We start from the raw sequence: 487,587 nt of genomic DNA on the forward strand, positions 1-487,587 counted from the left end.
GAGGGAAATGGACAGTCAACATTTCAGGTCTCAACCTGGAAGGTCGACTGTCCATCTCCTTCTGCAGATGCTGCTTGACCCTTTGAGTTCCTCCGGCATCTGCAGTCCGAGACCACTAAGGCAGCATTGTCTGAAAATAACTACACATAATCCAAATAAATCCTCGTTTTCTGGAAGTATATTCCTACTATTTGGAATATTTGTAGTCGTGCTGCCTCCAAAATTACTTCTGTTAAAGTCAACAGAATGAATTTTGGAATTAAAAACTGAAAATGCCAGAGAAAGAAAATCAGCAGATTAGGCAGCATGTTTGGAGAGTGATCAGTTCAGACCTGAAATGTGATTTTTTTTTTTCTCTCCCTTTCTCCATAGACACTGTCTGATCTGGTGAATATTCCCAACATATTCTGTTTTTATTTCAGATTTGTGACAATCTGTATTTTTTTTTACTTTGATTACAAATGAATTTTGGAGGTGCAGTATGGTGCATTGATACAGCCATAAAGACATACTTAGCCTAAAGATCAAGGATACATTTCTAAGCTTGAATCCAACTGAAAACTCATTTCAGTAGCTTTCATGATCAGAATGCTTTACCGATCTGCTCATGCTTTTTTTTGTTCAAAGTACAAGATAACTCGTACTTTTAAGGTTCCAAGTAAACATCTCAAAAGCAGCTAAGCAAGAAGGAGAAGCTTTCTGCAACCTTTCCTGTGCAGGAGCAAAAAAAAAGTCAGGCTCATATGTGAATCTCCATAAGTAACCATTGATGGAAGCTTTAAGGAAATTGGTTCAATGCCAGTCTTGGAGAGATTGGCATTTTACTCCTGTTCAGCTTTTGGAATCACTGTAGATGACACCCCTACTCTTCGAGGTCCTATCTCTGATTTTACTGCTACGGAAACCTCCTTGGCTCTCCTGAGTGTCCAGCACATCATCAGAATTTGTTGCAGATGCAAGTAGTTTTCTCTTCCACTCTTCTCGTATTGCATTATTTTAACCATGTGCATGAAAATTAATCCCACTGGGTCCAGGAGATTGATTATCCCTCCTCATGCCTTATTTGAAAACTTGGATTTCCAAAGTTTGCTCAGTAAGCTTCTCCCAAGGGTTCATAAATGTTTCATTTTTCATGAAGTAACACAACTCTTTAACATATTCTTCTTCTCAACAAATTGCTGTTCTACCTGCTACAGTCCCATTATGGATCTTTGTGATTTCATTGTACCAGCAGCTATGAATTTCTCCTCTATTTGCCCTTTGAATATATTTCTGCATGCAACTGTTCTCATACCTGTAAGCTTCAATTTGTTTCTCTCTGAAGGATTGCTTTGAAATGGAGATGCCTTATCAAAGTTACTGTTGCATGGATTCCTAGTCCTTAAAGGACTTCAATTTCATAACTTATTATTGGTCCTGACAGTCAGAGACAAAACACCATTTTACCTTATGTCTCTGTTGTTGGAGCCATACTAAATTAGTACAAATTCTTCAGTCTACATATGAACTTTTCCAGGACACTCAAACCACATTTTCAAATATTCCAGTTTGCCCCTGTTGAAGTGTTTATGCAAATTCTGTTCTTATTTAATACTTTAAAATTCATCTCCCCAGCAATTATATACCCAACAACTTGTCTATCATAATTTTTAACTGCAATTGGTGTAACCTATTAGTCAACTCTTAGCTGTAACTCACTTGTCTTTTCTTAGCTGATATTTGGTTGATTTAAGTATGACTTCTCTGTACTGGTTTAGCTTTCCTACATTTTCATAGAGTGGATTCTCTTTCTGCTGGAACATTTTAACAAACCTCTTGTGTCAAAGTTATTATTGCATAGATTTCTATCCCCTATTGGATCAATTTCATAACTTATTAGTGGTCTTGACAGTCAGGGATGAACTACCATTTTACTTTCTTTCTGACCACAGATTGCAACTCCATTGCATCCACATTTTAGGCAGTAAGAATGTTGCATCGGTTCCAAAATAGCCTCCACACATTTGTTGTGAAAGTCTTGCAGAGACTGTTGCTGATGGAATTGGCAATTGTTCAGCTAAGCCACCAGAAATAAGCAAAGGAGGCAGGTCTTCATATCAGTTAGCATGCTATGCTAATTTTGATGCCAGCTCTGACGTTTTGGAGCTCAACACCACAGCTCATGTCTTTGCTCAACAGCCGAAGGTGCTACAAATGGCAGGAAGGGCCAGCTCTCCATGCTCCTGCTACCAGGTATTTGCTGATTGACCTTTACTACCAGTTGCTGTAATTTTCCAAGAGTATGATGCTTTCTAGAGATCTCCTAAAGTTGCTAAAGTCCTCAGGGAATCGTGTGAAATATGGCAAGGGACTCTTTGATTATTTTAAGCCTGCTGCCTAAAACAGTCGTTGCTAGAAATAGGTGCATTGGAGGACATTACCCTGGAGAGCAGCATGACTGGGAGAATGAATGGAGGACACACCGGGCAGGACAAGCTGCTGGAAGAGGGAGGTAAAGACCAGAATATCTCTCAACAGGCAGTCATATCTGCCCAGCATGCTTGGGGGCCATTCTCAATTAAAATTGACCAAATAAAAGTAATGAAAAGAAAAAAATATCAGGGTGACTGAAGGAGCAGTATTTCAGCGACACGGAGGTCAATACTGCAAAGTGAGCATAGTGCCACAGAGTTTGGTGTGCCTTCTAAGGGAGCTGACTTTGCCCAAGTGAGTAAGCAGCATCATTTGGGACACCTCTAGATTGGTCTCACTGAGAGCACCAGCTGCAATATGGGGCATCAGCACTCAGCATCATTTTGCTGGCTACCTGGTGTATTGCAGAAGCATTGGAGTCAAGGTTAGGAAAAAAGAGAGGATAGGAATTTTAAAACAAGTTGTTTAAGGCACCTTGCCTCACAGTGCTGGTTACATTACAGAGGTGATTCATTTAGATAGAATTTGTGGTGTATTGAGTCTGGTCCACAACTGGCCCTGTCTTCATGCATTCTTAGCACAAGTGCACTTTGAGTATGCTGTAAACCTCAGGCCTCCTTACTACTTTCTATGCAATTGATGTTTAAATTCACACTGAGAATATAATGTCAATTGTTGTAATATTCCTTCAATGATATTGTCCAAACATTGACACATTAAGTAGTTTAAATCAGTATACAATGTAACAGAACACCAATTTATTGAATTGGAGAGTTATATTGTTGGAATCTGTGTTGACTACCAAAGACAAATATTTGTCTATAGGTAATGTTTCATTACACCAGTTCCTTTGAACATGGTACGTGTTTCTGAAATATTCAGTTTCATACAGCAGAGAAAGTCCAGAGGAATGGTCTATTGTGCAGGTGTCAGTGATCCCAGCCAATGGAACAGTCTGTATAATTCTTCAACTGAGGGAAGAAAGCTAAGGATAAGACATTTCTCATTCTAGGTTGCATGTGACCCAGGTTTAGTATTTTAATACATTCAACAGATGTACATTACTCTTCACTTTACAGATTTCTTTCCTTTGTGAAGAAACTAAAATAATTTATGGTTGCTCAAGAAAAACAGTTACTCCATATTAAATTCATAGTGTTGACTTTCAATTTGGTTGTAAATATAGAGAAGAAAAACATTTGTGCCCACAGAGGTGAGAATTTGTGTAAAGCTATAGCTTTCTTTAAGTAAATACTTTGACATTCTCTGATACTGAAAGCAAAATTCAATATTTGCTCATTTCAAAATAACATTTTGAAAGATTAGCTCATGTAGCAAAAGGATTTTTAAACCCCTTTAAGCAAATATTCTGACAGCACATGAGACTGCAGATTCTGGAATCTGAACAAACAATCTGCTGGAGGACGGCAGCAGATCGAGCAGCATCTGTGGGGGGTAAAGACATTGTCGTGTTTCAGTTTGAAGAGTTCCTCCAGCAGATTGTTTGTTGCTATTGGTTAATAATTCTGCGGGATATTCAATCTGGAGTAACATCTGGTACATAACAAAAGAGATTAATATCATTGCATATTTGAAGATAAGATATCTTTATTAGTGACATTGAAACACACAGTGAAATGCATCTTCGGCGTAGAGTTTTCTGGGGACAGCCCGCAAGTGTCGCCACGCTTCCAGCGCCAACATAGCATGCCCACAATTTCCTAACCTGTACATCTTTGGAATGTGGGAGGAAACCAGAGCACCTGGAGGAAACCCACACAGACACGGGAAGAAGGTACAAACTCCTTACAAGCAGTGGTCGTAATTGAACCTGGGTCGCTGGTTCTGTAATAGCATTACGCTAACCGCTACACCACCATGCCTGCCTGTATTTTAACAGCAAATTAAGGGAGGGATATTCTTGTCAGCCTCCAGGGGCTGCTTATTTCTCAGGCAGAAAGTCAAGAGAAAAGAAATGCCTTTGTCTGGGTCTCCATCCAAGGATCTAGTCAAAATACTGGTATTTCCAACACATTCTTCTCAAGTGGGAAGGTAACAGTTCTGTTTCAGCCTCATCTGATCTCCCAAGAAATTCCAGAGTGATGTTATTGCAGTGCTAATGTTGGTTGGGTGGGGGGTGGTGCAGAAAGAGGGGAGGGTATGGCGTAGAGCTTACTTCCACTAAAGATGGTTCAAGGCTCTGGTAACACTATTTTGATCTGACACACTTGCTAGGGAAGAAGAACCTATGATTTGGTAAAATAGCCTATTGGATATGGAGATGTGGATTCTGGTGGGTAACTCTGGTCGAAGTGAGGTAGGGTGAGGTAGGGTCAGGTAGAGCAACCTGGAAGAATCATTGGGGTCTGAAAGTTATAAAACTATGGAGGCAATGGAACTATAGAAAATGATGGAGGCTAGGGAAATGAGTGGTGATGTCTTGGACCACATATGAATTTCCAGGGAGCAGGTATTTGAGACCTCAAAGCGCATTAAGGTGGATAAATCCCCAGGGCCTGACCTGGTGCATTCTCAGACCTTATGTGAAGCTAGAGAAGAAATTGCGGAGGCCCACGTTGAAATTTTTGCCTCATCTCTGACCACAGGTGAGGTTCTGGAGGACTGGAGAGTGGCTAATGGGGTACCATTGTTTAAAAAGGGTAGCAAAGACAAGCCAGGAAACTACAGGCCAGTGCGTCTGACATCGGTGGTGGGTAAGTTGCTGGAGGGGATTCTGAGGGACAGGATCTAGCAACATTTGGAGAGACAGGGTCTGATTAGGGACAGTCAGCATAGCTTTGTGCATGGGAAGTTGTGTCTGACAAATCTCTTGAAGTTCTCCAAAGAAGTAACCAACAGAGTGGATGAGGGTAGGGCAGTGGATGTTGTCTATATGGTCTTTGACAAGGTCCCTCATGGTAGGCTAGTCTAGAAGGTTAGATCACATGGGATCCAGGGGTAAATAACCAATTATGAATCCAATCAGCTCAGTGCCAGAAAGCAGAGGGTGATGGTCAAGGGTTGCTTCTCGGACTGGAGGCCTGTGTCTAGTAGTGTGCCATAGGGGTCGGTGCTGGGACCTTTGTTTGTAATTTACGTAAACGATTTGGATGTGAATGTACAAGGCACGGTTAGTAAGTTTGCAGATGATACAAAATAGGTGGTGGTGTACAGCAGATAGTGTAGAATGTTATGAAAAATTACAGGGGGATCTTGATTAGCTAGGTATGTGGGCTGAGGATTGGCAAATAGCTTTCAATCCAGATAAATGTGAGGTATTGCATTTTAGGAGATCAAACCAAGGTAGGACTTATACAGTGAATGGTAGGGCCCTGGAGAGTGCTATGGAACAGGGGGACCTAGGAGTGCAAGTGCATAGTTCTCTGAAAGCAGCATCTCAGGTAGACAGAGTGGTGAAGAAGGCATTTGTCACGCTGGCCTTCATTGGTTAGGATATTGAGTATTGAAGTTGGGAGGTTATGTTGCAGTTATATAATACGTTGGTGAGGTCTCACTTGAAGAATTGTGTACAGTTTTGGTCACCCTGTTATAGGAAAGATGTTACTAAACTAGAATGAGTGCAGAAAAGATTTACCAGGATATTGCCTGGATTTGGGGGCCTGAGTTACAAGGAGAGGTTGAGTAGACTAGGACTTTATTCCCTGGAATGTAGGAGGTATAAAAGATCATGGAGGGCATAGATAGGGTGAAAGCACATAGCACCTTTTCCCTGGAAAAAAGACTAAAACAAGAGGGCATAGGTTTAAGATCAGAGGTGAGAGATTTGAGAGGGACATCAGGAACAGCTTCTTCACACAAAAGGTGGTGAGTATTTGGTATGAGCTGCTCGAAATAGTGCTTGAAGTGGGTACATTACCAATATTTAAAAGCCATCTAGATAAGTACATGGATAGGAGAGGTTTAGAGGTCTATGGGCCAAACACAGGCAGGTAGGACGAGTTGGGCCAAAGGGCCTGTTTCCATGCTGTAAGACTCTATAAATTTAGGATGGAAGCAGAGATCTGACGAGACTGGTTTATAACATTAGGATATCTCAACCATACTACATTTGTTTTGTGACCAATTCCTGGAAACATCCACTTCATCATGGCAATAGTTAACACTTGTGGACTAGGTTAGAGGGTTTTCATGATGATTCACAACTCATGAGGAAACACAAGAGGCATATTCTATCTAATCTCTACACAGCTGGATCCAGAGGCTGTCCTTGTGAAGAACAAAGATAGAAGCACATTAACAACTCAAACAGATGTGCCATACATCATCTTCACAATATCAGAGGATGGAAGACTAACCTGAGCCCTCGTGGACTGAGTGGGCCACTTGACCCCAGGAGCCATTTAATAAAACTAAGGCTGATCTGATTGTAAGCTCGGCATCACATTCCAGTTTACCCATGGTAATCTTTAAACACCTTATTTTTCCAATATGCTTTCTAACTCTGCCTTAAAAATATTCAAGAACTCTGCTTCTATGCCTTTGAGGAAAAAGGTTACAAAGACTCAACCCTCTGAGAGAAAACATTTTGCCTCATTTGTCCCAGATGGATGAGCCCTTATTTTTAAACAGTGACTCCCATTTCAAGATATTACCACACGAGGAAACATTGTCTCTACAACCACCCCATCAAGAACCCGCATAATCTTGTACATTTCAATTAACCCTCTTCTAAATTCCAGCAGATGCAAACTATTCCTCAAAACAACCCACCCATTCCAGCTATCAGTCTGGCACACCTTTTCTGAATTGCTTCCAACATATTTGGATCCTTGCTTGAATAAGGAAACCGATTCTGCACAAAGATGATGTCTCACCAACGCCCTATAGAACTAAAGCATAACATTCCTAAATTTGTATTCAATTCCTTGGCAATAAACAATGTTGTTAATTTTCTTAATTACTTGCTACACCTGCATACTAGCATTCTGTGAATCATGCATCAGGACACCTAGATCCCTCTGTATCTCAGCTCTGCAGTCCATCATCGTTTAGATAATACTATTACTTTTTTTCTCCAAAATGGAGAATTTCACATTTTCCCCTTATTGTGCTCCATTTGCCAGATCATTAGCCCATTTATTTAACCAATCCGTATCCCTTTGTGGTCTCCTTACGTCCTCTTTCCAGCTTGCTTTCCTTCCTATCTTTGTCATCAGCAAGTTTAGCATCCATACGTTCAATGCTTTCCAAACCATTTATATAAATTTTAAAAAGTTGAGGTTGTAGCACTGATCTCTGTGGCACACCACTCATTACATCTTGTCAAATGGAAGGTGGAGATGGGATAAGTGATTGCAGGGGGGGCGGGAGCGGGGGGTGGTGAGAGCATCTAGGATACAGTGACTGAAATAGCATAGCTTAGCATAGTTGTGGAAAAGGATATAGACCTCTCCAATGGAAAATGTAGTCAACCGGGAAAAAGGTCAATTTTAACCTGACGTAAGTACAATGGAATCAAAGCTTGACAGGGAAAGCTAAATGAAGAATGGAAAGCCTTTCGAGATGTTTCGGCTGCAGTCTAGGTACATTCCCCTTAGGTAGAATGGTAAAGAAAAGTCCAGAGCTCCATGGGTGACCAAGCAAGTAGAGCAGAGAAAATAACAATTGACAGATACCAAGTTGTTGATACAAACAAGTGCTGGGTTGATAACTGAAATTCAAAGGGGAAGTGAAAAAGGAAATAAGTGAAAAAAAGAAAACCCGAGAAAAGACTGGTGACAAATGCAAAAGGGAATCCAAAAATACTCAATCACCATGTGAACAGGAAAAGGGTTGTCGGAGAAGTGGAGCTCACCAGACACTAAAGAGGAATTTACACCCAGAGGCAGAAGGCATGGCTGAGATATGGAATGAATATTTCACATCAACTTTCACCAAGGAAGATGATGCTGCTGGAGTCACAGCAAAGGAATATGTAACTGAAATTCTGGATGGGCTAAAAAAATAATAAAAAGATACCAGAATGGCTTGCTGCGCTTAAACACCATGTCCAGATGGAATACAATCAAGGCGGTTGGGTGAAGTTGGAGAGTAAACTGCTGAGGCCCTGGGCATAATCCTTTTAATATCTATAGATTCAGAGACTGTGTCTGATGACTGGAAATTCGCAATTGTTATGCTCTTATTCAACAAAAAAGAATGTAGGGGTAAACCTAGTCATTAGAGCAGTCAGTTTAACCTTAGTGGTGAGGAAACTTCCAGAAACAATAACCAGGGACAGAATTAGGAAACAGTAACAGTGAAAGGTTGTTTCTTGGACAAAATGGAGAACAACCTCGGAAGTTTGATTTCAAGAAGTTCCCATAATCTGACAGACCTAGGGCCAAGAAAAAGGTAAACCCCCTCACATTAGCAGAGGTATTTATACTGCGGGTCAGAACATGAAACTTTGTTGCAGGTAATGGAAAGTTGTTTTACGAAGATTTCAGAAATGAGTAGGTTGTAAAGCATACTTTTTTGCATGTGTCTATTTCTGTCCTGGTTAGGGAAGTGCAACCAGAACTCAAAAGACCATTTAGCTGAAAATGTTTGGAAACCACTGCATTAGAAGTTATGGAACAATGACAGACCAAGATCGGTTATGATTTAATTGAATAGGGAAACAGGTTCAAGGAGCAGAATTGCTTACTATTTTGAAAAAGAAAATTGCATACTAAGGAGAGACCTTCTCACCTTACCATACTTTCTGAAGTGTCTATTTATAATTTGAACATCAAATAGCATGTTTCATGAAAATTATACCATGCTTGCCCTTCACCCATATACACAGATATCAAAAACAATTATTTAGAATGAATGAAGATGAGGCTCTGAAAATATATCATCTGGCTTTTCTCTAATTAATTTATGTCACTTATCTGGGCAAATGCCATTGAGATTTCCTGGGAAATTATAGAGGCTGCACATACTCAAACTGTAGGCCATCAATGTGGACAAAAGTACTAAGTACAAAATACAGCTCGAAAGGGATGAAGTCTTCAAGACCTAACAATGGAAATATGTGACAATTCAATAAAAGCTAACATCAAATTGTTCTGAAATATGGAATTTAGAGGTCTTGTTTAGAACCACAATTCAAAATTTAAAAGGAGTAAGGTCCCCTGGAAAAAATGTAGACTATTTTATTTTAAATCATTTGTGGTAATTAGATTATTTCATCAATAAACTATTAGGGTCAAATGTTTACATATGGTTTTCCCATGAAAACATGTTGACGTACTGAAGCCCATTATAAACGCTTAAAGTTTCCATGACAAATGTTGACATAAGATGGATTACAGGAACTAATGTCTGTGGACACAGAGTGCACATGCAGAATTTTTAATAATATATTAGGGCAAATGCCCGTGACATTTTGCAGAGGAAGTCGATACAGTCACTGCAATAATCTTGCTACTGTTCTTTCTTTTTCTCTTTAAATCCCATTTTTTATTGAGGTTGTTCTTCCTAATCTTTCTTTAGATCCATTTACGTATCTTAATACCCCAAGATATTTTTTACCTAGATGCTATTGGTGGTCATTTATTTAATTGAAGTTTCTATACTTCACATTGTTTTGGATTTATCTGAGGGTGCATGTGTGGTCCTGATTCAATGGAGCCAACTCTGTTCCTTGCTATGCCTGTAGAATATTTTGATCCTCTTGTTCTTTGAAAGTCCCAAGTGGCTGTTGGTTATGCTTAAAGGGGAAACTTCTCCAACCTGATAAGATAGCGGAAGTAACAGGCAAATGTGAAAAGGCAACCTACCAAGACTTCCAAAAAAATTGAAGCATCTTTCATTTAAAATTGCTGGTGGTGAGATTACCGTATATGGACTACACAATGTTGCCAAAGTAAATGTCCTGATGCAGGGCCTCAACCCAGAATGTCGACTATCACTTTGTCTCACAGGTACTGCCTGACCTAGTGAATTCCTCCAGCAGCTTGTTTGTTGCTAAAGTAAATGTGCTCACACTTTGTTATTTAACAGTCTTATATGACAAGGCATTTTAATGATACTTAATTGCTCATCTCCTGTCATCCCATGTTTGCCTAGTGCACTGCTTTTCTGGCAATACATAGTACTTGCTCTCTGACCCATAAAATGTTACAAGCAACAAACGCCGAGCATGCTGTTCACTAAAGGTGAACTTCCTCCCGTCTTCCAGATGCTCAAGAGGAGACAATGTCAGAATCCAGTAACCAGCCTCAGGCAAGCATCTTAAACTATCTAGCATCCCCTAATCATACAATGGCGCAGTCCTTCCCAGGCATCAGTTAGCAAATTGTAGGAAAAGACAATAACAATGGAAGGAAATCAATGATAGGCAGAACTTGAAGAGGTGCAGCCGAGGGGGTCAGCACTTCCAGCTCAAAAAACCCTTCAAGTGTCGGCTTGCTTCTTCACAATCCCTGCTTGCAAATATTTTCATAGCACATTGTCAACATTACACAGATTCCCAGTGTGTGCCAAGTAAGCTGTGGCATTTGTGGGTCTGCTCGGAGTCCATAAATTGTACTTGTGTATTGCCTGACTAAGCGGCAGGCCGCTGTGATGACTGTATTCACTCCAGTCTCCACAGGAACACTGGCGAAAGCACAACTTTTATCTTGAATGCCCCAAATATGGACTCCAGTCAAAATCAGTCTGTCTGATCTGCTTTTACCATTGATAGTCAGAAAGCATCTGCAGCTGTCTGGTCCCACACAGGTCTTTTGTCAAGCTTTAGAAGTGTTCCATTGCAGGGAACAGCAGAAGTCAGCACAGACTGCACGGAATCACATCAAATGCACATCATAGAAAAGGGTCATATAGCCCGAGCAGTCCATGCAAGCACATATACTCCACTCAAGCCCCCTTCCTTCTTTTCTTATCTAAATATCAGCATTAACCTTAATTCCTTTTCATTCCAGTTTTGGTTAAAGATGAGTGCTTTGGTAGTGGTTCTCTGGGCATCCAGTGTATCCACGAGCAGGAGCAATAGGCCCAAGGGCATGGTCTCCTAGGAACAACTGACCTATTTGTATGTATCATAAAAACAAAATATCTGCAAGCTAATATTTTTCAGGGGAGTTGGACACTGCCACTTGTCATCTTTTCCCATGGCAGACCCATACCTGGGCCACTCTGCCTGAAGGTCCCTGTGCAAGACACTGGTTTATTACACTACAATTCTGATCCAATCAATATGTTTGAGAAAATTGTTGTATTAAGCAATTAGTACCAAGGAGAAAACAGTTTGCCCCATTAAAGTAAACATCTCACAGCCCTTTTGCTGGTGAAGATCCCTGGCAACAGCAGATACAAGAGTTATCAATAGTCCTTAATACCACCCATGTCTACATTTCAAAAGGGAAGTCGAATAAAGTGATCTAAGAAACAGGAAGTCCTCAAGCAAATCCTCATCCTCACATTCCTTCTGCTGTTCTGGACTCCTGGCAATGCAGATGTAAGAATGTCTTCTCCATTTATGGCTCTTGGTACCACTCACTATCCCAGTCCAAAGGTGAAGTCCTCCCCTCAAACAACTTCCAGTCACATGACACACCCTTCCTGTCATATGACAAATCACTATAGCAAACAAGCTATGGTTTAGCTGTTTAACACATTAACAATTACCACACCAGTGGTTATCAACAATGTTGGTTACACATATCACTAAGTGTTAATAAACTAAGTAGAATGTATAATTACACAATTCTAAACTGGTGACAAAGTTCTTGCCTTCTTCTGCGTCACACTTCAGTCGCAATAAGCCTGAGCTCTGTAACCAGTGGACCATTCCTGATACCTGCTACACAAAAAGGAGGATGGAGCGAGGTGGGCAATCTCTGTCTACCTGCAGCAAGGTCTTTACAACAACTGAAATGTGGTGGTTAATTGCAAGTTTCCATTGTGCCACACAAGAGCTTGAGAATGACCATCTCCCAATCCACTCTGCCTCTTTTATTCCACAGAAATTAATCCCACCCTAGCCTCATACCTAAAATATTCCAAATCTAACCATATCCTTGTAAATCTCCAGTGCACCTCTAACATCAGGGAGTTTCTTTTACATTGCTGCAAGTAAAAACAATCACTGAAGGAGAGCAAAAACAGAACATTTTTTGAAGACACTAACCCTCAACTGACCAGCGTCATAGTTCACTCAATTCTGAAAGGTACCCCATATATGTATATACACCACTCTGTTTCCCCTTTCAAAGGAAGTAAACTCATACAATCAGTTAAACAATTTACACAATTGAAATTATCCAACAAACTTTCCCTATATATGTACACAGTTATAAGTTCAGCCAGTTATAAACTCAAGTGATCAAATGTTAGGTCCACTTTATTGAATAGTTTTGCTCAAATTCCCTTGTCAACCAGTTTGTACGCTAATCCACCTTGTAATCTTCAATCTAATAGGTTTGAAGCTCCACCTTTTTACCAGTTTCTTCTACCTGGCCACGTTTTTGCCAGTGTTTTCTTTGATCCCTGGTTATGTGCACCAATCTTGCATCTCTTAAAAATTGCATGCCATCACGATGCAATGTCCTTCCAGGTCTGGGCTATTTCCTCATACGATACATCAGTGGTGGTTTCTGGTGCTAAATGCCTCACCAAAGTTTCACATGTATCCAACCCTACCACTAGCGGCAATTTTACCTACCTCTTCTCAGCCATCACTCTGTTTCTCTGTTCTACATCCTCAATGAAGATCTTGACTATGATGTCAATGAGGAAGAAAGCTGTAGTATCAGCAAGACAGTAATGGACTGATCAAGTGAGCAAAAAAATGGCAAATGAATTTAAATCCAGAGAATTGAACTCAGGGAATGTACTTGTGCAGGACAAACTGAGTGAAGGAATACTCAAAAAAAGGTGGCATATTGAGAAATGTGTAGATGTTGAAGTGCATGTCCAGAGATCCCTGAAGATGGTGGGACACAGATCTTGTGGTAAAAAATGCATTTGGGATGCTTGGCTCTGTTGGCAGAGGCATAAAATATAAAAGCAGGAAGGTGCTGCTGGAACTGGAGAGTACTGTGTAACCTTCTGGGCACCAAGCTTCAGAATGGGTACAGTACCATTCAAGAGTGTGCTGGGTGATATATGTGGTTTGACTGATTCATTGTCACACCCAGAAATTCTCCTGAGAGTTCTTCCATGGTTCAGCAGTCCAGGTGTATCAACTCAAATTTGGCATTAACTGGGTCACCGGTAGCAGAGCTTATGCCACCAAGCACAAGGCCTAGAAGATGCAGATGGAATGCTGAGCTCCCTGCTGGGCTGAAGGGAGGAATAGTAAAGGATAGGGCAACAGCCTAGGACAATAAGAAAAGCCTGAAACTGTTACTTAGGTAAGCGCCGGCAGGTGATTGGACCAATGTGCTGGAGGCTGTCCTCTTGTGGGGGCACTCAGGAAGAAACACTGTGTTCTCAATGGTGAGCTGCTGGCAAGGTCAAGCAGCTGGATTATTGTTGGAAGATCTGCTCCATACTGGGGGTCAGAATGTTTTCCAATTACTTGCCTACCACTGAGGTTGGGTGACTTGCCTATGGTCACTTTCTCCTCCTCAGATTAGTGAACTTCCACCACTCTGACATCATTGCTCCAGCCAAAGAGCTTGAACACTATCCTCTGGCCAAGTAAATTTGAGACAGGCAAAAGTCCCATTAACTTTATTTGCTATGGTTTTACTAATTTTCCTAATTTGTTTGCATATTTCTTTCTCCACCTCCTACTATTAGGAATTCTGTTGATTTAACTTTTATTATCTCATATCTCTCTCTGTTCCTATCTCATCAATGGATTTTTGTTGTTGCCGTTATTTATCATTAATAAACTCAAGTACCCCACTTCCCATTGTGCCTTCTCAATTTTCTTTAAATGTATCCAACAAAATTTAATTCAAAATTCAGATGTTTCTGTAGTTACAGATGACAGTGATGTCTCTCAGGACAATATTACATCATGATAACCATCTGCTCCATTCAAGTTGTATCACACAAGCAGCCACTGCCTCAATACCCGTGGCACCTGCAGTTGCACAATAATCTACCGGCCCAGAATAAGCTGCTAATGGACCTCCATCCCAGGAGACTGCCATCCACTCCACTTTCTCCTCCCATTTAGACCACTTAGCACACCCTAAGGGAAAACACAGAGCAAAATACATTGGTGTGATTGGATCACACCCTGTTAATGGAAATAAAATTTGGGTTAAGTGATGCAACAGAATAATATAAATTGTGGAAAATTGCAATGCTCTAAGTGGATCTTGATGTACAGATGTGGTCAATGCAGGCATTGGTTTGTTTGACAAATATATTGGGATGTATTGAGAACCTGTGCAGATGCCTGTTATGCATTGGATGTTTCAGCTCTTAACTAAATGTATTGCAGTCTGATGAACAACTCTCAATGAAGACCTAATTCGATGTACAGACATGTCCTTTGAGAGCAATTTTTCTCCAGATACTTCTAGTCATAAAGAACTCCCAAGATGGTAAAAGTGGGGGTTTAAGCTCAACTGCTGGTTTAGCCTGTGCTTCATGCAAGACACACTTGAAACATGTGTTAAGAGAATCATTATCTGGCTGATTGCCAATTAAATTGCCTGTTAGCAAGTTTTGTGGATGGCATTTTAGTAGAAAGCCCTTGACCTAATTATTTCTCCTAATAGTGAGTAAGCATGGGATTTTAAATGTTACTTAAATATATATCACATTGAATTGTTCATTTGCTGCTGGAGGTTTAAAGAAGATTTTGGAAACATTTTGTTGGATACATTACCATAGAACCATAGAACAATACAGCACAATACAGACCCTTCGGCCCACCATGTTGTGCCAACCTTCAAACCACTCCTCAGACTATCTAAACCCTTCCTCCCACGTATCCCTCTATCTTAAATTCCTCCATATGATACCGAACAATCTCTTGAACTTGACCAATGTATCAGCCTCCACCACCACCCCAGGCGGCGCATTCCATGCACCAACCACTCTCTAGGTGAAAAACCTCCCTCTGACGTCTCCCTTGAACTTCCCCCCCATTACCTTAAAGCCATGCCCTCTTGTATTGAGCATTGGTGCCCTGGGAAAGAGGCGCTTGCTGTCCACTCTATCTATTCCTCTTAATATTTTGTATACCTCTATCATGTCTCCCCTCATCCTCCTTCTCTCCAATGAGTAAAGCCCTGGCTCCTTTAGTCTCTCCTCATAATGCATACTCTCTAATCCAGGCAGCATCCTGGTAAATCTCCTCTGCACCCTTTCCAATGCCTCCACATCCTTCCTATAATGAGGCGAACAGAACTGGACACAGTACTCCAAGTGTGGTCTAACCAGAGTTTTGTAAAGCTGCATCATTACTTCATGACTCTCAAACTCGATCCCACAACTTATGAAAGCTAACATCCCATTAGCTTTCTTAACTAGCCTATCCACCTGTGTGGCAACTTTCAGTGATCTGTGGATATGAACCCCCAGATCCCTCTGTTCCCCTACACTGCCCAGAATCCTGCCATTTACCTTGTATTCTGCCTTGGAGTTTGTCCTTCCAAAGTGTACCACCTCACACTTCTCCGGATTGTCAGCCCAGCTCTGCATCCTATCAATATCCCTCTGTAAGCTTCGATAGCCCTCCACACTATCCACAACAACACCGATCTTTGTGTCATCTGCAAAGTTGCTAACCCACCCTTCCACCCCTTCATCTAAGTCATTAATAAATATCACAAAAAGTAGAGGTCCCAGAACCGATCCCTGTGGGACACCACTAGTCACAGCCCTCCAGTCCGAATGCACTCCCTCCAACACAACCCTCTGCTTTCTACAGGCAAGCCAATACTGAATCCACACGGCCAAGCCTCCCTGGATCCCTTGGCCTCTGACCTTCTGAAGAAGCCTACCATGTGGAACCTCGTCAAATGTCTTACTAAAATCCATGTAGACTACATCCACTGCACTACCCTCATCAATCTTCATGGTCACCTCCTCAGAGAACCCTATCAGGCTTGTGAGGCAAGATCTTCCCTTCACAAATCCATGCTGACTGTCCCTAATCAGTCCATGATTCTCTAAATGATCATAGATCCTATCTCTTAGAATCCTTTCTAGCAGCTTACCCACCACAGATGTAAGGCTCACTGGTCTGTAATTCCCTGAACTATCCCTATTACCTTTTTTGAATAAGGGGACAACATTTGCCACCCTCCAATCCTCCGGTACCATCCCCGTGGACAATGAGTACTCAAAGATCCTAGCCAATGGTTCAACAATCTCCTCCCTCGCCTCACGAAGCAGCCTGGGGAATATTCCGTCAGGTCCCGGGGACTTATCTGTCCTAACATTTTCTAACAGCTCCAACACATCCTCTCTCTTGATATCTACATACTCCAAAACATTACACTTACCAACACTGTCCTCAGAGTCATCAAAACCCCTCTCCTTGGTGAATACTGAAGAGAAGTATTCATTGAGAATGTCACCCACTTCCACAGCTTCCAGGCACATCTTCCCACCTTTGTCTTTAATCGGACCTACCTTTACTCTAGCCATCCTTCTGCTCTTCATGTACGAGTAAAAAGCCTTGGGATTCTCCTTAACCCTACTCGCCAAAGCCTTTTCATGTCCCCTTCTCACTCTCCTCAGCCCCTTCTTAAGTTCCCTCCTTGCCACTCTATATTCCTCACGAGCCCTGTCTGATCCTTGCTGCTTACACCTTATGTATGCTGCCTTCTTCTTCCTAAGTAGTTGTTCCACCTCTCTTGTCACCCACGGTTCCTTCACCCTGCCATTCCTTCTCTGCCTAACTGGGACAAATTCATCCCTAACATCCTGCAAGAGATCCCAGAACATCAACCACATCTTTATAGTACATTTCCCTTCAAAAATGTCATCCCAATTTACACTCTCAAGTTCTTGCCTTATAGCCTCATAATTTGCCTTTTCCCAATTAAATGTCTTCCCTTCCTCTTTGCTCCTATCCCTGTCCATGACAATCCTAAAGGTTATGGAGCAGTGGTCACTGTCCCCCAAATGCTCACCCACTGATAGATCTGTCACCTGACCTGGTTCATTACCTAAAACTAGATCTAATATGGCATTTCCTGCGACAGGACGTACTGTGACAGGAATCCGTCCTGGACACACTTAACAAACTTTGCCCCATCTAAACCTTTGGCACTAAGCAGGTGCCAATCAATATTTGGGAAGTTGAAGTCTCCCACTATAGTAACCCTGTTATTTTCGCATCTTTCCAAAATCTGCCTCCCAATCTGCTCCTCAGTATCCCTACTGCTACCGGAGGGCCTATAGAATACTCCCAGGAGGGTAACTGCTCCTTTCTTGTTCCTAACTTCCACCCATATTGACTCTAGAGAGGATCCACCCTTTCTGCCGCTGTAACAGTGTCCCTGACCAGTATCGCCACCCCTCCTCCTCTTCTTCCCCCACCCCCCACATCCCTTTTAAAACACTGAAAACCAGGAATATTCAATATCCATTCCTGCTCTGATGTCAGCCATGTCTCTGTGATAGCCACAATATCATAGTCCCATGTACTTATCCAAGCTCTCAGTTCATCTCCCTTATTCCTGATGCTTCTTGCATTTAAGTAAATGCACTTTAGCCCATCCGCCTTACTACTTTTATAGCCTGTACTCTGCTTCTCCTTCCTCAAAGCCTCTCTACCTTGTCAAGACTTCACCAGCCACCATTAATTGTTAATTAGCAATTACCTGAGAACTTCACCCAAATGCTCTCCTGATTGGACTCGACAGTTCATTAAGGATTAGGGAACCAGAATAGATACTGTTAAGGGATGGAAGGATGAGGTAAAGTCCTTATGCATTGCAGGTAAAGCGCAGTGGTGCAGCTAGTTGTACTGCTGTTCCATTGTTCCAGTGGCCTGGGTTCAATCCTGACCTCCGGTGCTGTGCCGAGTTTGTCTGATCTCCTGGTGACTGTGTAAGTCTGGTGCTCTGGTTTCCTCCCACATTTCAAAAGTTTGCCAATTGGTAGGTTAATTGGCCACAGTAATTGGTGACTGGTGTGTTCACGAGAGACAGGAGTGGAGGGAAATGTGGGGAGAATAAAAGGGTGGTGGAGAGGATTAGGGTAAAAACAGGTACTGTCGTTGCGGACTCTGTGGGCCGAAGGGTTTGTTTCTGTGCTGTTTGACTTTATGAACCTGTGATATTCCTCTTCCTCTTCCTCTAACTCTCCTACACTGGGATAACTATGCTGCATCAAAGAACCCCTATCTTCTCACATGGTCCTTGAGGCATCCTGAAAGATTTCCGTATGGTTCAACAAGCATATTCCACACCTTCAGTGGAAGTGAGTGATCGAAGCCCGCAAATACAGATCTATAGATCAGCACCTGATGCTAGATAGGTAGATAGATATCTTTATTAATCACATGTACATCAAAACACACAGTGAAATACATCTTTTGCGTAGAGTGTTCTGGGGGCAGCCTGCAAGTGTCACCATGTTTCTGGCGCCAATATAGCATGCCCAAAACTTCCTAACCCGTACATCTTTGGAATGTGGGAGGAAACCAGAGCACCCGGAGGAAACCCACACAGACACGGAGAGAACATACAAACTCCTTACAGACAGCGGCCGGAATTGAACCAGGGTCGCTGGTGATGTAACAGCGTTACGCTAATTGCTACATTACCGTGCCGTGCCTAAGACCATGGATCTGTATTCAAACCAATACACTCTCCAATTAGGACCAAATCTGCATGCCAAAACCAGACTTTCAACCAAATGTGGCCTCTTAGCACAGCACCCAGTCACCAGATGTTTTCACTAGTTCACTAAAAGAATGCCCTTTGTGTAGTGGTGAGAACATCTTCTAATTCTGGTGTCTGCCAGCTCCTACTTGCTCAGTGGCAAAGCCCTTTTACAGTGGACATGTTAGGCAGCAACAATTCTGAACACTGCATTCTCTGCTGCAGCCCTCATAGCAAACTATCCGGGCATCTGAACCTGTGTTTCAGAATATGATAGTCTGCTCCATCCATACATGGGCTGTCTCTCAGATGTGGAAGTGGTTCTGGGTTGAAATGTCTCAAGCAGCATTTATCTCACTAAATTGCTGCTCAGTTCAAGTCAAGTCGAGTTTATCGTCATGTGCACAAGTACAGTGAGGTACAGGTACAATGAAGACCTTGCTTGCAGCAAAATCACCGGCATGTAGGTACAGACAACACATGGAATATAGATTATACAAGACAGTAAATGAGAGTGAATAAAAGACTGCAAAACAAGACATTATTGTGAGAAAAAGGACACAATCAAAGACAAGTCCAGGGTAGTGTAAGAGGTGGTCCGTAGTGTTCGATTGCTGAGGTAGGGCAAGGGTTGTGCAGGTCGGTTCAAGAACCTGATGGCTGTAGAAAAGTAGCTGTTCCTGAACCTGGTGATGTGGGACTTCAGGCTTCTGTACCCCCTGCCTGACAGTAGAAGTGAGAAGAGGGCTTGACCCAGATGATGGGGATCCTTGATGATAGATGCTGCCTTCTTAAGGCAGCACCTCATATAGATGCTTTCAATGGTGAGGAGGGCTGTGCCTGTGACAGACTGCGCTGTGTCCACTACCCTCTGCAGACTCTTCCATTCCTGTGTGCCGGAATTGCTGTACCAGGCTATGATACCAGTCAGGATACTTACAACAGTGCATCTGTAGAAATTTGTTAGAGTATTTGGTGACACGCCAAATCTCCTTAAGCTTCTAAGAAAGTACATTTGTTGACAACTGCTCAGCAGCCCTTTATAGTTACCTGTTACTACTTCCAGACCCTTGGAATAATTGAAGGGAAATATTGAAGATATGTTATATAGCAACATGTGTGCATTCTCTTATGACTTCTCTGATCCCTTGCACCTTGTATAAATGCAGATATATATCTAATTGTATATCCACACAAAGTACAAGATAAAGGTGCCATGGAGAAATATATGGTATCCTCAGACATTCTAACATGTTGATACAAGATTCTGTGTGGCAAAGAGAACATAGGAAAAGAGTTCAAGAGCTGGAGACATTACAATAAGTAGAAGTGAACGCTGTAATACTGACTCGTCCAAAGGAATGAAGTTACCTTGACATCAAAAACCTAACAGAGGCTGAACACATCTGGAGTCCTGTTCAAATGGTCCAGTCACTCTAAGGAGTATAGTCCTAATCTATATATATTTTGGAGTCTTAATGATCCTGGCACACAACATGGAACACTGTGATGTGCACACATCAGACACACAGCATGCCTCAATGCCCAGTGCTAATGAATTATTGACTATAATACCTTAAAAAATCTATTTCCCAACTACCATTAGACTGTATACTTTGATCTGCTGGTATAATACTTCTTGCTTTCAAAGGTACTGGGAGAATGTTATGCTTATCCCATATGTTTTTCAACTAAATAACATGAAAGTAATAATTTTGTCACTTGCTCCTGAGTTTACCATCCTGAAGACTGCAGAGTGACCCCAGCGATGGCTTCTCCCTCTCCTCCTGCACATTCTCCTCAGAAATCCTCCAAGGATTAAGTTTAATCCTTTCATTTTCCTCATCTACATGCTACCCCTTGGAGGCATCACCTCCAGGTTTCCCATATTCCTTCATACTTTAACTTTCCTTACAACATAGAGGGAGGCCATTCAACCCATTGAGTCTATGCTGGCTCTCAGAGGAATCCCATCTTGATTTGGTATTGGGAAATGAACCTGGTCAGGTGTCAGATCTCTCAGTGGGAGAACATTTTGGAGATAGTGATCATAATTCTATCTCCTTTACGATAGCAATGGAGAGAGATAGGAACAGACAGACTAGAAAGATGTTTACTCCAAGTGAATTATGGGGCTTTCAGGCAGGAAATTGGAAGCTTAAATTGGGAACAGATGTTCTCAGGGAAAAGTACGGAAGAAATGTGGCAAATATTCAGGGGATATTTGTGTGGAGTTCTGCATAGGCATGTTCCAATGAGACAGGGGAGTCACGAGAGGATGTAGGAACTGTGATGTACAAAGGCTATAATAAATCTAGTCAAAAGGAAAAGAAAAGCTTACAAAAGGTGCAGAGAGCTAGGTAATGTTAGAGATCTGGAAGATTACAAGGTTAACAAGAAGGAGCTTAAGAAGGAAATTAGGAGAGCCAGAAGGGGACATGAGAAGGCCTTGGCAGGCAGGATTAAGGAAAACCCCAAGGCATTCTACAAGTATGTGAAGAGCAAGAGGATAAGGTGCGAAAGAATAGGGTCTATCAAGTGCAGCAGTGGGAAGGTGTGTATGGATCCGGAAGAAATAGCGGAGGTACTTAATGAATACTTTACATCAGTATTCACTACGGAAAAAGATCTTGGTGATTGTAGTGAGGACTTGCAGCAGGCTGAAAAGCTTGAGCATGTAGATATTAGGAAAGAGGAGGTGCTGAAACTTTTGGAGAGCATCAAGTTGGATAAGTCACCGGGACTGGATGAGATGTACCCCAGGCTGCTGTGGGAGGCGAGGAAGGAGATTGCGGAGCCTCTGACGATGATCTTTGCATCATCGATGGAGACGGGAGAGGTTCCGGAAGATTGGAGGGTTGCGGATGTTGTTCCCTTATTCAAGATAGCCCAGGAAATTACAGACCAGTGAGTCTTACCTCAGTGGTTGGTAAGCTGATGGAGAAGATCCTGAGATGCAGGATTTATGAACATTTGGAGAGGTATAACATGATTAGGAATAGTCAGCATGGCTTTGTCAAGGGGAAGTCCTGCCTTACAAGCCTGATAGAATTTTTTGAGGACGTGACTGAACACAGCAATGAAGGGAGAGCAGTAGATGTAGTGTATATGGATTTCAGCAAGGCATTTGATAAGGTACCCCATGCAAGGCTTATTGAGAAAGTAAGGAGGCATGGGATCCAAGGGGACATTGCAATGTGGATCCAGAACTGGCTGGCCCACAGAAGACAAAGAGTAGTTGTTGAAGGGTCGTATTCTGCATGGAGGTCGGTGACCAGTGGTGTACCTCAGGGATCTATTCTGGGACCCTTACTCTTTGTGATTTTTATAAATGATCTGGATGAGGAAGTGGAGGGATGGGTATGCTTGTGGATGACACAAAGGTTGGAGGTGTTGTTGATAGTATAAAGGGCTGTCAGAGGTTACAGCGGGACATAGATAGGATGCAAAGTTGGGCTGAGAAGTGGCAGGTGCAGTTCAACCCAGATAATTGTGAAGTGGTTCATTTTGGTAGGTCAAATACGATGGCAGAATATAGTATTAATGGTAGGACTCTTGGCAGTGTGAAGGATCAGAGGGATCTTGGGGTCCGAGTCCATAGGACGCTCAAAGCGGCTGTGCAGGTTGACTCTGTGGTTAAGAAGGCACATGGTGTATTGTCCTTCATCAATCGGGGAATTGAATTTAGGAGCCGAGAGGTATTGTTGCAGCTATATAGGACCCTGGTCAGACCCCACTTGGAGTACTGTGCTCAGTTCTGGCCACCTCACTACAGGAAGGATGTGGAAGCCATAGAAAGGGTGCAGAGGAGATTTACAAGGATGCTGCCTGGAATGTGGAGCATGTCTTATGAAAGCAGGTTGAGGGAACTTGGCCTTTTCTCCTTGGAGCGATGGAGGATGAGGGGGGACCTGATAGAGGTATATAAGATGATGAGAGGCATTGATCGAGTAGATAGTCAGAGGCTTTTCCCCAGGGCTGAAATGGTGGCCACAAGAGGACATAGGTTTAAGGTGCTGGGGAGTAGATATAGAGGAGATGTCAGGGGTAAGTTTTTTACTCAGAGAGTGGTGAGTGTGTGGAATGGGCTGCCGGCAATGGTGGTGGAGGCGGATACAATAGGGTCTTTTAAGAGACTGTTGGATAGGTACATGGAGCTGAGAAAAATAGAGGGCTATGGGTAAGCCTAGTAATTTCTAAGATAGGGACATGTTTGGCACAGCTTTGTGGGCCGAAGGGCCTGAATTGTGCTGTAGTTTTTCTACGTTTTATGTTTTCTATCAATCCGTTGACCCACTTACTTCTCTACACATGCTAATGAGAGCCACCTCCCCTTCTGTGTGCCAGAGTGACATTCCAACCCCCAGCCATAGGGAAAAGTCACATTTTACCAAAACGAACATTTTCCACAATCGTCATCAGTTCTGTTGCTTCTTTTGGTTGGCCCTGACAACACAGAAGCTTGGCATCCTTTTCCAGCAGATCCCTACATCAGCCACCAAAGCTGCTTATTTCCAGGTCAAATGTTGTGTATCTCCACCCACTCTCAGCCCCACTGCTTCTGGAATCCTTTCATTTGCTTTATCTATAATTACTTCAATGCCTTTCAACTTGCAGCTGCAAGTATCACTCTCAAACAGAGTGCTGCTCACCCGCCAGCAGCCACCCCACCCCACCCCACTGCCTTTATGATTCCCAGTTCCGTGCAGTGCAGTAAGTTTAACAATCTCGACCTTGCTTATTAACCCCCTTCATTCTAGTTCCAATCCATAAGTCCTCGAGCCTCATAACCCAACTCACAATCTTTCCAAGAGTGATATCTTGTGGATCTTAACCATGCAACATAATGGCAGATCCTTATGGGAGTCTGGGAGATTTCGTCTGGGAGTATCAGCATCAAGGTAAGTAGTAATGGTTGCAGCTGGAGAAGAGAGCAGGGTGCTGATTAGAGGTCCAGTAGTGCCTCACAGGTACAGGGAGCAGGAGTTTCATGTTGATCATAGGCCAAACAGTGGGTCAGGCTGAATGATTGGGGTCTCAGGGTCTGGGACCATGGGTGAGGAGGAAAGGGGTTCAGATCATTGATCATGAGCCGGGGAGAGGATCAGTGTCTAAGAGACAGGCTGTTGGTCAGACCTCAAGGGACTGGTGACCAACAGTTTGTGATCTGGAGTCAGGTGGGGGATGTGATTTGGAAATGATCAGGAATCTGGTGAAGGTGTGAGTCGGGGGATGATCGGGGAATTGGGGCTGAATGGGAGTCGGGGGCGATTGGAATTGGGGTTGTTGGGAATTGGGGGTGATCATGAGTCCAAGGTGTGATCTAGGAGTCAGGGAGTGATTGTGGAATTGGAGGAGCAAACTGGGAGTCAGAGATTGACTGGGTATCAAGGATTTGGGGTGTGATTGAACGTCAGGTAGTGATTAGGGACTTAGGGTGAGAATGGGGAGTCAGGGATTGATTGGGAATCAAAAAGTGATTATAGAGTTGGGAAGTGACTGAGCGTCAGGGAGTGGTTGGGAAGTCTCGGTATGATCAAGGAGTTAGGGAGTGAACAGGGAATAACGAAGTGATTATGGAACTGGAGAGCGATCTGGGAGACAATGATTGATCAGATGGCAGGCAGTGATTGAGGAGTCAGGTGGTGACTGGGGAGTTGGTGTGATCAAAAAGTTTGGAAAATGATTGGAGAGTCCAGGTATGATTGGGAAATGATTGGTGAGTTAAGACGACTGGGAACCCAAGGGTGATTGGGAAGGCGGGAGTGATCAGACTGTCTGTGACTGATTGGGGTGTCTGGAAATGGTCACGGAGTTGGGGTGTGGTTAAAGAGTCAGGGTTGATTGGTGATTGGGATGTGATCAGGGAGTTGGGATGGATCGGAAGTCAGGGTGTGGAGAGAGATTCGGGGAGTGATTGGGGAGTCAGGTTGATCGAGTACTCGTGGGCAATCGGAAAATAGCTACATAATTGTGGAGTTAGGGGTGATCAGGAGTCAGAGTGATGGGGATTGTGATTGGCTGGTTGGGGAGTGATGGCAATGTCAGGGGGTGATCGGAGAGTCAGGAATTGATTGTCAGGTGGTGATTGGGGAGTTGGAGGGATTGGGTGACAGAGGTGACTGGCAGTAGGGACATGTTGGTCCCATGTGAGGTCAGGCCTGCACTCAAAGGTAAATAGAGGAAATTCTCCAACTTGCAAGTGTTTTCCAGCATGACTGGAACAATATCATTCTCTTTCCCAAATCACATCAAAGTACAAGGTGATTACTAGCTGGAATACCCAACTGAATTTCTGGTATAGTGCTAAAAGTAACAAAACTTTGCTGTTATTTTGTCATTCACCAATCCATTTTAGATTTCATTGTACTAAAAAAACCTGCTTGACAGGATCTAATATTTTGACAATCAAGTTTCTTTAGAAGTGACTGACGTTGGGAACCATGCATGCAGAGGTTTGATGTCCCTGCTGGAGTATAGGTGTCACAATTAATTTTTAGTGCAGTTGTCATATTACTGCCTATTATTCAATTTAATCATCTGCTTGATTAAATATGCAAGGAAATGATGAGTCCAAGGTCCAGAGATGATTAAAGAAACTAAAGCCGATTGCTGATAGCCTCTAAAATTTCACTGCAGTTTGAAAGAATAAACAATGGCTACGATTTATAGATTTGCATTTGTGATCTTGAATAATGAACACACAGATCATAATCAATCTTGTAAAAGCTTTGGCAGTGCATTGGGCTTAGGATTCTTAGACCATTCTTAACAACTAATGACAAAGCTAGCATAATAAAAATGCCAAAGTGTGTTTCAGAATTTTTAAAAATTTGTAAATCTAGTGCTACAATGCAGTATGAGAATGACATGCAAAGCAAGTAAACCAAAGGATCTTATGGAGAGTATTACTGCACAATGGGAGTCGAGAACAAATATTTGTGCAATTCCAACTGCTGCTGGTGCTGAATTAGCCATCAGTTCCAGGTTTACATTGCAATTGTAGCACATTACGCTGATGGCAATTTCATAAAAGTACAGTCTAGGAAGTTATGGGTTAAGGCAAAGTTTCACATCAGGGCAGATTAAAGGTAAAGTGGTACACCAAACCTTTCACAGCATTGTCGAAGATGAGATCAAAATGGCCGGGAAAGCATTTAGATTTAAAGACAGTTCTAGCAGTGAACTTCAGCTCTCTGCCTGCCGTACAGACAAGCTGGATGTTCCAATCAGTATGTCCTTGGCTCACTAGTGCATGTGAAGAGGTGGCTGCCTTCGAGGGTGGGGTAGGGTTGAGGGCAGGTGGTGGTAAGTGGCAAATTCACATCATTCCTCGATAGTGTGCTCTGTCCATTTTAAATCTGCAGCCCGAAGTGTCACTGGAATGCGACAGCCCTACATTTAATGCTGAAGCAATAGGCAGGGCTTTTGTTTGTTACCACACTTGACCTTTACTGGGTGGGATTCCAGTCCCACCCAGTAAAGGTCAATTTGACTGGATCACTGCAAAGGCTTCAGGCGAAGATTTGGTGCCAGTGATGAGCAAACTGTGAATCCTTCAGTGCAGGTTGGGGAAGGGTCTGTGCTACAGCTGCAGCAGATGCAGTGGGCTGGGGCACAGTCTGATCCCAAGCCCTTTGTCAGAGTCTTGTGTGAAGAGTGTCAGAATCTTTGATGGCTCTTTAATCACCGTGATACCCAACTGGGCCAGTAAATCAGGACATTGCAAATCAGTCAGGTGAACAGTGACTGGGAGGACACTTCTCAGGAGGATTCTCTTATCTTGGATAGTGAGCCTAGAAACAATAAGTTTATACTTCACGGGAACCCTTTTTCAGGGTGTCCAAATTAAAGGATGACAAATATGCAGTGGGGATAATATACTTGATTTATGAAGGGCATTTATTGTTGAGGTTTCAAACAACTGTATGGAATTAAGGGTAAATTAACCCACTGCATTCACAGTTGGCTTAGCAAAAGAAAGTGTGAGGTAAATCATTAAAAGACTGAAAGTAAAGACCAATGTTTTTCGATAGTAGTGTGTCTTAGGTCCTCTGCAGTGTACATTGCTTCTAAACATCTGGAGAAAGGCAGTATTAGTCATATCGAATTGCAGGGGTTGTTGCTGCCTGGTCAGGTTTATAATAATTACAGGGCTCTGCACAATTTAATTAGATGACGTGAGTAATGGCAGATGGTTATTCTTCAATGACAGTGGAGAAAGAAAATGATTTAGGTGTGCCAATTAACCCTGTCCTACAAGATAAATTCAAAACTCTGGTCCTGGATTATTTTGGGACATGGGTTACAGTTACAAGGTAACGGAAATCGAAGTTGCTAGGAGGAAGGGAACATTAGGAAGGATCCCAGATATCCGTTGATAAGGTTAATCAAAGGAAATTCTGCAGGTTGATATAACGCAAGTTTTCAGTAACGGTATTGGTGAAGATACATTTGCCCACTGTTATTATGGAGCAACAAAGACATGCGGGTTAGGAAGTTGTGGGCATGCTATGTCGGCACTGGAAGCGTGGTGACACTTGCGGGCTGCCCCCAGAACACTCTACACAAAAGATGTATTTCACTGTGTGTTTCCATGTCCATGTGACTAATAAAGATATCTTATCTTATTATGGAGCAACATCCAGGGTCCACAGATGTATAGCTGGATGTGGAAACCTATTAAATTATCCTTGCTCCTCCACATGTTTCATTACGCTGGCATTCTGTCAAGAGGCCTGTTACTAATAACGGGAACGATTGTGAAGCTTGTCCATTGTGCATCTGCTAAGCCTATCAGACCCCACACAATCATATGTAAGTGAATCTTTACTAGTCTGATAAATTCTTGCAAGGGAAAACCATAAACAACAGGTACCTGTTTCCATCTGCATAGACCATTGTATAGCCACTTCATAATAGAATATCCAGGCCTGTGTACCTTATTAAGGAGGTTTTAATCTGATTAGTTGGTTTCCCTGTTCACTCACATCACAGATTCCTTGTAGAGGGTTTCTCTCTGCAAGTGATCTCAATAAAGAACACAAAAGAATGTGTCAAGCTGGAAACATAGTGAACAAAAAAGTTGATCTTTCACCACAAAATCTGGACCGTTATCGTTCATGAGGGCAGAATCCTCGTCATGTCTCCTACCTAGAGAAATGGACCTCACAAAGATGCTCATATCCATACAATGGCAGATTAGAAGTAGGTTCACAGAATCTCCAGGCCTGGCTCATGTCCTGGAAGGTCACAATTTGAGGTTTGAATCATCTTTACATCAGCCCTCCTGAACAGTATTAATAGAACAGTTCAACACAAAAGCAGACCGTTTATCGCCTCAAAACTTAGACCAAGTCATTTGAATAACTATCAAGTTAGTCTCACTCCACTGATCTTTCCCAAGTATACCTTGAAGCCTATTAAGGGTCACTGTTGACTGTATCTGGCACCCTACCAAATAATACCAAAACCCAACTACTGATTGTCTTTTTTGCTAGTTACCTTAAATCTGCGTCCTTTAATTAGTGACTCTCCAGACATAGGCAACAGTTTCTCTATTACTCAATCTAAATAGGTCATGGTCAATCAATCTACCTCCTAGTCCCCTCTACTCCTAGGGAAGGAGTCTTGACTTACCTAAATCCGTGGATTTTTACACCCCATATCAAATTGCACCATTTAGAAAGTGTTAACTCTCCTGATTCTTCCATCAGCTCATGTTTTTCTGCATTAAATTTAACTTGCCTACTCCACCAGTATGTTTATGACCTCCTGAAGATTATTGCTGTCTTCCTCACTGCTTAATGTACTTTCAAAGTTCCATATCATCAGCACATTAACCCATGTGTACCTGAAGGCCCAAATCACTAACACATATCCAAAACAGCATTTGTCCTCTTCCTCAACTTTGAGGCCCTCCAGTCCAATAAAGAGCCACTCACCATTGCGCTCTCCTTTCTATCCTTAGCTATTTTTGTCTTCATGCTGCCACTGCTGCTTTTATCCAATGGGCTTCAACTTTACTTGCAAGTTGAACTATATCAAACGTCTCTTATCAATGTACACGATATTAATTCCTCTGCTTTTTCTACTCTATTTTCTATCAGCCAAATAAAAAAAGTCAGTTCTGAAACATACTAATTACCTGCTGCATTCATAGTAGGCTCACCAATAGCAACCCATGTAGACATACATCGCCTTCTTCCTTTCTTCCCTTTCCTCTGGTGTTGCCAACAGTTCCCCATTGAATGAGATGCTGCTTATTTCAATGGGAAGTAGGTTGTCCTGTACAGCGTTGTTGCAGGATGCAGTATTTTTACATTTAACTGTTGGGTGCTGCGGCAGGAAGGAGTGAGGGAGATGGAGGGCAAGCAGTAGAGAGCAGGAGGGAGATAAAGTAAGTAGAGGGGAGGGGAGAGAGAGGGATGGAGAGGGCGTGGTAGGGAAAAACAATGAGAAAGGGGCAACTAGAAGGAGAGGGAATAATGGAGAGGGAGAGGGAGTAAGGAGAGTGTGGGATAGGGATGAAACTAACTCAGATTTCTTACTGCAGTGGTCATATTGCAAACATAGCAATGGCCACTATTTCGTCAGTACATCATATCTGTCCTGTACTGGCTAACATTCACATGAGCTGACAGGGGAGAGTCAGGCTGGGTGGGGTGTCTGAGACAGAGATCTGGAAGGAGAGAAGGGAAGTGAGAGGGACAAAGAATGTTGGGGATTGGGGGAGGGTAGAGGGAGAGAGAGGGAAATAGAGACAGGGGAAGGGAGAGGGTAAGAGAAAGAAACATTTCTTAATTTTAATCACTGCTTTTCTGTCTCTCTTTTTTGAATGTAACTTCCTCTGTCATCTTACTGACATTCTTTTGTCAAAGATTGACTCTACATTTAGACAATAATATGCACAATTTTTTTCAGTGCAGTCATATTGTATTACATTTGGATCGCCATAGCTGTTAAAGGAATGATGAAAATTTTAAGTAACTGAACAAAGAATACCAGCAAAAGGCCTTTCCAGATTTCAACTTTGCTGAGTTCTGGCTGGTGGAGACGCCATGATTATCCTCAGCACTTCTGCTTTTGTAAAGGGACAAACCAAGGTCCGGCATCCCGCGCCTGATCACTGCCCAGTGACTCCTGCTGCAAGTAGAGAAGTGAGGACAGCTTGGACTCTGCTATGAATTTCATCACCTACTTGAGCTCCATTGTCTGAGCTCACAAAAAATGAGCAGCCAATTGGACATTGTAGCACAGGATTATCAATAGGGCTGCCAACTCTGATGGAAGGCATTCCAGGAGTTCTACTTACCAGACATCTGATCATGGGGCTTTGGCAAGTTGTTGTTGTATTTGTCTAATAACAGTTGAGCCCCCTGTAGTTGAGCATTTCTGGCAGCTGCTACTGGAAAAGATGTCAAACAACCTATCACAGCAAAGTTATTAGTCAGAAGGTATCTATCCAGTGAAGTGGAAGTAAATAGATAAAGATTAAGTGAAATCTGAATGGTGTTGGAGACAGAAAAATTGTCTCCATTTTCTGTTTGTTCTGCTCTTGTTAACTTTTCCCACATGAACATTTTATTTAGATTGCCGGTTGCCTTTCTTTTAGAGCCAATGGCTTATGCTGAATGCTACTGGTGGCATTTATTTAGGCCATTCATGCCTATGGGAGAGGTTAAGAGTATCAACTGTCGGGGCCAACACCACGTGGCCAATTCACGGTTTTTAAACAGTGGTCACTGGTCAGTGAACAAGAAGTGCAAACCCTTCTGATTTCCTCCCCTGCTGAGGTCAATTCCCACTTCCCTTTGACATTCCAGGTGGGATCAACCAATTCATCCCAGAATGGGAGTCAGATCTGGGATTCCCATGGTCTTAATTGCACAATACAATTTAAGGCTATGGATTTCCTCACTGAAATAAAAAAGTCTCACAACATTGAAAGAACTAAAGTTTAAGCATCAGGTTTAGAGTAACAAGGTTTGGGTAAATAAGGGATTGAAGGAATTAACTGATTAAATAGCAGGAAGGTGAAAAATTATGGAATGTTTTTTAGATACTTCAGGAAACATTTTTGAGGGTTCTTGGCATTGTTGGGATATTTCACATTGCAAATGTGTATCAGATAATAGCAGATGCATTAGTCACAATATAGTCAGAAAGAAAGAAGGGAAGAAGTTTGGATAGAAGAAGGAAAGTAATAAATGAAAAGATAAATACCTTTCATTTGCATCGTGCTTCTCTTAGGGTTATCCAACTTGTTTTATAGCCAATGAAGTACTTTGGAAGAGTGGTCATTGTAGCAATGTAAGACATGTGCTAGCAATCTGTGGGGAACATGCTCCCATAAACAGCAGTGTGATCACGATGATAAAATCTTAGTAATATTGACAAAGGAATTAATGCTAACGAGTACAACATTGTGTTTAGTGAATTTATTCCATTGAAAACTGTGAATTTCTGATGCTGGCTGGCAGTGAAACCAGGCCATTGGTATGGAGACTTGCAAATACCCTAATACCCCATAAAATAGCAAATGTACAATTTCTTTCTTTTGGTGTCTTGTCTTAGGATCGAACATCACGACAAATGAGGAGTAAGTGGATCCTATCTCTTGGCTAAATATCATTTACTCCACAATTCTAAACCCACCTTGGGCTTAGATATGCACCAACGTCTCGCCATCTGCTGTGCTATGATTTATTTGCCAACTGTTGTATTAAAAGAAATTGAAATCTGGCCAATATTCTGCAAGGGTTTCATATGTGTCACTGGCTCACATAAACACATTTATTGGATTTAGATAATATTTTCTCAATATACTTAGTAATTTATGTGAAAATCTGGTATTTATTTGAAAATCAATCCCAAATAGCAACTACTTAATAGTTAAATTACTAACGACTGTTACAAAACTGCAGCTGTAACATGTTGGAGTATTGCAGTATTCAGATAACTGGCAAAAGGATAGCGCTAAGAATTAGGTTATTATAAAATCACAATTAGATGATCATACAAAGTGTCCATTTATTTCTAAAGACGAGAAATAAATAGTGACCTTGCAACACAGGAATTCACCTTCAGCATAATGGTCTCCTGCCTGTCAGAGAACGAGCATGGAACAAGACGAGCAAGATGCCAGATTGTCAATAATAATTGATTGAAGGAGCTGAAGACTTTAAATCATGTTAGAGCATTAACACTAGAATTTGTCCGTGAGTTCAGCATTACATGTCTTTCTGTCAGCAGTCACTGCTTTCTAAGATCAAGAGTGTGTTTTAAAATAAGCAGTATGTAGGTGAATTTAATCAGACCTGGGGATAAACAAAAAACTGTTGAATGTATTCAGATTATTAGAATATTCCACAAGTTTACCATGCTACGTGTTGATAAGTTGACAAACCCAAAGTCTGGCATTTCTGGGTTTGGTACTCAAATAGTAATTGGCAAATAAATAGAACTAAACATCCTGAAGAAGGAGACACTTAACTCTTCCTTCCCTTTCTGCACCTATCTAGTAATGGTCCCTGAGATTCCTGCATGGCACCTGAAGCCTCCAATGGAATGTAGATACCATATAAATGATGTCAGATGGCCCTACATATAGATTTCCTATAACAGCTCTGGACTGACTCCCTGAAAAGAAGAGCAAAACTGCCACTTAGATTGTAAGTGATAGCTGGATATTGTCAAGAAAGGTTTTTATTTTGAGCTTCTGAATAAAACATGATTTTGCTGCTTATTGAATACAACTTTTTGAATCCTGCTTATTGAATCCTTAGACATTTTAAGGATAGACATCATGTTTAATACTGCCCCACTCCTCTTTGCGATAGAATTACCAAATAAACAGGATGTTTATAACTGACTGGACTGGTTTGACTCATCAAGAGGATCCCATACAAAAATTTCTTCCCCCAAGTAGAGCTGTGATGTGTACTCTGGGCAAAAATACTTGGCAATAATCGATTTGCACCCTGAATTAGTCAATCTCTCCGGTGTTACGTATTTGGGTCAGTCAAGGTCACTTGAGATTGAGGGTGCTAGGATAATTAGTCCCCGGTTGCAAAGGGTTGGAGGCAGGCTGGGAGGTAGGAAGAGGGAAGAAGGAGGGAAGAGATAAGGTGAAGGGGAAAAGAGAAGAGAGAGATTTATGGAAGGTGGAGAGAATATCAGTGGGAGGTCTCAATAATAAATTTTTCAGTTTAATAAAAGCTGGATGATTATAATCCTGAGGCTACTTTAATGCTTATTGAATGAATTTCAATGCTAGGCTGATTCCACACCACTGATGGGGGAGGAATCTAAGTCCAAGCTGATTTTGATGCTGAGAGGCAGATGGGGTTTCATTCCCAGCACCGTTGAATTGATGACTGAGGAGAAGAAAGAAGATGTGCATGGACCTGTGTACCTGGCTGAGGCTGAGATTAAAATCAGTGGGGCAAATCTCCTCCTCAGTGGCTGGGTCGATGGCCTAACCTGTAGGAGCCATAGAGAAATCATCAACATAAAAGGAGAGGGGCAAAGGCCTGTTAAGTAGCATTCTACTGTGGGAAAATTAGGCAGGCTTCACACTTTATAATAACAGCACAAACATTGCAGTGGACCCACTATCACTCAGCAGCATTTATAAAACAACCTGGAAAATTAACAGTGCAGAATTGTTTTAATAAGTAGAGATACAAAAGACTGCAGATGCTGGAATCTGGAGCAACACAAAAAGTGCTGGAGGAACTCAGTGGGTCAGACAGCATCTATGGAGGGGAATGGACAGTCAATGTTTCTGGTTGAGACCCTTCATCTGGATGGGAAGGAAAGAGGGGAGATGGCCAGTATAAAAAGGTGGAGGGAAGGGGTGGAGCAAGAGCTGGCAGGTGATAGGTGGATCCAGGTGAGGGGAGGGGTGATAGGCAGATGAGGGCGGGAATGATATCAGAAGCTGGAGGTGATAGGTGGAACTGACAAAGGGCTGAAGATGATGGAATCTGACAGGAGAGGAAGGTGGGAGACTGGAATAAAGGGAGGGAGGTGGTGGAGGGAACCAGTGAGAGGATGTGTGGGTGATGGGCAAATGGAGAGCGGGAGAGGGGGAGAGGGGGGGAGGGAGAGGGAGGGAGGGAGGGGAGTGGGGGGGAGTGGGGGGGAGTGGGAGGGAGGGGAGTTGGGTGAGTTGGGGGAGGGGGGAGGGAGGGAGTGGGGGGGAGGAGGGAGGGAGAAGAAAGACATGGGGTGATGGAGACATTTGGAGAATTCGGTGTTCATGCCACCAGGTTGGAGACTGCCCAGGCAGAATATGAGGTGTTGTTCCTCTCATTTTCCTGGCACGAAGTAGACCATGGACTGACATGTCGGTGTGGGAATGTGAAGTGGAATTGAAATGGCTGGCTACCGGGAGATCCCGGCTGGTGTAGCAAATGGAGCGGAGGCGCTCGACGAAGCGTTCTCCAGATCTGTGCCAATGTCAGTGGGAGTGATGGAGAAGTAAACTGCCAGGCAACAGGGAGCCCCTGTGGACTGAATGCACATGCTATGTAGCGTAGTCACCCAATCTGTGTTTGATATCTTCATTGTAGAGGAGACCACATTGTGAACATCAAATGCAGTACACTGGATTGAAAGAAGCGTAAACGAATAACTTCTTCACTTGGAAGGATTATTATGATCCTTCATATGTTGGGAAGGGAAGAGGTAAAAGAGCAGATGTCACATCTCCTACAGTTGCATGAGAAAAAGCAATGAGAGGGAGAGGGGTGGGTGTTGATGGAAGAGTAGACCAGGTAGTTGCTTTGGGAATGGTCATTTCAAAATGCTGAAAGGGGAGGCAAGGTAAGGATGTGTCTGAGACTGGAATCTTATTCGAGCTGGTGGAAATTTATAAAGAACGATCCATTGAATCTGAAAGCTGATAGGGTGGAAAGTGAGGGCCTGGAACTTCCATCCTACCTCTAGCCAGGAGGACATAGGGTGAGAGCAGAGATGCGGGAAGTAGATGTGACGCAGTCAATGGCTCTGTCAACTGTGTCAGAAGGTAAGTCACAGTTCAGGAAGAATGAAGACGTGTCGGAGGTAACTGTGTAGGAACACTGATCATCACGGGAAGTACAACAGAGATGGAAGAACTGGTGGAAATTACTTTAACTGCACAGAATTCTAAGTAATCTTGCAGATTGGTAGGGAGTGGATAGTATGAGGGCTGCCAGGGTTGTGAGGGGTGTTGCAAGAAAAAATTGGATATGATGCATCTTTATGAAATAAATATTTTGTAGCGACTCACCGTTCTGCCAAGCGAACCAGCTCGGCAGTCAGGTCGCGCGGCGTCAGAGCGAGGCCCAAGATGGCGGCGGGCCTCGTCTTTCCTGAGCGACGGGGAGAACCCACGCGCGGGAAAGACTTGATGACGTAGTGCTTACATCATCACTGGTTGCATTGGGCGGGAACAGTCTCCCTTAAAAGGCCTGCACAAGGTGGGAAAATAAACCAGTTCTTGTTTGACAATCCTCCGACTAGCGTCTTGTTTTGTTTCGCGGCAGCAACCGCTACAATTTGAACAAAAGAGAACACAATAAAAACAGCAGAGAAACAGACCCACAAGTAAATTCACACAATTCTTCATTGATCATTCTTCATCAATGCTTCGTCGTTGGCCACTGGAGAAGTTCCTGAAGACTGGAAGATGGCTAATGTTGTTCCATTGTTTAAGAAGGGTAGCAAGGACAAGCCAGGGAACTACAAGCCAGTCGGCCTGACATCAGTAGTGGGGAATTTTACTGGGGGAGTTCTGCGGGACAGAATCGACCAGCATTTGGATTGATAGAGTCTGATTAGGAGGAGTCAGCATAGCTTTGTGCATGGAAAGTCTTGCTTGTCAAACTTTTAGAGTTTTTTGAAGAGGCGACCAAAAAGGTAGATGAGGGTAGGTATCGGTATTGGTTTATTATTGTCACTTGTACCGAGGTACAGTGAAAAATTTGTCTTGCATACCGATCGTACAGGTCAATTCATTACACAGTGCAGTTACATTGAGTTAGTACAGAGTGCATTGATGTAGTACAGGTTAAAAACAATAACAGTACAGAATGTCACAGCTACAGAGAAAGTGCAGTGCAATAAGGTGCAAGGTCACAACAAAGTAGATTGTGAGGTCATAGTCCATCTCATTGTATAAGGGAACCGTTCAGTAGACTTATCACAGTGGGGTAGAAGCTGTCCTTAAGTCTGGTGGTACGTGCCCTCAGGCTCCTGTATCTTCTACCTAATGGAAGAGGAGAGAAGAGAGAATGACCCGGGTGCGTGGGGTCTTTGATTATGCTGGCTGCTTCATCAAGACAACGAGAGGTAAAGACAGAGTCCAAGGAGGGGAGGGTGGTGTCCGTCATGCACTGGCAGTGGTTGTTGTCTATTTGGACTTTAGCAAGGCCTTCATCAAGGTCCCGCATGGTAGGCTGGAAGGTTAGGTCACATGGAATCCAGGGAGAGCTAGTTAGGTGGATTCAAAATTAGCTTGGAGGTAGGAAGCAGAGGGTGATGGTTGAAGGTTGTTTCTCAGAATGGAGGCCGGTGACTCGTGGTGTGCTGCAGGGATTGGTGTTGTTATTCGTTATTTATATAAATAATTTGGATGTGCGTGCGCAAGGCTTGATCAGTAAGTTTGAAGGTAACAGGAAATTAGGAGGTGTTGTTAATAGTGAAGAATGTTATCATAGATTATAGGGGGAATCTTGATCAGTTTGGGAAGTGTATTGATGAGTGGCAAATGGATTTCAATACAGATAAGTTTGAGGTGATGCATTTTGGAAAGTCAAACCAGCGTAGGACTTGTAGTATGTATGGTAGGGCACCAGGGAGTGTAATGGAACAGAGGGACCTAGGAGTACAAGTGCATAGTTCATTGAAAGAGGCGTCACAGGTACCATAGAAACATAGAACAATACGGCACAATACAGGCCCTTTGGCCCACCATAGACAGGGTGGTGAAAAAGGCATTTAACATGTTGGCATTCATCAGTAAGGGCACTGAGTATAGGATTTGGGACATCATGTTGTAGTTGTATAAAACATTGGTGAGGCCACACTTTGAGTATTGTGTACAGTTTTGGTCACCCTGTTATAGGAAAGACGTAGTTAAACTGGAAATAAATTCAGAGATTCACAAGGATGTTGCCAGGACTAGAGAAGTAAGAGGCTTCTGGACAAATATCCACCTTCAGATAATAACTGAGGACCCCATTTCATGACTCAGTAAATGCATTGACCAGTCTTAGGAAGGCAGAAATAATCTGTAAGGGTACAAGTTGATTAACATAACCAATCCTTAGAATAAACAAAGCAACTTAAAAACAGGGGTTAATTTCTGTAGGGAGAGCTGCTCATGACTGTGGCCTGTGACAGACAACTTGTGCCACCCTTAACATTGAAAGCTCCTATCTCTAATGACCTACAGATGTAACTAGTAATACAGACATCTGGTGGATTTTCCCAGACAGGAGGGTTTCTATGAAAATCCTCTGTGAGACCAAATGACACATGCACTGGGTTTAATAATTAGTTTAAATTTATAGAAGGGCAAACAAAATACTGTAGTCACTGGGTAGAGTATCAGACTAGAAATATCTGAAGAGTGACAGTATTTAAGATGGGCCACAGGGAATACTATAAATGAGAAATAGAAATGAGATCTATTGAACTGAATGGGTTAACCTTAAAATCCTCATTCTCATTTCACTCAACATGCTGAGTAGAGGTGCTCTGTTGCCTATTGCGTAGGAGGAATTGTTTGTATATTAGTAAATGTTGACTTGCCATAGAGCAAAGGAAAACATTAATCATTTATGTGATAATGTCACCAGTTATTTACAGTATTCATGTTGTATTAAAACACTGGTTGCTCTGTTCTCTTTAAACTAATCTTCTCAATAACTAAATGTATTTAATAACCCAAAACTAGTTTGATTTTAAGAGAACGATTAAAAAATTCTGCCCTCCGCGTTCAACCTCTTCTAACTACTTGTGTCTGAACCATTGTATTAAACTTTGCTGCTCCACGCAGCAGCTTGATTAACAACTTGTTAATTGCATCTAACAGCAGCAGGGGATCTTAAATGTCAATCAAGCTTCAATTTAAAGTTTTGCTTCAGAAGTGACCACAAAGACAATCAGACAGACAGACAGTTGATCATCTTTAAATTATTAAAGCGACCAGCATGATTCAGCATGCCATTAATATTTAGAAGGGTTGAAGGAAAATTTTACACTCATATGCTTCTTTTAGTGACCTGAGATATACCAAGGTGTTTCATATCCTCTTATTAAACAATTCCAATGTACAGTCACATTTTATTTCATAGAAAAACACAACGGCTTCTTTTAACTCAGCATTGCCTCATGGACAGCAATGAGATAAATTAGCAGGTAATCTGCTTCAGTGGTGTTCGCTGAGGTGAGGGATAAATGCTTAGCTGTATTTATTTCCTGCTCCTTTGTAAAAAGTGCCATTTTGGGGGATAAATTCCTCACATTTGTAATATAGTTTTGATGCATTATTTGTGATAGAAAACCTGCCAGAAACAGGACAGAGGCTGTGCAGCCAGTATTGCAAATTAAAATTTCACCCCCGTCCATCCGTCTCCTGCTTTTTGGTCCTTTCTGCAATAACCTGTTGTGTTTTGAATGCTGTAGGAATATCAGAACCATTAGTCTGTTCAGACTTTCAAGGATATTCTATTAAATCACGACTGTTCTGCATATTGTCTCCATTTATCTGCTTTTCCTCCACACATTTTCACACTTTACCCAGCAAAAGTCTTTCAATCTTGGTCCTGAGAATTTCAATTATTACAACCCTTCTAAATTTCCACCAAACTCCATGTGATAAATGTACTTTCCTTATTTCATTTTCCAGTCTTTCTTCCAGATACACTATTCTTCTATTGCAAATGTTACATTATGATAAGATTGAGTAAAGGTCAATTCTCTTTTGAATGATGAATCTCCTTTTATGTAAACCATTCTGCAAATTTTGCATTCGGATCTCCGGGATTTCATATGCAAAGCCTTTACTTGTTAGTTTCTTGTGGATAACAGATAATGTATCCACTTCATGATCTACATTATTCCCTTGTGCCTTGTCCAAATTGATGTTGAAGAACCTTGTGCCATCAAATTTTGCACAAATTCTTTTGCTCACAGAAGTTCACTAGGTGTAGGTACACCATTTTGTTTTTGTATTGTATCATTCACTAGTGCACTATATTCTACTGAGCATTTTGTATCACTCAGCCAACACATGGCCTGAGGTTGGAAGAATAAATCCATTGTTGAACGACAGATCTGAGTCTTGGAATCTAATTAACAACCAGTGCTCTGGAAAATGAGCTCTAACGTGGTGCCAGCAGTTAAATGAATAAGAAAAATAAAATCTGTATCACATGAGCAGTGCAAGTGCTGAATTTAAAAACAAAACCAATACTAGCTTGCGTCGATTATTGATATTCTCTGTGTCTCTATGTATAAAATGTTTTGTGCACAATTCCATCCTACAATGGACTAGGAAGCCAGTGGCATTATGAAGGCATTTAGAAAATTTAAACCAAAATGTAAACTAACATTCAATGGCTTTCTGAAGGGAATGAGTGATGAAAAAAATGTCAACTACATCCATCTGGTGGATAGGAGAGAAAGCATTGGATCTTTTCAAAAGCTGGCAAATAAGTCAGGCCAAAAATAAAAATCTTGACATGATCTTTAAAAACAAAAGCAATGCATACCTCAAGTCAAGATTAGATCATCAAGTTCACAGACACAGATTCCAATCAAGTCTGTGGCAGAAACCAAATGGACATGTTCATGATTTCTGTACACAGATTAGACATACAACCAGAGAGCACAAATTTAAGGAAATTAGATGTAAGGTTAGCGGACCGACATATTTGGGGATCAGCATATCCAGACCTGCAGAAAGCTTTAATTTGTAAGAAGGAAGTCTCTACAGCACTGGCTCTAGATACAACCAGTACAGAGGTACACAACAGGAGAAAAAGATGATACATACTGCAGTACCACTGAGGCGATAGCATGGTGTGGACACTGATTTGCTCACTTACAACCAAAAGTAGTATCTGAGAGTGTGGAGTAACATTACAAGTTTTCATTTGTTACTGATGCTCTGGAAATTAAGAAGAAGTAACACTCTGTATACCCATTTTGACATGTAACTAACTTTCATAGTGGCCAAAAACTTGATGTGTGACCAATTCTCTTTCCCAAGTACTTTTTCTTTTCAGCTTATGCATGTGGAAACCCTTTCATCTTACACATATATTGCCTGACACCTCATTCCATCTGCGAAATTCTACACTTATCCACATTACAATCTATCTTCTACCTCTCAGACTACTTACATAATTGATCCAGTCTTTGAAGATAATCTATTCATTACTGATCACAGAGTTTAGCACCAACAGCAAGATTAATTATGTAACTCCAGAAATTCTGCTTTCGATCGTCCAGAAATATTGTGAATTGTTCACACCTCTGTGAAACACTGCAGAGTGGAATTTTTCGTATTTTTTTCAATGCTCTTTGGCTGCCTAAATAATTCTCGATTCACCTAAATGAATTGATGCTCTTTCATAACCACTGACCTTATCCACTAGCCTCACATGTTAATATTTGTCTGGCATGGAACTGATGTGCCAAATGGCCTCCATGTCTGCTATAGTCATTCTATGATTCTTTTTCTTTTGAAGTCCTCATAAATGATGTCCATTGCTTACAGTTACCCAATAGTTAGTTACTTCTTTAAGGATTCTGGTTTGGTAAGACATGACCTCTTGATTAAAAAAAAGTTGGCTGTTCCCTCTATGTATTTTTTTAGACATTTGTTTATAACATCCCATTATTCTACAATGTTGAAGTAACTGGCTCACCATCAAGTATTAAAGAAGTTTAAGAAGTAACACCAAAACTATCATTCGAGAGAGAGCAAGAGAGATGAACTAACATTTCAGGTATATGACAACTCTTCCAGTGAAAAGTCATTAACCTGAAACATCAGCTTGTTCCCAGCTCCATAGATACTGACTGACCTGATGAAAATACCAGCATTTTCGGTTTTTAATTTCAGATTTTCAGCATTGCATTTTTTGTTTGCTTTTTGACAAAAGTATCATCATTTTCTTCCAGTAGGATTGAAGACTCACAGACCAGCAAAGTTAATTACAGAATTTGAGGATATAAGTACAGAAAAAAAATATTTTGTTATTTGGAAAGAAAAAGTTTGAAGGGATACAATTCAGGCCAAAGAAATGAGATATTAGAAATTATAACGTCACCATTATGCACTTGAATAGAGATACTGTCCATCCTAACAAGGTCATAAAGAGATCAAGAAACTACGGACCAACTTCCCTCAGGTATTCTGCTGTTATGTGTTCGGTGGAAGTATGTCTGAGTTACTGCCTACACACGGGACATCCAAGGAAACTTTGGCAAAAAAACATCAAAGGAAATGCAGTTCCTGTGGGTGTGTTTGCTTGAGTAAAGATCACAGGAAGATACTACAAGACTAAGATAATGAAAAGTACAAAAAAGGTAACATAAGGATGATAGGCATATTAAATCAATTGGATTAAAATGCAGACTGATTTGACAGTCTAATTTTTATTAAATGATAAGTTACCTATACTCTTAAAAATCCTTACTATCATCTAAAATTTTCTTCCTTAATGGAAAAAAGTAAAAATATCTTTAAAATATGGAGGATTGTGGTGTGACAAAGTATGTTATCAGATGATTAACCTTAATAGATGGAGAAACTGTTCTATCCATGCACATGTCTCTTGAAGACATCAATTACATTATTCATCACCAGCATGAATGCAGATGGCCTGAACCTGCTGGATGCTGATGAAACAAAACATACATGCAAAATATGTGGTGAACAGAATCACATATTTTAAAAGAAAGTGAGCTGTATTGGGGTTCAACAATTCACTTGACTTTGACAGATTACTTCCACTGGTGCAAACATATATTCACATTTACACAAAATATTCATTATGGATAGAATTAACCCTTTGTCATTTGAATGACTGAAACGACCATCAGCTGAGAGTTGATCATTTTTTTTCACCATGTTTTGAGTTGGTTTGCTTGAGTTTATCTGCCAAATCTTTAACCAATCAAATCCCCACCCATTCCATGTAAAATATATTGGCAGATAGAGCAAATGGGTGACCTTTTTCTGGTTCTCTGTCAAAATCACTATGAATGAAGCTGGAGTATGAGCACAAGATGAATACGAATAAGGAGAAGCATGTGGCTATCTTACTTATCCTTCCATAAACAGAAAAAAGAGTCTTCAAAACCAAGATTTTTGCCTCTCTACTCACCTTAGATGTGTATTCAATGTGTTGGTTTACCCTTTATTAGTCTGAATCCATGACCCCGATGTTATTACCATGTGTAAGATCCTATGAATCCTTCATCACTTTATTTGCTATCTTTTGTATTGATTGATCATGTGCATTAAAATGTTCAAGTAAAGAATAAATATGCGTATGTTTTGGTAATAGGGGAGTTATAATCCTTACTTTGCTCGGTTGTGTGTTTTGATAATATTAGAATCTGTTGGCTTTGCAGATGGCTGTTGGAGTTTTGTCTAGGAGACAGGGTGGGGAAGACAAAAAATAAAAATTAATTATAAGCCACCTGTCAGGTGAACTAAAGTGGATAAATGCACATGTAAACTAGGGTTGCTCTATTCCATTGAGTGTAAACAGAAAAGGGATAGCAGTGGTCTCCTTTCCATCAGTAGCACCAACCATAGACTAGGTAATTAGTTCACAAAGCACAAGTGCTCTGACTCCAATGGCCATCCTGAGTTACTGGTTGTATGACATTTCAACTCCCTTGCCATTCCCACATGATACTTCCATCCTCTGCCTTCTCCACTGCCAGGGTGAGGCCAAACGCAAACTTGAAAGGACAACATCTGATGTTCCACCTGCATAGGGTGGAATGAGGATGGAGTTGGGACACAGAGGACAATCTGGGTGTTACCAAACCAGAAACCATGGATGAACTGGGAGATCCACTCTCTAATGAAGCTATCAGAGATGCCGAGAGACAATATCTGTCCAAAATCAAGTCCCAGACCTGCCATCAGTTGTAGCAGGGCTTACATGCTATAATGGGCTACAAACGAACTCGGGCAGCATCGCTGACAACAGTGCATCCCTTCCCATTGAGCTTAATGCATTCTATGCACGTTTTGAACAGAAGGGAATTGGTATGTCATCACCCACCCTGACAGCTTCCAATGCACCTGAACCCATGGTCACCATTGAGGACGTAAGATCAGTCTTCCGGAGAGTGAACCTGCAGAAAGCATCTGGCCCGGATGGTGTCCCTGGCCACGTCCTCAGATCCTGTGCAGATCAGCTGGCGGGGGTATTTGCAGACATTTTTAAACTCTGCCTACTTCAATCTGAAATTCTCACCAGCTTTAAGAAGACCACTATCATCCCGGTACCTAAGTAAAACAAGGTTACATGCCTTAATGACTACCGACCGGTGGCTCTGACATCTTCCATCATGAAGTGCTTCGAGAGGCTGGTCATGGCACTCATTATCTCCAGCCTCCCAGAAAACTTCAACCCACTGCAATTTGCCTACCGTCGAAACAGATCTATGGCGGACGCCATTTCCCTGGCCCTACACTCATCTCTGGAGGATCAGGACAATAAAGACACCTATGTTAGACTATTGTTTATTGACTACAGCTCCATCTTCAATACTATAATTCCAACAAAACTCTTCACCAAACTGCGAGACCTGGGACTCAACACCTCCTTTTGCAAATGGATCTTTGACCTCCTGACCAACAGACTACAATCAGTGAGGATAGGCAGCAACACCTCCAGCACGATTATTCTCAACACCGGTGCCCCACAAGGCTGCATCCTCAGCCCTCTACTCTACTCCCTATATACTCATGACTGCGTGGCCAGATTCTGCTTTAACTCCATCTACAAGTTTGCAGATGATACCACTGTAGTGGGCCGTATCTCAAATAACGATGAATCGGAGTACAGGAAGGAGATAGAGAGCTTAGTGGAATGGTGTCATGACAACAACCTTTCCCTCAATGTCAGTAAAACAAAAGAGCTGGTCACTGACTTCAGGAAGGGGGGACAGTGCACGTGCTCCTGTCTACATCAACGGTGCTGAGGTCCAGAGGGTTGAGAGCTTCAAGTTCCGAGGAGTGAACATCACCAATAGCCTGTCCTGGTCCAACCACGTAAATGCCACGGCCAAGAAAGCTCACCAGTGCCTCTACTTCCTCAGGATGCTAAAGAAATTTGGCATGTCCCCTTTGACACTCACCAACTTTTATTGACACGCAATAGAAAGCATCCTATCTGGAAGCATCATGGCTTGGTATGGCAAATACTCTGCCCAGGACTGCAAGGAACTGCAGAGAGTTTTGGACACAGCCCAGCACATCACGGAAACCAGCCTCCCCTCCATGGACTCCGTCTATACTTCTCACTGCCTTGGGAAAGCAGGCAGCATAATCAAAGATCCCACCCACCTGGGACATTCTCTTTTATCCGCTCTCCTATCAGGCAGAAGATACAAAAGCCTGAAAGCATGTATCACCAGGCTCAAGTCAGTTTCTCTCCCACTGTTATAAGACTAATGAAAGGTTCCCTAGTACAATAAGATGGACTCTTGACCTCACAATCCACCTCATTATGGCCTTGTACCTTATTGTCTACCTGCACTGCACTTTCTCTGTAGCTGTGACACTTTACTCTGCATTCTGTATTGTTTTACCTTGTACTACCTCCATGCACTGTGTAATGAATTGATCTGTATGAGCGGTATGCAGGACAAGTTTTTCACTGTACCTCAGTACGTGACAATAATAAACCAATTATCCAATTAGTCTGCAACCCAATGGTATGAACATTGAATTTTCCAGCTTCAGGTAACCTTCACCCCTGTTTCCCGCACCCCTCCCACTTCCTTCCAATCCACTTAGATCTTCCCAGCCTCTTTTTTTCCTTACACTACCTCGCACTCACCCCCGCCAACCCCCCCCCCCCCCCCCCCCCCGCCATCCCTCATCACCCAGATTTATCTCCTCCTGCTGCTACCCGGTTCCATCCACCTATCATCCATACACTTTGTCCACAGGGTCTCCTCCCCCATCCAGTTCCAGCTGTCCATCAGTCCTCTCCTATCTGGTTCCACTTAACACCATCTTTACTTATCAGAGTCCATCAGGTGCCCCTCTTGTGCCTCCACTTATCACCTCCCCAGGCTCCACCTCTACCTTCAGCTTCTCCTCTCCCACCTTGCTCTTTCTGCACTTTTCTCCCCCTCATATGTTTCCACCTATCACCCCGAGTCTCCGTGTCCCAATTCCAAACTCCCCTCCCTCACCTGGCTTCATCTGCCCATCATCCCTCATTCCAGCTAGGTCCACCTATCACCTACCAGCCCCTGCCTCACCTCTTCCCCTCTCACCTTGCTATGTTCCTTTGTGTGTTCTGCATCAGGAAACATGACATGAGTGATAAGAATGAAATGAAGATGAAAGGGAAGGGCCGACCAACCAGAGACTGAGCTTGTCTCTGCTGTAATTGGACCACAGAAAGTTGAATGTAAGTTAATGATCAGTTTAGCTTAAAGGTTCTGAGAGAGCAGATGCTGGGAGTATGTTCCCCCTTGTGAGAAAATCCAGGACTAGGGGGCATAGTTTCAAAACAAGAGTTGGCCTCAAGGTGGAGGTGAGGAAGTATTTTATCTGCTAAATGGCTAAGAATGTTTGAATTCTACACCCCAGGGAACTAAGGAGGCAGAATCAATGAATATATTAAAGGTCATGATAGACAATCTTTTGAAATATAGGAAGTCAAGGGTTATGAGCAACAGGAGGAAAAGTGGAGCTGAGGTCAAGAACTGTTATCTTACTGAATAATCAAGCAGGTTGATGGAGACATATCATCTACTTCTGATCCTACTTTTTGTGTTCTTATGACTACATAGGCACAGCATTATTGTGGAGCTATAAGAAAGGGATGTTGGGCGAGCATAGGAAACTTCAGATAGAACTTATGGAAGACCCAACAGATGAGCTAGAAACAACAGCTAAAGGGTGTGGACACATGTAATCATGACATCTACACAGAGCATAACACAATATAGCTCTCCAGTGTAGTCTGCAAATTAATGTTGAGTCAAGTCCTGCTTGTGCTGAGAAACATCCAATCACTATCATCAGTTTTGGTCAACATAGTATATTTGAAAACATCGAAGGGTTCATTGACATAGGCCCCACAGTTGTTTCACTTTGAAATAATGGGTTTATTTTTCTACAATAATTAATGAAGAATGCAGAAAAATATACAAGGAGCAACATCGTATAGGTTAGAATGTAACACTTAATGACGTTAAAACAGAAACGTTATATTTTCGTATGTATCACAGTCTCATTTCAATGAAAAATCAAACAGAATTGAAAATCAGGACTTCTTGCAAGCTACACAAGATCCACAATTTTTGTTCTGGGTCTTCTGTGGATTCGGTGCACTAACCAACGAAGGACCAAGAGCACCTGTGGTGGTATCCATTTGGAACTAGGACCCAGTTTGGAACTAGGACCCAGTAGCCCAGTGGGATAATCAATGAGTACATTATTTCATGAAAGTTCTGGTGCCTTTTTACATTGATAGATTTTAGTGAGGAGTGTCGATTATATAAAACCTGACATCCAAATGTTACATTGATGGAGATGGCATCCAAGAATGCAAGAGTAGTTCATCTACCACAAGTAACTGTTGAAAGCTGCAGGCCACAATCAGAGAATCAAAAATGTTCAAGGCCACAAAATCAAGACTGAGGCATACTAATGAGATCAGTTCAGTCAGTTACGATCATTGCATTGGCTACCAGTCACCCTAGTCTAATTGGTTTAGGCCAATTGTTTCAGTTGCCAAAAGGTCACACTTTGGTCTGCAGATCTAAGGCCAAGACATGTAACAAAAACAATTTGAAATGACAACAAATAGAGGACTTCACAGTGAAGAACCAGGATTGTACAATATCTAAGCAGTAGCAAACAGACAGACCTTCAACTAAAAGTGTCAATTAGTAACCAGTGCTTTGACATAGAAATTGATACTGCTATGGACTGTTCGATAATAGGCTGGAACACACTGCTGGCTGGCCAGCAGTTCTGTACAGTTCTGTACAGAAAGCAGTATCATGCTGACAGCTTAGAGACACAAGGCCAAATGGGGTGCAGAGTGCAACGCAACAGCCACCCATCATTGTAGCTAAAAATGCTTTCATGGGGAAGGATTAGCTGAAACAATTCAAGCTAGGTTGGAAGAATGTTTTTAATGTTGATTCAAAGTCAAACTTTGGCATATTTTTGGAAAGTTTTGAAGATCAGGGAGCTACTTGACATGAGAAATAGAAGAAGGAGTAGGATATTCAGCCCCTTGCGTCTGCTCCATCATTCATTAAGACCATGTCTTACTTCAATGCCATTTTCCACCATTAATCCCATATCCTTTGATTTGCTCAAAACTCCAAAATCTATTTACTTTCTTGCTTATGACACAGAGGGAAGCCCTGTTCATCCTCCTTCACATTTACATCAATTGATTTGCCACCTACATACAATAAGGAGTAATTTACAGTGACCTACTATCCCAGCATTGCATCTTTGATCTCTGTCTTGAACATACTCAGCAACTGAGTCTCCACAGCTCTCTTGAACAGAGAACTCATATCATTCCTGAATCCTTATATTGAAACCTTTGGACCTTGGTTCTAGATAATCCAGCCAGGGGAAACATTATCCCTAAATCCAGCCTGTTACATGCTGTATCTTTCAATGAAATCACCTCTCATTCTGAGCTGTAGAGAGTATAGGGCCAGTCTATTTAATCTTCCCTCACAGGACAAAGGCCCCATCCTAAGAATCAATCTGAAGAACCTTTTTTATACTCTCTCTATTGCAAGTACATCATTCCTTAGGTAGGGAGAAAAACCTGTACATAATATTCCAGGTACAATTTCACTAGGGCTAGATATAATTGTAGTAATTTTTGCATTCAAATCCTCTTGTAATAAAGACCAATATACTCTTTGCCTTCCTAATTGCTCGCTGCACTTGCAAATTAACTTTTCAGTGATTCACTTTCAAGGATACCTAGTTGCCTCTGAACATCAATACCTTTAAATTCTCTTAGGAAAAAAAGTGAAAAGAAGATTTATTTTTAATCAACATGGTGACCTCATATTTTTCCACTTTTTATTCTATCTCCGAAGTCCTCATTCATTTATTTAGCTTGTCCAGAGTCATACGGCATGGGAAAAGGCCCTTCAGCCCATTGAGTCTGTGCCAACTATCAAGCACCCATTTACAACGATTCATTTTTATTGTCCCCACAATCCCATCAACTCCACCCCCCGATACTACCACTCACCTACACCACAAGGGGTAATTTACGGTGGTCAGTTTATCTACCGACACACAAGTCGTTGTGATAAGAAGCCAGAGCACCTGGAGGAAACCCATGCAGTCACAGGGAGACCATGCAAACTCCACACAGACAAAACCAGAAGTCATGGTTGAATACGTCACTGGAGCTGTGAGGCAGCAGCTCTGCTAGCTGTACCACTGTGCTGCACAAAGTCTCCATCCTTTTTGAAGCCTCTTTCCATCTTCCTCACTACCCTGCATTGTGTCATCAATAAACTTGGATATATTACACTTGGTCCTCTCATCTAAATCATTTATATTGATTATGAACACCTGGGATGCCAGCTTCAATCCCTGTGGCACCCTACTAATCACAGTCTCCCAATGTAAAAGTAGCCCATTTATTCCTACTCTCAGTTTTCTGTTTATTAACCAATCTGCACAAGTATAATATCCCATTTCCCTGTGCTCTAAATTTGTTTAATGACCTTTTGTGAAGTTACATATTGACCATCTTCTGAAGGGCCAAATACACCACTGGAGCTGAAAGCAACTGCACCTGACTCAGCTAATTATTTTGTGGTCACATTATGGTGCGATACTCAGTCAAAGACCATAATATTACCACAAAAATAACTACCTGAGTATTATGTATTTAATGCAAGTAACTGAGGATGGTTTTGTACCTCCTAATTCTTCCATATTAAACAAGAGTTTAGAATTTCAGGAGTCATTATTTCATCTGCCTTTTCCTTGCCTTGGCAGTTTTCATGCCCTTTTGCTGTTTTAATTGCTTTTCATTGCCTCATTGAGATGATATTTGCATACCATCTGCCAGTTTTCATTTCTTTCCAGCTTGTTAAAATACCTATTAACCCATTAACTCCCCATCTTGACAGAAGTCAAGTCCTGTCATGAAACTGATTTGATCAATCTTTTCTTTCACCATCTGATTCTCAGTTTGATTTCTGACGTGTTTCCATGTTGTGCATGCTCAGACACTGACTGTGTACAGTATTTGTAACATTTTCTGTCTGAATCTAAAAAAATGACGTGATGGGGTTATGTGCAGTGAGCCCCGCATTACAGCAGTTCAGGTAAGAGAAATTCGCCCTTGCAGAATTCACAAATCACTACCAGAAAAATCTGAGAAATGGAATTAAAATATGCTCTTATAAAATTTATGTGAAAAGAATAAATAAATAAACACAACATTTTCCTTCCAACTTTCATTTCTTGATGCAGGCATAGATGATGCTGCTTTGCTTTATCGAAAATCATGATACGGACCATTTTCTAGGAGCACAACCATCCATAACACAGGAGTACTGTACTGTACTGGTTTTGTATGTTCCTGCTAAGTGCTTTATATTAATCGAGTTTTGAGAGTTTAGGGTATTTGCCAAGATCTCTGGTAAGTCATTGAGTATATACAAGTATAATTTATGATTAGTTACTTGTGAAGAATTATTTATTTGCAAATAATGAGTTAATCAACACGCTATTTATGGTTATGAAAGTACTGGTAGTTAGTACAAATTTTGATTGGTTAACTATTTAGAGAATGTACCTGTGTTTGTATTCAATGTCTCTTGATGCCAAGTGTGTAGATTTGAGAAGATTAACAAAGCCAATATAACCAGGAAAGAAGCAATTTCAAGCAGTCAGCAAAATGAAAACATACTTGAGTGGGTGTGGCCTGGAATCGATGTTCTGTGTTGATCTGTCTTTAAATTTAAATCCAGTTGTTAGGACAGGATGATAGAAATGAGTGTTGTGTGAATTTTGGATGACGTGGAAGTATTTGAATGGTAAAGAGCAGCAAATATGTCTTAAAAGTCTCATTCTTATTTTCAAATCCTGACATTGAACACTTTTGACCTTTGTAACCTTCTCAAATGTTGCAACACTGAGATCCATGTGGAACTCCAGTTCTCACCTCTTGGGCATCACTCTGCCAGTGGCAGCCACACCAATCGCTGCCTGGGCTCTTGCTTCTCGAATTTCCTCTCTAAAGAAGGAGACCTCCTTCCCTTTGATCTATCCATGTTTCTGATTGTGTGCCTGCTGTCAGATTGTGTAAAATTGCTGCTGTAAAACCTTTTGGAAAATGTAGCATCATATAAATGGATCTGTTGTTGTGTGCTGAAAATTACTGATTTTGATAAACAACAGAAGTCAGATCCAGTGTTCCTGGATTGCATATCTCAGCAAACTGTTTTGAGCAGATAAAAAGAAAAAGGAAGCAAATTGACATACCATCAGTGGGAAAAGGAAGGGGTGACAGAGGACTTAGATAGTGGTGATGCAGGCAATTGTGTCTGAAGCTATCTCTTACATAGCCAACAAACAAGCTAAACAAGCAAAGGAAGGTTACGGCTCAAGCCTAGGGCCTGTGGAGAAAGTGGATGCCCAAGTGCAGAGCTGATTGCAGGCATACACTGGTAATGAGACATTTGGTTGAAGGAAGAGTACTGAGTCACAATTGTAAACATAAACTGTAATTTGTGGAAAGCACATTATGTAGTTTGGTGGACATCTGTATGGATGTGTAAACAGACTTTCTGTTGAAATTATAGCACTGGAGTAGGAACTACTTATAGGAAATTCCCAGCCATAGTAACATTTAGGACAGGGAGAGATTGTTATTCCATCAGGCTTTACTTACCAGATCTCCCAATGATTTCCTCGTCATGATTCTAGAACTGTATTATCAAGCATCACTTGCCTCAGTGATTGCATCCTTCCTTTTGAGTCTGAAGTTGATGAGTCTGAGCTCTGCATCAGGATTTGTAAAAGCTAAACTTTATTCATAAGAAATATATATATACTGGAAATACAATACAATCAGTGCATGTCTTTCTTTACAATCACTGTGCCATCAAAACAATACATTCTCTTATGATGCATCAATGTCACTCATGTTTAAACGTCTTTAAACAACACAACCATGAAGTGTCTGAGAGGCTGTTACACAGGACCCAGCCCCTCAGTGTCCACTGGCAGCTGGACCTTGGACTGGAGTCCTTCCCCAAAAAGCCTTTGTGGCGGATGCACCAAGTTTTTCCTGCACTCTGGAATGAGCCAGTCGGAAGCATTCGCCTCGGGACATCTCATTACACTGGAGGACCAACAAGTTGTGGGCAGACCAAATTGCATGCTTTACCGAATTAATGATCCTTCAGCAGCAGTTGATGTTCGTCTCAGCACGGGTCCCCAGGAACAGCCCATAGATCGTAGAGTCCTCTGTTCTGCCGCTTCTCAAGACAAACCTTGACCAGGGCCATTACATCCGTTTCCAGATCTTCTTGGCAAATGCACTGTCCACAAGGAAGTGAACAACTATCTCATCTGCACCTCAGCATCCCGAGGGCGAGCAAGGTCTTGCTGCTTGTTTGACATGATGAAGCATTCTGCCAAATGGCTTTAACAGTCTTCTCAGGGAACCATCCCATAGGATTCATTGTGCCCTACTCCCGGCAGGGCCTGCAGGATGTTCCGTGCTGACCACTGCTTGATGGACTTGTAGACAAAAATATCTTTCTGCAGAAATTTTTCTACGAAAGATGGGTAATGTAGCAAGGTTCAACCAAATGGCACAAGGCCAGACCCATCCTTCATAACAGCAAGGACAAGTAGAACCTCAGCATGCAGTGAATCATAGTCTATCTTCCAGTTTTAGTGAAGGTGTGCTCCTTTGTTCCTGTTCCCATCTGTTGAATGAAATAATACACCTTTGAATGAAATGTCATGCCTTTCAGCTTAACGTGAATGATTTGAATAACAAGACTTCACCCTACGTCCCAACTAACATTAGCATCTAACAAGAACAGTTGTGCCTTCCACTTCCAAGTACTGATTACACTTCAGTCAGTCTCTGTTGGGAAATGGTTGGAACCCAGGGAGTGAAGTTCATTTGCTTAGCTGAGCATAATAGGTAGATGAGCAATTTAAATCCAGAGCCTCTGAGTGTGGACAGCAGGACGTGGTTAGGTAAATGGAGTGGAGGAGGAGGTAGGGGGGTTGTTGCCTCAATAATTATCTGAAAAATTTGCAGAATGTGAGGCTGTGGATGCAAAGACAAATATTGCCCTGTAAAGTTGGGAGGTGTGCATGAACCCTTCCAAGCCTGGCCAAATTTAAATTACTTCATGCACAGATGATTGAAGGCCCTCATTTTTCTGATCAGGGCGGGAACATATTTAGCAATACCAGGTTTCCACTCATTCAGAAGTGCCCTTGGTTCATGCAGTATTGCTGCCTCTGGGGCACTAAAATACTGGGTGTTAAATTGGTGGGTGGGTGGGAAGAGGTATTGGGGTACAGTGGAAAACTTGCTGTGGTGCCATGGGCCACGTACAATATCAAAACTTCTGTAGGGTGTTTGTTGCAAGATCTGTGGAGGTTTGGACAATGATATCCATTGGATCTTTTATATAAAAATTTTCAAAGTATTTTCTGCTGGAACTTTGGCAATTTATTATGTTCACCACACAATCCTCACAATCTACTTAATGATCTACCCAGCTTCAGGATAAGAAAGGACAATATAACAAGATCATGTGTTAACTCAAAGGCTTGCTCATTAGTTTTCTATGCAGGTGCCAGCAATTCCAAGAAAACATTTCAGTCCATGTCCATTGTATTTGCAGTGGGCTGAAAAGACAACAGCATTGATGGCTCAGGTGAATGAGAGTTGTGGTTGAAATTGTGTACATCTGAAATTGGAATAAGGTGAAACCACTAAATAATTAATTGAGAAACAGCACAACGGTTTGTGAAGAGTAAATGCTAATCACAAACTGTTGTTATTTGTTAAAACAGCCCCAAAGGCAATAATTTAACAAATAGATGATAGCTACTTTAATAACTAAGGTGCATTATACAAATTGGTCATTGACATCAGATAGGGTGGCGGAGCACATACACTGTCGACATCAACTGTGATGAGATCAAGAGGGTCAAGAGCTTCAAGTTCCTAGGAGTGAGTGAACATCGCCAATAGCCTGTTCTATTCCAACCATGTAGACGCTACAGCCAAGAAAGCTCACCAGTGCCTCTACTTCCTCAGGAGGCTAAAGAAATTTAGTATGTCCCCTTTGACACTCACCAACTTTTATCGATGCACCATAGAAAACATGCTATCTGGATGCATCACGGCTTGGTATGGCAGCTGCTGTGCTTGGGACTGCAAGAAACTGCAGAGGGTTGTGGATACAGTCCAGTACATCACGAAAACCAGCCTCCCTTCCATGGATTCTGACTGTACTTTTCACCGCCTTTGTGAAGCAGCCAGCATAACCAAAGACCCCACCCACCTGGGACATTCTCTCTTCTCCCCTCTCCCATCAAGGCAGAAGATACAAAAGGCTGAAAGCAGGTACCGCCAGGCTCAAGGACAGCTTCTATCCCACTGTTACAAGACTAATGAATGGTTCCCTAGTATGATAAGGTGGACACTTGACCTCACAATCTACCTCGTCTTAGTCTTATTAGACCCAAAGGAGTAAAAATTCTCTGAGGCCAGCAAAAAACCTCATAATTTACCTCATTATGACCTTGCACCATATTGTCTACCTGCACTGCACTTTCTCTGTAGCTGTGAACACTTTACCCTGCATTCGGTATTGTTTTACCCTGTACTACCTCAATGCACTGTGTAATGAACTGATCTGTATGAACAGTATGGAAGACAAATTTTTCACTGTACCTCGGTACAAGTGACAATAATAAACCAATTCCAATTCACTTAGTTTACTGACCTCCAATCTCAACGTTGTGAAGATAATGGTGTGGGAACTGCCATCAGAGGAAGTCCCAGCCCAGGCCTATCACATCTGACACCAATGCCCTTGGTAGGGTGAGAAGCAATTCTGAGTTTGTTGAAATGTTTGTGGAATTTTGGATCTTGATATCTACTGAATATTTTAGTCAAAAATCAACAAAGGTATGTAGTTTTTCTGCTGCAATTTTTACAGTCTACTTGGTTTACCACAATTAATGCTATTTAACTCAACAATGTATTTAAAGACTTACTTCACATCTAAAATATCAAATGATGGTTCACTTGCAAATTCTAAGAATTTAACATGTTTATTGATTGATTAATTCAAGATGGAAGGTTGCAGGATAAGACCATTGTCACATGCGATATTTCCTTCTGGTACAAAGAACACGGTTTTCTGTGTTCTCTTTCTATGTACAAGCTCCATTTCTGAGTAACTGACCCCATCTTTCTCTTGGGTAACTATTTGTGGAAAGGCCAAACCATTCACAACATTAGTGTTGTGCTTGTCACTGAGTTGAGCATCCTACTACATATCATTGCTGTCAAAAAGTCTGCCTATTAACATTCCCCCACTCTGCCTCTTCCCCTGCCTCAGCTCACCAGTTGTACACCTATGCCTTTGTTACCTCTCTATCTGATTGTTCTAAAATTCTCCTGGCTGGTCTCCCATCTTCTGTCCTCACTGAACTTAGATCCCACATGAGCCACTCACCAATATTAGTATTATATCCTTCATTGTAAATCCATTCAAGTCCTTGCTGTTCCCTATGTTGGCAACATCCTCAGCCCTATAATCACTCATGGTCTCTGCACTCCAATTCTAGCCCTTTGCACATTCCCAATTTTAATCACCCTGCTATGTGCAGATATGGCTTGGCATCAAATTTGTATGATAATATTCCTGTTTAGTTTTTGGGGCATTTTACCATATTAAAGATGCTGCATAAATGCAAATTGTTAGTCACAAGTAGTTAAGGGGAAAGGGGGTGTGAAGGAAGAAGAAGCTGAGAGGGCAGGGACTGAGGAAGGGGGACCTCAGGAAATCATGGAAGGAGGAAATCGGGATGTGGAGGTTGTGAGGGGGAGGTCTGAAGAAGAATGTGTGAGGAAGATGTGTGTGTGTGTGTGTGTGTGTGTGTGTGTGTGTGTGTGTGTGTGTGTGTGTGTGTGTGTGTGTGTGTGTCTCCACGTACATGTGTGAACTAAATCTGTGCAACTATCAGACCACCTTGCCAATGGATCAAGTCCTCACTCTGTTAAAACCGTGTGCCGTGGCCAGCCCATTCAAAACAATTCACACACTAGTATCTTTCTCTCCTCAGAAATAGAATGAAGTATGTCCTCGATCCGAGTGACTGCCTAAGAGGAAGAGAAGAAGCAGTGTAAATTAAGAGTGACTTAACACTGAGTAATATAAATGCAGATAAACACTCAGGCACAGCTGTTCACAGCCTATAGAGACATTCCAATGGTCATGAAATGATTTTGCTTGCAGTTCAATTGAAGACTCAGCAAATCTCCCTCAAGCTGTATCTTATTTTAGTGATGATTTAGATTAAGATCTGATCATTGTGTGACTTTTAACTGGTTGAATTCACAATGGTTAATTGGTTGCTCTCCCATTGCCCAATACACCACCTCTTCCACCCAGTAATTGGCTCAATTATTTTTATTAACCCACTGATACAAAGCATTAACCACTACTGAAGCTACATTACGATCACAGACAGATTTAAGTATCACCAAACCATCTAAACTGACATTTTCTGCACAGAGATTAGCAATTTTAAAAAGGGCACCCGGCAGAATATTATCCAATATTTTAAAATTAAACATTTTGTGCTTGTTTTTGAGAGCATAAATTCCCTCCCATGCTAAAGAACTGCTAAACTAATCATTTATAGTTCTGCAGTGAATGAGAGTCACCAGGCTGCACTCAGGATGGATGTAACTGTCTCCAAGGACCATTATGAAGTTATACGATAAGGCTGCAGTCACACAAAACAGGTCAATCATGGAAAAGAAGGTGGAACAAGGGTGTCAGGGGGCTGAACAATCCTGTCAGTTGTCTCTGAGAGTGGGGGTGGGGATGGAGGGGAGGGGATTGCTGAATTCCTGTCTGCATTCCTACAAAAGCTGCGCAATAATGGGGAGAAAACAGAGTTTCTATTCTCCTCGTTTGATTTATAGGAGGACTCCGGGAGAAATAATTGTAACAGATAACTATTCTCAGTAAAAAAAATCTTTAATGAATTGAACTGACGATATCTTGTTGCAACCCTTGAGGGATTTTTATTTCTTTCCATATACATCCTGGTCTGGACAAACAGTGCAATACGTTTGTGGGAATCAATACCAATTCATAAAGGATAAACTCCTTATTTATCCCCAGATTGTGGGAACTCAATCTATCTTGAGGCAAGCAGCAATCCTTTCAAGAGACGTTTGAGGCACACAAAATCTATGAGCTGTCAATAGCTGACCAGACAAAGCCCTCTGCATCTTCCTCCCCTCCCCCACACCAATCTACATCCCTTACCATTCCAGTCTTGAAGGCAGTGACTCAAGCAGGAAAACATTTCCACTGGTGTTGGCGGCCTTCCAGGATCTTGCCACAGCAGCCACTCTTTATGTGTGAGCCCGGTGCTTTATTCATCTGCTGGCAGAGCACAGCTGGGCCTCATCCTGTCCTTCCAGGGGCAGGAATTCTCCCTCCAGGCCTCAGTGTCGCTAAAAGTGTGACAGGGCAGGACACCTACCTGCAGCTGCCTGCCTCAGGGATTATTCAATGATTTCATCCAACTTCCTGGGATGAGCTCTATTTAAAGAATTCATACGGTGAGATTCCTGCTTTAGGATAAAGTGGTAGATCACAGCAGTGGGCCTTCTCGGGTACCTACAACAGGTACAGCCCAAGGCAGGATCTCAAGCACATGGCCAGACTTCAGATTCAGATTCAGATTAGTTTGCTGCCATATACACCAATGTGCAATGAAATTCCTTGCTCGCCTGAAGCTCACAGAGTAAACAGTACACATGGTAATAATAAACACAGCAATGAGCGCAAAACAAGAGAATGGTGTAAAGAGCAACAGAATGGAGCAAAGATAGTGCAATCAGAGGTGGTGCAAAATGAAATGCTAAATTGATAATAATTCAATATTCCAGGACGATTGGATTATTTTTCAAAATTTCACCCAAGGTCAAACAACCAACAAATCCAACTGATCCTTTGGGAGGGAGTTACATTGTAGGTCTTTCTCTGCTGGATGCCGGGAGTGCACTGGTGTTCCTCCTGTCTGGTGTTAAGAGAAAACCTACATTGCATGGTATCATTACCGGCATGGCTCACTGTTTCCTGCCCTTATCTTGCAAGTCAGTGTAAAGCTAGAAGAAAGTCAGCCCGCATATAGACCCATTCCAACAGAAGTCACCTTCACATAAGACATTAGCTGCATTTTCTCCTCACTGGCTCTGGCAGTTTGAGTCCAACTGTAACTGCTCCATTGGCTCCTTGAGCTAAGGTTGGCTAATTTAGAGCAGACCAGAGGTCAACTGTGAGACTTCCTTGTTCCATGTGTCTCAGTGCACTTGTACACGGGGACGCTTTTAACACTGTCTAGCACCTACAAGAATTTCTTAACAACTGTGCAGCACATTTAGAATGACTAGAGAAAAATCGATCTTGTGGTCCAGCTTCTGTGAGATTTTTGTATCTTAGGATATTTTAGCTTCTTATCAGTATTCACTGTCATAACTGAAGGCTGCTGGTAAATGCAAGAACAGATAACTCAGGAAATTGATCCTAACGTTTGTTCCAAGCCAGCAAAATGTCCAAAGAAGAGTAAAATATTTTCACAGCGAGTTCAAGAAATTACATGATTCAAAACTTGGAAATATCGAAAAGTAGTTGTTTACAATTTGAAGTAAGAATAGTACCTACAAGAGGGAGATCAGAACCAACAAGTTTTGAAAATATAACCCTCTCTCAGAGGGTTATATCTCTCAGAGGGTTTCTTTCTTTCAAATTGACAGTTCACAGCACACTGTGACACTAATCTGCTTTCCAAAGAGAGGAACAAAAACAAGCTTCGTCACCCTGTTCCTTGACCTAAGGTATACTTTCACCTTTTGACCTCTCAAGGAACCCTTCAACAACGAGCTACTTGAAAACACAATTATTAATAATGCATCTGGCACTTACTGTGCTGCTGCAGGACCCATAATGCAATAGCTTCGTGGCTCTTGTTTGTGACGGTCAAAGTCAAAATTTATGACGTTAACATTTTCATTGCTGGTTAAAAATTCAGTTGCAGAATGAGGTTTTTTTTTCAATAGGAATAGAAGATTATGGTCCAAGACTGTTGTACAGGCTTTATAGTCACAGCTGTGCTCTTTGTTCTGCTGAAATTAATCCTAGAGCCACATCACAGCTGTTGAAACCTCTCCCCCCTCAGTGGACAGTAATCCCTGCTTTGTAATGTGCACCATTTTGCACAGTTTAGAATTGGGCTGCCCGTTCTGGACCTGTGATTTTGAATACATTAGCACATAATTAAAAAGAAGTTTGTACTGCCTCATGATGAATTATACTGCATCAATAATGTTGAAATGCATTTTATATCAACATCCACATCAAAATGTAATGAGTCATGCAATAATAAAGCCAGCTTGGATCATGAAATATATGCAGCATTAGACCTTCCCTTTAATATACAATATTAATGAAATAAAGAAAATGTTTTGCTTTTGAGAATACAAATTTAGAGTAAAATTAATTCTAAACTTATGCATGCATTTTTGTTTTGCAAAATTTACAATAAATTTGTAGTTAGGTGCTAGAAAATCCATTGCCAGAAGTTATCTGCCTAGGGGAACCCTGTGGATCTTGTTATGAAGTCAATTTACAGAAGACATTTGATAAGGTTTCATAGCATGAAGTTATTAGCAAAATTGAAAATGCATGGAATTGGAGGTAACCTTTTTAGACTGTTGGGAGTTAAGATATAGTGTGCAGGGACAAAGGGAATGTTTTCTGATTGGCAAGATGTGATAAGTCATATTCCCAAGAGATCTGTATGGCAACTTAAGGTTTTCACCTTATATGTGTTGCAAGGGAACATGCTGGCTGATAGCTGACTGTTCCGTAGAGAACTACCAGCTGTTGGCTGTTCATTCCTCTGTCTGTGACTTCCATGCATCATGTGATAAAATATGGACGTGCTAGACAAGCTGGATGTCAGTACATTTAACTGGGCCCAAATAACAGCCTAGTAGTAATGCTGTGATCTCTGAAGAGACCTGATGGAATTTGTATCCTGCCTTCAGCTTCACACCAACGAGGGCTAGCATAGGATCCAAGAAAGTAGCTGCGGTTGGGCAGGATCCATGGACAGCAGGCACGGGAAGTGTGTTGCATCTGTAATGACGGGTGCTATGATTTGGATGATGGAATAGACCTCCATCAGTAGAAGACTTGAAGCAATATGTGGCAAGGCACACCACACACTGCCAAGCTATGATCAGAGGAGATAGATTTTAATTACCCTACTTTGGGTCAGGATTAAGAATCTTGCAACTGACAATAAAATTGGCAGAGTGTTTGACAGTGCGGAAGAAAGTTTGTAAGGTGCAGGAATTTATCGAAAGGCTTCTACATTGGTGAAAACAAGCAAAGAGTAGGTGACCATTTTGCAGAGCACCTGCACATTGTCTGCAATGGCCATCTCGAGATTCTGGTTGCATGTCACTTTAATTCTCCTTCCAACTCCCACACGGACCTGTCCGTCCTCAGCCTGCTTCATTGTTATGGAGAGACCAAACACAAACGGGAAGAACAACATCTCCTATTCCTCTTGGGTAGCTTACAACCCATGGACATGAACATCGAATTTTCCACTTTTAGGTATCCCACACCCCCAGTGTTCTCCTGCCACACACATACACCTGTCCAGCTAATTTTCTTCTCCGTTTGTTCACTTCTCCCTTCCTGCTCCCACCTGGTTCCATCTGTCCATCATCCCCTCCTCATCTGGTTCCACCTGTTACTTACCAGCCTCTATTCCACCTCTGCCCTCTTGCTATGTTGGTATTGGTCTATTATTGTCACATGTACTGAGATACAGTGAAAAGCTTTTGTTTTGTGTGCCATCCAGCCAGATCACGCTGTACATATTTACATCAAGGTAGTAAAAGGAAAACAGAATTCAGAATATAGTGTTGCAGTTACAGAGAAAGTACAGTGCAGGAAGATAAATAAAGTGCAAGGGCCATTAATGACAATCTTTCTTCTTCACTATCAGTGCTGATGCATGGTCTTGACCTGAAACACCAACTTACACCTTTTGCCTCCACAGATGATGCTTGAGCCACTGAACTCTTCCAGAGTTCTGTTTTTTTTGTTCCAGATTCCAGTATCTGCAGTTTTTTATGTCTTCATCACTAGGCTGGTCAGGAGGGCTAAAAGTTCGATCCAGAGAAATATGAGGCAATGCATTTGTGTGTATGTGGGATGGGAGGGTAAAACACAGCAATGGAATACATACTATAGTGTCAAATCCTAAGATGTCTGGAGAAAAGGTAAGTACTTCAGGTGAAGAATCCACTGCACACACATGCTTTCTGGAGAGGTTAGAGCACAGATTAATCTAAGGATTGCATTATGAGGTTAGATTCCGTGAGCATTGCAATCAGCAGCCTCATTCCTCAGTCCCACATAACAGAAAATCACAAGTACACTACCCATAAATGTCAGTGCAATAAATGGATTAAAAAAGGAAAGAAAATGCTGGGCAATATCCTAATCCTAATGGAACAAAATTGTGCTCATTTCTGGGTGTCCTGGCACAATTGGGAAATTTGACTCCTAACTTGTTGTTGTGATTTCTGTGAACATGACACCTTTATCCAGTGTAAAATTCCCCCACATGAATTTAATAGTACTATAATGTGCAAAGTTTATCTCCAGGTTGACTTTCAACCATACTAGTCTGACACATTCCCAACTCCCTCCCATCATTTACTCACAGAACAACCAGCTTTTACTAACACCACTTACTATGAGACTGTGCTACTCAAATACACAATACAGGAAGTCCCCAGATTACGAACGAGTTCCGTTTTTGAGTCTGTTTGTAAGTCGAATTTGTATGTAAGTCAGAACAGTTACGTAGTTCACATCTAGCGTCAATTAGTCAAATGTTTGTCTTAGTATATAGTATATATTTTACCTGAAACATCATAAATATAATAATGCAGTAATAATAATAATAATAAATGTAACTTCGATGCATCACCATCACTTGCATCAGATTTATGCTTTGAAGCCATGATTACAGCATGGCGTTGTTCTCCCTCGGGCCGACGAACCGCTTAAAACCCGTAGTGTTTTGAGCATCTGGCAAAGTAATCCGCCCATTCGTTAGTACGAACCATTGTGTGTAACTCGATTTTTTAAAATAATAGGCTTTACGGAGGTCGGTTCGTATGTACGGGCGTTCGTAACCCAGAGACTTCCTGTACTCAAATTGCATTCTTTGTCCTCGCTGAGATCTGTGACCTTCTATGACCTCAAATGCAACCTCATATGCACGTCCATGACTGCTTTGCCTCATTCCCAGTTTCCTAGCCTCAGGGACATTCCAGGCTGCTGCTGCTGACCCCTGCCAGGCCTTACAGTTTGCTGCTCACTGCTGCGTTAAGGAGGTCAATCAAACTCCACACTGAAGGAGAGGAGGCTTCATCTACTTTTCCTTCAGCCCACAGGAGCAGGAAAAGGGGTCGAAAGGACTTGCTTGCATTGTAGGGTTCCCCAAATTGTAGAAATTTAATGAGCTGCACTCATGTCCTCAAAACCTTCTTGGCAATATCCAACCAGGAGCACGGTTGTAATACTGCTCCCCTTTCACAGAGAGCATTTCTCCGAGGGGAAGATCTTCATCAGCCTGTCCCCGTCACCCTGAACCTCTAAGAAGCCTCTCCCAACTACCCACCTCATTGCAGCACCCAACTAAGCTTCAGTAGTTGAGCTGCAGAATGTAGAGGACACTAGTTACAGTTTGCACACACTTGGAAGCCAAGCTCCAAGCCACCATCGACTCGTTCACTGAAGCATACAAGAGGATGGGGCTTACACTTGACATGTATGAGACAAAAGTCCTCTACCATGCTCACCCCACCGCAGCACACTGCCCTCTGAGGACAAAGATTAACAGCAAGCTCCTGGAAAATGTGGACTACTTCTCATATCCTGGGAGCCATCTATTAGCAAAGGCAAACATTAATGATAAAATTCACCAGTGTCTTCACAATTTGTGATCGATTGAGGAAAAGGGTGTTTGAAGATAAAGACTTCCTGGCACAACTCATGATCTACCCTACAGCAGTGATTCCTGCCCTCCTCTATGCTGCTGAGACCTGGGCTATCTATAGCAGGAACCTCAAGGCAATAGGACAATGCCATCATTGACACCTCCATATAATCCTCCAAATTCACTGGATGGATAAGCAAACCAATGTTAGCGTTCTCTTGAAAGGAGCCCTAACACCTTGATGATTCTGTTGGGCAGACCATGTCATCTGCATGCCTGACAACAGGTTCCTAGACACTCTATTCCAAGCTCCGTCATGGGAAGAGATTACCAAGAATACAGAGGAAAAGATTTAAGAATGTGCTCAAAGTCTCCTTGAAACTATGCAGCTTCCACATTGACTCTTGGGAATCCCTGAACACTAAAAGTGGAGAACCTCGAACCTCGAGATCTCACATCAGAAGCACACAGAAGTTCTCTGTAAGTGGCAGAAGGAGCTCACCATCTCAGAAACTACCCACCTGGCGCATTGTCAGGGAACCGCTGTCCCGTCTATGGAGAAACCAACGGTTGCCACAATGGCTTCATCAGTCACTTCAGAACCCACAGCATCAGAGTGGAACAAGTCATCCACAGTCCCAAGGGACTGCCTAAGAAGATGAAAGAGACCCATTCACTAAATAGCAACGTTCTGCTGTTGCTTGAAGAGTGTTGCCTGTATTGTGGAGTGTCCCTTTAAGAGCTGGCTGCAACAATCACACCAGCTAGGTAAATGCCAGTAGCTGCAAGAACATGCAACAGTTCGATAGAGAAGTTCACACTGTAACGGATACAGTGTGATGTTCTGGAAACCCGGTAACTCTGTTCTACTGTTCTTGCAATTGAAGATCCTGATCTTTATGGGACTTTTGCAAGAGCTGTACAGTGAACCACGATGCTGTTTTAACACCATCAGAAGGCAGTAACACGGTTCTTTGGCCCATGTCTCTAATTTCCTGATGTGGATATTTGGCGTAGTGATGCTTTCTACTGTCCAACCTGACCCATTGCTGCACACTGCCCTCTGACAGTAAAGGTTAACAGCAACTTACAAAATTGCCCCAGTGGCACTGACTCCACCCTTCTGTGTTTGATACCACCTGGTGCATCTAGAGCTCTTTTTATAGCAGTCTTACATTTTGTGCTGCATTTTTTCCCCAACTTCTTCCCTTCTCTCCTGCATAGATTCACTGACATATGCTTCCATTACTGCTGGTCAGACAGAGACTGCATCAGCAAAGTGCCTTATCTCAAGTGTTCGCCATATCAGTGAATCTTCATGGGGAGCATCACAATGGCTGCCCACACTCTCTGCATCTCATCACTAAAACACAGCTTTTCCATTCATACTGCTATTGGACAGAGGTTTGCAAAGATTCATGATCCCCCTCCTCATCTCTATCCTGAATGGGTGTCTGTTATTCTAAAGCTTGGACCCAGTTCTAAATTCCACTATGAAGGGAAACATCCTCTCAGCATCTAAAATCTTTGATATTTCAATATCAGTTTACATTCCCTTGAACTGCCTTTAGTGTAGACCCAACCAGCTTAGTCCTTCCTCAAAAGGCAACCCTTACACTCCAATAATTCGTTTAGTGAACCTTCTCTGAAATGCCTTCAAAGCAAAGTGTATCTCTCTTTAAATAAGGAGACCAGAACTGTATGCAGTCCGTGAGGTGTGATGTCCCTAATGCCCTATACAGTTACAATGAGATTACCCAAACTTTTGTGCACCATTCACCTTGCAGTTAAGGCCAACATTCCTTCCCAATCACTTGCAAACCTTCTGTTTTATACATGTGTGGAGCCAGGCCCTCTGTACAGCAGCATTCTGTAATCTCCCTCAACTTCTCATTTTTAATCTTCCCAGCAAAGTGGACATCCTCACATTTCCCCATTTTATACTCCATCTGCCAAATTTTACCCATTCACTCTCCCTGCACACCCTTTGTTTCCCACCTGCTTGTGTGCTATCAGCAAGTTCTCACCCTGAGAGTCTGAAATTAGTTTTTTTCAAAATTGAATAACACAGTAAATGATGTTTTTAAAACTTTGATCATCCAGCACGCTCAGGATTCTGGTGGTGCCAGACTAGCAGATTTTCTGGACAATTGGATGCCATTCCTCTTAATGTCCCTACACACTTTTAATTAATTTTATTTCAGATGTAACACAGCATATTAATACATTCTTCAGTGGACTTGATAAGTTTGAAGAGCGCACAGAAACTGGGGACAGAGTGAGTCATGGCGGAGCACAGGAACAGATGAATCTCAGAGGAACACGGAAACCCGGGCCCAAGTGAGTTTCAGGGGAGCTCTGAGAACATCAGTAACTGCTGAAAGAACTCAGTGGGTTGAGCAGCTTCTGTGGAGGCAAAGGAATAGGTGACGTTTCGAGTCGTGACCCTGCATCAGGACTGAAAATGCAGAGGGGAGACAGCCAGTATAAAGAGGTGAGAGGGAGGGGTGAGACAGGGGCTGGTGGGTGATAGATGCAAACACCTGCTCATCATCCTTCCCTTATCTCATCCCACTTATCACCTTCCAGCTTCCGTCTCTACTTTCCCCCTTTCCTCCCTTCCCCTCCCCTCCCCTCCCCTCCGTCCTCCTGGCTCCATCTGCCAATCATCCCCCACCTTACCTGGTTCCACCTATCACACCTCCCTCTCTCCTCTTCATACAGGATATCTTCCCTTCACACTCTCTGTCCAGATGCAGGGTCACAGCCCGAAATGTCGACTATCCCTTCGCCTCCACAAATGCGCTCAACCCACTGAGTACTTACAGCAGTTTGTTCTTTGCTCCAAATTCCAGCACCTGTAGTCTCTTGTGCCTCCAGCAGAGTTTCACTGTAGTTCATAACCTTCTTTTAGAGAAGGAATCTAATACCTTTGTATGCTTTGGTCTTTAATTCCTGTTCAATGTCAACATTCAAAGTCTTTTAAAGTGGACAATTTCAACCTGGAAGTCCATGATTACCATCTCAAAGCAATTAAATATGGTCAATTAATGTCAATCCAGCCATCACTACAAGAAAGAATAAAACCACAATGTATCAGTGCATCTGAGATGAGAAAATTATAGTTTTGTTTGTTCATGTGGAAACAACATGAGGCAAAGTCCCACATATTTTTCTTTCCTATTTTACGATTGCTTTGTGTATCTAACATTTTAGGGATTTTCTTTAGTTTGGATTTCCAGAAGGTGCTATTGTACCATTCTTGTAACATTTACCAAAATGTCAACATTTCACTATCAGTATTGTTATTGCTATCATCAATCTTAATGCTAAGATAACATAAAATATGGAAAAATATATACAATTCACCACTTAAAATGAAATACAGAAAAGAATAATAAAGCAGATTATAGTATGGAGGTTGTGAGTATTTCATAATCTACTTGAGGTCCTGTCACACATAGCTAGTAAGTATTAAATCTTCCAGGGAGTGTGGGGTGGGTCAGGAGTATTGTGGTGGGGAAGGATGGAGTGGGGTTGTGGTGGGATGGAGAAACCAAGGTGGTGAAAGAAAAAAAATTGAAGCAACTAATTGGACTCCACCTTGATGTAAAGGTGCTTGATGTCCTTTTTTCCCCTTTCTGGGGGGAAAAGAACGATTAGAGCTGTGTTGCTAATTAAAATCAACAAATAGATCTGTCACATTTTTGTGAAGATTGCCTCTTTATGACCTCTGCTAGTCACAACATACTGTAACAAGAAGATTGAAATAATGCTACAACTCCATTCTGCCTCATACAAATTGACTTTTCTTTAGTTATAACTTCAGTATTCAGTTTAATTGTCTATTTATACAGGCATCAATTTAATGTAAGAAAATTTCTTAACCCCCAGAAGGACATTATAATAACCTTGAATGACTGCAATTGAAATATAGATTAATAGGCCAATGTATATTGATTAATTAATAGATTTTAATAATTGATCTAACAAAATGCTTCAGGAAAACCAACAGTGGTATTTGTAGAGATTGATTACTTAATTAAAGAAATCTCAATCGCAAAAGATGAAAAGGACAACAATTTCCATTTATGTATTGACTTTAAAGAAGCAAAATAGTCCAACGTGTTTCACAGGAAGGTTAGCTACAAAAGTTGGCACTGAGCCAGTTAGAACAGATGATTATGATTTTGTCAAATGCTGGGCTCTAAGGAGGCTCTGAAAGGAGGAAAGCAAGGTAGGCAGGTAGACTGGTTAAGCATGGGAATTCCAAAGCTTAGGGGTTGGCATTTGAAGGCATAGTCAAGAGTGGAGCAATTAAATATAGATTATTATCCCAGAATTTGAGAACATGGGGATCTCAGAAGCTAATGAGACAGGAGAACAATATAGATATATGTAGGGAAGACTCCATGGGGATTTTGAAAATGAAGATGAAATTTAATGAAAATAACTTTGGGCCAAAAATTCTGAAATGCATTTTGTATCACACAATATAAATTTAGGTCTAGTTTATGAAGCTAGAACTTAAGGTAAGATGTGCCTTTATAGTGTTGATTTATTATAGAACTAGGTGCCAGTAGAGATAACAGCAAGATGATGCATAAAAAATGCAGAGGACTTAAAATGTGGAAACAGACAATTTGGGTCAGACAAGTCTGTGTTAGTATTTAGCAAGCAAATACATTTCCCTGTCCTGGTTTTATAACCAATCAATTTGTTTTTCATATTTGTCATATTTACAAATGACAAAATTATGGTGGATAAAACCTACTATCCCAGGAAGTTCATCATTTACTCCAGAATCAGCTCTGACCTAATGTAAGCATAGATAGAAAAAGGACAAATTACAGTACAACCTGTTAAGCCAGAAATTCACCATATTCAGGGTTTTTTTCTGTTGACACACTATGACTAAAATAACAGGGTCTGACTGCGACAATTAAAAAAAACTTTTCTCACCCATACTGCCAGGAGAAGATTCTGTAAAATGATTTTCAGCAGCTTCAGGGAGGCAATTATATTTCTTCCCACTTTTCTGCAATGAGGCTTTACTACAGGAAGCAACGTTGTCCTCCTATAAATGATGAAAGGCAGAACATGATCAGGAACTTCAGGAAAGCAGTATGGGTGAGCAAAGAAAGCAGCACAGGGCAACCAAAGCATATGTCACCTCACCTGGGTCCACAAACTGTAATATTCCACTGACAATGTATCAGAAGAAACCTGGTACACTGCGGAAGTGTGTATCCTCATAACCTCCAATGATCATGTTGAACATAAATGTGTATTTTTTTAATGGTGTACTTACATATTTTACATGTCAAATAGGCATATGTAGGTTCTGCTACCAGTATATGCAAAGGAGTTAGGTTGTCAGATCTAATTTAAAACTAAAAATATTGGAAATACTCAAAAGGTCAGGCAGCGACTGAGGAGAGAGGGAAAGAGTTAACATTTTTAGTTGATTGCCTTTCATCAGAGATAGGAAAAACTAGGTGAAGAAGTTTCAATTGGCAGAGAAAGGGGCAGGGAAGGAAGTTACAAGCAGGAAGGTCTGTGATAGAGTTTAAGGCAGGAGAGATGAGAGGTGAGAGAGCAGGCTGATAGAGGATAGTGATGAGATTGGGGAATGTCAAGATGGAGTGTTGGAAAAGGTATAAATGGGAGAAAATGATTGAAAATATTTGAAATCACCAGATGGAAAAGCTGCAGATGCTGAACATGGAGTGTTTTGCTGGGATTAATGATTATTAGGAAGTTTTCAAGAAGTTGAGTCCTAAAGCCTGCTATATTTCAGATTTCTAGCATCTGGAAAATAGTTGCTTTTGCCAAATTTGCTTCATTTTCTCATAAAAGCACAAATGCCTCGAATGGTTTGATCCTCTATATTGTACGAGAGATAGGCATATTTCTAAAGATCATTTGCTAGGACAACTTGTAGATGCTTCAAGGCTGCTTAGCTAACCTCTGCTCGGTTTTAAAGAAATTCAAAAAAAGAACATGAAAATATTAACATGGATACGGCAAGCTGCAAAGGTCTGTTATCAGTAAGCCACAGAGGAGAGCTGAATTGCATTGGGAGCCAAAGAGGTTGAAGAGAAAAAAATAAAGAGCAAAGAGGAAAGTGCGTCAGATCTCAGGGTGAAACTGCATGAACTTCATTATATGGCCCTGTGATTTATGCCTGGATAACCAGTGCTACTGACTGTTGTCCAAGAATTGAATTCATGATTGCCCAGAATATTGCTTTAAGTGTTATATGTCTTTTAAATATACTTACAAAAGTATATTGTTTCTTATTGACCCTTTGCACTGCTCTTAAATTTATCCTGGTGCCATGGGTGTTTGACAGCACAGTGTTGTCATGAGATGGATCAAGGAAGCTCTTGTTTCAGAGCTCCGGAGTCTCAGGAGGACTTGACATAAGACTGGGTTTCTACTAAAGTGGAATCTTATAACCTGACACCAATATGAAGCGGCGTCTGAGAAGGCCAACTGGAGAAGTAATCTGAGTTGTTATTACTGATATAGGGACAAGTCAGTCCATGACAGTATCTGAAAAACCTCAACCATTTTCTTTGGAAATGGAGCAAAACCATATTGGGTTCATATGCAGGAGTGAAAAGGGGACGGAGGGAGTGATCTGTTAGATTGCTAGAAGACAAGGGTGAATCCAATTACATATCATAGTTATGGGCTATGAAAATACATCAATGAACATGGGAACAGACTAAATTGAGGCTGTTGTTTTGAAATAACCACAGCACTAGGCGTTGCGAAGATCTGGGAGCTATTTACACATCAGTGTGCACTGGCCTCACTCAAGCAGACCACTGCTCACTCAGGCTTGGCAGTCACTGACAGGTCTTCAGCCTACAGACAGGGTTATAGTCTGCAGCACCAATGAGAGTGTGATTGAAAACCATAGACTGATGGCTACTGTGCAGTTACCTGGAACAGTGAGAGAAAGTCCAACGAGGGATGGGAGTGCAGTGACTACGGATGAGAGCTTCCATGCAGGCAGGTGTGCTGCTCAGTGCACATAGCGATGCCATGGCACTGATACAGGTAGAAGTTGATGACAGTTGACCTGATGATGACTGTGAACCTTGAGCTGAAAGAAGAGCTGAGCAGTTACAGTAAATACAAGAGCTTCTAAGAGGGAGGTCAGAAGCGAATATCACATATTAAGAAATTCAAAGGAAAATTTTCCTTCATTGAGCCAAAGACGATGGGGAAGCAGCGTGGCAGTGAATGGGCATGTGATATCTCCAGAAGCAGGTTTGCAAAGAGGGTGGATAATATTAACAACAAATATTCCTTCAGAGGCATAAAAAGCACACTTTAATGGCATTCTTTAAGAGGCATGTATTTGTAGTATTGACTGGGTGTCTGCCAGTCAGAGCTGGATATATATTTGTTTCATCGCAGGCCAACAGGTGAAGTAGGCACTGCATCACACTTGGACAGAAGGTGTCAAATACAGAAGTACCTGTGATGGCCACTGGGAGGTTGATAAACGGATCTGCAAAGCAAAGTAACAAGCTGGTCAGTGAATTAGTCCAAGATGAAGTGTCCCAAAGGGATAGACACTCTGAATCCAAGGCCAGCTGAATATAATCCATTATGGGTAGCCTGAGTCAAACGAATGACTGGCACAGTGACGCAGTTATCTCAGGATAATGGGACTGTTATGCAAACCCCAATGGTAAGCAGCTTAGGGGAAGAGTAAGTAATCTGTTTGAATGGTATGAGAAAGCCTGTTCACCAAAATTTCAGGACCATTACTGGACCACTACAAGAACTAAAAAACAAGGTGAAGGCCAAAGGCTTGGCATGAGGTGATGTAGTGAGGTGATGCTGATTGAGTCTGGCACAGATGGAAGATGACAAAGATGAGAACATGTAAGTTCTAGGGAAAAACTCAGTGTCTACAAGCTGCTTGATATTTACAAAAATGACTGAATGAACTGAATCAAATGCTGATCAAGCTGGGTGTTTTAAAAGAGGACTGTAGTGCAATGAACAGGCAGTTTCAACTCTGAATGTTCTATGTGGGATGTTGCAGAAGGTATAGACTTTCTAATGTCAATTCAGTACAGCATAGTCAGAGTGCAATGATGCAAAGTGAGAACAATCTTATCAGAGCTGAAAGCCATGTAGACAATAAAAGACAGGAAAGGCAGGGGAGATAAGTTTTGACTTCAAAAGGGACAGTAAGAGAGGGGAAAGGTTTGACATCAACAGTGAGTCAAGGGTATGAGTCGTGATGCAAGGTGATGTGAAAGCACAGGACAAATATGGAAAGCTCAGTAAGCAACCAAGACAGTGTTTATGGCACTTGGTAATGTACCAAATGCAATTTAAAATTTCAACATCTATAGTTATTGATAAGGGTTATTCACCTCTGTGTTGTTCTGTGCATACAGTTTGGTGTATTTAGATCACACCAGAACTTGCATACTCAGTTGTTCATAGGTTACACTCTGTAATAAATATGATCTTGTTGCAATATGAACTTACAACTATATATTGATGCAAATAATTAACTGATTATTGAATTTAAACATGTAACAGCTGAAGTTTTTTTGGCTTTATTTTTTGAAAGGGAAGAAATGTGTATGTGTACTTTTTAAGAACTGTGTGTACCATGCGACATGACTGCGGTTTTTTATACCAGACAATCCACCAGACACTCACTTGATCTCTCAGTATCTCCGTTCTCTGAATTCTTCATTGCAGATTGCACTTGATATCATTGGTGTACATTGGATTATTTCTTCAGATGAGCGGATGACACAAAGATTGGTGGAGCTGGGACAGGGAAGGAGACAGCAGGATATAGATCAGTTACAGATTTGGGTATAGAATTGGCGGATGGAGTTTAATCCAGGCAAGAGTGAGGCATTGCACTTTAGTGCAGGATGTGCTAGATTGAGCTCACAACATCTCATGGATCCAAAACACAACACAGGATTCTATCTGAAATGCAACAGTTTTACTCCCTCAAGGTGCAAGTCATCTGTTACCAGCATATCCCAATGGTGAATGACAGAAACTTGTGGGGCTTACATAAACCATTCACTTCGCACCAGACAATTATGCCACGATAAAGAAGTGACTATGCCGGACAATGATGTCTGCTGGGGAGCAAAGGTCATTCCTCATTCTCCTGGATCCTCAATCCGGTTAAGGCTCCACAATCATGAAGATAACGTTTTTTATAATAACAACTATGCAGACACCAGTAATATTGTGGAGACGTACATAAGAACTTAAGAAATATAAGGAAGAGAGTAGGATGTTCAACCCCCTGTTCCTGCTCTGCCATTTAGTAATATCATGGCTGATCTTTTAACTTTGGTGTTACTTTCCTACACCAACACGGTATCCCTTAATTCCCTTGATATCTAAAAGTCCATCACTCTCCAACAGTGGGATGAAGCAATGCTGGATGTGCACTCCAAAGCAATCCAGAGACCGTCCCTTGCTTCATGGTGGCCTGTGGGTCCTCAACAGACTTGCCATCTTTTGAATGCTACCCTGGAGGAGGAGGAGGAAGTGACAACAGGAGGCCCTTTCTGACCATGGTGTGAGGAACTGACTTGTAATTTCAGTAAGGAGCCTGAGGCTCAGGTAAAGCAGCAATCAGTGCCTGCATGCAGCAGGACCTGGGCAACATGCAGATTGGAACTGACGAGTAACAAGTAACATGCACCTCACATGGATTGAACTATGTCTACCTTCAGTAAGAAGGAGTCTAACCACCCCCATTGACCTATAAAGGCATTGCCATTGCTGATATCTTGCCATCAACATCCTGGGATTCACCATGAACCAGACACCTAGTTGGACCAGCCATGTAAATACTGTCGCTGCAAGAGCAAGTCAATGGCTGGGTATCCAGTATCAAGAAACTCTAACCTTGGCTTTGCAAAACCTTTCCACCATCTACAAGACACAAGTCAGAAGAATTATGGAACACACAATATCTGCTTGGATGAATGCAGTCTCAATGATGCTTAAGATCTTCAACATCATCCAGGACAAAGCAACTCACTTGACTGGTACTCCATCTACCACTCTAAAATGTGCTCCCTCCACCACCAGCACAGTGGCTTGCTGTAGGATGTAGCATCTGCACCGACTCATTGTAATATCTGGCATATGGCTGCTCAAAATAGAGACGTATCTGGAAAGGTACTAAACACCTCACGTCTCTACGAAAGCAGCACCAGGAAGTCCAGAGAAAATGGAGGAAGGAGCGTAATATCTTCCATACCACCCACCACTTGTTTTTATTTATTCAGGATCAGGGCCAGACCAACACTCATTGCCCATCCATAAATTCCTTGAGCTAAGTTGATTGTTCGGCCATTTCACGGGGACCCCTCCTGATCCCACTGTGGCAGTCTTCTGAGTTCAGATTGACCTCGTCAGCCACCTCAAAGACCACAGAACTAAAATGGAAGCAAATCACCCTTGTCCCTGAGCAATTGTGTAAGAAGAGGAGAAGACACTGTACACAAAATTCAATGCTTTCTAAGGCTTCTTAACAGAACCTATCAAGTCTACAAATTGCCTAGAAGGATACGGCAGCAATTGCATGGGTACTCCATCACCTGTAGGCTCACTTCCAAGTCACAGACTGTCATGATTTGAAAATATACTTATGCTTCTCTGTCAACTTTCTATCTGATTGTACTTCTCAGGACTTTTATCATATACCCTGCCATGGATCAAGAATGTGGTTCCCCAATAATCTCCAAGGTAATTAAGGATCACTATTAAATGTGAACCTCTCAGCAACACCAGGAACCCATGATTGAATTAACATTAAAAAAATATATATTTTTGCACAGTAAATGTAACTTCAGCAGGATCCTGGACTTGAAACATCAACTCTGTTTCTCTTTCCACAGATGCTGCCTGATCTGCTAAGTGTTTCCAGCATTTCCTGTTTTGATCACTTGGTAGTTCCCATCTGTGGGAATTGGGAAATATATCAGGGAGCAGAGCAGGTCTCTTAGAGTAAGATTTATAATTTAGTAGCATGATAGTACTTCTGTTACTGGGGCTGAAACTATAATCAACTTCATTCTTAATATGATATCAATATAACTTTATTTTTTAAGAGTGTAGAACAACATAAGCTACATTTGTGGGAGGCTGCTGGGGATATCTGGAACTTTAAAGGAAAAAATTTAAGGCATGTTAATTTTTTAATTCATGTCTCCTACTTCTGCCCACTAAGTAAGGTTGCTTTATGTAACCTGTTTTATAGCCAGGCTGCTATTTTAAAGACAAGTCACGTGTAATATTTTTTCCCACTGAAGACTTTTTTTGTTCCACATGATTCTCCACATAATTAAAGCTCTGTGAGCCATTTTTACTAATCTTGTCCTATATGCCAATGCAGTAAGTAAAATATTGTTAATAATATTCTAAATGAGTTTGTAGATTTAAAGTAATTTGTTTTCTGTTTTATTTAAATCCCTCTAGACGCATTTCCACACTTGAAAAGCCTTGATGGCAACAGCTTTGAATTCATTAGACCCAATAAATAACTAAATAATCTCTTCCCAAATCATTTCTTGTCAAAGCTGAAAACAATTCACAGCTTACAATGCCTCATACTGCTACAGTGTGCATTATCTCACAGTTAGCCACACTGCTTTGGCCTAACTGCTGAATTTGTAGAGATCCTTTTGAATGCTAGCACACTACACCAGTTATTTGGTTACATAACTTGATATCGCCTTTATGTATCATTGATGACTAATGTAACCAAGGGGACACATTAAGAACCAGAACACATTTGACAGAATCCATCATTGTTGTGCCATCAAAGTCTAATGAATTCAAATATCTTTTATTGATAAAATTACATTCAACAGTTGCTGATGAAATCCTACTGGAGTATGGACACATTTTACATACTGCTTTTCACTGTCACCAAATTAAGCTGCAGGTTTCTTGAAAAAATGTTTCATTTATGTAAGTCAAGATTGTAAATGTCTGAATGTTATAAGAGTAAAAGTTAGTAGGATACAGCAATCGGATTTTGGATAAAAAATAAATAATTCTGAGAAAATGATTTCAAAATCTCGTCTTACCTTCTTTCCTTTGATCTCTTTACCACCTCTGCTTCTTCTTTCCCATGTATCCACTTCTTGCTGAGACTTAATTAATCAAATGGACTAATGTTGGTGTGTAGTGAAACTTTAGCCAAAAAAGCAACGATTAGGAGTCAGGAAATATTTATGATGTTGGAGCTAATTGCCCAGATATCATTTAATTTGTTTTACTTAACAATACTTTTTGTTGTTAATTTGTAAGTAGTTAATTAGGTTTTTACGTAAACCAGAATGGCTGAAAAAGATGGTAAGGATGACTGTTTCTTGAATGAAAAATATATACCTGTTGATTTAAGCAAGCTTTTGCGGTCCTTATGTAAACAGTACAGCATTCTTCTGTGTTTAAGGAAATTATCTAACATACTACGTTATGTATTACATGCATTATACACATTTTAGGCTAAATAATTAGCCACAGCATAATTTTTAATTCTAACCATTAGAGCTAATTTACTAGAGAGTTACATACAGAAGAAATCATTTTAACTAAAAACAATGGTTGAAAATAAATTGGCGTACCATTCTACTCATATGCTCATCTTTTCCTTCCATTTATATCATCAGGAAGTTAAATGTGATGTTTAATGAGGAGCTAATTGGACACTGCCTGTTTTATATTATCATCCAAAACTAAGATAGCTGCTGAGGAAATGACAGTGAGAAGGGCTTGATGTTGCAGAATAATGGACAAAGGAAAGGGGTACACATGAAGTAGGTGAAGAAAAGGAGTAGAAATGTCTTGTGATGGTGGGGTGGGAAGGCATTTCAGAGAGCCCATTGATGTCCAATAATGCAAATTCTCACAAGATTGCTGGTAGCGTCAATGTAGGGAAGCTTAGAGTGTAATGGGATCCAAGCAAGGTTGGCGCTAATGGGATGCTCCCAGTATGGTGCTGTAAAATGAGAACTTAACTGATACATTTAGTGCAGTGAGGGAGAATGATGGGGTGGAAGTGGGTTGGGGGGGAGGGGTAGAAACTTTGGTATATATATGTATAACTTACCTATTTAAATACCAGTTTGAATGTTAGGTGGGCTTTATTCCTTCCTTTTGCAGAGGGCTGCCAAAGATTTGTAGTAGGTCTGGCTTAGGCTTGTGCAAAGGTTCAAAAGCCAGTTGCCCAAGTTCCTGAAACTGGATGCTGTTGCAGTCCAAGAGATGGTTGGATGTTGGGTCATGGATCTCATGGTCACAGTGGTCTCCTGGAACTCAGTTTGGTTAACTTGGCCATTTGAAGCTGAACTATCCCAAATGGTTTCCCTGAACTGGCTCAGAGTTTTTTAAAATGTTCCTTTTGCTACTCTTTTGGTGTTGGTGGTTCATTCAAAAGAACATAAGAGACAGGAGCAGGAATACACCAACTGGCTCTTTGAGCCTGTTCTGCCATTCAGTAGGATCATGACTGATCAAACCTTGCTCTCAAGACCACTTCCCTGCTCTCTCCCCATACCTCTCAACACCCTTGTAATTTAATTGTCTGTCAATCTCCACCTTAAACATATTTAATGATCCCACCCTCACAGCTGTCTAGCATAGAGAATTACAAACATTCATAAGTCTGTAAAAGACAAAATTTCTCTTTTGAGATAAGCGACTCCCTATTCTGAAATTATGGCCCCTAGTTTCTATAACCGTATTAGGGGAAATCCTGTCAATCTACCTTAAGACCTTTTATATTTCAGACCAAAACTGTACACAATACTCCAAATGTGGTGTAGTCATCATCAGCACCCTGTAAAATTGCATCAAAACTTCCCCACTTCTTTAGTCCATAGTCCTTGCAATGAAGTCCTTACTAAATTTTTATGTTGCAATAAGATCATCATTTGCTAGCCTTGGGAATCATGATATTTCTCTGGTATGACTGGATGGGATAGGATTGATTAAGGGTTGCATGCAGTCCAAAATGTTAATGTTCATCCTGTATCTAAAAGAAAATTGGTCGTCTTGCAGGACTTGTATAACTCAGTCTCTTTTCATTGGTCAATCCCTCATCACTGAATACGACAGAGAATGTGGGAAAATGTGAGGTAATCCACTTTGGAAAGAAGACTGAAAAAGCGAATTGCTATTTAAGTGGAGTGAGACTATAAAATGTTGCCTCACAAAGGGATCTGGGGTCCCTAGTACATTGGTACTGGTACTGGTATTGGTTTATTATTGTCACTTGTACTGAGGTACAGTGAAAAACTTGTCTTGCATACCAATTGTACACAGTGCAGCTACATTGAGTTAGTACAGAGTGCATTGATGTGGTACAGGTAAAATCAATAACAGTACAGAGTAAAGTGTCACAGCTACAGAGAAAGTGCAGTGCAATAAGGTGCAAGGTCGCAACAAGTAGATTGTGAGGTCATAGTCCATCTCATTGGTATAAGGGAACCTTTCAATAGTCTTCTCAACAATGGGGGATCCCTGGGGATGTCTCCTCGCCCTGCTGAGGCTTCCACGTGGACGGGCCCATCCTAGGCTGCACTGGTCATTTCCCCCATGGGTCCGGGAGTCGGGTCTGCTTCATTGTCATTCCTGGAGGTCAGAAGATCGCCAGCCCTGTAAGAAGACTTAAAAGAAGATAATACCAATACCAATACCAATACATAAAACACAGAAAATTAGCATGTAGCTAACATGCATGGAAAAAGCAGGAAAGTGGTGTTGAGGCCAAGGCTGAATCAACCATGATTTTATTGAATGCCAGAGCAGGAAAGAAGGGTGAACTGACCTATCACAGCTCTGGATTCTTATGTTCTTGTAAGTATCCAAAATCTACACAAACAACACCAGAACATTTTGTAAGGTTGAAGAGAATTCAAACTCCAGTAAAATGGTTAAACTTTTAACTTTATAAATATCATTAATGTAGTTTCACTTTCTTTTCTTTTAAAGGGAGAAAGCAGTGTGGCATATGTAAATAAGTGTGACATTGCTGCATGGCGTATTTGACCATGCGTAAATGTGTAGTGAGAAAACCTCATATAAACCAAATACGTTCTAGGGCTCTCCATGCTTCCTGTATTACTCTGCACACTCCACATGTTTCTTCACCAGAGACTTGGAACCCACAGAGGCATATACATTACAACCTTCTGACTCCAAAGTTAAAGTGCTGGCACTGAGCCAAAACGGACTGCATTCCAAATAGTACATCAATTGCAGTATTTCAAATTACAAGACTTACACTGTGGTGGTCATTTTAACTTAGTTTACACAGTGGGAAATTGGCACAATCTGATCAGCTATCCATTGTAAAAGCAGCCTGTTTATAAAGGTGGGGAATTTGAATCATTGGTTAAAATAGAAATTTGCAGTATCATAGCAATAAACAAAGTATGGCAGGAGCTGTGGCATCATTGGTAATTAATTTTACCTGAATGTAAAACATACAAGAATGGAATACTGAAGGGCAGAAAAAATCAGTAGTAATTAGCACATTATCAAATTTCTGAGGGATTAAGTATTAAATAGGGAAGTGGCCCAAATAGAATTCTTTCAGGTCTGTAGTGTACATATTAACCCCATATCCCTTGATTCCATTAATATCCAAAAATATATTGATTTCCATCTTGAAATTATGTTGTAACTGAGCCTCCACATTTCTTGGGTAGAGAAATCCATTGATTCACTGCCCTCTGGATTAAGAAATTTCTCCTCATCCTGCATGGTTTACCAATTAATATGAGATGCTGACCCCTGATGCTATACATCCCAGCCAGCAAAACCCTCTCTCAATCTCCATAAGAATTTTATCCGATTTAATGACATCATACCTCATTCTTCTAAACCACTCTGGTTAACCTCCCCGACAAGACAATTTCCCCCCATTCCAGAAATCAAATGATAAATCATATGTGTTTAATAATTTAGGTTGAATATGACCATCTACTCAACCACACGTGAACTTATCCTAGAGCTCTAGATTCAGAATGGTGCCAAAATTACAGCATTGAGATAGATTTTTTACACAACCATATAATCACTAAAGGTCTCACTTAACCTTTGGTTTCAGGTTCTGAATTTATAGCTTTCTCTGACTACCAAAGCTGCGAAATTAAAGTTATTCTGCAATCCCTCCACCACCTCAGCGGATGAAACATCTTTTCTCTTGAGTGGTGCCAGTGTGTGCAAAAATGACAAATGTATCTGAGTCCACACCCATTAATAACATTACTTTCTTAGGCTTTTATATGCTTTGTTACAAGTGCAAGGACACAAGAAAATAGGAGTTTTCCCCTCAAATTTGCAAAGGCATTGGATCACGGTTGTTCCTGCCCCAGGCCCCATCTCCGCTTCTGTCCCAGTTCCACATTGCCTGATCCTTCAAAAACGGATCCATCTTCTCTTTAAATACCTCCAGTGATCTAGCCTCCACTGCCCTTCAGAGCAGAGAACTCCAGTGATTCACCACTGTCTGCGAGAAGATATTCCTGTGCACCTCAGTTTTAAATGACTGCCCACTAATCTTGTAGCTGTGTCCCTTTGTTCAAGACTCTCCCATTTGTGAAGACATCTTAACATCAAGCCTGTCATGGCTCCTAAGGATCTTACGTGTTTCGGTAAGATCACCCTTCATTCATCTAAACTCCAAAGAATTTAGATCTTACTTTTTTAGCCATTTGTAATAGGATAAACATTTCTTCTCAGCAATTACCTTTGTAAATCTTTTTTTGACTGCCTCCAATGCTAGTATATCCATCCTTAAATAAAGGGACCAATGCTGTGCACAGTAGTCCAGGTGCAGCCTCACCAACACCCTGTACAATAGTAACAATACTTCTCTATTTCTAAACACTGAGGGGCTGAAAGCCATGTAAAAATTCACTCCAACTGGAGTTTAGAAATAGAGAAGTATTGTTACTATTGTACAGGGTGTTGCACAGGGTATTGGCCTTGCAATAAAGGCCAATAGCCAGTTTCCTTCCGAACTACTTGCATGATAACTTTTTGCATTTCATGCTCAAGAACAGTGAGATCCTTCTGCACTCCGCTCATTTGCAGTCACTTTCCATTTAGCTGGTGATCTATCTTTTGATTCTGGCACACATTTGCTCTTGTCCTCAACATCATTTGCTCTGAAGGACATCTTCACCTGAAGGGTCAGATTGGATCTGATCTGTCATCTTACTACATTCTCACTTTTAACAGTTACAAGGATTTTTTTCAAAAATAGTATATTTTCATTAAATCTTCAAACATATAATGCAATACATTCACGTGTTGTTACTTTCGGTATACTAACATCAGCATCCTATCAATTTTCCATGACATAGGCTCCTTCAGCAAACAGTTGGAAGGGCTTTTACATGGCTTCCAGCCCCTCAGTATTCAAAGGCAGCAGGGCCTTGAACTCGTCTCTTCTTTACAGAGACTCTGTGGCAAGCTGCATTAAACATCAGTGCACACCTGAGCATGTGATCTAGGGCCATGGAGTGTGTCAGTCCACAACATTCTGTCTAGGGTAGTTAGCTACATTGGAAGCCATTGAATTTTAGACAGATCAGGGGCATCATTCACTGAGTTGGTAATCATCCAGCAGTAGCCTTTGTTTGTCTCAGTGTGTGTCCCTGGGAACAGCCCAGAGTCTGCTGTTCCTCAGCTAGAAAGCATGAATATCGGCAAAGACCACTCCATCCCTTTCCTGGACCACTCCATTCCTGCCTTGGCAGGATCTCATACCAGAAGTAGATGGATGACGATCTCTTCCCCAGCACAGCTTCCTCGATCGAGGGCATCTTGTGGTGGTGTTGAGATTCTTGTGGTGGTGTTGCAAGAAGGAGCTGATAGGTGTGACCTTCTCAACACCAGCCAGGCCAGTTCTGGTGATGAAAAACACTATGATGCTGGAGGAACTCAGCAGACCAGGCAGTATCCATGGAGAAAAACAAGCGGTCAACGTTTCGGGTCAGGACCCTTCTTCAGGACTTCTGGTGATGAGTCGGTTGTCCAAGTGGCCTTGTCAATTTGCTCATGGAATCATCTGACAGGATCTGCCTTCTCCTTATCCCATAGAGCCTCGAGGATATTGCTTGCAGACCATTGCCTGATTGACATATGGTCAAAATTGCCTTTCTGTACAAATTTTTCCCTGAAGGACAGATGGTACAGTATAGTCCAGATGGAAGAAACATCCTGCTACAATGTGGACAGGCCCATCACTTGCAACATTGTGGAAGATAGAACTTCACCACGTGGTGATTCTTGGCACTTGAGTATCCAGGTTCTATACACAGCTTGGTGTAGCCACACACAAGTGAAACCATTAGCCAGAGGGACATTGAGTACAATTATCCTCACTCCTTGAGACATTTGTACAGTATATCTCTGTGGATATGGTCTATTTTTGATCTCCAGATAAAGTGGAAGATTTTTGGATGACTCCCTACCCTATCACTGATATTTACTTTATCTCTCTACCTCTCCCTTTCACTGCAGTTTCAGATGCCTTTGATTTCTAACTTTTTTCTAGTTCTAATGAAAGGTTATATTTCTCTCCCCACAGATGCTGCCCGACCTGTTGAGTATTTCCAACATTTTCTGTTTTAATCTCTGCTTAATTTTGCCTGACTCCCATGAGTCACCTACCTGGTGACATGATTCAAGACTGTAATTTTATGTAATTTATTTTACTTGGAACAGGGTGGTCCTGGTTAAGTAAGAAAAATCAGATAAAATCGCTCCTCCCTCCCCACCCATCCCACTCCCACCCCGGAGACTTTCCACTGCCCCCGCCATAGGTGCAACACCTGCCCCTACACCACCTCCATCTGGGGACCCAAACAGTCCTTTCAGGTGAGACAGAGATTCACCTGCACCTTCCTTAATATCATCTACTGCATTCGGTGCTCTAAGTGTGGCGTCCTCTACATTGGCGAAACCAAACGCTGACTAGGTGACTGTTTCGCAGAACACCTGCGCTCTGTCCGTAACCGCAATCTGCATCTCCCCTTTGCCAGTCACTTCAACTCCCCCTCCCACGCTATCACTGACGTGTCAGTCCTTGGCCTCCTCCACTGCCAGGAGAAGTCCAAGCGCAAACTGGAGGAACAGCACCTCATTTTCCATCTTGGAACCTTGCAGCCTAATGGCATGAACATTGAATTCTCCCACTTTGAGTAATCCCCTCAACCAACATCCCCCCCCCCCCCGCCACACCCCCCCTTCCCAACCATGCCTCTTCTTTTCTTCCCTTTCTTAGCCTATCTCTTTTTTCTATCTTTTTTCCTCCTTACCTTTGACCATCCCCCAGTGTATCTGGTCTCCCCTCCTCCCCCGCACCTGCCTATCACTATCTCTTACCTGTATCTACTTACTACCACCTTGTGCCCACCCCACCTCCCCTCTTTTATCCAACTATCACTGCTCTGCTTTTCCCTCCTATATATTGGAACTCTTTTCTTAAATACATATGAATAATAGAGAAATGGGGGGGGGCTATGTGGAAGGGAAGGGTTAGATAGATCTTAGCGCAGGATAAAACGTTGGCACAACATTGTGAGCCGAAAGGCCTGTACTGTGCTGTGGTGTTCTATGTTCTATGTTCTATGTTCTATGTTCTGTTGGGCTTCCCCTTTTCCTATCTTCAGTCCCGAAGAATGGTTCTGACCCGAAACATTGACCGCCTGCTTTTCTCCATGGATGCTGCCTGGCCTGCTGAGTTCCTCCAGCATCATAGCGTTTTTCATCTAGATATTCCAGCATCTGCAGTCCTTTGTTTCTCAGTTAAAATCTTGCAGGAAAAAGGTTTACATTCTTTTGTATATTACTTTTTATTTATTTACACAAACCATGATTTCCTTCTGGGTGCAGATAAGATTATGTTTGCTTTGCTTTAAACTCTGCAGGTTACTGTGCTAAAAAACTGGAGACGTATCCGTTTTTTCCCCCTTCCCACAATATTTGATAATATCAAAGATCATTTTGCATTTCCCACCGTAAAATGAAAAATAATTCTTTTTAAGTCCAGTCATGGTTGTAAATTTGATCATGGAGGCAACATTTCAGTATCTAACATCATAGGAGATCGAGTGAAGTTGAGAATTGTGGCCAAGTTTTATAGAAGTGTGCTTTGATACTTGTCAGCTCTGGAAGCATCTCCCAGAGTGGGGGGTAGGCAATCTGTGTGCTCAGAAACCTGTATAATGCATGTCTATACTGACAGCCTGTTTGATCATTTATGTTACAGTTCATTATTTAGGTCAGCCTCTCTTCAGATTTGCTGTCCATTGTTTTTTGTTAACTTTAAATAGACTATTGCCAATGTAACATCAAAGATATTATTGCTAAAGTGTGACTGATTGATATTGTAAATAAAATTCAGCTAAAATATACAAATTCTTAAATATTTAATAATCAGTGATAATATTGAGGAATAATACTTTCTTGCCTTTGTCATCTAAACTGCTCCCAATTGCTACTACATAAAGTGTCACCTGTGGTTCAGTTGGTAGCACTCCAAGTCATTTCTGATAAAAGGCCACCCATCTGAAGTATTAACTCTGTTTCTCTCTCCAAAGGTGCTGTCTGCTATGCAGATTATCTTCATTGCTTGCTAGTTTTATCTCAGATTTCTCGCAGTTTTTCTTTAGTTTTGAATCAAGTCAGTACATTGTGGATTCTTGTCCCATATTGGACATTGAAGTGTGACAATCGAGTCTGATGCTGCAGTGAAGTGCTGAAAAGCACAATAGCTGTTGGTTATCTTGTCTTTTGAGTGAGATGTAAAGCTTGCTTGCTAAATAGAAAATTCAGAGGGAAAGTTACGAAGGAAATAAGAGAGACAAATGTAAAACTGTGAAAAGACTCGGAGCAAACATAAAAGGAAATCCAGAAATAGTCTATGATCATGTAAACAGGAAAAGTGCTGCAAGAGGGCAGTTGGGGCTTAAAGAAGACCAAAAAGAAAATTTACTGAGATGCTGAATGAGTACTTTAAATTAGTTATCACTCAGAAAGAAGATGCTGCTGGATTCTCAGCAATGGAAGATGTGATATAGATCCTGGATGGGCTAAAAATAAATAAAAAGTTACACTTGCTGCACTTAAAGTGGATAGATCCCCGGTCAAATGGGATACATTTGGGTTGTTGATGGAAGTAAGAGAGGAAACTGCAGAGGTCCTGGCCTTAATCATTCAAACATCTATGGATCCAGGGGTGGTGCCTAGGGAGTGGAAAATTGGCAATGTTACACCTATTTTAAAAATGGTGTGAGGACAAATCCAGTAACTGCAGAGCAGTCAGTTTAGTCTTGGTGGCAGGAAAAGTTCTGAAACAATAGTCAGGAGCAAAATTAGCAGTCACTTGGATCAGTGTGGATTGATTAGCGAAAGCAAGCATGGATTAGCTAAAGTAACAGAAAGGATTAATGAGGGAAATGTGGTTGAAGTGGAATATATGAACTTCCAAAAAGCCTTTGATGAGATGCTACGTAATCTGCTTGTCATGAAGACTGGGAGCCATGGAACGAAAGGAGCTGTAGCACCAGGAATAGGGAACAGGGGGTGGAAGTGCAAGTTTTTTTGTAATGAAGGAAAGTTTACAATGGAGTTTCTCAGGGGCCAGTACCAGCAGCACAGGACTTCTTCATATATATTAACAACTTGGACTTGGGTGTACATGATTTTAATTACCAAATTTTCCAAATCTGCAGATGATGCAAAAGTTGGAGGCATAGAGAACCGTGAGGAGGATAGTAGTAGACTTTGCGAAATATAAACAAATTGGTGGAATGAGTGGATAGGTGGAAGATGAAATGCTAAAAAATGTGAAGTTTTATAATTTATAAAAAAAAGCACAGAGAATCTTGGGTATTATAAAGACATGGAATACAAGAGCAAGGAAGTCATGATGAATCTTTACAAAATATTGATTTGGCCACAAACAGACTATTCTGTCTAATTCTGGTCACCTTTCAGCAGGAAATATGTGAATACTTTTGAAAGCATGTAGAAGAGATTACCAACTTATTCCAGGGGTAAGAGAGTTCAGTTATGTGGACAGACTAGAGGAGCTGGTATTCTCCTTGGAACAGAGGAGGTTATGAAGAGATCAGAGAGAGGTAAATAAAATCATGAAGAGTATAGACAGAGAAGATGATGAGAAACTGTTCCCATTGACAGAGGATCACAAACTAGGAGACCAAGAATAACAGTGATTGACAAAAGGACCAAAATAATATGAAAACATTTTTTTCAACAGTGAATGGTTATGGTCTAGAATTGACTGCAAGGACAGATTCACTGGCTTTGAAAGCAGATTCAGTTGTAGTATTCAAGAGGGATCTGAATGAATTTGCAGAGCTGTAGGGAGAAGGTGGGACAGTGGGATCAGCTGGTTTGCTCTTACATGAGCCAGAATGAACTCAAAGGGCCACATCTTTCTCTTCAGTACTGTAAAATATACCATTGTGTTATTTTTAAAAAGAGGCTAAAGTTCCCTAGCTAATATTAATTCCTCAATCAACATCATTAAAGCAGGCTAGCTATTACATTCCTGTTTGGGATCTAGCTGTGTCTAAACTGGTTGGCCTGATTCCTACATTACTGTAGTGACCATACTTGGAAAAGCTCTTCTGGCTGTAAAGTGTTTTGGAACATGCTGAAGCTGTGGAAGTGCTGTATATATTCACAGTCTTGCTGCTCACAACATGCTGACTTCCTTTCAGTAAAAATTATTTCAACAATCCTTCCTAAAAATACGATCAATTGAGGTTATATAATCACTGCTTCATATTGTACTGAGCTTCAGTCAATTTTTTGTCAATCCAGATTAGGGTAACAACATACTACAAGCAACCATGAAATGGCATTCATGGTGATGTTTTGAGTCACAGTGAGTTATCATTGGTAGAGGTGTTTAGCTGAGACATTGTGTCCTTAGGAATGAGAATGAGAAAAATTGGTGAACTTACCTACAGTCTCACCCTTATCTCAAGGATGCCCCTACTTGCATATCAACTTTCTGAAGAATCACCTACATTTTATCAAAGAAATCTTCCCAGTAATTTGGAAGATTTTGTATCAAATACATACAAGAGGTGATGAACAGTTCAATAATTCTGAGGGGAATGAAACCTTTCAGCACTTGAGTGATTCTTCAACTTAATAAAAAATATTCCTTGGATTCAAAACTCACTCACCCGGTTTTATAGTGGTGTTACCTGAGAACCAGAGGATTCAATTGATCCACTGAGAGCAAAGATGAGATATCAGGGACATTCGGAGTCTATAAGGTATTTTTTTAGGAAAATAATAATAATGAATGGAAAAGTTACTTCTCTACATTTGTTACTATCCCTTGTTTGAAATGGTTTGTGTTCCTCCCTTATAATCATTTACCATCACTTTCTGTCACCATCTCCTTCAAGAGCAGTTGGCTGATTTGTGGTTTGATATTCAAGGTCACCTCCCAGCCGATAGGATTGGGCACGTGTCAGCTCTATCGTCCCACTCATTATGGAGTTGTATCCTGGAGCTTCAGTGAAAGGTTATTAACCTTTCTCAGACTTCTTCTCGACTGATCCACAACGAATTATAACCTTGAATCTGCTTTCTTTCATTTTAAATTTGAGTTTGTAATTAGTTTATCTAAAACAGAGACCATTTAAATTCAGTTTTCTATTTTGTTTCCCGACTAGAAGGGCATTGCTAACCATTTCTTTGATGTAAACTTACACTTCCTCCAAGGATTATCAATTTTGTGAGTGTGTAAATAGCATCAAGTCAATGAGGTAATGAAGGTCAGTGGATAAAACACAGGAAAGCTGCTGCTATGAACTTGCAGGGATTGATTAATGACTTTCAGTTTTTCTCACTGTACTATCTACATCAAAGCATCCAGCAGCAACGCTAAGAATTCACAGAGAAGAACAAAGCATAAAAGAACACATACATCATGCTGACATACATAAAGCTGTATGAGAAAGAGTAAAAATAGAGACCTCTATTGTATATCCGGTAAAGTACAAAAAACTATGAGCCTTGTGGGTCAGAATTAACCTTATGCATCATAATTTATTCCATTTTGCATCTAGTTTAGCAGCTGAGTTCATTACAGACAATACTGTCTAAAGAAATATCCCAGATGGTTTCTATTAATTATCTTCATAATTGAATAGATTAGTTATACATGAATATATTATAATGAGGCATTTTCACTCTCAGAGGAAAACCAGTTGTCTTTTATCGGTTATGAATTATAACTGATTGTGTAAACGTGCATTGAGTATTGGACTGCAGTGAATTAATTCAGAAATAGGTAGTATTTTTGATTCCCAAATAATATAGCTCAACAAGCAATAATGCATTTATGTTTTCACTGCATTATGTAACGCCACGTTCAGGGCCAGCTTGATACCCTCGACTAAGGAGGTCTGAAAACAGTTTTTCTGATTTTACCCCCAAAAGTCTCAGTCTCTTCAATTGGCTTGGGTTTTAAATCCCAAGATATTCCAAATGCTAATGGGATTTTTATCAAGTTTTTCACCTTTATTGGGCTATTACATGGCTAGGTAGAGCGGTGAGTCGATCTATATTTTGATGCAGAAGATATCACAATTATATTATGTGAATGGTCCCATCCCTACTCCTGTAATTTTTTTTATGTTGAATCCTGGTTACCTTTTAACCAGAATTTTTGCCTGAGAAGTTTTTTTTGCTATACCATCAAATTATACATTGGCTTATTATTAGTAAAAGTTATATTGATGAGAACTTTCTGTGAACTTTTTTTCACAGCCCCAAGATTTTACCAGTGTGATGGACTGTAAGCCCAATGGGTTTAACTGTGATGAAGATGTGAAGGACTTAGTAATGAGAATCGTGGATCAATCCTGCCTCTTCAGGTTCACTAGATTAAGATTGAACTTAAATTCTTCCAGAAGTGGATGTACCTACTCTAACAAGTGTCCAATATTATAGCTTAGCCCTTAGGCCAAGAAGATATTTTAAATTAAATATTCCATTTTTTACAATGTTAAACCTGTTTCAAAAAGGAGCAAGCCTGATGCAGAAATTGTAAAGGTGATTTGTTGTGTTTCATTGTGAAATTGGAACTATCAGAGTCTATGAATATACAATATTCACACAGACTAATCTTCTTTCACCCTAAGCTCTTGAATTCCGTTACCTGTTGACAGAACAGGAAACTGTTCACCTTGCAACAAGCAGTTCTTTTCCTTGACCGTTAGTTTCCACAGTACAAATTGGTGTGTGGTTTTGATCTTTAAAAGATAACTTTAAAATTACATCATATGGTACAAGACAAAAATGATTTAGCCCAGAATTTGATTATTTTTGGGTAGAAGTTTTATTTCCCAAACATCTAGATGATAATGTGGTAAATTGGATCAGCAAATTTGCTGATGATACTAAGATTGGAGGTGTTGTGGACAGCAAGGAAGGCTTTCAAAGCTTACAGAGGGATCTGGACCAACTGGAAAAATGGGCCAGAAAATGGCAGATGGAACTTAATGCAGACAAGTGTGAGGTGTTGCATTTTGGAAGGACAAATCAAGGTAGGACATACACAGTAAATGATAGGGTACTGAGGAGTGTAGAGGAGCAAAGGGATCTGGGAGTTCAGATACATAATTCCCTGAAAGTGGTGTCACAGGTAGACAGGGTTTAAAGAAGGCTTTTGGCATCCTGGCATTCATAAATCAAAGTATTGATTATAGGAGTTAGGATGTTATGGTGAGGTTGTATGAGATTTTGGTGAGGCCAAATTTGGAGTATTGTGCGCAGTTCTGTTCACCTAACTATAGGAAGGATGTCAGTAAGATTGAAAGAATGCAGAGAAGATTTACTAGAATGTTGCTGGGTCTTCAGGAGTTGAGTTACAGGGAAAGACTGAACAGGTTAGGACTTTATTCCTTGGAACGTAGAAGAATGAGGGGAAATTTGATAGAGGTTTACAAAATTATGAGGGGTATAGACAGAGTAAATGCGAGTAGGCTCTTTCCACCTAGATCAGGAGAGATAAGGATGAGAGGACATGGCTTTAGGGTGAAAGGGGAAAGGTTTAGGGGGAACATTAGGGGGAACTTCTTCACTCAGAGTGGTGGGAGTGTGGAACGAGCTGCCATCTGACATGGTAAATGCGGGCTCACTCTTAAGTTTTAAGAATAAATTGGATAGATATATGGAGAGGAGAGGTTTGGGGGATTATGGACCGAGTGCAGGTCAATGAGACTAACAGAATAAAGTTTCGGCACAGACTAGAAGGGCCAAATGGCCTGTTTTCTGTGCTGTAATGTTCTATGGTTTTATAAAGAACTTTTATTTCAGAAATTTCAACTTGTTTCTGAATAACACAACAGCATACCATCTGTTTTGGTTTTGAAAAACTAACACCTTTGCACGCCTGAGTAAAGAATGCTTGTAAAACTCACAGGACATAGGAGTATGGATTTAATAATCATTTATTTCCAGTTCAGTGGAAGAGTCAATAAACTGACTGTCTTTTTTTTACAATAGCCTTGATAAATGGATTTACAGGTCTTTCCTGATTTCTCTTCTATTGCCAGTGAGGGAAGTATATCATTGCCAGGTACGTTGGTTGAATAATCAGTGGGTGATATTAACTGTCATCTCCAGGATATGTATGTATAATGTGAAGTAACTACTAAACTTATGCAGCTAAATGTAAGAATACATGAAGGACATACTAAACTGCATTGCTGGAGTCCACCTTTTGCTCAGGTGTGCTGTTTCTTCTTTTGAACTTTTCATTTGTCTTATCTTAAACACCTTTTAGCATGAACATTCTAACTAGTAATGCAGACTCCTCATTTGCCATTCTGTAAATTACAGGACTTGTTGAACATACTGCTCAGGTGTCACATTTATTGCTTTAACACCACATCACATTAGCATAAGCATCCTTTTAGCTTGTACTTAACTATTTTAGGTATGGTCAATCATGTATTCCTTTATGGGATATAACAGGATATATTTTCCACTGACCAATATCCCTACTAACAGTGGAGTTTGAAGATAAGTCCTCCTGAATGTAAAGCACAGAGCTGCCCACCTCTGCACATATCATTATTTTAACTTGTGTGTTGGTGGGACTCACTTCTTAATAGAAGCTCTCTTAGGCATGTGTATGGGATGCAGTTAAGGGCTGTGGGCAAGAGCAGTTCACTTTCTAAGGTTTGGACAGAGGTCCCACTCAATATGGTTTCACCGTTACGACCACGTATTAAAGGCAATCGGTCTCAAGTTTAAAGTTAAAAGGATTGAAGGAATAAAATATTGAAAACATTGCTAAAGGGAGACTTGCAGCCAATCAGCACCCCAGTGTTGAGGTTTTTATTGTCTTACCTTTAGGATAATGTGTATAATGCAGCAGAGTGTGCCGCAATGTGTGTATATAGGAATTCCACTGAAACTTGTTATGATCTCCTGTTGGAATGAGTGACTTGTGGAGAATCAATGATGAAAATGCTGTAAGACCATAAAGAGATCATCAGGACAGTGTCCTAGGCCCAGCCATGTTCAGTAGCTCCAGCAATGATTTTCCTTCCATCATAAGGTCAGAGTGCAAATATTCTCTCGTGATTGCACGATGTTTAGTTCCATTCACGTTATCAAGTAGTCCCTTGGTATTGAATACAACTTGTCTCCACTCTGGTTTTGTGCTTTCTCAGGTGACTAATGAGGCTAATGTGGGAATCACAGACTGTTCCACAGATTGGGCAGATCTAGCTGACATCGTGAACACTTGGGTAGTTTGTGTCTACTCCTTCCACAACCTGCATTCTTCTCACAGCATTTTCATCATTGATTCTCCACAAGTCACTCATTCCAACAGGAGATTATAACAAGTTTCAGTGGAATTCAGTGGCTTCTATTTGCTCCAAGTGGATGCCCTCTAAGTCCTTAATACCATTCTGAAAGCTCCTGCTCCACTTTGAGTGGTAATGAGTCAGAGGTTCCCAGCAGTATGTGGAGATGTTGCACCTCCAGGAAGCTTTAAGCATATGCTTGAAGGTCTCCCAAGACAGAGCTTGGAATAGAGTGTCTGTTTCAGTAATAAGGTGATGTGGCTTGCCCAATGTAGACAACTGACTATAACTAGGGCTCAGTGTTGGGGATGTTGGCCTGGGAGAGGACTGTGACATTGTTTTGCTTATCCTTCCTGTGGATTTGAAGGATTTTGTGGAGATAATGTTGGTGATTTTCTCCAGTGCCTTGAGATGTCTGCTGCAGAGTCCAAAACCTGGGAACATACAGGAAGGCTGCCTGGTAGATCATGAGTTTTGTGCCAGGTTTGAGGTCTTGATCTTCAAGTACCATTTCTCCTCAATTGACCAAAGGCACATTGAAGGCAATGATGAATTTCATCATTAATATCTGCCTTCACCAGGAGGTGGTCCACAATTTTGCTGTGAACATTTATCATTGGCGGGTAGTGTAGCATAGTGGGAGAGGTTGGTGAAGGATCTTGTTTTGTGGATGTTAGGTGTAAGGACAATCCTCCTGTATGCTTTGGTGAATGTTGATGATGTCTTAGAGCTTAGCCTCTGACTCTGCACAAACACAATATCTTGTCATGGACTAACAAATAGGAAATATTATTTGGATTGCACAATGCCAGACAGTGACCATCTCTAATTAGAGAAAGTCTAACCATCCCTCATTAATATTTAAATGCTTTACTTGGATGAGTGAAGCTCCAATTCCAGAATACTATCTAGGAGAAACCAACAGGCTCGATTGGCTGTGCATTTACCTCCTAAACATTCACCCTCTTCACCATGTGCAGCAACAACTTCACAGGGTTCCTCCCAAAACTTTCCCAGCCACGCAGAAAGGGGCAACAGGTACATAGAAATCCTGCCATCTGCATCTTACCCTGCAAGTTGCACACCACCCTGACTTGCAGGTACATCACCGCTCCATCATGTCGCTGGGCCTAAATCCTGGAGCTTCTCACTCAACAGCACTGTGGAAGTAACTTTATCAGACAAACCGGGAGAAGATGGCTCACCACCGCTTTTTCACGAGCAGTGAGTAGTGGGAAATAAATGCTGGAATTGTCAATGATGTCCACAGCCCATAAATGAAAACAAATCTATGACATCATATGAAGATGTCGAAAGAACCTGCAGTAAGTACATGTGCAGAATATCAGAATTCGCTTCTTGTTCCTAGTTATAGCATCATATTACTCACTCAAAGCAGGAAGGGAGGGAAACAATTTTTTCCCTAAAAATATACTTAACTCTTAAAATATACAGTTATACAAGTCATTGCATTGCCTTCATTCACTGAACCAAGCATATATTTACATTTGCTTATGTCAATGTTGCATCACTTTTTCAATCCCAAGCATTCTATCAGCGATTATTGCACAGGACTCAGCCCCTCGGTGTCCAGTAGCAGGAGGACCCTACACTGCAGTCTTCCTCAATGGATCCTATGTGGTGGCTGCACCAACCTTCAATGCATCCCTCAGCATGCAGGCTGGCACATTTGGAGTGTGCCAGTCTGCTCTGTTTGGTTGCAGACAGACAGCTCCTTGGACTGGAAGACCATCAAGTTTCAGGCAGACCAAAGTGTGCTTTTTGCCACGTTGATGATCTTCCGGCAGCAGTCACATTTGTCTCAGTATGTGTTCCTGAGAGCAATCGATAGCACACAAAGGAAACTTTTAGTTCACGTGATTGTCAGGTCTTCACCTGAAACAATAAGCACTGTACAACAATGTTGCAATAATCACCAAGTGATAGATCCTTAAGGTAATAGCGACCCACAAATCTTAAAGTACAGTTACCTCAGTAGTTAGTGTTACAATCGAATAAACCATATGGTTGCCTGAGGAAACGCATTGGCAAGTGTACATGGGTCATGAACACTTCTCACACTTCTATTGTGTGTCAGAGCTTTTTCCTCTGCTCTCACACACAATATTAAGTCTGTCTGACCATTTTTAGTAGCACAGAAGGAAGCCTTTTGGCCCATTGGGTTTGTGCCAGCTCCTGCAGAACAATTCTGTCAGACCCACTCCTTCCCCTCAAAACACCTTCCCTCAGGTGCTTATCCAGTTTATTTCTGAACACCTTAAATGACTCTATTTCCACCACCCCTACAGGTCAAAAACACTTTCCTCACACCTTTTCCTCACACACTCCCTGAATCTTCTGCCCATTACTCTGAATCAGCATTCCAGTCCTTGATCCATCCGCCAATGGTATCCGCTTGTTTCTATTTATCCTATCAATTGGATTAGGGGGCTTGAGTTATAAGGAGAGATTGATAGGCTGTGTTTGTTTTCCCAAGAGCAAAGGGGGCTGAGAGGTGACATGATAGAGATGTATAAAATTATGAGAGGCATAGATAGGGTAAATAGTCAGCGCCTGCTTCTCATGACAGAGCATAGGTTTAAGGTGAGAGGGAGGAGGGTTAAAGGGGAGCTGAAGGGGTACATTTTTCACATAAAGACCAGTTGGTAGCTGCTGGAAGAGGTGTTAGAGACAGGAATAGTAACAACATTAAAGAGGCACCTGGACAGGTACTTGAATGATCAGGGCATAGAGGGATATGAATTAATGCAGGCAAATGTGATTAGTATAGATAGGTATAATGGTCAGCAGAGATGTGGTGGGCCGAAAGGACTTTTTCTATACTGTACAACTATTTGACTTTAACTCTGAAAGCTATTATGGCCTTGTACACCTCTAGCAAGTATTCCTTTAACCTTCTTTGATCCAAAGAGAATAATAACAGTTTCTCCAGTCAAACCTTGAAGCTGCTGTTTCTCTCCCCCAGAACCATTCCAGTAAATCTTTTCTGTATCCTCTCTAGGATCTTCCCATCATTCCCACAGTGTAGTGGCCAGAACTAGATGCAATTTTTCAGCTACGACCTAGACAATGTTTTATAAAGGTCCAATGTAACCTCTAGTCTTCTGTACTCTCTAAATCTTTTTATAAAACCCAAGATCCCATTTCCTTTGTTAAAAGCTGTCCTTTCACATCCTGCCACTTTCAAAGATTTGTGCATTTAACTTAAAAGTAAAAAAAACAATTAAAAGCAGTAAAGCAACTCAATGAATTAAAAAAAAATTAAATTACCTTATATACTTATCCTCACTTGCTCTGCATTCGGTGCCGTTGTGCCCGGTCTAACCTAGCACAGGTTCAGCAGGCAGGTTTACAATAGGTTTATGCTCTGGTGCTGGGGTACACTGGGAGTCCAACATCAAAGAGCAGCAGGGAAATCACTGGCAGAGCTCGACTTACATGCTCTGATTATTATGGGGAGGGTAAATGCTGGTAGCTCAATAGAACAGAATGTTGGATTCTTATGCCTTTAAGTTACCCCACTTTAACTACAGGGGTTCCTCTCTATACGTCAGAGATAAGGACTAGAAAGTTGCAACATATAGTGTCAAGAAGTAGAGCGTGGTATTTTCACCCATAGGAATACATGTAAATATATAAAGTTAGGGACAAGAAGAGCTCTAAAGTCACCTAAAAGACTTATAAAAACAAGGGATGGAGACCAAGTCTATAAGTTGTTTTCTACTTTATACTCGCAAATGTTGTAACTTTTTTAAAATCTTAATAAATAATGTTATATTACCTTGAGGACCAGATGGTCTGTGTTTGTTTGGCTTGACTGGAGAAGTATGTTGGGGAGAGGATTATGTGAAGGAAGGAGGTGAAGCTGGGGATGAAGGTTCATTGACTTCCAGCTCATCATCCACATGGGCAGAAATGTTAGAAGCAGGAAGTGCTGGTCAGACAGCATCTACCTCCTTCTACTTGCAATCCCTCCCTGCAATTAACAACCCTACCACCACCCTCACTTGATGGCCACAGGGTCCTGGTTGTGGCTGTCAGCATGGCTGCTGTTGTGTTATTTTTCTCGTTTGCTGCTTTTCTCTCAATATTTCTTGGTAGCAAACTGTAGAATTCCTAATGCTCCTGATGACCATTGTTGAGCAGTCACAAAGACTGTCACACCTTTGCATGGTGTCACAGCATTCTTGACATAATAAACCATTTCCTGAAGATTTGGAATTGTGAAGACATTTTTCAATTCAGAATCCTCTTCTTCATCACTATCTGATGTTTCTCCTTCGTGGAGTGTTTGTCTGTTCAATCCTGCCAGATCTTCATTAGTGAGATGCAAACCGTGTGTCTCCAATGACCCATGAACATCATTCTCTTCAACTTCATTGAAGCCTGCTTCCCTTGCCAGTTGTACAACGCTTTCTTGAACTGTGGCTGAATGAGAATCAACTTTGTTGAAGCCAGTTAAATAATGCATCAGTGTAAACTTTTTTTCCAGCAACCATTCACTAGCCAACTAGATAAGATAAAATAAGATAAGATATCTTTATTAGTCACATGTACATCGAAACACACAGTGAAATGCATCTTTTGCGCAGAGTGTTCTGGGGGCAGCCCACAAGTGTTGCCACGCTTCCGGTGCCAACATAGCATGCCCACAACTTCCTAACCCATACATCTTTGGAATGTGGGAGGAAACTGGAGCACCTGGAGGAAACCCACGCAGACACGGGGAGAATGTACCAACTCTTTACAGACAGCGGCCAGAATTGAACCTGGGTCGCTGGTGCTATAATAGCGTTATGCTAACCACCACACTACCTAGAGACTTCATCTCAGGAATAACCAAGCAACGTAACAGTTTTGTAAATGTTGAACTGTTTCCAAAATTCCTGGACTGCAGGTTTTCGGGAACAATCTGTGTCCATACTTAACACAGAATGCCCTTCTTGAATAATATGCCTTGAATGTGGCAATAACACCCTGGTCCATAGGTTTCAAAAGAGATGTTGTCTATAGTGGCATAAAAGTAGTTTTTACTTTGGGACCAAGGTTTCAAAATCAACATCATGGGATGTAGAATTGTTTAATATGAGAAGAATCTTGAAGGTTAAATTATTGTAATTTCCAGCACAAAATAATCCACAAATCACTCATGGAAATTTGTTTCATTACCCAAGCCTTTGGATGGGATCTCCAAGTTACAGGATTACAGGAAGATGAGATTTCACAACGTCCACAGATTCTCACTCCAATACACAACCAGCTGCTTCAGTTTTTTATCACCATTAGTGTTGCCTCCCAGCATGTGAGTTAACCTATCCTTCAAAGCTTTAAAACCAGGAGTACTTTTCTCTCTCATGAAAATATGTGCAAAAAGGTATACGTTTCTGATATTCATCAATATTGAAAACTTTTCTTGGATTGTAGCTGCCACTTGCTATGATGTTTTAAAGTTAATCGGGAAACATCTCATCAGCATCCACATCGACACTGGAGGACTTGCCCAGAATTTTCATTTTCTTTAATGAATATCTAGTTTCGAGTCAGTAGATTCAACCATGGGAAACCTTAAAGTCATTCTTTTTCTTCACTTCTTTCTCTCCTCACTCCTTCAATAGGTCTTTATGTAGGCTTTCTCCTGAATATGGGCTAAGTTGTGTTTTGGTTGTTGAAATCCTCAGATCCACACTGCAAGCATATGTTCCATTTTGTCCATCATCACACTTCTTTGTCTTGTTATTTTCACTTCAGAATGTTTTAATGCAAAATTATCACTATCTTGTATCTTATCAGCCTTCTTCACTGTGGAATGCAGTCATTGGGGGCATGTTCAATGCATGGCTTTCACTTATCGGATATTTGCCTCTCTTATGGCAATTTATAAATAGGATTTTAATATCCAATGAATGACTCACATGCTGTTTCTTGGGTTTATCTGCTTTTCCTTTACCTCTTGCACTAAAATAACTTGCCAACCATTGTTGCAATACAAGGAATACATTTATATAAGGTGAGTGAAACACACAATGAATGAATGTGTGTGAGCACTTCAATAGTCAACATTTGAGAGATATAAAGGTTGGTTCTCTACCCAAGATGGTGCCTGTTCTGATTTCCATTTGAACTGAAACATTAGTTCCATGTTGGGGCCCTTTAAAAAGGAATGGATAAATTTTTGAAGGAAAATAATTTTGAAGAGAAATGGCTATGATTGGATTGTTTTCTCAAAGGAGAAGCAGAGCAGTGAAGAGTTTGGTGATATTCTACAGACTAGAAATTCTTTTAGAAAAGTCTAACAAAGATGAAAATTAGCTTAATACAGGGTAGAGCAATTTTGCATGTTTCTGGGTGTATGAGCATCTGTCAGGAAATTCTTCTTATTTTCCCACTAGGTTTTTCATATGTTTCAGTATCTTTTTACTGGCATAAAGCTACCCTAAATACTATCAAAAGTAAAGCAACATTGTAAATTCATCTGCAATGTGATTTTCAACATCACTGGTCTGGAAAACAATAGTTGTTAACCACTCACAGAGTAACCTTGAGATGGTGCTATTTAAAGGACCGACAGACATACAGCATTCTTTATTGTCAATGAGGTCTGTGACCTTCTACAACATTAAATATAAACTGAGACATGTGTCTGGAAAATTTTACCGGTGGAGATCAATGCTATGCTCTCAGATCCCTAGCCTCAGGATTATTCCAGGTTCCTGCTGCTGATTTCTTCCAACTCTTACAGTTTGCTTCTCACTGCTACTTAGCTGTTAGCCAAAACCATACTCATGGAGAAAAGAGTTCATTTACTTATCCTTCAGACCACAAGAGCATGTTGATTGACAGGAACAGTTTCCTGCATTGTAGGCTTCCACAGGCATTGATGAACATTGTTATGAAGACCTCCCTGGCAAATCTTTGCCAGTCACGCCAGGTTCTAGTTCTGGAGGATGTCCATGGCCCCCATGTACAAATGATATGGCTTTATGGGCACTGTTATTTATCAGCCTGCCCAGGATCCGTTGGGAGCATTCTCCCACTCTCCTCCCATTATAACCATTTCTATTCATTTAGTAGCATCACTTTCCTGTGGCTGGAAGAGTGTTGTTCTTATAAGGGTATGCTCCTCTAAGAGCTGGCCGCAAAGATTCTGTTAGCTGAGTTAAATGATGACGACTCCAAGGACTTATAATAATAGTCAATGGGGAACACCTCAATGAAATGACAGCATCAGTTTCAGCACAATGTTACACAGGAGAGTTGACAATTCTCTGCTATGAATCTTGATATTGAAGTTTTCTCTCTCTATGTTGCTTTTACAAACAGTTTTAATGTGACCCATGACACTGCTTTAACACCAAAAAAGTGTGGTGTAATTACTAGAATTATGATTCTATTCTCCCTATCCACCTCCCTGTTTTAGCGCGTTATCTCCCTTACATCTTGGGCTGCTTAGCAAAAGGAAAATTACGGTTGACAAGCAACCTTTTCTTAATTGTCTAAACTTTGACCAGGGGATGGGGGAGGCAATGTGTTCCAAAGGAAGTGAGAATATTTAAGTTCTTAGACTGAAGATTTGGGCTCTTCTTTTACATTTTTTCCCCTCAGTTTCTGTCCTGAAATTTGCTGCATATTTCTTGCTTAGAACAGTTCTTGAAGAAGTTATGTCCATTCTGCTCTGCCTGATCTTCCAATAGCAGCTACTTGCTTTCTGAGAGGTACATGAATATGCTAATACATGTATGGTCATAGATAGTATACTATACTAATCTTGGCTATTAATTCTCTTATAATGCATATGATCATTGTTTAATTAATTAACACAAGCTATTACTTTCTTTTAGCTTATTAATATTCACCTAAATACACAGCCAATGACATCCTTATAGCACGCAAGGGACCTCTCTGCTGCATGTAGAACATGTCATTATGCTTGTTCAATGCATAATGCATTAATCTTTATTTATTATAACTTTGCACTGACATTGGTGCCAGCTCAACGGCATTGATTTAATCCTTTTGTGTCTTGCTGGTACTGAAATCTATTCCATTTATCTTCAGTAGTTGTGTTGAAATTAACTTTGGATTCCACCTGTACAGCCTGTTCAGGCCCTGGCTGTAATCTGGCAATGAAACTAATGGAGACTTATTTGCTGTTGTAAAGCATTAACTGCAACTTTACAACAGACATGTGTCCAAAGGCTGGTCCAGTGATTACCATTTGCGCTCCTGTCAACAGAAGATGCTCTTGGTGGGCTCCAGATTTTGTGTAAAACCATGTTCAGGATTTGTGCTGGACTGCTGCATGCTCCTTGTCATTGCCTGCAGGTGTTCTGGCAGGCCTGACAATTCACCAGGTATCTCATTCTGTACACCCATCAGGCTTCTGCTGTAAGTGACACTGAGGCCCTCATCTCTACTGGCTACAGCAGAACTCATATCAGGTCCTGCCCTCCAGGAACTGAAACCTGCACTATCCTTTCCCCTACCTTTGCTGATGCCCAATGGTTCACCATGTGTGTATGATATACCTCTGAGCTAGTTTGTAAAGTACACAGAATGTTAGTATCTGAGCAGATGAATGGAAGTGTTGGAACGAGTGATGGTGTGACTTTAACTTTATTCCCTTTTCAATTTCCTGTCACTGTGAGACCAGCTGGCAGTTTGTGGCTGTCTGAAAGGCGAAAGAAAACAATGAGTGCATGGTGGTGAGGGGAGCAGCTAAAATTGGGCATGCATGTTTACACCACCTGCAGCTTGCAAATTGGAAGAGACAGTGGGATGAGCCGGGGGCGGGGGAGCATAGGCCCTGAGATGGAAGATCCAGTATGGGAATAAGATCAGCTTCTATGCTTTCTGTTCTGAATTCTGTGATGTCCAGGCCAAAAGGAATAATACAAAGGCACTCTCATGTCCCCAAGCATTGGCATCGACATCGATGGGAGTCTGACTCAGAGGTGTTCATCCATAATCCATGGACAGTAGCTTCACACCATTGACTCCTCAACCAAGTACCTACCTCAAATGGCTGATCCAGCAGTTCCTGTCATATTGAGCAGGATTACTGTTCAGCAACATCTCCTCCAGGTGGGCTAAGATGGTATGTCACCGTTGTCCCTTGCCTCTGTTTATGGAGCGCCTTGTCCAGCAACCAAGAGGGAAACGTCTCAATGAGTGCAACCTATCGGGTGATGTGCTTGACATGGTTGAGTAGTTGGCATTGTGTACAAGCCTTGCAATGTGTAGATGAGATTGCAGTCCCAGCGGCGGTCCCTCAGAATCGAGGGATGATGATCATCAGGCTTGGGGAGTCTTCGGGTGACTGAGGAGTCTGATCCTGGATGCACACATTCTTCAGCAGTGGGGGTACATTATTGCTGGGGGTGGGATTTGCAGCCGCATTTGGTCATCTTCTCCTTCTTGCACTGCTGTTTTTCTGCCACAGCATTGAGTCATTGGGCCTTGAAATGGCATTTGCCTTGATAAATCAGGTGGCGCCATGTCAAGCAGTTAGCAGCTTGTTCCTCTCAGTCATTGCTGTCAGGCTTGAGGGCGACCTTGGGTGTGTCTTTGAATCACTTTCTCTGGCTGGAATGTGGTGTGGGGGTTTGCTTCTTGAGCATCCAGACAGAGCAACCTTTCCATTGGAGCTTATTCCTTGATAGCAAGCCTTCCGGGCTGGCGGAAGCAGCTTCATGGAGGATGCTCTCGTTGGTCTGGTGTTCCTCCTATTTGACCCCCTGGATCTGACACAAGCATCGCTGGCAGAAACCCAAGGGTGTTAATATGGTGTTGATGGATGGTTCAGGGTTGGCTGCAGTGGAGGAGAGTAGTCAGCAGGACAGCCCTAAAAACCAGGACTTGGTCAACTTCCAAATGTTTGTGTTTTCAAAGGCACAGCTGTCACAGCTGTCACAGCTTGGAAGAAGCAGCACTGGCTTAATTAACGAGGAAATGGACTTCCTCATGGATGGTGGGCTGTCAGAAGAGTTGACTGCTGACATACAGTAAGGGCTCCACATAATCCAATGCCACCCAATGGATGGGGCCCAGGATGTTCAGCTGGGTTGGGGAAGGTCGGTGAAACCCTGTTGTCTTGGTGACATTCAATGACAGGCCATGTTTCTTATACAAAGCACTGAAGAGATCTAACGTCACTCGCAGGTACTGTGCAGACTGAGCCATCATGAACCGGCCTTCTGCAGACTAAAGATCACGGACATCTTTGGGGATTAGTTTTATTTCAGCTGGGAAGTGACCAAGGTTAAACGATTTCCCGCCCAGTTGATACTGGGTGGTGGTGAATTGACTTGGCTGAGATGGACGATGACAGTCAGGTACATGGTGAACAAGGGGGGACTGATCACACAGCCTTGCTCGACCCCAGTCTGGATACAGAAGACATCATTCTCTCATCATTGGTGATCATATCATCGTGCAAAAGTCTCAGCACGGTGACAAGCTTCAGCTGTCACCAGACGATAATCCATAGAGCCTCACATTTTAAGGAATTGATTTCCTTGGTCAGGTCAATGAACAGTTCTTAATTTTGATTCTAACTATTCTGAGATCTGCCTGGCATAGAAGATCATGTCCATAGTGCCCCAGAGTGAATGGAATCCACACCGTGTTTCCAAGAGGATCTTCTCAGCAACAGGACAAAAGTCATTGAGAAAGATATAGGCCAGAGTCTTATCCACAATAGACAGGCAGGTAATCCCCCTGCAGATTTGTTCCCCTTCCCATATATCGTCATGGTGTTCAGGTTCTTGAGGTCACTGGGAATATCTTCTTCTTCCAGAGACAGAAAATGAACATGAGTTAGAACCCACCAGCATGGGAGGTATACCAGTCACAAGCTTTATTGGTTTCATCTGCTGGATGACCTACTTGAGCTCTCCAATGGTTGATGGGACACCAATGAAATCCTCCACAGGGTTTTGTTGATGGTGTGAAGGGCCTTCTTTGATAGGATGGACTCATGGTTGAGGATAAGTTTGAAATGCTCCTTTGAACATGGTTGAATAATGTCATCTCTCCTGAGAAACAATGAGCTATCCTGTGATTAGAGGGGGTTTTGTTCAATGGAACGTGTTCCATAGAGTGTCCCAGCAGCCTGAGAGAAGTTATGCAGGTCGTGTTGGTCTGTGTAGCCCTGGACTTCTTCTCCACCCATCAGTTGCTTTTAATGTTCTTCTCTGGATCTCGACCCTCAGATGATGGTGTACTGCTGCCTCTAAGTGGGTGCATGGACAGCTTTGCCAGTCAATGAAGGATGCTCACTTCTGCTTAAGGGGATCAGGAATCTGAGTGTCATTGATTTTGAAGCAATCCTGGTCCTGTCACAATGAGAACCCAATGGTCTGGGTGCAGACCTCCTGAAAAGCTGATTTGAGTTGTTCCCAGTGGGCCTGGATGAAGGTGTCATCAGAGTCACAAGGGTTCTGTCCAACTGGGCCTGAAACCTGCCCCTTTGTCCCAGATCTTTTAGGGTTTCAATGTTTTGATAACATGGGACTATCATTTTGGTGCCAGGCAGATGTTCATCACTAAGTGTACAGTTGATGGTTCTTCCAGCAGTCTTCAGATCACCTCACGGCCATCATGATGACATGGGTCAGTGTTTAGCAGTGCCCCAGATGTCTCTTGGCAAAAAACTGTGTTCAGCACAACCCACCATGTTGCATGTGCTTAGTCAAGAGCAGGATGACATTAACATTGGCCTTCCCCATCCCATTCTTATTAATAATTCCATTCCAGACTTTGTTGTCACTTCCAAACTGGGTATTGAAATTGTCCGGGGAATGACCTTGTCCCTGGAGGAGAAGGCAAAGACTCTGTCAAGATCAGAGTTGAATCATGCCCTGACCCCATCAACAGAAATTGATGTACCGATGACGGTGGTACATTGGCTTCACCTAAGGTGTGAGTGGAGGTGTATCCTCACTGAACTCCCAGCAATTCAGCTTTTTCTGACAGCAGGGATGTTGATGTTGTGCCTCGCCCGCTCCTGAAACACGAAACTCCTCGTCTCTCTCGATAATCCTTCTTTTGGTTGTCAGCTAACATTCTTGCATTCCAGGTTCTGAAGTTTAGCTTATTCATGTTTGGACTGCACCAGTGATGACCCTGCTGGGTGTAGTTTCCCAGCCAAGAGAGCTGAGGCAGCCTATCCTTGAAGCATCTTTTCTAGCCCTCTCTCCATTCAGGATGAGCAGCGAGTATCCTGTAGAGGGCTGATCAGTCGCAGATGCAGCTGGCAAAGGACATTCCTGCCCTAACATGGCTGCCTGCTGGCCATGATATGCATATTATTGGCTAGGCAAGTTATCACGGCCCTGACCCCTTCTCCAATCTTCTATTGCCACAGGGCGTTTGAATCTGTGATGAGCCTGTGCTTGTCTTGTCATTTCAGTGCATTTGGGTCCATGGAGGTTGGTTGGTGGCTGGGCGCAGTGTCCTGGTGGATTGTGACAACCGGGGCCACTTTTTCCATCTTCACAGCTGCGGGGACCTCAGCATTTCTCTGCCTGTTTCACCGTTGAGAACCTTTTGGATCATTCATTGCCTGGGACTGACGGGAGCATAAGTTGCAGAAGGGGTCTCTGGAACGATGACCCTTTCTGCAGGCGATGACCCCCGGAGCGGGATTAGTGTGTGAAGCTGAGGAGAACCTATGCTTGTTAGGTTGATTGAAGGAGATTTTGAGTCATTGAGTGATGAGTGGGTAATGCAAGAAACAGAATATAAGGTAGAGTGAGCAGGATGTGGTACTTGATGCTGCACTCTCTGACCTTGATAGTGTGTGCGAGGTCATTGACCTTCCTTAGCACTGGCCCTGAGCCATGGGGATTGACACCTGGCTTTGGCTGCCACAGCTGCCTACTCCCACTGCTTTCAGTGGGTCTCCTGGCCCCCAGCAGATGCAGGACGTCTCTCCTACTCTCCATCTCTTACACCATCAGTGCCACTTTCCCCTATAATGCCATTACTGAATGTCTCCCACATAAGTTTCATCCCCAGAAGCATTGCAGGCACAATGCATTTGAGCTGCAGGTTGTGTTTAAGCAGTGCCAGGCAGCATTAAGTCACTCATGAATCTGGCCCTTCTGTTGAAGTGATAGACTACACACTAAAATCAACAAAGTCAGTGCACTGCCCACACAGGCTAATCCCACATCATGATCTTCACATCTTTCTCTGGGGGCTTCCCAGTTTAGCTTCCCAGCAGTTAGCAGCAGTATTTGTATTTCACTCTACAGTGACTTCACATTTTAGATTTAAGGAGCAGTGGGCAATCTTGATAAAGATAACCTTTTAAAATGTTTTCAGGTTCCGGCACACTTACATCAGCAGTCATTCGCAGGCCAGTACAATTTCTTCCTCACCTCCTGGATGTATATGGCCAACCCTTTCAAGCTGCTCTTTATTGCAAACTGGTTTTTCCATCCAAGGAACCTGAAACTCCAGCTGCTGAATGGACCCACTCTGCCTCCAACCATTTTGGTAGCATCAAAGGTTGTGCAATTAGAAACTGGCAACTGGCAGTGGTGGAAGTGCTGCTAACGAGTGACAAAATGCTCTACACCACTCCTAAAATTCAGTGCCGCAGACGTCAATGGAACCGAGTTTTAGAGGCAGCACAGGACACTTTTTGTTCTCAGTTCTCCTGGGTCTGAGGTGGCTGTTATGTGCCCTGTGGACTCTGTCATGAACAGACCAGGAGGTGGAGAATGGGCAAGAGGATAGCTTGGGAAGTGTTGTAGTGTTTTCGCTGGACTTCTGTGTGCTCCCAACAAAGAGACATGAGATGCGAGGTGTCTTACTGGTTGCTGAGTGGCCCAGAGATTCCCAGGTGCCAGTGAGAAGAGTTTGAGAAGGATATCCTTGAAGGATTTCCTCTATCTACCTGGTAATCTCATGCTGGAGCTTGGAGTAGAGTGTCTGTTTTGGGAGTCTGGTATTAGGTGTGGCCTGTCCAGCAGAGCCAGCTGAGTATAAGCAGGACCTCAATGTGGAAATGTTGACATGTAAGAAGATCCGAGTGTTGGTTCATTTATCCTGCCAGTGGATTGAGAGGGTTTTGCAGAATTGGCTTTGATGGTGTCTTTCAGTGCTTTGAGGTGCCCACTGAAGGTGGTCCATGTCTTTGAGACATTAACGAAGGTAGGATAATTGCTGCCTGAAGGAGCCATGAGCCTTGACCAAAGGTGAATCTCTAGGCAATTGATCTTTAAGGGGATGGTAGGTGAAGGAAATTCTGTCTAACAATCTCAGCATTTAATGATCTGGGGATATGCTAAGGCTGGTGTGCATTAGTAAAACAGTTAATGATCTAACCCTGCTTAATTTGATGAGGTCAGTTTCTCAGTGTAGAGGCACCACTGAGATCACATTATAAGCCCCAATTCTATTGAAGAGACTGCATTTCAAAACGTAATTTCCTACTAATTTGCTTTTCTATGGTTTTGTAAACTTTTATTCCTTACATATGAATGCAGCATTAAAACATTTCTCCATTTAAACTGCATCCAGTCACAGTGTTATCTCTGAACAAGTGAGAGGGCTGAGACATCTGCTTCTAAGTGTTGCTAATAAGTTTATTTTTATTTCAAATTTCAGGAGAGCAACTATATTGGATAAACAGATTGAAATCGAAATGTGAAAATCATGGGCATTGCAGCTTTAAAAAGAAGACATTTGTTGCACAGTCAAACACTGGAAACCATGGAGACTAACAGACTGAAGTGACTTGAAAAGCCCAGTGGGAGCTTGACAGTGACAAATGAATCATTAACAATACCTACAATAACCGAAAAAGAGTCAGTAGATCCATATGGGAGCTAGACACAGCATGCCTCATCAGCCTCTCAACAATTTCCCCACAACTGATGTCCAGATATTCTCTGACAGCCATTTTTCATGTCTGTCCCCTTTTAGTTGCCTCACTGCACTTCCTCCTTCAGCCAGAAAGCCAGGATGGTTGTAAGCGTGACTTTCTCCACAGCTGCCATCAATAAAGCTTTTTAATTGACCAACAAGAAATACACTCTTAAGGTCAGTAGCAGAAATGGGCAGTTTTTCTTTCTGGTTGACATCTGTGCAGCGGCTGTTGCTGCTGAGTGACCCATCCAATGGCCTTGATGAAAGTTATGAAACTCACTAAAACAGGGTTATTGACTCTGAGTATCAGTTTAATTTGGGAATTGAACTTTAGCCTTCTGGAAGGGAATCTAACGCTTTGCCATTGGACCAACTAATAGTTTGGTAAATGGAGTCCTGATAAAACAAATATAGTCTGGAAATGAAATGTACAATAGCAACGAATAGGCAGAAGTTACAGCAAATATTTATTCTGGGTTAAGGATTTCTAGCTTGCTCCCTTTGCAATTAAAACTTTAATTTCTGAGATTTTTAGTTTCATGGTAAAACGGCTACTGGAGCTGAGATTTCATTTAACTTAATTTTATGACTACCAGAAGGTTGTTTTACTGGTATGATTATTTATTATTTCTGAATATCTCCTGATCAGCAGAATAAAAACATTTCTTGGTTGTTGATATCTTTATTTATTCCATCCTTACATTAAAACAAAAATCAACAATAAAAATCACAATAATTCCAAGGGACACAAAACTGGCTAATGTATCCATTTTATGAAGATAGGACAGTTGAAATAAGGCCCAGTTTTGGTGACAACTCTCTTGTTGCCGCACTACCCTTGAAAAATGTCTGAACCCATATTGCATTATGTTATTAATCAGGCGTCCAAAAGCACATGGATGCTGCCTGACTCATTGAGTATTTCTAAGGTTTGTTTTATTTCATTAATTAAGTGTCCTTGACAGTCACTCAGAACAGGGGATGACTCCTGTAACTCAGTGAATCGGTCTGTGATGCCCATGTTGAAGTGTCAGGTGCTGTCCCACAGAGGATTCCACTCTTTTGGGTACTTAAAACAAAATTCATTTTAAATATTCTTGTGAGACCAGGAACAAAAGTACTTATTCCAGTTCCACAGCTATTCTGTGGGCACTGCTGACTGTGATTAGTACCATCTCCACTGCCCCTACCGCCCAAACCATCAACACTCACCACCCCACCAGCCCCACTCTGGTTCTTCTCGCCTCCCCTGATCAGCTGGCCTGAACCTTGAACCAGCAAAGGGTGAATTGCTAATGGAGGTGTGGCATGCATCTAAACCTCACTCAACTTATGTGGATGAGGCCAACGGCCCAACCCAGTTCACATTTGTGCCCTGTTGATCCTGGCTTGATTCCATCATTGCTTTTGCATTTGGAATTGGACAGTGAGAAGTATCACTTGGCATGTCCCTTCACACATTTGTTAAATTGACTTCCTTAGGGGAAGATTTCTAACTCAATTCCCTATTTAGTATAATTCTTATATAGAATATGGATGTTGCTGGCAAGACTAGCACTTACTGTGCATCTTTAAATGCCCTTAAGAAAGTAAGTGAATTTTTTGGCCCATTTCATGTGGTGAAGAAAGTTCCAGGCAATGGCATTATCATGGATCAGCTGCCTTTGTCTTTCTAGGTAGGATGCACTGTTGCAGAAAACTTGGCAAGATCTGCAGTGTTTCTTGTAGATGATACACAATGTGGGCCAGGAGAGTTGAGTGTGACTGTTGAAGGTGTGAATGGTGTGTCAATGGTGCTTTTTCCTGGATGGTGTCAAACTTCTTGAGTGTTGTTGGAGCTACACATCCGGGCATATGGAAAGTATTTCATCTGAAGTCAGGAAGTGAGCACTCACTGCAGCCTCAGACCTGTTCTTACATAAGTTATTTAAATAATTCAACCCAATGTGTTGATTTTGGAGTAATATACAATGGTAATGAAATTGAATGTCAAGGAGGGAGGAGTGCTTAGAGTCTGCATTTTGGAGATGTTCATTACCTCCACTGACTGTGGAGTTTGAACCTTGAATGGGCCTTAGCTCATGCAGGGATGGACAGTTTCAGTGCCTGAGGAGTTGTGAGTGGGACTGTACACTATGCAGTAGAGGAACACAACCACACTTTTGATCCTGTGATGGAGGGAACATCATTGATGTGGCAGCTAAAGATGCCTAGATCCAGGATTGCCCTAAGGAACTTTTCAATGATATCCTGGGGCTGATATATGTTTTCTAAGCATTTTACATTGTGCTCGGTGTGACTCAAGGTGGTGAAGAACTTTAATCATCTGATTCCCACTTAAATAATATGAGTCCTGATGAAGGGCCTCGACCCAAAACGTCGACTGTTTATTTTCCTCCATAAATGCTGCCTGACCTGCTGAGTTCCTCCAGCATTTTGTGTGTGTCGCTCCAGATTCCAGCATCTACAGAATCTCTTGTGTCTAAATAATATTACTATTGAGTACAAGAGTTGGGGTGTCATGTTGCAGTTGTACATAATGTTGGTTAGGCAGCAATTGGAATATTGTGTGCAGTTCTAGTCGCCACATTATAGGAAGGATGTGATTAAGTTGGAGAGGGTGCAGAAAAGATTCACAAGGATATTGCTGGGACTGGAGGGCTTGAGTTATGAGGAGAGTCTGGAGAGGCTGGGACTGTTTTCTCTGGAGTGAAGGAAGCTGAGGGGTGACCTGATAGAGGTTTACAAAATGATGAGAGGCATAGATAGGGTAGATAGTCACGGTCTTTTTCCCAGGGTAGGGGAATCTAAAACTAGAGGGCACAGGTTTAAGGTGAGAGGGGAAAGATTTAAAGGGGATCTGAGGGGAAAGGTTTTCACACAGAGGGTGGTGGGTTTATGGAACGAGCTGCCGGATGATGTGATAGAGACAGGTACAACTACAACATTTAAAAAACATTTGGACAAGTATATGTATAGGAAACGTTTAGAGAGATATGGACCAAATATAGGCAAATGGGATTTGTTGAGATAGGCATTTTAGTCAGCATGGATGAGTTGGGCAGAAGGGCCAGTTTCCGTGCTGTATACCTCTATGAATTCGTATGGTTCTATGACCCTTGTAGGGATTGTAAATAGTGCATGCAGTGAATGTGGTATCGATGTCAAGTGCTGTCAACTTCACCTCATTTCTGGAATTCAGCTTTTTTGAACATGCTTGAACCAAGGTTGTGATTGGGTGACACAGAGAAAACCCAAAATGGACAGTGGTGAATTAATAATTGGCAAGTTAATGCTGTTGGACAGTACTGTCAGTAAAATGTTCCAGTACTCTTTGATCACTGAGAATCTACTGATGGAATGAATGATACCCCGGTCTTTGTGCATACATGATACTTAGAAATTGTCCACTTTACTGGGTAGCTTTCAGTGTCATAGCTAGAGGCAGAGGTGCTCTTGCTGGGACCCCAGGCGTTTGCATTATGCACTGCTCTCCGCCATGTTTTGACAGTGTGTGGAGTGAAGTGAATTACTGAAAGGAAGAACGAGGAGTCAGCCATTAAAAATTAGCATTTGCAGTCAGAGCATCTGCAGCCATGTTTTTTTCTCCCCATATCTCTGGAATCTTATACAGATCCATCATTGTCACCTTTCCATTTCTTGTCCACCTCGGTAACGTCATCTGTTGACTGGGATTCATCTTTCACTTTTAACCTAATGATGCCCCACTTTATCTCTTGAGCTCCTCTTTCAGCTCTTCTACCACCACTGGGACCAAGCTGAAGTAAGTCCTGGATGAGTTGATCCTTTCTCCAGCTAACATTGGATAAACCAAATCTATGTCTTTGGTCCAGCCACAAGCTCTGTACATTTACACTGATTTCATCCCCTTTTAGAATGAATGCTGATGTTCAATTGATTGGAAGCTTCCATATCCTCTCTAGCACAACCTTCAACTGCCCTATTCTCTCCAGCACATAGCTGCCTACTTCTGCTGCCATTTATAAGTGGTTTTACAGGATTTCAGTGTTACCGGCAAGGCCAACATTTACTCCATCCCATATTACCCTGCAGAAGGTGGTGATGTGTTACTCTTTGCAACCACCTTAGCACATGAGATAAAGGTACTTCCATAGCACTGCTGGGTAGGAATGGCACAATCTGACCAGCAGAGATGAAGAAATGGTAGCATGAGCAAATCAGAATGGGGTGTGACTTGTGGGACCCATCTATTCCAATTGCTGATTGCTGCACCCTCTGTCAATGATTTCCTAATCAGTTCTGATCCTTTTCCCTCTGACAACCCCCACACAATAAACCTCTTTCCACTAAGATGACCCACCACAATCCATGACTTACTTGAGTTCCACTGCTCACTTTGCAATAGGCAAAGAAGATGCAATTGGACCCAAAAATCTATGTGGCGTGTGAGAGAACAGGTTACAAGGTAATCAGGTGAATGGGATTGCTCTGAGAGCTGCAGAGATTTTATGAGTTGAATGGCCTCCTTCTATATCGTAAGAAAATATGAAACAAAATTTGAAAGCCTCTTCCACTGTGCACAATACTTTGGGCCCTCATGTACAACTGAATTTGACAGGAACAGGCACATGCATGAATCACACGTTGGCCTTGTCAGTTTAACATAGCTTTCTTGCTGCAGAAGAACTTCTAGGTTAATTTCTTTGATCAGAAAATTATATAAATATTTGAATTTGTAGAAGCTACAGAGCTACAGGGAATGAACTGAGTAATTGATTTGCTTTAGATTGGCTGATCAGAGCACCAACTTACATGTGATTAGCTGAATGGCTTTCATTGTAAATTCCTATCATTCTAAATAATTAATAATTCAAGCTGGTGTAATTTAGGTCACAATCCTTCCAGCGTTTTGAGCAACATGATAAAAAATGGATCACCTGATCATTTATCCCACTACTATTTGCAGAAGCTTACTGTATGCAGATTAGCCACCATGTTTTTCTACATTACAACTGTACTTAATTGATTGGATAGTCTTTGTGATGTCCTGAGGCTTAAAAGGCACTACATAAATGGAAGTACTTTTTAAGATGTCCTTGCCGTTGGGCTGTCTCTTTAACTTCCTTTTGATGGTGTGAAATACTGGTATGGGTTTAGTGATCAAACATCACCACCACCTCCACTTTAATTATTAAAGCTGCTCACTTAGAAAACTGCAATTAAAATCATATATGCAGCCTCACAGACTGCCCCCCCCCCCCACCTACTCCTTCAATGCAGCGCACGACTTCTGTCCTCCAGACATCTACCGTTTTCTTGGAGACATACCTAGGAATACAAACAGTTCATTAAACCGCTCAAATAGTTGCAAGTTAAATAAAGTGAAGCAAAACAGACAAAGGCTTCCTCCATCTTCCAGACGTCTGCAGTCTACAGTAATTAAACTAATAATATCGACACTTCCTCTCAATTGTCGTTGGGACCATGTTACATGAGAGCCCAGCTAAGCTTATCTAATGGGGCAAGTGAAGTCAGGTGTTTTTCTTCCATAAACATTAATGCATTGGTCTGACTGTGTTTTAATAAGATAATTTGAGTCAAAATTGCATCTCACTACCACAAAACCCTTGTGTCTCTTGTTTCTGAATAGGGTGCAAAGCTTTTCAAGACTCTTCTTCCCCCAAAATCCAACAGCATCAAACATGCTGTAGAAGGTTTAAAAGGGATTCTAATGCATGTAACTCCAAAACAAGTGGTATTATAAGAAAGTAAAAGAAAAGGAAAAGTCACTGCAGCCACTGTTAATCTAGATGAGCCAAAAGTAGTTTGCAGTATATGACCCTTCCAACATACTTAATCTGGATAATCATAGATAAAACAAAGAGGTTTGATCTGACAGCACTTCCCTCACCATCAAAAAAATTGAACAGAACTCTAAAATATAGGGATATGTAGCATACATTATCCAATCTGACTAAGAGTGAAATTCAATAGTTTTGGTGCAACAAACAATCTGTTGGAAGAACTCAGAGGGTCAAACAGCAGCTGTGGAAGGAAAGAAACTGTCGATGTTTCGAGTCGAGATCCTGATGCAGGGTTTTGACCCGAAACATCGACAGTTCCTTTTCCTCCCACAGCTGCTGCTTGACCTGCTGCGTTCTTCCAGCAGATTGTTTGTTGCTCCACATTGCAGCATCTGCAGTCTCTTGTGTCTCAATAGTTCTGGTTGGGCTGAAGCTACTGTTGGAAAGTTTCCCTTCTCACTATCTCTCTCTATAAAAATGGCAAGCAATGCACACTGAGGAAGGCTTTCTCTTCCATATACTTTCTAACCACCTGTACTATACTTATACTTATAACCTATAATGACTTCTTGTGATTTTCTGGTCACGAACAAAGATTTGCTCATGTACACTTTTGGAATTTGCAAATCTGGTTACACCACATCCCAGTCTTAAAGGATGATTTTATTACCACTCTTTGAATGGCTCCATACCCAGGACATAATTTTTTAATTATGCACTTAAATAATAAGCAACTATTTAAGTTCGTTTCCCTGTAGTTATTTTGTGGAAGTAGGGGAGGCCATTAGTAAACTATTTCAATGAGATATGAGTAAACCAGTCTAAATTTCACACAGTACCCTTAAAGAATGTTGAATTCTTTGCTAAAAGTAAACAAAGGAAAATGGATGCAACAGAACAGAACAATCATGGTTCCTACACTGTTTAAGGGAAAGCACATCCAACCGTGCCACCTGATTTACACTCCACTGATTTATATGTCTCCCCATGTACATCCCACATGATTTGCACCCTATCATATTTACAATCCATTTTGTACTTCCCCATTTGCACCCAGCTTAATTTACAATCATCCCACTTACACCCTACTTGATTTATCCTCCACACTATTTTGACACCCCACCCTATTTATACCTACCTCATATACACACAACTACATTTGCATCCAATTCCACTTACACCTTGTCCACATTTATGTATTTGAGAGAAAGTTGGAAATTAGACGAGAAAGAAATGAGTAAAAAACTACATTGATGAAGTCTGATTAACAAAGGGGTGGGAAGAGGCTTGTGTGAAGAATAAAGCTGATCATAGACCTGTTGGCCCAGAGGACCTGTTTTTGATATGTAAATGAAATGTAGCACTGATCAGATTCCCGGTCCCAGCTCACCACCTGGACACTTGGCTTGCAGTCCCTGATATCACTGGGTCTCTGTACCCTGGGGTGGTGAGGTCTCACCAGCATGTAGACCTCCTGTGATGTCATGCTGGGGCTCTGTCCATGACCAGCTTGAATAGAAGGCAAAGCTGAAACAAGTTGTGTTCTGTAAAACTCTGAAAGACTCTAATGTTTTTTAATGCCTCTGACATTAAAATTTTGCAGTGTATGGGGTGGGACTAGGCATAGAGATTCTAAGGACCCTGGAGCCTCCACCCCCTCCCCCCAAAAATGATCTAATTTAATTAAATTAAAATAATTCAGAAACAACTTTACTTTCCTCTTTCTGCAAATCAAAGGTCCACACTGGAATGAATGGGATCTCCAATCCTACACCACATCAGAGTGACAATTCCCACCAAAAGCAGAATCCAGCTTCAGAGCATGGCAACAGATGTGGCCGCATCTCACAGTAAGTCTCAGACTCAGAGCCAGTCTGTAAAAGTCCAGTACTTGCATCCGACTGAATAACTCATTGCTACATTTTCCCTTTAGAACCACTGCCCAGAGCCAGGAAGATTTTTCCCTTTATGTTTTATTGTTCAGACTGTTTTTTTCCACCAATTTCTATCCTCTTCCTCTTCAGAAATCTTGTTGGAGTGTAGTTCTTTGGATGCCAGTTCTCCTCTCTTTATAATCTTCCCTTCTTAACTGGGAGCGTTGGGAAGCTATAATATTGTCAGGGTAACACAACTTGGCCTAATTCGATCTTGTGTGATACACATATACATTAGCAGGGTATTGCGTTCAGGACTGGGAACAACTGGCCAAATTTCTCCTCCCTACCTACTTTATCAATATTAATGCTGAGTAGCCCACTTCAGAAGTAATTATTTGACTATGAAATGCTTCACTTCTTGGCAACATATAAAGTACCACAGAAATGCAACAGCTTTCTTTCCTCAACCTGAGATAGAAAAGTCAATTTCAACCAGTGCACATAGGTTCAGTTAGATTTGGGGTCAAACTTGGTACTTTTCCTGTCTTGTGTGTGTTGTCCAATTCCTAACTGCCAGAGACAGCCACATTATCAGAGGAGCATGAAGTCTGCTTATCACCATCTTATTACCACTTCCCTTACAGTCACAGAAAGATCTAATCTTAGTCTATAAACTGCTGGCTAAATAAGCTTCATGTTCAATCATTGACTATCATGCTGTTCAATTAGCCACCATTGTCTGCTGAGTAGAGGAATGCAAACAGTTAAAGTTCCTTTAAATTTAGTGCAGGCGATTGGGAGAATAACCTTTAAGTGGCACTGTTGAAGTGTCATGTTCCTCTGGGGCTGGCTCTGTGGAAGGAACGCTTTTAATATACTATGTGGTAGGGAAGTCAATTACTATGCTTTTTTTCCTCACCGCTAGAATGTGAAATCAAATTGATGTAATTTATTTTAAATTCTTATCATTAAAGAACTTAAATATAAAGTACAATTTATCTTTTACTTTTCATACCTCTGGGCATTGTGTGAATCAGTGAAGGTAACCATAATGAACTGGTGATGTAGTGAGAATTACTGGGTAGCACATGCAGAACAGATTCTTTTCCCTCCCCATTCCAGTCCAACACTTTCAAATTCTGGAATGTTTGGACAGATGTTCTGCTATTTTATCCTTTGCTTCTGATTTACCAAATCTGTGACTTATTTAGTGCCAGTAAACTAATTGAGGTTATGTATTTCTATTTTAAAAATGAAAATCATGATTGCTATTTTCAGTCATATTGGTGTAGTATGTTAAGGAGTATTGAATCTACTAATTTGACTTAGATAGCACACTTAAACAGTAAAAAGTAGATTAATTCTTCAACTACTGGATTACATGTTGTTATAACCATAATAAATGTGCAGTAACATTTCCTTTCAGAAGCTGTGTCTTATCAATGTGTTGCCCTTTGAAAAACATTGGATGATTTAATGACTCAAATCAGCTTCTAACTTTGACAATTACAGTCAAGGAACATCTGTTATTTACAATATCATTACATGCATATAGTTAATACTGCAATATTAATTCTGAAACAAGATTATTTTTTAATAATCTTTCTTTTTCATGTTGTGGCCTTTGTTGGAAGAGAGTTTCACAGGCTGTGGACGTTGTCTGATAACTTAGTCATAAATGCCCATTCTACATATGTTAGCATTTGTTGGCTATAGTGTCATGAAGGGCTACATAGATGACCCCAATCTTGCTTTCATCCAATGTTCAGTTTCCTGCAGCATTTGTGCAATAGTAATTAGGAGCAGAGACTCTGACTGATTTTTCCCTCACTTCCTGGCCAGGCAAGCTGAGGCTAATTGAAACACATAACATGAGGGGACCAGCCAAAAACAACAAACATCACACAGATTTGTAATAGATTCCTTCAAAGTTTGGTATGTTTTTGACTTAGTATTCCTCTAGCCTGTCTCGTTCACTACTAAGCTAAGTGGACTACTTTTAAGTTGCAAGTTCCCCTTCGCAAACCACCAGTGCTGGCTTTCAGGATTGCTACAATTATTTTCTACCCTATATATTTCATTATATTCAATGCCTTTCTTAAACATGTCCTCTACTTTTAGAATTCATTTATGTGCCTCATAATGTACTGATTGCTTGGATTTCACTGATGTAGGTTTAAAGTTTCCTACAACTAATAATTGGTTAAGGGTTGTATATAATAATCCTTGCATGTAGCAATAAATCTAACCTTTGGATCTGATACAATTAAACTCAGGTCTGCTAAACATATAGAAATTGTTTTAAATCAATTTTGTTCACTACAAATTCAGTATCCCATAAAAGGATGTGTTAAGATAGCACTGTGGACATGACCTAAGCTGATCTGTTCAGTTCCCATGAATTAGTGCACAGTACACCGGAGTAATTTCTGGAGTTTTGCACACTTACTGAAACTGCTATCATGCCAGTGCCTCTTAAAGGGGAGGGCACCACAGGCATGGGAAGAGGCACCTCATTTCACAAATGTTGTCCTGAAGAGCTTAGTGGAAAAGAGGAACACCCAGTTGGAGGTGTCCCCATGCTAGGAGACAAGGAGGGCAACAAGGTCAAAACTGAAATGGGGAGGTATGACTAGAGAGACTGATGTTTGCATTGGAGTCCTGAGGACCTGGTCCCAATGCTGCACCATTCAATGACCAGGTTAAGGTTAGTAGAAACAGCAACATGTCCCACCTGTCATCATGTGCACATTACACTTATGCTTGATACTACCACAACCCTAGCAAATGTGTCTCAGACCTTATGCACTCTTAACAGCCATTCAACCTGGAGCAGGTTCAGCAGGCAGACATTGTCCCCAGTGCAATAGCTGGGGCATCAAGAAGGTTGCACCTTCCCACAATCCCATTGATTGTTGATGAAAGCCCAGTAAGCTCTTGTCAGGAAGTTTGGGAATTGCCAGTTCGAAATGCCAGCAATTCAGTATGGAACTGGCATCCAAAGAGAGCCACCCCATGTTGCTCTCAGCTGCAATGAGCTCTCCTCTAACTTAGTCTTCTCAAAATGTCAGGTAATTAATGGTCCCTTCAATTAGTTCAGGTGCATGATTTTCCTGCTATTTATACCCGCTTCCCTGTGCATGTTCTATACTGAGTATTAGTTGTGGTTTTTGATTCATTTTCACAGGAGAGGTACCAATTGAACATTGCTTTTGGATGAATGGCACTCATGCATATTCTATGTGTTATCAAAACTCTTATTAAATGCAATGAGCTAAAGTTGCAATCATGTTTTGCTACCAATTTTGATGGTTTGCAAGGTCCTTCTACATTGTGTGTTTATAAATATAAATTGTTTTATCAGATTTTGATCTAATGCTTATGAAACTTGTCAAAACCTGTACAATGCAAATAAATGTGGGCATGATCAATTGCTTAGTACTCAAAATAAAACTGACTGAATGCATCCCTGGTCCTGGATATTACAATTCTTCGCAGCCTCAATGCACTTTATTGTTTAGTTTAGATTTTCATAGGATAATTAGTCTAGTGTTTACAAAGCAGAGACACAAATGTGTAATGTCTATGAAAACACAGAAAATTGCTTGTTTATAAAATAAATATTGAAGAGCTGTGTGCCTAACAGAGTAAAGTAGTGACTGATATATTATGACTGATGTTAGCTACATCAGAAATCATTGTCCATGAGCCAACACTTCTGTGTAGTAGATCCTGCCAATGAACAAGAAACATAGGAACTCAACACATTTTTATGATACTCCCCACTCTGCTGCTCAATCTGGCAGTCACCACTTGTTTTGCTCTTTTGAAATATCATTCAAAATAAATGTATCTGAATGGGCTGACCATTAAGCTGTCAGTATTCCCAAGTGTAATTTCTGGATTTAATTTATCAAGTCCATTCTAATCCTGTTGGCAAGTAGGACAAAAAAATCCCTGGGTGGCTTCTGCTCTGCTTTCCTTTCACCTCAGTGGAAAGCAACTGCTTTTATGTTTTGACTCCCTACGGTGATTTGAGAGGGGCAGTGTCATGGCAACTATCAAAGGAAGTGCAAACAACTTTTTCCTACTTTCTTACAATCAGATCAGCCGTGATTGTAACTTTGAAGTTACAGTCACCTCAACCATGATCTTATTAAATGGTGGAGCAGGCTTGAGGGCTGAATGGCCTCCTCCTGCTGCTAATTTGTATGTCCCTGGGGCGGATTTTGACTTGTTGGTAGATGATTGATTGCCTGCATTTGAAGTGAAAGGGCCATGATCCTGAAGCTCCAGTCTCATTTACACTAAGCCAGTGAAAAGCTGAATACAAGTTGGTGCACTGATGTAGGCCAACAGTTTGAGACCTGTCATCAGTGGGCCACTCCAGCCACCAGTAGAGGAAGTTTACAAGAGAAATGATTTGGGTTGGACATGTCCTGGGACATTGGACAATTTTTTTGGAATTGGAATTGGAATTGGTTTATTATAGATAGATATCTTTATTAGTCAAATGTACATTGAAGCACACAGTGAAATACATCTTTTTGCGTAGTGTTCTGGGGGCAGCCCGCAAGTGTCGCCACGCTTCTGGCACCAACATAGTATGTTCACAACTTCCTAACCTGTACGTCTTTGGAATGTGGGAAGAAACTGGAGCACCCAGAGGAAACACATGTCAACACGAGGAGAACATGCAAACTCCTTACAGACAGTGGCATGTACCACATGTACCAAGGTATTGTCACATGTACCGAGGTATAGTGAAAAATTTGTCTTGCATACCGTTCATACAGATCAATTCATTACACAGTGCTTTGAGATAGTGCAAGATAAAACAATAACAGAATGCAGAATGAAGTGTAACAGCTACAGAGAATGTGCAGTGTAGGTAGACAATAAGGTGCAAGGTCATAATGAGGTAGATTATAAGGTTTTTTTTGTTAGCCTCAGATAACTTTTACTCCTTTGGGTCTCATAAGACTAATTTCAAACTTAATTGTGAATGGAAATCAAATTACCACAGATGCAAGAAGCGTTAAATAAAAACAGAAAATACTGGAAACACTCAGCAAGCCGGCAGTGTCTGTGAAAAGAGAAACAAAGTTCCTTTTCAGGTCAAAGACCTTTTGCCAGAACTGGCAAGGGGAGATGTTAGTTGTAAGTTGCAGATAAGGTTGGGGAGGGACGGATGGGGCAAAGGAAATTGGGTTTTCATGGGGATAAGTTGTGAGGTTAATAGGGATGGTTAGAGGGTGATAATACAAACAAAGGAGCATAATGTGTTGCATATACTTGTGCAGATTTGTAGTGAGGGGATCACCTGCGACGCCTTTTCCTCCCATTCCAGTACTGATTTTCTTGGCATCCTGGTAAAGATCTGTCCAATGGCCCCTCCTTTCTCTTTTCCATGTGTTGTCCAAAAGTCATAAACTTAAAGTCAGCTTCCACATTTTGTGCTTAACACCCATCCTAGTTCACAACTACCTCTCTTGATCATTTCACCAACTCAGATTGTCACACTGTTTGCACTGTGTGAGCATAAATTCCTTTCAATGAATTGGTAGTAAAATTGAAACTAGGTTGGCCCTGGTCTTTCACCTGAAGGACACTCAAAGATTTCTCTGGTCTTCCTGCACATCCCAATTTTATTTATATCACCGCAGGTAACCATACTTTCAACTCCCTAAACCTTAAGCTCTGGAATTCTCTCTCTGAAGGTCTCTACTTTTTTTTACCCCTTTTAAGAAACTCCTTAAAATTTAAAAATTAACAAACTACAGATTTTGGAAATATGAAACAAAAGAGAGTCTTACTTTAGGAAAGAGAGAGGTACAGGGGCTCTCTGGGTTACAGGGCAAGGTTTTGCATGAATTTTTAAAGCAAGTATATGCAACACATTATGCTTCTTTGTTTGTATTACTACTCTCTAACCACCCCTATTAACCCTGTATGGTAGACAAAGATTAGATTCCTTTCCCTGGAAACTGTCTGAGGATGAGCCTCACCTTGGTGTTGTAGTTCATCATGAATGAACTTTGAACCCCATATTCACTCCTTTCTCAATTCAGTCTCCTTCCACCTCTGGTACAATGCACTGCTTCTTCATCTGCCAAATCCCTGCTCCATGCTTTAATTACCTAAAACTTGACTATTGCATTTCCTCCTGGCCTTCCTCGCATCTTCCACCATTCACTAAAGTTCATCTAAAACTCTTGCTGCCATATCGAGCCATTTGGCCATTCCCCCTCTGCTTTGACCCACACAGGCTTCCTACATGATAATGCTTCAAGCTTGAAATTCTCATCTACAATCTTATTTGCAAACCTATCCGCAACCACAGTCCTCCTTATCTCCTTCACCCTAAGAAAACTCAGAGACTTCTCTGGTCTTCCTGCATATCCCAATTTTATTTATATCATCACTGGCAAGCATACTTTCTACTTCCTAAGCCTTAAGCTCTGGAATTCTCCCTCTGAAGGTCTCTGCTTTTCTACTGCTTTTAAAAGAAACTCCTTCAAATTTAAAAATCAACAAACTACAGATTTTAGAAATCTGAAACAAAAGAGAGTCTTATTTTAGGAAAGAGAGAAGCACAGGGGCTCTCTGGGTTACAGAAGACCTGACTTATGGAAATCCAACTATATGCAAGATTTTTCATAAATTTTTAAAGTATTTCCAAGACAGGAAAGTGACTTACCAAAATGTAAACACCTTCAGGAGTTGTGGAATAGGTGTAGCAGCTAGTTAATTCAAAAGACAACAAGTTTTTTAAAAAACTGCTATTCGTAACCTCTCTGGAGTAATCAAACAGATACATTGTCTTTAAGAAGCTGGAGGCCACTTAAGAGATTTGCTTTGGAAACTGACAAGACAAATCTCCTCTATTGACACTTGAAAAATACTTTCTCAAACAATGTACTTTACTTTATGGCCATTGAAACTAGCCATTTGATGTGGGACATTCTGATTCTGTGCTACTGTAACTACACGGGAAGACAATAAATGAATGTTCATGTAAATTAACCCTCATTAAAGTTGTTTGTTTCTGACTTATGGAAAAATTGGTTTACAAACAGTTCTCAGGAATGGGACCTTTATGTAACCCAGGGACTGCCTGTACAAATTAGTTTTGAACAGCAGGAAATGTGGGGAGAGGGATGGATAAGACAAAAGGATTATCTCTGATAGGGTGAGACCAGGGTTGCTGTGGGGATAAATTGTAGAGGTCCTCTGGTCAATGGCTAAATGCAGACAGTTAGAGGGTGATAATATAAATGAAGAAGTAAACATGTTGTGAATGGATGGTTGTAGGCATGCTCAGCAGGTCAGCCTGTACTGATGGAGAGAGAAAAACTGAGTTAAAATCACAGATGGAAACAGCTAGTTCTAATACAGACAGGGAAAGCAAGTTATCTATAGTTATAGAACTTGATTTTAAGTCTGGAAGGCTGCAACATACCCAGATGTTCCTCAACAGTGCAGGAGCCCACAGACAGATAGGTCAGAGTGGGAGTGGGATGGAAAGTTAAAGTGGCAGGCAACAACAAACTCAGGGTCGCTCTTGTAGACTGAAAACAGGTGCTCTGCAAAATGATAACTCCAATCTGAATTTAGTTTCCCCGACATAGAGGTGGCCACATTGTGAACACCGAATACAGTACGGTAGATTGAAAGTGGACTTCTGCTTCATCTGGAAAGAGTGGGCGGTGGAAAGAGGTGAAAGAGCAGATGTTACATCTCTTGCTGTTGCATGCGAATGAAGCAGTGTTACTGTTATCATGCCAGAAATTTGGCTGCCAATTTGTACATAACAAGATCTTACTTGTCCCACTGTAACAATAACCCAACAGTCTGGATTTGGGGATGGTGATGGGGTTATTTTGAGGATTAAATGAAATAGAATCTAGAATCTTTGACATCTAGCTGAAAGAACTGACACCATTTTGGTTTGAGGTCCCATCTGAAAAACAACATTTCTTTACTACAATACAAGAGCATCAGCCTAGATTTAATGTTCATACTTTTAGAGTGGGACATAGACTCACATCTTTCATAGCTTCACCTTATCTATAAAAGTTAAGTGTTCAAGTCCCACTGAACCAAACTTGGCGTCTAAAAGGAACAATAAATAACAAAGCAAGTCAGACCACGTATCTCTCAAATGTCTCAAATGACAAGTACATTTTCTTTGCTGAAATTCTGTGTGGATGCCTGCTTTCAACTCACTTTTATGTGCTGGGCAACCACTTTACATCCCTTCTCTTGAAATGCTTGCACTTGCATTCATTTCTAGTTAACCAATCTGTCTTTGAGTTTTCCTGGGCAATGTGTTCTGCAATCCCCATGCAAGGAAACTTCAGTCACATATTAAATACTGTTCTCAGATAAAGCTTGCCATGATATTGGAGAGTCTCCATTCATGAAACAATAATTACTCCATTGCAAGCATGGATCTCTTTTACATTGGAGGGAAGATTGCAATAGTCCCATATTCCAGTGGCATTATTGGTATTGGTATTGGTTTATTATTGTCACTTGTACCGAGGTACAGTGAAAAACTTGTCTTGCATACCGTTCGTACAGATCAATTCATGCAGATACATTGAGTTAGTACAGAGTGCACTGAGGTAGTACAGGGTAAAAACAATAACAGAGTACAGAGTAAAGTGTCACAGCTACAGCGAAATGTATTGCAGGTAGACAATAAGGTGCAAGGTCAAAACAATGTAGATTGTGTGGTCAAGAGTCCATCTCATCGTATAAGGGAACTGTTTAATTGACTTATCACAGTGGGATAGAAGCTGTCCTCAAGCCTGATGGTATGTGCTCTCAGGCTCCTGTATCTTCTACCTGATGGAAGAGGAGAGAAGAGAGAATGACCCGGGTGGGTGGGGTCTTTGATTATGCTGGCTGCTTCACCAAGGCGGCGAGAGGTATAGACAGAGTCCATGGAGGGGAGGCTGGTTACTGTGACACGCTGGGCTGTGTCCACAACTCTTTGCAGTTCCTTGCGGTCCTGGGCCATGATGCATCCAGATAGGATGCTTTCTATGGTGCATCAATAAAAATTGGTGAGTGTCAAAGGGGACATGCCAAATTTCTTTAGCCTCCTGAGGAAGTAGAGGCACTGGTGAGCTTTCTTGACCGTGGCATTAAGAACAGAAAGTGAAAGAAAAGCTCAGCAGGCCAGGCAGCATCTGTGGAAAGAGAAACAGTTAATGCTGCAGGTCTAAGACCCTTGTGCCAATGAAGTTCTGTTTTTATTTGAGGTTTCCATCACCTGCAGTTTTTTTAATTCCCAATGGCATTACATGAGTTATACTGAGAGATGGGGGACTGGGGGGTTGGGATTTGGGGAAAGGGAAGGGCGTGGCAATGTCTGGTGGTGGTACAGCATAGTGGGCAGTAATATTTCACAGGAAGACTTGTGAGTGACTGGGATAAGGGCTTCTTCGCACTAGATTCAATCAGAGGTGTTGGAGCAGCTCCAAAGGTAAGTAATAAGGCAAATATAGTAGTCTGCAAACTATAAGTAAGTGAAAATACTGACTTTTTTATATTAGCAACCATTTAAAGAAATTAACATTGTGTAAATAAAACTTTAGTCTAATTTGTAATGCATGAAACAAACCATGATGTTTTGCTGACCAGTAACTGCTCTTAGAAAAACATCGGCTCAAATGTGTTAACAAGGCAAGGTAGCACACAGTAATGAAAGACTGAAAAGATGTTGATAAAATGACAGTGACAGGGCTTACAAAAGGACTGAGTAACTGGATGAGGGAATATGCCAATAGCTGAGCATAATGACACAAGCCATATGGCTTAGGGAGAAGAGGCACAGAAGGGATGTAGCACAGCTGGACTATCACAGCAGGAAGAGCCAAGGGGAATATCAGCCACACAGTAAAACATCTGGAATAGCAAAGAAGAGCCATAAAGGAGCACTCTCCAAATGGAGCTGTCAGGCTGCTCTTCAGCTCAAAATAATGAAGGTTCTAGGGACCGAACAGGATTAGGTTTTTAAAAAGGCAATGTTTTCGCAGAATTTTGCATATTATAATAGAGCAAATCAATTAATAATGGACCAAATAATTAGCTTTTTGCTAACCAATGAAAAGACACAAATTTCAAGTCCGTGGGGTAGACCTGGACTTTTGTGCGATAGTGTATAATGAGTCAGCAGCTAATTTCATATCTTTCTCAATTTTTATTTAGGTTGGTTTGAATAGACATAAAAATCAGGAGAGATGGGAAGCAGGCTGTTGACTCATTTCACTTTACACTTGCACAAAGTCAAAAACCATAGAACCATACAGCACAAAACTACCCTCATCTTTGTCACAAAAATTTTCTTAAGATAGGATTGGTCTCTCATCTAAACCAGCTAAAATTAAACACAGTCGTCAACACCAATCTAATTTTCCTCAAGGCAAGCTATAATAAAATGTCATCAGATTCTGTTCACACCCAAAGAAGTGTTTCAACTTCACTATAAACTAAAACTCACGATTATGCTTAACTAACTGCATCATTTTTCCACAGAAACCTTTGAATATTCATAAACATTCTCTTGGCCTTTGCCATAAATTCACTGCATTCTGCCCGGATCCTCTGGAGGAGAGGTCTAGGCTGTATTTTTATCTATTTGCCTTGTTTCCCTGGGGCTCTGAGTCCAGATTTCTGCTGTGGTTATGATGGCCAGCCAGGAGAACATCAGGACTAATGTGAAATTCTGTGCAGAGGAACCTAAATGTAGGCCACCATTTTCCATTTCAGCACACAACGAGAGTATGAATTGGGAAATGATGCATCCCCAGACATTAGTTGCTTGAAAGTATCTGTTTCCCATTCTGCATGATATACATCAAGAATCCTGCAATGTTTCAACCCTAGGAGAGTCCAGTATCACAGACAATAATAAACCTAATATTGCTTTAAAACTGCAGCTTGCTGATTTGAACACCATACACTTCAGTAGAGACTGTGCTGAGAGTCTACATCCCTTTACCCCTGGGCCACTGAAGCTCTAATCATGCTTCTGATGTATAATAGTGTCCTCTTGCTGATTAAATATCAAAGGCCTGAGGCTATAAGTCTGATTTGGGTCCAAGCTGGGAGAGTGGCCTGCAGCTGAAATTTAAGGTGGATTCAGGTAGGATTCTGCCCTGTTTTTGAGCTTCAGCCATTTTGTGGTAGGGGGAGCTGAGAGTAGACCTTCCAGTGTGGTCAGATGGGGTTCAGCAGACCATGAGCTTCATCCCCTGCATCATTATAAGGCCTCAGCAGAATTGTCACCAGTTGGCAGCTGGTGTGAGTCCTATGGAGGCCTTGTAGACAATCCCAACTGAAAATGATTATAGCACATTAAATTTGTTTCCTTAAAGTTCCCATCAAAGCTGAAAGTCTTCAAATTTTTTTTTAAATTTTCAGACCTTAGTAGGGCCTCAGACATACCCCAAGGAGGCACTTTTGGCTATTCTGCTGTTGGCAAGCTTGGTTTTGCAACCTTGCTGGTTTCATTCTAAGACCATTGACTGGAAAGAATGCCTGGTGCATGCTAAGTTTGGAGTGGCATCCTAACAAAGGGATATTGTTCCTCCTTTGCATTATTTACAGGCTTGATGCTAGTTTAAGATTTAAATTTTTTACAACCTTGAACCTGTTTTTGAGGTAGAAAGTTCCAAACATCTCATATTCTTTGTGTGAAGAATTATTTCTAAAATTCTCAATTAAATGTCTGGCTCTGATTTTTGGATATTATCTAGTAACAAAATACTGGAAATCTGAAACTGAAATAGAAAATGCTGGAAATACTCAGCAGATCAGGCAGCACTGGTGGCACTGAAAGAGGGAAAACTTTTCAGGTCAATGACCCTTTATCAGAACCAGAAGAAGTTAGAAATCAAACATGCTTTATGTTGTAGAATTCTGGTGGATCTGCACTACACTCAAATATAAAGCTTTTGGAAGAAAGAAGGAGATTGTAGTTCACAACCTCAGGATGTTGTGATGCATAGAACATACGGCAGTATCCCAAATGGAGTCTGTGCATGGCTCTGTACAGCTGTGGCAAAACTCCCTTTTCTATTCTAACCCTCTGATCATAAAGGCTAACATATCATTAGTTTTTACACCTGATTATAAAAGTTTAGTAGTCTGTATACATAGATTCCCAGACCTCTTTGGATCTCTTCAATTCCTAACTTTCCACCATCCAGATTAGCCCAAAATGGATGACCTCATACTTACCACTGAAAGTCATCCCACTGCAGTGGCATTCACACTTTGTAAGTTTATGCTTCCACACTGTGTTACTTACTGCACCACGGAGTAGCAGCCTGTGTCCAGTGGCAGTGAGATATTTGATTAGAAAGCAATGAAATATTGCTGCTGGTAGATGGGAATGCAGGGTGGAGGTTACAGTCAGATCAGCCATGATCTTATTAAATGGAGGAGTAAGCCTGAGGGGCTGAGTTGTGTTCCTAATCCACAAGTTCAGAATCAGAATCAGATTTATTATCATTGATTTAGATGACGTGAAATGTATTGTTTTGCAGATCAGTACAGTGCAAAAACATAAAATTACTATAACTTACAAAAATAAGTAAGAATAACAAGGTAGTGTTCATGAGTTCATGGACCGTTCAGAAATCTGATGGTGGAGGGAAGAAGGGGAGGAGGAAGTTCGTAGGGGTTGTGAGTTACGCTTGAGTTTCTTTTTATCCCAAGCCTTGCATCTTAAGACGTGTTGCAATTAGACTAATTTAAAGGTACAAAGTTTTCAGTTTTACCATATAAAATTGCTATCAAACCTTTTTAGATACATGCACCTCACACATTCAATATATATACTGTAAATATTATATTGTACAACTTCTAATCCTAATAATAAAAATGAATCATATGACTGATAGCCACCAACTTAAGGTAACGTTTTACTGCAATATTTAGCGCCAGTACAAAAATTCAGTATTTCTGTTGCAGAAATCAATTTTACACATTTTAAAGACATTTTGTACTGACAAGATACAAGGCAAAAGTTTCTCTGAGTTGCAACATTTCCCAGGTAAGTCTAAAATATAAATAAATGCTGTAGAATGTTTCCTTTGTAGTGACCCATCGTCTGAGCAAGCGAACTGGCTCGGCGGTTGGGTCACGCGTCGTCGGAGCGGCGAGGCCCAAGATGGCGCTGGGCCTTCGTCTTCCCCGAGCGACGGGGAGAACCCGCACATGGGAAAAGTTTGATGACGTAGCACGTATGTTATTTCCATTTTCGGTGGGCGGAAACCATTCCTCTTAAAAGGCCCACGCAAGGCTGGAAAATAAATCAGTTTTGTTCTGGAACTCATCGACTAGTGTCTTACTTTCACACCGCGGTAGCAGCCACTACACCTTGTTTATTTTGAATGGTTAAAATATTAAGAAATTGCAGTAGTTTATGATGGTTGACAGGGAGAAAAGGATATAATTTAATTGATTTTATGATGCATCCATATGTGAAACTTGCCACTATATTTCTATTCTTCTTTCAGAAAGAAAATGGTGCTGTCATTCTTCTTCGATGCTAACAAGTTTTTCATATTCTAACAATCAATTGGACCTGATCGTGCTGACCCAGTCTCCCAGACTGGAACTGAAGCTAACAGTCCACTCAAGTCTACAGTGCCTGGCTCAGTGGATTATCTCCCTGGAGTCCAGAGGCCTGGTCCAGATGGCAATTGGGCCACGAGGGCAAGAGGCAGGGGGTGGAGGCAGTGTGCCGAGTGCAGGCCCCCAGATCACCCTGATAGCCTTTGACAGCTGGCAAAACTGAGGGGAGGGGGTTTGGCTTTGCCACCTGTCAAAGTTGTCATTGATTTTAACAATTCTTAAATGGCTTCTGAATGTCAGGGGCACTTAAAGTTGAAATAAGTACTTTTTTAAAAAATTAAAAACAAAATAACAGTTAACTAAAAACACAGAAAGCACTGAAATAAAATATTTTAAAATATCAGTCATCTCTGCAAGTAGGCCTATGTTCTACAATCCTCATTAAAATTAATGGGATCTCAGATCCTGCATGGGATTCAAGAGACAATTCCTCAGCTTAAAGTTGGGGGGTGGTGGGGGGGAAGGTACCACAAGAACTGGGTTCCACTTCTAGATTCCTGTTAGAGTCTAGCAGTAGAGTATACTGACGATCTATCTGAGTCTGTTATTAAGCCCTGGACTGCCTGGGTTTCATAATACATGCAACCAAGTCTCAGTTTTAATGGTTGAATGCAGGCAGTTTGGATTTTTTCTTATATTTCCCACTTTGGTAGTTCACTGTAAATATTGCCAGGACATTGCAAACTTTAATTCTGAAACATTGCCCAATGTGTTTGGTATGAAGTGACAAAGCAAAACAGTTCTAGCAGACATCCTATGCACTGCAGAAGTTGCAGCAGGAGTGTGAGTAATTAAGTGGGCTGAAGTTCAGAAATTACAATGTCAGCACTTTTATAAATTAAGTAATGAAGAGAAATCCTGATCCAAGCATTAAATTTCTTGGCAAATTAATTTCTGCATTTGTCAGGTTTCAAGTGCCGCAGATAATTAGAGGTCAAACTATCCCAGAGGTTCCATTTCTTACCTGCCTCTATTAAATAAAGAGAACACAAAAGGACATTGAAGTACTGTCATATGTTCTATGAAGGTTGCTTTATTCACTCTACACCCTCTGTACATAATGGACAAAAAGGAGTGGGAATGCCACTTCATCGTCTCATTTTACGGACAGAAAACAGGTGCAATTGGGCAATTTCATGGATCAATGTCCTGCCCACCAATGACGCCTAAAAGACATCTGACCCGAACAGGTCCACAACAGGTAATCATCCTCCTGCCTAATGCCTGCTCTTGCATCGTAGTTCAGGGAATGCAGCTGCCTGAGCAAAGCAGGCTTCCAATTGAATCCACTCATCTTCCAGACGTGGGTGGATCCTATGAATCAGCGTAAGCCTTGGTTCTTGTTCCCGAGTCAAGAGTTTTGAGTAATGTTCAGGAAGCATAAACCCAAAAGTCTAGGCTGATACATCACTGCAGGACTAAGGAAGTGCTAGACTGCTGGAGGTGCTGTCCTTTGGATGCAATGTTAAATTGATTGCTCTGTCAGGTGCATGCAAAGATCCCAAGTATTCTTGTCAATATTTCTCCATCAATCAACATTACAAACACAGATTATCTGGTTGTCATTATATTCCTGTTTATGGGAGCCAACCATGCTCAAATTTGCAACTTCCTTTCCTACATCATAACTTGATTCATTTGCCTTTTCATCTATTGGTTCATTGATTGAACAATGACTAATGGAGAATCCCTCTGCTCCATTAGGAATGAACTGTGCGTAATGTATGGGTCTGTGAATGTTAAGGAAAATACATCAATGGAGGTGGCATCTATGCTGTGATCATTCTCCTGGTTCCTACCCAGTCTGTGCTGGTCTAACACACTGTAAGAACAATAACAATGTTGTGTTTATTTATCATCATTAATGTAGCATTGCCTCTTAAGGCAAATGCAGCACCTGAACAGAGACATGAACCTTAGACTACAGGTCCGATTCTCCACTGCCTCAACTACCAAGGTAACAACATTGTTGTTATTCTCATCACTCCTGGGCTGGGGAGAAGAAATTCCAGAACGACCACCATTCCTGATTCTAATTGGTTTTCTGTGACCCTGAAAACAGTGTATATTGTGTGGGTGCTGAATGAAATTAGGAAGGGGCCCAACTGATTTGATCATTTTCTGGGCTCATTCATGAAGAATCTGTGTTTAAATGTTATAGTGGAGTAGTGATCTTCACTGTTTTTCAAGTGGGGGCAAGGAACCTATGTGAGAGCCATGTTACTATTAAATTAACACATGACTCCTTAATAATGCAATTTTACAGAACAACTTATGTAACTAAAGTATGCTTCTAGAATGAGACATTACTGCTTTTATGAAGGAAAACCAGGAAAACTTGTGGAACCAATAAGATTGTAAGCCGAATATAATTTGTAAGAGCAGAATAATGCTAACACAGATACAGACACAAACACTGAAACACACATACACACAACACATGCTCACCCACTCTCACACACACACACACACACACACACACACACACACACACACACACAACCTATACACATACACACCCACACCCACCCACACCCACACACCCACACACACCGACACACACACACACCCCACCCACACACGCGCGCATGCACACAAACACACACACCCATACACACATACACACACACACACACGCACACACACGCGCGCGCGTGCGCGGTCCTTGTTACTGCTTCCTTCCTCAATTCTTAGCCCCTTCACTTACCCTTTCCTTGATCCCTCACACCTGCCGTCCTCCTTGCCCATTGCTCTCTGGCTGTCTGAACCCCTCCTGCCCTTCCCCAGACACCCTCCATTTGACCCTTACATCCCTTCCCTCCATTTGCTCACCTGCTCATGTCCCCAACCACACTTTGGTCTCCAGCTCCTTCTTCCAGCCACACTTTGGCTCTGGCTCTTCACCACATATTTGACCCAGTTCCCAGCAACACTCCGTTCACAGAAAATGGAATAGATGTAATGAGTCGGGGACAGCCACGCTTAGGTTGGGTGGGAGTTGCCACTGGCTGGCAGGCCTTGCAATGAAGGATGCTGAAAGGAGGATTAACTGCACACTAAGAATCTTATGGCATTCAATGGGTCCAGGACAGGAGAAAATGGAAAATATCAGGCTAATTTAACTGCATGTTTTATTTTCAATATGATATGATTGATAATTGATTAGACCTGGAGTGAAAATCAATAATGGTCATTTCTGGGTCATCTCTGAGTTCTTCTGGAAGTTTGACCCAGTACCACCCATAGCCATTCATCCTCACACCACCAGCATGTTTTCCATGCCAGGTCACATGGACACGTCATCATTCCCTGTGCAACAGGAGCAGCCATCATTGGGTGTTTTGGACATTTCCAGGATAACTAGATTTTTAAATTGCAGGGCTGGAGTGGGAGCCTTGTAGCATGTTCCATGGTTTCATTTGATCATCTGGCTAGCCCATCATATGGCACTGACATAACCTTCCCCAACCACTGCTCTCTACTTAACTTTCTGATCTCGAGACCCCAAACCAGCAATGTTTCAGGCCCCCTGAGCTCCAAAGCCTCTGATATTCTAGGCTATCAATCCCCAATCCACTGATGATCCCTAACACTGCAACATTGCAGATCCCTGACCCACCACCCTCTGAGTTTCTCCATCCCTGATATCGTGATCCTATGATTTTTAGGTCTCCCACCCCTGATCTTCCAATCACCTTGAGTTTCTCCGATAGTTTAGTCAAAGTCGAGTTTATTATCATATGCACAAGTACATGCATGCACAGGGGCAATGAAAAACTTACTTGCAGCAGCATCACAGGAACATAGATACACAATGTTCAGAAGAAAAGCATAAAATAATAAATTATACAAAATTATACAAGAAAGAACACAAGTAGAACAAAAAAAAGAAAAAAAAGTCCACTGTAGGCCTCTCGTGCCCCAATGTTGCCCGCCAACTGTCCGACCCCCTAATCATCCGAGACACCTGATCATGAGTCACTTAACCGATCATTACTCCTGATCCCTCACCATTCTCCCTGTCCCAAAATGCTAAACCCCTCTCGCCTTTTGCTCACTTACCTTGCTCATCAATCTCCCCCCAAGGCCCAGTCTCCAGCCTGCTGCCATAGGTCCTCTCCCAACCTCCATACCATGGGCCTTCATGCCCCAATATGATCCAGGACAGCATACTTCCCATTACAGAGATGTGCAGCACCCTTTCAGTATACCCGAGGTCTTGAAATTTGTGGTAGCAAGCTCTAAACCAAGACAGTTGCTGGCCCATTTGGGTGCACTACCATCTCTAGGTAATATTCCCTAAAACATATCCACTGTGATAAAATTGGAAGGCAGAGTACAATGTGCTGATGTGACTATATAAGACAATTAGCATAACTGACTCAGGATGAATTTCCAGGCACATGAATTCTCCTAACCCAAGTTATCTTGTTTTGTGCAATGAATCTGCTAAGGGCATTATCTTATTTAAATCTACTAACATACAAATCTTTGTATTACATACAATAGCTGTGATGTTAAACTTGAGAGGTTAAGAAATACAATGGTATCATAGAACTTGCCTGAAACATGGGCTGGATCAGATAATAGTTATAATTATTATTTACATCACATGTTACAGAAATGCTTCAAACATTTCATATCCTCATCATCTTTGTGTTGTAACATAAGGCTGAAGTTCAGTCCAAAGCTAAAAGCATGAGCTTTTACATCCTTTTTCCCCAAAAGAACACAACTGAGTGTAATTTTGCTAAATTCGCAATTAATGTTTTCACTTTAAATTAAAATGTAACTCAATTTTAAATTATGGGAAAACACAAAACTGCTGCTTTTAAAAATAAATATAACTTAAAATATTAATGTCAGCAAAACCGAACTATATATTCTTTCAAAAATAGAAATGTGTGTTTTAAATTTGTTATTGCTTATGTATATCTGAAAATAAAATGGAATAGAAACTTCTCTTACAATCATTTACTTCACTGACTAAAAATGTGGTTGTGCTAATAGTTTAGTGTTGCTATAAAATAGGCTACAGTCAAAGAAGTGAAAGGCTGTTAGTATAACTCTGGAGGCAGGTGTGAAGAAAGTCAGTGTGACACCAGTTCAGGGAGGCCATCTCACACAGTTTGATTCTGTGACACTCCTAATTTAGAAAGTGGTTGGTGGGTGAGGGATAGGATCAAAACTTGTTTAAATATTTTAAGAATGCAGATTTTCCTTCTGTGCGCCCACTACACTTTAAATTTATTACCTGAGGGAAGGAGATTACTGTCATTAACAGAGCAGGTGGGGGCAGGAAGGAATTGGAGGAAAGAGGGTGAAGTCTTAGGTTGAACTGAGGAGGAAAGCAAAATGGCTGGGTTGGTTGGAGAGGGCAGAGTTCCTCTGTGAATTGGTTCTTAAATATTTGTGATCTACAGTGATGCAGAATGTTGCAGGGAAAAACAGTTGTGAAGGGAAAGAGTGTCTGTTGAGATACCTTTTGGGGAAACTTGGACAGATTTGTCTATTGCAAAATCAAAGGCCACTTTATTGGCCCATTATTTCATAAATTAAAATTTAATAAGCTGTAAAGAACAAAAACTATTCAAAATGAGGTAGATTTCATGATTTTTATTTTAAATCTGCTCTAGATTTCTAAGCAAAATGTTTCACCAATTTGCAGTTGCAAGAAATGTGCATCCTTTTAAATTTCTGTAACCTCACCTGCAATGACCCAGGGTGAACAAAATTAGGTGAAAATTCTATATTTGCATTTAGGTATTTCTTTTTCAAAAAAGATAACAAATTAGAACATAATCTTCTCTGTAATATCTACCTGATTCCACAAAAGGAAGCAAGCAACAGACTTCCAAATTACAAATAATTTCCAGTAAATGTATTTTGACTATTAAACATGGTGGGCCAAAGGGCCTGTTTTGTGCTGTATGGTTCTAAAAATATCCTTACTTCTAAAATTTTAAAAATATTGAATGTCCTCATTTCTTTTATATTTTTAAATGCCAACAAAAATACGAGCATGCCTGATAATTTAACAGGAAATAAATCACGTGCTGTGAAGTCTCATGTCCTCTTCAGGCTATCAAATCTTTCTCCTTTAAATTTGGAGTCAGAATTGGTGTCGGAGGGTCCCTCTACTCTCACACTCATGAAAACCAGGATGATCTACATCTTGCTCGTATCAGGCCCGAATACCACCCCATAGGAATTCAGCTTCAATAAATCACACCAATTTACCCTCAATAAATTGCACGATGTATTTCCTCATTTTTTCCCCATCTAATGAGTATATATGAATGTTTCATTTAATCAAAGCTTGAATTTCCATCTTGTGACCCACAGCACAGGCAGTATCATTACTTGTTTACTTATTTGATAGGTTTATATTCAAGAATTTTATTGGACTGTCAAGCTTTCAATAATATGGTCAGATCTTGCTAGCATTTTTGCATGGTTTTGAATCAGTTTTATCAAAAGGGTCAAGAAAAACTGAAAATTGCTGTTCTGTGAAATACTTTTTTACATGCAAACTTCAGAAGCCAGTTAAGCTTGTCATCATTTTACTGCTGTTTGGTAAGACTCAGGTGGCCTTCTCATGTCACTTTGATTCAAATCACAGAAGCCCAGAGATCGTACATCCTCTGCAGATCTCAGTGGATCTGGAGAGGCAGACAATTATGTAGATTTCAGATTATCCTTTGGAATCTCTGCGGATGATTGGGAAAGGCATGTGGAATCCCTCTGTTTGTGGTGGAGTTGGCTTGCTGACAGAGTGTAGCCCAGTAAGGTAGCCTGGATCAAGTTTTCCAATGACCATTATCAGATCCTGCTGAACAGATTCAGGGCTGCTACTGTGTGCATGTGCCATACCTGTGGATGAGACTTTTCCTCCCACATAGGTTTCAGTGCACTTACAGTAGCATTGTTAGGAGTGACAGTGCCCCTGACTTTAATCTACCAAGTGTTCAAAAACCATTCCCTTTTGGATGTGTGAAAAATCTTTCTAATTCACATGTGCAAAATTTTGGAATGCTGGATTTCTCAAAGTGTATTGGAAGAAAATAATATTTAGTTGATAACGTAATTTGACAGACTGAAAGAAAGTTTAATTATTCCTGTTGCTTCTCCTCATACAACTGCCACCAACCACCACCAAGCCCCACAACCCCTTACACTTGTCCATATGACCGCAGAAAGTGCTTTTGATTGTAGCTTTCATACTGTGGGAGATCTGGGCCACAGGATTCTCAAGCCTATTCTGATGTGATAGGTGACTTCTGTCATTATATGTGCACTTTTTCTCTAGTGTGGGCAGTAGAACTTCAATTAGTCATCTGGAAGAAGGTAGATGTCAGCCACATTAGGCATTCCATTCAGCTAAAATATAAAGCAACGAGTTGCATGTTGCTCCAGCATGTAAGTCAACTACCAGTTCACAAAATTCCACATATCCTTCCAGTTCAAAACCAAACGTGGCAGGCAGGCATGCTCAAGGGACAGGTGGACAAAGTGAATATGAAGCACGTGCTGTACTTCTAAACTGTAACATTTTAACTTTGATCTTGATTCAGTCAGACTAAACTACATTGTACTTTCCCTTTTTGATTTAAGAATAGGAGCGTAAGCATTTGAAAGATTAAAAGTGCCTCAAACTGTGACAACCAGTGTTACAAAATGCAAATGAGCACCTAGACTTGAGAAGAGACAAGGAGGTCACATGGCTGTCTGTGCACCTATAAAAGTTAACTGTGCAATGGTCTTTGACAGACTTTTAGGCTTCTTGTTTCAGCCTTTCATTCGACCGTTCCCTGCAGCTAGCCTTAGGAGTTTTCAGTCATATTTTATCAGTGAATAAACCTGAAGTGCTGAAAATGACATCCAGCATCTACTGGGAGGGCAGAGTTTCAATCCATAAATACTTCACGCAGTTTAAGCCTCCAAGGAATTCTTTCACAGTAGATTTGTGAGACAATGACATGGATATAAAGCTTGGTTTCAAGGTTTTGTATAAGGTAACTGCCAAGGAGGAAAATTAAATACAAAAGGGCAAGGAGGGGGAAGGGGTAGGGAGCGCCAGGATTATCACACTGTTCCCAGATCACAAACTTGCTTTTCCTCTGGAGTACAATTTTTCCCTTGAATTTTTTCCAGTGAAGCCCTGACCGTTTTCTATCTGTGACTTAAAATGCAGTAGAAAAATGTCTTCTAATTGCTGGTTTTGGTTTGAAATCTATAAATGAATCGAAATCTGTTAAATCATTTAATTACCTTACGACACCATTTGATCTGAACGATTCATAGAAAGGAAGAGTAATCCACATTAATTTTGCTTCAGCCTAAAAAAAAGTTGGCTTAAGAAAATCATTTGCTCTTAAATAGGAGCATTAAAACAGCTTTATACTTTGCCATAGTGCTGACTTCATTTGCACCATAATGAAAATCTCCAACTGAATTCCGTACAGCTGCCAGTACTTATCCTGAAGTGTGTATATGTGCACTTAAATATTGCTACAATGTCATCAAGTGTATGTTGCATGTTGATTGATGATTCTGTTGCAAGCCCAGCAGCTTCCATGTGTAATTTCCCATTAAGTGGATTTTTAGCTTCAAAGCTATCACCATGAAATAAAAACATGCTCTACAAGATTGAACATCTTGTCTAGTATTTTTGATAGTGCAGTATCAGACCAAAGTTTCAACTTGGACACCAACACACAGAAAATAACCACGTCGTCAACAGTGCCAATCCTGTCTTGATATGATGTAACAAACACACACTATCATCTCCACTCCCCTAACTACTGCCAAAGCACCAACCCCCACCTCCCAAACACACCTCCCTCAACAACTCCCCTGAGATGTGGGGAATAACATACAGGAAGAACCATGGGAATTTCCTCTTGAATCACATAAGCACCAGGAAACCACAATGACTGACTGACACCACCCCTAGTGACCGATTTACCTCCTGTACGTAGAGAGGTCAACCATGTTCATCTCCCTGATGAATACTTACAGCAAATCCATGCTCAGATATTGGAAGCTTATTCTATAGTAAATTGCCAGATCTGTAATGAGGCTCTCCCCAGTCATCTCAACAACCTGCAGGCCTTACTATCGTAATCTCTGTTGCTTTATCTTCCACAGACCTAAACTCTATTACTTTCCAGTGGATATTAAAACATAGCCAGCCCATTCTTTCTACAGGAAGTACCTGCAAAGGAAATATCGTTTCCAAACTATTCTGAAACCCACAATGACATTTGTAATCCAGACAGTATAAATATGACACATGACAGCTTTGTGTCTCATTGAAAAATAAATCAGAAAGTCAGCACCTCACATATCTCTCAGAATATCCAGCACCATGGGTTAAACAACCCAATGAGTTAGTAATTTTATTCCAACCAACCCATCAAGTTTTATTCTGTATCCTAAATTTAACTTTGGCATTTAAAATCTGTCATTTTACCTGGACCTCACCATAAATAGAGTCATTCAATATAAAATTAGTATTCTTAGCTGTTCTTCAAGGGACAGCTTGAGCTCCATTTTATAGTATCTCGCTCCAGTCATAGGTCAAATTATAAGTTGCCTTAGAATAGGATTTCAACATTTACAGCTGACTTCACAAACACAAAATAATATATTTTATAAGAACATAAGAACAACAGAAGTATTTGGATTGGGCAATATGTCCCTATCAGCCTTCTCTGTCATTCAGTGGGATCATGGCTGATCCAATTTCGCCTCTGTTCTACTTTCCTGTCAGTTCTTCACAACTGTTGTCTCTCCTATGGATCAAAAGTCTGTTTGTCCTGGCCTTGATTATATTCAGTAATTCAGTCTCCATGGCTCTCGGGGGTTGGGAATTGCAGATTCATGATGAGTTAGAGGAAGAAATTCCTCCTTACTTTCATTTTTTATGGGCAACCACTTAATGTAGCAGTTAGCGTAATGTTATTACAGCGCCAGTGACCTGGGTTCAATTCCGGCTGCTGTCTTTAAGGAGTTTGTATGTTCTCCTCGTGTCTGTGTGGGTTTCCTCTGGGTGCTCTGGTTTCCTCCCACATTCCAAAGACGTACGGGTTAGGAAGATGTGGGCATGCTATGTTGGCACCGGAAGCGTGGCAACACTTGCTGGCTGCCCCCAGAACACTCTACGCAAAAGATGCATTTCACTGTGTGTTTCGATGTACATGTGACTAATAAAGATATCCTATCCTATATGATGTGAAACTGCCCCTGGTTTTAGATTGCCTCATGAAGGAAAACATCCTATCAGCATCAACCTGTTTCAATAAGAACACCTCTCAAAGGAGTTCAAATCGCCAGAAAGTATAGCTCCAATCTGCTCAATGTTTCTTCATAAGACAACCACTTCCTGCCAGGAATTCACCTAATAAACTTTCCCTGAACTGCCTCCAATGCAAATATATTCCTCCTTCAATAAGCAGACCAAAATTGTACAAGTACTTCAGATGTGGTATTACTCATGCCTTACACAGATATGGCAAGTCTTCTGTACTTTTATACTCCATAACCTTTGCAATAAAGACCAATGTTCTATTTTCCTTCCTAGTTTCTCGGTGTACCTGCATGCTAACTTCCTGTGTTTCATGTATGAGGACACCTACGTCCTTCTGTGAAGGAGCATTGTGTTTTCTCTATCCATGCAAACATGTACTGCTTTAGTGTTCTTTCCAGTAAAGTAGATAATCTCATACTTCACCAAATTATAAAGTCACAGAGACACTGAGGTGTAAAGCACAGAAACAGGCCCGAGGGCCCAACATGTCCATGCCAACTTTTATACCCATGTACACTAATCCCATTTGCCCACATTAGGATCATTTCCTTCCATGCCTCGTCTACTTAAGAGTCGGTCTAAATGCCTCTTTAAACATAATAATTGTACCTGATTCCACCACCTCCTCTGGCAGTGTGTTTCAGATATCAACCACTCTCTGTGTAAAAAACCTACCCCTCAGATTTCCTTTAAAACTCCTTTCTATCCCCTTAAACCTGTACCCTCTTGTTTGTGATGCTCTTGCCATGGGTAAAAGACTCTTACTATCTACCCTATCTGGGCCCTTCATAATCTTATATACTTCAGGCACAGTAGTGTAGCAGTTAGTGTAACGCTATTACAGCGCCAACAACCAGGCTTCAATTCTGGCCGCTGTCTATAAGGAGTTTGAACGTTTTCCCCATGACTGTGTGGGTTTCCTCCGGGTGTTCCGGTTTCCTCCCACATTCCAAAGATGTACGGGTTATGAAGTTGTGGGTATACTATATTGGCGCCGGAAGTGTGGCGATACTTGTGGGCTGTCCCCAGAACACTCTACGCAAAAAGATGCATTTCACTGTGTGTTTTGATGTACATGTGACTAATAAAGATATCTTATTTTATCTTATCTTCTATCAAGTTACCCTTCAGCCCCCTTCGCTCCAGAGAAAACAAACCCAGCCTATCCAATCTCTTCTAGTAATTAAAGTCTTCCACTGCACTCTCTCCAGTACAACCTTCCTACAGTGTGATGACCAGAACTGCACACCAAGATCATTCATTGTCCGAGGCCAATTCTGCCTTCGAACATCATGATTGGATTTACTTAATAATTTCAATACAGATGGAGGCCATTCGGCCCATTAGGTGCATGCCAGCTCCCAAAACAGCAGTCTTATTGCCAACAGTCTCAAAAGAGCAGTCTCCTTATTTTCCTGTGGCTCTGCACATTATCCTCCCTCTCACATGCCCATCAGCTCCCCTTTGATTCTTTTGCCACTTGCTCACAGCCAAATCCACCAATACGTCTTAGGGATGCCATTTTTTTGCCTATTTACTTAAATTATATATAGTTCTTCACAACTTGCTCTCCTGCCTTTATTTGAATCATCAGCAAATTTGACTGCATTACATTAAGTCTCTTCATCTAAGTCATTAATTATTGAGGCCAAAGCACAGATCCCTGTCTCGCCCTATTAGTTACAGATTATTTATCTAGCCTTGCTTTCTCTTAATTATCCAATCCCCTGTCCATGCTAATATATTACTACCAATGCCGTGGGCTTTTACATTGTACGGGATGCTGCCTGGATTAGAGGGCATATGCTATAAAGAGAGGTTGGACAAACTTAGGTTGTTTTCTCTGGACCGGCGGAGGATGAGGGGAGACCCGATAGAAGTTTATAAGGTTATGAGATACATAGATAGAGTAGGCAGCCAGTGTCTTTTTCCCAGGGTTGAAATGTCTAATACTCAAGGGCATGTATTTGAAATGAGGGGGGGAAAGTTCAAAGGAGACGTGTGGGGCAAGTATTTTACACAGAGAGTGGTGGGTGCCTGGGATGCACTTCCAAAGACAATGGTGGAAGCATATATGGTCATGGTGTTTAAGAGGATCTTAGATAGGCACATGAATATACAGAGAATTGGGGGATATGGACCACGTGCAGGCAGAAAGGATGAGGTGTCATTAGCTTAATTAGTTCGGACAACATCGTGGGCCGAATTATCTGTTCCTGTTTTGTACTGTTCTATGTTCTATGTAATCTTCCATGTGGTATCATAATGAATGTCTTCTGGAAATCCAAATACACCACATCTACTGGTTCCCTTTTCTCCATCCTGCTTGTTAAGAAGTCTGATAAATTTGCCAAATCCTATTTCCCTTTCAGAAACCATGTTGACTTTGCTTGATTGCATTATGATTTTCCAAATGTAGTGCTATTATTCCCTTAATAATGATTCCAGCATTTTCCCAATGATAAATGTCAGTTTAACTGGCCTATAGTTTTCCATTTTCTATCTCTCTCATTGCTTGAATCACAATTTTACTTTCACAGTTTTCCAAGCTTCAGGGGCTTTTCCAGAGCTTGGGAAATTTTGCAAGATCACCACCAATGGATTTGGTATCTCTGCAACTACTTCTTTTAACACTCCAGTATGCCGGCTATCAGGTCCAGGAGATCTGTCGCTTTCAGACCCATTACTCTGTCTACTGCCTTTCCTCTAGTGATTGTGATTGTTTTTATTTCCTCCCTTCCTTTTACACCCTGGATTTTCTACATTTATTGTTGGGATGCTTTTGATGTTTTCTACAGTGAAAACAGTTACAAAATATTTATTCAAAATCTGCCATTTTCTTATTTCCCATTATTAATTCCCATTCTCTTCCTCAAAGGGATCAAGGTTTACCTTGGCTGCTCTCTTCCTTATATACTTACAGAAGCTCTTATTGTTTGTTTTTATATTTCCTGCTAGCTTACCCTCATAATCTTTTTTCTCCATCATTATCATTTTCTTGTCATTCTTTAATGATTTCTGAAAGTTTCCCAGTATTCTGTTCTACAACTAATCTTTGGAACATTATATGCCTTTTCTTTCAGTTTGAAATGCTCCTTAACTTTCTTATTGAGCCATGGATTGTATCCCTTTCAGAGTATTTAATTCTCAGTGGAATACGTTTGATAATTTATATTTGTAATTTTTAGATATGAACTGAACGGGCTCAGAAACCACTTTTTTGGAGCACTATTAGGCCCCTTAAGCATTCAAAATGACTTCTGCCATGCATGAGCTTCCAACAAATGCATCAGATGTCATATTCAGAGAAAATTAGAGTGTATGGCGCAGGTGGTTTCTGCAAAAAAGCAGAGCCATCTTGGAGTCCAATGCTCAGCCCCTTGTCCTCTTAACCTTGGTGTGGATAACCACAATGTAGTACCATCCAGAGGTCAACAACTGCTAAGAGGATAGTTGCTAGTGTGGCGACTCACCGTCTAGTCGGGCGAACCGGCTCGGCAGTCGGGTCGCGCGGCGTCGGAGCGATGAGGCCCAAGATGGCGGCGGGCCTCGTCTTTCTGAGCGACGGGGAGAACCCGCGCACGGGAAGATCCTGATGACGTAGGACTTACGTCATTGCCGGTTGTTTTTGGGCGGGAACATTCTCCCTTAAAGGGCCCGCGCAAGGCGGGAAAATAAACCAGTTCTGTTTGGCAATCCTCCGAGTAGAGTCTTGTTTTATTCCGTGGTAGCAACCGCTACATTGGTGACCCCGATGGTCCAAACGGCTTTTGGACCTGCGAAATGAACGACAGCGCAGCAGCCAACGCATTGGCCCTCAAGCTGCCCACCTTTTGGACACTTCGGCCCAGCGTCTGGTTTGACCAGGCCGAAGCGCAATTCCACCTTCGGCAGATCACCTCCGACTCCACGAAGTACTACCATGTGGTTAGCTCTCTGGACCAGGAGACAGCCGCCCAGGTTGGAGACTTCATCCAGTCGCCTCCGGAGGAAGATAAGTACGCGGCTTTCAAAGACCTTTTGATTCGGACCTTCGGCCTCTCCCGTCGTGAGCGCGCTGCACGCCTGCTTCATCTGGACGGCCTGGGGGACAGATCCCCATCCGCCCTAATGAATGAGATGCTGGCATTGGCCCAGGGACACAAGCCATGCCTGATGTTCGAACAGGCCTTCCTCGAACAGCTCCCCGATGACATCCACTTGTTGTTAGCTGACGCCGACTTCAGCAACCCCCGTGAGGTGGCTGCCTGGGTAGATGTCCTGTGGAGGGCCAAGCGTGAGAGCGGCTCGTCCGTCAATCAAATCACCAGGCCGCGAGCCCAACGCCCGCCTCGCCCGGCCCCAGCAACCGAGCAGCCACGCCCCAGGAATGCAGACGACGACACGGGTGACCAGCTGTGCTTCTACCATCAGAGGTGGGGTGCGGAGGCCAGTTGATGCCACCCACCTTGCAAGTTTCAGGGAAACGCCAGGGCGAGCCGCCGCTGATGGCTACGGCGGCTGGCCGCCGACAGAGCCTCCTATTCGTTCAGGACAAGAAATCTGGACGGCGTTTCCTCGTTGATACTGGAGCGGAGGTCAGTATTTTGCCCACGACAGGCCGCGACACTCGTGACAGGCCACCAGGTCCTCTACTCAATGCCGCCAACGGTACAACGATACGGTCTTTCGGCACCCGTACGCTTCAATTACACTTTGGCGGCAGCCGTTTTACCTGGACCTTTACCCTTGCCACCGTCGCCCGACCACTCCTAGGAGCCGATTTCCTTCGGGCCCACAACCTGTTAGTCGACCTGCGAAGGAAGCGGTTAGTCCACTCTAGCACTCTCCGGACCTATCCCCTGGGAGAAATCAGCCCACCAGCCCCGCGCCTGGACTCCATTTCCCTTTCTGGCGACGATTTCGCCAAGCTCCTAGCCGAATTCCCATCGATTTTGGCACCTTCGTTTACAAATTCTAGGCCCACACACGGGGTACGACACCACATCATTACCACAGGGCCACCCCTTCATGCCCGAGCACGACGATTACCTCCAGACAAGCTCCGCCTGGCAAAGGAAGAGTTCCGTCACATGGAGGAGCTGGGGATTGTTCGCAGGTCAGACAGCCCCTGGGCCTCCCCCTTGCACATGGTCCCCAAAGCCACCGGAGGGTGGAGGCCCTGCAGCGACTACCGCAGGCTGAATGACGCCACCACCCCGGACCGCTATCCCATCCCTCACATCCAGGACTTCGCAGCGAACTTACACGGGGCCCGCATCTTTTCCAAAGTGGACCTCGTTAGGGGATACAACCAAATCCCGGTCCATCCGGATGACGTCCCCAAAACTGCGATTATCACCCCATTCAGCCTGTTCGAATTCCTTCGGATGCCGTTCGGCCTTAAGAACGCCGCGCAGACCTTCCAGCGGCTGATGGACGCGGTAGGCCGAGACCTGGACTTTGTGTTCATTTACTTGGATGACATACTGATCGCCAGCCGTAACCGCCAGGAACACCTTTCCCACCTCCGCCAGCTGTATTCCCGCCTCCGCGATTTCGGCCTCACGATCAACCCGTCCAAGTGCCAATTCGGACTTGACTCTATCGATTTCCTCGGCCATAAAATCACCAGCGACGGGGCAACACCCCTACCCGCCAAGGTGGTTGCTATCCGCCATTTTGCCCACCCTGACACAGTCAAAGGCCTACAGGAATTCCTTGGGATGGTCAACTTTTACCATCGTTTCATCCCTGCAACAGCCCGTATCATGCGCCCTCTGTTCTCGCTGCTGGCTGGTAAGGGCAAGGACATCACCTGGACTGACGAGGCTGCGGCTGCTTTCGTTAAGGCCAAAGACGCCCTGGCAGACGCCACGATGCTGGTACACCCCAGGACTGACGTCCCGACTGCCCTCACGGTAGACGCATCCAACACCGCGGTGGGTGGGGTACTGGAACAGCTACTCGAAGGCCGCTGGCAACCCTTGGCATTTTTCAGCAAGCACCTTAGACCGCCCGAACTGAAGTACAGCGCTTTTGATCGGGAACTTCTAGCACTGTATCTGGCGGTCCGGCATTTCCGATACTTTCTAGAAGGCAGGCCTTTCACCGCTTTCACCGATCATAAGCCTCTGTCCTTTGCCTTCTCCAAAGTCTCCGATCCCTGGTCAGCTCGTCAGCAGAGACATTTATCCTACATTTCTGAGTTCACAACTGACATCCAACATGTCTCCGGAAAGGATAATGTCGTTGCTGATGCACTTTCCAGACCAACCATCCACAACCTATCCTTGGGTGTCGACTACACGGCCCTAGCTGACGCACAGCAAGCCGACGACGAACTGCCCAGCTACAGAACCGCAGTCTTGAGTCTGCAGCTCCGAGATTTCTTGGTTGGTCCAGGTCAGCGGACCCTACTTTGCGACGTTGCGACTGGTCAGCCCCGCCCTATAGTCCCTGCAGCCTGGCGGAGACGCGTTTTTGACTCGGTACATGGGTTGGCGCACCCGTCCATCAGATCTACTGTCCGACTGGTCGCCAGCAAGTTTGTCTGGCATGGCCTGCGCAAACAGGTCAGTGAGTGGGCCAGGACTTGTCCGCACTGCCAGACGTCAAAAATCCAGCGGACACACCAAGGTCCCACCACAGCAGTTCGAGCCTACCCGTAGGAGGTTCGACCACATACACGTCGACCTCGTGGGCCCTCTGCCGGTTTCAAGAGGAGCCCGGTACCTCCTTACCATCGTGGACTGGTTCACGAGGTGGCCTGAGGCAACCCCCCTGACTGACATCACCACTGATTCCTGCGCCCGGGCACTGCTCACAACTTGGGTCTCACGTTTTGGCGTTCCGGCCCACATCACTTCAGACAGAGGCACCCAATTCACTTCCAGTCTCTGGGCTGCGTTAGCGAACCTGCTAGGGACGCAGCTGCACACCACCATGGCCTACCATCCTCAATCAAACGGGTTGGTGGAACGTTTTCACCGCCATCTGAAATCGGCCTTGATGGCCCGCCTGAAGGGTCCTAACTGGGTTGACGAGCTGCCTTGGGTCCTGCTCGGCATACGCACTGCCCCCAAAGAAGACCTCCGCACTTCGTCAGCTGAGCTTGTATACGGGGCGCCACTAGTTGTCCCCGGGGATTTCATACCTGCCCTTCGGGACCAAGGGGAACAACCCCCAGCAGTCCTACAAAGACTGCGCGAGAAGCTTGGCGACTTGACCCCGATTCCCACCTCACGGCACAGTCAAGCCCCATCCTGCCAGCCCAAGGAACTACGGGACTGTAAGTTTGTTTTCGTTCGCAGGGGCACACCTTGCGCGCCATTGCAACCACCATATGAGGGACCGTTCCGAGTCATACGCAATAACGGATCCACTTTTATTTTGGACATTGGAGGCAGGGAACAGGTTTTCACGGCGGACCGCCTCAAACCGGCCCATTTGGATCTGCAACAGCCTGTCGAGGTTGCCACGCCGCGACGCAGAGGCCGCCCCCCTAAGCGGCAGCTGGCACAGCCCACGGACCTTGGGGACTGTGTCGCCGGTTCTGGGGGGGGGTTGTGTGGCGACTCACCGTCTAGTCGGGCGAACCGGCTCGGCAGTCGGGTCGCGCGGCGTCGGAGCGACGAGGCCCAAGATGGCGGCGGGCCTCGTCTTTCTGAGCGACGGGGAGAACCCGCGCGCGGGAAAGTCCTGATGACGTAGGACTTACGTCATTGCCGGTTGTTTTGGGCGGGAACATTCTCCCTTAAAGGGCCCGCGCAAGGCGGGAAAATAAACCAGTTCTGTTTGGCAATCCTCCGAGTAGAGTCTTGTTTTATTCCGCGGTAGCAACCGCTACACTAGTTACATTTTCCAGTAGTTGTTGTAATCCCATGAGCTTTGGGTGCTTTCTATGCCCTCTCGTGCTCCCTAAGCCCTCTAGTTTTAGACACTCCTACCCTGGGAAAAAGACTGTGACCATCCATGATTTTATAAATTTTTATAAGGTCACCCGCTGCCTCCTTTGCTTCAGGGAAAACAGTCCCAGCCTATCCAGTCTCTCCTTATAACTCAAGCCCTCGTCTCCTGGCAACATACTTGTGGATACTTTCTACACCTTCTTTAAATTAATCACATCCTTCCTATAGTGTGATGACCAGATCTGCATACAATAATCCACGTGCCATCTAACCAATATCCTAAACAGCTGAAACATAACATCCAACTTTTGTACTCAAAGTCCCACCTGATGAAGGCAAGTATGCCTTACGCCTTCTTCACCACCTTTTCTAACTGTGTTGCCACATTCAGGGAATTATATACTTGCACCTGAGGTCTCTCTGTTCTGCAACACTCCCCAGGGCCCGTTCACTTACTGTGTAAGTCCTGCCCTGGTTTAACTTCCCAAAATGCATCACTTCGCACTTGTCTGAGTTAATTGACCAACTCAACACTGGCCTACAACACCCCAACTCCCTGCATCTTCTGAGGATCCAGGGGATCTCCTTCTAACCTCCAGTTAAAACCTCCACTACAATGTCCAAAACCCAAGGTGCAAGCTCTCTCCCATGACCTACTGTTCTTCACTCTATCCTGCACAATTAACCTGTACAACATCTATCAGCACCTGTCTGGTTACCGTAAACTTTTCCTGTGCAAGGTACAGACCAACTTTAAGTAGTGCTGGCTTGTCTTCACCATTAGTGATATGGATTCTTTGCTGATACATGGAACCAATGAAGAGCTCAGGGTATTCTGGCTGAGAACAGCAATCATGATAATGCGAATACATCACAAAGCTTGGGGACGACCAAATTAACCATCACTGACACTAAAAGACTAAGAAACTAATTTTTACCCCATATGGGCTTCAAAGGGTGGAGTAGGGTGAGTGTAAAATTGAAAAGCATTTGAGACCTTGTGTCTTTTAACTCCTGGCCCTATCTATATGTGTGAGTGAGGAAGTTTGGGGCACTCGAGGACTGAAGCAAGTACGGATGCTACTCCTGACTCATTGGAGTAGAATGCCTGTGACAGGGGAGGCTGCAGTTAAACTGTGCAGCCTGGAAGAGCAAATCTCCTCCTCCAAGCCCCACAGAGGAAAATTTTACACTTACACAGAATGATGGAGAGTTTCTTCTGATTGCAATCAGGTTGAAGACTTACATTAGACTAGCAGGGAAGGCCAGATAAGACAACCCCAATTTACATAAACCCATACAGCCCCTACCTGTTTTAACCAGATGGCAAATCTGTTTGTACAAATATGTGCCTAGAAATTGATTTGTGTAATACTGATCTCTCTTAGCAATATGCGATTGAATATCAGTCTTTTCCACACTGAAACTTGATAGCAACCAATTCTGGGTTGTATCGCACCATTGTGGAAATTTGGCCAGGCACATTTCGGATCAGACATCCTTCACTGTGACGTCATTCATCATGATGTCACCTTTCACTATGTGCACTGTGGATGACATCATTCACTGTGGATGACATCATTCACTCTGTGCAGTGTCCCTCTTGGAGCAGAGCACAGAAACTTGGATCACATTGTCCTGGTTGCCCATTGTTCAGCAATCCTTGGGCAACATGAGCTTACCAGCACAGCACTGGTCTGGAAGCCTGTCACATCAATTGAATACTTACCTGCATTGTATGACCCCCTCCTGCAACGAACTGAACCCCCCCCCCCAACCATAACCCCTATCTTCAGCTCATCACCTTGACCTCTCCCCTCCATGGACTCTGTCTTTACCTCTCACTGCCTTGGTGAAGCAACCAGCATAATCAAAGACCCCACCCACCCGGGTCATTCACTCTTCTCTCCTCTCCCATCAGGCAGAAGATACAGGAGCCTGAAGGCACATACCACCAGGCTCAAGGACAGCTTCTATCCCATGGTGTTAAGACTATTGAACTGTTCCCTTATACGATGAGATGGACTCTTGACCTCACAATCTACCTTGTATGACCTTGCACCTTATCGTCCACCTGCAGTGCACTTCCCTGTAGCTGTGCACTTTGTATTCTGTTATTGTTTTTACCCTGTACTACCTCAATGCACTCTGTACTACCTCAATGCACTGTGTAATGAATAGATCTGTACGAACGGTATGCGAGACAAGTTTTTCACTGTACCTCGGTACAAGTGACAATAATAAAACAATACCAGTACCAATATCAATACCCCTGGTTCCACCTCACTAACACTATGATGCCCCTGATGTACTGGCACCCTCTGATTCCAATCCTCCTCCAAACAATTCTCCCATGATTCCTAATCACATTGCCCAGCTTAACATACTGCCAGCCTCGATTGTCCCACCACCCCACACTTCCATTCCAGTCCCTGACTCAGACAGGAAGGGCTTTCTGCCATGCAATCCAAAGGGACCGTTGAGTTACTGTCATGATTCTGAGCGCTGGCCCTCGATTCGGCTCCATTGATGGTGCCTCATTGTGCAGCACATGGAGTCCATGCACTACTAATCACATAACAATACACACCTGAGCCCCATCAGGAGACTAGCATAAGAGCCCTGGTTTCACTCGCACTAGTTGCCAGAGTATTGGTCAACCTTTGGGTATACTTTGTCTCCTGGCTGCTTAGAGTTGTCAACTCTAGAGCAGTCCTGGTTTCACTGTTCCTCTTAGGATATCCAGTTTTTGTGTTGGGACCCCACCTCAGAGCCCTGAGGCAAGATTCCTTCTGATTGCTGCCTGTGTTTGGTTCTAAGGAAGCATCCTGACTCCAGTCTTGTACCAGTGTGCTGCATTTGGGTTCTCTGTAAGCTTGCTCTTTGCTTGACATTGTGACAGAATACTCTGTCCTCCATGAACCCAGTGGACATGAATCCCCTGTATGAAGCCCTCACCAGCCAGGGCTCACTTCTGGGCTGGCATGACCAGCAGCTCTGGGAGGTTATGGCAGACTGCTGTACCCTAGCAGTGAATGTTGGGCAGATCAGTGAACCGATCAGCTGAGTCTCTGCTCTTCTTACCTCCTCCACTCTGAGAACTCTGTCTGACCAGCCTGGACAATTTGTAGGAGCATCACCCTACAGTTTAATGACCTGACCACCCAAGGAAATGCATGTACCTGACCCAGAACCCTACACTGGGGATCTGGGAAAATGCCGGTCCTTCCTACTACAATGCTTGTTGGTATTTGAGCAATGGCCCTCCATGTACACCACTAAGAGATCCAAGATCTCATTTATCGTGGGGTTGTTGTGAGGAGGTGTGCTGGAATGGGCCACTGCCATCTGGGACAATCAGCCAGAGACCTGCTCCTCATTTCACACCTTCATTGAGGAAATGAGAAAGGTCTTTGACCATCCCATCAGGGGTAAGGAGGCAGCTAAATGACTACTCTCCCTCCATCAGGGCTCCTGCAGCGTCGCGGAATACTCCGTGGAGTTCTGGATGTTGGCGGCTGACTCGGGGTGGAATAAGGAGGCTCTCCAGGGGTTTTCTCGGCAAGGCCTCTGCAACAGGATAAAGGATGAGTTGATGACATGAGATGGGGCAACCAACCTGGATGCGCTGATCTCCCTAGCTACCAGACTGGACAACTGACTCCGGGAACGGCAGAGAGAGAGGACTGTTCATCCAACATCTCCATTCACCCCACGGATCACCTACCCAGCCTCTCCTGACCCAAGCCTCTCTGCTCCTTCTCCTTCCACCCCTAGAGGCGCTCCCAACCCAGCTGATTGCTCTACCCCATAAAAGCAACCAATGCAACTGGGACAGAACCACCTTTCTCCCTCTGAATGATGTCAGAGGTTAAGAGCTGGCCATTTTCATGCCACTTGTGCCCTTTGGCCAAGAGGAGAGGGCTCACCAGTAGAGAGGGGGTTCCTGGTGACCCAGGACTCTTTCCCTGTGGTCTCCCAGAACCAGATACTGATCCCCGCTACCATAAGACACCTCCAACAGTCCCTGTCCCTTTCTGCCTTGGTGGACTCCGGCACCAAGGGAAATCTGTTGCATGAAGACGTAGCCTCCCGGGCTGGGATTCCTCAGGAGCCACTGAGTACCCCTCTGGAAGTTCAGGCACTAAATGGTAGACTGTTGACCCATGTCATGCACCGTACACCTCCGCTGTCATTGCTGATCTCTAGAAACTATCAGGAACAGGTCCAATTTCACCTGATAAACTCCCCGCAGACACTGATGGTCCTTGGGTACCCCTGGTTGAGCCACCACAATCCCCACCTCAATTGGGCCACAGACAGTATAGTCAGTTGGAGTCTGTTCTGCCATTCCACTTGTCTCCAGTCAGCCCTTTCTCCAGTACAGGTCACCGCTAGTTCGTCGGCCGCCAAAACCCCAGACTTGTCCAGGGTCCCAGCGGAGTATCATGACCTGGGGCAAGTATTTAGCAAACAAAGGGCTCTTTCCCTGCCCCCACGCCGGCCATATGATTGCGCAATCGACATTCTCCTCAGAGCTCTGCTATCTACCAGTTGACTATATAACCTGTCCTGACCAGAGAGGGAAGTAATGGAGGAGTATATCAATGAATCTTTCTTGGTAGGCATTATTCGTCCCTCATCCTCCCTGGTAGGTGCAGTGTTCTTCTTTGTGGGGAAGAAGGATGGCTCACTGCGTCTGTGTATTGACTACCAGGGCCTAAATAACATAACTGTCAAGAATGAGTACCCACTGCCGCTCATCAATTCCATGTTTGAACTTCTTCATGGGGCCACCATATTCTCTAAACTTGATTTACGAAGCGCTTACCATCTGGTCGGGATAAGGGAGGGAGACAAGTGGAAGACAGCGTTTAATACCCCTCCCGGCCACTTCCAATACCTAGTAATGCCATTCAGCCTCCCCAATGCTCCTGCCGTCTTCCAAGCGCTGATCAATGATGTCCTATGGGACTTCATAAATCGATTTGTGTTTATCTATCTGGATGACATCCTGATCTTCTCCAGGAACACACCCAGCATATCCGTCAGGTTCTCCAGAGGCTTTGGGAGAACAAGCTCTTCATCAAGGCCAAGAAATGTGAATTCCATGTCCCCTCCGTCAGCTTCTTAGGTTACATCACTGAGAGTGGATGAGTAAGGGCAGATCCTGAGAAGATCTGGGTGGTGGCGGAATGGCCTCGACCCACGACACGCAAGCAACTCCAGCAGTTTCTGGGGTTTGCAAATTTCTGTTGCTGTTTCATTAGGGATTATAGTCGGGTGATGGCGCCCCTTACTCAACTCACTTCACCTAAGACCCCTTTTCTGTGGAACCCTGAAGCTGACTCAGTGTTCACGGACCTGAAGAAAAGCTTCACGTCCTCCCCCGCCCCCCCCCCCATCCTGGTCCAACCAGACCCCTCCAGCCAATTTGTTGTGGAGGTCGAGTCCTCTGACTCCAGGGTGGGTGTGGTCGTCTCTCAACGCTCCGGTTTGGATCAGAAACTACACCCCTGTGCTTTTTTTTTCTCACCAGTTGTCCCCCGCCCGAATGTAATTTATGATGTGGGAACCAGGAGCTACTGGCAGTCAAGCTTGCATTAGAGGAGTGGAGGTACTGGCTAGAGGGAGCGGAACATCCATTTATTGTTTGGACAGACCACAAGAACTTGGAATATATACAAACCGCAAAACTCCTGAATTCCCATTAAGCCTGGTGGGCATTATTCTTTGGCAGGTTCCAGTTTATGCTAACATATCGTCCAAGAACAGGAAGCCCAATGCTCTCTCCCGGCAATAGACTACCAAGGAGGATACATCCCACTTTCCACGTGTCTCAGGTGAAGCCAGTGGCTAGCAGTCCATTGTGCCCTCCAGCCAAGCCCCCCCCTGCGACGAACCCCTCCCCCCCCCCGATTGTTGATGACCACCCAGCATACACCGTCCGGTGTTTACTGGATGTATGCTGCCGGGGTAGGGGCCTGCAGTACTTAGTGGGTTGGGAGGGATACGGTCCGGAGGAACGTTCCTGGGTTCCTCGCTCCTTCATTTTGGACCCCTCCCTCATTCAGGAATGAGGGAGGGGTCATTCAGAACCATCTAGATAAGCCCAGTGGGTCACCAGGAGGCTCCTGTTTGGTGGGGAGGGGTGGTTGCTGTCATGATCCCGAGTGCTGGCCCTCGATTCGGCTCCACTGATGGTGCCTCATTGTGCAGCACATGGAGTCCATGCACTACTAATCGCATAACAACACACACCCGAGCCCTGGTTTCACTAGCACTAGTTGCCAGAGTATTGGTCAACCTTTGGGTATACTTTGTCTCCTGGCTGCTTAGAGTTGTCAACTCCAGAGCAGTCCCAGTTTTGCTGTTCCTCTTAGGACATCCATAGAGCCCCAAGACAATATTCCTTCCGGTTGCTGCCTGTGTTTGGTTCTGAGGAGGCATCCCGACTCCAGTCTCGTACCAGTGTGCCGCATTTGGGTTCTCTGCGAGCTCACTCTTCGCTTTGACATTGTGACAGTTACTGTTTTTTGTAGCATCTATTTCCCTCTGACAAATGATAAGATTAACTTTATATGTTTATCAGCTAATCTTAAATTCTAAATTACTCACCAATGCAGTTCTTTGTTACACAACTCTCAACCCATATTGTTTTGTTCAGCTTTTTGCACTTCACTATTTACTAATCCTGGACTGCTTGCACCAACATTCTTGGTTATCAGTTTGTGATATATGTCCCTTTAATTACTTTTTAAAAATTAAATGGCAGGAAACATAAGACCTATTCTGTTCTGGCTTAATCAGGAACTGTACGTTTTTAGAACCCATTTCATTTTTTTCATCTTCCCAAGGCAGTTAGACTTCATCCATAATTAATATGGATGTAGATGAGCTGCATGACAGAAGCAGCAGGCAAGGGTAGAGTCAGCTCAGAGGTCACTCCAGTCATATCCACCGGCTTCTTTTGAGCATCAAGGATTTAACTGATTCCTTCCTGTCATTCGGCAGCATTGCAGTGTGCTGGATTATGTCAGTACATCGGATTCTATTACAATGAATTACCACACACTTTAAAAATTGAACGTAAGCAAAATCTTGAACTGCTTGACAGAGGAAGCTGATTTTGAATGTCATATATATTCATCTACCTGATGACCTCTTAGGAAAAGTCAGGTCAGTTGTGTTCTGAACTTATATTTTGTAATCAAATTCTTAACCAGTTTTAACATTTCCTGTCAAGGAGTCAATAGGTGACAGTAATTTCACTGTCTGTTCTACACTTGCCCTTTTATTTCCTTTGCATTAAAGTCAAGTATCTTGCTCAGTGGGAACAGTTCAGATCAATTCCATTGTTTAGGAAGTTCCAGGTTTGTTTACTGGTTTGTGCTGGTCAGCTAATCTCAGCCAGGGTAGCAGTTTTATCATGCACTTGTCCTCAGTACTTCTTGGTAGATTGCAATTTATTATGATCTAGTCTTGTGCATGAAGAATAACCACATGGGCAAAGTTCCAGAGAGTGACCTGTGGTCTCTCAACCATACTCAAACATGTGTCATTAGTTACAGAGGCACTGTGTGAACACAGAAAGAATGTGAAATATAGAGAAGGAAAATAGATGATCCTCAAATTCACCAGGACTTGGCAAATCCCATACACAAGACTGGTTAGCAGTACAGAAGCCTGTGGAGTAAAAAGGTCAAAGGCAGCATTGGTTTTAGGATTGAAAGCAGAGAATCATGATGAATGGTTGGTATACAAATTGGAACATGTAGAGAGTCGTACAGCAAGCAAATGGGTCCTTCAGCCCTTCATATCCATGGCAACCCTATTGCACATCTACTCTACTCCCATTTTCCAACATTAAGGCATTCATGTCCCTAGGGGTCAGTGCTAGAACTACTGTTTTATTTTAAACGTGTATTAATAAAATAGGTAACCATGACAAAATTTCAATGTGAACAGAGGTGAATAGAAATATATTGCAAGGGAAAATAGATAAATAGGCTGATAGAATGACAGGAAAGATGCTGGTGAAATTTAATACAGAAAATTGTAATTGATGCATCTTGGCAGAAAGAAACTGGAGTGATGATATGGAACAAATGACACCACTCTAAAGGGTCCTGGACGTATACACTCTTTGAAAGTGATAGTTAATAAAACTTTTGGGTTTCTAGGCTTGATAAATAGAGCCTAGAGTTCAAAAGCAAGGAGGTTATCTTAAACCTTTAGGTAAAGGTGCAACTAGAACTTTGCAGTCTCATCTGGTCAGTGTACTTTAGAAAGGATGTGAAGGTCCCAGAGGAAAATGTTTTCTCGACTGGTTCCAGCAATGAAGGATTTCAGTAGTAAAGTTAGACCAGAGAAGCTGGAGTTGTTCTCTTTGGAGGTTAAGGGGGCATTCAATGGAGATGCACAAGATCATGACAGAGTAAACAGGGAGAAGCTATTCCCATTAGCAGATAATTCAATGAACAGAAGGCACAGTTTCAAAGTGATGGACAGAAGATAGAGGGGAATGTGAGGAAGATCCTTTTTTTTTACAGAGAGAGAGATTATGATCTGGAACTCCCTATGAACAGCAGTAGAAATGTGTAGAGCTTTTGAAAGGAAACTGGATTGGCACATCATAGTTAGTGAGTTCTCCATTTTCTCTGGTCTAACTTTATGGCTGAAACCCTTCATCTCTGGAAGCAATGTAGAAAATCTTTTTTTGCACTTGCTCTGGGATTTTCACATTGTTTCTACAATGCATTGAACAAAACTTGATGCAAAGATCCAGCTGAAGACCTAAAGGTAAAATCATTTGCAGGGGAATAACAGGGGAATGGGACAGGCTGAACTACTCTACAAGAAGCCAACCTCAATTCAGTTCTGTGTTGTAACTAATGTATGATTCTAGAGCTGCTGTGGATGCTGAATTCTGGCAGTATCTGGGGTAACAGAATCTGACACCTAAAGGAGGAGAAGAACTCCAGGATACTTTCTTTCAAACATCAGGTGCTGACCTACTGTGTTCCAGCTCAGATAACCCCAACATCATTTCCCCATCATCAGCTACTTCACACCTTTATGTACTTCCTCCAAGGATTTCAGCGTAAACATTCTGTTTGTTAAAATGAATGCGTCATGGGTTAAGGGTGAACCATTATTGATATACACTTCTGATTTACACTATCCTGATTGTTTTCTTTATCTTGACTCATTTTGGGTCTTTGTCCAGTTCTTGCTGATCATTCCCCCATGAGGCGAATGTGCTATGGGTTTGCTGGTGGACCATACAGGCAGGCACATTTGTAGTTACCCAGAACTTGACTTGGTAACATCACTTTCCCTATCATCAGCTGTTTTATGTTCTTCTTCCAAGGATTTCAGTGTAAACAGTGGCATATTTCAGTTTCTAGGGCAACATTTTAAGCAAACTTTGATGCCTGACTCTCTGAAATTATTGTGGTGATAGATAATTGCCAATGATCTGATTAGATTTTGCTCATCGCCAAGTTATCAATTTGGTAGAAGGAACAGAAAGGCAGAGCATTTTTTAAGCAGTGATAGACTGAAAGGTGTTCAGAAGGTATCCTTGTACAAGAATCACTGAAAGTTAATGTCCAAGTTCAGCAATCAATTAAGAAGGCAAACAATGTGTTGATTTTTACTAGAGGAGGGTTTGAGTACAAGAGTAAATATGTCCTACTGCAGTTATACAGTGTCCTGGTGAAACCCACAATATTGTAAACAGGTTTGGAATCCCTCCTTGAGGAAGGATAAAGATACAAAAGAGGGAGGGCAATGAAGGTTTACTAAGCTAATTGCTGGGATGGGGGATTGGCCTATGAGGAGAAATTAAGGAGCCTGGGCTTATACTCTAAAGTTTAGAAGAATGAGAGGTGATCTTACTAAAACTGCTTCAGGTGCTTGACATGGTAGATGGAGGGATGGTCTTTCCCTTAATTGGACTATCTAGAAGCAGGGATCTGTCTCAAGGTAAGTCAGCCATTCAGCATTGAGATGAGAAGGGATTTCTTCACCAATTGGGTAGTGAATCTTTGGAATTATCTACCCAAGAGGGCAGTAGGTCTCAGGATATTAAGGGAATCAGGGGATATGGGGTTAGTGCAGGAAAGTGTCGTTGAAGTGAAAAATTAGCTATGATTTTATTGAATGTCAGAGCAGTCACAAGGTCTGAAAGGGCTCTTCCTGCTTCTATTTCTTATGTCCTGTCAAAATCCCAGGCTATTCTGTTGAAATGACCCTCGGTCTTTCCTCTATCACTACAAAACCACGAGCAGCTGCTATCATTCCCCTGTGTATTTTCTGTGAGGAGCTTGTATTAGCAAAACTCAGTGGTGATATATTTACATAACTACACCACCTGGCTGAAAAAAACAATCTCTAGTTTCTTTTATAGTCTTATGAATAAAGAAAAATAATTCAGATCCTCACAGGATGAAGTTATACGCCTTTACCCTTCAAGTCCTGCTATTGAAATATCATAGAAATGAAAGTTCTGGGAATTATAAAACATGAATATACTCAGAATGGACAGATGTAATTGAAAACGCTCTCTAGATCTTCCACTTAGACTGTTACCAAAAAAACACAGAAGATAAATCAACAGATAACTGTAATCATATTGTTTTGAAATATTTATTTACTTTAATATTTTTCTTCAAATCATTCTTTAAAAACTTAAAATTGCCAGACAAAAACGAAGCTTGACAAACCTTCTCCACATCACCCAGTGCCACAGGTTGCTACAGTAAAAGAGAAGTACCGTTAAAATAGGGCAAGAGAGGAGTCACTGCATGGGGACAATATGGAAGAGCTGATAGACACTGTTGCCATCAGCATTTTGAAATGCAACATGAAAAGAAAATATATTTTAATGATATATAAAAATCATCTGGGGCAATTGTCTGTATGTATTAGCCTCTGTTCTCTGTGCATGACAGAGAAGCTGTTTCTTCAAAAAAATTCACTACTAATTTTCTCATTTCAACTCCAGATGTCTATTTGCAGCACAGAATCAGGAAAATTATGGGTTCAAGCCTCTTTCTGCACCTAATCCAGGCTGACACTTCAGTGCATTACTGTGGGAGTGCTGCAGTATTGGAGGAGTTGGGAATCTAAATTCAACAGTACAACATGAAAGAACTCTGCACCAAACTGATGTGCCGGGGAGAGAGGCCAGAGGACAAGGCTGATGTTGACTTTGCTTATTACTGCAATAAATCTTGGCAAGTTGTGACCTCCAGTTGGGAATCCTGATGTAGAGAACCAGTCTGTCTCCTTCAACTGATGACTGATTCAAATCCTCAACCCACCCACAGTTATGTCCAGGTAGAGGGGAGCCAGATGGGAAGGGAATTCCCTCTCCTCCTGCCACGACTACAAGTATTACTGTGGGACCAGAGGAGCAGTCCTGCTGCATCCGGCCCTAAAATAAAACAATTTATAGGACTCAAGCTGGGGCACAAATCATTTTCTAGTAGAAGTCACTGAATGGTTGTCAAGAGCTGGAATCGATGATTATTTTTCCTCTTATGCAGCTCAGTCTTGTTGGGGATAGCAGCATTGATGCCACTGCCTTGGCTAAAGTCTGCTAGCCCAGGCCTGTATAGGTTCCAGTTCAGCAATACTGCTTATAGCTTTACGTTGGTCCTGGGTCACAGAGGGAGAAGCCTAATGTTATTCTGAACAAAGAGCAAATTGGTATTTAACCTGCATAAATATCTCTAACACTAGACCAGTCACACACCTAAATAAATGCTGCAGGGTGCAAACTGTACAGGTAGCATATGTGGTTTAGATGCTGGAGATAAAGTTGATGCTTTAAAGTTAGCAGGCACTTACGACAGTCTGTATTTATGGGTGGGAGTGGTTATAGTCGGAGGAGAAGTGGCCAGGCTGCCCTGAAGAACGGGTTGACGAGCTGTTGCGTTGTCTGCTCAGGAATGGTGTGAGAAAGAAGTCTTGTATGAATGAGGTGCATTGAACTGAAACAGCAGTCAGCTGAAGGGCACTGGGAAAGCACTGAGCTGCGCAGTGCCGAACAGATGTAGTCTATAGATCTTTAGGCTTTAGTTGGTACAAAAGGAATGTTATCAGGTTCACTTATCAGGAAAGAAAAATATTAGCAAAGGAAACCCTAAGAAGGAAGTGAGCAGCAACTCACATGCACTTTGCAGCTGTTGTTCGAAACAACCCCCACCACCCCCACCCCACCAACTGTGCTGGTCTGCGATTAATTCACTAATTGAATTTACTAATCTTTTAACATTTGTCGCTTCTTTGGAACACCAGTGTTAGCACGTACTGTACCAGAAAATATCCTGACAGAGGAAAGTTCTATTAATCAACATAAAACATTTTAACATCCTTTTGTTAACATCACAAGGGATCTATTGTGAATGTGTGCTGTCAGTCTGCAAAAAGAAAAATGTGGTTCCACTGTGGAATCAAAAGGCCAAAGACAAAACGTCTAAAAATTAACATTAGCCAGAGAGTAATTCAAAACTGTAATTTAATCTTGTAGTTCAAATGACAATAATCAGCTTTGCTCTTGAGGTCTATGACATCATTTGAGCCCTTGACTTACATTACAAGCTTGCTGCTCATTATTATTTTCTATTTATAAAACAAAGATCATTTCAACATGCTGGAAAACACAAGCCCAATCTTTTTGACCTTTACCTCCCCCCAAAATGCCTGGTCTTTGGTTCTAAATATCAGGGAAAAGTGAGGGCAGAGAGCAGCATGTTAAGCAAGGTCTGTGTCTCTTTACGTAGCTTAGGGTTTCTGAAACTACCCTCAAGTGGTGGAGCAGGGTCAGCAGAGCAGTGTTAATGAGGTTGGTGGAAATGTCCCCTGTGCACTGCCTCTGTTTCCTGTGATTGCACTTCGAGGGCACCCAAGAATAGGGAAAAGGACCGGAGGCCTGAACATAGTTCTTGGGCAACATTTCCTGGCTGGAGGGCAGATCCTACATTGAGACATGACTGTTTAATCGTAATGGTCTATCAAATTTGAGTGAAGCTTAGTTTGGACAGGAGCAGGATTTTTAAAGCAGCTGTGTTTACACGTCAGGACAAAGAGGTGGAGACTAGCCAGCAGAATGTAAGGACTGTTATGTGTGAAAGAAGAAAGACTTGCACTTGCATAGTGTCCTTTAAAAATTCGGAGCTTCACAGAGAGGCTCCAACAAACAATGTTGTGAGAATGAGCAGATTTTTTGTATTTCTAGTTACATTCAGTGAGGGATAGACATTGCCTTGGTTACTCAGGAGAACTCTGCTTTTCTTCAAAATCATGCCATGGGATTTTTTGCCAGAAGATGGAACCCCAGACAGTGCATCATTCTCTTAGTACTGCATTGGAGTGTCGTCCAACATTACATGCTCGGATAAGAATGCACCCACTGAATCTAATTAATGTACAGCAGAATGGTGGCAAGGGCACCCCAGCTTAGGTAACATAGAAGTTGTGTTATTCTTCATTGTATGTGGGACTCAAGATCCAGTGTATTTTTTCAAACAAAATAGAGTTGTTCCTTGTCTGTCAATGCCTGACTACAGCCTTTGACATCTTTAAGTACAGCAACCTCCAACTCCCTCCACAGGTTGAGACAAAACTCGCCAAATTCCATTCCTATCCATCCATTCATGGCCAGTGAATCACCTAGAACGTCTTACATTCTACTGTTTTAATAGTTCTCTAAGGATCTATCCTTGCCTACCCCCATTTCTCATCTATGTGCTGTTCTGAGGTAACGTCACCTGAAAATATGCTATCACTTTCTACCTGCACACTGCTGCCACCCAGCTTTAACCCACCACTGCCACCTGTCAACCCTTCCTCTATCTCTTAACTGGCACACTGCTTGTCCAACATCTGGTACTGGATGAGAAAAACTGTCCTGCGACATTGGGAAGACCAACACCATTGCTTTCTGCCTTGTTCACATCTCTGTTTTCCTGCTACTAATTTTATCTCTCTCTTTGGTAACTCTCTGAGTTGGAACTAGAATGTTTACAACCTCAGATCACTGTTTAACCCCGAGGTGAAATTCTGACCACATGTTTGCGCCGTTAAACTCATGGTTTACAAAACTGTTAACAGGTAGTTTCTTTGCTTGTCTCTTGATTCTCTTCTCTCATTCACTGCATCTCTCTTTCTCTACTCCCCAGTTAGTGCACTCTCTAGAGTTTATAGAACTGCGAAGCAAACATTTGAACTAATATGCTTTCAAAACTAGAGAAACAAAGGACTGCAGATGCTGGAATCTAAATGAAAAACACGATGATGCTGGAGGAAATCAGCAGGCCAGGCAGCATCCATGGAGAAAAGCAGACGGTAAATGTTTCGGGTCAGGACCCTTCTTCAGGACTGAAGATAGTAAAAGGGGAAGCCCAGCACATAGGAGAGAAAAGCAGAGCAGTGATAGGTGGACAAAAGAGGGGAGGTGGGATGGACACAAGGTGGTGATAGGTAGATGCAGGTAAGAGATAGTGATAGGCAGGTGCTGGGGAGGAGGGGAGAGCAAATGCACTGGGGGATGGGTCAACGTAAGGAGAGAAAACAAAAGGAGGGAATAGGAAAAAAGAGAGGGGCTAGAAGAGGGAAGAAAAGAAGAAGCATTGTTGAGGGGGTTGCGGGGTCGGGGGAAGGGGTGTGGAGATAACTTGAAGTGGGAGAATTCAATGTTCATGCCGTTAGGCTGCAAGGTTCCAAGATGGAAAATGAGGTGCTGTTCCTCCAGTCTGCGCCTGGAATTCTCCTGGCAGGGGAGGAGGCTGAGGACTGACATACCTGTGATAGTGTGGGAGGGGGGGTTGAAGTGACTGGCAATGGGGAGATGCAGATCGTGGTTACGGACAGAGTGCAGGTGTTCTGCAAAATGGTCACCTAGTCTTCGTTTGGTCTCACCAATGTAGAAGAGGCCACACTTAGAGCACCGAATGCAGTAGATGATATTTAAGGAAGGTGCAGGTAAATCTCTGTCTCACTTGAAAGGGCTGCTTGGGTCCCTGAATGGAGGTGGTGTAGGGGCAGGTGTTTCACCTATGGCGGGGGCAGTGGAAATTCCCCGGGGTGGGAGCGGGATGAGTGGGGGGGAGGAGTGAACTAGAGAGTCAAGGAGAGAGCAGTCCATGCGAAAGGCAGAAAGGGGTGGGGAGGGAAAGATATGCTTGGTGGTGGGGTCCCATTGGAGATGGCAGAAGTGGCGGAGAATGATGTGTTGGATACGTAGGCTGGTAGGATGAAATGTGAGGACAAGGGGGACCCTATGGCTGTTGGGTCTGGGAGGGGTGGGGGTGAGAGCCGAGGTGCGGGAAATGGCAGACATACGGGTGCGAGCTCTCTCGATCACAGTTGGGGGGAAGCCACGGTTAGAAAAGAAGTTGGACATCTTGGATGTCCTGGAGTGGAAAGCCTCATCATGGGAGCAGTTGCGGCGGAGGTGGAGAAATTGAGAAAAAGGGATAGCGTCCTTGCAAGAGACAGGGTGGGAGGAGCTATAACTGAGACACAGTCATTTTTTCTCTTTCTCTGTCTGACTTATTTGGACAAATTTTCATGTACAGTCTCCTGTTTTTATAAAAGTTCATCAACATGCATTTTACATGTATAACCTTTTGAAGTCCTATCCTAAATTATTTGAAGAATGGTTACTATGCAGAAGGTACCAGAAAGATATTTTATTTGCTGACTCAATGGTTCTGGTATGCACTGGGAAATTAGACACTGCACATGCTCAAAATGCACAACAAAAATACAAAAATACACAAGGCTATATCTCTGGGCAAATTGATGCATCACATTGATGCAATCATGAAGAAGGCACGCCAGTGGCTCTACTTCTTTAGGAGTTTCAGGAGACTTGGTATATCACCAAATACTCTTACAAACTTCTATAGATGTATGGTGGAGAGCATTCTGACTGGTTGCATCACTGGCTGGTATGGAGGCTCCAATGCACAGGATCGCAAGAGGCTGCATAGGGTTGTGGCTCAGTCAACTCCATCACGAGCACAACCCACTCCACCATTAGGAATATCTTCAGAAGCCGGTGCTGCAAGAAGGGGGCTTACATCATGAAGGACCCTCACCACCCGGGACATGCCCTCTGCTCATTACTACCATCGGGGAGGAGGCGCTCAATGATTCAGAAACAGGTTCTTCCCCTTTGCCATCAGATTTCTGAATGGTCCATGAACCCATGATCACTACTTCGTTATTCCTCTTTTATTGCACTATTTATTTAGTTTTGTAATTTATGGTAATTTTTATGTCTTTGCACTGTACTGTTGCTGCAAAACAACAAATTTCACGTCATGTAAGTCAGTGATAATAAATCTGGTTCTGATTCTGATTCTGAAAATAAGATAACTAAGCCCAAATTTTTGGGTAACTGGGAGTCCCTTGTTGCTGGTTTCACCATAAACAAATAAAATAAATAATGTTATGTAACATCAGTTGGGGTGTCTTCTCCACGAGTTAAAAGTTCGACCAGGTTGAGAAATCCAGTTGTTCCCCTGATCCACTCACCATCTACAGTTCTGGGAGAGGATCCACTACATTCCTGGTGGGAATCCTATTGTCAAGAAAAGCAGTGCTGCAACAGGGATGTCAAGGCTGCACCTCTTTGGGAAAACCATTAAAGGGCAGATGGACCACAAAGATTCAAGCAAGGTCAGCTTCATTAATCCACATGGAGTACAAAGCAGGAGACAATACAATGTCCTTCACTCCATGGGGCAGTATCACAATATACCAAACCCAGCTTTTTAGCTGATGTATCTCGGCTGGGTGTTTTATCTTATTTTTAGATATTTCTGTAATGCATTGAACTATCTTGTGCCTCAATGTACACAGTTTAAGTTTACAGAAGCGTAGCGCTGTTGTTGAAATAAAAAAGGATCAGTTTAGACACAAATTTGTCGCATGTGTCTTTTATTTCTTTGACTTCTCTTATTTATGCTGCTTTTGTCTCCTGCTAATATCATATCTGCCATTTAGTCACCTCCTGTTCTCCACCCAGGCACGTCACAGGTCATTCTATTTCTTTTCTCCTCTGTCAGTGCTACTCCCCTCCCCCTGCCCTGGTTGTGTTCCTTTTTAAATGCTGTGCATCTGTAACATCCACCAGTCAAGGCAAGGCCAAAAGCCTGAAATGGATTTTGCTTGACCTGCTGAGTATTTCCAGTTTTTTATACTGTTAGTTTCAGATTCCAAGTACCTGCAGGATTTTCTTAATGTTTCCATCGTTATGTCATAGTATTACATTTGCTTTCTTTCATTTATGATGGAAAAATTTAAATGTCACTCTCTCCCGTCCCATCTTGGGGGGAGGGGTGTGTGGAATGGGGCTGAGACTTCAGTATTACATCTCAGCTGACACAGGAAGTACAGGAAGTCTTTTTCTCCAGCTTTATTTTTCTGTTTGTTCAATTGTTGCAAGTTTTACTGCTTAAGTTCAGCCAGGTAGCCTGCTTGGAATGAGGTTGGAAGGAGTAAGTCTGGTTGCCAGCTAGTAAAGATCAGCCATTCCTTGGCCAGTTGCTGCCCTTCAGGTACAGAGCCAGGACAACACTACGGAAAGCTTCTTGAGAAATGGATGACAGAGGTATAGGTCAAGGGAAGCAGAGACTTTCCTGCCCCACAGTGGAGAGATCTTTCTCTGATCTGAAGGTGCCTATTGTCTGCAGATCAGAAGCAAACCTACTAAGTTCAACAGGAGAGTTGGATTAGCTTAGGTTGCAGTTAAACTGCCAACAGGCGTCTAACTCTAGCTTCTCTTCATTTGTATTCCTCAGTCCATGCACTACCCTAGTGAATCCCTGTCCCCTATGTTGGTTCAGCATCCTATCCCTGATGTGAAATCCAAAGCTGCCCACAGTCCTCCAGGTGTTATCTTTTTATGTGCCTTTCATCATACAAATCAATATTCAAGGAAGAAGTGAGAAAGAAAACAGCAAGTTGGTGAAACATCAGTAGCAGGATGGATGCTCAGATCTATTATCAGTAATGTGCTAACAGAGCATATAGAAAATCAGAATATGATTGAGCTTGGACTTCACCAATGAACTTTATTGCTAGTTAGTCATGTTAAACACGTTGTACATGCTGAAAGCTAAGCCATTACAGATTCAGTTCCTTATTAAACAGCATATTCTACAAATGCCTGTGTGCACCAGGGGTGACCATTATATTCAAAACACAAAAAATGGAGAGGATTTGATTTGTTCAATTTACATCAAAGACTGCTTACGGCTATTGGATGAAAAGGAAAACAAGGGCAGGGAATTCATCTAAAAATGACTACCTTTTAACGAATTAAGCTGAATGACAGTGGCATTCTGATTACAAGTGAGCTCTCTTTATCCTGCTCTCTGTGAATGATTATTGTGTGTGTGTGCGTGTGTGTGTGTGTGTGTGTGTGCGTGTGTGTGTGTGTGTGTGTGTGCATTCTGTTCCTGATGTTCTTGATCTCATTCACTCCCTCAGTTAGTGGGTCTCAACAGGTTGCTCCCTTTCTGGCAATCTCCATAATTCTCCTGATAATTTTTTTCTCCACTCACTCACTCACTCACTCACTCACTCACTCACTCACTCACTCACTCACTCACAGACTTCCACATACAAGTACATAGACTCATTCGCGCACACATGGAACGGAATTTCACCATTTTTTGTTCTGCCAAGCTGTTGTTCCAGTTAGCACTACTGCATATTCCGCAAAAAAAATCATGAAATAGCCTGAAAGCCCTTTGAAACAGTTCCTGGATGATTTATATTAAGAAACCTGCTCTAAAATGGGACCTGTGCTTTTCCTGATGGGACCACATTGAATAAGCACTATTCAGATACTTTGCTGCACACCACTCAGTGAAGGCACACTCATCACAGCAGCCAGACAGCAACAACATATATATGGATATTGTGAAGGAGAGAGGGGCTGCAAGGGAGAGCGAGAAAGCTCCTAGGTTTAGTGAAAGTGACCTAGATAATCTCTTCAATGAGATAAATCTCAGGAGGGTGTTACTATGCAGTAGGAGGTCAGGGACCAACATTAGAAAAGACTGGCTGGAGGCAGCTACTGTTTCATCCCCATTCAATCAAACAATGCAGAACTAAATTTCATGTCCTCACAAAGAATACAGGTAGAATTACAGATCACGAAGGACAGTTGTAGCAAGCCATTTCAGGAGTTGAACCAGGGATTCATTGATGTCCTATAATCCGTGCAGGTAGACTTGCAAAGCAACAAGTGAAGGATGTCATTTAGACTCCCCATTCTGATTATTAGTGCACCGTTATTATTAACATCAGGATGTGGAGAAAATCATTGTGTCAAACGCCATCTTTAAATTCACTGATGACACCACTGTTGTTGGCAAAATCTCAGATGGCGATGAGGAGGTGTACAGGAGTGAGATAGATCGGCTGGTTGAGTGGTGTCGCAAACAACAACCTCACAATTAATGTCAGCAAGACCAAGGAATTGATTGTGGACTTCAGGAAGGGGAAGTTGGGAGAACACACACCAGCCTTCATTGAGGGGTCAACGATGGAAAGGGGGAGTAGCTTCAAGTTCCTGGGCGTCAACGTTTCAGAGGAACTATCCTGGGCCCAACACATTGATGCGAACACGAAGAAGGCATGCCAGCGGCTCTAATTCATTAGGATTTTGACGAGATTTGGTATGTCACCAAAGACTCTTGCAACTTTCTACAGATGTACAGTGCAGAGCCTTCTGGCAGATTGCATCACCGCCTGGTATGGAGGCTCTAATGTACAGGATCAAAAGAGGCTGCAGAGGGTTGTAGACTCAGCCACCTCCATCACGGACACAACCCACCCCGCCATCGAGGACATCTTCAAGAGGCAGTGCCTCAAGGAGATGGCATCCATCACTAAGGACAATCACCACCCAGGACATGCCCTCTTCACGTTACTACCATTGGGGAGGAGGTACAGGAGCTTGAAGACCCACACTCAACGTTTCAGGAACAGTTTCTTCCCCTCCACCATCAGATTTCTGAACGGTCCATGAATCCATGAACACTACTTCATTATTCCTCTTTTGCACTATTTATTTATTTTTATAGCTTATAGTAATTTTTATGTCTTTATGTCTTGGACTATACTGCTGCCGCAAAAACAACAAATTTCACTTCATGACATACGTCAGTGATAATAAACCTGATTCCAATTCTGATTCTGTGTTTGTTTTGGGGACTTTATCATTGGACATCATAATGTTTTGTGTGAGCAATGGCTACTTCCTCCTCTAAGCTGGGAGATAAGGTTGTGAATGCTGAGCTGGGACATTCTCTCGGTAGCCTTCCTCTTCCTCTTGCTCTTTTTGCTCTTTGGTTCCTGAGTCCTTGTTCCTTTCTCCAGCACTGGCTGTTGTCTTCTGTTTGCTAGTCTGTGCAAACTCAGCTAACCATAATGAAGCCTCTGTACCTGATCAGTGTGTACTGCAGGGAGCACCCAGAATGAAGCAGGAAATGGAATCTCATTTTCAGACTAAAGACCAAAGATTTTGATTCTGGCTCTCATTGTGTCTGCAATTGTTTGTAATGGTGCAAGCAGTCAGGGAAATGTGCCTCAGGATCCAACATTCTGGGCATTACTGTCTGTTCAAACTGCCTGGTAGTGCAGTCTCCCTCAAGATGAAGGGGTCATGTGTGCTTTCTAGAAACATGGCAAACAGCATGAAGGAATTTCTCTGATGATCCATATATAATCTGCACGTTAAAGGAATGGAAATCTTTTCAATTCTTGAACAGGTCTAGGTTATTTAGAGGAGATATTATGGGCACATGAGTGCAGTCAGAGGTTACCTGCACTGGTGGTAAGCCAACAATACTGGCAGATCCAGTACCTGTGGTACCACTTGTTTCTCACTGAAATCAAAGTGGAGGAAATCATTTCATTGTGAATACAACATGGGGGTGTCCTTTCTGATGCAGTGGTAAGCAGCAGACTGAGAGAGATGGTAGAGACCTGCTGCTGCCAATTAGAAAGCTCCTGTGGCAAGGAAGTTCAGTCAATGTGACATCGATCTCCACAGAGCAAGCAGTCCCTGCATGAGAGCATGGCTGAAGGTCTTCCTGTAGAAGAGTACTTATCTGAACCTGCAAATACATTTTTCATTGGAGAAGGCCAAGTAGGATATGATATCTCCAAAGACTCTGTGCAAGTGTGGAAGTGAACTTCCATCAGAAAATTAAAAATTAGTGTTAAGGTTACATTGATATGCAATTTGCACATTTAAAAAAGGCACTAATCAATCCAGTTTCTGGTCTATGGATTTTCACTAACATGCTTGCATGCCTATCCATACACAAACACACACACACACACACACGCACACACTTATTCCTCTTTCTCTTCTTCTCTCTTAGGCACTTCCAAACATACAAGTGGGTGAGCCTTACATGCAACATTTACAAAACATGCAAAACAGGGGTCCTCTATCAAACTGTCCTCACTGTGCAACTCCACCCACCCACTACAAAGGTCACGGCAAGACGCTGGAAAAGAAAGACCACTTCCCCATCCTCAGGAGCCACCTCCCAGGAGGCAAACGTCAATCATGAAAGTCACAGTCACCTCCAGTATGCCAGCACAGACTTTGGCCAATTGAAGAAATGTGTGTTTGAAGATCAATACATCAAACCTGGCACAAAGGACGTGTTCTACCAGGCAGCCAGGCAGCAGTGAATTGTGTTCTACGTGCCTCTGAGATTTGGAGAACCTACAGCAGGCAACTCAAAGCACTGGACACACACACACAGGCACGCACGCACGCACGCGCACGCACGCACGCGCACGCACGTGCATGCGCGCGCACACACATATACACACGTGCACACACACGGAGAAAGAAAAAAAGGCTTACTTGCATTGAATGTACTTATGAAGTGTGAGACAAATGTAAATAATGAAAGCCAACCCTGTGATAATCAAGAAAAAATGTATGTGCTGAAAAGCTGACACAAAATAGAAAAAGATGTTGGAAACACACAGTTGGTCAGACAGCACCTGTGGAAAAAAAAACTGAGCTAACATTTCAGGTCCAGGATCTTTAGTTAGAATGGGGAAAGAGAGATTAAAAGCAGGTGGTGGGAGGAATAGATAGGACAAAGGGAATGGATAGGATGAGGCCAGTTCAAATGGAGTAATGGGGCAGCTAGATGGTGATTATGCTTCTTTGTCTGTGTCATGTGTTGCTAATAGCAGGGCAGTGGGACATGCCCAGCAGATCAGGCCATATTAATCTAGCGAGAAAAACTGAGGCAAAATTGCAGATGGATGGTTAGCAGAAATGGCCAGTTCTGATACAGATAAAAGAGCAAGTTATCTCAAGTTGAAGAACTCAGTATTGAGTCTAAAAGGCTGCGATGTGCCCAGAAAGAAGATGAGGTGCTCTTCGTTAAGCTTGCTTTGGACCTTGCTGTAACAGTACACAAGTCACAGACAGATAGGTCAAAGTGGGAGAGGGATGGAGAATTAAAGTGGCAGACAACCATGAACTCAGAGTCGCTCTTGGGGACTGAACGCAATTGCTCTGTAAAGCAGCACCTATTTCCTTGTACCATTCTGTCTGGCAGAGCTGAATTGTAGAGTTGCTGGTTTAGTGTCCAGCTTGCTGAGATCCACCATCATTTCATCCTGGTAACGGTTTTCATCCAATGGGAAAATTCAGGAACCTTCGATGTAGTAAGAAGCAGTGACTGGTTCTTGGGCATGTGAAATGTTTTTTTTAATTACTAGTCTCATCACTAGACAATCAATATTGGCATTTTATCAGGTAACTGTCATTGCTGTTTTTTTCTTTGAGTCTAAGCTGTATTTAGGATTGCTTGTCCAATGAAGTAGAAGATGATGCAGAAAGGACAGGCTGCCTGAAAGCAGACACTTCACTCAATGCAGCACTTTGTCAAACCAAGGAGAAGTTTCAGAACTTCATACCCTCCAAGGACTTTATACAAGTACACTAGTCTCGTGGTGAATATTATGTTGCCGTGAAATGTAGACTGTGGGCTAGATTGTGTGACACACTGGGAATCTTCAGTTGCTGCTATTCCGCAGCTATTTGGAAAACTCTTATTGACTATTGCTTTCTAATCTTTAAAGATCCTTCTGCCACCTTTGTAATGTTGGACTCGCTAAACATGGCATTTCAAAGGCACTGATTACAGGAAATATATTGATGTTGTATACATGTTGTTAACTTATTATTTACATATGCAAACCTAAGGTACTCAGCCAACAATGCAGACTCTTAGGGGGTAAAACTTGGGGGAAAGTGAGTCCTGGGATTGTAATACATTATTAACCCCTGTCTGTTTGACCCGGTGTGAACAAGATTCATTTTACAACCTCATTACCACAAGTTTAGCATTCAGCAACACTGTTTATTGTATGAACAAATCACCTTAAGGCCTTATTTCTTGAGAAAATAGCACCAGTCAATTAGCTGTGCTGGTAATCCATACCTGCATCTCTTACAGAGAAGATTCTTGTGGCTGGAACTGGTGCTAGAAGTTGTTCCACACCTCTTTGGGGTTTGATGGATGCCTGGAAACTATGGCAGGTCATAACTATGGCATCCAGGTTCTCCAACATGGGACTGGAGGCTCTGGTAGGCAAGGTATGGAGGGGGAGAGGTCCTCCAGTGACAGGAGAGCAGGTAACCCACAGGCAGGTTTTTAAATGGCAGTGGGAGGAAAAAGCAATTGAGGTCAACACAAGAAATCAAGCACAAATGCATGACTTTACAGTCAAGGTCATGGTCAGGGAATAAACCATGAAGTTCCACTTCCTACTAACCATACCACTAGTGTCAAACACTGGTCAATGAAATGCACACCCATCATTCACCTGCCAACAATCTCTTTTACAATTAGGACTTGCACCTAATTTCTTAAGCCCACCCCCAAAAAAACACTCATACAAACCACCACTCCAAGCCTAATACCTATTTATGAGTTCTTGCACAAGCTCTCTGCTGTGCATGACCCACACCGATGCACTTCCCTCTCTTTCTTGCAGCAGATATCACATAACTGGCACCAGCCATTGCAAACTGTTGGGGGTGGGTGAATTATCAACAGTTCATTTCCCCTGGGAGACAGAGTAGTGATTATTATTGAAGTAACCATCACATGAGTCCACAGCCAACAGCAGTGCATTGAAGATGATGGTATGTTCATTATTAAGCCTCCTACTCATAATCCAATTCTCTCTCTCTTCCCACGAGCTCTTACTATTACAAGTTGTGGGAAGTGCAAACACCCACCTCTTGCTCTACCTCCTCACTGTAAGCTAAGACATGTGCCTTGCTCCTTTCAATAGCCCGGAACTCCCACCTGAATAGGTAGCAATAGTCCAGCAGAAAAATCTTGATTAATTGAGTAACTCAGTCACTTGGTCTGATACTCACAACCTGCATCAGCAGGGGTTAATGTAGAGGTAGGATCTGCATGTGGTGAGTAACCGGGTTCAAGTTCAGTACAGACATGCCAGGGGGAATGGGTAGCCTAAGGGACAGCTCCTCAGAGGTTAAGGTCTGAGTCCTGGACTTGAGTTCCACTGCAGAGGAATCAAGTTAAAACTTTGATGGGGGAGCCTATGGAAGAAGTATGCTGAGTGTTGGCAATGAAATGCTGATGCATTGACAGGCTGGCCAGAAAATATGCATTCAATGCTGAGGGACAATGACTACTTCAACCTTGCTCAGGGTGGCATTGAACTTGGAACCCATGCCTTCCAGCATGCTCCATTACACATGCAGATCCAACCATCGTGCAGTGGCTTACAGCCAATAGTTCGGGTTCCAGTGCAGCACATGCAGAACTTTATTATGTAGGCTCAGAATGCTGCCATCAAACCCCTTGGTACAAGCACTCAGGATTTCACAGTGCTCTGGCAATCTTTCCACTGGTGGATTACTTGAATTTAATCCCAACAAGTGCAAGGTGATGGATTTCAAGATGTCAGGTAGGGGTAGGACATATACAGTAAATGATAGGGCACCAAAAAAAGTATTGATGAACAGAGTTACCGAGGGATTCAAGTCCATAATCACCTGAAAGTGGCAATACAGGTAGATAGGACGGCGAAGAAGACATATGGCATGCATGGGTGAGGGCATAGGTGGGGGCATAGAATATATATCTCATTCCTAGGTGAGGGCAGAGAATACAGGAGATGGGATATTATCTTGCAACTTTACAAAACGCTGGTTAGGCCACAATATTGTGGGCTGTTCTGGTCAGCACATTATAGGAAGGATGTGGTTGCACGGGAGAGAGCGCAGAAGAGATTCACCAGGATGTTGCCTGGAATGGAAGACTTCAATTATGGGGAGCGATTAGATAGGTCGGGCTTCTTTAACCCTAACCAAAAGAGGCTAAGGGGTGACCTAATAGAAGTATATATGATTATGAGAGGCATAGATAGGGTAGTCAAAATATTTTTTCCATGGGAGGGGTATCAAAAACAAGAGGGCAGATGTTTAAGGTGAGACGTAGGAGTTGTAACAAACATCTGAGGAGTAAGATTTTTACACAGAGACTGGTTGATATCTGGAACATGCTGCCAGAGGAGGTGGTGGAATCAAATACAATTACTAAGTTTAAAAGACATTTAGGTAGACATTTAAATGGGCGAGGCATGAAAAGATACAGACCTAATGCGGGCAAATGGAATTACTGTAGATGGGCATAAAGGTCAGCATCGCATGGACGAAGAGCCCATTTCTGTGCCCTACAGCTCTATGAGAATGACTCTATAACTGCACTGGGAGGACATTTACTTCACGAGGCTGTTGCCCTCTCTCGGGATGATGAAATTTCTGCTCCCACTCTTCCCTCTCCACCAGTGTCCCTGCTGTTCCCTGAGAGCTACCTGGCCAGATCGTGCTACTTATGGTGAGACGGCACAGGCCAAAGCCAGGTCTTCTAGGCCCACGGCAGCTGGAGGTCATCCTCCAAGGCCATCTGCAACCTCCTCCACCAAAACTCAGCAGCCTTCCATGAACCATTCTGCAATCACTTGTGGGGAACGGTGTTCAATCTCCAGGACAGGAAGAGGTTCTTGGGCCAGACTCAAAGGGGATGCACAAGAATGATTAGCTGATGTTTGAGTGGTTTTAGCATGGTTGGCTGTTTATGTATGGTTTGGAATGTTGACTTGGTGCCACCTTTTACTCAATCACTGTGTGCAAACCAGCATTTAATAATCAGAATCAGAATTAGGTTTACGATCACTGACATATGTTGTGATTGTTTTGCGGCAGCAGTTCAGTGTAAGGCATAAAGACATAAAAATTACTATAAGTTACAAAAATAAATAAATAGTGCAAAAGAGGAATTATGAGGTAGTGTTCATGGGTTCATGGTCCGTTCAGAAATCTGATTGTCGTCCATGAACCCATGAACACTACCTCATTATTCCTCTTTTGCACTATTTATTTATTTTTGTAACATAGTAATTTTTATGTCTTTATGTCTTGCACTGTACTGCTGCCGCAAAACAACAAATTTCACCACATATATCAATGATACTAAATCTGATTCTGATTCTATTAAACGCTGCAGATCAAGGTCATGGTGGTTCAATTCCTATGAATCTCTGCATCCTCACAGGCTGGTGTAGGAGATATTTGCATCTCCCAGTTGGAGCCACAATATTGCATTAAGACTACAGGCCCACTCCATTCTAAGAGAGCTGAAGTCGAGTCAATCACAAAGTCTGAGAGGGGGGATTCTTGAGAACGGTCGGCCTTCCAGTGTCTAGTATGTCATCAACTGTACCCATGTCACCTTCAGGACGTTTCATTCTATTAGTCAGCATCAGAGCAAAGGTAAATTATAATCGGATCAGTTGATCTCACGCAACCTGGCCAGAATGGTACTCCTGATGTTGTCACCTCTCCTTTTCTTCTCCTCTTTCTCCTGCTGTTCCACAGTTGCTGATGAGGAATGAACCTATGTTATATCCAACTTGTGGAGCCTTCAACAAGTGACCATAATTCAGTGACCTGCTCTGTTGATTACAACAAGGTTCCTCCAGTGTGATCCAAGCAGTTGAAGTACTGTGCAATGATATTGGTTTGGCAGCCTGATTCTCATGATGGCACATTCTACTATGATGCACATACTTCAGAGGGTAAGGCGATGACTCTGGTTAAGGATTAACCCTTTAGCCAACTGTGGTGGTTCAAAGAGGGAGGCCACAAATGAAAGCACTTGAGACTGCTCCCCAGCATCTTCAAGGTGTGAAATCCCTTACATGTGTTGAACATTACAGGATTCAGATGAAATGACTTGAAGGTGACATGGGTACAGTTGATGACATACTAGACATTGTCAGGCCCACCGTTCTCAAGAGGCCCTCTCTCAAACTTTGTGCTTCACTTGAATTCAGCTCTCTTAGAATGGAGTGGGCCTGTAGTCTTAATGCAGTGATGTACCTCCAACCGGGAGATGCAAATATCTCCTACACCAACCTGTAAGGATGCAGAGATCCATAAGAATTGAACTATTATGACTATCATTGCCACTGTTAATGTCCTGACCTTGATTTGCAGCCACAGGTGTAACTGAAACCTGAGCGATGTCTCTATTATCCCTTTCTGAGAGAAGCAGCTCCACCTTAAATATTTCGCATTAGTGAGATCCAATGAGGAAAGCTGTTCCAAGAAAACCCTTTATGGATTGGGCTTCCTGCTTGGGATCCATTACTCTTCCTCCTCTTACCACTTCTAGATTTCACCATTCTCCCCTCATTCTTTCTGACATCCTGAAGACTAAGAGAAATGGTTAGCAAAGGCCAGCATTTGGAAAACAGGGTGTTGCTGAAGCCTGGCAGATCCCTGCAGACTTTAGAAAGTGTTGTCTCCAGCACTGAGGTCGAATCTGCTAGACCAGATATCAAACCAGCATTGTACAAGCACTGGTGCCATAACTTGTGGATTCTGCATGTCTTTGTGTGTGCAAATTCACACCCATCTACAGCAGCTAAGGGTGTATTTCACAGCCTTGTGGTATTTTACAACAATATTATGCTGTCAAATTTCTTTCCTGAAAGATTTATTGCAAATCTTCAATATTTTTATTGTGTTACAAGAACTATAGGCAATCATCTTTGATCTACCTGGCAGGCTGTTGTGCAATTCCCAAAGCTGGCCAAATCTACATGCTGTACTATTTTCCTGTCATATTTGTAGGCAGCCAACTCTTTGATGGCCAATTTCGGGGCTTAAAGTAAGAGCACGGGCAGGCACAGTGTCATTTTAGTTTGGTATTTCATTAAAAGTCCTCTTCCAACTTCCATCATCCCTTCATTCAAGGCCTTGTCATGAGTGGGTACCTCATCTTAAAAATGAGATGAAACTTTTTAAAGCAAAATGCTGATTTCCATTTGGAGGTTCTTTTTTTGGGGTGGGGGGGGGATGGTGGTAGGGTTTGGTTGTATCTTCTTGTCTTTGCTACAGCATTTATATTCCAAGCTTGAGGTGTTTTTACTAGTTAATTCTTCACTTGATATTTTCGATTCACAGCCTGCAACATCATGTTTGGTTGCTGCTACCACTGAAATTGCATCATGCGCAGAAATGCAAAGTCCAGTCTTGAGGGATTGTTTACAAATCGAGGGCACTATGAAGCAAAGAAGAGGAGAGAAAAAACCAACAAATCCAGCAACAGGCGATGACAGAAGGTATTTTGGTCACAATACACTTCCATGATATCTTTTCTCATAGCCCTTGCAAAACAGGAGTGTTCCAATGGTACCTGAACACAGAAGCACCATCATGAATGTCAATGACTTAGTTAGCCATCATGCATCATGCAGCAGCTCATTGTACCCTCATTATTTGATGGAGGTATAACACTGGGTGCATGAGTTTTCAGAGTACAGGACTATTTTTAGTTAACACATGCATTAAGGAAAAGTGTGCCACATAGTTTAGTCACAATGGAAATATATACAATGGTTGTATGCGTTATTTCAAGTGATAAATCCAAAATGCAGCCATTCTTAATTTAACATCATGGTTGATTAGCCCCTTAAAAAATGAGCAGGTTTATCTTTCTCCTGAGATAAGCACACTTCTTCACATAACTTAATATCCAGGTGGTGATTTTTCACTTGTTTTTTCACTGGAGGGTAGCTTTTACCCCAGAGAGAGCCACCCTCCCTCATTGCATCTCCCACAGCAGCATCCTCAACTCTACAGCATTAAATAAGCAGAGTCACACACTTCTCTCCACTAAGTAATTTCCTGCCACCCATCGCAACTTCCTGCTTAAGAATCGATGCCCCAGCAGAAAATGAGCTCCCAGCCTAGCTGGCAAGCTCTCTGAGCAAGCTTGTACTTGTCGGTGACATATTCAAATTAGGAGAGGCCCCCATCATGTAATGCAGCAAAGCCAGCCTTCTATGCGTACACCATTGATTAAAGTCAGTACTATTTTTCCTGCCTTGCAAAAGTACAACTAAAACCAACAAACAAGAAAACCAAAAAAGCAAGGCTAAAAAATGAAGTTGCGTGAGGGTGTTTGCTGATCTCAGGTGTGAAATGAGTAGATAGTAAAGAATACAGATCAGTGGAAAAGTATACAGGAAATCTTTATCTATCAACAACAAAGTTTACTTTGAAGGTTGGAATTGCCACCACTCACTTAAGTATTAGAAATTCTAAACCACAACCACAACAACGAGCATTCGTACTTTGTCTTTTACTTAATAAGAAACACTCTAAGATGTTTCAAAGAGTGCTCAGAGAGAAAAAAATTAACACCAAGGTATGTAAAGAGCTGTGAGGCCTGATAACCTTTAAGATTCAACATAAATGAGATGGAGAGATGATGAGGTCTAGGAGGGAATTCCACAGCGTAGGGCCTGTGTGGATGTAGGTGCAACTGGTAGATTGGTGAAAATCAGGGATGTGTGAGGGACCAGAATTGGAGAAGTACAGGGATCTCCTCTGAAGACACTATCCCCAGTTGCCTGCCATAACTTTGTAGGAGACAAGTGGAACCCCGGCATAAATGACTACTATTAGCTGTTCAGAGCCCTCCTCAGGGATTCTGCTCATCTCCCACTGAATATATAACAGGAGATTAGGAGAAACCCTGATGAAGTATTAGCAACACTGGTTATGCTGGGACAAGATTCAGTCAGGCACAGTCTAACTCTGGTACTTAGAGTCATTGAGTCATAGAATCACTCAGCATGATAACAGACTCTTCAGCCTACCATCTCTGTGCCAGCCATCAAATACTTATCCATACTAACCCCATTGCCCAGCGCTCAGCCCATTGCTTTCTATGCTGTGGCATCAAGTGTTTATGGCTGTGAAAGTCTTTGCTTCCACCACCATCTCAGGCACTGGTTTCCAAGTTTCAAATAACTCATGGGCGAAGAAACCTTTGTCAAATCCCTTATCTCTTATCTTTTACTTAAACCCATGCCCTCTGGTCATAAACACCTCTGCTAAGAGCTTCCCGCTAAATTTCCCACTATCCCTATCTAAGTTTTACAATATTTTGTATAACTCTGTCAGGTCGCCACTCAGCCTTCTCCACTCCAAAGAAAACCTATTAAGTCTCTCCTCATGGCTGAAATGCTTCATCCCAGACAACATCCTGATGAATCCTCTCTGCATCCTCTCCAGTGCAATCACATCCTTCCCATAATGTGGTGACCAGAATTGCACATAGCTCTGCAGCTAAGGCCCAACTAATGTTTTATATACAGGAAGTCCCCGACTTATGAACGCTCGACTTACGAACATCTGTACTTACGAACCGACCTTCATGGTCCCCGGGCCAAGTGCGCATGTGCGGCTGGGGCCATGAGCGGCCGCGATCCCCAGCCCAAGTGCGCGTGCGCGGCCATGATCCCCGGGCCAAGTGCACATGTGCGGCCGGGGACATGTGCAGCCATGATCCCCGGCCCAAGTGTGCATGCACAGCCACAATCCACGGGCCAAGTGTGCATGCGCGGACACTGTTCCGAGTTACACACAAAATCGGGTTACGAACAGTCTCAAAAACGGAACCCATTTGTAACCCGGGGACTTCCTGTAGTTGTATCATAACCTCGCTGTGTGTATAATCTATGCCCCAGCTAATGAAGACAAACATCCGTATGCTTCCTTAATCATCTTATTTACTTGTGCTGCTGCCCAAGACTCTTATACATCAAGATCCCTCTGTTCCTCTGTACTTTCTATATTCCTACCATTCATTGTAATATCCTAGCCTTACTTGTCCTCCTAAAACTTAACATCCCCCACTTTTCACAATTAAATTCTATCTGCCATTTCTCTGCCCAACTCACCAACTGATAAATATTATTCTACAGCCAAAGACTACTCTCCTCACTATCCACAACATCACTAATTTTTGTGTCATCTGTGAATGCGCTAATCAGATGTCCATGATAACATCCAAATTGTTAATGTATGTAGGATGAACAGAGAGATCTTGGTGTTCAAGTCCACAATAGGTTCCTGAAAGTGGCAGCACAGTCAAAGTCAAAGTTAAATGTCAAAGTTGAGTTTATCGTCATATGCACAAGTACATGTATGCACAGGTGCAATGGAAAACTTACTTGCCGCAGCATCACAGGCTCATAGCATCATATATAAGCAGGATTCACAAGAAAAACATAAATTAAACATAAATTATACACAATTTTTATAAGAACACAATTAGAACAAAAAAAAACAAAAGTCCTTGTTAGTGCAAAGTTATCAAACTGGTCATGGTGTTGCTAAACTATAGTGATTAGGGTTCTGCTGGTTGGTGCAAGAACCAAATGGTTGAAGGGAAGTAGCTGTTCTTGAATCTGGTGGTGTGGGACTTCAGGCTTCTGTACTTCCTGCCCGATGGTAGCTGCAAAAAGATAGCATGGCCCAGATGGTGGGGATCTTTGATGATAGGTGTTGCCTTCTTGAGGCAGTGCCTCCTGTGGATACTACTAATGGTGGGGAGGGATGTGCCCATGACATATTGGGCAGAGTCCACTACTCTCTGCAGCTTCTTTTGTTTCTGTGCATTCAAATTGCAGTACCAGACCATGAGGCAACCAGTCAGGATACTTTCAACAATACACCTGCAGATGTTTGTTAGTGTTCAGTGGCAAGCTGAACCTCCTTAACCTCCAAAGAATGTAAAGATGCTGGCACATCTTCCTTGTGATTGCATCTATGTGCTGGGCCCAGAACAGGTCATCTGATATGTTAAAGCTGCTGATTCTCTCCACCCCTGATCCCCCAACATAGACTGGCACATGTTCGCCCTCCTTCCCCTTCCTGACATCAGTAATCAGCTCTTTAGTTTTGCTGATGTTGAGCGAGAGGTTGTTGTTGCAGCACCACTCAACCAGGTGTCCTATCGCTTCGGTAAACTGGTTCATCGCCACCTGTGATTCGTCCAACAACAGTAGTGTCATCGGTGAATTTGAAGATGGCATTGGAGCTGTGCTTAGCCGACAGTCATGTGTGTATAGAGAGTTTAGCAGGGGCAAAGCACACAGCCTTGAGGTGCACTTGTGTTAATGATCAGCGAGGAGGAGATGTTGTTACTAATCCTCTCTGATTGAGGTCTGCCGATGAGGAAGTTGAGTATCCAGTTGCAGAGGGAGGTACAGGGGCCCAGATCTTGAAGTCTGATAATGAGTTTGGATGGAATGATTGTGTTCAACGCTGACCTATAGTCGATGAACAGCGGCAGAGTTCCTGTTGTCCAGATGGTCCAGAGCAGAGTGAGGAGCCAGAGGTAGAAAGGGTGATAAGGGAGGCATATGGCATGCTTGCCTTCAGGGATCAGGGCAGATAAAAGTTGGAAGGATTTTTTGCAACTTTACAAAGCACTGATTAGACCATTCTTGGAGCATCGTGTGCACTTCTTATGGAGCACCACATCATAAGAAGGAGTGAATGCACTGAAGAGAGTGCAGAGGAGGTTCACCAGGATGTTGCCTGGATTGGAGGACTTTAGTAATCAGAAGAAACCAGTCAGCATGTAGGATTCATTCAAAGACCTGACTGAAGTCCATGTAGACCACATCAATTGCACTACCCTCATGATAAATGTAATTACCTACTTGATAAATTCAACAAAATTAGTCAGAAAGGACTTGTCCTTTTCAAAGCCATGCTGACTATCCCTGATTATGAGTACAGATTAATCCTTAACCTGAGAATTAATTTCCCTGTTAGACTCACTGGTTTATTCCTGCTGCACTTCTTGAAAAGAAGCACCACATGTGCTCTCCCACAGTCATCTGACACCTCATCTGTGGCCAGCGAAGATTTGAACATTGTTGTCAGAGCCTTAGCAATCTCCTTCCATGCCTCCCACAACAGCCTAGGGTACATCTCGTCAGACCCTGGAGATATATCCACCTTTAAAACCATTAAAATATCTAATCCTTTTTGATGGTGATATATTCTAGGATTCCACTATTCCCCTCCTTGAATTCTCCAACACAAATGCCCTTCTCTTATTTATGAATACAGATGAGAAGTATTCATTTAATACCTCACCAATGTCCTTCCCTCCAAATACAGATTGCTACTTTATTCCCTAATGGACCCTACTCATTCCCTGGCTACACTCTTACCCCTAATATACTTAATAAATGCTTGGGATTTTTCTTAATCTGGTAAGCAGTTCCATTTGTGACCCCTCTTCACTCTCCTAATTACTTTTTTTTAACAACCTCCCTACACAGTCCCTTGACATCCAGGGTTCCTTGGGCATGTTGACCTTATCCTTCACCATTGCAGGAACATGCTGACCTGAATTCTCACTATTTCATTTTTGAATGCTTTCTGCTGACTGCCTGCAGACTTACCAGTAAGAAGTTGCTTCCAGTCCACTTTTGCCAGATCCTGTCTTATCATATTGAAATCACCTTTGCCCTAATTCTGGACTGTAATTTCCAGTATCTCCTTGACTTTCACCCTAACAACCTTTAAAATGTACATACTTATGATCACTATCTCTAACAGGTACTCCCACAGACACTTCCTCCACTTGCCAAAATATGTTTCTAAAGATTAGATCCAGTACCACCCTCTTTCTAGTAGGACTATCTGCAGATTGATTCAAAAAGCTCTTAAAAACCTGCCCCCTCTAAGTCTTTTACACTAAAACAATCCTGGTTAATATAGGGAAATTGAAATCACTTATTATTCTCACACTACTCTGTGATTTTCCTTCATTTCTGCAGCTCTACCTCCTGTTCTCAGCTTGGACGTGTGTGGTACAGACCCAGCAGAGTGATTGATCTACTTTTGTTTCTAAACTCCATCCACATGACCTCATTTAAAGAACCTTCTAGGATATTTCCCCTCAGCCTCTCACCACCACCCCCCACCCCCACCCACCTTTCTACAGTAATGGGCGCCTTGATTGATATTAACGTTCTCCAAAGTGGCCATGCTTTGACTGTATCTGTATACATGTTTACCTTTTACAAGAGTCACCGGACAAGAAGCAGAAGGAAAGGTATTAACTATCCTTACCTGCCCCTGTCTGTGGTACATTTCCATACTACACCAGGTATGTATCAGAGGAAAAGTAGAATAAAATCATCCTTTGATTCTTCATGGCCTCTAAACCCCAGCTCCATGACGCACTTAGCAAAATTATTAAAACTGGCTCCTTGCCAATTTGGACAAGCTTGACTGGAGCAGCCTATTATTGATCTCAGTAAACTAAGGAAGGGAGAAATTGACCACCATAGCTACTTTCGGTAACTACTCTGTTAGGACTACTGAAAACTACCTGCAGGAACCTTAAGGGTGAGAAAGCATTGGCGTAACTAAGAAGCTCCATGGTTGAATAATTAACTGATGCTCAGCGTCCATGATCACACATTAATGAAGGCTATTCGACTGAGGCGCTGGAAGATTGACAACGTTTGTAGAACTGTGCTCCAGCATGAATAATTTGCTTCGATGGAGGACTTGTAAGAGAAGAAAGCAAGGGATAAGGGAACAGCTTCCCTAAGTTACGTGAACCTCATAATATATCTTATGGTCTCAGTTTAGCTATAGTAGCATGGGTGTTGTGAGATATATCTACATGGCTCTAGCCTATCCTATAACAACAAAGTGAAAATAAATTAACTGACTTGTCAAAAAGCTTTTTGTTACCAATCAATCAAGTGCTGAGAAACCCGGATGGATGAAACCATTTTACATTGTTTGGGATTAATAGTTGGCAGATAGTGAATAGGTTCTGACTGCACAGCTGCAAGTGTGATGGTCATTTTGAATATTGTTGGCTCTGCATGGTATTGATATGTAAATTGCTTGATAGTGTGGTTTTCTATGGGTGAATGTGGTGTGCAAAGATTAACCCTTGGAGGAATGCAGGGGAATTCGCCCACTAAATATAAAATAGAAACCAGGAGATAAAACATCAGACAACCAGAAACCCAATTAAAACTCTAGTTTTAAAGCACAGAACTGAAATGTAGAAAATCATTTGCCTGTATTGGCTAGCATTTCTCTCAGCAGGAAAACAAAGATTGAACCAAAGACAATGCTCTGCTGTTAGTATTTTAAAGCTGGTGCACATAAAAGGTCTGATTTTAATCCCACTTGCCTGACAGGAACAGAGTGGACAGACCAGGGGCTACATTGGAGGATGAGCATTTCCCTCTTCAATAATGATGCTTTTGTAAATCAAAAAATCTGCAGATGCCTTTGTGCCCAGCCTAATTTTAACTCCCAGGTCTCATTAATATTTAAATTTCAAGGTTCAGTGATGCCATCCAGACCTGCTGGTTGGCAGCTTTGATGTCTGGTGCCAAGGCCAGCAGTGAAAGCTGGCAGGAGACATGATCAGGAACGCTCCACCTGGCCCCACAAAGAAACTAGGCCCTTCCGCCCAACTGAAATCTTCCCTTAAGTGCTGGTTGCTATTCAATCCATTGGCTAGAATCTCTTACAGCTGGTAAGATATTAGCTTAATCACTTTGTTTGCGGTGTGTTAATGATTTTGCTTTGTTTACATTCTGAGTTGTTGACTGATTAAATTGACTGTGATTTTAAGAAACCTGCAAATTAGTCTGGAATTAATGACTCAAATATAATGTTTATTGGCTGAATATGCACTTGTCAGGACTCAAGAGAGCACCCAAGAAATAGCATAAGTAAGGAAGATGCAACACTTAGTATTTTCGTACAAGATTTGTTGGATCTTTCATCTGAAGGTTGTATTAAATCATAGAATAGATCTTATTAAACTATATATTAGGGGACATGTATGTTTTTTTTATATGCTCATACCTCAGTGTCCAAACAGTACAACGTGCTTTCAGTAAAACAAATATGAAACAAGTATTGTTCAAATGGCAGTTTTCCTGGCTGTAGATTGGTAAATTATGAATCCAAGCCTCCGTCTATACAACCTCAGTAAGCAGAAAACTGACCTGATCTCTGAATACCATGCTGAATTCCAGCAGGGCAATTACGTTGGTTGGGAGATGAGTTGTGGCCCTCCCCCATCCACGTATCTAGCTGGACTGCCTGGTAGAGAGTTATGAGTCAGGCTAATGAGCTGACCACATTAAAAAAGGCCTTTGTTATGGAAATGACCTAGAGCACGATCTGCTGGATGTGGAAGGAATTGGTTGCCTCATGTGCCACCAGGCGAAGAGCAGAGTCACACAAACGTAAAAGGCTATTAAAGGGAAACTAATCTTTGTCAGGTATGTATGTGCATGTTTAGCTGCAGTTCTATGTTGCTTTGTTGTGTGATACAATCAGTGACCTTAGAATTGCTTCCATGAATCTGTGAGCATCAATTGAAATAGAACAGATGTGCTGAGATTGAAATGGACTAAAGTGTTGAGAAAACCATGCTCTTTTTGGTTTCTTTTTTTTCTGAATTTGCCCCAGAATTTTCAATCACACTTGCTTGATAAGAACAGGGATAAAAAAAGGTGGGGATAGTTATTTTCTCCCTACCACTTTTCAAGGTACTCTATTAGAGAAACCAAAATATCATGAATGAATGAAGTGCCAGCATAGCTTAGTGTTGATTTCGGGACAGGTTGCAATCAGATTCCTGCTGGGATCATGTGGTCCCAGCCTCATTCATTTTTGTACCCGCTATAGCTCTGGTTTTAATGTACAAAGTCACGTTACTCCAGAGATCTGTCGATTCTGAGTCACTAAGTATATTCAAGTCTCCCTTGAAAAGATTTTTGGACTGCAGGGAAATCAAGAGTTATGAGAAATAGACAGGTAAATGGATCTGAGGCCAAAGTTCAGATCAATCATGGTTATAAAGTATAGTGGAGCAGATTTGAGGGACTGTGTGACCTATTTCTGTTCTTAGCTCTTAAGTTATTATGTCTACTGTATATACTTGGAAGATGGCAAACTGTTTGGAATGATGAAAAACACTATGATGCTGGAGGAACACAGCAGGCCAAGCAGCATCCGTGGAGAAAAGCAAGCGGTCAACATTTTGGGTCAGGACCCTTCTTCAGGACTGAAGAAAGGAAAAGGGGAAGCAGAGTGTTTTGCATCTAGATATTCCAGCATCTGCAGTCCTTTGTGTCTCTTGTTTGGAATGATCTTCTGTACAGAGTTTCAGCAATAGCTAATTTGAAGTCCCTGTTCTTGAGATTCTGTATATTCCAAATTTATGAATAACACTATTTGGGGATGAAAACTTCCTAAGTAGTCAATCAGGATCGAGAATAACCTGCTTTCACTCCAGTTCTGTGGGTTCTGAGTGACTGATAAAAACAATATTGGAACCACTGACTTCCACAAATGGGACAGGAGGAAATTCCTGAGTTAAGTATATTGTGAGGCGATGTGTGCCTTCCATTGTTTATGCAGGTTTCTGTGTCCTACTAGTGCATGGACTCAAGAGTCTATTTTGAGCAGTGATGGGCCAGAGGTTCTCAGGAGTCTATGGGGATGTTGCACTTGTTCAAGAAGCTTTGAACACATCGTTGAAGCTTTTCCTCTCTCTGCCTGGTCATCTCCTCCCACGACAGAGCTTGGAATTGATTGTCTAGTTTGGGAGTCTGGTGTTGGGAATGCGGGTGCTGTAGCCTGTCCAGCCTAGCCACTGAGTGTAACTAGAGTCTCAAATCTAGGGATGCTGGCTTGGGAGAGGAGATTCAGGTTGATTTGCTTGTCTTTGCATTGAATTTGGAGGATTTTGCAAAGATAGTGTTGATGGAATCTTTCCAGTGCCTTGATATGACTGCTGTAGGTAGTCCAGGTCTCAGAAGCGGATACAATGCAGAGATTACTGTTGCCCAGTAGACTACAAGTTTTGTGCCAGGTCTGAGGTCTTGATTTTTAAATTTCCTTAATCATCAAAGGCTCTGCCAGTGATTGAAGACGATGGTGAATTTCATCATTATTATCTGCCTTTGCCAGGAGGTGTCTCCTGAGAGAAGGGAAATGCTTCCCATTTCCAAGCTTTTGCTGTGAAGCATTATGGTTGGAGGGCAGTGTAGTACAGCAGGGACAGGTGGGTAGAGGATGTTTGTCTTGCAGATGTGCAGTGTAAGGCTTATCCCCACATATGCTTCAGTGAATGGGCCATTGAAGGATTGGGGTTTGCTTTCCCAGAGTGCACAAAAGCAACACTGTCTGCATACTGCAGCTCGATCATTTATCTTGGGTGATGTTGATTCTGGACTATGGTCACCACATGTCGGAGAGTTTCCCATTATTTCTGAAGATTAGCTCCATTCCAATGGGAAGTTTGTTGGAAATGAAGTGCAACATTGCGGTGAGAAAGATAGAAAGAAGTGTCAGTTCAATGACATATTTACTTGACACCGGTCTTTAATGAGTTTGATTCTGTTGTAGACCCACTGGTTAGGATCATGACTTGCATGCTATCATGAAGCAAACACAAGACTGAGATGAATTTCCATGGGCAGCTGACTTTGTGGTGAGTACTCCACTACCCATGCTGGTTGATGAAGAGTTTTTAGTGAGGTCAAAAAAGCCCATGTGTATGAGCTGGTGCTGCTCCCTGCATTTCTCTTGAAGTTGTAACCTGGTAAAAATGTGTCCACAGTTCCTCTCTGAAAGAATCTACACTACAACCTGGGGGAGCAGCTCAGATCATACAGTTTTGATTCCCAAAGCTATTTTAATGAGCTCCCACACATTGCTGTCAGCTCAGCTCCCATCCATCTAGCATTGGCATTTAAGGGTAGAAACTCTTAACATAGTTAAGAGAGATCTGGAGGTGGCCATTTCATAAGCCCTTCAAGGAGACCTTCAGCTGCAATCCTGGAACGCTAAGTGCAGATTTGGCACACTCAATACCAACCACATGTGAATTCTGAAACTTCCACATTTAGGAGAAGAATTTTTTCTGCGGCTTTATGCACTGTGTGTGCAATATAGTAATATACATGCTGAAGCCCAATTCTAAAATTCAGTTGTATTGACTACAAAACTGAATTTCAGATGCAAAGTTCAGTACTGATGTATGATGACATCAGTACTGAACTTTGCATGTACGTTGTTGTTATTCTTTGTCTTGCAAATTTTTTGCCCAGTTGGTAAAAGTGGCTATTCCTTTCACTCTGATGCTTGTTGCTACTCCATTAAAGTGCTGCAGCAGGCTCTTTAGAGTAAGCAAGATCATTACTTTTCCCGGCGCTAGAACACAAGCTGTCTGTAGGGCGGGTGCCAACACTGGCAGGTCACCAAATTGATCAGCAGAAAATGGCTGTCATGTTTCCTGCATTATAACAAAGACTACATTTTATTTCATTGGATGCTTGGTGCTTTGGCATGTCCTGCAAGCATGGAAAATGTTACATCAAAAAAGTTTTTTTTATTTTTCAGGTGTGAATCTTCTAGGAGTCTAGCTGTTTTTGCTTTCTTGTCTAAAGATATTGTGATTAGGATCTTCACTTTAACCTTTCATTTGAAAAATATTAATGCAGAATTTCCAGTCCTTTTATTACCCATCTCTCTATATTTTGTTACACACTCGAGAAATGTTTCATACTCGAGAAGGAATATTTAAAGCAAAGCCATGCATTGGCAATCAATGTTGCAAAACCAAAATAATGATCAGATTCAAATAAGATGATTCTACTGAGACCCATTTAGTGCTTTATGATTGAATATAACATTTTTCAGACACAGTTTACAAAATTATTGATTGTGGCTTTGCTGTTGAGTGCCTTTCAAGAAGGAAGAACAATTCATGGTCCTGATGCAGGGTTTCGACCCAAAACATTGACAATTCCCTTCCCTCCATAGATGCTGCTCAACCCGTTGAGTGCATCCAGCAACTTGTTTGTTGCTCATAGATATTTGTTGGGAATGGTTCTACATTATCTTATTTTACTTACTTTAACCTATTCTATCTATAATAGAATAAACATTGTTAATGTCTGCTGAGGAATAGTTTAAGCTGAAATAATTTAGGTGTAAAAATCCACCTGTTAGGGGCATGAAGAAATAGGATAGGATAGGATATCTTTATTAGCTACATGTACATCGAAACACACAGTGAAATGCATCTTTTGCGTAGAGTGTTCTGGGGACAGCCCGCAAATGTCACCATGCTGCCGGTGCCAACATAGCATGCCCACAACTTCCTAACGCGTACGTCTTTGGAATGTGGGAGGAAACCGGAGCACCCGGAGGAAACCCACGCAGATATAGGGAGAACGCACAAACTCCTTACAGACAGTGTCAGGAATTGAACCTGGGTCGCTGGCACTGTAATAGCATTGTGCTAACCACTACACTACTGTGCAAAACTGCACCACCATAGCTGCACTGAAGAATTCAAAGGCAAAAGAGACATTTATAAATGCAAGTTCAGAGAGTAGGATTGGAAATAAAAATTGGGATGACAAGTGGTTCTGGTACCAACAGTGAGGCAGAGGGACAGTGGGATATGTGAAAGACAAGATTCAGACAAAGGGCTATTAGTGCATCTGTGGACGAGTCTCCAGTTCCCACAATTACCTCATTAGCCACCTCAGTATTAACAAAGCAGAATTGGAAGTAGATTATCCTTGATCCCAATAGACTGCTTAAGAAGAACTATTGTGTACCAGCCTCTCTCCGACATGACCCAACTCTACAAGACCCTCTCCTTCATAACTCTATTTCATGGTTCCAGTCCTTTTTTCTAATATATACAGCCTATTGTCAATGGATTCTAGGAAGGTGTCCATCTATTCATCTCTGACTTGCTTCAATTTTTTTTCCTTAGTGTGCATGGGGCCTCTCAACAACATGAAGATTTCAGGCCTGAATTTGTTAGAATTTTTCACGTGAAGGAATAAATAGCAAGGTTGAGGTCATAGTCCAGAGATTAAGTTCAAGAGGTTAAATATCCTACACCCATGTTTGTAAGTACCAAAAAAGATTAACATATTTTACTCTTCACCCTTTTATGGAAACGATCACGTGGAGTACATTGAAGAAATTTGGGAAGGAGAAATTGCCCACTTGCAACGGAGGCAGACAAATTTTCTGTCCAATGTATTTATCTGACTCAATGTTTCATTTTCTGTTGCTGATCGCGACCCATTTCTGAGAAGTAAGCACGTTAATTCTTTTCAATGTTAAGTCTGTCTTGCCAACTGAACACAGGAAACAGAAGCGATCTCATTATTAGAGTATTATCCACCAGCATAACACACAATAAAGGCTGTTATTATAGTTCAGGCACTCACCTGTTAAAAGATTTCACTCTGAAAGCTGCTCTGTGGGGAGGGAAAAAACAAATGTTCTGTGAAGGTACAACACTCTTGGGAATTTTCAGCTGAGTTCTTTGGGAAAGAAGGCATTTTGATGACATTAACACAACTGTTAATAGAGCTGCAGGCAGAGCATAACTAACACTCAGTTACCTTCAGATAAATCCTTCCCGATACAAGGACTGAATCCTAATGTGTCAATCTGCCACTTAATCACATACATTAAAATTTCCCATCAAAGCACATTTAATTCAAAGATATGTTACATAATAGAGAGATATTTCACAATAGCCACTATATTGACTATTCATTTAGGCTTCTATTTTGAAACAGTGAGGCATAAAAATACTTAGAATAAGTTTACCCCAGTCAGGGATATTGTCAAATAAGCCAATAGTACCCACTTTCAGTTCGAACTTCACAATTTTGACCCCTCCTTACTGAAAATGCTGACTCATACCAAGGCATGGAGAGCCAGCGCCCTCTAGTATCTTAGACAAGGTTCCTTTCTTGTGAAGGGTCACAATTTTTGACTTGGGTGTAATTCTAAGCAAAAGTACGATGGAATGTGACTCACATCCACCAAGTAAAAATTTGCGGACTCCGCAATTATTCACAGAGTATTTCCAATTCCAGTACGTGTGGTGCAATCCAACCTTTGGAAATGGCTCTGTTTTGAAACATATCTAATAAAAATGGAAAACCATGTGCTGCTTTAGGATTTAAAGGGGCTGGCAAGCTTGCAGAAGAGAACAGAGCATCTAAGACCCCTTAATCAAACGTGGAAGAGATATAAAAGAAATCAGGTAGAGAAGGAAGGAACTGAGATTGTGAGGGTGGGAGAGGAAGAAGGCGGCTCTGTTTTTTGCCTCCAATATTTGTAGAGATTTGTGTAAGAAAGAGGCAGTAAGTATTTATGATTTTTCCCACTATTTCAGTGCTTAATGCATATTAGAATGTTTAACTAAAAAGTGGATTTCTACACCTTAAAAAGTAAATCTAAACAATATAAACTGGGATATAGTGGAGCAAGTTGAGAGTCTGAGCTGCAATATGTAAGAGTTTGTGGATTCATGTGGAGAGGTTGCCTCTGTCTGGAACCTCTCCAGCTGCGAATACTGAGCTAAAGTGTTCGTCAGAGGCATTCTGGGAGAAGATAGTCCCTGGTCATTTACTAAATACAGTGCAGTGACTTCACGTTTTGTTCCATTTCTAAATTTTGGTTCCATTAAGGAGGATAGAATAGAACTTGTGAAACAGAATAGAACACGCAGCTGCCTCTCTGAGCCAGAATGTGCAAATTGTCAATCATCGCTGTAACTGCCAGTATTTAATCCCAAGTGGAAGATCAGCAGGGTTCATCGCAGAACCATTGACTCACCAACCTTCTGACCAGCTGCTCACCAGTGAACCTCCACTGGAAAGTGGAATCTCCCAGCCTTTGTGCAGACGACCTCTGCTACCAGTGATCTAGGCCCCACCAAGATTTTGTGATGAACATACAACTGGCCTATTTGAGACCTCAGAAAAGAATGGGTCTCTGGTTCAGCCTGGGACTCTGTGTAAGATGCCACCCCATGTCCCTCTGCAGAAGGACATGGGGTGGCACCTATACCACAAGGTCTGGTACGTCAAACTACACAATGGGAAAATTGACAATAAATGTCACATCTTGAAAAATAAATGTGACAAAGGAAAAGAAATGTGATACCTCCTGTTGGTTTCTTCTGACTTTATAACCTAAACATTTCCCAAAGCAAAGAGGGAAGCTCTAAACTGGGGATTACATTTCTTTGAACAAAAATAATTAGGTTCCAAATGGCCTTGGTATCTATCTAACGCACTTCAACAAATGGAGAAGGTAGACATGCACATAATCAGTTTTCAGCTCTGGCTTATTTAATGTACTAACTATTTCTCATGTGTCTTCATTTTGGTAATAGCTGCTTTGTTGTTTTTGCCAAACGTAAACAAAAATGAGACAAATCAGATAGGGAGGATCCTATCCCACTAAGGGAAAGCATAACTGAATTTCTGTCTCCTTAAGTGGAGGTAGAATTGGATGGGATGATTAACATGTCCACAATAGGGATTCAATAAGTACACAACATGAGCGTTATCCCAGCAGCTGCATACTTTACAAGAAGAAAGATGTTCTATTTACTGTGGGGAAGAGGCAAAGAATGGGAAGTGTGTCATGAAGAAGAGTGAAGAGCAATGGGTTCAGTGAGCAGAGCTGTGTGAACAGATGATCAAGGAAGGAAGTTGGAGTTGGCTAGGTCACTGAAGACCTTGGTCAGGCAGATGATGCAGGATCAGATTTGGGATGACCCTGGTTGGGTGGAATCAAATGGAGGAACAGGGTCCCTGGCTCAGTTTGGGACTTGGTAAAGAGGTGATGGGAGAGTGTGAAGAGGAACAATGTATAGAACAGGAGAGCAGGAGCTGTTACAGCTTGAGAAACCTGTCACATACTTACAAAATAGTAATGGATGTGAGTGAGTTTCTTGAAACCAGCAACAGGTCTACAAACTTATTCAACCAAGAAAGCAACCACAAAGGCTTAATTTCAGCCTGGCTACTATTCCTAGTGATGTGCAGCTGACAAGCTGAGGACTTTAAATGAAGTGGTGACAATGTGGGTACCAATCTTTGCCCAGTCCTCTCCATCTCCAGCTACAATGCACCCCCTCAGCAACACTCCCTCGCTCCCTTTTTAGACAATGCAGAGACAAAACAAATCAAGGCCCACCTCACCACCCACCCAGTACTGATGCTGAACATATCAAAGGTGTTCTTATCAGTCATCATTGAGCTAACCTTGTTTTATTGCAGAATTAATTGTGCAGAAATGCCCTGCAAGGATCTTAAATCTACAGCCCTAGTTGCAATGTACACAGAAGTATATATTTGATAGGTTATACACTTTTGAAGGAGGTTCTATGTTGCCACCTTTCAACAATTGGACTAAAGTTTGAATTCCTGAATCTGTTTTGCAACATAATTTGTTGTTGTTGTCCAATTTCCAAACCACTAGTTAATTAAACTACCGTCTCGTTTAACCCTGGTACATTTATATTCCCACATTGCTCAAAGTAAAGGGAATTCAGGTGTCAGGCATTGCCTGTGAGGTTGAGAAACCAGCTTTTGCAAGGTGTACTTTGAAAGCAGGTGTCATCCGCATGTGTGAGGACTGGTCATATGAACTTGCATGTATGAGACCGTTCTGGAATAGTGTTTGCCAGTGAGAGGAATTGCTAACCTCCATTGGGAATTGGGTAGGGTTTGTCACATGGTGCACTTTGCGGCCATTGTTGTCCGGTAAAAATTTGCTGAATGGAGGCTCAAGGATTCCATTTGAGATGGATTAAGCTGTATTGGGGCCACTGCAAACAGAAAATTGGAGGTTCCCCCTCAACCCCAACATCTCATGTTTTTACATGATTGTATTAAAAATATTAATGCATAAATACAATAAATATTTTACATGACACACGAGTAAATAAAGCACAACATGCAATATCAAAACTAACTTCTTATTGCTGCCACACAAAACTGAATAAAATAATTGTCTCAGAAAATGTTTAATAAGCCCGATTTAAAATACACATTTTACTTTGTACCTACAGCACACAAGTTACAACAAAAAAAAATACAGCTCAAACTGATGGCGTCAAGCACAAGCCTAAGAGTGATGACTGGTGATTCTTGTGGCTAAAAAAGCCTGCACAATACATCTTAATGCTTTTTTACTCATTCCTGAAACACCAAATGTGTGCAAAACTTTATACTTTGTAAAATTCTCTTTCATGCACTCATTTATGCATAATTATGAAAGCAAAGTGTGAAAAAATACAAACATATAAAATCTCATGAGGTTTTGTGTCATGCCTTTTAAATGATCAGTTTCTTGCAAGCTGTGAGAGAGGAAATGTCTTGTACAATGTCACTGAAGACAATTTGTTGCTCCAGTTTCAATTCAACTGCCATCAGAGACATGGAATTCAGGCGCCTCTGATGCATTTTGATCTCAGTTCAATTATTTATCCCTGCCATCCTTAAGAATGTATGTTCTCCTTCGCAATTTGTAACTGGCAGGGTCAGGAAGCATCTCCATGCAATGCACACATTAGGGAATGCTGAATGAAGGCCTCTTTGTTTTAAAACTTGCAACAGCTTTGCAGGATATTTATCCGGCTTTTTCTGTACATGGAATCTATATTGTAGGAATTCAGCAAAATTCTGTTCCAGTCGTTGGGTTCAAATGCAGCAAATTTAGTGGCATATTTCTGAATGTCAGTGGTATCCAACATGCTGTGTTCAAACAGTACTCTAAACTGATGGTTCTGTATCATATGCACATCCTGTCAGCAATAAAAACAGTCTAATAACTGGTCAAGTACAACATAGAAGATTTCAGTACAAAATCTCTGGCTTGCCTCTAGTCAAGTCCTAGGTTCTCATGATTCATTTGCAAAATTTCTTAGATCACTTTTAAAATTTCGTGAAATAACCTTGCATGCTTTTTAAGCAACTTTTTCAAAATTCTGGAACTGATCTCGCAGGAAGGCTACAACGGTTTCAATTGATTGCAGTAATTGAATGCCTTACTCAGGAAAATGTCACTTCTCTGTAGCTGCAAACTGATCATTTTATACTGTTGAAGAATGCTATCCCAAAATTGTGCCATCAAATAGTTTTCAATACCCTCATCTTGTTCTGAATGGAAGCAACTTCTGGTTGGATGTCATGTGAACAATTCATATCTTTTGACAGGTCTTCTAAGGCACACTAAATTTTACAGTAGTTTTGAGATGGGGATTTCATGGAAAGTCTGTGTTGTATCTGACAGATTTTTGAACGTCAAGAATGACAAGCTGCATTCATTATGGAAAAACTATTCACAGCTATATGTGGACGCTGAGCAGAAATGTTCAGTGACAGAAGAAAACAAGAAATAAAAACATTTGAACAAATCTGGTGTTGAATTCATGATTTTGTTTGTCTTCTGCTACAAATGTGCGTTTAACTTTCTGCCCCTTCATATTATTGAGTTCTATACAAGCACTTGATGATGGAAATGATTACTGTTGTCCTTCATAGCCATATGCTGCTATAAAATTGCAGTAATTAATTCCAAAATCCCCAAATAGTTTCAATATGTGATGATCTTAACTGCTCATTGTGCACACAGAATGCAAATCCACATTTATTTAAGAATTTGGTAATTGCAATAAAGTGCTTGAGAAAATTTCCCTAGAAGTGACACCATTGAGTGCATCTTCACCCTACATCTACATCTGTGGTTGACTCTTTATGTTCGTAATGCAACTGAAAAATCCAACAGCCAATAAACAACTGGAGGAGGGTTCCTGATGTTCAACACCAGCAGAGGAGGGGAGTGGGGGGCTACTTTGCGTGAAGAAAATTAAACATGCTGTTAAACTGAGGTAGGAAGAATCTGACAAAGGTTATTCGACCTGAAATGTCTCCTCCTGCAAATGGTGCCTGACCTGCTGAGTGTATCCATTATTTTAGGTTTTTATTGTAAAAACTAGCTTTTTTCTTCCCCAAAATGTACATTAATTTCCTTTATTGGTTTTCTATCCACTGTCATTGTTGGGCCCAAGTGTACAAAGCTCCAATCCTATAGCCTATTCCTGACCAGGCAGAGTTTTGAAACAGATTGCCTATCTGTATTACTCAAACATTTTTAGTGCTGGCAAAGACCATACTGTGTTGTCTTGTAGTATTGACATGAGTTATCCTTCACATGTTGTAAAATGAATATTACAGTCAATGTTAGAGCACCTAACAATAGAAGTGACTTTAAATCAAGTATAATCTAAGTGATCATACTAGAGAACTTCACATTATCAGATACAAGCTCCCACGGAAGTCCTATCACTGTAACTCTGTCAGAAGTGTATCAGAAACTCTGTTTAGGGGAATTTTGCCCTCCTCCAGTGAAACCATGATGGTGCAGTGGGAGAAATTCCAATATAATCCAGGGCCTTTTTTATATAACTTAGCTTATTTTGATTTCAGATCATGTGCCTGATGCCATAATTATCCCTGTTCTCCTGTAAATCGCTCCAGTCATTATGATGGATGGGGTTACTTTCATATAGCAGAGGACACAATAACGAAAGGTACTGCTACCAAATAATATTTTATTGAAAATTGAATTTTTTAATAATTCTTTTAGCTATTGACCCACACATTATGTCAAATGATTTAGCTGCAGATGGGGTCTCCATTTTGTTTTAATGTGTTGACTGTTTGTGGTCTGCCAGTGAAAAGCAAAATAGTAGTCCATTTTCAATGGCTTTTCCATATTGCAGACAGCAACTACCCTTTTAAATGATCCCCATGAGTGAGCAGTTACTCCTCTACTAGGGTGAAATGACAGGAAGTGTGGCCTATGATATATTATCTTCTTTTGCATAGTATTGTAATAGGGGTGGAATTGGCAGAAGTAATTCCCACTCCAAACTCTGAACTCATCTACCCACAATATGTTGTTTCAGTAGCCCCAGGGCCATGAATTACTATGTTTTGGAAACTGCTGTTTGTGTAATGTGCCAGAAGGCTACTGATACCTGTGGAACAGTATCCCACTGACAATTGTTGCCTTCCATGGAGGGCGGTCATTTAAAGGAATGAAAATATCCGACTCTTGCTGTCCCATTCTACTTCAGCCTTCCTAGAACTATCTCATAGTTGATTTAACATTGCTATTTTCAGCCTTGAACCCTAATATTAAATTGAACCACATTTTAATTACCAGAAACCAAATGTTCAGCCGTTTCCAGGTTACCAACCAGCACTGATAAACAACTGACTGCTTCATAAAGCATCTGTCCAGGCTCTATGCGTCATATTTTTTGTCAAGAGGCAGTTACTGAATATATCTGTGAAATTCTATCTTCACTCCAATTCTTTGTTGTAAATTAAAATTATATAATTGCCACATTCTGATATTCTGCATCCTTTCTATTGTACCTGACAGCCTTCTGTCCTGGGCAAGCTATTATACCACCTACATTTGTGTATTTTCCATGTATTACCTACTTGTTTGTCTTGATCACAACGATTTGCTTGCCTGTGCTTTCCAAAACATTACGTCCTGTTTCTTCTAAATCTACTTTAAATATCACTCAATTACAAAGCCCACCTGCTAATTGCCTTCATTTGCTCTCTTACCTGCTATACGGCACATTATCTTTCCATATTTATAATAGTACGATATAAGCCTTTGCTGTGTTTTTTTTCATACTGTGAGTTTCTGTTCTTAATCACTTTGTGTCTGAAAAACGCTGATCTATTAGAGATTAAATCATCTTAGTTTCTGCTACACACCAGATCAGTTTGCTTTTCCATATCAGGAGCCTGAGAGGGTAACGTTAAAACGAAGAAATGAATTCCAAAAAGATAAAAAGATGTGCACATAAGAATGTGAAAAATGTAACATATAAAATCATATTAGTCTGGTGCAACTAAAGTTGAAAAACCAAGAAAATGCATCATATTGTGAAGTGCACTGTGAAATGCCAGATACCTATTGGGTTGAGCAGTTTAGTAACTTTTCTCCAGAAATTTGGACATTGAGACTTGAGATCTACAGTGTATCAAACACAGTCTCATTGTGGATGTCTAGAGTGAAGGGTTGTGTACGTTGTACAAGGTTTATTTTGCCTCTTGACTCTAAAGAAAGTTAGCACCAACACATGCCATGCATCAGCATGTGTGCTCCTGACTCTCTCTGCAACAACACCAAGTCACCTATCTCAAAGCTGTTGTGATCCATAGGTCCACTTTATTTTTCACCACATTTGGTGCTGCATTAGATAACTTCTCTCCTTCCTTTCAGATGTCAAAGAGCATACACTCCACCAGCTCTTACATTCTAATAACTCTCCCGATCTTTCTCCCCCTTCACTTTCCTCAGACTATATTATCCCACCTCCCACTGCCCCCCCAACCATCATGTTTTCATCATACCTTCTGATCTTCCTCTCCCTGATCCTGCATAATCATTCCTCAATAGAGACAACAGCCTTGTCCCACTATGACCCAATGTCAATGAAATTTGAACTCAACATGATGTTGAACTCTTTTTGCTTCGCTTCCACCTCTGTGCTCATTTATTTGGCCACGAGCATTCACCCCCAACGGTGGACCTTTCAACCATCTTCAGTACTCTTGATCCACCTGGACACCTCCCTCTGTCCATCTACCTTCTCCAGATTCATTCCTTGCTAACAGCTAACATGACATTGACTGTCTTGATCTTCCTGCTCCACTTTCATGCTCTAACCTATCGCCTTCTGAATACGCAGCACTCCATTTGCAAACAACCAATCTTGATATCATCATCAAACCCTCTGACCAGGTTGTGCCATTGTGGTTTGGTGAAATGACTTCTATCTTGTAGAGGCCCGAGGTCAGATCTTGGGCATCTCCTATACCTCCCTTTGGATCATAACCCCACCATCGAACATCAGGCCGTGGTCACCCAGACAGACATGGACCTCATTTCCTCATGAGATCTTCCCTCCACAGCTTGCAGAATCATAGAGTCCTAGCCCAACACAGCCCGCTTCTATCTCCTGCCCAAAATCCACAAGCAGGACACACCTGGCAGACCCATTATTTCAACTTGTTCTTGCCCCACCAAACTTATTTCTTCTTACCTTGATTCTATCCTTTTTCCATGGGCCCAAGATATCCTGCCTTTCTGCGGGATATGTGGAACAGTCCTTGTTTCAGTCATACCCGGGCCCACTCTCTCAACTCTTTTTCCAGTACATTAATGACTGCATTGGTGCTCCCTGCTGCACTCATGTAGAAGTCAACAGTTTCATTACTTATGTTGCCAATTTCCACCCTGCCCTCGCCTTCTCATGGTCAATCTGTGACTCTTCCCTTCTCTTTCTGGATCTCTGCCTCCATCTCAGGAGATAAGCTGGCCACTAATACCCATTACAAGCCTACTGACTCTCACAGCTATCTTGACTACTCTTCATCCCATTTCTTTATATGCTTCTTCCCCGCTGCTATCAGGTTCTTGAACCAAGCTGAAAAACCCTAATTCTACCTCAGACTATATTCTCCTCAACTTTCACTCTTGTTGTTGGGTTTATTTTTGTTAATTTTGCCATTTAAGTTATGCATAATTTATGTTAATTTAAGTTCATGTGTATTATATATGTCATGTTTGTAATGTACTGTGCTGCTGCTGCAAAAAGCTAATTTTCATGGCATTTATACCCTGGGTATGTATGCCCATGACAAACTTGATAGCTGCCTTCTGTAAGGACCCTACTCCATCCTCCCAATTCCGCTGTCTCTGTCGTATTTGCTCCAAAGATGAGACTTTCCAAACAGGTCCCTCTGAAATTTTTTTTTATTTTTCAACCGCAGCTTCCCTTCTACCATTGTTAACAAAGCCCTTGACTGCATCATTCATTTCCCGTGTCTCAGCTCTCACCCCATCTCCTCAGGGACAGAACAAGGAATGAGTTTCCCTGGTCCTTACCTTCCACCCCACCAGCCTCCACGTTCAACAGATCATTCTCCGCAACTTCTGCCACCTTCAAAGAGATTCCACCACCAGACACATCTTCCCCTCTCCTCCCCTTTCAGCATTTCACAGGGACTCTTCCCTTTGCGAACCCCTGGTCAACTCTTGCATTCCCACCAACCAGCACCCTTCTTATGGCACTTTCCCATGCAAGCGTAGGTGATGCAACACTTCTCATTTCCACTCTTTCCTTCCCATTGTCCAGGGACCCAAACATCTTTCCAGATGAAGCAGCGATTCACTTGCACTTCTTCCAATCTAGTGTACTACATTCAGTGATCACAACGTGGTCTCCTCTACATTGGAGAAACCAAACTCAGGCCAGGTAATCCTGACCTGCTGGGCTTGTCTCTGTCCTCTGCATTTCACAACTCCCACATTCTTTTGTTGTATCCTATGAAGGGTCTCAACTCAAAACATCGACTGTCCATTTCCCTCCACAAATGCTGCCTGACCCGTTGAGTTCCTCCAACATTTTGTGTTTTGCTCCAGATTCCAGCAGCTGCAGTCTCTTATGTCTTCTTTTGTCAAGGTTCTTTTGTCTAGGTTCTTGCCCTTTAACTGCCCCCATTCACGAAATGACCAGATAACCTGCTTTACAAGTTATCCCCATGGTCACTCCAGTTTTACCCTATCAGGACAGCCCCTCCTCCACCCTCCCTGCAGTTTTTCAAGCTTCTTTTGACTCCTTTTCAGTTCTGACAAAGACTCTGTTTCTCTTCCCAAAGATGCGGCTTGACTTGCTGAATATTTCCAGCATTTTCCGTTTTTGTTTTAAAGTTAGCACCATTCCAACCACAGATCTCCTAAGGAAGTGCCATGGTGTGGTAAAGCATTATCATGCTTTAATGAAACATATCCCTATCAGTTAAATTACCTTTGTTCCTTGTGACGCTTAAACAGAGAGACGCCACCCTCTGTAAAATACCAATTGTGTAGGGGATGAAAAAAATACAATCCAACTGAGGATTTATATGTGGTCCATAAATTCTTTCTTTTGAGTGCTTGCAAAGCCTTCACATTCATTTATTGCTCACGTGATCAAAAATGCGGATACTAAAGAATCATTAAAATGCTCCTTCCTCTGCTCAGAATGACACGGACCTTTACTGCCATAGGTCATGTATTGATGACACTGTCCTGTAGTATTAGCTCATTCCTTCCACTTGGTGTCAGTGTGCTTTGGATTTCAGTACAACACCTGTGCTGAGAGATAACAAATTTTGTTTTCATATAGTTGACCTCTTAATTAATATTTAACAATACTGAAAAGAATGCTGTAGACATCTCATTATTTTAAATATTTTTTCCAGTCTACAATATTCTTGGTTACTGGTTACAGTATTGGCCCTATTCCCAGTTTGCTAATGTATTGACAAGGACAAATTTTAACCTATTATCGTGTGTGATCATTTTAGATCTGATCCACATACCTTACTTTTCAGGTCAATGTCAAGGCTTTATCTATTTTCATCATTATGGTCATTTAGTGCTAGATAAATGTTAAATAGAAAGATACATCTTTTAGAAGTTGGTCATTCTCTCTCCAGCCCTCATTTTACTCATTGCCTTTAAATCTAATTTTTAAGTGTAATGTAGTCAATACAGTACACTGACAAATAGGCCTCAAATCACATCATTCAAGTGGTAATTCTGGTTTCACTATGCTAGGCTGAATCTACTTCAGTTGTGGCAACATAGTAAGTATCACACAGACTCAAGCCATTTACTGCACAGGCCACAACTATGTAAAATGTTAGTAGAGCACCTTCTAGCCAGTTGCAGTAGGATCCTAAGAAAATTACAACATGGAAGGGAGACATCAATTATTTGGCCAGTTGAGAAAAAGCAACCCAACTTAACTTACTGCAGAATATTGCCAAACTCATTACTTACATGCAAACTCTCCACCAGTTGCCAAGCAATCATGAGCTGTGCCTCTGTACTTGGTGTGAATGACCAATCCACCCACAACAAAATATCACTTGACTACATTAGTCCCATTCATGACCTCTTTTGTCAAGGGCTGCCCTTCACTGCGATGTGTCTCAGAAAGTTCAGGCAACTTATAGTTGGGACATTATCCAGGGGGCAGGGACTAGGCTTTCTCTCCAAAAGCAATCTATTAAAATAATTTTCTACCTTATAAAGGTCAGGAAGGATCACATTCCAAGCATGAATGCACAATGACAATCTCCAGCAAACCTTGCAATGAACTGCTGAATCATTTCCATGTTGTCATGCACAATGATCATACGAGAGAAAACTTCATCCACTGGGAAGTGTTACTGCAAGGAACTTAGCAAGTAAAATGTGTCCCATCAATTGCACCCTGGAGCTCAGGAAAACTAGAAACTCCATGAAACTGGGTGGTCCTGTCTCACTGTTGTCCAATGTGATGTCAAGTTGAATGGATTTACAGCTCTCCTGTAAGTGTCTGAGCCAACTGCACGGCATTGCTGTTGAGCACAGAGACATGCCCCTATTGATCTGGAGATTTGATATTCTAGTAATAATCTTAAATTAAAACCAAAGCATACTAGATCCATACCCTGAAGCTCCTTAGCCATGGTCTAGTGGTGCTGAGCCCTCTCTTTAGGGATATCATTCTTCTGGGCAATTGGTCCCTTTTCTGCTGATCAGATATACCCTTCTCCCTTCTCCATCAGATATACCCTTCTCTCGAACCCCATGGGCTCACATCTCAAAAGTCAAAAGTCGAAAAGTCAAATGTCAAGTTTATTGTCATATGCACAAATACATGTTATGTACAGGAACAATAAAAAACTTACTTGCAGCGGCATCAGATTTATTATCACTGACTTATACGTATGTCATGAAATTTGTTGTTTTGCAGCGGCAGTGCAGTGCAAAGGCATAAACATTACCATAAATTACAAAATAAATAAATAGTGCCAAAAACATGTACCCAGTCAGGTACACTGTCGGGGGTCTGATGCATCAAAGGAACATAGTATTAGAGACGTAGCATTCACAAGAAAAACAAATTATACAAAATTATATGAGAAAGAACACAATTAGAACAAAAAAGAAACAAAGTCCATTGTAGTGCAAATTAGTTAAAGTGGTCATAAGGTTACTATACTGAGGTAGTGATTAGGTTGGTGCAGGCTGGTTCAAGAACTGAATGATTGAAGGGAAGTAGCTGTTCTTGAACCTGGTGGTGTGGACTTCAAACTTCTGTACCTCCTCCCCGATGGTAGCTGCAAGAAGCTAAAATCTGTCTCTGGTGCTTCGGAATAATGGAGTAAGTGGCATTTTGGGTAGGGGTAAGCAAGCAGAGTGGCATTTGGAGTTTGAACCCTCTTATAACCAAATGGAAAGTGTTGGAAATACTCAGCAGTTCAGGTAGTGGGGAAAGAAAGAGTTAATGTTTCAGGTTAATGAGCCTTTATCAGAACTGGAAATGTAAAAAAAGCAAGTTTGTCAATTGTAATTATTCTGTTCAGTGGCAATAAATTAGGTTGGGGAGCTCAACAGGCCACATGGGTTTCTTCCACGTTGTAACCTTTTTAGGATTCCACTAGTTGGAAGTTAATTGATGAATGAGGGTATTTGATAAAAATAAACATAAGAACATGCTGGAACTTTGAGCGGAAGAGCGCAGCACTTGCTGAAAATCTGAAACTAAAGAGAATGGTGGAAATGCCCAGCAGATCAGGCAGCATCTGTGAAGCAAGAAAAACCAAGTTAATATTGCACATGGAGAACCTTGCAACTAAACTGGCCAATAATGACACAAACGAGAAAAGCTGGTTGTCTGAAATAATGGAATTGAATATTGAGTCCCGAGAGCTACAACGTGCCCAGATGGAAGATTGTGTGCTATTCTGTGAGCTTATGTGGGCTTCACTGGAATCTTTGTTGGCTCCTCTTATTTGTTTCATCAGGCATACCTAGCTGGGTTTTGCTATTTGAGGGGAAAGCAACTGAAATTAATTTGTAGTTATTTTTCAGTGAGTTGTAATGAAACACACAGGGATGAAGCCTTAAATCTATAATTATAATTTTTTTTTAATTTTAAAAAAAGATTTGGAGCGGGAGCTTTGAAAGGAGGTGAGTCTATGTGTGTGTGTTTTGTGAGTTTCGTCCTGCAAGAGTCTAAAGGAGGCACATTTGCAAATTGTTAATAGTTGATTGGCTAATTAACTTCAGTGAATAGAAGGTAGGCATAAGCAGAGCAGCCATTGTTGGAGTGGCCAGGGTTAGAGTGGAGAACTTGAGGCTCTGGTGAGAGGAGGCGGAGGCTAAGGTAAGTCTTTGGTAAGTTTCGTTCATTCTTTCTTTGACTCTTCCTTTAGTGCCAGGCTAGAATAGTTAGAATGGTTCCAGGGTCAGTGGTGTTTTCATTTTGTGAGGTGTGGGAGTTCTGGGAGACCTCCAGTGTCCCTGACAGCTACATTGCATCCAACTGTGGCTCCTTACAGACTGTTAGGGAACTGGAGCTGCAGCTGGATGACCTTCAGCTCCTATGGGAGAATGATGGGTTCATAGCTAAGAGCTACATGGAGGCAGTCACTCCTAAGCTACAGGAGGCAGGTAGCTGGGTGACTTGTCAGGAGAAAGAAGGAGAATAGGGAGGTAGTGCAGAGTAACCCTTTGGCAGCTCCCCTGAATAACAGGTATACTGCTTTGGATTCTGTTGGAGGGGGTGGGGAGACGACCTACCTGGGGAAAGCTGCAGTGACCAGATCTCTGGCACTGAACCTGGTTGCGTGGCACAGGAGGGAAGGGGGGGGGGGAAGAGGAGGAGAGTGGTAGTGATAGGGGATTCAATAGTAAGGGGGGCAGACAGGAGATTCTGTGGACATGAAAGAGACTCCTGGATGGTATGTTGCCTCCTGGGTGCCAGGGTCAGGAACATCTCAGATCGGGTCCACAGCATTCTGAAGGGGAAGGGCAAACAGCCAGAAGTCGTGGTACATATTGATACCAATGACATAGGTAGGAAAAGAGATAAGGTCCTGAAGAGGGAATACAGGGAACTTGGTAGGAAGCTGAAAAGCAGGGCCTCAAGGGTAGGGTAGTAATCTCTGGATTGCTGCCTGTGCCACACGCCAGTGAGGGTAAGAATAGGTTGATTTAGCAGATGAACATGTGGCTGAGGAATTGGTGCAGGGGGCAGGGTTTCAGATTTGTTGATCATTGGGATCTCTTCTGGGGAAGATACGACCTGTACAAAAGGGATGGGTTACACCTGAACTGGAGGGGGACCAATATTCTTGCAGGCAAGTTTGCTAGAACTGTTGGGGAGGGTCTAAACTAGTTTGGCAGGGGGATAGGAACCCAAGTGATAGGTCAGAGGTTGGTGCATTTAGTGTACAAATAGATGCAACGTGTAGAAAGACTGAGGAAGGATAGGCTGTTGAAAGGGCAAAATTGCAAAGTTGAAAGGGCAAAAGGGCAAAAAAAGAGGTGGGGGAGTGCCTTTGCTGATCAGGGACACTATCACAGCTGTAGAAAGGGAGGATGTCCTGGAGGGATTGTCGACTGAGTCAGTGCAGGTGGAAGTCAGAAATAGGAAGGGAGCAATCACTCTATTGGGAGTATTCTACAGACCCCCACAATAGCAGCAGAGACACTGAGGAGTATAACGGGAGGCAGATTTTGGAAAGGTGCAAAAATAACAGGGTTATTGTCATGGGTGACTTCAACTTCCCTAATATTGATTTGCACCTACTATTGATAGATCAGGCAGACTTTGTTAGGTGTTTCCAGGAGGGACTCCTGACAGTATGTGGACAGGCCGACTAGAGGAGAGGCCATATTGGACCTGGTACTAGGCAATGAGCCTGATCAGGTTTCAGATCTCTCGGTGAGAGAGCATTTTGGAGATAATGACCATCACTCCTTCACCTTTAACATAGTCTTGGAGAGGGATAGGAGCAGACGATATGGGAAAGTATTTAATTGGGGGAGGGGGAATTATGATGCTGTTAGGCAGGAACTTGGGAGCGTAAATTGGGAAGAGATGTTCTTGGGGAAGTACACAATGGAAATGTGGAGATTGTTTAGGGAGTACTTTCATGGGGCTCTGGACAGGTTTATCCCATTGAGGCAGGGTAAGGATGGTAGAGTGAAGGAACCATGGTTGACAAGAGACGTAGAATATTTTGTTAAGACGAAGAAAGAAGCTTTCCTAAGATTTAGAAAGCAAGGATCAGACAGGGCCCTGGAGAGTTACAAGGTAGCCAGGAGGGAGCTTATGAATGGAGTTAAGAGAGCTAGAAGGGGGCATGAGAAGCCCTTGGATTGCTGCACCTTTGGTGATGATCTTTGCATCCTCACTGGCCACAGGAGTAGTGCCAGATGATTGGAGGGTGGCAAATGTGCCTTTATTCAATAAAGGGTGTAGGGATAATCCTGGGAATTACAGGCCAATGAGTCTTACTTCAGTGGTGGGCAATTTACTGGAGAAGATTCTTGGAGATGAGATTTATGGGCATTTGGAGAAGCATAGGCTGATTAGGGACAGTCAGCACAGCTTTGTGAGGGGCAGGTCATGCCTCACAATCCTGACTGAATTCTTTGAAGATGTGACAATGTACATTAATGAAGGTAGAGCAGTGGATGTGGTGTACATGGATTTTAGTAAGGTGTTTGATTCAGAAGACAGCGGGTGGTTGTAGTTGGAGAGTATTCTGCCTAGAAGTCGGTGACCAGTGGTGTTCTGCAGAGATCTGTTCTGGGACCCCTGGTCTTTGTGATATTTATAAATAACTTGGATGAGGATGTGGAAGGGTGGGTTAGTAATTTTGCAGATGACACAGAGGTTGGTGGTGCTGTGGATAGTGTAAAAGGTTGCTGTACGTTACAACAGGACATTGATAAGATGCAGAGCTGGGCTGAGAAGTGGCAGATGGAGATGAACCAGGAAAAGTGTGAAGTAATACACTTTGGAAGATTGAATTTGAAGGCAGAATACAAGGTTAATGGCAGGAATCTTAGCAGTGTGGAAGATCAGAGGGATCTTGGGGTCCACGTCCATAGATCCTCAAGGTTGCTGCAAAGGTTGATAGGGTTGTTAAGAAGGCATATAGTATGTTGGCCTTCATTAGTCATGATATTGAGTTCAAGAGCTGCGAGGTAATGTTGCAGCTCTATGAAACTCTGGTTAGACCACACTTGGAGTATTGTGTTCAGTTCTGGTTGCTTCATTATAGGAAGGATGTGGAAGCTTTAGAGAGGGTGCAGAGGAGTTTCACCAGGGTGCTGCCTGGATTGGAGAGCATGTCTAATGAGGATAGGTTTGAGCGAGCTAGGGCTTTTTCTCTTTGGAGAGAAGGAGGATGAGAGGAAACTGATAAAGGTGTACAAGATAATAAGAAGCATAGATTGAGTGGACAGTCAGACTTTTTTCCCAGGGCGAAAATGGCTAGCATGAGGGGGCATAATTTTAAGGTGATTGGAGGAAGGCATAGTGGAGGGGGGTTGGGGGGAATGTCAGAGGTAAGTAATTTTAATTATATTTATTTATTTATTTACTTACTTACTTACTTACACAGAGAGTGGTGGGTGCATGGAACGCACTGCCAGCAGAGTTGGTGGAGGCAGATACATTAGGGACATTTAAGAGACTCTTAGATAGCCCTCCATTTTTCTATCATTCATGTGGCTATATGGGAGGGAAGGGTTAGATAGATCTTGGAACAGGGTAAAATGTCGGCACAACATTGTGGGCCGAAGGGCCTGTACTGTGCTGTAATGTTCTGTATAATGCATTGTCAATAATATTTCTATGGACTTATTTTCTCTGCTGAAACATCAGATACTAGAAATACATCATCTGGATGCATATCTGCTCCTACCATCTGTCAATTAATCACTATCTCCACTAAGCATATTCCAATTCATAGCATTGCCCTCCTTATAGTAGATCACCTCATGAATTTGACAGTCTCCACTTGTGGACTTTCTTTACGTGCTAGGAGCCCAGAGGCCCTTGTCTATAGAAAGCTTTCTCAAGGGAGAAAATGTTTGATGTTTCAGCCATAAATAAGTCATATTCTCTCTCTGTGACTTAGGTGATTAATACAATATCACTACTAGGTTTTACAACTGACCTATTATTTTCTGCCTTTGCACTGCCATGCAGAGTCTTGCTGGCTGAACACAGATCTTAGAAACGTTAACTATTTTCTCCACCATTTGCTGACTTGCAGACAGAAAGTATAAATTAGGACCAATTGAATGAAAGGTGAGTAATTAATTGGTTTCAAAATAAACATTGAATCAAGTGGATTATGTTACCATCAGTAGGATTTTTGGATTGGAACCAAAGGTATTGTTTATTGACATTTCACGCTGTATTAGGGTTGACTTATTGCTCAAGAATTTCCTGTCCAAATACCCATAAAGACCGTACTTCACCTAATACAACCTTAAGTAACATGTTTACTCACAAATTTGTGGGAGAGGGTATTTTAACAAGGTCACCAAAAATTTGATTGAAATTGATTATATGATCAGAGAAATCCTCTGATATCTTAATGCCACAGCTTCTTGTCCTTCTTGGATTTAGTCTGCTTGCACAGAGATACGAATGTTCAAGCCTTTAGTTCACCTTTCCTTTGCCATTCCTGGGACAAGGGTAACTAAAGTCTCCACCTCTTTAATAAGGACATAACCGGGCACTTAAATCTTGATTTTATAACTTTCTAATGGTGTCTGAATCACAGCTGAATGAATGATGATCTCCTGAGGGACCTTGAGCTGTTCTGTGAAAGTAAATTAAAAAATGCTCAGTGAAGCATAAGATTGAATACATTATGATTTTTGTCCTTTAACAACTTTGAGCTTTTAGAAGATAATCAGACAGAGTAAAAGACTCCCAGGAAGGATTTTATGAAATCCTTAAATGAGTCTATTAATCTATTAATGAGTTATCAGTTCTACAGCAGGAAGCAGTTCAACAAGTTCAGAATTGATATTGAGTTATGCTTGCTACAGTCACCAATGTCTAATGTGGTTATTCACTGATGTACCTTCAATGCAAAAAAAAATTCAAAATGTTGTGGCGACTCACCTTACCAGTATCGAACTGGCTCCCGAGATCGCGAGCGTCGTCGGAGGCCCCGACCCAAGATGGCGCAGGGCCCCCTTTCTTCTCCATGGTTGGGCTAGGAAAGCCCGTGCACGGGAAGATCAGGTGACCTGCGCGTGACATCAGCGCGGGAACTGAAGCGCAGGAAGAGTTTCGGTATTAAAAGGCGCACCGCGCCCCTGTCGAGCAATTGACTTCTGACTCCAAGCAACAGACTCCATGTCTTTATTCTATAGTAGTGTAGCTAGCTGCTATATTGGTGACCCCGATGGGCCCAAACGTTTTTGGTCCCATGATGTCTGCGCAACAAGAGGTACAGGCAGTAGACCTTAAACTGCCCACCTTTTGGACCCCCCGCCCACATTGTCTGGTTCGACTAGGCCGAGGCCCAGTTTCAGATTCGCCAGATCACCAGGGACGACACCAAGTACTACTACGTGGTGAGCGCCCTTGACCAAGACACCGCAGCCCAGGTCAAGGACTTCATCCAGGCGCCCCCAGAGGAGGAGAAGTATGATGTTCAAGACCCTCCTTCTTGACACTTTCGGCCTTTTCCGACGCGAACGGGCCTTCCGCCTCCTCCACCTCGATGGGTTGGGTGACAGACCTCCCTCTGCGCTCATGAACAAGATGTTGGCCCTGGCAGACAGCCACAAACCCTGCCTGATGTTCAAGCAGGCCTTTCTGGAGCAGTTACCCGATAACATCCACCTGCTCCTGGCGGATACCGACTTCAGCGACACCCGGAAGGTGGCCGCCCATGCTGATGTCCTTTGGCGGGCAAAGGAGAGCGGGGTGGCTGTCGAGTGCATTGCCACGCCACGTACCCAGCGGCCCAGGAGGCCAGACCTGGCAATCGACCGCACCCCACCTGCCACCAGGTCTGCGACATCGACTGACCAGTGGTGTTTCTACCACCAGCGGTGGGGCGCAGACGCCCGCAGGTGCCGGCCACCATGCAGGTTTCTGGGAAATGCCAGGGCCAGCCGCCGCTGATGGCTATGGCGGCTGGCCACCCAGATAGCCTTTTGTATGTGTGGGACAGGCGTTCCGGCCATCGTTTCCTGGTAGATACCGGGGCCGAGGTCGGCGTCATGCCTCCCAACAGCTACAAGACTCACAACCGCACACCAGGACCCGCCCTCAGAGCCGCCAACGGCAGTGTCATCCAGACCTTTGGCACCTGTTCGGTGCAGGTCCAGTTCGGCACCAGCAACTTTACCTGGAAATTCACCCCAGCCGCTGTTGCGCAACCACTCCTCGGGGCAGATTTCCTTCGCGCCAACAGTCTGCTGGTTGACCTGCAGAGTAAGCGTTTGGTACATGCCAGGACCTTCCAAACGTTCTCGTTGGGTGAGGCCAACTACCGGCCCCACACCTCGACTCCGTCACCATGTCAACCAATGAGTTTGCCAGGGTCCTGGCAGAGTTCCCGTCTGTACTAACGCCCCAGTTCTCCACCACCTTGCCCAAGCACGGTGTCCAGCATCACATCCCCATCCAGGGCCCACCCCTCCACGCCCGTGCCCGATGGCTACCCCCGGACAAGCTCCGCCTCGCGAAGAAGGAATTCAAGAAGATGGAGTTGGGGATCATCCACAGGTCGGACAGCCCATGGGCATCTCCGCTGCACATGGTCCCCAAGGCAGCCAGAGGCTGGCGACACTGCGGCGATTACCGATGCCTGAACGACATAACTACCCCGGACCGGTACCCTGTGCCACATATTCAGGACTTCGCTGCCAACCTGCACGGGCGGTCCATTTTTTCCAAGGTCGACCTCGTCCACGGCTATCACCAGATCCCAGTGCATCTGGAAGACATTCCAAAGACTGCGCTGATCACACCTTCCGGCCTCTTTGAATTCGTCCGAATGCCCTTTGGCCTCAAGAGCACTGCTCAGTCCAACGACTGATGGATGCGGTTGGGCGTGACCTTAACTTCATCTTCATATACCTCGATGACATCTTGATCGCCAGCAGCAGCCGCCACGAACATCTCACGCACTTGTGCCAAATCTGTTCTCGCCTGAGGGATTTTGGACTGACCATCAACCCAGCCAAATGCCAGTTTGGGCTCAAGACAATCGATTTCCTGGGCCATCATATCGACAAATATGGCGCCTCACCCCTGCCTGCAAATGTCGACTCCATCCGCCACTTTGCCAGACCCACCTCCATCAAGGGCCTGCAGGTATGGTAAACCTTTATCACCAATTCATACCATCCACGGCCCGCATCATGCACCCGTTGTTTGCACTCCTGTTGGGCGGAATCAAGGACATTGTTTGGTCAAAGGAGGCTGACACCGCATTCGTCAAGACCAAGCAGGCCTTGGCGGACGCAGTCATGTTGGTGCATCCTCGTATGGATGTCCCGACTGCCCTCACAGTAGACGCCTCCGGCACCGCGGTTGGAGGCGTTCTAGAGCAGCTCATCAAAGGGCGTTGGCAACCGCTGGCGTTCTCCAGCAGACACCTTCGACCACCAGAGCTTAAATATAGCGCCTTCAACCGCGAGCTGTTGGCGTTGTACCTGGCCATCAGACACTACCGATACTTCTTAGAGGGCAGCCCGTTTACAGCTTTCACTGACCACAAGCCGTTGACCTTCACTTTCAACAAGGTCTCAGATCCCTGGTCAGCACGGCAGCAGTGGCACTTGTCGTACATCTCAGAGCACACCACTGACGTCCGCCATCTGTCCGGGAAAAAGAATGTGGTCACGGATGCATTTTCACGGCCCACCATCCAAGTTTTGTCCCGGGGGTGGATTTTGGCACCTTGGCGGAGGCACGACAAACGGACATGGAGATGCCCAGCTATCGCACCGCAGTCTCGGGCCTGCAACTGCAAGACCTACTGGTAGGCCCCGATGAGTGCACCCTGCTCTGCGATATCTCCACCGGTAAACCCTGCCCCATCCTTCCAGCTGCCTGGCATCGACGGGTGTTTGATTCCATTTCGTCTGGCATGGCCTGCATAAACAGGTTTCTGAATGGGCCCGGTCCTGCACACACTGCCAAACCTTGAAAGTACACCAGCATGTCAAGGTCCCCCTGCAGGACTTTCAACCTACCCACTGGAGGTTCGACCATATCCATGTCAACATTATCGGTCCCCTCCCAGTCTTCCAAGGAGCGTGGTCCCTCCTCACGACTGTCAACCACGTTACCCGCTGGCCCGAAGCCATTCCCCTCATGGACACCTCCACCCAGTCCTGCGCACGGGCCCTTTTGTCAACTTGGGTGGCCCGTTTCAGTGTCCCGGCCCATATCACCTCAGACAGGGGAGCTCAATTCACCTCTGGCCTGTGGTCTGCCGTCACCGACTTGTGGGGTTCCCAGATCCACCTCACCACTGCCTATCATCCGCAATCCAATAGGCTGGTGGAGAGGTTCCATCGACACCTGAAGTCGGCACTCATGGCCTGCCTTAAGGGGCCCAACTCTCCTGGGTCCTGCTGGGGATACGCACCGCGCCAAAAGAGGACCTGCATGCCTCATCCGTGGAGATGGTCTACGGAACACCCTTGGTCATCCCAGGCGAGTTCCTACCAGTCCCTCTGGGGCCAGAGGAAGAACCTGCTGCGATGCTCGACCGGCTGTGCAAGCGGCTTGGCAACCTGGCCCTGATACCCACCTCGCAACACGGACAGGCCCTGACCCGTATGCCGAAGTCCCTCCAAGACTGTAAGTTTGTGTTTGTCAGGAGGGACGCACACCGAACACCGCTGTAGCAGCCGTACGAGGGGCCATTCCGGGTCATCAAGAACAATGGGTCTACATTTGTGCTGGACATTGGAGGGGCGTGCGAGAAGGTTTTTACAATTGACCGGCTGAAGCCGGCTCATTTAGACCTGGACCAACTGGTAGTGGTCCAGCGAGCGCGGCGCAGGGGCAGGCCACCCAAGTCTTAGTTTATTTAATTCTGGCTTTCGCAACAGTATCGCAGGTTCTGTGGGGGTGTTATGTGGCGACTCACCTCACCAGTATCGAACCGGCTCCTGAGATCGCGAGCATCATCAGAGGCCCCGACCCAAGATGGCGCAGGGCCCTCTTTCTTCTCCATCGTTGGGCTAGGAAAGCCTGCACGCGGGAAGGTCAGGTGACCTGCCCGTGACGTCAGCGCGGGAACTGAAGCGCGGGAAGAGTTTCGGGATAAAAAATTGCACCACGCTCCTGTCGAGCAATTGACTTCTGACTCCAAGCAACAGACTCCATGTCTTTATTCTATGGTAGTGTAGCTAGCCGCTACAATGTATTACATTATCACTTTCAATAGGTCTCTTTCATATATCATGTTCCTGCCAGCCTGCAGTTTGTGTTCACCCCCTGCATGATCCCCGTGATTACATTAACTTTCTTCAGCCCCACGAGTCTAATCAAACTCCAGGCCTCTTCATTATGGCTGTTCCACAAGCGCCCAACAATGGTTGCTCCTCGGACAGTAAAAGGAGCTGGACCATAGGACATCAGACACAGACCCTGCAGTCCGATCACTGATCCTGCGAGTGCCTGGGGAAGAGGGGTTGGTCATCAGGAAAACCTATGGATGGAGGGTGGGGTTTGAGGATAGTGGGCAGGTAAGTGGGTAAGTGGAGATTGGGGACTGCATTGGGGCACTTGTTGATTCACTGCAACATTTTAGGCCTGGGTGGAGACCAATGGCTTGAAAGGAACACGTAAAGGATTACCTAAGCGAAGTGTCGGACACAGACCTAACAGGGGCAAATGGGATTAATGTAGATAGGGAGAAAAGGTCAGCATGAATGTGATGGGCCGAAGGGTCCATTCCTGTGCTGTACAACTCTATGACTCTGAGGCGTCAGTCCAGCGCTTCACAAGTTGCCCCAGGTGTGCCCAATGATGGTCACTCCTAGTAAGTAAAAGGGGCAATGTCTGGAGACATGGTAATTTGACTCGTGCCTGTGTCAAAATCACACCAGATTTTTTGTTTTCCAAAATATACTTAAAATATGCAGTTACACAAATGCGTCATGGCATTGCCTTCATTCACTGTACCAAGCACATGTCAATATGTCAACATCTCACCAATGCTTCAATCCAAAATATTCCATCGGCAAAATGTTTGAGAAGTTATTGCACAGGGCCCAGTCCCTCAGTGACCAGTGGGGTAAGGACCCTTTACTGTGGTCTTGCTCCATAGAGCCTTTGCAGTGGCTACACCGAGTGTCAGTGCACACTCAGCACATAGTCCTGCAGCTTACAATGTGTCAGTCAGCACCATTTGCCTTCAGACCTCTCATTGCACTGGAAGGCCAACAGTTTTGGGCAGACCAATGTGCATCTTTCACTGAGAGATTTTCACAGCCAATCTTTATCTCATTATATGTCCTTGGAGACAGTCTGTAGAACAGTTCTTGGCAAATATACCACCTACAATGGTAAATGACCATCTCATCCACGCCTCAACCAACTCGAGAGCAGAGTGCGGTGGGATTGATGCTCTAACTGTGCATGAAGAATCTGATGGGGAGGGCCCTTCTCATCACCAGACAAGCAGTCGTTGTCCTTTTTTGAGAGTTCTGATGGTGAGCCATTCTTTGAGAATTTATTCAGGAAATCATTCCACAGGATCCACTATCTCCTTCTCCCACAGGGCCCCCAGGACATTCCATGCAGTGCACTGCCGAAATGACCTGTGGTCAAAGATATTTTTCAGCAGAAACTTTTTTTACAAGGGACAGGTGGTGTGAAATTTCTCAACTAAATGGGACACTGTGTGGTAACAAGGCCAGGCCACCCTTTGCAACACTGGCAGGTAATGAGACTTGGTGTCTGCATACCAAGGCTCTGCACACAGCTTGATGCAGCCACACATAAAGGTGGTCATCAGGATGAGGACTACATTTGGTCCTAACTTCCCACCTTTTTCTGGAACTCCATACATCACATCCCCATGAACATGATCCATTTTGGATCTTCAGATGAAGTGGAAGATGACTCGGGTGTTCACCAGGTGTGAAAGCGCAACACATGCTGGGAAATTCCAGGTTAAATTCCAGAGTGACATGAAACAGTCTGGAAATGTTTGTTATCATGGTTCACTTAATTCCATTTTTAATTGCATAGTGTTTAAATAAACGCAATAATTTGCACAATATAATTTATGAGCAATGAAAATCATTCAAAAGACATATTGATGTTTTCTGTGGCACATTGGACCCAAAGATCCTTTAGACTTGTTTTAAATTCCTTGTTTCCTCTACTTGCACCAATAGATCTCTCAAGAAGGATCTCCTATGGAAAAGGATAAACAAAGGAATATTGGGTGGGTGAAGCTGCAAAAGAGATGCTTTATTCCCACCATCAACATCAAAAGGCAGAGGGGAACACTTCTCACTCAGGTACGGGGGACCAGGATACAGTTTAGAAGACATGACAAGTTGAGCAATGATAATCAAACAAGAGACTAACAAATAAAGGCTACTGTAACAAGGGAGCTTGATATCTTCATACACAAAACACAAAGTCAGCATTCAGGCACAGCAACAAATCAGAAGGACAAAAAGAATGTGGACTTTTATCGCAAATGGGATGGAGCAGAAAAGCAGGAAGTTTTACTACAATTGGACAGGATGTTGGTGAGACCACAGCTGGAGTACTGCATACAGCTTTTTCCCTGCTTCTTGAAAGAGCGATATGCTTGCTTTGGAGGTAGTTCAGGGAGGATTCACATGGTTGATCCCTGGGATGAATGCATTATTTTGTGAAGAAAGGTTGACCACGTTGGGCCTGTGCTCATTGGAGTTTGGAGAGTTGATCTTACTGGAATACATCATCTTAGTGTCTAAGATGATGTATTCCTCTTGGACAGCCTACATATTCACCTATAGGCTTGTGAATCTTTTAAATTATCTCCCCTAGATCATGATTGTGATACTGACTAGATAGTATATTTAAGTGAAGGTGGATGAAGGATAAATAAGAACTTGCTGCTCCTTACTGAAAGAGCGCTATGGGATATTTTACATTCACCTGGGACGGTGAACTCATATTAATGTCTCATCCAAAACTGCACCACTTGCTCAGTCCTGCATTGTGTGATAATGTAAGGTTATTTTACCTCAGGACATCAGCTTCTAATTTTTGGTCTCGCTCATTCTGCTACTTTCCTTGAAATCAATACCAATATTAAAACACAAAATTATATTTGCTTAAGTTGTTCAGTTGTGTGCATCAGAAAGGTATATTATCCACACATTGCATTAACCATCTCACTAGTTAATATCAGTGGTAGGAAAAATAACAGGATAAAGGAAAGAATTAAAGTAAACCTGCAATGATGAAAATAATGAATAGTCAGAAAAAGAGAAAATTATTGAATTTTTCTGAGAAAACAGAGAGAGAGTAGACAATGGTAACAGAGTAAATTAACTTACCTAGATTTTCTAAAGCCCTTCAATAAAGTCCTCCATAATAGATTAATGAATAAGGAGAGAGAGTACGGTGTCAGGGGAAAATTAACAGAAAGGAATGCTAAGCTGCATAAAGTAATACAGCATGGAAACAGGCCCTTCGGCCCAACTCATCTATACCGACCGTGGTGCCCACCAAGCAAGTCCCATTTGCTCACCTTTGGACCATATCCCTCTGAACTCCTCCTATCCACATATTTATCCAAATGTCTTTTAAATGATGTTATTGCACCTGCCTCAACCACTTCCTCTGGCACCTCATTTCGTATACCCACCACCCTCTGCATGAAGAAGTTGCCCCTCAGGTTCCTGTTAATTCTTTCACCTCTCACCTTAAACCTATACCCTCTAGTTTTTAGTTCCCCTTCCCTGGGAAAAACACTGTGTGTAAAAAGACTATCTATACCCCTCATGATATTATACACTTCTGTAAGGTCACCCCTCAATCTCCTACATTTCAAGGAATAAAGTCCTAGCCTGCCCAACCTCCCCCAAAACTCAGGCCCTCGAGTCATGGCAGCATCCTCGTATATCTTCTCTGCACCACTACCAGTTTAATGATGTCTTTCCTATAACTGTGTGACCAAAACTGTACACAATACTCCAAGTGCAGTATCACCAATGTCTGGTACAACTGCAACATAATGTTCCAACTCCATTGAAAGCCATTTGCCAATCATCAACCCACTTACCTAGCTAACTAAGATACCCCTGTAATTTTTGATAACTTTCTTCTACAATACCACCTATTTAGTATTATCTGTAAACCTTCCTTGAACATTCACATCTAAGTAGTTTATATAAATAATGAACAACAAAGGTCCCAGCACCAACCCCTGTGGCACACCACTAGTCACAGGCCTCCAGTCTGAGAAACAACCTTCAACCATCAAGCTAATTACGAATCCATTGGTTATCTCTCCCTGGATCCCATCCAGTTTGTCTCTACTTCCTCTCAGCTTGCTTCCTGTCAGGACTCCATTCCATTCTCTCAGTTTCTCTGCCTCAGTCACATCTGCTTTGCAGTGCCACCTTTTACGTCAATGCATCCAATATGCCTTCCTTTTTTGTCAACTATGGCTTTCGCTTCTCCACAGTTGACAGGGCTCTCAACTGCAACCGCTCCACTTTCTCACATTCCTGCTCTCATCTCCTCTCCTCCCAACCAGAGCAGGAGTAGCATTGCACATGTCTTCACTTCCACCCCACTGGTCTCCCATGCTCTGAGCTTTCTGACATGTCCAATACGATGCCACCGCCTACACACCTTCCCCCCCCCCCTTCCTTTCCAGCATTCCACAAGGACCATTTGCTCATTCTATATCCCTCTGTGCCCTGCTTGTTCAAGTACCTGTCCAGAAGTCTGTTAAATGCTGTTACTGTTCCTGCCTCCACCACCTCTTCCAGCAGCTCATTCCAGATACCAACTATTCTTTGTGTGAAAGATTTACCCCCTCCTTCTCATCTTTAACCTATGCCCACTTGTTATAAACTCCCCTACCATGGAAAACAGACTCTGGTTATCTACCCTACCTGTGCCCCTCATAATTTTATATACCTACGTATGTCACATCAACACTCAGCCTCCTTTGCTCCAGGGAAAACAGATCCAGCCTATCAAATCTCTGTTTCTAACTGAACCCTTCCAATCCATGCAACATCCTTGTGAATCTTTTCTGCATCCTTTCTAGCTTAATCACATCCTCTCTATAGTATGGTGACCAGAACTGAGTACAATACTCCAAGTGCGGCCTAACCAACATTTTGTACAACTGCTCCGTGATGTCCCCACTCTTAAACTCAGTGCCTCAGCGGATGCCGGCAAGCCTGCCATGCACCTTCCTCACCACCCTATCTACCCATTTTGCTACTTTCATGGAAGTATGTACTTGTACCCCAAGGTGTCTCTGCTCAACAACACATTTGTTAATGAACAATCAGCACAGATTCAGAAAAGGAAGATCATATTTAATCAATTTGAGGATTTTTTTGTGACATTCTGGATACAGTAGACAGAAAAACGCTGCTGATACCAAGACTTTAAGCTTCAAACTTTGGCAAGTTTGCCTAAAGTAGAGTTATGGAATAAAAACTAAAGGATGGCTCTGGATGGAAAATTTCTCTAAAAACTGGAAACTCAGGTGAGACTTAAACAATAATATTTCAAGCTGGAAAACAAAACTTGAGAGAAGAGAATACTGCACTCTGAGACGTCCATTCACATGTCCTCAGACTGGAGAGGGCGTGGCAATGGAGGGATTCGGCTGTGACTGCCAACCAAATACATACAGTGATGTCATATCCATGTCTTATTGCCTCACAGTATTACTAAAAGGGTAAAAAATTGACAAAATTTATTCTTCTTTCACATTTTCTATTTATTTATTTCCCCTGACATAAATTCTGTAAGAGTGAATTTTATTCCATATCTTAAATTTTTGATTGTGATTTGTAAATTCCATAAAGGCCAATTTCTGTAACCCGAACAGCCGTTACACGCGGGTTGCCTGTATCCTGTTGTAACCTTAGACAAGCTTCTTCACTGTCCACCACACCACCAACGTTGGTGTCATCTGCAAACTTACTAATCATGCCATCTACATTCTCATCCAAATCATTAACATGTATGACAACCAACAGTGGACCCAGCACCGATTCCTGCAGCACACCACTGGTCACAGGCCTCCAATCTGAAAAACAACCCTTCAGTACCACCCTCTGACTCCTTCCAACAAGCCAGTTTTGTCTGGAAGATCAGCAACTTGGATACAAGCCTACCATGTGGGAATGTGGGACCTTGTCAAAAGCCTTGCTAAGGTCCATGTAGATAACGTCTATCACTCTGCCTTCATCCTCTCGGTCACCTCTCAAATTTGACACCTCTCAAGCTCAAATTTGTGAGACATGATTTCCCACACACAAAACCATTGCTGACTATCCATGATCAGTCCTTGTCTTTCCAAATGCAAATAAATCCTCTCCTTCAGAATCCCTTCCATTAAGTTTCCCACCACAAATGCAAGGCTCACCTGTCCGCAGTTCCATGGCTTATCCCTGCTGCCCTTCTTAAATAAAGGCATATTAGCTCTCCTTGAGTCTTCAGGTACCTCACTTGTGGCTAATGAAGATACAAAAATTTCTGACAAGTCCTCAGCAATCTTCACCCGTGCTTCACAATGTGCTAGGATACAAGGTAGGTCTGGTTGGTTCCTGGAATTTATCCACCTTTATGTCTTTCAAGACCTTCAACACCACCTCCTTCATGAAATTGATCTGCTCCAGGATATCACTGTTCCCTCCCCTGAACTCACTAGCTTCCATGTCCATCTCCATGGTAAATGTAGATGAGAAATATTCATTTAAGACCTTGCCCATTTCCTGTGGCTCTGCACATAGATTACTACACTGATCCATAAGGGCACCTACTCTCTCCCAAGCTACTCGTAATATACTTGCTGGATGTCCCTTTATCTACAAATAGCCTCTCACAATAAACTTTTGCAGGTTCCTGTCTGATGCCGTCAAAATTAGCCTTCCCCCAATTTAGGACCTGTGGACCAGTCCTATCTTTTTCCATAACTATCCTAAAGCTAATAGAATTATGGTCACTGGTCCCAAAGTGCTCCCCCAGTGACACATCAGTCACTTGCCCAGCTTCATTTCCTAAGATGAGGTTGAGTGTAGCCCCTTCTCTCATAGGGCCATCCTCACATTGCTTCAGAAAAACCTCTTGGACACACTTAATAAGTTCTGCCCCATCTAATTCCTTAGAACTAAGGCAGTCCCAGTCAACATTAGGAAGTTAAAATCACCTACTATTACAACTCCATTATTTCGGCACTTATCAGTGATTTTCCAACATGTTTGCTTTCTAATTCCCACTGACTACTGGGGGGGGGGGGGGGGGCGCAGAGTATAGTCCCATCAAAGTGATTACCTTTTTTTTATTTCTAAGGTCTACCCATTTGGACTTGCTGGATATTCCCCTGGGATATCCTCTCCAAGTACTGCTGTGATGTTCTCCCTAACCAATAGTTCAACTCCCCCTCCTCTCTTACCTCCACCTCTGTCACACCAGGAGCATTGATACCCAATTAAATTCGAAATGAAGTCTTTAAAATTATGATTTTTTAATGAAATTATAAATATACAGATTGGATACAGAGAGAGTGTTTCCACTTGTGAAGAAGCAACATGTGTCCTGTTCCCTCTCAGTTCTAATACTGGGTATCAACTCCAGAATGTCGACATATATTTTTTTTGCCTCCACAGATGCTGCTGAGTTCTCCCAGTGCTCTGTTGTTTGCTCCAGATTCCAGCATCTGCAGTCTCTTTTGTCTTCATAAGTAACATAGGCTGTCAGTAAATGAGAGCCAGTGGATGTATTATACTTAGATTTCCAGAAGGCATTTAATAAAGTGCCTCATCAAAGGTTATTGTGGAAAATGAAAACTTACAGTGTAGGAGGTCAAATGCTGATGTAGATAGAAGATTGGTTGGCTAACAGAAACAGTAGGAATAAATGGGTCTTTCTAGTTGGCAAGACATACTGGGTGGTGTGTCAAAGGGATTGGTGCTGGGGCCTCAAGTGTTTATAATTTATATAAGTGACAGATGAAGGCACTGAGGTATGGTTGCTAAGATCGATAGAAAATTAAGTTATGAAGGGGACTTAAGGATGTTACAAAGGGTTACAGAGTTAAAAGTGAGTGGGTAAAGATCTGGCAAATATGAGAAAATATAAAATTGTCAATTTTGGTAAGAAAAATGGGGGAAAAAGAGCATATCATTTAAATGTTGAGAGATAGCTCTGAAATGCAGAGGGGATGGGGTGTCCTAGTGCATGATTCACAAGAGGCTACTAGGCAGATACTGCAAGTAATTAGGAAAACTAACAAAATGTTTATTGCTAGGAGAACTGAATACAAAAGCAGGGAGTTTATGCTGCAGTGATACAAGGCATTGGTGAGACCACATCTAGAGCTCAGTGTACAGCATTGGTCTCCTTATTTAAGGAGGGATGTAAATCTGTTGAATACAGTTCAGAATAGGTTGGCCTGAGTGATACTTGGAATGGGCAGATTACCTCACAAGGAACTGTTGGACAGACTAGGCTTGTTTCTGCAGGAGTTCAGAAGAGTGAGGGGGGAATTGATTAAAACATACAAGATCCTAAAGAGTCTTGACAGGGTAGATGTGGAGAGGATGTTTTCTCTTGGGGGAGAATCTAGAACTAGGGGTCACTGTGTAACAATACGGGGCTGTCCATTTAAGACAGATGGAGTGAATTTTTTTGCGCAGCAAATCATGGATATTTGGAACTCTCTTCCTCAAAGGACAGAGGAAGCAGAATCTTTGAATTTTTTTTAAGGCAGATGTAGGTAGATTCTTGATAAGCAAGAGGCTGAAAGGTTACTGTGGGTCGTCGGAATTGGAGAGTTGAGATTACAATCAGATCAGCTCCGATCATATTAAATGGTAGACCAGGATCAAGGAGCTCATGATTTGTATATTCTTACATTTCTGCCTACTATTTTTAAATTTTGCTTTACCTTATTCTTTGCCTCCATCTGTGCATTTGCTTGTTTCTCCCTTACTTCTTTGCTCCAACTCTCTCTAAAGCGGCATTCTATTTTGTATATCGAGCCCCACGTCCCCACCATCGCCACATGTTTCTAAAATCTAAATACTGGTGAAAATCCTGTGCAAATATTCGGTTTGAAAACTTGTAGATCACTGTGTCAACTGATATGGTTAATAAACCTACGATAGTTTAAAAAATAACATGGAGCAGCTAAATTTACATTTGGCATTAGTAATAGCCTAGAGGCTCCTAATTGTATCACATAATAAGATAGAAACAGGCCACGTAGATTAACCAGTCTACCTGAGCCTCCTCATGTCCTTCCTTAGCTAAATCTTTCACCATAACCCTCTATTCCCTTCTCCTTCGTTTCTTTGTTCAGCCTCCTTTTAAAGGTATCTATTCAATAGGGATTTTATAAGTTTCTATTGAAATCCCTTTAGGATTTCTTGGTGACTATCTTATAATTTATAGGAACATACAAACTGGGTGCAGGAGGAGGCCACTCAACCCCTCAAGCCTTCTTCATCATTTAATAAGGTCATGGCTTATCAGAGCATACGGTAATAGGTTTAGCTAAGGAAGGAGAGGAGGAGGCTCAAGTGGACTGGTTAAGCTACGTGGCCTGTTTTTGTGCATTCCTGTCTGCCTGTCATAACCCCTCACTGCCTTGCTGATCAAGTACCCCACCATCTCTGCCTTCCCTATGTTCAAGGATTTGGTTTCTTCACAGCTTTGGTGAAGAGAGTTCCAGATACTCACAATCCTCTGAGAGAAACAATTTTGTTTTGTTTCTGTCTCAAATGAGTGGCCCCTTATTTTCTCCCACAAAAGGAATCGTGCCTTTTACATCCAACCTGTCAAGATCCATCAGGGTTTTATATGTTTCATTCAAGTCCCCACCACTCTTCCAAACACGAGCAGATACACGCCTTTCTTCTGCCCATTCCAGGTATCAGTCAAGTAAACCTTCTCTGAATTGCTTTTAATACATTAACAAACTTCCTTGAATAAAGAGAAACGGTTAGCGTAACGCTATTACAGTGCCAGCGACCCGGGTTCAATTCCCGCTGCTGTCTGTAAGGAGTTTGTATGTTCTCCCTGTGTCTGCATGGGTTTCCTCCGGGTGCTCTGGTTTCCTCCCACATTCCAAAGAAGTACGGGTTAGGAGCTATGGGCATGCTATGTTGGGGCCAGAAGGGTGGCGACACTTGTGGGCTGCCCCCAGCACATTCTCAGTAACACAAAAAGACGAATTTCACTGTGTGTTTCGATGTAGATGTGACTAATAAATATCTTATCTTATATCAATACATGGTCAATTTCACACTTTCCCCCATTACGCTCCATTTGCCAGATCTTTGCAGACCTAGATCCCTTTGTAGCATTCTTACATCCCTGTTACAATTTACTTTTTTTGAATAATCAACAAAATTAGCAGCCGTGTGGTGTTTTTAATCCAAGTCATTTTTATAATTTGCAAACACTGAGCACCAGCACTTATCCCTGTGGCACACCATCTTGCCAATTAGAGAAAGGTCCATTTGTCCCTGTTCTGTTTTCTGTTAGCCAGCCTGCCTTCTGTCCATGCTAATACGTTACCTACAAACCACAGATTTCCAAAAGGAAGAAAGTAGAAATCATACCCACAAGTTCATATAAAGAGTGACAGCATAAACTGCTTGTCGATTGTACAATGTAAAAAAAACCTCAAACACAGATCTAGAACTGTGTCTAAGAATTTGTGCAGAGAGCAGAGTGGATGATCATTTACATGCATTTCCAAGATTGACTTAGTTATCATCAGATCACTAATATAGATATCAAAGTGAACTTATATTGCTCGAGTTTCAAAAGTTTATTTCTCTAACCGTATTAGATGCTCCCCCTACTGCTCATGGACAGTTCAACTGGAGGAAAAAAAGACTTGGTTCAGAATAAACTCAGGCTCTTATTAATTTTACCCCACATTGAAAATACTACCCATTTAAAATACTTGAAGTAAGACTCACTAAATCATAATCTCATGTTTTATCCCGCCCTTTAATGAAGGGTGGGGTCACAATTGCCGTCTTTCAATCCTCTGGCACAATTTCCCTCTATATACTAAGGAAAAATACTCCCTTAGCAGCTGTCACACCTCTATCCTTCATAACAAGCTTATTTCCTTATTTACTTATACTGTCTTGCCATTGCTCAGTACAAATATATTTGCTATGCTTTCTATTTTTTTTTATATTGTTTGTTGATTGTCTTACATTTGCCTAGATGTTGGATTGCAGCCTTTTCAGTGCATTTAGTATAAACACACAATTTCAAAGTTGTTCAAAAAGATGTTTGAAACAATGTTAGTTTTTTTTACACTCAGAAACTAGGGACTTGTACACTTCCTGCTGGGAGCAAATGCAATTAAGTGCTGCTCTGATATTTTTCTGCACAGAATCAGAGAGTTGTTAGCCTTTAAAGTACACTCCTATTGCAGCCAGCAGCCAACATGCACTATGGTTGCGATATAAGAGAGAGAGGCTGCAGGAGAGAGGGAAAGAGATCCAAGATTTAGTAAAGGGAAGTCTTAATATGTGAGATACATTCCAGCAGAGTCCAGGGGCAAGAGGAGGGGTTGGTAACGAATGGGTCATAATGGTAGTGGGAGTGGGCAGGGAATGACAGAAGAAGGAGGCAGGAATCCTGCCAGGGCTATACTTAGAAACGCCTGGCAGGAGGAGGCTAGAGTGGTCTCCTCCAGGAGAGAGAATCCCAATAGAATGCAGCAATGTTACAAGAAATTTCAGGTCACGTCAAAGTGAGTTGCTCACTGACAAATACTGCCCTCTGTCTCACACACAGCAGAGAGATAATCACAAAATTTTTTTCTACATCCATAGCCCAATCTCTTTTAAATCACTCCCCACCCTGACTTTACCATTTATGTTCTACCCAAAGGTCAAGCCACCCAAGGCAAGATAATGAAAAGATAATTCCATGCCCTTTATCTTCTGCATTCAAGCTCTGGTGGTGAGAGTGCAGCTCACAAGTGTAACTGTTTTGTGTTTTGTGTTTGCAGGATATTGAGAGGGGTCTCCTGCTTCCCTCTCTCCAGAACAACTAACAGAGGAAACAGGGAGGAGGGCAGGAGGGAGAGGAAGGGGCCGATGATAGTGATGAAGACCATATTGCATCTTTGGCCTGACACCTCACAACATCATCCTGACACTCACACCACAGGGGTGAGCAGGTTAGTTTGGAGGGAATGCTTCTCACAGGAAAATTAGCCGGGCACTAACGGGCAGAAAAATTAATTGGTCCACATTTGGAAATGGACCCCTGCTTTATTCAGCTTCCACACTTTATCCTACAATAGGAGATCCATCCTTTCCCTGTTCGTGCATTCGATTTATTTCTACATCACCGGGCCTACGTAACTGCTTTGTGTTCATTTATTTGAAAATTTTGGTTGCCACTCTGGACTTGATCCCATCACAACAATGATATTATTTCTACTCATCCTTTGCTTTCTTTTTCTACACCCTTTCTGGAACCCTCTTCTTTCACAGTAACCCTGCCCCCTTCCTTTATTTCATTAAAAGGACTCAGGCCTCTCAAATCTCTCCATGTTCAGTTCTCCTCAACACTTCCAAACTGCTCCCACTCCCTCAAGTTTGATCCCCTCTCAGATATGGCTTTGCTCTTTGTCCCTCTTACATTCTCCAAAAAAGGATCTTTGATTCACTTTTTGGGGCCTCTTTATGATCAACAACCCCACCTATCCTAAGCTGCTCTCTTACCAACCTACCCTTCTCTCTCACTAGTTTCCCCTTACCTAGCTCAGCAAATCCTGGCAATCCCCTTCTCATCCCACCTAGTTCAACTCATCAGTTTTTCCAGTAAAACAGCTATCACTGACTTACTCCGAATCCTCCTACAAAAGGTCCTTTTGCCAGAACTACGTTTACTCCTCTACTCTGCAGGATGATTCCATGATCATCCTGCAGAGGAAAGATAAATTCTGGACTCTTTTTCTCTACTCTAAACCATCTTCTTAAACACTCGTCTCTTCCACCCTCATGCCCAATAACAAGTAAAAAGAACTCAGAAACCTATTTACCATGAAGATTGTGTCCATCCATTCTACTGGTCCTGCCCATTGCCTTCCTTGCCCTACCTCACAGGCCAAACTTCTAACATTCCCTCAGTCCTGGACTGATTATCTTTGGCTTCTCTCCTATTTCCTATCATGTCCACTGAGAATTCACCTTGCCCGTGAGACCCACCTGCTTCTCTCAATCCTCTTTCCATTAAATTACTGAGCACCCATCCTCCTTTCTTGGTCCCTAAGATGCTGATAACAGTTCCTTCTCCTAGGTTCCTGGCCTCTTCACTCTCCAAGCTGCAATCAGCTCCCCTCTTCACAAGTAAACAGTCAACTCCATTCTCCATTTTCCTGCCCCAGATACTTTAATGCATTGTAATTTCCCAAACTCATGCCCACCCTGCTTGTGATCCCTTGATTGAATTCCTCTAAATTGGCAGCACGGAAATCATAATGGTCAAGGTCACAAAGGACATCTTATATGAAGGCAACAAAGTTATTCTCTCCATTCTTATCATTAAGCTGTCAGAAACCTTTTCGCACAACTGACTGCACCCATCTCTGCCATCCTCCAGGCCAATGGGAGCATGTTCACCTGGAATTGTCCCTTATGATTCCGTCACAGCTGGAATTTCATCAGCAACATCTTCTCTTCCTGCACTCACATCATTATCTCTGATATCCTCCTAGGATTTGGACTTGCCCCTTTCTTATTTCGATTTTCTACTTGGTGTTCCTTTGCAAGATCATCCAAAAATACTGTCCACATAATGATACCCAACTGTAACTCACTCATAATCTTCTTTGCTATTCTCCTAGGAATAAAGCAATTGAAGTCGGTGGTTTACCAATCTTCTTGAGATAATCTCTGAAACCATATCCCTCAATTATGTAATGAATATGAAAGTGGCAGCTAGAGAATTTGTCTACTGACCTGACATAAACAAAGATGTCGAAGACCCTGACTTCAGATGTACATTAGATACAATATGTTAGGACTGCAGAGCACAATCGCCTATAATTCCACTTTGGATGTGGAAACAGCTCACAAGACTATTCCACTGCGTCCATGTAGATTATTGTGAAGAAGGGAGTGGACAACATAGTGAGAAACACACATGGGAGCTGAGCTGAAGAAAAAAAGTTTTCATCTCTGAAATGATGGAAAAGCTAGCCAATGAAGAAGACAATACACAAAACGATTTCAACATAACCAGCATGTAGGAAGCTGAGTCAGATGCAATGCCAAATTTACATATCCTTACATAAACATCCATTCGGTGTTTTAAGAGGGATAGGGAAGGGGGGAGAAGAGGTGGAGGGGTGGCGATACTGGTCAGGGACACTGTTACGGCTGTGGAAAAGATGGATGTTGTAGAAGGATCATCTCTAGAGTCCATATGGGTGGAGTTAAGGAACAAGAAAGGAGCAGTTACTCTACTAGGAGTATTCTATAGGGCCCCCGGTAGCAGTAGAGATATAGAGGAGCAGATTGGCAGGCAGTGTTTGGAGAGAAGCAGAAATAACAGGGTTGTTATAATGGGAGACTTCAACTTCCCAAATATAGACTGGAACCTGCTTAGTGCCAAAGGTTTAGATGGGACAGAATTTGTTAAATGTGTCCAGGAGGGATTCCTGACGCAGTATGTTGATAGGCCGACTAGAGGGAATGCCATGTTAGATCCAGTTTTGGGAAATGAACCGGGACAGGTGAAGGATCTATTGGTAGGTGAGCATTTGGGGGACAGTGACCATTGCTCCATAACCTTTAAAATTGTCACGGACAGGGACAGGTGCAGAGAGGACAAGAAGTTTTTCAGTTGGGGAAGGGCTAACTATGAGGCTATAAGGAGAGAACTTGGGAGTGTAAATTGGGATGTCCTTTTTGAAGGAAAATGTACCATGGGGATGTGGTCGATATTCAAGGATCTTATGCAGGATGTTAGGGATAAATATGTTCCGGTGAGGCAGAGAAGAAATGGCAGGGTGAAGGTACCGTGGGTGACGAGAGAGGTGGAACGACTTGTTAGGGAGAAGAAGGTAACATACGTGAGGTATAAGCAGCAAGGTTCAGACAGGGCAAGTGAGGAATATAGGGTAGCGAGGAAGGAACTTAAGAAAGGGCTGAGGAGAGCTAGAAGGGGACATGAAAAGGCTTTGGCTAGTAGGGTTAAGGAAAATCCCAAGGCCTTTTTCAAGTACGTGAAGGGTAGGAGGACGGCTAGGGTGAAGGTAGGTCCGATTAAGGACAAAGGTGGGAGAATTTGCCTGGAGGCGGCGGAAGTGGGAGAAGGTCTCAATGAGTACTTCTCTTCGGTATTCACCAGGGAGAGGGGTCTTGATGATGCGGAAGGGAGTGCTGGTAGGGGTAATGTTCTTGAGGTTGTTGATATCAAGAGAGAGGATGTGTTGAAGTTATTAAATAATATTAAGACAGATAACTCTCCGGGGCCTGACGGGATTTTCCCCAGGCTGCTTCGAGAGGCTAGGGAGGAGATTGTTGAACCGCTGGTAAGGATCTTTGAGTCCTGGTTGTCTACGGGGGTGGTGCCGGAGGATTGGAGGATTGCGAATGTGGTCCCCTTGTTCAAAAAAGGTAATAGGGATAGGCCAGGGAATTATAGACCGGTGAGTCTCACGTCTGTGGTGGGTAAGCTGTTAGAAAGGATTCTAAGGGATAGGATTTATGAACACCTAGAGAATCATGGACTGATTAGGGACAGCCAGCATGGCTTTGTGAAGGGAAGATCTTGCCTCACAAGCCTGATAGAGTTCTTTGAGGAGGTGACCAGGAAGATTGATGAGGGCAGTGTGGTGGATGTGGTTTACATGGATTTTAGTAAGGCATTTGATAAGGTTCCTCATGGTAGGCTTCTTCAGAAGGTCAGAGGCCGAGGGATCCAAGGAAGCTTGGCTGTGTGGATTAGGAATTGGCTTGCATGTAGAAAGCAGAGGGTTGTGGTGGAAGGAGTGCCCTCGGATTGGAAGGCAGTGACTAGTGGTGTCCCGCAGGGATCGGTTCTGGGACCTCTACTTTTTGTGATATTTATAGATGACTTAGATGAGGGGGTGGAGGGCTGGGTTAGTAAGTTTGCGGACGACACTAAGATAGGCGGTGTTGTGGATAGTGTGGGGGGCTGTCGGAGCTTACAGAGGGATATTGATAGGATGCAGAGCTGGGCTGACAAGTGGCAGATGGAGTTCAATCCGGAGAAGTGTGAGGTGGTACACTTTGGAAGGACAAACTCCAGGGCAGAGTACAGGGTAAACGGCAAGGTACTTGGCAGTGTGGAGGAGCAGAGGGATCTGGGGGTTCATATTCACAGTTCGTTGAAAGTTGTCTCACAGGTGGAAAGAGCAGTTAAGAAGGCCAATGGGATGTTGGCTTTCATAAGTCATGGGATTGAGTTTAAGAGCCACGAGGTTATGATGCAGCTTTACAAAACTCTAGTTAGGCCACATTTAGAGTACTGTGTTCAGTTCTGGTCGCCTCATTATAGGAAGGATGTGGAGGCGTTGGAGAGGGTGCAGAGGAGATTTACCAGGATGCTGCCTGGATTAGAGAGTATTGAATATGAGGAGAGGCTTAAGGTGCTAGGGCTTTATTCACTGGAAAGGAGGAGGATGAGAGGAGACATGATAGAGGTATATAAAATATTGAGAGGAATAGATAGAGTAGACAGTCAGTGCCTCCTTCCCAGGGCACCAATGCTCAAGACGAGAGGTCATGGCTTTAAGGTTATGGGTGGGAGGTTCAGGGGAGATGTCAGGGGGAGGTTTTTCACCCGAAGAGTGGTTGGTGCATGGAATGCACTGCCTGGGGTGGTGGTGGAGGCAGATACATTGAACAGGTTCAAGAGCTTGCTGGATAAGCATATGGAGGAACGTGAGATAGAGGGATATGTGGGAGGAAGGGGTTAGGTAGTGTGAGGGTGGTCTGATGGACGGCACGACACGGTGGGCCGAAGGGCCTGTTTTGTGCTGTATGGTTCTATGGTTCTATGGTTCTACTAAAGCCAATGGGAGTAAAACTAGTATTCCACCTGATCCTGTGTCCTTCATGTCAACAAGTTGACTTAAAATTACATCAACAATCAGAATCATTCCAGTTGAGGTGACTTTTTATAAGACCATTCAGCCATGTCACAAAAAGACACATTGGATTTTTTTTTCTCAAAATTAAAGCAAATTTGGAACATGTTCCCCAATTTCTCTCATTGGTGTGAAATTACTTAACACTACAGCATTAATGTTTTACATTGGTAGGTAAATATAATAAAAAAAAGTAGTCAGTGCTGTCTTTGATATCAGTGATGCAACTGTGTGGGCCCATTGTTATGTAAATCCAAGAATTATAAATGGCTGCTTGCAGAGGATAATATTTGATCCAGCAATAAAAGACTGACAGCTGTCAATAGAATGACATTCCTTCTCATATTGAAGGAAGGGATGGATCTATTTTATTGATAATCACTCATTTACATTTTAGGCTTACTTCTAGTTCTGATTTTTATCAGCTCAGAGCTGATTGAATGTTCCTCATTCGAGGAAATCAGCTTGAAAAGCCACCCATCTAGAAAATCTCCTTAGTAAATTATGCGTGCCAAAAGAGTACATTTTGTATGCAATAAAGCTGTACTTCTGTGCTGCAATATAACGAGAACCAGCTGTAAGGAAGTTTCAGTTTCACCCAGTAAAGAGTGAACCATGTTGGTGTTTCAGTTCCATCCAGCTGTCCAAAATCCCTTTAAAATTAAATACTGTTTTTCTTGATACCAAATCATTCATTCAAAACATCATTCTACTTCCACAATTCACTCCACCAGCATCAAGTTTGGGTGGGACACCCTCAAGACTTTATCGTCAAGGGGGATTTTGAGATCACTGGTGATAGACCTGCTATGAATGAATTTGGAAGCTATGTACCTGTGTACTTTTTCAACAGATAAAGTTGAGTTCATGAGGGGTGGGAGGCTGGAAGGCCACAGGTAACACTGATTATGGTGCTGTTGTAGGGAACAATTAAGTAATTTCTTTTAAGGAATATTCTGCCCAGAAACTCTGCCAAACACCATCTACAGTCAGGAGTCAGGATGGACATACATTGGATAAGGAGTGAGAGAGATTGTATTATTTCCAAAAGCACAACACCCCTCCCCTGCCCCCCCCCCCCCCCGGTGTCTCTTCCTGTGATTCCACTACCTCTCTCCAACCACACCCCTAGCCTGCAAACCTTCTCCCCAACTCTGCAAACCCACCACACCAATTATCCAACTTTGGAATTGTGAAAAATGGATACTGTGCTACAATTCCATGATCATACTGGAAAGTAAAGAAAAATTCTGGCTTCTTTTCTCTGAATCATCTTCTTGAACTCTCCCCTCTTGTCTCTTTCACTCTCATTTCCATTAACAAGTGCAAGGAACTCAGAAACCTCTTTGCCACAAAGATTGAGCCCATTCATTCTACTGGAATGGCAAATCCATTTTTCACTGTCCATTTTTTAATAATTCCACATTCACCCTTTCCACAGACAAGTATTTTAACCACCTTGTGCCATCCACAGGGAGAACACCTCCATATTCCACATACTGAAAGGACACCTGTAAAGAGCAAATTTGAATGCATAAATATATAAAAATAGAAACATTATTAATTTTGTATTTATGTCATTGAAAGCACTAGCACTAGAAATATGTTCCTTTTCAACTGTTCAAAAAATCAGATAATATTTTTTCCAGATATTGATCTTATGCAAATTGAAGTTTCATGGGAGGTCCTGGTTCTTTGATTTGTTGCCACTAATTTGCATGTTTTTTTCCAAAGGCCACAGAGGCGGATGATAATTGATCCTATGAAATCAATTGATCAGCTGCTGTGGAAGGAAACTACCACAGGCTCAGATGAGTCAATAGTCAAAAGGTCAGGAGTTTTCACAATTGTGACCTGTGTTCATTAGGAAACACAGATGTCACAATTACATCTCATTATTAATATTCATTATCAAAACTTATATTGTAAACAGTCTTTAAAATATCAACTACAATAGGAGGGCACATTCAAAAGTTCAGAAATTTTGGAAACATCTGTGAATCCTGGAAATCTGGGAAAAGAATGTTAAATGCAAAGGAATATTTTAAGAGTTCTTTCCCAGTGTTGACTAGCATTCTTTGTTCTCCAAGCACTTGTTAAGCAGGAGACTTGACAATCCAAGATTTGTTGTTTTACTCAGGTGCATTGCCAGATTGCACTTTGTACTCCAACTTCACTAGAACGACATCATCTTCATCAGACCAAAACTGGGGAGGTGGAGTGGAATGATAGTGGGTCTCATCACCCCATGTTTTAAATGCAAAGTGAGAAGGAACAACAAGGTAGAATTTCAGAAGTTCCCACAGCACAATTTTGGCTTGAACAAATTTCCAGCATCTCTGCCTGTTGTTTTGAACAGCCATTAGTTTTAGCTCGAAAGATGAGGTGATTAAAGCCAGTTTCATCTTCGTGTTGGATAATAAACCACTGAAAGACCTAACCCTGAGTCATTGAAGAAAGAAATAAAAATATATAAAAAATTGATTAAAAATAAGAGTTTCAATTTTAACAACAGGAACACCATATGGAAAGCAAAATAGCAGTGGGATAAAGAGACAAAATAAGCAGGATCCCCCATGCCTGAGTGGGTACAGACAGTGTGCCTCTAATTTATTTAGAACAGAAGGCTCCCTGGTTTTATTCCCAGTGTTTGCTAAATTAGCTAACCTCAGCACGAGAGATAGTAGGGAGGCTACATTTCACCTCAAAGCTATAGGATAAAAAAGAATAATCAGTCCTGGCTCCTCTCAAGTCTTATTGTGGCCTCGGCAGGAGAGGATACAAATGTAAAAAGAGCCCATCAGACGATCTTCTTCAGATGTGATGCCCCCTATGGTTAAATAGGCTGCCAACACTCACTGTCAGGGCTGATAAATAAAGGAAGGTCATTCAGGTCAGGTACTGGAGGACTACTGGCACCTGTGGCCCCGTCAATCAAAGCAGATCAGGAAGATAAACAGAAAACAGAATAGATAGAAACCATTGGAATGCACTTCCTCATTTAAGTTGAAATCTTGTATTCACACCAACTCAGAATATCCACGGCCACTACAATTTATACTTTCCATGCCAACAATTACAATCTGTCACACACGTTTAATCAGGCAAAAGTGCAGAATGTTTAACAAGACTTACAATGTGACTACTCAGGTTTGTTTCCCCTAGTTTCCTGTCTGTCAAGTATTTTACTTATGGTTACATTTTTTTGACTTAACACTTTAGTTTTGTTTTTGTTTCCAAAAATACGGATGGAGCTTTACAAGTTTTCCCTCATAAATAGGAGTCTAAGTGTTGGAATCAATAGGAGAATATTCAAGTCATTGAATATTTTATTTTACTGTTTTTCAGAATCACATCTGACACTACAAAAAATACATGCATAAATACAGGGGTGTATTCAAGGTCAAAGTAAGTTCTGTAAACTTACAGTTAAATGCCTCTGGGGTGTCCCCTGGTATTTGATCAGCTTTCACTTGGTAATTCTTTTAACAAGCAAATCAATCTTTTATGTGTTTCCATTTTGCCTTTTTCCAGCTGTTGCTGTCCAAATCTATCAGATCTCTCTCTCTCTCTGAGGGTTGTATTGTCTTCTTTCGTTATAAAAAACAAGACTAAATACTCATTTTTCATTGTATTTTATAGCCTATTTGTAAAATCCCAAGGACATACTATTTTGAAATGTGGATCACTGAGAAACTTGTTTCATTACTGTTAATTAAACACTGACAGTGAATCACAATAAATCTTCAGTGATCTTTTAATGTTGTTACATATTCTTTCCAAAAGTGACTCAACACTAAAAAGCCTGATTTAATGACCTGTATGTAATGGTGAAGAGTGTTGTTAGAATCAGAAGCAGAGACATTCATAATTGAGGAACAGAATGATATTGTTGTGTGGAACTTTTAAGTTAACAACTTGGAAAATCTGGAGTCAGGCCGGTTATAGGTAGCAACAGAGAAACAGCATAAATCAAATTCAGATGTGTAAATTAAGGAGCTGTCAAATAGTGCTCTCAATCTTATCCTATTTTTTCATTGCAATTAACAAAGGTAGGAGGGTATTGCAATCGCTTCAATGCATACTGTTCTTATGTTGGAAAAGCAAAACTCACTGAAGAGCCTTGCATAACATTCATGTGCAAATTATTTCTGACAACCTGGTGGGCAGAGGTCCATACCATCAGTATCGAAACAAAGCTACTGAGTTATCTATGCAGTTTCTCCTCACATTACTTAAAGTCCATTTTCTGTGAAGTCATGTCCTATTTACCAAAGAGACATGAACTTATGCACAGGTTGGTAAAATGTCAAGACTCAGGGAACCTGTATGTGCCTTAGGATACTTGTGGAAACTGGCAATTAGGACATTGATTCGCTGAATTATAAACTTTATGCTCACAATGTTACAATTATATAATCTTAGATTGACATCTCCAATATGGTATTGATGAATGAGCACACAGATGTATAAACTCATCACTCATTTTGTGTTATTCAATACAGTGCTCTAGAGAATAGCAGAATGCAAATCCAGCAAACAGTATACCCGTCATCTTTGGTGTGGAGTTTATCTTCTACAACTCAATATTGACAGACATTGAATTCTGGATGTGTGAGCACACACTCTCAAGTAAGAGCATCCAGTAGCTTTCATTTTAAGACTGAGAGGTTCCTCATCAAGAGACATCCTCTGGCAAAATAGCTGAAGGACCAGTGAAATACAACTTGTGACCTTCCAGTTATCTTGTTGATTTGAGCTTCCTGGATCAATGTTTCACACCAGGCTTGCTCATCATTAAGTATTGGGGCAGGGAAAAGTGATTACCACATGGTTTAGTGACAAGGTATTGTAGGCAGCAGTCATTCCTTCCTGCAACAATTGTTGCCACAGGTTCATCTTGCAACTTGATTCGTGATTCTTTTTGAAGTTCTTCCAAGTTCTTCCTTGGATGTTGAATAATTCTGAATGGTGAAGGAATCGTGCTTCAGCACGTGGGAACAATATTTACATTAGGTAGCCTTTGTCATATCCTACATACTTTGTTTGACTCTCATATCAGAATGCCACAAACATAAGCTGTGTTGAAACTTTGTTGATAATTGAAGAAAGACTGAAGTCTAGACCTCGAGAACTGGCAATGCTGGATTGAGTGTGATCCTGGAGAACTGCATCCATCAGCACTTTGCCCTCAGAGAGACTTCCATCTTTAAATTAAATTAGGATCATTTCTTGAGCTGTATAAAACAAATATTCTACATTTTGGAAGCATGAGTTTGTATCTCAAAAGTACAGCATTGTTCAAGATGGTGAGTAAAATCCATTAGATCCTTAGATGCAATTACTAACCATACAGTGTCATCCTTAAAATGTGTTGCAATTCTTTCAGTAATCCATGCCAGACCAGAAACTGGAAATATATACACTACATCACATTACTGATGAATTGGTGGAGTTGGAGCTGATACGACGTCCTTTATCACCTCTTTCAAGAGTCTAGTGAGTCTGTATCCAATATTATAATGACCATGAAGTTGACACATCTAGTACAGTCAATGCTCACAATGAATACCAATTTTTTCACAATAATCCCATGAGGCAACAATTCAAAGCCTAGTGTAAATAATGTGAGGTTTCTCTGAGACTTAGTCTTCTGTAATCTTGTATAAAACAACTATAAAGACTGGAAGCTAGTCTATTCCTTTCTGATTGTTCTATGGAGCTCCAATGCATTCAGTACCATTCTGCAATAATCCAAAGAAAACCTTAATAGCCATATATATTGCTGACCTTACTCATTATTTTGAGATAAAACTTTGCAAGGAGGTGGAAGTACAGTTTCACACACATAGAGGCTGAAATAGTATCAGTCGTGGAGAAGATGCAGCACTTGAGTTCCCCTCCTGTGTTATGGGGTCTACTCTACAATGGAAAATGCATAAATGATGCAGACACCTGACTCTGTGAACCCATCTGGGGTTGTATCAAAGATTCATTGTGTCATTGAGTTTGTGACAATACAGAAGGATGCATAGTTGAGATCTCAGTAAATTCTTGCTTTGATTTTCATTGTTTCCAATTTTATGAGGAGTCCATGATGTCACACTCAATCAAATGTTCCCTCCATGTCATGGGCAGCTACTTTCACCTCATTTTTGAACTTCAGTGCAAAGAGTTCAGAAATTGAGTGGTCCTGATGAAACCCAAGATAAATATCAGTGAGCTCACTGCTGGTAAATGCTGCTTAATTGACAATGTCCTCGATCACTTTGCAGAGGATTAACAGCAGACCTATAGGGCAATAATTGGTCAGAAGAATTTAGAACATAGACATAGAACGTTACAGCACAGAACTGGCCTTTCAGCCCATAATGTTGTACCAACATTTTATCTTGCTCTAAGATCTACCTAGCCCTTCCCTCCCTCATAGCCCTCCATTTTTCTATCATTCCTGTGGCTTTCTAAGAATTTCTCAAATGTCCCTAATGTATCTGCCTCCACCAGCTCTGTCGGCAGTACATTCCACGCACCGACCACTCTCTGTGTAAGAAACTTACCTCTGACATCTCCCCTATACCTTCCTCCAATCACCTTAAAATTATGCCCCCTCATGTTAGCCATTTTCGCCCTGGGAAAAATTCTCTGATTGTCCACTCGATCCATGCCTCTTATCATCTTGTACACCTCTATCAGGTCACCTCTCATCCTCCTTCTCTCCAAAGAGGAAAGCCATGGCTTGCTCAACCTATCCTCATAAGACATTCTCTCCAATCCAGGCAGCATCCTGGTAAATCTCCTCTGCACCCTCTCTAAAGCTTCCACATCCTTCCTATAATGAGGCAACCAGAACTGAACACAGTACTCCAAGTGTGGTCTAACCAGAGTTTCATAGAGCTGCAGCATTACCTCATGGCTCTTGAACTCAGTACCCCAACTAATGGCCAACACCCCATATGCCTTCTTAACAACCCTATCAACTTGTGCAGCAACCTTGAGGAATCTATAGACGTGGACCCCAAGATCCCTCCGTTCCTCTGCACTGCTAAGAGTCCTGCCATTAACCTTGTATGTTGCCTTCAAATTCAATCTTCCAAAGTGTATCACTTCAAATTTTTCCAGGTTGAATTTTATCTGCCGCTTCTTAGCCCAGCTCTGCATCCTATCAATGTCCTTTCATAATCTACAGCAATCTTCTACACTATCCACTACACCACCAACCTTTGTGTCATCTGCAAACTTACTAACACAGCCTTCCACATCCTCATCCAAGTTATTTATCAAAATCACAAAGAGCAGGGGTCCCAGAACAGGTCGCTGCGGAACACCACTGGTCACCGACCTCCAGGCAGAATACGCTCCATCTATCACCACCCTCTATGAACGATCCAATTCTGAATCCACACAGCCAAGTTTCTCTGGATTCCATGCCTCCTGACTTTCTGAAGGAACCTTCCATGAGGAACCTTATCAAATGCCTTACTAAAATCCATGTACACCACATCCATTGCTCTACCTTCATCAATGTGCTTTGTCACATCCTCAAAGAATTCAATCAGGCTCGTGAGGCACGACCTGCCCCTCACAAAGCCAATGCTGACTGTCCCTAATCACCCTATGCTTCTCCAAATGCCCATAAATCCTGTCTCTAAGAATCTTCTCCAGTAATTTGCCCACCACTGAAGTAAGACTCACTGCCCTGTAATTCCCAGGGTTATCCCTACTCCCTTTCTTCAACAAAGGAACAACATTTGCCACCCTCCAATCATCCGACACTACTCCTGTGGCCAGTGAGGATGCAAAGGCGCAGCAATCTCTTCCCTCGTTTCCCGTAATAACCTTGGATATATCCTGTCCGGCCTCAGTGACTTATCTATCCTAATGTTTTTCAAAAGTTTCAGCACATCCTCTATCCTCACATCGACATGCCCTAGCATATCAGCCTGTTGTATGCCATCCTCACAAACGTCAATGTCTCTGTCTCTGGTGAATACTGAAGCAAAGTATTCATTAAGGACCTCCCCTACCTCTTTCGACTCCAGGCACATGGTTCCTCTTTTATCCCTGATCAGTCCCACCATCACACCAGTCATCCTCCTGTTCTTCACATATGTGTAGTACACCTTGGGGTTTTCATTAATCCTACTGGCCAAGGGCTTCTCATGCCCCCTTCTAGCTCTTCTAAGTCCATTCTTAAGCTCCCTCCTGGCTACCATGTAACTCTCCAGAGCCCTGTCTGATCCTTGCTTTCTAAACCTTAGGTAAGCTTCTTTCTTCCTCTTGACAAGACATTCTACATCTCTTGTCAACCACGGTCCCTTCACTCTACCATCCTTATCCTGCCTCAATGGGACAAATCTATCCAGAACCCCATACAAGTACTCCCTAAACAACCTCCACATTTCCATTGTGCACTTCCCCAAGAACATCTGTTCCAAGTTTACACAAAGGAAGCTTTGTCTTGCTTCCTGTGGATGGAGCATAACTGGGCAACCTCCCATTGTCAGATTGTTGCCTATGTCACATGTTGGTTAGATGTGCAGCTTCAATGTTAGTGCTGTAGTGGCATAGACATTGCCCATTAATAAAAAGTCAAAAGGTTCACAAACATAACGTCACCCCTTGAGGAATAAATTCATTTTTAATGCCTGAATTGACTCCCAAAGGAAGTGAGACTCCCTGCATAACTTTGCTTTGTTCCATTATCCATTGGTTAGAAACAGAACATCAATACCCAGTGCAACCATGATACACAGAGGCCATAGTTGTACAACAGTTTGCATCTATTCAGTGCCTTTAAGCATGGTAAGATGTTTTCCAACTCAAAAATAACAAGGCCTCAGGAGCAGACGGTATCCCTGCTGAAGTCCTGAAATTTGGTGGTGAAGAGCTTCAAATTGACAGCCTCATTGCCCACATTGGTAAAATAAATTGGTAAATCAGTAAACTGGTCAATTGGTTTATTATTGTCACATGTACCAAGGTACAGTGAAAAACTTTGTTTCGCCTGCCATTCACACAGATCATTTCATCACATCAGGGCGTTGATGTAGTTCAAGGGAAAACAATAACAGAATGCAGAATAAAGTATTACAGTTACAGAGAAAGTGCAGTGCAGGCAGAGAAAAAGGTGCAATAAAGCAGACAATCAGGGAAAAGGAGGATATTCCAGGGAACTTGAGAGGTGCTATAATCATGACCATCTTCAAGACAGGAGACAAGATTGACAACAGTGATTATAGAGATAACTCCCTCCTCTCTGTCACAGGGAAAGTCATCACTAGGATCCTCCTCACTGTCTCCTTCCAATAGCCGAACCACTGCTCCCTGAATTACAGTGTGGATTCCATCCATCTGGAGGCAGCAAATAGTTTGCTTAGGCACCATAGTGTGGGGCAGGCACGGTAATGTAGCAGTTAGCATAACATTATTACAGCGCCAGCAACCCGGGTCCAATTCCAGCCGCTGTCTGTAAGGAGTTTGTACGTTCTTCCCATGTCTGCGTGGGTTTCCTCTGGGTGCTCCAGTTTCCTCCCACATTCCAAAGATATACAGGTTAGGAAGTTGTGGGCATGCTGTGTTGGCGTCGGAAGCGTGGCAACACTTGTGGGCTTCAATGTACATGTGACTAATAAAGAAATTTTATCTTATCTTTAAGGGGACCTATTTCTCTCATTATTCTTTTGCTCATAATATACACATAGAGTCTTTTAAGATGCTCCTTTACATTATCCGTCAAGGATATCTTGTGTCCCCTTTTTGCCCTCCTGTTTTTCTTCTTAAGTGCACCCCTACATCCCTTATACTCCTCAAGTACTTGCTTGATCCCAGCTGCCTATACCTGACATATGCCACCTTTTTTTATAACATTAGTTCATTGAAATATTTGAAATGTGATTAGCTGTGGATATTGTATGATAGCTATAAATGTTTGCGAAACAAAAAATCTGATGGTATCTATCACAGTGTCTGCAGCCACCAAAACAACTAGAAAATATCAGTGGAACAACTGCAGAGCATCTATATCCAATTTCACAATTAGACTGTAATTTATATTGCTCTTCTTCTAAAACGTATTTATTTATTTATTTATTTATTTATTTATTTATTTATTTATTTATTGGGGTCTGGTCATTGCTGGAACGACTAGCATTTATTGCCCATCCCTAATTGCCCTTGAACTGAGTGGTTTGCTGGGCCATTTCAGAGTCAAGCACTTCAATGGGGTTGGAGTCACAAGTAGGCCAGATCTCATAAAGAAGGCAAGTATCCTCCCCTGAAGGACAATGGTGAACCAGATGCACTTTTCTGGTAATCCAGTAGTTTTGTTTTGTTTATCATTACTAAAACTAATTCATTTAAAAAATTCAGATTATTAACTAATGTTAAATTCCACATCTGCTGTGGTGGGATTGGGATTCGGGTCTCTGGATAGTTAGTCCAGCTCTCTGGACTAACAATCTGATGGTTTAAACACCTCAGCATCACAGTACCCCTGGAAAACAACCTCCCTGTGATTTAAAATTGACAAACTCAGTGAAATAAGTTAGATCCTAAGTGAAAAAAATTAAGGTAATTTTACAGTTATCGTGATGTATTTTTATACAAAGAAGATTTGCTCTGAGGTTGTCCAGCAAGCTGCTTGGAATTATGAAGAGTATCACAACGGGCATTGGGACCCGGCCGCTCTTCTCAGTGTGTTGCAGACGAGTCAGGACGAACACGCCCATTGCTGGCATCATATTGGGTCCGGGGGCTTTATTCAAAACACTCAGGAGAAATCGGTTGATGGCAAATACATCATTCCGCCGTCCAGCTGAGGATACGACATTAGAGGAAGGAAGAATAAAAAAAACACAAAAACCAAACAAAAAACTCCCGCACCAAGGTGAGGTTCCATTCTTAAAGCGGTGGCATTCATTGCCCTTCATTGCAGCATCCCAAGTCTTTTTCTCAATGGCTGCTCACCAGCACCTCCCTGCATGAACAGCTCCTCCATCTGCAATTCATCCGCATGCACCTGTTCAGCTGGTCCCGGCTGCACCAGCTCCCCAGTAGCACTCTCTGCGGTTTCTGCACACTCTCCATGGCGGGGTGCAGGCATCAACTAGCTGGCTAGCAGCAATTCACCATCTAAGTTACCTCAGAAAATAGCAATTGAAACATGTTCATTTACTATTTTGTTTTCATTTCTTAGGTTTTACAATCCAATATTATTTAAATGCATGTCAGTGGGTTAAATGACGATATGTGCAAATCTTTCGAGGTTAAACGTGTTAAACGTGTCAGAAGGGCTTTGGTCTCATTTGTTAGATCAGTTGATCTAATCCATTTCGAATGCAGCTTTGCTTCCGATGAGCAACGCATATAATAAATTGGTAACTGAGCCTGGAATTTCTGATCGGTGGTGTAAATGTAAATTTAAGAATACTGCATCTTCTCCTGGCTATCTGCAGTGCTCCAGTTTATTCCCAGCTCCACATTTGGAGGCTGGCTGTGTTTATCCAGACCGATCATACGGCGGGCTCACGGGCACAGGCCGTTTTATAAAGTATTCTCAGATTACACAGTTTAACAAAATTGATCCTTGACACAAAACTGAGGAAAATCAAGAGAATTCTACACAAATGAAACCAAAGAACATAGGACAAGATTTTCTTTTTAGCGACAAAGATTAGGAGGCTCTGCAGAAAACTAATGTAAGTGTAACTATTTATTTCCGTTACCTGGATACAACTAAAAGGCAGATCCATATTCAGGGACATTCTGTTAACAAAAAAACAAATCACGTTTTTGTAATCCACTGGATTGCACATATTTTAATCAATGTTTAGGACATACCTTTTCACAAGATGCTTGCAATTAGTGTGACTGCTTTACAGTAACCGAATAAATCAACTCTGCTTTTATTTTACGGGATTGCAGGATTTTTTTTACTGAATTTGGAATTGAAATTCCATGATTTTATCTTTTGTTTAAGCATTCATAAATCCATGACCTTCAAACCATCTTTCATACCCGGGCCCTTTTAAGGATTTTTTGTTTTTGAGCAGAGATTTGAAACAAAATCATTAAAGTTCGTGTGTGTGAAGGATACCCCGTTAGCAATAGACACTGGAATTAGCTGACTCCGGTTTTAACATTATCCTCTTCAGCAGAAGCGTCAGAGATGATAGCATTTCATCAAAATACATTATTTTTAACAAAGGCTTTTAATGCACTTTTGCTTTTCCATCCCCATGTAAATAAAGACCAAGTAGAGAGTAGCTGTTCACTAAGGGAAAGTTCGTGGTTGTATGGTATTGAATAGACTGGGAGAGCTGGATCGCAGTGAAACGCTTCGAACATGGCCCCTGTATCGTTATGTAGCAATGAGTACAATATCTCACTCATGCATGCACATGTATGTTGCAGAAAGTCCGGCCATGTGGCTTCCCTTCAGCAACATGTTTAGTCAACAGATGGAAGAGACTGTTCAATAAGCAAAGCCTATTGACGAACCCAGCGGCTGCGAGAAGGGACAATGGACACAACGCTGGTGGTGTCGGGGATGTGTGATCACTGATAGTCCTATCGCCAAAAAATAAGAGCAAGATCGTGGTTTTAGTCGTTGTTAAAATGACTCATCTGCAGGCTGGGCTCCGCGCTGAAACCATCGAGAAATCTCGGTTGGAGCTGAATGAGAACGCGGATGCCTTACACCAGGACATCCAGCAGGTCAGAGACATGATCATAACCCGTCCGGATATCGGCTTCCTACGCACGGACGATGCATTCATCCTGCGCTTTCTGAGAGCCAGGAAGTTTAACCACTTCGAGGCCTTCAAACTGCTTGCTCAGTATTTCCAGTATCGGCAACAGAACCTAGACATGTTCAAAAACTTCAAAGCAGACGACCCTGGCATCAAACGGGCACTGATGGATGGCTTTCCGGGAGTCCTCCAACAGGCGGATCACGACGGGAGGAAGATTCTGGTGCTGTTCGCTGCCAACTGGGACCAGAGTAGGTAAATGTAAAGGTTCTACTTTTCCTCAATTCATGTTTGACAATGCACGATGGATTAAAGTGCTTTAGAAACGCTCTCCCACTGGTAGTGCACAGATACTGCAATAAAAAATATAGAACCATTATACACTGCTATTTCCCTGTTATTGCGGGATGATTATCTTAAGATTCTGTCTCCCAATGTTTGGTCTTGTCAATGCTTGCAAAGTCCAGGATTGCAGGAATGGTGATTTAAAAATGTCCTTGTTCTTCCTGAGCACGTTTTACACAACACTGCAAATCACAAGCTAATTACAGGTGAAGAACAATGAACTAATTTAGAAAATTCCTCCAATCCTAAGTAACATTAAAAACTTCATTTTTGATCCCACTCCTCTGTCAGAACTGTAATGCATTGATTGATCACTCTCTGGTGCAAAGAAATCCTTTGCAACATAGATCAATTTAAAATGCTACATTTTTCAACATTGGTTCCTAGCCCCTTATTGTCCTATTACAAATCAGTTTAAGTTAACAGTCTGCATTTACTATTTGCTATTTTTTACAGTTCACTTAGATTAGTCACATCATACTTCAGTCCTTTAACGCTGGAGATCAGCCCTGTAACCCTGTTTTGTAATTCATCTAGAACTTGAAGGTATCCTTGCATTCTGTTGATGAAAACAAGTTGCAGACTGACCAGAGCACTATAGAGTTTGAGTAAGAGTTGTTCTGACTTGTACTCTGCCATTTTGGGTGCTTTGGTTGGTACTTTTACTCTGTTGAGTTATGTTGAGGTAGGTCCCTCCGTGTATGGATTGTGGGTTTCGAGCTGATGAAGGACACCAAGTGACCACCCAATGATGCCGAGAGAAGGCCTCACCACTGTTGTGAACAAGGCCTGGCATTATTAATGCCAACAGTCATCAAATGAATGTCCCAGACACTTGGCCAGCTCTGAAAGTGAGGAGGTTTAGTCACTTTATCTTTTTTTGGGTGGGAATATTATTGTTGTTTGGTTCCCATGGGCTACAAGACTCCCTCACTGTCCACAAGGACTTTAGTTCTCTTAGATTGGAAATTTCAGTCCTCTTTACAGAGAAGACAAGGGGTATAGTTTCCTTCCTATATCACTGTGTCCAGTAAGCCTTAACTTTCATGAACAGTGTTTTGACCCTTACGCATGGTGTCTAATTTATTCTATGCTTCTGAACTGACTCTTCAATCTCAGTGCCCTCTCCCAAATCGCAATCATCTACAAAGGTAGCGAATCATATTGAGTTTTGGAATCCAACCTTCCACTCTACAAATGCTCTTTGAAGCCTGTGTGCACTGTTTTGTAGGCTTTTCCATAAAACATTTGAGACATCACTTCCTCAAAGTTTTATCAGGCAGTATGTTCCCTTCTGAATCTTTGTTGACTATTTTTTGCCAGGTCATTATTACCTACTCAAAAAAGTTTCATTCTATTACATGTGAAATTAAATTGACTACTTAGTTCTTGTTGAAAATGACCATTGCATTAGCCAGTTTAATATGGTCTAGTACCTTCTCTGTTCCTTTTATTGATTTGAAGTAAATAATATCTTTCCCTGGAAATGTATTTGTTTCATTAGACCACTAGGGCTTCCATCTCATTAGTTGTATTTATGTATTATTACTGCTTAGGGAAGATGTGTTATTTATTTCAACTCTTGCAACTGTTTTAAGGAGGTAATCATTCATAGTATTAACCAGTTGGCCTTTTGTATCCTTTGTTTTCTTGTCTTCTGCCTGCTTATTACTCCTGCACACTCAGTTAGTTAAGTCTTAAAGCTCTTCTAAGTGCACACAACTTTAGGTCCATAGATATTATCCATATGGTACACATGGCTATGCACTGAGATTAAGCCTGGTTACCTGATCTGAATGTGTACCCAGCTACCTGTGCTGAGTTCAGCTTGGGTCGGTGGTGTACCCTGACACAACATTTCAGTCTGGGATAAGCCAGGCCGTGGCACCCCATGCTGTGCACTCATTACTTGATGCAGGATGATTTGCTTATGTGTGCTCTGTTCTGTCACAGAGTATGTGTAACATCACCAGTCTTCCATCTGCCATTGTGCAAACGTCTTGAGGCCAGGTCAAATATGGCAAAATTATAGGGGCTCAGGTTAGGTTCACATTGGCTGTGGTCAGATTGGATTATAATTTTATGCCTGAACAGACCTTTAATGGAAATGTTCCTTATGCTTTGTATCTGTAATCTAGTACCTTTTTGAATTTTTGCCTGCTAGGTTTTTAAAATATGAATATTCTGGGCCCTTTTGTCAGAGATTTATGTTTGGAATGTCCATTGGGATTGTCCTAAATTCATACCTTGACTTCAGGGGAAATGGCAGGATTTCTGCCAACCTCCCACTGAATCTGAGGAACCCTCTAAAATTTCAGCCCCTTAAAATCTGAATGGTATTTGGAGGATCTGTGTGTGTGCATAAAAGCCTGGTCCTGTGAATTCAATTAGCCCCCAGGGAGTAAGGTTATACCAGGCCAGAATCAATCTGCAGCTACTGGTTTCATTTTAATACCCCTCACACAAGTTTAATGTCCTTGATAGTGCTGTCAGCCAGTGAGTTGAAGGCAGGATCTGTGACAGGACTTAATACCAAACAGTTTATTTTACAGTTTAGCAGCAAAGCAAAGATTATTTATTCAGTAAACATTGTGAACAAAATCATATTTACTATCCATTTACAGTCTAAGCAAACAGAACCCCTGATAGAAGCAGGATGATTTCAAGAAATGCCTCTTTCTAATCATGCATTTAAGTTGTAACAAAATTCATTTTCAACACTAGTTATTAATGTATGATTTTACCAAATATGTATTTGCACCCCTGCTTATTTGGTTAATAATATTATATTTCTTAATTTTGGAGTAAGAACCTTGGCAGAATGTTTAATATTTACTTGTGCTTCTTTTGTTTTCAGTTCATAACGCCTTGCAATTTTCTCACTGGAGTGAAATGAACCAAGAAAATATTTTTTAAAATAGCATCATCAGTTTCTTTTGGTTATACTTTTCTTGCACTTTCTAAAAAAAAAGTTCAAGCAATTGCATCAATATTTCTTAAATGTGATAATTATTTTTATTTCAGTTGAAATGATGATATTTATGGAACATTGCTCACTGTTCAATAGCTGGTCAAAATTTTCTTTACATTATTAAAACATTGTAAATAAAACAAAACATTCTAAAACTGTTATTTTAAAAGACTGAAATAAAATCATAAAAATATTTTGGACTTTAAGATAAAATCAAAACCAGTTCTTAGTACAGTTCAAAACAGACCAGGTTGGAAGTATGTGGCAGGTTAACTAACATCTGCAAGAGTAAAATAGTTTGCTGTTGTAGAGAAGAATTCCATCTGAAATACTACCATGTCTTTCCTATCCAGATGTCAAACCTCAATTAAGGTCTCTCTGTAATTATAGATGAACTTTATGGTCAATAAATGTTACAATCTGTAATGAATATTATTTAAAATAATTTTTAAAAATTGTCAATGATTTTAAATAGATTCCGCAATATGTAACATATTGAAATTACATTTGAATGAATGGCCAACTATCATTCCGTATGTTTAAGTGAAACAGATCCCTCTGTTACTGGCTAAAAAAAAATTCCAGGAGAAATTGGTTGACTGTCAATTCTATTCATTGCTCTGTAGATAATGAAGCACCCTATACCTGTAGATTGCCTGGAAAGACCCAGCCAACATCCGGGCATGGGCTGATGAAGGACAAATAATGTCCATGCCACACATTTCTAAACAGAGAGAGAATTAAACTACCAAGACTTGACATTCAACCATCCCTGAGTTTCCCACCATCAGTATACGGGGGATCACCTTTGACCAAGAACTTAGTTCACTCAACTTGGACCAGTCAACTTAAATACAGATCAGAGTTCCCTGCAGCAAGTGATTCACATCCTGATAGCCCAAAGTCTCTTTATCATGCATAAGGAAAGTCAGAAGCATGAATGGAATGTCCTCCACTTGCCTGCAGCTTTAACATCTCTCAAGAAGATTGACAACATCCAGGAGAAAGCTACCTGCTTGATTGGCACCCTGTTCACCTACTACACCTTCATTCCCTCCACCTCCAGTCACCATGGTTGTAGTGTCAAATACACTGTAACAGCTGCGCATGACTTTTTTAGCACCTTCCAAATGCATGACTGCCACCACAAAGAAGGACAAAGGCAATATGGACATAGAAATGCCACAGGTTCCCTTTCAAGTCATATACCATCCTAATTTGGGAATATATTGCCATTCTTCCATTATCAGTGGAACTAAATTTTGAAACTCCCTCCCCACAATATCATTAGTGTATCATCACCAAAAAGATTGCAGCTGTTCAAGAAGTTGGCTCACCACTATCTTCTAAAGGGCAAGTATGAATGGCAATACATATTGGCCTTGCTAGCAATGTCCTGATCTTGTAAATGACTTAAAAATGATGCAACATCAAGATTTCTCCATAGTGACAGTAAATTGAGCATGTAAACTGGCAGACAAAGCCCAACATGTATCTGAAGTGAACAAGGGGAAAACCCTATCTTTCTCTGTCAGGTGACGTTTGTCACTGGATTCTGACTGGGTTTGCACAATGATTTAGATTGTGCTGTTAGGAGTGCAGGAATGTCATCCAGTTATCAGGAGACTGCTTTCTAGCTTGTCAGAGGAGATTTCTACTAATCTCACTTTTGAACCAATGCAGTGGCCTCTACATCCTCTCCAGAGAATCAGTAATGGCAAAGTCCGAGAAGCTTTTTAACCATTCAGATGAAAAAATAGTCAGCGAAACGTGCAAACTGCAAAACACAAAATTTAAGAAAAAATGAGAAATAAAAATTAGCCTTAAATCTCCACACTAGATCTTAATAATCATTAATATTAATTAATTTATTAATATCAACAACAACAATAATAATAATAAAACTGCAATAGATTGACTCAGATAAATGAATTAAGGAAGAAATGCAAAGGAGAGAGACAAACTAATGAAAAATACTATTTTTTAAAAGTCAGGAAGTTTTCTCAGGGAAGAATACTCCACTCCAAGGTGAGATTTAAAGAGGATCTGAGAGGCAAGTTTTTCACTCAGAGAGCGGTGGGTATATGGAATGAGCTGCCAAAGGAGCTGTTAGAGGCAGGAACAATTACAACATTTAAAAAAAAGTTGGACAAATATGTGGATAGGAAAGATTTAGAGGGATAGGAGCCAAATGCAGGCAGATGGGATTAGAATAGATAGGCATCTTGGTCAGCATAGACGTTGGGCCGAAGGACCTATTTCTGTGCTCTTTGAAAACTAATGAAATCTATTTATGAAATTAATTTTGCTATGCCCAGAGAGATTATTTGGTAGTTAGCACTTTATAAATTGTTAAAATCTCACAGACTCCTGACTGCACTAGATCTAAAGTTTCCATGGCCATTCATCTTGGACTAAATTTATGCCATTACAATATCAAAAATTGCAACAATGCAGCTAGTGGAGATACAGTGTATCACCAACAATAACTTCAAGATTTCCATACTTGACATCTGTGGACTCTGGAAATGGCTGTCTGTTTCACCCAGTGGCATATAGTGGAGTGTTGACAACCTCAGAGTTATTAGTACTATAAAACCTGAGACATGAACTTTAGCATTGAACCAAAATTGTTTTGCAGTGCAATTGCTTAGATTGTTTTGCTTTAACTTTTGATTTACAGTGTGAATTGGATGAGAAGTATCATAACACATGTTGCTAGCATGTTTTGAAAGTTGTCTAATTTTTAGTGTAGATTATTATTTGTCTCTTTTGGCAGGTTACCTCTATTTTGATTTGAACATTTAAGAGTAGAAAATAATATTGTGTAACATGCAGGTCAGGCAGCAAATGTTCTGTTGAAAAGTCATTGAGCTGAGATGTAACTCTATTTTTCTCTCTCCACATATGCTGCCTGAGCTGCTGAATATTTTCTGTTTTTATTTCAGATTTCTAATACCTGCAGTTTTTTTGCTTTTTGATCATATCATATGTAGTATGGGTTTATAAATCTGCTCCCAAGCTACCACAAATAGGTGAAGCAGACATGAGAATGGTATGTAATAAAAATATACAGCAGGTCAACCAGCATAAGTGGAGGCAAAAACAGGGTTAATGTTTCTTCCATGACCTTTCATCAGAAATGCATGTTCTTCATAATTATAAGATAGGTTTCAAACGTCTGAAGCTTGTTTCCCTTTTCAAAGGAATGAATGATTATTTTCAGATCCATCTTTTAAACCCAGGTTTCTTTATGTACATGGACTGATCCAAATTCTGCACCACCAAAATAAAACAGCTGAAATAAAGGAACTGAAACAATTTTAATTGAGACCTAATACTTAATAAGAACTTCACAGTCAGGCTTTGGCAGTTATTTGGAAGTACCCTCACTTCCTTTGATACTTTGAATCCAAGGGGTGAATAAAGAGAAAAACATAGATGTAATGTATGTGGATTTGCAGAAGGTATTTGATAAGGTGTCACATAATAGGTTCCTGCAGAAGATAAGAGGGCATAGGGTTGGGGGTAATATATTGGCATGGATAAGAGATTGACTAACTAACAGAAAATAGAGGGTCGGGATAAATAAGTTATTTTTGGTTTGGAAATCAGTGACTAGAGGAGTGCCACAGTGATCAGTGCTGGGGCCTCAGCTATTTACAATCTATATTAATGACTAGAATGAAGGAAGTAAATGTACTGTCACCAAATTTACTCATGATATAAAGAGAGGCCAGTTCACAAGTTGTGAAGTGGACACAAAGAGTCTACAAAGGGTTAGAGACAGGTGAAGTAAATGGGAAAGAAATTCGCAGATGGAGTATAATGTGGGAAAATGTGAGATTATGCACTTTGGAAGGAAGAATGAAAAAGCAAATTATTGTTTAAATTGAACAAGAATACAAAACATTGCAGTACAAAGGAATCTGGGGATCCTAGTGCACGAAGCACAAAAGGTTGGCGTATAGATAGCTACAGCAAGCAATTACGAAGGCTTAAGGAATGTTGACCTTTATTGCAAAGAGCATGGAGTATAAAATGAGGACCGTTTTGATACATCTCTATTCACATTTGTGAAACCGTGCCTGGAGTACTGTGTGTAATTCTGGTCTCCATATTTAAGGAAGGACATACTTGCATTTGAGACAATATAGACAATATTCATCAGGTTGATTCCCAGGATGAAGAGATTGGCATATGAAGAAAGTTTGAGCAGATTGGGTCTATGCACATTGGAGTTTAGAAGAATGAAATTTTTTTTTGAATCATGCAAGATTCCGAGGGGATTGACAGTGTGGATGCTAGGAAGATGTTTTCCTCATAGTAATATCTGGAACTATAGGGTATTGTTTCAGAAAAGATGTTGCCCGTGTAAAGTGGAGATGAGGGGGAATTTCTTCTCCCAGAGTGTTGTGACTCCTTGGAATTCTCTGTGTCAGGGAACCGAGAAAATGGAATAATTGAATATATTCAAGGCAGAGGTTGGAAGATATTGAAATTGCAAGGAAGATAAGGGATATGAAGAGAGAGTGGGAAAATGGTGCTGAGGCCAAGATGTAATCAGCCATGATCTTACTGAATAGCAGAGCAAGCTGAAGGGCATTTCACCTACTCCTGCTCCCATGTCTTATATACTTTTAATATAAGTATAGTTGACATGTTTATTGGTGAAGCAAAGATAATTACCAATTAATTGTATAAGCATCTTATTTAGGCATGTCGTCCCTTCCTCTCTCGTTTCTGTTACTTTCCAAGTCAAAAAGTAAGTAATATAATTGAAAAGCAGCATTAATTTTCCTCTAATAAGATAAACTGTGCCTGTTTAGATTAAGACCCACCTGCAATACTTGAACAGAGACCTTAAGGGCACAGGCCAGGTGAGTCATCAAATATGACTCCATGCTCCAAACTCTCACCATCTGCGTAGTGGCAGGGGGGTAAGAACTTTGAAAATGAACAACTAAAATTCATTCCATTAGCTTTGTAACTTGACTAAATCAACAGATTGTGATGCAGAAGAAGTGCCAGAGTATATGCACTTAATCAAAGTGAAGCTGGTTTAGGGTGACCTCATACAGCAGGAGTCATGAGTGAATGAGTCATCTAGGACATCAACAAGGAAATCTAAAATGGTTATTTTGCTGTGGTGATCCAATGTGGCATTTACACTATCACTTGTATAAAAATAAAATATGATCAAATTTGTTTTAAAGTATTAATTTTGGAGCTATATGTTCATATTGATGATTAGCAAAAAATAAATACGTTGAAAGGTGGGAATGAGAAAAAGCCTTTCAACCCTCTAGCTTATTCACTTCACTTCCATTTTAACCTTAGCCCTGAATTCATTGCTCTGATCTCAGATTGACAATTTCCTTTGAAACGCACATCAGAGTCCACATCCTCTGTGCTCTGTGACAGTCTGCTCGTACTTTGCAATCTATTTACTTTTGATTTGCTGTTGTGCCTCCTGGCTCTTTTAGTGATGTTAAAAGCTTGGATCATGTTCCCCTTGCCCATCTTTTTCTCCAGAGAGAACAGCTGCTTCTCTTGCAGCTCAGTGATTTAAAGTCCAGACCGTCTTTGTTGCTGTTCTTTGTATGTTTTCCAGTGCCACTAAATAGAAATACCTCTTTAGCAATGCAGGAATACAGAACAAAACTCATGTGGATTCAGGGTCTTTTGTTGGAGCATTTAAAAGAACCTCCAAGTAGAGCATAAAAACTATGAGGGACCATAATAAGGATGTTTTCGATGTGGTATTATTATTTTCTAATTCATTGCCAAACTAGCATGATATAAAATGGATATTTTAATGACATCAGCCTACATTAAAAAAATCAATACAGCTCTATTCAAAACTGCGGTACAGTTTTATGAAGTAAATACTGTTTAAATTGTATATTTTCATGAATCTATTTCATGCAGCATTGTTAGTAGACAGATTACATTTTTGTTATTATAAGACCATAAGAATAAATGTATAACTTCCATATAAACTGACATTGAAGTAAATCTTTTGTTCTCAGGCACTGCACTCAGTGGTTAGGTGGTGCTGTGGTTAGCATGTTCCTTTTCATATCTGGGACCCAGGTTCAAGTCAAGATCAAGCTGATGCGATAGAAGTCTCTTTGCTTTTCCTGCTGTAAGGCAAAGCAGAGCAACAATTCCATTCAGAAAAAGAACACATTCTAGCAGTAACAGAAAGGTAAAAGAGAAATACAAGGCTTGTGCCTATCCTGGCCTGAAACCAATCATGAGGAGATGTGCTAAATTAATACATGGTACTTTTTGTCCCCCTACCACCCCACCCCTGCAAAGACATGCTTGGCTTCCCTTTGTTTTCTTTCTATAGAGTAGAGCTATGATGAGAAACTATTACATGAAGATTTCACAAACAACCCATGGCTTTGTGTTTAAAGTCAAGTCGTCGAGTTTATTGACATGTGTACAAGTTTGGTGAGGTACAATACAATGAAAATCCTGTTTGCAGCAGCATCACAGTCACATAGGTACAGACAATGCACAGAATATACCTCTGTTCCTGTGATGCTAGAATTGCATAGTAAAAGGATTTGGATTTCAAGAGTAAATCAGTGGCTGTAAAGCATTTTTAGGAAATTCTAAGGTCATAATTAGTTTCTAAGTGAAATATCTTAATTTGAGTCAGACAATATGACAATATTATCATATTCATACCTGAAAGAGCTTAATTTATTCAGGTATGTTATTGGTTAACATGTTCACCTTTCAATAGAATTGTTAATCCATTTATTTTAAGCAACTGGCAACTGTGCCAAATGAATACACAGAATATTTATGCAAACACATTAGGCAGTTCACTCCCAGAGTAACTTAGATCATGCGTAGTGCTGTCGGCATGACACAAGATGACTCAAAAGAAAGCTTTTCAATTATATATCACAGATTGCTTGCCTTTTCTGTTGTTGTTCTGCTCTGGGGTATTTACATCACAGCTCTGTGATGGTGGTTGAGTTGGTAATTTAGTCCATTTACCAATCAGTGTGGGTCTTTCACACAAATCAAAATATACACTGAATAATCAAGCCACTAAAGATGCTCGCCAACCATGCGATAAAGCAAGTTTGTCAGGCAATGGGAGAACTGAATTACTGTAAGATCATGACAAGCTGGAAAGTAGTTTGGGTGTCAGTAATTACCTGAGGGGAAGAGACTGGCTACAACAGGGCAGTTCTTTCAAGATGAGGATACTTATCTAACATGTGAGAAGACAAGAATTCAGGAAAATAGGAACAGGAGTAGGCCACTCAGCCCCTTGAGTCTGCCCCGCTACTCAATATGTTCAGGTTGATCTATCCCACGTCTCTTTCTCTGTGCCAGATCCCCATAGCTATTAATCCCCCAAGCTTTCAAAAATCTATCTACCTCCACTTTAAAAACTTCCAATGAGCGAGCGTCCACAACTCTCAGGGTGGAGAATTCCAGAGGTTCACCACTCTCTGTATCTGTGATCTCCCAGGAGCCATACCAAGGAGGGTTAGTCAACCACCAGGGCATGGGGTGTGGAACCCCACCAATATAGCAGGAAGGAGGGCCACCAGACACTTGACTCCTGGCAGGACAATGGAGTGAGAAGGTGGGTCACCTCTACAAAGCCTGCCCGAAACATAAGTGCAACCAGCTGACAGGAGACACAGAGACAGAAGGCAGAATTCACAGCTACTCCAAAGGTCACCAGAACTCTGGCCTGAACCATCACCTCAGGTGGTAAGAACTATGTCAAGGAGGGAGAAGATGGGGGAAGGGGAGGAAGAGGAGGAGGAGTAGTATATTGATCAACAGCACAGTGTGGAGGTCAAAACTACATAGTGTATTACAACCTCACAATACCTCACCAAGGTCAAGGCCGACCTATTTTTACAGAAGTGCAGCTCACCACACCTTTGCAGCTACGGCAGTGTTCTTAATGGTGGTTCTTCAAGCGATCAATCTGTGGAGGCAACAGTGATCACTTCTTTATGGCCTGGGCAATCTGCTGCAGGTAGACAATTGCACCATCACGGAGAGGTGGGTGGCAGCCTTGTGGAGGACAAAATGTACAAAGGCATCTGCTCTGGCTTGGTGATATGTGATTCTGCTCTAAGTCCATGGCTGGCCATCTTCTAGCAGCTCACACTGTTGCTGCTGACATTCCTGTCAGTTGTTCTGGGCAGTGACTTCAAGAACATTGTTGATATGATTGGGCGATCCGGCAGGAGACATTTCCAAACTGGATACTACATTCAGGCTCCTGAGTGAAGTAGTAAAAGTTGCCAAGCTGTGCAGACAGAGTATCACGGTTATCCATTTGTTTCAGACCAGGCGACTCAGTCCAATTATGGATGGACATCTTGTTTGTGTTCCAAAAGCCAAACTCGAGTTTATTGCCATATGCACAAGTACATGTACGCACAGGTGCAATGAAAAACTTACTTGCAGCAGCATCACAGGCACACAGCATCAGATAAGCAGCATTCACAAGAAAAACATAAATTAAACATAAATTATACATCTTTTTATAAGAATAAAAACACAATTAGAACAAAACAAAGTCCATTTTAGTGCAAAGTTATCAGAATGGTCATAGTGTTGCTAAACTGTAGTGATTAGGATTTTGCCAGTTGATTCAAGAACTAAATGGTTGAAGAGAAGTAGCTGTTCTTGAACCTGGTGGTGTGGGACTTCAGGCTTCTGTAGCTCCTGCCCGATGGTATCTGTGAGAAGATGGCATGGTCTGGATGGTGGGGATCTTTGATGATGGATGTTGCCTGCTTGAGGCAGCACCTCCTGTAGATTCTACCGGTGGTGGGGAGGGATGTGCCCATGATGTAGTGGGCAGAGTCCACTACCCCCTGCAGCTTCTTACGTTCCTGTGCATTTGAATTGCCATACCAGACCATGATGCAACCAGTCAGGATACTTTCAACAGTACACCTGTAGAAGTTTGTTAGAGTGTTCAGTGACAAGCTGAACCTCCTAAGAAAGTAAAGGTGCTGGCATGCTTTTCTTATGATTGCATCCAGATGCTCATGGTCAGATCCACAAAGTCACACCAGTGTTTTTCTGACCACTGCCTTCTTCTGGTTGACTGTCACCTACAGAAAGACCAGAAGGCTGGCAGGGGGATATGGAAGCTAAGAGTAAAACTGATGTCCAGAGAAAACATCAAGGAACTTAAAAGAGATTACACAAATTGGAGAACTGTGAAGCTTCTCTTTGATTCTCTGGTGCGCTGGTGGGAATCAATCAAAGAAAACATCAAAAGATTCTTCATCCTCAAAGGTGTTTAGAAGGCAAGAAAGAGTCAGAGGGAAATTCGCCAATGCCAGAAAAGCTTGCTGGATCTGCTCCTTCTATGGTCAGTGGAGTCAGTGTTGAGGAAGAGCCACAAGCCTCACTCTTTACCTTGGAGTACTCCAAGATTATCTTTCAATCCAGGGTCTTCTCTGTGAAGTGGGATACATTTCTTCTTCCTAAGGCCTTGTAGAGGGAGCAGCAGTCTTAAGGAAGAGGATGGCTCTGCAACATCCCAGCAACCTAACGTTATGAGGATCTGCAAATCCTTCTATGTCAGGCTATACAGTTTGAAAACCACAGACAGCACAGTCTCCCAGAACTTCCTGTCCTCTTTCTTGGAGATGACATCAAGAGGGAGAGTCTGGACCAGCTATTAACTCTGGATGAACTTGTGGAATAGGGAATCAACAAATTATAATTGTTCTTTCTATTTGTAGATATAATAGTATATCAGAAGCAATGACATGTTATCACATGCTATTTTCAACACGTGCAATCTTCATTTAAAATGTTTGCGACGAAAGGCTATAATGCAAAACTGCAAGGTCAAAAAATAGAATAATAAACAGGTTGAGAAGTGGCAAAGAGAGAGAACAAGCTAAGATTTTAAAAGTCTTTTACTTATGTGGGTAAAGGGAAATAAAGAGCATTATAGTTTTAATATCACAATTCAATAACAATACATTTATATCTAATATTACGTGAACCCAATGGCAGGTTTTGGCTTGGTAATTTGACTGGATCCCGATGTACCAAGGATGAGCACAACAGATCAGTTAAGTTGCAAAGATTGCAAAACAACTAACCTCCAACAAACACTAAATATTACTCCTTTACTTCCTTAAAGTACTTCAGGAGACAAAAATGGGTTTTACATAAATTTCAGAATCAAAATCAGGTCTATTATCACTGACATATGTCATGAAATTTGTTGTTTTGCAGCAGCACTACAGTGCAAAGACATAAAATTACTATAAATTACAAAATAAATTAATAGTTAACCGTTCAAAAATCTAATGGTGGAGGGGAAGAAGCTGTTCCTAAATCACTGAGTTTGGGTCTTCAGGCTCCTGTACCTCCTCCCTGATGGTAGTAACAAGAAGAGGGTATGTCCCGGATGGTGAGGGTCCTTAGTAATGGATGTCACCTTCTTGAGGCAAGGCCTCTTGAAGATGTCGTCAATGGTGGGGAGGGTTGTGCCCGTGATGGAGCTGGCTGAGCCTACAACCCTCTGCAGTCTCTTGCAATCCTGTGCATTGGAGACTCCATACCAGGCTGTGATGCAGCCAATCAGAATGTTCTCCACTGTACATCTATATAAATTTGCAAGAGTCTTTAGTGACATACCAAATCTCCTCAAACTCCTGACAAAGTAGTGCTGCTGGTGTGCCTTCTTCGTGATTGCATCAATGTGTTGGGCCCAGGATAGATCCTCTGAGATATTGACCCCCAGGAACTTGAAGCTGCTCACCCTTTCCACCACTGACTTAAAACAGCTATTAAATATAACCTTGAAATATGAGATTGTTTGGAAGTTCCAATACATTCCATCTACATGTCCGATCATCACTCATTTAAATATTGCTTGCACTTAATTTGTTGTGTTAAAAGAAGATCCCACCCAAATATTATGTCATAATAACCTCAATTAATTGTTAAAGCATGCTGCATATTTTAAACAGCTTCTCTGATCAGTAGCTGAGTTTTTAACTTCAGAGTGTGGGTGTGCTTCATACAAATGCATGGGAAAAATTTGCTTAAAATGGCTACTCATAAAGATTCAGAAGCCCTGGAAGCTAATTGTTTAGGGTGTCCAATTTTAGCCCACTTTTGGCTGTATTCCAGTTCCAAAGTTACAGGTTTAGATATATTGAAATATTTTGTTCCACAACAGACACTTGGATAAATTTGTCTTTGGCTAACAGTTCTAAATAGATATGAGAGTATTGGCCACTGAAAGTCTTCACCTCCTGCTCAATTGGTTCTGTTAAAGTCAGTGGAATAGAACGTCAGGAGCTGAGTATAGCTGGCAGCTGATCCTTCCATACACAAGCAATCAAACTCCAATAATACAAATTCATTTCTTGTTTCTGATTACTTTTTTTTCTGAAATGGCATTTTAACAATTTTTGATGCTAATTCTATCTGTTAAGAATAGGAGGAATAGGATTATGATTTATGTGGCTCATTTGTAAAAGCAATCTGCATTATTTGTGTGCAATCTATTGAGGTATGGGATATTCAATGAACAAAAGTTAAAATTCTAACTATTCCATTTTCAAAAGATTAATCTTCATTCCTACTGTAGCTGAAGCCAGTAGTTAAGAAGTCATATCTAGCCTGGCAAAATTTGATTTACACTGCTTGGCTGCAGGCTGAGGTCTTAAGAAGCAGGAGTTGGCTCTGTGCACATGTACCTATAAATTTCACTCTCACCATTAAATTTTAAATGCATTGTGAGTTCAGCCAGGAGCAACTCATAGCGACAGCATAACTACACCCTTGATAAAAGGTTATTTTACAAGAAGCTGCTAATGTGTAAAACATGGACACTGTTATATTAAATATACTAGTCCAAGATTGGCATTTATAGATATTTATACAAGACCACCCACACTGAGTTATGCCAAGTTGGCATTCTATGGTTGTCGTACTGTATTATCATGTCAATTTTAATGTCAACGCTGAAAGATTTAAAAAAATCTTTAAAAGTTCTTTCAGTATCTTGCTTTGCACTGATTACAGCTATACTGCTCAAGACATACTGTTATAATACAGGGACACTACCTTCCACAGTTATTCTGTTTCACACCTCTTGCCAAAATTGGACCTGGGTCTATATTAGGCCGAAACTGCTTTCCATTAATACAAAAGTACTACCAAATGTCCTTATAACAAGCTTTTCAATACTTATGGGACTGAATGAAATACAGGTCCTCTCCAGATTACAAACGTCTGACTTATGTACGGCCTGTACATATGACTGAGTGTTTGGGAGAGCAGTGGGATGGATCTGTTGGTTGCTGTGATGCTGCAGGCATCTTGTGCCTCTTGGGAACTCGGTTCACAGCCACATTTTTGACTTGCAAACTGTCCAGATTACAAACAGTTCACTGGAATGGAACCCTGCCCTAAACTGGGGAGGACCTGTAACTGTAAGAAGTACCAAACATTCTAATTTAATCAGATTGCACATTATAAATTGATCCAAAAAATATCAGAGTCTGAATTATTGTAAATTTGAACTTAGAAAAAATAATTTAGAATTTTAGCATCTGGTTTGGAACCTGTAAAGTCTTATGCATAGATAAGAAGAAATGAGCCATAGGTTAAAATAAATTCTTTCACCAGTGAAATTCCAAAATTGTAATCTTGTTTCAAAATCAGATATCTGTGGATTCTTTCATGCTCCACAGACCATGGAGAAGAATTCTAATCCCTTTGTTCTTGTATGGCACTCTCTTTCAGGAATACCTTTGTGGACATTCTCCGAGCTATTCTTCTGTCCTTGGAAATTCTTATTGAAGATCCAGAGTTACAGATAAATGGATTTGTGCTAATTATAGACTGGAGTAACTTCACATTCAAACAAGCTTCCAAGCTGACTCCCACTATACTAAGACTAGCCATAGAGGGATTGCAGGTTAGTGATTCTGCATGCTTATTTTCCTTCTGGACTTTGGAATGAAAAGCTTCATTGTTTTACAATCTATAACCTCCATGATTTGAGAAAATATAGTACATGACTCATTGGTTCATTACCTAAATAAGGCACAATAATAGGATGTAGCTTCTTGAAAGGTGACTTCCACATCAGTAAGGGGCACTGTGCAGATGTTAGACACTTCCCAATTATGAGGGAAAGAAACTGGAAGTCCAGTTGTTCAGAGCCATTACATTCTTCTCTCAAGAGTATTCTTTTTAGAACAGACCTGGTTGACTTTAAGCTCGGGAAAGCTGTTCAGCCTCAGTGAGGTACAGTAGGGTTAATGAGTAAAATATAATTAAATTGAAAAGTATAGATAAGGATCAGTAAGATATTTAAAGACATCAGGGTGGAAGAGCTAAGTAGGGTGTCACAAAGTGAAAGGGAGTGAGGCAAATAAAAAAGGAAAACATTGAAAAGACATCAAATTTGAGTTTTAAAACCTCAATGATTTAGCAAGAAGGAGGTGCATGCAGTGGTAAGGAATTCCACACTTCTGTGGCCCATTGGAACATTATTAGAGTGAGAAGCAGCCTAATTGGCACATTTTCAATAGACCAAGAGTTTTGTATATTTTCAGCTAAGGTACTGGGGAAAACTGGACAGCCATTGTCTGCTGTGTGGTCCTGGGAAAAATAGAAAAAGAGAGAGGTTAGACCTAGAGGAAAGCAAAAGGTCCAATATCAGCAAGGCTTTTTCTTGTATTCATGAGTGCAACATCCAGACTGATAAGGGAAGACAATAATATCCCAAAGGAAACAGTAATGGATAAAGGGGTGCTTCTTGTTGGGGTCATCTTGTAGAAGTGGTCGGAGACAATCTGCAAAAAAAAAATCAGCTTGGTAGGATGGAAGGCAGGGACCAGAGAAACCTTGTTACTATAAACAAAGAGTAACAAACTACTGTTGTCAGAGGAAAATAAATGTTTGGCAAGGAGGAGCAAACATTCATAGGTCTTTTTTTTTCCCTTTTCCCTGCACCCGAGGAATGTTAGTGAAGGGAAAAAGGTGATGAGCACCATTGCTCTACCCAACCAATGCTATGCTTGGACTGCCTCAGCACTCCCAAATGACGGAGCTGGGCTTGTGTCTGGAGTAGACAATGGGAGAGTACAGACATATCCATCATTTCGAGGGGTGATTACAGCCCTTTATATCCAGCCTGTCCCACAATCCAAACTCTAGAAGACAAATGGAATAAGGCAATAGTATTGCTATATGGATCCCTGTAAACTCAGTAGCTTGCAGGTGTCCTGAGAGAATCCAAGTAGTTGCAAACACATCTGCTTTTACTAGCTTCAACTCTTCATGGGCTGGTGCTCTGAATTATTTAGAAGATTCTGGTGCCATTGGGTGAGGAATGATTCCACATTAAGAGGAGGCAGACTGATAGAAGTAAATTTGTTGATACCTTTTTGGTCGCAGGTGCTGGGCACTGAGGAGATATTGTTTCTCCTTAGTGAGATGCCCCAGAGGAAAATCTATGCTAGTGAGAATAAAAGAATGCTAATAGCCGAAGAAGAATTAAAGGTGGAGTAATCAATCCCAGGTGATCATCACTGTTCATGGAACTACAGAAAATGTAACAAAGTCAAAGAATCGAAGTTACCTTGGGGAGAAAGTTTTCCACTTTATTTCTGCTGTATCACCTGGCACAAAAGAACCACAGATGAGGGAATGTTGTAGAAAATCTGTGCATCCAGTTCACGTGCTGCTCAGGTTACAGTCAGTCCATTTTTTAATGACCAGATGTTTGAACCGTTGAGAACTGACCTTGCCAGCCTCCAATTTAAATTCCTTGTTTTGTGTTCTTACCAAGTAAGGACCCATCAGGTGAAACACGCACAGCATTTCTTCACCTCAAACATTCAGCATTTTCAAATGGGTGGAGCTTGAAATTTGATGATGATATGCTTCAAGATAATTGCTAAGTGGGGTTGAACAGAGGGAGAGGAAGTTCATCCCTTATCTGTGAAGAGATATGTGCCATACAGTCTTTGTATGGTCCAACTAAGGTCTCCAATTTGAAGAATCCATGAATACATTAAAATGGGTACTGGTATTGGTTTATTATTGTCACTTGTACCGAGGTACAGTGAAAAACTTTTCTTGCATACGGTTCCTACAGATCAATTCATTACACAGTGCATTGAGGTAGTAAAGAGTGCATTGAGGTAATACAGGGTAAAACAATAACAGAATGCTGAGTAAAGTGTAATTTAAATTTAAAAGTGTAGAATGATTATAGTAAAAGTAATGAGTAGATTTGCAGAGAGCAGCTTGCAACAAGTCAACACGCTCTGGCACCATCTTGTTATTCTTGATATAAATCAAACGATATCTGAGGTTAATAGGCTGTGGGGGATGATCCCAACTTTCTTCGGTTGGCTCCATGTAGTTGATGCCTAAGCAAATTGCCCTCTTTTAAAAATTCCTACACCTGTTTTGGATATCACTCACATTGGCGGTGGTTTGTTCCAGCAAACAGGCCGCCTAACCAGGTCTCTGTGCAGAGTCAAGCTAGTAAATGGCAGTGGTCCACAAGCCAATATTGAACAGGGATCCTGCAGTGATATTTTGCATTGCGGTTCAAAGTTTGTCATCAAAATGATATGGAGAAAAGCCATTGTGTTAATTCTACAGTATCTGACTATTTAAAAACTCTTGTGCAGAAAATCCTGAAATGTCAGAAATATTTTCGAAATCATCAGTGTTAAATTAAATCTTTATCAATGCAGAACCATTCAGTAAAACATTACAGTTATTATGAAACTATTAAAGGTGTTAGAAACACATCCATCTGCTATGTGAATGTGTTAACTTGTGCCATCAACTGTTAAAAACATCTCTTATAATCTAGTTTTTAAACATCACACTAATTAGAGCTAATAGCAACTACAATGTGTATGTTTATATTACCTATGACATAAATAGAATTTTTAAGAGCTTTGCAGGGAGGGTGCGCCAATGAATATTTTTGGACCTGGAAACCCACAGTGGGTCAATCAGCATCTGTGTAGAGAAGTTGTTTGTGCTTGGGAAATGTAAACTTCCTGTAATATTTTCAAAGGGATGGTTGGTATAGACAGGGAAAGAAGAAAATAAAATGTCTTTGAACAGGATTATAAAACAAAGAGAGTAGGAAACAAACAATATTCCACAATCAAAAGAACAAATATGCTCACAGGTTATGGCTGAAAAATAGTGCTAGGATAAAATGGAGAGATTTGAAGATGAAGATGAGAATCATGAAGCCAATTTCCTAGGGTACAGAAAGCCAACAATGCCTGATAGAAATGCTGAAGACATACTTAGATATTTATTTATTAGTCACATGTACATCGAAACACACAATGAAATGCGTCTTTTTGAGTTACTGAGAATGTGCCGAGAGCAGCCCACAAGTGTCGCCACTCTTCCAGCGCCAAAATAGCATGCCCACAGCTCCTAACCTGTATGTCTTTGGAACGTGGGAGGAAATCGGAGCACCCGGAGGAAACCCACGCAGACATGGGGAAAACGTACAAACTCCTTACAGACAGCAACGGAATTGATCCCGGGTAGTTGGTGCTGTAATAGTGTTACGCTAACCTCTACACTGCTGTATTTACCATATATATTGTATTTAACATATCATGCATAATACATAAAACCACATGTATAGTATTACCAAACTAAGATTCTATCTTCTTCTCTTCACTAACTTTAATGATAGTCACATGCAGGTATCAACAGAGGGTGACAGAGGAACTGAAGTGGATTGACATTAGGAAAGAAATGGTGATGGGTAGACTAATGGGGCTGAAGACTGACAAATCCCCAGGTCCAGATGGTCTGCATCCCAGGGATGCTCTAAAGGAGGTGGCTCTAGAAATTGTGGGTGCATTGGTGATCATTTTCCCATGTTCCTTAGATTCGGGGACAGTTCCTGAGGATTGGAGAATGGCTAATGTTATCCCACTTTTTAAGAAAGGAGGAAGGGAGAAAACGGGGAACTATCGTCCAGTTAGCCTAACATCTGTGGTGGGGAAGATGCTAGAGTCCATTATTAAGGATGAAATAGCGGCTTATTTGGATAGCAATGATAGGATTGGGTCGAGTCAACATAGATTTACCAAGGGCAAATCATGCTTGACTAATCTACTGGAGTTTTTTGAGGATGTAACCAGGAAAATAGACGAGGGAGATTCAGTGGATGTTGTATACCTCGACTTTCAGAAGGCATTTGATAAAAGTGCCGCACAGGAGATTGGTGGGTAAAATTAGGGCTCATGGAATTGGGGGGCGGGTATTAACATGGATAGAAAACTGGTTGGCAGATAGGAAACAAAGGGTAGGGGTGAATGGATGTTTCTCAGAATGGCAGGCCGTGACTAGTGGGGTGCCACAGGGCTCGGTGCTGGGACCGCTGCTGTTTACGATCTATGTTGATGATTTAGATGAAGGCATTGTGAATAACATTAGCAAGTTTGCTGATGATACAAAGTTGGGTGGCAGTGCGACATGTGTAGAGGAAGTTAGGAGAATTCAAGGTGATTTGGATAGGTTGGGTAAGTGGGCAAATACTTGGCAGATGAAGTTTAATGTGGATAAGTGTGAGGTTATCCACTTTGGGAGCAGGAACAGGAAGGCAGATTATTATCTGAATGGTGTGGAGTTAGGTAAGGGGGAAATACAAATGGATCTAGGAGTCCTTGTTCATCAGTCACTGAAAGTGAATGAGCAAGTGCAGCAGGCAGTGATGAAGGCTAATGGAATGTTGGCCTGTATTACAAGGGGAATTGAGTACAAAAGCAAAGAGATTCTTTTGCATTTGTACAGGGCCCTGGTGAGACCACTCCTGGAGTATTGTGTACAGTTTTGGTCTCCAGGGTTAAGGAAGGATATCCTGGCTATAGAGGGCGTGCAGCGTAGGTTTACGAGGTTAATTCCGGGGATGTCGGGACTGTCTTATGCTGAGAGGTTGGAGAGACTGGGATTGTACACACTGGAATTGAGAAGATTGAGAGGGGATCTGATTGAAACATACAGGATTATTAAGGGATTGGACAAGATAGAGACGGGAAATATGTTCCAGATGTTGGGGAAGTCCAGGACCAGGGGGCATGGTTTAAGAATAAGGGCTAGGCCATTTAGGACAGAGGTGAGGAAAAATTTCTTCTCCCAGAGGGTTGTGAATTTGTGGAATGCACTGCCTCAGAGGGCAGTGGAGGCCAATTCTCTGGGCACTTTCAAGAAGGAGCTGGATAGGTTTCTTATAGATAGGGGAATCAAGGGATATGGGGACAAGGCAGGAACAGGATATTGATTGTTGAGGATCAGCCATGATCTCAAAATGGCGGTGCAGACTCGAAGGGCCGAATGGTCTACTTCTGCTCCTATTGTCTATTGTCTATTGAATACCAATTTATACTCACTTTTACTCTTATGCCCATATCAACAGAAGAAGTATGTTTCGGGATGATTTGACCTATCAATTCCTAAGAATATATGAAATAGGAGCAGGAGTAAGCTGTCTGGCCCTTCAAGCCGGCTCCACCATTTATCAAGATTATGGCTGAAGTTTTACCTTTCCTACCACTATCATCATATTCCTTGATTCCCAACATGCCAAAAATCTAATAACTCCATCTTGAATGAAGCCAGCGAGCTTCCACACCCCACTGGGACAGAGGATTCCAAAGGTACACCACCCTCTGAGTGAGGAAAGTTCTCCTCATCTCTGTCTTAAATGGCTTGATCCATTTTCGCAAAATGTGCCCCATGATCTTGGACTCCTCAGTCAGGAGAAAACATCCTCCCTACATCTAACCTGACAAGCTCTTTAAGAATTTTATTTTTCAGTAAGATCTCCTCATATTCTTCTAAACTCTAGTGAATACAGTACCAGTTGGTTCAACTTCTTATAGCAAACCCACAAGATTTGGAACCAGCCTAGTAAACCTTGGCTGTATTCCTTATATGGCAAGTATTCTTTCTCAGGTAAGGTGACCAAAACTGCACAGAATACTCCAGGTCCTATAGAATTGCAATAGGACTTCCTTACTCCTGTAATCAAACCCTATCATAATAACATACCATTTGCTCTCCCAGTCATTTGCTGTACTTGCAAGGTGGCCTTCAAGCACACCGTTGAACAGCAATGCTACCCAATTTCTCAACATTAAACAAATACTCTGCTTTTCTATTTTATGTTCCAAGTGGATAACCTCACATTTTTCCCACATTATATTCCAATTCTTTTTCCTGCATTAAGTTCTTCCTCAAAATAGCCAATGTGTGAATAGATAACAGTAGTTCATGGGGTTTAGATTAATGAGTGTAAGAAAGTAAATACAAGGGTTATTATATGAGTGAGGCAATAAAAGTTACACAACAGCACTGATGAGGTCTGCCATTGCACCTGGGACCCTTGGAACAGTTTCAGTGGAATGAAACCAGCTAATGATGGAAAGTGGTTTAACAAAAATATAGGGTAAATTTCATAAAGTAACATTCACATCCCAAGAAATTCTGGACTATGGGCAGTAATTTTTAAGATTTCATTCACAAAGGTAAACCTTAGTACAATTAAGCTAGGTGATAGAGCAGAAATCATAAAGGAGAAATATCCATTAAAATGGGATATTTGGAGGATTAAGAGAGATTGTGAATAAAAAAGGGACCAAGAGTCAACATAAAAGGATAAATTTTACTAGATTTCATTCTTCAAACATGTTTGAGTCAGGAGTTAGATGTGGAAGTCAGTATGCCCTGAAAATACTCACAAATATACAATGATGCTCAGAAAATTTATTCTTCCTGTTATCAGTAAAAATCTTTATTAATATATTGATGCCGAGTTGTGGTCAAAGAAGATGTTGGACTGTTGGAGATGATGAACTGGTGGAGAATGAAGGGGAAGTTTAGCAAGTAATTTGCTGCTATATTTATAAATGAGAATGAAAGAAGGTTAAGAACATAGAACACAGGTTATATGGAAGGTTATATAGAAGGTTATATATTTTATATATAGGTTATATAGAAGGTTATATGAATACCAGAAGTAAAGTTACAATAAAAAGCAATGGGCTTCAGTTTTCCCACATTTTTTACCTGGAATGTACTGACTGTTTTACTCGGTCACATCAAATTGGCTTTGGAGGGAAGGTTCATTTCTCAACCACCACTGCAAACATTTATCTCGATCCATGCTTTAAGGTGAAGGGTTGACCAAAGGAATAATGATAGAAAGCAGAATAGAAGTACATGAATATTTCTCCAATCAGGTGGCAAATTAGGATCAGTTACATGCTCCAGTTACAGAACCTTTATTGATGATACTAAATTACAAGACATTGGGAAGGTTGCAAGCAACAAAGGGCAGATGCTTGGAAAACACAGTTTCTTCAAGATCACTGTCAACTGACAAATTTTGATAAAACAAACAGAAAATGGACAATAGAGTGGAGGAGTAAAGGGATAGATCCAGGAGTGGAGAAATACAAACTTTTAAAGGCAGGATTTAATGTGCAAAAGTACATTAAATATCAAATTTGAATGTTAGTTATTTTTCTAAGAGTCATTAAATGTGGAACAAGGAAATCATGATGAATCTGTGAATGACGTTAGTTAAGATACAGATGGAGAACTGGACACAAAGCTTGGGAAGCTCAATTATATTCAGGACATGAGAACCATGAGAAACGTGCAAGATGCTGGAGTTTTAATCCTTCATTTGCCGAGAATTTATATCTGTTTCGTTGCACCTCCATTCATTGAGGTGATTTCCTACATGTTGTTTTTGAGTGCAATACAAACCATCTGAACTTTTACATTCATCTGTTCCTGGGATGTTTAAGACTGCCGGTTCCAGCTACAGTATCAACAGTTTTGGGCAGCACGGTGGTGCGGTTAGTAGAGCCTCTGCCTCATAGTGTCAGTGACCCAGGTTCAATTCTGACCTCGGGTTCCATCTGCGTGGAATTTGCATGTATTTCCTGTGACCGTGTTGGTTTCCTTCAGGTGCTCTGGTTTCCTCCCACAACCCAAAGACATGCAGATTGGTAGCTAATTGGCTACTGTAAATTGGCCCTACTGTGTAGGTGAGTGGTAGAATCTGGGAAGAGTTGAGGGGAATGTGGGGAGAATAAAATGGGCATAAATGTAGGATTGGTGTAAATAGGTGCTGGATGGATGGCACAGACTCAATGGGCCAAAAAGCCTGTTTCTGTGCTTTAGGACGTTATGACTCTAAGGGACAGTGACCATTGCTTGGGGGACAGTGACCATTGCTCCATAACCTTTAAAATTGTCACGGACAGGGACAGGTGCAGAGAGGACAAGAGGATTTTTAATTGGGGAAAGGCGAACTATGAAGCTATAAGGAGAGAACTTGGGAGTGTAAATTGGGATGTCCTTTTTGAAGGAAAATGTACCATGGAGATGTGGTTGATGTTCAGGGATCTTATGCAGGATGTTGGGGATAAATATGTCCCGGTGAGGCAGAGAAGGAATGGCAGGGTGAAGGAACCGTGGGTGACGAGAGAGGTGGAACGACTTGTTAGGGAGAAGAAGGTAGCGTACATGAGGTATAAGCAGCAAGGTTCAGACAGGGCCCGTGAGGAACATAGGGTAGCGAGGAAGGAACTTAAGAAAGGGCTGAGGAGAGCTAGAAGGGGACATGAAAAGGCGTTGGCTAGTAGGGTTAAGGAAAATCCCAAGGCCTTTTTCAAGTACGTGAAGGGTAGGAGGATGGCTAGGGTAAAGGTAGGTCCGATTAAGGACAAAGGTGGGAGAATTTGCCTGGAGGCGGCGGAAGTGGGAGAAGTTCTCAATGAGTGCTTCTCTTCGGTATTCACCAGGGAGAGGGGTCTTGATGATGCGGAAGGGAGTGCTGGTAGGGGTAATGTTCTCGAGGTTGTAGATATCAAGAGAGAGGATGTGTTGAAGTTGTTAAATAATATTAAGACAGATAAATCTCCGGGGCCTGACGGGATTTTCCCCAGGCTGTTTCGAGAGGCTAGGGAGGAGATTGTTGAACCGCTGGTTAGGATCTTTGAGTCCTCGTTGTCCACGGGGATGGTGCCGGAGGATTGGAGGGTTGCGAATGTTGTCCCTTTGTTCAAAAAAGGTAATAGGGATAGGCCAGGGAATTATAGACCGGTGAGTCTCATGTCTGTGGTGGGTAAACTGTTAGAAAGGATTCTAAGGGATAGGATTTATGAACACCTAGAGAATTATGGACTGATTAGGGACAGCCAGCATGGCTTTGTGAAGGGAAGATCTTGCCTCACAAGCCTGATAGAGTTCTTTGAGGAGGTGACCAGGGAGATTGATGAGGGCAGTGCGGCGGATGTGGTTTACATGGATTTTAGTAAGGCGTTTGATAAGGTTCCTCATGGTAGGCTTCTTCAGAAGGTCAGAGGCCGAGGGATCCAAGGAAGCTTGGCTGTGTGGATTAGGAATTGGCTTGCATGTAGAAAGCAGAGGGTTGTGGTGGAAGGAGTGCCCTCGGATTGGAAGGCAGTGACTAGTGGTGTCCCGCAGGGATCGGTTCTGGGACCTCTACTTTTTGTGATATTTATAGATGACTTAGATGAGGGGGTGGAGGGCTGGGTTAGTAAGTTTGCGGACGACACTAAGATAGGCGGTGTTGTGGATAGTGTGGAGGGCTGTCGGAGCTTACAGAGGGATATTGATAGGATGCAGAGCTGGGCTGACAAGTGGCAGATGGAGTTCAATCCGGAGAAGTGTGAGGTGGTACACTTTGGAAGGACAAACTCCAGGGCAGAGTACTGGGTAAATGGCAAGGTACTTGGCAGTGTGGAGCAGCAGAGGGATCTGGGGGTTCATATTCACAGTTCATTGAAAGTTGCCTCACAGGTGGAAAGAGCAGTTAAGAAGGCCAATAGGATGTTGGCTTTCATAAGTCGTGGGATCGAGTTTAAGAGCCGCAAGGTGATGATGCAGTTTTACAAAACTCTAGTTAGGCCACACTTAGAATATTGTGTTCAGTTCTGGCCGCCTCATTATAGGAAGGATGTGGAGGCGTTGGAGAGGGTGCAGAGGAGATTTACCAGGATGCTGCCTGGATTAGAGAGTATTGAATATGAGGAGAGGCTTAAGGTGCTAGGGCTTTATTCACTGGAAAGGAGGAGGATGAGAGGAGACATGATAGAGGTATATAAAATACTGAGAGGAATAGATAGAGTAGACAGTCAGCGCCTCCTTCCCAGGGCACCAATGCTCAAGACGAGAGGGCATGGCTTTAAGGTTATGGGTGGGAGGTTCAGGGGAGATGTCAGGGGGAGGTTTTTCACCCAGAGAATGGTTAGTGCATGGAATGCACTGCCTGGGGTGGTGGTGGAGGCAGATACATTGGACAGGTTCAAGAGCTTGTTGGATAGGCATATGGAGGAGTGTGGGATGGGGGGATATGCGGGAGGAAGGGGTTAGGTAGTGTGAGGGTGGTTTGATGGATGGCACAAGATGGTGGGCCGAAGGGCCTGTTTTGTGCTGTATGGTTCTATGGTTCAATAGTTCATTTATGAAATGCCTTTAACAACCCAGGGGTAAGTCCAGAGTGACCAAGTATATTTCAAGGAGAGCACAAAAATATGAGTCCTAGGGCCAATTTTGTTTTAGTTTGGATTGTTCTGACCTGTTTTTTTGCCACAGAGTTATCTAAATCACACCCAATAATTTCATAACTCAAAATGGAATATTAAAAGGCTCCACCCTCCCACAGTTACACCGTTCTGCATGGCTGCTAGACTAACTCAGTGATGTGCAGGTGCATTTTGGTTTTAGCTACTGATACATCATCCAATTGCAAAAAGAATCAAAATACTTTTTCGGTATTCCACAGTAGAAAATTTTAGAACAATGATATTTGCAAGCTCACTTCTTAGCATGAAATGTATCTACCTACTTAAATCATACACAGTATTTTTTACATGTGAACCATTCACGAGGATCTGTTGTCTCTGCCTCAGTCTATTGAATAAAATAGGATTAAACTGCATGTCATTTTAAATCATTATGCATTTTCCCCAAGCAAGGCTATTTATTGCTTTTATATCAAGGATGTGTAGACTTTGATGTGAAGATAATGCTGTTCAGTTACTAACTGAGTTTAGGATGTTTTATGAACCAGATCGAGGGAACACTGTATCACATTAATGCATGTAACATGTAACTGTGTGCCTCTAATAAACCAGCTTGTTAGACACAAACTATCCAAAGAAACATTTCCCTTGGTGTTCATTCCTCCATCTTTACAAATACCCATGCCACCCTCTGCTGCACCTTCCAGGAGATACTTTGATGAAATCTTCCTCTCCATCTTCTGGGCCCCACAAGTCGATGGAAGCTGTTCCATCAGCAAAGAAATCAAGAATGTGAGGAGACAGGTTTGACATAATGGGCAAAAGATAGATGGATATGTGGAAAAAAGAGTTTAATCCCAGAGAGTGTTATGATCAGGAACTCTGAGCCTATAATGGTAGTGGAAATAAAGCCAATCAGAAGAGAAATAAGTAGGCATGGGGGAAGTCCTGACAGATCTGGGTGGTTTGTAGGTTGTAACCAGCAGAAAAGTTAATGGTGAACCAGAGGATATCAGAAAATTAATAATCTTTTGTGGCACCTTCTCCAAGAAGTTGGGGATAACATACTAGTATGCTTTGACTATTAGTTTATGGGCAGAAAACAGGGTGTAAAATAAACAAGTTATTTTTGGGTTGGGAGACTGGGACTAATGATGTACTGCAGGAGCTGGTGGTGTGTCCGAGCTGTTCACAATCTATATCAGTGACTTGGATGAGGTGATCAAGGGTATTATATCCAAATTTACTGATGATATGAAACTGGGTGGCATTTGGGCTGTGAGGAGAATGCAGTGAAGCTTCAGGGGGCTATTGACAGGTTAAGTGAGTGGGTAAGGACGTGGCCAATGGAATATAATGTGGGAAAATTTGAGGTATTCCACTTTGGTCGAAAAAATAGAGGGACCTGGATGACCTGACACGTGAATCACTGAAAATACATGCAGGTACAATCAATTATTGGTATTTTGGCCTTTATTGCAAGAATAGGGATGGCATTCTCCAATTATATCAGGCATCTCTATGGGTAAGTAGCCATATAGAGGCTGCATCTACATTCTTGCCTCCCTACCCAAGGGTCCATAAATACAGCAGAGTGAGTGCAGCAAAAATTCACCACATTCCTGGGATGGAGTGTGGGCTGAATGAGGAGAGAATAAGCAGACTGGGCCTATACAATCTAGAGTTCAGAAGATTAAGGGGTGACCTCATTGAAACATGCTAAATTCTTACAGCGCTTGAGAGGATAGATGCAGGATTGATGTTACCCTGAGCTGCAGTGTCTAAAACCAGAGATCTCTAAATAAGGGCTTAGCTATTCAGACAAGAGATGAGAAGGAATTTCTTCACCCAGAAGTTCATGAACGTTTGGAATTCTCTACCAAAGATGGAGTGGAGACTGAGTCACTAAGTGCGTTTAAGACAGAGATCGTTAGGTTTTTAACAATGAAGGGAATCAAGGGATATGTGTTAGTGCAAATTAGTCGCACTGAGATCAAACAGCAGCTGTGATCTTATTGCATGGTGAAGACATGAGGGGCCCAATGGTCTAATCCTGCTTCTATTTCTTCTGTTCTTGTGTACATAAATTGATGGGCTACAAGGAATGGAACTAATCGGATTGTTGGATAAAGAGCCAAAATGGGACCAATGGGCTGAAGGGCCTCCTTCTGTGTCAAAATGATCCTATGATTCTCTGGAGTGAGCTTCAAACCCATGACCTTTGACTCAGAGGCACTGAACCAAAATTAATGCTGGTTCTAATCTTATAAATTATCTGGATTTGGGAGATTAAGAAGCAAAACACTAAAATGTTGGAAATTTGAAATAAAAACATTAAATGAACGCTGATGTAAAGTCATTGACCTGAAACGTCAATTCTGTTTCTCTCTCTGCAGATACTGCCTGACCTACTGAGTATTTCCAGAGTTCCCTGCTTTTATTTTAGGTTTGGAGGACAGGTACCAGAAGATTGTAGGCTAAGAAAAGACTCACCCATGTTCAAAAAAAACAGGAATAATTTAAAAATATATACATATTGCAGGCTGATAAGTTTAGCTTCGAAAGGCAAGGTTTACTAAAAATCCATCATGGGAGCAAAGAAAGCAAACATACAGAAAACTATAGAGTTAAGGAAAGTCAGCAAAACTATCTGCAAAGTGAGTCATTTCTGAAGAGTTAAAAAGGTGCTGAGGATAGAAGACACAACAACAGATTTGATTTCAATCAGCAGGTTGCCAGATATCATACAATTAGTAAGCCCTTCTTACAGCAAATCAAAAAAGAAGCCTCAGAATAGCTGTTGATAATGTTGGAAGCTTTCATTTTCTCCTTGCTTTAATTAATCTCCACCTGTGAGGTCAAGGATTTTCAGCAACTTACTATCAGATCTCCTTCGATATGCTCAGTATAATTTTGCACACTGATGATGCCAGGATCTTCACCATAACTGCAAATGCAGACACTTCAAAGGCAGGACTGCACTTGCCAAACGTTTATTGGAGAACAGTACTTGGTTTTGTTGTTTGCTTTAACTGAATGTGCAAGAAAACTTCATCCCATAGTCATTATTACAAGAGGTTGAATCTCAAACCAAAGGCATGTGAGAGCATAAATCTAATTTTTCAAGTCATTGCTTAGCATTTCAATTTCTTGATTTTCCAGGATGAATTGCAGCTAATCTGCTGCCCGAAGTTCATTCTCAATCATCCTTTTACGATGGCACTTCCTCAGATTTCCCCCTCAACACACCTGCCCATCTACACCTCTCCAGTTCAGGCAGTGTCTGCCTTCTGCAACACAAATGCCCTTCATCACAATTGGAAAAGAAATCACAGACCAGGCCCTACACCACACCACTCTGCGCTGGTGTCTGCGCCACTTCTAGTGATCATCATCTGCTTTAAGAGGGTGGGTAAATCCACATAAATCAAAACAAGTCCCAGGAAGCACAGGTTCCTGTACTACTAGAGCTGCATAATGTAAGAGGGTAAACTGGAGGACCCTGAAAAGTAAAGGTGGAAAATAAGCAGTGCCTATTCCTTTCATTGTAGTTTGAGGATTGAGAAATGTGCAAGTAAAAGCAAAAAAAAAATCAGATTTAAAGAGGTAGTATTCCCTTCCAGCAGCTCTAACAGTCATTATGGCTGACTTTCTGTGACTATGAGTTACTAATCACTTGATTCTGTGCTCTGATCTCTGCAGGACAGCTTCCCTGCGCGCTTTGGGGGCATCCATTTTGTGAACCAGCCTTGGTACATCCACGCTTTATACACGATAATAAAGCCATTCCTGAAAGACAAGACCAGGAAAAGGGTAATTAAAATTTCAGGCAGATGGGAAACATGATTCAGCATGGCAATTAACAATTAGTTTACAAGCATGGTTCAGAATAATAAAACTCTCCTGTGCCTGGTTGAATGGGAGAGGAGGACAAAGTTACAGAGGAGAGAGGAATCTATTAGTCTGCGTGTGTTTGTGAGCGTAAGTGATTTATTGACTCAGACACTGTTCTGATCGGTGCTCATTCTGTGCTGCAATCCAAGGTGAGTTATGGGAAGACTCCATTTTAATCTTCTGAAAGATGAATTAATTTTTGTATTTACGTACCATTAACTAACAAGCGAGTCAATAAACTCAAAGCGAATTAGTTTTGAACATTTGGTGAAAGACAGATGTTAACAGAAACCTTTGCAGGAGAATTTTATTTTTGGCTTTGATGCCCCTCTCTTCAAATCAGGCCACATCTGGTTAACAACTGAGAAGCAGTCAGCTGGCCAGTGCTAAAACCTACAACAATGATGGAGTGCAATTTAGCACTCAGTAGCACATGAAAGCACCTGGTGCCTAATTGGGTAAATACACTGAAAAAATCATCTCCTGATAGCATATGATGTCGGAAGTTCAGTCTCATGGGATTTTTGGGAAGCTATCTAAATCCACATTCAATTTACAGCCAAAGTTATTGTCATTACCTTCAAAGACTTATTTAAACCTGGAGCATGATAGGATATCCACCATACACCTGATTGGTGTAGCTGTAACAGGTCAACTGCACGTGCAACAGAGCAGGTAACATGATTAGCACTCTTGACACTGGACCTAACAGCCACCTCTCCATCAGTGGTGTTCTCTGGCTGCATTAGATACTACCCATTATTATTACAGGGAAAGCTTTGCAGAACCAATTGTGTTACAGCTTAGTCACTAAAACAACTCTTCCACAGTTTCAACAATGACTAATGATTCAGTTAATTTTTTGATCGACCTTAACAATGTTTCAAATCAAATTTATTGATATACTATCTGTCTTATAGATACACATGGGAAATGTTAAACTCCCAGCGTTAGCATTTCATTTTCTTAGATACTTTGTTTTAATATCTTAATTTTATAACATTCATTGTTATGTGTCAAATGATCATTCTATGTGAAGCAATACCTTTCATGAATCCACTTCACTAAGCTTCAGTGCACTTTTTTTCTTGTGATATTAGTGTTGCTGGCAAGGACACATCTATCGTCAATACTTGGCTTTTCTGGGGAGGTTGTGGTGGACCTTCTCTTTGAACCACTCTTGCCATCCTGACAACGGTATTCTCATGATCGGGATTTCGGAATATTAACTCAGTGATAATGTCCAAGTCAGGATCCTGGCGTGGAGACTTTGGGTTTGTGGGGTATTGATGTAAGCAATGAATTGTTGTAGTGTTTCCAGTGGGTAGTATCTAATGTGGTCAAAGAACATCACTGATGGAGAGGTGGCTGCTGGGTCTGGTATCGTGGATGCTAATCAGGTGACCTGCTTTGTTCCATATGCAGTTGACCTGTTGTTGTCGCTACAACAATCAGGTGTAGGGTAGATAGCCCATCATGCTTCTGGTTTAATCTTGCTGATGGTGCCAAGCAAGGAGGTGAGCCACTGATCACAGAACATCCAGCCTTTGGTCTGGTCTTGACAGGTCTAACCAAAGGTTTTGTCAATAGCAATTTGCAAAATCTTAATGGTAGAGGATGCAGTATTGGTCTTGCTGTCGAAGGTTAGAAGTTGAAGCCTGAGCATTTACTTGTTTGAGTTGACTAGCATCTGGCATTTTTGAAACCTGATTGCTAACTAACATTTGTCAGCCAAAGCCAAGATACTGTCCAAGTCCTCCTGCAAGTTCAATATCCAAAGAAGTCAGAATGGAGCTGGACAATGATTCAATGACCACATCCAATATTTGCATTCAGATAAACACAGATCTTTGATGAATTAGCTGAAGATGGTCAGGTTAAAGACACTTGTCTGACAATCTGCTTGAGTGATTTCTCATTGTTTCTCTCTGACGCTGTTCAGAGAATTGTTCCCTGAACACTCCACTTGAATCTGGCCTCTTACTGTGAATTCTTCTCCACACCCTCCTGCCCATTGCTCTTGGTAGCTTGTCCCGCTCCATTTGGCTGCTGCCAATTCTCCCAGTCATTCTGCAGGAACGTCCACTACTGCGACCATGTCTGGGCTCAGTTGCTTTCTCCAGAACTTAGAAATGAAGACAATCCTCTTCAGCTTCTGACACAGCACTCCCTGTAGACTAGTAACTCAATAGCTTAAGAATAAATGCAAGAAAGCACCGGATCTTGCAGAATCATTTCTACAGCAAGAATAAATCAGTCAAAACTAATGCAGATATAATGATCTACTTAAATTAGGTCGGTCGTGGATGCTTCCTGGATGCTGAATGCATATCCAGAAATATCTCATCTGGAGCATTAGGCTGGTGATTGATGTCATACTTTGGCCACTCAGCATGTTTCCAGCAGTGTTAAATTCACCCAAACAACAGGCAACACAGGGTTGAATGTTGCAGCTATGATGGTTTGGGTATGGACTGTTCTGTATCAATCCACAGAACGTTTTTAATGGTTAACAAAACTACGCAAAGGAAAGGAAAATCAAGGTCTGTTCAAGGCACCATCTGTGGGCCAGATTTAACAACTGACAAAAGAATCAAAGTAAAACTGATAATCTGGCGTCCTCAGGACTTTGTGGTGCTGGGTCAGCACATTTCCCGGACCACTGGATGTTATCCTTATTTCTCCAACACACTTTTATTTCACTATTTTTTACATTTTACACTGTGGTATAATAAATTTTACTGTGAACCCAGTGAGTTTAAAGGGAGCGTGAGAAGTAGAACCCAGTGTGTTACTTTCAGACATACAAGCACCCTAGGCCCCCAGTGTTCTAGATCCCAACCCCAACCACCTCTGCACACTTGGCCCACAATCCCAGAAATATATGGCCAACCCAAGCTGTGGATCTGTGGATAGTGGTTCCACAGATAATAAGGACTTAGTGAGCTAGATGATGAAGCATCAGGATTTCTGAACAACTGGATACCAGATTATCAGAGTTTTACTGTAGTCTGTTTACTTACAGCCACAAGATGTCACTGTTGAGCTTAGTAATAATGTATTGTTGAGGACTTCAAAAAATACCGTGCGGTGATAGCAAGAACATTCTTAAAATACTTAATATTTAACAAAATAGTTGTATGAATTAGAATTTTGATGAATTCACTTCCACTCTTTGTTCCTTGATTTTAACTTTTGGTGAGTATATGTTTAAGGGTTAGAAACAACCAGATAATAGATATACTCACCTCAAGATTTAGTCCAGCATTCCAAATGGTTAACTGTTCATGGGTTGGCTTTGAATAGACCTGGCTTTTCCAGCTCTGCCTGTGGACTAGGTAATTATATTTATTCCAACAGTGCAGTACAGCAAGGGCTGAAGCTGTTCTGTTCACCCCCAGTATCAAAACGAAACCCTTTATGTTTCAGCAGTTCTTTACATATATAATAAGTAGAGTCACAAATTCATAGAAATTAGGGCATTGAAACAGGCCCTTTGGCCGATCATGTCCATGCCAGCCAAAATAGCTTTAGGGTTACTTTCACTTCCTGCTCTTTGCCTGAAGACTTGTAGATTATAGCTCTTCAAGTGTTCATTCAGATACAATGTGATGAGGCTTTCTGCCACCACCAGCCTTTCAGGCTATTATTTCCAGATCTTCTGTATTCTTTAGGTGAAAATGCTATTCCTCAAGACTTCTTTAATCCTTCCACAAATTAACTAAAAACATTGCCTCTTGCATCAACCTTGCTGTCAAGGAAATAGCTGCTGAATAGGCTTCTCATAATGTTCAGCATTGTAAACTAAAGGAAAAAAATATTAGCAACCAGTAAGTGCTTTAGAAATAACTGAGGGAAAAATCTGCCTTGGTAGATTTTATTTTGATTATTCAGTTAATTGTAGTTTTGAGAAAGGTGATATCAATTTAACTACTTTTGAAAGTTAATCTTTAAGTGTAATCCTTAGTCTTAGATGACAAATCTTTTGGAAAGTTTAATTTAGCTTAATTGCAGTTTAATTTTAAAATTACTGACATTGGTCTTTGCCAGTGTTACAAAATGGGTCATAGCAGGCTGCTTTACACAAAGCCTTATCTTTTTCATTGAAGTTAATGTTTAAAAGAAGTACAAAGTCTTTTGATAAATTTCTCTGTCGAAACATAGGTCACTTAAGGAAAAACATTACTTTGATCTGCTGAAGAAGGGTTGCCACTCATAACAAATTGATACCCTAATAGGAAATGATTGTTAAAGTCTTGTTGAGTTTCCAGGAATGGGTGGATGAAGATGGACTAATTGTTCTCATTCATCCTCATTTGTAGTCTTGTGATAAGCAATGTGTCTTATTTGAGAAATGGAATATTTTAAACTGAGAATCTTAACACAATTAGCAGAATCGATGTTCTCCAGCTGGAGCAGTTGGAACTTCCACTTTGGCTGTGAACAGCCTTAAAAATTATGAAGGCTGAATTCCAAAAGAAATCAGTCAGCAAGGTGACATCACAAAGCCTGGAGAAATTCAGCTCCATTTAACAGTGCACCGTGTATTACAACTCTAAATAACTTTAGTTACAACCTCATCTTAACAGGGATGATTTGCTACTAAAAATAATGAGATTTCTTTCTATCTATCTATCTACAAATACTTATTAGCAAAAACATTTCTGCATTTCACAAATGTGAATATTGGTAGATTTAAGGTCTGAATTAAACTAAGACTAAATTAATTGAAAATGTTTGTTTTTGTAGCCCAAATTAAATTCAATTTGACATGACTGATTTTAATTTACCAGAATTTTGTGATTGTTCTTTTAAATTTCATTCTTTTTGTCCCAGATTTTTCTTCATGGCAACAACCTAAACAGTCTGCATCAGCTTATCCATCCAGAGTATCTCCCATCTGAATTTGGAGGTACCCTACCCCCGTATGATATGGGAACCTGGGCACGAACATTGCTTGGTCCAGAGTACAATGATGATACTGAATATACTTACAATTCGTACAACTTGGTGCACGTGAAGGACGTGCTGGATGATCTTGAAAGCAATTGCTCTCCCAAGCATATGAAGAGGTTTGTACAGTCCTGTTACGTAAACTATTTTATTAAATTTCTATTGCAGCTCTCAAAATCTGCATATATTTCTGACTGTTTTTCAATACATGCTATTGTAATGTCAAATTAAATGTCACCAGTAATTTATTGGCAAATATATTCTGTGAAATAATCCTGAGGCAGCCCGAGCAGATTTGTGCACAGAGCCCTGATCTCAACCAGACAGAGCCGTAAGGCCTCTGCATCTGTTGCCAGCCAATCATTCTCCTGCTGAACCTGAATGTGGGTAGGTGAGGACAAGGTCAACCTTGTGTGTGAAGCCCTGGAGTCACTTTTGAGGCTTAAGCCTAGAACATTGAGCAAGCTCAGCTTACGTGATCGGTGTCTCAGCATTGAATCACCACCTTCAGGAGAGAAAATGCAAATGAAATTGTAAAAACGCAGGTGGTCACAGAGACTCGACGTGTATTTAAGTAGAGTATTACTGCTGTAATTAGCAGCCCAACCCTGCATCGGTAACCCTTCTGGCCACACACCCTCCTCTGATATCTGGACATCTCCAATTCTGGCTTCTTACAAATCTCCAAGTTTAATTGTTCCACCTTCCTTCTACTGCCAAGGCTCTCAAAGCCTCCTTCCTTGCTAACTGTTTATTCTCCTTTAAAACACTTCTTAATGCCTCTCCATCTGCTCAAGCATCTCCTTAACTGGCTCAGCGTCTGATTTTTTTTTTGGGTGCACTCCTTTGTAACATCCTATAAGCAAAGAAATCCTGTTATAGCAAAGAAAGGTCTGCCATATGCATAAGGCACATACACTCCAAGGTCATCGGGCATGGACAGTGGCATCAGAAGATATACAACATTCTTTCTGATGTCGCTTGCAATGAATTGCTATTAAGTACAAGGCATGTGGACAATTAACACTGAAGCAGTTCATAACCAAAGGATTGAGGGATTCTTCAAGAGTTAAATTGCTTGACCTACTTAGCTGCTGCTGGGCATGAAAGGCATTCAACTCTCTGTTGATAGTTTTCTTTCCATCATTAGTGTCGCCTCATAAGATTTTCAGTGCTGGAGGTCATGGGGAAAAGGCCTTTTCACAGATTTATTCATGCAGTGTATTTTACTCTGCCTGGTCTTGGACTCTGTGTGTAGTTGAATATCATGGCCCAGGGAACTGCAGCAAACTGGCAATGGGCCCTCTCCATATGTCCACTTGAGTGCTGGATTTGGATGTATCACCATTTCTGGGCTTGGGTCTTTATATGATGTTACTGTCCAAATGCATGTTGTTGTTGTACTAATTCCTATTCTGGAGGTGAAAAGTCTGGATTACAATATAGGTTAGAAATTCAGCACGTTAATACAAATGGTTAGTGCTACCACCTTGGGGATTATGAAGTCAAATTCTGGATGGCTTAGAATCAATTTGGAACAGCTGAAGCTGTCAGTGAGTTATTTTGATTACAGTAGAAATATGATCTGGACAGATATGAAATGTGCTGGCAAATCACTATTGTCTAAAGTAAAAAATGATGCCCCTCCTTGTTTTTTGGTGGAAGCTCCTTATCTCTACATTGCCTGTTTTTGAACTAGTACATAAACAGGAAATGAGTCTTTGAGAAAATCTTACATCCAGGGCAGTGCATTAAAAAATACGAGGTCCATTTCATGATCATCTGTCAATTACATCATCACATGCATCTCAGTTTACCACCTTACTGATTACTGGATGTGATTCTCTAAATTGGCAGTTCATGTTTCAGCTTATTGATCACTGCACTGCATAAGCAATGTCAAATTTTAATTCAACCCAAGCAGATCGGACCACATTTCCTTTCCCCAGTGGTGATTGCACCAGATCTGTCTCTGGCACTCAGAGAAGAATCAAAAATCAACACTTGCATTTCAGTTGCACCTTTTATGACCTCAGGCCAGTTTTAACCAAGAAGTATAATCAATGTTGTAATGCAGTAAGTACAGCAGCCAATGTGCACACGAGTGACTCCCACAAGCAGTAATGTGAATTATTGATACAGGCTGACTTTTTCTTTCCCTGCTAATCACAATACTTATATTGTAAATAGAAATGTATCCTAAATCTGGTTCTGGACAAATGCAAAATAATATATTTATTGCAAAGATATGTGCTTTTGAAGGCATACAGGTGAAAAATGTTATCATTTATAGATTAGGATGAAACTCAGTTCATTGGAGACAAGTCCATGAGCCAATATGTTAGGTAACTGAAGGAGAGGAATGTTATGTGGAAATGTGTTGCAAATTTGTAAAGACAGTTTGGTTATCCCGATGAAAGGTAATTGATCTGAAACATTAACTCTTTCCCTCTCCATAGTTTCTGCTTATTCTGCTAAGAACTTTCACCATGTTCTGTTTTGATTTTACATTGTATGCCTAGCAGCCTTAAGCAAGGTGGAACTAATGCACTCAAGCTTGCCTGAGTACCAGTTTGAATATACATTAGCCAGCATATCATTTCTGTAGACCCTGGTGAGCAATTGAATTATCAGTCATAACTATGCAGACTTTTGCAGTGTGGTGAAAACTATAATGTGTAATTTAACATCATTTTCAGGACCTTTACTGGGCCATTTTCATAAATTACACTAATATTCCCATTCATATCTCCAAATCCAATGTATTTACTTAAAAATAGCACTAACTGTGAGAATAGATAATAAAGTAATTTGCATTTTATGTATTAGGCATTTACTCACTTCATTGTAGTTGAATTTAAAAGTAAGAGAGACATTATTTCACTTTTAGATATTTGTTTTTTTCTCCCCAGTAACACAATAATATTTTTGTTTTAGTATTCAGAATTTAGCAAAAAAACATGCTTAGTTAGTTGAAGGTAATTGTCTGCTTAAATTTTTTAAGAATCTCAAGTGTTGCACTTTGTGGAAAACAGATTGTTTTCTGGATACTGCAGTGAATTGATGGAACATGATTTCTAACTGCTGCTTCACTCTGGATGCCTTTTTACTTAATTAGGTCAACAGGAGGCTAGTGGTATTTTGATTAAATAGCACAGCCGGTATTGTTTGATTGTTGACTGTGTATTTGCCAGGAGGGCCCTGGGGTTTCTTTTATTCAAATTTAGAAGAGGCACAGATATGATTTATTATCTCATAAACAAACTTAGAAAGGAAATCAGCCTAGAAATTGGATCCATTTGTGCATGTTTTGTATGTGGAACTTGAAAATAAAAGTCATTTTTCAATTCTTAGGTCATGCCAGTAATCAGTTCTGGGTCAGTTAGTGACTGTTGGGAAATTGGCCTGGGCATTTCCAGGCATGATCCACACTGACACATCTGCCATTTGCCCAGCATCAAAATATACTTTCCTCAGATTAGTTGATGCTGGCTGGACTGAGCTTTGTTCCAAATCCTGAACCCTCTGGGCTACTGCTGAAAGTTGATGGTGGCAAGTCAACATTGTGGCCACCGTCAATAAAGTGTATAACAAATAGTCGAATCAGATTAGCTTGCAATGGGCATGGAGCTGCTTTGAAGGGCTAGCATTTCAAGCCAATTAAGTCTATAATCATACAGGATTGAAGCATCTCTCATGAGCCCCCAGCTGAGGTTCCTTTTATGCCGTGGCACCAACTGACCATTTCAGGAGCACCTCAGATTTTCACTCATATCTTAACAATCTGATCTGGGCAATGTCATGTGATGATTCCCTGCACAAGCTGTCACTCCTCCCCTTATCCTGCCCCTCTCAGAGTCCTGCATAATGGAGGGCTCCTCAAGAATGGACACAATGGTGCATATTTTCCATCTTGCCATACAACCTCCCTCATATTTCTCTGCCTCCTCTGGATATCCATCTCCACAGATTCAGAGGGGAAGGGAGGGTAAGTTCTCACCATAGAAGGGCTGGCCTGCTATCCTTCAATTCCCTTAATATTGAAATTGAACAAGGGAAGTGAAAGATAATAAATGACACAGTGTAAAGAAATTGAAGTGGGGTTAACATCCTGGAAGGTACAACTATCTAAATGGAGAAATAATAATACAGATAGAAAATCAAGGAGATCTAGCAGTTCTAATTAACAATACATTGAAACTACCTTAAGAGTGCTCCAAGTTACTAAGTAAATGCAAATCAATGAGGAAATGATTGGCCAGATTGCGCGGATGGTTTCTTTATGATGCTTCCATAGGGAAACGCTGGCTGCCTGCCACATGTGCGTCAGCGTGTTCTGGACTTCCGTGCCTGTACAATGCTGTATGCTGGTAGGAAATGTTCTGCAGGTCAAATATCAGCACGACTGACCTCTTGCTTTGAGCTAGGACTCATCACCGAGTCCAAAGGCAGTTCTTAATCCTACAGAGTTGAAGGGTTGAATACACTATGTATCCAGTCCCTCACCTTTATGTCAGTCATCACTGGAGCATCCTTGTGACTGACCCCATTCATTGGAATATAGTTGCCGACTGTCATCGTGAAGGTAAAAGGTGTCGTAAAAATATTATTTAATTAATATTAATATTTTCAATTAACTTACTTAATAGGAATATGTTTACTGTGGAAAACGCCTTCTGTCAGCAGGCCATTGGAGGAGGGCCTCCGTCTGTGCTGCTGAGGCTTGTTTGCCACATTGTCTCAAGAGACAGCTACAGTGATGAAGCTGCCAGATCAACGGGAGCCGCACAGTTGCACAAGTGCCACTGCAGTAATCCCATGGGCTGGGTGGGGGTGGCAAAAGGCATGGGCTGGATCTAGGGCAACCTGGTCCTTTAAATATCAATAATGAATCAAGATAGTCTTGTCACCTTGTCTGGTAGAGGAGCGGACTCATTTCTGGAGTTGACCACAATGATTCGTCAACAACGCCATTTCCATTTTATTGGGTTATTACCAGCTCAGAAGAGGTGAATTAAATGGACCTTGTTGTTTTTGTCTAGCAGTCCCTATTTCATGTGGAGCAAGATAGCACGGCATGTATATTCAGTAACAGAATACTTGGTTATCATAAGCTATTTAGAATAAGCCACCAAATTTAATCAGCTGTCCCATTTAGGTGGACATCTGTAGAACTGCTCCCAGGTGAAAATAATCTTATTTACTTGTTTTGCTAAATGCAAATTACCTATGCTTGATACATCTTGTCAGACTACATGGAGATTTTGTTTACACTCGACAGATGGAACAAAACCTTCTATTCAGAAGCAGCAACTACTACTCTTTCATTAGACGAACTGCTAAGTGTGTATTCCTATCAATAGTGCAGATATATATTATCACAGAAATAACTAGCAGGGTCTCCAAGGATTGGTGGAGAGGTAGAGTCAGTAGCCTGCACCTACAATTGTAAGCTTCTTGGTCTTTTTTGGATGATTTCATCAAGGGACAGTAAGGAGAGGGTGAGGCCAGGGATGGATCAAGTCCAGCGGTAATGGTGTGGAGCTTGGGTGAGGAGATATTGCAGGAGATAATTAGACTATGGAAACAGGTGGTGTGGTCATCTTTAAATACTGTTGTGAACATTAGAGAACAAGGAAGGAAATGCACTCATGTGATTTTAATTCGGATTGTTTCAATATTGGGTGTGGCCGAGAGTGAAACTTGATTAGGAAGAGTCATACTTGAAATTCTGCTAAAGATGGGCATAGATTTGGTGTTCAAAGACTTAAAAGGAAAGGTAGGTTGGAAACTGGAATAATAACAACATTGAGGAAAATAGCATGTCCAGAATTTTATGCTTTCCGTTCTACCGTATTAAAAGGTAGGAAGGAACTGTGGATGCTTTAGACATAGTCTCCGAGAGATCTACTGATTCAGGAATTCTATCTTTGGATCAGATCATTGCCAAGGTCATTGAATGATTTGAGGCAAGAAAGAAAATAGCAAGAACTTGTTGACCTGTTAGACTTCCCCTTGGGAGTAAATTCCTGGGCTCTGTCATTATGGGATAGGGTGAATGAGGACTTGCATACATATGGACTTATCAAAGAGAGCCAGTGTAGGTTAATAATGTGTTAAGTCATGCCCAACTAACCCTGCTAAAAATTTTAAGAGGTAATGCTGTACTTGAATGTGCAATGTGAGCAACTTAGGAGTTTCTTTTCCAGGGCTGGATACAGAGAAAGCGGTTAGGATATGTTGATGTGCAGAGACAGAATTGGTCTGAAATGGCCACGTTATGAATGATACCACAAGAGCAGAGAAGCTGCAGTGGGATCAAAGGGGTAGTGGTGAATGGAGGGAGAAGAATAACAGAAACAATTGGTAATAAAAAGAGAGAGGGCAAGGCGAGCTGTGTGCTCAGTGCAGAGGCTGAGGAAAGGAGAGAGAATCGATTTTGGACGAGTGGAGTGGGTTGCTAATAAGCATGTAAAGGATTATTTCAAGAATTCACTAAGTATTGGACTGACATTATATTTATAGCTTTGTAAAACTTATCAGGAACCCTGATGTGCTTAAATATGATTATAGTTTAGTGAAACAAATACTATGAACAGATTTTCTGAGAAACTTATTACAGATGTTAAATAGGCTATGAATATTACACAAAATAAGCAGCATAGATTTAAGTCATTTGGCCCAACCAGTCTGTTCGAATGTTTATGCTCCACACATCCCTCTCATTCTTCCAGCCCATCTCAGGGTCTCGGTGTATCTTTTTTGTCCTTTCTCCTCATATAACTCTCCAATTTCCATTTAAAAGCATCCAAGTTATTTGTTCAAGCATTTCCTCTGGTAGTGAACTATGTTCTGAGTAAAAAAAAGTTTCTTCTTACTTCCTGGTTCCAAATCTGCTCAGTACAATGCATTCATAATTTTAAAAAAACTTTATCAGATCTCCACCCAAATCTCCTTTCTAAATTGCCATAAAGTTTCTATTGTAGAATTACACATGAAAAGATTTTTTGGGCTTTCTTTGGTAACATTTATTCTCCTTTGTATAGTCTGAGGACCACTAAGCACATTATTTCAGAGACAATTTGAACCAGGTCTTATAAAAGTTAACCCAACCTAAAAGTTAACATTTTCAACTCTATACCAGTGGAAGTAAATCCCAGTTTCTTGTCAGCTTTGCTGACCTGTGGTAATACTGTTAATGATTTTCCTCATCTGCACCCCTAAATCCCTTTGCTATTTTATTCTTATCACTTTTTAAAATTTTCTATTGAACAAGCGGCACGGGAGCATAGCGGTTAGTGCGACGCTATTACAGTGCCAGCGATTGGGGTTCGATTCCCGTCGCTGTCTGTAAGAGGTTGTACGTTCTCCCGTGTCTGTGTGGGTTTCCTCCGGGTGCTCCGGTTTCCTCCCACATTGCAAAGACGTACGGGTAGGTTAGTTGGGTTTAAAATGGGTGGCGCGGACTCGTTGGGCGGGAAGGCCCTGTTACCACGCTGTAAATAAAATTTTTTTAAAAATTTAAGTGCCTCACCTTTTTACTTCATTATAATTAATTTCCCACCCAACAATATGAACTTCTCAGTCTGTCTGCTTTCAAATGGTCAGATGCAGTTACATGGTGAAGCCTCGGTACTTACTCAAGTAAATGCTAGCATTTGAAACTTTGATCCATGCATATCCAAATGAAGAAATGCCCACAGCTGAGATGCCCAAATTTCAGCACCCTTTCAACAGAGCCATGCTGGATTTTGGACTGTGTAAAAATAAAGTTTGACAAAACTACTTATTGAATATTCTTCCTGTTATCCGCTACCAAAACAAGGTCAGGTGTTTTAGGGGCAACTCAGCATGGGAACTGGATCAGCATGCCACTGCAAACAAAACAAAGTCAGAGAGCTAGCAGCTGGTTGAACTTCCAGAAGAGTCCAATTTTCAGACAATTCTGGTACTCAGACAACAGATTTTGGACATTGTACCTGTCATGAGGAAAAGGAAAGAAGAGGAATAACTATTCAAAGCACTGAATTTCCTTTACAATACAGAAAATATGAACCCAATTTCTAAAATACTTTTTCACAGTATAGAATTAGGTGACAGTAAAGAACCAAACCAGTAGTACAATCGGATGTGGCTAAGCAAAATGGTGTTAGTGTCTCTGTTCCAGTCAATGCAATTGCTGTTGGAATTCCTTATAACAGTCATGAATAATCCCCTGGTTACCATCAGTAATTATTACCATTTCCAAGTGATTGTTCACAGTTCAATGAAAGGTCACCCCATGCATTAGTTGCAGGAGAGAAAAAAAGATCATTGGTTGATTGGCAGATAAAGAAAGAAAGAAGAAAGATTTAAGCTACCATATTCCAATAGGTTAGTAGAGAGGCTTCATATTACAATGGGTGATGCACTCTTTGAACTCATTAAAGCTCTAATTTCCCTGCCTCCAACTCCATTCCCTCTCACACCACCTCTACCACCATAAATATCTATTTAGAAATTGCTGAATCTCCATGATGTTGGTAATTATTTGAAAGAGAACAATGCTGCAGAGGTGCCTGAAATAGAAACATGTTTTCCCCTTACATACTGACTAAGCCATTTATGAATTTCAGATTTTCAGCAGTAGTGATTAATTTCTTTATTTAATTCCAATTTTATCTTCTCCAATTATCCGCTCTCCTGAAGGCAATGACTTCCATGAGTCCCACGGGCAGTTGTTCTACTCATTATCACATTACATTCAAAATGCTGTTAGTACTGTTAAGAATATGTATAAATATGTGGGCATTTGGCATTCAGCCAAACACTAGGTTGAAACCGATCGGGACGGTATCCTTAATCATTCAGAAAGAAAATTGCAATCTGCTATTTCAATAGTCAACTGTTAAAACAAACAATAATAATTGTTGTTTCTTGCTGTCATGGTTCAGTCAAATAATGAACCTTCTTTAAAATCAAAAACCCATCAAGCTTGGTCCCAAATTAAAACAAAAGTGTGGCAACTCACCATAAATTTGAGTTCCATTTTTAAAATTTTCTACAGTGTTGTCTCTCACTTTCATCTATGAGACATCCTCTTACATGACTCGCAGACGAGGCTTCTCTTCCTTATAATTCCATTCTTTGATGCCAGGTCTCAACTTCACCTACCTGTAGCCAAATCGTTTAGGTTCATTAACAGAAATCATTTTGATCTTGCCCCTGATTCAACCTTAAAGAGTTAATGCTCTTTAGCTGGTTTTCACTAATCTGTCACTCTGCTGGTCTTTTGACAGCAATAAATGATGCAGATTTCCTGCTTAATATGACTCCTTTTCCACTGTGGATTACCGTTTGCTAATTTTTCCATCTGCATCACAATCTCAGCCCAAAACCTCACAAATGTTTTATCCTTCTACTAATGCAAAAGGTTAAAATGGATTAATAAAAGCACAGAAGGATATAAAGGTCAAAATTATTCCCTTTCTCCAGAGGTATTTCAGGATAAAGACAATAGGAGTGAGGGATCCTTTGCAAATTGTTGTACTGTAATAGTTAAATCTGAGGGTACTTTGTTAATTATTTTAAGAGTGCAGTAGATTGAGCCCGTCACTCTACAGGCATAATACATGTGCACTCTAGCATGGGTCCATTAATTCATCTTTTTGAAAGAGTGACTGGCAATTAAGATAGTAGCACTTCTGTTTTCAAGCATGCCAATACATATAGTTTTTTAAAACTACAAAATGCTTCCATTTTTCTTAGTTTCAGTTAATAATTGTGATAGATGGCAGCAGGATATGCAAAGCCTACAATTCTCTTGGATTAAATTTGTTAAGCGCAGTCTTACTGATTGATTAGTTAGCCTTATCCAATGAATGATTTGCAATACATCTTACAATTATATTTGGAAGTCTTTATCACGGATGTTTGCAGTGGACACCACCAATACATTACTACAGAAGGTGGTAATTTGGAGGTTTGCATTTGTGATTCCAGCTCTTCGGCCTTCTATTGTAATTTTCTTCAGGTTGTTACATACAATTTTCTTGTTCATGAGAACCATCTAGTAGAATTTATTTACTTTGCCAAAATCTACTGTGGAGTTTTGCAAAAATAAAACCAAAAACCTATGTACCTGTCTGAAAAAAGGGCAACATCCATACAGACTCGAGGGATTGCAGATGCTGGAATCTGGAGCAAAAAACAAGCTGCTGGAGGAACTCAATAGGTCAGGCAGCATCTGTGGAGGCAAAGGTGTTGTTGACACTTCATGTTGAGATCCTGCATCAGCACCCTACCATTTACTGTATACGTCCTATCACTCTTTCACATTTAAGAATCCATCACCTTGCACTTGTTGGGGTTAAATTTCATCCAGTCGCCACCCAATTTTCAAATTGATCTATATCCTGCAGTAGCTTTAGACAACCTTCCTTGCTATTGATAATACCACCAAGTTCTGTCATCCACAAACTTACTAATTATATCTCCTACATTCGCATTCAAGTTGTTAATATATATCAGAAACAGTACTGATCCCTGGTGTACACCACTAGTCATAGACTTGCAGTAAGAGGAAAAGCCCTTCCACCTCCTATCACCAGGCCAATTTTGGATCCAGTTAGCCAGCCCGCTTTGGATCCCATGTGTCTTAACCTTGTGGACCAGCCTACCAAAATGTAAATTCTGCTTAGTTGATACTTATTGCTGAAAAAAATATTTATTGCTGTAAAAAATTCCAGGTATGCTTTGGGGTCTTTTTCTTTCAGTTTTTTTAATTTATTAAAGCTCTCAAAATCCATTTTCTTCCTTCTTTATGAACTTCTTTGTCTTTTGTTGTTGGTTCCTGAAAAATTCCCAATCCTTTGGTCGATCACTGTATGTCTGTGTCAGGAAAAGTTGAAAGAGCCTAATGGGGTTAATTATCCGCACAAAGAACAAACTGCTGGAGAAACAAGCAGCATCTGTGGTGGCGAAGGGATGGTTGACTTTTTGGGTCTCAATCCGAAATGTCAGCCAACCCTTTGATGCCGCCTGACCTGCTGCGTTCCTCCAGCAGTTTGTTTTTTGCTCTGGATTCCAGCATCTGCGGTCTCTTACATCTCCAGTTATCAGTGCGTTAACCTTCTAGATCTGTGTACTGAGCTTTTAATAGCAGGTGGTGTTACCTACATGGCAGGCTAGACTTGTGCATGTAGGATAAGGAAAACTGAGCCAACCGTGATATAAAAACAGAAAATCAAAAATGCTGGAAGTCAAGCTGGAAGGAAAACTAAGTCAAGTAGTATCTGTGGAAAGAGAAACAGTTAACTTTTCAGATGAGGGAGAGATAAGTTCGTCTCGGTGAAATTTGGGTGAAACCAAAGGAATTCCACAAAGCAATCACCCAATCTGCATTTGGTTTCCCCGGTATAGGGAGGCCACATTGTGAACACTGAATGCAGTACACTAGGTTGAAGAAGTGCAAGTGAATCACTGCTTCACCTGGAAAGAATTTTTGGGGTCCCAAGATGGTGGGGAAGGGAAGAGGTAAGAGGACAGGTGTTTCATCTCCTGTAGTTGCACCGGAGAGTGCCACAGGACAGGGAGTGCTAGCTTCAGGATGGAAGAGTAGACGAGGAGTTGTGAATGGAGTGATCCTTATGAAATACTGAAAGGGGAGGAGAATACATGTTTAGTGGTGGAATCTTGTTGGAGCTGGTGGAACTTGCAAAGGATATGTTAAATGCGGAGGCTGATGGGGTGGAAGGTGAGGACCAGAGGAACTCTGTTAGAGTTCTGTCCGGGGGAGAAGGGAGGAGAGCAGAGATGTGGGAAACAGCTGAGATGTGGTTAAGGGCTCTGTCCACTATGATAGAGGGGAAGTCACCGTTAAGGAAAAAGGAAGACATTTCGGAGGCACCTGTTGAGACTGTCTTATCATTGGAACAAATGCAAACAGAGAAGGAATTGAGAGAAGACCTGGAGTTCTTCCAGGAGGTAGGGTGGGAAGAAGTTTAATCAAGGTAGCCGTGAGAGTCTGTGGGCTTGTAGTGGACGTTGGTGGTATCTTATCCTGAGGTGGAGATGGAGAGGTCTAGAAAGAGAAGTTTTTTCTAGCATTTTGTTGTGCCCAGGAAGGAGCTGGGGCCATGAGGATGAACATGTTAAACAACCAATGGCAATGTGTGGGCTGGGGAGGTTGGACGTTATGTGATGAGACTTCCTGGAATATATCCAATCAAAGTCGGTATCCTGGAAAAAGCAGGCTTGTGTTAGCTTTCTATTTTGCTGCTGGCAAGAAAGAACTGGGCTGTAGACAATAAACATTATTGGTGCACTTGTTGTAACACTATCCAGGAAACACCTAGTTAGTTGTCCACTGCCTAATTTATATAATGCTAAAGATCGCCTTGATTTTCCACTCCCCTTACCCACTCCAACCTTATTCCCTTCTGAGTGTGCAGCACTCCACTCATTTCACACCAATCCTGACACTTGTCATCAAACCCGCAGACAAGAGGGTGCTGTTGTGGTATGGCGCACTGACCTCTACCTTTCAGATGCAGATGTTAGCTTTCTAACACATCCTCATACTTCCTCTGGACCATGACCCCACTAATGAACACCAGGCTACTGTCTCCTAGACCATTACAGATCATCACAACAGGAGATCTCCCCTCCACAGCTTCCAACCTCATAATGCCCCCAGTCCCCACTGCCTGCTTCTATCTCTTACCCAAGATCCATAAACAGGATTGATCTAGTAGGTCCATTGTTTCTGACTGCTCTTGCCGCACCACTCATTTCTTCATACACGGACTCCATCCCGTCTCCCTTTTCCAATCTCTTCCTACTTGTATCTGGGGCACTTGTCATGCCCTCCAGCATTTAGATGACTTCCAATTCCTAGGTCCCAATTGGCTCATCATTACTATGGGATGTCCAGTCTCCATACACCCTATGTCCAATCAGGAAGGTCTTAGGACCTTCCACTTCTTTCTTGAACAAAAACCCAACCAGTTCTCCTTCAGCAGTACTCTCATCCACCTATCAGAACTTGTTTTTATCCTCAACAACTTCTCTTTTGATTCCTCCCACTTTCTGCCAAGATGTGTCCCTTCAGCTCCTCTCTTACCACCAACCAAGGACCTAAGCAGCCCTTCCAAGTGAGGCAGAAATTCACCCTCACCTCGTTCAACCTGGTCTACTGCCTTTGGTGCTCACAATGTGGCCTCCTCTGCACTGGTGAAACCAAGCATAGACCAGGCAACTGTTTTGTGAAGCACCTGCACTGTGTCCATAAAGGCCATCTCGAACTTCCAGTTGCATGTCAATTTAACTCTCCTTCCCTCTCCCACACCGACTTGTCTGTCCTTGGCCTTCTCTGTTCCTGTGGTGAACACAACGCAAATTGTCAGAACACTATCTCATATTCCACTTGACAGCTTACAACCCAATGGTATGAACATTGAATTTTCCAATTTCAGGTAATCCACACCCCTGGTGTTCTCCCTTCACACTCATCTGTTCACCCAGGTTTCTTCTCTCTTTGCTTACCTTTACAATCCCCTCCCCCACCTAGTTCCATCTGTCCATCATTCCTTTCCCATCTGGTTCCACCTATCAGCCTCTATCCCATCCCTCTCTCATACTGCTATATACTGGCAACCTTTCCTCTTCCCTCTCAGTCTTGATGTAGGTCTTGAACCAAAATGTTGACATACATAGAACAGTACAACATTGTATGGGCCCTTTAGGCCACAATGTTGTGCCGACCTATATAAACCTTATCCCCATTCAAGCTATCACCTACTCTACTTCACCTCCCTTAACCCTCTATTTTTCTTTTGTCCATGTGCCTATCTAATAGTTTCTTAAATGACCCTATTGTATTGACCCCTACCACCACACCCACCAGTGCATTCCAGGCACCCATCACTCCGTGTAAAAAAAACCTACCTCTGACACCTCCCCTGAAATTTCCTCCATGCACTTTAAACGGGTGACCTCTGATATTGGCCATTGCCACCCTGGGGAAAAGATGCTGGCTGTCCACTCTGTCTATGCCTCTCATAATCTTATACTGTATACCTCTATCAAGTCTCCTCTTATCGTCTGTCACTCCAAAAAGAAAAGCCCTAACTTGCTCAACCTCTCCTCATAAGACATGCTCTCCAACTCAGGTAGCATCCTTGTAAATCTCCTCTGCACCCTCTCCAAAGCTTGCACATCTTTCCTATAATGTGGTGACCAGAACTGAACATAATATTCCAAGTGTGTCTAACCAGAGTCTTATAGAGCTGCAACATTACCTCTCGGCTCTTGAACTCAATCCCCCACCTAATGAAGGCCAGCACACCATACGCCTTCTTAACAACCCTATCCACTTGTGCGGCAACTTTGAGGGATCTATGTACTTGGACCCCAAGATCCCTCTGTTCCTCCACACTGCTAAGACTCCTGCCATTAACCATGTACTCTGCCTTCAAGTTCGTTCTTCCAAAGTGAATCACTTCACACTTCTCCGGATTGAACTCCATCTGCCACTTCTCCGCCCAGCTTTGCATCCTGTCTAAATCCTGTTGTAACCTACAGCAACCTTCTACACTATCCACACCACCACAAACCTTCATATCATCTGCAAACTTACCAACCCATCTTTCCACTTCCTCATCCAAATCATTTCTAGAAATCACAAAGAGCAGTGGTCCCGGAGCAGATCCCTGCAGAACACCACCGGTCACCGACCTCCAGGTTGAATATTCCCCTTCTACTACCACACTCTGCAAGCCAATTTTGAATCCACACAGCCAAGTCTCCATGGATCCCATACCTCATGACTTTCTGAATGAGCCTTCCATGGGGAACCTTGTCAAACGCCTTGCTAAAATCCACATATACCACATCCATCGCCCTACCTTCATCAATTTGTCTTGTCACTTCCTCAAAAAACTCTATTAGGGATAGTCAACAGCTTTGTGAAGGGCATGACCTGCCCTTCACAAAGCCATATTGACTATCCCTAATAAGACTATGCTTCTCCAAATGCTCATAAATCCTGTCCCTAAGAATCCTCTCCAATAGTTTGCCCACCACTGATGTAAGTCTCACTGGCCTATAATTCCCAGGATTATCCCTTTTACCTTTCTTGAACAATGGAACAATGTTTGCCATCTTCCAGTCCTCTGATACCACTCCAGTGGCTAGGGAGGACTCAAAGATCATCATTAACGCTCCAGCAATCTCTTCCCTTGCTTCCCACAGTAACCTGGGGTATATCCTGTCTGACCCCGGGGACTTATCTATCCTAATGCTTTTTAGTAGCTCCAACACTGCTTCTTTCTTAACCTCGACATGTTCCAACACACTTGCCTGTTCTACGCTAACCTCACATTTGTCTAAGTCCCTCTGCCTGGTGAACATTGAATCAAAATATTCATTTAGGACCTCCCCTATCTCCTTCGCCTCCAGACACATTTTTACCCCCTTATCCCCGAGCGGTCCGAGTCATCCTCTTGTTCCTCACATATGCCTTGTGGTTATCCTTAACCCTACTTGCCAACGCCTTCTCATGTCCCCTTCGAACTCTCCTACAGCCCTTCTTAAGCTCCTTCCTGGCTACCTTATAACTCTCAAGAGCCCTATCTGATTTTTGCTTCCTAAACCTTAAATATGCTTCCTTCTTCCTCTTGACTAAACCTTCCACATCTCTTGTTAACCATGGTTCCTTCACCTTACCATCCTTTCCTTGTCTCAGCAGGACAAACCTATCTAGAACCCCATGTAAGTGGTCCCTAAACAGCCTCCACATTTCTGCTGTGCATTTACCAGAGAACATCTGTTCCCAGTTTATGCTCCCAAGTTCTTGTCTAATAGCATCGTAATTTGCTCTCCCCCAATTAAATACGTTCCCACAATGTCTGCTCATATCTTCATCCATGGCTATGCTAAAGATCAGGGAGTTGTGGTCACTATCCCCCAAATGCTCACCCACCAAAGGATCTTTCACCTGACCAGGTTTATTGCCTAATACCAGATCCAGCATGGCCTATCCTTCAGTCGGCCTGTCCACATACTGTGTCAGGAATCCTTCCTGTACACACCTAACAAATTCTGCCCTATCTAAACCTTTTGCACTAAGGAGGTGCCAATCAATATTTAGGGAAGTTGAAGTCACCCATGACAATAACCCTGTTATTTTTGCACCTTTCCAAAATCTGCCTACTTATCTGCTCCTCAGTGTCCAGGTGGCTATTTGGGGGCTTATAGAATATTCCCAATAGAGTAACTTCTCCCTTTCTGTTTCTGACTTCCACCCACACTGAGTCAATGGATGATCTTTCTATGATGTCCTCCCTTCCTACAGCTGTGATATTATCCCTGATTAGCAAAGCCACCCTCCAATCCCTTCTGTCCCCTTCCCTATCCCTTTTGAAACATCTTAACCCCAGAACCTCAAGCAGCCCCTCCTGCCCTTGCAACAGCCAAGTCTCTGTAATGGCCACAACATCGTAATTCCATGTACTGATCCGTGCTCTGAGTTCATCACCCTATTCTTAACACTTCTCGCATTAAGGTAAACACATTTCAACCCATTTAACTGATTGCATTTATGCCCCATTCCCTGCCTATCCTTCTCCACCTTTTCTGTACACATCACACCTACTTCGAGACCAACTGATCCATCTTCTAATCGAACACCTTTGCCTCCACAGATGCTGCTTGACCCGGTGAGTTCTTCCAGTGTTCTGTGTTTTTTTTGTTAAGGATCAAATTAGTCGGTTGAGCTGAATTTTGGGAATTTTATTTTAGTTTAGGATTGCCAATAAGTTCTTGATCTGTGTTCTGGAGTCTGAGAAACAGCTTTAGATTAATTAATGTTTTAGAAAACTAGCCAAAAACTTTGTAACATTCAATTAACATCTCAAGTTATGTTGTTTAAAGTTACTGTCACCTAAACTTAAAGAAAAAAAATCAGAAAATTCAGCTTAACCAACGAGTTTTTATCTTTAGCATTGTATAATTTATGCAGTTTTTCTGCCTTTGGAGTAGTGGACAACTGGAGTAGTGTCTCCTGGATAGCATTAAAACAAGCACTGTGATAATGTAAGTACCCACAATGGCTACATTACTATCATTATATTTTCTCTGGTTGAAGGCAGGTTCAGCATTGTGCAACTATACAGACAGAATTTATTTTTTTATTGAATAGAGTCCATAGCACCAAGTTGAGAGTGGCACAGTCGTGCAGCTAGTGGAACTGCAGCTTCACATCTTCCGTGACCCAGGTTCAATCATGACCTCTGGTGATGTCTGTGTAGAGTTTGCATGTTTTCCCTGTGAATGTGTGGGTTTCCTCACTGTAAATTGCCCTGGGTATGCAGATGAGTGGTAGAATTTGGGTGGAGTTGACAGGAATTTTTGGGATTAGTGTAGAATTAGGGTAGATAGGTGCTTGATAGTCGGTGTGGATTTGTAGGGCCAAAGAGCCTCTTTCTGCACTGTATGATTATGTAACTCCAATAGAAAACTAAAGCAATACGTGTGTGGTCACGAAAGCACCACCTGTATATTTTCATTTATGGTTATTGAACATTATGAAGTAACAGGCTATGAGCATTGTTTTTATCCTTGTTGGTCTGGACCCTACCATCCAATGTCAATGGACAGGTTTTACAACACCAGGATTGGGGTACATGATAGAACTCACTTTGCTCTCAAGATTTCTGTAATTAAATCCACCATTATTTGGTTTTCTATTTAGTTACTGTTCTAAATATTGATGACAAACTAACCTTAATTTAACGTCCATCTCCCAAACTCTCATGCATCCCAGTCAATTGATTCCCAAAATATTGTGACAAACCAGATTTGATGACACCTTGCCTTTGTTGTTTGTGTAACACAGAGATCCACGCAGCTTTCCTAGATTTAAGTGAACTATTTTTTTGTATCACTGAAGTGTACTGACACTTAATGAAGCTTCAGTTATAAACTGGAGGAAATCTAAATCACGTTCTCTTACTCACTCTGCTGCATTTCCCTCTCCCTTCCACCCCACCTCCAGCAGCTTTGATCATGTCAATAGTTTATTCTTTCATCCTCCTGGCAGTTCTGCTCTCTGGCTGACCTTTCATCCAGTGGCTCCAGTTTTTATTGGAGAGCTTTCTATCTTCCCCTGGGAGTTCTAATCATTATTGTTGCAGCTTGGACTGTAACACTAACCCCTCCTTTCTTCCCTTGTGTTGCCATGTATCAGCTCCTCCCAACATGGTCAATTCTTTACCACAGCGACTATATTTTCCCCTCTCGACAAAAACCCTCCATGTAATTAGAAATGAAGGAAGAAGGACAAACTGAAAGCTGGAGGTGAAAGTAGTTGAGATAAATCACACATGGAGAAAAAGAGCTAATGGATTGAAAAGGCACAAACACAAGATATTTCTTCAATTCTACAGAGTCACAGATGCACTAGCGAGTGGGGATAAAATAGTCCTTTTTTAACCCTGCTGGTGAAACATCTAATAATGATTTCAATAAGAAAATAAAGGCAAGGCCACTGAAGGGATAACCTCACTATAATTCAAATTGAAAAGATGAGAATTACTTTGTCAGAAATCTGTTTGAAAATTTGAACCAAGGATAAACCAATATCAACAGACCCAAAAACCTCTCTCTGGAAAAGGATGCTGGATCCGTCACAGAATCTGATATTTTTGTTATCATGTTTGAAGTTGCTATGAATAGGCTTAGGCAAAGGCCACGAAATTACGATGACCAAAGGGTTCAACCTTGAAAATGCTAAATGGTTTCAAACCCAGCTAAGTCCTGACTAATTCAGATAAATTATGGACCCTGTCAGAATTTTATAAGAAAAATATTAACTTGCTGAATCTTTGCTGCTCCCTTTCACTGATATTTTCAGATCCAGATGCATTATATTATTTCAAAATCTGATAAATCATGGAACAATAGTATATCCATGCCACATCTGTAAAGAATGGCTATATTTCAAATATTTCCTCCTCCCCCCACCCCAAGTATTAACCACTGCAGAATGAAATCACATGGAAATGTTAAGGAAAACCTACAATATGCAGATTGGAGAGGGAGAAATTAAGGCCATTTCTCCGCCCTGGACTGCTTTATTGTCCAGCTTGATCCTGGGCAGTCTTCATGCATGGCCCAGTGCAGCACTGGGACCCTCTGTCTGCAACTGGCCAGCGGCACTCCCAGAATGGATTTCACAGCTGGTGAGGTCCTATCCACTGACTCATCAGCTGTTCATAGTGTCACTATTATTGAATCTTTCTGCAATGTCTTTGACATTCACAAATGTTCAAAAAGGTCAGGCAGGCACGGTAGTGTAGCAGTTAGCGTAATGCTATTACAGCGCCAGCGACCCAGGTTCAAATCTGGCCACAGTCTGTAAGGATTTTGTACATTCTCCCTGTGTCTGCATGGGTTTCCTCCAGGTGCTCTAGTTTCCTCCCACATTCCAAAAACGTACAGGTTAGGAAGTTGTGGGCATGCTATGTTGGCGCCGAAAGTGTGGCAACACTTGTGGGCTGCCCCCAGAACACTCTACGCAAAAAGGAAGCATTTCACTGTGTTTCGATGTACATGTGACTAATAAAGATATCCTATCTTATCTTAAACACTGACCATATAGAAATAAATATACTAAAAATAAATTGAACTATGTTAAAATACCAAACACAGTCTTACACCCTTCACAATTAAATACACTTTAGCTAAATTAAATCAAATAAGAAAGGATTATTTACCATTCTCCTTGTAGTCATTTCTTTCCATTTACTTCATTCTGTTCAGCAGGCAGGTTTCCCACTCTAGTAAGGGCTGGGAATCTGAAGAAACCCATTTGACTCCATGAGAAGTCCACCAACAGCTTGTGCTTGGGAATCCTAAGCTTCCACCCAGCTATGAGCTTAGAAGCTGGTAGATCCAAGGGGATTCAATAGTTTCAGAATTAATACTGTAGCTCATGCATTGGCAACTAGGATATTTACACAAGTGCATTTTACGCAAATTAGGTCGAGACTAAATAAATTTATTTTACATGGCAAAAAGATTTGCATGCACAAATGTCAAGAAACCAGTGTCAAATCCAATGCAGTACCTCTTCTACATTATTCCAATTCACTGAACATGTTCCAGTTTAGATGAAGGTTCATAGATCTGCAAGCTACTGCCAGATCTGCTATTTCCATTACTTTGATACTCAGCATTTGCGTTATTTTGCTTCAGGAAGTGCTTTTGAAACAATCCCCATTCCCACCAGCTCACTCGTTACATTTTCATCTAATTGAACTTGAATTTATTTACTTTTGATTTTATCTTGAAATTTGACTTTCCATTTTGAAATTGCAACCCAACATTGTGGATGAAAATATATCCTAAAATATTCCTTTATGCTTCTTCTGCACTTTTCAGTTAGGAGGCAGGTAGAATTCAAACTGTGTACACATACAGAAATATGTGAGTCCTATGTGTATGTAACTAATACTTCCAATAGGGGTCTTTGAAAACAGCGGTAAAATATTTGGTTAATGTTGGTAAATTGTACCTTAGTGGGTTAAAAAGCTGGTTGTATCTCTGTCATTGGGCCATTGATCACATTTCCCTCAAATGTGTGAAAGACATAAATAAATTGTCCCAACCTTCTGCTATTTCCACTCTAAGGAAGCTACTGACTTGGTAGGGAGCATACACAGTACATAGCAAATGCTACTGCATGTTCCCATTCTTAATGTCCACATTGCATAGGCATTCAACTGAAAATAAACATTCTTTAGTAAGACAGCTAAAAATTTGCCATTTGGATTTCCTTACCCCAGAGAGCAGTGAATGTCAGTCATTAAGCTGCATCTATTCAAGATGAGGATAAATATTTGGAGTACATGCAAATCAGGGTTTATAGGGATCAAGAGTTGAGGCCAAAGTTCAAATTCAGCCATGATATTAGTAAATTGTGGAGTAGCCTCAAGGGGTTGAAAGACTGATTCCCATTTCCACGCCTTGGGACTCTTCTTTCTATCTAAAATTGAACATAGAACAGTACAGCATAGGAAGAGGCCCTTCGGCCCACAATGTTGTACCAAACTAATTAACCTAGTAATTAAATGCCTAACTGAACTAATCCCTTTTGCCTACATAACGTCAATATCCCTCCATTCTCTACATATTCATGTGCCTATCTAAGAGCCTCTTAAACACTATTTTACCTGCCTCCACTACACCCCTGCAGCGCATTCCAAGCACCCACCATTCTCTGTGTGGGGGGAAAAACTTACCCCCTCTCACCTTAAGTACATGCCTTTAGTATTAGACATTTCGAACCTGGGAGAAAGATACCAGCTGTCTACTCTAGCTATGCCTCTTCATAATCTTATAAACCTCTTATCAGGTCTCCCCTCAGCCTCCACTGTTCCAGAGAAAACAACCCAAGTTTGTCTAACCTCTCCTCATAGCACATGCCCTCTAATTCAGGCATCATCCTGGTAAACCTCTTCTGCACCCTCTCCAAAGCCTCCACATCCTTCCTATAATGGGGCGACCAGATTGAATGCAATACTCCAGATGCGGCCTGAATAGAGTTTTACAAAGCTGCAACATAACCTTGCGACTCTTGAACTCAATGCCTCGATTAATAAAGGCAAGCATGCCATATGCCTTCTTTACCACTCTATCAACCTGTGCAGCCACTTTCAGGGAGCTATAGACTTGGACCCCGAGATTCCTCTGTACATCGACACTGTTAAAGGTCTTGCCATTAACTGTGCACTGTTCCATTACACTTGATCTCCCAAAGTGCAAACACCTCTCACATTTGGCGAGATTAAACTCTGCCATTTCTCTGCCATATCTGCAACTGATCTATATCCTGCTGTATCCTTTGGCAATCTTCTACACACTTCACAACACCACCAATCTTTGATGGTGTTGTGGATAGTGAAATCAATATTATTCTGTCTTTGCATCAATATACAGTATGCACAATTCCAGATAACTGGTGTTAATGGACAACTCTGAGAAAAAGTCAATGTCCCTGTAATTTACCAGGGATTTCCAATATTTTGTTTCAATGTAAGACTCATCAGTAGGACACATACCTAGAAATTGTACTGTGTTTGGAGATGCAGCAGTTGGACAGGACAATAGACATTTTGTCTGAGGCCTGCTGCTTGGAAATTCAATGGCACTCGAGGCCTGAACCATCCTTGCACTCTGCTGAACCATGCTTGCACAGTCAAGGCCTTCTCTTTCTCATATGTTGCACCATTGTGCAGCTCAGAAATCGTAATGAGCCAAGTTGCTAGGGCATGGGGTCCAGAGATTGAAAGGATAACAGTTGGCACCTTGAATAGGGTTTTTTTATGCCATCCCTCAGCATTGAGGACGACTTGTTTCTACTCTAATTCTGTGGCTTCATCTGCCATCCCAGAACCCAATGTGGGACCTGCAGATTCTGCTTCAGGTGGGGCAGGAGGTGCTTTATGGGGTAGGTAGGTAGTTTGGTAATTGATGTACTCCTTCTACTATTTACCCTGGGTTTTACATGCTCTGAACAAAAGAAAAAATCTTAATACCATCCCAAATACTCCTTCCCTAAGTGGTCATGTGCCAGAGTTTTCCATGAGCCTGTGGAGATGTTACACGTTTTCTAAGGAGGCTCTGAGAACATCCTTTTAAATTGTTTCCTCTCACCACCAGGTCATCTCTTACCCCAACAGATGTCAGAGTAGAAGGCCCATTCTATTCATTCCAATGGATAGTAGGGTGAGAGTCAACTGTCACCAATCATCTCTGCTCCAAGGCAGGAAAGATGAAGGTCCCAGGCTGGAGTTGTTAGCTGTTTCTCTTTCCACAGATGCTGCCTGACATGCAGAGTGTTTCCAGCATGTTGTGCTTTATTTCAGCTGTCACCCACAAGTTGGGAACACTATCAGTAGTAAGGTGATAGATATGCCTTGGCAGCCAAGATATCCAATCAGATCAGGTGAGCACACCTTAGAGAGGACCTCCTGAGTAAGGTTCCCTGAAATGGCCTGGAACCAACACAGGCACATCCCCGTAAATTCCCTAATTTTCCAACAAGGTGCATTACAACCTGAATTCAGCCCTTTCAGCTGAATGGCCATTCTAGTCTTGTATCTTACAATTCTAGCACTAAATTTTTTCTTTCTCTTCATTAATTTCCTCCATTTATACTTTACCCAGAGGCATCTTCTATTATCCAGAAGCCTTTAGTACTCTCCTTCAGCTGGCATCACCCCACTTGTTTCAGTGCCTCCCAGTCTCCACTCTGTCACAGCTCCTCCCTTTTGTTCTCTCCAGGCCTCCCCCCTTTTCTCTGCAGATAACAACTTTTTCAAGTTCTGCTGAAAGATCATCAACCTGAAGTGTTAACTTGGCTTTGATCTCCACATGCTGCTTGACCAACATTTTTCTTTTTATTTCTAATCCCCTCAAGTTGCAAGCATCACTGCTGATGCAAACCCTCTATGTTATCAAAGTGGCATCCAAGTACAGGTATCAGGGTGTTGATAAGAACACGTGTCTGATGAAAATTGCACAGTTCCTGATTTCAATTATGTTTAATTTTCATTAAAATTGGATAGTTGTGTATAAAACTGTAGTATATGGTATCCAATTTCAGGGCCACTGAAATGATTTCGAACAATCTAATAATTACTTGTTTTGCTTCTAGCAATTATGTACCAAAAGTAATGGTTGTTATGACCTATAGTATCAGACATGCATGGGCTCTGGGTGTGTAACAGCTGGCTACTTGATACATTTCTAATAATGTATCTATTTAAAGAAAATGCAAACAAACCTTGAAGTGATTAAAATATTACTGCATCTCAAAATGATTAATGGACTCTGCTGAAATCCCTTGGAGAGATGCACAAAGAGTAACAGGGCTGCAATAGTACAAGTTCTTAGCAAAATAAATCAGCTTGGTCTCCCACTCTCAATAGAAAACCAGTGACGTTTATCAAAAAATGTATACACCCAATCATGGGGTGTGAACAGAGCCAGGTCTAGCTGTGATGCCCATCATAGTTGAAATAACCACCCAAGATTTTGCCAAAACTTGCACAAGAATGACCATTGAAAGAGGCAGGGGAGTGATGTTTGGTTTATAAGGAATCATGCTGTAGCTAGAATTAGTGCTGTGAAAGGAGAATAAATCTGAAGAGAGGCCGATAAATTGTTTTTATAGTTGTGAACCATCATTTAATCGTAAATATGCTACCCTTTTGCATACTATCAAATCAGCAGCAAGTAATTTCAGAATGCTCACGCAGTTTTTGGAGCATCCTGCAGTTTAAAGGGACCTCTAGAGGCCACCAAAGAACATGCAAGTTCTTTTTTGATTTTTCACTATCTTGGTATTGGTTTATTATTGTCACTTGCACCAAGGTACAGTGAAAAGCTTGTCTTACAAACCGATTGTACAGGTCAATTCATTACACAGTGCAGTTACATTGAGTTAGTACAAAGTACATTGATGTAGTACAGGTAACAACAGTAACAGTACAGAGTAAAGTGTCACAGCTACAGAGAAAGTGCAGTGCAATAGGGTGCGAGGTCACAACAAGGTAGATCGTGAGGTCATAGTCCATCTCATTGTATAAGGGAACCATTCAATAGTCTTATCACAGTGGGGTAGAAGCTGTCCTTAAGTCTGGTGGTACTTGCCCTCAGGCACCTGTATCTTCTACCCGATGGAAGAGAGAAAATGTCCTGGGTGGGTGGGGTCTTTGATTATGCTGGCTGCTACACCAAGACGAGAGGTAAAGACAGAGTCCAAGGAGGGGAGGCTGGTGTCCATGATGCACTGGGCTGTGTCCATAACTCTCTGCAGCTTCTTGCGGTCCTGGGCAGAGCAGTTCCTGTGCCAAGCCGTGATACATCCAGATAGGATGCTTTCTGTGGTGCATCGGTAAAAGTTGGTGAGAGTCAACGGGGATAAACCAAATTTCTTTAGCCTCCTGAGGAAGTAGACGCACTGGTGAGCTTTCTCGGCCGTGGCATCTGTGTGATTTGACCAGGACAGGCTGTTGGTGATGTTCACTCCCAGGAACTTGAAGCTCTCAACCCTCTTGACCTCAGCACCATTGATGTAGACAGGTGCACGTACACCACCCCCTTTCCTGAAGTCAATGACCAGGTCTTTTGTTTTGTTGACATTGAGGGAACGGTTGTCGTCATGACACCATTCCACTAAGCTCTCTATCTCCTTCCTTTACTCCGACTCATCGCTGTTTGAGATACAGCCTACAATGGTGATATCATCTGCAAACTTGTAGATGGAGTTAGAGCAGAATCTGGCCACACAGCCATGTGGGGATAAGTGGATGCTTCCTTCCCCTGGCTCTACACATCAATAATCCAATCTGCTGGTGTCAGCCCATGATCCTGCCCCTTCAGTCACTTTCCTATTCCCTAGGACTTGCTCTGCAGATAGATTTTTAGGAACCCCCCCCACCCCATAAGCATCAATATAAGCAATTGTTGTTTTCCCTTGCTGGTATGGAGGTAAATTTGATTAGGCCTTAAGCCTGTTTTTAAACTGGTTTGCACAGAAGTTCCTGGTGATTTGAGTGTGGGAGGACCAGGAGAGAGTTGCACTAATTTTCACAGATGATGCAATATTTTTGATTAACTGATTACTATATATGGTCTATAAGCAAGAAATACCAAAAGCAACTGTTACAAGATGTAGATAATGCATTATGTTATTTGGGATCATGCTTACTATCTGACACATCTTCGTATTGAAAGAATTAAATTTATGATGCAACTTGATTATCAAGGAATGTATCTCATTTAGTGCCCAGACCCATTTAGCACTTATGACTAGGTTGTGATTATCAATGGAAATATGGTTGACTGTTCTTCCTAACACATTTTGCATACCCTTTCAGCATGGCATCAACTTACTCAGCACAGACCTAGAACCAAATCTCTTGGAATTTAAAAACTTCAGTGCTGTGATAAACCTAGTAGGCTCCTAGAGAGCTGCCTACAGTTATTTTCAGAGAGAGCTCACTTTAGAGTTGCTGGGCTCCCAAGTTTTGCAAACTAAGACGATCAGAAAACTTAAATAAGAAAAAGAAATTTGGTGAGAAAACCCGCATTTAAAATATTGCTATTACTTCCAATTCCATGCCTTTATACCAGCCTCTTGCAACACAAATTTGAAACTAACCTGGACCCAGCATATTTGTATTTTATGTGCTTACTATGAAGCAGGTATTAAACTATAATGGAACAAAGTTTGCAACAGAACATTGTTATTGGCCAGTGAAATGGTAATATAATATTTTATTGGCTTGGCCATAAAAGTAGAGGGTAGTGCTGGAGATGTGTTATTCTGATTGGAAGTCTCTGATAAGTAGTGGTCCACAAGGATTAGAGCTGGGACCTTGGTTTGTGATTTTAGATGTTTAGATGAAAATGTAGGTGGGCTTATTAGTAACTTTGCAGACAACATAAAAATTGTTGTGGATAATGAGGAAGATTGTCAAAGGATTCAGCAGGATATAGACCAGTTGGAAATTTCGGCAGAGAAGTGGCAGATGAAGTTTAATCCAGACAAGTATGTGGTTTTGCACTTTTGGAAGTCTCATTAAGAGGAAAGTATACAATAAATGGCAGTACCTTTACAGCATTGACATACTGAGGGATCTTGGGGCACATGTCCATAGATCCCTGAAAGTGGCAAAACAAATAGATAAGGTGGTAAAGAAGACATACAGCATGCTTGCCTTCAATCAGGATGTTGAGTATAAAAGTCAGGAAGTCATATTACAGCTGTGCAAAACTTTGGTTAGGCCACATTTGGAGTATTGTGCGCAGTTTTGTTTGCTGCATTACAGGAAGGATGTAGACGTTTTGGAGAGGGTGCCAGAGAGGTTTCACCAGGATGTTGCCTGGATTAGAGATCATCAGCTATAAGGAGAGGTTGGATGAACTTGGATTGTTTTCTCTGGAGCATCGATGGCTGAGGAGCAACCTGATAGAAGTATCTCAAATTATGGGAGGCATAAATAGGAAAAGTAATCAGTCTATCTTCTGTTTTCTCCCCGGGGTAGAAATGTCAAATACAAGAGGGCATAGCTTTCAGATGAGAGGGAGAAGGTTGGAAGGAGATTTACATGGCAAGTTTTTTTTACACACACAGTGGTAGATGCCTGAAATACATTGCCAGGAGTGGTGGTGGTGGTTTAAGGGCATGTTCCTGTGCTGTACTGTTCTATGTAAAGTTTGATAAAACTTGAATAGCTTTCCAGTTGCTGGACTGATGAATCAATCATTGAGATAAATCTTAATTTCCATTTTTTTCACAGTTTGCAGTAGTAATAACACCAATTTATAACAATAAGCAGCATCGTTCTTTCTTAAATAGAAGTTGAATTACAGGTACTTATCATTCTAAGCTTTGTTTACATTCAACCCAATTTGCCTGCCTTGCAGGTCACAGTCAGTGGTGGAACCAGGTGTGCTGAAGCATGAAGACAGGGATGATGATAACACCCAACCACTACTGGCTCTGGATTGAACAAAGCGTTGACTACGTGGCTGGGTCACAGAGGTGCAAACATTCGTGGAGCATTTACTTAAATCAAGTCACTTTCAGTTACATTTTCTTTCATCAAAATGGCAAAATTCAGGTACCACCAGCTTTCTTGTCAGAACTGCCAGAAGTTGATTTAAAATTGAGAGATCATTTAAAATAAGATACCTGAAGGATTTTCTATCTGTGGTGGGCAACCTGACAGTAATCTTGGAAGGATTACAGGTAGTGGTACTTTGCCTACAGAAGAAAGAATGGAAAAATCCAGTTATGCAGAACTATTTAGGTCTTGATAACAGGCATGTAACTTTCAGACATATTTGTGCCTTCCCAAGAAAGGCCGTGCTTTTATATTTCAATATCAGATTGGAAAACTCAAATACAAGTTTCAAACAGAAGGCAGGATGAAAAACCATTTATTAATGTGCCAAAGATCCAATAGATCCATTCCTATTTATTTTCTGAATGAACACCAAACATCAATGTATTTTAGTTAAATTCAGTAAATGAAGCTAACTTTACCAACCACAATGCTGTTTAGTTAACTGGACAAATAAAAAAAGAATTACTCAAGTTCTTCAGTATTTTATTTTGGGAAATATCAAGATCAATGTCTTATACAGCATGTTATAAAGTTTGTGTGTTCATTAATAGGTCACAGACATTCCACCCAGCATTCTTTACTGTAATTAAATGTTTACTAATGCAATGAAGGCTTTTAATACAAGTTGCATTAAAACTTAAAGCATAACTTATGTGAGAAGCATAAAATCTTTAATTTCAAATAACTATTTACAATTGGAGATACAATATTGATATTTTTAACAAGCAGTGATAGTTGCAAAAGCAGAAAATGCCAAATACACTCAGCAGCATCAAAACTAATGAAAAGTCACTGGTCTGGAATGTTAACTGTTTCATTCTCCACAGATGCTGCTTAACATGGTAAAATTTTCTGACATTTTCTGGTTTTGTTTCAGATTTTTTGCTTCAAAAGTGGTGGTTGCATTTTGTTCAAAGCATACTAGGCTTATACTCTCTTCAAAAATGTATATTCCATTTGTTCCAAAACTAAAAAGGTATTTAACACAAAAACTAGGCTGGGCTTTGTATAACTCAGTAAGGTGATCTGTGAAGGAGACAAGAAGACTCGCTTATATAAAAATTTCTCAAACTCTGAAACGCAGACTATGAGCCTCCCTCAAAGCTGCAGTATTCACAGTTAAAAATCCATGTCTACTTCCATGAAACCACTTCAACAAAAAAATCAATTTGACATCATACCAGTACTTATAATACATACACATAATACTCAGAGCAAATTCATTTTATCCAATGATATACAGTAGTGTTGACTTCAGAATTAAAATCCCAGCATTCAATGACAGCATCAAAAAGAATTGCAGTGCAGTTACTGGTGGACTCAAAAAGAAAACAAACTGTTCTTTTAAAAAAAAGTCAAAAATAAAAATCTAATCTACTTGTTCCCAGCTAACGAAATAGAAGGTAGAGTCTCCTACAACATTTAAAAAAAACTTATACCAAGTATTCTTCCCAAAACTGAGCTTGACCTCTGATCATATTTTTTGGATTTGCTAAATTAGAATTTATTTGAAGATTGGGCCAGGAAAGGAAAACAACCACCTGCTTAATGTCAGCTCTCACCAGAAATACAACATCTTATGATAGCTAATACAGGCACTTTAAACGTCCATGCACAATATTTCAATAGGCAAAACATCTTATCATCATAAATATTTTTGAGTAACAGTTTACCAAATGTTACAATATCTTTGAAGTCATTCACCATCATTTTATTTATGGCTACAAAAAGGCTTTTAGCTTTTGTAACATGAAAAACTAGATCACCGAAGAGAAAATTGCTTTAAATCTCACTGAAGATCACTCTGATGTTTCAATTTTTGACTATGCCCTGACAATAAACAGATGTCAATTTTTATCAGACTCAATGTCACTGGAAGGCTGGGTACTATGCAGCTTTAGCTATTACTACAAGCATATTGACTTCAGTGCATCAGAAGAGGTAAATAAAACAAAGCCACAATACACAGGGATACCATAGTAATATAAAGTTAGGAGATTCAATTACATTATACAGGTCTCCAATAAAAATCATTATGGAGGTGATAGACAACAATAAACCAGATTAACAGAAACAAAGCTCCTCCTGCCTGTGCAGCCAATCCAATTCCTCTGGGTGGTTCAGTCAATAAATCCATCAAAACTGGCATTCACAGAATTAGTCCAACAGAATTATATATGCAACAAAAAGTAAGATATTTTAAAATCACAGTGTCACTAAACATTTTAAATTAAGGTACCGCTTTCCCCTGAGTCTGTTCCCAAATGTTTTGCTGTTTGAATGGTATGCCAAAATATATGAATAAATAATTGGAAATTGCCTTTTCCCACTTTCTGGACTAGCTCGTAATCCTCATCCCTCTATAGGGATCTGACTGCTCACAAAACTGCTCTGAGACAAAATTATCTTCATTATTCCTACATGGTGAATTTAGTCCTCCTTGTCTTGCCCCTGCAACATAAAGTCTGTCATTTATACTTAGCATAATAAATTTGAATGTAAAAACATATGGTCATTTTATTGTAGATGTATTATGGTTGTCACAAGCCATCTGCTTTCTGGCATTTGCACAGATGCATCAGCCGTCTATTGATGACTGTGCCTCTCACATTGGCATTTGTTCATTTTTGTCACACTAAAAATGTTCAACATTGGCATCTACATCAGTTATATCTTATGGGAATGCGGTACGACTTCTTTTCACAGAACACAATTTTATACTCAAAAGGATACCACTTTTATAAGTGCAGTTGGCAACACTGAAAAGAAACTTACTCTAACTACTTACACGATGTACGTTAATTTCAACTCCTCAAACAGTGAGCACTTGTAATACTGCTGGGGAAATGACTTTGGATGAGTTACTAAGCGCAGTGTGGGGGAAGCTAAGTATAAGCACAGATACATCTGTTAACTCAGGATGCTTCAGTGATCATGTCATTTCAACTCTGTGTGTTAATCAATCTCGCTCATACTGTCAGGCTTAGTAACTTCTCAAAGGCAGCTCTCCCATTGAGGGCAGTAGCACTCATTGTGTAAACAAAAAAAAATTCAAAATTGGAAAATAGGCCAAAACAATCTAAATTAATATTTCTTGGAAATGATGAGAAAGTGCACTGGTACATCAAGCATTAATTGTCAGTGTAAGCCAAAAAAAAATGCTGATTTCAGGTAAAATTTGTAATAGAATACACACATTGTGACTAAATACAATTATGAGAGGCATGGATTGTCCTTTATAAAAAATGGTCAATATCTAAGATTAAGAAATGCATGAATATCTGTACAGTAAAAATAATCAAAATATATACAGATTGATTCCATATGTAAATACCAAAGACCAGTTGTGTGGATGTAACAGTTTGAGTGCCTTATAGAAATTAGACAAGGCTATAATCAGCATATGTAATATAGTGAAAAATCATATAATCCACTTTGATTTTAACAATGAAGAGACTGCTTGAGACAAAGTGTTGTGTATATTGAAACTGTTCTAATCCCAATCGAAAAAGAGGCCATGTTAATCTCATCCACCTTTTGTCATTGTGTTTTTTCTTATTGCAAAGAGGACAGAGCTCAAGTTTGCATTAATTAATATAAAAAATGTCCTCTTAAAAAAATACTCCTGGAGACTTCTTATTTAATCAATTTTTTTTCCCCCCAAATAGATCATCCCTCAACAGTGGAAAACTCCCCTGTACTAAGAGTTTAAAAAAATATCATTGAACTCACTACACTTCATTACATAATCATTTCTTCATGTTAGCTCAACTCCTAATATTTCCTCCTTCACTTTATGTCCCAAACATGTGATTAAATTGGTGAAAGTGTTCTTCGTTGGTGGGCTGTAAGCTCTGGGTGCCATACATCCACTATGAAGATAAGCCTATAGCTGACAGCGTCTTGCCAAACCTCATGCTCAAAAGAATTCATCAAAGATGAGCACTTTTCCCTCCTTCCATTCTCTGCAAAAACGAGACAACATTGAATGTGAATCAACATCTGTTGAAAAGTAGTACTGAAAATTACAGCAATACATAACAACGTTGATTTGTTTTAAGGCAATTTGAAAAAGAAAACTAAGACATCATTAGATATGATACAATAATCATGCATCTAATCTGGGTAAAATACCCATTGACATTCTAGATTTTCTTGTATTTAAGTACATACTGGGTGCATACTTCATTAACCTTGAAGTTTTGAAAATTATCCAAAACTGAGGCTGGCCCTAAATAAGAATAGGGCAGATTGAGCGTTGTCCTGAAATTCACTGGCCACCTGCTTCTGGGCCATGCAGTTTGTTCCACTGTGGTCTCAGATGCAGACTTCTGGGATCCCAGTTCCCAGCACTTCAAAGTGCAGACTGCCTCCTGCATTCACAGAATGGCTTTGTCTCCAGTTGAGACCCGCCAACCAAGCTATTCAGCTATCAATGCTGTCACAGTTACAGGGCTACTGTATGGTTTTGGTGGATGTCATTGAACATTCAGTAATACTGCAATTTGATTTAAAAAAAATATATTCACATTAACACACTAATAAAGACTTCACACTTTAAAATAAACTATTTGTAACATTAAAACTAACTAAAATCAGTAATAAAAAATTAACCCTGCGTACCTTTCTGCAAGCAATTTCTCCCATTCATTTTAATTGGTGCTGCTGTTAGTTAAATTGGTGCAGGCTCTGCCCTACCAAGCCAAGAAGTATTCCTGGATGGCAGTTGTGTGTCCAGGCTTTGTGTTTACGTGTTACACTCCACCAGCGCAGTGCAGGCTTTTAGCACCTGCCCAGCTGGGATACGTGCTGAGAAAAGTGGGTCAGTCCAGCATTAGTTCTGGTATCAAGTTGGAAGTTCTGGGCTAATACTTTGGTTTAGAAACTTATAAGTAGGACAGGAAGAGGGTGGTGGTAAATGGAATACCTTTCACAACTAATCCGGTCGCCTCATTATAGTAAGGATGTGGAAGCGTTGGAGAGGGTGCAGAGGAGATTTACCAGGATGCTACCTGGTTAGAGAGTATGCATTATGAGGAGAGACCTAAGGGAGCTAGGGCTTTATTCTTTGGAGAGGAGGAGGATGAGAGATAGAGATATACAAAATATTAAGAGGAATATATAGAGCAGACAGCCAGCGCCTCTTTCCAGGGCACCAATGCTCAATACAAGAAGGCATGGCTTTAAAGTAATGGGTGGGAAGTTCAAGGGAATATCAGAGGAAGGTTTTTTACCCAGAGCGTGGTTGGGGCATGGAATGTGCTGCCTGGGTGGTGGTGGAGGCAGGTACATTGGTCAAATTCAAGAGATTGCTAGATAAGCATATGGAGGAATTTAAAATAGAGGGATATGTGGGAGGAAGGGGTTAGATAGTCTTAGGGCGAGGTCAGCACAACATTGTGGGCTGAAGGGCCTGTATTGTGCTGTACTGTTCTATGATCCTGTGTTTGGGGAAATGGCCAGATGCAGCAATGCACCTGCATTCCAACATCTGGCAGGTGCCACATTCCGGCAATGGAAACATTTCCACTTTCAGTGGAAAAGGGCTACTATTAATGTAAATGGAAAAATTAGCATTCCATTTGGAAAATGTTAATTGGTTATTTGGGTGCAGGTCTGACACATTACTGTTCAAGTCCTATAAAAGCACATTCAAAACAGAATCTAATCAATTGGGATCTGCTGATGGTCTTGAAAGGAAAAAGAAGTTACTTAAAATGTAAATGTAAAGGAAGTTTAGGGGAATGGAATTTTATGCTGAAGTGGAATTTCCACAGCTATTCTGCCAGCTTCTCGAAGGAAACCCCAGAGTTACAGAAGTAACTTGGGAAAAGCTATACAAAAATCAGTCCTAATATGTATAATTGCAGTAATTCATGGCGTGTCATTTTTTTGCCACTGATTACACTTGCCTGAGACAACAAAACATTAAAATGTTCTTATGACTTGTTGGTTTGATTCTAGAGATATTCAATAAACATGAAGCAATTTCTCACCTGGTGTCATTAGCACAACGTATTCTACATCCCTGTTTAGGAATAACTAGGCCAAGATGCATTCGTAAACGGCAGTTTGTTGGTCCAGTGTGAGGCCACACATGAGTCCCTGGCTGCATAACTGAATACTTAATCTAAAAAGAATGCACAGTAATAAATGAAATACTGGGTTCCCAAATTTACAAGCTATTACTGATTTTGATTAGCTCAGAATGACAATTTTACATTGGTAGACTAAAATGGTCTTGACATTTTTATTATTATTAACAGTCCCTACTACAGCAAGGTTTGCCAGGTATGAAAAAAACAACTCCAGTGAAGTCAGTAAATGAATACCTAGATTAAAAGGTTAACAAAACTTTCAAGTACAGGCTACTTGCATATTAAGATCAGAAAGGGATCGGAGGACTGAAACTGCTATTGCCTGTATATTGTCAGATTCAGGACAGATTAGAGAGGGTTAGAAAGTGGGTGACATCTGGAAACATATTAGCATCTGTTGTAGGGAAGGTCTTTGAAATGATTTTGAGAGATTGATTGGGTGATTTATTTGGATAATAAGAATTTGATAATGAACAATCAGCACAGATTCAACAAAGGAAGGTCATGTTTAATTAACCTGAGGAATTTTTTTTTGAGACATTCTGGACATAGTAGACAGAAAAATTCTACTGATACCAAGAACTTAAGTTCAAAACTTTGGTAAATTAATGCATAAGGTAGAGTTATGGAACAAAAACTGAAGTAAGGCTCTGGATGGAAAATTTTATAAAAACTGGAAATTGACGCTATACTTAACAATAACATCTCAAGCAGGAAAACAAAACTTGAGAAGAGAATGCAGGACACCAATTTTGGGACCATAGCTATTTTTAACATAAGTAGTGATCTCCACTTATAGCAGTCTGTCTAGAACTAATGTAAATTGTGTAAATTGTTGGCTCCATACCCAATGCATTGAAAGTAAGAGACATGAAATTAACTTTCCTGGAGATATTGACAGTATGTAGATTACTTTCATCCACAAATGCTATAAATCCTCCTGGTTTTCAAACAACAGCCCTCAATTATCAGCTCTGTAATCTCCATGAGGTACATTTAGGAGCAGATAGTTAGCCACTTGTAAGTGAACAATTAACAGGTCCTACTGTTGTTAATAGTCTTATGAATAATAATGCAAGATGGTGAAGATCTCAAATCAAGAACCAAGGCAAAGAAAAGGGATTGTGTAAGTAGAAACAGGAGGAGCTATATCTTTTTAGATAACTGACCAATAGTTTGATATAGAAAATTACACATCAATGTGAATTGGAGAAAAAACCTGAAAGCCGGAGTACTTGAATAAGTTTGCTGATCAGTAATATAGAGAATTTAGTGACTAAAATCATGAAACAACAAAACAAACACTTCATTGCTGTAAAATGGACAATCTGTGTACAAGGACAGTGTAATTCAGAAGATCGGCAGAATTAACTGACATTCTCATAACTTTGAGGGGCAAATAAATACAATTTTTTGAAAAAAGGTCAAGTAGACAGGCATTTGGGGGGATTAAGTAGAAAATTCAAGCTAATCGAATTTGAAATTTTGGGGAGATCTGACAAAATTGATCAGTCAATTTATTAACTATATCAAAAGATTTAAATACACTCAAAAATGGAGGAAATTAGGCAGGAGAATGGAAGATGGGCAGAATGTTTGCAGCCAACTTTTTAAAGTTATGGAACAAGAAAACATCAAACCGCTTTTCCTTGACGTTAAACAACATACTATAGTCCCAAGAGGAGGCCGGAGTTTGGATAGTCTGTAGCAGGTGTTTGTCCTTCTTACTCACAAATCTTTTGCAGTATTTATAAGGTTCAGAAATGTGATGGAATACACTGCCCTTACCTGGATGAATGCAGCTGCAACAAATTCAAAAATCTGATCAAGTTTGATCCTGACCTGGAGTTTGCATGTTCTCTCCGTGACTTCATGGGTTTTGCCCAGGTATCTCACATCCCAAAGATGTGCTATTATAAATTACTGGTTAGTGCAGGTTAATGGCAAAATGTGATGGCCATATGTGAGAAAGAATATATTGCAGAAATATGAGGAATTGAGAAAGAAAATTGTACTAATAAGCTTGGCCCATTGCAAGCTGGCATGGATCTGATGGGCAAATAGCAGTTTCCTGTGTTGTTATAACGTACAAGAACAAAGTAGCCTGCTTAATTGCTACCTTATTCATCGCTTTAAGCATCTAATTCCTCTCACACTGGCCCATTGGGCTGCAATGTGCATCACTTTTATTTTCTACTCAGCAATTTATCAGAGTCATCAGCTGACCAGTAAACTGAGGCACACTACAAGCTGGATAGAAATACTGCCTCCTTTAAGTTTCTTCCACAAGGTACATTGACTTGAAAAACACATCAACATTTTTCATTGTTGCTGGCTAAAAATCTTGGAACTCCCTTCTTAACAGCACTGTGGGAAATCCTTTATCATATGGATCGTAATGGTCCAACAGGCAACTTACTGCCTCATTCTTAAGGGGAATTAGGACTAGATGTTACATTACCAGCTATACCCACATTGTACAAAGCATTGCATCACTAAGCAGATGTTACATATTTTGTCAATTGTTGAAGAGAAAAGGTGGATTGAAGGATGTAGTGAGTAGAGTGTGGTGAACCTCTGGGGGATAAAAAAAATCATGCATATGCGTATTAACCTATTGACCTTCACCTGGACTTAAAAATGCTTATGACCTTTAGTCCTTGCCAATCTACTTGATCTTGGAGAAAAAAATGACACCTTTTCAGAAAAAAATGTCTCCATCCAGTGACTATAAAGGTTCAACCATCAAGTCTTTTTCCACAACAACCATTCTCAGCCATCTTTCTGGGACACGGTGTCCTTGTTCAAAACTGCCTAAAATTGAGCTGACCTAGACATGCTATTGATTCATTTGCTTTTCCAAATGAACCACTAAGTGCATCTTATTGATTCACAGGCAAAGTATTAAATGGAGAAGGTAGGGCAGGGTTATAGGTCAAAAGCATGCTATCAACCTTGAAACTACCTTAAGGAATAGCAGTTTTACTGCTACTAATTGATAACTGCTCACCACAAGGCTCAGGATACAGAGCTTCAACAATCTTTAACATATCCCCACTTCTGTTGCTCTCCTTTCCAATGTTCCAAACATATATAATTTTACTCATCAGTTAGTATTGCTAAGGAATGCATTAACTGGTTCCTGTGCAACTGTTCTGTTTGCCACTTTAGGTAGGGCAATCTGTCAGTGTTTGCCTTGGGACTTGCATGCATAGCTCATTTTAATAAGTTGGCCATTTGACCTTTGCTGACCAAGGACCATTAATAAAATGCACAGGCGACCCCCCACATTATGGAGGTGTTGTGTTCCTAGAAAACTGCCTGTATCGTGATTTTCTGTTCCTTAAACCCAGTTTTCCCATTGAATCCCATGTTAGAAGCAGAGATGCTTTCTTACAGGATGTTTTTCTCCCATATTAAGCCATTTCATTGACGATGACCAAGTGACCCACTGTTTATTTAATTTTTGAGGCTGATATGATAAGGGGATGGTTGGGTGGGGCGGGGATTGTTGTTTTTTACTGGGCAAGGGCTTTATTTACATGCAAGCTCATCCTTATGTGTTTGAGAGTACATACATGCCAACATGTGCTGTGTGTGGCGCGTGAGCGTGCGTGTTAATGGACCTGCAGTAAAGCCTGATCAATTATCATTGGTTGTTTGCCACTGGACTAAGACCTCACCCCTGTTAAGTCCATGTGGTAACTGGTGTGTAATTGCTATGTTTTATCTGCTAATTTTCTGGGATTTGGGCATCACTGGCCAGCTAGTATTTCATCATGTTCCTAATGTATACTTTCTAGATGGTGGAAAGCCTTTGGGGCGTTGGTGAACGAATCACTTGTCAGTCTGGGGTCTCAGCATCTACCACTGTGGGATAAGTGATCATCTCTTGACCCTATTTACTCAATCCAACATTCAACCAGCACCCTACAGTCATCAGATCCCCAACCTTGGAAGCTTCTGCTGAAGCCCAGATTTACTTCTTTGAGTAAATCCTGGCCCGCATCCCAGAGATAGATAACAGGATCCTCCTGGGCAACTCAATTGCTTGAGTTGGAAAAGATGCAATTCTCTTGCAAGAGATGAATGGCAAGGGAGGGAGCAGAAAAGGACACTGCTTCAGAGAGATGAGTTGAAGATATCAAGGCAACCCACCTGATCCAGGCTCTGGCACTTGTTTATTATGTCGTTGCCTGAACGAAAAACCACACGGACATTGGCATCGCCCATGAAATGACAGATACAGATGACTGTTGGACTGACCACCATCTCATTCACTCTTATCTCCATTAGCCTGGCCCCAAAACAATAAAATCACTGCTGCAAGAAAATCAAGGATCTCCTCAGATGGTGTCGCACTGAGTCACAGAGTGTCCACAGTATCTGGACTGCCATGGTGAAGACACACTAGTCTTCTCTATCAAAATAACAGATTTGATGAAAATGACCAGGAGGTACAGGAGATAATTAATCATAAAAGCAAGGCAGTCCTGGATTGGAAATTCCATCACTCTTCAAGAGCAATTGAAGTAGATTCTTTGAATATTTTTAAGGCACAGGTAGATATGTATTTGATAAACAAAGAGGTAAAGGTTACTGCAGGTAGGTGGGAATGTGGAGTTGAGGTTAACTGGAACAGCCAAGATCTTATTAAATATTGGAGCATGGAGCAGTGTGCCCTAACAGATGTGTTTGAATGTATGCACGTAAACAGTTCTACAGGCATCTGAAGGCCTAGGTGCAGCAGAAAGCCTGAGACAAAGTGCATGTGGTGGGTGGATAGATTGCAAAAGGTCCGGCAACACTGATAACATGACACTTAAAGATTCACCAGCACTGTCAAGGCCACTTATGGCCCAAATGCCCAAGGACCGACCCTGCTGACAGCCAGGAATGAGGTGTACTTACTACCAAAATGTTCACTTGTGCTGATTGTCAAGCTTCTCGCTGGAGTGAAGCTAATTGACAGTTCAAATGGGGAAACACTTCAGGGTTTGTCATCTCTACTCCAGAAGCAGTCAATGCTACAAGTCTGCATGTTCAAAAGCTAACAGCTGACCTCCAAGTCATCTTCAGCTCATTCACCGAAGCATATAAGAGAGTGGGTCCAAACTTAACATCCACAAAACAAAGGCCATCTACCAATCCATCCCCCTGTACAACATTGCTCTCCAACAAAAAAAAATCCACCCTGGAAAATGCAGACCACTGGGACATCTGAGAATCCATCTCTTGACAAATACCAATGATGAAATTCACCATCACTTCCAGTAGGCCAACACAGCCTTTGGTCTCGTGAGGAAAAGTGTTTTTGATGATCAAGACCTCCAACCAGGCACAAAGCTCATGGTATATCAGATGTCTGAGCCAAGGAGTACCTAAGGCAGGTATCTCAAAGAAAGGAATACATAACAGCAACACTGTCTCTGTAAAAGCCTCCAAATCCATTGGAAGGATAAGTAAATCACTATCAGTATCCTCTCCTGGGCCAACATCCCTGCACTGAGGCTCTATTTGCATTCAGTTGACTCTGCTGGGTAGACCATGTTATTCACATGCCTGACAGTCTTTATTCCAACCATGATGAGAAATTACCAAGTGGGCTGAAGAAATGATCCAAGGATATTCTCAAATCTCCTTGCAAAAAATGTACTGTCCTAACTGACTTACAGGAAGCCCTGGCCCTTGACCACTCAAAATGCAGAAGGAGAATTCTAGGTGGCACTGAGAACCTAGAGTCCCATTTGTCAGGCACACACAGAAACCCAATATAAATGAGTTTCTAGAAGCACAAGGAAGAAACACAACAGCTCCCAAAACTCCTTGCTCACTCACCCCATCAAGCACCTCCTACCCCACCTATAGCAGAGTCCGAGTCCCAGATTGGCCTCATCAGCCACCTCAGAACTCCATGAAAAAAGTTATTCTTGACTGAAGAGGAGGAAAGGACAGCAAATACCTGATTTTTGCATTTGATTGTCAATGTACAAATACTACTTCACTGTCTGAGTTAATTCATGAGAAAAATTACCATTTTTTTCTTTGAGATTCAGGCCATAAATATGTGCTGAAGGAAGTGTCAAATCAATGCTGGATGCTCAAGATTAGAACTAGTAAGTGAGACTTGCCAATCATAGATGGCTGATGTTATGAAACATTGAAGACATTACACATTTTGGTCAGGAACCAGTCTAAATCACTCTCAGCAGCTGAGCAGCACTTACAAAGAATCAGAGTTAACACCCTCATGCAGTATGACAGGTGAAAGCACATAGGGAATGTAATTCCATTTAAGAATATTAAATTCAGAATATTAAAATTTACTTTTCTTACAAGTGGTTAACATTTTGTGTTAAACTGAAGACTTTAATGCTGGACCCATCCTTCATGAATAACAAGGCATTCTAAATGATACATCCTAATTTTGAATTTCTGAGGAGCCTCTGTAGATTGAGTCTGCTGATAGTGATTGAGACTGGTTCCTGACCAAAATGTGTAATGTGTCTTCGATGTTTCGTAACATTGAGTCATAGAAGAACTATGCTGCTTCTCATTTCACCTTACAATTGCAGGCAGATGCACTCTGGAAATCAAGCTAATTACTAATGTCATATGTGTCAAGATTCAGTTAGGATCTTAATGATTTGTTTCATAAAGTGAATGACATTTTCATTGATATGAAAGAACAGTGCAGTAAACATTATTTCTGAAGGCTGTAGCTATATGTCTATGAGCTGAGTGGATTTTCAACCAAACATTCACATTCGAATCAAACTGGAATTTATTTGGAATAGTTTGAGTTATGTTTGTGCCTACCCCAGTTCAAAATTCACAGATCACATCACTAATTTTATAATAAAAGCTGTAACATCTTTTTAAAGATTCATACAGCACGGTGCACTGAATATATACATTATTTCCACAATAAAAGTGCATACCTGTCCACGTTTACACCCAGTTGTCTCAGGAAATCTCTCCAGCAAGGCACATGTTTTTGGAACCTGTTTACAGGAATTCTCAATCCTACGGCCTAGTATGGAAAAGTAAAACATACATAACAAGGCACAAACACATCACAATTTTTGAAAGTCATAATTAAATGCAAGATGATTTTTTAAAATCTTACAGATTTTCCTGGTCAAACCATAATGGAAATTATACATCAGTGAAAACGATTATAACATATATAAAATGGCTGTCCAGTACCTATTGCTTTTTCACAAATACACTGACCTAGCTGTATGTTCTCAAACACACGTAAAAAGACCTCGTTGTAATTTTCTGACATCTCTTTTCCCCTGTTACAGTATAAACATATTAACATAGCAAGAATGGAAGAAGCTCTTTTCACAAAATCACAGAAGAGTTACAAGGAAAGAGGTCATTCAGCATGTCTCATCCATCACTAGCTCTACCCAAGAGGAATCAAGCTCCCTCATCCTCTCATTGTAGCCCTGCAAATTCTTTCTTTCAGACATCTATCCAGCTCCTATTTGATTTTGCTGAACCACTGCCCCGACAGTACAGTCCAGCCGCTAAGCTCTAACTACTTAGTTTTTCTCATGTCCTTTTGCTAACTATCTATATTTTGTCTCCCTCAGTTAAAAGGAACAGTTTTACTTTACCTCCTCTGTCATTACGCTTCATGATTATAAACACTTCCATCAAATGCCCTTGTATTCTCCTCCGTTCCAAGAAAAAACACCCGATTCTCCAGTCTATCCACATCACTAAAGTCCCTCATCCTTGGAACCATTTTAGGTAATCTCATCTCCACCTCTCTAAAGACAATACATCATTCCTAAAGTGTTATGCTCAGAACTGGATACAATACTCTAACTGTGGCTGAACCAGGGCTTTATAAAATGTTTATTGCAACTTCCTTGCTCTTGCATTCTATGCCTCGATTTATAATGTTTTTAACCCCTTTCTCAATCTGCTCTACTACTTTCAATAAATCATAACATACTGTACATACCAAAACTCTGTGCCTGTACCCTTCACTTTTCAGATGATTCTGATTTTTTTTAGCCAGGGTTTAAAGTAATAGAGTTAAGAATGAGGAGAATAAATCAATTTATTTTGTGGCTTCGAACAATCTGATTTAAGGATACCATACCCTATCCCATAACCCTTGCCAATTCTGAAAACTGTATCAATTTGTATGACACTTCTGGTTAAAAAATGAACAGCTTTTCAATTGGTTGTAGTTCTCTTCTACTAACAATATTTCCTTGCATAATAGACCTTTGAGAATTTATATTTTACATTAAGCTTTCATATCTAATTCATTCAACTAACCTACACTAAGTGGTTAAAAAAAATCCCCTTTTCCATAGGTATAATTTTACCTCAGCAATAACAGGGACTTAACAGTGCATGTGCCTCAGATTCACTGACAGCGATGCATACTACCTCATCTCTTTTCATGTAAGAGCCCTCCAAGGACTGTAATTGAATGTTCAATGCCTGCATATTCAAGTGCTTTGAAAGCTTTGATGCTCACTTCCACTGGGAGATGACACACATTTCAATGTGCAAGGCTACTTTAAGATTTGCTATTCTATCATCTGCAAAACAGGTTTTTATAATCCTTTAATTTTTTTTTAACATCATTTTAAACACAAAATTAATTGAAGGTCATTTCCCTCACTATAATCTGTATTTAAATTATCAAATAATTTCAGAACCGTGAATAATTGAAGAATAACATTTTACATTAGCTATTTTAAGAGCATTAACCCTTGTTGATTTTTTTGACAGAATATGTACCCCAATTTTAACTGGACTGAAAAGGTAGAATATAAACAGTGAATATCGGAAATACTCAGCAGACCCGACAGCATCTGTGGAACGAGAAATGGTCACTGAACTTTCATAACAGGGAAAAGTTAGAAATTAATCATTCTTTAACTTGCAGAGAAGGGGAGAGTCATGGAGATAACAAAGTTGAATGCCTATGACAGGGAGAGCCTGAGTGGTGTTGGTGACGACTGACAGAATGTGATGAAACTATTATGATTTACCTGGAGGATACACAAATAGAAGGAGGTGAATGAAAACCCAGATGTAGAGAGAAAATAAAATAAAACAATGCTGGAAATAAGAGGAAAAACTGGAGAAGCAAAACACTACAGATGCTGGAAATCTGGGAAAACAGAGAATGCTGGAAATACTCAGTTGGTCAGGCAACATCCGTGGAGAGAGAAACACAGTTAAACTTTCAAAGATGATATTTCATCAGAGCTGGCCAACTCTGATAGAAAATGGAAAGGCTGGTTACCCGAAGTTGTTGCATTCAAGGTTAGGTCTTGAGGGCTGCGAGAAGATGAGATGTTGTTACCCAAAGCTGCACTGGACAGCATTGGACAGTCTAAGAGGCCTAAGACAGAGAGATCTGAATGAGAGTAGGATGAAGAATTAAAGTGACAGGCAACTGGAAGCTTAAAGTCACCCTTGAGGACAGAATGGAGATGTTCTGCAAAGCAGTCACCCAATCTATTTGTTTTCTTCAATGTAGGGACACCACATTGTGAGCACTAAATCAAAAGAGATGAATAGGTAAAGAGGTTAAGGGAATGGAGTTCCTTCAATGTTTACAGAGGTCCTTTCTAACCCTAAACGTAAAATGCCTTACATGGAAGAATTTGGTAATTGGATCTGATAACTGCTCTGGTTCACTGCCTGTTAAAGGAAATAAGAGGGACATCTAGCAAATAATGACCATAATAATTCAGATGATACCAGAGGAGACAAAGTATGATTAAAAAAAACAGATCAACAGATTGGAGAAATGCTCTCCCTGCGAGGCCTGAGAAAAATTGGGAACATAAAACAGCCAGCAAAACTGGCAGAGGATGACGTGGGACAACAATGGGAAACATTTGAAACAATGCTCCACAGAGTGCTATAAAAATAGCACTTCAGTCCTGAAGGGTCCTGACCTGAAATGTTGACCGCCTGCTTTTCTCCATTCATGGAAATTCTATGGATCAGTAAACACACAAGAGAATAAGCAAGCATACGTTAAGCACATAGATGGCAAGAATATTACAGGATTAGGAAAGGTTAAAAAAATTAGGAAGGCAGGAGGAACTATGAAATTAAATGATTAAGAATCACAAAAAGTAAAATATTTAATAGACAAATCAATAAAAAGCAAGGCTGAGATAGGAGTAGCACTATTATGAGACAGACAAGAAAATACCACAGGTATTCAGATAGGGAAATGGCAAGAAGATTGACTAATTATTTCACTTCAGAGAAATGAAACAGGTGACAAGGCATTGCATAAATAAGATAATGAAATAAGTGCATTTAAAATAGAAATAGGGCATACAATAAATAATCTAATCAAATTCAGAGGATAAAATCATGATCCAGTTGGACTGCATACATAAAAGATCATTTAGTGAAGCAGTAACATAGGCCTTACTACACATATTTAATTATCCGTTAGCAAAAGATCTGGTGCCAGAGGGCTGGTAAAAGATGCCTGGATAGACAATGTCCAGGGAATATCAATGATAGGAAAAATAATGAAATCACTTCTAATGGGGTGAACAAAAGAACTTGGAGAAATTAAAACTATAATAATGAATAGTCAACATGGAATACAGAAGGGAAAATCTTGATTGACCAAATATACCAATTGGGAAAAGTTATGCCGCAGGTTAACAAGGCTATAAAAGCAGAACCATGCAACAGAATTGAAAAGTAGCGATGTTCTGCTAAACCTGTATCAAACCATGACTGGACCACACTTGAGTATTGTGTACCTTTTTGGTCACCATTTTATAAAAAAAGATAGAGGTACAAGAGAGGGAACACAAAGGACTTACAGGGATGTGAGTGTATACGTATCTGAAAAGAAGGCTGTACAAGCATACGAGAGTTATACTGAAAGATTTACATGAGGAATGACAGAAAGCGGCTCAAATGGGACATGGTAGGCAACCTGGGTTGGCATGGATGAGTTAGGCTGAAGGGCCTGTTTCCATGCTGTATAACACTAGAACTCTGACATTATAAACGCTAGCATGCACTGGTTGGAGCAGATACTTTGATTCTGTGCCACCTATCCTATGTAATTCTATGCAAGAGGCCAGCAGGCTATTGGTATAGGGCAGGGGAAACCACGTCTGAGCCCTGTTTTATTCTCACGAGACATCTAAAATGTGCTGTTTCCAGAAAAAGGCCCTAAATAGTAAATCTGGAACAGGCTTTTTACCTGGCAACAATCATGTCTCGTAATCCATACTGTTAAGCTGATGACAAGAGTTTGTACATTTAGCAAAATTGTTCAAAAAAAAAAATCACAAAACCTACAAAGGCATCTAATTTTACAGAATTTGAACTTCCTCCTTCCTATGGTCCATTAATATCATATTTGGGGAGATCTACCCAAAGTGCTTTATTGTTAATCATTGCATCATTTTAAGAAAGTCTTTGCTAATACCTCAAATTTAAAAAGGCATGTTGTACATAACTGCCAGCAAAAAAAATCATTTGATGCCACAAAAAAAGTCTTCAACTCAACCATCTGACAATATTCGTACAGAAACTCATACAGCCCCTTTGAATCATCAGGAAAATCTCAAAGTTCTCAGCACATTAAACATCAGGCCATAGATATTTTATAATAGTTTAATAATTCCTCAATGTGCACCAACATTTCTTTAAACAGGAGTAGAGGTAATTCTGCAAAGCCCTTTATTGAATTATTTAATTTTATCACCCAGGAGTTTTGCTTTTATACCATACAAATCAATTTTTCCTGGTTGCCAAGTAATAGCAGTCTATTCATGAATCAGAGGTCTCAGCTTTAAGTTCTGGTCTACCCTAAATGTCCTGATCTTGACCTAAAGCACAGAACAACTGATCTCAATGGATGATAAATGGGACAAAAATAGAACCAGCAAGAGCTCTTGCTGGAAATGTAGCACTGCATGGGGATAAGACAGGAAAATGATGAGCTACATCATTCTGTGCTAAGAATCAATGAAAAACAGAAGGGTTGCTGATAACCGTGGAACTATACTGCACCTTAAGGAGGAGAGGGTTTTAAAAATAAAGTTTAATTTTAGAAATTCCATTGTAACTAGACTCATCTCACAAACATCTTGCACGATAAAATCTCAGGTTACCATCAGAAAACAAGTAGTCTGTTTTACGATCAATCTTAACAGCCTGAATTATCAACTTGGAAAGAACAGCAATATTACAAAATATTAACAGACATTAAAGAGCTTTTGCTTGGTTTTCAAAGCTTATTATCATGTCCTTTGTCAGGATATTTGCAATGTGAACATACAGCATTTGCCCCACCTCTAAACAACAGTTGATCACATTATTTTGCTGCTCAAGCTATTTGAAGTTGACAGTGTGCTGCTTTCATCAAAAGCTTCCAAACAAATTAAAGGATGAAGATCATGTTAATCATATGATTAGTTATTCTATTCTTTACCTCTAATGTACAACATAATTAAAATGCAGATTCAATATGGAAGCAATTTATAGCTGTACTTTTTATTTGTATATTATTTATACATACATACACACACCATATATATATATACACACACACACCACACATATCAATAGGTGTGGTGACTTGGCTGTCAACATTTTTTATGGCAATTTCCACATGAACCAGTTCACATCCATTATAGTTGCAATATCCTCTAAGTATTTCATTTATAATAGTCAATCCTTTGTTATACTTTCCAGTTGTGAATATGTATACTTCCTGATCAGAATGATTCTGTTGTGTCTGTTATGTTATGGATCTGTAACTGCATTGCATTAGTTCAGAATTCTAAACTAATCTCTTTCAGATAAGCTTAGGGATTTTAAATCATGAAAATATTAACACTTTAAAAGTTCCTCTTTATTCTTAATGTGATTCAAAAACCCACAACATACGTAACATGAAAACTTCTATTCCCTCAATAGGGTAACAGAAAATTTATTCTACCAGATTAGATTCCTCTCCTTCTGACTCAATCAACCTGCCTCCTCATGACCTGAAGACTTCTACTCCAGCACACAGCGAGTTCTCCTTTCTAATTATAACTTCAACAACTCTGCAGTGTAATATCCTTACCTTAAAAGAAACAATTGTGAACACAATGCATTCTTCCATCCTCTCCCTGTCCTTCTACTACTCCTCTCCTCATATTCCTCTATCACATCTGGCCCTGTTTACTTTCTCCTTGCCCTCTAACCCTTGTTGACCAATTTTTCATCACCGACTGTCCAAATGCAATGCCATGGCAGAAAAAATGATAAAAATGAATAAACTATTTATATAAATAAGTGTATGAGACATCATTTCTATCTCTTGAGAATTAATTAATGCTGACATTTAGGAAAATAATAGTGTATTTTAATGTTTCAGCTATCCTGTATTAGGCATTAAATTATAATGCTGAATAATCTAGACAATATAAATTAGATCATCATTAAATTTCATCAAATTATGTCAAAGATGATAACTTTGCTTCATCTAGGTTTATTGAAATGGCTGGAATTAATTTTAATAATGTGTTGTTCACCAATCCCTCCACATCTCCACCCCCCTCCCATTAAAACAGTCAAATAAATGTAGAGTATTATTAATCACGATGAATAAAACCTCTGTTACAGCAAGATAATTCAGTAACCAAAGAATTATGCAGGCTTGGAATATTAAGTTCAGTTTAGATCTCCATCCTTTGTTAGCTTTAAGAGGTACACTAGAGCATTGGGTTAGAGAAGGAATGAGGCAATTCAGGTTCCTACTCTTGATTGCTATCCTAATGGCTACTGTTGAAAATATGTACAGAGATAGGTGTCAGATGTGGTCAAGGTTTAATTCAAAAGTGATGCCCCCCACCCTTAGAGCTAAGAGAAAACTGCAGGAGAGCAGGACTAATTAGATACTTCCACCCAACTGCCAGCACACACACACAAAATGGTATGTACAGATAATTTTATGATCCTAATCTTTAGATAGGCTGCTGTCAAACCTGTATTTGAATATCTCACTTGAATCTGGACCCTCAGCACAAAATTAATGCTCTGTGGGCATAGTGAAAGAAAGCTACTAGAACGAGGATGGGGCGGCTAAATCTAGAGCTCCCTGGATGACAAGGTGGACAGACAATAGGATAAGGCAAAAAAAAGGATTAAATTATGTCACAAAGTTTAAAACCAGCAGAATGTATGGATGTGTATTGAAAGTAAAGGGATGAAATAAAAGGGGATATTAGGAAAGCAAATAGAGGATATGAAAATATCCTGGCAAGTAGAATCAAAGAAATCCAAAGATATTAACAAATACAAAAAGAGCAAGAGGATAAAAAGATCATGTCTATTAGGAACTAAGCAGGAACCTGTCAATCGAAGCAGAGGATATGAATAAAGTTCTTACTGAATATTTTGAGATTACCTTCACAATAAGGGTGGTGATGCTATGTGGCAGTTAAGATAAACAGGTGTGAAATGTTAAATGGAATAAACAGACTAAACGAGGAAGTATTAAGGGTTTATCATCTTTGAAAATGGATAAGTTGACAGGTTCAGGTGAAATATACCCCAGGCTGTTAAAAGTTGCAAGGGAGGAGATTGGAAAGGCTCTACAATTTGTCACCTTCTCTGTACCCACAGAAATGGTACCAGAGGACTGGAGAATGTCTAACATTGTAGTCAAACTCATGACATCCTCCACCAAGATGGACAAGGGCTGGAGGCACACCACTACCTGCAGGTTCTCCTCCAAGTTGCACACCATTCTGTCTTGGTATAATATCACCTATCCTTCATCATGGGACTGCTATGAATTCACTGGAGAGGCTGCAGGGGCGGTTTACAAAAACATTCCCAGAAATGGAAAATTGTTGTTTTGAAGACAGACAAGATAAGCCAGGATTGTTTTCTTTGGAACAGAAGAGACTGAGGGGGCACATAATTGAGGTATTTAAATTGAGGAGGCATAGATTTAAGGTAATTGGTTAAAGTAAATGGATTTCAACATAGAACATTACAGCACAGAAACAGGCCCTTCGCTCACGATGTTGTGCCGAACTAATTAAGTTAATGGTGTCTAATTACACTAATCCCTTCTGCCTGCACATGGTCCATTCTCTTCATATTCTTGAGCCTATCTAAGAGCCTCTTAAAAGCCTCTATCGTATCTGCCTCCACTATATTCCATGTACCCACCACTGTGTAAAAAAAAAACTTGCCCTGCACATTCTCAAATGAAGTGATTGGGGTCTGAAACTCACTGCATGAAAGAGTAGCAGAAGCAGCACAACCCCCCCCCATACATAAGCAAAATTTGGATTCTACTTGAAGAGCCAGGATTGATAGGGTTATAGATCTCCTACTGGAATATGGAATTAGGTTGTGTAGGTCTATCAATTGGCATAGACAGGATGGGCTGAATGACCTCCTTCTGTATCACAGAAGTTTCATGATTCTTTTAAATTAGCCACAAAAACATTCCACCTTTTCCTGTATTCAGAAGAATTTTCCCAGATATTTAATTAAAAATTACAGGAAAAATAAACAATTAATGTTAAAAGAAAACATGAGCAAAATGAATCCAAATTCAATCACCAATGTTGTATATGTACATACAATACAGGAGTCAATCTTTTTTTTTGATCAGACACCTGCTGCTAAAATACCCGTCCTAATAAATCAATGAAATGCAACATCAACACTACTGAAAGTCATTCAATAGAACATATTAATTACATTCACTGTATGATGAAGCATCATAATAATCTGATGTTACAAAAACCTGAGATGGCAAAAATTGCACTGGTAGGTTAATTAGCTACCGATTAGTACAGATCTTGGTTAATTTTAGAACTTAGATAGTATTAGTTAAAAGATCTGTACTACAGATTCAAAACATGCCAGACCACAGGAGTTGCCAGACCACAGAATGCCGAATCAAGAGTTTCAACCTGCATTTAGGTTATTCCTCACTTCTTGGTCTGTAAGCCTGATCGAGTATTTCCCACAATTTCTCTTTTTATTTTAGGTTCAGATATTACAACATCTGCAGTCTTTTACTTTTCAATTATTATCACTTTGGTGCATTCTAAGGCACTGTAATTGTCAAAGCACCAAAAGATATCAATTCATCGGTTTGCATGTCATTTTTTTTTGTCATAGTACCATTTATTGTCTATTGGAAATTTCCATGTCCAGGTCAACAAAGGGTTTGCTCCAATAGTCTTAATCAATTTTTGCACTGATTAACAGGCCTCATTATGATTTTGTTTAACTGGAGATGCAGGGTTTAAACATTTCAATATATTGACAAAGGTGATCAATATATTATAACATCATACATGTCATGGTGTTGTCCTCACAATTAGACATTACCTTGCTGCCAAATTGTAAACTGGCCCCAGTCTCCTTTCTCTCTCAAATTTTCATCTTCAGGCAAGAAAAAACCGCTTTCTTTATCCATAACATTCAGACCCTCTTCACGGATTAACTTCCAATTTTTCTCAAGGGTCTACAACAAAGAAAAAAAATACTAATTAGGATCTCACAACTAAACAACTTCATGGTCTAAATGGACCATTATGTTTTCTCAACAGCAGAACAAAGAACAGATCTTTCCGTTGTCTCAAATAAACAAACTGCAGCATTCACCTAGAATAACCACCGCAATACTTCAATCTAATGAGGGAAAGAATAATCCTGATAATTATACTTTGGTTTGTCCAATGTCACTTGTGGGCAAATTCTTAGAATCTATAGACAAATTATTTAGAAATGCACATGCTATTAAGGAAACAAGAAAGAAAAATAAACTTGCATCTTTATAGCACCTTCTAAAATTTCATGAATTCCAAGGCCAGTTACTATTGAAATCAAGTCATGACTATAGTTAATGACTATCAACATGGAATTGTTAACATCACATAAATAAACAATAGCTCCCTTCTAAATACTAGCTAATTGAATAGATAGTAGAAATGTAGATAGTAGATAGTAGAAATGAAGAAAGAACACCAATACCAGCTAGCATTGTCAAACAGTCAATTCCTGCATCAAAATTTCTATACAATGTCCAGAGACCTCCACAGCACATTTGATATGTTGTCCCAGCAAGAATCTCATTAGAAAGTTCAAGCCCATGATACAAGAGGAAGGGAGAGAGATGACTAAAAGGTTGGCTGGAAATATCATGTCACAAAATTATTTACATTTAAGATACCATGCATATGTAAACAGGTATTGTTGTTGATGAACTACTCTATACACAGGACTCTAGGATACTACATAGGAGTGTATATACCTTCACCAGTTCAGTATACCCTGTTTCTTTAGCCGTCCACCAAGGCTGAGCCTTAAGTCCATTCACATTGTAGAGCGAACGCTGCCACACTGATGCAAAGTGACCCCTTTTGTGTCCCAGTTCATACCATGTGTACGCCTGTAGATAAGATGAACCAACAAAACTATTTGTACTGTAAATCATACCATCTATTGCTTCCTTTGACTACCAACTCTTCTGCTAACTGCATTGATGACGCTCAGTAACATGCTACAGAGAAGTTTGATAATATTTAAAATATTTTTTTAAATGTTCCTTTATTCCCGGTAATAGATTCAATCACTTGGCAAGTCAAATTAACAATCATAATATGATGATTTAAAAGAGAATGTGCTCTGTCAAAAGCATCAGAAAATTACCTTTCCAATTGCTTTATTAAACTAGTCTTATTATCTGGAGATAAGTCATTAATTGGCATTCATGTCATTAAGTTCTCTCTCTAATCAGTCTGGTTGAAAGTCAGATTTTTCTTTGCAGTATCTGATGTTAACATCACTGTAGATGGAAGAAAGAGGCCAAGGAAAGGAAAACATGTAAGTACATCAAAGGATGAGGTAGGAAGTGCTGATATTAAAAAATCTAATTTAGAGACATATTTGGGTGAGCTTTAACTGTACTTGTAGGTCAGAGCACTGTAATTGAAAAATCAATTAACTATTTCATGTAGTAGTCGATTACAACAAAGTAATGAAAGCAGGATTTCTAATCTTTTATTATGTAGAATTCCCATTCACTTATTACCACTGCTAGCTTAGCATGTATACGAGATGTTACTTTGGTATAAATGCATCATTGAAATGAGTCTTAACTGAATATTTAATGAATGAATTCTATTAAACCATGCATATTCACTCACCTCTTGATCACCCACTCTCTGCAATGCATCTCCCAAATGGAAGTAAAAACGTCCATCATCAGTGCCTGGGTCTCCAGACAATAATCCTTCCTGCAGAAATTATATTTTAAAAAAAAAAATTCTGTTTATATTACATGATTACTAAACAAGAAACACATTCCACAATACACAAATGATATACACTAGACTTTACACTGATTTTGTTGTAACCTTTGTGTTTCATGAATTAACCACTTCCAAACATGCCAAAATACACTCAAATCTCATGTCTGCCAGTCATATACACTACTTACAGCATAAATTGAGAGACATTGTGGTTTTACAATCACTTAGGTCATGAGAATTAAATCTTATTCTAGATTTAATTAAGCTCTTCACATGGGGATTGAATGGTGTTTGTCCCATAATGACATGTTAATGGAGCACTCCAACCAACAGAGCACCATCCCAATACCTCCTTTAATTTCAACTCAACTTCGTCTAATCAAGACTCAAGAGACTGCAGATGCTGGAATCTGGAGCAACAAACAATTTGCTGTAGAAACTCAGTGGGTCGAGCAGCATCTGTGGGAGGAAAGGAACTGTCAACATTTCAGGTCCTTATGTAGGGTTTGAACCCGAAAAGTTGACAATTCTTTTCCTCCCGCAGATACTGCTTGACCTGTTGAGTTCCTACAGCAGATTGTTTCTTAGTGTAATCGAGTGCAACCCTATTCATATCAAGCCTGATTTCATATTTCTTACGATGCAGCTGGAGGCTATTGGGCCCATTGAGTCTGTGCTGGCTCTGAGCAATCCCAGTCCATTATGCATTTCCCCATCACCCATTTTCTCACAAAGTCCACACAGACAGCACCAAAGGTCAGAATCAAACCTAGGCTGCTTGAACTACTCGCACTGCCACTATGCCACCTCTCTACATGAAGCAATAATTAAAAATTTACCTAATTGCCAGTTGACTAAGGGCTAAAAGACTTTTCCTTAATATTGTCAACAAAAAACAACATGAAAATGGATTGAATATTCCACACAAGCCTGTGAAAATGGCTACTGACTCAGTATGACATAAGGAAACATATCAGTTTTCATGGATTGAAATACTGTGACAGTAGTTGCATAAAATAGTCAGCTGAAATGGACCTTCAAAATTTGAAACCCAGGCATTCAACAAGGCAAAGGAATGCAAAGCAGGATTTGATGCTGAATTAGTGATGGCGTTCGAATGCAAACTGATTTAGTTCTAACTTAGTTGCCAATGTTATCTGTCGTACTATTTCATTCACCCAACTTCATTCAATATTCAAACACATTGTCATAGCCAACTCTGTAAAAATTACTATAACATTCAACTTTGAATGAGTTAACAAAGAGGTTGTGTTTACCTTGAGATATGGAATGCTCTCAGCTATCTGATTTGCAGCTTTGAGGATGAAGCCATAATGAACTTTAGCAAATCCATCATTTGGAGCCATGGCCAAAACCTGAAACAACACATAAATGTAGCTATTATTTCCTTTCTCACCAGCAGAAATTCTTCACTGCCCTTGGTTAAAAAGTAAAATAAAAGTGAACCATATATTCAAACAAATTAATCTTGATAATTTCCTATGAAGAGTTTGCTAACTGTCCAATTACTGGCTCATTGTGACTTAATAACAGGCAGATCACTGAAAGACAGATTACTTGAAAAGACATCATCACACAAGCCTCAATGCTATTCTGCTTCCTTTTCTCATATTAATACTACTCTTTGTTAAGGGAGGTTTTTGTTATTTTCCTTGTGGTCACTAACATCAGTTCATTAAAGGTCAGGTAAAACATTAAGGAAGGTTTCCCCCATTAATCTAAAATAGCTCGGCATTTATTTCATATTCATGTAATTTCTTAGGGAATATAAGCTGACAAGCTGAAGAATGTGAGATAGGGGCACCAGTATTGTTACAGAGGAGAAGTATCCTCAACCCCCTATACACTCACAACTGTGTGGGCAGATTCTGCTCTAATTCCATCTACAAGTTTGTAGATGACACCACTGTAGTGGGCCCTATCACAAATAGCAATGATTTGGAGTACAGGAAGGAGATAGCCTAGTGACATGATGTAATGACAACAACCTTTCCCTCAGTGTCAGCAAAACAAAAGAGCTGGTCATTGACTTCGGTGGTGGGGGGGGGGGGGGGAAGATGTGGTGGGTGGAGGTGGAAGCAAGTGCACACGCTCCTGCTTACATCAACAGTGCTGAGGTTGAGAACTTCAGGTTCCTAGGAGTGAACATCACCAATAGCCTGTCTGGTCCAACCACGTAGACACCACAACCAAGAAAGCACACCAACGCTTCTACTTCCTCAGGTGGCTAAAGAAATTTGCCATGTCCCTGTTGACCCTCACCAATTTTTACTGATGCACCACAGAAAGCATCCTATCAGGATGCATCGTGGCTTGGTATGGCAACTGCCCTGCCTGTGACCACAAGGAACTGCAAAGAGTTTTGGCACAGCTCAGCACATCACGGAAACTAGCCTCCCCTCCAGGGACTCTGTCTATACTCACTGCTTGATAAAGCAGCCAACATAATTAAAGACCCCCACCCACCCAGGACACTCTCTCTTCTCTCCCCTCCCATTGGGCAGAGGATTCAAAAGCCCAAAAGCATGTACCACCAGGCACAAGGACAGCTTATATCCCACTGATACAAGACTGTTGAATGGTCATCTGGCATAATAAGATGGACTCTTGACCTCACTATCTTCGTCATTATGACCTTGCACCTTACTGTCTACCTGCACTGCGCCTTCTCTGTAACTGAAACACTTTATTCTGCGTTTTGTTATCATGTTACCTTGTACTACCTCAATGCACTGTTGTAATGAATTGACCTGTATGAACAGTATTCAGGACAAGTTTTTCCACTGTACCTCAGTACATGTGAAAATAATAAACTAATTTACCAATTGAAGTTGTGAAAGAAATTCAATTGTCATAAAACATATGATTTGGAAAGTTTAATTTTGGTCACACATTGAGAACAGCATCATCTTTGTCAAGGTACTGCTTTGAATGTAAATACAAAGATTATAAGGACAATAGAGGTGCAACATTCACATTAACCACTGCACTGGTAATTCTGATACTAAAAAGCTACTGCATTTCCATAAGGTTAAAAGCTAAGGTTACAGAAAGCCATGGGTTAATTCTAATTCCAGTTTGACCTCTGTATTCAGGATCACCATGCAATTATGTTAATACCATTATGACTATAGGTCAGTGGGAACAAAGAACAGGCATGGTTCTGGTCCTGATGAGAACCATGGCAATGGAACTTTTGAAAACTAACAGCTGAAAACGTCTTGTTTGTGACACTGATCTGGCACAATTTGATTGGCAGTCTAGACAGAGGTGCAGACTTTGTTTCCAGGCAACACTGTCTAGAAGAATTTGAAAGAATTGAAATGGACTTACTTTCTTTACTTGCTGGAGTCTGATCTGTACAATCTCTTTTTGCTAGCTCCATTCATTCTGTGTTAAATGGCTTTGTGCCTGACACCAGGTCATAAATAAAAGGGCAATATCTCACATCAGGTAAACAGTTTCTTCATTTGGGAAGGGGAAAGCCAACATCTCTTTATAATCTTGTTCAATACAAAGAATGTAATAATACATTCCAACTTTCATTCTTAAATTAAATATTTGTCAAGAGCCTTAGGTCACTGTGGGAACTACAGCCTCTTCCTCAGATATGGCAGGTGGTGGCTGATGGTGCAAGTGAGTGTATAGTTTGTGACATGGTGCACTCTTTCCAGCACTCAAGCAGAGTGTCTGTGTACTCTTGAAGCATAGCTTCATGGTTTTCAATTCCATACCTGAATGCTCCTTCTCCACTTTGAACAGTCATTGAATAAATGCAACAAACCCACTAATTCCCAGGAGTCAGTGAGTTTGTTGCATTTATTCAATGATGTTTTGAGCACATCCTTGAATCTTTGCCGTTGTCCACCTGGTAATCTCTTGCCATGACACAGCTCAGAATAGATTGTTTTGGGGGCTCCGGCATCTGGTATGAAACTATGCCACTTCTCCAACATAGCTAAGTGTAACTAAGGCCTCAATACTAGGGATGTTGTCCTAGGAGAAGATAAGATGTTGGTTCACTTATCCTTTCAGGGAGTCTGAAGGATTTTGGACAGACAGCAAAGGTGTCATTTTTACAGTGTTTTGTAGTCCAGGTCATTTAGATGGGCAGGAATCACTGTTGCCCGATAGAGTTTTGTGCCAAGTCTGAGGTCCTTTTTTTTTTAAATACCCTGTTCCTCAATTGACCAATGACTGTACTAGTGTATTGGTGAACTACATCATCAATGTTTGCCATTGCCCAAGAATTGGCTCCTGAGATATGGGAGGTAGACCACTTTATCCAGGATATTGTGGTGAGTCTTTATGTTGGAAGATCTTGTAGTGTGGAGGGGGCAGTTGTTACAGGACACTGATCCTGTGGATATTGAATACAAGGACCATCTTCTCAACTGCTTCAATGAAAGTGTTGATGATGGCTTGGAGCTCAGCCTCTGAGCATATACAAACACAAGTGTTGTCTGCATGCTATGGGTTCTGGATTGTAATCACTATAGATTGAATAGCTTCCATGAGTTCTGAAGATTAGCTTCACTAATGGGAAGTCTGTTGGAAATGAGGTATCACATTACAGTGAGATAGATTGACAATGACGTAGTCTCGCGATAGAGTGAATATAGTGAATATGATCCACTGCATGCATCTTTGCCAGACTTAACATTACGTATTTTTTCCTAACAAATCATACACAAATTAACAGCCCAATTATATATACATTCCAGAGTTGGTATCAAGGCAATTGGTTACATTGCATAGGTCATCACCACTGAATTCAAAGCACTTTACAAATTTGGCAGTGAGTAAATATATGTGTTTCCATGGAATACATCACCATATTTTATAGGATGGTTACTACAGAATTCAGGGTTTCTACAGTAGCATGAAGAAATCTTTGTAATAGTACCACATCAATGCCATCAACACTATGTATAATGGATGATCTTTTTTCCTCATCCTCCCAATTTGCTTTCCTAAAGGCAGGATACAATCACCCTTTTGCATCTTATCTACTGGCCACCCTCCATGTGTAAATCTGGACAGTGGATAACAATTGAGAAATCAACTGAATTTGACCATATCCTTTGCCTACTGCCCATGTACACACAGTATATTTCACACACACTCCCCCGCCCCAATTCTTAAAGCATAGCACTTGTAGCAATAGGTCAGATAAGATTAGCATAAAATAATGACTAAACAGTTTTTTCATAGTCAAAATGGCTTAGTTTCAAGATTGGTAATTCATAAACCAAATGAAGTATTTGTGAGTACATAACCTAAAGAATATGCTCTCTTTGAATATGAAGTTCAAACATGGGGAACAAAAATCCACTTCTGAAATATGATGCTAAGAAGAAATTCTGACATCTTTCTATATTAATTCTTTATAACATACCTCTTCATACACTTTCTTGGCATTACTGTTGTCTCCCAATAACAGATAACTCACTCCAAGCTCATTCCTAGTTGAGATATCATCTGGGTAAAGGGATACCAGCTTCTTAAGAGTCACCACAGAACGTTTAATGTGACCTGTACATACACAATAGGATAAAAGACGACAAACTGTTTCAACAGACAAATCAGATCACCTTAAACAACTTATGTGGTATCGCAGGTAAATGTTAAGCAACTGTTTAACAAAGGTACAGCCGTTCATTCTCCTGGACTAGGATCTGAAGACACAGGCCGAAATCCCAAAGTAGATGAAGCATACAACTTCAATAGATAAGTCTGGAATAAAAGGCTGGCTTCTGGTGGTGGAATTACTACTTTTAAGAGGCATTTAAACAAACACTTAAATAGGCAAGGCCTAGAAGGATATGGTCCAAGTGTGGGCAAATGGATTAGTGTGGATAGGCAAAAAGGTTAGCATAGACATGATGGGCCAAAGAGCCTGTTTCTATGCTGTACAATTCCGTGACCTTATGACTCTACAAGTAAGGGGATAGAAAGGCAGACAACTGGGAACAGAGGGGAGACAGGCAGATTTAGGGTCAGAGAAAGAGACACAGACAGTCAAACAAGAGACATGGAAAGTGAAAGGGAAACAGACAGTTGGGACAGATAGTTAGCGAGAGAGAGAAAAAGAGACAGATGGACAGATAATTAGGGACAGACAGAAAGAGGGGAAAAAAGAATGAAAAAGAGAGAGGGCAAGGGAGCAATACACAGGTGCAGAGAGAGAAAAAGAGCTAGCTCATAATGGAAGCTTATGAGGCGAGTATATGTGGGGATGAGGGAAGTGCATCCCAGAGTGCACAGTGAAGCGATCAAAGGTTCTAAGTTTGGACTTTATGCCTGGAAGACATTGGGCCTTCCCTGGATCTCCCCTCCCTCTGTGCATCTCCCTACCTCTTCCTCTACCCAAAATCTCCTCAGTCAATAACCTCACTTTCTTTGTGTCTTCCTCCTAGCAGCAGGAGGTCGAGTCTATGATTTGCAGTCCTAGACATAAACAAGTCAGAGCTGGGTAGTTTCTTCCTCACTCTCACACAAAGGATTTATTTCGTTTGGGGAATGGGAGTCATGATAGGAGTCTGATATTTGAGCAATATGCCACATGTAGTCTGTGGAAGCATTGTACAAGACACTGCTTTTTGAAAACTCTAAAGTAACACTTCCCCCACTGGTGTTAATTTGTGATTACTTAAAGGCTGTGTTAATGATGATTAATTGATAAGCATAAAAATCCTTGACCATTTTTAAGGTAACAACGTATTTTTAATTTTCATACCCTACAACTATTTTATCTTTGAATTATTTTGTGAAGCATCGAACAGCTCTATTTGAAGAGAAGAGGTGAAATTCATCCTGTGTTCTGGTCTTGTATCCCTCAACCACCTCAAAAAGATTATCAACTCATTTATTTCACTGCTATTTGTGGGACTTGGCTGTGCATAAACTAGTTACTATATTTTCAACTCAAGGTCACAGAATATTCAGAGTAAAGATGGAGGCTACTTGGTCTGTCATCCATAATAACTCCATGGAGAAGCAATCCAGCTAGTCCCAGACCCCCAAAGCCCTGCAAATCCCTATCAGGGAGATAATTAATATTATTGTAACTACCTCATTCTACACTTCTAATCAGCTAAAGATAGGTTTACTAAAAGGTGCCAGCTTTTGCCTGCTTAACCTTTCAATAGCTACTCCTCCTCATGGTTTGCTAAAATGGTCTTGCATCCTCTATGCAATCCCATTTTCACCTCTTCTATTCTCATCACCTTTTAGTCTCATGTTTGCTGTCACTTTCTCTTAACCTTTCAGGCACTTGGCCTTCTCCACTGCCAAGGTGAGGCCAAGCACAAACTAGAAGAACAATACATCATATTCCACCTGGATAGTCTACAACCCAATGGTAGGAACAATGAACTTTCTTATTTCAAGTAATCCACATTTCTTCTGATCCACCCAGGTTCTCTTACCCCCCTCTTTCCAATGTACAGCCCCCAGACCCTCGTTACCCAGTTTCATGCCCATCTCCCACCAGGTTCCATTTGTCTATATCCACGCTTTTTACCTACTGGATCTCCTATCCCCTCCCCCAACTCATTCCACCTGCCCATCATTCCTCCCTTATTTGGTTCCATATTACCTTCCTTATTTATCAGATTCCACCATCTGCAGCCGCTTGCAACTCCTCTTATCACCCTTCAGCCTGTCTCTACCTCTACCCTCCTCTCCCTGCACCAGGTTCCATCTGCCCCCCACTTTCTTTATTCTCCTTATCTGTCTCTACCTATCACCCACCAGTCACCGTCTCCTATCTCCACCACTCGCTCACCTGGCTTCATCCGCCCATCATCACCCTCCTCATTTGGTTTCACCTATCGCCACTACCTCATCCTTCTTTCACATTTCATACTGGCCCTCTCCCCTCTACACACTCAGTCCTGATGCAGGGTCTCAGCCTGAGATATCAGCCATCCCTCCACCTCCACAGATGCTGCCTGACCCACTGAGTTCCTCCAGCAGTTTGTTTTTTTTTTGCTCCAGGTTACAACATCAGCATCTCGCGGTTCTCTTAACTATTACCATTGCCTCTTCGAATTGTTCATCCTTTTTGCCTCAAATCATCAAATTACATCACCTTACGTGTTCATGCACTTACATTCAGACTACATTGAAGGGCTCAGATTGACTATGGTACAACCATCTCTTCCCTCTTTTCATTTAGTCTTCCGAATCAACTACTTTCCTGTCATTATATTCTGTGAATGCAATGAAATGCTTGCAAGGCCCAACCATTTTTATTCCTGCATTTGCAAAAATCAGTATCCACAGCAGCTCCTTCATTCCTAGATTTCCTTACTTAAGAAACTAAACAAAGATTTACTCCCTTTCTCTCTCTGCAACTCTGTGATCACTCCAGAAATTTTATAAGCTTGTTCTGGATGCTATTTCCACTTGGATTCCTTTCATGTCCCTCAACTGCCTCACTTCACATTCTCTTGTGTCTAGCTCTTTTTCTTACTGTATGGCACTGATCTATGGAAGAGATAAATAGCAAACTGATAATTTGAAAGCATGGAGGTTTAACTAAATAAAGAGGTATGGACAAGTTACTATAACTAAGGCAAGCTACACTAAGCACATTCTTCACCTAAGAACTGTTGTCTGTTTGCCTGTCGCTTCAATGCCAGCTTCACCAGATCAGCAGTTGGATTTGGCAAGTCAACCACTTCTCCATAGGTAGTGATTGCTCTTTGAAGGATCTCATTGCTTCGCATCTTCTCTGCCAAATCATCCTCTGACTACATAAAACCATATGAAATAATTAATATACACATGATACAGTATTAAGTTCAATACAAGGTACTTTACAAAACAGCAATGCTCAAAGATATTAACTTTCTGCAGTTGGATAACAATGCACTACCTAGGAGGTGAGAGATAAATGTCAAGTGCATAGAAGAGTCTTTGAACAATTTTCCTGCTCCATTTTCATATTTTCTTTAAAAAGATCTACATTGACTGTTCCTACAGCATATTGCTCATTAACAGGCAGCACTCTTCAGCTACCCACAATGGCATGGTTTAGATAATTAACAAAGAGCATAGAAATAACTGAAAGATATTGAACAAAATCACGGGTCTTTGCAATTATACTGACAGTGAGATTCCTTCTTAAACAATTTTTCACCTTTTACAATACTAAACAAACTTTCAAATAAACTGTAGATATACAATAGGGCCATTCTTACCTAGCACACCAAATACATGCTACATGTAGTGCTAATGCTGAATTGGATCTCCCATTAAAAAATGCTTAAGCATTTTATGAACAGCGTTATGATTGTTGGCATAATGAAGCATATGCTTAAACAGGCCATGTGTGATCACTATCAAGAACTTTATCCCTCTCCACGGCACCCACAGCTGATGAAACGTACTCCACATTCAACATCCTAGTGTACTTGCCTGTGCTTTTCCATATTTAGCTCGAGGACTCTGGGGATATCTTCTGAGAAGTTCAGTAAATGCCTGGAGTGCTTCTTCAGATTTACCCTAAAGGGTAAAGAGAAAGTTTTAATACTTGGAAATGTTTGTACATCCTTGTAAATAACTCAAAGAATCCATTCTAAATGTTGATCAAAGATGAATTTCCTGATATCAGGTCTAATGGGTCCTTCTGTCCTAATTTATCTGGCTCTTTGATTTCATCATTATCAAATATTATGAGCGATCCAAAGTGAAGGCAAAATGGGACAGAAGCATCTGCCATCCTCTTCAACCAGAAATACCAAGTGGAGATCCATCTCTGAATCTTTGAGGTCACTACCATGACAGAAGTCAATTTTCAGCCAATTTGAAGCACTCCATGTAATACCAAGAAACAGGTGATCACACAAATGTGTGACAAATCCCAGCCAACTAATTACTGCCCTATTTGTCTACTCTCCATCAAAAGCAAAGTGGTGATATGGATCATTGACAGTGTTATGAGGTGGTACTCATTAGCAACCTATTCAGTGATATTCAGATTGATTTCTCCAGGACCATCAAGTTCTAGACCTACACACGTGTCCCAAATGTGAATAAAGCACTAAATTCCAGAGGGAAGATGAGAATGACTGTCCTTGACATCAAGGCAGCACTTGACTAAGTGGAGCACCACGTAGCCCTGTAAACTGTAGGTAATGGGAAACAAGGGGAAAACTTTACATTGGCTGAAGCCATGCTCTGCACAAAGGAAGATAAATGAAGAGACTGGAGGTCAATCATCTTAGTCACAGGAGTTATGCAGGCAACGTCCTTAGCTCATCTACAAGACATCTACAAGAGGACCCCCATCATCTGGGCTCTGTCCTCTTCTCGATGCCACCATCAGGCACGAGGTTCAGGAGCCTGAAGAGCCACACCTCAAGATTCAACAACAGCTCCTTCCCCACTATCAGCAGGTTCTTGAACCAACCTGAAAAACCGTAACACTAGCTCAGACTATATTTTCTTTCTCTCTCTCAATTTTGCACTAGTGTCATTATGTTTATTTTGTTGTTTATTTTGCACACATGCAAGTTATGTACAATTTATGTTAATTTGTGTTAACTTGCATTTATCCTCATCTTGTAATGTACTGTGGTGCTACTGCAAAATGCTAATTTTCCTGGCATTTATATACTGTGTAACAATACAACAACAACGATAAACTTGAACTCAAACATCTTCACTGGCTTCATCAATGACTTTGTCTATCGTGAGTGGGGATATTTGATGATGACTGAACAATGTTCAGTTCCATTCTTGACTCCACACATTCCCACATGCAGCAAGACCTGGACAACATTTAGGCATAGGCTAATGTAGTGAGTAAAGTGTACACTCTACCATAATTATTTTCTATAAGAGTGATACAAGAAGAGCTCAAAGTCTGGGTATTCAGTGGTGAGTGACTTATCATCTGTTCTTCATAAAAAAAAATTTCCACAGAAGAATACTTTTCATTAGGAATAAAAACAGAAAATGCTGTAAACACTCAGTAGGTCAGGGAGCTTCTGCGGAAAGAGCAACAGAGTTAATGTTTCAGGTCCAAGGCCCTCCATCAGAACCGGAAAAGAGAGAAAACAAGTTAGGACTGAGATGACATTTTTGGTTGTCTACTTATCACTGGTCAAGTCTTGTAGCAGAGCAGCGACTTCCTAAAGAGAAGGTATGTCATGAAAATGACAATCCATTTCATTTGAAAGCATTTGCCAGCTTAGTGGAAAAAGGTAAAAGCAGATAATGGCTTTACTTATTTTATTTTACTATTTTCAATTCTTTGTTAGAATTTTAATAACAAAAAAAATTCTCTTTGAATTATTTAAATCTAAACTTGCACTGTTTTATTTAAGACTATTGTTGCTAGCTGCAGAGCCATGAAAACTCTGGAAAATCCTCAAGAACCTTGATAGTAATTTGGCACTCAGAACTTCTGGAGTTTAATCATCAATCCTTGGTTTACAATTATTTTCCCAAGTCATTTAAAGATCACAGTCACTTTGGCGGATCATCCTTATAAAAGCTACTTCATACAAGGAAATCCCATTAAGGTTATGTATTTGAAAGTACATTGCACTTAGCAATGTATCATCTGGTATTGTTAAAATTTGCAGGCATCAGCCAAAGTAGAATCACAGTCCATGCTGCATCAGAGGCAAGGTACAGAATTTTACAGTTCACCTTTTTGCGCAGTTTTTCAGCAGCATCCAATTCGGGTTTAATGGTCTTGTCAAACTTATTCAAGAGTTTTGGTTTCTTCTTCTTAGCTGGAACTAATGAAACAAACATTAATAGCTATATGATGCAAATAACCCAAAAGGTAACGAATACATTTCTCAAAAGTAGTTATAAATTTCCATAGAAATCCTATCAATATCCTGTCAAAACTTATGTAATTGACTGTATTCCTGTTCTCAATATCTGTTTATGCTTTCCTCTGGTATTTTCCACTAATTTCCATCCCAAATTTTATTGGGACAATCGTCATGGAAAATTAGGGTCCTCATTAAAGATTAATACCACATAGAAAGGAGCCATTTGGCCTATCACGAATATGCTGGCTCTTTAAAAGAGATTTTAATTATTTCCACTTGACTGTCATTTCGCCACAGCTCTTTAGCCAATTATTGAATAATTTATCCAGTTCTCTTTTGAAAGTAACAATTGATTAACTTTCCACTATTTTCATTGAAGGCATATTCCAGATCAGAACAACTCACTGCATTAAAAAACTGTACTCATCTCACGCTTTTTTTTTGCCAGTTAGTTTAACTTTGTGCCTTGAGCTACCAACCCTCTGCCTCTGTAAAGCAGATTCTTGTTTACCCTAGCAAAACCATTCATGATTTGGAACAATCTCCTCCGTTCTGGAAGAAACTACCAGCCTCCCAGGTCTTTCCACATTCCGCATTCCTGGTAACTTTAAAACTTTATTTATACAGCATGGTAACAAGCCCTTCCGGTCCAATGAGCACGCGCCACCCAATTACACCCATGTTAACCTACCTACCCGTACATCTTTGGAATGTGGGAGGAAACCCACGAAGTCACGGGGAGAATGTACAAACTCCTTACAGACAGTGACAGGACTGCTATAGTACCATGCTGTATCATTCCAAAAACAAAATTTCTGCACCCTCTCCAAGGCATATGTAACTTTCCTGAAGTGTGATGGCCATCAGTAGCGATGGAATGTGGGAAGCAGCTGACAAATGATCTCAAAAAGTTCTGCGTAACTTTGCCATGTACTCTATGCCTAAGATACCAAACTTTTGTTTACATCAAAAGCGTTCTCAACTTGACTGATCATCTTTAAATATGTGTGCACTAGAGTGTTCTTATCCTTGCATCACCTTTACAAGTATTCAGTTTCATTTATTTTACTTCTTTTCATTCCTTCTTTAAAAAAATGCTTCACTTCACAATCTCTCGAATTAAAATTCATTCCTTGTTTATTTGTCCATTTCACCAGCCTCTTTTTGTCAGCTACTATCCTTAATGTTTACTACTGTTCCAAATTTATCATTGGCTATAAACTTTGAAAATGGGTCTTGCTCATCCAAGATAAAGCCAAAAAAGTTGAAAAACAAACTGTTCATAACTTGCAACAAAGATAATAATGTTTGAATCTAAATATTTAATTCTTTCACTCACAATTTAGACAACAACTCTTCACTATCATTAAGGGAATTGAATACTTGTTTACATACATGTTTTTGGTTTATTGATAATTTATTGTAATTTAGCATTTGGAGAAACCAATCTGAAAAATAGCAGGCGTTGATGTAATTTGCATAAAAATCGACCTTGCTTTCAATGAATAAAGGATTAAATTTGTGAAATGTTCTAATCCATACTGTGAAATATAGAAACACATTTTCGGCCTCTCCTCAGTGGGGTGTAAAATACAGTTTTAACATTTATATATGCAATGAATTATTTAGAAATGTCTAGTCCTGGAACAAATTATGTTGCTATATACAATTATTGCTCTTATGGCAGACACTGCCATGGTGGTGTTGATAAGATTTGGAGACCAAATCTTGTACCTCATGCATTACTTGAATACATGAATACAGATGACGAGCACCAAGTCCCTCTGGATGGCTGAGTCATATTAATTTCTGTCCAATAATTAAAACCGAATTGTATTGGAGATGCTTTTTAAAATCACAGCAGCTTGATACCGCATTGGCATGTGCGGTAATTCTCATTTATTTTGACATGAGAATTAACCAACTCTGAAAATCAAAGCTTTATGCAAATAAAAGTTTAATTTGGTGGTACAATAAATTAGTTTGGTCTTATATCAAGTGTATTTAATTGATAAAATGCTACCGATGGTTAACCTCTTCAATGCTGGATTTCTAACTCAGCATGTTTTAGCTACTACAATGCACAGAAATTACAGGATGGGTGTGTGTGTGTGTGTGTATTTTTATAGATATATATATATTATATTTTACATACATACATGTCTAAATTGCATACAACTTATTTAATTAAATAGCTTAATTAAGAAAAAGATGCACTCTCTCTCCCTGGGATTTCAACTTAGATGAGCATGCAGCCTGCAAAGAAAGACATTGTTAAAATTATAACTAATATAGTTTTAAAAAAATCTTGGTCTAGAAGAAATTTGCAATTTTACTTAGAGAAGAATGTACCCAGTAGACAAAATCTTGATTTTTTTTTGTTAATTGTCAGACTTTTCTGCCTCAACAATAACAAATTTTCCCTCAATAGATAACGTTACCACAACTCTTAATATTTATATTTATTCACAGCTTCATTTAGATTCAGGAGATTCTTTTTTGAAAATATATAAACTCCCCCTTTTTGGGGTACTCTACTGAGGACAATGCCAGGAAGTAGCTCCTCATGTCAATAAAGCCATATTGCCTCAAAATTTTGATGGTGCCTCTGGGATAGAGAAATTGGGAATATTTACAACATAGGATGCATTCAACAAATGAAAGCCATATTTACCTCTGCAGTGTGCCCTCAAAATGAAAGATAATTTATGATGAGTTACACATACTATGTTCACATTTGTCAGGTAATGAATTGATACTGTACATTTGGCATTTCATTATATAGATGTAAATTTCAGAACAAATGTGAAAAATCTGTTAACTCAGGGATATAATGGATGTGGCTGGTCTACATAGATCACACAAAACAAGTTCATTTGAACACCACTGGAAGCAAAACAGTTGAAAAAAACCTAGGTGCATATACAAAACCTTCCAACTTTACAAGTCCAGATGGCTTATTCTTTGTGGCAAGTTTACCATACAAATAATGGCAGCAGACTGATTGGGAGAATAGGTGGAACTCTCATGATGATACCAACAGAGGCAATTGCAGATAATTGAAAACATCCCATCCACAGGTAGTTGTCCAATGAGTCTTCAGTAAAATTAAAATGATTGTATGATAAAGGAATGCTTCTAAAGCAGGTTCGAGTATTGAAAGAAAAAATGTGCATCTCTTCAACTAAACCCATCAATATTGTGATCTAAACTCAAACTACTAAGTTTTCTGCCAGAAAAGGTGCAAAATTGCTAGAAACATCTTGTTCATAAAATGCAGAAACATATCCCATCCAGCTAATTACAAGCCAAACAGTCTACTCTCAATGGTCTGCAAGGTCATGGAAGGTGTCATTGAAGGTGCAGTTAAGTGGCACTTATCAATAACCTTTGCACTGAGGTCCAGTTGGGGTTTTGTCAGGACCACTCAGCACCAATCACATTGCAGACGTGGTCCAAATGTGAGCCAAAGAGCTGAATTCCAGAAGGGAGGCGAGAGTGACTGCCCTTGACATCAAGGCAGCAATCGAACAAGTGTGGCATCTAGGAACTCTAATAAAAGTAAAGATAATGGGCTCTGTGGAAAAGACTCTGATGGTTGGAGCCATATTTTGCAAAAAGATGATTGTGACCATTGGAGGTCAGTCACCCCAACCGTAGGTCATCACTACAGAAGATCTGCAGGGTAGTGTCATCGGCCCAACCATCTTCAGCTGCCTCATCATTGAATCTTCTTCCATCATAAGTGGGGGAGATTCACTGAGAATTGCACAACATTCAATTCCATTCACAACTCCTCAGTAAATGAATGCAGCCAGACCTAAACAAGGTTCAGATATGGTCTGAAAAGTGGCAAGTAACATACATGCCACAAAAGTGCCAGGCAATGACCATCTCAAAACACCTACCTTTGCCATTCAATGGCATTACCACTACCAAGCCCCAGCCACCCCTCCCATTATCATTATTCTGGGGTCGTCATTGGCCTGAAACACAACTGGACTAGCCACACAAGTACTGTGGTTACAAGCACAGGTCAGAGGCTGGGTATCTTGCAGCAAGTGACTCACCTCCTGACACATCAGTCTTTCCACAATCACAAAGCAGTCAGGAGTGTGATGGAATACTCTCTATTTATTTGGATGAGTACAGTTTCAACAACTCTGAAGAAGCTTGATGATATTCAGGAAAATGCAGCCCATTCAAATGGCACCCCATACACCACCCAAAACAATGATTCCCACCATTGCCAGCACAAAGTAGCTATAGTGTGTACCATCTACAAAATGCACTGCAGTTAAATCACCTAGACTACTCAGACAGCACCTCCCATACCTGTGACTCTACCACCGAGGAGGCCAAGGGCAGCATGCAAATGGTAACATGACCATTTGTGTATTCCCCTCCACATCACTAATCTTTCGTTAATTGCAAATCTCTCCCCAATAGCACAGTGGGAGTAGCTTCACCAGAAAGAATGCAGTGATTCAAGAAGACAGCTCACTACCACTTTTTGAAGACAATTAAGGATGGATAATAAATGTTGACATTGCCAGCAATGCCCAGTTCTGAAAAAAAAAGGATATAAATGTAGTTATTGATAATATTTATACAGCATACACACAGTTGCATATTCACAAAGTAGGACTGTACAAAATAATCAAAAGTGTATGGAACAGAACTGCTCTCCAGATCACAAACCGTTAAATATTATTGTACCATCTTTTTTAGAACACTCTCAAAACATTCTTGCTAATCCAATTAGAACATGGCTTAATGGACCTCCTGGGAACATGCATCACATTTTACATGTGTCCAAGTGGAGTTATGCCATTGAAAGCTTAAATCAGTGCGAGGTGGCTGGAAACACTCAGTAGGTCAAGAAGCATCTGTGGAAAGAGAAACAAAGTTAACTTTTCAGGTCGAAGACCCTTCTGCAGAACTGGGAAAGAGAGAAAACAAGTTAGTTTTATGTTGCAGAGAAGGTAGGAAAGGTAGTGGATAGGACAGAGAGCATATCTGTGAAAAGATGAGGTCAGGCTTGCTGTGGAGATAAGTTGTAGAGGAAATCTGATCGACAAATGGATGGAGTCAAGAGTGAGAATACAAGCACAGGAATGTATAAAGTTGTGAAACAGAGGGCTGTAGGACATGCCCATCAGGTCAGGTTTTGCTAATGAAGAGAAGAAATGAGCCACATTACATGGTGGTTTCCTAATGGGGATCTTACACTGCTTTACATTAGTACATTTGGTTATCATATTAAGATCTTACATCAAGGCTATTCTATTATTTGCATGTTTAGAGTCTAAGCCATTTACTTTTTTCCACTGAACTAACAGCATAACAGCAATCTAAATTGATCTTTTTTCCTACATTCACAATTTTAATATTCTAAGACTTCTAAAGCAACTGGATAAGAACTTGTTTTCAAGGAATTTGATGATGTAATGATTAATATCTTACAGTATTCTTTGCATTAAAGATTTACACAAAATTTGTCATGCAAGCTTCTCAGTTCAAAGAAACAGACCACACCTTCTGGGCAAATGCACAATCAGCTCCAGGTAACAGTGTAAGAAAGACTATGAAATTAAATAGCACACCTTTGTCCTTATGAAACCCAAACTGAACATAAGCCTGATGCGTAACAGGTGGTAGAGGATTGTCTGGATCTCAAGTACCTCTCTTGATTTTCCTTTCAATGGAATTCAAAATTGGGTGGGCATACAAGGACAGCCAATCTGCCACTACTTGCATTACATCCTGTGTGCCCCACTTTTTTTTAATACTCATGGAAGATACCCATATTATACACTGAGGATATTCTCCAACCTAAATCAACAGCTAGCAGTAATCCCACATGTCAGAATGTTTCTAAATTTCCTTAAACATTCCATCTACCATTGTTTTTTTTAAATATATTCAAGGTGTGACCAGAATAGATTTTAATATATAATGTGGCCTTAGATTTGTTATCTGAACTCTGGAGCATTTACCTCCTAAGATTTGCCAGAGTAATTGCATAATTCTATCACACAGTATTTGAATAAGTAATGTGAAGCATTGCCTATACACCACTAATGACGCAATTTAAAATTTTTATCCTTCTGGTCAAGATCTCCCATGGGCTTTCTTTCCTCTTTGTAACCTCCTTTGGTCCTCGACCTCTCAGATCTCTGCATTCCTTCAATACCAGCCTCTTGCATATCCACACTTTCCTTCTCCCATCACTGGTGACAGTGTTGCTAATTACCAAATAGCTTAGTTATACTCACTGCTGATACATGAATTTTTTTTATATAAGCGATATTACAAGGTGACTAATGGCTGTGAAACCTTACCCTAATTGAAGGGCGAGGATCAAAACTGCTGGGAAATATACAAAATTACAATTTCATGTGAAGCAGGCGGGGATACATTGCCAAAAGCTTGGCTGTAGTTACATGATTAAACGTTAAGGCACTGTGACATAACATTGAAAGTTTCCAGGCTCAACTGTGCAAATTTAAAACTTAAGGCAGAGAGAAGGGTAGAGAGGTAAGGTGACTGCCATGAGAGTGACGTGCTTTTAAAAGGGATGTTTATTGAGAGCCTGCACAAACATTGATGACAGTGGAGAAAATTTTACACTTGCTGAAACAAAATAAGGACCCAGAGCCTGAGTCACAGCTATTAGCTGAAAAATCCTTGTTGCTTCTTCTTTGGCAGTTGGTGAAATGATACATAACAGTGTGGTTTTCACCACTGAGTCTTACTACCACTGCCATGTATCTTGCCTCCACTCTGGTCCCAGCTTAACAATTTAGTGCCTAACCAGGAGGCAAGAAAAGAAAGGGCACGGCCCAATCACACATTCACAATGCAGACCATGGGAATGCTTTTCCCTCTACTGCAAGGAGATTGCCTAATATTCTGCATCAAATCAAGGTCTATCAGCATACTTCTGTAACCCCGCAGAAGTTTAGAGTTTACTGCACATACCTCCAGTAATTTGTGTACTCAATAAACTGCAGGGACAACAGACTGGAATACATTGCTATCCAAACCATGCACATTTTAACAATTGATTGAAATCCCAACACAAATACACTAAAATACAAAAACAATTATTGAACTTTCAGGTGTCCATGGCTTGAGCAAACTATACAAGGTAATGCTGAATAGCTTTGTAAAACACCACTGTAATGCCTAGAAAAATTCCATCCATCAAACTCCAGGAAACCAAGTTTAATCCTGGCCTCAAGTGCTGTTAGTGTGGATTTTGCACATGCTCTCCATGATAACGCCAGTTTCCTACTGGTGCTCTTGTTTTCTCCCACATCCCAAATATGTGCTGGTAGGTTAACCAGCCGCTGTAAATTACCCCTTAGTGTAGGTTAATGGTAAGAAGAATGAAAAGGATAGTTGATGGGCGTACAAGAGAATAAGTTGCAGGGATGTAGAGTAACGGGACCAGTGGGATTGTTAGCCTGAGAACCAGCACGGACTGAATCTAATGGCCTTCTTCTGTGTTGTTTTAAGTAAAACATCAGATAAGGTGGTATGTATTTAATTAACTCAAAACTTCCATCATGACATTTGACTTAGTTACCAGCTACATAATTAATTGAACATAGTTGAATGCTATACAAGACCACAATATATAGGAGCAGAATTAGGCCATTTGGCTCACTGAGTCTGCTCCACTATTCAATCATGGCTGATTTTTTTTTCAACCTCACTCTCCTGCCTCTTCCCCCCCTCCCCCCAATAACCCCTTAATCCCTTTACCAATCAAGAATTTATCAATCTCTGCCTTAAATACACCCAATGATTTGGCCTCCACAGCCCTCTGTGGTAATAAATTCCATAGATTCACCGCCCTTTGGCTGAAGAAATTCCTCATCAACTCAGTTTTAAAGGGACGTCCCTCTATTCTAAGGCAGTGCCCTCGGGTCCTAGACTCTACTCCTAATGGAAACATCCTCTCCACGTCCACTCTATCCGGGTCTTAAGTACATATCCATGGTGTGGACTGGTTTCTTTTCATTCATTTATTCATTTCACCCACTCCTTGGGGCTTTCTCCTCTTGCAGTAGTAACATCTCACAAAAAAGATTAATATTTTTACCTATCAGCAATTAAACTTTTGGTAGTTCTTAACTCAACAATGGCAATAGCTTCCAATTTCATATCTGTTTGCAGTTACTAAGGAGGACAAAAGTTGGTTGCTACAGAATCTATCATTTGCATCTCTGCAAGAATTCTGAGCTGCCAGATTCAGCTACCTCTTACTCTTGCTGCATTTATTCATGGTGCAAAAGTAATTCTCAATAGATTCCACTTTTAGACAAGCTCTTCAAATGCGTCATCAAGGAAACTACACAGGCTTGCAATATAAACCTGCATTTAAAACAGTTTCTTGGAGGGTAAGTTGCTGTCTCAATAAGGCAAATGCCAAGTATACCTCCAGTTGTCAGTGTGCCTTTTCTCTCCAATCATGATATGACAACAAAATAATAATAATTCTTTGCTTAAGGTTTTTATTTTACCCTGCACCCAAGTAATTTTCATTTCTGCTTAAATAAATTTGGTTTCTTCAGACCTTTGAAGTAGTAAAATTTCAGAACCTAAAAGATCATCACGATGATTTCTATGAAAATGCAGTGTGCCTCTTGTATGGGAACCTGCATCTAAATGCACGTTGGATTTTAGAAACTGTTACTCACATTGCTGAAAATGGATTGATGCCAAATTCAATCACATTTTCTAGAAAAGACCGAAAAGCCCTGGAATGTTAAATGTCTGGACTCCTTGAAACAAGTTGATTTGAAGTAGGCATCAAAATTTACTGGTCAGGATTCATTTGCATTGGGAATCAAACTCATCTGTAGATATGAATTGTGACAAATCCCAAATGTATTGTGTTTATTGAACAATTCTATATTAGAACATAATTCAAATTGAGCAACTGTTAATTAAGGGGGAGGGACCATACCCACAGAATGAAATACATGTTCCAGAAAAAGACAAATCATCATTCACAAAAGCAACAACAGGTCATAAATTATAGCAGAACTTCAGACAAACATCAACAATGTCATTGTTGTTTGACATGCTCAATATGTCCATGTGGCAGGAGACCAATAAATTGCAATGACAACATACAATATACAGGAAACTGATAGGGAAACAGTGCAATCCTAACCTACATAGTATGCAGATCACATAGGAAATAAAAAGTAGTAAAGAGTTCTTTAAAGGATACAAATCTACACAAAAAAAAGCAGAGAGCACAACAGTATTGTGATCACTGTCCCTTCTAAATAAATCCACTAACAAAACTCATAACCAAAATCACCAAGTTTGCACATAATACCAAGATATCGTCCCCCTTTACTGTCTAATATTAAATATTTTAATCTTTTTCTGTTGTGATACTGAGTGAATCACTAGCCAGTAATTTCATAGGGAAGCTATGGTGCACGTCAGTGCACTCTGAACTTCTACATCTGTGCACTGCAGTGTGGAGTAATGTGCTAGTGCAACTGATCTCCTATCTATCCTAATCTTGCCACCTTTAAACAGTCTCTCAGCTGTTTGTGTGGCTAGTGCACCTAGCAAGGCCTCAGTCATTTGAATGGGGTTGCAAATTGTTAAAAATATTCAATATTTAATTGGGTTGGCAAAAAAATTAAGGATTTAAACCATATTTTTCTTGTTGGGTAAAATCTGATAGTGATACTGTTCAACATTAACTGCTGGAAAAATACAAACATTTTTTAAGCTATCAGTAATAAGCAGTTAAGTGGATCAGCAAAATCAATGACATGACCACAGGATCCAGACTCACCTTTTTCGGCTCCTCCCATTTTCTCCAGACCAAAGGTATAGCCATAGGCACTCGCATGGGCCCCAGCTATACCTGGCTTTTCGCTGGCTACATGGAATGATCCATGTTCCAAACCTACACCAGTAATGCTCCTCAACTCTTTCTCCGCTACATTGATGACTGCATTGTTGCTGCTTCCTGCACCCGTGCTGAGCTCGTCAATTTCAACTTCGCCACCAACTTCCACCCTGTCCTCAAATTCACTTGGTCCATCTCCAACACCTCTCTCCCCTTTCTTGATCTCTCCATCTCCATCTCTGAGGACAGATTATCTACTGACATCTTTTACAAACCCACTGACTCCCACAGTTACCCCGACTACACCTCTTCCCACCCTGTCAATTGCAAGGATGCTACTCTCTTCTCTCAGTTCCTCAGTCTCCGTATCTGTTCTCATGAGGAGGCTTTCCATTCAGGGACATCCAAGATGCCCTTTTTTTCCCCCAGAAAATGGTTTCCCCTCCACTGCCATCAATGCAGTCCTCACCTGCATCTCCTCCATTTTCTGCACGTCTGCCCTCACCCCATCTCCCTCCTCCTCCCAAATAACAGGGATAGGGTTCCCCTTGTCCTCACCTACCATCCCACTTTCCTCAGTATCCAACATATCATTCTCCATGACTTCCGCTATCTCCAACAGGATCCCACTACCCCACCACCAGGAAACATCTTCCCCTCCCCTCTTTCCGCAGGGATCGCTCTCTCTGCGACTCCCTTGTCTGCTCATCCCTCCCCACCGATCCCCCTCCAGGCACTTATCTCTGCAACCGTGTGAGGTGTTACACCTGCCCCTACACCTCCTCCCTCACCACCATCCAGGGTCCTAAACAGTCATTCTAGGTGAGGCAGCGCTTCACATGTGAATCCATCGGTATTGCATCCGGTGAGACCTCCTCTACATCGGTGAGACCCAACGCAGATTGGGGAAATCGCTGCATCGAGCACCTTCGCTCCGTCTGCCATAACAGCCAGTATCTCCCAGTGGCCAGCCATTTTAATTCCACTTCTCATTCCCACACTGAGATATCTGTCCATGGCCTCCTCTACTGCCAAGTTGAGGCTAAATGCAGATTAGAGGAACAACACCTCATGTTCTGTCTTGGTAATCTCCAACCTGATGGCATCAACACTGATTTCTCTAACTTCCAGTAAACAGTCCCCACCTCCCCATTCCCAATCCCCCCACCTCCCCCTTTTGTTTTCCCTATCCCTCTGGCCCCTTTACCCCTTCCCCTCCTCTGCCCTCAACCTGCCCATCACCCACACCTTCCTCCCTCTGGTTCTCCACCTCCTTCCCTTTATTCCTCGGTCTACGTCCTCTCCTATCAGATTCCATCTTGTTCAGCCCTTTGCTTCTTCCACCTATATCACTTCCCAGCTCCTCACATCATTCCCCAGTCCTCCCACCCCACCACTGACTTATCTTCTCCCCTCACCTGGATTCACCTATCACCTCCCAGCTCATGTTTCTCCCCCTCCACCCATTCTCTTATTCTGGCTTCTGCCCTCTTTCTTTCCAGTCCTGATGAAGGGTCTCAGCCCGAAACATCAACTGTTAATTTCCCTCCATACATGTTGTCTGACCTGCTGAGTTCCTCAAGTATTTTGTGCGTGTCACCTTTCTCAGCAACAGCTCTCCAAGCTCAGGTCTGAAGATGAGAATACCTGAAGAGTCACCTCTAGCCTGTGTACTAACACACAAGCTCAGGATCTTCAAGGGCAAAGCAATCCCTCAGACTGGCACCACAGCCACACCACAGAGGTCCCCCAAGTTGAAGAGCAGAAACAGAGGCTCCAAGTTTAAAAACAGCGAAGGAGACATGGCTCCAGGGTCACTGTACATGCTGAGATTCTCCTACTTTCACAAGAGGAATATACCAATCTTGGCTGGAAGATTGCTTGCTGCAACTCAGCAGGACACCCATTGAGCACTGGGAGACCACAATTTGCTGACATTGGCAGCATTCAGACAGCTGGAGTTTCTCAAGGTTTTCTGGGAGGTGGGGAGACAGTAGGAGAGCAACTGGCAATTAGGATGGAAGGCTGGAGGGGAGAGCGTGTGAGAGAGAGTGAGTGAGCACGCGCATGAGAGCGAGTGGAGGGATCAAAAGGGAAAGGAAATGGGAAGGACGTGAGTGAAAAACAGCTAATACATCTGTAGCCACGTCTGTGTCCAGCTGTCCACATACATATTCATCTGCTCAGTCCACACAGCAGAACCTGGTCTCCAATCACCTCAGACTAGGTCCATTCTCTGTCTAGACTTCACGGTAGCTGGAGTGCAGCACTGTCTCCACATTCAAAGAAATTGAGCACACACACCTTCTACTCCTCAGAACTGGAAGTGAAAGCAAGTCATCCTCGATCTTAAGAGATCAACTAAGGAAAAGGGGGTGGAGGGTGGAAAAGAAGTTTTACAGCAGCTCCTAACCCTACGATCTCAACCACCAAGGAGAACAAAAGCTATAAAAGTTCACAAGTTCAACACTACAAACCCACATGACCCGAAATTTGATGAGTACCAATATTTCTTCATCGCAGAAGCAAAACCACAAATTTCTTATCAATCGTCACTGAGGGTACTGATGTATTTTACCACATGCCGTTGATGTTATTTAGCAGCTTACTGTTCACAGCCAAGCTACATTAATAGAACCACAAAGCAGCTATGACAAAATGAACAACTTCCTGGTACTTTGTCCAAAATAAAATCCTTCATAAATGAATAGGCATTTAACTGGTCCTCAGCTAGAATCAGGAGTATAAATCAAGACAAGAACCATTATTTTCCCATTCTAGTCCAGTACAGAGGTCAATGCTTCCAACTCTGAATCAAACAGCGATGATAGATCAGCAGATTTCCCATCCACACGAGTCGGTCCACACTATATTGGTAGCTTAGACTATATTTAAACCAGGCATCTAATTGCAATTTTGTACACGCTTTTAGACCAGTATATTAAATCTATGAGAAAAAAATTATCAGAATTGGTTTTGGTTCCGAAACAAGGATCCCCAAATTCAACATGGGTTTTAAAGATGTCAATAAAGGTATGTTTGGAGAACCTCATTACAGCTAAGAATTATTTTATGACATTGCAAAAACATCATAACTCTTAGGAACAGAACATGAAAACTGTGAAGTACAATTACTGAAGTGAAGATGGAGAGGCAGTGTGAATTATTTTATTAATCATTTCTAAATTCATAATATAGTGGTCTTGAAGCAATTAAGCAAACAATTTGTGAAATATTCTGAAGTACAATTTACGGGGTCATTTAACTTGATGGTAATTTTTTTCCCAGCAGAGGAACTTGTATGGACAAAAGACAATGAAACTTAAAAATTATAAATGTGAAAAGAACTGCTCCAATGAAGCACAATAGCCACAATAAAGCACTCAGCTTTATTGTGGCTACAAATTTAATATGTCAATTGCCACTGGAATAACTCAAAAGGAAAAAGTTGTCAGGGTTCTCAACTTAATCCATATTTGTGCTGCAAAATATATAAACACAAATCTATACAGAATCAAATAACAACTAATATTTCTGCATTCAAATGGCTTGCCAATAACTACTAGTTAGCCTTATGCACCAAGAATAGGAATTGAACAAAAATGTTCCCTAATTTACCAGTAATTTACATGGGTGTCAATCCCACAGTATAGGAAGCCACTTAATAGGAATTATACTTTAGGTGAGGTAAAATTTCAACCTCTCAAGCTGTTTCCTCCATTCACAGTTAGATGTTGGCCCACACAGTTAGATGTTGAACTATATCCTTTCCAAATAAACATCCTACATGACCACTGCCTTCACAAGCAGAAGGAAAAGAAAATGATCCTGGGTGGGATAGAGAGGTGAATGGGGAAGGAGGGAGGAAGAAAATTACCTCACTTGCTGTCAGTTGTAAAAATCACCTGAAAAGCACAGAGAAGGAGAAATCTGACAACACGGCTAAATGGAAGGATAATGACAACAGGCAAGATATCCATCATTGTAACTTGTTACACATGAAGTTAATATTTATTAAAGCTCTAGAAAATGCCATCTGTACAGTTTTAAGACCAAACTCAGTCCATCTGCAAGTGTGGCAAGAATAACTGATTTTCAAATTGAGAAATATTAAGCCAAATAAAATTTAGTACGCAAATTGGGTTCTCAGTAACTTGATAATGTCTGCCAAGAATGTCATATTTCCTTATGATACAGGACGCTATTTCTATCAATCCGATTCCCCCACATTTTCCTGTAACCTATTCTCTCTCACATACCCATCAACTCTCACTGATTCTCATTCCACCCACTGACATTAGGGGCTGTTACACCACAGCATACATATGGGATGTAGGAGAAAACTGGAGCATCCAGGCAAAGAAAACACAGCTACAGGGAGTATGTGCAAACTCTACATAGAAAGCAGTTGAGGTCAGGATTGAACTCAGGTCACTGGACCTGTGTGGCAACAGCACCAACTGCTGGTTGAGTAGTCCCAAGCATTCATGCACCCCCATTCCCACTGCATGGTTATCTGCACACTCTTTATTCGTTCATTCACCTTTGCACCAATTCCCCACACTTGTCAGCTCCTCTGTTTTGCACATTCGCTCAATCAAGTGCCTTCACTCCACCTTGCTTTATGAGCCAATGAATTCACTATTTCTCCCAAGTCCACATCCATTCTCAATGCACTTATTGCTGATCTCTGCTTCAATTAGTTGTCCTTTGTTGCACCCAGCTGAGCTTCATCTCCGAAATCCTTATTCAATATTGATTGATTCTGCTTTCTCTCTACAGCCCCTAACCGGTTTGCACCCTTGAAACTAATTGAGCATTATTCTCAGCTCCTCTAATAGCGCTGATCCCATCACCCTAGAAAACCTTGCTTTGCATCCATTTCCAGCTCTTATCCAATCAAGGGGAAACCAGCAAAAGGATATAAAACAGCTTAGAATGCTTGCGAAGGGTAACAAACCTCATTTTAGGCATTTTTAAGGTCTACTTTCCCAATATATCAGCTGATTACCAATGGGTATCACCACATTTGAACTTCTGCTTAACTTTGTGCTTCAAAAGCAACCAAGTTTGTCACCTTGTACAGTGTTGCTTAAAAGACACAAAGGTGATCAGGATAGAACATTTCTCATTGGGTGCACCAACCAGACCCATCTGGGAATGACTGTGATTACCTCAGTCTCATAACCCTGTTCAGCATGGAGAAAGTGCCGATCCTATACATTTGCTGCACGACCCCTGTGAAGGTCATGCAGTTAATGTGACCTAAACTTGAATGAATCTTCTTGCAGACATTTTTGAACTTTAAGACTGTGCTCTAGCAGAATCCACCCTTGGTCTCAGTAAACAGAGTTGATGAGGTGTCACTTCCCTTCTACAACTACAAGGTCTTCCTTCTTGTTCTGCTACATTCTCTTGATTCTTTTCACTTCCTCCCCTGCTCAGATGCCACTTTCAACCACACAGCCTGTCCCCAGACAATGAATGGACTCCATTTTTACAGATGTCCATAAGCCAATTTTGTCTGCAAGTTGGAAGATGCACACAAATCACTCAATATGGTAACCGTGCCACCTCAGTATTGTAGTGAATGGCATCAAAAGCACACAAGACTGATAAGAAAAAACCATTACTAAAAGTGAAGAGAGAGAAAACAAGTTCTACAGTTTGTAGAAACGAATGTATGTCAGACTTTTGAATTTAATAATATTATGGGAATCAAGCATTTGTAACCTGGGGATAGCCTATACTGTAAAAGCACTTTGACGTTAATAATGAGTGGTATAAAGAAAGTGGATAGTATATTCCACAAAATGATGAAAAATTGTACTTCCACATTATACAATTTTGCATCACAATGAAAATACACTGGGCCAGACTGTCTGAATCATTATTTGTCTAACTTTTCAGTGGCCAACGTGACCAGGACCCCCACTGCAACACCCAATTTGCCTTCCATACCTAACACCTGACTGTCCACCAATACAAAGTCTGGGAAGACCCACTGGCTGCTGAACTCAATGGAAAGTGTAGAAGCAAAAGTCTGACAAATTGGAAGGATAGTGGATCCAAGGAGGCACATAACTCCACTGAGCTTCTGATCATCCGCCATGAAATACTGGCGCAAACTGGTCAGGGATGGGTCAGACGACCTGACCTATAATTACCTGGTCTGGATCTGGAAGGCTATTTTGCTGGCTGAGGCATTCCCAGACTCAGGCAGCATGGCCTGAGGGGTGGCAAGGCCTCCTGCACAGAGAAGCTCCATCCACGAAACACCACTGAAAGCCCTGACAGCCAGCATTGCCTGTTGTAAATACTGAGGATTTCTATATATTATTGAATGTTATTGGAAAAAATAAGTAGACATTTAAAAGATTATTAAAATTTAAACTTAATTTGCCTAATAGAGTCATACAGCACAGAAACAGACCATCAGCCCAACTGCTCCATACCAACCAAGATGCCCATCCAAGCTCGTCCCATTTGCCAGTGTTTGGCCCATAACCTTCTAAACCTTTCCTATCCACGTACAAATGTCCAGCTTTTTTTTTCAAAAAGTTGTTATTGTACATGCCTCAACCACTTCCTCTGGCAGTTCATTCCACATATATACCACCCACTGTAAAAAAGTTACCCTTCAAGTTCCTATTAAATATTTCCCCTCTCACCTTAAACCTATGACTAGTTTTTGATTCCGACCTTGGGAAAAAGACCGAATGCATTCACCCTATCTATGCCCTTCATGATTTTATACACCTCTATAAGATCACAAGACAAGGGAGCAGAAGTAGGCCATTCAGCCCATCGAGTCTGCTCCAAAGAAAAGGGGGAAAAGAAAAAAAATGAGGGGGGGAGGGAGTGAGGAGTCTGCTCCATGAGAGAAAAAAAAACTATTCTAACCCGAATTTCCAGCCTTATCCCCATATCCCTTGATACCTTGACTAATTAGATATCTATCTCCTCCTTAAACGCCTCCAATGATCTGGCCTCCACTGCTGTACATGGCAAGATCACCTCTTGGTCTCCTACGATCCAAGGAGAAAAGTCCTAGCCTGTCTAACCTCTCCCCATAACTCAGTCCCTCAAGTCCTAGTAACATCCTTGTAAACCTTTTCTGCACTTTTTCCAGGCTAATAACATCTTTTCCATAACTGGGCAACCAAAACTGAACACCATACTCCAAGTGGCCCTCACCAACATCTTGTACAACCACATCATGATCTCCCAACTCCTATACTCAATGTCCTGACTGATGAAAGCCAGTGTGTCAAAAGCCTTCTTCACCACCGTTTACCCGTGGCTCTACTTTCGGGGAACAATATACCTGAACTCCAAGGTGTCTCTGTTCTACAACATTCCTCACTGTCTTACCGTTCACTGTGAAAGTCCTATCTTGATTTGACTTTCCAATATGCAACACCTCACACTTATCTGAATGAAACTCCATTTGCCATCCCTCGGCCCACGTACTCAGCTGATCAAGATCCCCCTGTAATTATGATAACCTTCTTCACTGTCCACTATAGCACCTATTTTAATGTCATGTGCAAACTTACTAACAATGCCCTGTACATTCTTATACAAATCATTGATATAGATGACACACAACAATGGGCCCAGCACCAACCTGAGGCACACCACTAGTCACAGACGTCCAGTCTGAGAAACAACCTTCCACCATCACCCTCTGCTTCCTATCATCAAGCCAATTGTGTGTCCAATTAGCCAGCTCTCCTTGGATAATACCACCTTTCAAATAATTAAAAACATTAAAAGTAAATGGGAATAATTTTTTTTAAATGGAATTTACCTTGCCTTTGCTATATTATCTTAAGCCTGGCAAAAAAAACAAAAGAATCACACAGGGTTCAGTAGAGCAAACTGACAGATTTGACAATCTAAAAACTTAAGACATCCATGCAGGCTTTGTCAAACATACCAGTCCTGGACTTGCTTTCACTCTCAAGTGGGATCCAGGTCACTGAACCTGTTCAATGCATTGTAAAAGACCAAAAGATGAGGCAAATCAAAGATCCATGAAAAAGATAGCATTCCTGCCATTTCACGCTGAGTACCAATGGAAGAATTGTGCATTTACAATGCCCTATTCAAAAATACACTTTATGGGAAGCCTGGGCATGAATGAAGATGATCAGATCAAGTCTTGATCCTCTTTAGTACTGTGAAGAACAATGCCAAAAAGACAGTACCGTGTCTTTATTTGGCTAAATGCAATTTGTTTATCTTTGCGGAAGACTAACCTTTCCATTAGTCAATCCACCTGCTGGTAAGTTGGGCATGCCAAATTTGCAAGTGCAAATGACAAAGGTCACTTGAGGATATCACACTTCTAACGTCTGAAGTAAATACAAAAGGAAACAGGCAGCTCAGTAACATCACTCACAGCATCTGGTGTAGGATAGATTCCAGAGCTGGAACATACAAAAAAACTGCACGTTTGGACATGCTGAGCTCCTGCTGTTGCTGGTAGAAACCACTTTTTCTCTCGGGTACTGTAGTCACAGCGGGCAAGAGCACCATCATTTTTATTTTAACCACCCTGCTGCTAATCACTATGGCAAATAATAGCATCAGGTGCAGCAGTCATTAAGGCCACTTAGCTGCCATTTCCACACTGCAGATTCATAATAGCACGGCTGCATAACCTTCAAAAGGCAAAACAAACAAAAGAGCAAAGGCAGAAATGTGTAGCTCTCTGTCCTCTGCATTCTATTTGTGCATCTCCCAGCACCTTGCCCATAATATGAAGGGCAATTATATTTAAAAAAAACAGTAAGAATAAATTGTACATATTCTGATCTTTTAAAAAAGACATGAAATCCCATTTACCTTTCACCCTTTACCCATCATATCCATCAGCCTCAGCTTCAAAAATGTTCAAAGACTTTGCTTCCATCAGCCTTTGAGAGACAGAGCTCCAAAGACCACGACCCTCAGAGAAAAGAAATTGCCACACCTATCTTAAAAGGGCAGCCCCCATATTTTCAAACAGTGGCCCTAGTTCTAGGTTTTCCCATAGATGTGAAGTTTAAGGAAAGTTTTCAGAAGAGAGGGAGGTGAAGTTTGAGGGAGAAATTCCAGAGCTTGGGGGCCTAAACAGCTAATGAAATCAGCCAGGGGCAGAGTGAAAGAAAGATGGCAACAAATAGTCAGAAGGAAAGTGCAAGGCTAAAGGGAATACAGAGAAAGGAAATAACAATGTCATCTATGTGTTTAAACACAAGGATGAGAATTATAATACAAGATGTTGGAAAATTGCACACCAACTTAGGAGATGTGGATAGAATATGAGCTCTGAATTTTGCAGGAACTGAAGTTTTTCAAGATAGCCTGGCTGTATCCAAAAGTCTAGAGATAGCAAAGGTACAGACGAAGAGTGTAACCGTCAAAAGACTTAATTTAAAATGAAGGCGAAAAACGTTGCAGAGGAAGCAGTACTAATTTGTGATGGAGAGGATGCTGATTTGAAACTCAGCTTGAATAATATAGGATATGGCAACTAATTCTTTGCTTCAGTAAAATGTCAGCAAAACAAAAGAGTTGGTTATTGACTTCAGGAAGTGGAGTGGAACACATGCCCCTGTATGCATCAATAGTGCTGAGGTGGAGGTGGTTGAGAGCTTCAAGTTCCTAGGTGTAACCATCACTAAATAGCTTGTCCTAGTCCAACCATATAAATGCTATGGCCAAGAAAGAATACCAGAGCCTCTGCTTCCTCAGGAGGCTAAGGAAATTCAGCATCTCGCCATTAACCTTCACCAATTTTTATAGATGCACCATACAAAGCATTCTATCCAGATGCATCACAGCTTGGTATGGCAACTGCTCTGCCCAAGACCACAATAAACTGCGAAGACTTTTGGACTCAACTCAGTCCATTACAAAAGCCAGCTTCCCCTCCATGGACTCTGTCTACACTTCTCGCTGCTTGGAAAAGCAGCCAGCATAATTAAAGACCCCTCCCACCCCAGACATTCCATCTTCTCCCTCCTTCCATCGGGGAGAAGATACAAATGCTTGAAAACATGCACCATAATCCTGCTGTTATGAGACTATTGAATGGATCTTTTGTACGATAAAGATGAACTCTTGACTTCATAATCTACCTCGTCATGGCCCTTGCACCTTATTGTCTACCTGCACTGCAGTTTCTGTGTAACTGTAACACTATATTCTGCATTTTATTATTGCTTTCCCCTTGTAATACCTCGATGTACTCATGCTTTGAAATGATCTGCATGCATAGGATGCAAAACAAAGTTTTTCATTGTACCTCAGTCCATGTGACAAAAATAAACCAATTCCCAGTAAGAATCAATGTCAGAAATGGAGAAGACATCTTTTAAAGCTGTGAAGTTTACAATGGGAACAAAAGATAAAGGGTTCAGTCTTCCCAAAATCATCCATGATTAAGGAGGTAGTAGCAGGAGATTCAGAAAATCATTATACTATTCAGTATTGTAACATGGTCCATGAAAGGGAAACTGTTTTACTTATGAATTTAATAAGTTGAACGGATGAAGGGGAACCACTAGATATGGTGCATTTGGATTTTCAGAAGGCATTTGAAAAGGTACCTCATAAAAAGTTACTATACAAGGTTATAACTCTTGGCATTGAGGGTAATAATTAGGACAGCATGGAGAGAAGAATGACCAAGTGAAGAAAGCAGAGAATCAGAATAAATAGGTCCTTTCAGGTTGTCAAGTTGTAATTAGTGAGGTGCCACAGGGTTTGGTACTGGGGCCTCAACTATTTACAATCTATATTAATGGCTTGGATGAAGGGACTGAGTGTATTGTTGCCACTTTCGCTGACAATACAAATATAGCGAGGAAAACAAGTGATGAGGAGGATGCAGAGAGTATGCAAAGCAATATAAATAGGTTAATAATAGGTAAATATTTGGCAGACAGGATATAATGTGGGGAAATGTGAGGTTATCCACTTTGATAAGAAGAATAAAAATGCAGAATATCATTTAAATGGAGAGGGTCTACAAAATGTTGCTGCACAGAGAGATCTGGCTGTTCTTGTATTTGAAACAAAGTTGGAATATAGGTCTGGCAATTAATTCAGAGGAAAATGGAATGCTGAGGAAATGAAGTACAAGAATAAGGAAGTCTTGCTAAAACTGCACGAGATGTTAATGAAATCACACTTGAAAGAACTGTATAGGTTTGGTCTCTTTCTCCCCCTTATATGATGGCAATTTGAAGCTTCAGCTTTAAAAGGTTAAGCAAATTGGTCATATTCATTAGAGTTTAGAAGAATGGGACATGATCTTAATGAAATTTCAAAGGCAGAAGGGGGTAGAGTTTGACAAATTAGGTGTTAATGAAATATCCATTCATGGGGGAATCATGAACTAGAGGTCATAGATTCAGAATAATAGGTTGCCCATTTAAAATGGAACATAGAACATTGCAGCACAGTACAGGCCCTTCAGCCCACAATGTTGTGCCGACATTTTATCCTGCTGTAAGATCCATCTAACCCTTCCCTCCCACATAGCCCACTTCTCCATCATTCCCCCTTATGAGGAGGAATTACTTTTCTCTCAAGGTTATGAACCTTTGGGTGCTGGAGAGAGCAAAATATTGAACATATCCAAGGCTGAGATATTTTTTTTATTTAGTCTAGATAAAGTCCTTGGTTACATGTAACAGGTAGGAAAGAGGAGCCGAGGCCAAAAACAGATCAGTTATAACCTACCAAATAGAGCAGCAGGATCAAAGGAATGTAGAATCGACACTTCCTCTCCTATGCCTTGCACTTCTGTGTATCTCAAGGAAACTGATACTCAGTTAAGCAAAGAGGCAGTAGAGGGACTACAATAGGTAGCACAGATACAGTTCTGTGTTACAGATGTACATGTGGAAGTTGACCCCATATATCTGAATGACAATGCCAAGGTGGCACCATGTAATGTAAAAGAACGAAGAGGTTAAGGAGAGGTCACTGGGCGGTCAAGGTAACAGTGAATAGAAGCCATCAGGAGAGGTGATCTCCTACAAATTATGAGTGCAGCTAAGCTAGGCCTCTTCTGCAGAGCTGGGTCATGGTAGAGATTCTGGAAGCAAATAATTTATGCAAAATTCTCCATACAATGATATATTAAGCATTCTTACTGCAAAATTGCATTTATAAATATATTATGGTGTACCTCATTTCTAGATCATTCATCCTTCTCTTAATACCTATTGGTTTTCTGGATAAATGTTGTCGGAGATATGTAACCCATGGCAATCTTCTCACATACACGAAATAGAGTAATGAAAACCCCACATTGATTTTCACTTCTGAAAAAAATGGTTCTGCTATCTTATACATCTAACCCAAAATGGGCATCAGTTATATTTTAATTTATAGTGCCATCTAGTGTAAAAAGATTACAAGCTTTACAAGTCACGTAACCCCAAGGTACATGCACGTTTTCCTTTTCAATCAAATTAAGTTTTCCATCACAATAGTGTTACAAAAGTGAGAGTCATTGCACAGGTGTGGCAGGACCTGTGCAAATAAAAAAAATTGCAGAAGAGCTATCTGAAAGTACATTTTATTCCCCACTGCAGTTTAAAGCAATCAATCTGCTTACTTACACGTCTATATGTAGAAATTGCAACAGGAAAATAGGCCATTTGCCACACGAACACATTGTCTACCTAAAGTACTAATTCTAGGAATAAATTCCATATTCTTCCAATTCCGTGCAAAGATTCTTGTTTTACTTTTATCATCAAAATCTCTTGCATCAATCAATGGGCCCTTATACAAGGCCCTCTGTGACATGGAACTGCCAGCTTCTAACTACATCACATCATTATCCAAAACTGCCCTGTTCTTGAACCTAGTAAAAATGTTTTGCTGAGAGTCATGCTGGTTTCAACAATTATTTGGTTGTATATTAAGCAGTTAAAATAAGCATTTTATGAGGCTAGATGAGAAACTTCACTATTTTGGAAAATAATTAAATGACATCAAATGGCACAAGAACCTCTCTCATTATTTAATAGGGCCTTCACCAGTTGTGCAACTTCATAGGCTCAATTCCTAAACCTATTTTAACTGGCTTTGGATTGCAGATTGCATTTCCTCATCACATTTTCATTGTCAAATTAAAAACTCCAATGATGAACTGCAGAGAGGAGCAAGCAGCAGGTCTACATCAGTAAAGCCTGAATGAGCATCAGCTCATTTTATTCATCATTTCCTACCAATGTTCAATTTTACCTGGTTAAAATGGAGTGAACTATCACTTGCCCCACCCTATCAAATTCAAATGGTCAAACAGTACTGGGATTGTAACTTTGGTGAACTACATGATTATCAATAAGATGCACATTTTCAGTATACTAAGCAATATTTGTAAAATCAACTCATTCAATTGTTTTTACAGTTAGCAAATATATAACATGTAGCTTACCTTTCTCTTCCTTCTTCACTTCAGAGTCAGATCTTTTGTCTGGAAGATTACAAAAATTATTTCATTGATTAAGGAAAATGGCTAAAATGCGTCACTTATACAGATTGTTATATAAAGTTCTTTTCCTTAAATTTGCAAAAACAATCAAGGCAGCAAATTGTATTTCAAGTACCACCCTCAGGAGACTAAGACACACTGATCAATGCGAGACATTTGACATGTAAGACGATGGCTATACTTTTAAATAAAGGAGTGGGATTAACCCCATTGTACAAAGCAGGCATCCCCCATGTAGGTATGACACGCACACTAGAATCATAGTCATGCACCACAGAAACAGGCCCAGCCCACTTTATCAGCATCAAATACCAAGCACCCATTTAGACTAATCCTTTTTTCACCCCACATCCCCATCAACTTTCCCCAAATTCTACCACCCACCCATACACAAGGATCAATTTAAAGAGGCCAAGTAACCTACCAACTTGCACATTTTTGGGATGTGGAAAGAAACCAGAGCATCCGGAGGAAGCCCACGTGGTCACGGGGAGAATGTGCAAACTCCACACGCAGCACCAGAGGTCAGGATTGAACCCAGATCCCTGAAGCTGAGACAGAAACTCTACTGGCTGTGCCACTATAAGTAGATTGCACTGTAAATATTACTAGTCACAGCCAAAATGAAGCAAGGATATGTTTCCTGAAATTGGCACATAGGACTTATTGTTCCTTGCCATTCCTAAAAAGAGCAGCAATGGTTCAGAGCAGGAGTCCGGGTGGCACAGGTTTTCCATACACACGTTTTCTGTCGCACAACACCAAAGTAATACTGGAACTGGGTTACAATGACAAGGAAAACACCAAGTAATTGACTATGCAAATGCTTAAAAAGCAAGTCACTTGAATGGATGTTTCACTTTAAAATTTGAGTACTGATTGACTAAATGACACCACACCTTTGCAGCATAATAAATCAACTACAACATCACTTATTCAGCTGTCTAAATTTGGTCTTTAGATACAAGATCTGCCTATTCAATAAATTTTTAGCAATGATCTTTCCCAAACATTTCTAAAAGGTTAATATCAGCACTGCATATAATAAAATTACTATTTTGCATTCAAGGCTTTGTGGAAATCTAATTAAGAGACCTGGTTTCTGTAAGCAAGAGGTTCACAAACTTTTTTTATTGCGCTGTGCACCACTTCAGGGGAGGTTTTCCTGCCCCCTCCTCCTCTGTTCAAATTTAATGTTCATCATGTTTTCTAGGTGCTGCCCACTTCTCAATTTACATCTTACCACCATCAGCCCATCCCAATAGTTTGAAATCCTCGGCTTATATTGACTTCTGTGCAGAAGCTGCAGGCAGCAATGAAGCCAAACTTCCATTCCTAATTGCAGAAATAAATTGCTGGAGGAACTCGGGTCAAGCAGCATCTGTGGAGGCAAAGGGATGATCAGCGTTTCGGCTTGAGACCCTGCATCATCTCAACCCATGGGTCCTAACGCAGGGCCTCGATCTGAAGTGTCAACTCATCCCTTTGCCGCCACAGATGCTGTCAGACCCACTGAGTTTCTGCAGCAGATTGTTTTTTGCTTCTGATTCCAGCATCTGCAGTCTTGTTTCCATTTCTATTTTTTTTCAAAACAGTATAACATTAAAATATGTACATCTTTTGCTTTATGGTTATATTTAAGTCAGAGCATAACTATATTCACTGTATTTACATAAAGAACTACAATGACTCAAAGGTAATTCTAGAACATTTTATTTTTGAAAAGTGACATATCCAAAGAAACATTACATTGAATAGCTTTGCACCTAAACTTTATGCAACAGACTAAAATTATATCAATTGCAAATGCAAAGTATTTCTTAATGCTAGCATGATTTTTGGCAACAAGTTAGAACTGCTAGCTTAAAAGTAAGTTAGTGCCCATGTAAACTTTTGACTATCAAGTCATTTGTAAGAGAACCATGATCCTTGACCGAAATGAAAATAAAATAGGACATGAAAAGCAACCTTTGCTAATGATAGCAACATTTTGCATTTAAGCTTTTACTGTCCCAGCTCCTTAACAAATATCCCACCTTCTAATATTATGGCTTTTTAAATTTAATACATTTCCTTTAATAAAAAATAAGTACCATACACTATTAAGTTTTGTCCATTTTCTGCCACAAGGCTATCTAAATGGCATATACAGAAATGGCAACATATCACAGCTGGTAAGTTTTATTGCTAAACCTGACTGATTTATTATGTGAAATTTAATTTAGTCTAAAAAGATATCTTACTAAAAAATAGTGTTATAGTTGAAATCTCCCTGCCATTTGCAACCATTTTTACAAATACACCCGTTAGTCTGATTAAATACTCATCACACAGAGGCTTTGCAAGGATCACTTAGTCTTTCCATACAATAGCTGTATGTAGCACTCAAGCTGAATGTGCACTCAAATATATAAAAAAAAATTTTCAGTCATTTCGACCCAAAAGTTACGACTTCTCCTTTTAAATGGTTGCATTTTGTTCAGTTTTTTTCTTTAAATTTACTGCATATACTCATTGCAGTCCACCCTAATAGTTTATTAAAATAATTCACATTTATAGATTGCTCTTTCATTTTAGTGTATATATTATATTTGTGTAACAATTCCACATTAGTATTAGAGCAGACTTTGCTTGAGACCATACGGAAAGACTGATTGGTAACAATTCTCACTGAAAAAAAATCACTCCCATCATTAGTATCACATGATTGAGTTGATACAGCCAGAATCTTTGCACTGGAGAATTTATAAAAGCACACAATTACTAAAAAGGGTTAATTTCTAAAAAACCACACACATATATACAACTTAAAAAATATTATGTACTGATTGAAAAATATTCCACATATCCTTAGTGTTCCATCACATTATCTTCCATCACAGAGATCTCACATTTATAGTGGCTGTTTTAAGAACAAAAATAAAATTAAGTGGAATGTAGAGTGGCCTGGTCCAAATGATTTTTTGAAGTCTTTGTGATGAGTTAAAGATCTGCAAAACAACACAAATTTTTAATTAAAGTCCTGAAAATCAATAGTAGAATTGGCTGATAATTATAATTCATCTGCACCTTTAGGTAATTCTTCATTTTCTTGTGAATTCTGCAAAATGCTTTGTAGTTTTAAATTCTCAGTGATTAATTTCTCTTGAACTTGTTTTATGTTATAAACAAAATTCCATCTGAAGCACCAAGAGTACCAGTCGAGTTTTCAGATTATTGTTCTAAAATGCCACATCTTCAGGTACAGATTTGCATTAAAATTACTGTGCGATTCTTCTATTCAATTAAGTACATAATCCACAGATACCCTGCTTACTGCTGACTAGAAGAGTACCAATCCATTATAGGAGGTCTTGGTTACTCAAGTCCAAGCACTCACAAGTACTTGGAAAGAAGCTTCCCCTCTGGCTGCAAGCTGCTGTGCTGGGAACTTGGAACTCGCACAGCAATGAAATGATGATCTTATCCCAACACAGCATGGATGTGGAGTGAACAACCAAGGCAATGTGCAATGTCTGCCTCAATGAGCTCAACAGTGGTCTCTAGTTGTTGAGCGTGTTACCATATACAAGTGTCAAGGCTGGGGAGAGTTGTGCAGTCAAGAGGGGTAGACCACAATTTACATTACACCCAATGCGAGATGAAAGAGACCATAAGATCCAGATGATCTGATGAAGATATGAAGCAGCCACTGCCAGCCCTCATCAACATCAAGGGCATTGTGCCAGCCAAGACCCAGTCCTGAACCTTGCATCTGAGTGCTGAGTGACCACTTTGCACGCCCTGTCCCTTCCAATACCAGCCTTCACAGGCAGCCACTGAACATTACTCCACACTAGGCCACGTGACAATGAATCAGGAGGAGCAGGTCATTCAGCCACTTACACTGCCATTTAATAAGATCATGGCTGATCTTTTACCTCAGCACTATATTCTTGTACGAATGCTATATCTTTTGATTCTCAATATAAATTTACCATCACAATTATTAAGATGCTTGCAATATGACTTCAGCCATAAATTATCTCAACACTTTTCTCATTTAACTGAAGTCTTTTATCTAATTAACCACTCCCCAACATTTATCAAGGTTAAGACTGGTATTTATAAAAAAAATTCTAAGAACACTTCAAGCAAAAAGGATTCATACAAAGACAAATTTAACACAACTTCACACTTAATGGTTAAATATGCATTTTTGTTTGGATATGACATTTAAATACGCATGTACAAATTATCCACTTTTACACATAACATACACATCCATGACAAGGCACAGCTGCTGCCTCAACTCCAGCAACACTTGGGAGGGAAAGGATTGGCTGCACTCCTCTTGCATTCCTCATTTTTGGCTCATATTTTATCAATCTCTGAATATATCAGTAACAACCTCAAATTTTTAAATGTGACATCTTGACGTCCAGGTAAAGTACATCCGTGTCATCATGCACCAATCTCTTCTTTGTACCCTTTAATATTCCTTTGCCAAATATCCATCCACTACCCATTTGACTGCAGATAATGAAATTGTGCCAGGTTTATGTGTAGGATAACTACAACCACCATAGACCCAAATACTCAATTACACAAAAATAACTGATTGCTCAAAGAGCCACATTTATTTAAACTTTTAATGTTAGAAATTACCTTCATGTAAAATTAATTATAAAGGAGAACATTAAAGTTTGTAATGATTTTCAATAGGTGACCACAGTTCCATAGGTAAGATTCCACTGCTGGTTGGTTAATATGAGCCAACTGTCTATTTGCAAGGAAAGTGCAAACTCTCACTAAGAATTCTGTTTCAGTCATCAGCTCATTTCAAAATTTCACACACGTTGCTGACATTTTCAAAGTTTGCAATATGAGAGTATGGAATGAGGAATGAAGCAGCTTTTAATTTTAAGAGACCAAATGCTGCTGTTGAATATTTCCTGGACCCTTGTGTGGTGGCTTAGAAGAAACCATGGATTTGGAGCTGGAATACATAAAGCACAGAAAGATGAAATATTTCATTTGCATAAGGAAACCCCTTATTTTGTATTCATGCCAACTTTCAGGTTTGTTGTTCAGTGGCATGAAAAATTAAAATGTTCTTCTCTGGACTGAGGAAGAGTAAAAGAGCAGCATTAACTAAAGGGGGATAACATTTAAAGAGGAATACCAAGTACAATGCAAGCAGTAAATCACTAACCACAGTACACACCACATTTCATTCCACGACAAAACAACTTGCCCAACTCTTGCATTGTATATGCAAATGTGCAGCTGCAACTTGATGCCTTCAGAGAAGAAAAACTTCCTTTACCACAATTAACTATTGCATGTTTATAACCATGTTAACATGACTCCTCTAACTACTTGCATATTACATAAACACCTTTCCCTATCAGGCAAAATGTAGGCAGGTCAATGATGTTATATCCAAATGCTAAAAGTCTGAATTTTACTGAAGGAGTCAGTTTCCCACAACTATGGAGAGAAAAAGTCATCATCGACTCCTTGAGCAGTGTTGTTTCTTGGCGCATCACTATCGCTCTATTGTCGGACATAAATTAAATATCAAGACTGAACCTATCGTCTTTGGTCCTAATCACAAATTCCCTTCCCCAGCCATCAACTCCATCTCTCCGTAGTACTATTACTGAACTATACGCTTCACAGACTTGGTATTGTGTCTGATTCTTGGACCACATATCTGTAAATGCCACCTGACTTCTGATGAAAGGTCTTTGACCTGAAGCTTTAACTGTTTTCCTTCAAGAGGTGCTTGGCCCATTGCATTTTCCACATTTTTTCAGATTTCCAGCATATGCTACATTTTAATTTCCCACCCCATCAGAACTCATCTGCTGCTGACACCCATACTGGAGAATCCATGCAAGGAGATGATAGAGATAGGGACTGTGGAATCCAGGGAGCAATTTGAAAACAAGGATCAGAACTCTAAAACAGAGGCATTGCATAATTGGGAGCTAGTGTGGCTCAGCAAGCACATAGGAGGTCAGTGCTCGGTAGGAGCCAGTACACAGGCAGAGTTTTAGAAGATGGGATTTCAGAGTAGATGAGGAAGAGCAGCAAGGAACTTATTAGAAGCTGAGGTGTAAGATCTGCCTTTTTCCTCATTCCCATTACCCAGAGCCCCAAGCAGAAATTTACCTATACAAAGAAAATAGCTGAGGTATATAATTCTAATTATAATTATGTTAGTCCTACTCCCACCTTCAACTAGGCTGGAAACAAGGTTGAGAAGAATAAACATGTAGTTTCACCCATGTAGAGATCTAAAACCAATGGCACAAAGGAAAAAAGTAACCAAACCAAACAGTCAAGCAGATTGAATGCTACAACTGAGCACGCAGTTTATTCCAACAGTAAAGAGCACATTAATACACAATCCCACAGTAACATTTATAGAGTAATATAATCTATGATTTGCATCTCCAAAACACTGGGTCAATTCAGAAGATTCAAGGTAGACAAATAGAGTTAGAGAATAATGAGTAATTATAAATGAGTTGTAAGAAACAACTGCTAATATTATGCGAGTCAAGAATAGTGTATTTTTATTATTAGTCATAAAAATTGCAAATTTATCCCCTGCATCAAAGAAAACATGTAACAACACGAGAACGTATAATCCACAGTTGCAGGAAGCTGCGTCCTTTAATAAAATTTAAATATATCACTGACCAGCCTACTTTTTGTCGATATGAAAAATGAGTATGGAACATGCAAGCAGTTTGAAGGAGTCATGATAACTTCAAAACAAACATGCAATTGTTACTGGAGGCAAAAGAAGCTTTTTTTTTTTCGCAGAAGGCACCAACCTGTATTTTCTGATTGCCTGAGGAAGTGACAAAGAGTCAGCTTTCAGAACAGGTACAGAACATATGGCGAATATCTTCTCAGTGTTGTCAAGTAGGGAATTCCACAGGATTTTGGCAACTCAGAGGATGGCTACATGCCCAGGCCAAAATAGTCTGTAACTTGAAGGTGATTTTGGAGATGTTGACATTTCCAGGTGTCAGTTGCCTTTGACCTTCTGTATGGCAGAGGTCACAAGATTGAGAAGTGCTGTTATTCAACCTTTGGTGAATTGCTGCAATGCATCATATGGATGACACAGTGCAAAGGTGGGGAGTGAACATTAAACGTGTTTTTGTGCATCAAAGAGATAAATAGGAAAATAAACCTAAACGTTGGGCAGATCTAGCTGCATGTGGGTGTGGATTGCTTCATCAGAGGTGCTGCAAATGGAACTGAAAATAGCACAGAGAACATCCCCACTTCAGGCATAATGAAGACTAGAACACAGGAACACATGAAACAGAAGGGTAGAGCAATTAGCCCCTCAAGTCTGTTCTGCTATTCAACAAGATCACGACTGATCCAATCTTGGCTACTTCCACGCTCTTTGCCCATTTAGAGTCAGAGTAATACAGCACAAAAACAGGCCCTTCAGCCCAATGCCCATCTAAGCTAATCCCATTTGTCCATATCTCTCTAAACTTTTCCTATCCACGTACCTGTCCAAATGTCTTTTATAAATGTCATTATCCCTCAACTCACTTATAGTTCAAGCATCTGTCAGTCTGTTGTTAATATAAATAGTTGAGGCAGGCTACACTGACCCCTGTAACACTTCACTAGATACTGAATGCTAATCTGAAAATGACCCATTAATTCGATCTCTATTTACTGTTAGCCAGACCCCTATCCATGCCAATGTACGATCCCCAACATCATGTACTCTTATCTCATGCAGTAACCTCCTTTGTGACACTTATCTAATGCTCTCTGGAAATCCAAATGCACTTCATTCACTGGTTTCCCTTCCCCACGCCCCCAGCAAATTTGTCAATCACAATTTATCTTTCATAAAACTGCCTTGGCTCTGATTTTCTGCTATTATCGCCTTAATGATGATTCCAGTATTTCCCCAATGATGGACATTAGGCTAACTGGTCTTGCTTTCTGTTACTCCTTTTCCTTAAACAGTAATGTTGCATTTATGGTTTTCCAATCCCCACCAGAATTTTAGTAGATTACAAGTAAAACATCCATTATTTCTGCAGATACTTCCTTTAAGAACCTAGGATGCAGACCATCAGGTTCAGGAGCCTTTTGCCTCATTAGCTTGCCCAAGTACTTTTCCTGTATTTGTAGAGTTTAAGTTCCTTCCTCCCTAAAGCCCGTTGATTATTTATCATTATTTGGATGTTTTTAAATCTACCCTGAAGATTGATCCAAAATAATTTAGAATAGTTATCATTTGCTTATTTCCCCATTTTCCAGTCTCATCCACTAGGAGACTGATGTTTGCTTCAGCGACCCTCTTCCTTTTGTAAATCTGTTATTTACTAGTTTACTTAGATACATCATCATTTCATTTCCCCGCCCCCCCACCCAGTTGTTGGGAAAAAGAACTGATGATGTTTGGGCCTATAACACTGCCCCGAGGTGGTACTAGGCCTCCAATAACCACAACCTTTATCCGAGTGGATAGTTTTCTTGCATGATGGTCAACCTCTAACTTTTCTAGAGGTTCTAAATGCCAAACTAGTTAAATGATGCTTTTGTGCCAAGTGCAGTCACTCTCAATGCACCTCTGGAAATCCTGTAACAGCCTTGCTCCAATCATGGACGCATAATGGGGACTGAAACCAAGCAGCTCTGGTAGAACCCAAATCGAGTATTACTGGTCAAAGCTAAGAGAACTCAATGCCTGTTGATAGAGCCTTCCATCACGATGCTGATGATCAAAAGTCAGCTCAGAAGTGATAACTATGCAGATTAATCTGTCCACCCATTTGTGGACAGGACATATCATTTTGTTGCATATATTCAAATACTGCACCTCTACTGGAACTTGATTAGAGGTGTGGCTAGATCTGGAGCATAAGTTTTCTGGACTACAACTACTGCCAGGATGTTGTCATTTCCCATAATGTTTGTCTAGTACTGTGCTCTATGCAACTGTTTTGCAGTATCATGTGGAGTGATTCAAATTGGATAGGTACCAACTTTTATGATGGTGGGATCTCAAGGCAGTGGCAGAGGTGGATCACACCCTTGCCACTTCTAGCAAATATACGAGCCTCATTTTTTGCACTATACTCATCCTGGTTTCACTACCATGTATGATCTGTACACTCCTGGTACCTCTCCCTGCCATTAGTTATTTAATCAACAGGAATTTTTTATGATTGGATGCAGCAAGAAGAACAGTGTTCTTCAAATCTGTTGGCTGTGGCATTATTGTCACTCCTGTCTCGTACTATAGCTTCACAAGGATAACAACTCATTCCCAGGTTATGCCTGATGCTGCTCCGGACATCCTCTTCTATATTTCTCACTGAACTAGAAGAGGTCTCGTTTTGATGATAAAGAGTAAAGGAAATTGCAGGCCACAAGGTCGGAAGTACTAAAAATGCTGCTGCTTGGGCCACTACAATTGGGTTTGAGTCTCTCAACTGATTGTCATGTCGGACTGAAAGTGACATGAAGGACTGAGCAAGAAAGGGAACTTTCAAGATCATCCTGCAGCATTTCAAGAGTTTGTATTAGTATATTTGACAAAGTTTTTAAATGTGCCACATGTTGAAAGAGATAACATTTTAAAAAAAAAATCAAATCCCTTGTTGGTGCAAATCCACTGAAAAGTTCATTATATTTTAATTTAATAGACTAATGCCAAGGAGGGTGACAGAAAACACTGTCTGAAATGGTAGTGACCACACTGCAATCACATAATTCAAAGCTTAAGACACACACACAAAAAAAAGACAAATTTGGCTTATCCAGGTTTCTAACTACATCTTAACACATACATCTTATAAATTTTGCCATTCAGCATCAATACTTTCATGCTCTTTTGCTGTTAAGACTGCAGATAACCTTGGTCAATTTTTAATCTGGCACATTATCTACGTGCCTACATTATGTAAATACAATGAACTAAAATCTTTTGCTCAAAGTTTACATGGTGTTTCTGGTGTTTGTAAAGCTTACAAACATCAAATTTTCCAGACAGCGTGACATGCTGATGGCTTGAGTGGTAGAACAAAACTGCACATATCAAAAACAAAGAAAAGCTACAGAATCATCAACTACAAGTCTAGAAGTACTAAATGGCCATAAATGAATACTGAATGTTGATAGTGTTAAATCTGTTGGAATTATAACTGTCAATTTTAAAAATCACAATCTCAGAACAACCACAAGGATACACAGAAATGGTCACAAGGATTTCAACACCAACTCAGAACATTATATTGTCAACTATCATAAAGCACAATTCAGAATGAAAAGGTATTATCCAAATCCTCAATATTTTATTTTCTTATGGTAATTCATAATAACCTAGTAAATGTTGGCAGACATCAACCATTAGCTTCAACAAAAGTTACAATTACAGTAACCCAAAATAAAGTGCAACTGCCAGTCTCTGTACTGTTTTAGATAACTAAGCATTAGTGGAAAGGAAAACAGAACTAATATTTCAAGTCAAAGAACCCTCAAAACTGGGAAAGGAAAAAAAAATCAGGTAGTTTCAAGTTGCAGAAAGGGTGGGCAAGGGATGGATAGGACAATGATAATCAACAGCTTATCACCATGCAGCCCAGCCTCACTCAGATATTCTTTTTGTTCCACACGTCCCTCCCGCACCTTCTCTGCAATTTGAAACTAACTTGTTTTCTCTTTTCCAGTTCTGATACAGGGTCTTAAACGTAGCCTCTATTTCTCTTCAAAGGTGCTGCATGATTAGCTGTGTTTCCAGCACTTTCTGCTCTTATTTCAGATTTCCAGCATGTTCATTTTTTTTTTGATTTTCAGGCAAGTGTGATACATGGGTCACGTGAATTGGTAAAATGGCATTATTTCATCAAATGTTAGTTACTGTGCATTTATTAATAGCTTTCTGTGCATCTTTAATTTCTATATTATTCATTGATTCAAAAATTTGGGCAAAATCTTACTGACTGTGGGCAATAGTTCTGAAGCAAATTGCAGGTATTTAATTTTTTTTGAACCCAAATCTCGTGAGCATGTGCTGCAAGTCCAAGTTCTACTGTCAGATATAGTCTACTGGCAGGATGTGCTAAGATTGCCCAGTATCATGCTGCATCATCCCTTAGATTCTGCATCAGTCAGATCTGGTATAGGATCAGAGACCCCATTTATTTTAATGGCGATTCTAGGCTTGCAGAGCAGGAAATTTCAATGTTCTTAAACTATTTCCAACTGTTTTTATTTTAAAACTTATTTTTAATTTTCTATCTCAATGATTTGCTTCACTTTTTAAGAATGTCTCTGACATTAAAGGATAATTAAACATTGCAACCATCCACAAAGCATTGATGTTAATTAACAAACTAACTTTTTGTTGGTTTTACTCAAAGATTGGAAATGTGGCACAATGAAGTGAAAAGAAAAATTAATGTAGCCCAGATGATAAAAACAGGGGAACAATTCAAAAAAACATTTTGCTTAGAGCAAAGTTAAGCACAAGATGAGCTTAAACAAAATATTATTCACTATCCCAAATCCTCAAGTTTGAGGGACCATAATTTATTCTCTGTAAAACTATGTAATTTTTTTTTGCGCTACAGATGATACGGAAAGTGCAAGATACGGAAAGTGCAAGATACCTGATGACATTTCCTTTAGCTTATCTTTGGATGGTGAAATCTCTGTTGGAAAGCAAATAAGAAAAATGGAAAGTTAAAATAAAGAATTTAAATATATAAGTCAATTACTTTGTCGGTTCATATTTTAAAACATAATGCTCTTCTCCTGGTTCAGTTCATAGAACACAGAACAGTACAGCACAGTACAGGTCCTTCGGCCCACGATGTTGTGCCAACCTATATAAACACTCACTCCTTGATCAATTTAACCCTTCCCTCCTACACAGCCCGTAACCTTCAATTTTTCTAACATCCATGTGCATAAGGGTGTTTTAAATTCCCCTATTGTATCAGCCACTACCACCACCCCCGGCAGTGTGCTCTAGGCACCCACCACCCTCTATGTAAAAAAAAACCTACTTCTGACATCTCCCCTAAACTTTCCTCCTCTGACCTTAAACTGATGCCCTCTGGTTTAGGCCATTGCCACCCTGGGGAAAAGGTGCTGGCTGTCCACTCTATGACCCTCAATCTTATACACCTCTGTCAAGTCGCCTCTCATCCTACATCGCTCCAGAGAAAAGCCCTAGATCACTCAATCTTTTCTCATAGGACATGTTCTCTAATCCAGGCAGCATCCTGGTAAATCTCCTCTGCACCCTCTCTAAAGCTTCCACATCCTTCCTATAATGAGGCGACCAGAACTGAACACAATACTCCAAGTGTGGTCTGACCAGAGTTCTATAGAGCTGCAACATTACCACGTGGCTCTTGAACTCAATACCCCTAAGGCCAGCACACCATACGCCTTCTTAAACGCCCTTATCTATTTGCGTGGCAATTTTGTAGGACCGATGGACTTAGACCCCAAGATCCCTCTTGCTCCACACTGCTAAGAATCTTGCCATTAACCTTGTATTCTGCCTTCAAGTCTGTGCTTTCAAAATGTATCACTTCACACTCTTCCGGACTGAACTCCATTTGCCACTTCTCCACTCAACTCTGCATTGTGTCAAAATCTCATTGTAACCTACAACAACCTTCTACACTATTGAAGGTTCTTAAATTAGATTCTTGAATTAAAGCTACTTCTGGGATGTTACTTGTCTCTTCTACAGGGAAGGCTCATGCAAAACAAATGTTTAATTCATCTGCTATCTCCTTCTTTCCATCAATTCCTTAAAGTCACTTTCTATTGAACCAACAGTCCCCTTGTTAAAACTTCTCCTTTTAATTATCTATAGAAACTCTGTTTTTATATTTCTAGCAAGCTTTCCTATTTTTTTTCCTTTCTTTAGTCATTCTTTGCCATCAAAAAAAGTCTTCCCAATCTTCTGACATGCCATCCTGCAAAATTGTGTTTTTTTTAAAAAAAAGGTTTGATATCATCTTTAACTTTTTATGTTACCATAGATGGCAGGTTGTCTTCTTGAAAATTTTCCTTTTCATTGGTTGCCCTTGCCTATAATGCTAGCTACAAACTCAAAGAATTCCACCAGGTTTATCAAACATGATTTCCCTTTCATAAACCAGTAATAAATTTGGCAAATTCAACATTATTTTCCAAGTATCCTGTCACTGCTTCCTTAATAATAGATTGTAACAATTTCCCTTTTTACTGAACCAGGCTATCTGGTGTACAACTACCCGTTTTCTCTCTTCCTCCTTTTTTTAAACAGGGGTGCTATATTTTTCCTTCTTTTGCAGAACAGAGCAATCACCCATTCTGAACTTTCCTTCGATACTGGGAATGGTGCCTAGGAAGCCAGTGAATGTGCCCCCAGTCCACAATAACCTCTTCACTATTGGCAGCCATGCTTCCAATGTGTTTTGAAATTCCTTCTCCAAGTCTGTCTCTCCCTCTGGCCTTTTAATTTGCACCTTAAAACCATTCTCTGATCAACCTTTTAGAGTAATACAGCACAGAAACAGGCCCTTTGGCCCAAATGGTCCATGCCGACCACAGCATCCTCTCTGCTAGTCCCAGTTGCCTGCATTCAGCCCATACCCCCCCAAGCACCTATCCAAATGCCTCTTAAATGTCACAATTGTACCCACCTCAACTACTTCCTCTGGTAGCTCATTCCAAGTTTTCACTACCCTCTGTGTAAAGAAGTTACCTCTTATGTCTCTTTTAAATCTCTCCCCTCTTATCTTGCATCAGGACTCCCAAACCCTGAGGAAAAGACTAAGACCGTCCACCCTATCTATACCCCTCATGATTTTATAAACTTCTATGAGGTCACCCCTCATAGGGGAATAAAGATCCAGCCTGGCCAACCTCTCCCTATAACTCAGGCCCTCTAGTCCAGGCAGCATCCTCAAATTTCTTGTGCACCCTCTCCAGCCTCACAATGTCTTTCCTATAATAGGGTGACCAAAACTGTACACAATACTCCACATGCAGCCTCACCAGCGACTTGTATAACTGCAACATAGATATTCCTACTCCTAAACTCAATGCCCTGATTGATGAAGGCCAGCAAGCTAAATGCCTTCTTCATCACCCTATTTGCATGGCCACTTTCAGCTATCTGTGCACTTGTATTCCCAGGTCCCTCTGTTCCACAACACTCATCAGTGCCCTGCCATTCACTGTACAAGTCCTACCCTGGTTTGAATGTCCAAAATGCCATTCCTCAGTCCATCTCCCCAAATGATCAAGATAGCTTTGCAATTCATTGTAACCTGCTTCACTATCAACAAGACCCCCTAATTTAGTATCATCAGCAAACTTGCTAATTGTGCCGTGTGCATTCATATCCAAAGTATTTACATGCATAATGAATAACAGAGGTCCCAACACCAACCCCTGGGGCGCCTCACTCGTCATAAGCCTCTAGTTGGAGAATCGACCTTCAACCATCACCCTCTACTTCCTGCCATTGAGCCAATTCTGAAACCACCTCGCTAGCTCTCCCTGAATCCCATGCGACCTAACTTTCCAGATCAGCCTGCCAAAGTCCATATAGACAATATGCACTACCCTACCCAACCTTCATCTATCCCTTTAGTTACCCCTTCGAAAAACTCCAAAATATTTGTCAGACACGACCTCCCACACACAAAACCATGCTGACTGTTCTTGATCAGGCCTTGACTATCAAAGTGATGCTGCATCTTATCCCTCAGAATTCCCTCCAGTAACTTCCCTACAACTGAAGTCACTCACTGGCCTGTAGTTCCCTGGCCTGTTCTTGCTACCCTTCTTGAACAATGGAACAACATTAGCCACCCTGCAGTCTTCTGGAACTTCACCAGTGGCTAACAACGAAGCAAGTATCTCTGCAAGGGCCTCCGATTTCTTCCCTGGCCTCCCATAAGGTCCAGGGATGCACTTGGTCAGGCCCTGGGGATTTGCCCACCTTAATGTGCTTCAAGGCTGCAAATACCTCCTTCCCCATAATAACCATATAGTGCAAGACCTCACTACTTGTTACCCTCATTTCCTAGGCATCCATGATATTCTCCTTAGTAAACACAGAAATAGACATTAAAAATCTCAACCATCTCCTGTGGCTCCACACATAGGCAACCCTGATGGCCTTTAAGAGGACCTAGTCTCTCCCTAGTTACCCTTTTACTGTTAATATAACTGAAGAACCTCTTGGGATTATCTTTAATCCTTCCTGCCATATCCATCTCATACTTTCTTTTTGCCCTCCTGATGTCCCCCTTAAGCCTGGTCTTAAACTTATTATATTCGATGGATTCATTCGTACCCAGCTGCCTAAACCCGACGTACGCTTCCTTCTTTTTCCTGACCAGAGCCTCGCTATCTCTCGTCAGCCCTGGTTCCCTGAACTTGGTACGTATACCCTTCACCCTAACAGTAAAATGCTGCCCCTGGACTCTTGATATGACTCTTTTTAAAAGCCTCTCACTTGCCAACTGTTCTTTTGCCTTTAAATATAGTCACCAAGTCAACCCCAGCTAGATCTTGCCTAATGCCCTCAAAGTTGGCTTTGCTCCACTTCAGGACATTAACCTGTGGACCTGTTCTATCTTCTTCCACAACTATTTTAAAACTAATAGAATTGTGGTCACTGGACCCAAGGTGCTCCCCAACTGCCACTTCAGTTACTTGGCCTGCCTCAATCCCCAAGAGGAAGTCCAGTATTGCTCCTTCCTGAGTAGGTTCCTCTATATATCACGTGAGGAAAGTGCGTTGGACACAGAGCACAAATTCCACCCCATCCAGGCCCTTTGCACTCTGGGTGGCCATGTCGATATTGGGAAAATCAATATCTCCTACCAGCACTACCCTACTATTCTCACCACTACATGCAATTTCTTGACACATCTGTTCAAGTTCCTGCTAACTAATGGGGGGGGGTTCTATAATACAGACCTACCAAGACGACCATCCCCTTCTTATTTCTAAGTTCTACTTTAACAGCCTCGTTAGAAGATCCTTCAAGAATATCCACTCGAAGCACTGCTGTTATGTCCTCCCTTATCAAAAAGGCCACACCCTTTCCACTCTTATCTGTTCCTCTGTCACACCCAAAGCATCAGTATCCTGGAACATTGAGCTGCCAGTCCTGCTCTTCTCTCAGCCATGTTTCTGTTATGGCCGTAATATCCCAGTCCCTGGAGACAATCCAGGCCCTCAGTTTGTCTGCCTTACCAGTTAAGCTATATGCATTGAAATAGATGCAACTTGAAGCAGTGGTCCTATCTGCCCTTTTTACTGTAAACATGGCTATCCTGATTGCTAGGTTTGCACTCTTTGGCTGCTGCATGTATCCCTGTCTTCTCACTGACTTTGCTCTCTCAAGTCCCAGTTTCCCGCCAATCTAAAACCCTCGCTGGTGGCAAAAAGCAAATTCCCCCATGAGGGTATTGGTCCCCCTCTGACTCCATCCTTCTTGTACAGGTCACCTCTACCACAGAAGAGATCACAATCATCCAAGAACCTGAATCCTTGTCCCAGCTTTTCAGCCACGCATTCATTTGGCCTTTCTATTCCTTTGATCATTTTGGTCTTTTATCCTTTACCTTCTCCTCATGTTAAAAATGCTTTAATTGATATTACTCAGTAAACGCCACAAGAAATTTTGCTACATTGAAGAGGTTTATTAATATAAATTGTTATTTTGATACCAGACACTGCAACATCCCAGCACAATGTAAGAAAATGAAAGGCATGAAAAAAACCTCAAATCTTTTCGCTCATCAATTTTTCCAAGTTAGAATGTCTCAAAATATGCACTTTCTTGTCAGTATGCAACATAGGAGATAGTCTCCACTTTTCACTAAATAACAAGGTCAGAGTCACCAAGGAGAAAGATTTTAAAAAATCAAATAGTCTACTTTCATAGTTTGGGTTGGTAATGCACTATCATGGGTCTGAATATGAAGTATATCCACACCTTCAGTTCAGGATGTATGGAAGGCCACTAGATTCAATGGTGGGTCAAGAATGGTGAGGGAGATCAGTAGTGCCTGCACCCATCTTCCAGTGCAATCCAAATATTCACTGCAGATTTCTGGAAAGCACTGCGGCTAGCCAACTCAATGTGTAGGATAGTAGGTATAACGTGTATGTAATTAAGGGTTAACTTTAAGTTGGACGTATTTTGGTCAATACCTACAACCATATTGTAATGAATTAACATAGCATAATTGGAGCACTGCAATAAAGGATATGTCAAGTTGTAAGAACTGTAGGATTAAGAATGAAGCCATAAAACAATACTAAAATGGTAGACAAAAGACTGATGGGTTAAAAGGCGGTCAATTTGATTTAAAAACGGAAGCTTCAAATCTCTGTATTTTAAAGCTATTAACAATAGGTCTGTTAAGTGGCACCCAAGCCCGAGAAAGAGATAGCCCCATTGTTCATATTTCTATATTTCCTTATAACTTAGATGCTGCCTGTTCAACCCATTGAGTCTATGCTCTTGGAGCAATCCCATTTCTTACATATTTCCCTGTAACCCATTGTCTCTCTCATGCCCATCGACTTCCCCGATTCTCCTGCCACCGAACTACACTGGAGACCAATTAACACACAACACTTAAGACCAAAAAAATTGCATTTCTTCCAATGTCGTAAACTAATTCAAATCCATGGTAGACAGAAAGCAAACTAGAAACCCATTAGAAATTAAGTGGGTGAATATTGATAAAAGGAAGGAATACTGGGTTAAGCAAAATAAGGAGAATGTTTCCCAAATACACGTCATGAGATATAAAATGTAGAAGAGGCTGTTTTGACATACTCAAGGAATTCTATTTACAAGAATGGTTTTGTTGAATTTTACAATAGGGTTTAGGATTCAAACCTAGCATGCTGAAATAGACTGAAAGATAATAAATTAAGATAACAGTGTGCAATACTGAATTATGGAGAAACCAAGCAACTCTGGGATTATTATAACAATGTAAATGGGATGGATGCCTGCCTGCTGTGAAATTTGCACATCTATAGTCAAAAATAACCATAAAATACTGCACAGGAACCAGCTAATTGCTGAACAATGAAGGACTTTCCTGAGTGCAGTCCTCAACAGAAGGACTGTCAAAAATCATGCAATCAAGAAATCATGAAAGATTCATTGAAAGACAATCTGGTCAAGTAACCCTGTGCTTGCCTGGATTGTGTTTCTCTTTTGCTTAAAACATTTATCAGGCAACTTCAAGGAAAACTGAATAGATTGATTCCAGAACGTTTCCTCAGCAAGCTGGTTTACACTTACAATCGTTTTAAAATCGAACATTCAAGATCAAAACAAATACATCTGTTAATTAAGCTACTTGAGAAGAGAATATTTTGCTGGCACTGGTTAGCATCCTATAGAAGATCCAATATTCTGCACTTGGTAGAGATGCTGACCTTACTTAAATGTCACAAAAACCATAAATAAAAACAGAAGTAAACCATGCGACTTCTCAAGTCAACTCACCATCCAAAATGATCAAGTAACCTTTCCTAATGCTTTCCTAAATCCTCCACCTTCTTTCCCACTTGCTCATCCTTCTAAACAGACTTTCTGCATTATCTTCCCAGTTCACTTGCCCAGTTGGGTTTGTGTCATCAGCAAGCTCGCTTCATGTTACACTGTCGCTTCATTTAAGCCATTAACATAAATAGCGAATAGCTTATTAAAGTCCAGAACCAATCCCTGTGGCAATCCCCGAGTAAGAGTCTGCCAATTTAAACATGACCAATTTATTCTGGTTTTATCCTTTAACTAATTCTCTTCCCATCCTTGCTTTACCCTCAACTCCATGAACTATTATTTAATTATGCAACAACCCTTTATGCTGCACCTTATCAAATGCCTTTGAATGGCTGGATCCACAACATCTTTTTTTTAAATATGTACCCCGTCAGATGCAGCTTCAGTAATTAGATCTGACAAACATGATTTTCCCACCACAAAACCATGTTGCTTCTAACTAACCATTTTGGAATTTTTTTTGTGCCCTGGTTACGTTTGTAATGATGGATTCCAGCATTTTACCGACAGCTGATATCAGACTAACTGCTTGATCATTTTCTCTTCCCCTTTTCTTAAACCATAATGTTACAGTTGCATCCTTCCAATCTGTTAGCTTTATCAGAAAAGGAATATCTGAAGACCACTTTAAGCAACCATTATCTTTACAAACACATTGATGTGCAGTTGATCCAAAAGGATAACCATCAACTGCTGGTGGAATTAAAGATGGGATTTGGAGAGAACAAAAGCCTTAACAAAGTACCAGGCATTAGTGCGCGCAAAGCTTGGTTTACATAACTACTGTTTGAACCATACTTCAACAAAACAAATGCAACAGACTTAGAAGAACACTTCTTAATTATTACCAAGTGGTTATTGTCTATTTGTGACTCAGTTGGCAGTATTCTTGCCCAAGTCAAAAGACAGTGAGTTCACTTCCACCCTGGATTCTTAAGTACAAGAATCCAGGATGTCACTTCAATGAACTACTAAGGCAGTGTTGTGCTATCTTTTGGATAGGATATTAAAATGAGGCCATCCAGCTCAGAAGTGGATGTAAAAGATCCAAAGCACTATTTTGAAGAACAGGAGGGGAGCTCTCCCTGATGTCCTGGCCAAATAAAGTATAAAATAATGACTTGTGGGAACTTGCCCTGCACAAGTTGGTTGCCATGTCCTATACAACAATGGCACAGCAAAACTACTTCATTGGCTGCTTCATTATTCAAGGCCTTAAGGCTCTCTGCTTCTTTCTGGACAACAGATCCAACCAGTTCCCCTCCACCTTCCTCCATCTGGCTGAACTGGTACTCACTTTTAACAACTTCTCTGTCGGCTCCTCCCACTTTCTCCAAATTTAAGGTATTGCCATAGGCACTCGCACGGGCCCCAGCTCTGCCTGTCCTTTCGTCGGCTATGTGGAACAGTGCATGTTCCAAACCTACACTGTTAACACTCCCCCAACTCTTCTGCCGCTACATTGATGACTGCATTGGGGCTGCTTCCTGCACCCGTGCTGAGCTCGTCAATTTCATCAACTTTGCCCCCAAATTCCACCCCTGCCTTCAAATTTACATGGTTCATCTCCGACACCTCTCTCCCCTTTCTGGATCTCTCCGTCTCCATCTCCAGAGACTGATTAACCACTGACATCTTTAACAAACCCACTGACTGCCACAGTTACATTGACTACACCCCTTCCCACCCAGTCACTTGCAAGGATGCCATCCCCTTCTCCCAGTTCCTGTCGCGAGATGTCCTTCCTTAGTAAATGGGGTTTCCCTTCCACCACCTTTAACGCTGCCCTTGTCTGCATCTCCTCCATTTCCCACGTCTGCCCTCACCCCATCTGCCCCCCCCCCCCCACCCACGACATAACAGGGACAGGTTTCCCCTTGTCCTCACCTACCACCCCATGAGCCTCCGCATCCAACATCATTCTCCCCAACTTGTCACCTCTAACAGGATCCCAGCACTAGACATATCTCCCCCTTACCTCCCCTCACGGTGAGACCCGATGCAAGTTGGGTGACCGCTTCGTTAAGTGCCTTCATTTCATCTGCCACAAAAGTGAGAATCTCCCAGTGGCCATCCGCTTCAATTTCACATCCCACTCCCATACCAACATGTCTTTCCACAGCCTCCTCTACTGCACGTTTAGGCCAGACACAGGTTGGACGAACGACACCTCATTTTTTTTCTCAGTAGTCTCCAACCCAACAGCCTCAACACTGACTTCTCTAACTTCGGGTAAACCCTTCCCCTCCCCTTTGTCTTCCCTCATGCCTGTGGCCCACTTCTCTTTCCCCTTCCCCCGCCCTCATGACCTGCCCATCCCTCCTCCACCTCCTTCCCTTTATTCCATGGTCCACTGCCCTCTCCTACCAGATTCCTCCCTCTTCAGCCCTTTTCCACCCATCATCTCTCAGCTTCTTACTTCTCTCCCCCACCCCACCTTCACCTGGACTCGCCCATCACCTGCCTGCATGCGCTCCTCCCCCTCCCCGACCTTTTTGTTCTGGCTTCTGCCCTCTTCCTTTCCAGTCCTGATGAAACGTCGACTGTTTATTCCCCTCCATAGATGCTGCCTGACCTGCTGAGTTCCTCCAGCATCGTGTGTTGCTCCAGATTCCAGCATCTGCAGAATCTCGTGTCTCCTCATTGACTATGAAGTATTGTGAGATGACACAAGGCACTGAAAGACTTTGCATAAATACAAGTCTTTATTCCCCACCTCCCACCACCCCACCTCTCCCCCACCACATGAAAGCAGTTATTGCTTACCTGGTTCAGCTATAACTTCTTCCTCTTGCGGCTCACCTATGCAAAAATAAATACAGGAGCACATATGTATATAAAACATGAAGTGTATAAACCCTTACAAAAACAAAAATCAGTTATAACACTGATTTTTAAATCAGATTTCAGGATCGTGGTATCCATGAGATAGCATCTGACATTTATGTGGTTAAATTAGGTTTCTGCAGAATTACAATGTGGGAAATCAAGTTTAACAGAACACATATCAAAGATGACTCCCAATACCTAGACCTTAAACAAAGAGCATGGTATAAAGGTTGCTTTAGGAAAAAACATTACTAGAAAAATTGCTGGTGAAATTGTAATTAGATTTCTGACTAACCCGTTATTTCCAGATGGTCAGACTCTGAGGGTTCAGACTCCAAGGGTTCACTCACTTCTGGGTAATCTTCTGTGTAATTCACATGTTCTGCAGTGACAAAAAAATACAAAGAAAGCATTCAGTCATTTTAAAGAGCATCTGTGATTTCAATCTTGGAGCTGGAATCATCCTGCCTCAATGTTGCCATTTAAATGATGGCCTTTAAACCAAGGCGGAAATGCACGCTGGTGGTGTACAGAAACAGCAGGATAGCTCAGTGGTATTGCGCCACAGAGTGGTCCAATGTAGATCTACACAAAGGAACATCTACACTTTTTCCTCTCTCACATATACTCAAATTATGGTAATTACATCTGATTATATCAACATTTTTAAAAAAATTTGTTTTCAGGATCTAGGATTCACTGTAAAGCTAGCATTTATAGCCCATCTCTAGTGTCTAGAAACTGGTGGCCTGTTGCCTTCTTGAACTGCAGTCCTTCTGGTGAAGGTACTCCCACAGTGCAACTGGTTAAGTTCCAGAATATAGACTCAACAATGAAAGACTGATGATACATTTCCAAGTCAGGATGGTGTGTGACTCAGAGGAAACAAAAGGTGGTGATGTTCTTACATATTGTGCTTTTTTCCTTCTTGAAGGTGGTGGTCACAGGTTTGGAAGTGGCTTCCAAGTACATAGAACAGTACAGCACAGGAACAGGCCCTTCAGCTCACAATGTCTGTGCCAAAACTGATGTCAAATTAAACAATCTCTTCTGCTTGCACATGATCCATATTCCTCCTTCCCCTGCATATTCAGGTCTATCTAAAAGCCTCTTAAATGCCACTATCATATCAGCTTCCACCACCAGATATGGTAGCCTGTTCCAGATACCTACCACTCGTCATAAAACAAAACCTGTCCTGCACATCTCTCAAACTTTTTCTTCTCACCTTCAGTATTTGATATTTCTGTCCTAGGAAAAAGCTTCTGACCATCTACCTTATCTAAGCCTCTCATCGTTTTATTGCTGTTAATGCAGTTAAGGGTCCTGCCATTAACTCTATACATTCCCCTTACATTTGACCTCCCAAAGTGCAATACCTCACACTTACCCCAATTAAACTCCATTTGCCATTTCTCCATTCATATCTGTAATGGATCTATATTCTGCTCTATCCTTTGACAACCTTTTCACTATCCACAGATCTACCAATCTTTGTGTCATCTGCAAACTTACTAACCCTCTCATCTACATTTTCATCCAAGTCATTGATATTTATTTATATAATCACAAAAACAGAGATCCCAGCACTGATCCCTGCAGAACACAACTGGTCACAAACCTCCAGCCAGAATCAGGTTTATTATCACTGACATATGTTGTGAAATGTGTTGTTTTGCAGCAACAGTACAGTGTAAAACATAAGACATAAAAATTACTGCAAGTTACAAAAATAAGTAAATAGTGCAAAAGAGGAACAACAAGGTAGTGTTAATGGGTTCATGGAACGTTCATATCTGATAACACCCTTCCAACACTACCCTCTGTCTTCCATGGGCAAGGCAATTACGAGTCCAAACCACCAAATCACCGTGGATCCCATCCATCTTAATCTTCTGGATCAGGCTACCACAAGGGACCTTGTCAAATGAAAGTAACAGCAGTGTAATTTTTAGATGGTACACACTGCAGCCACTGTGCACCAGTGATAAAAGGAAAGTATGTTCAGGGTGATGATGGCATGGCAATCAAGTGGGCTGCTTTTTTCTGGAGGTAGTTGAGCTTTTTGAAAGCTGTCAGAGCTGCATACATCCAGTCAATTAGAGAGTATTCCATCATACTTCTGGGTTGTATCAAAAGGTGCCGGGAGGCCAAAAGATCAGGATACACACTGACCTGCTCTTCTAACCGTGGTATTTATGTGGCTGGTCTAGTTGAGATTCTGATCAATAGTAAGCACCAGGATATTGATGGTGAGGAATATTTAGCTAAAACCAAATATCTGAGTACATACATGATATAACACTGGGATATGCAAATCACTTATGCTTGCAGAAGTAGATGGAAAACCGAAATCTTTTGCAAAGTGCTTAATATTAAACTGAAATGATGTTTTATTGTAAAAGTTAAATGCCATGAAGCTTATGATATGAAACTATCAAATTTTTAGAAATCATAATTACAAAAAGCCTGAATTTGACGTTTGCCTCTAGATTTCTTGAATAAATTAGTAATTCCACTTTATTGTTGCAGGTTGAAATTAGTAAAAAAAACACATCACAAAATTAAAACATGGGTATTGCAATTAGAAATTAAATACATTAAAAAACTCAACTGCATTAATTTTTATACAGAGTTAAGAAATAATTGAACAAATATAATGAAAAAATTCAGAAGAGCCACACAATAGAAATCACTGTTGCAGTTAGAATTGAAATGAAAATTAATACCTTCTTCAGCTGGATGCTCTTTTGTAGCCTCCAGAGTATCATCCTCTGTGAGGAAGTGAGGAGTTATGTTACTAAGTATATTGACTGGCATTTTGACAAATGATTGTGAAGCAACAAAGCAAGTGGTGTTTCAGCATCTAAATTTCAAATAATTCAATCATCCAAACTTTTAACAGAAGAAATTACAGTTTCCTCTCCTGCTGAAGGAAAGCCACCCACACATCTTTTTTTTTAAGCAGTTACAGGCCTAATATGGCTTCATAACTCTGGAATCAAGATCATAAGATTTTTTAAGTAATCACACATGTAGTGAGATTTAAACACATTGCCCTGAAACAATAATTTTGAGTTAGCAATGATGAGATTAATGAAAATTATAGATAAAACTTCAAATCAGAAGTAGCTACGAAAAGCATGGAGTTTGATTCAAGTATTCCAATTTTACCATGACCACAGTAAATGGTTGTCTTTTTCGCCCAAACATTATTGCTGATAAGCTGACAGATGCAACATTTGCAATTTCAACTTTTTAAACCACATGACTTGAGAGGCAAAGTGGACATACCAGGACACATACTATTGACTACAACATAGATACCTGCTTATATTTAATAAGTACTAAGCAAGCAGAAAGTTAACTGAGCTAACATCCTGATAAATATACTGACTGTATAACATGGATTTTCAAACTAAAATGTTAATGGGTAGCTCTTAAAAGATGGGGCCAATTTTTAGATATTTGCCATCAGTGGATTTGTGCATAGGCCCTCCCCAGGTTACAAACACCTGACTTATGTACAGCCCATTCAAATGGACGGGTGTTTGGAAGTACGCGGTATAGATTTGCCAGCTGTTGCAGGGCTGGAGGCACCTTCTGCTGTATGGGAACTTGGTTCACAGTCACATTTCTGACATTTCAAACCGTTCACAGGAACAGAACTCTGCCAATAATCTCCAGGGGATTGTAATTGCTAACTTACTAATAGATACTTCTATTGCAAATATTAAAATAAAATGCAGAAAGTATTTCAAGAGTGCTGCTTTTCTTTGAATAGTTGACTATGTCTTTCAAAGGTCTCGAAGGAGTCAATACCTGCAGGAGAATCCCATGAAGTATAGCCTGAAAACCACTGACAAGACAACAATTCATAATTCACATTATAGTAAATTGTTCAACAGTTCCAAACACATTTTTAAAAATACTAATTTGTATTTAATTAAACCACAGAACTTCACTTTCATCCCAACAGTAATGATAAAATGAACAGCTGGTTGCTTCAAACAGGAGAGTGAACCAATAGTATGAAAGAGTGTCAAGTTATTACCAATTACAATTTGTCCAAAGGAGGGCCCTCAGAAGTAACTGACAATCAACTTTGTGAAGTTACCCATCTTGTAACCCAGTTGAAAGCAAAGAAAGACCAGCTGAAACTGGGGCTGAGTACCTTGCTGAAGGCAATTTGCCCTGAAATAGTACCAGCAAAAGTATGGCTCTCTTACTGTTTTAATTGTTACCCTGCCGCTCTCAACTCAAAAAGCAAGAGGACAATCAGCACTAAAAAAAAGACAAGAAAAAAAAAGCACTTCATCTCTATTTTGACTTTGCTAATATACATTTCTGAAGTAAAAAATTCTCTTCAGAATTGTTCATTTGGTTAATTTCCAATACTGAGGGATGTGATTAAGGAGCAGAGAGAAGTGAAGGGGAAAAATCTTGAGGACAACAACAAATGTATATATCCAATTTAATTACAGAATTATTTTGTTCTATCATGAGATTTCCAGTCTACAGTAAAAACCTGCTGCAATTCCTCCAACTATTAACTGGACACCTACAGAAGAGGTGCATATCCATACTGAGTTTGTCAATCAATGCTATTTGGACTCCAGAATACAGAGCTGGCACATATGCAAAAATGATCTAGACCAAGAAACTCTTGAAGTAATTTCTTCAAACGTATTATTTTATAGGATGGGGTACTATTTGAAGAAACTGCACCAATTGAAGCTGAAGTGCTTTGCTGTTGGTGGAAGGAAGTCATATTGATTCTTCTGGTGTGAACAGTATCAGTCCAGAGTAGGATGGCAGTTTGGTGCTGAACAAGATACTAGAAGTGTTGTCCATTTATTGCTGCATGAAAAATAAACTTTTTTAAATCTCTATTGGATAAAGAAATCCTGCACATCTTTGTAAAAAAGGTTCAAGGTCAGAATCAGATTATTTATTATCAACTTATATGTGAAATTTGTTGTTTTGCAGCAGCAGTACAGTGCAAAGAAAATAAATTACAAAAATGAATAAATAGTGCAAAAAAAAAGTAATAACGAGGTAGTGTTCATGGGTTCATAAATCTGATAGCAGAGGGGAAGATGTTGTTCCTGAATCGTCAACTGTGGGTCTTCAGGCTCCTGTACCTCTTCCCCAATGGTAGTAATGAGAAGAGGTCCTTAGTGATGCATGCCACCTTCTTGAGGCACCACCTCTTGAAGGTGTCCTTGATGGTGGGGAGGGCTGTGCCCATGATGGAACTGATTGAGCCTCTGCAGCCTTTTGCGATCCTGTGCACTGGTGCCTCCATACCAGTCGGTGATGCAACCAGTCAGAATGCTCTGCACTGCACATCTATTGAAATTTCGGGGAGTCTTTGGTGACATACTGAATTTCTTCAAACTCCTAACGAAGTAGAGCCACTGGCGAGCCTTCTTCATGAATGCATCAACATGTTGGGCTGAGGATAGATCCTCCAAGATGTTGACGCTCATGAAGTTGAAGCTGCTCACCCTTTCCACTGCTGACCCCTCAATGAGGACTGGTGTGTTCTCTCCCAACTTCCCGTTCCTGAAGACCACAATTCCTTGGTCCAGCTGACATCGAGTGCGAGGTTGTTGGTGCAACACCACTCAACTAGCTGATCTCACTCCTGTACTCCTCACTCATCATCATCTGAGATCCTACCAACAACAGTGGTGTCAGCGAATTTATAGATGGCGTTTGAGCTGTGCTTAGCCACCCAGTCATCAGTGTAGAGAGAGTAGAGCAGTGGGCTAAGCATGCATCCTTGAGGCGCACCTACATTGATTGTCAGTGAGGGGATGTTATTACCGATCTGCACTGACTGTGGTCTCCTGATAAGGAAGTCGAGGATCCAGTTGTAGAGGGAAGTACAGAAGGCCAGATTTTGAAGCTTGGTAATTAGTACTGTTGGATTAGGGTCTAAATTGTTATTTTTCTTGTAGTTTAACTTTTCTTTATGCTTGTATAATCACTTGTTTGTCTGTAAATGGTCAGCGGATTTTCAGTAATTAGTAGTATAGTTGGTTTAGTACTTCTGTAGTTTCTTTGTCCGTAAGCCTGAGATGTCATGGCAGCATAAATCAAGTCTGTCCTTGTTCTCTCACAGGCCGTTCTCATCAGGGAAGACTCCCTTTGTAGCAGTTAGCGTAACGCTTTACAGCGCCAGTGACCCAGGTTGAAATCCGGCCACTGTCTGTAAGGAGTTTGTATGCTCTCCCTGTGTCTGCGTGGGTTTCCTCAGGGTGCTCCGGTTTCCTCCCACATTCCAAAGACATACAGGTTAGGAAGTTGAAGGCATGCTATATTGGCGCCGGAAGCATGGCGACACTTGTGAGCTGCCCCCAAAATCACTACGCAAAAAGATGTATTTCACTGTGTTTCAACGTACATGTGACTAAGATATCTTAGCTATCCAGCTTGAACTAGTTTTCAGTATAAAGGACCTTGTGTTCTTTCTTCATTTAGTGTTGGTTAGTCCTTTGTTTAGTTACTGTTAGTTACCATTAGTTCTTTGTTAGAGTAAGTGAGAGCAGGTTAGTTACAGTTAGTGCTATTTGCTTGCAGTTCTTTACTGCTATTTCTTTGTTATGAGCATCTAATAAAACGGCTGCGATCACAAGATTTACACCTCATTCTTGACTTCCGAAGAACCTTCTGGATAATATCATCTCCAGTTCCAACAGTACCAAGGGGATGATGGTGTCGAATGCCGAGCTGTAATCAATAAACAGCAGCCTGACATGCGTTTTGTGGTTGTCTAGGTGCTCCAAAGCAGAGTGGAGAGCCAGTGAGATTGTGTCTGCTGTAGACCTGTGAAGGTAGGCGAATTCCAGTGGGTCTGGGTCCGGATCCAGGTCCTTGCTCAGGCAGGAGTTAATTCTAACCATAACCACTCTTAAAGCACTTCATTAAGGTTAAAAGCTTACCCAGGCAAACATGGACTGTGTCAAAAATTAACTTAAAAAATACTAACATGAAAGATTCAATTATCAGGTGAGTGGGAAACCAACAATAGTCGAGGGCAATTAAAAATAGGATTGGGATACTTAAATGCAGTAGGTGAAAGGAAAGTAGACAATTGCAGTGATGTCAGCAAGGCTTTCCTGGTTATATCAGGAGTCAGAATGCAATTAAAGATCATTGTCTTTTGAGAGAAGAGCAAGCACAGAACAGATATAGCAAAATAGTTTGGACTTCTGAAGACAATGACAGTCTTAGTATGCACAATAGGTGTCCAATACAAAAACTGGTTCATACAAGCCACAGTGCTAAAGAAAGTAAGGAAGACGATAGGGCAGAGCTCCTATTTTGTTGAAATCCAGCTCAATATCCATAGATTGAACAGAAGCTTCTTGTGGTGCCAGTAATTTTTTGAAGAAATCAAAGCTCAATAATACCAGGCACGTGTTTATCATCAATTGTTGGTATACTGATAGGAAACATTATAGGAAAGGTGATTTATGATCACGTACACTATTATCATGAAATAGCAGGATACTTTTAGAAAGCCTACATCTCATCTCACTCCCACAAATTTTTCTAGAAATTACTAATGAAAATCCTGTTGATACTTTATTCCTTAATTTCCAAACACATTTCATAAAAGTATTGTGTAGGTAGCCCTAAAAAATAAATTGTGGAACAGCTACAGGTTGGAGGAATCCATATTAAGTAGAGAAACTCTGTAAATCCAAGTATATTCAATGAGACTGATCATAAGGACTATGACTGATTTTAACAGTACTGGTTATTTTCATTAATTATTTAGAGCAGGGAGTAAAAGGAACTACTCTTAAGTTTGCTTATGACAACATGGTGGGCAGAATTCCAGTTACTGAAGGAAAAGCTATTTGTCTTAGCCAATTGTAGCTTACATGTAACCGGTGTAATTTTAGTTGCATTGAGTGCAACTTCAAAACATGCAGAAGTTAAGGATTTAGTGAGCAGGGCATTTGTTGCAGAAGGGGGAGGAATTTCTGCTTTGTGCGAGTGATGTTAACTTCAAGTAAAAAAGTTTTGACAGAGGAGATAAAGAACATGATGAAACAAAAAAAATAACACAGGGAGGGGACAAGGGAGTGGGTGTATGAAACATGTCAGGAATAGTCCAAGGGAGAAGCTGGTTGAACATAGTAAGCTAGAAGATGAGGAAAAGGAAATCAAAATAAGCAAAGAAAGATTAGGAGAACAAAAGAGCAGTAAAGGGAATCTAAAGTTTGTCTAAAGGCATATCAATAGTAAGTGAATAGCAAAAAGATCGGAGAGATCAAATTGGGACCAAAAAATGCTCTAAGCACAGGGACAAAAGGCATGACTACTACACTTGAGTACTTTTAAAAACTGTCTTTACAATAAGTACAGAGTAGTATCAAAAACCTCAGAAGAAGGGGGAAGGAGTGAAAATTCAGGTAGCTGAAAAGTTGCCTTTGCTTAAATAAAATACCCAATTTTATCCACAAGTTGAAAAGACACAAAAATCTCTCAATATGGTAACCATACCTCCACAGTATTATAATAACTGGCATCAAAAGGCACAAAACTGGTAAAAACAATTACTAAAAGTGGAGAAGAAACTAGTTCTGCTGTTTATAGGAACAAACGTAGGTATGTACATTGGACTTTCAAATTTATTATTTTGGGAGCTTGTTTTTATGTAGGAGTGTCCATACGTTGGCCATTCTCAACCTGGGGACAGCCTGCAAACCACTTGATCGGGAAGGATACCTACCAAGTTGCTGAGGTAAGTAGAGACAGAGATTGCAGAAGGTTTTGCTGTAATCTAATCCTAGAAGAAGTTTGAGTTTATAAAAACCAGCTTGAGCCTTGTTCAAATTGTATTGTGTGTTTCGGAAACTGACCAGGATGATGAAGGGTGTTGATGTCATCCATATGGATTTTCAGAAGGCATTTGAAAAAGTCCCACATAAAAGACTGGTTAACAAAATTGATATTGATGGAATAAAAGGATCAGTGAAATCTTGGGGAAAAAAAATGGTCTTAGAAACAGAAAGTGGAGTGTTAGCAGATAGTTCCTTCTCAGACTTTGGGATGGTAGATAGTGACATTCCTTGAGGATCAGTGCTATGACTACTACAATAGTTTTCATATGAAATAATTATTTTAATTAAAGGTGGGCAGGAAAAAAATTGATTACTATTTACAGATAATAAAAGAGGCGTGGTAAACCATCAGGAGGCTAAGAACACACTGTACAAATAGGCTAGCAGATTGGCCAGATAAATGACAGATCATGAAGTGGTACATTTTGGCAAAAAAGTATGAAGGGAGGCAATAACCAAACAGCACAATTCTGAAATGTGTGTATTAACAGGGGACCTGGCTGTATACATGTAAAAATCCTTAAAAGTGGCAGGGCATGTTGTGGGTATGATTGGTATAGCTTCATAAAAAAGGGGCATAGAATAAAAAGACAGCAAGGTTACGTTTGCCTCTTCACAGCTTTTTTTTTAAAAAGACTTGCTTGCCCACAACTAGAGTTTGCGTTCAATGCTGGTCACCATATTCTGGGAAGGATGTGAACATACTAGAAAAAGTACAGAGAAGATTACTAGAATGGTTGCGGGGATGAGAGATTTCAGCAATGAGGTTAGACTACTGGGGTTTTCTTTGGAACAAAGGAGAATGAAGAGATTTCGGAGAGGTGTGAAATGAAACAGAACATGCTGAAAATACTCAGCAAATCAAGCAGAATCAGTGAAGAGATAAACAAAGTTAACATTTCTGGCCAATGATCTTGAATCAGAATTAGCAAAATTTGGAAGTGAGACAAGTTGCAGAGAAAAGGGGAAGGGATAGAAAGAACAAAAGGGAAGTCTCGATAGAATGGAGGGCTGGAGAGATTGAATGACACAAGTGTTGATGAAGCTGCCTGAAAGAGTGGTGAAGGCAAGTGAGTAACAGAAGATATTTCTGGGAAGTTGTAAATAAAAATGATGAATAAAATCGAAAATTATTACTAGAAGGGAGAAATAAATTGCTGCAATTGAGAGATACAAGATTCTAATTATCTGAGATTTTCAGATCACATGTGCTTTACCTGTTCAGTATTCCCAGCATTTTCTGTTTTAATTTTAGATTTCTGGTACTTGCAGTTTTTGCTTTGCAATTGTTGAATTCAACACCGAAGTAAGGCAACTATAATGTGCTCAGCTGAAATGAAATGCTCCTAGAATCTGCATTCTGCCCTGTTAGAACTGCAAATGCTTTGATAGTCAGTGACCTTGGGGCCTGGGCCTCACTGTTGAGGTCATTCTGAGAGCACACTGGCCACTTGCACTGGAGGCAGCCCTGCACTGTAGCCTCCCAGTGGAAGAGACAGCATGGTCCAGGAGTAAGTAGCCAACAGCCTTGAGGTCAGCAGAACAAGCCCAACTCCAATATTCTGCTCTCCTATTCTTTCTACAGAAGCGAATACCTCACATTTCTCAACATTATGCTTCATCAGCCACAGTTTTTCCCCACCTCAGCATAAAAGGGTCCAATTTTTACTTTTGCTATTCTTTCCTTTTATATTCTTCAAAAGACATTTTCTAGTTATAAGTTTATGTTTTATTAATAATTGCAAGAAGATACAAGTTACTTTAATCCTATTTCTTTAAGGCAAGAACATTCTGGGAAAGGAAAATAGAAGAAAGTTCTCATCATAACCTCAAAGTCCATTAAATTTGGGACTTTGCCCAAAATTAGAAAAATTATTCAAAATTCTTATTTAACTGTCAGCATTAGTTTGCAATTGGTAAATTATTTGCTTGCTGAAATGCTGCACCATTAATTTGAAAAACATTTCACTGAATGTTTCAACTTCAGTTAAAATATCTATTCTACCAACTTTCCCCAGAGCGTCAGTATGTTGTTGTGTTATTTTGTTAAATTTGGACAAGCTAGGTGAACTGGGTATTTTCCCCATGTAGCTAGGTTTGGTGGTAGAGCAGAACTTATAAATATCTTATTGCAGAGCCACAAAGTTACATTCTAAAATGATGCCCACCTTTCTCCATAGGCTCTTCCACTGCTTCAGGAAGAGGTACTGCAACTGGAAGAGAAGACGACAATTAAGTTTATTATGCCTGTGACAAGTACGGCACTAAGGAACTACATTAAAAATGTCCTCAACTTGTTTTAATGCAAGCAGCTGTGTACAGATCAAAACAAACCATTTCAGATCAATATAACTAATGTAATCAATATCCATGTTGACTGAGCCACACACCATACAAAGGAATGTATGCTTCAATCAATTCAACTGAAATTTATACTTCTAGAAATTTGTATTGCAACTGGTCACATTTACACCACTAGAGTCCATCATCTCTTTTCTTCTGGGTCCCCATTGCTAACACCAACTATTTGATGTTTCAACAATGCAGACAATTTTGAGTTAGCAGATATCCAAGACAGTAGCTGAGAAAAGGTAGTGGCCAACAAGTGTTTCAGCTTGGAGAAGGTATACCATGGAAGAGGAAATGAGAAAGTCAGCTCAACATCTTTACCCAATAACTACCCGATGAGTTTTACAGGAAAATGCACATTAGGTAGGACAGGAACAAGACCAATTCTAATACTCACCATGTCAAATTTGCCTGAAGATAATCAAGAGACAGATAAGAAACAAGCATTGAATTGTACCCCAACGCAGGTTCCAAGACACCTTTTGAAAAGTTTTGTGAAGCAGCTTAAAACAAACACCACTGCAGTCAAGCAAAGTAACTCTGGAAAACTGGAAACTATAAAAGAGGACAGGGCGAAACTAAAGGCAGCCAAGTCAAACAAACCTTGGATTTCAGATTCCACATCCAAGTTCTGAGATGTATTGGCTGTTGTAAGTAATAAAATTGAGAATTTGTTAATAATATTCACCCTTTTCATGTTGTGCAGTTTTGTTAGATTTTTTTTTCATGTTAGAATGTTAGAAATAAAGATAAGGCGGCAGTTTCAATACAAACCTGATAAGTCATCTTCATCTCTCTTTTGAACAGGTAATGCTTCTGAAAGAAAAGTAACAGGACAACACGATCACAGGTAGCATGGGCACCACAATCTTTTTATGCAATCATTAAACTATAAGCTGGAGCATATTTTCAACAGCCCTACGTGGAGGGAAAGGTACCAACACGGACTCACTTCAGAAGATTGTAAACTATTGTTCAGATGGACTCACTTCAGAAGATTGTAAACTATTGTTCAGATTTGTAGCTAAAATTAGAGGGAGAAAATCTGATCAAATTTTAACACAGTAAACATTGCCACACAGGTTCACAACAAAACATTACTTAACAATATTCCTTACAGGTAACTGAATAAACTATCATGAAAGATAGTTTCCCTTTTTCTTCAATTTCCTAGGGAAAAATGAGGAGAAAAGCACGTTCTGTTTCATGGTCCAGCGTGTTTTGGAGCAAGTTTGTATGCCAATTTACTTCTACAATCAACAGAGCTGCCCCAGATCAGTCCAGAACAAGTATTGTTTAGTGGGAGGGGATAGCTTTCATCCAAGTTAACAAATCTGAATTTCTGTCTCCATACTTAAATTGATGATGGTAAAGCTGAATATCAGAAAGATGGATTAACGGATGTACAGCCCTTTGCCTGGAACCTGACCTGGTTGCAAACCTATGCCGTATGCAAAATTCTCAAGGTCTTGACAGGCTAGATGCAGGGAAATATTTCCCCGGCTAGAGAGTCTAGTATCAAACACACTGTTTCAGGATAAGGAGTACACCATTTAGGGTTTATGACCAGTTTTTAAAATTGTTCAATTTCTCATGTACTATCAATTCTTGGTAAATCTAAGTATATTGTGTATTGAAGTAAGCAAACCTTGTATGTCATCGGTCCCTGGATCATACTCCATCTCTTCAGCTAGTAGAAAACAATTTAAAACCAGTTAAAATTTATGTTTTTATTAGTATTGTCTAGAAGCTTCTGCAGTTATCAAGATTTGTTTTTAAACCTGCCACATTTCACCTAACCACAAGATGGCCAATAATAGTATCCAACACATCATTCTCCACCACTTCCGCCATCTCCAACAGGACCCCACCACCAAGCACATCTTCCCCTCCTCACTCCTTTCTGCCTCTCGCAGGGACCACTCTCTCTGTGACTCCCTTGTTCACTACTCCCCACCCACCCCTACCCATCCCGCTCCCAACCCAGGAACTTTCCACTGCCCCCGCCATAGGTGCAACACCTGCCCCAACACCACCTCCATCCAGGGACCCAAACAGTCCTTTCAGGTGAGACAGATTCACTTGCACCTCCCTTAATATCATCTACTGCATTCGGTGCTCCAACTGTGGCCTTCTCTACATTGGTGAGGCCAAACGCAGACTAGGTGACTGTTTTGCAGAACACCTGCGCTCTGTCCGTAACCGCGACCTGCATTTTCCTGTTGCCAGTTACTTCAACTCGCCCTCCCATGCTATCACTGATATGATAGCCCTTGGCCTCCTCCACCGCCAGGAGAATTCCAAGCGCAAACCTGAGGAACAGCACCTCAGTTCCGTCTTGGAACCTTGCAGCCTAATGGCATGAATATTGAATTTTCCCACTTTAGGTAAACCCCCCCCCCCCCCTCCCCAACTGACACCACCCCACCATCTCCCCCCCCCCCCAACCATGCTTCTTTTCTTCTTTCCTTTCCTAGCGTTTTCCCCCCTCTTCTTACCTTTAACCCATCCCCCAATGGATTTGCTCTCCCCCCTCCCCCGCACCTGTCTATCACCATCTCTTACCTGCATCTACCTATCACCACCCTGTGCCCACCCCGCCTCCCCTCTTGTCCACCTATCATTGCTCTGTTTTTCCCTCCTATATATTGGACTTCCCCTTTTCTTATCTTCAATCCTGAAGGGTCCTGACCTGAAACAGTGACCACCTGCTTTTCTCCACAGATGCTGCCTGGCCTGCTGAGTTCCTCCAGCATCATCGTGCTTCTCATCTAGATTCCAGCGTCTCCAGTCCTTTGTTTCTCATACCCAATATTTTATTTTCTTTCTGAAGGAACATACTAAAAGCATGCTTACAGCAGTTTAATAGAGTTTGCTGTTTAGATTTACCTACAGCTTAGAAGGTATATTTACAACTATGAGACTTTGGGAGAACAAAATACTAACCATAAAATTCATCCATTTTATCTTCAAGCTCTGGGTCATTATCTGTAACAAACAAATTAAATAAAAATGAACCTTTTCCTTCAATTTTCTCCTTTTCCCTCCTCTTGACAAAACTCTTCATATGGAATAATTCCAGGTCTGTTGGCAGTACCATACCAATTAATATTTTTGGGCTTTGATTTTGTGCACTTTGTCAAAAAAAAAAGTTGATTAGATTAATCCCATTTCCCAGCTTTTGGTCTGTAGACTTGGACATTACAGTATATCAACTGCTCATCAAGAACTTTTTAAAACACAAAAAGTTTCTACTTTTACCACCTCAGGTTGCAAGCATATAATCATAGCCAATTTGATCAAAATAACAGTATTAATATACATAAATTTCAGCATAATATGTAGGGCACAATACATGACAACACAGCACCAGTGGAGTAGTTTGGAGACAGGCTGGAAGCACACCTGATATCAGTCATGCATATGCAGAACCTGTCCCCACTTCCTGCAACATTGCAGAAGCATGTGCATTATGAAGATGAGAAGCCTGATCTTCTTAAGTTCAGAATCCAAGGTAATGGTCTGGGGTTGGTAGAAGAACCATTATTGTTGATGCTTTGGCAAGGATTAGTTAAGTTGTTAAGAAAGGATCTATACAAGCATGACTTCATTCAGTGGATCACAGAGGGGTGCTGGAAGAGGATAGCTTGGTCAACAAAGGCTACGATGGCTGTAAAAGGAGAAACAAAGAACAGCTACAGTGAACGTTACTTGAGTTACCTACCTATTACATAAATACATTTTGGGAGGAGGAAACCTGGATGTCAGTGTTAATCATGCCATCATGGTAGAACCTCTAAAATAATTATTATAGTATAGCTTACAGCAGAAAAAGTCTCTCTGTTAAGGCACCTGATAATTTCCAAACATGTCAAAAATCAGTAACCAATTTTTTAAATAATCCCATGATTTTTCAACTTAATTTAGCAGGCATATTACTTCATTTTGTTCTTGTTAAAACACTTATATGATTTTATTTTGAGAGGAAATGGAGAGACTTGAAAAAGGCAGTCACAAGTTTTAAAGTCATTATTTTGGCTGATTAGACTTGGTAAATAGATAGCATGAATTTAAAATTATTTGGAATAGAAGACTTATTTTGAAAAGTTAGGACAATGGATGCTGGACCAGATATATTGAAACATGCAGGATCTACATCAAAGTATATAAATATTTGAAAAGTCATTAAAAGAAAAATGTGGATTGTGTAGGAGAATGAGACTAAGAATAATTCTTTTAAAAGACCAGTAAATACATAATGAATTAAAGGGTTTGAGGTTTTATAACTCACATTTTTCAGAATTAAGAATTTCTGTTGCAAACTGCATAATCTCCATTCTAATAGATAGCTTTTGTATCATCAGTTATTAAAAATGAAACATATCAAAAAAAGATTTTACTCAGACATATCAAAGCAAAATCATTAAATAACAATCCCATCTCCCCAATCAGCAGCATAAACATTTAACAGCATGCTGTTCTGAATCAGTGTTTAGAAGCACGAAACGAGCTGAAAGCCAGGATAAATACCAATTGCAAAATGTCTCAAATGCATCTGGAAAACACTAAACTATCCTTTGCATGCACCAGTTTTACCTCACATAGTGCATTTTAAACCAGCAAAAAGTCAACATGCATGACAGTTAAGTGAAATAAACTGAGAATATACACTACTGCTCACATTACATCTAAAACCATAAAATTTAAAACAAGCTTGTAAATTTAACACTCATCACCTGGCAACTATGTTCTTACAGCTTCCTGTGCCAGATCTTATATTATTTTTATATTTTATGCAAAGAGAAGTAAAAGCAGCATCCAAACAGGTGCCAATCAAAATCATGAAAACCTAATATGGCATGATTTCAGGTACAAACATATTTTCTGATGATGGGAAGGAGAGCGAACATGCACCAGTCAGGGAAGGCAGAAAGAAGGAAAACTGTGGTGGAGAGACTCAGCACCTTTAAATTCCTGGGTGTTAACATATCAAATGACCTGTCCTGGGCCCAGCATATAGATGCGATCAGAAGGAAAGCGATTCAGTGTCTTTACTTTCTTAGGAGGTTAAGGAGGTTTGGCTTGTCACCAAACACTAACAAACTTCCACAGATGTACTGTTGAAAGTATCCTGACTGGTTGCATCATGGTCTGGTACAGCAATTAGAATGTACAGGAACGTAAGAAGCTGCAGAGAGCAGTGGACTCTGCCCAATACATCACGGGCACATTTCTCTCCACCACTGGTAGTACCTACAGGAGGCACTGTCTAAAGGTGGCAAAATCTATCAAAGGTCCCCACCATAAAGTCCATGCCATCTTTTTGCAGCTACCGTCAGGCAGGAGGTACAGAAGCCTGCACCACCAGGTTCAAGAACAGCTTCTACCCTTCAACCGTTCTGTTCTTGAACTAACCAGTAAAACCCTAATCACTACAGTTTAGCAACACTATGGCTACCTTGATCACTTTGCATAAAATGGACTTTTTTTAAAAAAATTTGTTCTAATTGTGTCCTTTCTTGGAAAAATTGTGTATAATTTATGTTTTTCTTGTGAATGCTGCTTATATGATGCTGTGTGCCTGTGATACTGCTTCAAGTAAGTTTTTCATTGCACCTGTGCATACATGTACTTGTGCATCTGACAGTAAACTTGATTTGTTTTGTGCTTCATCATCACCCTGGAAGGTAGCTGAAATGGTCAGTTTCTTTTCCTACTGTTAGGGATTCCAGAGTTATGGAATTACGTGGATACAGCCGGTATTAATTCAAATAAGAACAAAGTCTTCAAAAAAAAAAGCCTGATCTAATATAAATTGCAAACAGTACTCAATTTTGAAATTACAAAGACAACTTTGCAAACAGTGTTGTCCACAGAGCACTGGCCCGCAGCACTAGCTCACCCGTTTTCTCAGTGTATAAAAGCTGGATTTATTGCCGCTTCAGGGATATTCTATTGAGTGGGTCTCCAAAAGAATGCCTGCTTGTCGTGGTGAATAAAAACCTTTTATTTACCAACTTCAGTGTCTCCAGTGACTCAGTTCAGTCACAACACCTACCTTGGTACTATTCCTTCTCCTCTTGACCAGCATCTTCCCACTTTCATCCAAAAAAGTTCAATAGTTTCCCTGTCCCAACTAGTTCAATTTTTACCATCTATACCCACTCTCTTGATACCTCCATCCTACACTGAACAACTTATTTCCTCTCACTCCAAATAAAAGGAGCAACCAGGTTCAAATACACTGGATGCACTTACTTACATAGACAGATTTAGGTACAAGAAGTGATAAAATATATCTTTCAGATAAGTTAGCTTGGTGAACCATCGTAAATCCAGGAAGTATTCCACCAAAGGAGATTCTTTTTGAGACAAAAGGTCTTCAAGTTCATGTTGCGGTTTATGCAATTGGTTTAGTACTTCAGGAGAATCACCACACCTCAGCACGTGGCACTGGTCAGTCCTCATTTCTTCCGATGCAGCAGCAAAGATGCAAGAATTGGGAGTATTTGCAATCATAAAATTACCAATTTTAGTTACCATAGAGAGGACATTGTTAAACTCAGGAGACAACTTCTTGGCTAACAGTACCTTTCTATGAAAGGAGCAATGTGCTGTTTCAGCACCCGATGCAATTTCCATCACACTGGCCACTACACCTGAGTGTTTACCTTTGCAGCTGCTATATCAATGCAAAATACCGCGCAGTGGTGCCACTGGAGTAATGAGTAGTTTTTGTTGAGATAATAGAAAAAATTCACTGGGCTTTTTTTTTTAAAAAACATTTGAGTGTTTGGTTTCAATGTGACCAATCATTTTTGAAGATTTCATGGTATTGCTGCTCACAATCATAACACCAAGGTTTGGTTCCTTCCCCAACTGGAAGGAACCTATACATGTTATAAGCAGTGTTGTACTTTCTGTTGAAAGCCCAACACTTCCATGTCTTTTCTAACTTCTCTGTTAACTTCAGTTGAAGAACACAAACAATTTTAAATGGAAGACTTGAAGTGGATCGATAACATATCTGAATGTAAACTTTCTATGAGCTGTTTGGACTTTCAGGAATTTCAATCCTTGTAAGATAATCAAATCTCTTAATATATTTATTTACTTATCCATCCAATCTCACACAACTGGCCATGATGCTGCTGCAAACAGGCACTGGTAGTTGAGAAACACTGAAATAGCTCTGTGGTTAACAAGCTGTAAACAAAATCAGGCCAGCTTTCTGTACAAGATATGTTTCCTTGAGAAAGCAAAATAGATTCTGTCACTCTTTGCCCTTCCCAGGTAATTCATGTCACATTTTAAACAGATTTCAATCTCTCTCAGCAATTCTGGCCACTTCTATCCAAATACTTCACTGCCTTTTCAGTTGCTTCTCCTCTGCCATCTCTTTGATTGTTGCTTCTTGCAGCAATTAACTTTGGTATGTCAATAACCTAATACTCTGGGATCCTATTGCAATTTAACTTTCTTCTAGTTCCTTCTGTCAATGCTTCCTGCTCTCTCTCACTCCTCCAAACCGCCAGCCCTCACCCCCAAGATGCACAAATTATTGAATGTCTCTCTAATCCTTAGCACTTACATTTCATTGCTGAAACCTACTTTTGCAGCATCAAAGCTCAATGCTTGTAGACCCAGCAACACAAATCTCTTGTTCTCAAATTACAATCAAGATACATGATTACTTAGAGACCCAACCACAGACCCACTTCACTCTGCTCAATTCCCCCATATTTTTCAATTTTAACTCTAACCTTAAATAACCTGCATCTTTTGAAATGTTGGTTCTCTTTTTCCTGTGGACTTTAAATGGAAAGAAATAGGATATTGAGTAGAAATTGGTTCTCACTGTACCCTTTTTTCTAGCCAGTTCCAGGACCTCCTTTAGGATAGCTGCCAGTGAGATAAATGACTGGATACTAAAAAGAAAATGCAAAATATACAACCTATTTGTGCATCTGTGAAAGGCAACAGCAGTTCACAAAAATAGCAATCAAGGATCAATTTTAATTGGCATTGGATTCTGTGGTTGGTGTTTACAGTCAGTGGGTCACTGGCAATGATTGCTAAAAAAAAGCCATAGCCAATTTTCACACAATTGAGTAAATCAGTAAAGGTACATTATAAAAAGGCTAGAGAAAACCCAAGGAGGGAAGAATGAAAGAAGGAGATACAAAAAAAAGAAAGAGAGAACCAGAAACAAGATAAAACTTTAGAAAGAGAAAGAAAGAATATGCATCATAGAGAGGAAATAAACAACTGCAGGATGGAAATGAAACAAAAAAAAATCAAATGGGAAAGAGGCAAAGAAAAAATTATTTTTCTCCCTGCACAGCGACCTCTGCATTACAGCTGTACAGTATTCACAAATCACTAAAAAAAATTTGAGATACGGAATAAAGGTAATAAACAACATTTTTCCCCTATCTTGTGTTTTTTTTGACACATGCAGAGATGACGTGGCTTCGCATTCTGGAAAAGCTAGATACAGATCCAGCAACACAACCCCCTGTAATGCAGTGGTCATTGTACTAATCAGATCTACTGCATTATAATGACGTGGACTACATGATATAACACTCATTATAACGCAACAGATTTCAGCTCACTATGAAAGTTTCCTTACTATCTCACAAAATAAGATGTTATTCTACTCCACACCACCATTCCAACAATCGCCAAGACTCAAATCCTCGTTAAATATTTCTCCATACTTCAGCATACTGATTATCAGTCAAAACAACAAAGGAAAAGGAAAATATACAAACTTGAGCTGAAAGCCAAAATATACCTTCAATAAATTCATCACTGATTGGCATGTCTTCCTCTATTTCACCTGCAAGTATAGATAAAAATTAATTGAAAATTTGAAACTATACTGTGTTTGAGAATTAAACACATTTGTTCTATTTATGGACTAGATTTTGTGCTCAAAGAAGAAATTATCACAGCAACTCATAACAGCTTTCTTACCAGCTTACTCTGTAACTGCTCAGACTGAAGAACCGTTACTGAACAATAGCGTCTAAACCAATTAGAATGTACAAATCCAGACAGAATGCAAAATAAGAGGGATAAAATGAGGAAGATATGATTAAAGTTAAAAATGAAGTTTTAAAATCTTTGGCAATAATTAGAAAGTGAAAGAACAATTTTTAGGATGCGAGTAATAAGCTTTTAAAAACAACCCTGATCTTCTCTGCCACGTTTAGTGGATTTTCAGTGGACAAGTACTGCAGTATCACGCTTATTTATTACTAATTCTCTCAAAAAGAGATACTGTTATCATATATAGGATATTTTTGTTATCCACCTGCAGAGATGGATGAGGAGCTAATTTAATGCAAAACAGAAAATGCTGGAAACACTGAGCAAATCAGGCAGCATCTATGGAAAAAAACAATTAATGGTTCAGGTCAAAGACCCTTCTTTTCTGTTTTTATTTCAGATATCCAGCATCTGCATTAGTTTTCATTTCCAGTTGGAGCTTATTTAATGTCTCATCCAAACAAACAGAGCAGCTCAGACACTGTTGCACTTCATAAGTGTGGGACTAGTGTCAGACTAGATACTGCAATTAAATTTCTTCTTTGGAGGACAAAATCTCTCATTCATCTGACACAGTATGAAGTGCTACCACTGAATTACTGTTGACAGTCGGCTGCAGCGCTTGCACAATCTTTCTGAAGTCCAGCCAATCCAGTGCCAATACTCGCAATAGTACAGATATTGCTGTTACTTCACCTCATTTAAAAACACCCACACAAAAAAAATCAGCATTTAAACACGTCAAATAACCAGCCCTCTGAAAAGAATAAGCTGCATTTTGAAATGACACCATTTTACGCCAGATCTGAAATCATTTCTCACACATTTCAACAATATAAGAGCTTGGATAGCAATAAGATTGACAAGTGCATTTTTGATATAATCTGCAAACAAAATAAAACATTCACTTGGAAAAGCAAAGATCAACATGCTTCATGCCATTCATCTTAAGTAAATAAAACCAATCATTCACTGAACACAAAAAACAATGCACTAAGTAAATAAAGACATGATAATTTACCTTCACCGTCCATTTGATCAGAGAAATCTTCAGTTTCAGATTCATATACTTTTGGGAAATAAAGAAAGTAACTTTTGTAACATAATGAAGGTCAAAGCCGCATTCCCCTCCAAGACATATTCATAACCTAGTTTTAGCAGTATAGTGTTTAAAAATACATTTAAAAAAATCAACTTCTTGAAGCGTCTCTTACAAATTTAACTTATCATTAATGCAGAATTAGGTGGCAATTTTCATCAAACTGGAAAGAATAAGTTGCACTGAAGCATCAACTTTTGCCCTATAGGCAGTTAAATGTTTGACATCAAACAACTTTCAAACAAAATATTTCTTAGTATAGTCCTGAGATTCCATGATGTGGAACTTGCTCCATTTATAATGTAGAAGAGATTGTGCACCATATAACAGGTGCATTCACAAAGCAGCTTTTTGAAAGTGAATGCTGTTCCATTGTTGGACCTTCCTCAAAGATTTACCTTACTTCAGCAATTTGAGAAGGTAGATGCTTCTATCTAGATTTCTGTAATCCATTTAAGTCCAATCAAATAACAGCAGGTCACCCTGACAACAGAGGAATGTTGAAGATTTTTCTACGCATCTACTAGATTCTACTGCATTTTTCTTTTTAAAAAAGTGCGGTATATAAAGAGAGGAGGGGAAAGAAAAGGAAGATGCCTGCAACAATTCCCACATTGTAGACAAGGAACAGTTGTGAGTTAATGTAATAAATAAAGGCAAGGCCAGGAAACTCAGACCAGTGGAACACACATCCTCTGCCATGTGAAAACTCTTAAGATGCTCCACACATCCTGGACAACCACAGGTCCAGCAAGTGTCATCAGCTGGAAGAGTTCAAATTTTGGGCTTCAGAGCTTAAACAGTAGCTGTTACAAGACAATGTTTTTAGTGGATGGCACAAATTGGGGACCAGTCACCAGCCACGAATGAATAAATAAAATTAAAAAGGCAAATTTCTGACAAATGCAAAAGTACCAGGGCAGTAATTCTAGCATACAGTCAGTGTTAATAATGTAGAGGGCACAAGATTCCCGAACTATATTCAGGAGAGCTTTTGTTTTTTTAAAGCCAGTAGTTTGCAAGTCCAGAAATAAAGGGTATAATTAGTTCAAGGGAAACAAACTGGGAAATTGGAAGGATCATCTTTGAAAGGGATTTATTATAGCAGTGATCACAATTCAGTTTACAATTAGTAATGATTATAGAAACAGACAAAGATTGAATAAAAATAAAGGTTCTAAATTAGATTGAAGGCTACTTTGACTGGACTGGAAAGAGCTACTTGAAAATAAATCAGTCTTATTGTAACAGGAGGCATTTGAAGAGGGGATTCAAAGGGTTCAGAGTAAAATTATGTCCTCAGACGAGAATAAGATAAAAAAAATAGAAGCTTATGCAAGATATTGAAAGCTTAATACAGGAAAAATACCTACAAGAGTATAGAAAGTGGAGTGAACAAACCAAGGGAGAAATAAAGAGGGGGGTGTAAAATAATGCTGACAAGTGAAATCAAAGAAGATCCAAAGAGGTTTGCCCTACATAAAGATCAAAAGAGTAAGAGAGTAGGGCCAAATAAAAGGAAAAAAGATAATCTATGCACAGAGCTTCTGTGGCTAAGGTTCTTAACTTATACTTCGCAGTTGCCGACATAAAGGGTAGATGATGCCAATGCTGTAATTTAGGAGGAAAATATTGGATGCGATAAATAGTAAAATATTAAGAGTTTATCTTTTGGAAGTGAATAAATCACCAGGCACTGATGAAACATTTCCCAACTGTTAAAAGCTCAGATAGAGACTCTGATTACATTTTTTCCCATTCTCTCTGGTTGCAGTAAGGGTGCCAGAGGATTGGAGGGCCGCTAACAGTGCATTGTTTAAAAAGACAAGCAATTGCAGGAGAGCTAGTTTAACTTTGATGGCTGGCAGATTTTTGGAATTCATTCAAAAAGGACATTATAGGAGCAACTGCTAGAGGGGAAAACAACTTCCAATAAGAGGTGTTTAAAAATGAGATAAAGAGTTGAGAGTCAGTATGTCCCAATTAGGGCAAGAAGCAAAGGTGGAAAGTTTAAGGAACCTTGGTTAACAAGGATATTGAAGGTTTGATCAGAGCAAAGAAGTGTAGGAAATTGATGTCAAACAAGTCCTTCAAGGTTAAAAGGGAATAGTAGAACTTAAGAAAGAGGGGCAAGAAGAGGCCATGAAATGACACTGGCAAGTAGGATTAAGGGGTTGACCCAGAACCTTTTGAGTGTATTAGAAAAGGGTAGCTACGGAAAGAATAGGTCCCTTTGAGAATTAAAGGAGTAATCTAGGTGCGGAACTAGGAGATATGATCGGAATCCTAAATGAATACATCTCACTGGTATTCAGTAGGGAGAAGGATGTGGTGGATGGAGTGTTAAGGGACAAATATGCTGACATTCTGGAGCACATCCCTATCAGGAAGCAGAAAGTGCTGGAAATATGTTTGTACATTATGTTGGATAATTCCCAAGGGCCTGATGGGATACATCTCAGGATGCCAAGGGAAACAAGGGAGGAGATTGCTGGGGCTGTGACAGATATTTTGCATTTTTGTTAGCTATGGGAGAGGGAGAGGTACCAGAGGCTGGAAGATGGCTAATGTTGTCCCTTGTTCAAAAAAGACACAGGGAGAAGCCTGGAAGTGACAGGCTGGTGAGCCTCACAGTGGTAGGGAAGTTGTTGAAGATTCTGATAGACAGGATTTATGTTCACCTGGAAAGGAAGGGACTGATTAGGAGATAACATGTTTTTGTACAGGGAAGATCATGTCTCACAAAACCCGAGAGATATTTTTTGAGGTGGTAACTAAAGAAAAATGATGAACGCAGCATGGTAGACATGGTCTACAGGGAATTTTTTTTTTAAAAATGGTTTTTGACAAAGTCCTGCACGGTTAAGGTTATGGTTAAGACACAAGGGATACGAGACACATTGGCAAACTGGATTCAAAATTAACTTGACGATAGGAGGCAGAGGGTAGTGGTGGATGGGTGTTCTCTGACCAGAAGTACTGCAGGGATAGGTGCTGGAAGCTTTAAATAAACAAATGACTTGGATGAGAATGTATGTGGTCCAATTAGTATGTTTGCAGATGACACAAAAATCAGTGAAGTCATAGATAATGAAGAAGGTTGTCTAAGGATACAACAGGACACAGATCAGCTGGAAAGTTGGGCAGAACGATAGCAGATGGAATTTAATTCAGGTGTGAGGTAATGCACTTTGGGAAGTCAAATTCTGGTAGGACCTCAGGAGCATTGCTGTACAGAAATAAGATTTATTTATTAGTCACATGTACATCGAAACACACAGTGAAATGCATCTTTGCATAGAATGTTCTGGGGGCAACCCGCAAGTGTCGCCACACTTCTAGCACCAAGATAGTATGCCCACAACTCCTAACCTGTACATCTTTGGAATGTGGGAGGAAACCGCAGCACCCGGAGGAAATCCACGCAGTCACGGGGAGAACAAACTCCTTACAGACAGTGGCCAGAATTGAACCCCGATCGCTGGTGCGTTACGTTAACCGCTACACTACCGTGCAAGTCCACAGCTCTGAGAACGGCAACGTAGATGGATAGGATACTGAAGAAGGCATTTGATATGCTTGCCTTCATAAGCCAAAACATTGAGTACAAGAGTTGGGAGGTCACATTGAAGCTGTACAAAGCATCGACTAGACCGTACTTGGGAGTACCGTGTACGGATCTGGTCACTACACTACAAGGAGGATGTGGTAGCAATAGAGAGAATGCAAAAGCGATTTACTAGGATGTTGCCTGGAATGGAAGGCTGTAATTATAAGGAGAGATTGGATAGTCTGGGTTTATTCTCACTGGAACATAGGAAGCTGAGGAGTGACCTTATTGAGGTTTACAAAATTAAGAGGGGCATAGATAGAATAGATAGTCAAGAGTCTTTTTCCCAGGGCAGGAGCATCTAGAACTAGAGGGCACAGGTTTAAGGTGAGAGGGGAGAAATTTAAAGGAGGGCCAAGGTTTTCCACACAGATTGTATTACCCAGAACAAGTTGTCAGAGGAGGTGCTGGAGGCAGGTACATTTGCAACATTAAAATGGAATTTGGACTGGTATTTGGATAGGAAAGGCATAAAAGGATATGGACCTAATGCAGGCAAACAAGGTTAGCATAGATAGGCACTATGGTTGTCTTGGATGAGGTGGGCCAAAAGGGCCGGTTTCCATGCTGAATAATCTGAATTAGAATAATAGAATCCATCAGCAACAAATCACATGGTTTTGTCAAGGGAAGGTTGTGTCAGACTAATGACAAATTTTTTGAGAAGGTACCAAGGGGGAAATCAATGAGGGCAGCATATTTGAAGTTATTTACACGGATTTTAACAAAGTTTTTGACAAGATCCAAATGGCAGGCTGGTCAAAAAAGTAAAAGCCTATGGGATCCAAGAGATGAGAAAACTTCGGATCCAGAGCTGGCTCAGTGGCAGGAAGCAGAGGGTAATGGTTGAGGGGCAATCTTTTTGTTACTAGTTGGACTTCACAGAGCTATCTATCTATGACTTAGACCTAATGATGGGGCTAGATAGTTAATGGAGGAAAGCTTTTGGATGCAGGAAGACAGGAATGGCTTGGTCATTTGAGCATAATTATGTCAAATGGAATTTAATCCAAAGAGCGAGGTAATGTATTTGGAGAAGTACAACATGGCATTGAAATATACAGAAAAGGCAGGATGTTGTGTGATGTGGAGAGAAAATGGGAACTTGGAGTTTATGCTCAAAGATCCTTAAAAGTAGCAGGAGAAAAAAAAAGACAGTTAAAAAGGCATATGGCATGCTTTCCTTTATTAGCCAAGGCATAAAATACAAGGGCTCGAAAGTTATGATAGAACTGCATAGCATGCTGGTTAGCCCACAGCTTGAGTGCTTCGTACATTCCAGTCATCAAACTACAGGAAACATGCAACTACACTGAAGATGGTGCAGAAGAGATTTACGAGGATGTTGCCAGGACTTAAATATTTTAGCTCGAAGAAAGACTGGATAAATTAGGGCAGTTTTTCTTTGGAGAAAAGATAAATGAAGGAGGCTTAACTGAGGTGTATAAAATTATGAAGAGGCTAAACAGCTCAATAAGGATCTATTTCCTTTGGCAGATGAGTCACATATTTAAAGTATTTTAAACAGAGGGGACAGAGGGGAGAGAAGGAAAATATTTTTCTCCCCCACTGAGAGAATTGCAGGAGCCTGCAATTCATTGCCTGAAAGAGTAGTGGAGGAAGAAATTCTCATCACATTTTATAAATGCTTAGATGTGTACCTGCAGAGTACACTTATAGGTGGACCCATGACCTGCAGGGCTAAGCCCAACCGCTAAATGGTGGGATTGGGATAGGTTGCTCTTTTTCTACCAGCGCAAACACAATGGACCAGTCCACTTCAGTGCTGTAAATTTTCTGTGAACAACCACAGTTCTGTCAGTACTCTTGTTCATTACAGAAGCACACATAGACAAGAACTCCAGCTAATTACGGACACAATTCCTTCAGATCACCACAGCTCACATAGTTGTATAAAATAAGTAATATATACCTGGAATATCTTGTTCAGAGACTACTTCTTCAGGCTTGAGCACTGCTTCATCTACAACATAAAGAACATTTGTTACCAGGTTCAGTACTGCAGTTATTGAAATGAACATGTTTATTGGTAATATTGCAAACCTGAAGTAGTGTAATCATCAACTTCTTCCTCTCTCACTTCCGACTCTGAAGGAATAAAAAAAGTTTCTGTAAAATGATTGGCTTTTCCTTTAAATGTTAATGTCTGCTGTAGAAATAGTGCACAAAAACTACCTGGGAATGAGTCTTCAGGTACGCCTACAACTTCAGGTTCAGAATCCCCTGAAAGTAACAGATACTCATCATGATTGGGGTGTAATAGCAATATGATTGGCTATGCCTTTGTAATAACATAGTAAGATGTCCTAGGGCTTTTCAGAAAAAAAAGAGAGAAATGAACCATATACAAAAGGGAAAAAATAAAGGAGCTTTCATCAAAAGCTAGGAAGATACAAGTTTTCAAGAACATCTTAAATGAAGAGAAGGCCAAGATAAAAATCTAAGGAACCAACACCACAGCCAACACAAAAAAAAAGTTTATATGAACTAAAATTTACAAAGTTAAAGAAAGGCCAGACAGGTGGACATTTGCAGATGAAGTGAAGATTGTTGTGGATAGTGTAGAAGACTGGCAAAGGATACAGATAGATATGGGCGGAGAAATGGCAGATGGCGTTTAACCCGGCCAAATGTGAAGTGTTGCACCTTGGGAGATCACATGTAAAGAGACAGTACACTGTTAATGGCAAGACCCTTAACAGTGTTGATGAGGAGAGGTAACTTGGGGTCCAAATTCATAGCTCCCTGAAAGTGGCCACACAGGTTGATAGGGTGGTAAAGGTGGTATGTAGCATGCTTGCCTTTATTAGTTAAGGAATTGAGTTCAAGAGTCAGGAAGTTAAATTAAATTTTTAAATTTTTTTGAATTTTATTTTACAGCGTGGTAACAGGCCCTTCCGGCCCAACAAGTCCACGCTGCCCATTTTAAACCCCAAATTAACCTACCCGTACATCTTTAGCACGTGGGAGGAAACCAGAGCACCCAGCAGAAACCCACGCAGACACAGGAGAATGTACAAACTCCTTACAGATAGCGACAGGAATTGAACCCTGATCGCTGGTGCCGTAATAGCGTCGCGCTAACCACTACGCTACTGTTATGCTGCAGCTTTATAAAACTCTAATTAGGCTGCATCTGGAGTATTGCATTCAGTTCTGGTCGTTCCACTATAGGAAGGATGTCGAGGCTTTGGAGAGGGTGCAGAGGAGGTTTATTAGGATGCTGCCTAGATTAGAGGGTCTGCCCGGATTAGAGGCTATAAACTGAGGCTGGACAAACTTGGGTTATTTTCTATGGAGCGGCGGAGGCTGATGGGAGATCTGATAGAAATTTATAAGATTATGAGAGGCATAGATAGAGTAAACAGCCAGTATCTTTTGCCCAGGGTTGAAATGTTTAATACCAGAGGGCATGCATTTAAGGTGAGAGAGGTTAAGTTCAAAGGAAATGTGCAGGACACAGTGGTGGGTGCCTGGAATGCACTGCCTGGGGTGGTGGTGGAGGCAAATATGATAGGGGCATTCAAGAGGCTCTTAGATAGGCACATTAATGTGTGGGAAATGAAAGGATATGGACATCGTATAGGCAGAATGGATTTGTTGGGCATTTGATAACTAATTTAGTTAGTTCAGCAAAACACTGTGGGCCAAAGGGACTATTTCTGTGCTGTACTCTTCTGTTCTATTGGAATAATTGTACCTAGGATTGATGAAAGGATGAATAAAGGCAACATCAGATATTGGGCAAAGACTGGTGATTAAGCAGACGGCAAAATGATAAGGCCAAATCGGATGCCAAAGTTGTAAACAACGTGAACTGGCCTAACACAGAAAATGATAGAGGGTCCAGTTTATTTTCAGCGAGAAAAAGACAATAACCTTGGTTTTCCCAACGTTGAAGTAGTAGAAATTTCAGTTAATTCTAGACTAAATGACAGAGTAGCAGTCAACACAGAAGCAGGACAGCAGTTAGAAAAGTAAAAGTGAAGTAGTGTTAAGTATGGCCAGCATCCAAGCAGTTATTAACCCAGTATCTGTGAATGAGGTTGACAATTAGCAATGCAAGGACTTTAGTTTTAAATTTAGGTCCTGTTGGAAATATGAGTTTGTAACGACTCACCGTCCGAGCAAGCGAACCGGCTCGGCGGTCGGGTTGCGCATCGTTGAAGCGGCGAGGCCCAAGATGGCGGTGGGCCTTCGTCTTCCCCGAGCGACAGGGAGAACCCGCGCGAGGGAAAGCTTTGATGATGTGGTGTATAGGTCATCGCCGTTTTGAGTGGGCGGGAACAGGCTCTCTTAAAAGGCCCACGCAAGGTGGGAAAATAAACCAGTTCTGTTCTGAAACTCTACGACTAGTGTCTTGTGTTCATTCCGCAGTAGCAACCGCTACATTCGTGACCCTGACGGTCCAAATGGATTCTGGACCTGCACAATGGACGACAACACAGCCCACGGACCTTGGGGACCGTATCGCCGGTTCTGGGGGGGGGCATTGTGTAGCGACTCACTGTCCGAGCAAGCGAACCGGCTCGGCAGTCAGGTCGCAAATCATTGAAGAAGCGAGGCCCAAGATGGCGATGGGCCTTTGTCTTCCCCCAGCGACAGGGAGAACCTGCGCGCGGGAAAGGTTTGATGATGTGGCGTATACGTCATTGCTGTTTTGAGTGGGCGGGAACAGGCTCTCTTAAAAGGCCCACGCAAGGCATGAAAATAAACCAGTTCTGTTCTGAAACTAGTGCCTTGTGTTCATTCCACGGTAGCAACCGCTACAAGTTGCACTTATGGTGAAATTTTCAGTGGAAAGAACATTGTATCCTATAATATAAAATGATGAGTATTTTAACTACTACCCTAGCAGTCCTCTTCCCAGATATCTGAAAGGCAAATGATAACTCATCCAGTAATGGTTATGGTACATGTATAATTCTTGTTAATAAATACCACTGAACTATATAATCTTGTGGAATAATTTCTAAACAGGAAACATACATGATGAATAGAAGGATGCTAATTATTAATCATTGAGCCTACATCAAGAATAGCTCTTTACAGACTTTATCCTTCACAAAATGCAACCAGAATAAATCAGCTAACAGAGTGCTTGGGCTGTTGCTCAAGGCTTGACACTGGTGCTGCAGCGTAGTCATCATAAACTCAGCATCAGGCTGGACAAATTAATCACTACAATGTTCCAGCTTATTATTGCGTACATGATCTTCAGATCTTAGTATTATCCTCTGGCTAAGCAGGTAAATAGATGTACAGAGTTATCAATTTGCCCTCCTTTGCTTTAGAGAAATAGAGTGATTGTTCTCCAGGTTTCCAGAATAACATAGCCAAAAAGAATGCACTTGCGGCATGATCGGGAGGAAGTGAGAGAGTCAAAGCCATCAGTGAACTATTCTATTGTTTAACACAAAGCAGTTTTCAAGTACCAATGAAACAGAAACTTAAATTTTATGAATAGATACGAATAAAACAGAGCAAGACATACCTACTATCTCTTCTCTTTCAGAAACTGCTTCATCTTCCACATACACAGACTCTTCTTAAAAAAAAAGAAATATACCCATTAATATTCCAAGATACAAGACCAGATCTTGCAGGCAGTGAAGTGACAGTGCACGTCACTGACCTCACAGAAACCTGTAAACTACTCCTGTGGCATCATTTCACCTTTCTTATGTTGGTTGCTATCAAAAATCAGCTTATGCAGCCACTGAGATAACAAGTAGGTTGAACAACCAATCACATTGGATATATTTCTTATAGCAATCCAGGAAGGAAAAAGCAATGATTTGAATATTTCTGGAGCACAAAATATGGAATGGAGCATACAACTGAGATTGAAATTAAATCTTAAGTATCATGAACTTGACATATTGTAATAAGTTTGAAAAAGCCACAATATTTTCAAATATTCAATTGAGCAAATGCAGGTTAGTTTTGTGGTGAGATCATGGATTCACTCAATAGCTTCAAGAGAGGCTGTGTCAATCAATGCTATGTTGCTGCTGAAAAATCATTCAAGACAGGAAGTCATAATATGAACCAAACTATTGGAGGAACTCTGAGTTGAGCAGCACCTGTGTGTGGGGGGGGGGGGGCGGGGTGGCAGAGATTGGCATAGCTTCAATCATAGCTGGAGCTTCTTCCCATTTTCTATTTGTGACTACATCTTCCCTGGCCAATTCTCACAAGGTTCATGATGAACCAAGGGAGCATACAATCTGCGATTTCTCAGACTCACATCCAGCATTAGAGAGTGGCTTGTGACATCTGTGGTTACCCAGAAGTTGCACCTGACTACAGAGATATTTTTCTGGCTGAATACTACATCAGGTAAAATGGAATTGCAACTCATTCAACAATACATTTTCAGTGTTCTTTTTATACAGCAAGAATAACTTACAAGTTCTTTAAGTTTACTGATTTTCACTGATAATAGCAAAGATGACTATATTAACATAACCTTCAGTAGATCAGGAGACCATTGAAAGCAACTTTTAAGTTTTTCATGTTTAATTATGCACACACTGTGCAAAGAGCCTCACCATTATTCCCATTGAAAATTCTAGGTCACGATATCCAACTGAAACTAACGTGTAGAGCAACTCAACCTAAAAATTCTACGTGTCCATCCATCATCTTTTTGTTCTACAATTTTAACTATGTCCAAAAGAATACTACTGTTTTAGTAAAACCAATGAAAACATCCCCATTAAATAAAAAAATAACAGGAGTACAAACCTCGAATATCTGCTTCTTCATAATCAGATTCAGCCTCATACTCAACTTCAGCTGCAAATTTCAAGCATCAAAATATCATTTTATTGAATGAGATATTTTCAGAACACCTTACATAAAAATATAAAATTTGCCTGCTTCTTTATGTTTAGATTCAGTTTCATACTTAATTTACCTTGACACTATAGAAAAACCTCACTAACAGAACTAGCACAGTCTTTCTGGCCATAGCCAGCATTTTCAGAGGACGTTGCTTCTGTTCAAATATTCAATGAAAATCCCAGTACAAGTCTGGAACAGCATCTGTCACTATCCTCCATTGTTGGGGTCCACATGGCCCAGTAGCTGGGTCTCGCCTTGCTGGGAATCACATCCTCAATCCTACACCAGGTATTACTTGGGGGTAGGATCAGTGACCCCATTTATTTCAACAGGGGCTCTTGGTCTGGGAAATGAGGAGTATTGTGGTGAGATATTTAAAATTATTTTTCAATAGTATAACATTTTTCATGATTTCTAAGTGTATTAATAAACAAAAATATTTTAATAGTTTTCATTTTAAAAATTATGTACATCAATTTTGAGTTTTCATGTGTTTCAGAATATCAGAAGCATTTGCAAAACTTTTAGAAAGCCACATAGCTTTGGCAGAAACCCAAGCTCTGCCTGCTGTCAATGCTTTCCAGTGACAAAGCCGCAGGGCAACATTGTTAGAAGTTTTCTTGCCATCTGGACCTGCCTGATTCCAGGGCACAGAGGACCAGTAAGAACAGCCCTCCATATCAGGGCCAGATAAGTAGGGGACAACATTGACTCCTGATCCAGGAAAATCCAGGCATAGGTTTTCATGCTTTGGGAATAATGGACAAAGTTCATTCTCCCAAATACTACGTCCAAACCTTTGATCTCTCCCACCATCTACATTTTTTGTACAAAAATTCTTCAGAAGTTGCCTCCAATGACTTCTGCACTGCTTATTACTCAGCTTCCTATGACAATTCCCCTCTCCCAGACATGCATCGCAAAACCCAAACCCTTTCCAACTTTGTCTTCTTCTCTCTCCCCGCCAATCACCATGGTTATTTGCCGTCACTGCATTAGCCTTAGCTCAGCAGTAACATTCAGGCCTCTGAAAGGGTCTGCACTCTCAAACTTTATTCCATAAACATAAGCACATAGTCTAGGTTTATACTCAGGAGGCAATGTAGCACAGCCATAACAAGCTACCTTTCAGATCAGATATTAAACCACTGATCTGAACAAATGAACCCATGGCACTGTGAAGAGTGTGTCAAAGCTCTTAATGATAACTGGGAGATATTGAAAAGATATTAAAGACAGTAGATGTTGAGATGTTTCCACTAGGAGTGTCACAAACATGGGGATACGGCTACAAAATAAGAGGTAGATTATTTAAAACCAAGGTGCGTGGAAACCTCTCCTCTCAGAGGATAGTAAGTCTCCAGAATCCTCCATTCCAGAGGGTAGTAGAGATCAGATCATAAGTTGTATTTAAGATGGAGATAGATAAATATTTGAAAGATCAAGCAAAGGTTATGGGGAACTAGCATAGAACAGAAGTAGAGGTCAGCATAAATCAGCAATGATCATATTGAATAGCAGGGCAGGCTTGAGGGACCTGGCGGCCAACTCCTGCTCCTAATTCTTGTGTTCCTACGTACATTAACTCGCCATCTAATTACTGTTTGTAGGATCTTGATGCAGCTTAACTGCCACATTTGAATGCATTTCAAAAGTTTGTCTTTGCTTGCAAGGTAATTTGATGTATCCTGATGATGCAAAACAAACAGGTAATCATGCATGAACCTCAATAATTCATTTCAGCAAGCTCGATGTCACCAATGGGGCATCAAAACAGATACCAAAAATGCACACTTTCCACTGTAGGTCATTAGTAACAAGGAGGAATCCTGGCCAAATTTTGTCCTCTGCAATCAAGGGCTGCAATGGCCAACTGTTGCACCTCCCCTCTCAGCTGAGAGGTACTGTAAAAGTAGTGCACTAATTTGGAACCCTGCAGTTCTACAAGGTTCATGTATATATACACATTGGGTAAGTAACAGATGGCTTCTTAAAGTCCTGCTGAAACAGATACTTCAATTATGTAAACTATTGAGATTCTTGTACCACATCTAACTTAAGTCCAGGTCTACAGCAATAGCTTATGAAAGCTCACCTGCTTCAGGACCGTCTGAATCATCAGCCCCAGCATCAAATTCATTTGTTTCTTCCTCCGCTGGCTCCGGCTCCTCCTCCGCTGGCTCTGGCTCTGGCTCCTCCTCTGCTGGCTCTTCTATAGAAAAGAAAATTGAATGCTTCTGAAACTTGTGCAAATGCTAACCGCAGACAACCTTTGAATCCAATTCTGAAGACCACAATTACAATTATTTTGGCCTCAATTAGCTCAGCATTCGAAAAAGACAGATGCAAGCACAATAAGTTATTTAGTATTCTACAGGAATCAAATAGTAATTTAATATTTGGTTAAATTTTTCACTACTCTACTAGCAAGGTAGGCCAAGTTCTTAATTCCTTTTATTTAATGCCACTCCAAAAACCTTTTGCTTATTTATTAGTAGCGAAAACCAGAACTCCACAACCCAGCTCCAAGCTCTTAACGAGTCCCAATTACCAATATCACACATGCTTATGAGCGTACACTGGCCATCAGTCCTGTCCTACTTCAATTTTAAAGTATTCAACTTGCTCCATGATTATCCTGCTCCTATACTTCTGTAACCACACTAGGTGAGGAGAGCTTTAACAAAGTCAGTTTTGTGCCCCTCCAATCTCATCTCTTGACTTCCACCACTGACAGGCATGTCTTAAGCTGACAAGGCCTTAACCTGTGGAATTCCTTCCCTTGATTTTTCTCACCTTTTTTTTAAATTGCTCCTTAAACTTCATCGCTTTAGCCAAGATTTTCATCACCTGCATTAATACCTCATACAAAAAGGGCCAAATTTCATTTCCTCGCATTCCACTCAAGTGCCTTGAGATACTTTTAACCACTGTAAAATTAAAATACAACTGTCTTTTGTTCTGAATTATAAAACTGCTAAAATGTGTTTCCATTTTTAATATTCTCCTCCTCCTGTTCAATGCCATCTTCTATAGACATTAAAATAGGCTAACCATGTAATTAGATATCACTTTCCCCATCATGTGGGTCATCTTCAATGAGCAAAATAAACATGAGTTCTTCACTAACCACCTTAAAGTGGATGAATGTTAGGCAAAATAATATCTACTCACATGAGAACAGTTGATAATTAGAGACCATTCATTTAAGGTCACTTCAGTCACTTATTATATAAGCATGGTTCCTGGCTTGAGGGACTGTTTTGCAAGGCTAGATTACAGTCAGGGACTGCTCTTTAGAGAAAGATGAGAGGAAATTTGATAGGAGGATATAAAATGATGAGGGATATGAACAGAGTGGATAGTGGGAAGCTGTGGAGGGGTTGAGTACTAGTGGCCACAAGTCTGAAGGGGGGAAAAAAAAAAATCGAGAGATACGAGGATCCTTGTAAAAAAAAATGCATTGTGGGGTTGGATCATGTAACACACTACCTGCAGATGTGGTGGAGGCAGGCTCCATTGTGTCCTTCATGAGGGAATTGGATAAATACACAGCTCTGCAGAGTGGAGAGCAGGAAGTGGAACTAGATAATTACTCCAGAAGAGAACCAGTGTAGACACAATATGCCAATTGGCCTCTTTCTGTATGGTAACCATACTATGATTCCATGACAAATAACAAGGGTAACTGTAACATATACATTCAAAATGACCGTAATAACAAAGTTACAAGTTTAATAATATCCTATTCCCATACGAGGAGCCAAGAGCTATTGAAGTACATTTCCACAATCATTTAATTCTTTGTGCAACAAATCCTACTTGAGCAAGATGCAACAAATCAATTATTGGAACAACTAAAAAAGATCAAAATGTTATACTTTCTTTCTATATAGATCTTGCATGAATTAAGAAATTATAACCCAGAAGGAAAAGACCTACCTATATTGGTTTTGAAAGACTCCTGAGCCACAGCAGCTTCAATAGGTTCAGGTTCTTCTGTTCCAGTCTCTAAAGTAATATTTTTATAGATAATATCAGCTTAATTACTCCACCAATTAAACTCTTAATAGTTAGCACTAAGTTAAACACTGCTCTATTTTGCGCACCCAAACATTTCTAATATAATCAGTTGGTATATATGGCTAAGTAAATACCATAGTATTACATTCTCATAACAATCCCAGGCTGGATTATTTTGAATATACCACAGAAATTCCTTCAATTTATATTGGTCTGAGCCCAATGCCAGTACTGCTGAATGCAAATAGCAAATTGATATGAAAATATCTCCCTCTTGCAGCTCTTTCCAGAAAAAGAACATTTTTACTCAGATATTCAATTGAATACTCACTGCAGCTGCTGTTGGTAACACCTCCTCAAGATCTGCAGGCAATTCAAGTAATAAAGAGGGCAGAGAAAATATTTTGGCAAAAGGTAACCTTCGAGCGATAGAGTAATACAGCACAGACTGGTCCATGCCGACCACAGCATCTTCCCTGCTAGTCCCAGTTGCCTGGATTCAGTCCATGACCCTCCAAGCTCCTATCCTCCATGTACCTATCCAGATGCCCCTTAAATGTTGCAATTGTGCCTACCTCAACTACTTCCTCTGGCAGCTCATTCCAGGTACTCACTATCCTCTGTGTAGTTACCATTCAGGTCTCTCTTAAATCTCACCCCTCTGATCTTGCACTTGTGCGCTCTAGTTTTAGACTCCTCAACCCTGGGGAAAAGACCATGACCATCCAACCTATCCCTACCCCTCATGATTTTTGTGAACTTCTATGAGGTCACCACTCATTTTCCTACACTCCAAGGAATAAAGATCCAGCGTAACCAACCTCTCCCTATAGCTCGGGCCTTCTAGTCCAGGTAGCATCCTTGTACATCTCTTTTGCACCCTCTCCAGCTTGACAATGTTTTTCCTATAACAGGTTAACCAAAACTGCACACAATACTTCAAGTGCAGTCTCATCAACAACTTGTATAACTGCAACATAATGCCCTTTACTCCTAAACTCGATGCCCTGATTGATGAAGGCCGGCATGCTAAACACCTTCACCACCGTCTACTTGGGCAGCCACTTTCAGCGAACTATGCACTTGTACTCTAAGGTCAGTTTGTTCCACAACACTCATCAGTGCCTTGCCATTCACTGTACAGGTCCTACCCTGGTTTGAATGTCCAAAATGCATTACCTCAAACTTATCCAAGTTGAAAACCATTTGCCATTCCTTAGCCCATCTCCCTAACTGATCAAGATTGCTTTGCAATTCATTGTAGCCTGCTTCACTATCAACGAGACCCCCTAATTTAGTATCATCAGCAAACTTGCTAATTGCGTCATGTACATTCATATCCAAATCGTTTAAATACATAATGAATAACAGAGGTCCCAACACTGACCCCGGGGCACCCCACTAGTCACAGATCTCCAGTCGGGGAGAATCGACCTTCAACCATCACCCTCTGCTACTCATCATCGAACCAATTTGGAATCCACCTCGCTAGCTCCCCCTGAATCCTGTGCGTCCTAACCTTCCAGATCAGTTGCAACACGGGACCTTGTCGAAGGCCTTACTAAAGTCGATATAGACAACATCCACTACCCTACCTTCATCTATCCCCTTAGTTACCTCTTCGAAAAACTCCAAAAGATTCATCAGACACGACCTCCCATGCACAAAACCATGTTGACTATTCCTGATCAGGCCTTGACTATCAAAGTGATGCTACATCTTGTCCCTCAGAATTCCCTCCAGTAACTTCCCTACAACTGAAGTCAGACTCACTGGCCTGTAGTTCCCTGGCTTGTCCTTGCTACCCTTCGTGAACAACAGAACAACATTAGCCACCCTGCTGTCTTCTGGAACTCCACCAGTGGCTAACAACGAAACAAATATCTCTACAAGGGCCTCCGCGATTTCTTCCCTGGCCTCCCATAAGGTCTGGGGGTGCACTTGGTCAGGCTCTGGGGATTTGCTCACCTTAATGCGCTTCAAGGCAGCAAATACCTCCTTCCTCGTAATATGCATATGATCCAAAGACCTCTCTACTTATTACCCTCATTTCTTTGGCATCCATGATATTCTCCTTAGTAAACACAGAGGAAAAATAGACATCAAAAAAAACTTGGACGTCTCCTGCGGCTGCACACAGAGGCAGCCCTGATGGTCCTTAAAAGGACCTAGTCTCCCCCTAGTTACCACTTTACAGTTAATATAAAGGAAGAACCTCTTGGGATTAGCTTTAACCCTGCCTGCCAAATCCATCTCATACCCTCTTTTTGCCCTCCCGATTTCCCCCTTAAGCCTGGTCTTGAACATTTTATATTTGTTATGGAATCATTCATATCCAGCTGCCTAAAAGTGCTGTATGCTTCCTCCTTTTTCCTGACCAGAGCCTCCATCTCTCTCATCAGCCAGGGTTCCCTGAACTTGGTACGTCTACCCTTCACCCTAACAGGAAGGTGCTGTCCCTGCCGCTTCTAAGGCTTTAAATTGTTATCTGGTATGATAACATTGCTGTAAACTTGAAGTTATTGAAAAGTCAGTTATTATTCTGTTTTGCTGCAGTTCATCATTTTTTCTGTTTTGTCATTTCATTGCACAGGAATTAGTTCACCCATTTCCATTAACAGAGCTACACATTACCTTACTCTATAGAGAAGCTTATTTATATCCAGAGAATAACTTTTCTTCACATTCATCCTCCTGATAGTATACCTTAAAGTAACCCCACCTTACCTGTCTCAATTGGTGGATGCACAGCCACATGAACTGGTTCTTCACTTTTCCCAAAACGTTCAGCAGGAATAGGCCCTTCCACTTCCTTCAATCCTGATGTTAAATACCAAAGAATTTCATAAAACAATGGAATCATTATCAAGTCCAGCATAGGCAGGAAAAGCTGACTTCTTAAAATAATACACCACACTGTAGGCATACAAATTATATTTTACCCAGTTCCCATAGTCTCTCTCAACACTTTCTGATGGCTACAATGGAAGCTGCTGTTTCCCTCTGACTACATGGCTCTTCTGAGTGTGGAAATTTCACTATGGAAACAAGCTCAATGGGAAGAGCAGTGAGAGACAGCAGGACCCAGCTGGTCTTTCAAACATGGTGTAGTCGCTGCTAGTCCCTAGCAATAAGCTTGCACTCATTCCACCAGCTCAGCCCTCACAGGTAGCCATTGCACACTGCCTCAGTGGCTCATTCCACACCGATACACAATGGCTTTAACTATTTCATTGTTGCAGGAAAATCAAAAGGAGGGCCAAGGCCTCAAACGGGTTCCCATTCCACCAGCATGCTGATCATGGAGGTTTGGGCTCGTACCAGAATCCCAGAAGAACAGCATTACATCTCAATATAGCATGCTACAGTGATTCCTTTTTGTACCAATTCAGTACCAGCCTTATAAAATGTTTAATGTTATATAGTTGCATGTCTGAATTGGTTAGCAAACTTTCTGGAAAATTTAAATATCTCTGGTGGCATTAAATACATGTACACTTCAATCATTAGGGTAAAATCTAATAAACATGCAAGTATACATATCCACTCTATGGTACATTGTTACACTTACAGTACTCTGATGCAAAACAGTATAGTCTACACGACTAGAACCTTAATCGACCAGGTAGTATTGCTGTTTTTAGCCAATTTCTCCAGTTAATACAGCTGAACTTCAAGCCCAAGAATACATTCTTAAGGTTCAATAGATTACACAAGTCTGACTAGCCTCAGACGGCATCCCGAATTCAGGATGTAGTCCATGGGGAGCATGCAAAAGTTTGTAGCAAGGGGTAAATATTAAAGCTCTTAGGTTGCCAATGATTTTTCAAAATAATTTTGAAAAAAACTGAAGGACCAAACACTATCTCAGACAAGAAAATACGAGAAGCTTGGACTGGAAAGTGAAAGAATGTGTATGCACTAGCCATTGACTTCATCTTCTTACAGATATGGTAGGTTATATGCCGCTCTATTACCAACATCAGGTGAGATGTTTCTACATAGATTTACTCTGCATTGCCATCTGGAGGATTTTTCATGCAAATCTATCTGCTCGGACACATTGCCTCAATATCAGTAACAGTTCCAAAGCATTCTAACTTTTTTTTAATTACTGGCTTCAAGCAGGACAAATCACACTTAGTGTTGTAGTACATTCCTAACATGAACAGCTATGCTCTTGTTATGAACTGAACTCTGATAAAATACAACTGCTTCTCTGTTAATGATTTTTTTTTCATAAAAAGAACTTGAGTATATATATCGTTACACCAAACACTATGCTTACTACCAAATTTTCAGAAATTTTTAAGTATGTTCCCTTTATTTCAGGCACTTATGAGGAATATATCACCACCCTGCAAATTTTCCATTTATTTTGAACAAAAAAAAATGTAAATGCTTCAGGTATAAAACAGGAGAAAAGAAATCTAAGTATTGATGACAGTGGTGGTGGAGATGCCAGAGAACAGTTTTCCCCCCCACTTCTACACATACTAGGAACACAAAATCAAGAAACTGCACACCCTCAGCAAGATGATTCTCTGCTCACTAATTTTAAACAACAGAAAATTTAAACTAAGTTTTTTTACTTCTCGGAATACCCTCAATACTGATAAATTATTGTCACTGGAAAGACAGTTTAGTATTGCATTCTTTCTTAGAACTGCTGAGCAGTGAGCAAAACTACAGGAAATCCAAAAGTACAAACATAAATAAAATATCTGCACAGGGCGTTTAAAATTTGGATGCTGTTTATGGCTAATTATGATGCAAACAGAACTCATTTACACAACTGTGCTATTTTGCAAAAATATCAAGCGCTAAAAAAAATTTAAAGCTGCCAAAATCAAAACTGCCTCCATCCACTTTAAAAGTTTAACTACAGCAACTCAAATGCCCCAAATAACTTCAAAGAAGTTACAGCATTTACTTTCATTTATACCAAACTGTTATGATGAACAATGTACACGTAAAAAAAATTAGAAAGACAAGATTCTGGTTAGAAATTCTCCATAATGTAGAGAGTCACTGTGAGTGGAACTTTGCATATCATCGCATTCACACTGTATTCACCTTGAACCTTCCCTGAATGGATTGGTTCAGCAAGTATCACAATGGTAGACCTTCATCAGGCTTGGAAGGTATTAAATGTAGAATGGCAAAAAGTGTACATTCAGTTCTCCTCCCAACTCTCCAGTCCCTTACTCCAGCCTTCTACGATTTGGTCTTCGTATCTAAGCCTTTATTGTAATTTTTTTAAAAAAGAACTGCACTCAACCACCAGTTCCATTCCCATCCTCCAGCCAAAAACTTCATGCCATGGTACAAAGTCTATCACTTCCCAGCTACATGCTCAGGCCAAATCTCTGTTCTGTTGATCTCAAACTGAACTTTATATATGGGATGGTATGAATGTAGTATCCTGATGCTTATTAAAACCCTCATCCATCATCACCAAGCTGAACCTTTTCCAACAGCCTTTTTAATTTCCACAAATTATAATACATAATCTTAATTTGTGCAAAGTCCCATCACACATAATCCACTGTAGACAATATTTCACACTCAATTATTCTCATCTTCTACTGACATCTCAATCGATCTAATTTAAAATTCCTGTCAAAAACAGAAAGTGCTTTCAAACTCAGCTGGCCTGGCAACTTCTATGGAGAGAAACCAAGTGAACATTTTATGTCAACAACCCTTCATCAAAACTAGGAAACTGAGAAAACAACTTTCTCACCAATGTGCATTTGTTTTAAGTTACAGAAAGGGTGAAGGGGTTAACAGGGGGATAAGATGCAGACCCAAGTTGTCAAGTTTAAATTTCTACAAGACGAGACAGAAGGAAAAAGAAACAAAGATGCAAGTTAAAAATGTAAATTTTCAACATCTGTAGAGAAAATGCTGAAGTTTGTTTAATTCAATATTGAGTCCCAGGGGCTGCAACATTCCCATATGAAGGGCAGTTTGGGTTCCTTGATGGTGAATAGGAAAGCAGTAAGAGGGCAGATTGCGGCATTGGAAAGTGTCATGAGAAGGCGAGTCATTGGTGAAGCTGGAAGAGAAAACCAGGGAAATTATAGACCAGTGAGCCTTATGTCTGTGGTGGGCAAGCTGTTGGAAACGATTTTTAGAGATAGGATCTATGGGCACTTGGAGAATCATGGTCTGATGAGGGACAGCCAGCATGGCTTTGTGAAGGGCAGATCATATCTCACAAGCCTGATAGTGTTCTTTGAGGAGGTGACCAGACAGATTGATGAGGGTAGTGCAGTAGAGGTAGCCTACATGGATTTTAATAAGGCATTTGACAAGGTTCCACAGGGTAGGCTTCTTCAGATCAGGGGGCATGGGATTCAGGGCAGCTTGGCCACTTGGATTCAGAATTGGCTTGCCTGTAGAAAGCAGAGGGTTGTGGTGGAGGGAGTGCATTCAGATTGGAGGGCTGTGACTAGCAGTGTCCCACAAGGATCGGTTCTGGGACCTCTGCTTTTCGTGATTTTTATTAATGACTTGGATGAGGGGGTAGAAGGGTGGGTCGGCAAGTTTGCAGATGACACAAATGTTGGTGGTGGTGTGGTTAGTGTAGAGGATTGTCGAAGATTGCAGAGGGACATTGATAAGATGCAGAGCTGGGCTGAGAAGTGGCAGATGGAGTTCAATCTGGAGAAGTGAGGTGGTATACTTTGGAAGGACAAACTCCAAGGCAGAGTACAAAGTTAATGGCAGGATTCTGGGTTGTGTGGAGGAGCAGAGGGATCTGGTGGTTCATATCCACAGATCCCTGAAAGTTGCCTCACAGGTAGGTAGGGTAGTTAAGAAAACTTATGGGACGTTAGCTTCATAAGTGGAGGGATCGAGTTTAAGAGCCGCGAGGTAATGATGCAGCTCTACAAAACTCTGGTTAGACCACACTTGCAGTACTGTGTCCAGTTCTGGTCGCCTCATTATAGGAAGGATGTGGCAGTGTTGGAAAGGGTGCAGAGGAGATTTACCAGGATGCTGCCTGGTTTAGAGAGTATGCATTATGAGGAGAAACTAAGGGAGCTAGGGCTTTACTCTTTGGAGAGGAGGAGGATGAGAGGAGACATAATAGAGGTGTACAAAATATTAAGAGGAATAGAGTGGACAGCCAGCGCCTCTTTCTCAGGGCACCAATGCTCAATACAAGAGGGCATGGCTTTAAAGTAATGGGTGGGAAGTTCAAGGGAGATACCAGAGGAAGGTTTTTTTTACCCAGAGGTGGTTGGGGCATGGAATGCACTGCCCGGGGCAGTGGTGGAGGCAGGTACATCAGTCAAATTCAAGAGATTGCTAGATAAGAATATGGAGGAATTTAAAATAGAGGGATATGTGGGAGGAAGGGGTTAGATAGTCTTAGGCGAGGTTTAAAGGTCGGCACAACATCGTGGGCCGAAGAACCTGTATTGTGCTGTTATGTTCTATGTTCTAAATAGTGGCGTGAACAGCCCCATTAGAATGCTGAACGGGGAGAGAGGGGAAAAAGGTGTGCCTGATGGCTGAATCCAGTTGAAGGAGGCAGGAATTATAAAGGATGTTCCATCGAATATGGAGGCTGACTAGGTAAAAGATGAGGACAAGAAGAATCCTATCCTTGTTCTAACTGGGAGGAGTGGGGTGAGAGCAGAAGAGTGGGAAATAGCAGACATGATTGAGAGACCCATCAACCACAATAGAGAGGATGCCATGGTTAAGGGAAAACATCTCAAAAAGTCTTTCTTCAACTTAAAACCTGCTGTTTTCTCACTTTACCAGTTTGGATAGCTGTTGATTTGAAACACTTACTATTTCTCACTCCTTGGAGACTGCCTAACCTGCTGAGTACTTCCAGCATTTTGTCTCTTTTTCAGATTTCCAGAATCTACAGTTTTTGCTCCAATTAAAATCCCTGTCTCAGTGTTCAAATTCCAAGGCTTCATTTCATCTCCCCTCTAATTATCCCCATCCAACTTGCCTGTGGATGCAATGTATACTTCAGGCTCAGGCCTTCTTTGATTCTACCCCTACCGATAGACAGAACCACACTGATCTAACACCAAATCTATTCCTAACTTAAAAGCCTGACCGTGTGATCACCATGCTTTAGACTACTTCTATAAAGCATCTTGTTGATCAATGTTTGCTGTCAGCTCTTTTTTGAAATACAGCAGAAGTTTGTTACATTGAAAGTTCTTTGTAAATGTTAAGCTGTTATTCAATAAAGAGATAAAACATACTTTGCAAATTCACCTATTTGTATCTGAGCAAGAATGTGTTGCCAATTTAAAGAAATCTGTTGACTATATAGTTTTAAGTGTCCTCAGTTGACTGTATTGTCCATTTTGCAAATATGTAACCATCATATGACATATTCACATAGTGCACAGCACAGCCTCCTCAATGTGCATGAAGTATTTTGTACAAAAATACCCAAGCAATGTTTATTTTATTTGGTAACTCATGAAATTTCATTAATATTCTATTAACTTACTGCTGGAAATTGTGATCCCACATTGAAGCAGTTTTACTATTTACTGGGTGGGACAAAACAATATTGGGATCAATTGCAGTTCTCTTGATCTATTGAGAAACATCCACCTTTCCAAGGTTGTTTTTCCCCCTCTAAAGGTGATAAGTTGAAATAAAAGCAAAATGATTTGAAATTGAACATGGTTATGTTTTAGGAAGTGAAGTTATTGTGTTTGTAACTCTGTCATAAAACATCTCTAACTTAACTATGGAAATATTTCTGTAGTATTGCGTTATTTGCAAATCAAAAATATGAACATTCATGCTCTTCAAATATAGTCAAGGCAAGAAATCTATTGAGACAATTTAGTCACATGGAGAAAACCAATCTCAACTTGATTCAAAAGTTCCACTGAAGATATTTAAGTTTTATTTTTCTAAAGGTGTAAAAGCATCAAGACCTCCTTCAATTATCTTCAAATAATTACTCAGTTGAACCAGAATTGAAGGCTGTGCTGTCAAGAACAGTTTGCAGCAAACAGCTATACAAAACTAAACTGAAAATTGTTTGCATAATCAATTCCTCTTCAGAGTTTGGATTCATCATCCCAAAATCCAATGACTAACCAAGTGTTTTTTTTTAACTGCAGTCTTTAAAATCTAACACCTCTGTTTCAGGAATGAAAACTGTCCTAAATTCCTGCTGCAGTTAATATTGAACATCCCCGTCTTCAACAATTGCAGGGTGCAGCAAACAGTTCCACCATTTCACCAAAAGCATTGAGTGGACTATACATCTTGGCTCCCAGGCCCCGTCCTGTACCAGATCACTGCCATCACAAAAAAAAAATCAGTCTTCAACCAATTTGATTCACTCCATGTGATATCAAGAAACAGCTGAAAGCACCGAATACAGCCGAGGTTATGGGATCAGAAGCTACCTGGACTGTAGTACTAAAGGCTTGTGTACAGCACAAACCGCAGCTTTAGCCAAGTTGTTGCAGTACATGGCATCAAGGAAGATTACCCAAGTGTAGCCTGCTTACAAAATAAAACCCAATCACTGCTGATGATTCAGAGTAGACTGAGTGACTGAGCAAAGTGATTGAAGATGTCACCAACCATGTTAAAAACTTATTCACCCATAACCTGTTGCCCAGTTTTGGTTTCACTAGCAGCACCTGGCACATACCCCATCTCAGCCTGATCCAAACAAGGACTAAAGAGTTGAATTCCAGAGGCAAGGTGAGAGCAAGTGCCCTTGATATCAAGACAGTAGTTAAGTGAGTCATCTAGTCCTGATAAAACTGAAGTCAAAGGACAACCAGAGGAAAACACTCAAATGGATAGCATAATACCTCATCTGGCTTTCAGAAGTCTAGTATCCCAGCCAAAGGACATCGTTGCAGAAGATAGTCCAGGCAGTTTCCTGGGCCCAACTGCCTTCAGCTGCTTCATCAATGACCTTCCTTCCGCAAGTTCCGAAGTGGGAATGTTCGTAATGACTGCATAATATTCAATTCCATTTGCAACTCCTCAGCAAATGAAGTTCATATCTGAATGCACCATGTCCTCATTCGTGCATGGGCTGATAAATGGCAAGTAACATTCATACCACAAAGCTGACAGGCAATGGTCTTCTCCAGCAAGAGAAAGTCTAATTACCTACCTTTGACATTTAAATGGTATGACCATTGCCAAGTCTCACACCACCATCCAGAGGATCACAACTGACCATAAGTTCATTGGCCTAGTCACAAATACTTTTGCCACAAGGGGGAGGCCAATGCTGGTTATCTTTAGGTGACTGACTCACCTCCTCACATACCAAAGCCTTACCACCATTTAAACCACGCATCAGGAGTGTGATACAATACTCTCCAATTCCAATGATAACCAAAAAGCTTGACAAAACCCAGGATATACGAGTCTGTTTCATTGGTACCTAATCCAATATCCTTAACATTCAGCTCGTCCATCACCTCCACATGTAGACTGCACTGTTTGTACCATCTACAAAATGTAATGTGGTTAATTACGTTTATTAGGTTATTCCACCTGTACTTTCTAATCCACAATCACCCACCCCAACAGGAAAATGGCTTCAGGTGCATGGAATACCACTGTCTGCATTTTCCCTCCTAAACATGCACCACCATATACAGTATACCGCCATTCTTTCATCATTATTGGATTTAAGTCCCAGATCTCCCTCACCAGTAGCAGCATGGAGTGCCCTCATCAGAAGAACTGCAGTAGTTTAAAGAGGCAGGTAATCAGCACCTTCCCAAGGGCAATTAGAGATGGGGAATCTGCCACCACCACCCAAATCTAACCCCCCCCAAAATCTAACCCCTCAAAACACCAAAAAAAATAGAAATTAGTATATTCAACTAATTTTAAAAGCAGGGAGAGGTTAGTTGCAACACTTTTCTGTCAACTGGAAAACAGAATTGGCCAAAGTATGAAAAGAAAGCCTTGACATGCTCTACGTGTGCAGCCTTGCAATCAAACATTTCTGGAAATATGGGGGCTTAAGGAATTATACAAATAGCACCCAAGTCAACTGCTACAGCTGAATCCATAAACTCAAGTATCCTCACAGGAAAAATGGCACCAACTGTAAGTATTGTTGGAGAGATTTCTCATATAAAAATGTTTTTTTTATATATAGTCAAGTATAAATGTTCATCTCTAAATTCATTCATTTTGCAAGAAACACTTGGATTATAAGTAAAAACAAAAACTACTAAAATTTCCAAATATTTTTAGCAACTAATTAGCTTGGTTTTTTAAAAATTATTTTATCATTCATACCTTGTTGAACTTCAAGTTTTCATTATTGCTAAATCCTTGCTTAGAGATGCATTCTCTCCTTTCTCAGCTGATACTCGCTAGTGAACTATTACTTGAAGCATGCTGAAGATCAACAGCCTAAAATTTTCCTCTGAAATGTCAGCACTTCATCCATGAAGTTTGAAATGGATTCAATGAATGCTGCTGGGAGATGCACTGACTTAGGCATGTCAGCAACTCAACAAACTGCCCAATAAGTAATTTGCTTGTTTGTTCAGAATAATTTAGACAAGTTATTAATACTTTTAAAACTGCAATGCCTTCATACTCTAGTAAGTTTGACAACCTTTAAATTCTCCATTAATTCAATGCACAGGTTCTGAGAATACAAATGGAAGAGCCATAGCTTACTAGCTTAAGTTCAAACTTGGTTTTCTAAGACTATGAGATCAGAAGGTTCTAGATTTACATTCTACTCCAGACTTCAAAACACAAGTTTAGGACAATACTCCAGTACAACACTAAGGGAGTACTGAGTGTAAGTGGAGTGCTACATTTATGATGAGACAATAATCTTCAAGTGGGCATAAAAAGATGCTATGACTCCATTTTGAAGAAGAGCGAAGAGAATCCTTAGTGTCCTGGTCAATATTTATCCTTTAATCAACATATCTTAATCTTATCTTTATTTGTTTTTAAGATATCTTTATTAGTCACACGTACATCGAAACACAGTGAAATGCATCTTTTGCATAGTGTTCTGGGGGCAGCCCACAAGTGTCGCCACACTCCCAGCACCAACATAGCACGCCCACAACTTCCTAACCTGTACATCTTTTTTGAATGTGGGAGGAAACCGGAGCACCCAGAGGAAACCCACGCAGACACGGGGGTCTGATCATCATCAAAAAGATGCCTGTGGGAATTTGCTGGGCAAACTGGCTTCTGCAAGTCTTAATCACTACTGTGACGATACATCTAAAGTACTTGACTGTACTTGGGGCTATTCTGAAAGAAACAGTAAGGTCTTATTTTTGTATAGGCCCTATCTCCCAGCACTGACAGACCAGATCAAAATCTTGGAAGGTGGGTAGACATGGCAAAGGAAATTAGTGAAGGGAAGTGTTGTACTGCACACTGGGATATGGGAAGATGGGAAACAAGTAGCCTGCAAGATTTATTGTACTATTTATGATAGCTCAATAGGGAGATAGGGTACAAACCAGCCTAAACTACTACATATGGACTTGGCTGGCTCTGAGACCACTTCAAATGATCAGTTTTGAATACCTGACAAACACAGGAAGTTACAGTAATTCCTTCATTAATAAAAGGGATGCATTTCTGGAAAATGTTTCATTCAGGGCAAAATGCATTATGGATAATTTGATTGTAATTCTATAGGTGGAAAGTGGAGTGCTATTTGTTATCATACAATAAAGATTTGTAAACTGAAGACACATACCCCAAAGAATCATTGGCACTTGAGGGAAAGTTGGTAAAATGTAGCATTTGTAACTCAAGGAATTATAGCATTCAAAAATTTGGTAATGGCATCTAGGAACAAATCATACGATTGTAGCAGGAAATCTACAGTTGCAACTTAATAGAAATAAGGTTGCTCTGAAATTAAGAAAATGTCATTAGCATTTAATCAGCAGCATATTGAATATGGAGAAAAAAAATTCTACTTAACTGCCTAACAGTATATCTACAGCTTTGAAGTTCTAGCAAGGGCCTAAATTTAGTTCAAAGTCATGATTCGCCTTCAATACTATAATTCCAAGCAAACTCCTCTTCAAACTCCTAGACCTGGGACTCAACACCTCCCTTTGCAATTGAGTCCTTGACTTTTAACCAACAGACCGCAATCAATAAGGATAGGCAGCAATATCTCCTCCACGATGATCCTCAACACTGGTGCCCCACAAGGCTGCATCCTCAGCCCTCTACTCTACCCGCTACACACTCTCGATAGCGTAACCAGATTCTGCTCTAACTCCATCTACAAGTTTGCAGATGACACCACTGTAGTGGGCCAATTCTCAAATAACGATGAGTCAGATTACAGGAAGGAGATAGAGAGCCTAGTAGCATAGTGTCATGACAACCTTTCCCTCAATATCAGCAAAAGAACTGTTCATTGACCAGGAAGACAGGCCGATGCACATGTTCCAGTTTACATCAATGGTGCCAAGGTCCAGAAGGTTGAGAACTTCAAGTTCCAAGCAGTGAACATCCCCATCCTGGTCCAACCAGGTAGACGCCATGGCCAAGAAAGCACACTAACACCTCTAATTCCTAAGGAGGCTATGGAAATTTGGCACATCCCCTTTGACCCTCACCAGTTTTTTTAAAATCGATGCACCATAGAAAGCATCCTATCTGGAAGCATCATGGCTTGGTATGGGAACTGCTCTGCCTGAGACCGCAAGAAACTGCAGAGTTGTGGACACAGCTCACCCTCCCCTCCACTACACGGACTCAGTCTATACTTTGTATATATTGGCTGTTTTACCAAGGCAGCAAAGACCCCATCTATCCCAGATATTCTCTCTTCTCCACCCTCCCATCAGGCAGAAGATACAAAAGCCTGAAAGCACTTACCACTGAGATCAAAGACAGCTTCTATCCCACAGTTAAGATTTTTGAGCGGTCCCCTAGCATGACGATGTGGACTCTTGACCTCACAATCTACCTTGTTTACGGCCTTGCACCTTATTGTCCGCCTGCACTCTCTGTAAGTGACACTTTATTCTGCATTCTGTTATCGTTTTTCCTTGTACTACCTCAATGCACTGTTGTAATGAGATGAACTGTATGGATGGCATGCAAAACAAAGTTTTTCCTCTGTACCTTAGTATATGTGACAATAGTAATCCAATTTACCAATTCTGTTACTACACAGTATATAATTTTAACAATGTCTTACTGGAACCTGGTGCCCAGGAAACCTACAATTGCCTAGAAAAGGGATTTAAAAAAAAACACTAGGAACACTTTAGATGCAAAACAAAACTCATAAGGCAGCATTTAGCACAGGTTTTGAAGTATTTACACCCATTTCCAGTAAACCAACCTCCAAATTTCTGCTGCGAACTGGACCAGGCATCCCAAATGGTACTTTGGAGTGGACATTTCCTGTTTCACCCTAACGTTGGTGTCATTTCCCCATTCTTCACAGGTGTGATGTAATCAACATTCACGATAGGCATTTCTGATTTTAACATAAACTGCGTCAAAAGATCATGACCAACAATCTTGGTTTTTCCATGCATGATAAAACAAGCAGTAAATCACGCAGGATAAGGAAGCATTCAGGAATCAAAGGGTCCACAAGGGAACATTAATTTACATTTGCTGCACTTTTGTAGTCAAGCACCACTGTAAAAAATTCAGTTCCACATTGTGGCCATGGCTGTGTCCAGGTCACTCCAGAGTGTGTAAGTCCCATCACGTCTTATCACTTCAGTGTAGTTGATACAAAGAGAGCACTTTAACATTGACCCAGCAGCACACAAATGAGACAGCAGTTGCAAGTCCAACAAGCAGCTGCTGTCCATGATTACACCAGTTGCTTTCTAGTCCTTTCAAAATGGAGAAAACAATGAAGCAACTTCTTAAAGCTAGTACAACCCAATTTTGTGATTTTGTTTGGTCATTCCCCAATTTGGCATTAGGACATTAGCTCCCATTTAGCCTATCAAAAGAAAAATCCAATTTCCACCTTCACTAAGAATCTCTAGCTGTTTCACCATTGGCCTTGCTACTTCACACTGGCATATACTGTAAAAGCCCACAAGTAGTACCACTATACAGAATACAGTTCCCTTGGGGCTTCTGACATCTCAACATCCTGCTTCTGCCCACCAGCTCTAATGTCAGTCCTGTGGTTTAGGGAGGCATATATGCTGCACTATTTAACTGAGGGCCAAAAGTTAACATGGCCCAAACACCTTGCCAAGATCACAAGGCGGTATCAGGGGTCTATTCCAGCAATAATCCTTCTTATCCAAAATGCCTTTCAATTCAGACTTAAATTTCAGACCTATGAAAATGCAATGACAAAACCAGCAAGTTTACAAATGCTGGTACAGAAAGTTTATATATTTATACTAGCTCCTTAAAATAGTTGATAAGCTGTACTTCATGCACATTTGTATCTCTGCAGTATTGCTAATGTTCACGTCAAGTGATGTATTGTGAGAGAACATTAGGCTGTCAAGGAATGGTATAGCTGGAAACCAGTTTGCATTACAAAAAAATTTCAGAATACTGCAGAAATGAAACTGCACTGTTTCATATTCTAGCGAGACATTTGTATCTCTAAAGCATTTAGTTATTAATGGTATAATTTTATTTCTTAATCATACTACAGGAAACCCATCCAGTCACACAAATCTTAAAGGGTTTACATGATAAAAAAAATGATCAGATAATCTGATGTGCATCCAGGAAATGAGCGAGAGAAACAAATTCCAATAAAATTCACTGTAGCACAAAGTTAAGATTGATTCATATTACCATCTTCATCCAGTCAAATTGAACAATAACTGTATGCAAAGTTTTTTTTGTTATAATTTTTATATATATATATATATATATATATATATATATATATATATATATATATAAATAAAAAAAAGAAAACACTCAGAAGACCAAACAGCATTTGTGGGGAGAGGAACAATTAAATATTTCAGATCAATGATCTATCATCAATCCAAAATGTTGATTTCCATTTCACCTTCCACTATTGTCCTTGTCATCCTGTAATCTCTTTTGTTTTCTCCACTCTCAAATTTTGTTCACAACTAAAATAAAAATGGAAAAAAAACTGAACATGCTGAAACAGAAAACACATGAAAACTTCCAATGAAGGATCATGGGCCTGAAACTTTAACAGTTTCTCTTTCCGCAGATGCTACATGACCTGCTGAGTTCTTCAAGCATTTTACGTTTGTTTTTGTTCTCTCACCTATCCAACCTTTCTGCACATCTAAAACCCTATTTAATCTCTAACTTTTCACAGTTCTGATGCAAGGTTACAGACCCAAAATATTGATTTTTTTTTGCCATAAATGCTACACGACCTAAGCTTTTCCAGTAATTCCCATTTAATTTCTGCACACAGGCTAACATTGACTGGGCTTGTGGATTCTCAATATTATCTTTTCATTGAGAGCAGTATCTAGTAAATTGACTGGCACAATTATATCATTTGTAGCTTTATTCAAATTTACTTGCAGCATAAACACACACCTCAGGAAGCAACCTGCATTTTCTAAATTTCAAATCCACTCTTTAGGTGCCTGCATTTTCTCCTGGGAGCAGGGCGAGAGAAGGAAGCAGTGATTTTCAGCCAAATCCAATTTAATAAAATTGGCACCACTTCCAAGGCAGAGGGTGAAATCTGAGATGTAGTGGTATCACTAGCACAGAGAATGTTAAAATGTTAGTTAAAGCTAAGATAAGAGGCAAGTATAGGAGAGAATGAGAACCAAAGCAAATTATAAGATTTAAATTTATTCAAATATTTTTCTGAAATTCCCTGATTTCCTTTAAATTATACAGATTTATTATAAAGCAAGACAATAATAGAAGATTTTAATATCAGTAGAATTAATATCAGGACAAGAATGAAAAGCATTTTTGAATCAATCCAAATCAGCTTGCAATCCTCTGCCTACCATGAAATTACAAAAAGGAGGAATATGCAAAGCAATAAATCTGGATTATAGTACAAACTACACTTTAACTGAAGTACAATGCATACAAACTGGGTACTTCCAAAAAGTTAAAAAGGTGTTAAGGCAGATCACAGATGTCAAGATATATCTTGCTTCATAAACAACACTTTCATGGAATCTCTACAAATTCAGAGAAAATCACTCAAGGAACATGTTTTTAAAAAAATGACAATCTAGGAGATGTTTAAATAATGAAAATTCAGTTTCAATACACATTTTTTTTTAAAAAATCAGCTACAAAATATAACTGTGCTAATATACTAAGGAAATAGAGTATTCCCCTTCCTGTTCAGAACTTCACTTTCACCATTTTAACAATACAATGCTACCACAATGGTAGTATGCTTGGCAAAATATTTTTAAATCGCTCAAGTTCATGTGAGATATGCACTAGTACATGTAATTGAAACAGTTAAACCAGAAAGATATGGCATACATTGTAAGGGAGAGATCTACTAGATTGCTGTCACAGTACCGGTCCACAAAGCTTGATTAATCAGTTTCTCTTGTTGTGGTGATATTTCACTCCTTATTTCTTTTCCCCTTATTGGTAGACTTAACCTCGAGAACACTGGGTTCCTTTTTATCTTTCACTTGCACATTTTTTTCACCTTTAAATTTCTGAAATAATTTTTTAACTTTCTCTTTCAAGGACTCTGATTTTTCCTTTACTTTCACTTTCTCAACTTTGACAGTCTTCTCTTTTTCAGACTTCTTTCTCTCTTCGGTTTTAGGCTTGGGCTTCTCCTTTTTCGGCTTCACCATTTTCAACTCTATCTTTTCTTTCTTTGACTTCTCAGCAACCCTTGAAGGTTTGGATTTCTTAGCTTTCTTTGTTTCAGGTTTTTCTTTTGCCTTTTTAAGCTCTCTTAATGCTTCCTTCACTTATTTCAAGAAGAATCAAATCATGAAAAAAAGGGAAAATTAAGTAGAAGGAACATTTTAACATACTAAGGTGCGTGTAGCGAGAGAGTGAGACAGCGGAAGCCAATGTGGGCCTATTCCTCCTTAAGATATTTCAAAAGATAGATTTTCATTCCTTCCCCTTGTGCTGTATTTACAATTCATTGCATCCCAAAACTAACTTTCAATACTATTTTTTTTATTAATGTATAGTCAGTCAAACAAAGCCGTTGTTAAATTGAGTGCACCAAACCAATATCTAGGAACTCTAAAGAATTATTAGCAATATAGCAAGGTTTACTGCGCATGGGAAGTTTTCACACACATTAATATCAAATAGTATAATAATGGATTTTGTCCTTCTTTCATTGACCTGTGACTTGAGAGAATAAAGCATGAAGAGATTTGAAACTGTTTCCATGTTCCGTACAGTAGAAATAAACCTAATTACCTTTTTTAAAAAAAATAAGAGTCACCAAATACATTTCCTTTTCAATCTCATCCAGGAATAGTCCAGGCATTAGTAAGCTCTGAGTTCCAGATGCAAGTTGATATCAGCATGCATGCGTGCATCATCATCTCTGTAGCAACACACTTGTACCACTCTGCCTTTGCACTGACCAAAATAGTCAGTGGTCAATTTGAGTAGAAAGCCTGAAGAAACACTAGATACACATTAAGGATGAGTCTTTAAAACATATTTATTTCACTGCATGGATTTTTTTGTTAATAAGCCAAGGTGCAAGCCAGGTTAAAAATTCATGACTTTTGTTCAAGACTACTACAAAAATCATCTTGCAAAAATAAAGCCTACAACTTGTAAAAGATAATAACATCTGGAGATAAACAAACCAAAGCATTACATTTTTCAAAGTTCTCCCCAGAAGTATGTTCTCTTTCCAGTAACAACATTCAGCCTTTAAAAACATCAATTCACTCTCATCTGCGTCCTGAAGATTCTGTTCTTTGATATCCTCTAGGTTATCCTATCAACTGAACAGTTGAGCAAGTTATGTAGGCTAACACTTCAGTGTGATACTGTAGGAGCGTTGCACTGACTAAGTCACCATCTTTCAGATGAGACATTAACAGAACTCATTATCATTGTTAATGCCTCATCCAAAAGATGTTGATAGGTGACGTGGTGCAATTTGTAAAGATATTGAGACTTTTTATCTGATGCTGTGAACAATGCTTTACTTTTAACCAGCTAGAAAAAAACCTGGCTTATATCTTCAGTTTTGTCTCTGGACTCTTGCCAATATGCAGACTGCCTGTACAATTCTGCAATTTCATACTGGTGACAAGACTTCACAGGTATTTACCATCTTATATTTATAATGAAACACGAGGCCATTTGGCCCATCCAGTCTATACCAGATCCCAGGTCAATTATCCCCATTAGCTTCATTCTTCCTCCCCTTATCTCCCTGTATCCCTACAACTTTTCACATATGCCATCAACCCCCTTTAATTATAGCTGCTATTAACCTAAAGGGGTCATTTACTATAGCCAATTAACCTACCGGCACGTCATTGGGATATGGAAGGATTGGCTTTGCTAGTGATAAGCAGATCCTGAAAAATAAGTAAAACTGCCTAACCTGCCCCTTGCACATTGTTTCATATTCACCTAATCATAGGAAATAAAATGCCACCTAAATATATTTATGTAACAAAAAATCTCCCAAAAATAGATTTTAATAGCTCAACAGAATTAATAGAGGGGCATGTTCCTGATGGCTGGGGAGTCCAGAACCAGGGGTCAGTCTCAGGATTCAGGGTATGCCATTTAGAACTAAGATCAGGAGTAATGTTTTCACTTCTAGAATTGTCTGTTACAGAAGGTAGAGGAGATCAAATTACTAAGTGTATTCAAGGAGGTAGATATATTTCTTAATGCTAATGGGATCAAAGGATATTGGCAAAACACAGAAGCGGGTTTTATAGTGCATCATCATACTATAGAACTTAGAACATTACAGCACGGTACAGACCTTTTGGACAACCATGTTGTGCCTACGTGTTATCCTGCTCCAAGATCTATCGAACTCTTCCCTCCCACATAGCCCTCCATTTTTCTATCATTCATGTGCCTATTTAAGAGTCTCTTAAAATGTCCCTAATGTATCTGCCTCCGCCACCTCTGCTGGTGCATTCCATGCACTCACCACTCTTAAAAAAAAAAACACCTCTGACATCCTCCCCAGCCCCCCCATACCTTCCTCCAATCACCTTAAAATTATACCCCTGGTGTTAGCCATTTTCGCCCTGGGAAAAAGTCTGGCTGTCCACTCGATCTATGCCTCATATCATCTTGTACACCTCTATCAGGTCACCTCTCATCCTCCTTCTCTCCAAAGAGAAAAGGCCTAGTTCACTCAACCTATCCTCATAAGACATGCTCTCCAATCCAGGCAGCATTCTGGTAAATCTCCTCTGCATCCTCTCTAAAGCTTCCACATCCTTCCATTAATGAGGCGACCAGAACAGAACACAATACTTCAAGTGTGGTCTAACCAGAGTTTTATAGAACTGCAACATTACCTCACTGCTCTTGAACTAAAGACCTCGACTAATGAAGGCTAACCTCCCCCCCCCCCCCCCCCCCCCATACGCCTTCTAGCAACCTGCGCGGCAACCTTGAGGAATCCATGGATGTGGACACCAAGATCCCTCTGTTCCTCCACACTAAGGGTCCTGCCATTAACTTTGTATTTTGCCTTCAAATTCGATCTTCCAAAGTGAATCACTTCACTTTTCCAGTTGAACTCCATCTGCCACTTCAGCCCAGCTCTGCATCCTATCAATATCCTGTAGTAATCTACAGCAACCTTCCACACTATCCACACCACCACTAACCTTTGTATCATCAGCAAACTTACTAACCCAACCTCCCACATCTTCATCCAAGTCATTTATAAAAATCAATTCTGAATCCACGCAGTCAAGTTTCCCTGGATCCCATGCCTCCTGACTTTCTGAATGAGCCTTCCATGAGGAACCCCATCAAACGCCTTACTAAAATCCATGTACACCACATCCATTGCTCTAGCTTCAATGTGCTTTGTCACATCCTCAAAGAATTCAATCAGGCTCGCGAGACACGACCTGCCCCTCACAAAGCAATGCTGACTGCCCCTAATCAGCCTTTGCTTCTCCAAATGCCCATAAATCCTGTCTCTAAGAATGTTCTCCAGTAATTTGCCCATCACGGAAGAAAGACCCACTGGCCTGTAATTTCCCAGGTTGTCCCTACTCCCCTTCTTGAACAAAGGAACAACATTTGCCACTCACCACTCATCTGTACTACTCCTGTGACCAGTGAGGCCCTAGCATAATCAGCCTGTGATACGCTACCCTCACAAACGTCAAGGTCTCTCTCTCTCTCTCTGGGGAATACTGAAGCAAAGTATTCATCAAGGACCTCCCCTACCTCTTCCAACTCTAGGCACACATTTCCTCTTATCCCTGATCAGTCCTACCCTCAACTCCAGTCATCCTCCTATTCTTCACATACATGTAGAACGCCTTGGGGTTTTCCTTAATCCTACTCGCCAAGGCTTTCTCATACCCCCTTCTAGCTCTCCCAAGCCCATTCTTAAGCTCCCTCCTGGCTACCTTGTAACTCTTTAGGGCCCTGTCTGATCCTTGCTTTCTAAACCTTAGGTAACTTTCTTTCTTCCTCTTGACAAGATGTTCTACATCTCTTGTCAACTACAGTCCCGTCACTCTACCATCCTTACTCTGCCTCAATGGGACAAACCTATTCAGAACCCCATGCAAATACTCCCTAAACAACCTCCACATTTCCATTGTGCACTTCCCCAAGAACATCTGCTCCCAATTTACACTCCCAAGTTCCTGCCTAATAACATCATAATACCCCCTCCCCCAATTAAATGCTTTCCAGTATCGTCTGCTCCTGTCCCTCTCCAAAGCTGTGGTAAAGATCAAGGAGTTATGGTCAAAATGCTCTCCCACCAAGAGATTTTAAACCTGATCAGGCTCACTGCCTAGTACCAGGTCCAGTATGGCCTCTCCTCTAGTCGGCTTGTCCACATACTGTGTCAGGATTCCTTCCTTCCTGTACACACCTAACAAACTCTGCCCCATCTATCCCCTTTACACTAAGGAAGTGCCAATCAATATTAGGGAAGTTGAAATCACCCATGACAACAACCCTGTTATTTTTGCACTTCTCCCAATCTGCTCCTCAGTGTCTCTGCTGCTATGGGGGGGGTGGGGGGCGGGAAGGTCTGTAGAATACTCCCAGTGGAGTGATTGCTCCTTTCCTGTTTCTGATTTCTATCCACACTGACTCAGTAAACAATCCCTCCAGGACATCTTCCCTTTCTACAGCTGTGACACTGTCCCTGATCAGCAAAGGCACTCCCCCACCTCTTACCTCCATCCATATCCCTATTGAAACATCTAAACCCCAGAATATCCAGCAGTCATTCCTGCCCTTGTGACAGCCAAGTCTCTGTAATGGCCACAACATTAGTTCCATATACTTAACCATGCTCCAAGTTCATCACCCTCGTTCCTGATACTTCGCATTAAAGTAGACTTACTTCAGCCCATCCAACTGACTGTAATTTTGCCCTTTCAATTGCCTATCCTTCCTCACAGTCTTTCTACACACTACATCTACTTGTACACTAAATGCACAAGAACCATCACTCTGGTTCCCATCCCCCTACCAAATTAGTTTAAACCCTCCCCAACAGTTCTATCAAACCTGCCTGCAAGAATATCAGCCCCCCCCCACCCCCCTCCAGTTCAGGTGTAACCTGTCCCTTCTGTACAGGTTGTACCTTCCCCAGAAGAGATCCCAATGATAAACAAATCTGAAACCCTGTCCCCCTGCACCAACTCCTCAGCCACGCGTTCATCTGCCAAATCATCCTATTCTTACCCTCACTGGCACGTGGCACAGGCAGCAATCCAAAGATTACTACCCTTGAGGTCCTGTTTTTCACCTTCCTACTGAGCTCCCTGTATTCCCTCTTCAGGACCTCATCTCTTTTCTACCTATGTCAATGGTACCAATATGTACCACGACCTCTGGCTGTTTGCCCTTCCCCCTTCAGAATGCTGTAGACCCGATCAGAGACATCCCTGATCCTGGCACCTGGGAGGCAACATACCATCCAGGAGTCTCTTTCACGTTCACAGAATCTCCTGTCTGTCCCCCTTACTATGGAATCCCCTATCACTACCACTCTCCTCTTCTCCCCCCTTCCCTTCTGCACGACACAACCAGGCTCAGTGCCAGAGATCTGGTCACTGTGGCTTTCCCCTGGTAGGTCATTCTCTCCCCTCAACAGTATCTAAAGCAGTATACCTGTTATTGAGGGGAAGGGCCACAGGGGTACTCTACACAACCTGCCTATTCTCCTTCCTTCTGATGGTCACCCAACTACCTGCCTCCTGCAGCTTAAGAGTTACAGGGAGGCAGTCACTCCTATCTATGAACCCCTCATTCTCCCATAGGAGCCGAAGGTCATCCAGCTGCAGCTCCAGTTCCCCAACACTGTAAGGAGCTGCAGCTGGATGCACCTCATGCAGATGCTGAATGATCAAACAGCTGAAGGGCCAAAAGACCTAATCCTGCTCTTATTTTCTATTTTAAGCAAGGAGGGAGAGAACTAAAACCAGGAACTAAAGACCATCACTGGAAGGGAAAATGCCAGAATCTATTACCAAGAAAGTCATAAATTGGCATTTAGAAAATAACATTAGAATAATATGGACTTGTGTAAAGAAAATAGTGTTTAAAATTGTAACTAGCAGAATAGGCAAAGGTAAACCAGTGAATGTGGTACATTTGGACTTTCACAAGGCCTTCAGCAAGGTGCCACACAAGAGACTATTCAACAAAATTAGAACACATAAAATTGGGGGTAATATACTATCACAGATTGAAGATTGGTCAACAAACAAAAAATGGTCAAAATAAATAGGTCTATTTTTGTGTGGGCAGGCTTTGATTTGTCAGGTGCCACAGATATTAAGGCAGCTGCCCCACCCTATCGATCAAAGGGACCAATTGTTATATGTCCAGGCTTACTGCTGATACCAAGATGGATGGCAATCAGAGTTGTGAGGAGAATGCAGAGGCACTTCAGAGGAAACAGTCTAAGTGAAGAGGCATGGACATGGTAAATGGAATATAACATGCAATAAAACTCAAGTCATCCACTTTGGGGAAAATAGGAAAGCAGACTACTTTTTAAGTGGCAATACACTGAAAAGTTGTGTAACATGGCCATCCTTTCACAAGTTAAGAATAATTGAAAAACAAAAGAAAACTGCAGATACTGGAAATCTGAAACAAAAGCACTCAAGGCAAGGGCACATCTGTGGAAAGAGAAACATAATTAACAGCCTGACCAGCAAAGTGTTTCCAGCATTTTGCTTTCATACTGAAAGTTAACATGAAGGGAAAACAAATAATTAGGAAGGCAAACAGCATGTTGGTCTTTACTGCAAGAAACTGAGTACAAATTATTTAAGTTCTGGTGAGACCACATTTGGGATGTTGTGTGCAGGTTTGATCTCTTAATCCAAGGAAAAATCTACCTGCAATGGAAGTACAGCAAAGATACACTCGATTGATTTCTGGGATTTTTCCACCTGGATAGTTCAGTTGCTAGGAATATTCAAGACTGGTGATTGACAGATTTTTGGACATTTAGGGAACTAATGGATATCAAAAATCACAATAGGACTTAATAGTCTCATCTTGCTTTTATTTCTTAATCTAAACCCTCTTGTAGTCTTTAAAACCCTAACAGGCCATGCCTATTCTATTAGTTAGTATTTAGTTTCTTCTTCCCTATCAGTAACTTGGCATATCTATGCCATAACTTCTGTATATCTAAATTCCTTCTTATACTTGTGCCACATGCTCCATTTATAGAATTGTTGCTAATAATCTCATTGTTTCCAAACTAAATGCACTTTCTTACATGTATTTACATTTCAATAGACCATAATGTACTTCCAACAGGGATGCTGTCATATTAACTATCCCTCAAATCCATATCTCTGATACTTTATGCACCCAATTATTTTGTGGTTGATAGAAACAAGTAATTTCCTCATACGGTCTTAAACTGATGCCCGATTTCTCTTCTCAACCCTTCTTAAATAATGGAAAGCCACATATCTGTAACGTTCTCATCTATTTCTTTTAATATCCTGGAGTAGAATCCATCAGGTCCTAAAGACTTAACTACCATACTATCAATTTCTCTATTACTTTAAAACAAAAAACTTGCAAAAGAAGTCCATTTCATACATCTATTTGACTTGTTTTACTTTAAACTCCTCCTTGTACCAGTATATTTGCATATTATTTCATTCATTCTGCACAGTGCCAAAGGATTTTTTTTACTGCTAGACTAAATATCTCTTCACTACAAAGCGCAAATCAGTATTTGGAGACTTACTCTGTGGAATCAAGAATCATCTATATTGCTAAGTAGAACAGACATGCTCAAAATACATTCATCTTTTTGCAAACCACCACAAACAATTCCATGCCAAAATTCTAATTTGCACTCAAAACAGGTGCACAACTTGAAATGCAAGCATTAGAAATTGTATGATACATCACATTCAGTATTTTAATTAAAAATTAGATTAATTCAAGATAAAGGGGAAGAATTTCTTGGATTTGTTCCAAGTATTATCTACCTTGAAAGTATTTGAGGATTTCAACTTGACCAATACAGTATCATGCTATAAGAAAGTTCTCTTAAAATGTTTCGTAATAATTCCTGTCACAGCTTTTTGCTTTAACATCCCTTCCAGCCATTCCAATTTAAAACTCTCTTAACTACCGCCTATTATTTCCTACTTTCAGTTGATTTCTTAATGATACCCTTGAGACACTGTAGTTCTAACAATGGATACCAATTTTTTCCAAAAAGACAAATCTACAGGAAACAATCTTGCCCTCCTTTATCCAAAAGACTGTTTTCACTAAGTTATTATTGTACTAATAATCTTCAGGTTTGCACACAGTGAATTAATGGCACTATTAATTTATTAGTTAGAGAATCATAGATCAATACAGCATGGATACAGGCTCTTCGGCCCAACAAGTCCATGCCAACCACAATGTCCACCGAGCTAGTCCCAATTTCCTGCGTTTGGCCCATATCCTTCTAAGAACACCCCCCCCCCCCCCTCCATGTACCTATCTAAGTGCTTCTAAAATGATAATATTGGACCTGCCTCAACCACTTCCTCTGCCAGCTCTTTCTAGATACTTATCACCTTCTGCGTGAAAAATTTGTCCCTCAGTTCCCTTTTAAGTCTTTCCCTTCCTACCCTAAATCTATGCCTCTAGTTTTAGACTCCCCTACCCTGGGGAAAGGGGTGTCACCATCCACCTTATCAATGCCTCTCAATTTTAAACATTTCTATAAGGTCGCCCCTCATTCTCCTACATTCCAAGAAAATAAAGACCTAGCCTTGCCAATCTCTCCTCATAACTCAAGCCCTCTAGTCCTGGCAACATCCTTGTAAATCTTTTCTGCACTCTTTCCAGTTTAACCATGTCTTTCCTATAACAGGGTGACCAAAACTGTACACAGTACTCCAAGTGCAGCCTCACTAACGACTTATACAACTGCAACATAACGTCTCAACTCCTATGCTCAATGCCCTGACTGATGAAGGCCAGCGTGCTAAATGCCTTTTTCATCACCCTGCCAATCTGTGATGCCGCTTTCAACGAAAGATGCACATACTCCTGGGTCCCTTATGTTCCTTAATCTGAGTTTACTGGTACACAGGTATACATTTAAAGATATTCTACTCTACTGCTGTACAGAATAATCACAAAAACAATTTAGGTAAAGTTTTAAAAATGTTGAAAATGCTGTCTTCGGACTTTCAAATTTGTCAACACTGCACACTAAAATGTTGCAAAAAAAAATGAAAACATGTGCAACTGATGGAAGATGCATTTCATCATTAAAAGAAATATTCATGCAGTGCATGCTTTCACAAACCCAATTCAGCTAACAGCTCATTATTACTAGCTTTTCAGCAAAATACCTTTTTCCTTAGACTTTGCCTTTGCTTTCATTTTCCCTCCTGGTTCTGTCAGTCACAAGAAGGAAAAATAGACTAAAGTTTTCAATTAGTTCATAGACAATAATTATACGTCTGATTAATGAAACAATTTTAAAAGATCACTGGAAAGAAGCATCCAGACTGAAATGTGCACATGCTCAGATTCCAAGGTCAAAATGGGATACAGTACTTGGCTTTCGTCAATAAAGCTTGCATGATGCATGATAACATGATGAAATTGAATAGAAATAGATTAAGAAAAAAATTTGAACTTACTGGTCAAAATAGCAAGGAAAGCAGCAAGAACAAACAGGATGATGCTAACAACAAAAACCTCAATAAGATAGAAAAAAAACTAGTGATGAAACTGTATCCAAATACTTATGACCCCCACATTATGGAGGGGTTGCATTCATAGAAAACCATCCGTATTGCGATTTTCCATTACTCAAGACTGTATTTCCTATTGAATCCCATGCTATAAATGGAGGGGCGTTCCTATGGGACATTTTTCTCTCAATAATAATGCTGCTGCAATGCAGCTGCTCGTTCACGGCAGGGGGACCACTTAAGAGATTACCTTTTCAGTCTCCAAAGCAAACCGCTTAAGTGGCCAGCAGCTCTGTTTGGAGATGCAAGCGACTGCAGATTTTTAAATCACCTTCAAGTTGAATGGAGACATTTGATATGCATCTAAAAGTGCAAGTAAGATACTTTAATGACATAAACGACCACTATTATTTGTTGCGAGTCAAGTTTACAACTTGCATTTAAATTTGCTGGCCCTGTTTCAGACATTGAGGGTAAATAGTATAGAAAACTCTTGGGGTAAAAAAACCTGCCAGACAGCAAAATGACCCTACCATGCTAAAAGCAAGCCACACTATCTGTGCATATGTCAAGAAATAAGAGCTGAAAATACAAAAATGAACAAATTTGTTAGTTCTTTCCATTTTGTTTCTTAATTCAATATTCTCCCCACAAATTTGGTAAGAGTAAAATTTTATTCTACGTCCCAGATGTCTGGGTAGTGATTTGTGAATTCTGCAAGGGCAAATTTCTGTCACCCAAACGCCCGTAACAGGGATCGCCTGTGAAGTGAAACCTACAGTCACCACACAATATCAATCTTCCAGGACAGCAGAAAGCTCTATAACTGACACATTACTCCATGTTAGAAGTTATTTTTTTTTAAAGAAAAACTGATTTTAAAAACTATAATGAATGCAGACTATAAAAATTTATTGGTTCTGGAGAGTTCAATCCTAAAAAAAAACAAAATATTGATTATTAATGTCCATCAAGCAAAACATTAAAACAGGTCAAAAATTATTTCACATGGCATCTATAGATGCAGGTGAAGTTTTTGACTTCACCAGTCCTACCTAGATTCCACTCCACAAGCAAACCAATACACTAAATCATTACTCCCTCCGCTTCTTACATCATCCATTGGACGAATCTGCTTTAGAGTTTGAAATCCATAGCTAGTATACTGCACATTTACAACATTCAATAATAAAAATATTTTCACCAAATAGCTTTCCTCTAACAGCCATCCTTGTGCCTGTTCCCTTGGCAAAAAGAAGGACAATCAAATGATAATAATCATGCCCTTTCTGTAAAGGCCACTTCTATTTTCACTTATTTCAAAATAAGAGTTAGAAATATCTATATGTAACACCATTGTCTTTACAACCAACACATGCAACATATTTTGCTGATAAATACAATCCAATATAATTATATGCTGAAAAAACAAAGCCCAGTCTAGATCACTAAACTTCACATAACCACAGCACTATTAAGAACACTTCTGGTCAATATTGTACAGATTCAGACCTTGTCTTTTGCCATCTGAGCCATCGATACCATGACAAATCAAATGTGCAGGTGGAACTTTACAGATATAACATTGAGAAATAAGTTGAAAGCAGTTGGGTCCTTAAAAAGTTTGACATCATCCACAGTGCTAAGCAATCAACTGATTGAAATATTATACATCCTGTAATCAGTGTACCAGATTTTGACACTTGTTTGTAGTTTCCATTCTTATTATAAAGCACATGGAAATTACAATATTATAGCAAATTGAGAGACACCATAATGCAAATGAGCATCACAAAACCACAATTCCACAGGGCAGACAAGTAGCTCTAAACAATTGTTCTTAATTTGAGCCATGAATTTCAAAGCCAACCAAAATACTGGAGTAAAAAATATTAAATGGAAAAATCAAATGCAAGAATAGGCGAAAAATGAATCCTAAATTTAAGAAAATCCAGATAATTTGACAACAAATCATAAGCTGAGTAGACACAGCTCTACAAATGAGATGAAAACTCAACCTCTGGCTATTGCAGAACCACTAGAGTGCCATGTAGAAAACTGTAAACCACTAACATTTCATCTAATTAAAATGAAAATAGATGTGCTAAACGATTAAAGATATTTACAAATCATTATGATCGAGAACAAATACACAAAATGTATGCTTAAACTCTTGCTAGCAGGTTGTTAACAGTTACAAAGAATTTACAGAACTATCCTTCCAATAATTCAGTACCAGCAGATATTCACCAAAAGAACTTGGGAGAGAGGTGGGGAAAACAGCCTCCACTGAGATGGATCTAAACCTCAAAGTAAACTGCCTGGTGAAGCTATAAACAGCCACATCATAAGCAGTTATACAAAAATAAAGGGCTACAATAAACTAACGCCTAGTTTGTGTGCCCTTTCTTTGTAGCCAGTCTAAAAGTACTGCTTAGAACCAACATTTTTGCTTGAGATATATCAAATTCCTGCAGAAAATATTATTCTGCGTGAAATTTGTTTTAAACACTCTTACTTTGCACACAATAAAATATTATTCTGCGTGAAATTTGTTTTAAACACTCTTACTTTGCACACAATAAAATTTTGATAACCTGAACTAATAAACTTAATCACACCCTCCACCACTTTTCTCACTGCCACCACCCCCTAGCCCAACCCTTCAAAATGAGCTTTTAAATAGTGGTGCACCACATTTGAAGCTAGATGGCACATTACAATCTCATTTAAAAAACTGAAAGACATTACAGATTTTCCATGTTTGCATTCCATTATAGAAAAACTTATAACGTCAATTTAGTATATTTCAACAATCCAAATTGGTCACCAGCATGGGACTGGATAATGTCAAGTAATCAATCTAACTCTGCACACTTATCAGTAGATGGCAGAGTAGTATCAATGTGGATCTATGCACAGGCCCCAGTTCCCTGCCTTACAGCAAAAGTACAGAGATTACACAATAATTCATTTTCAAAAGGAAATAAGTTTTTTTTTTGCAGATACATAAAACAAGTGGCCGAGAGATTAGTGTTATTGATTCAGAACCTGCATTAAAAGGTGAAACTACCAGTACCACTGATCTCAAAGAGAGCTCCCCACTAAGATCCAGCAAACTCTGGTGGCAATAACTAGCTCACCTCCAACACATGTTGCTTTCAGACATCAACTCAAAAGAATTCCTGAAAGCACTGATCAGATTTTCGCTGAAACATACCCTAGTGCAGCTGGCAGTTCATTACAGAGTATGCCACTGTTGGAATTGCAATCCTTTGAGCACGTTTCACTTTCAATTGCATGCCAAAGCTCCCATTGCACTATTAAAAGAAACAATAAATTTTACTTGCCCTTGATAAGATTTTTCTGCTCAACCAACACCAGCATCTGAAGTGTTCATGGAGCCTCAGTATAGTAGAAGGCCTACCACATTCACTTGCATGGGAATAGTAAATGCACTTTAAAGTCATTGTTGCAAGTGAATTTCTCCAAAACATAGAACAAAATATTTAAGGAACAATCAGGCAATTTTTTTTTGTTCAGGCCAAGATAACTTGTTGTTCACAAAATCAATACCATCTTTCTGAAACTGCATTTTAATGCAACAAGGAAGAACAATCCAGAGTGGCAATCAAGTAACTTCAGAAGCAGTAGCCAAAAGACACCTTCCCTCCACACCATCTCGGGTAAGATGAAAGAACTTGCTTTCCAAAAGATCACAAGTGTGAACTAGCTTCCTACTAACCGGTAACAATGTGTGGGTAGTGAATATTGAGGAAAAATTAAATACTAAAATAAAATTTGACAAGCTAAATGTACCATCTTTAAAGACTTTTCTAAACTAAATTTCAAACAACCAATGCATTCAAACATGTTCCTTAAAATATCACAGGATTTTCATCTGGTTCTGCAGTACTCAAAACAAGATTGCTATTTTAATCACTTTTTATGGACTCCAGTTGCAATAATTCCAAGAAAACACAATTCAATTAAATTGAGACTCCAAAAGAGGTTAAGAATTTTTTTTTTTACAATTTGTATAGGCTAGAAAAATGATGTAAACAACTAGTAGAATAATAAAATCTTGACAAACTGTAGAAAAGCAAGTCTGTCCTCACAACATGGGATAAATGACCATTTCACCTTCAATCAATCCAAAATGCATAAAGTGTTAACATCACTCAGCTGCAAACAGACCACAAGATCTAAAATACAAACTTCCTATCCTTCTAAAATATTGTTGCTAGAAAAACATTTCTATATAAGACATGGATTTAATAAATATTTTACTGACCCCTCAATCAAATGTAATACTACATCAAGGAAATAACACTTTTTAAATAAACAAACACTAAACAAAAAAAGGTGCACCTTAGAAAAAAGGTTTTCACTTTTAAAAATTAATTTCTCTGTACTAAAAATTACACTCAAACCAAATTCACAGGGCACTTCTTACATTGCCCAAACCACTGGCCCCTTGCCTGGGGACAATAGTGCTTGTTCCAGCATGGTCCTGGGCATAGTCTTCCACTAAAAATAACATTCAGCCCTTGGAAAGTGAGCATAGGGATCACCCAAGTAGAAAATCTGCTGCACTCACAGTACAGCTTTGACAACCATCAAGGTCCCACCTCTACACCAGCAATCAAAGTGGTCAAAAATGAAAAAGAAAAATTTTTGCAAGAAATTAAAAACATGAAAACTAACTTAAATAGGTTAAAAAAGGTGTTATTTGATTGTTGGAAGTGGACAGCAAGCAATTTTACTTTTATTACACTCATTCTCTTATATAATCTCCATTAGGCCTCAATTATTAGCATCTATGCATCCAATACGAGAGTTAGAAGATGCTTGAGTACCAAGTTTCTTAAAGTCTAAACTGTTTGTTCATTAAAATCAGATTTGAAATGCAATACCTTTGTCACTAAATCCATCAAGAGACTTATCAAGAGCAGAGTTATCGAGTCAGATTCATGCAGCTGTATACCACAGAAATGGCCCAGAATATCCATGCTGACCATCAAGTACCCATCTACCAGCACTTGGACAGTAACTTTCGGCACCTTGGCAATTCAAATGCTCTACAAGAATGTGCACGAGAGTATTGTGCAGTTTAATGCATTTATGCAGATCACTAAATAATGGCAAGCAAAATCACATCTTCACATTTCATTTATTTATCTTTTCGTAAAACCAGGAACATCATTAAACATGCTCATTTAGTATAATTTACATCAGAATACCAACATGCAAACTTCTCATGCTAAGTTAACATCAGAAAATCTTTACACAAGGATTAGTTCATTAGTATACAAAACAAAATGCATATAAATTCATATATTCAAATAGCAAGATTATAAAAGTTATTTACAAGAAGCAAACATTTCCATTATATAATCATGCACAAAGAACCACTCCAAGCATTAATCAGATGTTTTAGTACTTTAATGTCTCAACCCAATGATAGTTCTCCATTATTTAACGCAAATGCAGAAAGTGAAAAAAATTAAAATGGCTGCATAAAAGCAGACACACAAGAACAAAGTTCAATGTAAATACACGAGTACATCTTCTCCCTAGAGCAAACTGCCACTAAAAGACTCCATAAATTGTTAAACTAGACAATTTACAACAAAGTTTCATATATGTATATACACACACACACAAAGGATTCAATTACACAATCAACAGCCTGTATGGGTTCATAAATAAAAAGGTATTTCACATATTTTGTAACTGTCCATTATTGTCACCTGTAATGCAACAATGCACTCACAGGCATTTTAATCATGCATCTTAGACATCAATAATGAAAATCACATAACATCTCAACCTCAAACCAACTTCCACTTTCCTCCACAAATTTTATTTTGCTCCTGAGGATTTTGGATGTTTTTTTTCCACCCAACTTCATCTAGAAATTTAGAATGACTGCTATTGGTTCTGTAAATCCAGTATTACACAATTTTCTTTCCCCTTAATCCCTTCATTCTCTGACGTACCAGCAACATCCTCTGATGCTTCATTTTCTTCTTCTAGTATTTCAAAAGGCGTCATTACATCATACAGAAATGAGAGGAAACCATAAACCCAATCTGAGGATTCCTCTGTTATAATATCTAGGACCTCTTCGAGTGTACCAATTTGTTCATTACTACCATCACCTTTAGTGAGGCCTAAATAAGAATAAAAAGGGAAAAAGGAGAGAAAAGAAAGAAGTGGTCAGACAGAAATGGAAGAATAGAGAACAGCGGAGTGCTACTTTAGGTGCCCTACATGGGATCAACACACATATTTACAGAGATGCGAACATCAGCTCTTAAAATCACATCATTGCTTGTATTATAAAGAAAATTACTTCTTCCTTCTTCTGCTCGTTCAACACCAACCCACCCCATTCACCCTACCACCCAAACAAGAACACCACCTACCTTTTGTATTCCCAACTAGGTGCCAGAGGCAAAATTGGGAATGCAAAAGGTAAATGTTTTTGCCTTTATTAAAAAAAATACTTCAATTAAGTGTAATTTGAGGAAACAAATAGGATAGCCTGAAAATAGTCAACTGGAGGACCAGAATTCTAATTCTAAGATTATAACTGCTTGAATTAAATTAGGAAGTATACTCACTGGGATTTAGTAAACCCAAGTTTTGCAAAATTTACTTAGGGCCTGTTGGGTACAATATATACTTTCACTTTTGTTCACAATGTCCTCAAACATTAAAGATACAAGAAACAGGTTTAAGTAATAAACAGATATTTATAGTTATGACCAGATCTAAAGTGTTACCAATATACTTATTTTTTTATTGCAATGCCACTATATGAACAGAGTTAAAAAAATAAACTTGAAATTTGCATAGCAGTGAAAAAAAATTACAATTATAGACAAGCAGTCTGTTGCATTTTATTTGTCCTGGAAGTAACATACAAAAGTGGACACAAGGAAGTGATAAGAGAATACAAATAATTACTCTGCTCAAGATATTTTTCAGCAGAAATATCATCACTTTTATTGAAGTTCACATGCCCCAGCCACGTTCCAAACAACTCAGACAAGAAACCTGCTTGGCCATAAAATTAAGATCTGACGTGGACCCAACCTGACCACGGCTCCATTCCGGCTTTATTGTTCTGCAGCCCACCACCCTTCCGCCCCCCCCCCCCCCCCCACGTCTACTAAACTAGGAGGCATAAAGCAGAAAAAAAAGACCAGCTATGCTGTACATACATTGCTCTTAACTGAGAAGACACATACTAATAATTCCAATCAGTTAAACCTACTGAGCCCAACCTATCTAAATATTTTAACAGTATATACACCTGAACCAAACTCAGCATTTAGAGTGGGTTCTGTTGGCCATGGGTCAGACAGGCAGGCTCTAGCTCAAACCACTTACAGCGAGGACAGAGGTTCAGAAACTCCACTTTTCCCACTGCTCCACAAAAGACAAAGTTTCAGTTTTAAAAGAAAATCAGGAAATTAGGTACAATTTCCACCATTTTTTAAGTTTAGTTACAATTCAAGTTTGCCTTATCACAAACACAAAACTATCTACAAGACATGGAAGCATAATGTAATATTATTTATTCTTTCACTTGGCATTAAACAATTTTCATTAATGTACTCAAGTGACAATCTGGTGCAATTTTATTAATTCAGCTGAAAGTAAACTGAATTTTCTAACCATTCACCTGATTTGCATTCACTGAAAATCATTTAAAACTATGGTGAACTATTTAAGTTTTACCAGTTTAGTAGAATTAGATAACTTTTAATATCTTGAGTGTCTACCACTGCCTGTGAACATAAAAATAACCCTAATCTGAAGGGTTTACTCAAACAGCTGCAATATACAGATACACAGTGCACTTTAATCTTCAGCCAAAAATTTGGCCCATTTGTGAATAAGGTTGCCTTCCAAAACAATGCATTTCAGAGCAGCATTTAAGTCACACAACCTTGATCTATATTCAAGTTATATTTATAATTTTATGATCGTTTGTGCTTTTTTGTCCAATTTTAACTGATCAAGTGCAAACCAATTAAGTCTCTGGATTATTGCCTATTTTGGCACATCACCAGATATTTAAAAGATCCTCAAGAACTCCGGCATATCAACAAACTAACCCGACATCTAAACAAAACTTTGAATTAAACGTGTGGCCCACAAAGATACACAAATGCATATGTATTATTGTGAAACTGCTGTAACTGTGTTTATGACAAACATGTTTTTAAAAAGTGATATCTGAAGATTTGATTCCAATTGCATGATAAGGTTCTTCTATCTATTAGATGAAACTTTTGTGCATTTACTAGTTCCTTCACCCAGAATAATTGTGAATTCTCTTATCTCCAAACTCAAGTTTTAGTGTTCAGAAATGGAAAATAAGGTTACAAACTCTTGAACATTGATCATGTAAGTTCAATCATTAGCTGCATTTAAAATTAAGCTTTCACAACAACCAAAGTCATTCATGCAACTGCCAAAGGTGCATCTTTGGAACTCCATGCAAGATAAAAACAGGAATATGCTTGCCTAGCAATATTTTGGCATCTTCTACATCAAAATCACCATCTCCATCTGCATCATAGATTCCAAGTTTCCCTATTTAGAAGAGAAAGAAAGGAAAACAATTACCCTTTGAATTACATCCCAGTGCAACAAATACACATCATAAAATCATCAGCAAAAGTGAAAGCTTCAGATGCTCCCAAGTTGGGAAAAAAACAATTACAATACTTTCTTCGATCACACGCCACACAACACTTGGTACATGAAGCATCATCATAGGAATTATTGGGATCCAGGCTCTTTCTGACCATGCAGATACTCCATGACATTCCAGCAGAGCTAAAAAACTTACTTAATCCTTTCAATGTGTAAATAACCTAAAGTTTGTAACACAAGAATCTTAAAGTCCCTTGAAGGAATTTATATAAGAAAGGCAGAAATAGGAATAGAATTATACAAGACATCTTTGGCAAAGATAAATGGTACATAATTCTAGTAACAATAGTAAAAACATTTTTAAGCTATGTCACAGATCAAAAAGACTGTAAAAGTACCTTACGGTCTTTTTGACATCCAAGAATGATTCAAACTTACACTCGGGACGTCAGAGCTACTAAAGGATTTTGTTGTAGTACATATAGCCGTAGATGAGGCTTATGTTCCAGGTGAAGCTCTGCACATAAAAACATAAGCAGCAGGAGTAGACCAAGTCTGCTCTGTTTTTCAATCAGATCATGCCTTACCCAATCTTGGCCTTAATACCACTTCCTCACTCTCTCCCCATACCCCTTGAACTAATTTGTAGTTGAGATCTCTGGCAATATTCACCTTGAATGTACACAATGACTGTCTCCACAGCTCTCAGGGGTAAAGAATTCCAAATAGATAAGATCTTTATTAGTCACATGTACATCGAAACACACAGTGAAATACATCTTTTGCGTAGTGATTTTGGGGGGCAGCCCGCAAATGTTGCCACGCTTCCGGTGCCAACATAGCATGCCCATAACTTCCTAACCCGTACGTCTTTGGAATGTGGGAGGAAACCGGAGCACCTGGAGGAAACCCACACAGACACAGGGAGAACGTACAAACTCCTTACAGACAGTGGCCGGATTTAAACCCTTGTCTCTGGCGCTGTAAAGCATTATGCTAACCACTATGCTACCGTGCCTTTCAGAAAAAACCCTCCTCACCTCACCATGAATGAGCAACACATTTATTCTGAAACCATGCTCCTTAGTTCTGGACACCTACTCTAGAGGAAACATCCTCTCAGTATCCATCCTGTTAATCTCCCTCAGAATCTTGAGTGTTTCAACAAAATCACCCCTTATTCTTCTAAATTCCAATGGGCCCATGTCCAACCTGCCCAATGATTCTTCATCTGTCAACACCTTAATCCCAAGAATCAACCTGCTGACCCTTCTCTGCAGTACAAGTACATCTTTCCATAAATATGGAGGCCAAAACTGAATGCAGTACATGAGGTGCAGTCTAATCAGCACCTTGTGAAGGTGCATCAAAATACCTTACTTTCATACTCGATATCCCTTGCATTAAAGGCCAACATTTCATTAACTTTCCTAATTACTTGCTGTACCTGCATGCCAATTCTTTTGCGTCAGAACCCTTTGTAACATAACATTTTGCAATCTCACTATTTAAATTTTTCCTTCCAAGCAGGATAACCTTGCATTTTTCCACATTATATTTTATCTGCCAACTTCTTATCCATTCTTTTAACCTATTTGTATCCTTTCGCTGGCTTTTTGTCTCCTCCTCACAACTTGTTAAGCCAATCATTGCACCATCAGCAAATCTGACTTCTGTCAAGTGATTAATATAGATTGTAAATAGTTGAGGCCCCATCACAAGCCCCTGTGGCACCCAATAATAACTGACTGCCAATACAAAAATCATCCATCTTGATTAATGAACAGGAATATTATCTAATTGGTCATTTTTGACAAATTACAAAAGACAAAGATTAACAAGGTTCTGGATTTGAAGAGCATCTAACCAAGCCCCTTTTTTTTAAAAAAAACTTCAATAGTTCAAGAGTTGAGTAGTTTTGCATATACTGAAACCTAAAACAGAGCTGTGATTTAAAAATAAAACAAATTAAAGCCAGGAAACAACAGGCCATCAACTTGACATTCATTATTGGGAAGATGCTAGCTGGGAACCATAACAGCTTTGAATTTTTGAGGAAGCAACTAGGTATGTGGACCAGTTAAATACAGTAGACCTGAAATTTCAAATAACCTTTGCTAAGGTATTTCACACTAGATTATTTCACAAGATAGGAGTATCTTGTGGTTTTGAAATATGAAACACCATATCTGAAACTGACTCCATTTCAATGTGCTTTTCTAATGGTGTCTAGCTTTTCACAATATTTACTAATGTCGTGTTGAATTGAGAGCAACTTCCATTCAGGTTCTGTGGGTTCTAAAGGCAAATGGCGAAGCCAACATAGAAACCACGGCTTCTTCCACCGATGTAGTCGAAGGTGCCCAACAGGGTGGGTGAGCAAGTAGCTTGCAAGTTGTTGCACTCTTGCCACCATTTTTACACAGGGCTTCTGTGTGCTCCTGATGCATGGATTCAAGATTGTCAATACCATCACAAATGCTCTCTCTTCATTTTGACTGGTTATGGGCTAAGAATTCCCTAGCTCTGTGGGAATATTACATGTTTTCATGGAAACTGAGCACGTCCTTGCACACTTCCTCTGACCACCTCAGTTATTTCTTCCTGGGACAAGAGTTCACTTATAATTCAGGTGAACTTGGAGGATTTGCAGAGATAGAGTTCGTGGTATCTTTTCAAAGCCACATAGTGGATGTGGTAGTAAGCCAGGTCCCTGAAGCACACAGGAAGGGAAGGATCAGTGTTGCCTGATAGACCAAGATCTGTGTTAAGTTCAAGGCACTATTTATCAAACATCCTTTTCTTTGATTGACTAAAGGCTATGAAGGCACATTGAAGTTGATGGATGAACTCCAGATGTCTCTTTGCCAAGAGCTGCCTTCCTTCATGAACAAAATTTTTTAGGATTTTGTTGTGAAGCTTAGTTGTCAGAGGGTGGTGATGTACAGTGAGGGCATAATAGTAGAGGATCTTTCCCTTGTGGATGTTGGGTCCAAGACTTATCTTCTCATATGCTTCAATGAAAGAGTTAAAGATGGTTTTATGGCTCATTCTCCAAGCATGCACAAATGCAAACAATGTTTGTATACTGCAACTCAACTATCAAGGTTGGGTAGACCTTTGTTCTGGAGTATAGAAGCTATAGGATGATTAGTTTCCCATTTGACCTGAAGATTAATTCCACTCCCGCAAGAGGTTTGTTGAAGGTAAGGTGCAGTGCTGTAGCACCTCACTGGACTATAGAGCAACTTTAGGAAAGTTCAGCAGGGAATTACACAAATGATTCCTAGCTTTGAGGATGTCAGCTGCTCAGATAGCCTCAAATGCCTTGGGGGCGAGGGTGTGTGCGCGCACGTGTGCGGGGAACATCACGAAGCTGGAGGTGAACAGATCAATTAAGGTTAACAGGCCTGGGTGTTGCTACTGATAAATCATTCCTGTTCTAATAGATTAGAAAGGACCAGAAGACACAAGTTTATAGTCAATATAACAGGCAATACTTGCTACAGGATAACAGAGGGCCTCTGGAAGACATTATCAACTGCTGGTGTGGGTAGTAACACCCTGCATTTCTTCAGGAAGCTGAGCATGTTCCCCAATGGGGAAGAGATCACATTGTGAGGAAGGCACGATTCATGCTGAAATACTGGTTCATGGAATTTCCTGAACAAGTTCTGATCTGAAGCAGTCCGAATAGAATTTTAAAACTTTTTTCCTCTTATATAAAATAGCATATATAAATTTCACAGCTTTAAGTGAGTTTGTCAGGAAAGGAACATTTAACCATGGTAGTCTAGAAATCACATTGTGGAGTAGGCTTATTGGACCTTTACCCACATTTACGTCTATGAATATATTTTTAATGCTAGACTGATACACACACAGTTCCAATAGATTCACTTCACCTAAAAATGAACAAAACAGACAAAGCCTCCACAATAATAACCCAAATACAATTTGAAGGGGTCAAAGATCAGAACATCAGGCAGAAAATAAGTACGCCAACTGCCTCAAAGGGCAGTAATCAGAATTATGCCTCTATCCACTGTAGTTTACCATAATACTTTTTTTCTAGGATGTGGGAATTATTAACGAGATAGACTTCTTACATTACAAAACCTTCAGCCTTAGAGATGTACAAGGTAATGTTCCAAATAATATGGTATACAATAGTATTGTTCAGGTGGCTGATCATCAAGTGCTGACAATCAACCTAGTAAAAGAATATGCAGGGTCTGAACCCAAAACATTGACCATCCCTTTGCCTCCACAGATGTTATTTGACTCACTGAGTTCCTCCAGCAGTTTGTTTTTTGCTCCAGATTTTGCAGCCTCTTTTGTCTCCAAAGAATAAGCTCATTACAAAGGCACCGTCATGCCAGCTGAAGGCAGGAGAATTAATTTTGAAAAGCAATAGCCATCTCTTCTTCTCTCCCCCCACCCCCAAGTTGAAGCACATAACATTATAGTGCACACAATGTTCTTAGTCCCTGCAGTAACTTAAAAATAATGGCAAGACCAAATAAAGTTGACAATGCAACATTTTTAGCCTGAATGTACAAAAAGTGCACAAAGGAATCTGAAATAAGATTGAATTTTCCTCTCATACAAGAGCTCACAGCCATTCAAACTTTAACCTCAAGTGCCTCTAATTTTAACAAGCCCTACCCTGCTAGCTCTCTAATACTCCAAAATCTGCTCCATTTCTGAATGTTTTGTACATCTCCAATTTTCATAATTCATCCACGGATAATCATCCCCTCAGCTGCCTACCCTTTTAGATCTGTAATTCTCTCCCTTAACCTGGTCATTCAAAGAGTAAATACCTTCTGTGAGCATCACTCATTGCAGCACATTCAGCATACTACAAAATGTTTGATGAGCAACTCTTAGGAGATCTGGAATGAACAATGATTCATAAATTGTTACCTAATGGCCCAAAGTGAAAGGACTGTCCAAAACAACAACCCTTCTGAATGCTTTTCAATAAAATTTGCACCAGATATCAATGACAAATTAAAGAATGTAATTTTGTTTGAAGCAAAGAACTTGACATACAAATACAACTTGCTGATGAGTGTGGATCTGTCTTCAATAAAGCAAAAAGTTTTTTTTTTGAATAGTAAAATTTGTTCTACAATTTGTTCCCCCCCCCCCCCACCAAATAGTGGAGAAAATTTTGAACTGAATCACTCTGGTGCAAAACAAATCATGAAAAATTTGAGATTGACAAAATCCTGGGAAACAAACTACATCTGGCATGATTGGTTAACTACCTGAGAAACAAGCCAATCTGCACTGGTGTTACTACATGACACAACTCTTATACATTCCTTCTAAAAGCATTCAAGTCCTCCATTTTCAAACTAGGAGTGTTTGGGGTAGGTGTTGCAGTTGAGCATGATAAATGTGGAAGGGGCTCAATTAAAAGAGCAAATAGTTTTTATATTTATATTAAAGTGGAGAATGGAGTGAAGCGCAGAATTTAAAAATCTTTAAAGTGGGGGTGCAGCAAAACAAGTTATTTGCCTCAACAGCATCCTGTGGTAGGGAGTTCCATAATTTAACCACACATTTTTATTTGTGTAATTGACTACATGTACTTATGGCTCCAGTTTTGGATTCCACCAAATATTTTCTCTGGATCTACTTTGTCCAACTTATTTCATAATTATAACTCACTAATGTATCACTGTTGTATTATTACCATGTATACCTTTTCCTGTGAGCTTCATGCGAACAAGGAATTTCATTGCACCCTGGTGTATAAAACAATAAACTGATCTAATCCAATCCACTTGTGGAAGGGACTGCAAATCCCACATTTCTGACGTTTCAACCACCTCAGACCCCTACAAGCTGAAAAGTGGATCAGGAAAAAAAAGTCCAACTTGATCATTGTTTAAAAATAAAGGACTTTCTCCTTTAAATTAACCTGGTTTGTAACAAAAAAAAAACATATTGATTGAATGGTAGATGTGTACAAAGTGTTGCCAAATCCTAAATTCCTAAATTCAGTAATATGCAAAATGAAATGTACCCTAAAAATACCAAGTACAATGAAGCATAAGCCAAATCACCACTGCAAATCTCAAGATCAACATAATAATATCCAAACAAAATTGCAGAGGAGATTTCAGGATAGTAGAGAGCATAGCATACAGGAACAGTGGAAATCCTACCTTGTAATACCTCTGAAAAATTGTAACGGAATTCCTTTGCTTTTGCTGCATGTGTAATAAAAATAAAACTCTTAAAGAACTGTGGAAAAGAGCTATTATATACACAGCACAAGAGACTAAAACTCACTATACATAAAAGTCTGAGAAATATGCCGTCCCAAAATGAATCAGTGCAGTTTTAACTTGATCTTAAATATTAACTGAATGACTATAATGCAACTTCTGACTACTGAAGATTTAAATATACTACACATAAATATGTATTTAATTCACACAAATTATTCCTGGAAATCAAATAAGAGCAGTTAAATCAACAGTTGTAGTAAAACAGTGAAGATTTATGGCTTTTGAAACTCATCCCAGTAGAATGCATAGAGATCGCAAGAGCTATTTTATACTACAATATGCAATGTGATTGTGGCTGTACAGTTCTTGTACATTTCAAGGATTATACTAGACTACTATGGACAAACAGCTGGAGAAACTGTAGAGTGTGAATGAATCCACAACTATAGCAATAGAAAGAGGCATATTTATGGAAGCCAACCACAGACCACCATTGTTTCAACTGCAATTGAGATGTGACCCAAAATGATAATTGATCTACAGGATGAAAATAATAAAATAATTCAAGAAATATTGAACTAGAAAACAAGATTTTGAATTCCACTTTCCCCAGACATTACATCCTGTTTAAGGAGTTTTCTTTCGACAGCAATTTGAAAAGTGATAAACTTACCCAGAACATCCTCGTAATCCACCAAGTCAAACCAAACAACAGCTACTGATGACCAGACTCCAAGTAAAGCAATTATCATGAACCATGTGAAGAACGAGCTTCCAGAAGGCCCATCTCCTTTCTTCCCATTTTTATTAGAGCCATGTTTATCTGAAACAAGAAATTGTGGTTGGTCATCTGTGGTATATGAACAAATAGACAAAACACTTGAATGTTTAATAACTGGGTTTTTTTTTTAAAACATTTATGCAGGAATAGACTCTCAAACACAAAATGCCAATTGCCTGATTTGGATTAAAATCTAATATCACAATGACAAGGCACAGAATCTGACTGGGCCAAGTCACCTGACTCAATACTTTTGTTAACATCAGTACCTTTCCAGGTGTGGTCCTGCTGCCAGTTGTGCATCAGACTCTTCATGGAGTCCGACAAGACCATGCAAATTTCTGCTTGCTGCCCAAATCCCAAGCTGGAAAGCCTGCTCATTGAGCCTAAACCACATAAACAGCGGCACCGTTCAAATGAATGAGAGAGGTTGATTACCAGATGCGAAGCTTTTTCCACTTTTACAATTTAAGTAAGTTTGAATGTTATATTGTTTTGTTAAATATTTTAATTTTTTCTTTGTACTTGCCAAGTGCTTTTTGTTTTAAGAATGTCTTTGACATGCAAACATTCAAGTACAATGTCAGCAAGTGAGCCCAAGGACAGAGCTTGTCAGCTGTCAAGGCCAATCTGAAAGGGTCACAGGCCGCTTGGGTTGAGGAAGTCCCTGCTCCAACACTGAAGAGCTGGAGACAGGCTCCCCGCCAAAGTTTGTGCCAGGGACAGGCTAGAAGAAATAAAAGGTGGCCCAGAGACAAATAGCCAGCAATTACAGAACAATAGATCTCCTCCATTAACTCTGGTACTTCAGCACAGACAAAGTCTGCAATAGAACCAAGTGACAAAGGCCTTCCAGTTGGCAAAAAGTGGTTTCAGGACAGATTTCATTCCTCATTCCCTTACATTAGTTATCTTTAGGATGCTTCATTTGTAACAAGGATATAATTTGGGAGGTGCCCTGTACAAGTGATCAAAAATGGAACACTTTCCAAAGAGACATCATCAAGTATGCCAGGGATACTGCAAGTCACTGGTACAGTCACTTGATCTAAAAGAGGGTTATGGCCATTTAAAATTCTTCCAAACTGAAAATGTGTTTTAAATAAACTGGTTTCTATTAATAAAGCAAAGCTGTTCAAACCCTCTCTCACCCCAACACATTTGCTTCCCCCATCCCCAAACCAGCTGTATGCTTATAACACCAACTATATCCACTAAAAGTAAACGACAGACAAAACCAAAGCTTGTTCCACAAATAAATAATATGAATAAATTTCAATTCTGCTGTGCAAATGTCTATTCTCAACTTGCATCAGATTTACAATAATCAGCTCTAAAAATTCCTTTTAATGTTAGTTAATTAATTCTTCCCCCACCATTCAGAACTGGATTTGCAAAATTCATTGTGGAATTACTTGGTTTTGTTATAGGAAGCCCTGTAGCTCCATATTGCAGTTTCACTTAGGTTGTCACCACACTTAGTTATACCCATTGCTGCCCCCCAAAATATCTTTCCACAATCACTGATTCACAGTTAGTATCCTGACCTTTGTATCAAGTCTATTCAAAGACAGAACCTAGATGTAACTGACAATGCCAGTATTTGTTGCCCATTCCTAATTGACCCTAAACTGAGGAGGCAGTTAACAGCAAACCTCAGTGGATCTGCAATCACATTAAAGCCTGACAGGCAAGGCAGCCCATCTCAGATGGGTGTTTGCAATAGTTCAGCAGTTTCATAGTTAACCTTACTGTTATTAGCTTATAATGATTTGAATTTCAAATTCAATCATAGCAACTGGGAAATTTAACTTTTATAGCTGGATCAATTATTCAAATTTTAGTAAGGCATTCAACAAGGTCCCTCATGGTAGACTCACCCAGAAGATTAAGATGCATGGGATCCATGGTGACTTGGCCATTTGGATTCAGAATTGGTTTGCCCATAGAAGGCAGAGGTTAGTGATCAATGGGTCTTATTCTGGCTGGATTCGTGACTATATTCGTGACTATAGGTGGGTTAGTAAGTTTGCTGATGACACAAAGGTTGGTTGCATTGTGGATAGAGCAGAGGGCTGCCAAAGGATATAGTGCAATATATCAGTTGCAGATATGGGCAGAGAAACAGCAGATGGAGTTTAATCCAGGCAAGTGTGAGGTGATGCACTTTGGGAGATCAAGTGTAAAGGGAAAGTATACAGTTGATGTTGATGTACAGAGGGATCCAAGCCCATAGCTCCCTGAAAGTGGCCACACAAGTCGATAGAGTGGTAAAGAAGGCATATGGCATGCTTGCCTTTATTAGTTGAGACATTAAGTTCAAGAGTCAGGAAGTTATATTGCAGCATTATAAAATTCTACTTAGGCCGCATCTAGAGTACTGCATTCAATTCTGGTCAGCCCCTTATAGGAAAGATGTGAAGGCCATGGAGAGGGTGCAGAAGAGGTTTACCAGGATGCTGCCTGGATTAGAGGCATATGCAAGTAGGAGAGGTTGGACAAACTAGGGTTGTTTTCTCTGGAGCAGTGGAGGCCAAGGGGAGATCTGATATCAGCTTATAAAAGTGAGAGGGATAGATACAGCCAGTACCATTCTTGCTAGGGTCAAGATGTCAAATACAGAGGGCATGCATTTAAGGTGAGACGGGGAGAGTTCAAAAGGAGATGTGAAGAGCAATTTTTTTTTAAAAAAAGTAATGGGTGCCTGGAATGTGCTGCCAGGGGTGGTGGGGGAGGCAGAGTCGACAGAGGCGTTTAAGAGGCTCTTAGATAAGCACATGAATGTGCAGAGAATGGAGGAATATGGACTATGTGCAGACAGAAGGGATTAGGTGTCATTAACTTAATTTGTTTGGCACAACATAGTGGGACAAATTGCCTGTTCCTGTGCTGTATTGTTCTATGTACTATTGCTCTGGCTCCCAAGCCCAGTAACACAATTACTGCACTACTCTATCCTCTTGGCATTCTTCTACTGATGGCAACAGTGGATCATGGATGCTCTATTTTGAACTGCTATGCATGCTCTGAATCTACCCCATTTAGCATAGTACTGCCAAACAAAACAATGAAGGCTCACCTCAATGTGAAAGAAGAGTCCCCATCTCTACAAAGGCTGTGTCAAACATAGAAAGTCAAGGATTTAACCCTTGCATTGACTCCTTATAGCCAGACTGGGCTTCTGGCAGATATGTTCTCCAAGACTTGGGCCAGCAATGATGCTAATAAATCTGATTTGATGACATATTTAACCCCCCCCCCCCACTAGCACTCATTTTGTATGCATTGTGCATTTGTTGCTACTTATGTGAATGAGAGTCACGCTGCCAGATAATTTCAAAAACCTTAGACAGCCTGCACAACTAGTGCACAAATCAAGTATGCATTATAATCCTCAAGTCAGCAAATGGTGTATTACTGTAGGTATTCAACAATGGAACAGGTCAGGAAGCCAAAGTAACTAGGGTTGTAAAATGATCAGCACAGATTTTAAAAGATTAGCTGTCCGTACTCAATCTAGCCATTTCACTTTTTAAAAAAAATTTTTAAAATGCAGCACTCTCATTGTATCTATGTGGTAAGCTCGGAACATAATGATTAAATGGGAAAGAAATGCTATTTCAGGTTGAATACAACTTTGCATACTAGGCATCCATAACTAAATGAGTTTGATGGCTCAACTGAGGCCCAATTCTGCATAATTACAAACTGTAACTGAGAACAAATCAGAATAGGAAATCAGTTTGACACTTTCCAAGTGGGGTCCAATACAAAGGAGTACTGATTCATCAGTACTCCTGGTTTTGGAAAATGAGGGTAATGAAGCTGTGAATAAGTATCAAAGGAAATAAAGAATGAAATGTTTTCCTCCAATTCTCTTAACAACCATGTTTCCCTAATATCACTCTAAGATTCAAACTATCTAACTTAATACGGTTTACAAGATGGATATTCTACACTAACGTGCTTAGAAATGATAATGCCAAGTAGCTCAGCCGCACATACCAAATTTAATCATGAGGTAGCTGAGCACTGCTGAGATAGTGGTCTCTAGTTTCCTTCTTTATTTTGCCTCTCATTTCTTGGGGAAAAAACAGGACAGCAAACTGGATACTCTCTAATCCAAAGATAGAATCTGAATATTCAGTGAGGCGTGAGATGTTAAGTGTCTGCTAACATTTGCCTACTTTAAGGAGCTAGGTTATGTTAATGATACCAGGCTGCTTACCAAAATGGATCCTCCTAATTTCCCACCCCACCCCCCCACACACCAATTTCTTCCTTACAATTTTTTTTGTTTAAGTGGCCTTTGGATAGAGCAATGAGATATTCAAACAAAATAATTTGATTTTAGCTTTAAATTTTGACATTATGTAGCCAAGTGGCTGCTTATTCGGAAACTTAAATTCAGTTTGGTCATCTTCAAAACAGTACTTGGGGCATTTAAATATGATGCATGGAATAGTCTGAGATTTGCCACAAACACAATGCGGAGATTCTTTATTAATCTTTTACTTATTCACAAAGCAAGAAAATTACGTCTGCTTCAGATGGGCAAACAGCTCTTTTCCCTCTAAATTAAAACTTTGTAGGTTCAAGAACCATTTTAGAGACTTGATCACATAATCCAAATTTTACATTAATTACAAAGTGTTGCACTATCACAGGGTGCAGTTTTTCCACATCAGAATTGAAGCTAAGGCCTCGCTTGCCCTCCTAGGTAAGCACAAAAGGTCCCATGGAACAATTTGGAAAACAAAATTGATGACAAACTGATTGACATTTAATTCTTCAAGCATTTCTAAATCAGATTACATGGCCATTATCTCGTCACTCTTTGCAACATATAAACCACATCATGCACTTTGGTAGAAGGAATAAAGGCATAGGCTATTCTCTAAATGGGGAGCAAATTCAGAAATAGAGGTGCAAAAGGGACTTGGGAGTCCTAGTGCAGGATTCCCTAAAGGTTAACTTACAGGTTGAGTCGGTAGTAAGGAAGGCAAATGCAATGCTAGCACTTGTTATTTCAAGAGGACTAGAATATAAAAGCAAGGACGTAATGCTGAGGCTTTATAAGCATTGGTCAGACTACATTTGAGGGAGGGAGGGATGTGCTGGAATTGGAGAGGGTCCAGGGGTGGTTTACGAAAATGATCCTGGGAATGAAAGGGTTAATGCATGGGGAGCATTTGATGGCTCTGGGCCTGTACTCGCTGGCGTTTATAAGGAGGATGGGGGGGGGAAATCTCATTAAAACCTTCTGACTATTGAAAGGCCTGGATAGAGTGAATGTGGAGAGGATGTTTCCAGTAGTGGGAAAATCTAGGACCAGGAGGGCACAACCTCAGAAATAGAAGGGCATCCCTTCAGAACAGATGAAGGGAAATTTCTTTAGCCAGGGGTGGTGAATTTGTGGAATTCATTGCCAAAGACAGTTGTGGAGGCCATGTCATTGGGATATTTAAAGTGGAGGTTGACAGGTTCTTGATTAGTAAGTACATCAAAGGTTGCAGGGAGCAGGCAGGAGAATGGGGTCGAGAGGGAAAAATAAGTCAGCCATGATCGAATGGTGGAGCAGACTCGACGGGCCGAATGACCCAATTCTGCTCCATGTCTTATAATCTCCTACATTATAGTGCTTTTAGATGTTCTAAGGTCATGAAGGATGAAAGCTACTCTATTACTGTTAAATATCTTAAATGTTCATCACCATTTATAATTTGTAACTGCAAACTACTTAATATTTCCAGCATTCCTAATCCTTTGCAATTTCTTCACCTCAAAACAGTGCTCAAATTATTCCATCATCTTGTCTCACCTGAAAAATCCCTCACCATAATCTTTTGTATTATCTGCAATTTCCTTCTACTCGAAGAAATTCAACTGAGATCAGTGACTGGGCAATTTGTCATTTGAATCAAGATGAAATTAATACATCCCTTAATTACACTTTAGGGATCATATACAACAAATTTCTCCAACGTTGCACACGACAGCATTATTTAGCTTCAAATCACCACATGGAGCTTTCTTTCCAAATTCATTACATACTGAAATGACATGCCAACTCAATTTAGATATAGCTTTCCAATGTTCAGTTTTGCTGTGTAATTTATCAAGCAGAGGGCAATTATTTGCGTCCATTTGCTGACCCATTTCTTAAATGAGTGTTAAAAGGATTTAAGAGGAATAGAAATAACAGGCCTGTACTACTGTCTGAAAACAAATTCACTAAACTGGACAACTGTATTGGACAATTCAGAAACAAGGAGCTTACACTGAGATACAAATCAGTGCAAAACTATCTCCAAAAGTTAATTCATGCATTTATCAGACTGGGTGTTGTTTGCAAAAAAGACTAAACTATGCAGTGCAGTTTAAAATATTCTTAAGTAATCCATCAGACCACTTAGGGGCACAACTTCTTTCAGGCTCTTTGTGACAAGAGAATGCCACCGGGTAGCCCCAAACTCTTCACTATAAATAGCTCACAGTCTTACACCTGTAGTACGCCTTAGGAAAACGAATCTGCTTACAAAGTAATCTTGAAATGGCAAATAGAAAATTTATGACAAAAAAACCTCAAAAAAGGTGGAAGTTATTTTGTATACACATTTAAACAAGACTTGCAAGTACAATACTTTATAGTGTTACCCGTGACTACAAAGCAAATGCTGTACTTTAGCAAGACAGCTAAAAGACAATATTAAGTACTCAAATCCAGTCTTTGAAACCATGAGCTTTAATCTAATGCAAGACTAAACATTCAAGCCAAACTAATTTTCACATTATTGCCAGTTGAGGCACAACTTAATAGGGAATGGGCCTACTACCATCAAGCAAAAAGCAGCTTTACTTTAACATTACAAACCCAAATGAAATCCATTAAATTCTCAACCACACTATAATACCAAAGTGCAACTCTAAAATTCTAGTGTTCCAAAACATAAAATCTTTGTACACAAGTATACAAGAGATCAAGTATCACAGCCACAAAACATCCAGCATACATGCAAACAAAAATAGAATGTTACCTGCATCATTTGCCATGGTATCAGTCATCTATTTTCTATAAAGTAGCAGGCAACACATTATAAAATATAATAATGAAGAAAAGCAAATCAAAATGTACAACTCTGGAACCGAAGCTCCAGCCTCAGAGGAGAGAAAGCGAGAGCTAACTCAGCTATAACCCGATACTAGACCAGCCTGCAGAATCTGTGAGCAGAGTATTTTTAGGTTTGCTTTCTCCACGAGTCAAACAGTTTCAAGCACTCATATGGAAATACTCCTCATTGAATGACAACTATTTGGCATCAAACTTGTTCATGTTATCCAAGCAAAAGTCATCACTAATATTCACTCACTATCCAGTGATAAGTATGGTTCAATGAGAACAAAAGAATAAAATGTTCCATTATTTTTCCAGCAAAGCATGTCTTAATAAATAATTCAGAAGCTATTCAATCACAAGGCATCATTAATAAAAAGAAGTGGCTGAAAAATTTATCCTTTGACACTTTGTTTCTATCACCAAATAGTGCACCAAGTCTGATATCAACTTTAGACAACTATATTCAACAGCAAAGTTAGTTCTCTCACCTCAATTAATTGATGATTCTTTGCATACAAGCCTGTACTACAAGTCTAACTTGTTTGGGTAGCCCCAGCTATTTGTTTAAACTTTGACCCAGCACATAACCTACTAGGATTCCATTGGAGATGAGATGTGCATCTCCACCACATCACATCTGGAAGTGATAAACTCCACACCTGTAATTCCAATACATCTCCATCTCTCCACAACCCAAGATTCTGCTCTTCTGTGGTTGATTGAACACACAAATGTACATGATCTAGTTCCTCCACTTCTGTCCTCATTCTTTCTTCAAAAGACTATTTGGGGTTTGCCTTGTTTTCACCCTTGACTCCATCAGTCCCCACATTTCACAGATCATTCTCCATCATGTCCAGGATAGCCATCTCCCTCTACCAGCATAGAGAAAAGAATTGCTATCTCTACAACATACCCATCTTCCCTAACATCTATATTTTTCAGGAAAGGGGAGGCAACAGTTTGTGCAACACACAAGATGCTGGAGGAACTCAGCAGGTCAGGCAGCATCTATGGAAGGAAATGGATAGTCAACATTTTGGGTCAGGACCCTTCATCTAGTTCCTCCAACATCTCTTATGTTGTTCTAGATTCCAGCATCTGCAATCTCGTGTCTCCATGTAACAATTTTTATTTTAAAAAAAACTTCTTCCCTTATTGCCATCTTACGGCATCAAACATCCCTTCCAGGTGAAAATGTGACACACTCAGTTCTTTAATGGTGTTCTGTTTAAACCATTCACCATGTGGTTTTCACGGCATGGAAAAAATACAGAGCCAAGTGCTGTGCAATAAACACCCCATTTTTCCATTTATTTCTCTGCAATCCATTTTCTTTCTTTAACTCCCCTCTGATTCTCCTGCTACCCACCTATACCATGCTTAGTTCACAGAAGCCAATTAATCTGCCAACCAGCACATCTTAGGAGTGTGGGAGAAAAGTGGAGCATTGAGAGGAAACTCAAGCAGCCCCAGAGAGAATGTACAAACTCTGCACAACCAGCACTGGAGGACCAAACTGAACTCCGATCACTAGCACCAGGAGGCAGCAGCACAATCTTTTGCACCATTATGCTGCCTGATTATACAGCTCTTCTAGACCTATCTTTTGTTTCTTTACTCATCCCATTTAATCATCCAGTCTTTAACCCTATCAAAAACCAACCCTTTAGTTTCCTCACTTTCCAATCATAAAAACTTCTCATACTTTCCAGTTTTGATGAAAAAAATCAGAAACAGCAATCTTTTCCCTTGCCACAGAAGTGTGATATTTCCACAATCCAGTTTAAATTTCAGATATCCTGCACCTACAGTATTTTACCTTCATGCTTCCTACGGAACAATGCCAACATCTCAAAAGTACTTAATCTGCTTGCAAAGATGTTCCAAAATGATGAATGGTGCAATATTTTAAAATTATAATTAAAGCTGAGCTTTTAGTGCCACATCTGGAATGCAAACTTCAAAGAATCCCCAAAAGAGCATTGACATTAATTTTTGATTAATCAAACAAATGTGGAAATAAATTACCCATTAAATAATGGCTAGATGAAGCTCAACTGATTTCCTACCTCAAACCATCATTTACCCTCAACCATTGAGACTTCTATACCTTTTTAATCAGCCTCTCCCTTGTGCTCACCAGTTTGTCCTTGCATATATCAATGGAAAAAGAGACCAGCAGCCTCAAAATAACCATTTCTGCTTGAGTCATGATGCAGAGAGAATGTGTGTTTGACACAGATGTTTGCTAAAATAACAGATGACTATTGGGACCAACAATGGTTCTGTATATGGACTTTCAAAAATCACTTGGGGGGGAAAAAAACATGTAACAAACTGACTAGTGAAATTACAGGAGAGAAGGCAGAATGGGTGATTTTTGTTCTTTGGGATGTATTCTGTAGTGTTCTGCAAGCTTAAGCATTAGGGCCACTACTGGATACAAAATGACCAGGATTTCAGAACTCAAGGTAAAATTTCAAAGTATGCAAACAACACAAAATTCAAATATAGCAAACAATGAAACTGATAATTGACTCAGGATGACAAACTGGTGAAATAACAAAAAAGGCATGTAACTGACAAACTTTAAAGGATACATTTTGGAAGAAAAAGAGAAGCAAAGCTAAAAAATGATTTTAAAAGAGATGCAGGAACAGAGACACTTGAGAATATATCCAGTACAAATCTTTGAATAAATCAGAACAATACAAAAAGGCTACTGGTAAAAGTGTTTTTTTTATTACTATTTAAATGTTATTCTATTCATCTAGTTTAAAGTTATGCCAACCCTTGAGAAAACATGGTTAGGTCCAAGCTGGAATATCGGACTCAATTCTGCACCTCACGTTTTAGATATAATATAATCGAACAGGGATGAGAGGGCTCAGTTATGTGGATACACTGGAAAATTTGCATCTGTTCTCCACCGAGCAAAGAGATTATTAGAGGAGATAGAGTTTAAAAATCATGAGTGATTTTAGACACAGTAAATGAGGAAAATCTTTTCCAGTGAAAGTAATAAAAATATAAATTGCAAGAATACTCAACAGCCCTGGCAGAACCGCAGAGATAGTTATGCAAATAACCTCTCACCCAACAACAGATAGGTTGGTAATCAAAGTCGAGTTTATTGTCATATGCACATATGACAAGAAAAACTTACTTGCAGCAATATCACAGGCACAAAGCATCATATAAGTGGCATTCATATGAAAAACAAATTAAACAAATTCCCCAGTTTTTTTTAAAAGAAAGAACACAATTACAACTAGAACAAAAAAAAGTCCATTTTAGTGCAAAATGATGATGCTATACTGTAGTGATTAAGGTTGTGCGAGTTGGTTCAAGAACCGAATGGTTGAAAGTAGTAGTTGTTCTTGAACCTGGTGGTGTGGGACTTCAGGCTCCTGTACCTCCTGCCCAATGGTAGCTGCCAGAAGATGGCATGGCCCAGATGGAGGAGATCTTTGATGGATGTTGCCTTCTTCAGGCAGCATCTCCTGTAGATACTACCGATGGTGGGGAGGGATGTACCCATGATGTATTGGGCCAAGCCCACTACTCTCTGCAGCAGTTTGTGTTCCTGCACATTGTCGTACCAGACCATGATGCAACCAGTCAGGATACTTTCAACAGTACACATGTAGAAGTTTGTTAGAGTGTTCAGTGACAAGCCAAACCTCCTTATCCTCCCAAGACAGACACTGGTGTGCCTTCCTCGTGATTGCATCTATGTGCTGGGCTCAGGATAGGTCATCTGATATGTTAACACTGAGGAATTTAAAGCTGGTTATTCTCTCCACTGTCAATCCCCCAACGTAGACTGGTGTATGTTTGCCCTCCTTCCCCTTCCTGAAGTCAACAATCAGCTCTTTAGTTTTGCTGATGTTGAGTGAGAGGTTGTTGTTGTGGCACCATTTTCTGTATGTTAAATCATCACCACCTGTGATTCATCCAACAATGGTGGTATCGCAGCGAATTTGTCTAATGGCATTGGAGCTGTGTCAGAAGACAGATTTAAGTTAATTGACCACAGATTTTTTTTAAAAAACACAGCATTTACGTGGTCTGTAATTAACTGTTTTAATGGTGGTAGATGCAGATTCAATAGAACGGTTCTAAAGAGAATGGAATATACCATTTGAAGTAAAATCTTCAATAGTTTCCGAGTAAAAAGGGGAGATGGTGATTAGATAGTTCCTTCAACAGTTGGCAGACAGAATAAACCAAGTAACCTCTGAATGCAGCTACATTGCCTGCCTCAAACTTCGCATTCAAATGTACAAGTCAAAAAAGGTTTTTAACCTGCCTTATTTTGTCAGCTCTCCCCTCCCTCCCGATTGTAACACTTAAAATCTCCTTTACAATATTTTTATTAATTCCACAAAGAAAATACAGAATACATGAATCAGTAAGGGGATAAACTACTACTAAATACATTGTGTTAAATCATACTTGAACTCACAATACCCCATATTGTTAATCAAAAATAATAATTGATTAATAACAAATAAATTGGAATAATTTTATTAAAAAAATCTAAACCCACTACCAAGACCGAAGCCGTTTGGTTAAAAAAAAGGACAAAGAAAAACCCTTAACACATAATAATATTAGCCAATATCTGTACTTTAACCACCAAATCAAAGGTTTTGAAAATAGTTCAAAAAAGGTCCCCACAATGTTTGAAAGTCTAAGTTAGATTCAGAAATTGAACAATGGATCTTCTAAATTTAGGTATGACATAACATCACATAACCATTGAACATGAGTAGGCGGAGTAACTTCCTTCCATTTAAGCCACACAGCCCTCCAGGCTATAAGAGAAATAAAGGCCCATATGTGTAGATCAGAAGTCTCCAAAGTTATATCTTTTTCTCTAACAATCCCAAATAGTGCAGTCAAAGGATTAGGCTTAAAATTTATTTTAAAAAGCACAGAAAAAGTTTGAAATACCTCTATCCAGTATTTTTTAAGACTCGAACATGTCCAAAACATGTGGATTAAAGAAGTCACATCTAATATTTATGGCAGGTTATTAGGAAAGGGTAAGGCTCCTTTAGATAAAATTAAAAGTGCTTGGGAACAAGATTTGCAGATTTCAATTTCTGAGGAAACTTGGAATGAAATTTTTAAATTGGTCAATACTTCATCATTATGCGCCCGTCACTCCCTCCTTCAATTTAAAGTGGTCCATAGAGCTCACTTGTCCAAAGATAAGCTATCTCCTTATTGTGATAAATGCAATAACAGTAACACTTAAAATCTCACCTTTACTATCCACATCATTCTGACTAAAATTTCAAGTCTAGACTTCTGCTCTGACTGGAACAAACAATCCCCGCATTAAAAAAGGGAAACCTAATTTATGGTGCATGTTGATTTTATCAAGCAAAGAGGCTATTAGTAGAGGCTATGGCATGATATCTGCCAGAAAATAATTGAAATACGAAAAACAACATTTCTTAAGAATCTGATAAAGAAAACAAGAATTGGAAGTATCAGCAAATAAAATAATGGAGATAAAAGGAGGAATGAAATCAAGGGAGGAGTTAGCATTTAGAACATCAAAAAATTTCACAATTAATCTAATTTTTGAAATAGCCACCATTGTAAATTATAGACACATGCCAGCTACTTGGCAAGAGCTAAATTCCACAACCAATGAGAAACATGACCAGAAAATTTGTGATCGTGATGTTGGTTAATGCACGGTGTCAATTAGTATTAAGGGACTTTCTGAAACTTGACATCCCCAATGGTTCTAAACTCCCTCACTCCTGACCCTACAGGATTCATCTATTTATATCATCTCCTCAAGTGAGCTGCAGTGAGGTTTGAACCTCCTATTTCCACCAAGCCAAAAGTGACCCAAAAATTCCATGTCTGAGAATGATGCCTCATCACTCAAAAGTCATTTGTGGAGGTGAATGAAATTGAAGAATTCACTTAAGAGGACATATAAGCACAAGTTAAAAGAAACAAAAATGAGTTTACAAATTACTAGTGGAACTCTATTTAAAAACACAGTATTCAGGTTTGAGCATCAGAGGAAAGGCAGAGAGTTGAGGGAAGAATGACAATGACCCCTCATCACAGAGCTCTGAAATATTAGGAAAGACTCAAAGGGCAAGGAAGAACAAGGTTGAAGGGAGATATGATCTTGCTCAAGGCCTGGGTCAAATCAGCTTTTTTGGACAAGTACAAAATAAATCTTTGTTGTAATGAATTAGTGACAAAAAACAAGGATAATCCATCCACACGCTGGTTATCACACCTCTTTTGGGGAAGGGGTTGTAGGGTGGTTGGTGCAGAAGATTCAATTGTCCTAGTTCAGTGACTGAAATACAAGAAGCCACAGCCAAGAAAGCTCACCAGCATCTCTACTTCCTCAATGAGCTGAAGAAATTTGGCATGTCCCCCTTGACACTCACCAACTTTTATCGATGCACTATAGAAAGCATCCTACCTGAATACATCACGACTTGGTATGGCAACTGCTCTGCAAGGGACTGCAAGAAACTACAGAGAGTCATGGACACAGCTCAGCACATCGCAGAAACCAGCCTCCCCTACACGGACTCCGGCTACACTTCTCGCTGCCTCGGTAAAGTAGCCAGCATAATCAAAGACCCAGACATTCTTTCTTCACCCCTCTCCCATCAGGCAGAAGATACAAAAGCCTGAAAGCACATACCACCAGGCTCAAGGACAGCTTCTATCCTGCTGTTATAAAACTATTGAACAGTTCCCTAGTACAATATGATGGACTCTTGACCTCAAAATCTACCTCGTCATGACCTTGCACCTTATTGTCTACCAGCACTGCACTCTCTCTGTAGCTGTTACAATTTATTATGCATCTATTGTTTTACCTTGTACTACCTCGATGCATTGTTTAATGCATTAATCTGTACTAACGGTATGCAAGACAAGTTTTTCACTGTACCCTTGGTACAAGTGACAATAATAAACCCATTTCATAAAAGAACAGATTAATATTTTGGATATGCAACATGGCCATGACAAATCTGTAATCATTGAGTCACACAGCACAGAAACAGGCCCTTCAGCCTACACGGTCCACGTCAACAATCAAGTTGCAGAGAACTCTGCAGACGATCAGAATCCAAGGTAGATTGCTGACAAAGGAAATGGGCCTGATGTGGGTAATGTTGCTTTCTCTCTCCATACTTAGTTATTAACACTTGAAACATTACATCAGGCAGAAGTAATTCATAATTCACTTCACAGAAAACATAGAGCAATGCACTAACTGCACTTAAGTTGAAACTTTTCTTTTCAAAAATATACAATGGAATGATTAATAGACAGAAACTGTGTTAAACATGGAGACATAAGAGACTGCAGATGCTGGAATATGGAGCAAAACAAAACAAGCTGCTGGAGGAACTCAACAGGTCAGGCTGCATCTGCGGAGGGAAATGGAGTTAACATTTCGGGTCTCAACACAAATGCTGCCTAACCTGCTAAGTTCCTCCAGCAGCTCATTTTGTGCACTATGTTAAAACATGGTCTATAAAAATTGTAAACAAGTAATCTAACTAGAAACCCTGAATTACTTCCTGTACATCTTTTACAAAAATCTGTATTTAATGTTCAAAAATTATTTAAGAATGCATTCATGCAAAGTTAGGCACAAAACATACTTAACTACAAATCTTGATTCGTTCATAAATAAAAAACACCATCTTCACCACAACCAAAATGTTATCAATGCTACACAGCAAAACTATAGCAAAGAAACTTGCAAATAAAATTAGGACATCACTTTGTGTTTTGGTTACTTAATAAATCCATTTCATAACAAACGCTCACATTTCAGTTCAAGCAGGTTTTACCTGTGCAGGGCTTACAAGGTGCTCAAAAAACACAGGAAGGGACAAGCACAGCAACAGAAAAAAAAGGTTGCATGCAGGCACACAAATTCACCTCCAACAATCACAGCTATGAACATTAAACACCAACAATAAAAATAATAAAACTCAACTACATGCCATTCTCAGGTTACCAGTCATAGTCTTCGCTAGGAAAGCACACAATTCCAGGTGAGCTTGTAGCAGTGTTGATGCACAGGTTCTGTGCCAAGATGAAGAATCAATAATTAAAAACCAACATACTCAACAACTCTTCACAGTGCTATTAGGCAAAATTATTACATAGTTTGTATATTTACATCAATATGATGCCCATGTTCAAGTGCCAAGGACAAATACAAAATCATTTAGTAGGCACTCGTTTCGTGAAATACCGAACTGTCACCATTCATTAGTGAAAGTTAATCTCTCCCATGGCTCCAAGTCATCCAGTCAGAAAAATAATTACTCAATCCTCATTACCAAACACCATTCTACTGCTTTAGGTTTTAAATATTTAGGTGCTCATTACCACAAGGAAAAATGATGTTCAACTCATTGACCATCACAAAAGATCTTGTTGGTAAATCCATCCCATCTTTGAAAGCTAGAGAAATATCCTTTAATGATTGTGATTCAAAAGGATTAAGGTTGATGAATTATGCTGTGTACCTCAGGCTACAGGCTGCTCGAAGTCACATGTAATCAGAGTGTACATATCTAAATTAGTTCGACATGGTTGAATAGCCAGATGAAGTAAATATTATATTACTCAGCAAAAACAAAATAACCAAAATGAAATATCTAAGCTTTTAAACTCTTACCTCCCCCAAAAAAAAGCTCTATTCAAATTTTCAAAGAAGAGAAAAGCAGATGTTTTGCCACTGTGACTGCTCCTGACAAATTGTTAGTTTTAACCAAGTTATTTTGCAAAGGTTAGATAAGCAGAAATAAAAATAAACTCTTCACTGCCTTATATAATTTATATTTTGTGTTGTCTGTACCTATATGTCTGTGATGCTGCTGCAAGTTTTCCATTGTACTTGTACCTCACCGTACTTGTGCATATGACAATAAACTCAAGTTGACTTGAATAAAAATAAACATGGAGATTCAAATTCCGAGACCTAATTACACAAATTAATTGTGTGACAGACTGAGTTTCAGGTGATTTGTAATCCAGTGAAATTAACTACAACATTCCCACAAGTTTCAGCAATATGCTGAATGATAAAAGGTTACTATAATAGAAATGCTCTGCACTTGGCTCCTCTTAAATGGAAAAAATCCACATGCACTTCTAAATTCATTAAAATTTTCAGATTTTTAAGCCTTTTCTCGTGACAGCCGATGTCTCAGGAAACAAGTGAACTCATGTTGTGCAGCATGCAGCAGACCTTGCTGCAAACTGAGTGGACAATGCAGCCCAATAATGTATGCAGATGAACACTAGTATGTTACTGTGGCCAGTATATGTACAGTGAACACTGGCATATTTTAAGTTTTTTCTGCTATAGTCACCTTCTCTATTTCAATGGCATCAATCATTCTGAAAAACATATATATGCCCACACCCATTGACTCGTATTGAACTGATTCAACCTGGTTAATATTAAAAAAAATCCTACACCCAGGAAATATTTTAAAAAATTATTGGTTGGCAGAGACATGGAGAGGGTCTATTTCTGTGCTATGTGACTCCATGTTTTCTTTATGAACAGGTTATTTTGTCTTTTACATATATTTCATGCAATTCTCTAATTTTTCTGTTGTTAGACTACATATCCTTCACAGATACAATACCTTTTGCTGTTCTTTCACTCTGACCTGGGTTTGAATCAAATCAATAGATCCAGTCAGGGAGTTATGGAAGGGAAATCATGTTTGACAAACCTACTGGAGTTTTGAGGATGTAACTATTAGAATAGTAAGAGAAGAAGTGGATGTGATATATTTGAACTTTCAGAAGGCCTTTGATAAAGTTTGACACGATAGGTTAATTATAAAATTAAAGCACAGAGGATTATAGAAAATACTGGCATCAATTGGTTGACAGACAGGAAACAAAGTGGCAATTAATGGACTTTCTTGGGCTAGCAGTTAGAGACTAGAAGGGCACCAAAGGGATCAGGACTTGGACCCCAGTTATTCACAATGATTTGAATGAGGGAAGTGAATATATTTCTAAATTTGCCAACAATACAAAATTGAGTGAGAATGCAAGTTACGAGGAAAGAAAAAGGCTTCAAGTTCATTTAGACAAGTTGAGTGAGTGAGCAATTTCATGGCAAATGTGTCATAACATGAATAAATGTGTTGTCCAAATTGGTTGGAAAACCAAAGGCAGAATATTATTTAAACAATATTATACTGAAGTAGTTTCTGGTGCGTGTAACAATAATACTAACAGCAATAGGATCTTTTAAAAAGCAACTTTAAAAATTAACAAATTTTTGAATTACATTTGGGCATGCAAAATATTCGATTAAGAGTTCAATATAGCAACTCAGCAACAAGTCACATTGACTTTCCAAGTTTGCACCTTACTAAAAATGTTATTCAAAGGACTGAGCTCCCTTAGTTACAAAAATCTGGTTTAAAAAGTCACCTGTATTGTATTTATAATAAAAAGAGTACATAAGAGTGTTCACTGGTATACAGATTTATGGAATGAATTCAATACAGTTTATATGAAAGGTAATTCACACATAAATTGGGGGCAACAGTGATACTGAGAGATAGAATAGCAGAGCTGTAGGAATGATTCACTGACTTACAGCAAATGACAAACAATGTTCCCTGTGATTCAGTGTTTGGACCCAGCTACTTATCATAAACACAGGAGTGGATGCAGAGGAGAATTACAAGAATGCTACCAGTACAAGGGATTTCAGTTATGTAGAGAGACTGGAAATTACCTCTCAGAGCAGTGATACTTAAAGGCAGATTCAATGGAAGTGTTCAAAATTCTGAACATTTCATTGTGTCCCTCCATTCTGCAAGGTAAAAGCAGATTTAATTGTGACTTTCAAAAGGGAATTGGAAGTATATTTGAAAAGGAAAAATCTTACAATCTTTAAAGAATAAAAGGTAGGAGACTAATTGGATAGTTGATGCAGGCAGGAATGAACAGCTATATAGCCTCTTATGGCATTAGATTTCTAGAACATTGATGGCTTGTAGAAACAAGAGGCAAGAGATAATGACAAGAATCTGAACTGTAATGGTGATGTCATTCTTAACAGAGCAAGGAAAGCCAAGAGAAAAAAAATTAAATATTTTTTAAATTATGAAGACCATTCATGATCATAAAAGTCAGGGCAAAGGATTGATAATGTACATGATTTCTGAGATTAGAAGTGTCCTTGTGGAGAGCTGTTGAGAACAAAGAATACTTAGATGGAACAGATACACATTTATTATGACACAGAAGGCCAACTGAGTCCATGCCAACCACCAGAAGAGTAATCACATCACTTCAACTGCTCTGTACTCCTGCAAATTATTCTCTCATTTGATTCTTTTGTCACTTACTTACATTAAAGGGCAATTTACAGTCACCAATTAATTTACCAGCACACCTTTGGTAGGAAATTGGCATATCCAGGAAACCAATGGTGAGAATGTGCAAACTCAATAGAGACAAGGTTTGAGGCAAGGATCTAATCAGGTTCCTTGAGCTGTGAGGCAGCACAGCTACACTATTCTGCCCCTTGAGATGAGTTAGACCACTGCATCCTTTAAAAGAAAAATCTGAATGAAGATTTGGAGTTGAGGACTGTAGTGAAAAAGCAGGGCACTTTAATCTGTTCCAGCAGAGCTGGCACAAATAATTGTCTAAACAGTCTCCTCTGATACTTTAAATTTCACAATACCAAGATGAACCATAAAAGAAAAATGGAAAATTAGGTAGAAGTGTCAAGTGTCCCACCAAAAGAGCATGTTTCCATTACATTCTCTAGAAAGACAACGATAAATGTTTATAAAAAGATATCTATTAAAAAGAGATGATATTCAAATCAGATAAATCAAAACCTGTCATTTCTAAGTGGTGTATATTTTAAACTGCACTGCAACAGAAACCAGAATACTAATTAAGTTTGTTCCTTTGTTAATTCCCAGATTTAAATTTGCATGCACCCTTCCAATTCTATTTCTAAAACTGTCTTCTTATAAAAAGAGGCATCTCTTCATCATCAAACCAGCTCGCAGCCTGCTTATTACAGAACAAAATTCGAATTTTTTTTTAAAGAGAATAACAAAGGATAGAGAGAAGCAAACAGAAAGAAAGAAACACAGCTGGTCAGCACAATGTATTATGCACTCTTTCAAAGTAACTGACTGTGCATTTCACAAATTCCCTGGCTTTCCTTTGCTTTTCACCAGATTAAGCAGATATCTGTTTCTAAACAGTTCAACAGAGCATTTTGTTCTCTTTTCCATATAATTGGCTTAAAAAATTTCTTATATTAAATGTAAAAATGGAACATGCTTAGAAAGATTAAACAGCTTTTTCCAAACAAATACCAATGAACGACTGCATTTTGTCTTTTTCTTGAATTTCAGTTCCTTTTCATTCCCTGTAAAACCATTAACGAAATAGCTTGCATTCTATTTGGACAATACACCAAGAATAAGTTAATATACACTCTGGAATTATTCAGATATGTAACAAAAATAAATCTATTTCACCAGAAAACTCAGGAATTGGCCATTACAAAGAAAGAGCAGCTTATAAGAAGATAAAGCCTAACATCAGTTGCCTTTCCCTGTCCTCTGAAACACCCCTGGACACATTGAAGCTAACAAGGCCAAATTAATGATTTTCCTACTATAAATTCGATGAGTTTCAGAAATATTTATAAGCTATCAATAAAATATTTTCTTAAATTAAAAAATTAAAAGTAGAATCAGCTGAATAACTAAATATTAAACTAAGCCCAAATAATTAAAAATGGAACTTGCTCTTTCTGGTCTATATTCCCACTGAAATTAAAGGGATCACCAATCCTGCACTAAGTAATAACCTGGTAGAAGATCCAAGGACTGATTCCCCAATGTTAAGTTCAGCAGTTTTACACTCTTAATTTGCTGCTACAGTATTTAAGTGGATAAATGCCAGCAGATCCCTTCAGACCTGTAACTTAATTCTGAAAAATCTAAGCTGATAATAAAATGATGCACCATTCTAATTTAAAATGTGGTTATCAATTTAAATAGAAATGGTTTCCAATGTTACTATTACGATGGCAAATATGGAACTCCAATTTATTCTATAGCAACAATTAGCCATCTCCATAATACAGTGAAATAGTTACAATCATATACTTTTAAAAAAACTATCAATTCAATAAATTTTACATTTTTTTCATTACTTTTGCTTTAAACTGCTTAAGTATATTTTTTATACTTCTTCTCCTTTTGTTTTGACCACAGGGATCCCATCCAGGAGTTGACCACATGCTAGGTGTTACTCCTAGCACACAATAAAAGTATTCTAATGTATAATTCTCAATTCTCCACACAAAATGTTGGACAATTTTTCTGTGCAGCAAATAGTTAACACACTTCAGATAGATATAGATAAGCCATCACCTTAATTTCAGCATTTATTGCTCATCTCTAATTGCCTTTGAGAAAATGGTGGTGAACCTTGTTTCTTAATGAGTATACCGAGACCACTTTTAGTGCAAGGAAAAAGGAATGCAAACAAAGAAAAACAACTATAGACCAAGATTATATTTGCAGAAATATCATACTCAACTATGATGCCACTATGACAAAGTAACTGCTGATTCACACTAGGGGCAGGTCCCATAAAAGACATCAGATAGAAATCAACACCTTCAGAAGGAAAGATGACGAAAGTGAATTCAGAAAGTTACATTTAAAAATTTGAGAATGTGGGTAACTCCTTGAAATTCTAAGTGGTTTATTTATCAAATGCTGGAAGCTTTCTTCCCCAACAGCTGTATTATTTGGATAGCTTTTCATTTAAAATCACTTGATACATTAATCAACTCCTTCAAAATGTTGACTATATGCCCCTGTTAAAAATAACTACATCTACTTAATAACACTAATAAAAATTGTGAGTACAAGTCACAATCAAAATCTCTGCTCCAGTTCTGCGCACTAGGGTCAAACAAAGGTCCAACATTGGATATGTTTCATGAAATTACAGTAACTGTCTTCAGACTATGTTCTGCAATTGTAACTCACACGTGAAAATACAAGCAACTATACTGAGCTGGACTTACCTGTGTAATGGTGGATTGAAAGCCTGATGTTTTGCTGTATATCCAATGGAATGCCGCAAATTATTCCTGAAATGTGTGGATATTGATGTTCCTCAGTGCAATGAGGAAGAATCGCTAATGAAACAGTGTATGTAAAAACAAAAAATGCTGGAAACAGTCAGCAGGTCAGGTAGCAAACAGTTAATGTTTGAGACAAAGGATATCTGACCTGAAATGTTAACTGTTTCTCTAACCACAGATTCTGCCTGATCTGTGGAGTGTTTCCAGCATTTTCTATTTTAATTTCAGATTTCCAGCATCTGCAGTTTTTCTTCCTGATTTACAAAGTTGTGTATGCAGTTGTAATTGTTACAATTTGAATTTAAGACATTTTGTGCAACATCTACGCCTTCAGGTTTACATGCAAGGCTTGCAAGGAATAAAAAGGAATGATTATTTTCAATTATTGCAATTACATAGGGCCTTGATGAGGACTCACCTAGAGCAACATATACACTTTTGGTGTCTTTATCTAAAAGGAGAATGTACTTGCTACAGTGGCAGATTCACTACGCTAGTTCTATAGATGACAAGTTTGCTCTATGAGCATAGATTAGGCCTGTATTCTCTGGAGTTTAGAAGAATGACAAGTAATCTCACTGAATTTTACAGAACTCATACAGGGATCCAAAGCGTAGATAGTCTTCCCTGGCGCAAGCGTCTAGAACCAGGGGCCCCAGTATTAAAGGGTAGGCCACTTTAGGACTAAAATAAGAAATTTCTTCCCACAGAAGATGGTTAATTCTCTGCCTAGAGGGTTGTCAAGGCTCGGTCATTTAGTTTACTCAAAACTGAGATTGACAGATTCCTGAAGACTAAGCAAGGGATAGTACTATAGCACTGAGGTAGATCATCAGTCATGACATTGATGGATGGCAGAGCAAACCTGAAGGCTAGATGTCCCACTCCTGCTCCAACTTCTTGTGTTCAAGTGACAAAGGCTTCAGTTGCAACTTATTATCACATACTTCCATGCTCCTGAATGTGCTTGGAGAGGCAGGGAAGATACAGCACTTGAGGTCAGTGGATGGGGGTAAGATCGAGAAACAGGGTACAAGGTCAGGAAGGACCACTTCATGCGACTAGGAGAAGGGCAATGAAGGAACTTAACACTGAAGATCATCTGGTGAGAGTCAAGTGGAGAAGACAGACACTGGCTATATATTAAAGAGGGAAGGGAAAACAGACTGCAGGGGGCAATACTCTAAGAGATTAGATTGCATAATTTTATGCAAGTATTTTAGTTACCTGGTACTTTAATTACGTGCAGGCCTCCCGAATCAACATTGCAATATTTAGGTAATATTCTTCTAGAAGTACCCTACCACAGGTTTAAATTCCCCCACTCTGCGTTGCAGTGCGTTTACAGGGCATCTCGCAAAAGGGAGTGCCTGCAACAAAAACCTGCACCAGGCATGTGAGAAAGAATAAGTTATAGGGTTACAGAAAAATGAGGAATGGGATTTTCTCTGCTGGGAGGTGACATAGACCAAATTGCCTCTTTCTGTCTCATAAGTAGGAAGGAACATGTGTCTTAAAACAGATGAATACTGCTTAAAATAGCAAATAATCTCCCTACTGCAGTATCTCTCAGTAAATAATTCAAACCACAGGAGCTGATGAGATAAGACCTCAACTTCAATAATTACAGCAGCACATTAAACGTGAAATTCAAACTATTAAATAAACTGAAAGAACAGATTTACAATGAGAGAGACCCAAAGCACAGCAAAAAAAGTTTAACATCCAACCAAAATATGAAATAAACGCAGTTAGCTAGAGGCCGCAGAATTTGCTTTCAACTAAACCCAGGCAATGCAACCACCGTCGAAAATTGACTTTGACCTCTAGGAGAGACGAAGGATCGATATGACTGAGATTCGGGCAAATCCTACATGAAAAAGCGAGCGATAACCACTGCAACACACGGTGCAGCCAGCCACCTACAGCGCGCAGGTAAACAGGGAGGGTGCAGTTGGAAACATGCAAACGCTGCCCACATGATAACGCGGTGGGAAGGCGGACCGGCGAGGTGCCCATTCCCCGCGGACCAGGCTGACCCGCGGCACCCCGCTCCCACCCCGGCCATCAGCATGGGCTCCAGACTGCAAGCTCCCCCCACCCCCGGCCCTCTCACCTTTCCTCGATCCCGCTGAGCTCGATCTGCTGTTGCCGGCTTTATTTTTCGAAGCCATGGTTTCACTCGATTGAAATGTTTTGTTTTGTACGTGGGGAAATAAAATCAACAGAAGATAACCTGCCTCCGTCCACTCCCCAGCTCAACGTGAGCCAAACTTCCACCGACCGCCGCTGAACCGTGGCCGCAACCCAAACTCAGCCACCGTCCCGGTGATTGACGTCGAAACGACCCAATCAGAGCCCGGGTCCGCGGCTGTGATTGGATAGACTCCGCTGATGCCCGTTCCGCTGGCTGGAAGGGGGCGGGACAGCCTGACAATCTGCGGAGAGTGAGGCGCAGCGCGCGCGCCGAGCGAACGTGGCAACATGGAAGCAGTGAAGGCTCGCGAGAGCTGTAGCCTGCTCTCAGCCTGCACTGTAATCATGTGCAAAGCCTTGGGTCATTATCCCAAGTCAGTGAGAAATTGGTTCAGCTCGCAGTAACTAATTACCCAACCCTTGCTGGTTTTAATTCGTTTTAGGAGGTCCCCTGCCCTTGAGGATGACTTGCTTCCCACTCCAATGCTGTGGGTTCCAAGGTGGCTGATGAGCCCAATTTGGGTTGCAGAGACCACGTTGCAGGTGGAGTAAGGGGTGTGAAGCAGGACTGCTAGGTGGGTTGTATGGAAGGTAGTGTGCTCGTTTTTGCCGCATTCACTCATTAACAATGAAAAGACTGGAGGTTCTCTTTGTCTTTTGGGGTGGGATTTTGAGTGGTTATAGGCTAGGGATTCCAACCTCGGCTACTTGCATTACCAAAGGAGAGGTATTGGCAGTCTTAAACCACAAAGGTGGATAAATCGTCGGGCTGACTAGGTGCATCCTTGGATCTTGTGGGAAGCCAGGGAAGAAATTGCAACAACACACAAAATACTGGAGGAAATGGTATAAATTGGTTTATTACTGTCACATGTACCAAGGTACAGTGAAAAACTTTGTTTTGCCTGCCATCCATACAGATCATTTCATTACAACAGTGCATTGAGGTAGTACAAGGGAAAACAATAACAAAATGCAGAATAAAGTGTTACAGAGAAAGTGTAGTGTAGGCAGACAATAAGGTGCAAGGCCATAACGAGGTAGATTATGAGATCAACTAGGGGCCCAAGTGGAGACTTGCACTCCAATTGGACTCCAGTGGAGGCTTCCATTGGAGGGGAATTGTGGAGGCCCTTGCAGAGATATTTGCAT

General features: G+C 40.8%; 2 protein-coding genes and 1 long non-coding RNA gene across 4 annotated transcripts; 2 read left to right on the forward strand and 1 right to left on the reverse strand.

Moving 5' to 3' along the window:
• The first annotated feature begins 2,179 nt into the window (after window positions 1-2,179).
• Window positions 2,180-106,252, forward strand: LOC127574539 (uncharacterized). Its single transcript, XR_007956918.1, has 2 exons — window positions 2,180-2,232; window positions 105,315-106,252. It is a non-coding gene; the product is annotated as an uncharacterized LOC127574539 (long non-coding RNA).
• A 131,245-nt stretch (window positions 106,253-237,497) lies between these two features.
• On the forward strand, window positions 237,498-306,169 carry LOC127574073 (clavesin-1). 2 transcript variants are annotated; one of them, XM_052022716.1, is made up of 6 exons: window positions 237,498-237,610; window positions 239,137-239,729; window positions 255,580-255,754; window positions 270,108-270,218; window positions 275,136-275,371; window positions 302,730-306,169. In XM_052022716.1, exons 2-6 carry the CDS (start codon window positions 239,341-239,343, stop codon window positions 302,812-302,814), a joined length of 996 nt encoding a protein of 331 aa, XP_051878676.1. In that variant the 5' UTR covers window positions 237,498-237,610; window positions 239,137-239,340; the 3' UTR covers window positions 302,815-306,169. The 2 variants fall into 2 exon arrangements, with proteins under 2 accessions (XP_051878676.1, XP_051878677.1); XM_052022717.1 differs by lacking the exon at window positions 237,498-237,610 and adding an exon at window positions 238,392-238,421.
• A 339-nt stretch (window positions 306,170-306,508) lies between these two features.
• On the reverse strand, window positions 306,509-486,552 carry LOC127574074 (aspartyl/asparaginyl beta-hydroxylase-like). Its single transcript, XM_052022718.1, is given in 38 exon segments — window positions 306,509-306,859; window positions 306,861-306,897; window positions 308,929-309,062; window positions 315,972-316,063; window positions 325,417-325,552; window positions 326,342-326,479; window positions 327,237-327,326; window positions 328,619-328,717; window positions 332,761-332,897; window positions 335,971-336,121; window positions 336,789-336,875; window positions 339,030-339,121; window positions 362,506-362,544; window positions 374,217-374,258; window positions 383,930-383,965; window positions 384,288-384,374; window positions 386,722-386,766; window positions 395,025-395,069; window positions 395,809-395,850; window positions 395,980-396,021; window positions 396,854-396,895; window positions 398,152-398,193; window positions 404,006-404,050; window positions 405,284-405,331; window positions 410,905-410,955; window positions 411,036-411,080; window positions 411,168-411,215; window positions 414,487-414,540; window positions 415,743-415,793; window positions 417,937-418,053; window positions 419,784-419,852; window positions 422,592-422,684; window positions 455,759-455,827; window positions 462,073-462,117; window positions 462,812-462,961; window positions 478,075-478,142; window positions 480,838-480,915; window positions 486,356-486,552. Coding segments are annotated over 37 exon segments (2,799 nt in total). The 5' UTR covers window position 480,915; window positions 486,356-486,552; the 3' UTR covers window positions 306,509-306,745.
• Window positions 486,553-487,587: the final 1,035 nt, after the last annotated feature.

This window comes from Pristis pectinata, chromosome 9 (assembly GCF_009764475.1).
Source record: "Pristis pectinata isolate sPriPec2 chromosome 9, sPriPec2.1.pri, whole genome shotgun sequence".
Lineage (NCBI taxonomy): Eukaryota > Metazoa > Chordata > Chondrichthyes > Rhinopristiformes > Pristidae > Pristis > Pristis pectinata.

What these genes read in the sequence shown, in the direction of transcription:
- LOC127574073 (XM_052022716.1), top strand. Translation starts at nt 239,341, where the DNA reads ATGACTCATCTGCAGGCTGGGCTCCGCGCTGAAACCATCGAGAAATCT. An exon ending in TAGCCATAGAGGGATTGCAG is followed by an intron (nt 255,755 to 270,107) that starts GTTAGTGATTCT and finishes TGATCTCTGCAG; the next exon opens with GACAGCTTCCCTGCGCGCTT. An exon ending in AAGACAAGACCAGGAAAAGG is followed by an intron (nt 270,219 to 275,135) that starts GTAATTAAAATT and finishes TTTTTGTCCCAG; the next exon opens with ATTTTTCTTCATGGCAACAA.